This window comes from Corvus cornix, chromosome 10 (genome assembly GCF_000738735.6).
Source record: "Corvus cornix cornix isolate S_Up_H32 chromosome 10, ASM73873v5, whole genome shotgun sequence".
In the NCBI taxonomy this organism is placed as follows: domain Eukaryota; kingdom Metazoa; phylum Chordata; class Aves; order Passeriformes; family Corvidae; genus Corvus; species Corvus cornix.
The window spans coordinates 9,972,823-10,460,409 of NC_046340.1; the positions used below are offsets into that span (position 1 = coordinate 9,972,823).

At 46.5% G+C, this 487,587-nt stretch overlaps 18 protein-coding genes and 3 long non-coding RNA genes across 47 annotated transcripts; 11 read left to right on the forward strand and 10 right to left on the reverse strand.

The window, feature by feature from the left end:
- Nucleotides 1-49,919: 49,919 nt before the first annotated feature.
- LOC109143407 lies at nt 49,920-56,609 on the forward strand. Its single transcript, XR_002043550.2, has 2 exons — nt 49,920-49,995; nt 55,534-56,609. It is a non-coding gene; the product is annotated as an uncharacterized LOC109143407 (long non-coding RNA).
- Nucleotides 56,610-61,282: 4,673 nt separating this feature from the next.
- Nucleotides 61,283-95,441, forward strand: ALDH1A3 (aldehyde dehydrogenase 1 family member A3). Its single transcript, XM_010390982.3, has 13 exons — nt 61,283-61,422; nt 64,786-64,890; nt 70,365-70,505; nt 72,709-72,838; nt 74,064-74,125; nt 76,986-77,114; nt 79,428-79,541; nt 81,931-82,033; nt 82,997-83,181; nt 88,151-88,315; nt 89,850-90,007; nt 91,298-91,372; nt 92,735-95,441. Exons 1-13 carry the CDS (start codon nt 61,324-61,326, stop codon nt 92,805-92,807), a joined length of 1,539 nt encoding a protein of 512 aa, XP_010389284.2. The 5' UTR covers nt 61,283-61,323; the 3' UTR covers nt 92,808-95,441.
- Nucleotides 95,442-96,754: 1,313 nt separating this feature from the next.
- Nucleotides 96,755-170,531, forward strand: LRRK1 (leucine rich repeat kinase 1). 6 transcript variants are annotated; one of them, XM_010390978.4, is made up of 34 exons: nt 96,756-96,836; nt 100,154-100,367; nt 116,557-116,720; nt 117,587-117,758; nt 120,057-120,236; nt 120,843-120,991; nt 125,700-125,926; nt 126,430-126,557; nt 126,694-126,857; nt 127,304-127,441; nt 131,035-131,147; nt 132,252-132,328; nt 135,628-135,757; nt 136,291-136,403; nt 137,255-137,469; nt 139,450-139,614; nt 141,524-141,696; nt 143,627-143,747; nt 143,974-144,133; nt 144,734-145,010; nt 147,940-148,111; nt 149,491-149,654; nt 150,795-150,934; nt 152,362-152,611; nt 154,018-154,184; nt 155,229-155,426; nt 156,086-156,363; nt 156,555-156,749; nt 157,514-157,665; nt 159,246-159,363; nt 160,627-160,743; nt 165,802-166,637; nt 167,198-167,299; nt 169,097-170,531. In XM_010390978.4, the coding sequence occupies exons 2-34, from the start codon at nt 100,301-100,303 to the stop codon at nt 169,272-169,274; spliced, it is 6,000 nt and encodes a 1,999-aa protein (XP_010389280.3). In that variant the 5' UTR covers nt 96,756-96,836; nt 100,154-100,300; the 3' UTR covers nt 169,275-170,531. The 6 variants fall into 6 exon arrangements, with proteins under 6 accessions (XP_010389283.3, XP_010389280.3, XP_039413624.1 ...); XM_039557690.1 differs by lacking the exon at nt 96,756-96,836 and adding an exon at nt 97,174-97,240; XM_039557691.1 differs by lacking the exon at nt 96,756-96,836 and adding an exon at nt 97,393-97,493.
- Nucleotides 170,532-176,164: 5,633 nt separating this feature from the next.
- Nucleotides 176,165-251,782, reverse strand: CHSY1 (chondroitin sulfate synthase 1). Its single transcript, XM_039557574.1, has 3 exons — nt 251,496-251,782; nt 242,136-242,631; nt 176,165-179,695 (listed from the first exon to the last, which is right to left on the reverse strand). Exons 1-3 carry the CDS (start codon nt 251,762-251,764, stop codon nt 178,103-178,105), a joined length of 2,358 nt encoding a protein of 785 aa, XP_039413508.1. The 5' UTR covers nt 251,765-251,782; the 3' UTR covers nt 176,165-178,102.
- Nucleotides 251,783-259,724: 7,942 nt separating this feature from the next.
- Nucleotides 259,725-265,306, reverse strand: SELENOS (selenoprotein S). Its single transcript, XM_039557575.1, has 5 exons — nt 264,952-265,306; nt 263,722-263,828; nt 262,802-262,891; nt 262,636-262,711; nt 259,725-260,642 (listed from the first exon to the last, which is right to left on the reverse strand). Exons 1-5 carry the CDS (start codon nt 264,971-264,973, stop codon nt 260,563-260,565), a joined length of 375 nt encoding a protein of 124 aa, XP_039413509.1. The 5' UTR covers nt 264,974-265,306; the 3' UTR covers nt 259,725-260,562.
- A 545-nt stretch (nt 265,307-265,851) lies between these two features.
- On the reverse strand, nt 265,852-271,603 carry SNRPA1 (small nuclear ribonucleoprotein polypeptide A'). Of its 2 annotated transcripts, none has more exons than XM_039557662.1 (9): nt 271,446-271,603; nt 270,533-270,680; nt 270,025-270,103; nt 269,627-269,673; nt 268,824-268,926; nt 268,235-268,314; nt 267,034-267,109; nt 266,561-266,654; nt 265,852-266,037 (listed from the first exon to the last, which is right to left on the reverse strand). In XM_039557662.1, the coding sequence occupies exons 1-9, from the start codon at nt 271,525-271,527 to the stop codon at nt 265,979-265,981; spliced, it is 768 nt and encodes a 255-aa protein (XP_039413596.1). In that variant the 5' UTR covers nt 271,528-271,603; the 3' UTR covers nt 265,852-265,978. The 2 variants fall into 2 exon arrangements, with proteins under 2 accessions (XP_039413596.1, XP_039413595.1); XM_039557661.1 differs by lacking the exon at nt 271,446-271,603 and adding an exon at nt 271,232-271,289.
- A 3,316-nt stretch (nt 271,604-274,919) lies between these two features.
- On the reverse strand, nt 274,920-309,261 carry PCSK6 (proprotein convertase subtilisin/kexin type 6). Its single transcript, XM_039557660.1, has 21 exons — nt 309,102-309,261; nt 304,010-304,114; nt 299,263-299,373; nt 298,518-298,661; nt 297,889-297,965; nt 297,150-297,238; nt 293,833-294,005; nt 289,992-290,204; nt 288,507-288,607; nt 286,845-286,948; nt 286,243-286,360; nt 285,224-285,412; nt 284,845-284,981; nt 282,729-282,908; nt 282,038-282,140; nt 281,265-281,461; nt 280,742-280,829; nt 279,535-279,626; nt 278,154-278,283; nt 277,029-277,141; nt 274,920-276,589 (listed from the first exon to the last, which is right to left on the reverse strand). Exons 2-21 carry the CDS (start codon nt 304,019-304,021, stop codon nt 276,492-276,494), a joined length of 2,469 nt encoding a protein of 822 aa, XP_039413594.1. The 5' UTR covers nt 304,022-304,114; nt 309,102-309,261; the 3' UTR covers nt 274,920-276,491.
- A 1,351-nt stretch (nt 309,262-310,612) lies between these two features.
- On the reverse strand, nt 310,613-328,784 carry LOC109143424. The gene is made up of 5 exons (XR_005602794.1): nt 327,208-328,784; nt 322,316-322,489; nt 316,868-317,021; nt 315,419-315,534; nt 310,613-314,017 (listed from the first exon to the last, which is right to left on the reverse strand). It is a non-coding gene; the product is annotated as an uncharacterized LOC109143424 (long non-coding RNA).
- PLEKHO2 (pleckstrin homology domain containing O2) lies at nt 326,537-353,499 on the forward strand. Its single transcript, XM_039557753.1, has 6 exons — nt 326,537-326,769; nt 331,262-331,414; nt 337,637-337,753; nt 344,651-344,755; nt 346,641-346,739; nt 349,034-353,499. The coding sequence occupies exons 1-6, from the start codon at nt 326,761-326,763 to the stop codon at nt 350,264-350,266; spliced, it is 1,716 nt and encodes a 571-aa protein (XP_039413687.1). The 5' UTR covers nt 326,537-326,760; the 3' UTR covers nt 350,267-353,499.
- On the reverse strand, nt 332,609-367,121 carry LOC109143425. Its single transcript, XR_002043574.3, has 3 exons — nt 366,973-367,121; nt 332,784-332,889; nt 332,609-332,678 (listed from the first exon to the last, which is right to left on the reverse strand). It is a non-coding gene; the product is annotated as an uncharacterized LOC109143425 (long non-coding RNA).
- Nucleotides 366,438-379,289, forward strand: ANKDD1A (ankyrin repeat and death domain containing 1A). Of its 6 annotated transcripts, none has more exons than XM_019280845.3 (15): nt 366,438-366,788; nt 369,193-369,296; nt 369,930-370,049; nt 370,607-370,705; nt 371,165-371,269; nt 371,514-371,612; nt 372,032-372,130; nt 373,249-373,347; nt 373,690-373,788; nt 374,010-374,108; nt 374,678-374,776; nt 376,096-376,191; nt 377,209-377,410; nt 378,136-378,198; nt 378,434-379,289. In XM_019280845.3, the coding sequence occupies exons 1-15, from the start codon at nt 366,755-366,757 to the stop codon at nt 378,493-378,495; spliced, it is 1,479 nt and encodes a 492-aa protein (XP_019136390.1). In that variant the 5' UTR covers nt 366,438-366,754; the 3' UTR covers nt 378,496-379,289. The 6 variants fall into 6 exon arrangements, with proteins under 6 accessions (XP_019136390.1, XP_019136389.1, XP_019136392.1 ...); XM_019280844.3 differs by having other exon boundaries at nt 366,439-366,788; nt 378,067-378,198; XM_010390972.4 differs by having other exon boundaries at nt 366,740-366,788; nt 369,930-370,028; nt 378,067-378,198.
- A 200-nt stretch (nt 379,290-379,489) lies between these two features.
- SPG21 (SPG21 abhydrolase domain containing, maspardin) lies at nt 379,490-391,410 on the reverse strand. 2 transcript variants are annotated; one of them, XM_010390971.4, is made up of 10 exons: nt 391,331-391,410; nt 391,036-391,231; nt 387,366-387,459; nt 383,753-383,914; nt 382,876-382,956; nt 382,134-382,279; nt 381,505-381,613; nt 380,949-381,056; nt 380,443-380,583; nt 379,530-380,145 (listed from the first exon to the last, which is right to left on the reverse strand). In XM_010390971.4, exons 3-10 carry the CDS (start codon nt 387,426-387,428, stop codon nt 380,023-380,025), a joined length of 933 nt encoding a protein of 310 aa, XP_010389273.1. In that variant the 5' UTR covers nt 387,429-387,459; nt 391,036-391,231; nt 391,331-391,410; the 3' UTR covers nt 379,530-380,022. The 2 variants fall into 2 exon arrangements, with proteins under 2 accessions (XP_010389271.1, XP_010389273.1); XM_010390969.4 differs by lacking the exons at nt 391,036-391,231; nt 391,331-391,410 and adding an exon at nt 390,462-390,588 and having other exon boundaries at nt 379,490-380,145.
- Nucleotides 391,411-391,550: 140 nt separating this feature from the next.
- Nucleotides 391,551-411,005, forward strand: CLPX (caseinolytic mitochondrial matrix peptidase chaperone subunit X). 3 transcript variants are annotated; one of them, XM_039557749.1, is made up of 14 exons: nt 391,551-391,703; nt 395,271-395,431; nt 396,776-396,893; nt 401,217-401,371; nt 402,192-402,351; nt 403,530-403,571; nt 404,048-404,224; nt 405,385-405,549; nt 405,872-405,960; nt 406,483-406,647; nt 407,276-407,575; nt 407,704-407,796; nt 408,036-408,142; nt 409,176-411,005. In XM_039557749.1, exons 1-14 carry the CDS (start codon nt 391,634-391,636, stop codon nt 409,264-409,266), a joined length of 1,893 nt encoding a protein of 630 aa, XP_039413683.1. In that variant the 5' UTR covers nt 391,551-391,633; the 3' UTR covers nt 409,267-411,005. The 3 variants fall into 3 exon arrangements, with proteins under 3 accessions (XP_039413683.1, XP_039413685.1, XP_039413684.1); XM_039557751.1 differs by having other exon boundaries at nt 408,036-408,192; nt 409,176-409,262; XM_039557750.1 differs by lacking the exon at nt 403,530-403,571 and having other exon boundaries at nt 409,176-409,658.
- Nucleotides 411,006-411,138: 133 nt separating this feature from the next.
- PDCD7 (programmed cell death 7) lies at nt 411,139-415,566 on the forward strand. The gene is made up of 5 exons (XM_039557754.1): nt 411,139-411,879; nt 412,967-413,105; nt 413,435-413,671; nt 414,288-414,375; nt 414,746-415,566. Exons 1-5 carry the CDS (start codon nt 411,190-411,192, stop codon nt 414,861-414,863), a joined length of 1,272 nt encoding a protein of 423 aa, XP_039413688.1. The 5' UTR covers nt 411,139-411,189; the 3' UTR covers nt 414,864-415,566.
- Nucleotides 415,567-416,417: 851 nt separating this feature from the next.
- On the forward strand, nt 416,418-427,298 carry UBAP1L (ubiquitin associated protein 1 like). The gene is made up of 6 exons (XM_019280816.2): nt 416,418-416,645; nt 419,042-419,193; nt 420,496-421,236; nt 422,154-422,363; nt 425,180-425,281; nt 426,164-427,298. The coding sequence occupies exons 1-6, from the start codon at nt 416,630-416,632 to the stop codon at nt 426,296-426,298; spliced, it is 1,356 nt and encodes a 451-aa protein (XP_019136361.1). The 5' UTR covers nt 416,418-416,629; the 3' UTR covers nt 426,299-427,298.
- A 154-nt stretch (nt 427,299-427,452) lies between these two features.
- On the forward strand, nt 427,453-447,581 carry RASL12 (RAS like family 12). 10 transcript variants are annotated; one of them, XR_005602791.1, is made up of 9 exons: nt 427,453-428,057; nt 433,933-434,049; nt 434,152-434,208; nt 435,268-435,341; nt 435,425-435,615; nt 438,423-438,559; nt 439,463-439,550; nt 440,542-447,032; nt 447,218-447,581. XR_005602791.1 is itself a non-coding variant. In XM_019280821.3 (8 exons), the coding sequence occupies exons 2-8, from the start codon at nt 433,941-433,943 to the stop codon at nt 440,615-440,617; spliced, it is 732 nt and encodes a 243-aa protein (XP_019136366.2). In that variant the 5' UTR covers nt 427,453-428,057; nt 433,933-433,940; the 3' UTR covers nt 440,618-447,581. The 10 variants fall into 10 exon arrangements, 5 of the variants coding, with proteins under 5 accessions (XP_019136366.2, XP_019136365.2, XP_019136367.2 ...); XR_005602793.1 differs by having other exon boundaries at nt 440,542-444,189; XR_005602789.1 differs by having other exon boundaries at nt 440,542-442,047; nt 443,950-447,581.
- On the reverse strand, nt 429,667-431,529 carry KBTBD13 (kelch repeat and BTB domain containing 13). Its single transcript, XM_010390967.3, has one exon. It carries the CDS (start codon nt 431,426-431,428, stop codon nt 430,046-430,048), a length of 1,383 nt encoding a protein of 460 aa, XP_010389269.1. The 5' UTR covers nt 431,429-431,529; the 3' UTR covers nt 429,667-430,045.
- SLC51B (solute carrier family 51 subunit beta) lies at nt 437,362-444,100 on the reverse strand. 2 transcript variants are annotated; one of them, XM_019280824.2, is made up of 6 exons: nt 444,013-444,100; nt 440,488-440,587; nt 439,679-439,819; nt 439,167-439,257; nt 438,160-438,416; nt 437,362-437,958 (listed from the first exon to the last, which is right to left on the reverse strand). In XM_019280824.2, the coding sequence occupies exons 2-5, from the start codon at nt 440,525-440,527 to the stop codon at nt 438,197-438,199; spliced, it is 492 nt and encodes a 163-aa protein (XP_019136369.1). In that variant the 5' UTR covers nt 440,528-440,587; nt 444,013-444,100; the 3' UTR covers nt 437,362-437,958; nt 438,160-438,196. The 2 variants fall into 2 exon arrangements, with proteins under 2 accessions (XP_019136369.1, XP_010389268.1); XM_010390966.3 differs by having other exon boundaries at nt 437,362-438,416.
- A 1,282-nt stretch (nt 447,582-448,863) lies between the features above and the next one.
- Nucleotides 448,864-456,667, forward strand: MTFMT (mitochondrial methionyl-tRNA formyltransferase). The gene is made up of 10 exons (XM_019280819.3): nt 448,864-449,019; nt 449,478-449,690; nt 450,090-450,212; nt 451,004-451,106; nt 451,662-451,737; nt 452,276-452,367; nt 452,902-452,983; nt 453,290-453,372; nt 453,687-453,905; nt 454,839-456,667. Exons 1-9 carry the CDS (start codon nt 448,895-448,897, stop codon nt 453,885-453,887), a joined length of 1,098 nt encoding a protein of 365 aa, XP_019136364.2. The 5' UTR covers nt 448,864-448,894; the 3' UTR covers nt 453,888-453,905; nt 454,839-456,667.
- On the forward strand, nt 455,659-487,385 carry LOC104683892 (gonadotropin-releasing hormone II receptor-like). 3 transcript variants are annotated; one of them, XM_039557755.1, is made up of 6 exons: nt 455,659-455,744; nt 465,331-465,477; nt 479,680-479,791; nt 480,158-481,609; nt 481,868-482,069; nt 482,348-487,385. In XM_039557755.1, exons 4-6 carry the CDS (start codon nt 481,103-481,105, stop codon nt 482,752-482,754), a joined length of 1,116 nt encoding a protein of 371 aa, XP_039413689.1. In that variant the 5' UTR covers nt 455,659-455,744; nt 465,331-465,477; nt 479,680-479,791; nt 480,158-481,102; the 3' UTR covers nt 482,755-487,385. The 3 variants fall into 3 exon arrangements, with proteins under 3 accessions (XP_039413689.1, XP_010389260.1, XP_010389259.1); XM_010390958.4 differs by having other exon boundaries at nt 481,097-481,609; XM_010390957.4 differs by having other exon boundaries at nt 481,100-481,609.
- Nucleotides 458,747-469,963, reverse strand: LOC104683891 (cartilage intermediate layer protein). The gene is given in 10 exon segments (XM_019280812.3): nt 458,747-461,845; nt 462,438-462,595; nt 463,036-463,144; nt 463,251-463,451; nt 463,454-463,564; nt 464,669-464,854; nt 466,288-466,341; nt 467,098-467,181; nt 467,977-468,090; nt 469,798-469,963. Coding segments are annotated over 9 exon segments (3,324 nt in total). The 5' UTR covers nt 468,035-468,090; nt 469,798-469,963; the 3' UTR covers nt 458,747-459,482.
- Nucleotides 487,386-487,587: the final 202 nt, after the last annotated feature.

Sequence of the window (487,587 nt, forward strand, 5' to 3'; positions counted from 1 at the left end):
ATAGCCCAGCTTTGGAAACTTTTGTAGTCACCTGTATTGGCCACTGGCTTGATCTGGTGACCTCAAGAGCTGAAAGCATTGAGCCTGTTCTGCCTGCACGAGACAGCCAGCAGCCCCTCGAGCTGGAACTGGGAGAGATTAGCAATTTTTGTATCTTCTGGGAAAAAAAAGGGGACAGGAAGCCTGTTGACCAGTGTGTCAGAGCTCAGTTTTGTTGTGTACAGTGTATGAGTCTGTTGGGTTCACCATAAAGTTATCCCTGGGGGTTGCAGAGTAGGTGATTTCCATCCTTCTCCCCCATCCCTCGTGCCTGCAGTGTCTGATGTAAGCTATGAGAGCCCTGAGAAATCCCTCTGTTCCTCAGCTGAGACAAGCTGGAAGATTTCCAAACTCTGTCCCACCAGTGCCATTACCTTTTTATTACCTGGAATTGCAAGGTGCTGTTGTGCTGCTGGGAATCAGTGAAGTCTGTGTTGGTTTTATACAGCTTTTGAGTTGTTCCAATGACTCTAATAAGCTGCTTTACATTATAGGACAGGCAGATCAGTATCTCAGGAGACCTCCTAAGTTTGGCTCTTTTTCTGTGGGCTTGATAAGCAGGAAGGATAGTCCCAGATGGGAGGAGAGGGAAGGAAGGAACAAGGAGACATGTGGCATGTGCAACCTGGAAAACTTGTCTCTGAGCTTGACTTGACTCCATCCAGGAAAGGAAGCTGATGCTAATGGCTCTGCATGAGATAACAAATTATCCTGGAGCATGTGTTTTCTGTATTCATTACAATATGTCTTGGGGGGTGGAGGAACAGGATGTATAGTGTGTGCTTATTTCTGGAGCCTCAGGAGAGCTACCCAGATGTTGAAAAGAAGTAAGGAAGAGTTGGAGATAAAGGAGAAAGACCTCCAGGGTGGGACTGTAAAAGCTGATCCAGAATAGGAATCATTGTGTTTTGCTCACAGTCTCACCAGCTGCCTTCAAGTGGCAGGGGAGCTTTCCAGAGAAGCTGTGGACAGTAGGAGCATAAATAAGGAATTTGATCTAAAAGGGTGAAACAAAAAAACTGAGGGCTGCAATACACCCAGAAATAATTATTTAAGCAAGTTCTCCTTAAGAACAGCTGCTGGGTAGCTTGTCCTAATGCGAGCCTTAGGTGTAGTTGGAAATATGGTGATGGTCTGTTTGTTGATAGTTGTTGTGCAGTTGTCTTAAACAGGATTGTTAAGGAAACACTCTGGTAATCCCATTGCCACACGTGTTGGAGCTGGTTCTCTCTGTGCTTGGCTGTCAGGGACTGCAGCAGTGACTAATGGGACTCACTACATTTGATTATTGTGTGCTTGCAGTGTATGTTTTTTTAATGAATTATCCCATTCTGGTCCTTCCCTGGGGCTTTCCCAAGATTTTCCTCCTGTCCTGTGTAGGCTCTCTGCAAGGACAGCAGTAGGGTTGGTGCAGCAGCCCCACTGACCCAGTGTGGTTGCCTGGTGATGCTTCCTTTTGCTCTTACTTCTCTGGTGATATTTTGCTGTATTTTAATTTAATCTCTGCTAAAACCACAGGATCTCTTCTGTTGCGTGAGCATGCCGTGCTTTCTTGTCCTTACCAAAGGGTATCTACTGCTCTCCACACACACACTAATATAAGGGAAAAAAACCCTACAAATTAAAAAAAATTTCTGGGCTTCCCCACTATTCCCTGTCATTTTGTGTATTTGCAAGAATCCAGATACTGCTGCTACTACTAGGTAAGGAAAGCCCAGAACATCTGGGTTCCTTGTGAGTAATACTGTGGTTCAGTCATCCTGAATTCATTGTGAATAAACTCTAGTTAGTTAGTTATTCCCAAAAAAACCATAAGCTTGTGAGATAAGGAGTTAGAACCCCATTTCCTGCGTCGCTGATCTGTTCCCATGTCCTTGCCTTTTTCACAACTGGATTTTCAGAACTGAGTTGTGCCTTAGCAAAGCCCTTCTTGGCACAAACTTGGATGCACCAATCAATCAAACAGACTGGGGGGGGCCACAGCCTTTCCAGACTCCCAAAGGAGGTCGATTCTCACTCTTCCTCTGCTCCAGAGAAAGCAAAGATAATCTACAGGGGTACGTTTTGATGGCTTCAGCAAAATACTTGAAAATGACAGAATTTTATCCAAACTGTCGTAACTTCTTGCATCTGTTGGAGTGAAGTGGGTGGATGAGGAGAGTAAATCAGCAGAGAGCTGTGAAGGCCAGGATGATGGGCAGTGCAGTGCAGCTGACAGATAATGGGATGACATCATCCATTTCCTGGAAAATGCTACGTTTCTGGCCAAATTATTCCAGACCCCGAGTGCTTAAGTGAGCTGGAGAGTTCCTGGAATATTTTAAGCAGATATTTCAGTAGTCTAGGTGTAATGTGATTAAGGATGAGTAGCACCAAGATATGAGTCAAGATGAGGATTTCTGGTAACTCTTCTTTAGGCCACAGTGAGAATCACAGGCAAGGAGAGAGAGGGAGGCTGAGAGATGGCCAAGACGTGAGAAAAATTTAAGTCATTTAACCTTTGTCACTTGAGAGTAGAGAGCTCTAAATAAGATTTTTTTTTTTCCCCCACTCTATAGGAAGACTTATGAATTGGAAGTATTGAAATATCCAAAAATGCCGTGAGGGAGGCAAAGATTAGGGAACAGCAGACAGCTTCCATGGCTTGGAAGAAAACTGCATTGCTGAGATTTTGATAAAGGTGATTCCTGCATTTTGCATAGTGGGGAAGATGATTTCTGGTTACTTATTTCAGTGGATCTGATGTCTATGTCCAGCTGTAACGCAAGGACAGAGTCCTTAGAGACGGGCTCAGCCTCAGTGCTGGAAGGTAGAAAGAGACTTGATGGATATTGCAGACAGCTCAAGACCAAGAGGGATTTTACTTGCCTATTGTTTGATTCCAAACTTAAAAAGAAGCAAATACTGGACAAGGAATTTGTACATGTATTTCCTTGGCGATGAACATAAGGAAGATGCAGCACAAGGTTTGGTACCTCAGGGTGGGAGGATGGAGGAACTGTTCCAGCACTGAGATAAGGATGCTCATGAGCAGACACACCTGGATCACTCTTGCTGAAGCAGGTTCTCCCAGAAGGGCAAGCTGGTTTGAGTTCCTCTGCTAAAGAAACGAAGAAAAACTTAGAATTAATTATAGAGACAAAAAGAACATACAATATCAAGATAAATAAACCTGTGTAACACATCCAACAACTTTCCATCAAAACCCTCAGAACCATAAATATAAACCAGGGCTGTACATGCTTCATCCAGCTGCTGAAATCCAGGTGCTGGTATGTTAAGATAGGACCTGCCTGTCTGGGCTGCTCACTGGTAATCGTGCTTAGGAGGCTCTTTAAAAGACAAAAAATGCTCCCACCCACCCTGTGATGTGTGTCACCCTCACAGCAGTCTGTGCTCAGCATGTCTGGCAAATGTGAGCTTGTCTTTTTTCATTCTTGTAAGATCAGTTGGTCAACAGTGTCTAATTATCTCGATAGCGAGTGTCTAATTATCTTGATATTTATTGACTGTTTCGACTTGGTGTTTACAGGCTGTCTCCTAGGAGGAGACATGGAGTGTGGGTGGATGGGGGTCAGGGAGGGCAGAGAGATGGCTGGGACTGAGTACAAGCCATATTCTGGCTTTTGGGAAATTAATACCTTTGTGAAAGTAAAACCCCCTGATCCATATTGAGTGTCTTCTAAATGTCAGAGGAAATCAGTCCCAAATGATGGGGAACTTCCCACAGGAGAATCCCAGTGGGGTAGTTGGTAATGAGATCCCAGCTTGGCTGGGGATGGCAGCTACATGCAACGCTCTCTGCTTCTGTTTCTCTATGGAATTATCTGGGTTTTGAAGGTATGAAGAAAGTGAGTCCTAAAGTTTTCAAAGCTTTGTTTTGAACCAGCAGCTTTTTGTCAGTCTGAGCAGTTGCCTGGCAGATGGAACCTCCTGGCCCCCTCCAACCTCCTGTGCGTCATCTTCATTATCACTAAATTAGCTGTGTTGTCATGTGGGATCTTAGGAAATGTGGTTTTCCTTTACTTGAATCCAGAAATATTAAATGACGTGATGTTCTTGTTACACAAGGTGGAGGCAGGAATGGAGGTGGAGCAGAGCGGCACTCTGAGAAGGAGTAAGGAGCTGTGGCCAAAGCCTTGAAAAAAGTCAAGATAAATAATGCTCCTATTGTCCTAGAAAAAGTAACAGGTAGAAAACAAGACCTGGAATCATACACTGAATGTATAAATATGTGGAGTTCTGTGTGTGGCACTTAAATTCCAGGAGAACACCTTTGGAAATATCTATTTTGCTTTCTGAAGTACTATTAAGTAGAAAGCCAAGAACCAGACCACCTGATTATGGGGCTAATAGTTTTAAAAATAGACTTGTTTTAAATTCTTACACATTATTGAAAAGAATGAAAGAAAATGTGTTGAGTGGGTTAGTCTGTGCAGATTTCAGACAGTGCAAATGCATGCAAGTAGCAAAATACTGGTGAAAAAGCCCTGTCATGCAGTTGCTCCTTGATCTTATAAGTTGGTTAATAACCAAAAGCAAGTCTAGAAGAGGCAGCAAAGCATTTTGTGCTGAGCAGGGCAACACAGAGACTGCATCTCCCCAGAACCTGGAAAAATCAACAGTAGTTTGTGTGTTTTCCCATTGGAAGGGAGGAGGGGGGTGGTTGTGGGAGTCCCAAGCACCATCTGCGGTGGGCTGGGCTCAAGCACAGGGAACGTGGACATCCTGTTCTTTTCCTTAACTTCTCTTTTTCACTCATAATAGACCCATCTCACTTTGACAGTAGCTGCTTAGAGGAATTTAAAATGAGGGCATGCATCAGCATATCTGATCCCTCCTGGTGGCTGCTGCTGGTTTGTTGTGCCTCCATTCCACAGCCCTCACTGCAGCATCTGCCAATGCTTCCTCTGCTCTTTGCAAATCCCTCATAATCTGGGATGTGAAACATCCCAGACAATGAGTTTCACAATGAAATTATTGTTGTGCAGGAAACACACTTTCCTTTTCTGACTGATTATTTCATTAGCTTCCCCCTAATTCATTGATGTAATGAGAAAGGAGTGAATTGTCTCTTCAGCTTCTCCATTCAATTCATTTTCATGCTTTACCTCCAGCTGTCATTCATGTACACTTTTCTGTGTATACAGTCTGTTTTTATCACTCTTCCGGTTTTATTACATACTCCTGAGATGTAGGGAAGGGCAATTCCAGAGCTGGATGCCACGTTTGGGGCATGGGTGAGCTGTGGATTTCATGAGTTACTTCGTGTTACCATCATGGTTCAAAGGCAGATGATCACAGTATCATTTTCATAGAATCACATGAGAATTTAGGTTGGAAAAGGCCTTTAAGATCATCAAGTTCACCCATTGACCCAGCACTGCCAAGGCCACCACTAACCCATATCCCCCAGTGCCACATCTACACAACTTTTGAAGCCCTCCAGGGATCGGGACTCCAGCGCTGCCCTGGCAGCCTGTTCTTGCAACACTCCACAGTTCCACTTTTGAATACCCTGAAAGATTTTGCACTGTTGGTAAAATAATTGCTTTTGTATTCACTTTTATGAGCCAGTTATGAATATGGACCATCCACAGTGTCTCATCCTCACTGACTGAGGATGAGAAATGCCAAGACTTGAGCTTTTCTCACAATTTGGTAAGAACACATCAATTCTAAAGGAATTGGCTGACAAATTAAGACCAATCAGAGGGGAGCAGAGACTTCAGCCTCTGAACAAGCAGATGAAGGAGGGAGTCAGGGATAAAGGAGGTGTTTTCATCCAGAAATGAGTGGTTCAGTTCTCGAGGGAAGGGGCAGAAACAGGACAATTTGGTGACAAATATACCTGACTGTGATTTTCTAGTTTTTCACGTCAGATACAGACAGCCACTAAAGTTGCAAAGTTAAAATATTTTCTGTACTCCAGGGGCTCCATCTGCTCCTTCAAGCACTATTGCTGCTGTTCCAGTGGGGTGTTTTGGTTTGACTCAGTTAAAGTTTAATGGGTTTTCATCTCAAACCTCTCACAGTCCAGCAGCTACAGCAGGGCAGGATGTCTTCTAAACTTCCAAGGAAGTTCATGCAGACAGAAGCAGCTTCCCATAAACAAACTAAATGTATGTTGGGGTAGAAATTCATCTTTTGAGATATAAACAAGAAAAGGACGTGTACATGTAACAAGGAGTGAAGCTTGGAATGTAAGTGCCTGGATGTCCAGTCCCCTCTGGATGGCCACTTGAGCTGATAGAGCAGTGGTAGACAAGAGTCTGTGTAAGAGGAGCCCTAAAAACAAAGTGAAGAAACAACTGATTAATCTTTGTCTTGGATAAACATTTTAATGGGAATATTTGTGGGATTTAAGTAGTTCGAAAGTCACAACTTGAGGGATGAACTCTCCAAAAAAAAGTAATCATCATACCCTTATTCCAGTTTCTAGTAGTAAGAATAAGACCAGCAGCTGGAAGCTTCAACACAGAAGAATTTTAGACTTTATTTTGGAAAGGAAACAGACTGGGTATTGTTCATCTTGAATTTTTCAGTAGCTGGAAAATCATGAAGGATATTCCCTTTGCACATGAGCTTGTGGGGTCTTGCCTGTGCCTGCAGGAGGGATGCTCTGACACGGGCAGAGCTGAATCAGCTGCTTAAACTTGGGTTTGGTTACCCTTGCTGCTAAGCTTTAGTCTTGTTACCTAGACATGCTTCTGTTCTTTGGTTAACTACAAGATCCATTTATTATCTTTTATTTTAAGTTGCCCAGAGAAGCTGTGGCTGCCCCACCTCTGGAAGTGTCCAAGTCCAGGTTGGATGGGGCTTGGAGCAACCTGGGATAGCGGAAGGTGTCCCTGCTCATGGCAGGGGGTGGAATGAGATGAGCTTTAAAGTCTTTTCCAACCCAAACCATCCTGTGATTGTGATTTCTTGTTTGTATCAGTTGGGAATGCCAGTATTGCTACTGTGCTGCAAAGGAAACAAAATGCTTCCCAAACCAGCAGCCTCTTTAAATGTTTGGTTTGAATACAACACAGGATGCAGTTTTTACCCAGGGCAGCTGTGTTTGGCTTTGTTTTCAAGTGCGTGCAGCTCGCCGGGCAGCTGCTGTGTCGCTGCCATAGCACGTCATAGGAGGAATGAGTCTGACATTCATATTCCCTTTACTGTCAGAGGTATTATTTTCACATTTTACAAGTCATGATCGATGCCTTGTTAAGAGATCTAAAAAGTATTATTCCAGGAAGTTAAATTACCAAATTTCTACATTTCCCACCCCCTCCCTTTCCTCAGGGGACGTTCTGCTCTGCTCCCATTACAAGCTCTACCTCTTCTCATGGTGTTTGTAAACAGTGCAGATTCCCTGCTTCCCTTTGCCAGCACTTTCCTCCCCAGAAGGGACTCTCTGAAATCAGCTCTTGCAGGGAGCACTGCTCTGGGTTTCTTTTCTCCTCCTTTAGGATGGGTCTTTGTGCCATCTGAAGCTTCATTCTGCTGTTCTATTTCTCCATCTAAAAGTGCTGCCAGATTTCTGTGCTCACCTGAAGTTCCTCAGTTCTCACTTGTGGGATTTCTGTGACCCTATGCAGCTTCTCTTTATTTTCTATGAAGTGATTTGTCCCTGTATTGCAGCACTCAGGACACCAACCCTATCCTTACCTTTCTCATTTATTTCATTTAGAAATATTAAAGCTCATTAATGAGCTCTGTCTTGGGGTTAGGATTTTTTTGTGTTTGCTAATGCACTAATTAAGTTATTTGGAAACTTTCTAGACAGCAAGGTGTTCTGGCATGTTTGAGCTAGACTTTCCTTTGCCTTCTCCAGTGCTGGAGCTCTCATGGAAGCAGAGTTACATCATCCAGCAGGTTCCTTACACAATGTGTATTATGTACTCCACTGTGTCACAGAGGAAAAATCATGTCATTATTCCCTCCAGATATGAAACCCCAGCTCAGCTCAAAGGGGAAATATTTGGAAAGCAAACGGCTCCCTTTCTAGTATCATCAGTGGGTGCTTTTTCAATATCCCGTATAATTTAGGGCTGAAAGCACCTGTCTTCTCAGCCAGATCCATGGGGCACTGAGGCGTGACCGGCTGGAGCCCGGGCACTGGAATGCCCTCCTGCTGAGTTGTTTCTTTAGCCATAATCAACAGTCACTGTTTATCTGCAATCTGACTTTACACTGCATTTTCTGTGGCTCTGGTGAGACTGAAAACCTGCTTTTGAACCAGTGGCAGCAGCAATGTCTGTGCACGCAAACTGGCAATGGGTCACATCTCTGCTCCCAAACTTCTCTCTAACACCTACAAGAGGAGAAAAAGGGCTTGATACAAACCAGTAAGGACTCTATTTCAGTGTAAAAGTTGGTAAGAGAATATGAAATGTGAGCTGATTAGCAGGGTCTCAAAGACTTGCAGTATCTAGTGATTCTCTGCACAATAGTTCCTCATGATATTACCCTGACAGGCTGGCCTTGGTGACAGCCAAGGGGCCATACATTGCTTGAAATAATTAAGCAAAAATATCTCACACATGGCTTCTCCCTGAGAATGTGGCCTTATCAGGTTTCAATTTTATTTTGTTTTTGTTCTGCATTATGGCTTGTTCTGCTTGAGGTTGGTTGTGGGGGTCAGGGAGGTGGGGGTCTGGAAAGGAGACAGAGCACAGTACGCTTCATTTATTTTGGAAAAATACATACGATTTGCAGATGAACAACTACTGTGATACATTTTTGTTACCATTTCTGATTGTAGCTCTAAATGATGGTGATATTTATAATAGATGTGGTGTTGTGGGCTCAAGTGTTGAGATGTTTCAGTGATTGGTATTCTAGAAAGTCTTTTGGTTTTAAGAGCAAACTTATGTTGGTGCAGAAACTGAAAAGGATTTTTATCCACTGAAATTGTTGGAATTGGTTTAACTAAGCAGGTAACTTTTGGGCAATATTTAGCAGAGAAGGGGAATAGCTTTGTGTCTTCTTTCTGGTCTAAAGCCACTGGGAATGTTGATGGAAGCCATGCCATCATGACCCAGGGCAGCAAAGCTGCTCAGGTCACCATAGAAATGCTCAGAAATCTCTGATTTAGTTTAAAAATAAAATTTAAAAAGCACAATATTCTTAAAAAGTTGCGTGTGCTGGCTGAGAGCCGCCAGCCTTTCCCATAGGACATATCTCCTAACATTAGCAACAAGGATGGATTAACTGGATGATGGATGAAAGAGGATCTCTTTGAATCTTGTTTTGGAACATGAAGAAAAAGAAGCAAATTTTTGTTTATTTTGGGGCTTGGAAAAATGAGCTTGTTTGTTATATCCCCATTCAAAATCTTTTCTTGTTTGCATAACTTTGCAGAAGATTGAGTTTGCAAAAAACAGACGCTGACTTCAGTCCCTCAGGTGGTGTTTTCTGAGGGAGGACGTGACGCCAAGAGGTGACAGGAGGCAGCATTTGGGCAAGCTTAAAATGAACAAGGGGCTGCAGCTGTAATGCTGATGGAAGTGACCTTCAGCACCAGTCAGCCTCTGGGCTGTGTCATAGAAAAACAATGACACTCTTTTCTGGCTGTTCAGAGATTTATTTAAGGGGCTGTTTAGTAGAAGAACCACCAGTGCTGGGGTCTGGTGGTGCCACATTTTGAAAGGAGGCTCAGAGATCAAGCTCCTTGGAAGGGTCTTTTTGGGGAACTACTGGTAGATAACCCAGGCCAGACTATGAGGTCTCTGTGGGACAATCAAAGCCTCACTGTGGTGTGAGGGTACATTCAAAGGCACAGAAGAAGCTGTACAAACACCTCATCTTGTTATTCCAGCATCAGGAAAGAACTAGTGAGGATTAAAAATTAATCATTATTTACTCTTCTGGTGTTATTTGAAAGATGGTTCTTTTGATACCTTGAAAGCCAGCACATGGAATTAATTGGTTGCATCATTTCATAGTAGCTGTAGAAACCCCTCAGTAGCTTCAAACTTAGTAGCTGGAGCAGGTCATGGGACACTCGCCACTTGGCCTGCAGCTCATGGGTTTTATTGTTCCTGGGAAAGAAGAGGAACAGTTGCAGGCAAATCTGGTGGAACAGATGTAAAAAGCAGATCCAGGAGCACTCACTGCATGCAAGTGCTCTGCTTCCTGCTCCAAAACAAAGCAAACACAAGCATTTCTCCGCTTTCTCTTGTACCACTAAGTTCTTTGGGTTTGTTTTCTTTTTCTTTTGAGTTTTGAATTCTAAACTGTTTTGTCTAGAGGTGTGGAATGATTGCCTTGGGGATTTTGGGAGCTTATGCCCATTGTATACGGAATATATCTGAAATGTACTACACATCTCTGTGTGCACAGAGTTGGGGCTATTGAACCCATCATCTCACTGCTGTTTGGATTACCTGGCATCCTTCCTAAATTAACAGAAATCCAAGGAAGCTGGGTTGCTTAATTTGTTGTTGTTTCATTAACAAGGTATCTTGTCTCTGAAGGCTGGAGTTGGAATCTGCCAGTGTTAGGATCAGGTCTTCCACTGTGGGAAGGGTAATGTAGGGTTTTGCTTATTCCTTTGAACACCTTTCAGCACAGCTTTGCTGGAGGTGCTGGTGTCTCCCTGGTCTGCTGGAGAAGCCCCTGGCATGGAGAGACCTGGTTATTCATTACATATTGTCCATTTATCAGGACACCTGCAGAACGACCCTCTTGATCTGATGTGCCTGGTGGCATCGTGTTGGCACACGGTGGCAACAAGAAGTTGGGCTGGAGCAGAAAACAGCACATAGCTGTTCCAGTGCAGGACTGAGGAGATGATCTGAGTTTTCCCTGAAAATAAACCCAATTTCAAATGGGTTTGTTTCTATCCATCAATTCTCTCAAGGTATTTGGACCCACCAAACCAAGTTCAACAACGTGAGAAGGGTTAGGTTCCAATCTGGATCCTCAGCAGATTTCAGTAGAATTGGCAAGTGAGTGAACAAAGGGGACTCAATGTGGTGTTTCCATCACAGACAAGGCTGGAGGAGCTTGAGTTATCCCACGTTAGTGCCTGGATCTTCACATGTCCATCAGCTTGGGAATGCTGGGAATGGTTCACACACAGCCCTGAGGAAACCACAGTGACCCAGCCATGAGGTCTGAGAACACCGGGGGCAACAGGAGCAGGAATATGAAGTGCAAGGAGTAAAAACTGGGGACACAGGACACAAACCTGCAGTGAATCAGTTTCCATCATTCCTGCAATGTGAGGAACTTGGATTCTTATGTGCTGCTTAGGGTAGAATTGGTCCCACCCAGAGCTGTACAAAACTGGTGAGCTGTATAAAACTTAGTTTTCTCCTCTTTTTTGTTTTGGCTTTTTGGGGATTTTTTTTGAGGGTGGTTTGTTTTTTTGGTGTTTTTTTGGTTTGGTTTTTTTTTTTTTTTTTGAGGAATGGGGTGTGGGATTAGGTTCAAGTGCTGTTAAAGGCTCAAGTACTGAGGGACCCTGCAGAAAATGAAGTGCTCAAGAGGATGGCCATTTTCAGTAAGTGGACCTAATCAAGCATCGATAATGGGGAGTTAGACCATCTTTGAAAATCATGATGTGTGTCACATAAAAGGGTTGGAGACTTACTGTTATAAGTTTATTTAAGTGAAGAGAGATTTGGCTTCTTATGGATTTGAATCCTTCTAGGGACTATTGGCATGGAAAATTAAGAGGGATTTTGCTGGGGAGGTGCCTGGAGGCATTGCCTCTGTCTTGGTCATATTTATGCACACAAAAAGAACCCGAAACAGGATTGTTAACCTCTCAAACTTCTCCAAGGCATTGAATAGAGGGTTGTGTTTCACTGAGAGAAAGCAGGATGTCATCTGCTAGAAAAGCAATTTCATATTCTTTATCATGGGCTGTGATGCCCGAATCTCATTTAAGGCTTTGAAGTGCTCTGAACTCTCTTACATTATCACCAAATCCCCTCCAGTGAACATGTTCAGGGTAAGGCACATATCTTAAAGGAAATAGCCATGCAAGGAGCCTTCCCTGTGATAGCTGAGACGTTCATGCAGACATTGCAGAGTGTAATCTAAAACTTCCTTGACTGCAATTAAGTAAATCCTGTGTCCTACAGCACTGTGATAATATCTCCACAGAAATGCTTTTTAAAAGTTTCCTGTTTCCATTGTGTTCTCAATCCCCATGGGATAATATTCTCATTCACCAAGCCCAGGGCCCTTAAAAAAGTAATAATTAATACAGTTGTGAGTCAATGGGATTCCCCAAGTTTCTTTTTTGGTTCTTGCTTAAGGAGTATTGCAACACAGAGGGTTTATTTGAGAACTCTGGGGTGATGCTGGGGTTCTCACACAGTTGGCTGAGCCCAGGGACATGAGAGGGAGGCAAGGAAAAATGTGGATTCTCAGGATGCACATCAGACCCTTTTATCCCACACTTTGTCTGCATTGGCAAATGTTTTCCCTCTCTCTGTCCCATCACTCCATGTTTTGGGGAAGTGCTGTCTTGTGATGAGCACACTGGTACCTTCTACATGTGGATTCAGTCTCAGCTCTGCTCTGATTCAGTGAATTACTTCATCTGCCTCAGTTTCTCCAGCTGTAATGAATGATGACCAACACAAGGGCATAAAAATAATACCATGGTTCCCAAATCTTGTTAATCTGCTTTTGTGCATACCCGTGGGCTCTCTGCCCAGCTTGGGAGCCAGCAGCTCATCCTTCAGGAGGATTTTGAGCTTCTCCAGTGAAAGCTGTTGGACAGCGGGGCCTTTGTGCAGCTGCCTGGTGGCACATGGTGTCTTGTTCTCCAGAGGAACCCAACCCACAACTGACTGGGTTGACTCTGTCTCCCCGATCTGCTGGAGACACTGCTCTGAAGTGTGTTTCAGGAGGAGACCACTGCATTTCCCAGGGCATTTTGTATCTGCTGCTCCATCCCAGAGAACAGGAGAAGGAGGAGAAAATGGTCCATAAAATTTCCATTACTCTGAAAAGCAGAAACATCTGTTGGAGCCTGCGAGTGAGGTTGGAAGTGGTATTTACCAGCAAGAAGCTGGCATCTCGTCTGTTCAGACCCTCTGCAAAATAGCTGCTGCTTCCTCCCATGGAAAATAACATGGAGGAATCTCTGAGTCAGGATCTGTCCCAAGCACTGAAAGGCAGCAAAATCCTCACTCTTAGTCAGGCTGTGTGGATGGACCTACGCTCATGGTGTGTCTGCCCGGGCTCCGAACGAGGTGCATCTCATGAAATCCCAGCTCAGCAATGGGCTGTTTCTAATAACAAGCCTTATATAAAGTCAGCTGTTCTGCATCATGCACTCTGGGTTTCAGAACTCAGCTCTTTAAAGCAGAGTTTCAGAAAACAGGCTGGATTTTTTTAAATTTTTTTTTTTTTTAAAGGAGGGAATTGGAGGAAGTGGCAAAATTGCCAAATTATCCAAAGACCTGTGGTTCCTCCATTCCCAGGTAAAATGTGTGTTAGGGAAAGGGGAATGGTCTGCTTTTTAAGACAGAGCCTTTGGCCTGCATGATGCCGGGTTGCTGCACATAGAGCCCATGACTGCCCCTTCCATGGTGATTTTGGTGCTAGAATGGCAGGCACCTTCTCTGTGATTGCAGAGCTGCCCCAGCAGAAGCTGCTAGAAGAGTTAGAGGTCTTCAGTGCAGCAAGTTCCCTTTTCCTCCTGTTATTCCAGTGGTGTCCCGCTGTCCTGGCTGTGTGAGCTTCCCAGAGTTATTCTGGACCCTGATAAATCAGACCTTAAATGTGGAGAAATGACCTGCGTGTGGGTAAGTCAAATATCCACCTAAGTTTTAAAAGAATGAGAGGTATGTGTAGGTCTGGGGTAGGTTTGGTTTCTCTTGTTCTTGCTTCTCAGTTTGGTCCTTCCCCAGACTCCAGGTAAGACCAGGTGTGCTCTGGGTGCCCACCAGAGCGAGATTTTCTGGGAAAAGGGCATGAAATCCAGAGGCTGGAAGCTACTGTGAACAACATTCTCTGGGTAGTATCCTCTCCTGCCAGGTGGCAGTCTGACGGCAAATTTGTCATATGAAATATGGCAGGAAGGCAATTAACATCCTTGGCTTTCATCACGGGATGATTCGCCAGCTGCTTCTTCCTGTCTGTTTCATTGCGAAGCATCTCATTAAAAAGCAAAAGGGGTTTAAAAGCTGGTTTGAAAACCAAGAGGTGAGAAAGGCTCTCCTGTGTCACTGGTGTGGTGTTTCACAGGCACAAGTCCCTTCATTTGGTCACATCCCTGCCTTGCTCCGAGAGCTCAGATGAGCACGTGAGTCAGTGTGTGCTGAGCAGAGGCTGCTCCTGCACTGAGACTTTGTCTGATTTTGGCATTAAATTAGTTGTAAACTCTATACTTATACTGAGCTGGCCACCTGTGGCAGGGGTTGATTTAACAGGTTATTTCCTTGATGTCATGCAAATCTTTTTGAGACCTGACTCTGTGGGTGCCGCTGCTGCTTCCCAGCCATGCAGCCCTGTTGGAGGAGGTATCTGAGTTTGCCTACCCTGGTACAGGGGGCACAGGGACGCTGAAGGTGCCAGGGAAGGAGCCCCAAGTCTGGGGGTTCCCCAGTCTGATTCCCCAGTCTGGGTCTGCTGCAATACTTTAAATTTGTTTTTTCTCCGTTCCACCTGTGCTGCACAGCTGGAGAGTGGTTGGAGGGTGCAGTTGTTTAGGGGGTTCTGTGCATCCCTCTGGAGATTCCAGGCTGAGCACTGTCAGAGACAACATCCCAGGCTAAGCCATTACAGTGAATATACATGGCATTTCTCTCTGTCCTTTTGCCAGGTTTCCTTCTGAGGATAATATGTGTGCATTGCAATGTTGGCTAACAATGCCAAGGACTGCTGGAGGAACTCTCACAAATGACCCATTTTTTTTGTGAGATAATCTGTGGGTTATTAAAAAGACATATATTTAAAAATCCTAAAGTCAACAGATTTGCATGAAAAATTGTCTGCCTTGCCTGGCTTACTTGACACTTTGGCTGTCTCAGAACAGATGGGACAACATCCAGCTGTGGGAAAGGAAATACATTTAATGTTCATATTGTGGTCATTGAAATGTGAGGGGCACCAACGGGCTCATAAGGAACCTTTGAGAAAATCCCCAAAGCCTATCAAAGCCTAGGTTGCATAATTTTGACATAACAGCACTGCTTGGAGTAGCTGTGCTGAATCTAATGGATGTCCAGGCTGCTCTGCCCTGTCATGAGAGATTATGTTTGATTAAGACCAGTGTGTTTCAAGAAATCATTTGTCCCTGCAGATCCATGCAGGATGTTCTTGTGGGCTTAAAGAGGAACCTCTGAGGAGGCAGAAAGCTGGTTCTTTCTGGAGAGAGAAAACATGAGAGACAGGCTGGATTGAAAAGAAAAAAAGGACCCTCAACTCTCCCTAATTTTCATTAATGTTACCTGTAAAAGAGAGTTCCTCTGGTGGGATCAATCACCTGCTGCCCTGCTGGGTAGGAGCTGCTTTGAGTAGTTTTGGCTATGTGGTGCTTTCTTGAAAGGTTAGAACTGATGCCAAAATAATTCATTCTGTGTAAGAAAACCCAAAGGTGAATTAAAAACTGGCTTAATCTGTACCATCCCTCCTCTCTGCCTTCTCCAGGGAGTTTTGGCAATGAGAGCAACATCCAGGCCTGTGAGAGCCCTGTGTCAAGGGCTGAGATGGCCCTGCAGCATGGAAGGACCCTCCCTCGCTGCAGCTCCCTGCCAGCCAGGTAGAGTCAGTCCTCTGCAGTATTTCACAGCTCCCCTCTTCCATTTTTTTCCCCCTTCTTTTCACTTAGAGATGAGCCTGGATTTACCCCTTCCTGACTCTTGATAAAGTTGATCAATGGACCATCTCGGCCATGTGTAGTGGGCAGAACAAAAGCTCCTGAGCGTTCAGATCCACCTCCAAGCTGCACAGCTTGAGCCCATCTCCAAGTTTAATTACACCAGACCATTCCCATGTGTCTCTGGGAAAGATGTGTCCCCTCATCTCTGTATCTGCTTAAAAATTCTATCAATTGCCATTTTTCTAAATCCTTCTATCAAAGAAATCCTCTCCCCTCCCTCCTAAATCTCTTGCACTTGGAACTTCAGGGAACAGAGCAGATGCAGTTTGATGCCCTCATCCAAACTAATGATTTGTTTCTGGCCGAGAACACGTTACCATCAAGGGGTTTTAATATTCTGCAGAATTTAGTGAAGGCCAATAGAGTAGGAGGGGGGTTAGACGCTCTGCCTTTGCCAAGATGTTTATGCAGCAGGAATGTTATTTATGTAAATCTGGAAGCACTCTTGAAGCGATAGCCTCGCTCTTGCGTCTCAGACTTTTTTCATTAAGTCGTTGATCTTCCTTCAAAAAAAAAAATTTTTTTTAAATAAAAAAATCCCTCTGAAAACCTAAAACTCGAGCATGAAAAGTGCTTGGGGAAAAATATTTACTGCATAACTGCTCCAAACTACCCACATTATACAGACCACGGCAATTCCTGAAGAATGCTGGGGTAACAACTGCCGGATTCGGGGTTTCACACATCCTCTCCCCTTTTCTCCAGCTGCCTCCTTTCTCCTTCTAAATGAAGTTATTGCCTGTTCCAGCATCTCACTGTCCTCTTTAGGGTGAGACTGTTTCATCTAAACAGGCCATGTACACACACTAAATTAAAATATGAAGTATAGGAAGTCCTGATGCCCAAAGTATGTGCAGAGGGGATGAGCACCATCCTCATCTCCAAGCTGTTCCTTTCTCACCAAAACAAAGACCTGTAGAGACCACATTTCTTGCATGAAGCAAACAGATTCTGGCATAACTCAGTCTGTGCTCCTGATTTTTTTTTGGAAAGATGTGCTCTCCTTGTAAAGTTTTTAACGTTTTATAAATTTCCTCCCTGTACATAAATGCTGCTCACAGCTTTGTTGTTAAAACCCAGCATGTAACAGGAAAGTTTATCAGTATGGATTGAAGGGCACAAGATGGACACCTATGGACGGTTTCTGTTGTCGGGGAAATCAGCCAAAAGTGTCAAAGCAGGGCAGCCTTGGCCCACTGAGTGCTCATTGCATATATCCATGTGATATGTATATATCCATATGTATGGATATCCATATCCATGAGGAGACAAGGATATAAACCAAAGGAGGTGGTGGCAGGTAGAGAAAGCCTGGATGAAATGTTGCTCAGAGGCCAGGGTGTGTGTGAAGCTTCACAAATTCAGACTCAGCTGCCTTCCCTGGAGGGACATGGATGACCAACTTGCAGAAGCGCTTCTCCAGAGCCCCGTTATCCATCCTGAAGAGCTTTAAAAAATATCTCCAAAAAAGGCTAGTGGCAATTTTGGATTATTGTATGGATACACTGTGAAAGATCAGCAAAGCTGGTGATGCTGTGACCTGCTCACTGCACCTTCAAGTGCCCAGTGAAATTCTGACTGCACAGAAGACCCTGCCCGGGCAGAATTGTTCTGCACACTGTGGGAATCAGGTGCTGGAGAGAAGTGGATGCTGTGTTTTAGGTATTTGAATGTGATGATTTCCACTTAAAAACAGTTAACCTGTCTTCTGCAGCCAGCAGGACACTGATGCTGTGTGTTAATTTAGTGTGTGTGAGGAAGCAGCAAGTCTGACAAACAACACATTCCTGAAAACCAATAACCTGAAGCACTTGTGGATGCAAGCAAACAAGGACTGGAATACCCTGGGAAATAACACTGATCAATAATGTCAGCTGCTCAGGTCAGCATGGAGTTTAGTCCACACAACTCTGATTCCTGATTAATTGGGAAACCCTTCCTTGGCGTGCGATTCCTGTGACTCTATGCAGATAGTTCACCTCGCTTATCTTTTGGAGATTTGCATTATCTGCACCAGCAGCACAATTTGACCATATCTGATCCTCTCAGAACCCCAGCCAACCCAATGGCAACACATAAACATCTGCCTGGAAACTATTTTTGCTGGGCATATATGGTAATGACAGGGATTCAAAGGCAGCAGAAGTGCACCTACAGATAGCACTGCGAGCATCCCAGATCACATCTTCTGACTGTTGCTCATGGATTCTTCCAAGTATAGCACATTTGTGAAACACTCAGCAGTAGCAAAGGCAGTGAAACAAATGGTGACAAGCTAAGTAATTAATGCTTTTATAACACAGCAACCTAAGCAATGGCAACAGAAGGAGCTGCTTTACAGTCAGCACCTGACCACAGAGAGGCCATCAACATCCAAGCCTGCCTAAAGCTGAGAGAACACAGGGAAACATCTTGGATCCCCCATTAATTAACCCCTATGTTTTGTGGTTTTGCATCCCAAAGCTTTACTTTCAGCAAAGGAGGACAGGAGTGCTGTGGGCTGGACCCATGGATGTTGACAGATCACACCAGATGTGCAGCTGCCTTTAAGCTCCAGCCATAGAGCTAAAATTAGCTTTTAGAAAAGAATGTTAAAAGCAACCAAGGTGCATTTTTTTATTGCACTTTTTTTTTTTGTCATGTAGTTTGTTGGGGTTTTTTTTCTTCTAATAGCAGGTATGAGACCAATTATCTGCATTTTCTCCAAGCAGTTGTTACTGAGGTTTATTAACATCTGGAGTTTGACCTAGACCATCAGTGTGTGGCACTGGTAGCAAACAGGATTATGATGTGGCAAGGGGACATTCTTATGTGCATAAAGAATTCTTGGACTCCTTCCTGCTAGGGATGCTTGGATCCCTCAGAGATGGGTGTGGGGTTTATGAGGAGGGGGAGGAGGGGTTACTTGCTGGTTTTTGAGTCTCAATGGGTAACACCCTACCCGTGGGGCAAATAGCAGGCAAATCAGAACCAGGAAGTGATGTGGCACATGCACATGAAAAATGATGGGTGGGGAATATTAGCCAAACTCAGAAGGAACTTGGGGTAGGTGCCAGGTCGTGTTCTGGTTCAAGCCCTTTGCTCGGCTCCTAGTTGATCTCAACTCAGTGGCCCACTCAGTAAAACCCATCTCTCTCTCATGCAGCAAGGGGCAGGAAGGAAGTCTCTGATTGTTTTTGTTTTGAAACCTAATTTGTACTGGGACGTGTTGGGGACTGTCCCTTGGACAAGTGATTACTCATGGCTCCTGCATTGCTCAGCACCTTCCAACTCCCTCTCAGGCCCTTCATCTTGAGAGCAGTTCCTGCCATGTGCTCCTTATGTGATGGGAAAGGCTGATCAGCCACGCCTGGTGAGTTCAGTGCAGTCCAACAGCAAAGAATGACCCCAGGAACCAGTGCTCAGCCAGCAGCTCTAGCACTTCCCAGGTTTGAAGGGAATTCTGGAAGTAGCTAGGCTTGGAAAATCACTGAGGACACCTGCTGCCCTCACTAGTCATTAAACTTCATGAAAGATGACAAGTTCCTCTTGATGTGCAATTTTCATTCCAGTGTGGCTCCCTGGCCTTCATAGCAGGGTGTCCTTTAGATCCCCAGCAGTGCCAGTCTCCTACGCCAGTTTAGCCATGATCATGGAAGATCCAGGTTTGAGGGGATGGTAGATGTCAGGTATATTTATACAACTCTGGTTATGAGCCCTGAAATCAATTAGTGCTGGATCAGAGCTTTTCCAGCTTCTTCGTATGAGAAGTCCTGACATCACCCTGGGATGACGAGACTACAGAACTGGTCAAGCCCTGCATCTTCTGAGACACTGGGATTCAGGAGGATCTGGAAGAGGTGTAAGAGGAGGACTCCCAGGTTTCACATGAGATCCAGTCCCAGTTTTATTGAACTACCCCATGATGTGAAAGGTGCTAAGTGACCACAGCATGAGCCAGGGTTTATCTTCTGAAGATAATTATTCATTAGAACGAAAGACCACGGATTAAAGAATGTCCTTCAAGAAATGCTGAGTATCTGAGCCCAGGCAAGATATGATTTGATGAAATTATTAAGAAAACATGCCTAGTTTCCTTCAATGAAACATGCAAGCCATCTCTAAATGCTCATTTGTTATGTAGAGCTTTTACTGCCTGGATTCTAATTTTTCACAGCTGTAAACAGAAGACAAAGGGTGGTGGAAAAAAACAGTCCTAAGTAGGAAGGAAGAGGTGTGTGATCAGAAAACCTTTGGCAAGTTAAGAGGATTAAGAAAGGCCCCAATGTTCTGATTTTAAGTTCCCTGAGTTGGACTAACATCATGGATTAGATTTGGGTGGTTAAGAGGAAGAAAATACCTCATTAAAAACAAGCAATTGGGTTTAAAGTTGTTGTAAGACAATGGCTGAAACAGCTCAACTGGAATGGTCTCGCTTGCTTAATTCTGGGGTTTTGTGTGTGTGTTTTAATGCCCTCCCCCACCTCTTCACTCCCACACTAAAAGCCTGCAGGGTTTGCCTTAAAATATATTACTTTCATTCCTTCTGCCCTCTTGGTATCGCTATATTTGAGATGTGTTGAGCTCAGTGAAGCCAGGCTGGTGTCGGGAAATCTTTGGTCTGGACAATGAATGCTGAAAATTGGCACTGAAAAATAGAAGTCCAGTCTTATTTTTATACAAATATTTCAAGTCCATCTCTTCCTTTACCAAAAAACCCCCAAAAAGCTAGATTTTTACACCCTTCCTCTTTGCAAGGTAGTAAACTAGTGGAAATTAAGGAGATGATCACTGCAGTGGGATTAAACTGCAGGTGAGGGAGCTCAGGGCTAAACACTGCCATCCCATTCCCAGCTTTCTGAAAACACACACCAGCAAAATCATGGGAAAATCAGAGGAGTCCAAGGAAAAGCGGCATAAATACGGATCTGAAAGAGCAGGAGCAAGCAAGGTCAGCATGGCAAGAAGGCAGCCAGTAGGCTGTAAGGTAGTAAACAGACAAGCAAAAAAAAAAAACCCTGTATCTCTGATCCCCTTTCCTGAGAAATCACCTGGGAACCATTTAGTGCTGGTGGAAGGTTCCTGTGGAAAGGTTATCCATAATTTAAAGTCTCAGGTGGCTCATTGAGGAATGTTTACTTGTTCTCGAAAGACAACAGGAGAAGACTTGAGAGTACCCTGGCTTGGGCAGGTGCAAGTCCTGTTGGCATCCTCCCACATGGAGCTCCATACAAGGAGGAGATGAGTCCAAGAGGATGTCAAAAGGTGCCATAACCCTCCTTGGTTAAGCAGGTTTGGGCTTGAGGGGGATGTGTGTGCTCTTCCCATTGGCACACACGGGACCCTCTTCTCTTGGACCATCTCCGTGCCACCTCAGCTGCTTTGTCCTGCTCCTGCCCTCCAACCAGGCAGGCTTTTTTCATTTTCACACTGCAGGCAGCTCAGTTCCTCTGAGAGCAGCTCTCTCAGTCATAGTATCTTGCCAATGGAAAAAGTGACGCTAAAAATAAACTTGTTTCAGAAAGAAGCAAAGGCAGCTTCCAAAAATCCCCAACTAAAGAGGAAAAAAGAAAGCAAACCACCACCACCCCAGTCTAGACAGCTGCACTAGGTGGAGGCAATAACAACCAAAAGGAATAAATTAAACCGTGGTTAAGGGGAGAATTTGTCTCCCCTGATTGCAAGACAAAAGAAACCCAACTCCTTGTTTGCAGAAAGAGTTGTTTGGGAATTTCTTGGGCCAGCTGAGGGCTTATTAGAGTGATGTGAGTTGGAAATGGAGCTGAGGGCTCTGGCTGGTTGCACGACCCGACTCCGGACCACACACAACAGGCGAGGCTTTGACAAGGCAGTGAGTAGTGGTAGGTGGCAAAACCATCTGATATTCCACTGAGGAACAGAATGGACTTGGGCTGCGTCGCCTCAGCACCATCTGCGGTGGCAGTGGGAGAAGAACGAGTCCCTGTCCTTCCAGATGTCTCGGACTGCTTCTCAAAACTGCACCAGTAATTGATGGACGTGAGTTGTGACCATGGTCTGAAAATCCCTGGGGTGATGGATTCCTCCTTTTTATCCTTCCAGTTGTGATCGAACCAAAGGCTGGGTCCATGCTCTGGGTGGATTTTGCTGATTTATTTTGGGGTTATTCCTGCACTGGTTTGTGCTTTCTGTGTCCCAAAGCTTACCTGTATTTACATGTGCCACACAAACTTTGATTCCTTCACTTGATTTGGGGTGGGCAGGGTTTCATGCTGTGCAAGTGCTCATGGAGACTCCAGTGGGAAAGCTTTACCATATTTGTTTATTTTCTAACTTCTAAGGGAGCAACTGAAAACTCACCTAAAGAAATAACACCGTTTTTTTCTCAGTTCTCTTTCTTCTCTTAATGAAATTTGTTGTTGGTTTGTGCACGAACTATGGTGTAAAAATGAAGTATCTATTCCAGAGTGGGCAATAAAATATGGAAAGAAAATCTAAATGTTTTTGGTTTAGGAACTGTACCTGGAGCCTGGCTGGGCATTGGTTCCCGTCCCACATCAGACGTAGCAGAGGGAGGACCTGCAGGGTATCACACTTTGTGTCCTCTGTCCTGGATGTGAGCAGCTGACATAAAAACAGGGCCAGATCACCTGCCTGTAGTCATTAAGGGTCACTTGGCATTTGATAAAAGCCCCAGTTTTTGTCCCAGTGTCCAACCAGAATTCCACTTTGCTTATTAAGATGTTTCCTACATGAAACTCATCCCATGATTTCAGCTGAAACACAGATTTTTCTTTCCCTTTCTCACAGCTTTGCACTGCGGATGGGCTGCGTTTCAGTGGTAAACAAATTGTGGGGAGTTTTGGTACAACCAATTAGTAAAATAGCTTAAAAATGCTGACAACTAACTGGAAAACAGGGTCTGCAGTTGGCTTATTTATTCACTGCCTGGAAGTTTCCTTTTAAAATTGAATTATTGATTAAAATTGGATTGTTTGGAGTTTTTTTAAAGTAGTAGCTGTTTACAACCAGACATGCACAGCCGATGAAATCCCAGCACCTTGGCTCAACTGGAATTTGGTGTCAAATCAAACCTGTTTGAGAACCCAGCGAGTGTGGTGGTATTTCCAAGACCCAGTGAGGGCATTGCTAGCACAAGAGGCAACTGCAGAGGTTAAACTCAAGGAGCTGGATGCTCAGGGAGGTTTGGTGAAGTGTCCCTGACCATGGGCTTGCTTCCCATGTGTGGTCTGGATTTGTTTGCCTGGGATGTGGTAATGCCACGGAAATGGGGTGGGTTGGCTGGGCCTGTCTTCTTCCTGTGCCAGGCAGGTTTAATCAGCCGTGCTGGGGGGTTTGCCTGCTTTCCCAAGGAAATGAGCCTGATAAAGTATGTCATCTCCATCAGTCCATGTTCTTTTTCCCTTGTAAGACTTCCTGCACATCCTGCAAAATACCTGCTGGTTTTGTGAGAGCCATGGGCTGGAATGAGGTGAGAGGTCCATGTACCATCCCACCAAGGGACCAGCTGTTGCTGCACCCTGGTGCGAGACTCCAGACAGACAGGGAACATCGTGGGTGCTCCAGCAAAAGAAGATTTACTTCTACTTTGGCATAAAGTGACCTGAGATGCACAGCCACAGAAAATCCTGCCTCGACAAGTGCCACTGCTGACAGGAACACTTGGCTTAAGTATTTATGTCTATCTGGAAGGAGCCAGGCTGCTGAGAGCACACAAGCTTACCTGGACATCATGAGCCAGCCCAAGTTATTTGGTGTAAAGGGGAGCCCACGACGATCCCAGCGATAATAAATCCACCCTGTGCAAACAGAAGATGAATGACGGGAGCCGTGCTGTTCTTCCCGGCTGTTCTGCAAACACTGAACAGCCCTGGGAGCTGTGGGAGCCTGGCTCAGCAAAGCCTCGACTGTCCCAGCCACGGGCACCAGGCAGCCCAAACATGCTCCGGGCGGATAATCATCGGGATGGGTCTGTATGAACACTGGATAAAAGGCATCGTGCCACTGCTGTCCCACCTGATCTGCTTCCTCCTCCCCAGCCCCTTTTGATGTTTGCTTTCATGGCAATTTCTTACAATGTGAAATTCATCCCGGGTTTAATCGTTTGGGGATGATGTGGTTTTTCAGATGAACAGAACAAGGATGTAGAGTTCTGAAAGATGTCTCTGCTCTTTATCAGCGATTTCTTTCAAGTATGAAATGCTTTTTCTTTCCCTTTTTGTTCTGCAAAGGTGGATTCTTCCCCTGCCCTGTTTACTAATTAAAATTTAGTTGGTAAAGAATAAGCATATTGTCCCTGCCAGGGTTTGATCTATTGTTATTAGGGCTCTGTGTTGTTACAGATGAGATCAAAGAATTTAATTTATGATGGGTGGATAGGTCAAGTTCAGTCGTCTGAAGCGAGTGCAGGGTAGAAAGCACTGTCAGACAGTGATGCCTTAAGCAGCAGCCCAGGCAATAAGTTCCTCCTTGTAATACAGCCCCACTTTCTCCAGTTTTGACTCAAGAAAGTCAAGCAGTCCTTTGGATATAAATATTTGAGGACAGCTGGATGCAGTATAAGAAGCCCCCTCTGCCTTCTCTTAGTACAATATCAACACCACCAGAGGAATCCAAGGTTTAAGATAAAGGAAACATACTGGGATCACACCTGTGTGTTTCAGCCATCCCAATTCACAGGTTTGCATTGTGTCCGAGTGCCTGCTGCAACTTCCTATGATATTTTTAATGTGATTTTAAAATATCCATTGAGGTCAGAGCAAGAATCTCTAATTAAGACCTGAAGTTGATGCTGCAAAGCCTTAGTCACACCCTAATAACAAAAGGGGAATGGGGTGGGGGGTGAACAAATTTATTGGGTCTGGTTATGGTCTCTAGCTGCAATATTTTCCTTGAACTGTGCTCAAAGAGCAATGGGTTGGATTATTTCCATTTCATCTTTATTTATTACACATCAGTGTGCAGCACTGTTATGAAACCAAGCAAGACACCCACCTTTCCCCTATGCCTATGGAAACCATGAGGACTGGCCTGACATGCGAGATGAGTGACTTGGGAGCAGTTTCTGGGCTCTGTTACTGGGACATGTCTGTGAATGCATGGGTCATATAGCTGGAGACTTGAGGTGTTCTCTCTGTGTTCTGCCCAGCTGGAGCCTGGAAGCCTTTTTGGGTGGGAACCACATCTCCTTGTGTCTGTCTGGAGAGCGCTCAGCACACCACAGGCTGGTGGAAGAGGCAGGACACGTCAGGGCTGTGCCTCTGCCTGGAATGGAGCAGCAGCTCCATCACTGGGCTTTGCCCCTCCGTGTTCATTTCTGTGTCCCACCAAGGGCTGTGGTTTCTCTGGGCCAGGCAAACTCCTGACAAGACAGCGAAGCTGAAGCCTTTGCATAAGAGCCAAATGCAAAATGTCACTGGTTTGAAACAACAAAATCCCTTTCCCTGACCTGCTTCAAGGAAACAGTGTCAGGGGTCCATGGATGGGTTTCTGTGGGTGAGCACTTCCCTGCCCTGATGTGGTCACTGTCTCAAAGGATCCATGTTTTCCTTGTTCAAGAAGTTTTGGGTTTTACAAACGTCCTCATCCAAAGCCCCCAGGGTGCCTTCTGCCTCACAGGGCTTCTGCTTCAGGTCCCTTGGCTGCTATTTCCAGTTTGGTGGTAGTTTTATCTTGTCATGCATCCTTCTCCTCTCTCTGCTCCCAGGCTGCAGCCTCTGTTCCTCAGTTGTACCTGGCATTGAGGCCACAATCAGGGAACTGGGCTGGCACCAAAAAAACAAAACAGTGGAGGTTTATCATAAATTGGGATAGTTTTATTTGGTTATTTTGAGGTGAGGGCAGTTGCTCAGGCTGGCTCACAGTGTGGTCACACACAGAGCAGGGGATGCTCAGGGAGGGTGTGACTGGTACCTGCATCTCAGCTGGGCTCCCACCTATGCCATGGTCTCAGGAGACTGGCCATAAACTGTGTGTGGTACAGAAACATTTTCCTCCAGTGGCTGGTCAGAGCAGTCAGAGGATTGGCAGTGGCATTTCAGCTATAGCAACACAATTGAAATATTTTCAAATCGTGGTAACACCCTTGGATCATGATTCGCCCTTTTTAGTGACTTTTTCTTTCTTTGACATTGAGAGATCAAACTCTGTAACGTGTAACTGCAGTTGCACAACCCCACACTGCTGCTTCAGCCCAGGGAAGGTTTTGTCAGGGCTGTTCTCCTGTTGCTTTCCATTTTCTCACTCATCCATTCCTTGACTGATATTCCACAGCTGTAACAGGGCAATATTGGAAGAGATGATGCTCTCAGGGCATTTTTTTAACCCAGCGAGAAGCTGTAAATATGCGATACCTCAGCGTGTCCTTGTAAATCTTGCAACCCACGAGCTGGATCCAAGAAGCTCACACAGTCTGGATCAGCCTCAGGGATGCTCACACACATTGTGTTGCTCATCCAAACCCAAACCCCAACACTCTTAACATTTTCTCATTATGGCTCTGACTTCCAGTCAGCTTGGAAGCTTTAGAAGGGGAACTGGTGGGTGGTACAGTGTCTGTCTTAGTGTCTTCCTTGCATTTACTGCCTCTTCCTTTCTGGAATAAAAGCTTCAGTTTTATTTCTCATGGCTTTACAATGCATCATCTTGGAAATCAATCTTCCCCTTCAATTTACTTAATAATGCTGTCAAAAGTCATCAGCTAGAAAGCATTCACTGGTGAATGCAAAAAAACTTTTCAAACCCCTCCATGATGAGCGAAAGGGACAAAGAAAATCTTTTACGACTTAGTTTCTCTGTCTCTGTAAAATAAAAACTGCCCCAAGAGAGGCATTAGTAACTGTTGAGAACCAATATTTATATGTTGTAATTTATCTTCATGTTTATAGAAACCACAATTAAATATTTTTTTCTTTAAGTCTTCAGAAAATTATAATTAGAGATCTGTGGCCAATTTTTTGGGGGAGTTAAAAATTATTTTTTTTAAAAGGCTTTTTAATGTAATGGGATTTGTGTTTGTTTCTGTTGACTAATCTATAGAGTAAACTGCCCAGGCCCTGAGGTGACTCACGGGCTGTGCAGATGGTGAGATTTGCTCTGGGCTCTCCACGTTCCTCCAGGAGGAGGAAGAGCTGGTTCCACATCCTCATCCCCTGCTGCAAAGCCAGAGGGTGTGTGAAAACCCCTCCTGGAGACCCAGCTGCAGGAATCCTGGGTTTTCCAGGCAATTACATTTTTGGGAAGCTTGTGCTCTGACCCAACGCGAATGAAATGGGATTAGCTGGGGGCTTCTGCAGGCTGCCAAGGTGGGAGCCAAGGGGAGGATGTGGGTGTGGGGGAGGAGAGCAGCTCTTGGAGGACAAAGTAGGTTCTTTTCAGTCTCACCTCTCACTTAACTCTGCATTGCCCAGAAAGACATGGAGGGGCTGGAACGTGTCCAGGGAAGGGAACAGAGCTGGAAAAGGGTCTGGAGTACCAGGAGCAGCTGAGGGAGCTTGGGGGGCTCAGCCTGGAGAAAAGGAGGCTCAGGGAGAACCTTGTGGCTCTGCACAACTCCCTGATAGGAGGGGGCAGCCGGGGAGTGCTAAAAATCATAGTCATGTTAGACAATATCTCCATTATAAGCCCCCCCTACCGTCTCCCTTTCCTAATCCCACCTTTCCCTTTTACCCTATATCCTATTACCCCCAGTATATTCCCAATCTGTTTTTTCACCCATGGTTTCCCTCACAAAACCATGCCTTTGCCGATTGTTTCCCCAAAAATCCCTTTCCAATGCCGAGTGGAGGATGAAGAGAGGGAGGGAAGAAATTAACTATTGTTGTTTAGAGTTCCAACAAGTACAAATGGAAGAAACCCTCTCCTGCCTCAGTTTCCCCACAAAGGATGCTCGGAGAGTTCTGTTTCCCTTCTGTCAGCCTTAAGATGTTCCAGAGAATCTGTTTGGACATTTAAAGACTCAGGAAGGTGGCTTGTATTGTTTTAAAACTGTTCTTGTTATGTTTATCCAGTTGTTTTCAATGTTAAGTTTTAAATCCCTTTTTGTTAAAAATGAACGGGTGAAATATTGGGGCCCTCCCCCCCCTGCCATGGGGCCCTGGCAGAGGGGCCCTGAGGGGACAGAGACGGGGTTTCCCTGCCCCTGGTCAGCCTCGTTTCCCGTTGGTTGTTTCGTGTTCCCCTGTGCGGGCAAGGACCCTCGGGTCCCGTCATTGCCTCAGTTCCTCGGCAGATCCCGGCCATGCGGCTGGAGAAATAAACATCTCTGAAACATCTACCAAGAATCCGTCCATATAGATTTCTTTTCCACGGGCCTTGTTGTTTGATACGTGTGTTGCTGTAACAGGAGAGGGGTCAGGCTCTGCTCCCAGGGAACAGGGAGAGAACAAGAGGAGATGGCCTCAAGTTGCACCAGAGGAGGTTTAGGTTGGATATTAGGGAAAATGTCTTCACTGAAAGGGTTGTCCAGCATTGGAACAGGCTGCTCAGAGCAGTGATGGAATCACTATCCCTGTAGGGATTTAAATGCCATGTGGATGTGGCACTTGAGGACGTGGATTAGTGCTGGCCTTGGCCATGGTTTGGCTTGATGACCTTAAAGAATTTTTCCAACCTTAAAAAGTCTATGATCTTCTCCAACCTCAATGTTCTCTGATTCTTGTGGGCAGGACAACGGGAGCTGTGCTCTGTCTCAGTAATGAACTCTGACTGTCCAGGAAAGCATTTATTTTTGCAAAATTAAAAAGTGGGAGGGGTGGGGGAAATCAATGGATCTGTTTATAGCTGTATAAAGAAGGCAGAAAATGCTAATGTGTGTTTCTTCATATTCCCAGAGCAAAAACATTTGCAGGATGGTAGTCCAGGGCACAGGCGGTAAGTGATCAATACCTTTACTTATATATTTTTAAGGAATGGCAGGACATGGAGGAAATAAATGTATAGAACCCCTATAAACACATTATATCCATGTGTGGATACTGTAGGCATTGTATTGCATAGACTTCAGGGGTCCATCTCTGCAAGTCAGGGAAATATGATGGGGTTTATTTTTTTCAGTAACACAGGCAGTTTTTCAGAGCACTAGACTGGACACAACACAACAACACTCAAGGGTTTTGTCCATTTTCCCCAAACCAGTAACAGAGCTGAACGTTTTTCTAGTCTAAATAGCAGGGTCCCCCCCTGCCATGTACAAGGTCAGCCCCCATCCAAACACATGTTAATGTCACACCCATCCAAACGCCACCTGAAAATCAACTTGATCAAATCTGTCTCGGTCTGGGTGTAGTGAAAAGCTTTGGGAAAAATCATTCCAAAATGTGAAGGCTTTCCTGTTGTTTTTACTGACAATATCTGCCTTAAAATGGAGTGAGCTCTGGCGTGGGTCTCTATCTATTCCAGCTGCAGTGTTATGGCACGAGCATGGAGGCACAGTCCCAGGTGGAAACATTGCAAGGAGTGGTTTGATGAGAGCACGGGGTGGCCTGGCAGAGGGCGATACCATGGAGAGAAGTGGCTGAGCCAGAAGGGTCTGAATGTTTCAGCTGCAATTATGTTTCATGTTCTCTGCTTTGGAGAGAATTTCCTAGGATTTTAATTCATCAGTTTGCCTGTTTTTTAATGGGCATGAGGATAGTTACCTCACTATTCTGGGCTTGGGCTCATGGAGGGCACTGGGTGGAGATCAAGCACTGCTGTGGTTGAGGCTTCACCAATAATTTCTGTCCAGGTCTGGGTGAAGCTACAAATGCTGCCTGGTCTTCTGAGATGGGCAAATGCTTTATTTTCCCTCTGTTTTGTGAATTTCCTTTATGTGTGTTGACGCTATATGTTATTAAAATCGATTACCTCCTTCACTTATTTCCTCTGCTCTGGACTCAATTACTTTGCATCTCTTTTTTTTTTTTTTAAGTAGCTTGAAGCTGACACGAGAGAAATAATATCCAATCTCTATTTCTTAAGGTACAGCACCAGTCTGTCAGGCTGTTGGCACAAAACAACAATTGTTTTATTGTTGGGATAAGTAAATAAGAACAAGAAGTCTTAAGTATTGGCATATGTTGATACTTGGCCAAAAAGGTCTCTAAACAATACATTTTCTATTCATTCCAGAAACCTCATACTCTGTTATTTCTCATTTAATGTTGTTGGCAAATACCCATGTCACCATCTAATTTTGACTGTAGTTCAACTTTTTTAGTGCAAAGCTAATCCTCATTATAGCTGTAAACATGTGTTTCATTTGGCCTTGTGTTCATGTGCTAAAGTGACAAAGGCAATCGAGGGTTTCTATCAGGAATGGAGACATACAGGTAAGTGTTTTGTTCAATCTGCTTCATCTTTCACCCAGTGAGTGAAAATCAGCCCAGTTGCTTAATAGGGAAGAATGCTCTTCTAAGCCTCTCTGCACTCTCTGTTTCCTCTTTTTTCAGATGAACAGGACAGACCAGGGAGAAAAAGTGAATATGAATAACCACAAGAGCCATCAGGATCTGGTGTAGCAGCTCTGTGTGCATCTCCTACATCTTTATGTGTTCTTTAGACACTGATATTTTTTAACTCTTATTTTTCATGGAATGGTTTGGGTTGGAAGAGATGTCAGAGACCACCTTGTTCCACCCCCTGCCATGGGCAGGGACGCCTTTCACTAGACCAGGTTGCTCAAAGCCCTGTCCAACCTGGCCTTGAAAATTTCCAGGGATGGGGCAGCCACAGCTTCTCTGGGAAACCTGGAGAGTGACTTTTCAAATATGGTTATTTCAATGTACCTCAGTTTTCATGGAGATTTACAAATTCGGTCCTTATAAAGACCCTACTCAAAGTGACTCCTCTCTAAAATGAAACCTCATGTAAGGGATCACAAACCAGCAGCCCTGAAGTCATAATTCACTTTCAGGTAATTTTACTTAGTAGTTTTTAATAGCAAAATTCAGCCTGACTTCCCTGCCTCCAGTAGAGCATGTGACAAACTGTTTATCAAAATAATCTGACTCAGTGAGTTTATCAAAATAATCTACCTGGCAGTGACTGCGACTGAGGTTTAACTGCTGTCACCAAACTCCTTAAAATGCAGCATCATAAAAACAGCCGAAAACGCTGAGCCTTCAGACCTGAGTCAAGTAGGACCAGACCTGGTTTCTTTATGGTTTCTTTCATTAGGATAGAATAGAGTAGGGTGGAGTAAGGTAGAGTAGAATATTTTTAGTTGAATGGGACTTGCAATCGTCTACTCCAACTGCATCTTCTGGGCCAACAATCCAAATTATTCCGCTGAAACTCCTGGTTAAGTGTAGCTTTGTGTTGGCGCTTTTACTAAATACTGCCAAGTTAAAGCACCTGGGAATAGGTCAAACAGAGAGAGGAATTTGGGGGCACAAGGTGAAGGCAGAGTTTTTATTTATTCCTGGCTGTGGTCTGCAGAGGGATGGGCTCAGCTTGGTGGTAGCAAAGGGTTCCCAACCTACAGCAGTAGTGCCGAAATAAGAAATCTCCTGAGGGATTCCCAAGCAGACAGAGCCCATCTGCTTGGACTCGGGTGAGTACCACAACTTCAGCAGCTGGCAACTTGGTCAGAGTTTGTCTGTGCTAAAAGAAATATAGTTTGCCACAAGATATTTTTCTATATTCAAATGCACACTTGAGCCACAAATGTTTCTCTGTGTTTGCCTACACCAACAAGTCACAAATTGTCCTCTTGTATTTAAATAGAGCCCAAATTCAATCCATATATTCCCAGTCATTATCACCCCATTATCCTTTCTCCTCTTTGCTATTTTTCTCACCAAGCAGTGGTAAACCCCAGGCCCTTTCTCAAACATGTGGTTGATATAAGAGGAGAGGAAAGTTCTTTTAAAATATTAAAATGTTTTTAAATACTGTTTTATAGCAATCATGGTCATCTGCAAGAAATCAGTTTTCAAAGAAGCGTTTGATGGACTGACAATCATTTGAGCCCAGGACGAGATGAAATGGTCCAATTCAAGCTGGATTGAGACTCCCTTTTCTGGAGAGCACATGAGTTTAGAAGAGATTGATGAAGCTGAATTTTGAAACTATCAATTTGGCCTTTGAAGCATGTTGGGATATAGGCTGGCTGTGAGGATCAGAGAGCTGGGAGCTTAAGAGTATGGAAGGAGGTGGCCTCCCTTGGAGAATGGGCAGCAGTGAGGAGGAATGATAAAGGTATCAGACAAGCCACCCCATCTTTCACTGGACTTTTACTACTTCCACCCTGTTTCTGGGACAGGCTGTCCTCTGAAGGGCCAGGAGCTGGACTCAATGATCCTTGTGGGTCCCTTCCAACTCAGGTTATATTCTATAATTCTATGATTTTGGTGTGTTCGTAATGCAGCATTTATTGCTCTCTAATGCACGCAGGATGTTTGCTTCCTGCATGCTTCAATTTATAGTTTTTGCCCTGAACTGCACTTTGTTGTGTGTGTGTATGTAGGGAACTTTCAATGTTAAGTTTCAATGTGTTCATATGAAGAAAACTCAAGCAAACTCTTTCTTGGGTGGAATTCTTCAGGTCTCCAGCTGGATGGTTGTGTTTCGGGTTGCTGTGGCTGCATGAGGCTGGTGTGCCAATGGTGGGAGCCACCTCCTGGATTTTCCATCATTTATGCTGTTTATACTGAATATCCAGGCTCAGAAGCAGAAATTACTTGGGGTTGTTTGGGTTTTTCTGGGTTTATTTTCTTGAATACCAGTAAGGAACTGTCAAGGCCTTGGTGATCAAGACTTGACAGTGGCACTGTTTTAAAAATCATTCAGGCTTTTCAGGTGTCCAGCTTCCAAACTACTTAAGGCACAAGGGGAAATGTAAACATTGTTCTGTTATTCAACCTACTACATAAGAGCACTGAGTTTGACAAGGCTCCAGGTACCCCCATGTCCAGTCCTGACCGAGATCGGACGCTGATATCCCTCCCCAGTGACATCCAATCTGGCAGGTTTGTTTTCACTCTAACAATTGGCCACTGTAAATGTTGGTTATGCTGCTTCGTGCCTGCCCTGCCGGAGCTGCTTCCAGGAGGATTTCACTGCCCTTCTCAGGATTCAAGCTTGTAGTAGTTCTTTCTTAAATATAGTCAGGGTGTATTTGAATACAAGTTCAGGTGTTTGCTGCATTTACTTAATCTGTGCAAGGAGAGAGGCGATTTCAGATATTCTTCTGATCTTTGTAAACTTTGTATCAACCCTCTTTTTTTTTTTTTAGGTAGATATATGTCATATTAAAAATTGTGAAACTTTTTGTTATGGAATTTGCTACATTGGATGAGGCTGTTTGCAGGGCCCAAAGTTGGTGGCAGAGCATGAGATGAATTTCAGGTTATGCCATGGACAGACTTTACACTGGACAGAGTGGGAAGTGGAGTTAATGAAGCTGGAAGTGCTCATTACAGGAACTGTGTACATGTGGAGGGCCTTGGTAGGGCACAGGCTGATGAGCCCCAGGATTATTACTGAGAGCAAAACTTGGTGTCTTTTTTCTGCACTGATCTGCAGGGAAAGCAGAGTGGGAGCCATCCCCTCTGCCTCCGGTGAGCACAATCCATGTTATACCCAGGAATGGCAAGGCCAGGTCTGGCAAACGCCAATGGTCTGCCTCTGCAACAGCATAACATTCAAAATTCTAATTTAAAGTATGAGACATATGTAAGAATTATAAGCAGTAGTAAATGTGCTCTGACCAGGCAGGAGAGAATTACTCCTGACCAGCTGGCAGAGCTGGATGTAGAGCAGGACCCTGGACTTTGGTGTAGTTTGAATTAAGCTGGATTTCTGCATTATATTATTTTTATAGTCTCTTCCCATCTGACAGAGATCTCTGTTTTCTTTGCTGTTTCATACACTGTTCACAGCTCACTCCACTGCCAGGGAACAGTTGTGCTGTGATGGTTCAGGGTGCCCCAGGCTGGTGGATGTGATGGTCCTCCCCAACATCCAAGAGGAGACAGCTCCTTCCCAAAATCCTATTCTCTCTCTTGCTGCACTGAAAGACTTCTCTGCCAGTCCCAAAAGCAGCAGGGAAGTGTTTCCATCTTGAACAGTTTGCTTCTCTTTATTTACCTTTGGCCTCTGGGTCAGGAAACCTTAATAATTTCCTTTTTATTAATTTGATCCATAGTTCCTAGTAATTACCATAAATTAAGCCTGCTGGGGGGAAAAACACAGCCAATAAACTATAGGAACTGCTGGCTTTATGTGGGTAACGTCAGTACCTAGAGGATTGTTTCCTGCAGGTCGGTCCCTTGGTTGTCGTGATTAACTTGAGATCAGCAGAGAGTTTCCCGTCCACCTTTTAAACCAGGCTCGGACATGCCAGGAATTCTGCCAATGCACAGGGCCCTATTAAAGGTTTAATCTTGGTGTGAAATGAACTTATTCCTGCCCCTGTGAAGGTACTGAGTATTTCCCAAGGGATGTTTCTCTCCGGTTTGAATGAACTTGACTGGAGACGCCAGTGTGTCCTTCCCGATGGCATTCACACCAGTGAGGTGACAGCAGCAGCCATGGATCTATTTCTAACACCTTGGGGCTTGGAGTAGGGATGAAAATAGAGCTTTACCTCCCAAGAGCAAAGGAAAATAATAATCTGGATTCGCAGGGGGGAAATACATGTTGTCATTTTGCAAAGACCTTTCTTTGGTTCTCCTTAGCAGCTCCTTTGGGATTGGGGTGCTCAGAGCATGGTGGAGAAAGTGGGAATTAAAACAAGCCCATGGGATGAGAGACTGCCTCCAGGAGCCCGCAGAGGCCCCAGTACTAAAGGGTTGCTGGTTTCCTCTTCGAACTGGGCTGAAGCCAGGCATTCCTGAGTGGCACCGGTCCTCCCAGCACTGGAGAGGAAACATTCCCATTTGTGAGCTGTGGAAGTGCATGCCTAAGCCAAAGGTTACCAGGCTGAGGTGATATTTTTGCATTCCTACAACGTCTTAGCTTTTTTAAATTAAATTCTTGCAACATGAGGATTTAATCCCTCCTGGTATATATGGCGTGCGTGTGTGTGTGTGCGCGCGCGCATGTGCATTTTTTTCCCTACAAAAATTTCATCAGGCAAGTTATTTTTTGTTTTTGAAAGTTGGCTCAGATACAGGGTCAGTAACTTTCCACCCAGAGCCTGCGGAAAGGTTTGGGGTTTGAGGCTAAATAGAGGGTCAAGTTTTAGGGCTGTGCTTGAGTCGAAACTGGATCTCAGGTTGAGAGCCACTAGGGATGAAATTTGTTGAATTGTTCTTGAATATTTTTTATTAAAAATAGTGGAAATAAGCAGTTTTCCTTTGCCCAAAAGCAGAGTTCTACCACATTGAAAATGGTCCTAAGAAAATTAGTGGTTTCCAGCATGGAATTGGGTTCGAAATCCAATCCCAGAAGGGTAAGTTTGGAGTCACATACTCAAAATTAAGCTCCAGCAAAACAAAAAGCATTTTGATTACAGTATTGTGAGAGTGGGGGAGGAACACAGGCTATGCCCTGATCCTACTAGCAAGGAGTTCAAAACTTCTTGGGACCAGAAAGGTGCTGTGGGACACCACAAAGAGCTTCAGGCAGAGCCCAGGCTCTGCATCCTGGGCTCCAGGAGCAGATATTCCAACCCAGGGTTACTTAAATGAACTCAAAGCTTTGGCTTTGAGCAGGGGCTGTGCCTCTGGTTGCTCTGAGGTCACACACTCTGCCCTGCTTCTGTTGCCAGATGAAGGTGGTGGGTTTTTCCTGGGGAACAAAGAAGTTGTTAACTCAGGCTGTGATCTGGTTTCTTTTCCCTTCTGCTGAGCTGCTCTGCCAGTTGAAATAAACAGGCTGATTAAACCCACCTACACCAATGCCCTAGAGAAAATATCCACAGCTGCTTCTGCTAAGCCAAGGAACCCTCTGCTCTGGCCATGCACAGGGGACAGTTCTGCACCTGGTTTGAGCCATGTGACAAAGATGAGCCAGGCCAGCAGCACCGGGGCACAAGTGCCCAGTTGCTCTAAGCCAGGGCTCAGATTTTAAGCAGAAACTTTCTATTGAGGTGCCCTTAAAAATCTGTCTTGATCATGCTGGAGAACAACAGTATTGCATTTCTGAGGAGTTTTTTCTCCACTGAACTGTTCAGCCTGAGCTAAGTCCTGTGCTGATGCCATGGAAGTGTCCATGTGTGTTCTGCTAATTCCTGGGCAAGGCTGTGTCCTGGATGAAGGTGTCTTGGAGCAGAGATGCTCGGATGAAACGAGGGTCATGGTGTTCCATGGTTCCCTTCTGGTGGCTGCACAGCTGAGGATGTCCCTCAGAGCAGCTGGCATGGCCACCTCGGGTTTGCTCAGTGAGGGGAAGGGATGTTCTGAGCTCTGCCCTTCCCTTTCTCAATGGAGCCCATGCAATGGGAGAAAAGGCAGGTTCTGCTCAATGAAGATATCTCTGTTTCACCACTGCTTCCTCCTTTGGAAAAAAAATGATTCCTCCAGGTCTTGACATCTGCTGCTATTTAAAGGATCATCATCATCACCACTCCAGCCCTCCTGGGGCCTCAAGGTATATAAAACCTTATTCTTCCCAAATTTGTGATTGAAAACAGATATTACATGATGGTATCCCTTTAAATGCCATGTGAGTGGTGGGAAGCTTATTAATTAATGGTTCTGCAGGACAGAAGCTGGGGGTGACTGGGGAGGGCAGGTGGAAGTTTTAGGCAGATTTTAACTCCCCTGGGACAGGTGAGTGGTGACCACCTGTGGACATCCTGCAGGAGGAATCTGCAGCACTTGCAGCTCTCTGCTAGTGCTGTTACTTGCATTATCCAGGGATTCCCTTTTGACCTTTAGCAGTTTTTATTTGGGCTCTGCTGGATGACTGAGTCAGAGGAAGACTTTCTCAGGTTAGCAGACCCCTCTGCTACTTGTCACCCCCATCGTACACCCATGTGCACACCCCTGTGGTCGTGAAACCAAGGGAGCAATGGGAAAGTGCACCTGGAAGCTTCTCAGAGGGTCCAAGCTGTGGAAAAAGCTCATAAAACACCTCCTTGAAGCCTGTCTCTTGTGGGAGGCTGTGTGTAACCTCCATGTGTAACCACCATCAGGTGGCTTGGATGGGGGGAGGCTGCAGCAACAGACACACTCTTGCTGTAACAGCCCCACACTGGGGGGATCCAGCAGCTCTCACTCTGTATTTAGAGTTTGCAGGTTCAGTGGTGGTGGTAATTATTTAGTGATTCGCAGGGTGGGGAGGCCCTGGCACAGGGTGCCCAGAGAAGCTGTGACTGCCCCATCCCTGGAAGTGCTCAAGGTCAGGTTGGACAGAGCTCGGAACACTCTGGGATATTGGAAGATGTCCCTGCCCATGGCAGGGGGTGGAATGAGATGGGCTTTGAGGTCCTGTCCAACTCAAACCATTCTGGGATTCTTCTAATTGCAAGCACCTGAGAAGTGAAGTAGTGCTCTGACACCAATGAAAGGAGGCTGTGATCAGCCTGCTGTTTTGATTACCTCCTTCAGCAATATCTTTCATAAATTAAAATTTGGATTGTTCAGCTCAGTGCAAGGAGATCCACCCCTGCCTCTCCCTGCTCACCCTCCTGCCGTGTCCTTGCACCCTCACACATAGGGCAAATTCAAAGGCTTTACTGATTGCTGAGTTATGGTGCTTGAAGCTGGTTGGTTTGACACAGAGCCATGAGCTTTCACCTTTAGGCATGCTGGGTTCCCTTTTCTTTCCACATCTAAGGTGTTTGTCTTGTGTGGGTTTGTCCTTAGGAAGCCAGTTCCTAGGGAATTGAAAGGCACAAGGAGTGATTCTAAGGTAGGGATGTCCCATGATGGGACTGTGCTCTGATGCTCTGTCATCAGAGCTCTATCTCCCTCCACAGGCTCTCAGCAAATAACCTTTCAATTGCCACGGCAATAAAAGATGTCAGGGGTGACTAAAGATGTGGCAGCTGGTGCTCTGTATCTCCATGCAGTCAAGTCCTTCAGATTTTCCTCACTCCCACAGGGACAGAATTTTCCAATACTCATTACCAGTCTCCAGCACTCCCTGAGCAAGCTGAGGGTGTTGAGCACCCAGCAGGACTCAGTCCAGGTTGAGCACATCTCTCCAAGCTTCCTATTCCCATCCATCTGATCATGTCCGTCACTGCAGTGCTAGGTGTCCTGACCCTGGGCTGAGCTGGGAGCGTGTGGTCCTTGCACAGTGCCTCAAGTATTGCTTACATCTGCTATGTTTTCCATGCAAAATGGGTTTTTAAGAAATAGGGGCTTTTAAAATGGACTAAAAAATTTTTACCGGGGCATCTGGTATTGCAAATATTTGAAAACATTGAAATTTTTTCTTTCTTGGCAGTAAAAACAAGCCTCTTGCCCACTGTAGTCCAAGAACTATTGAATATGTTTTAAAACAGATCGTTTGGGGAGTTTATATAACTTTTTATGGTTCTGAACAGAAGATACTTTTCTCCTTAGAACTGGTTCAGAATCCAAAATTATAGTTGTTGATTTCTTGGCTTATGGGGAGCTATGTGATTTACACCAGTTAAGAACGTCAGAAAACTTCAAGAAACCTTTGAAAGCGCAAACCAGAGGAAGATGAGCTTTTGTTTTCCTTCCCAGATATTCATATCCTTGTTGCAGACTATGCCTGGATTCACTCCATTGCTATTGTGAACTGTGAGACTTTATCCCATCTCCATTCCCCAGGTAGCTGGAGTCAGGCACTGCAGAGAGCAACTTGAAGGTTCCCCAAGCAATTTGAAGGGATCTGAGGGAATCCAACCCCAGGGATGGGGCTGCAGCTGCTTCAAGCTTTTTCCAGTTATTTTTTCCTGAGAATGACTACAAGGTCACAAGACCTGGGGGGTTTTTTGTGTGGCTTTCTGACCTACTGAATCTTTTTTTTTTTTCTTTTTCTCATGCCTGTTGCGCACAGATATACCTTTTACAGAAGCTGGGCTGAAGGGAGGAATTGGACCTGCATGTCTTGCATCTCAGCTGAGGGCCTTGACAACTGCATATGGTACAGACAGGGACAACACTACTGCTTTTTTTTAATTTTTTTTTTTTTTAAAGTGCAGGGGGCAATAAGAATGGGAAAAATAATTTTAAAAAATCAGCATTGTATCCGAAATTGATCCCATGCCTGCATGCTGGAAAACCCTCTGTGTGTGACAGCTCCCTGTGCCCAGGTAGCAAACTAGCTTGGGAAAATCCAAATACAGCTGGGATATTTTTGCACACAAAACCAGATGGATTTTCAACTTATTGTGTGCCTGGACAAGTCCTGGTGCTGGCAGCAGGAAGGCGGCAGGAATAAGGATCAAGGGATGGGTCTGGGAATGCCCCCCAGAAACAGCTCATGCCTGGCCATACTCATGGCCAGCATTGCAGTTGCTGTAGCTGGGGTTTGCTGATCCATAGACCCATCACCCCTCTGAGCCAGAGTAGGATGGCTCAGGGGTCTAAAAATGAGCAGAAATCTAGCCCTGTGCAAGAGAGGGTGCTGGTGGAGGATCCAGCCTGGCCCTTGAGATCCCAGCAGCCTTGGCACAGCCACATCACCAAACCACATCCCTGACCAGTCCTGCTCTGCAGTCTGGCCTCGTGCCCAGGTTGTGAAAGCTCTGTAAAAGCCAGATGCATTGTTTTTGGCCTTAATGTTTGTCCCATGGCATTTAAGAAAAAAATGAAAGAAAAAAAATCTGGAAAAACACAGAAGGATAAAGTCCTGAGATATTTGGTTTAGTTAGATTTACTCAAGTGCTGCTGAGCTTGTCTCTGCCTGCTGCTGGTTGTCAGGGTTTCTGTCACCCTCCCTGGCTTTGTATGTGCAGTTCCACAAACATTACTCACATGTAGACCTATTCAGTGACACTTTGGTCCGGTACAGCACAAGCTGGACATTTAGAGGTGTCCATCATTCACTCTGACATAGCCACTTCTCCCCCCCAGCCTTGGTAACCCGTAGCTGGAGCACATCTCTCCAGAAGAGAAATTCACTCCTTGCTTTGAACACAAAGTGCTGAGGCATCCACCGCATCCCTTCCTGATGTGTTCCCATGGTTGGCTGCCCTCATTCCAAACCAGATGTCTTGTCTCTGATTTGAATGCTGCTGACTTCAGATTCTTGCCATTAGACTTTCTGCCTGTTCCTGAGGGAGGTGAGGAGCTCCAGGTTGTTGGATACCTGGGCTGCCACTGCTACCCAATGAAGCAGCCACTATCAGGGTCAGAGAGACCAACAGCATCATAAAACACTTCAAGCAAATTCCTTCACTTTGTCCCTTGGCTGTGATGGCCATTTAGTGGGAGCAAGGTTTTCATGTGCACAGCCCTGGTCTGGCTTTCCCATTGCTGACTCTTCTTTGAGCCACCTGCTTGGTAAAATGATGGGGGTTTGTCCTTAGCTCAATTTTCCTCCTCTTACGAAGAGATAAATCTGTTAGAATCTGTATTTTCATTTCCCCTGCCCATTTTGTTTAATATCATGCCATAATTATTTCATAGTTTCATCTTGCCACAATGCTGGTTGAGGCTAAACTCATCCAATTTTTGGTTGAGCAATGGATATTCTTTCCACAAAAAGTTCCTGGTGAGATGAGGGGAAGGCAAGGGACAGTCTGACTACCAGCACTGGTGAAACCAGTGGATGAGTCCTCATGAACAAGCAACTTTAGATTTTCTTATCAATAGTGTAAATGTCACGCTTGGTTTTGTTTCTCAGCTGCATGTACAGAACAACGTCTCTTTTCTCAGCAGTGCTGTCCTTTCACCTTCTTCCCCTGTAAATTTTGCTCTCAATTTAATTTATTTGCAGACCTACCTTTGGTAGGCGAGGCAGAAACACAGGCAGAGTGTGAGATTGGTCTGATCCCGCAAAACTCTGCAGCTTTTGCTTTCAGGATTGAATGTTGGGCTCTTCTAAATGGAGGGGGAACCTGGTGTCAGCTCATTTTAAACAAGACTGGCATCTTCTGAGCACTTTAAAATTGTAGAATCACAGAATGGTTTGTGTTGGGAGGGATCTTAAAGATCATCCAATTCCAACCCCTTTGCCACAGGCAGGGCCACCTTCCACTAGACCAGGGTGCTCAAAGATTTAAAGGAAGCAAAGATGTGTCCATAGAGCCAATGGAAGTATTTGTGCTCTCTCCCTCCCCATAAGTACCATCACAGTAATTCAGAGGAGTAGCACGTGCTCACTTACAGAAGATGTGCTATAGAAGAGTTATCACTCATCAGGGGAGATGTGGGCTTAATGCAAAAAAGAGCCCGAGATGGCTCAGCACAGCCCATAGCTGAAACATGTTGTGATACCCCTGGGTAAAGATCAAACTGTAAAGGTCTTACCAACATCTGATTCTCCTCAGTTTTAGTTGGATCCAAATCTAGCAAAAGGGCATTTTTATGTCTGGTCACAGTCCAAAAAGATATAGCAAAATCACCTGGAGTTACAAATGTGTTGCAGAACCTGTCCCTAATCACATTAAGAGCTCTAAACTGTAAGGCTCGATTGTTTGCCAAATGAAATATTCTCCTCCGGTATTTGCAGAAAGGAATTACAGTCTGTGAGTCATGTTTTTCATTTGGTATTGAAGTACAGTTTCTGTTTTACAGACCCAATCCTGAGCTTGGGGAAGAAGTCATTAAAAAGGCTTTGTTTTGTTGGGAAATAAGGGCGAGGTGACAGGTCTCAGACAATGTATTTTGGGCTCTCAGTTTGCAGCTGGGCTTTCAAGCCCTTGAGGTTCCCAATGTCAGGTTTTCCTCTGGGGTTCTCAGAGAGGTGGTGGAGGCTGTTGGATTTGAGGTTGTGCTGAAATAAACAGAAAGGCCGTGTAATCCCAGGGCTTTGGTCTCCAGAGCTTCAGTGGCAGCTCCTAAGGTCAAGAGGCTCTCTGCAGAAATGTCTGGTGGGTCCCCAGTGACCACTGGACTCTTACTCCAAGCTTGAAGTGCCTCTAGGCCTTCCTTTTAGCCCACTCTGATATTAGCTGGCCACCAGCCATGGAGTCTGGGCTGGAGCTCTACCATGGTTTGCACATGAACTCCTGGTCTAGTGGAAGGTGTCCCTGGCCACGGCAGAGGGGTTGGAATGAGATGGTCTCTAGGGTCCCTTCCAACCCAAAACCATTCTGGGACTTGGTATCACACAATAAACTGATATGAATTGGGTGACATGGAGCTCTTGCAGTGGATAGGATGTGGGGGACAGTGAAATCCAAGAAAGGAAAACATTCAAAGCACCAAGTCACTGCTGAGGGGAGAAGCAAGGCAAGATGGTTGAGATGGCTCCCAGCTCCCAGCCATGGAGAATGGACCTTGCACAGACTTTGTCAGTAGCAGCCCAGAGCTATGAGAGTAGAGCCAGCTCCAGGAGCAGTGGGAGATGCCCTTGGCTCAAACCAGAGCTGCTGCTGGGTGAACTGCCCATCTCACCACATTTAATACACTGAAGGAAATGCTTGCTCAGAGTCACCCTGTGTCCCACAAGAAGGAGAACCCAAACGGCCTTTACACCACCTCATCTTTAAAGCTGGGAGGAGGAGGGGTGGGCAAAGCCCTGTCATCCCTTGGAGAAAGGGGAGCACATCCCCCCGGGCTGCCCGGAGGACATAGGCTGCCCCCAGCCTGCCCCCTCCTCATCCTCAGGGAGGAAGGAAGCACAAGGTCAGCAGGCGTGCCTGGGGGATTTTGGCCTGACTTCTCACAGCGTCTTAATATACCCCAGCTGGCAGCAATAATTGGAGAGTTATTAAATAACTGTCTGCAGTGACATACAATCTACAGAGCACTGTAACAATTATTTTTCATTTGCTTCCCTCTATCTCAACGTATCTCTATCTCCCCATCCTACCCCGCTGCCATTCCCAGGAACAATTTACTGTAGTGATTGGAGGGCAGTGAGATCTTCTCCAACAAAGAAACTACTTTATTTTCTGCCATGGCTAATGCCCCAGTTTAATGAGTCCTTCATATCATTCTCACCACCCTAAATTAAAGGGTAGCCTGTGCAATTAAACTGTTTTGCTTCCAGAATGCCACTCACAGTTGTCTGCAAAATGGTTTGAAATGCAGCTGCTACTACCATTGCTCATACTAAAACTGGCAAAGGGAAAACCACTTTCATCTCTTTATTTTTAGTAGTGTGCCTTTACTTTCAATTAAACTAATTATTTGTACCATCTTGTTCCTGATCATTGTCCCATGAGATTTTCCCAACCAGGAAAAATTTTATGCAATACAAGACTGTAGATACTTGGACCTTCATGTTTGTTTCTTTTGGGAATGAGGAGAGAGCTGGGATTTGCAGTTCTTAGTCCAATGTTTATCAGTATTAAACCAGAGTAAAGTTAGTTTGCAGTGGATTCACTCCAGATTTAAGATTTGTTAGATGATACATGCTCTTTTTTCCTTTACTTTTTAGATCAGAATTCGCTTTTTCCTTTATTTTTTAAATGTAGATGTTTAATGATGAAGTTCCCCAAAACCCTTCTCCCCAAATGTGTTCTTTGCATCCAGAACCTGCTGCTGTATTCCCAAAGGTCATATAACAACCTGCACTAAGAGCATCCTTGAGGATCTGTTGATTCTTTTCATCAGGAGCTGCTTCACCCACCCCTGGTATTCATCCCACTCGAGATGAAAAGTAGCTGCTTTTTAGGGGTTGGAAAGAGGTTTGTCACTGCTTGGGTTGGGAGCAGAGCAGGAAGCCCCCAGAATGTCAAACCATAAGGCTCTGCAGCAACCCAAGGAATTCTACTTGTGATGCCTCTGCAGGGAAGTTTCTTCCTGCCTCAAACCTGTTGAGTTCCAATATTCATTTTAATGATCTCATTTTCTAAATAATGGGAAACAAAACAATGCATTCAATAGAAATGAGATTAGAAATAGGAGGGGAATGAATTACAAATGCAAGAGCCTGTATTTATTCCAAGGAAGATAAATCTCATTTTAAGTGGTCTCCAGTGAAACAGTGTCTTGCTAAGACTAAGACGAAGTAAATCTGGTTTTGTTGATAAATAAGTGTGAGGCAGTGGCAGGGAATGTTTTCTAACACTAGTTGGTTGTCATAGTATCCTGGGACTAACAATACCTGGGTTTTACTCCTGGCCTGGCCACTGTCTCTCTGCAGTAAATCATTTAACACGCTGTGTCGGCATTGAGGCACAAGCTGGAAAATCCAACTACAGTGAACAAATTACATCAGGGTGTGACCCTTGGTAAAGCTGTCACTGACAGGATTCTACCTCGGCAGGATGAAGGAGTTTGGGGTGCATCACGAATTTGAAGGTGGAATTAGTGGCATTTCAGCAACCCATGCACAATTTGCTCCAGATTGTTGTGGGAAAGGCTGTTGGTGGGAGACCTTTTAATCTGGGGCTGGATCTGGCACGGCGATGCACCTCTTGTGTGTCACCCAATGTAGACACAACATCAGCAGCAGCTTGAAAATTCTCTTTTTTTTTCCTCTTCTGTGATCTGGTCAGATTTTCTGTCCACATGAGTAACAGGCAGGAGAAAAGATGTTTGCTCTGCAGAACTCTCCCTGAATCCCTTCTCCATGTGATCCTGGAGCTGCAGTGAGGAAGGGACCATACCGGGGATTGATAAGAGGATCTGAACTGCAAACGCCAGCTCAGCAGGGAGGTAACACCATCACTGTGTTCTCACCTAATTGAAAACACATTGTCCCTCTGTCCCACACCTGGTGATTTGGAGGGAAGTGCTGGCATGAGCTGCAGTGGGATGGATGGGGTGAGGTATCCCCAGAAAGAATGTACACCCCGGAGCTGGCACGTGCCTAGCTGGGGTATGTAGAGCTGCTCCAAACAACGCCACAATCAGCAGCCTCATGGGCTGGAGCTGGAGAGTGGCCGACCCTCCTAGCTGGGAGCTAATGATTCCCTTCAGGATTGCATCATTAGATTCGAACTGAGTCATTATGAGGCGATTTGGGAAAACAAGTTGGAATTCATTACCGGGGAAACGCGCTGGAGCTGTTGCAAGAGTCTCCTGTCGGGTGCCGGGTGGGTGCTCAGAGGCACCACCAGCACCTCGTTCCCGGGGCCAAGCACTGCTCTGCCCTCATAGCAGGAGCCAAGATCCGTGCCCAGTGTAGGCTGGTGGGATTCTTCTCTTATTCCACCCACAGCTGCTTCCTGATCCTTTCTGCCACTGCTCTCCATGTGACACCTGTCACAAGAATAAACAAACCTCAGTGCAGGGGGAGATACTGAAATTGTGAAATTTGCACTTCTGCATTCCTGGATGCAAGCTCAGGAGCAGCCTTAGCCTCTGTCAGCAGTTCCAGCATCATCTCCCCTGGTGTCCAGCTGCTGGCAGCCCCTTTGCCCCATCTGGATGGGAGGATATTTGCCTGCCCTGCTCACTGCCTGTTGCTTCTGGTGCCTCTCCAGGTGGGCACAGCTTTGCATGGCTCTCCCATCAGCAAAAGCATTTTCAGCAGGTGTCGTGGAGGGGCTGGAAAGGGACTACCTGCAAACAGCCGAATGGTTTGTGGCAGGTTCTTGGAAACCCAACAAAACCACATGCTAGTGTCAGTATTTGGGCTGCAACTCATTGTGTGAAGCCATCACTGAGCCACAGGAGGATTTCTACCCACAAAGTGTTGGCTTCAAAATGCTGGGTGAGGACAGCAACATCCTTGATGAAGGCAGAGAATGTGGTGTGAAGGATGAGTAAAGGTTTGGGAGAGCAGTAAGAGAAAAGGAACTCAGGGAGCAATCCAAGGCTTGATTGTAAGTTGGCACTCGACACTGATGATCATAAGACAGCAGAGATCAATTACTCAGGAAGTGTAAGCACCAAGCAGGAGCAATACTAACATCATCTTGATGACTAAGGAAACAAGGACATGGATAGAGACCAGCGTGAATGGATACAGACACCTTACTTGCCTTTGCAGAAAGGTGTTATCCTGAAATTACTGCTGGGAGAGGCCAAGCTGTGGCCATTGAGGGTGAGCTGGGGTCTTTGTTAAAATGTTTATAAAGATGTGAGACCTGGGTATTTCCTGGCTGGAAAAGAAGATGATGATGTATTTGAAAACAAAACAAGCAAATGTTTGCCTAGTGAGGGAGAAAAATTGTTTCAGAAATAATATGGGATAATGGAGAAACTCCTCAAAAATCAAATATTGTGAGGACAGCAAAGCCCTGATGAGGTAAGTGAGCTGGTGGGTAGCAAAAACAACTGAGGACAGACCTGCTGAGCATTTCCCATCAGTTACTTTCTAGGGAGCTTCATGCCGCAGCTGCTTGAAGAGATGATGGATGACTGATCCCTGGTAAACCCCTGCCAGCTCAGTGTGACTCACCAGGAATGAGGAGGTTTGAAGGAACAGAGCGACACTACAGAGTGAAGAAGAGGATTTCAAACACGGCTTAGGGCATCACAGCCCTCATTACCACTGCCCCATGCAGTGCTTACCATAGGACTGGCAAGAGAAAAGGCTTTGCATGTCCTCACACCTGCCTGTGATGCCAAAGCCACACAGAACAGGTGACAAGTTCACCAGTCTGGGGACTGGGGTGGCAGTCCACCCTGTCCCCAGTGGCTGCAGGCTCAGGACTGGCTCTACTGGGTGACCCATTCAAGTTAGAGCCACAAAATCAGGTCAGTCTTGTGAATTAGAGGTTGCACCTCAAAGAGTGGGGTTTTTTTCAAACTCCTATCAAAAAGCAGCAGGTCCCTGTAGCGTCAGTTGTTTGCCTGAGGGAGAAACTAGGTAAAAACTTTGTGAATTTGGATATAAAGGGTTTCCTTTGCTTCCTCAGCAAACAATGTTTTACTGCAAATAACTGCAACTAACTGTGTGCCCTCAGCCTTGTTCTGTCCGGGGTGATGCTTAAACTGTCAATAATCCTAAGGCTGCTGTCACAGTGCTGCTCAATGGGGCTGACAGATTATATCTCTAAAGTCCCTTTATTGGACCTTGTTCCCAAAAAAGCTTGCAAATTGCTCTGATCTTGCCAGACAAAGGCGTTGCTCACTCTTGGAGTCCTTGGATATCCTACACAATAAGGTAGGAATTGGTGAGAATTACCTGAGATAAAATATCCCTTACAACATCAAAGTTCCTGATCTCTTAGCTGTCAGCTGCAGGTATGTGAAAGTCCTGACAGGCTGAAGATAGAAAGAAGAGATATAAAGCAAAAAAAAGAAGGGAGGGGGAATGGAGAAATTCTCTGCATGAAACATTATATCACTGGATTTGGCACAAAGGTGTCAGCTCAGGGGGTCTGCATGGCCAGCTGGGGTGTGAGGAGGGCATTGGCCTTTCAGATGAAATCCACAGCGTGGATTCTGAGATGAATCCACAGCAGCGGATACCAGGCAGCCAGGGACAGATCCTGATCCTTGGCACACCAGTGGATAAGGAGTTGGATTTCAATAGTCTTTGTGAGTCTCTTCTAACTCAGGATTTTCTATGATTCTATGATAAATGAAGCAGGAGTAACAGAGATCAGGATAAATCGTGATCATGCATCCCCCACATTTTCCCCAACCCTGTACACTCAGCTGTTGGTTGTCTTATACCAGTATGGGTGAAGTGGTCAGTTACCAGAGGGAATCGCTGGTATAACACAGGACATCATCCTTTTGCCATCTTTACTCTGCACATTTTATAATAATTGACCTCCTTGAGTTGTCACAGGAGCATGGCAGGAGAGCTGGGGTCAGACTCCACCCAATGCTGCCCAACCTACACCACTAATCTCCCTGCAAAAGTCCAGCTCATTGGCAGCAAAGCCACAGGTAGGTCTGAAAAACACATTTTCACAAAAGCAGAGTCAGAGTTGAGCTGAAACAAGATCTGGCTTGTTTGTCTAAAATCCTGCCCTTTCACACTGCAAAGACTAGACAGACCTTCCCTCTGCCCACTGCTCCCACACACCTAATCCTCCCTAAAACTGTGTTTTAGAGCAGATGAAATACCTTTAGGTTCTTAGAAAGGACTGGTTTTGGCAAATGCACAAATACTTTTCTCAAATGACATAAATATAGTATGTGATTTGCTGCCTTGCCAAAATGCAAACACACACACATGCTCTCCTAACTAAGCAACATTCTTTAAAAGTTAAAATCATTGCTTAGAAAGAAATATAGAGCATTTTATATATCCAAATTGATCACGCACTGCGTGTGTTGAAAATATGTACAAAGAATGGAACCCCAAAACTCCATTAAACCACTTCTGAGACAATACATCACTGCACCTTTGTATTGCACCGAGGGGTTTAACAACCCTTCTCCAGGAAAATATTTTACTAGGTAACAAAAAAAAAAGTTATTGAAAACATATATTTGATACTTTTGGCAATTCATTTTACTACTTGCATTTCCAATTCATTGGTATAGTTCATGAAAAAAAATATTTTCGCAGTTGGGTCATGTTATTATTTCTCTATTTTTTTTTCTACTTGAAAGCCATGATACAATTTTTTTTTTCTATGAAACAACAAAGAGACAAAAGCTGCTTGCTTGGTGATCCAGTAGATGTTTTAGGGTCTGCTGGAAGTGTAGAATACACACAAACATGCCTACAGGAAATTATGGCATCTTTCTGCTTTTCTGGATGACCAACTTTATATCTGAACCAGCTAAAATAAAGCCTGGGAAGAACTAGTAGGTTGAATCTTCTGAGGAACAAAAAGAAGGTATCATTTACTAGAATATTAAAATATTCTTAAAAAGTAGAGGGCTTTGCTTCAAATTACCTGAACTGTCCTTGGCACTGACCTGTGTGTGACTCACCCTTTCCCTCCAGCACTGCTCCTCTCTTGGCTGGTGTGAATGCACCTCTTCAGGTTAAACCATGGCTTGAACTTGACCTGCTCAGATTCCAGAAGAAGGCAAAGGAATCCCAGGAGAGGAGGAGATAAGCATTTCCTAAATCAGACTAACAGCACATCTGCACTGTAAAATCAGCTTGGGCTCAGATTCCTTTTCCTACCTAGAAAGTGATTTTCACCCAAAGCTGCTGGTGCTTAAGACCATTTGATCTGGCATCATGGCGATATGGGCACGCTCCGGGCTTTTGCTTTCCCTTGGACAGAAAACACACCCATTTTGAAACAAACCTAAACCATGGGTGGCACCCTTCTCTGCCTGCCTGCCATCCGTCCTCCCTTCTCCCTCCCCACCTGCCTCTTTCCTTCACATCTCTTCTAGAAGACTTTGATGCAGATCTTCCATGCAAAAACCTGGGTGACACATCCTTGGAAGCACTGGTGACCTGCAGGCCTGGACATCCACACAAGGATTTCTGCTTCTTTAACCAAACTTCTCCTGGACCATGTGTGTGCTCACTTCCTACACTGCTGCAGGTAAGACTATGTTTGCTTTGAGAGAAGATACTGTGATTAACCACGAGCACATTGTACCCTTGTTTGTCTGGAGAATGATGATTTTCCATTTTAATTGCTTCCTGTATGACACATTTCGTTAGGTCCCAGCCTCCTGTCAGCTCTTCTTCTCACTGCATTTGTTTCCTGATGTGTGTGTAATTACAACCATGAAAGTCCATCAGCAAAAGCACCATCAATTTGAAAGATTAACGAATCTCATGCTTTCCGTCTCTCCTCCCCCCAAAATTAGAAAGCCCACTCTGTAGTTTCCAGCACACATCTATCATTACACACTCCTGGGTCTCAGGTAAATTAGCAACCTGATTCTTTTCCCTGCTGTCACTTAGAAGAAAAGGGCTCCTTATTTGCCATCCAAGGAAAAGTACAGTAAACCTAGAACTAGATAAAAGGGAAGTAATCAAATATATTTAACTGTACTCAGCCAAATCCCATTATTTGTATAGATGTTAGCTGGTGCATTTGAAGAATTAGGGAAGCCTTGTCTTATATAGGAAATAGTACTGCTTGATTGAAAAGTGCAATATCTGTGCTAGTGTTCCTCTGCTTACTTAAAATTAGAAGTTCTGCTTTATACAGAGATATATTTATGCATGAACGGCAGATATTTTAAAAGGGGTTTCATGTCCTTGCTCTTCCACTAAGCAAGTACATTTGGGATGAGGACAGCATCCCTCTGTGTTTCTTTCAGAGATGGGAAATGGCTCATCAGTGTGGGAATGTTCCTTGGATTGTCTTTCTCACTTCTACCTGAAAGATGTGGAGAAAATAATTTTAGGTAAGTCACCTCCTACATATCTGAGGGAACCAACTCCCCGGGGTGTGAGGAACAGCTTATGGGGTGTAGGGATAATGTAGGAGCAGGCTGGTGAAGGAACATACTGGGAGTACCTCAAGGAGATTATAACTATGGTGAGGCCATAGGAGAGCACAGAAAGCCTTCAGCTGGTGGTAAGAGCCAGGTTTTGAAAATACATGGAGAACAGGACTGCAGTGCTTGTGCAAGGGGTGCTCCTTCCCTTGGCAGATGGTTCTGTGGGAAAGGGGGAATGCGCCACCTCTAGACAGCTGCAATCAGTGGTCACCGCGCCTTCCCCTTTGGAAATCCCTCCAGTGCCAAAACAGGGTGCATGGCTACTTGGAAAATATACCCAAACCCACCTCCTCACTCTTATCCATAGAACCAAATTATCCTTCAGGTGTCCCTGTGCAAACAATATGAGTTTTACTGTGAAAATGTTTCATTAAGGTGTTCCAACACAAGCACTGCAATTCAGGTCCATGGATTGAGGGAAAGCTTCCCCTGGACTGTGCTCCTGACAGCACACAGCTTTTCTCAGCTCAGTTTTGCAATCAGAAGACACTGTTTTGTGTGCTATCCAGCCAGGTAAGGGACTGGGCCTCTGCAGAGAGCCCAGGTTCTTCAGGATGATGACCCAGCTCGCCCTCATAACAATGGGCATAGCAAGATGAGGCACACTTTGATCCCAGATTCCAGTTTTATTTTGCTTGTATGAAACATCACAACTCAACATTGTTTCAGTACTTTGGGGAGAAGAAGGAGGTAGACAAGAGTCCCCACAATGGTTTTTCACATGCCTGAGTCAAATTACCTTCCCTTCTGTGGGGCTTCTTCTGAAGTAACAGATCGTACTGTAACCAAATATTGCCAGCCAGGAAAGCCATTTTCCGTCCAGCAAGGAGGCTTCTTCCTTCTCAGCAGCCACTGAAAAGGGCCTTTGTTCTCAGGCTGAACACCTGGAGAGTGTTATCAGCAGTGGCCTCTCAGGGCCGGCGCATGGAGCAGCTGTGACAAGACCCAGCGGCTTTGGCGTCAGGAGCGGCAGCAGCACCTAAGGAGATGCTGGCACCCAAAAAACGTCCTGTCTGGGCCATTGCATGTGCAACTTTGGGTGGTTCCTCTCTTCTATGGGGACCAGGGTCTCTCTTTTGTTTCTTTTCCCATCCTAAAATGAACAGCCTCATTCCAAAGGGTCTCTGGGTAACCTGAAGAATGTGATACCTCTGTAGGGAATGGAGAACAAGCCTTGGCATTACCTTTCTGGAGACACTGGTAATGTGAGTGGTGAAAGGCTGGCACAGAGCACCAACATCCTGGGCACATGGTTTGACACAACACCTCGATGAGTAAAAGGTGGAACTGTTGCCTGGCATGTGGGGTAGGACATTCAGCAAAGAGGGAGTTGCCTGAGGTGACCAAGGACAAGACTGGGCAGCAGCTGATGTGGCCCTTGGCACAGCTTTTTGTTCTGTCTGTACGGTCAGCACCACTTCTGTCTGTGTCTGTGAAAAGACAGTCAGACCCACAACTGCTCAGAAACTCGAGGAAACCCAACTCATTTGGCCCATCAGGTAATTCCATGAAGGCAGAAGGTCCTTTTCCATACACCTGATGGTAGAACTGCACTGTATAAACCGTCACGGCCAGAGACATCAGCTTCAAAATCAAAAGATTTTCATTCTTTCACTGGATTTTACAGGATCTGAAGAAAAATGTGTGAGGAAAGATGGAGAGTCAGAAAGCAGAAATTGTCAATGGATCTGCTGGGGGGTAACCTGGAGAGCTGCTGACGCTGGCTGAACCTGTGCTGGGTCTGTGAGGGTTTTTACCAATGGTCTCAGTGGGAATTGTATCTGCAGCCTATGAGTTTAGCAGGTCCAGACCTACAGACCTTTCTCAGTGTGTTAATTTTCCATTGAAGCCAGACAGTCCAAATCACAAAAAAAAAAAAAACAAAAAAACCAACAAAAAAACAACAAAAAAAAACCCAATATAATTCTTACTTTCCTGATAACCCAGATAAAATTTTTACTCCTACAAGGGGGTCATATATTGAGAGATTTCAACAATGCCTCATCACAAGATGCACAGCTCTGCAAAGTATCCATTCTGAAGCAGTTCTGCCAAATACCAAGAGAAAATTGCATAACATGAGAAGGAGTGAGAAGGAGCAAACCACAGCTGAAGCTTCATCATCCACAGCGGCAGCTGAGCGTGGATGTCACAAGTTCTTCCATACCCAATGGCATAGTTTCCATTTTCTTTGGACTGTAGTAGTGAAAGAATAAACATTTCAAAAGGTTCAAATGAGACCTTTGAGTGCCAGCGCTGAGTCCCTGTGAGGTTGGGATAAACTGACAAAATAACATCCTGCAGAAGCTGTGCCTGGGACAAACCACCATTCCTGTGTTCGTGTTCTGTGGTTTGTAGCACAGGGGCCACTTTAAACCTTGGTCTCTGTCCAGGCACCAGTACCAGCTCTCCCATGACTTTATGTTTGCACCTCTTTCTTCCTCATGAAGGGAAAATTTCCAGGTTTGTTCCTTTTGACTTTGTTCATGGTAGCACTCTTGACAGGAGGACTTAGTGCCTATTCAATGTCTTTGCAAGGAAAACAGAGAAACGTCTCAGTTACATAAAAGTTTGTATCAAAATTCAAGAATCCAGATTAATTATAGAAGACTTGCCTTGTATCATTCAATTTGTTTGAATAGCTTTAAAGATTAAGCAGATCCAAGGCCTAACAGAACCAGAGCCAGTAAGACAATAGCTGAGATTTTCCTTTGAAACAAAATATACAGGTGGCTTCTGTGAGTTTCTGTGTCTATCTGCCTGGCTTTTTTATTTTTATGTCGTATCCAATATCACAGAACCTGGCAGTAGAAATCATATAGCAATTTGTGAAAGCTTGCTGCTGTTCTAGATATCATATAGTCTGTTCCACACCAGCAAAGACAAAACCAATGCCTTTACTCCTGGAGTTTTCATTCAAAATGATAATGATCTCTGGTAACAAAATATTTGGCAGTAGCATTATTTAAAATGCACAGAGGAAATGTTTGTCCCTAATTCAAGGGACTGTGGTCACACAGTCTCTATTCACTTGGTATTTACCAGCAAATGCCAAAGGCTAATCTGCGAAAAGCCCAGAAACAGAGTTAAGTTTATCACCCTCCATCCTTAACCCATCCCATTGTAAAGGAGGAAAAAAATAGTAATTATTGAATTTCTTTGTGGCCAGAGAAGTTATAAACCATGTTATACCCAGCAGGCTCTAATGGCTCCTTCGGTAAGTATCTAATTAAGTAGTTGGGGTGTTGGGTTCTTTTTCTTTCACAGCATACTTTTGTGTTTTAAAATCCCTTTGCATTAAACGACTTCTCGAGTTTTCCAAATTTCTCTCACACACAGAAGAGGGAAGTAAGAAAAAAAGCGGAGGGGAGATTTCGGTCGTGGGAACAGGAGGCAGAAACGAGGATTTGCAAAGGCTAAAGGCAAATCCTCCCCAAAATTTCCATCTAAAACACTGAAAACCGCAGCTACGATCTGCCTGGGACCACTGGCTGTCTACAGAGGGGGAAATAAAGTCAGCCCGAGGGGAATGGCTGCATTTGGGGAGGAGAGGCCGCTCGCCCAAAGCCCAAAGCGGTTACAACACCTCGAGGGCTTTGAACGGTGCAAATCCGGGGTTTGGGCAGTTTTACCGAGCCTGCTCGGCATCCCTCGCCCGCCGGTCCCCGCCACCGCGAAATCCCGCTCTATCCCTGAAAGGAGCAGCGGAACGCGCCGAGCAGTGCCGGGCGAACACACGATCGGTGTGGGGAGAAACTGCCCCGGGGCGAGGGAAGAGGAGGCGAGCGTCCGCCCCGCTCCCTCCCCGCCCTCGGGAGGGATGCTCGGCTTCGGCGAGAACGGCGGGAGGTGAGAAAACTGCCGATCTCCGGGCCGGAGAGCCCGGGGAATGCTACCTACTCCCGGGAAAGCTACTTGCCCCGAGAAAACTACGTGCTCCGGGGAAATGCCTCACAGCGAGCTACGGGGCCGGTCCCTGCCGCTGCCCGCCGCGGTCGCAGCGGCCACCACCTCCCCTCAGCCTCGCTGCTCCTCCGGGCACCACAGGGACACTCCCGCTTTCTCGGCCGAGCTTAAATCGCTCAAGTCAATAAGCTGGGTTTTTTCGAATGGAGCCACGTCGAGGTGCCGGAGATGGGCTGGAAGGGGCTGAGTCCCCGCATCCCGGCTCGGTCCCGCATCCCTGCTCGGCCCCGGGCGCACCTGCCCCGGCCCCGGGGCTGCGGGTCTCTGCCGGGGCGGCTCCTTCCCTGCGCCCCCGATCGCTCCGGCCCCTTCTCCCTCGTTAGGGAAGTGTTAGAAAGTTGCTGAAGTGCGAAATGAGCCTGCGAAACCTCGTTGTCCTCATTAAACTCTGACAAGGAGGGTGACAAGAAGCAGTGGAGGGGAAACAATGCGGCAGTGTTGGGGAGAGCCCCGCGCCGGGGCAGCCTTTGTGCCCGCACACAAAAGCTCTTGTTTGCATGTGTTAAAGTCCATTAAACTGCGGCAGCCCCAGGTGCAAACGCCAGCCCGGAGAGGCCGCGCCACTTTCCGCGCCCGCTGAGCGCCGCGGCCGCTCCGCGCTCGGCCCCAGCACTGGCGGGCGGCGGGGCCGGGGCACGGCCCGGCGGGCTCCTAATGAGGGCCCGGGGCTGGCCCTTCATTAATGGACATGGGTGGGTTTCGCTCTCTGTGCCCCCAGATTCGCCTGTCCCCCGCCTCGCCGTTAGTGGCAGCGACGGGACACAATGTCGCCTATTGTGCTGCCCAGCCCCTCACCCGAGGGGACACGACACGCGTGCAGCCCAGGGTCGTGGATGCTGACCTGGTGCCAAAGACCCTGCTGGACAGGGGCCGTGATTTGGTTTTTTCCCACTGTAGCTTGTAAAGTTGCCTTTGGACACCATAACATCATCAAATCCATACAGAAATTGTCCCCAAGGTTAGGAGCAGAGCAGTTTCCCGACTCGGTTCAAACAGCAGAATTCAACCCAAAAGGTGGAAAAGAGAGGAATTCTGCAGAAAACAGCCACAAAAAAGAAAGCCTTGCACAGGTCGAAGCCTACAAAAACAACCTCATCACAGTGTTAGCGTTTCACATGACTGGCATGGCGCTTTATCCAAGAAAAAGTATTTCCAGGTTCTGTTGCAACAAGTCCACATCACTTTATCCCCAGTGGTCTGCCAGGGATCTGCCCCAAGGCTATTTTAAATTGTGCTGCTAATAACAATTCATTACAGTTGATAGAACTGGGAGACTTGCCTTTTATCTTGCAATTAGACATAAAGGGTCTGATCTGGCAAATGCTCTGCACTGTGAGCATGTGAATAGCTCTGCTGAAGTGATCTGGGACTGTTCATGTGCTTAACATTAAGCCCGTATGGGTTTGCAGGAGGAAGGTCTGAGATGGGATCATCTTTAGGGATGTTTGTTTACCTGCTCTGTTCTGTATTTTCTAGATTCACAATGGCGCCCTGCAAAACCTTTTCTCTGGGAAGACCTGGAGTGTCTCGAGTCAGCTGGGCACAGATCACCAGCAGCATTGTGAAGCCAAGTGATTCTTCCCATAAACAAAAATGGTTTGCAGGAGCTTGATTTGGGAAGACATGACGGCACTGGGTACGTTGCATTGCGAACTGTTCAGCTGTGTGTACTGAGGCGTTAATGCAGAACTGCTGGGCATTGGGCCCAGAAAAGATGTGATGATGAGTGAGAGCAAAGAGGGAGGAAGGAGCAGAAGAAGAAAGCACGTTTTAGGCTTCTCAGTTCCTGCCTAGACAACCACTGCTTCCAAAACCCGGGCACCGTCCCCAAACGCCTCTTATCAAGAGAAAGTAGGAAGCAACATGATCTGTGGACAAAACAAACATATTTGTTTTTTTTCATTTGCCAATCCTGCAAACAATAGCTGTTTGTAGGCAAATAATCCTCAGGTCTGCATCGCCAGATCAATGCAGGGAGTGGTTGCCATCAGCTCCGAAGTGCCAGACACACTGAATGGTTTGTAAGAAAACAGGCCCTTGAACTTCTTCACAGCACAGACTCTATCTTAGTAAGTTATCTCACACTTGCTTCTGTTCCTGCTCCCACTCTCGTCATCTTCCAGTGCTTGGCCTGGTGGGGAGAAGTGAAAACTAGAGGAAATAGACCTTGTTTTAATAGAAAAGGCTTCAAAATGTTCAGCTGTTTGTTATTTCCTTGCCACTTACTTTTCCAATTTACTTTTGGAGCCAGGCTAGCTAAAGGAAAGGCCAATCCTTGTGCACCGTTGCAGTTTAATACCTATGATATGCATGAAGAAAATTAATTTGACTGAGGATTTTGCTTCATGAAGTAATTACAGTGCAAAGCATAAAAAGGCTGTGTTTTGTCTTGAGCTGCCAAAGTCCTGGTTTGTATCATGAGGTCATGTTTAGGATGACAAATGTTTGCACAAACAGCATCTTATACTATCTCACATCGCCTCTCTCCACCTTTACTGACAGGATTTTTGGAGATGGAGAGGAACAGGAAAATAAATTTTTCTTCAGTCCCAGATGTGTTAAAATTGAAGCTTTAACCCACAGGGCACGAGAAGAGCAATACAAATATGGGAGGGTGCTGAGTTCATGGGGCTGCTCAGACTCCAAGATATATCCAATGTCTACTGTCCACTACTGTCTGTGGAGGAGGGTTGTAGGCACCAGCACAGCCCAATTAAGGTTGGATTGATTCAAGAAAAACCCTCATGTAAGACATACCATTTCCCTGGTATCTTCAGGACAGTCTGATTTTTTTTAATTTTGATTTTTTAAGGCACCTCTCTGGATACAAATCCTTTTGAAATTGTATGTGAATACTTTGATAAACAGAGTAGAGCTAATTTTGGTAAAAAATGGCAGTGTTTTTCATTAATTTGGTGATATTTGCAACACCTTTCACAACTGAAAGCAGCAGTTCAATTATCACTATTATGCAGACAGAAAACACTTGGAAAAACAAAACAAATCAAAATGTGCTGGCAAAGCACGTCTCGCTGCCTTCACATGGCCAGTCCCTATCAATCAGTCACCTCTGCTACCAGGGAGCCCATAAAATGCCAATCACATCACAGTTCAAAACAGTCCATCCTGCTGCTAACCTGTATCATGGCAAATTTGGTCAAGACTTATGAAACTTATGGATTTTAAGTTTGCTTAGGAAAATTAACTCAAACTCTAGAGAACTACCCACAGAAAAAAAGTTACAGGAATGGTAAACTTATAAAAAACCAGAAAACCCCCAGATTAAAGTCACTGGGGAGCAATGCACTCACCAGCATTTTCTGCCTTACCTGGGTGTTTATGTGGGAGATCTTTAGATCCAGCTTGTGCAACGACTGCTGGAGCTGAGCTCTAAATATCTGTCATCAAAGCACTCGGGCTGTGGGTGACTCACATCGGGAAACTGAAATTATGAAGACCCTTCTTTTATTCATCACTGCTTGCCTTCTCTCCTCACTGATAATACAGGGTCAGCATCCTCTCAACATTACTGGAAAAGGAAACAGTGCATGTGAAACTCTCAGACACTGCTGTCATGAGCACCATGGAAAAACCATACGGAAATGAATAATTTTGTGCCCAAAGCACAGTTTGAATAGCAGGCAGTAAAAAGCCCCTTCGCTGCACATTAAACAAGAGGAGAATAAATCATGAGGGGAGCTGCTCCCTCAGGAGCAGCAACCATTGCCAATGCAGAGTGAGGGGGATGCCTGTAGGAAAAGGGTGTGGATAACTCAATTACAGTTCATCTGGATGAGGAAAACCAGGCAAATTCTGGACACTCTGGGCTGTTGAACGCTGGAGTGTAGAGTCTCAGTAGCCTTTCAGAGTATATTGTTTCACACATGTATTTATGTTTGTGTGTGCATGGGCTTCGGGGTATACGGAAAATAAGTGGGATAAGCTTTGGCTCTGTGCCAGGCTGACTGCTCTACACAGATATGGCACTGCTGGTCAGCTGGAAGCACAGGCTGAGACCTAGATGAAAAAAAAATCTTTGAAATATCAACTGTTTGTAGAGTATCTTTCAATGGCTACAGCACCACTGGCCAGGCAAATGCAAGCCTTTCATATGTGCCCCACTGCCAAGTCTGTCTTCATGCATGGAGCAGGATGCCAAAGGGGTCTAGAAACACCGTATTTCCAGATGTCTAGAGATGTCTTGACTGACCCTCTGTATATAACTCCCTGCACTCCTGGGCTGGAGCCAGGGCATAAGATGCAGCAGAGTATTATTTGGAGGAGTTAACCACCAGCAATAACCCCTTCAATGAGGTTAAACAAGGTTGGGAAGTAAGAGAAATTAATTCCTACAGGGACCCTTGGCATCCCTAAAAGATAGGGAGACAGCTACATCACAGCAGGGGTATGTCCTATGACTGTGCTTGGCACTGACAGGCAGAACAGCACAGAGAGCTGTGGTCAGGTCTCACTCATGGTGGCAGATTTAAGAGTGCACATGTCCAACCCAACTGTGGGAAGGTGATCTTTGTTCTGCTTGGCAGAGCAGAGCTGGTGTACTGACAGTCTAAAAACCTTCTGTGAGATACAGCTCTGTGGAACATCTCCAGGGAATTCACAGCCATTGCTGTCACTGCAGCAGGTTAAGGACACATTGCCGAGATCTCTGCAACAGAATAACACAACAGGGTGACTTGGTAGTGATGTGACCTCTCATCAATGGATGCTCTTCCTCGTGCTCGTGTTTCTGACACATTGATCAACTGTTGCAAACTTAGGTAAAACCCATTGTTTCAGTCCTTCTATCTTAGTGGCGGCATGGCCCTCCTGAAGCACAGGAATGAACATAAAATGTCTCACGCTTGTTCTGATCAGGGCTCTGCAGGTGCTTTTAGGGCTTCTCCCCCTCATAAGTCTGGAGACGAGAGTGTTTCCACCTCTGTGGATCCGGTATAAGCACAAAAGACACATCTGGTGACAAAAGACACATCTCTTTTGGGGCTGCTGGACTTTCCGCTTATGACATGATTGAGTTTGCCCAACAAGGGACCGGTCAGTGTCCACAAAACTCCTTGACAGCAGGACATTCTGTTACTCTTCCTGTGACGTTACCAGAGGAAACATTGCACACAGCTATGTATATTCATTAAAGTCTATTATTTTAGCTCATTCATATGTCACTGACTCACCCTTCATTCACTTTGTACAACCTTTTAAAAGTCTTACACATCCCCAAACCCTGTACATGGAATTTCTGCCTTAGATGTATCTCACACTGCACCAACATTAACTCAAGAGGCAATAATTTCCCCAGGAGTGTCCTGTATAAAATCTTCCTCATCAGAGGTAAGAGACAAGGTCATTCCACATGAGACAACCCACTGGAATGACTCTTTAGACACTGCTTGTTCTGGAACTTCTTATTCATAATTCTCCTCATCCTGATATTTTGTACTTTCCACTTCCACTGAGTGTTTCTGTGAGCAAGGTACAAGCAGAAATGGATAAACTCCTCTTCATTGGGACTAGGAATACATTGGGATTTGGCTAAGAGACTTCTTCTAGCTTGGGTGCATTTGTATCTTTTGTGGGAAATAGCAACTGGACAGTTAAAAATGGACAGCTTAGAAATAAACATTTCTGCACCAATCACCATCAGATAGGTTTTCACCTGGGCAGAGGACTTCAAAAAATATCCTGCAAGCTGCAGGGAGTGGGGGTTGATTCATCAAGGTACTTTCCCTTCTGACTCAGCACTAAATCTACGCCACTGTGATATCACAGGCTATCCGCCTTTGGAAGCTCTGAGTATTTTTAGGCATTCTAACAGCAAAGTGCTGACTATTGCTGGGGATTACAGATTCTGCGGAACATTTCAGAAGATAACTTCTGGCATTTTGCCACTTGTTATATGGAAAATATGTTGTATTATCTTCCATGTGTGTGGGGGTGTAAGGGTGCTCCAAGTGTCCTGGCCCTCAGCCTGCAAAGACTTACACATATTTTATGCAGAATAGAGTTAAGCAATACATAATGAACTTGTTCAGGCTCAGAGCCTAGATCTGTCACTTAAGACATGTTCCATATCCTTTACGACTTCTTGAAAGACAGCATCTTTCTTGATGCTCCAAGTATGCTACTATGAATGCCGTGCTGGAGGTTGGCTGTGTGGGACACATACGCTGGTTAGCAGTGTAGGACTTTTCAGTGGAAGGTCCTGGTCCTGCCCCAGCTGGCTGGAGTCCTTTGACTAGGATAGTTAGGCTGGGATGGTCAAACTGGTCCCAGACTCCTGTACACACAGGAGATGTGGAGGAGCTGCTGTCAGATGCACATCAGTCATTTGATGTCATATTCTTCTCCTACTATCAATCCTGGAAAGCTCTCCAGAGGCACTGAGTGAAGGATGAGGTGTAGCAGGTTGAGGTAAGGATGTCAGGGCACCAGAAGTAGCAGAAAAAGGCCCTTATTGCTGGGACACAGTGGTGTTATTCCCATGGACAGCACTGCAAGGGTCCTCCCATGAACAACTTCTGGGTGGGTTTGGGTGGGACGTGGAGGCAGAAGGCAGCAGAGGGCACATCCTCCCATGCCCACCCCAGTGCCACCCTTTGGGGGAAGGCAGGGTGGCTGCTCTACTCCCAAATCCCATCTGGGCACACCCAGCTCCCCCCCTTCACTGCCCTCGGTTGCGGGGAGCCTTGAGAGCCCCATGGGGAGCCTTCTCGGAGTCCTGTGGGGAGCAACGTCAGAGCCGTGTGCGGAGCGCTGAGGGAGCCCTGCAGGAGCCGTGCGGGAGCACTGAGGGGAGCACTGCGGGGAGCACCATGCCCTGAGGGAGCAATGTCAGAGCCCTTTGGGATTCTGCGGAGAGCCCTGCGGAGAACCATTTATGGCCTGAGGGGAATCCCTTGGAACCCTGTGGAGAGCCCTTTGGAAGCCCCTCGGGACGCCGCGAGTCGCCCTTTGGGAGCCCTTTGAGACCCCTGTGGGGACGGCGGTGCCGGAGCGCTCTGTGGACCTCGCGGCGGCGCGCGCGACGCGCGGGCGCCCCTCCCGCCCCTGCGGCGCGCGCGGAGCCTCGGCGGGGTGGCGCCGCCCGTCACCTGCGGCCGCGCGAGGGGCCGGGGCGGGGCGCGGCGGGCGGGGCCGGCGCGCGAGGCGGGGCGGTGGCCAATGGGGGCGGGCGGGCGGCGCGCGGGGCGCTCTTAAGGCGGCGCGGGCGCTGTCAGCGGGCAGAAGGTGCGCGGGTTCGACGGCGGGGCTATGGCTGCCGTCAACGGCGCCGTGGAGAACGGGCAGCCCGACAAGAAAGTACCCCCTCTGCCGCGGCCCCTGCGCAGCCTGGAGGTGAAGTACACCAAGGTGAGCCCGCCAGGCGTGGGGCGCTGGGCTGCGGGTGGGCTTTGCCGTGGTGTCGCCGATGCTCGGTGGAGTCAGGGTGGCGGTGAGGTGTTATATTCAATACGAAATTTTCACCCTCAGTGTTGTTTTTCTTAGCTTCTTTTATTCCTTCTGCTGTCTGAGATAGTAGGTTTTTGGGGGTTTGAGGTGGAGCAAGCAGCTGACAGTGGTGTTTCTAATGGAGCAACACTTGCCCAAATCCTAATGCCCAAAACCTAACTTTTCCTTTTTAATAAAATAACCCCACCAAAGCTGTTGCACTGCCCCAGGTGCCCTGGGCTCCTCGCCCTGGTGCCTGACACCATCTTCCCCTCCCAACCCACCCGTGAACGCCTCCAGCTCCCTGCTGGTGCTAAGCAAAATCCGATTTGGATGGGGTGAGCCTGGGCAGGGCGAGGAGGGGTTTATCCCTCAGGAAGCCGCTTGCTGGGGCTGTGTTCAACCGTCCTTGACCCACAGCTCCCCTGCGGGGAGGTGGCTCGGTGCCAGTGGTGGGTCTGGGTGGTGCTGAGCACAGGAAGCCTGGAGCAGGTCCAGTGTCCGGCGGGACTGGGCCTTGTGGAAAGGCTCTTCTGTGAGACTGGAGCCGTCCTGTAGCTCTGTAAGAGGAGCGGTGCTCATGTTGATGACTCTTCATCCCAACTCCATGGCCTCCCCACGGGATGAGGGGCCGGGCACTGAGCCCACACAAACCCTCCCCTCTCTGCTCACCATTGAGCTTCCCTTTAAACAGTTGCTCCTGACCTTTTGACATAAACCAAAGGCTTCTGAGCTTGATATCTCTGTCCCTCAGAGGTGAGGCTCGTGTGGAGCTGAGCAGGGCTGCAGAAATCCCTGCTCCCAACTCAGCTGTAGCTCTGCGATCACCAAGTTGCTTTTTGTTCCACAACAGCCTGACCCTGCTGCCTTGCACAGTGGGGAAAGTGTCCTGGCTGGTTATGCTGCTGTGGAGCCTTGACTGCCATAATTTCAACTTCATGCCTGGATTTAAAGAGCTGGAGGGGCTGAATGAGTGTGTTACTTTTGCCTTTTTGTATTAAAAAACCAGAATTTGAAGTTCCTTCCCTTGCACTCAGAAGGAGTAAACAGCTATAGCTTATCTGGCGATGTGTTGATTTGAATTATGCATCCAAAGTAGTGAAACAGATTAGCAATTAGGAGTAATTACTGGACTGGATTAATTTTTAACATCCCAAATTTATCTACTCTTGATTTGTCAGATAAACTTGTCATTTAGCAGCAAATTGGATCTGCAGCTGCTGATTGCAGAATGGCGTAATGCTTCACAAATGGCTCTTTCCTGTGTCCAAAATGGACACGGCCATTTGAGTTCTTCTTAAACATCCAAATGCTCTGGTTTTTGTTATTTTTATTGTTGTGAACACTTTTAAACACTCCTTAGGGATCTTATCCTGCAGCCGTGTGTGTTTTAAAACACGCAGTTTATGCTCCACAGTTTTGCCAGAGACTGTGAGCGCTGAAAGAGTCAAGGTAGTATCTTTAAAGTAGAAACCACCGTAAATTAAAAGTGTGAGTTTGATGTTTGATCTGATGCTCCTGGTGCATCTGAGAAAATAATGAGCAGTGGTCAATTTTCATAAAACTGTGAGGGGTTTTGTGCAAGCTCTGTGTTTCACCAGATGTTTACAGCTGACAGAACGCTTCCCTCTGCTTAGAGGAGATTTTTATTTTTGGTTCTACCAGTTACGGGGCTGGGGAAGAGGAAAAATTTTTTAACAAAGATCTTACTTATAGAGCAGCTTAGTGCTTGTCATGGGTACGTGATGGAAGTGATCCGTCCACAATTCCTTGTCTCAGATTCTGGCTATGAAGCATGAACTGCTGATATATTATTCGATTTCATTTCAACTCCTGGCACCAAAGACTTGGGATATGTGATGGATTTCCAGAATGAAGCCAGTGTATATGCTGTGTTTAAAACAGTCTGATCCTGTCACTCTTGTGTTTTACTACTTGGTAGGAACATCACTTTCCCATGGAATTAGTGTTGAATGCAAAGGAAAAATCAGTATCCTTTGCAAACCTTAGTGTGAGCATATACCTGATACCGTAATTTACAGTTCCTGTTGTATTTCCTACATTTATAATACGACTTTTCTTCATTAGTGAAACACAGAAAAACTGAAGTTAAAAATGTGTAAATGTTAAAATGTAGCACTTGGATAGCAGTGGTAGTTTGGGAGCACTGCTGTCTTAAACTGAAGTTAATATTTCTAACATTGTATCTTTTCTTGTGAGTTCCCTTGGCAACATTTTTTGTGAAATTTTCTTTTTCTCTGCCTGTGTGAAACAGGCGGGTCCAGCAGTGCAGCTTCGACGCCAATTACACTTCAGCTGCTTTATGCAGAAATAGTAAGAAAAAGTCCTTTCAGGAAAAAAAAGCTGCCCAAGGAGAGAAAACTATGACCCAAAGCAGTGGGAATTCCAAATGTAAGAGATGCAACATTAATCTCCTGGTGGTGTGTAGAGACTCATAAACAAGATTGCAAATGTGGATGGCTTCCAAATAAAAGTACTAGCTTACAGCCACTAGCAGGCTACTAATAAAGATTACTTCATCTAATCTTATTTAAAGTATATTTATAAAATATAACACTGCCAAGTCAGATCACAGCGTGGATAAGATGCATGCTGAATCAATTAATTGGATATAGGTATTCATGCTCTGTTTACAGTGAGTAACAACACTCCAGTATCTAATGCATTTTCAGTTACGCAATGCTGGGACTGTTTGTTCTTGCTCTGGAAATGCAATATTTTGAAACACTTAAATCTTGTCACAGATGACTCCGAGTGACGTGGGAGGCTTGATCTGGCCTGTGACAAGGCATGGAGGGGTAGAAGTGAGCCAGAACCCGCCTCCTCTGGACATGGCGGAGCGGGAAGCAAGCTGTGGAGGTAGCCCAGGGCAGGGCACAAACAGCCAAGTAATAATTGTACAGTGACATGTAACAGGGGGCTCCTTTTGCCTGAACCATACAAGTTTCTCTTGGTGTCTGCTTGCTATTCCCATTGGATGTATTTCAAAAACTGCCCATTTCTCACTGCCAAATCCCAGTGTTGTACTGTGTGGGACCCATCCTCTGCCTTCCTCTGGCTCAAAACTACCTGGGTGCACAAAGCTTGTAGAAATGCTTCTGTACTGCCAGCAGTGGCCCTGGGAGAGAGACTGAGTATGCTCGACTCTGCCATGGATGGAAGTTGAAGAGCCTTTGGACCTTTGAGGAGCACTTGTGGGTTTTTTTTCTTTATCAGTTGTTTTTCTTCCTCCTGCTCATCCCACTCCCCTTGCTATCTCTTCAGATATTTATTAACAATGAATGGCATGAGTCTACAAGTGGAAAGAAGTTCCCTACCTACAACCCTTCAACGCTGGAGAAAATTTGTGACATTGAGGAAGGAGATAAGGTAAGTGTTGTTGGACAAGCAGTGCAAAAGATATTTTTCTGGGGATTTCTTTTTGTAGGGATGCACACAGAGGAAAAACTGGCTTTTAACAACAACATCCATCTGGCCAGACTGAGCTGGAGGTCTGGGACACTTGATGTGCTGCTCAAGAATTACATGGGCTGGGTGACATCAATCCTGTCCAACTTGTCAGAGACACTTTTCCCTGGTAGGAACTGGCTGCTGAACACTGTCAGAGGAATGAGATTAAGCATCATTCTTGTGGCATAGACTGGAAGGAAACAGCCAGCCTGAGGAAGTAGCAGTGATGGTGTGTACACATCCCTGACAGGACTTGGGCCCTGTGCTGGGGGTGGTTTATACACCAGCTGTAGGGCAGCTTGTTGGAGACACTGAACTGAAACTCCCCCTTTTTTAAATGCAGTCAACAAATAACCTGAGTGCTTGTGGGAATTTAAGCTCAGTCATGCAAACATTGACCTCTTGCTGCTGGAGATGTGGTGCTGCTTTTCCAGCTGGTATTGTGGGTTGTGGCAGCTCTCACTAAAATCAAACCAGTATCTCAAGAACTTTAGTAGTCCCTGTCTGGCCCTGGTGTGCTGTAGAGTAACCCAAGATGTAACTGCTTGAGTGAGGTAAGGAACAATCACGTATGACACTTTTTTTGTCCAAAGCAGCTCATTGTGTATGGGCCAGCTGATCTGACCTATGGAAAAGAGCTGGGCCAAGATCTGGCTTTGGACAGGAAGTCATGGGAAGCTGATTCACAGCTGCTGTGCTGTGCCAGGGCTTTGGTAGCTCTTTGCTGTGGGCAGTAAGTGATGGGCAGCATGGCCATTTCTGCTTGCACTGAGATCTTTTTCTTGGTATTTAAGCTTGTCCAATGCTTGTGAGGCAGCCTCCAAGACTTATTGTCACTGGGGATCTGTGCATCCATGGGGCAATTACGCATTGAGGCAGAACCAAACATTATGTGTAATTTCTTTATCCTGACTGGGTAAGACACAACTGTGTTTAATTGCAGTGGCATGTAAACAGTGGAATTGAAGCTCTGATGCAACTGTATTTTGATAGGCAGAAACCATGATGTTATTGTTCCCTGAGCTAAGTGTCTCCTCAAGCAGCTACAGAGTATTACATGAGCAGTTTGTGCCTGCTTCTAATGTTGGCTAAAGAAAATTTTTATACAGAACTATCAGGCCAGTTTTGCAGTTTGCCTCCTTGATATTTGTCCCTGTCTGAATTCAGCTTCTAGCTTGCAGGAGAGTTGCTGTAAACTTCCAGTCAGTGGAGCCCTCTCCCCCTGGATACTCAGTACAGGTGACTGACTTCTTAGTGGAAATTGCAGCCAAGAATGTAAGCTAGCTGTGCTTTGGGTGCTGAAAGCCTCTTCTACTCCTATACATCACACCTTTTAAAACAATTTTTTGCTCTAAGTAGGTTTTTCCAAGAAACTGAGTGGGGATTAGACCTGGATCTGGATTAATTAAAAGAGTCGTGGGTAACAACTGTCCCAAAGTAGCTGTTTGCCTTCTGGTGACACTTGGCCATGTCTCACTCTCTTCTGGAAAACTGAGGTCCCTGAGGCTTCCCTTGCTCTGGTTCATCCCCTCTTGGGGCTGTAACTCCAGTCTGCTGGAGTCACCACAGGAGTTGGTGAGTTGTGTTTGGTGGTGCTTTCCAGTGCCTTGTCCCCATGTGCCACTGTACTTGCTGTGCTGGCCAGTGCCACTGCAGGGGTGGCAGTTCCTGCTACTGGCTCTGGCTTCAGCTGTGCTCTGCCAGGTTTGGCTCTGGCTTCACACCAGGCTGGGAGCAGAACTCCCCTTCCCAAGCCCTGAACAGAAACCTGCCCCTCCCTGGCCACGCAGAGTGTTTTGCTTAGGCTGCACGTGAGGGGTGGAAATTTGGCATCCAATATCTAAGCGATGACAGTTTAGTCTGATGCTGAAACTTGGCCAATGCTTTATAAGCCTAGAAGCAAAGGTTTTGTTGTCCGTTCTTTAGTTACGGAATTGTCCTTGATGGGACAGTTGAGGGATAAAGAAAAGTCTGTGTGGAAAAAGAAGCCTTGAAAATAAAATGGTGACTGTTTCCACTGGATGCTGGGAGGCTTTTTACCTCACAAATAAAAGCTTAGTGTCCAACTGTTTGCCAGGTTGATAATGGAAAAGGAGTAACTCTGGTGCTGTCCTGGTGCTAGCACTTGAAGACAGGCTTTTTCCTTCTAGCAGCTTGCTGACATCTATCAAGGGCAGGGGAAAAGTGCTCCTTCCTCAAAGGAGTGCCCAGCTCAGTTGCCACAGAGCGTGGGTAGCAGGTCCACAGCTGTGACTGTCAAGTCTCTGTCATGATCATTTCTAAACAGTTCACTCTTGTGTAGATCTTTGAAAGGTTGTGAGAGGGATTTGTTCACAGTCAGCCTGTCCCCTTCAGATTGTAGTGGCAAGCTAAGGTAAGACCACAGCAGACTTGCAGTGTCCTCAATATGATTTTGGACATTTGGACATTTTTGGCTGTTATGATGCTGTTTGTAGCTGTTTAGAACTTGAGTTTGGAAGTTAAAGCAATTCAATGTGTGGACTGTTTGCAGGAGAGCAGGTCAGGGAACCTCTTCTGACTGAGGAACTGTGACATGCTTGTGCCCTATGTCAGAAAAGTGCCTTTCCAAAGATGTGCACAGTGGAGTCTTTTTGAAGAAGTCAGTAGTTGAATTGAAGACAGATGGTTTCCAGTGGGTGTGCTCCATTCTTGGCACATCTCCTCACTGGAGCATTCTGGGGCACCTTGAGATTGAAGCAGAGCAAGGCTTTTTTGCAGGTGTTTTCCCCACTCACAGAGCCAGTGGGATGATGGTCTTCACTGTGCTCTGCAGCATGCTGCCAGGGCAGGAGAGAGGAAAAGAAGACAGGAGAGATAAAAGGAGCAGTGATGAGCAGGACCTGAGGTAGAGGAGGAAGATGGATGAGGCAGCTTAGAACAAAGGACAGTGTTCAGTTTGTTCAGGGGGGAAGGTATGTGATTGTGTAACTGGGGGTTGTATTATAACTCAAACATCCCAGGTGGGTATGAAGGTTTGCAGACATTTCCCAACACTGTAGAGACTTTGCAGTCTTAATATTCTTAGTTGAGCTTTTTATGTAATGCCAGTAAATCTGTTATAGATCTGAGTGGCGCACCAGGATGCGTGGATCTCCTCCTCCTGTGGTTTTGTGCACCACAGGGTGTTCCTGGCACCTTGACAGTTAGAAATCACTTTGTCACGCCTTGTGCCTACCTATTGCAACATGCCTGCAATGAACATGTCTTTCAGACTCCTCTAATGCCTAGTCATAACAGGATGGATTAAGAACGGCATTTTAGCCTTTCTGAAGAATTTCCTTGTTTTTGCTGGTCTTTCAAGCCTATTGAGGCTGTGCAGAAAGGCTCTCAGGATATCACTTGGTGGTGCTACCCTGAGGCTGTTAGGGAAAGCCTGTTTGCTTGTGTGACAGTTGACTGCAGGCTCTGAGCCACTATTTGTACCCAGAATGTCTGAGAAATGTGGTTGTCTTCATTCTTGTCTCTACAGGAGCTGCAGCAGGGCTCATGTGCTCCCATTTTCAGAGACCAGGGAAGATCTGGGCATGCACTGAAATCCTCTGCCTATGCAGCCATCTCACCCCCTGTCCTGAGTGCCAGGGTAGAGGGAAGACCCTCAGTACCAAGGGCATTGTGCCACTGCAGACCCAGTTGCCTGCACATCAATGCTCCCAGCCTGGCTGCAGACCAAATTAATTGCTGCTAAGAGAAGACTTGTTTAAACCTGACACACTTATGTTCCTTTGCCTGCTCTGTCACATAAATATTGCCTTCTTTCAGCTTAAGTCTTCATTCCAGCAGGCAGGATGGGGAGTATATATGTGTGCAGTGGCTGGTGGTGCCTTCTGGCTTTTGTGATGTGCCAGTCTGAATCCAGATGAACTCCAGCAGAGTGAGCCATTCAAAGGCCTGTTGTGCCTGTGGGTGATGGGCCCCAGGCAAGACCTGCCTGTCTGCTGTGCTCAGTGGCTCTGGACACCTCTGCCTCACCAGCATCGCTTGCTGGACCAGAGCCATCCTGTGACAGCACAAGTTTCCTCCAATGACTTCCCATCTGTGTGCTTCCAAAAGGGTGGATTTCTTTTCCTGACAGTGTAGGTCAGACTGTTTCAAAGCTGTGTGATCTCCTTGTAGAGGAAAGGAACCAAATTTAATGTAAGGTGCCATTGCCTTGGGTGATGACTTGCAGTTTTGACCGTGAACTTTTTAAGAAGGCAACATGTCTCCCTACAACATTTTTTCTTGATTGAGCACCACACATCCCCCCTGTGAGGGGAGAGTGGCCAGACCTTGTTGGATCAATGCAGAGGCTTATTTCCTAATTGTATCCAGACAAGACTTGAGATAGGATATAGATGACAGCAAGTGGTGAAGTGCTGGGAGGAATGATCAAGGTCTGACACCCTCCCTCCTCTCCCACCCTTTTGACCCATATAGTGCAGTGAGGTGCAAGTTCTCCATCAGCTGAAGTGAGGCTTGGGCTGTGCCAGACCTTACATACAGCAGGAGTCTGTCCAAAGCTTTATCAATGCTTGAGGTACAGCCTTGGCCTCGCGGATGTTTGTGGCAGTGTTCCCATTGATTCCACTGGATTGGGAAGATGCCCTTGGCTTCACTTTTTAAATCAATATATGTGAGGTAAAGGGAGGAGTCCAGGGCATACCATGGCCAGAGCAAGTGCAGGAAGCTCTGGGGGTGATGGTGTGGGAAGAGAGGGAATTTGTTCCCCATCTGGTTAGTAACTTGGTTAAACAGAGTTGGATTTGGTCCAGAGGGTGGTAAAGCTGTTGGGGAGGTGAAAGGAGAATGGCTCTAAGTGTGTGTAGGGGAAATGTCTTTGTCACAGCACTGAATAACAAAACCTTTCCCATCTGGTAGAAATGTTCTGGAAATGTGTTCTAGGATCTAAGGGAGATTTTTAGTGTGCTAACTGCCTTGGCATGGGCTCCAGGGGAACTGGATGGTGGGATCTGAGCTGTAATTACTTCCCTGGATAAAATCTTGGTCTCATGGGGGATTTTCCTGCCCACACTTGTTTAGAGGAGGCTAATTCATGTAGGCCAGTGGCCTGTCATGCTTCTTCATCCTCCCCCAGTGTCACATCCTGTATTGGCAGGAACATGATTCTGGATTATTTTATAAACAAGTCAGTTACATTAAATTGCCCTTGAAAGACCCTATTGGTATTCAGACCTCAAGGTTGTTTATGAGCCCAGGCCAAACCTAAAACATATTCCCGGCTTGGATTGAAATCCAGGAGTAAAATGAAAGTGGTTTTGTTGGACAGCTTGGCTTTGGCTACCACGAACATCAACTAGGAAGCAGCCTGGGGGAGTTTCTGTGGCATTGTCCTGCTCCTTCCTTGTAACCTGAGGTTTTCTTTTGCTCTGTAGCCTGATGTGGATAATGCAGTGGAGGCAGCGAAGGCAGCATTCCAGAGGGGGTCTCTATGGAGACAGATGGATGCCCCAAGCAGAGGACGACTCCTGCACAAACTGGCTGATCTTCTTGAACGGGACAGAGTCATCCTGGCAGTAAGTACTGGGAGCAGTGATAAGCCAGCAACAGTTGGCTCATAACTCTGGTGTATCCATATCTACCTAATATTTTTCTTTTCTCTCCTTTCATGAAGGGCAGAAGAGTCCATATAGCAGTCATGACTTTGTTCTTCTTTCTGGAGGATTTTAGGTGTCTTAGAAGGCTCTCAGTTCTTCTATATAGTTGATTTTGGCAGAACTTTAGCTATTTATTGAAGTGATTAAAGATATTAATACATAAATTTTCAGAGTAATATTTTTTATTTTTAGTTTTAACAATCATTGATGTTTACAGCTGTCTCCTAGATCCTTTTTAAAAAAAACCAAAACACACCAAAACAACCAAAGCACACCAAACCATCACAGCTGACTCATTCTTTATTACAAAAATGCAGGTGGGTTTGGACTTCTGTGCAAATTCCTACCCTTAAAATTAGGGCCTGGAAAGAGATCCAGCCAGAGAAGGATTATCATCCAAAGTTTAAAATGTGCGTAAGTTGGAACTGTTTCTTTCCATATTGAATGTACTGGCTCAGGAAAGTCTCTTTATAGCTGTGAAGCTGTGTTAACTTGGACTTCTGCACTGAAAAACTATTCTGTGATCACTATTCTGTGATCCTGTCCTGGAGGAGTCCTGCTGGTGGAGAAAAAAGGGATAAGAACCTGAGCTAAAATGTGCTCAGTTGGTAGAAGCCTTTGGACTTTGCAGGCCTTGTACTCCTTTCCAAATGGCACCCAAACATCCTCAGCTTAGGGCTGCTGTCCATCCACACCTAAGTGCTTGGATCTGAGCACTCTCCAGTTCAATACTGCACTTTTATCTTCAGAGAATGGCATTTATGATATTCCATGCTGTCAGATATGCAGGTACCTGAGCCAGTGTCCTGCTGAGGTCAGTAGGAATTGACATCCATGGGATGTGCTCAGGAGCCTGTGCCTGTGTGGCTATTTTGAGCTGGGTCTCTTTCTCCAACACATTGTCTCTCAACCACATGACAGCTTTCTCTTTCAGCAGGGCAAAACCAAAACATTCAGTTCTGAAGACAGTTCTGGCCAGCAAATAAGAGGGAAGAAAATAAAATATATATATCCATGTGTGAATAAACCCTGTTTATTTTTGCTCACTTTTTGATGTGACTTTAGAGCACCCTCCTTTGCCCTGAACAGGAACACTCACTTCAAGCTTTCTGCTGTCCTTCTGGTCTGGGAGGGCTTGTTTGGCATTGCTGTTTGCAGTGCAGAAAACCAGCCCTGGCTGCCTTGGCTGAGTGCTAAGCAATGACCTATAAAAATCAGTTGTTTCAGCAGACATTCAGTGGATAACAATCCTAGCCATTCCAAGGGGAATGTCTGTTCGAGTGCTGTTTGGACCCTAATGTCTGTGGAGGATGACAGGGTATGACTTCATGTGTAAACAAAGATGTTTCAATCTACCAAGGGATAGTACTTCCTTTATGGATGTGCTGGCCATTTGCACCAATATCCCATTTAATGACCTGAGTGGAGAACAAAGCATTCCCTGAGCATTCTGTTCCTGGAGTGTGAAGGACACAGGCTCAGCCTGGACTTTGTTTAGAGCTGATCAGCACCAGTGCAGCTTCAGTGGAGCAACTTCTGCTGCGCCCTGGGCTCAGCACAGATCTGAGCCCAAAGCTTACTTTACCAGAACTCTGTAAAAAGTATGTTTATCATTGGACAAAAGAGGCTTCTCAGAGGTTGGGTTTAGGGTTATGAAGCAGGAAATAAGATTTTTTTTTTTTTTTTTTTTTCTCCGAATTAAGGGAAAGTAGCTCTGACTGATTTTAGTGACACCATCTGGACTCCAGAACATCTGTGTTGGAAAGTCAGTTAGGGTGAAGTCATGACACTCACATTGTTTCTGACCAGTGCCCCAGACCCAAGCCCTGTCTTCCACCCACACTCACCTTCTGGAGACTTCTGGAAGGTGCTCTTTCATCACAGCCCCTGAACAAAGCTACTCCTGTACACACCAGAGTAACTGTGTCTGCTTTCCCTTCTGCCTTATTTGTATTAACAAGCTCATTCTCTAAATATAAGAGGAGGGAAGAACATTCCATGTCTTCAGAACAAGGCAAAATAAAGCTGAGAAGAGGGTTCTTCAAAAGCTCTTTTTTAAGGGGAAAAAAAACCCCCAAAACATTACCTTATCTGACAGTGCATGCAACTTGGTTTTTTTCAGACTCTGGAAACAATGGACACAGGAAAACCTTTTCTGCAGGCTTATTTCATTGACCTGGAAGGCTGTATAAAAACACTCCGATATTATGCTGGATGGGCTGATAAAATTCAAGGCAGAACTATTCCAGTGGGTGAGTACCCTCAGACCCAGTTTCAGAGCTGAGATGTGATCAGGCTTGAAGGGGAGGGAGATACATGGAAAGGCTGGCTTCTGAAAACCTGCAAAAATGGCCTGCACTTTCTTTCTATCTCAGGATGCATTTTAAGCAGACGTTTCAATATTTAACCTGTTGAGAGGGCTTTGTCAGTGCCTGGATAGATTTTTGGAAAATAATGGGTGGGCTCTGCTTTTTTAACAGAGAAACCTTTGGTCAGAACAGTCACACAGAGAGAACACTTTGGTCCAGCTATAGAAGTTCAAATATGGTTTTGGAGAGACCAAGTTAACAGAACGGATGTCGCTGTGGCACAATGGGCAATACAGAGTATTTTCAAATTCAGCCTCTTTTGTCCCTGCGTGTGGGTGATCACGAAGGCTGTGCAAAGGACAGGCACTGCAGACAGAAATTAGTCACCAGAGGAAAGGCTCTGGAGGGCTGAGCTAGTTCAGTTTGTGCAGACAGCAAAGGCAGCCATGTCAATCATATAAACTGAGATTTGTCACCCTCATTCAGAGGGGTGTAAAGCTTTGCTTGCCTGGACACTGCTTATTTGTCCTGATTGAGATCACTTCCAGAACCCATCATTAGAAATGTTCTTGTTCTCTGTCAGATCTTCATAATGAAACTAGGTGTTCAGCAAGAATGAATTTGAAAGGCAAATGTTCTTCCTGCTATCTTTTTGAAATAGTAACAGCAGTATTTTAAGATGAATGGTATTACTTCAGTTCAAGTTTCATTTTTTTGTGTTTTCCTAGCAGAAGTACAATTCCTGTTACACTGAACACGATTCCTGTAGAAAATGGGTTTTAAAACTCTCTCCTTCAGGGAGAAAAGTGCTTTGTTTTTTTTAGTAGGACACAATCTGAATGAAACTTATGTTTGCTCTTCAGTGTGATAAAGAGTTATCCTCCCCTCAGCCTCAACACAGGGAGTGTGCAGAAAGAACTGAACCCTGGTTTTCAAATATTGCACTGTGACCATGAGTGGTGTTTGGCTTTCAAGCTGGCACAAGACCCGCACTCAGATATTCATCCACCTGGGATGTCCCAAAGACATGAGTCAGGATGAACACAGTGTTCTCTGTCTAACATTAATTTAGTTCTGTCCCCAACTTGTTAGTGTGCAGTTGTCTTACACACTTCCTGTAAAAGTGAGGATTTTGACTGTTTTGTTCCCTTTTACTCTCGTCTTGCAGATGAAAATTTTGTCTGTTTCACCCGGCACGAGCCGATGGGTGTCTGTGGAGCCATAACCCCAGTAAGTGACAGTGCTGGTGCCCTGCATCTCCCATAGAACTGGAAATTCCATGTGCACTCCATCCTACCCTGCAACTATTTGCTGCCTGGTTAAACACAGCTGTTCTGCAGGGAACTCCCATCTCAGTGGCCTGATGTAGTTTCGTGTTTTACCCCCATGCCAATTGCTCTTGGCAACAGAAATGCTCTGCAGTGGAAGGGTGGGTCTCCTAATCAGATGCTCTGTTGCTCTCTGAGGCTGACACCAGTCACCAGAGACCAGTCAGAGCTCTGACTCTCACACTGCTGGGACAACCATCTCAGCATTATGAGTGCTGGCTTTTTGCTGCCATGTGCTGTTGCATAGTTTTGAGTTTTAAATCATATCCATTATCAATTAATTACATCTGGCTGTTGTCTGAGCTTTCTGGGATTAAATCTCATTGAATAGAGTTTTCTTTTCCTTGAGGTCTCATTCTCTGCTGAGGGCACAGTATGGCTAGTTCTTGGAATGCCTCCAGTGTTAGCATGTGTTGCTTGCTCTGTTTCAACAGACAGCCAGGAAGACTTTACAGCTCATGGGAGACAGAGTTTGTTCCTGTCTGGTTGTAAAATGCTTTGAAATGTGGTATCCTACAATTTCTGAGGCAAATGGTGCCTCAGAACAGATTGCTGTACCCAACAGATTCTCTGTTTGGGTACAGCACCAAGACTGCCAGAGCTCAGTAAGTGGGCAATGCTCTCAGACCTGTGGTGAGAGTCTTGGAGCTGTCCTGTGCAGGTCCAGGAGTTGGAATCTGATGATCCTAGTGAATCCCTTCCAACTCAGAATGTTCTATGATTATATGGTACTTGGATCAATAGAGTTCATGGAGAATTTTGACTTTTGAGATAAGGTTAAAGACTGAAAGAAATGCATGTGAGACACTGGATTTGCTGCACCCTGGGAATACCGGGTCTGGACCAGATCCCAAAGATGTCTGGGGAAATTCTGCTTTTTCCTTCCACAGGACTGCATTTTTACCCCTGCTGGTAAGGGGACATGGTCTATTTGGCAGTGTCAGAGTGAGGCAAAGTGGGAGGTTATGAAACATTTGTCGTGGTGACTTTGCAGCTTTTCTAGCTGAGAAAGCAATGTGACTGCTGCTGAGCAGAATTTATGACTTAAGATCAAAATCTCAGGTTCCTCACACTGATCACCAGTTAAAAGGTATTTCCTGTCACACTCAGCCACCTCTGGCACTCAGCAGTGCTTCGGAAACTATCCTTTTAAAAGCCTACATGTAGGATGCTTTGGAAGGCCACTGTAGGGGACACAGTGGGACTTGTAAGATCTCAGGTTGACCCTAGACCAGCAATAAATACAACAGAAAGTACAGAACCAAATTTGACTGAAGTTCAACACTGTGTTTGTATAAAGAATGATTGGGGTCAACAAAACCACATCTGTCTTCAGTTTACTCAGAACAAATCTCCAATTTTTTTCCCAGTTCGATCTCAGTAACACCAACAGCCTGTGGGTTTGTATATTCCTACTTGATTGAAAAAGATTCTGTCACTGTTCTGGGTATGTTTCCCTATAGCAATTAACAGTCCTCCCATTTTCCTATGGCTTGACTATATTTAAAGCAATGTTCTTAGCAAGAGAAGTTCTTAGGAAGAGCAGCATATGGCTGATTTTTGTCCCAAGGTGATATCATGAGGCAGCCTTGGAGTCCTTTACTGTTACTTTCACCAGCCACTCTGCAGCAGAAAGCTCCTAATGGAGCTATTTCATGCTGTGAAAGTGTAGAGAAGTAGTGTAGGTGTAAATGGCTCAAGCTGCACAGTCAGGCCTCCAAGAAAACTTAGGAGAAAAAGACAAACGGGCAAATTATGGGATGTGGCTACTGCAGAAGATCACTGAAATGGAACAGGTCTGGGAAAAAGGCTGAAGCAAGTTGAAGAATAACACTTGAGACTAAATTCTGCTTTGTCTCAGGGTAAGAATAGAACTCATGGCTCAAAAGCTACACTGCTAATTTATTTGTAAGTGTGAATTTGTGGATTCCTGACATACTTGGCTTCTTTGTTGATAGCTGAAGGCCCTTGGCTTGAGTCTTGACAAGAAGTCCCCTTGCTGTTGGCCTACTTCCATCATCCCTGAAGCAGCATTAATTATTTTTAATGAAGAAATCCTTTCTGCTGCCAAATGACCTTTCTGAGATTCAGTGTGAGCTAGATTTTCCACTTCTTGCTTAGACTCCAAGATCCACAAATACACATGACCATGAAAGAGATTAGCACAGAGAAAACTGATGTGGACTGTTCCTTATTCCAAATTAGAAAACTAATTGGAAAGGAACAATCTACAATATGAAGGGAGTATAAGATCTCCCCTAGATTTCCATGCCTGAACAACTCACTGCAGTTTCCTAGTTATAAAACTGGAATTGAATGATATTATATAATTCCTAACTACTCAGCCAGTGCTTAATAGAGGAAAAATTAGGGTTTTTTTCAATGAGAAGTTGCACTCTGTAATTCCCCACATACAGATGCTGTACAGAATGCATCAGGAAACTGCCTCCAACACAGTTTCTGTGAACAGCCAAAATCCTACACAAAATGTGATCAAACTCCTTTAAAGAATGAGGTCACATCATGCAGAAGGTTGTCCAACGTACAGGATTAGCGTGAGGACTGCCAGCAGTATTAGGGATCTCAGGGGGAAATCAAGGAAGTCATATTCCTTAGTCCAAGCAAACACAGTATTATAAACAGACGCTTCTCTTTGTGGCTTTCCTCCCAGTTCCTTTCCTCCCCGAGCTGGGAAAAGGCTGCATAGAAGTGAGTAGGTGACTGTGCCAGGCTGATCTGACCAGTGACTTGTGTTCTTGCAGTGGAACTTCCCCCTGCTGATGCTGGTTTGGAAGATGGCACCAGCGCTGTGCTGTGGAAACACTCTGGTCATTAAGCCAGCTGAACAAACTCCACTCACGTCTCTCTACATTGGCTCTCTGATCAAGGAGGTGAGGAAATCCAAACAGCCCATCGAGGTTCTGTTCTCTTAAGGTCATAAGGAAGGTTGTATTTTGAATTGGCTGTCCAGATTTTTAGGTTTTAAAGATATTAAAGCCTCACAAAGGAAAGTGAGAACAACCTCCGTCTTCAGTCTTTTTTTACAAAGGCCTTTTTGACTGGCTAGGAGGTGGCAAACATCACAAAACCTGTGCATTTTTCTCCTTTTCCAGGAAGCTGCAGAGAGAAAAAATGATGGTTTTATTCCTCTGCCTTGTCTTCCCCTCTCCATAATGAGGGAAAGACAACAGCTCAGTTTTATTAGACAATGGGACAAAAAAGAGTGTGATTAGACAACAGAGTTGTGTTTGTTGTTTTTAAGTGGGATAATTCAACCAAGACAGAGTGCCCTGGGAAACAATTCCTCATCATTTCTGTGGTTCATAGAAAAATTTAGCTGTGTCTGGCCTGTAAAGTCAACTGAAATAAAGGCAAGATGATAGGTTGGGATTTAAAACGCTGGTTTAGGGCTTGTCAGGTAGGATCTTGTGTGCCAACAGATCTGTTAATTGTACAGAGGGGGTGGGAGGTGCACAGAACCTTCCAGCACTGCTCCAGTACATCGGCTTCCTGTAGCTATGGATGTGACTGACTGAGGAAAACTAAGAGAGTTGTAGATGGGCTTTTGCCTCTCAGCTGGAAGTCTGTTTGTTAGGCTCAGTCAAGTGATGATTTTGTCCTTTCTTGGCTTAGCCTGGGAGAAGATAGAAGGATATGTTGATAATTGACACTTAGGGCTCTTCCATCAGGAAAGGAAGTGGAAAAATAATACCAGTTAAGTATCTCCTACAGTTACTTGGCTTAATAAGATTACACAAGGTGAGTGAGTACAGGGTGCAGTTGTCATGCACCACTGCTTTTTTTGACTCTGACATGCACCTCCCCAAACACAGGCATAGCATTCCCCCCAAAAAAACCCATTCAATTCTGGTAAAATTAATTTTTTTCAGCTGAAATGCTAAGCTTGCTGCTTCTCACAGTTGTCATTCAGGACACAAGTGTAATTAGAGCAGAATAATTTTATTTGAAGATGCTCCTTTCTCCACCCAAAATTAGCTAAATTCTTTGCAGTTTTTCAGAAAAATAAGTTAAACTTTTTTGGTTTTCATCTTTAAAAGGATGCAGAAGATGTTACCACACGCACAAAGCTATGTGTCACATTCAATGAAATAATTTTTGGCCAACCAAAATATTTTGGCTTTCATTTTTGCTGAAAAACAGAACAAAACTTTTTGGCTCAGGGTGTTCTGAACCAATTTTTTGCTTCTTTGTGGCTTTGCTGCTGACTCCAAACACCATTACTTGCACAATTTGACATGCAGTATTTGCTTGAAAACTCATTAGCTAAGATGCAAACTCCATTAAATGCACTTTTGTCATTGTCACATCCACAGGAGAAATGAGACTGCCCTTCCAATTTATGAAAAGAAAAAACGGGGGGAAAAAAGTCTTATGAGGATAATTTTTTTTGCAAGACAGTACATGAACAAAAGCTTCCTTTTTTTCTCTATTAAAAAGAAGTGCCGTTTATTGAGATTTTGTATTAAAAATTCATAGGAAATGAAGCAAATGTGTTACATTCTGCAATTCCATCATTAGAAATTGCAAGGAAAACAACCTTGTGCTTTCAGTAGTAGGGGAAGGCTAACGTAGAAGAGCAATAATCCTTGAAACTCTTGTTTCAGGAAGTAAAACCAAACCAGTAAGTCCCTCAGTTCTCCTTGCACTAGAATTTCACCTGAAGTTTTGCCATTTGTCTGTTTTGGCAAAATTACTAGTTGGCTAATCTAGGTAGTAAATGTGGTGGAAACTTGCATAAGTCTTGTTACCATCTGCTTTTGTACTCCTGTTTTATTAGCCCCATCATCTAGTGAGGTTTTACTGACTTCTTAATCCCTCTGGTCCCTGAAGAACCACAAATGTCAACCTTTGTTCAAAACAAACTTTCATTCATTTACCCCTTGGCTGCAGCTGCACTGCAGTAGCTGGGGGCCAAGTTTGGCTGAAAGACTCACTCTCTTTTGACTTGAAACTGGGACTTCTCCAAGAATTCTTACTGAAACTTGGCATTTCCTAAGCATGGCTGTTAGTTTCACCCACATCTACTCCAGCTGGTAGCCTGCTGCCATGTCACTAGAAAGCCTGGAAAACATAGATGTATCTGGTAAGAGCTCAGAGGAGGATAGTACAACTAATTCAGCCTTCCTGAGAAATGAGCTGTGCTCTCAAATTCTCTGCATAGCTGTTTTTAACCTCTGTTTCAGGTGGGTTTCCCTCCAGGTGTGGTGAACATTGTGCCTGGCTATGGCCCCACAGCTGGAGCTGCAATTTCTACCCATGACAGCATTGATAAAATTGCTTTTACTGGATCAACCAAGGTAGGTGATGGATTTCTCATAGACACCTGCTGTTCCTCTTTGCATTCTCTAATAAACTGTTATCCATACAAGACTGGACCTATGAAATGTCAGCGATTTCTGTATAACCAGCAGTTTTTCCATCACATTCCCTGTGATAGGATTTCTGAGAAGTATTTGATATTTGTCTAATTCAGATCCTTGTGCTTTTAATAATCCCCCATCTCTGAAAGCTGGGTTTTGCCAAACCACCGCATTTCTGTAAGTAAAAGGTGCTCTGACATAAGGCAAGACAGTCTACAGGGCAGGCTGGCAGTGACTTAACATCATGTCATTGATCTGATGGAGGTTCTGGGCATGTTTGCCTGCCAGTCCTGCCCTGCAACTGGAAAACATGTCAGTCAGAGCCCTGAACAATTCTTCCTGGGCTTTAGTTACCTCTGAGGAACTAGGACTTAAATAAAAACATGGCCTCGTGCCCACGGTCTTCTCTGCTGACGTGGAGGGGATTAACATTTGAGCTTCATTCTGAGACCTGCACAGTAAAGCACCTTCCATTTAGCTTTTTTTTCCTGTAAATAGATGTGTCTGACTTGTTTATGAGAGGGGTGGCAGTGAGACCTCTGCACTATCAATCACCTACAGCCATCCTCTTCCATACCTATGTGGGAAAAGTGCACATGGCTTGGCCAAGACCATGTAATTGAGCACAGCTGAGACATGCAAACAAATCTGACTGCAGTAATCACTGCTGAAAATTCTCAAACAACAGCTTGCTTAGAAAAGTGAACATTTTTCCTCTGACTGCTTTATATATTTCTTGCAGTAGATCTGCACCTTCAGAATAGAGGCAGTGTCCAAAGAATGGAAATGATCACACCAGTGGGGGCAGCTTCAAATCAGTCAGGCAAATTCAGTTTCTTATTTCTTTGAGGAACACTATTCTTGTTGAACATTTGCTGAATTCATCCATTCTTATGTCTGCCCTTGTAATTGCAGAGTGTGATGTGAATGTATAATGATGACAAATTACCTTGAAAGGTGTTCTTGGTCTGTAAAGGTAATTCCAAACACTCAAAACCTGCAGCATTTACCAACACTACCATCTAGTGGCTTTGTGTACATCCTAACTGCTGTGCCTATCCCATAGGAAAAGGTATGCTAAGCCTCTGTTTCTGTATAGGGAACAAGGGAACAAACAGAATGCAATAAAGTACAAGTTCACAGTGAGCTTTTACTCTCTTGATAGTTGGTCTAATCTCAGTTTACTCAGTTACATGCTTCTCTTCAAGTCCTAGATCAGAAACTTTTAGCCCAGATGAGACATTAGCTGAGTGAAAACAATAGAGCTTATAGACCCATCCAGCCCACATGTGTCTGTTTGGGTTTTTAATGAAAAAGGAGTATCCAGTGGATTAGTGGCAGAAGGAAAATCTCAGCTGCTGGAGCCTGTAGGCAAAAAACTCCTGTAGACACTGTGCTTGTCTCCTAATCCATGGGTGTGCAGGAAACACCAAGGGAGACAGAACCTTTGCTAATGCATGTGTAATTTAAAGTGTTTTCTTCCCCCTCCACCCATCTGTGAGTTCAGCTGCATCTCTGCAGTATTTGCAGCACAATGCTACTGTTTCTGAGCCAGGAAGTGAAGCTAATTCAAAATATATTTTGACTTAGTTATTAAGCCCCAGCTTGGGCTCAGTGCCAGCTTGGAAATACTGATCTTAAACTCTACAAGAATTTTCCCATATAGATCTCTTCTCTTAGGTTATTAACTTGCTCCTCTTTGGCCAGCCAGCCTGTGGTAATGCCTCTTGCAAAGCTAGGATGCACTTATTCCTGCTGTCTCTTGGCCTAAGCTCTGAGTGACTAGAGATGATCTCTCCTAAGTTCAGGAGTCATGCTCAAGTTACAAGGGCAAACCATGAGAAAGGCAGACCTGTAATTGCCAGCCAGTTGCCCCATGCTTTCCTTGCTCACTGTTCCACTCCAGGGCAAGAAATAAAGGTAAGGTTTCCATGTGCAAAGGTAAAATACAAGAAAACAATTATAATATGAGTAAATTCAAATATTACATTGCACTTAAGAAATTAACCTGCCCTAACAACTAAAGGTCCTAAATAGTTTTAATTCATACTGTTTCTAACAACATTAGATTACTAAGTTCTGAAAGCAGAGTAAATCCTTCCCTTCAGGATACAGCTATAGCTCTCCCACATAGCCTGTCCTTTCAGACCTGCCTAACTCAAACCTTAATTCTGGGGCTGGTAGGAAACAGCAGTAGGAAACTCAACCCATTTCAGAGTGTTCTCCCTGTTTCAGCTGCCATCCAGGCTCTTCCACCGTTGTTGGAATCACACTTGAGATTTTTAGGGGAAACAACTCATGTCCTCTTTGTGTCTCACTGATACAGGTTGGAAAACTGATCAAAGAAGCTGCTTCTAAAAGCAACCTCAAAAGGGTGACATTAGAGCTGGGAGGGAAAAACCCCTGCATTGTGTGTGCAGATGCAGACTGTGAGTATGGGCAGCTGGGTGTATTTGCTGTAAGATGCTTGAGGGTGGTGGGGTTTGTGTGTCTCTGCTGTCCTCTGGCAGCTCACAGGGCTGATGTTTCCACCCCAAAGGCTGGAGGAAACCTCTGTCCAAAGGCAGGATGTAGTTCTGCATTCCTAGAGCTCTTCCCCAGCATGGGGATCATTCCTATGGCCCATGTTGCCCTCCCTGGGGATGGCTGCAGTTGCAGGTAAATCTTACACTTGTGTGTTTGCTGTTTGTAGGCTTTCTCTTTGGTTGACAGTGCTGCAGAGCCTGAGCCAAGCACCAGGGAAAGCAGTTTTCTGCAAAGCAGCCTCTCTGCAGGGATTCCTGTGTCAGGGGAATTTTGTAGAACCTGATCTAATCCAGCCTTCACCTCTGTCCTGGTGGTCTGCAGGGCTCATGTTGTGTGTTTCATTGTGATTTTATTATGTGACTGAGTACTACTAGGAGATATGTGTAACCTGGGACCACCAAAATGGTTGGAAAATCCTCTCCAGTCCTGCACAGCACAGGTTGAAAGTCAGAGGCAGCTGCTGATAGTGAGCATTGCAAGGATCTGGCCAAAGCTGGCATGCTGCTTTCTGAACAATCAGGACTGAAACTTGCCTTTAAGAACCAATGCATGGTATCAAGGAATCCACATTTGTATTTCCACAACAAGAAAAACTGGTCACTGCCTTCAGTGAGTCCTTGTGGGAGAAAGTATCAGGATCTATGGCAAACTAGACCTCAAGACAAAAGGCAGGAAGGGGGGTGGATACAACAAAAAATCTGGTTTGGGGGCAGTGAGGCCCTGTGAGTGCCTTCAATGGGTGTGGACCATTGTCAGCATTTTTAAAGGAGGTTTTCCAAAGAGAAAGCTAAAAAACAAGTCTGGAAACACTGGAATGCTGGAACTGTGCGTGTGGTAATGCTTTTCCCTTCTGGGTCATCTCGCAGTGGACTTGGCAGTGGAATGTGCCCACCAAGGCGTGTTCTTCAACCAGGGGCAGTGCTGCACAGCTGCCTCCCGCGTCTTTGTGGAGGAGCAGATCTACCCTGAGTTCGTCAAGCGCAGCGTGGAGTTTGCCAAGAAGAGACTGGTTGGAGACCCCTTTGATGCCAGAACTGAACAAGGGCCCCAGGTAACTGTGTGTCTGAGAGCAGTTGTTGTTTGGTTTTTGGTTGTGGTTTTGTTTAATTTTCCTTGTGTAAATATTATCCTTACGGATACAGTCCCAGCAGAAGTGCCGAGGGGTGAGTAATGTATCGTGGCTTTATTTTTCCTCTCTATTTTAAATATCAATTAATCACAACTGTTGAAATGTTATGTTGTAATTTTTTTAGAAACACAAATGTGTTTAATTCAGTTCTTATCCAGCTTTATGGAAGGGGCTGTCTCCCTGGTACAGTAATACAAAGCATGTTGCAGTGAGCCATAGCTCTGTGCAGAAGAGTGCAGCTAAATGGCTATTCAGCTCCTTGGCTGTGTGGGTGATGACAAGTAGTTAGAGCCCAGAGACTCCTGAGTCCTCACTTTCCCTCTCCTCCTCTGCTCCCTTTCTGATCCTTTGGAGAAGTTTCAGCTGAATTAGAAGGAAGAAACATGCCAAACTGCTGTCAGGACCAGCCTCCTCAATACTTCCAGAGCCTTCCTCTTAGTTTTTCCTTTTGAGGCAATCTGAGTTGTGCTGGAGAACTCTGGGGGAAGATGATCCTTAGGTCAGATCTTCTAACAGGCCCACTGTTTGGTACCAAAAATAAAGTAAGATTCCCAGAAACCAATAGCCAAGGCCTCTTTTGCTCTGTACTGCACTGTGGGTTTTTCTTCCTTGATGCTGTGTGGGTTCCCTCAGAGAAGGGGTGGCTCTAAGGACATATGCCTCTCATTATCTGGATCTGAATATACACATGATTCATGCATGGCAAAACCTCATTATTTGTCCTCTTGCATGGGGAATAAGTTGATGTACATCCCCTGCTCATACTGAGGCTACATCTAGCCCTGTAACTTGCCTAGAAAGAGATTTCAAACTGCTCAGCACTCTTAGAAAAAGAATACCATGCTGAGACTTGCTCTAGCAGAGATGAGCTGACCCTCAAAGCGGTTTCATGAGAACAGCTCCTGAATCTATTCAGTTGTGAGTTTTAAAGGGTGAAACACCCTGCAGTGATTGGAACATGTAGAACTGGGCTGTTTGTTACAGTTCATCTGTGTTCCCAGCCCTTGCCAGGCTGTCAGAGCACTTCCCATCCTCTGGGATCGCTCCTGTGGCTTAAGGGAGACCCTTTGCATACACAGCTGTAATTAAGGATAACAGTAATTTGGAATAGCAGTGTCTGATCAGATTTTAAATATGGCCCATCTGTCCTCTTTCCCTGCTCTGGCTTACCTGTTACACTTGTAGGAGAGAGAGCACACACACACACCTGAACTTCTGTGTATGCAATTGTCAAGGCCAGGATGGGAAGGTGTTGAGGGAGTGGGAGGAAACTGTAAATCCCAAAGCTTTTATGTGGTTGCCAGTTCAAAGGAACAACCGCTTCCTCTGCAGCTATGGTTCCTCACTCTCTGGAGCCTGTGTTGTGGGCATATACAGAAACTTAAGCAGAGGAGAGAAATGATGCAGTGTCACAAGGACTTAAAAATACCTCCGAAAGTAGCAAAGATTCACACCTGCCCACAAGTTACTCTTCAAATGTAAAGCTTCCAGATATTTTTTTCCCCACTGTCCCTGAAGTAACCTGCTTGGCTGTGAGGGTTTTTTTTAACTTGAACTGATGGATAAGGGACGAACCACCAGGAAAAATTTGTCGTCTTCATCTCTCCCCATGAGATGCTTCAGATCCAGCCTGATGCTTTCATTCTCCTTTTGTGTGGGTCAGGGTGAGGATATGCAACAGCATTACAACAATGCTGCATAGATCCCATTGTGGGATGGTCACTGGCTTAGAAGCCAACAGGGGGAAGGGGTTAAAGCCAGCCTTTAGGCTGACAGTGGTTGTAGCCCATTATCTCTTTGGTCCTGCATCAGCTGCAGGTGATGACAATCCTGTTCCACAAGAACTTGAAACTGATGTAAGCTAGTCCTGGCAAAGTGGTCCTATGTGTAGTTGTTTGTTCCTGCATTGCACTGTGCTAGATTGGGGAACTGGTTGATTCAGGTCTAATCCAGCCTTTTTGGAAGTCAAGAAGAAAGGTTTTACTCACGTCAGTCCCCTGATGTGGATTACTGTTCACTGGCATGGATGCTCGTGGCATGGCAGTGGGGAAAAGATTGTCAGCCACATATTGGGTTATGCTGATATAAACTGTACTGCTCTGATTAAAATTAGGTCAACTTTAAACAGTATTAAATTTAGACAGAAATGAGGCATGCTTCTGATGAGACTTCTCCAAAACTCACATGTGTCTGGCAGTGCTGACTGGCTGGAATTCAAAGGACACCACAAGAAACCTGAGGGGTGATCAGGACTGTTTGAGCAGAGTGCCAACCTCAAATGCAGACCAAGGGCAGTTTTTAACTTTGGATTCCTGGGAGCTGTATCACAGGAAGCAATAAAGTAAATCTGCACAGATGGCAAACTGGTTAACCAGTGCATTATACAACTGTGAACAGCAAACAGCATTACATGAGACTAACATCCTGGGGTACTAGAACAGTGATTAGATTAGAATAAGACTAGACTAGTTTTGTTATTTTAGAACCCCACACAGTGGGATTTGTAGATTGTAACACCTAACCTACAGAAATAAAATAAGCACTAATGATGGCACTTGTTAGCCAGGAGCTATTCAGCCCAATGCATATAATTTGATTTATAAGACAGTGAATATTTTTCCTTAGACTGTAGACATGCACTTCAGGATTAAAGTGTGAAAATAAAACATTTAAGTAGAAAGGGTTGTTTCCAACAGTCTGTTGGACCCAGTTGTGGGCTATTTTGTAGGACTACAAACACTAGTTTTGGACATAGAAAAAGTTCTCCTTGTAGTTTTGACTGAAATGAAGCAAGAGATGAAGATTTGGGGGCTCCCAGATTTTCAGTATCGCAGTGATCCTTAGAAGCTGCCTTCTCTATTGAATTAGATGAACAAATAGTAGAATTTGCTTTACCAGATCATGTGTTTTTAATTGAATTCAATGCTTGAACCATAAATAATAGTGGAGTAGGGGACAGAATTTAAACAAGCCTTGCAAGCTCTAGTTACAATGACAAACAGTTCCACCCTTGCATGTCATTTTTACAAATGTTTTCTTTCCCCAGTGTCTTTTCATCTAACTGTAGTTTGCCTTGCAACAAGTTACAGCTGTATAAATATCCTTGTTTTGTTTTCTGTGATGTGAAGTGGATGGACTGGATTGGTCTGGATTACAGACATGCCAGGATGGAAAGCACTTGCAGATATTTTTGAATTATTTGCACTTGGCAACTAAGCAACCAGACAAATAGACAATGTGTATGACACCTGCCAAACTCAGTGTGATACTGTATCCTACAGGAGGGCACGCAGTTCCTGGGGCAGTAGCATGAATTGTGTCCTTAAGTAGCACCTTAAAACACGAGAGAACACAAGCACTTAGAACACACTGTCCACAGTGCATGTGGTACACACACATCTGTTTGCCCTGAGATGTGCTGGGCTCTGTTTCCACGGTGTACCAGAAGTACCTCAAGGACACCCTCCTGCAGCTTTGATATTTGTCTAAAAGCATGAAAACTTGGATTGTGTGTGGCCAGGATTAACTAGAGACAGGATATAGTCTGTAATCTGGAGGAGTCAAGTGTGGAACACTCCGTGTAAACAGTCCCAACTGGCAACTGGCCCTGCTGAAATAAAACCAGATGCCTAGGCAGGGGGATTGAGCCATACAAGCATCTGGAGATACCTGGCAACCAAAGTAACCCCCCAGGCTTCCAGGACACCTTGTACCAGTGGGTGGAGCCTTTTATTTAATCACCTCAATAAATTTGTTGAGGTTTTTGTTGAGTTTTTCTTTTTAAAAACATCACCATAAATCTTTTACCATCTCCAGCCTGCTGTGATGAGGAGTTTCATCACTTAATTACACGTCATGTAAGATGTGTTTGAAACCTGCAGTTCTGCAGTCCACTGCTGCACGTGGAGCATGGAAGAAGGAGCATGGAAGTGCTGTGGGCTTCTGCACCTCTTCCCAGCACAGGACACACTGTGCTTGTGGACTACAGGATGTCTCCTCTGAGTCCTGGTGCAGCTGTGCAGCTTCAGGGTCCTGCCACTGAACTGGCCTTTCCCCACTCCTACGGAAATCCCTGGTTAAAGGCTAATGACAGCAGCACTCACTATTTGAGATTACTCCATATTTAGGTGGGGGTGAGGAGGAGATAGACAAGGTTGGTAGTTAAAAGTGAGGCTGTGGCTCCCAGTACAGAGAAAAAAAATGCAGGATTGTACCAGTCTCTAAGAACTGTGAAAAGTTATTCTGATTTTAAAAGCAAGGCTTTGGTATAACAGTTCTGAAGTAACCCCACCAACAGGGCTTATCTTTGAGGCTGTTCATGTAGCATGCAGTGTGGAAGGAGGTGGAGGCAGAGCTTGCTAGGTTCTTCCAGAGGGGGAGAAGGAGCTGTGGGTGAAGCTGCACAATGCAGCAAAGTTTATAGTTCTTATACCCTGGTTCTCCCTCTCCTGTACTGATTCTATTGCTGGTCAGATCCCTTGCTGAGCTTGCTAGTCCATCTCAGACTGTTCTCATACTGCTACTGAGATAAATCTGTGCTTGGAGAAGGTCAGCAAATCCCAGAGCTCAAGTGAGTGAGCTGTGGGAACACATATCCAAAACACCCAGGAAGGGAAAGTGGGGAGACCCTTCCATGTAGCAGCAAACTATTAGATTATATTAAACTGTCACATGTCATTTCACCTTCTGTTTTCTGTGGCTCAGGGCTATGCCCATGTCCTGTCTTTCTCCCTGCTCGCTGCCTGACTGCCACATCCTAAACTGAGCTGTAAACTGACCCAGTTTGACAGTGCCCTGCAAACGTGCCCCTGGGCCACATTCCATGACTCCTCTCTGGAACCATGATAATAAAGATGCTGCTCTCTGTTTCTTTTCCTTTTGTGTCTGACAGATTGACCAAAAACAGTTTGATAAAATCCTGGAGCTGATAGAAAGTGGGAAGAAAGAAGGCGCTAAGCTGGAGTGTGGTGGTCTTGCCATTGAAGACAGAGGACTGTTTATAAAACCCACGGTGTTTTCAGAGGTCACTGATAACATGAGAATTGCCAAAGAAGAGGTACAAATCACCTAGATAAATGCTGCTTCAGAATAAGAAATAGTGGTGATGGAGGGGGTCTGTCTGCATCCTTAATTTTAAATATAAATAACTGAGTAAAAATAACTGACACTGTGGCAAACTGGAGCAATTATTTACCCTGTAATTGCCAGTGACAGTGGATAGTGTAATGTGTGTTCTTGCTCCACTACTTTGTACAGAAGGGGTTGCTTTATTGCAGGAAGGTAGGAAAATAACTTTGGAACCTTATCCTGGTAAGGAACAAAGGAATGGCCACTGAAGTTCTCTGAAGCAGCCTTAGCATCTGAAACAATCCCAGATTCCATTCTCATGGCAAAATCCCCTGAGACTGACTATTTCTTTCCTATATGAAAACATGGTCAAAGCCAGCAAAGTGCAGATCTAATACTCTGGCTTTCATTATTCATATGCAGAAATGTTGAACAAGCTGCATGTGATTAGATCCTGTGATATTCCTTTGAAATAAAAGTTAATCTACTTTTCATCATGTTCCCTAATGGAAAATAAGTAGTTGCCAAAGTCTAACTGGCGTTTGTATTTTATAGTTTAGCCTAGTGCTTTTTATGGGGCTGCTTGCTGTTCACTCCTGGCAAGATGTTTAAATGTCTCAGATCTGCCACAGAATCTCTAAGGAACCTGGGAAAGATATCAGGGCATGAGTTACATGCTAAAAATAGAGAGAAAAAGAGCTGAAAATCCCATGACAGACCTTTTCTTAATGAACTGACTCCAAATCCCAAGCCATGATTCACAAAGCTTATTCGGTTCCATTCATTGGCAGTTTTGTTTGCAAATGTTCATCCTTTGCCTAGGACTGAGGCTCCACTTAAGAGCCTGGATATCCCAAAACAAAGACATTTAGAAATACTTGGATGAGCCTAAAAGTGGCCAAAATTAGTTTGTATCTCACCTTCAATGGGCTTTATTGTGCTGTGAGACCCTGCAGACCAAGAAAGGGCTCCACCTTTGATACTGTACCTGATGAGAGACTCCATCCCAAAATTCGGGAAGCCCTCTGTATGCCTGTTGCCTTTACACCGGCACCTGGGAAGCCAAATTTGTGGTCAAACACAGACGTGGTAAATGCACTGCATGCAAATAAAATGCATACAGTGACAAAATCAGGGTTAAAACCAAGGAAGAAAACTTGCAGTCCCTGAAATAAATTAATTGTTACTTGAGTACACTCAGCTTCAGAGTTCAAACGGAGAGCTGTAAATGGAGTAAGGATGAATCATTTGTAACTTGTCCAGATCTAACTCTGCTTCTTTTGATTGTTGTAGATGATCCATTCGTTGTTGGATCTTAACATTTATTAACTACTACAGCACATCACAATGCTTCCTTTGAAGTTTAATTAGTAGTTTTTAAGATACTCTATAAGCAACCCCTAGAAAGCTAAGATATAACATTTTAAATATATTATCCAAAGAGAGCATCTGATTCTGATTACTTCAACATTACCACAATTAGGAGATGCTTTCCTGTACTAAGGTTTAATTGATATGTGCAGATTTTTGGGCCAGTTCAGCCAATTATGAAGTTCAAGAGTATAGAAGAGGTGATAAGAAGAGCCAACAGCACCGAGTACGGACTCACAGCCGCGGTGTTCACCAAGAACCTGGACAGAGCCTTAACCCTGGCTTCGGCTCTGCAGTCAGGAACAGTCTGGTGAGCAGCCTGGGAACAGAGGGTGGGCTGGGGCTTTGTTTCCTGAGAGGGGAGAGGGATTTAGGACTTGGCAGTCATGTTGGTAAGAGCATGGTGCTAATAAGGTTGTGGGCTCCATCCCCATATGTACCGTTCATTTAAGAGTTGAATTTCATGATCGCTGTAAGTCCCTCCCAACTCAGAATATCTGTGATTCTCTAAGTGCTGGAGGTAAGATGTATTAGTAGCCTGCCTAGTTTTTGATATTCTGCTCAGAAGCAACATCTGTTCCTCAAAATAAGGTGGTGAGGCCCAGACAGTGTGTCAAGAAATTGACTGGTTTTCCTTCAGTCAAAGTATTTCTTTGTTGGGATTGTAGTAAGGTCCACCAGATGTGATGCCTTCCAAAACCCTGTACATCGAAAAAGCGATTCTCATGATCTTTAGCCAGCACCAGATGGGACTTTGCTGCACAAACCAGTGCGGACAGTAGATGGCAACACACCACTGTCACAAAGAAGAGCAGCTATTTTTGCTTACAAAATTTCTCTTTATATTAGAATCGTTTCAAAGATGGAGTCCTGATTTTTGTCCCGCTCAAGACAGGAAGTTGATCTGGTGTCTGATTCTGACGCAGAGGATTAATTCCAAGAGTTGGCACCAGAAGAATCTGCCTCAAATACTTACAAAAAATGGGATGTTGGGCTTTGAAGGATACATGTGCTGAACACACATGAAGATGCAGACCTCCAGCACAAGCCATACCTGTGCTGTATGACCTTCAGTCATTTGATCTTACTGAGATGCTGGGGAAGTGTCTGCATCAGCTTTTTCTACCAAGTATCTATAGAAATGGGCCTAGTGGTTTTATTTTACTGTGACACAATTGTCTGATACAGTCCAAATATTTTCTATACCTGGAAGTGGATGCTAGGGCCTGGTTGTGACTGTTTAGACAGCCTTCTGAGTAAACATGTTCATTTCAGAATGTGCTTAATAAATTAGGGAACAGCTTGGACTATTTATTTTAATCATGACTCTGAACATGGCATAAATTCCAGCTCAAGCATGAATGTCTTTGCCATTAGAGGATATGAAGTGAGATGTAGGTCAGACTGAGAAGTACTCAGATGTTTTCTGTTTCTGCAGCAAAAGAAGATTTTATTGCTAAAATCTGATTTCTCAAGTAACTGAATTGCATAAAAGAGAAAACTGAGAGACTTCAGCCTTTTATTGTATTGTTGCTGTTGTAATCATCTTGCTTTTCTTTGGTATTGAATTGTCTTTCTAAAATTGATGTTTTTATTGTAGGATCAACTGTTACAATGCGCTCTATGCACAGGCTCCTTTTGGTGGCTTTAAAATGTCAGGCAATGGCAGAGAACTGTAAGTTTTGCTCAATATTTTGTTTCTGTGTGGGTAGTGAATGCAATAACATTTGTGACTGTGAAAACGCTGTTGAATTTGCTTTTAAAGTTTAATCAGGCTTGCAGCATGCTGCACAGGGAGGTGCTAAGCCAGTAGAGCGTGGATGTAAAGCACTCCTTTAGGAGCACCTTCATCTGCTTTATAAGCTTTTAATAGCTCCAGTTCAGTCAAGTCCACTTGGAAGCATTTTTCCATACTAGTTAGATTTTCAGATGAAGGGAGAAGTATGGCACCATGGCTGGGGACACTGGTGTCCACCCCAAACCTGTCCCATCTTTCCATGGTGGTGTCTGTGCCTCTTTTTGCTGCTGTATCATTGTTCCTTGTTGGACCTCTTCTGGTGGGAAGGAATGATCTCCCAAATCATTCTATATCCTACCTTCCAAGTTTGCTGCCAAATTACAGAAGAGCCCTCTGTCCCTTTTCCCAGCCTGGCCTGTTGCTGTGGGGCTACCAAACATTTCAGCTCTAACTAGTTACCCTATGAGTTAGACCCAGAGCTGAGACATTGTCTTAAATCTTAATTTTCTTCTTATATAGGAGACAGGTTTTCTTAGACCTTTCAGCAGACTCCTCAGAAGAATCTAACACACCTTTCCTTTCACAAGCCAGATTTAATTTCAGAAACCATTTCTGTAAATGTTCTGGTGCATCTGCTGCTCTGAGACATTCAGGTGCCTCATTTGCTAAGCACAACAAATAAATGAATCCTCAGATGGGACATAGATATATATTGAGACCTTATGGTTTGCTTTGCCTGACTGCCTGGCTAATTAAAGGATGTCAGAGATTTCCCATGGGCAAGGCATGGAAATAGAGCCAACAGTTACCACCAACCAAGACATAATGCAGTGGTGGGCTCTCTCATCAGTATGCATTTCTGGAGCGACTGTGCCCTCCTGATGACATGGTATCTTGTAGACAGAAGCTTTCTTTTGGTGAAAAAATAACTTTAATTATTGTCTAAGCACCAAATAACTGTGTGTACGTGGCTGTCTCTTGTATGGCTTCTCACAGCAGCACTCAGTTTGCACTAGGCAGAGTCACAAGTGTCATCTTGTGGGTTACAGTGACCAAAGCATTCCATGTTTCTTTCACAACAGGGTGTAACTGTATGTACTTATGTGCATGTACTTGGTGGTTATTAGAAGCAGTGGAACAAATAGATAGCTGGTGTAAGTTGTTCATATCTGGTTTTAATGACCTGATGTCACCTACAGCAGCTGTTAATATGCACATATGTACAACTCTCTTCTCTCAGGGAAATACACATTGACATGCTACAATTGTTTGTCGCTTTCCTCCTCTCTTCTTTTGCAGTGGGGAATATGCTCTGGCAGAATATACTGAAGTGAAAACAGTCACCATTAAACTCTCCCAGAAGAGTCCATGAAAACAGGAGGCCTAAAATGCTGACACTCTGAATGTGACACATGGGGGACGTGTTCAGAGCAAGGGGGAGGGGAGGGGTGGGAAGGAAAATGGAAACACCTGTCTTTATTCCTCTAGGAACACTGAATCTACTGGACACCATTTTGCCAACTGGCTCTTCACAAACTGATTTACTGACCCTACTGGCAGTGCACACTTGTACTCTACAAGTCCCTGGCTGTACATCTGCCTGCTCCCTGTGACTCAGATGCTGGTCAGTCACAGTGTTTGCAGGACATCTGCTCCAAACTCGGTACCCCTGAAGGACATGGACATCGCTGGCATGTTAAGAGAGACTGCTGGTACCATCACTGGTACTGGCAAATACCTTCAGAGGCACCTGGATTTCCCTTGGCATAGATGGACTTGAGTGGTAGGGTTAGAACAACTTGACTGGAGCTGCTGGAGTTTGTGTGAAGAGTGCAGCTGGAGTTTGGAATGGGAGTGCAAGCTTTCGTGGAAGGTTCTGTAAGGAAATTCTCTTTGAAAGAGTTATCTTGGTGTCTCTAAAGATATATGCATTCTCCATACTGGTGATATTCTAGCCCTGAATGAGATTTGTGGGAGTTTCCTAGAGGACTCCTTTGGGGCCAGTATTTCGCCCAACAGAGACAGACTTTCAAGTGTCCTTGGAACCTGATGTTTGGGTGTGCACACACTACACATGCTGCAAATGCAAGTTCCTGACTTGCTGACCCTTCTGGCTCCCAGTGAGTCACAGTTGTATCTCAAACCTTCACTATAGCACTTTTCTCAAGAGAATTTTGCACTGCACTTACTGTGGTGACACCGAGTTGGATGCTGAGCATGTAGCATGGTAGATACCCCACAGAAAACACCCCACACCAGTCCTTCTGATCTGGGGGAGGAAGCAGAAGAGCTGCAGGAAACTGTCCTGCTCTCTCTTTCTCTGCAACTTTCAGGCTTTTTGAACATCTCTTTGTTTTTTGAGCCAGGACTATTACTATGAGAGTAAAACTTATAAGCTCTTCTCACTGCTTCTTTGTCGTGTATGAATGTAGCTTAAAATACATTCCTGGAAGTGCAGTGTGAAAAGGCAGGTGCTCCCAAGCACACCCTGAGTGCTAAAGAGGAGGGTCTACAATCCCGTTACCATGGAATAAGACGTGGCTGGATTTCACTGTGTCAGCAGCTTTACAGTCTTTGTCCCTGTGACTGCTGTCATCTCGTGGCCAGCACAGAGTAGCTGATCCTTCCCTAAGAAAACAACTGCCTTGGATTGTCCCTTGCTCACAGCTGTCCATGGAGTGGCTGTCACACCAAGTTCATGCCTTAGTACCTCCTGCAGTAACTTCTTTGCATACCCAGACATTATTATGAGATTGTGATGAGATTAATGACAAGCCACATGCTGTCTTCAGTTCCTGGGTTCACTGCTTTCCCTCCTTGTCTCCTCCTGACTCTGCTGGAGAACCCTGGCAAAGGCACAGCCAGTCCCACGTCTGCAGGAGCTGTGAGTGTGCAGGAGTTAGTGGTGACAGCTTGTTAGGAAGTTCAGCTGATCCCTCTGGGATTGTCCTCTGAGAACAAACCCACCGAGATTCCTTATGGCTTATCAGCAGATCTCCAGGGAGCACTGATGAGGATTGCTGCTCCAGATGTCAGAGCTTGAAGCAGAAATGCAGGTCTAACCTTTCTTCTCTGCTGCAAGCCAGGATTTAACCAGTACCTTCCGTTGCTCACAGATAGGCTCAGACAGCAACAAATTCTGTTGCATGAGTGGAGCTTTTTTTGGAGGAGGAAGGAAGGTGGGTGGCGATAAGTAAGGAAAAAAGTTTGCATGAGCCTAAACTTCCTTATTAGTTGGTGAACGTTAAAATTGCACTTCCACACCACTTCACTTCTGACGTGACATACATCCAACAGTGTAACTAGGAGCCTGTCCTCCCAGGGGGTGTGAGACAGGTAAATCTCCCTCTCCAGTGATGAAAATGTCCTCCCTTCCCCATCAAAGGCCAAATGGGTTAATCATAAATAAGTTTCTATTTTTGTAAGGCACGTAAGAGTGCAAACATCTTCTCAGACAAACATTTTACTCTTGCCCACCTGAGGGTTTTCTTGGGCTGCAGCCAGACAGTAGGGAGGTGAGGCAAACAGTAAAAGGCTGGTTATCCTGATGTATCTCTGTATTTTTGATAAACAATGGTGGAGACTGAAATAATCTGAAATTCTTAAAATCCTACTCTTCTGGCTTTATACGTATGATATATATTTCACTTTTTTCCCCCTTATGAAGTTTTTAAAAAGTCAATGTATCTCTTTTTGTATAAATCAGGGTTTGACTCTACACACTGAATTTTCTAAGTTATATAACACTAGACACTAACTTTAAAATAACCCCTTAGAGGGTATATATATTCTTCCATTGCACAGTAAGGCTTTCATATGAAATACTAGTTGGTTTTTTTTAAAGAAAAGAACTATATTTATAAATTAGGATACAGTTAATCTAATGTATTTTTATAGCTAAAGGTACATGAAAATGCTATGTTTAAACCTCATGTATATATATTTAGACTATGGATATCTTTTTTGTAATAGTTCTTGTTCCTAATAAATGTTTAACTTTGTGAAATGGGTGTGTCTGAGGATTCAGTATCTCACTGGGGGACTGTGAGGGAATCTGCACTTGGATTAATTTCTGCAATTTGGGAAGAATTAGCCAATTTTACAAAGTGCTAAGTGTGGTCAGTGCTCTGCCATAAAAGCTTGAGTTGTGCCATTTACCGTGAGCAGAGGGAGAAGAGCAGAGCTGCAGCTGGCAGGGGCAAGCACAAAGTTGGATGGATCCTCTTTTCCTTCTGAGGTGAGCCTCAAAATGAAGTGTTTCAAGACACTGTGGCTCCTGCAGCCAGACGGGGCTCCCTGCCTTGGTCTGGCTGCTTTCTAAACTCCTTGAGACACATCCACCACTAGTGTGGCTCCGCTAAATGTGTTCCCAGCCCTGTTTTATTTCTCTCATCTGCAATGTAGATACAGAGCAAGAACATTCCATTGTCTTTTAACTCTCTTCCCATCTGATGTGTGAGAAATTCCTATCGGCTCCCTACACAGACCAAGCCAAACTCCTTGAATTTTCCACTTGCTGACAGCATCACTCAGAAGCTTTCAGACTTCAGAAAAGGGAAGGCTGGAGATACAAAGGCATTACTGTGAGTGACATAATCAATGGAGACATAAGGAAGAGTGGGATGAAATTTGGTGAGGGAAAAAAGGGAAAAGTTAGCTTGAATATGTGGGTAAATTATTGCCAGAGGAAATTAGAGGCTCTATCGTAATAAAGGAAAAAGAGTTATTTTGGGGTATTTTCAAACATTGTGCTAAAAAAGGTGTAAGAAAGGTCTGGGTAAGAGCTGGGCTGTGGGGCATAAAAGGGAGCAGTCTGGATAAGACGTAGAAAGGGTGCTAAAAACAGGCAACGCTGTTTTTTAGTTGTGTAAAAAGTCAAAAAACAATAGTATTGGTACGTTCTTGCTCTCCACCTATGGCTGCAGCTGGATGCAGATTGATGGGCACCTGAACACGGGGAAAAGCACCGGTGAACACACATCTCTGTTCCATAATCATCCAATGAAGCCCTCAAGCAAATCTCAGGCTACCGCAGCCGTTCTGTGAATGCACATCCATCCTCAAGTGACCATCAGTGATCTATTGCTAGGTACGGACCAGGGAAAAAAACCCATCCTCTGTGTATAATTTACAGAATCACTACGAAAAGCAAAGCAAAAGGCACGCAGAAATGGTCTTGTCTTAGCTGGTCCGACGGGTGTGGGAAATGGAGCAATCTCTGCCTTGTCAGAGGTTCCTGGGGAGGAATGGGTCAGTCTGGGGAAGGACTGCGCACACCAACATCTGACTCCTTCCGAAGAGAGGGGGCAACCTCGCTCTGCTCTTCCAGCGAGGACCAAACTCGCCGCGATCCGGGGAAGGAGCAACTTTCAAAGTCAGAGCTGTGCTGGGCGCTGCCGCGGTAAGGCCGGGCCCTGCGGGGACGATGGGCAGCGGTGCGGGAGGGATCCTGCTCCAGCCACCGCCACTCCCAGGCTGGGTTTTCCTAAAAAACTCAAATCCGCTGAGCCTGAGGGGCTGCCCGGGGGCGGGCCGGCGTGCGGGTCGAGTCTGGGGAAGGAGCTCCATCCGCCTGCTCCGGGCCAGCCCTGCCCTCGGCGGCAGGCGAGGGGCCGTGCCGGGGGACTCGCCCTTGGCCACGGCGCCGGGCCAGGGGCCGGAGGAGGAGCCGCTGTCCTGCTCCCTTTCCTGCCGGCCTCCCTCTGCCTCCCGGGCCGCGGAGCGAGGCGTGCGGGCGGCGCCGGAGGAGGAGGAGGAGGAGGAGGCGCCGGCGGCGCGGGGGAGCGCTGGCCCGGGACACAGGAGGTACCGTGGGTTTGCTGCCGCTTCTCGGGCACCTGCCTCGCCGCCAGGGCAGTCGGTGTGGGGGGCTGCCGGGGCGTTTCGGGTGGAAAGGAGGGGGGAACCGCGTTTTCTTATAAAGAAAATGAAAGTTCGGAGGGAACTTTGCGGGCGCAGCGCGGCGGGAGCGCGGCCGCCCCGCCCGGCGGGGACGGGGAGCACCGAGACTCGCTCTGAGGGGACGCCCCACCCCGGCAGCTGGAAAGCGTCCGGAAAGGTTTGTGAGACCCCCGAGTCCCCAAGCCGCTGGCCGAGGTGTGGGAGAAGGGGGTGGCTTGGTGCTCACTGCTCACCCGGGGAGGAAGGATGCGGGTCCCAGCGGGCAGGGCGGCCCAAGGCGGGCCGGGGGTCCCTGGGCTGGCACTTCAGCCCCTGGTTCGCCATCACCTCGCCCGCTGTGACACCAGGCAGGAGAGCCCCAGCGCCTTTCCACACCGGTGGTCCCTGGGCCTCTCAGATCCGTGGTGATTCCCAGCCCCAGGTGGGAGTGTCAGAAACAACAAGTGGTTTGAGCAAAGAACTGAAGTTTTAGCAGGGTTTTTTTGTGAATTAGGAAGCGATCTCGGGCAAACTGTGATGTTTCTGAGGGCCTGGCTGCTTTTAGGCACAATGCACGGGTAAGACTGGGCGGGCTGGTGAAGTGGAGGGGAGGTGATGGTTCAGGTGTGGTCAGATATGCTGGGGCAGTAGCAGGTGTCAGGACTGGGAATGTGTGAAATGGGATGTAAATCCCATTTACACGTGTTCAGGTGTATTTTGCGTGGTCCGTCTCCTTCTGAACGAGATTCTGTAGAGCACGTAGACTCCCTAAATGAAATTCACATGTGGTGTTTGCATGAGTTACAGTTGTGTGCACCTTGCTTAACATAAAGCTCTGTAGGGTTTTTTTTTCGTTATATACACAAAGGTCCTGAAATACGGAAATCCTGCGTAGATGGGCGCTGTGTGGCATTAATACACATGGCTACAACATTCAGTTACTTGCAGCTAAAGGCAACTGATCATCAAAACCACACCGCTATTTTTCTTAAAAGCTATTTTTCCTTTCACTTTATATGAGGAAAGTTTCAGCCTGGGGAATAAGGTGAGTAGAGAACTAAAAATCAGGACTGGGATGGTTTTCAAGCCTCAGGGGTCCACACTGACACCTGTTCAGTGTTCTTGTACAGTTGTTGTGGGCACACATGGTTTGTCCCTGTCTCAAGAGTAGGGAAATGCCTCAGAAACCATCATCTGCTGCAGAGCTGGTGGGTCAGAGCGTGCATGGGGAAGTGTTTACTCTCACTGGAGCTGCTCAGTGCATTGAGGGCAGGCAGCTGCTGGCATCACATCCCCTCCATTGTCAGAGTTAACAACCTGGACTGCTTTGGGGAAGTGAGAGCCTCCCTGACACCTCTGCCTGGTGTGCTCCACCCGTGGCATGGAGGGATGTGTGATCCCAGCACAGCAGGTCCTCCTGTGTGGTCAAGGGAAGCTAAGACCAGGAGAGAAGCCGAGTCTGGTGGGAACCCAGAACGTTCCAGGACAGAATTCAGTCCTCCACCAACATGGCCCAATTCACCAGTTTGTGGGCTTGGTTCTGGGCTTGGGGATCACCTCCATCTCAGCCTCCTGCAGCACCCAATGCCCAGACTGTGGGCACAGGGGTGTGAGTTTTGGCTCCTGCTGCCAGGTAGTGCAAAGTCAGGGTCAGCAGAAGCTGAGTGCATCTAAAATTCAAATATTTGCCTAGAAACAACTGAAGTACAATGCAGTGATTTTTAGTGTTGTTGGCTGGTGGTTGAAACCCAGTATAAGGAGGGAGGAGCAGAAAGCTTCCTGGAGAGTGGTGATAGATCAGCATATTTTTATATTCCCCTTGGCCTTTGATCCCAGCTCAGGAAGCCAGCTCTGCTCAGGGAGAGTCAGGGATGATCTCGGGCCTTGCTGGCCAGAGTGCGAGGTGGGTTATGAGCTTTGCTGAGATAAAGCCTCAAATCAAAACTTCATCATCACACACCAGACATGAGAAGAACCAGTAAGAGTCAGTTGAGGAGCATCATGTTACATCTGAGAGGCATTTACTGGCTGAAACTGAAAGCAGAAAATGAACAAGCTCTGATGCTGGTTGGACAGACACTTCAATCCTCCAGTAGTTTGAACCTCTGTATGAAGAGGTTAAAGGGTGGTTGTGCAGCTGTGAAAAGGGAAGAAGTTGGAAATGCCTCAGGAGACTGAACTGTGCAATTTTCTGCTGCCTGTTACACCAGGCAGTTCACAAGAAGCCAACCTGTGGTATTTCCTAAGGGCCTGATTTGCCTCCCTGCGTGTGTTTGAAGAAGCCTGATGCTTCCAGGGTCAGAGAGTTCTCTAGAAGGACTGGGCAGAGGGGACAGGAGCTGGTGTGTTTCTCTTTACCCTCTTCTCTTTCCTACAGAGGATTATCTCAGTAACCACATCAGTATTTTTCACTTTCTCACAGTCTCACAAGAGCCGTGGTTGTCTTTGTGGATAGGAAAGGTTTTGAGGTTGCATTTAGGATTTTTCCAGCTGCACTGCAGGGTTTCAATGGTCTGCCTTTACACCAGCTTGTGGAGAATCTGAAACTGCAGCTGTGACCCCTGCCTACCCCCTTGTCCTCTGCCCAAAGACTGAGCAGCTTTGGTGGTGAAAAATTAGGAACATTATCTTTCTGTAGTGCAGAAATTGTTAGTCCCCTCTATTAATTCATTTTATGCTCTTAACAAAGCTATTATGAAAATAATTGTATTTATAGGATGATAAGTGTATTTCTGCAATGTAGCATTTAGACAACTGTGTTAATAGTGGAGAGGTATGAGTGTCTCACAATTTCTATAGTAGAATGATTAATTTGTTTTGCTGTTTATTTTTAAACAGAGTAAATGGTGTTTCTTCAGGATGGTGCTCCCTAGCATCCTCTGCTCCTGCATTCACATGATGGGGACCATCCAGCTTTGACAACACTGTTCACTTTGAAGTGCTGTGGAAAGTTTGTCTGAGGGACCTTCACAACTGCAGCCCAGAATGTACTGGTGTGTGGGAACGGAGGAATCCGCTGTTTGCAGGGAGAGCAACATGGATCCACAAAATGGTAAATAGGAGGATTTATTTCTTTCCTGTTCAGACTGGGAGCAAAAGGTTCTAAGAGAACTCAGTACCCAGCTGCCACTGGACCTTGATGAAGTTTAAAAATGGGAAAGTTTTCTGAGCCCTAATCTTTGAAAATTTACAGTCTAGAACAAGGAATTTTACTTCCAGGGAGAATGATGTTGAACTACTGAGGTGGTAAGAATAGCATTCCCCTGAAGATGGATGTTCTCCAAAGGCCTACGGAATTAGTCAATATATGTATCACGTCTCACCAGTTCCGAAATATGTTTTACAAGATCTGTGCTTTTTCAGTGTGTGAATGCAAATATGTTCCCAGTCACTGATGCAATGGGTGTTCAGGGTATGAAAGCTGCTAAAATCAGAGCATCTCTTCCCAGCCTGAACAGATATTAACCTGCTCCAGTTTTACTGTCAGCTCTGATTCAGTGGCTTGCAGTGATTTAATGTTGGGCTAGATTAGAAGGTTTATGTTTATGTAATTAAGAAATTCCCCTTTTGGAAGGGACATATGCTTCAGGTTGCTTCCTGTGAATTTTTTTTTTTCCTGAGCAGCCAAATTATTTTTGGATGGTTTCTCTCACTGCAACCCTCAGCTCCCCAGCACTGCCATGCTTCTCTGAGTCAAACCCCAGTTATGTTTCTGCAGCAAGAAATAGCCTCCTGTTCTTGTGTAACGGTGTTCCCCCCTTGCAGCAAGTGCTTCATTAGGAGGCAGCATCTGCGTTTGAAGTGTGGGAAGAAGGTGTGTTTGACGCTTTGTAGTGAGTAAGCAGGCTCCAGCAGAAGCTAATGTTTTTGCAGCCTTATTTTGGATTTTATCAGCAACTATGAAGCAAAACCCGATAGTTTATTCAGAGGCCTCCTTGTCTTGTTTGAAGACGTTTCTCACCAGCGTCACAGGGAGCTCTGGGAACTCTTTCCTTTCTCCGTATGTATTCTGCTTGTTCTGTGATGCTGATTTTTCTGTTTGCTTTTGGTAATTAGCCTTGTACCTTTCTGTAACACTTGGTTATTGGATATTCTTATAATTTTTAAATTCTATTTTCTGAGTTTCTCTCTGGAAGAAATTATCTCCACTTGAATACTAAGCTATAAACCATGAGAAGAATTTTAATCTGCGCTAACGGTTTGCAACTGTTTCGAATTGCTAAATTTTTGTTCTGCAGTAGTGATCTGACAAGTTTTCTCATTGTTTAAAGATACAGTAAATAAATTATTGTAGGAGTGAATAATGAAGTGAAAAGTGGAATAGTTGTATTTTCTACATTTTGACTTCAGGTTTTTTTCTGAGAACTTTATTACACGTTGCTGTTATGTAATTATATTCAGTTAAACTGGTTAGCTAGAAGCATGCAAATCTCAGTGGTAGACTCTTCTATATGGATATATCTGGGTTATATTAAAACAGTCTACAGTGTTGGAAAATTAGGAAAGGGATCCTTGTAAATCTTAAGATCCCTGTACAAGGCACCGGTACTGCCTTGGTGGATTTGCTCTTTATAAGGGTACTGTACATGCTTAAACTCATTGTTATTTCAGGATTGTTTGGGTCCTGCCAAGAATGATTGTCATTAGCTAACCGGTCCACTCCCTAAGTTAGCTGGTCCTTGTTCTGCATTCGGATCCCATTACAGGGACTGAAGCAGGAACACGGTGACTCATTCAGCCTCCACATGCGAACCCATTGTTTACGCGCCTTTAGGAACAATACGGATGCAGTCTCCTGCTCCCATTCAGTGGGAACTGCTGGGAAGGGGAGTGAGATCCCGGATCATTCCTTTAATGCCGACGACCTCGTTAGTGCTCAGAGCTTGGAGTCTTTTTTTCTTTCGGGCAGGAGAGACCGGCATGTGGCTGTGGGGGGTTAACCAGAGCACGGTGGTGTCGGGGCTCCGGGATGGGTCAGTCGGATTGGTAGGGCTGGAGGCACCTTTCAGCAGGTCCCTGTGCACTTCCATTATCTGAAACCTTAGGATTTTTTAGGAGTTTTTTTCCTGGCAGCTATAAAGCCCTGGCCAATTGTATGTGGAGAAAAGGTTCACAGCATCCTTATATGTTAGAAAATGTAACATAGGGTGCAGGGGCTCACCTTGCTCAGGTGTCTCCTCTGCTGTTCCTCCCGGCTGTGCAGTGATCTTCCCGTATCCCAGCAGGATGCCAGCTTTCCCCGGGAGTGGGCGAGCTGTGTGTCAGAACTGGACCCTCGCTTCCCTCCAGGGTTGATGCTGGGCTTGACTTGGTGGTGCTGACTGAGCCCTCGGAGGGGATTTGTCACTGAAGCGCAGGATGAGGCTCCCTTGTGGGTGCACCCAGCATCTCCCTTGCCTCCTCAAACCCTGCTTCCCCTCTCCTGGATTTGTTCATCTTGTCCTAATTAAAAGAAACTGAGCAGAGATATGGGGGTGGCTGCAGTCTTTCATGAAGCACAGGGTTTGGGGTTTTTTTTTAAATTTGGTTAAAGAGCTCTACATAATACAGAGGAGGTGACATGATGTGAATTTTGTAGGAAGTACAATGGAAGCCCAAAGGCATCACTTTATGAATGCATAGAAAAGCATAAAGATTCATTTCCTTTCTATGGGCTGATTGGTTTCTTTGAATCTTACAAAATTTCACAGCTAGGATTTAATTCTTACGTGCTTTTCTGGGAGACAGTTCCTCAGAGGTGTAGGAGAGCAGTCATTGTCTTCTGAAACATCAGGGTACTTCTGTTAAAGAGCTTATCTCCCTCTTACTGTGTATTTTATTCAAAGTTACAGAGCATTCATACGCCACACGTGTGTGTCTCAGAGGTGGAACTGGATTATCCTTCAAACATGCCAGAGGGTGTCTCTTCTCTCCTGCTCAATCTAGAAATGAGCACTGAAAAGGGGGGTTATGGTGGAATGTGTCTAACATTACATAATTAGGGACAACAATGCTAAGGAGAGCTGCTTCAAACTTTTTAGTAGCTTTGCAGATATTAACTAACAGCACCTTCACAACTTCTTTTGAGGGAAATCAGTTGTAACTTGGTGACTTTCCACTGTCCAGGAAAGCACAGATAGACATGGACAGTGTGCCTGGAAAAGGGACCTAAATATTACATGAGGGAGCAAACAAGTAACCAGAATATATGACTCCAGCTGTCATTTGGAGTGGACCAGAGGCCCCTAAAGCTGTGCTTTGCAAATGCTGTGGTGACCCTACAGCTCACAGGGCTTTATCTTTTATCAGAAAGAAGCTGCCCACAATGGCAGCAACCTTTGCAACCCTGGCTGGGCCATGGCTCAGCTCAGATCTGACTCAGAGGGAAAGCTGCTGCCTGCCCTGATGCTTCCTGAATCCTGAAAAAGGCTCTGGTGTGAGTAAGGGTTCAACTGGAAAAGTCAAAGGGTCGTTTAACGAGAGGGACTGCTCAGGAGCAAGTGCAATTTTATAGGGAAAGTTTCACAACAGTTTGAGTGGTGACAGCTCAAGGTTGGCCAATAGCAAATGGAGCAGTTTATCCTCTTGGGGCACACTTTGTGCCTCCAGCCTCACTGCTGGTTGGCATCAGGGCAGGGTATTGCAGAGGTGGACTCGATAATCCTGGTGGGTCCCTTCCAACTCAACCTGTTCTCTGATTCTATGATTTCCTCACAATTCTACACCACTGTTGCCTTAAAAGTGAACAGCAGGAACTTGAATAGCTTTGTTGAAAAAGCTTTCCTGCTGAATAGAGGAGGAAGGGAAAATCAGCACCACAGGTATTACATTGTTCTTCATGAAATCACCATGTAAACCTTAAAATCTTCCCATCAGCTGTGTGTGGGGACAGGACCAGCAGCTGGGCCTTGGGGCACATTGTGCTGTGTAACAGGGAAAGAATACTCACAGCCTGTGTCCTGCTTTTTCCATCCACACATCACCCTGAGTTTTTCATGACAGTGTGGGGTGAGAAGGACAAGGAGAGGATCTGGGAGGTGAACTGAGCACACGGAGCACTGGAGAGCTGCAAAGTGTGTCAGTCATGTGAAGTTCTTTATAATCAGACTAAATCAGCCTTGAAGGTTTTCTGGTTTTTTTCCTGCTTGTTAAGCTGAGAGTAAATTTGAGTCCAAACAGCAAACTGAAAGGGTTCCTATGAGCTAAAAAAGCAGAAAATAGAACAGGTTTTGTATGTGAGTCAGTCTTACTGCAGAATGCCCTGCAGAAGGAGAAGTAGGAAATGCTCAGCAGGAATAGGAAGTACACTAGTAAGGCAGTAATAGGCTTGTATTTTTAAATATTTAAATAAACTCTTCATACTGAAGTGGTGCAATCTCACAAGGGGCCAAGAACCACTGCGGAAGGCTGGTCTGCAGCTGAACATGCCTGTGGTTAAACCTGCTCTCCCATGCAGAGTTGAATGTTACAACATCTCTCCAAACCCAACCTGCATTTGAAGAAGGGCAAGGAATGCTGAGGCATTTACAATTTTCCTGATAAAAACCATCAAAGCCAGTCTGCTCTTGAACTTGAGGGCTGTATCAAGGAGGGCAGAGCTGCTGTGAGAGCCAGTGGTGCACTAAAGACCTTGGGAAGTTAATTGAGCAGAGAGTCTGACCTGAGAGCCAGTTTGATTTACAGGCAGCAGTATCTTTATCTGAGCTGTATCTGGAATTATCTGCTGCTTTTCAGCTTTATTTTTCCACCTTCACATTAAAATGTATTTGTGGTCTATTACATTGAAATGCAACTTATGACAACTCTATCAAGAAGCCTGGAAAAAAACAAAGATAAGGTAGTAAAGAAAATCCTTCGCCCTTAGAACTTATACACAGGGAGTTCTTTACAATGTTCCTGAGGTGCGATTTATGAGGGAGCTTTCAGGTGAAGGTTGATTCTGGGGTCATGGAACTGCTGTCCTCTGTTTCAGTGGGAAAAAAGCAATTGATAGTGTTCACACCAACTCAGCCTTTACCAGGCCTGTAATTGATTTATTATTTTGACAGAGATGTTGCAGGTGATTTTATACTTGCATTAAGAAAATGCTATGAATTATGGGGGTTTATCCTCCCCAGAGCCTATGGGGGCCTTATCCAAAACCCATTACAATCTTTGCACTGACATAATGGGATCTTCAGGGATCCTTACAGCATTAAGTCTGTGGTTTGTTTGTTTTTCACTGCTCTGATGGATAAAGGCTCTGCTTGCAGAAGGCAGTGAGCTGGGAGGAACTGTTTGCATTGCAGGTGAGGATGGGGGAGATGGATTTTATACCATTCGACTCCCAATCTGCTATATAAAATCATAGAATTATGGAATTTTTAAGGCTGGAAAAGACCTTTCAGGTCACTGGGTCTACCTGTTCCCGCAGCACAGCCAAGCCCACCATTAAACTGTGTCCCCAAGTGCCACATGCACACAGCTTTTAAACTCCCCCAGGGATGGTGACTCAACCATGAAGTCTGTCTCTTAATAGGTTCTATTTCAGATTTTACATCAAGTCAGGCTGATATTTAATTCCTTCCCTTAATCCAAGTGTGTGTGCTCATTAGTGGGTCAGCAATTGCTTATTTGCATGATTCTGTATCACCACAGCAGCAGCTCTTTTATGTAAGCTGCTGATATTTTCAGAACAGAAGTGTCTCCATGTTTTTAATTTGTGCCTCATCCCCACTTAGAGGACCTATTTAAAAAGTCTTTAAGTTTTAGGAAAGGCTCTCACCCTTCCAAAAGCCTTTCTGCAGTCAGAAGGACTCTGGGGTTCAACAGTTTGTGTTGCTGGCAGGGCTTGGGGTCTGCCATGGAGATGCACAGTGGGAAACCTGGGGCAGATCCTCTCTGTTTTGGCTCTCCCTCTCCAGTTGGAGAGGGCAGCAGATCCCTGGTGAGCTTCAGGAACTTCTCATCTGTAAAGACAAGCTCTGTTACTGTCACCCAGGGGTGAGGGAGAGGGTCAGTCTGCCACAGGAAGAGTGGGAGGAAGGAGGTGAGTGGGAAGGAGCAGGGACCTGGGGCTGAGAGCTGGAGGAGCAGCTTCATTTTCTCTCTAATAGTCAGTATGTGGCTCCCAGGCATAAAGGCTGGCATTTCATACTGCTGGGGAAAACTCAGTCCCAGGCTGCCCCCAGCTCCTCTCTCTGCATAGCTGAAAATCATGGAAAAATAATGAACCAAAGCAGTGACTCAAACAAGAAGTCTGGATAAATTTAGCTCAAATATTCTTGGTATGTTTGTGGTCACTGTGGAAATTGCATCACTTCTTGTTTTAATGATCAAAATATTGCTTGGAAAACTGGCATCTACCCGAGAAGGGCTCAAAATGAAATCCTTTAAAAGCAAGTATGTCTTTGTTTCACCTGCAGTTAATTGGTTTTGGGGATTATTTGTTTTATTCCCATCTTGGTTAAGGAGGTTTTGGACTGGAGGTTATTACTGCTTAATTGAAAAGCCACAAGGTTTAGAGCTGATATACTCTGCAGCGTGATTATATGCTTCACATAAAAGTTCTGTCTGGGGAGTAGGATTCAAAAAGAGTGCTGGTAATTGCTGAAGACAAGACCTCCTCCAGAATCTGCCTGCATGTCTTTCTGTCTTTCACATCAAAGAGCCTTTGAAAATGCTTTTATTTTTGCATCAAATAGGAACTTTTTTTTTTTTTTGTAACACTAATAGACAGGATCCCTTTTCAGATCTCATGCATAGCTTGAAAAACAAAAAGCCTGGCTCCTAAAGTGAGCTTGTAATCCTGGTCATAATTCTCCCATGTTTTGCACCTTGGGCCTTTCATACAGTGGCAGGGTGGGAATAAAAGCTGCCAAATCAAAGCCGTTTGCATGGATAGGACCAGGTTCTTGGATGCAGTGGATCAGAGTTCGTCAAAGGTTGGTGGGAGGGGGATGAACCGTGCCCTGCCTCATTTTGCTGTCTCTGCCTTGGAACAGACATCCAAAAATGCTGTGAGCTGCAGTGGGCTCAGAACATGGACCTAGGATCCTCCCAGGCAGAATCTTCATCCTCCCTCCACTGAAATGAGTGCTGTTATTCCCAGGCACCAGGAAGACAAAATACCTCCCTTTCCCCCTCTCTGCAAATGCAGGCAATTTCTGCCACTTGTAGGTTTTGTCACAAGTAGAGGAAGGTTTTATGGGGTTTTTTTGGTAGCCTCATTAAAGCTTTGGTGGCTATCTGGGCCAACAGCAGAGGACTTTCCATCAGGTTTTCTTTCTGCTCCAGACACAGCTGTTAAGGTGATCCTCCCTCTGAGCTAGTCTGTCCTGGAAACCAGGATCTTCTCTACTCCCATGGAGGAAGAGTCAGAAGTGGGAAGTGCTCACATTGAGTTCAGTAGAAGCTGGAGTGAAGCCCCACTTTCTTCACGGTTTTGTGTGGATTTTTTGTTTTCTTTTCCAGACTAACCTATTCCTTTCCCCTGGTGCGCTTCCCAGCTGTGCACTTCCCTTGGCTCTGCTGTTGCCAAATTGTCGCTTCAACTCACTTGATGCCAACTGTATCCAATATCTTGATTGCAATTTCTTTTTCTCTGCATGCAACACTTTTACTTAAACTGATCCAGAGTGGTTGTCTTAGTGATAAATGAGAAGTGAGGGTATAGCAAGGAGTATTTTATTAGTCAAGCAGGCACAGTAAAGAAGCTCATTGAACTGTGTCTAACATGTACTAAGCTTGGATTTTGCTGCGTGGGATGTTTGCCCCCTCAAATCTCTTGAAAGGCGTCTTCCTTTAGATGTGTCTCCTGCATCTGTCAGTTTTTTAAATAAAAAATATTCTCTTATTCTCCAAACTTTAGTCAAAGTAGCCTGTGAGGCTCCTGTGTTAGGTCTGAGTATGTGGGTTAACTTCTGGCTGTGCATAATGTGGGAATACAGGCTGTAGGTCTGGAAGGAATGTGTGGGTCAGTGTCCTGGTGTCACACTCCTACACCTTATGTCTCTCTGGAGAGCTAGATTTTGGCTGCTTCTGTGCTACTATTTTTGATCAGCAATTGGGTTGCAGTGATGTAAATGGGTTTTCCATTTAGGAAAGTGTTTACATGTGTTAATTAAGTGAAGCACAAGCTTAGGAGCTGCTTTTCCCAAATCAGAGGAGCTGTGGGATTGCTGGATGTGTCTTTGGTGGAGCTGGTAGAAGACTTGTGCTAAAGAAGAGACCTGAGCAGAGACCATGGGCCCATCTTCCTCTTACTCACACATAGCAAATCCCTCCTGAGCTCTCCACATGTAGCCTCTCACAGCTGGGGCTAAAAGCATTTGCTTCTTTCTAAAGCAAGCTTTAAGTATGTGTCTAAGTTGCAAAAGTGGGCTGGCCATGAGGTGGTACTTCCCCAGTGTGAATAATTAATGTTTCAATTTTTTTAGAAGAAGGATTTTGAGCAAATTATTTCTGTGAAAGAGAGAAAACATTGGTGTGTGGGATTTTTTCCCTTCTGATGAAAGCTTGACTGTTAGGGAAAAGGAAAATGTTCAGAAGAAAGTTAGCCATGAAATTTTATTTTGTGAAGTTTCAAGTGAAATCCAATCTTCGTTTGGTTTCATGGCTATAATATTTGATTCAGTTGGACAGGAATGGTCTCACTGGAGACACCTTTCATCATGTAATCATCCTCTCTTTCCAGCCATACCTGGAAACATACACAAAGAAAACCCAAAAGTGTAGTTGTACTTCTGCGTGCTTAATGTATCTCTTTCAATTTAAAATTTGGAAAGCAAGAGTGGCATAGCTGGCCTTGCCTGCAGAAGCACATTTCTGAATGATTCAAGCTGTAGGATGGGAACCAAATCACTGAGGCCAAAAGACAAAAATAGAAACTTTCACTCCAGAGCTGAGTCATTTGTGTTTTCAATACAGCAACTCTCTGGCTCTCAGTAGCTTTCCTTTGGGGGTGGAAGTTAACACCATCACTGTTCTCTGTGGTCTTTGCTGATCCTTCGCACCCCAAAGAGGGCATTGCTGGAGGGATGGGGGCTATTCCCACTTTCTGTGGGAGCCAGCCTTTGCCCTGTGCTTGCTGGAGGACATCCCTGTCCCATTCCTTCCCTGCCCAGAGGGAATCACAGTCCTGCTTCTCTCCCACCAGGTACAGCCCAGAGCAGTGGAAGTGGTGCTGCACTTCACAACCAACCAGTGGGGAACATCCTGTCCTCTTGCAGGGCACAAGAGGAGAGGCATGTCCCAATCCCTTGTTCCTTTTCCATGGATAGCTGCAGGTATCATTAGTGACCTTGGATCTATTTTGCACTTTCTAACATGATTTGCACACTGGCATGATGGATTTGTTCTGACAATCATATTCCAGTGTAATTCTTTGTTCTCTCTTTGACCCCATTGCCTTGTAGTGCCTTTGTGCGGCCTCTTTTGTACTTCAGCAAAGAATAGCCAACTCAGTTCTGTTTTAACTCCTTGGACAATACAAACAATTCCCAGAGTCCCAAGAATTTGGGAGATGCACACACAAATGCAGGAGCCTGCTTGGATCTGGCAGTGCTGGCACTGCCCACTGATACTGCTGAGTCCCAGTGTTACCAGGATTTGAGGCTTTTCTGTTCCCTCTTCCCCCATTATCCTGGATGATGAAGAAATGATTGTGTAAGTGTGGAGCTAAAGCCTTTGGCGGCATCTGTTTCTCATAATTCTGTTCTGGAGCCCAGTGAAAAGGCAGGAATCCAGAGCATTTTTCTACCCAGGACTTAATATTTTCCTTTCAGGTTTGCATTAGCAAATGCTCTTTTTTTCTTGCAGGTTAAGGGTGTTATAAATAGAAAATTTCCTATGATTCTGATGATAATTGGTCACTTTACACAACTGTACCTAATAATAGTGAAAAAGATCTCTTCCGTGCTGGATTTTTGCCTTTGAAGCATTCCTCTGTGTTTCATATCTGGTTTCTTTTGGGGTTTTTAAGTCTCCTTTTGGGGCAGTGAGCATTGATTGTGAGCTGTGTTATAGGTGCGGGTGGCTTTTGTGCTCAATACATCATCTTTTCCAGCGCCTTTGGCAGGCAGATCTTAGTGCAGAGCCACTCCTTTAATTAGCTGAAACAGTGGATGTTTGGGGGAAATGATACCACAGGAAATAGGCAGAAAGTGTGTGGAGGGCTGTCCTGAGAAGCTGGCACATCCCACTTGTTGTGGGAGATATTAATTAGGGTCAGAGGGGCCATGGCCCAGTTCTGGCATAGACTCTCCAGTGGGGATTTGGAACTTCCCAGATAAACCGTCTTGTTCTCAGTGCCTTCTCACAGGCGGATTTATTAGTAGTTCTGGCCATTTTTGAACCCTGACAGGAATGTCTTAAAGCAGAATTGGTTGAGCCACATGTATTTCACCTAAATCTGAGAAAAGGTGAAGTAGATCACACGATTCTTGCTGCAGGATGGTTTTGAGGCAAATTCTGCCTATGTGGGTGGGTGGGGGGGCACAAGAGATCTTGGTCTGTGGCTTTATGTTCTAAGAAATGAAGGAATGAAATGAATGAAGAAAATATAACTTTTTTTTAAAAAGGAAACCTTGAAGTGTCAGCTAATTAGAGAAGGAACACAAAAGATACCTTTGTTTCATGAAGCGTTTTTATCCACTTGGGCTGACTGAAAAATTTATTTCTTTATTTTTTATTAAAGAACCCAGGGTTTTGGCTTTTTCTTCCTGGTTTGGGATGGGATTTTTCAGTATCTCAAAAATTTCCAGAGGACTGAAAAATTTTTCTTACCCATCTAAATGGAAAGCTCAATCTAGGGCAGATCCATCATCCTTTGAAATCACTGGAGGCTTCCTGTTGGCTGCTGCTCGGTGTGTTAGCCTGAAGTTTTTCAAAGCGGTACAAGATGCACGAGTCTGTTGCAGAGACTCAGAAATAACATGGCTTTCCATTAATTTTGCAAACCAGCAAGTGGAGTAGTGTAGAAAAATGTTCAGTGACACCAGTGAGTTTTTGAATGTTTGGAGGTGCTGGCTTTAAATACTCAGCACATCTTCAAGCTCATCCCTGTCCCATTTTTTATCTGTGCTGTGGCAGCACTCAGAAGTCAAAATGGCAAAAGATTAAGCTGGTAAAGGTTAGCTGTAGCCATCTGGTGCTATTGAGGAATTAATGTCTGAGCTCAGCCCGGAGAGGTGGCCTCCCTGCCCACCCCCATCCCCACATCCTCTGAACCAGAGGCTTGGATTTCGCTGTAATGGGACATGGAGATGAAAATATCTGTCAAGGCTAAACTGTAGCAGTTAATTCAGACAAAGGAGCAGCCAGCCAGCCATTCCATCCAGTGGCCACTGCAGGAGCTGCTCGTGCTGAAGCAGAGGTGGGTGGTTATCAGTCCCAGGAATTAACAGCTTAATTGGGTATCGCTGAATGGGATGCTGTGTTAAAGCACCAGCTTGATTTGCTCCTGTCTCTGGAAATACCTGCACACATTATGACAAGGTCAGTAGCGGTTTTAAAGTTTTATTCTTATTGTAATTCTGTTTTTGGAGGAGGTTAGCTTCCTGCCCTGATTTATCCTGGGTAAAGCATCTCATGTATATCTTTCTTTGCTAAATAAAATTATCCTACTTAGTTGCCAAAGAACTGCTGGTTATCAAAAGGCCTAATGTAGCATTTACAAACTCTTGCGAGTTTGTGTCAGAGATGCAGTGATTTGGGCTATAAAGACAATAATCATCTGTGCATTGTGCTGCTTTGTTATGCAGCTGTTTGCTGATTCACAGCACTGACCTGCAAACCCTCCCCTTTTACTAATGGCATACTGTCAATTTAGAAATTTTAGAGTGTTTTGTTCACCTGCTGTAATAAGGCCTGTGACAGGGTCTAACTACACATGACCCTAAAATTCTCATGGTACTCTTTATTATTAAGGCTTATTTTTTTGTTTGTTTCTCTGAGCTGGGTCAGCTGTCTGTTGCACTTTAAAAGTGATACCTTGTACGCTTTTAAAAATGGCAATAAAATAACGGTGCTTTTTTATTGATAACCTCTGGTTTCATTGGGATATTTTTTTAAAGGAAATTAGTCTTGCCCTTAGCTTTTATAAAAGGTTGCTACAGCAAAGCCAAATTTAAAAGGTATTTCCAAAGTATAAATCATTGAAATCAAGAGAGAAGTAATTCCAGAGTTAGTTGCTTTTGTACAAGCTGTTAAGTGGTGTGAGGAACAGATGATGGATGCTTTTAGTGTTAGCAAATGCCTCCCCTTTTCCCCTCACAAACAGCCCTTGGTTTGCTTACAGCTTTTTTGGTAGAAAGCAATAAAAGAAAAGAAGCTGTGGATCTATAGAGAGGTTAAACAATTATGATGCAGAGATGCAGAGGCTGAATGATAGGGAGTAAACTCCATGGCTTTATTTTCATAGATGTTCAAAGGTGATAGAGAAAAGGACCCACCTCAGTTCAAATAGGCTTCATTTATCTGATTTTTGGTGTGCTTTGGGGCAGTGCTCTCAGAGGAACCTGTGCCAGCACAGGAATTGCCCCAGATCTGGGTGCAATAAAGCAGAAAGTAAAAAATATGGCAATGGGGGTGTAAAGTTTCTGGAGTTTCTTGGATAGTACAGGAATATCCAAGAAGTCCTGCTAGGATATCATCCCTTGCAGGGCTGGTTTGCTTACAGCAACGTGCATTGTGCAGTAACACAGACCCCATTGTGCAAAGTGCAAAGCTGGTTCCTAAATCCATAAAATCTAAGAATTAAAGGCACTTTGCTGCATCCAGGCTTAAATGCTCAACATGTTGCACAAGCCAGTCTAAAACCAGAGGTTCAGTATTATTGAGCTCCAGTACTGCTCTCCTATCACATTGCTCAAGGCTGAGAGTGAGTGAGGTGACTCTCCTAGGAAAGCCATGAAGAGCTCAGGCAAGGAGCAGGAGACATGTAAGGTTAAAAGCAGAGCAGAATTTCTTTGGATTTTGGCCCAGATTTCTGCTGAAAATGGCTGGTGCATGTACTGGAAAAACTTTATTCCCAGCCTACATGAATGCCAGTGCTGATGATAGGTCAGTCATGCATCTTGTAGAGATAAAAGTCTTTAATCAGTAAAATGTAGTTTCCCTCATTTATTTTCCCCCCCACTGGTGTGTATAAATTTAGCTTATAAAATATGCTGCTTCTTAATTTGCACTTGCATTTCAGAAGCCAATATATCACTTAGTAAGTCACCAGGAAGTCTTCTGTGAGCTGGGTAATTTTGTTGGTGAGATGCTTAGCTTTGCCTTGGATGGCCTCTGTGTTTTTTGGGGATTTGGGACTGGATAGCCAACCTTCTCTCATTTAACCTCTGAGAGTTCTACTAAAATTTGACAGCACCATATGAGTACAGCTGTTGGTTGAGGGCAAACTTTTTTATCTGTATTTCATCAATTTTGCTCTTTTCAGGCTTTTAACTGATAATCACAAGGACTGTTTTTTGCTGGAGACCTTTGGCAGCTTCTTCCCTCAGGCCTTAGGCAGGAGGTCAATTTACTCTGCAGCATGGAATCATAGGAGGAAGTTTTGGTGTAAGAAATTTGAGAGATGGGTAGCATTATCTTGCTACCAAGAATATTTGATATAAATATATCCGTTTCAAACAGTAGAATTTCTTAAACTCAATGAAACTTTTATTGAATTCTCCTTGATGGGCATTCAGATGTTCAAAACTGAGCAGTTTTGATTAGATCAATAAAAAATTGCCTAAGACAAGAATGAAATTGAGCTTAAGGACTAAAATGAATATCCTGAAGACTCTTCTGGGAGTAAACTCCATGGAGCCAGCTGTCTGTGACCTTCCCATTCCTGGAGATCCCAGAATTCTACACCTAACTCATGGCCAGCCCATGTTCTTCCAGTGCTGTGGCACTGGGGTTGTGACTGAGCCATTGCACTACAAAGGACTTCAGAAATTGTGGGTGGCCAAAAATGTAAGAGGAAGCCCAACACATTGGCCAAGATGTTTTGTGAAGTAGTCATTTGGCGAAACACAGAAGTGGTCTTGGGATTAGGGTTGAGCAGGCAAAGTTCCTCCTTGCCTCAGTTACAACCCTGTGACCCTTGTGCTCCCTGTCTAGCTGGTTGGAGTGGGGCAGCTCCAGCAGGAGAGGTGGAAAATGCTCCTTTAAGGAGAGCTCTGGTGTGCAGGATGTGGGGGGGGTTGGCTGGAGACCCCTCTGCTCGAGGGGGATGTGACACCAGGATCTGATGAACCTCTGACTGTGAGATTCTTGTATCTCCACCCTCCCTAGCTGTGATTTAAGAGCAAAGAGAGATGGTCCTGCCTAATTCTTTGGCAGAAAGGCTGTGCCTTTACATCTGGAATGGCTGCAGATGCGGGTATTGAGTGATGGTCCCCAAAATCAGGATTGAGGCTGGAATTGAGTAGAATTTGTCCCTCCTTTCTGCAACTTGTAGGAAGCAAATTGAAGTTGCTCTGCTCTGTCAGCCCTGGTTTGCAGGGCTCCTTGAGCGGGAAGCTGAACAGCTTTCCAGCTGTTCTGTATCTCCAATGTGAGGCATTTTTTCCTCCAAGGGGAATTCCGGATCTTCTGTGTAGGTTCAGGATTTCATCAGAGGGTGCCAAGCGGGGAGGCTGCTTGTTCCAGTAACTGCAGTGTTTGCCTGGATCTGTACTTTCTGAACTTTCTTAGTCCAGTTCTGAGTTGTTTTGACTGGAGAACTATTTTGCTTTTAAGTTCTGTCTTCTATCATCCTTTAAACATACTTGCCTAAAAATGTTTTTTTCCCTGTCTTTGATGTCCATGGAAATGAAAATTAAATCATATGTGATATTCTTAGTGATCCCTTATCAGTGTGTGGTCTGCTTTAAAAGAGTGAACCAAATGCAGGATGAATTTCTTTTCCCATTTTCTCATTCTCTCCTAAAATTACAGAGTTATGGAAGCACTACACCCATTAACATGAACTCTGAGATGCTCTTTATTGTGCTGTACTTTAATCCTACTTTCATCGGCCTTGATTTCTGCTCCTTGTCCTTCACACGTTCTGCATCATCTGGGAAAGGTTATTGGGAAGGGCACATTTTTAATGGCATGAACCTCTGGAGCCATCTCCAATGTCTGAGTGATTTGAGCTTAGTTTAAATAATTGATGAGAAGTGTTAGTCAGAACCTACTGGTGATTCAGACTGCATTATTCAAAGATATTTACTGACAGTTATGGATTGCTCCAGATTTACTTCTCTTTCCAGGCTGCATTAAACTAGACCCTGCATGACATATTTAAAAAAAAAAAAATCCTTGCTAACATATGTGAAAATCTGTGGGCTTAAAGTGCTTTATTTAACCAGTTGCAAATAAGCAATAATAATAATAAAACATTATTGTTTTAGCAGGAAAAAGTGAGTATGAAATGGTCTCTTTTCAAGTGGAAAATGCTTTTTTCCTCTGTCTTGCATGTTGTTCAGGAGTGGACTTGAAAACATTTTGTATTTCAGTGGCTTTCCTGCAGCTTTCTCTGTCCCGGTAGTTGGGGAATGGTTGAGTGTGAGACTTCCTGGCTGCCTCGTTAGCCACCCACCAAAGCATCTTCTCTAATGGCTGCAGCTTTTAATCTCTGACACTTAAAAGCTCTTCTGGCTCCTAACAGCTTTTAGGAAAAGAAAGCCTGGTCTAGGAGATTCTCCAGAACTGATGAAGGTGACACTTGGGCATCTTGCATAATCTCCTTTTCATTTTTTTTTTTTCTCCAGAGGAAATATTCCCAATTTCTATTGTTTCACACTCATAGAGGTATCTAAAACTCTGGTTGAAAGCACAGGAGGACAGTGGGATTTTATCAGGCTGTTGTCAGCAGTGAAGTGTGACTAAAGCAATGCCAGTAATACCAGATTTGCCTTTCAGATTCCCGGCTTTGTCAGAATTCCTGCAGGTGCCAGTCCCATGTAATCTCTTCTCTTCCCTGGTTCCTCAGCAGGAGGATGAGTGTGCCAGGCAGATGAAGGGTTTATGTGTCCATGTGTGTGAGCTTCCACACCTTCCTTTGGAAACCACCTCCGGGAACAATTGGGGAACTTGCTGTCCCTCTTAGTTTCATGTCCCTGTTGGGAAGTACTTTAACATATTATCACTTTCTTTTATCAGGCTCTTTTTTAAAATTGTGTGCAGTAAATATTCCACTGAAAATCACCAACTTCTTTTATTCCCAGGATTCACTGACGTTGCAGCTGTGCATGAGTAATGAGCAGGTACTTCTCCCTGACTTCTCATTTCTGTTTTTCCTGCAGGAACTGTGGACATGGGTGGCAAACAGTCCACAAGTGGCGACGTCTCCGTAATCCAGACCCCTGTGACAGAAAGCATCCAGGATGCTTACAAAGCTGGGGACACCAGCAAGGCCCAAGAGTTGATTAGGTTGTCCTGTGAGGAGACTGCACTGCAAGTGGAAAAGGTTGGGTTAGGTTACTGCTCTCTCTCAGATTTTATTGGCAAAGATACCAAAATTCCAAGATGCTGCTGTCTTCTGGCATTTTCTTATGGAGAAAATCCATTCAATTGTGTGGGTCCCAGACATGGGTGGTTGAGTGGGGCTCTGCAGAAACATGCTCAGGGACACTGCCCTTGAAAACACTGATCAGGAAGATGAGACAGACCACAGGGAGCAGTGTCTGCAGGAACAGGAGCTGTGTGAGGAGGGGTGCTGGTGCTGTGGTCACCAAAACAGGGAAATGCATTTTTCCCTGTAAAAAGGAAGCAGTTTATAGACTTAGCAAAAAATGTATTCCCCCATCAGTGAAAAGATGGTTAATGGCCTCCTGGGAAGATTTTGCTGCTTGTGTGTGGAATTTTGTCACAAACTCTGTGCCAGCTTCTGCACTGCTCTGCCTTCAGAGCCCTCCTTTTGAGCCTGCTCTTTGCACAGAGGTGATCTTAGTGTTTTGGGAGGGTCCCTGCATGTCAAGTCCGATCATATTGGCCATCTCCAAAACAGGTAATACTGCATTTTGCAGCTGAGCTGTGCAAATGCTTTTTCTGTTGGTCCATGAAAAATGGGTTTATACTCACTGTTCTGTGCCTCAGGCACTTATGTAATAAAACCATACAAAAAACAATAATACAAACCCCAACAAATTAATATAATAAATTTATCAACAGTGATTACAATGGCCACTAGTGTTTATGACATTCTTAATTAACCATGGTGACAGTGGACATGCCTTGGTGTGGGCACAAATAAATCCATACAGATCTAGAAATGCTCTTTCTCTGCCTGCTCTCTTTAACAGAGAGTTTCTTTTGCTGTGTTTCCTTCACCAGTGTCAGCTTTTAGGCATTGCAGCAGCATATGGAGATCTGCAGGCAGTGAGGTACCTGCTGAAGGAAGCGTTGGTGGTGTTACCAACAGAGCCCAATGATGACAATGCAGCTGTGGTGGCTGCGTATTTTGGGCACAAGGACATCGTGAAAGAGCTGCTGGATTCCCTGCGTGGTAAGCCCTTGCTTGACCCTGCCTCTCCCCAAGCTTTTCAGGAGCTGTGTGCTGCAGCTTCAAGCAGGCGTTTAGGTTTTTTCACATTCCTTGGAAGGGGAGGGATTTAGTCATGGGAGAGTTCGTGGAAGGATCAGATCTCTGCTGTGCTTGAAGAAAACTTTCCCCGTGGGGGAAGGAACACATACATAAAAATATTCCATGTTTGCAAATTGGAAGTGGAGGAAGATGCTATTGAGACAGTTCATTTCCATCAGGCCTCACAGCTGGGTAACATCCCAGACCCAATGGAGAAATTAGGGGATTTTCAGGGTACAGCATCATCCCACTACTGATCCAGCAATCTCAGTAATGCTGGCAGTGAGTGGCCTGATTGGTCAGGGGCACTTTGGGTGTGCAGCTGGCACCCACTTTATCCTCTGCTTGACATTTTGTTTTGACTTTCAGGGGAATTCCTTCTTTAGAATAATCATTATATTTTACTTGGATTTTTTTCTAGTAGTTATTTCAGAGCAGAGACATTTTTGGACTCAGACACGATTCCTAAGGCAGCAGGGGGGCAGGGGGCAGAGCATAACTCTGACTCAGGACCAGGAGCTGTGTTTGGGTCCCTGTTGCTCTCTCAGTGTTCTGTGAGCTTGGCAGCTGCTTCTCCCTGGGACTTTCCATGGATTTAGGGTCCAGAGGTCCTGTAGAACATCTGGGGCTAATCTTTGACCTCAGACACTGCAACATGAGCTAAGCTGGCTTCTGCAATGTTTAACCTGAATATAGCTCTAGCTCCTTACTGGGACTAAGTAGTTGCCAGTGGCCTCACGGAGAACGGGAATAACCTGTTGGGAAACCTGCTTAGTTGGTGTCCTGTTGGAGCACTGGTAAGCAAAATAAGTGTTCCAGCTTGGGGGATGCAATTAAGTGTAATATTTCCTTCAGCTGGAAAGGAAGCAGAGTAACCTAGTAGCAAAAATTAAATTATATTAATATAATACACTGAGTAATGAAAAGTGACTTAAGTAGTTTCTGGAAACATAGCTCAGTTTAGAAGTGACCAAATTCCCTCCAACTCTTGCTTTGGGGGGGTCAGGGGAGGAGCTCTGTAGAAAGAGCAGCTTTCAGAAATTTTTATGCAGGACCTTCCAACTGTTTTCTTGGGAAGTTACACAGAAACCAATCACAGGGCTTAGGTATAAATTGCATAAATTTGCAATTTGGCTGTTGCACTGCAGTGATTCTCCCTGAAGAGTGAGAACTACTTGTGGCTGACAGCTTAAGTGGAGCCCATTTTTTGTAGCAGGAGGGTGAGGGATTTAATGGAGTTGTTAAGAGTGCAAAGAGCGATGTAATTTCCAGGTGGATAAGCTGCAGAAAAGCCTTGACATGTAAAGCTTGGGCTTTTGGATGTTCCTGTAAGTGTTTCAGAAAGGATGTGACTTTGTAAAGTAAATAGAGGTGGTACAGGGAATCTGGGGAGATTTGAGGACTGCTTATTGTTAGCAGAAATAATTCTGTCCTGGGCATTTAGTTACATGCCCAGAATTAGGCACACCTAGAGGAAAGTGGTGTTCTACAGGAAAACATTATTTCAGAAAAAAAGGCAGTTTGAGAATGACTAAACCATCAGCACATTCATGCAGAAATCAGAACATGGTATTTTAGTTTTTAGACTTAAATGACATTTGTCTGACTTTACTATGAATTGATAGTAAAGATTTGACCTGAAATGAAATATTTGAAGGGGAAATGAAAGTTTTTGTGGGAGACTTCAAGTTGCAGCGAAAACAAGCTAAACCAATTCTTTTTTGTTGACTGAAGCATTTATTTTTGTTTTATTCATCCAATAACATGGAAAGTCATCTGGTTTTCCCCATTCTTTGTATCCCCGCTCATGAACTTGGGAGAAGTGGCCAATCTTGGGTGTTTGGATCTAATGTCTGTTAGATCTGGATCCAAAGACAGTCCTGATCATTCCTGGTTAGGATCAGATGTTTATTTATCTGCTGATCTGCTGGTGTTTTAGCAGAACTTTTGCTGCCTAGTGAATGCTTAGGCCAGGGACAGTCAAAGATTTCACCCATTAGCTGGGTGGGTAAAGAAGAGCAGTTAAGCAGAGCTGAAAATTTTGTGCCTGACCAGTTTAGGACCCTTTTCTGACACACTTTTGCAGTCTAATCTGTTCCTTTTGTCCTCAGGAGCTTCACCCTCTACCAAACCCTTTTGCACAGCCATTAGTTTTGGGTATTCCTTGCACATTACAGCCTGGTGGCACCAACTAAGTCACATTTTGTATGTTTTTGGTAGGTCCTAATACTTGCCAGCAGCTCCTGAACTGGATGCTGGCCATAGCCTGCCAGCAGGGCCATTTGGACATTGTCAAGCTCCTGATCCGTGCGTACAGTGCTGACCCAGAGAGCTGTGCAGTCCGGAAGAATGAATTCCCTGTCCTCATCCGCCTGCCCCTCTACGCTGCTATAAAGGCAGGTGTGTATTTGCATGCTTCCACATTTTGCCCCTTTTCTGCCAGGTCTTTAAAGAATGGGCAGAGCTGTTCACGCATAGCATGATAGCCATGGCTTGTCTGGAGTTGGATTTCCAGCAGGAAAAATTAAAATAAAATTGCCTCTGAATCTTTTGATTCAGCCAAATTGAAGTCAGGGCCTTGTGAAGTTAGATTACTGTAAACACTGAGAGGCTGAACTTTGGTCTATAAACTCCTAGGGAAAAGACCCTTAAAAACCAGAATCCTTGCAAGTAAAAGCATTATTGTTATGGACACTCTGGCACACATGCTTGATTTAGGCTGAATAATTTACACTTCAAAGCACAGCTGTGTGTATAGTTTAATAAGACTGGGAAAAAAAGAGAAAAAAGAAAGAGCCTGGGCCAGCACTTTGACACAGTGTCTTTGCTGTCTCAGTTTGACCGACGGAGTCCTGCCACTGGAGGAAACAGCCTTTACACAGTTCAGTTTTCTTTTTGCACACCCCCACAGTTTTTTTCAGAAGTGGTTATTTCCCAGGATTTGTGTTCAGCTCCTTGCTGGTTCATTTACATGAGGTAAAGGCAACAATCTGCTTTTCTCCAAAGGGAATGAAGACATAGCCGTGTTTTTATTGCGGAATGGAGCTTTCTTTTGTTCCTACATCCTGATGGACAGTCCTGAATCCAGCAAACACCTTCTGAGGAAGTATTTCATTGAGACAACCCCACTACCAGGTAGTGCTCCAGCAAAAACAGTAAGTAACCATTTATCTGCCTGAAGAGATGTTGTTTTAAAGGGGCATCATGTTAATAATTGATAATTTTCTTTGCATGCCATGTGGCTGCTGATTCTTCTTCTCAACTAAGAGCCTTGTGGTTTGCTGCCCTTTTGGAGAACAAACTGTGCAGCTGGCTTTGATGCTGAATTACAAGGTGTAAAACATCAGGGCTTTGAATGGCATCACTGTGCAAGACACAGCAACAGCTTCTCTGGGGCAATTTAAACACCATCATGTGAACCAGGCTGTGCTGGGGAGAGGAAGCACCAACTTTGGGCTCAAAGTCTTCCAGAGAAGAAGCTGGGCTGCTTCTAGCACAGATTTCCTCTGTGCCCCCAGGGTCATCACTTCCTTTAGGTTTTTGTTGTGCCCCCTGGTTGCAGAGTGATGCCACAAGCTCTGTGGTGTCCCCAAGTGTTGGTGTGGCACAGAGCTGAGCATGGGAACCCTTCTGTGTCAGACAGTTCAGGTAAAAATGGGCTTGGGTGACTTTTTGTTAACAAGAAGCATGAGCAAAGCAATGATCTACTGAGTATCTTCCCTACTTCAGATCTTCAGCGGTAAAAAAAGTACTCACACTGTTACTGTTACTGCTTTATAGGGAAGCACGCAGTATTTTGTATTATTTATACTGTTCTCCAGCAATTTATTACCAGGCATTTTTAATTTTTTCCCCTCAATATGTAGTTTAACCCACACTGAATAGGAGCATCAGCTCCCTGAGTTTTCAATGCTTACAGTTTTCATCAGGTCACAAAAATTTTGCAGTGAAAAGATGTCCCTAATCACTCCAGCTGAGTATCTGTCTGTGCAGCTTGTAGCATTGCAGGCTGTTGGTTCTGCTTTGGTGTTAAGTAAAAACAAGGAGAGAGGTTTTAGTAGTTTTACAAACTTCTCTATTCTCTGTTTTTCTGCCAGAACCCTCTCACTGGGTTCCTGTTGATACCCTGTGTGTTAGACCACATAAATGAACTTGGCTTCTTTAGGTTCAGTCAGTAATTTAGAGCTGTCCTTGTGCTACTCTTAATTTGGTTGACAGATAAACAAAAGGAAGCTGAATCCTAGATGTGGATAAGAGTTGATAAAATATCTTTCGGAAGAAAAAAAAATCAAGCTGGGTAATTCAGCTTGAATAAACTTGGAATAAATGTTTGAATCACAGGGAAGAGGTCTGTTTTCCATGTGAATTTGCTGGCAATATTTAACTTAGCTGCTGTAAAAATGACTCAGCTTTGCTGTTGTCACACCCTGAGCAAAGAAGAAGAGAGCAGTCTTAAAACATCAGCTAATTGCCAGAAGGGCCTGGTTTAAAAAGAAAATAAAAGCAGAGAAAAAAAAAACCACAGAAACTTGGACCTTGATTCTCCTAGTAGCTGTTTATTTTTAATATGTTTGCTTATTTAATGCTTTCTCTTTGAATTCATTTTGGCAGACTGGGACAAATTCGGGAAGATCTGTCCTAGTTTGTCTGCAAAGCTGAGATCTTTGGGAAGTGACATTCACACACCCTGATAACTTTTTAAAACACAGCTTTGTGGCAGCTGCAAACAAACTGCCTTGGTGCTTTCTTCTTATCCCAGAGGGTTCATCCTGAGATGGATTTTATACTGGGAGGAAGCAAAACTGGATTGTGTGGAGACTGGGATGTGAGTGGCAGCCAGCTGGATGTCAGAAAGTTCTCCCCTTGGACAGGGAGGGCAAACCAAGCACTGATCATTTCAGAGTGAGCCCAGAACTTCAAAAGGGTTTGTCCTTTCTGTGCTATCTCTGAGTGGAAACACTTGAGCACAGCTGAGCTCCAATTGATTTCACAGTAGTGAATGTAGAGCTATGCATAAAATGTGCTTGAGAGCTGGTTTTGGCTGCCACACCTTCCAGACAGCCCTTGCACCGGGCAGAGCTGCCTTCTCACAGGCAAGAGGAGTTACATCTTATTTTTCTAATATCTGTTTCTCCTTTTGTTTTTTTTCCTGGCATAAATTTATACCCACAGCAAACCACAGTTTTGCTAAAGAGAGGAAGCAGTCCATTTTTACAGGAAGAGGTAACAAATGCCAAAGAGAGCCTTTGCAGTGAAGTGGCTGGGCACAGATTCCAAACTTCAATAGATGTAGTCAGCATGGAGATAAATGTAACTTTCCAGCATGTGCAGTGTGAGATATATTTAATTTTTCCATTACAGGCCAGAGAAGAGCTTTGTCTGTTATATTTTCCCTAGGAAATATTTTACCAATAATTTTATATTCAAGCATGCAAATGTACGTATGTGTGTGGGATCCTCCTCTCATTTCTTTAGCCTGGTAATCTCACTCACATCACCATCAGCACACATCTGCAGCAGTCCCCCACAAGATTCAGAGCAGGGTTGTTGATGGAGGGAGCAGATCCCTGTCCTCAGATTATCCCATCTACAGCAGGAGCAAGGCTCTGATGGAGCACATCACGTCATTTAGGAGAAATGCAAAACAGCCTTTTTTAATCACCTTACCAGACAGTCTCAGATTTAAGTAAATATTTTTCATATTTATAGTTGATCCTTTGCCCAAGAGCAGCGGGGTTTCTTGCTCCTGCACAATTTCCAGTCCTTTGCCTCAGTGCATCCCCTGACATCACTGCAGTAGAAGATTTCAATTTAGTCTTCAGGGCTTGTATTGAGAAATTCTTGTCTTGGCAGGAGAGGGGAGTCTACAGAGGTTTTCCTTGGCCTTCTGAAGAGCAGTGAGCTGCCTGCAGTCAGGCCTTGCCCTGAGCTTTCATCCTCTGAACTCTGTCCCTGGTTTGAGCACAGAGCTCACCACCAGCCCTAAACAGAGAAGGGCTGGGCTGAGCGCTGAGCTCTGCGAGTTTGGCATCACAGACCTTTGTCATCAAAGAAACAGCTTTTCTGGGAAAATAGTGGAGGTGATTAACTATGAGTTGGGCAGGAAATCCCTTCTCTTTGTGGCACTGCTGTCAGGATTTCTTTCACTTAATTAACATTTTCACTGCAGAGTCCTCAACCAACCAAACCCCTAAGGTAACTCCACTGACATCAGGTTACTGGTACCAGATGAATTTGGTCCACTGTCCCTAAGTCAGGTAGAGGGGCTTGGCTGGTCCTCCAGTTTGCAGAGACACTGTCAGTCCTTGTCTCTGGCTGGGAAGGAGGACTGAGTGGGAAAGAGAGCTCTAATTGCTGGGATTCAAAAAGCTGCCTTGGATACAGGACACCAACCCCGCAGCGCTGATAGCAGGTGCTGGATTTCACAATCTTGTCTGTGGTTTGAGAAGTCATTATCTGCATTCTACAGGTATCTCCTTATCACATTAAATACCCTAAGGCCATGCCTCTGCATTTTTGAGGGAAATTTACACTGCAATCTAAATGCAAAATAGAGATGAGTTATCGGTCTGCAAAGAGGAGCAGCACAGACACAAGGTCCAGCTTGCACCCCCTAAAAGAAGGCTGTAAGGTTGTATTATTACTGCATTGGTTGGTGTACTTGAGGACAAGTACTTTTTTCCTAAGCCCAGGGATTTGTGGTACATGTTACAGGTGAGAAAAGTACAGAAAACTGCATACTGAATTTAAAGCAAGAGTTTCTATGCAGGAAGCTGTTAAATATGCAGACTTGGCAAATCTAGCAGTAAAGCAGGGTATGTTTGGTGTGAGAGTGAAAGCTTTGCAGTGCAGCTCCCATTGGGTGCTGTGCATTTTCCAGTAGCAGTGGAGACTGCTTAATTTGATTTCTTGTTGCTGCTGGCTTGCTGTGGTTTATAGGGGTGCCTTGTGGCATTGCAGTGGATGTAGCTTTAAACAAACAGCTGGTGCTCTCTGCCTTGGTTTCCCCAGTGACACAATGGGCATAATATTTCCATTCATATTTACAGGGCTGTCCTGAGGCATCACAAGTGAAGGTTTGAAAAGCACAGTGTCTACACCAAGTACAACTACTGTCAGTATCTAAAAAGTGCATCTGTTTGTACTTACCCTTTGTTCCATTCTCCTAAACATTTGAACTGTCTGATCTACATGACCAGTTCTGAGTCTCAAAATTAGCATTTGAGATAGGCCTTTGTTTCCCTTTTCTTTTTCTCCCTTCCCCAAAAACATTCCTTTTAATTCTAAATTTGGGGTAAAAAGTCCTAAGAGCTAAATCCTGGGCATTGGAAATCAAATTAAATTTGCTGTCGGGTTCTTGCTGCCTCCTGGTGGAGAATTAAGCATCATTCCATTGAGGCTGTTTAGGGCTCAATTATGTCAACAAAACCAAGTTTATGGAAACGTTTTGGGAATATAATTTTTAAAATGTGCATTTCAGGACAAGGATTGGAATGCAATGAGGTGATCTTGAAAATGAAGCCTTGGGTTGTTTCCTTGCATTGATGATCACTATATGTTCACATTTTCTTCTGTCCAAGTTGGACCCTGAATAAATGTGGACTGGTGAAGAAGTCCAGGTCTCCTGCTTGAGCTTGCTCATGGTCTTTGGAGTGAGATCATGGAGCAGATACAGCAGGGGCTGCTGATATCCAGGCATGATTTCATCTCTGAGTCAGTTTAATTCCTAGAAGCAGATTGGAAAGTGAGCAAAATGTTTATGGCCTGTGCTCTGCTTTGCCAGATTCCCAGTGGTGTAGCACAGGCTGAGAGCAACTGGGATTTCACTAATGTGGTTTTCTCTTCTCTCTTTGACATATGCAGGCTTTGTGTGTGAACTGGTCAAACCTCAAACTGCCCTGGGTGGATCTAGACTGGCTGATTGATATCTCCTGTCAGATAACTGAGCTTGATCTCTCTGCCAACTGCCTGGTGTCCCTTCCATCTGTGATCCCATGGGGCCTGATAAACCTCCGGAAGCTCAGCCTGGCTGACAATCAGCTGACGGAGTTACCCAGTGTGCAGTCCTCTGATGAGATCATTTGTACAAGGTGCGTGCACCACACACAGCTGAGCCTGCAGGGAGAGCAGGCTCAAACCAGTCCCTGGGCTTTAGGGAGGCTGTGCAAGGGGAGAGCCCATTGCAGGAGCTGCTTGCTCTGTTTTCGGTCTGCTGCAAGGTTTAACTTAGGATTTGCCCCTCTGTGTTCTCAGTGTTTCCAAGTTTGTTGTCAGGACAGTTGTGGGGACTTTTATTCCTGTGTGCTGCCTCTGCTTTTCTCCAGCTCTGATGAGCCCCATTCCTCTAAGCTGGCTCAGAGTGACATTTACTGGCTGATACCAGTGATTTGATCTGCTCTCTGTCCAGACCACCTCTCTCTGCTCCCTGGAAAGGTTAATTTTCTAATTAGGGTTTTATACTTTGTCTTGTGAGGCGCATTTCAGCTGCTTTCATTCAGAACTAAAGCTGTCCTGGTAAAACAGATGTCTGTGGCAACAGGAAGCTTTGCTAGTGTTGTACTGATGCCTGACTGAGATTTTTCTGTACTCACAGGTTACTTGACGTCGACGTATCCAGCAACAGGCTCTCCACTCTCCCTACTGGATTCCTACATCTTAAAAGCCTTAAAAAGCTCATCGCTTCCAAAAACTATATGGAGAAGTTATTTGATGAGGAAAACAGTACGTACAGTCCAGTGTTTGGCTTACCTTTCAAGGCTGAGCTGTAGGGAAGAACCCAAAAATGTTAAAATGATGGCTTAAATGGCTTAAAAGCTTCCATGCTTATACCAAGTCCACAATGTTTCATGTTTTCTAGCAACTAATTGGATTGGTTTAAGGAAGCTGCAGGAGTTTGACGTCTCTGACAACAGGTTGGTGGAACTTCCAACGGTTTTTCTATACTGCTTCAAGTCCCTAAACATACTGAATGTTTCCAGAAATCAGCTGAAAGTGTTTCCAGATCCCTGGGCCTGCCCCCTGGTAAGTTGAACTGCTCTGGCGAACTCAGAGGCTGAAAAAGCTGTTGAAACAATGCAAAAAAATTGACTGTGATGCTTAAAAAGTTGTCAGATGCTTAAAAGGCTCTTGTGTTTCTGTAGCAGTGCCCCTGCCAAATTTGGTTTGTGGATTTCAGATCCAGTCTTTCTGAGAAGTGTTTGTGTATGGTTGAAAAGCAAATGGGGGTGGGTGATTTTCAAAATAATTTTTGGAATACTTTTTGCCCACCAAGGAATTTGACCAGCAGTTGAGTGCATCTCCTTAGCAAGCTCTGTCTGCATGCCTAATAATTTATCTAGATCAAGATATCTAAAGAGACCACCTAGAATTAATTTATTAAAGCTTTTGACATGTGACAGCTGATCTACCACATTATTTGAAGAGATGATTACTACTCTCTAAGTGTGGGGGGGTTTTATGTTTTCCAGAAATGTTGTAAGGCATCTAGAAATGCCCTGGAATTCCTACCTGATGCATTGACTGTTTTCTGGAAAAATCACCTGAGAGAAGTGGATTTTTCTGAGAACTTACTAAAAGAAGTTCCAGCAGGACTCTTCCAGCTTGAAGTAAGTGTCATTTCTTCACAGTTCTCACATTATTTTTCCTAATACTGACTCAGACCTCGAACTGGCTGCCCGGTTAAGGTAGGAGCCTAAGTGCTGGTTTGAACTGGTGCAATTTCACTGAGCGCCTGAGCAGGCTGTCACCCCCTGAATCACCACATTCAGGCCCTCATCCAGTGAGATATGATATCTAGTTTCTGACACAGGTCTTCTGAGAACTCTCTGGCTGGCTGTGGTTTGCAGAATTTGGGAGCACAGTTTGGAAGATAAGCCCTTCGTTGTAGCTTCAGGCTCCAGCCATTGAAATGTTGATGTACTCAAGTACACTCACAAATAGTTGTGTTTTTTCTTAAAAAAACACACACCAGTGTTGTGTAATTATGAGTTAGTCTTTCTGTTCTGAAAATAGCACATATGAATGCCCTAAGCAGTGCTACTTGGGACCTCTGTTATCTTAAAGGTTGTAGATTGAATAATTCTTTCCTGTGGACACCACAGATCCATGGTTTTATGTCAAAATTCTTCAGAATTTCTGCTTTCACATGCTGTTGACATGAAACCAAGCAGAACTTGGGGTTTCCTCCAAGCTTCCCCGCAAGATTGTGAAACTCAGGGTCGTGGAGAAAGAAACAGAGGTGAATCTGTGCAGAAGTTCCATGCTTTTCCCTGCTGGCCTCTGCAGGAAGGATGCAGAAGTGATGGTTCATATCCATGTCCAGCCCTGATCTCAGGATCTGCTGCAAAGGTGCCTTTTACTCCTGTTGTAACAAGAGGGTTGAACTCCCTCAGCTCTTTCCAGTGATCCCTGCACATTTGGCTTTGCTGTCTGGTGGCCATTTGTTTCCAATTGGCATTTCTCCTGAAACAGAGTGAATCCTATGGACTATTGTCTCTGAAACTTGGTTTTTCTGAATGCATTGAGAATCATCCCAGGGGGTGGGAGCCACCATGACAGATACTAAACACTAGATGGTGCTTCCAGGGCACAATTCTTGGGTGCTGCTGCTCAGGGGTTGCTGAGGGGTGCAAAGGCACCAGGATGGGGGAGACCTCAGTGCAGTCTTTGCTGATGTTTTCAAAGTTAGTGAGCCTTGGCTGCTCTAAATAGTGTCAGTTCTTATCCATATCTCTTCAGCATTATATTCATAAAAGAAATAAATATCAAGCCTTTTCAGTGCCCCACGGGCCAGAGTGTGGTGAGCAAGTAGAAGGTGAAACCCCATGCCTAGAGGAGCCTGGTTGCAGTTTGTGTTGGTGAACAGGGCTGTGCTTGTGCTCCAGCCCTCTCCAAAAGCAGATGTGGGAAAGGGGAGAAATGGGCAGTAACATGTTCCTACAGATAATGTATTATTTTTATGTAGGAACAGCAATGAACTCTCTTCTCCCTGGGAAAAGCAGACAGCAGAGGAGGCCTGTGACTTGAAAGCACATCTCATGGGACAGTCATTTATCACTGTAGTTGCAGTGTAGTTTATCACTGGCCTTTGCATGTTTTGCAAGGAATCTCAGGACTGGGAGCAGCTCAGTCCTTAATACCATGTGTACTCCAGAAATGTGTTGTTAAGAGAAACAGAAACCTCCTCAGCTTTCCTGGCTCTTGCCTTCTAAAGAAACCAACCAAGCCATGTCTTAGTTCTCTAGACTAGTTTGCCTCTCCCTAGTTTGCTTCTCCTGAAGACACCTGGCCCCCTCTGGGTGGGATAATTTGGGTAAGACTCTGGTCAGCTTTTCCTCTTCACAAGCTGGCGAGGCACCTTAATCTGGATGCTGCAGTCCCTTCCCTCAGGTGTCATCTCACACCCTTTTGCATGCTGTGGCAGCAGGTTTGAAGGAAGTTTGTCGGCCACTGCAGTTGTGTCCCTTCTGGAGGCCCCCATTCTCACCCTGAAAGGCAGTAAAAATGGAGAAATTAGAGAGAAGAGGCAATTTAAAAGGACTAGACATCTCCAGAATCTCAGTCATGAAGAACCACAGACAGCTGACAGTCACTAATTCTCCCCCAGGCACAGAAGCATTGGAGAGAAGCTCCCCAGGCTCTCAGCTCTCTGGAGAATGGCCTTGGTCAGTGTTTGGGGGTAATACAGACACAGTGACTGAAAGTGAACACCCCAGTTAGAGCCCACGGGACACAGTTTGTGCTAATTCTGGCACGTGCAGCCTCCCTTGCCTCCCGCCCCCTGCCCAGGGCTGTTTTGGGGAGAAGTCTGAGGCATTGTCCCTGCACAGCCCCATGCTGACACTTGGAGAGAGCCCCACACCAGGAGCCAAGGGTGGGCTGGGCCGTCCTTCCAGGGGAGCATGACTGATGGTAAAAGCATTGGCTGTCAGGATTCAGCTTTCCAGCCCTTTCCTCCAGTCCTCACTCTGCCCTCAGTTTTGTATTCCCTTCAGCTTCCCCAAATCCCAGCAAAGCCCAATGCTGCCCCTCTCCATCACTAGAGGGAGCGTTTTGCACGATGATTCCCATTCCAGCAACTGCTGGTTGTCCATCGCTTATGTCACGTGAACACACCTCATATTTTTCCAATCTGAAAAAAGGCCAACAAACTGGCTTTGTGAGACACTGTTAATCCAGCTCGATGTAAAGGGGCATAAACATTTTATATTGTGTGGAGCACATAAAACATTTAACATACTTGACGCTGAAGTCTCTGCTGGTAAAACATGATTTCCATGGGATATAATTCATTAATATTGCTGTACTTCTGGCAGGAGATAATTCAGCTGACATTCTGCTTATCTCAGTTTTTCATGGTGGGGGACTTGCTGAATAAACCTGGTTGGAAACTCTACAGACAACACTGCTTTTCAGTGGAAAATTGGATTTTCAGCCAAATGAAAATTATAGTTTGAGCCTCGACATTATTAAGGGCAGATGGAAGAGCATAAACTTTACAAATCTGAATGGGAACTGCATTTTTTTTCTTTTATATTTCAGTTAAATTTAAAGGAGATCTTATGTTTAACTTGGTATTTCCAGCTGAGTCCTATCCGTGTGGTGTTAACTGTATGGTATCAATCAGCTTCACTTGTTTTTAAAAGTCCTGTCTCTGGTGGGAGGGGGAAAAAAAAGGAGATGTGTAACTTGTATAAATCTTGGAAAGTGAATGTAAATCCTGTCCATTTTAATAGAGATGTAATAAAAAAGCAATCAAAACTTTTCCTTGTGTGAAGTAGTTCATATTTTGCACGTTGATTTTGTGCATGTACAGCAGGTGTAAATCTGACACCAGCTTATACAAACACACACACACACACATATGTATCTAGTCCATACGTGGCATCCTGTGTTGGTAAATCAGACTGTTCTTTTCCATTTGGAAAGGTTTCCTCACTAAAAAGTAAAATGTCCTCTTGCATGGGCTGTTTCCAACTGCATCTGTCAGCAAGTGGAGCAATAATCTCCCCAGAGTGGTGCTGCTCCGTGCAGAACTTGCTGGGGACAGGGAGGAAATGTTTGCATGCTGGGCAGCATGGACAGGATGTTCTGGTGAATAAGATGTACTTTCTTCGTGTTTCTGTTATTTAATAGCCACGCTAAAAAAGCTCTTTCTGTGTGTTTGGTGTTCTCTAACTCCAGGCTATTCCTCTCCTAGGCTTTGGTGTCCCTGAAGCTGCTGGGAAATCAGTTAGTTACATTGCCTTCGCAGGATAAGTGGAATTGCAAACAACTTAAGTCACTGGATCTTTCAAAAAACCAGCTTGGGAAGTAAGTGTTTCTTTCAAGTTTCGGCCAAGAAAACAAAAGCTGAAGAAATAATAGCAAACCCAAGTGTAACACAAAGGGTGTCAGGAGAGAATTAATCACCTGCATAGAAGGCATTGATACCCACATACCATGTCCCCAAGTATATTGTGTCTGTGACAGTGATGAATTATCCTTTGCTGATTCTTTGGGCATTTAGCACACTGTATCATTTATTAAGTGGATAGATTATTGATAATGGCAGTTTAATTTCAGACCATGTAGGAATTTCTTCAGCCCAGTGTGTGGTTCATCACTACAAATACAAGTTTGTGGGGAGCATATCTTAACCATAAACCATCTGGCTGGACTGCAGTTACTAGTTAGTGTGGGAGTATTGTTTTGGAAAAAATGAAAAGTCTTTGTTTTTTAAATGGAAGTATAACCAGCTGCAAGTTCATAGAGAAGATTTCCAACCTAAAGGATTCTATGATTCTAAGACTGACATTAATAAGGTCATCCAATGGAAGAGTGATGTTCTTCTGTTTAGAAATTCCAGTAAGGATGTTTAACGTAGAGAGTTAAAGGTCCTTTAGTATCTCCAAAACTGCACTGAAATGTGTCATGCCAATATCTTCTCATTTGGGTGCCTGTCCAACACAGTTTTTGGAGTCCTTAGGAGTTTCTGTGTCAGTTGCAAAAGACACATCACCACTTTTTGAATGTCCCAGTGCATTTCCAGAGTCATGCTGATGGGTCATCTTGTCCGAGGCTCCCTGGGGAGGGTGGGCAGTGGCAGCAGGTCGGTTCTCCAGTGCTTCTTGTGAAGCTCCTTCAATTTGCTGTTTGACAGCCACTTAACCCTGACACCCATAAAGCTGGGGGTCAAGTGCTCCCGCCCTGGGAGCAGGGAGCGCTGCCTTGAGGAGCTCTGCTGATTTGCCAGGAGAAAGCCACTGGGCTGGACAAGTGCTGGTGGAGTCTGATTGCACGGCGGGTTTCAATCCCCTCTCTCCAGAGCAGGTGGGATCCTGTGAGAGCTGTGAGCAGGGCCAGGCTCTGCCCCGTGTAGCTCAGCATCTTTCCAAGGTCTTTTCCCCACATGTCCCTGTTTTGTTTGGCCCACAGGAGCGATGAGGGATTTAAAACGAAGCGGATCCCCTTTTTCACCACCAAGAACAGAGTGCGGGGTGGCCCAGAGGCAGGTAAGGCACGCAGCGAGTGCTGGGAACGCCAGGTGAGCTGGGAAGCAGCAGGAATCTGCAGTTTGGCTGGAGGGAAAGCAGAGTAAATTCCTCTGCAATTTAAAGTGCAACTACATTTCATTAAGAGGAAATATGTTTAGATAAAATGTTTCTGAAGAAATGATGCAGCTGGTTGGTACCACCAATATATAAAGATGGAAGAGGAGTGAAACCTGTTTCTTTTGCTCTTTCACGAAGGTTATGCCTTTTAGCCAGAGTACTAAGTGGTCTGTTGAAGGGAAATTAACCCAAAATTATCCTTGTGGCTCTTAGGATTGTTTCTGTTGTTGACTTTGTAAATGGCACATTTTTCCCCTGCCTGTGATTTGTACCCTCAGTTTGGGGCAGAGCTGATGAGATGCATGTGAAATCCCAGAGAGAACAAAGGGATATCTGAAGATATTGCACCGCTTCCTGCTCTCTGTGGGATTAATCTGCATTTGTTTTGTTTGTTGTTTTATTTTAAAGCACTTGGGGAGTTTTGTCATTCTGGCTGCCTGCAGAATGCCTGGCTCTAAACATTCCTTGCCAGTCACAGAGTGGGATAGAGCTGGCGTCGTCCTGACGCACATCTGAGCAGCCCTTGACTGCTCGTGGGAGGAGGAGGCCCTCCTGCAGCAAATCCTTCCCTCAGTTCCCCTGAAAATTGTGCCTGAGGTGAAATTGATAAATGAATCATCTACAGCCATAGCTGTAGGTTAGGGCTGGAGATTCTCACCTTCAGTCAGCAACTGTGAGAGGCAGAGGCTCTACCTGGACCTCTGGGCAAGGCTGATCCTGCCTCGTTTTCCTGTCCATGGAAGTAGAGGCTGCTGTGCTGAGTAAGGTGTGTGTGCCCCCTGCGGGGGAGAAGAGGTTGGTCTGTGCTGTTTCACCAGCAGGAAATGGAAATAGAAATGCTGCGACATTGTTGGAATAGGGAACAACTGGAAAAGGAGTCTGAACCTTGTGAATCTGTGGAGTCTGACACACCCTCAAAGCTTCGCTGTGAAATGCTACAGCAGCATTTCCCAAACGGGAGAGAAGGGCAGGAGCCAGCAGGCAAAGGCAGCTAAAACCAGCTCTAAAAGGGAATTGCTGTCCTAGTGGAAATCTCTACATGCTGCAAGTCCAGCATAACCCCCTGCAGAAAGCAGGAGATGATGGGCTCTGCATCAGTAACATTTGAACAACCGTGGCACATAACACCCTGGTGCAACCTGGAGCTGCCTCAGGTGGCTTAAGGTAGCGGGGGGGCACAGAGTAGCCCACCTGGCTGGTGCCACAGTGTAGCAGCCATGGAGACAGAGCAAAGCCAGCTCATCCTTTTCTCTCTGTTCCTCTGCCAAGTATAGCTTGGTGAGACGAGAGGATGTGGCCAAGAATTTAAACGTCAAGAGAAAACAGAACCTGGAGTACATCAGATGCTCACAGAAGTCTCCTGGTGAGGTGGGGGTGGACAGGTTTTCATATGATTTACCAACAAAGCTGTTTACTTAAGTCTAGAGTATTTAAAGAGAATAATTTATGGATGCTCACTATACTTGATTGATAAGTCTCAGAATAACTCCTTGCACATGCATGTGGTGTTGGTAGCGTTTATTCATCCAAAAATATATTTTCAAGATGGGATTTGTTTTAATTTTTCTACAGTTCTTTAAAAGAAAATTTGAGCTGAAGCCAGAGAAATCATAAATAACTCATGAATAAATAATTACAATTCATAAACACCTCAAGCTTGCTTCCAATATAGTACACTCCTTTCCACCTGGGACTCTTCGGTGAATTCAGAGTATTGCTGCTATTTTAGGTGTTTGCTCCTACGTGTCCAAGAGGGACTAAATCTGTCTCTGCCTAGGTACCTACTGAAAGAGCAACAATGCAAAGTTTAAGTCCAGCAATGAGCCAGAAAGGAAGTGAATTGCATCCATAAATAAGCCTGCTGTTCTCCTAAAATAATCCCAAAGATGATTTTTTTATTTGAAAACTCAAAGGCGGACTGTGACACTGCCCACACCAGACAGTGCTGTCATGTATATGAAACACCCCTGCAGACAGTGGAGCTCTATCTTACGCCTTTTCTGATCACAGCTCAGGCTGGAAGTGCTGTTAATATTAGAACTGGGGATTTTTCTCCTGAGAAAACCTCTTCCATTTTCCTTTTTTTTTTTCCTCTTTTTGGCTAAGTCTAGTTACAGTTCCTCAAGTCTTCTCTGTAGGGGAAGAAGATCTTAGTGGAAGTAGAATAGTCCCATCCCTGAGGAAGGGAGAGTCTTGCATCTCAGGGAGTTGCTTTGATTGACCACGGAGGCAGCAGATGGTGCTGGTTATACTTTCCTAATCAGACTCAAAATCTCCCTGAATTTCCTTCATTTCAGGATGCTCCTTGGTAGATAAATGTGACATCCTTAATACAGCAACACAATCCATGGCAGCTTTTTGTCCTGCTATCCCAGGAGTCATCTGTGGGGTGAAATGATGTTCTTTGGAACTTGCTGAGTTTCCCTTTGCTTGAACTTCTGCAGCAGCAGCAACTCAGCCATGCAGTTGATGCTGTTACTGCTTCGGTTGCTCCCAAGATACGCAAGATGCTCCTCAGGCATGGAGGAAGTGCCCTGAGTCCTTCTGTCTAAAACAGAACAGAGGACCAAACACCAGCATGGTTTAGAGACAGCATAGATCAGACTGTCAGCTGCAGTTTGGGTTTCCTTCTCTGTTGTTACTGACTTTGATCCACCATAAATTACTGCAGGATGCAACGTGGGGGTCTGAACATAAATTCTGACTGGCTTCTGGCTTTTCTCAGGCAATATGGGAAAAACATGCCGAGAACCAGTTGGGCCCTGAGTGTGCCCTTTCCAGTGCCATGTTCAGAGCCAGGTGTGCCCATGGGATGCTCTCTGAGTGCCAGCTGTTAGGCTGCAATAGGGGCAGTTCATAAGGTATTATCATGTACTCAACAGCAAGAGATAAGGTGCCACTTGTCCCCTGATGTTTAGTTGTTTTGGCAGGCTTGGAGTTCCTCCCTCAGCACCCCATAAGTCCTGGACACTGTTGCCTTCCAACACTGTGGTTTTAGAACATTGAGATGTGAACATTGATGTTTGATTGTCACTGAAGGCCATTTGCTTTTCTGCTCTTGCTTGGTGGTGGTCCCTGCCAATGGACATGACCTCATGTCCTGCCTGCAAAGTTCAGGTGAAACTCTTGGTTCAGAGCCTTAATGCCTGTTTTGTAGGGTATTTTTTTAAAGGTGCGATTTGTTTCCTGTCTCGTTACAGGTCCTTTTTTGGAGTTTCCAGCATTTCTGAGTGATTCTCTGGAGGTTCTTTATCTGAATGACAATCAGCTGGACTCTGTCCCGCAGTCCGTTTGCCTCCTGAAAAGTTTAACAGAGCTTTATTTAGGAAAGTAAGTCCATGTCCTGGAAAAACTTCGCAGTGTTATTTCCATGTTGTTTTAGTGACCAGTCTTCTGTGAGCCCCACCCCAGATGTCCAGTGCTTTTGAAGTCATAAAGATGGAAACAGTCAGCCCCTTGTTAGAACTGTGCCCATGGTTTGCTTTAGATAAAGAGGGGGCTGGTCTTTTGAATTAGGGAAGATGATCTACTGCTTTAAACACAGGCCTGGGAATCTAATGTGCCTCTAGTTCATTCTGGCTTTTTGCTGTCAGTTTCTGTAGTGTTACATTCAATAACTCATCATTTTTGCCTTTATTTCCTCAACTATCCAGCAAAGATGATTACATTTGTCTGCCTCAGAGGATAAATTGAGGTTATACATCACTTTTAGGATGGAAATTGCTATTAAAGTGCTGAGTAGTCTTATTAAAATGTTAATGGAAGATTTCTGCAAGGATAGAATAGCGTAATCTGAGAGTCCATGAGAGCAGCTACTTACACACAAAGCCTGGTTGTTGGTAGATTTATTTGTTTTTGTACAGTAACCCTGGTATCCGAGAGCTTCCTCCAGAACTTGGACAGCTGGCTAATCTCTGGCAGCTGGATATCGAGGAACTAAATATCAGTAATGTTCCTGCAGAGATCAGAAAAGAGGGTAAGGCTGATGCTGTGTATTCTTTATTAAATTGAATGAACATACAATAAAATCTCTTCCTTTTAATGGTCAAGAGCAGGAGCAGACAGTGTATGCTCAAACCCTCATTGGGGTTAACTGGAATTGCACAGGGAAACCTCCTACTCGTATTTACAAATTTGCTAATCAGCGCTAAGATCTGGCTGTATGATCAATTTAAGAGAGATCACAGTTTGAAATGATGCCTTATAAATGCTGTATTTCAATTGCAGTGTGCATAAATTCTGTGGCTTGCTTCCTGAATGTGTATATTTTAGGATATTGAGGTTGTCTCTCTAAAGACTGAGATGTTTAGGATCAGCAGCCACGGTCCCATTGAAGTGACTTTATTGTAAGCTGCTAGGTTTTTGGATCTATTACAATGCTGTCTTCTTTTTTTTGTGCATTTTAATCAGAAAATCCTGTGGGAACAAAGTAATTAGGAATTGTTCCTGCTCCAGCAGTATACTGTTGAAGCCTCAATCTAACTTTAACTGGAAACATAAAAGTAGAAGGAAAACCAGAGTATTTTCCAATACTAAATTAGTATTTTATGTTTCCTTTCAGCTTCTGAAGCATAGGAACCCCAGCATTTGTTTCTCCTTACAGTGCTCCATTGTGGAGCCTCAGAGCAGTGACCTTTTCCTGGGGTCTCTGTCTCAGGTTTGTCTGCTGGAGGTTTCTTTGTTTATTCTCTGGGTTGTCTCAGCCCACAGCAAAACTGCAGGGGAAGCATGAATTCAGCTGATGTGTCTGCAGCAGTGGGTTTTGTGCTGTCCCTGAGAGTGTTTGTGGCTGCAGTCCCCAGCTCCAGCCCGTTCTCTCCCCCACAGGCCCCAAGACAGTGCTGGCGTATTTACGAGCGCAGCTGCGGCGGGCAGAGAAGTGCAAGCTGATGAAGATGATCATCATCGGCCCTCCCCGGCAGGGCAAGTCCACACTGGTGGAGATCCTGCAGACAGGGAAGGTGCCCCAGATGATGCACAGCGATGCTACCATCCGGACAACAAAATGGGAGCTCCCCAAGCCTGTGGGGCACAAGGCAAAGGTGAAAAGCAGTCGGAAATCCTCAGCCCCAGTAGGATGTTGGAGCCTTGCAGGGTCCATTTGGGCTGAAATTGTCCTTTTACAAAGAGCAGTTTCCATTACCTCACAAGTGATGTGGTTTTAGACCCATTGCAATTCTGTTTCGTTTCCAGTTGGTACTAGAGGGCAGTTCTGTTTTCCTGACTAACTGTATTCTAAAGAGAGCTCTGTGTGACTGCTAAAATTCTGGCTCTCCCACCTTGAGTGGATACTAATTTTGAGAGACTGCTTTAAATCAGCTTCTCTACAGCAGATTGTCCTTTCATTTGGGACATCAGTACCTAAAGCTGGATTTCCTTCATATCAAAACTGTCCTGGGTGGGGAATGTGGGTGGAAGGTACGGTGCCTGACCTCTGGTGTGATCCAGGGATGTCTAAGGCATATCTTAAACATCCAAATCTCAGATGACTCGTTCATGGAATGTGTCATACTGAACTCATTTGGAGAGCACTGATTTAATCCAAGCATTTGTAGGTGGCTCTGTCCACTGCCTGCAGAGTAGTCCAGGGATTAGAGGATGCAGAATTGGTCCTGAGGTCTTGTCAGAGCTGAGGGGATGCAAACTCATGGCTCCTCCTTTCCAGATGAGAGCCATGACCACCAGACTGTTTTGGAAGGGAGAAAGGAGCCTGCTGAGTTCACAGCAGAGAGTGCCAGGCCAAAGACAGAAAGAAAACAGCAACACAGACTGACTCCTTGAAGGGAAGACTGGTGGTAGAAGGGATTTGTGCATTTTGTGTTGTGGAGCAGCTGAATAAAATAAAAGTGTAGACAGCACCAGAGACCAGGAGTTGGGATCAAGACACTGAACGGGCTTTTATCCCTATCTCAGAGTCTGTCTGTCCACACACACACTCACAGCTGAAGGTCTTTTGGGTGAACAAAGCAGTCCTTGTTCTGGTTAGGGCTTGGTTTCAACAATATGGAAGTTCTTCCAGCTGTTTTTGGGAGACTTCACGCAGATTGCACAGGATCAGAGCCCTGCTGAGATACTGAGCTTCTGGCTGAACTCTCATAGGGTAACTTTCATGTGGGATCAGTCGGTTCCTGGCCCCAGACCCCTAAACGGAGCCCACTGGGTGTTATGTGATGCTCTGAGGATGGTGGCTGGAGCAGGGTTTGGTTTTGTGCGCAGTCTCAGGGGTTTTGACTCTCCAGGGCTGAATGATTTAGGGACAGAGCTTCCCGGGTATGCAGGTACTTCCTGCTGCAACTGGGAGCCTGAATGCCATTTAAGCAGAGAGCTAGGCTCCCTCTTAGTGCTGTCATAGGGCTGCACAGAGCAATGGATGCAGGGGTACTGGGGAGAGAGCCAGAGCTGGAGAGGCCTCCATTTAAGCATTTCCCCCAGAAATCAGTGAGTCTGATTCACAGCAACTGTGGTTCTGGCCCATCTCTGGCATGGCACAGACATCAGAAGCCTGGGAGCAATGTGTAGGAGGTGTTTATGAAAGGCCTGAGAAGCTTCCCATCTCTCAGCATCTCTCTTCTGCTTGGCTCAGCTCAGTCTGAGCTCAGTGGAAGTGATTTCAGCAGGGGTTTCCTGTTCCCCACAGCAGTGGCAGATAAGCAGCTTCAATGGTCCTGTCGAGCGTGGCACAGACAAGGATGAAACAGTTTCTATTCCAGATGCAGTGAAATACAGGGCTCAGAATGAGACCCTTGTTTGTACTGGAGAATCCACAGCATTAACTGGAGTTTTACCAGCATCAAGGGCACCTCTATCGTTTTAGCAGCAAGTAATTAGTCTTGATTTCCTGTGGGGAAGTGGTAGCCATGCTTAACAATTGCTTGTTGATTTATCTTTCCTGGAGGCACAATTAGGACATTGAACCCCTTCTTGTGTCATACATTATGCAGGCGTAGGTTTATACTTCAGCTATTATCTCCCAGTGATTTACTGCCACGGTTTGATTTGAACACTTCTCTTTGTCTAAGTAGGTTGATTCAGTGGAGTTCAATGTCTGGGATATCGGAGGCCCAGCAAGCATGTCTACAGTCAATCAGTGTTTCTTCACAGACAAAGCATTGTACATAGTGGTCTGGAACTTGGCACTGGGGGAAGAAGCTGTGGCAAACTTACAGTTCTGGTTGCTGAACATTGAGGTAAGAAGTCACTGGTGGGCTCTGGGATATCTATTTATCAAGTAGTAGCTCAGCACGCAGATATGTGATATTGCAGATCCTTTTTGCTCTGCTTTTGAAAGCTCCCCGAGCTATGAATTTTGCACAGCATTTGGAATTCATTTTCCATTACGCTGTAGGCGTATCGCTATATTTAATGGTTTAAATTTATCATTTGCTTTGTTCTCCCTCACACACAGCAGAGAATGAAACAAAAGCTGATTTATAAACCCTTGCTAAGTAAGGCTGAACATACTTATTTTGGAATTAGTGTTTGACCACACTGTGCTCCAAGGGGGGTTTGAAGCATTTTCTTTCTTGTGTGGGTTAGACACACATTAGTCTTGAGGTTATATTTTTAACACTTTAGATTCAGGTAAGCTAGAGGGTATTTCCAAAACAGCTATCATTTAGACTCCAAGCTGCAGTGAATTCATTGCTGTGGATTGATTTTTGTAATACTATGTTCATAATTGTTTGTAACTGTTTATTATTTGATAATTGTCTTAACATTAAATGAACAAAAATGGATGCCTCTCGAAAAGCAAATATCTTGTCTATATCAAAGTATTAATGGCCAGCAGCAATCAAAAAGCCAAAGTAGGTAACAAAGCTGAAAGGAAAATTACTATATTTCAAAAATGTATGATGTGTCCTTAATACATCCCAGCAAGCACATAGTGGCATCAGGAAAAATGCAGAGAAATATGATCATGATGGTTAAAAGTAGGGAAAAATGAAAAGGGCTGTATGTAGACATGATGGGGAAAGGAGAAAACCACAAGAGAGTCTTGTTCATGGTCTTTTACCATAGAATTGGGAAAGAACAAATGAAATTGTAGCTTTGAAGCAAACAATGGGAAGTATCTTAAACGCACTGGATGGCTAACCTGTGGAATTTCATGGAAATACAATGTGCTGGGGATACCAGAAATTGGAAGGACAGACTGGTGAATGAAAACTCTATCAGGTGCTGTTAACTCTGAGATACTCCCTCGTGCTGAGGAAGTCAGTGAGCTGCAGGCTGCTGAGTACTGGGAGAACACACCAGGGAACATCTCTCCATCCTACCCTGTGCCTGTGCTCTCCATGAGCCTCCAGGGAGCAGCATACTGGGACCTTGGTGTGGATTGGTGCAGCCACCACTCCTGGGTCTGCCTGGGGTTGTTTGGTGTCACTCAGGTTGGGAGATTTCAGTGGGCATCCTCAGAGGGAAATGGATTGCCTGCAAAGAAGGATATATTTCTGCCTCTGAATATTCTTCTGTGGTCAAACTCATTTGGATGGGCAAAATGATCCCTGCTTAAGCCTGTGCAATTTGGCAGCATGTTCCCTGAGATCTGGATACATTCCAGGGTCATAATACAATCATGGAAGGGTTGGAAGAAACCATGAGATCATCTAATCCATTCCTTTGCTCTGATTAAGTAGATTTAGACTTTTCTAGAAGTTTATCTTACCTCTCCATATACCTCCAGTGAAAAAGTTTGTGTGACTTCCCCAGGTGTCCATTCCAGGCTGTAACTAGGCGTTTTCAGAATAGCAGAGCTCCTGGCTGCAGGTTAAGTTAACTTTGGGCAGACATAGTTCCCTTTATTTCACTAACTCACAGCAACTCCCTTTGTGTTAAACCCTGATGTAAAAACCCAAAGTGACAGTTTCCTGCTCTGCAGTAGCAGCAGATGATTAAGCCATGCTCTGCAGAACTTCTGTAATACCCAGATCACTTGTAGCTGTTGTCAAGCAGCCATGACAGGTTGCCTCTACTTTATAAATATATATATATTCCATTTTATTAATATATGTGACTCCCTCCTCTTAAATATTATACTTTTCACATGTCCTCACTGATGTAATCTGGATAAGATCACTGTCAGTGTTTCTCTTGCAGGCCAAGGCTCCGAACTCAGTGGTGTTGGTGGTAGGAACACACCTTGATTTGATTGAAACAAAATTCCGTGTGGAGAGGATAGCAACTCTGAGGGCATATGTCCTGGCTCTGTGTCGGTCTCCCTCTGGATCCAGAGCAACTGGCTTCCCGGATATCACCTTCAAGCACCTGCAGTAAGTACTTGTGCCTTTGTGAAGTTCAGTCACTCTTTATTTTATGACACTTTTAACAATTTTGAGATACTTGATCTCCTTGGCAACGGAACCAATTTAGAGACTCGTCAGCATTGCATTTCATCTATTTTTGACTGAGATAATGTATTATAACGAGAGAGAAGGTCAGTGTTGCTCAGGGGGCTGATGATGAGTCTGAGAGCTGGAAGCTACAAAGTCATGACCTTGACCAGCCTGTTTACTGCTCCCCCTTCACTCAGGTTTCTCACTGTTTATTGGTGACACATTAGTCTCAAGGGGAGAAGGTGCAGATTGACTGATTAATGCTGCAGAGCGTGAGAGTGTGACTGTCACACAGTGGATGCCAGGGGATTTGTTGAGGGGAGGCTGTGGGTGGTACCTGATGTGGGAACACAGCTCACGTGGCACTGTTGGCTGGGCAAGGAGGGGTCAGTCCCCTGTGCCATCCATCTCCAGCTGTCACAACTGGGGGCGGGTACTGCCTGGGAGATGGGTGTCACTCAGGCCACGCAGTCTGACACTGCTCCAAGAGAATGCCCTTGGGGAGAAGAGGCTCCTCCTGCTGGGAATGAAGCGTCTGTGAGTCAGGGGGTGAACGTGGATGCAGCAGGCTGGCACCAAACAACATGAAAATGCCTCTGCCTGGGGCAAGAGCAGGTGGCAGCTGGCAAGTGAGGAAGGGCACTGTGATGTCCTCAGCACTTCCCATCTGCTGCCTGGCAAAGGCATCAGCCGACCTCCCACGTACCACTCTGCAGGCACTGTCAGGCATCCCAGCCTGTGCCAGGCATCCCAGCTGGCTCTTCCCCCGTTAGGAGGAACACCAGGGACACACTGTGAGGCTCAAAGACTCACCATGAGAAGAAGAAAACTTTGTGTTTATGTCACCTCAAGCCTCTTTTCCCATCATAACATGATCTCAATCATTCTTTTTCAAGGGGACTTTCTTTCAGCCTGACACGCATCCTGTACTATCTTCTGTGCCTTCCTTTCCCCTTGCGTTTCTCCCCAGCCTGATTTCATACCTCCTCCTTCCTGTGCCTCTCCACACCCTGTCATCCACCTGGAATATATGTGGTATTAAGCTCTGGGGCTGGAGGTGTGTAAGGAGTGTGAAATCCTTGTGTGGTGACCCCGGGTGCTTCTATTACTGGTCAGGGTCCTCCAGCATCCCAGTGAATCGCACACTTCCCGGTGCCATGGAGGGCTGAGGTTTAAGACAAAGCATATTTCATTAGAGAAGGATTTTCTGTCTGCCATGGGAACATGTGTAGGATCAGTTAGAAAGACACTTTGTTGGGGAAAGTGGAATAGAACTGTTCTTATCCAGCCCACAAAAAGACTAAAACTAGTGGGAGTTGGAGAGCAGGTTTTTAGCTATTAAAGAGATAATGAAGGCCAGCTTTTAGGATCTAAGCATCAATTCCCTAATTGCAGGATCCAGCTGAGAAAGGACCAGAATAAGGGTGGGAAAAGGTGTCTGGTAGTCATCATCCTGCCTCTTTGATCTGGGGCAGGGAGAACTGGACTTTTCTCCAGAGGCTGCTGGGGCACTGAGTTTTCCTTCTCCCTACAGCCCCTTTCAGGATGTGTGTGGCTCTGGAGGGACAGAGGGGGATGACTTTGGTCAGTCTGCCAGGGACATCCCAAGACATCACAGTGCACAGGGGACAGCAGTGCAGTGAGTGAAGCAGGCAGAGCAGGGGTTGGACTAATACAGATGTGGCCTAATACATCTTTTCCAGGCGACTCCGTGTTTTCTCCAAAGCTAAAAATATCCACTGACAGCCTTCCTCCCATTCAGCTGACACAGGAAATTTAAAGTCAGTGATAAGAGAAAGTGAGCCCGGAAAGGAAGCCAGTGTGCTGATAAGGTTTGATAATCTTCACTTTTGCATGACTTTTGCAGTGAGCTCTCATGTAAGACTCTGGAAGGCCTTGAGGGACTGCGGCAGCTGATTTTTCATGTCACTTGCAACATGAAGGATGTCGGCAGCTCAATTTGCTCCCAGAAACTTGCAGGGAGATTGGTGAGAACTGGACTTTCTTGGTGATCCTTACCAAAGCAGGGCTTTTGTGGGGCTTGGGAGGTGAACTTTAAGAGTTATTGTTGATGCAGGAGGCATGTGAATATTTAAGATGGCAATCTGGTTTGGGGAAAAGAGCGTTATAAGATCCCTGTGAAGGGGAGATGGCAGCCAGTTCATCCCTTGCTGGCTGATACTGATCCTGCTGGTTTCCTCACATGGCTTGCAGATACCAAGGAGTTACCTTAGCCTTCAAGAAGCTGTCCTTGCAGAACAGCATAAAAGAAGTCAAAATGATGATGTACAGTATTTAACAGACAGACAAATAGAACTGATGATCGAGCAAACGCCTGGAAATGACATCAAAGACTATGAGGACTTGCAAACTGGTAGGTCAGAGCAGACCAGTAATTTCTTGGAAATTAATATGTATGTCCAATTGAAATATTTCACAAATAGTAAATAAAAAGTACACCAGTTAGAGCTCACTTTGGAAATTGTTAAGATATAAAATTAGTAATGGAACTTTGGGGTCAGGACTGGGAAGTTTCTGGGATGGTTTGAGGTTACTGATTTAATTTTTTTTTTTTTTTAACAAGCTGTGTTTCATTTCTGCTCTGTGTAGAGTGAGAGTTGCCATAGTTTCAAGTCTGGCTTCTCTGTAGGGCCCCAGTCTTGTGATCTTTATGGAGGCCTTGCTCCACAGGAGGCAGGGAGAGCCCTTCCCTGTGAGGATGGCAGGAGGAGGGTGAAGGGGAGGTGTCGTGGGGACAGAAATACTGGCTGTGAAGAAGTGAGATGTGGGTTTTACAAGTGGAGTGTCAGATAGCAGCACTCCTCAGATAGATGTTGCTCTCTTGACTTGGCTGCGTGCTGGCTGTATCTGCAATGCATAAAACTCCACAAACTGCCTCATAGTCTTACTCTTCTGCACTGTGGTTTCCTAATGCTGGTCTATTGCTAACCCCCAATTCTTTATTTTTTTGCAGCCATTAATTTTCTCATAGAAACAGGGACACTACTGCACTTCCCAGACACAAGCCACGGCCTGAGGAACCTCTACTTCCTTGACCCCGTCTGGCTCTCAGAGTGTCTACAGAGGATTTTCAACATCAAGAGCTCCAAGTCTGTAGCTAAGAATGGAGTCATCAGAGCAGAGGACCTCAGGATGCTGCTGGTTGGAACGGGCTTCACCGAGCAGACCGAAGAGCAGTACTTCCAGTTCTTGGCCAAGTTTGAGATCGCCCTGCCTGTGGCCAATAACAGGTATGTTGATGATTAGAGAGGCTTAGTCAGACTGGAGAAAAATGGCCATTTAGTCAGTGGATATTAACAGGCTTTGCCTGTCCAAGTGGTTGTCTTGACAGGGTTCTTGTGCTGAGAAAATATCTGAGAGTGTTCAGCAGTGTCATGGAAGGCACCCATCCATTTGGGCTGTATTTCCTGAATTGAGTATCCTCTGGGCCAAACCAGCCCGTGTGAAAGCTTTCCCAGAGCAGTCTTTGTCCACTGGGTGCATTGAGGCTGGTGACAGGCTCAGCCACCAGCCCTGAGGGGCAGTGACACTGCCGGGGATGTGGCCACGAGCAGGTGGAAGCTGTAAGGGCTCAGCCGGCGCAGCTGCAGCCGGGAGAGGATGTGAGGCCACGGCTGCCAGGCCTGAAATATAGATGGGCTGGAGTCATCTGTTCCCAGTGAAAGATCCTCACTTGAGTGTGGCAGAAAACTTCAGATAATCAATAATTGTGTCAGCCCTGAAAGTAACAGCATTTTATTCCTGGTGAAATCAGGAAAGCGTAGCTGCAGCAGCAACGTGATTTGCTTGATTTTTAACCTCAGTAGGTGCTGATCAGTAGTTTTCCTAGAAATGGTCTAAGAAACCTCATTCTCTTTAAATGTTAATGAGTCCTCCTCCCCCTGCCCCCCGATTCCTTTTCCTCTGGGCAGAGTTCCCTGCGATTTTTCTCTCTCCCATCTGCTTGGCGACAGCCTGTTGTTGGGCAGGCGGTGGGACTAGAGCTGTATTGCACTTTTGATGTGGCATTTGCATTTCACTTCCTTGCCCTTGCAGGACAGCGCGGCTGCATCGCCCTGAGCCTCTCGGGAGCTCTGAATGCCAGCACAAGTGCAGCATTCTCTGTGCTGTCATTATGCCTGTCACTTATCCAGTCCCGGATGCCAACAAATTTTCTCAGGCTTAACACAGATAAAGCAGCAATGTTTCTGCTTAGTCCAAAATGCCTTTTGGACTCCTTGTCACTATCTGCCATTTTTCTCCAAGGCAATTACATTGTCTGTGCCTCGGGAACAAGGAAACTGCTTTTTCGTGGCCTGCCCAATGTTTTTCTGAGCGATCCAAGCCACATTAGCAGAATATTCTTCCCACTGACGGGCTGTAGCTATAGCAGGTTGGATTAATTTAATGTACTAGCCAGACACAGAGCAGTTATTTGTTACTGTGCTGCTGCAATTATTGTCTAGATTGCCAGATAGGGTTTCTGTGCAGTCAGTAGAGAAAGCAGCTGCCAGTTTCTGTTCTGAAAGGGTGGATGGGGGCATGTTTCACATATTTTCAAAATTTGCATTGGCTGTTGTTCAAGAGCCTCGAATCACCATCTGTGTTATAATCCACTAGATAGTTGTGGCCCAGAAGGGCCTCACTGGCCCTTCCTACTCTCCTAGACCCTTTCTTGGATGTGCTGAGGAAAATTTATTGGCTGTCTGATGATGCATCCACTACTTTTATAGAGCAAGAAGTTTTAGTTTGTTGCACTCCTTTTGTGCCTAAGGTGCATGTAACTTAACTGTGTTCTGCTTCTTAAAATACAGTTAAAAGCATGACCATTCTTATTGCAATTTATAATTGAAATTATGCCAGTTTTACATTCCAAAGATGTTTCATGGAACAGATAATTTGATCATGTAATATGTCATCACGTGTGACATATGGAGAGAGCTGTTCTCTAATGATGGCTGGTTTTTTTGAGCTGATATTTCAGGTTTTACAGAATGCTGCAGCTGCTGGAGAGAAAACGTGAGAGGCTTTAAAGCACTGGATTCTGACCCAGCATTAGTTCTGGTTGTGTCTAGTCCCTGCCAGTGTTATTTTGGTCAGGTCTCTTGGCCACGTGCCTTGTTGCTGTCGTTGTGCCCGTCAACGATGAGCCCCAGATGCCAACACATTTTCTGAGGCTCAACACTGATAAAACAGCAGTGTGTCTGCTTATAAGCAAATAACATTTTAGATTGTACAGGCGTCCTGGGATGTGTTTGGTACAGAAGAATATCACTGACAAGAGATTTACTGGCAAGTATTGAAAGCCATAAGCTCATGGTTTTCAAAACAGTTCCAGTGTTCCAGGAGGTTTAACTTCCCAAATACTAAAGATCAGGACAAATGAATATTCTGGGCTTACTGGGAGATCTGAAAATAATTTTAAAACATTGTGGTCCCCTACTCCAGCATAACTCTGTTGCTGCTGGCTGGTCAGGCACAGATAACATCAAGTCTCCTTCACACTTGGGCAAAGTACTAATAATCTGATTGCAGGGGAATCTGAGCTAGACAAGTGATTTCTCTGCTGGCAACAGCCTGGCCATGTGAGCTCTTGCTTTAGGGGTTTGTTAGGGATGTGGCAGGAATCCATCAGCCACAGGATGGAGCAGCAGGAATCCCTGTCATGCTGACCCATGAGGTGTTCTCGTTCTGGAGCTGGGTTGAGACAGAGCAGCCCAGTCCCTGCAGCCTTTCTCCCCCGTCCTGGGCTTACTGAACCTGAGCTGCTGGAGGTTGTTTTTGCATTGATCTCCTGTTCCACAGCTGTAATTCCCTGCTTACTACCAGGGCAGAGTAGTACCCAAAAAATGAATCCCGACATCGCAGCTGTTCTAATGGCCCTATATTTTAATGCATTTAATTTGTGAGTACACAAATGCTCATTACATCAATTTTAGTCCTTTCCAATAGCCCTGGCTGAATTATGTAATGTCTGTTTTGCCTCTGCTTGCTTCCATAGTGTAAATTAATTTCTCCATGTATTGCTGCAGAGCTTTAGTCTAAAAGCTTTTTTATATGCAGTAGGCTGTGCCATTAAAAATCTCTTTGGAGACTGAATCGCCCTATTATCTGGTAACAATGTACTCACTGTTAAAAGCTGTAGCTAAAATCTGAGCTGTTGAACTTGATGTGTTTCAGCTACCTCCTTCCTCATCTGCTTCCTACCAAGCCGGCGTTAGATATCCACGGGCTCTGCCACCAGACCACAAACACAGTCCAGAGGGTCTTCAAGATGAGTTTTGTCCCCGTTGGCTTTTGGCAAAGGTTCATAGCCCGGATGTTAATTAGCCTGGCAGAGATGGACCTCCAGGTAGGTTACTGTGTCTGCCTGCAAACAAAAGCAGACAGCTAAAGTGGTTCGGTGTAAGTGGGATGTCTCTTCACATCCTGCTCACTTCTGTCAAGACTTCAGTAACATCATTTGAGTAAATAGGGAGAGACAAGGCTCTGCACTGAAAATCTGATTCTGTTTTTACAGTAAGTGTCACTGAGAACAACATATCTGGGGGAGAAAACCTGAGTTCTCCACAGCCTCTTTATAACATGATCCCCTGGAAGGTCTCAGTTCCTCCAGCATCTTCCAGTTACAAGTAATTGGAGTTCTGCCTGCGGCTCTTGTCCATGACCATTCCACCAGGCCAGACTCCCTGACGGCTTTGCCAGAGGAGATCTGGAATAGCTCCACCAAAGCCAGATATCTGAATCTCTATGGGTTTAAATGGGAAGAAAATTATAGGACTGTTGCCTTAATGAGGCACCCTGTTAGTGCAAGTGCTGTGAGTGACATTGAAGTAGTGTTTGCAAGGTTCTGAGAGCCAAGTGAATTTTGATGTTGTTGCAGACATGTTTGCAGCAGTTTCTATCTGAAACTGTAATAAATACCTGCAAAATATTTATAGTACTGCTCTGGTATCTTCTTAGCAGCTCTCCATTAAACTGTGGTCTGTCAGTGATGCACAGAACATGGAAAACATGATACCTGTTTTTGGAAGGTCCTCTGTGTTCCAGGCTTCTCAAACCATGTAGTAACTTTACCTCTTTTAATGGGCTGTCTTGGCAACCCCTTGCTTACATCCTCTTGGGCACTACATAATCCTAGAGCACCTTTCCTAGGGGCTTCATCCAGTCCTCATGAAGGGAGTGGAAAGGATGCCAGGCGTCAGACCTGTCTGCAGGCAAATAAATGCTGGAGCAATGAGTACAGCGGAGTCCTGCAGATTAACTTTTTGGTTTTAAAACAGAAATCCATTTTGCTCTAAGTGCTGGTTTGAAGTGTCTTGGAGAAGAGCCATCTTCCTCCTACTGAAACAGGTGGAAAAGTTAACTCTATGCATTGAGGGCAGACTTCATCATTCACTAGAACATTTAGTGCTTTAGGTTCATAAGACTTTTGCAAATGCAGAATAAATATGGCAAATGTCACAGTTATAGAATTAGCTTTGTGCACTGATATGAAATGGTTCTTTTTTGAGTGGCATGAAAAAGATTTCCACTGTGGAAAAATCAATTTTACCACGTGTATTTCCATTCCATTGCAAAATTTTATATGAGCACAAGTCACTTTTACTGTAAAAGGTACAACAGCACCTGTGAAAGCCAAAAAAAGAAATCACCTTCTTGCTTGATTAAAACGTCCTTATGAGAAAATTCAGCAGTTTAATGATTTTCATGCTTTTCTGTTTGTTTCAGCTTTTTGAAAACAAGAAGAACACCAAGACAAGAAACAAAAAGGTGACCATCTACAGCTTCACAGGCACCCAAAGGAACCGCTGCAGCACATTCCGAGTCAAAAGGACTCACACTGTTTACTGGCAGGAAGGTCTGTTCGTTACCTTTGATGGAGGCTATCTTAGGTAATTTGTGTTCATAATGCAGCATGTGTGACAGGGGACTAATAGAGTGTATGAAACACATCAGCTGAATGGAGATGAATGGATCTGACTCAGGCTATGGGCTCACTCATCAGGAGAAGAGGAGGCTCTCCTAACGCACATAACTCATCTGGTAACAACTGCTGACAAAAATTATGAATAACTGATTATTTGGCAGGTCTGAATGTATCAACTTTATCTGTTATTGCAGCCACAAATTGAAAGAGACCTGAGAGCAGAGCAGGGCTCTGCCAGCTTAAAATCGTGCATTTTCACAAGCAAAGATTTCTTTGCCTCAATGAGTTTTCCACTGAATCCTAAAACTTCACCACTGCGTGGCAGTAATCCAGGTCAATGGACGTGCTTCTGTGCAGCAGGGACTGTGGACAACTGCCTTAACCTGGCCAAGGCAGAGTGTCTGCTGGCTGCAAGCCTGGGGAAAACCTCCTGTCCATGTTCTTTCACAAATGCAGACACTTAAGACTTTTGCTCCTTCGGTCGCTGGCAAGACAGGGAGGAACCATTGGTGCTGTTTCATGGTTGGAGACCAGAAAGAAACAGTGACCTTCCCGAGTTTCCAAGCTCAGTAGAGACTTGAACCCAGACACTGCAAACCACAGGCTGGAATCCTAAATTCTGGACCATGGTAGTGGTCATACTGTTATCTCCCTGTGTGTTTCAGGGAGTTACACTTTCGTGGAAATTGTGCAAAAATGATGTTCATAAACTTTTCCTAATGGTTGTTGGAAATATCATTATTATTCCACTGGAATTTTTACTGATTTTACACCTCCCAACCTTCCATCATTCTGTATGGGGCATTTCTGTCAAAACTCTCCATCATGCTCAGCTCACTTAGGCCACAGTTTTCCCTACATCTGACCTTCTGTAGTGTTTACCCTTTGTGAGGAACTGGCGCTTCTGTGCAAGAATTCTCTTCTGAAAGTCATTTGCAGAGCAGACTGAGTTGAAAATCACCCCCTAAGCTAGTTTGCTTTGTGTTTTGATGACTCATGAACTATGTGTTATTATGTAACTCAGGTTTCCTGCCAGAAAGAACACTTGTTGACACTGACACTTCAGAAAAGCTTCACAGGTCTGTCTTTTGGCTTTCTCACGCAGTGTCGAGTCTTCTGATGTGAACTGGAAAAAGAAAAAAAGTGGTGGAATTAAAATAATTTCCCAGTCAGAAGTGAGAGACTTTTCAGCCATGGCATTCATCACGGATCATGTCAACTCTTTGATAGACCAGTGGTTCCCTGGTAAGAGAACAACTGTAATTTTCTGTGCAGTGTTATGTCTTTTAAACAGAGGGTTCTTTTAACTTAGACAGAGCTCTCCAGGTGCACAATATTGTGTGTTAATTGAAGACCCCTCGGGCTCTCACAGTCTCAAGCCAATAACATCTGATAAAAGCTAATAAACCTGCAGACAGATCAAGATTAGTTGCCAACACCCTTTGGTCTAGACATTGTGTCTTCCAGTCTGTCTGTCACAGCAGCACAGGTGAAACATTACAGATCAGGCAGGACCTGTAGACGTTCAAGAGACTTGTCCAGTGCTCATAGCAGGGGCAGGATTTGACCCAAACTGCTTGGTGCTGTCCCTTGAACTCATTTTGGCATCAGCTGGGATAAGAATTTGCCCATAATTTCTAACATTCTGAGAGTTATAGAATTCTGATGTGAGAGGCATGAGAATGTGGTACCAAGGACTCCATGCCGAGGTAACTTCCTTGACTCCTGCAGCTGTTTCTCCTGTGTTCAACACAGATCCTGCTGTTACCCAGCAGGCTGTTTGCAACCCCAGTACACTTTGTTTGAAACGAAAGCAAAATCTGAAGTGCTCTTTGTCATCCTACCCTAGTCTAGAAAGCAGTGCCAAAGTCTCTTAATTGGAGGCTCTGTGGAGGAAACAGTGGTGCGCTCTCACATACATTCTACATATTCTGAAGATAAAAGAATATTTTATTTGCCTTTGGATTAAAATAATGCTAAAGTTAATCAGTGAAGCTTGAGAAGAGTCCCGACTTCAAAGGCTGCAGCCTGTGTTCACCCTGACTAATTGTGGGCATTTAACAGAGCCTGTCACCACCAAATCCCTCTGTAGTTTTGGGAGAGGTGTGAACCTCCCAAAGGCTCAGTCATGATAGAATCCATGTTTCCCGTGGAGGGGCTGAAAACGTTGCCCATGAGGGAGCCCACAGGAGCTGCGTTCCCAGACTGGGTGCTGCAGGTGAGTGCTCAGCCTGAGCTCGGTGTGCTGTGCCTCCCAGCCTGCGCCCATCCCCATTCCCACCTCCAGCCATCTGGCAGTTTGCAGTCTGGGAAGAGACAGAGACACCCAGCAAGTAAAAGGGTCTCTCCAATGCTTTATTCACATACTCCTAATTTTTGCTGGTCCTGCATATATTTTCCTTGCAGGCTTGTGCATTACCTGTGACCAGAGCAGGGTGGGTGTTGGGTTACAGCCACAGTCCTGTCTCCCCAGCACTGTCCCTGTAGACATTGCAAAAAGCTATTTTCTATTCCAGTCAATACCCTGCAGCAGATTGCTGCTGTGTGAGCGCGACCGTTTCCAGCCAGTGGATCCAGGTCATGCCTGCGGACACTGGAATGCACTCGGAGCTGTTGTTCCTTCTCAGCTGGTGTGAATGATGTTGTTTCCTGTTTGTTTGCTCTCTTTGAAGCCCTCACAGCCATGGAGAGCGATGGCACGTTGCTGATGGAGCAGTATGTGCCCTGCCACATCTGTGCAGCTGCCAGGCCGGAGCAGGGCGAGGGCAGCGAAAGGGCAGAGGACGTGCAGTACTTCAACATGGAGGATTGTGTCTTGACTGCCATTGAACTGGACTACATCACATGTCCTAACCACCCTGACATCCCCGTGTCTCTTCAAGAGCTGGTCCCGGAGCTTTTCATGACTGATTTTCCTGCCAGGTAATGTGTGACAGCCTTTGATTGAGTTTCAGTGTACCTGTGCGACTTGGTTGGGCCCTTTTCCTAAGTCGCCTCTGCTAGAGGGATGTACTGACCACAGGAAGAAAATCCATCTGCTCTCAATCTGTGCTCTGGCAATTCATCCTGAACTGCACTCCTGGTGTTCAGCAACTTGCTTAGACAATAGCTGTGTGCTGACCGAGTCATCACACTGGGGGTCCTTTGAGATCACTGTGGTGCAATGTGAAAGTCCCTTTTTAAAGCCACAGCTGTCCTGCATTGCCCAGAACTCTGGCCAGAACTTTCTGTAGTTGGAGTCTTTCTGGGATCCCACAAAAGGAGATTTTAATGTGGCAAAACCAAAAGGAAGTCCCACTGAAATGGCCTTAATTTTGTAAGGGCCTGTAGGTGAGTGAGTTTATGGACACCACAGGAAGATTCACACTGAGTCGGGGCTCCTGCTCAGCTGAGGGCTGCTGGATGTGTTGGGTGTGTGGCAGCCCTGAACAGCTGAAGGAGCTCTTCCCTACCCATAGCAGCACTGCCAAATCTTTAAGCTGCTTAACTGCGTTCCCAGATGGGCTCAGTCTTATACCCCTTCTTAGCTGGTGTGAAGAGCAGGAGACCTGAGGGCAGGCAGGACAGGAGAGCAGTGTCCCCTTTGGCTCACCCTCTCTCGGACGTTTGAGTGCCTAATGCAGAATCATGAGACCTCTAGACCAAACTGTCCTGTTGGCTGCTGTCAGAGCTTTCTGTGCTCTCACTGGCCCCTGTTGCTTTGTTGGGGTCATTTTTCTGGGCAAACACCCCATCAGCTTGTCACGCCAGCCCTCCTCACACTGTTATCTCCTGCAGATTTATTTGGCGGGTGTGAGGCGAGTAGAGATGTTTGAAGTGTGAACAGCTGTAAAAGTAGTCTCTGGGAGAGTGGGGAAATGATGAATTGCAGCCTGGAAACACTAAGCTGATTTGAATAATCAGGTTTCAGAGTATGGGGCTGTTCGTAAACATCCTGTCCTGCCTTGGTGGAAAAAAGAGGAACAGGAGGTAAATTAAGAAAAAAAAATCGTTAATACAGATAAATGGTACAAGTATCAGTACCTGTGTCATCTGCGTGGAAAAGGAGCTTATGTGCTTCCAGATCTATTTGATTCTTGTGGGATAAATTAGTTAAAAGCCTTTTGTGCTTCTTTGCTAAAATTACTTTTTTCTGTGAGAAATCTGTTGTACACCATGAGCCAACATGGAGAGCACTGAGATGACCAAGGTAGTTTATGTGATCCAGTCCTCTTGTTAGAAAAGGCAAGAACCTATTAGGCATTTGCAAAAATGGAAAGCACATTAAAAACATGAATTTACAATGTCTTTGAAACTTTAATTAAAAACCCCCAATTTCTATTTGGCAGACTGTTCCTGGAAAATAGCAAACTGGAATGCAGTGAAAATGAAAACAACGTTCTTGGCCAGGGTGGAAGTGGAACTGTTATATATCGGGCACGATACCAAGGAAAACCAGTGGCTGTGAAGAGATTTCAGATTAAAAAATGCAAGGGTTCTCCCACTTCAGCTGCAGGTACAGTGCACAGATCCCAAGCTAAGACCAAAGAGTCTGCGAAGTGCTGACAGCATCTGTTTAAATACAGCATGGAAATAGATAGCCAAACTGATGGGTTTCAGTGGAGGAGGAGGATGCATCTGAGAATTCTTCATGAGTGCCTGTAGTGATGAAGGTCACTGGCACTGCAGGAGGCTTCTCTCCTGCAGGTCAGTGTGTGGATTCATAGGGTGCCAAGGCAGAGCCCTTGACTGGGAAGGGAGGCAAGATTTCAACTCCTGTTCCCATGCTATTTAGCCATGAGAAGTGTGGGTTTGCTTGGATTTGCACTAAGGACTTGTGGGTCTCCACCTCTGGATTAGTGTTTTACCCCATCTGTGCCAGCAGCTGCAGAAAGCAACCTGGGAATCCTTCTGAGCCCACCAGCTTCTCCACGCAGGGATGGGCTCTCCTGTGGAGCCCAAGTTTCCAGCAGAGCCTCAGTCCATGGAAAGGGGAAAGTGCCTTACATTCCTCATTTTTGTCAGGGGAGGATGTGGTGAATCCCTGAGCTGTGGAGGAGGCCAGCTGCTGTCCCAGTGACAAATAACCTTCAGGAAGAGCCGACCTGCCTGAGCAGCCTGTGGTGTGCTGTGGCAGCAGGACCATTATTGTGATGAGTCTCTCTTCTGGCAGGGAAGTTGGGAAGCTGTAGGGAGGAGCCCTTCCAGCAAAGGGTCTACAATGTGCCATCTACACAGAGACCCTGCTGGGAGAAGCACAGCACGAGTTTTCCAAAGTCATCCAGGGGATATATGAGAACAGCATGTGCCAGACACCTGAGCCTGGTGTTTAAGGACCAAGGGAGCTCTTGCTTCCTGAGGCACCAGATATATCCTGCTTATAGCCAGTGTCTGTTAGTGGCTCATGCATCAACATAAGGATTCAACTTAAAGCCTTGCTGTTGGCATAATCCCACCAGCTGCCTTACTCCTGCAGCCCTTGCTTGGTGGTCACCTCCCAAACAGTTTGTGACTCGTTTCCTGAGCTGGGCAGTCAGAAGGGGGTTGTGTGTCTTGCCAGATACCATGCTGAAGCACCTGCGAGCCATGGATGCCATGAAGAACTTCTCGGAGTTCCGGCAGGAAGCCAGCATGCTGCACTCCCTGCAGCACCCCTGCATCGTGTCCCTCATCGGCATCAGCATCCACCCGCTCTGCTTCGCCCTCGAGCTGGCCCCCCTGGGCAGCCTCACCACCGTCTTGTCTGAGAACTCCAAAGGTAAAGCTGGGCTCTCCCCCCACTCCTGTCCACCTGAAAAATGGTCAGCAATGTTTAAATTACTGCTTGATTTGCTGGAGAGGATTTTTTTTTTTCCGGACTAAGGGAAGTGGGAAGGATGGAATTGTTCTTAAACTGGGCTTTTGGGAGGCTAGTAAAAATTGATGCTCAGGATTCTCAAAACTACTTTGGAGACCTGGATTTTCAATTTTTCTGCAAATTAATATGGAGTACATCTCTCTTCAGTGCTGCATGGATCATGCTGTGTTCTTCCCCCTGCAGATGGGTGTCTGGTACTCTAAATTATCTCATAATTATCTGTATTGCTGTCATTGTCAAATGAATGACACTAATTCCGAGATAAGTTGAGGCCATCTGACCCTCTTGGCACCTTGGCTTCATGTCAACTTTCAGTCAAACACTAATTTTCACCAGAAGATTTAGCGGCCTAGAAGTGAAAGGGTTTAAAAAAGGGATCTAATAGGACTGTCAGACGCATATAGTAACATAAACAGTGTCATTTCATATGGTGGCATTGAGTGATGTTTTAAAAGGTTGTCAGTTTACTGCTCTGGAGTTAAAAAGAGAAGGAGAGAGGGGTAAGAAGAAGCAGTTATGGCAATTACAAGAGCTGAAGACGGGCTGTTCCTTTGTGCCAGGCTCCTCCTTTGTGCCGCTGGGACACATGCTGACGCACAAAATAGCCTACCAGATCGTCACAGGCCTGGCCTACCTGCACAAGAAGAACATAATCTTCTGCGACCTCAAGTCAGACAATATTTTGGTGTGGTCCCTGGACGTCAGAGAGCACATCAACATCAAGCTCTCCGACTACGGCATCTCCCGGCAGTCGTTCCACGAGGGCGCACTGGGCGTGGAGGGCACGCCAGGGTACCAGGCCCCCGAGATCCGGCCCCGCATCGTCTACGACGAGAAGGTGACTGGGGGTGTCTGTGGGGCAGCCCTGTGATGGCAGTGGGGGGCTGGCACCATTCCATGGCTCAATTGGCTCAATTCCATTATCCATGCATGGAGGTAGCACTGGCTTTCCCACTGTGGCCATCCTTGCTCTCCTCTTCACCCACCAACAGAGCCTTGCCCTGATTTTCCCTCTGTTTCTGGCTCTAGGTGGACATGTTCTCCTATGGGATGGTCCTGTATGAGCTGCTATCTGGCCAGCGGCCTGTGCTGGGACACCACCAGCTCCAGATCGCAAAGAAACTGTCCAAAGGGATCCGTCCTGTCCTTGGGCAGCCCGAGGAGGTGCAGCTCTACAGGATGCAGGCACTCATGATGGAGTGTTGGGACACTAAGCCAGAAAAGGTACAAGACCACCCACCTGACCTGTGTTCTCTGATCTGGCTGATCAGGAGGGCTGAGCTTGCTCCTGGTACAGCACAACAGCTCAATTGCCCATTTACCCCTCCTGCTGATTTGGTCCAGAATTTCTGTTGACTTAAATGAGAGTTTTATGAATGAAATGATGACAGATATGTCGCCTTAGACATCTGAAGGGACTTGAAGGTCCCTTGATGTTGATGGCAGTTAGGCTGCTGATTTGACCAGGGCAAGACATTACCCATAATTTCTAGAAACAGCTCCAGTGTCATGCTGTGAGTGCAACTACAAAGACTTCAAAATCCCCAAGATTATAAAAGGAGGTATGAGGAAGAAAAAGGTTCAAAGTACAAGAAAAGGATTATGCTGCATTGCGTTTTTCATGAATTTCAGTTGGTGTTTTAGAGCTGCTGTCCTTCAAACAAAGGTCAGCCTGACTCCCGAACAGCTCCACACTGTCATGCAATGGGTCGGCTTCCAAAATTTGTAAGCCTGAAGAAGTGATTCAGTAAAACGTGTAAGAGAATGACAGACCAAGCTTTACTAAATAATCATAGAACCACAGAATGGTTTGGGTTGGAAGGAACCTTAAATATAATCCAGCTCCAGGGACATCCAGCCTGTGCTTGTGCTTGGGATTGCCCCGATCCAGGGGTAGGACCTTGTGCTTGGCCTTGTTGAACCTCATATTTGTTATGGTTCTCTTATTTCATCTTGTGATGTGTCTTTCTCTTTTCCTTCCCCCTCAGCGTCCCCTGGCCATTTCTGTGGTCGGGCAGATGAAAGATCCTACCTTTGCAACGTTTATGTACCTGCTGCCGTGTGGGAAGCAGTCTTCCTTCTTCTGCTCCTCAGGGCAGGAGTACACGGTGGTGTTTTGGGATGGGAAGGAGGACACCAGGTGAGATGGCTCATATTAGCAATTTCTTTTTTTTTTCTTTTTCCTTTTTAAGTAAAAAATCCTTCAGCATCTTCTCTCCTGCCTCTGGGAGGGAGGTAAAGAAGGTGAAAGTGAACTTGGATGAATGCCAAGAATACAGTAAACACTGTTTTCCCAAACTCTTTTAATTGGGAACAGTGCTTGCTTTATAAAGGATATTTAATGAGCTTAACTCTGCTTCAGTTAATATGAGGAGAAGATTAGGGCAGTGTAATGATTCACACACACAGGATGAAGCATTTGCACATGAGAACAGACGTGTTCTGCCTTTCCTAATGAGGCCATTTAACACTAAACCTTTCCTAATTGAGGCTGCAGTTCCATCTCTCTTCTGCAAAACAATTAAGCACATGCTTAAATCCTATTGCAATCATCGGGAGTTAACCACATGCCTGGAGCTGTGTGTGCATCCAAGTGTGCACTGCCAGTAAAATGTGTTCTGGACTGAAGGCATGTGCTTAAAATGTTATTAAATTGTGGCTGAGGTGATGGCATTTTGCTCAGCCACATGTGACCTGCAGCTAGTTAGGTTCATTTTTATGGATGCTACTGATTTTTATAGCCTCAGTCTTATTTGGAAACATTCACAAATTGATCTGAATTTTATATTAATGTGTTCATTATTTGTAACCATTAAGCTAATGGGAAAGGCACATGATTTGTTCCTGAACTATTTGCTTTGCTGTTTGTGGTGCCTGGTCAGTTGTTCAGTGCAGGTAGTGTAACTTTTCCTGCTGAACTGGTGAAGCACATGGCACTCCCAGATGTATTTTGAATACATGGATGTTGTCCAAATATTCACAGCAATATATCTCAGTGAATCTGCTTCCTGACTGGACAATCCACTTGCTGGAGACTGCTGAATAACAAGTTACTCACATGTGACAGATTTCAGGATGTGTAATTGCTTGTGCCACAGTTGGTAAAACATCTGGGACTCACAGATGTGGTTGTGAATATCCAATTATTGTTCAAACATTCAAACCCAATAAACTTCCCCAAACAAACAAAATCCTTTTAGCTACAAAAAACTATTAATTAGCCATATTTATAAATAATTTTTATTAGGTTACAGATCTTTGCTCTGTAGAATCATGCTCCTCTGTTTATGTACTGGAATAATAATGAAGCCAGATAACAGTGAGGCGGTGAACTTGGAGAGCAGATATTCTCTTGAGAACCTAATGGGCAAGATGGGCTGAGACTTCCCAGCTATTAATTACTGCTGTTCAGCTGGAGCTGTTTGTCTCACAGCTCAATTACAGGAACAGACCACATATGTCCTTGTAACCCTGTGCAAAGTCAGAGAGCTGAGTGTAAATCTTCACAGAAGCAATTGCACATCTGCCCCTGAGGAAGAGCCATGGCACATCTTTCTCTTCCTTTACAATGAGGAATTTACAGTTTGGAGGGGTGTAGATCCTTGCAGCATCATCCACATCTGGGCACTTGTGTTATGGCTTGGCCAAAAGTGCCACAAGTCCCTCAGCCCCGTGCAGGCGGAATGTTGGCTGTAGGAAATTGTTGCTTGCTCCTTTCAGGAACTACACGGTGGTGAACCTGGAGAAAGGAGTCATGGAAGTGCAGAGGATGAGCTGCCCAGGAATGAAGCTGTGCTGCCAACTCAAATTTCAGAATGCCCTGTGGACAGCCACGGAGGTGAGCATTGCCTGTGCCCCACTTGAGAGAGTCCTCGTTAGAAGAGACACAAACGAAGAGAAAGAGCCTGTTAAATTAGTAAAGCCAAGAGTGTGTGAGACAAAGGGTGTCTCAGATGAGCAGCATGACTTTGCATCTGCTGTCTCCAGGTGTTTTGTTTCTACCTGACACACAGATCCAGACTGTGCCTCCCGGAGCCCAGAGCGATCGTGGGAACTTGGCTTTCCAAGGGGAAACTCTCTGGGTTGGAGCAGTCTGTACCCAGGGGCTCACTGCGAAATGTCCTTATCTGCAAGTGATAAAGGGAGACAGGGACAGAAAACATGCATTTAAGGGTGGGTTTTTGAAAGAGGCCTGAGGGATTTGAAGGTTGGTGGGAAATGGGTACCCAAGTTTTGTGTTCACCGTGGAAAATTGCAGCTAAAAAGATAAGAGTGAGGGAGTGTGGCTGATTTATCCCCCAGAGCCCCTGACCACCCATCAAAAAGGGCTGTGTTAAGTGTCAGCCAGTTCTGACACCATCGTTTCACACAAAACAAAGAAAAAACAGCCAAAAAAATTAAATATACCTGAAGTTCAGTGTTTTAGAGTGGGGGGAAAAAAGCCACACTTGCTGAATAAATCATTTGTGTTGGTTGTTTTACTCCACCCTGGCATGGATGCTATGAACGTTGTGAATATAGATTTTTTTTCCCCATAGGAAAATAAAATAGAGGTAAAGCTCAAATATTCCCATTTTTCCCATAACAGTAAGTATAGAAAAATTAAAATTGAAAAATCTTAGAGCATTGTATTTCCACGTTTTGGATCAGAATGAAAAGTGTTGCTGGTTCCCAAACTGGGTGCTCTTGTTCAGTCTAGTAGATTTAGGAGGTGTGGGGCAGGTGTAATTCCAAATAAAATGTAATACCAGCTTCCCTTGAATGGACATACTAATGCAAAATAACATACAACCTGCTTCAGTTGTTTGGGATTTTGGCATTCAGGGTTGTCAGATGCTGCTTTTGGATGTGGTGAGAAAACCCCAATTGTGGTGACTTTTGGGTAATGCATATATTGCCCACAGCTCATTCTGGAGAAGGCAGCCCCTGATTTCTACCCACATGCCAAAGGCTCTCCATAGAAAGCAGAAATTCACACTTTGGATATCAAAAAATACAAATAAAAACTGGTTTTGGAACCAATTGGATCTTGTTCAGGTATCAAGATATGAAAAGTAGGGAGGTGATTGGCATTTATAGAATTTTATGTGCTCTTTCACAGGACCAGAAGATTTCTGTGTATGGATTGCAGGGCATGTGTCCCTTAAAGACTCCACTGAAGGGTTTAGACACTCCTGCCACTGTGAGCTGCTTCCTAGTGATGCCTCTTGTCAAAAGGGTAAGGAGCAACCCAAAGGAAAAGGGGCATTAGTGAGACACTGCTGCTGGGCCAAGCTGCCACGCTCAGCTGGTGTTGAAGGACTTTGCAGTGCCCAGGAAGTGAGCAGTGCAAGGAGGAGGTTTCCAGGTCTTTGTGCCTCTGCCAGAGGACAGAGGTGTGGGCAAGAACCAGAGTCAAGAGACCAAAGCTGGCACCTCCAAGCCTGCTGTGAAAATAGTCAAAACAGATCAAATTCCTCAGCAAGGAAGTTTTCCAGCTGTTTCCACATCACTGGAACACAGGGTTTAGGTTGATCAAGCAAAGTAGAGAAGACATGAAACAATAATTAGAATAGAGATTTGTTAAGTGCTAATGCAGGGCATGGGTATATCCTGCCCCTCATACCCACTGGTTTCCTGGGCTGTGTGCTGTCATTTGTGCACACAGTCATCCTTAAATGTTATCTGGGCTCAGCCACCCTCTTGTTTTGGTTTTGAATGAGAACACTTAGATAATACAGCTGTTTTGGGTAATGCTCTTATGGGTAACATGGATGATTACTCTTATGGGCATTAAAACAAGTTATATGTTATCTGCCTAGTCCTGGAATTGCCAACATCCCATTTCTGGCAGGAGAAATCTGACCTGAGTGCCTATTGAGGGCAAGTCTTGGGAGATGTGTAAAAACTGTTTTTGAGCTAAATTACCTCCAGTTTGCTTACAGCCACCTCAAGTGAAAACATGTAATTATGTTCCAACATTACTGGTAGCTGTGTAGTCTTTGCAAATGCCAGCAGACTGGGATGTGTCTGAGAGCTCAGCATGGGGCAGCTCTTGGAGCTGGTGGTTTATACCAGGCCTCTCCTGAGCCATTGTCCATTTCTGGCTCGTTTGCTGGGATTGCTGCATGGACTGAATCCGAGGCAGATGGTTTGTGTAAGGTGTGCTGCTGCACTTCCAAACATGGTGTAAGTAGGACTAAAGTAGGGCATCGATGTGAAGTTGGCACAGGGCTGGATTTCTCTGCATCTGTTGGCTTTCCTTGGCTCCCAGACCTGCAGCGTTTCTCTGCCGTGGAGTTTCATTTCTGATGTGTAGGGCAAATTTCTTTTTCATGTTGCCTGAGGTTCTGTCCAGGACAGTCAAAGGAGTCTTTTGCTTTCAGCTTTTCCACTGTCACACAGCTTGCAAAGCCATTCCTCAGGGGTTACGAGTGGCTTTATGTCTCCTGGTTTCTATTTCCAGTTTGTGGCTTGCCTAGAAAATGTCATAAATAATGCCAGGCCCTACAATAGCAATATTGAGTCTAGACACCTCCCTTCCTCCCCCGACCCTACCCAACCTTCCAGAAATCCACATCCCTTCAGCTCACTCCTTCTTAGTTTATTGGACTTACTTTTTCCTCTCTCCTTTCTATGAATGAATTTGGCAGTGAAATGGCCAGAGCAGCAGCCATGGGGATGTGCAGACCAGGCTGGCAAGAACTAAACCAGCCAGTTCTTTCAAAAAAACCTATGTGGAAAGCTTACACTTGTCACACACTTGTCACACTCACTGCATGGCCAGTAACCTCTATCAGAGTTATCACAGTCATTGTTGTCCAGTGGGGAAGGGAATTGCATTTCCCTGGGAAGAAAGCCTTTCGCTGGTGAGATGTGAGGTAACTTTTAGTCAGAGAATTGCCGAGGGATGTTGCTGGGAAGGGGAATTCTTTACGACTGCCTTGGGAAGGCTGATCCAAAAGAAATAGTTTCCAAAACTTGGTTTCTAATCCAAAGGAAGCATCATGGAAATTTGAAAGCAGCCGAGAGGGGCCCAGAATCTGAAACTCACCCGCCAAGGAAAAGTCTTGTACAATTTAAACTTTTTGTTGCATGCTTTTTGTTACCAGGATGATTCTTTTTGGTAAACAATACAGTTTTCAGAAGAAAAAAAAATGAGCAAATGAGCAGGTTAAAAAGGGCAATCCAAGATATGTTCTGCCTTGGTTTGCAGTGTTCTTACAAAGAGATGTGGAGGGAGAGAGAAACCTGAATGAGTGCAAATCTTTGGCCTCTCGCAGAAACCTGGAACACATGGAAACAAAAGCTGCATTTAAAGGCTGCAGCCAGCAGTGCCAGACCCTGCAGGGATGAGAGGAGGAGGAGGAGGAGGTGACCAGGCCCTGGTGTAGCGTTTTTTGCCTGACCTGCTGGCAGCGGTGGCTCGGCCGCAGGACAGGACGTCTGGAGCCGGCTCATCCCCGCACATCCCACCCCGGCACGGCCCCGCTCCGGGCCTTCCTCCTGGCACGGCGGGGCTGCTGGCAGTGCAGAGCCTTCAAATGCAGTTTTGTTGCTGTGTGTTTTTGTTGGCTCTTCATGGAGCCCAAATGTTGAAAATGAATTCTGAGAAAGTTACTTAAGGTTTCTGGAGACTGCAGCCCTGCCTGCCTTTGGTCACTGCTGGAATACCCTGATCAGGAGAGTTTTGCCTCACCAGCACCGAATAAAATCTGGCAGGTCAGTGGCACCTGTGGGGAGGTGGTTTTTGACATGGCTTTCTGTGGAATTGGTCACTCTCTCAGCTCAGTCATGTGAGGGAGGGATGGCAGGGTGAGGGCATTTCTCAGCATTTGAATTCCTGCTCCTTGTTTCTTATCTCTCTGAGAGATAACAACAATGGCTGGAGAGAAACAGGTCCTGGTAGCTGAGGCAGAGAGTAGTAAGTGCCCCAGTGGAAAAAATATCTTCCCAATCTGCTTCCACCATTGTGCCATCCCAGCCAGGCCAGGATTTGGCATTGGTATTGCTGGTAACACCAGGAGGGGGTCACTGACCCACCTCTGCCTGGTTATGGTGCCAGCTGCTCAGTGCCAGGGAAATTTGGCCTGTGGAACCCAAAAGGGAATAGGGATTCTGTTCTGCAGTAGCTGACACTAATCAAGGAATTCAAAATAATTTCTTATGAAGACTATGCTTGGATAATTCAGAATTATCAAATCAAATGAGACAAAATTATAATCTCTGAAGATTTTAATGGAGTCCTGTGTCACTGACGCTGGGAGCAGTTCAGGCTGACATACCCACATTACAGTTAATATCTGATGTTCCCATTTCAATTTAAATTTTCCGTTTTTAGTAAGAAGTGCCTCTTGTGCGGGGTCCTTCAGACTGAAAAAGTTGGACCATTTTTTACCAGAGAAATGTGGGCTGTTCTGCTTTGTTTTATTCAGTTTTAAATAATTGAACTCCTTTCCAAAGAAAAAAGTAACCCAAAACCCAGCTTGTGCAAAGCATCGTGCCATGATCCAACCTACTGATGCAACTCCTTGGCAAAGCCACTTCCAGGAGCCTTTGCACCAGATGCACATGGCAGCAGGGACATGGCACTGAGCACTGCAGGTCATTGGGGTTTTTTTTAATTAGTGGTGAGAGAATTGGGACTGGACTAAGTTAGTCCAAGCCCCATTTCACAACTTTCCACTTGCTTTCCTAGTTTTTCCCATTACAGTAATATTCTGCTGTGATTTGGATTAGTCATACGGGCTCAGCACTCTCGTGGTTTTACTCATACTTGGTGTGCAGAGAGTGTCTCTTTGTCCAGGACTCTCAACGAGCCTTGCAAGCAGAGCTGTCAATTAAATCACAGCCTGCACTACCTGCCCCTCAATAGCTGGGGCAAGTCAAGATACTGATTTTTCTGTGGATTTAGGCCTGGAAACACTTGTCCAGGCCTGGCAGAGTCAAGATCCCTGCAAGGCCACAGGGATGCCTCAATTTAATTTTTGTATTCCCAGCAAAGGGTGACTCTGAGCCCTCAGCCCATCTCACTGGCATCCTGGGCATGCCAAAGGCAGGGCTTTCCACTGTGGAGAGGCTTAGGAGGGGTGAGGTTGTGACAGCTTGTGGTGCTCTGTCTGGTTCTATTTGGTTTGCTGTGCTTAGTCCCGGCAGATTGTAACAACAGCAAAAACGTCCTGGGTAAAATGGTCTTTTTTTAGAATTTATTGCTCCGCAGGGAGGAAATAGAAAGGCCTTTGAGGTAAGTATTGTTTTATCTGCTTCACAGATGGGAGAGTTTCTGGTACAGACCCAAGGTCACGCGGAGTTTTGTTCCCAAGAGATCCATTTCCCAGTCTGTTTAACAGCATTTTGCCCCACTGGGATGAGCTGGAATTGCTGAGCCATGGCCTTCTCAGCAGCTCCTGCCCGTGGGACGTGAGGGATGAGGGATGCATTGCCGCAGAGCTGGAGCTGTGTCCAGCACATCTGTACATTTAGGGGCAGGTTTTTACCAGCCTGCAGAATTGTTCGTGGCACTTGGCAGGTGCTTTGCTAAGCTGCTGCTGCTTCTGTGTCCTTGGCTGGGATGTCTGAGCTGCCAGGGATCCCAGACCCAGAGTACATCCCTGGAAGAAGCAGTGGTCTGAGAGCAGCAGACACTGGATGTGGAGCAATCACTGGATGTTCATGTTTGTGAGAATATTGGCTCCCTCTTTCAATTTTTACTGCGTTTCTTCCATTCCTCTCCTACCTACACTGATAACAATAGCTTTGCTCCTTTTTGGAAGTGAGCCGGGTTTCTACAGCTGGATTCCTAGGATCATGATGGCTGTCTCTGAATATACTCCAGCTTGAATTTGTTAACCTTCAGGGCAGGCTGCCAGGTCTGTCTGTCCGCCCTTGCCAGTAAAGAGAGAGGTAATACTGGGTGAGAGAAGTGGGGCTCTGCAGCAGCTTCTAGGGAATGACTTCTTTTTATGTTGCTGTTATTGCTGGTTTGGGCTAAGTTACTGGTGTTCTTGCAGAGTGAGGAGCAGGTTGAGCTTCTGGGATTGAAAGCTCTTGTATTATAGAGAAGTAAAGAAATAGGAAAAAATTCTTTGCTGTGAGGGTGGTGAGGCCATGGCACAGAGAGGTTGTGGACTCCCCATCCCTGGAAGTGTCCAAGGCCAGGTTGGACAGGGCTTAGAGCAACCTGGTATAGTGGAAGGTGTCCCAGCCCATGGCAGAGGGATGGAATGAGATGGTCTTTTAGGTTCCTTCCAACCCAACCATTCTATAATTCCATGAAATTTTTCTCTCTTTCTTCCAGAACTCATATGTGGTGCTGGCCGGCTTGTCAGACGGACTTGTAGCCATGTTTTCAGTGTCCCAGGGCCTGCCAGGGGACAACTGCTCCTACCTGTGCTCCCACACAGCAAACCGGTCCAAATTCAACATCTCCGATGATGACCCGCGGCAGAACCCGTACCCGGTGAGAGCCATGGAGGTCACCAACAGCGGGGCCGAGGTGTGGTACAGCAACGGCCCCGGCATCCTCATCATCGACTGCGCCTCCATGGAGATCAGCAGGAGGCTGGAGCCCTTCAGCCCGCCCTCCATCATCACATCCATCGCCTGCAACTCCGAGTGCCACGGGGAGGAGGTGGTGTGGTGTCTGGATGATAAAAGCAACTTTCTGGTGATGTACCACGCCACCACCTACCAGCTCTGTGCACGCTACTTCTGCGGGGACTGCAGCCCCCTTAGAGACATGTTTACAATCCAGCAGCCCTCAGCTGCTATCCCAGCCACAGCCCCCATCAGCCACAGGGTGATGGAGAACAACCCACAGGGGGACATGAGCATCATGTACAGCCCGGACGTGGGCACCCAGATCCTGAACCATCAGGACTCACTCACAGATTACTGCTCTGTGTCTTCCTACTCCTCCTCACCTCCCAACAGGGTGACCCGCTGCCCCTCCAGCCTGCCCAGCTCACCCACGAGCTCTTCCAGTGCGCCCTTCTCCACAGATTTTGAGGAGTCAGAGAAATTCCACGAGCTTAAGGCTTCCCTGGATCATGATGCTTTGCCTGCAGGTGACAACACAGAGCATCTCCAAGCAGTCAAGATTCTTCCCGTAAAAGACCTCATCTGGATCCCCAGGTAAGGGGGTCACTTATCAAAGCAATTTAGTCAAGATCCCTCCTGGCTGAGCATGAGATTAACTCAGGCTAATTCAGTAGCTTTTGCATTCCCAGTATGATTCACCTGGCCAGAAAGTCAAGTTACCATTAAGAAATTCTGTTCCCAGTACAATGCCTTTTGAAAGTAGTAGTGTTGAGCAGAATGGCCACATGGAAGGCCTTGCTGGGTTGGTTTCAGCAGAATGAGAAGGGGTGGTCAGACTCCAAGCCCTGTTTTCCCAGCTACTGAGGAAATAAAGAGCAGCAGGGAGCCTCCTTGCTCGGACACAGCCCTGGCAAGTCCTGCTGCCTCCTGTGGAGCTGATGGAAACCTCTGGGAAGCTGATTTTGCTTGTCACAGGATCTCTCACTGCAGTGGGTTCAGGATGCCCCTGTGGCATCACACTTCTCCATCCCCTGCAAGACATCATGTGGCTGCAGGTGGGCGTGGAACAGAGGATGGATATCCAGCATGGATCTTCTTCAGCTGACAGCATCTCCAGTGCTGAGGATGTGACATCTCCCTTGTTTCTCTTCTAGGAGAGGAGGGGACATCATCATCATTGGGCTGGAGAAGGAATCGGGCACCCAGCGGGGCAGAGTGATCGCGGTGCTGAAGGCGGGGGAGCTGGCTCCCTACGGGTGAGGCTGACTGGGAACACCAGTCTCCAGGGGCACAAGGGGACTGGGGTGTAGGGGGGGGGCTCTACAGGTTCTGAAGGCTCTTGGGAGCTTCCTCTTGGCTTCCAGCAGCCTCTGAGGAGTTCCTACCCAGAGGAGACTCAGTCACTGGTTGTACATCAAGGTGTGTGCATTCTGTTAGAGCGGGGCAGACAGCGAGGGGAACGCACTACAACCTGGTCTCCAAAATCCACAGGGACCGAGCACCCCCATAATGACACAGACAGGACCATGCACAGTGTGGTAAAGTCGGCCTGATCCTGCCTGGTGCTGGCTCCCGGTGCTCCAAGGGCACCTGGCAGAAGGTCAGAGCAGCTTGGCAGACTCAGGCCCTGCTCTCAGAACAAGAGGTGTATTTATGCAAGCACGGCGCTTGTCTGTGGCTGCATTCACGTGGGTCAGGTTGATGTTCTGGCTCTAAATGAGCACCTTTGTGCTGTGGGCAATGACAGGCCGGGGGCGGCTCCTGGAGCACAGGGGAGAGCAGTTATATACGTTAATTTAAAATGTTTCATAGAGTGAAGGAGAGTCCAAATAAATAAATAGCTGATGGAGAGGTGGGGGTGTTCCTGCTGATCACTTAAATACTGGTCTGGGATTGTAGTATTTATGTCCAAACAAATGCAGTTTAAGCACTGCTAAGGATTGTAAATGATCATTTATTACCACCAGGAAAACACAACAGAAGATCAAAGGCTCCTGCCATTCCCTCTACTCTGAACTGAGTGTCTTTATCAGTTAGTTGGGAGGAGAGAATTCTCTTTAGTGGTCACAGGTACTCTTAGGTTGGTTTTGCTTTACTCAAATTGAGTGTGGAGTTGAGGCAGAGTGACAGGACATCTCACACCTGTCCTGCTCTGCTGCCTGACTGGACCAGGCACTATGGCCATTGGCCCTCCCTGTTCTAACAGCAGGATAAAGAGTAGGGTAGTGCCTGCCTGCTGAAGGGCAGAGCAGAGAGGGGAGGGAAGGGAGGAGGCTTCGTAGGGGCAGTTTCTGATAAAAACCAGCTGCCAAGGACAGTTCTATGGCCAGTGCTCCCAGCTGGGGACCTTTCTGGGAAAAGAGTTTGGGACCAGCCTTCCCCATCTGCTGTGGGAATGGTAAAAGGAGCCCAGTGAGGGCTGGACTCCTGTCCCTTGGACCCTGCAAGGGAAGAGTGTCATTATCTGCCCAGCCACTTCCCTCTGAGGTTCTTGCAGGGCCAGCTTCAATGGAGACCATGAAGGGAAGCACATACAACACAGACCACACAGATCCCTGAGTCCTGCCACAGCTGTGCCTGCTGCTCTGGGCTCTGGGCTCGGGGCTCAGACCCCAAGGTGGCAGAGCTGGGCTCCATCCCACCTCCCCGCTGTATTCCAGGCTGCGGAAGCTCTCGGCAGCCTGTCAGCTGTGTTATGAGGAGCTGTTCTGAAAATGCCCAGCTGGCAGCAGGAACAAGAGTGTGGATTTAGCAATCAGGAGATTACCAGCAACTTCAAATGCCACGGCAGACTTAAGCTGCCACCTGCACGTTTAGGCACCTGAATCCCTTTAAAAACTTTTTTCCATGTCACTGAGCTGCTTGGTTTTGATGTGACACCATTTCTGATCCCTCTCTTTGTTACATTCTCATTGCTCAAGGATTTGCACCTTATAAAAAGCTTGTGTAGCTGGAAGGGAAGCTCATGAGCCGATGCTGCGCTTGCAGAGCTGCCCTTCCCTGTAATGCCCTTCCCTGTAATGCCCTTCGCTGCTCTCTTCTCCCTTCCCCAGGACGCTGGTGGATGCAGCTCTCATAGCAAAGGACACGGTTGTGTGCTGCTTTGAGAATGAAAACATGGAGCGGTGCCTGGCTGTCTGGAGGGGCTGGAGTGCCAGAGACTTTGACATTTTCTACCAGGCCTACGAAGAGCTGGGAAGGCTCGAGACCTGCATGCGCAAGAGAAGGTAGTGCCTGTGGTGCTGGGATCCGAGACTCAACGGGAGATGGGAGCATCCTGGACTCGGAAACACGGCCCGGAACAGGGGTGATGGGGGGAGTGTGTGTCTGGTTTGCTGCTAGTGAGCACTGTGGGGTTCCCAGACCCCCATCAGGGCTTTTGGGGAATAAAGAAGCCAGTGTGAGCAGGACCAGGACAAGCCTGGGAGCTGGGCCAGCTCTCGGCTCCCCTGCTCCATCACACGCTCCCCTGCACTAGTTGGGAGCAGAGGCAGAGGTGGCTGCAGTTCTGCTCATTCTTCGATTTCCAGTTTGTTCTTCCCTGTTTTAAATTCCTTCTTCACCTTCAGCATGCCCTGGCTGCTGCTGCTGCTTTTGTTGTGTGTTTTTCAGCCAGGAGAGCTCCGATAGCTCCACAAGCTCTTCCCTGGGAGCCTGAGCACGTTACCATCCCGGCTGCCTGCTGGCCGGCAGTGTGGGAACTGTGGGCTGATTCACCCTGTTCCCAGGGAAAATGCATCTGCTGGAAGCCCTGCACTGTGGGGCTGCTTCCCACCTCCCTGCAACTCCATTAGAGGCTACTTCAGGTGTAGTCCCCATGTAGAGATACCCTGGTGTAGGAATCAGCTAGAAGCTGTGGCTGGCCACTGCATTCCTGGTTCCTAAAAGCTGTAGTGGTGCCGCGTTCCTGTGAGGAAGCCCAAAACAACCTGCCAGGAATGCTGCACCAGTGAGCTGGTTCATGGCATTGCTGCCTTGTCAATGGAGCTGATGGAAAGCAAAGCCACTGGGTGTGACAGACATTCCTGGTGGAAGAGGAGGGAGCCCTGTGGCCAGGAAGGTTTATAAGCTGTCTCTGCTCCACTTCCCTTTCTCTTGGGAAGTGCACTCTGGAGCAGCAGGAACACAATAAGCTCAGTTTGCCTGTGTATCTGTGCAGCTTCCACCCACCACAGCTTGTATTTTATCTTCATTAGTGGCCTGGGATGCTGTATTGGCTCTGAATCCAATTGCACTTAATTATCCCAAGCATGTACAGCAGTGTAAAAAGTGCCCCCAGCTATGCACCCTGTATAAAAGTGTACAGTTTGAATTTTGGACCTTTCTTTTTCTTTTTTTTATCCCAAGAAACTTGTGTGAGCATCGGCAAGGCTGGCCAAGGCCGAATGGGCAGGTTAACCCTCTGGTTCACATTTCTGTGGCAGGCTGCTAAAATATCCTTCTTCAGAAATAGAATGTATCTTAAAATAAACAGATTCCTCCCCAGGATGACACTGCATTGGTGGTTTTTATTGGAAACCCAACTGGCATTGGGTGTTCGGGGTTTGCAGCGTGATTCAAGTTCTTGTCCTGATGAGCACAGCCAGAACCGGGGCTACGAGTACAGACTGTCTCCATACCTGGCCTTGCCTGTCTCTGTCACCCTGTGCCTCCCCAGCAGCTCATGAAGCAGGTATGGCAGCACCAGAATTTCCCTCCCTCACCAGGACACACTCTCTGCCTGTTGTCTTAGGGCTGGGGAGGAGGTGACTCAGCCCTTCACTGCTGCTGGGGTTTGAGGCATTGTCACAGCCCAAGACCTGATCCTGACTTGGGGTGAGCTGTGAAGGAGCTGTGTGTGTGACAGAGCTCATCAGCTGCATTTGCCTGAAACTGTCACCTGTCTCCATTCTGCTCGATCACCCAAAGCCTGCAGGTGCCTGCTGTGCACACTTGAGCTGGTGTTTAACCACCTCACAGTCACCTTCTCCAGATGCCAGATTCCTTTGACATGCAAGAACTTTTCCCATGATACCTGAAGCCCCAACAGGAGCTATAAAGGGGCTCATTCTTTCATTTAACCTTGCAGGCTTCCTTTGAGGAAACACCCTGTGGAACAACCACAGCAGTTCCTTATTGTCCCTCTTGACCAAACACCTTGGGTGCTCTGCTGCTTCCAAAGCCAGTGTGGGGTTGTGCCCACCATGGGCTCCCCAGTGCCCATGGGGGCAGCTGGAGCATCTCCCAAACCTTTGGTGGGCCCTGACCAAGGCCTGGACACAAAAGGGCCTTCGTTCTGCTGGACACCATGCTCTGGGGCTGTTACTGCACACCACCTTTCCCAACATTCTGAGGCATCCCTGCTCCAAACTCTGCTGCACACCTTGCCAGGTGCGTCAGGGTGGTCGTCTGGGGGGGGGGGGGGGTGGGAAGAGAAGGGGGTGGCACCCGGGTTTCACAGGACCTGGGAGAGATGCTGCAGTGGTGGGCGTGTGTCCCAAAACCTCCTGTGAGCAGGGGGTTGGTTCCCGAAAGCAGCAGAGCCTGAGTATTGCTACCCTGGAACAAGAACAAAATCCCCCCTTCAGCAGACCTGAAACCTCATTAGCACAAGGCTCCATTAAGTGAGCACTGCACGTGCTGTGGGAATGATTCCCCAGGGGCAGAAACAGACACTAAAACAAAATTAAGAAAACTCCCACCAGTTCAAACAGTTTGAGATTTCAGTGCTCCTTTCCATCTCTCCCACCAGCAAAGCCTGTTATCCTGATGGCAGGTACAGGTGAGGGACATCAGGCATCCTGGGGAAAGGGATAGGGTCACAGCCAAAGGCAGGAAAAGCCCCCAGAGTCCTGGAACGAGGGGCAGCAAAAGCCCCAGGGGTGGGTCTGGGGGAGCTGCGCTGTCACAGTCCTCACTATTTCATTTCAGGTGCTAAAAATAAGCCCAAATAGGGCCCTGGTGGGGGGTTATTCCTTCAGCTGACTGAGGAGAGGCAAGAAAACAGCTTGGGTTTGTCAATGCCAGGTTTCCCCCAGCCCAGCCTCGGAGCAGCAGGAGCACTCGGAAGGGCCTCGGCGCTGGGAGGGAAGCGGATGCTCTCAGATGGGATTAACCCCCAGCACCAGCAGTGGGAGGGCAGCGGGTCCCAGGGCTGTTAATTACTCATCAAGGAAGCAAAGGGAGATGAACAGGACCTGCCTGGGATTAACCGAGCCCAAAACCCTGCCCAGCTTCACTCCCTTGCTCAGATGCCTCCTGAGAGCAGTGAGCCACACATCACCCTGGGCTTTTCCCTGGAGTGCTCAGTGATCCTTTACCTGCTTTGAAAGGAATATATTCAGTTCCTAACTGGATACTGATTCCTATTCCTGGTTTGGGCTGTTTCTTTGCTGGCATCAGTGCAGGGTCAGGCCCTGGGATGAAGAACTGCCGTGCCCAATACCAGCATCCCAGCTTGGGGCATGGCCTGAATATTTTTGGGGGGGAGGCATGATGTGGAGGCAAACCACTGGTTGCATCTCGTACCCAAGATCCCATATCCTGGTGCTCACTCAGGACATTTTGGGGCCCCAGAACAAGACCCCACCAGTCTGGGGCTGTCCAAACCCAACCAACCCCTCAGTGTGCAGTAAAACAGGGAATATTACAGCTAATTCTGCTAGGAAAGGAAATAAGGGCTGGCTCTGCCTTGTTGCACGCAGTGCCGTGGACAGTGGGGCAGGAATTGTCATAATTTGATATATTAGAGCAAAACCCACCCCTTGTGCCCCCATGACAGGGTGGGGGCAGGTGAACATGGACACACCAGCTGGATGCTCCCCATCCCATGCGGCACCGAGGGCTCTCAGCTTCAGCATAAGGAAAAATAAGGTGATTTCTAAGGGAGGTGGAGAAAGGGACAGTGCTGGCTGCTTTGTATTCTGCTACTGAAAGGACAGAGGAAATTAGTTTTCTTTAAGCAAACTTTAAAGGGACAGGAAATATCATGGCTATTTCGGGCTGCTGGCCTGTCCTTGGCTTACCCCGGCCAGTGGCAGTGGGATGGGAGCTGTTTTGGGCTTCAGTGGCTTAACTCGGTGGAGGAGAATAAGGATGGGGTTGGGGATGGAGATGGGAACGAGGATGGGGACTGTGATGAAGATTAGGATGAGGATGGGGGCAGGGATGGAGTTGGGGGTGGGGATGAAAATGAGGAGAAGGATGGGACCAGGAATGGGGTTGGGGTTAAGGATGATGCCAGGGATTGGGCTGGGGCTGAGCTCACCTGGGACAGATGCTCAGCACTGGGGCAATCACTACCAAGTGATGCTGGCAGTGGGCAGAAGGCCCAGGCACATCCCCAACCCATGAGTGGAACATCCACAGTGATTCAGGTTTCCCAGGGCCATTATGGCCCTGCCCCAGCACACAGAACCGTCCTGGCAGAGCCAATGCTGGCACAGGAAACAGCCTTTATCTGCCCATATCACAGCCTGTTTGCACTGGAGGTTTGTTTTATCACGGATTACTTTAAACTGTGCCCCTTTTGGAAGCCCTCTAGGTGAAAAGTGAAAAAATCACAATGGTGGTTATTCTTTTGTCTTCTTTTTCTGAAACAGTGAGACACGGAGCAGGACCCCAGCAAAGTCCTCCCGACACCCCCAGCCAAACAGGGAGGACCCCCAATTTCCAAGACACTCCAGGCCAGCCTGCTGGAAATGTAGGAGCTGATTCAGGTCAATTAAATTTGAGGTTTTTACTGAATTAAAATGTGAAAGTAAACACGCCAGCCCAGTATTGGGGCTGTTATTTTTTTGATGTTAATTTTTTCCACCCCACTCATAAAAGTGATTTAGAAGGTGGTAGAGATTCCTGGGCTGGAGGAGACCGGGGAGATGGCCTTGGAGCTTGGAAAGGACAAGGACACCTGGGAAAGTGTCGGCAGCAATTCGGACGTGAGGAATAAAAGTGCTTCTGGCAACAGCAGCCAGGTAAAATCCAGGAAAATAGCTGGAAAGGATTCCTCATGGGATGCACTGCCTTGGCTGGGGAGCCCAGGTTGTATCCAAGGCTGCCTAAGCCCAAGAAGGAGGTGGCTTTTGAGCTCCAACTGGGATCAAAACCCCTGAATTTGCTCTGGTCAGCACAACTCACATTGGCAGAGTCCACTGGGTACAAAAGCATTAATTTAAAACAGGTCCCACGTGAGCAGTGTCCCACCAGCCAAGGCATCACCATGGCCAGAGCAGAGGAGGAGCCCTGGTGGGGCCTGGACCTTCTCCCCATTTTTAATGCCTCTGTAAGATTTTCTTTCCAAAAAGCTCCTGATTGCGGCTGGCTGTGCAAGCCGAGTATTTTTAGCAAGTATTCATGTGAAACGGCTCAGGATAATAATTTGCAATGTAAAGTTAGAGGCTTCCACAAAAACTCAAGAGTAAGCAGATTTGGGTCAGCGGGACTTTGTGCTGATTTTGCTGAAAGGAACCATCCAGCCAGGTCCAGGGGAGCTAAGTGGGGCTGGAGCTGGTCACTGAGTTTTCTGTGTAATAAACCCCCACTGTGCCTAAACGACCAAAACTTGAAATCCTTCCATGGACTGTGACTCTGCAGTTACAGATAAATGTTTCACATGTAAATAGTCACATCCAGCACAACAGTCACCAGAAGTACCTGCTGCCTTTCTGGACTCACATTTTCCCTAGCTCCCTTTGCCTCTTTTTGCCATCATCGATCTTGAGCAGGAGGGAAAAGTTTTTAGAAAACAGCATTGATAAATCCAGCTCCCCCCCATGGGTGATCAGGGAAGGTGAAGGATTTAACCCCACGTGCCCAGGGGCTGCAAAGCTCTCCTTGGGTGGGAGTTTTATTGCTGTGAGGATGCCCACAGCCAACACAGCATCCAACCCAGGTTACCTGCACCAGAATAACGAGGGAAAGAAGTCTCTCACATTTCAAATTGTTTTAATGAAGAAGAGCAGCATCTCGACAGACAGCACATGACTGGGCACCACGTCCTTCATTTTCAGGATGACACCATCTCATTTTCTCACACCTCTGTGGCCCAGATGCAAACCCTCCAGGGTTTTCCAGCCTCCTCAGCAAGAAGGAAACTTCTGTCCAAACCAAACAACTGGAGTAAATTGCAGATGAAATGTTTCAGCCCCAGAAGGGATTCTTGTCAAGGCTGGGTTAGCACCTACCTGCTGATGGTTTCCACCTCAGTCCAGTGTCTTACAGCTGGGGCAGCAAATGCCACTTATTTTAGTATAAAATGGGATTGATGTGGTTAGACTTTGTGATAAAGGGTTATAACTAAAATTTAACTTTAAAATGGATTACTTTTAAGCTGAGAGTCCATAAAATATGTGATCAATTGCGATGCGGGGCCTCAAGAGCTGCCTGCAAGCTTGGTCCAAAACTCACTTTTAATAGGGATTTGCTAGCAGAATTAGAACTGTGGCAACTCAGAAAAAAACTCAAATACCAGATGGGTGCTGTTCACTAAATGGCTTTTTCCAGTTACATACATTCTGCTTTTACCAGCTGTTATGGGCTAAAAAAAGTCCTACATAATGATAAATGTTAATAAATACAGTACAGGGCTTTTTTTCGCCCATTTTGGTGCTGCTCTTTGGGGTTCATATTCTTCAAGCTCTTTTCTGTACCACAAAGACAAGTTGCTTGCGTGAAGAAACACCTCTGCAATCCCTAAGATTCTTGCTTTGGGACTTAATTTTGTCCTCACACCAATACTTAACTCCTAGAGCTATTAAAAAATAAGTTCTCAACCCACTTAGTAATTATTTTTACTGTGTTTTGAATACACAAAACATTAGGGCACCATTCAGCCTTGTCACTGTATGCATTTGAAATGTATACTTATGAGTATTTTCAGGCAGCAGAAGTACTTCTAACGTTTTCATGAAGAAATGTCCAAACCAGGCAATGGCACAGCTCAACAGACCCCAGAATGGGTCTGTTCTCCCTTCCCTCAGAGCCAAGGTAGAAGCACTGAGCTCATCCCAGGCCAAAACACAACACAGAGGTCAAAACCCTTTGGAAGAGGGAGATCCTTTTACCTAGGCTTACTTCCCAAAGTGTGTTACCTCTGTGCCTGCACTGGGTGGAATGATATGGACTGACGACGTGAGCAGCTCTGATTGCAAATAAAAAATCTTTATTGCATCTTAGAAGCAAGTCTTAAAAAAGAAAAAGAAAAGAAAAAAAGAAAGGAAAAAAAAAAGAGAAGGGAAAGAAAAATTTTCCATGCACTGAATCCATCCAAGTACCTACATCCTTGGGACTGTCACCAGAAAATGATGAACATGGTAGGACACAGACTCTATGCTAGTTGCAGTTCATACACGTGTAAACAATGGTTATTTCTTCTACTGGAATAGCAATTGCTCCGTAAGATCCCTTCAAACATGGCAACAACCACCTAAGCTTCGGGTTTTCTCAATTCCTTCACTTGTCTCCACTTCCCAAAGAGTAGGCGAAGTGGAACTGAGGGCAATGAGATGAAATGGGGCTGGAGGATACAATAGAAAAATATATTGTTCACTGGTTTTTATTTTTTATTTCTGCTGAGCAGGATATTTACAGGTACACAGGTCCCAAGAGATCATCTGCTTCAATGACAATGTCCATTCACTGCCTAAGTCTCAGTGTACAGGGTTCCCTATCTGGCTTTAAGGCACTTTATTTTGTGTATTTTCTCTTACCCTGCTAGGTGTTAACTCATAGGGATCACACTTTCCTTGTATTCAGCCTCCTCAGTTCCTCTTGGAATACCAAAATATTTCCTAAACTCACTGAAGCCATTCCAAAAATGTTAAAAGAAATTTGGAGGGGGGGCGGGGGCGGGGAAAGATTCATGAAAAAATATTTTAGAAAGTAATCTTTGGAGATCATTTACTGTAAGTATGATGTACACTACCTTATCAGTGAGAAGATGCAATACATTCCTAATATATATATATATATTTACACACACATATATATATATATATAAAATATTAAAATGACTAACAGATATTCAAGGAAAAGGTCAAGAACCTAAAACAATGGATATTAAATAAATTAACGGTCTAACAGATACAGAAAAAAAATAATCCCAAAACAAAACTAGTAATCAAATGAAGTAATTGTTCCCATCAACATCATGTAACCAACTGAACAAAATCGATGCGATCGGGCGCAGGACACTCGGTGCAGAGGAGTTTTCCAAGTTCTCATCAGGAAACTTGGATTGTTCACTGTGTGCTGTCGTTTGGCTGCAAGGGATTCCCATTTCCCAGCCTCTTCCCCTCGCTCATCAGGCTTCGGCATTTCCTGGTCACATCGCTCAGCCCTCAGATGGCGGCTGAGGACAATACACAGAACCCACCACGGATTCCCCAAACATTCTGTCCATATATGGACCAAATATCAAACACAGCAATTTCTACAAGGACTAATCAGATTGCAGGTTGTGCTTACTTCCTTCCCTCACCTGCCCATAATAAGTGGAAGTGTATTTTTCAACTGAAATAATCAGCTATTAGGAAAAAAAAAAAAAACAACCTCCTGCAATTACCACCCTTCTCATCACCACAGCAACTCAGATTTTCTAATGCAATTTAAAAATTAATGGCTAATCCTGAACCAAAGGAGCAGAATCTTTGCACGGTAGCAGTCACACCAAAAACATTTAGACACAGCGTTTTGTCACTTGGTTTTGCACGCTCAGGTCCCAATTTACAGAATCCCAGCCATGAAGACGGCACTGGAAACGGTAGGAAACAATCTTTTGTTCATAAGGAAATTCTAATTCAAGTCAGATTTCCACTGATCGGTCAGATAACTCTTAAACAATTCTTTTTTTCTTTTTTTTTTGTTTGAAGGCAAATACTGATCACAGTTTTGTTCAAAACCAAAAACACAACAACAAAAAAACCCAAGGGCCTTGTTCTTCTCAAAACGAGCGCTTTGTAAGAAAACAACGATGATTTCTAAAATATATCCTGTGTGGTCTTTTAAAAGTGAATTATCAAAAAACATTTTCCCAAAAATAAATTAGATAATTAAAAAAAAGTCTTTTCCAGCATAGCTGGACATTAGGCTGTCCTCACTGAGCCATTAGTATTGCTGCTTTTCCCAAAATTTGGGTCGTTTTTTTCAAACCATATTTCAGCCAGCTGTTGTGTGGATCCATAAGTTGAAGCTTTGGACCCCAAGCACATTTTGTATTGTTTTGGATCAAGATTAGGGTCACAAAAAACAGGGTGATGCACATGGACTACTCCAATTTCTTGGCTTCGGAAAGTTTTTAAGCCAGCTTGAATGACTTTGTTAAATAGATCTACATCTTCAAGGCCCCAACCTTGGATGGAGACATCAAAGCCACCTGCTCGAAGAAGGTCACCTTTGTAAATACAGGTGATACCAAAGCCATAGTTCCTCCAGAAACCTGTTTTCTGAGTGAAGGCAAAATGATTGTCACTAGGAACCTTTCCACTATAAACAATCTTTGGATCATACTGGCTAAAAATGATGGGAAAATATACTTGCTGACCCAAAACTGTATTGGCTCTACACCGCTGGAGGAATTCTGTGGTAAACACTAAGTCAACATCACAGAAGAAAAGTAAAGACTCATTCTGGAACTGAGAAGATCCAACTTCCAGAGCCAGTGCCCTCGAGAACTCCCCCGACACCGGCAGAACCTGCATGTCCGCCTTGGGGTATTTGGAGTGGTAATCTCTCATCAGCTCGATTTGCTTTGCTTTGTCAGGGTTGGAGTTGGAATTGAAAAGCAGGACAACCAGCTTGACGTTCTGGTTTGGAATGAGGCACGTCTTTTCAAAATTCCCCATGAACCTTGCAAACATGTCAAAACGTCCGGAGAGAGGGATCAGGATGTTGATCTTCTTGTCTTTGAGCTCCTTCCTTTCTGCTTTGGACTTGCTGAGTTGGAAGGGGACAAACATCTTCAGCGAGTTGGAGAGGAAGGACAAGGACCCAGAATCCTGGTTGATTTTGCTGGCCAGCTCTTTGGCATCCATTTCTTCATGCTCCATGAACTGGATCTTGCTGAAGGTCTGCTGCAGGTACGCGTGCCTTCGCACAGGGACCGTCATCTTCTTCCCCTTGTGCTTCTTGTAGAGAAGCAGCAGGTCCAGCACGTACTCTGCTCCGTACATGGGGTTCACCCTGCGGTATCCATACTGTATTTCCTTGAAATCGATGATCCTCCCCCGGGTCTTGGCGTTGGCGTTGATCATTTCCATGACCTGCATAACGATGTCATCCAACGCTTCGCGCTGGGACGAATCCATTCCTCTCCGAGGCGGTTGCCCGTCAGCGCCCGAATACAAATATTTTCCTGTAAGAAACTCCCACTCCAGTATCTCTTCGCGGTGGCGAGGCTGGAACCGCATGAAGGAGGGCGGCATCCCCAGCTGCAGGTCCTCCTTGTGGATTTCGGTGTTGCTGTACTTGCTCATGAGCACAATCTCACGGTGCAGCTGCACGGTGCGGTGGCGCAGCTCCGCGATCTTGCGGCTCAGCATGTAGCTGTGCAGCCTGTACTGGTATGGGGGGTTCTTGTTGGGGTGCAGTGTTATGGCTCGGTGTATTTTGCTGTTCCTCAGGTCTCGGATGTAGCCTTTTTTGTTCTTCTCATAATTCTCGTAGAACAGCTGCTGCATCTAGAAGAGAGAGAGAGAGAGGGAGGAGAAGTCAGAGTCTCAGCAGTGCTGACCCTGTGAAAGTTTGCCCACACAACCCCGCTGGGAGAGAATTCCCCCTTGCTCACAGAAGGCTTTCTGAATAAGCTGTTCTTGGGTTTAGACACAGGTTGTAGCAATACCAGCTGCTATTCAAGGAAATTAAGAGGATTATTCATTGTAAACTGGTGAAAGAAACATCTATCATGGATTTGGGATTACTACAGCCCATTCTAGAGATATCACCAGCAGCCAAACAATTCAGCAGTAAGTCGATTGTAAGCTCATTTCTTCACAACAACACACCATCACCAGGAAAATAACACCGTGAAGTGTTCACTACAAAACTCTTACTATTCATCTGTTTCCCATTGTTTTAATATTAATAATAAAGAACAATAAAAAGGGATGCCATGTACATACTAAGCAAATCTGACAACACCTTTTCCATTATACCCAAATGCCATTTAGGCTTTAAAAATTCAGATTTAGGCATTAAAAATGCAAGTTGCTGAATGTTTTGGCCAAGATGCCAAATATGTTACCTCAAGTGCTGCAATGCAAAGCTACAGCTGTCATTTTAAAATGTCAATGGACAGTAAAGCGCACCTGAGATTCCTAGAGTTCCAGAAGTCAGGTAATACAGGATGCATGTGTACACCAGAATAAAAACATCCTTAACATGGCATTTGCTATTTCAAAACAAGAAGATAGTGAGCTGAGATTAGATTCACAAGTCTCAGGAAAGCAGACAAACCAGAAAGATAATGTGGAAAATAAACTGATAAAAAAACCTTGGGGCCAAAGGTATATACCAGCTTAGATAATGGAAATTTAGAAAGACCATGGGCAGATTCTATGTCACAGCACAAACGTCATCAACCTGCCAAAGCTGACACAGCACCTTCATTCAATATGGGATCCAATCCCTGTTACTGGCAGTGGAATCTGCCACAGGTAACACAGTCAATAAAGCATGTGTAAAAGGGGCTGTACAGATCAGCAAAGAGCCAAACCCAAAAAAGAACCAGGGAGAATGTCTCAAATATGATGGCAATTAAACAGAGCACTAAAAGGAAAATCACCAGCACAGAAACCTTCCCTTTACCAGCTGCTCAGAGCCAGCACAAGTCCTGTTTTATTAGGCCTTCGGTTGCATTTTTCCCATTATTGTGGACAGACACTGAATCTTAGGGATAAACTTACACCTGGATTTAATTGCTGCTATCTTAACGAGCTGACTGTGTGCATGCTGAAACCTGACATTCGGCGTATCGCTGCCGACAGCACGGAGCAAACTGAGCTTACTGGGAGCATGGATTTTAATCTGAGCAAATGTAAATCACTGCAAAGGAGGGAGGGAGGAATTTCAGCTGGACTGAGAAAGGAAGGACATTTATTTCGTGGGTCGCCACCAGTCCCCCGCCCCCTCTCCTTCAAGTTCACCTTCTTCCCACTCTCCCCAAGTGATCCCTGCTGCGTGCACGCTGTCTGGGAGCAATCCAGGCCAGAGGATGGATGGATCCGTGCAGCAATGCAGCCAAAGGAGAACATCTTGGCCATGGCCCCTTGGCAGGCCTCAGATGAGCTGCCTGTCGAGATGTATAATATCCCTTTAGAAGTCATGCAAGATTTAAAAGAGCGCTACGGGCAGAGGTTAGCTGGTCTAATCCCACGTCCAGCAGAGTTATCCAAACTGAATGAACCTCAAGCTTTCCCAAGAAACACATTTTTTCCAGTCACCCAAAAGACTGTTCTTCATTTGTATCCCTGTATTGTTTCCTCTACTAATAGCACTTTATTTTTTTGGTCACTTTGAACCTCACTGTTGCTGTGAAGGGCTCTAGGAGACCTCAAATCACACCCACTTAGGGTCAGTCCTGTGAGCACAGTCTATTACAGTGGAGAACTCACACGGGAAGAACAGGATCAGTCCAACACTGCAGGACCCACTTATTTTATTGACAACACTGATCTATTCTCTAACACTATGTGTATCTGGAACTAGAAGTATTAAATGCATATGATAACCAATTTCACTGACATTTTAACTACAACTCCAGGCAGAGGCTTTTCCAGAAGTACTGTGACATTAGATAAAAATTCTTAAATCACATCAGTAGGCTGCTGCTATTTAAAGGAAACCTGACAATAGGATTTAATTTCAAGTCTTGTTTTGAATTTATAAGAACAAAATCAAGACCATGCAGCCTGAATGCATTTACTCTAAAATTGCTACCTAGGGCATTCTGAAGAGGAAACCATGAGAAGCAGAAAGGCTTTCAGATTACACAACAAAGTTTTAATAGAATACCGATGGGTAGGAAAATGTTATGAAACTTCCCAATGGAAGTAAAGATAGGAACCCCTAGCAAATGGCACAAATTAAAATTAAGAAGCATATTTTAACGCTCTGGCTTGCCACTCTGGAGCAACCTCTTAGGGTAGACTTCTAATAGTCCTTCTTGCCCCTTCCCAAAACTAGCTTGCTTCAAAAACTGAACTGAATATATAACATATCTCAGCAAGACTTTACTGGGGCTTCAACACAAAGCAATTTACAACTGAAACATCTAGTAACAGCCACCTTGCTCCAGCCAAAAAGGTGACAACTGCCCGAGCCCTGCACTCCAGCCAACCCTGCGGTGCAGCTAATGAGAAGCACCACAGTAGCCAGGCTTTTATATAATCCTATTTTTCAGAAGAATGCCTTGCAAGGCTGGCACGTTCAATGTTTTTCCTATGAAGTCTCCCCCTCTCCTACTCCAGCGTCCCCCTTGTCCCCTTGCATTCAGCAGGCTGCAGCAGGCACGGGGTGTGCCAGGATCCTGCAGCTCTGATCCCTCTCTGGGTGCCAAGGTACACCTCACACCAGCAGCAAACACAAAGAAGGGTACTGGAAGGGGTTAATTAATTCCCTACAGAGAGTACAAGGAGTTACAAACTATTTTTTCACAACTACACCAAGCGCTGTACATGAAGTCCAAGTGGCCAGTGGCCAATGGAGCAATTTAACCCTTCCTGGGCCAAGGTGCTGGCAGACACTTGACCCAGTCCCACAGAAGGGCTGCAAGGCCCAAGAGCTTTCCCCTAGAAACCAGCCCCACATCGACTGTGTTTGCTCACCCACATCTACAAACTTGATGGAACTGAGCAGTTCCCTCCATGCTGTTTGACAGCTCCACCAACATTCATTTGCTCAAATTGTTAAGGGTCCCCAGCACTGGGTTCAATCACTAATAAGGGCAATACCCAACTATCACAAATCACTGCTAACATCAATTTCTTACCATATTTGGGTCCAAAACACTATACTAAATATTACCAATTAGCACACGCTGGCTTTCGACTCCATGCGATACCAGAAACCATAAGGAAGACACAAAATCATAAGTAACTCTTGTGTACACCATCAATAGGAGGGGGGAAGAAGGCCATAGAGAAAGGAATACTGTGATTTATTTGCTCCTCCCAGTCACTAAACACACACGTGGGGAGCGACACAAGCCCAGGACATGCACGTCTCCCACAGACATTACGTGCAAACTTCCCCATGCCCGTTACCAGAGTCTTGAGAACTGAACTCTTGTGAACTCTTCTTCTAGTGAAACAGGTTTCTCTATGATTCTTTTTTTTTAAAAAAGAACCTTTCATGGATATTAATTTTGCAATGATTATATTCTAAGCATGCTTTATTCTAGTGCAGAGCACTGAGAGCGTAGGGATACAAAGAAGAGCTACTCTTTATTGACCACTATTTACTCTAGACCTGTTGAAGCCTTAAAAACCCTAATGTTCCCCAAACCATTAGAGACTGAATGTTTAAACTGTGGTACAGCTGTTGTGGGCACTGCTGGCTCATGTCCAAAAGACCAACTGAAAGGAGAGAGTGTTATGTTCCTAGTTTTAAATGAAGAAGTCTTTTGCAGGCCAAAAAAAAGTGTACTGGAGAAAATGGACTTTAAAAATAAGACCAGTTTATGCAGAAGCTGGCCTGCAGCCATGGATTAGCCCCCAAGGGCTTTCTCTCACAGCTCCAGATTGTGCTACCAGAGCCCAGAAAACGCAGCACCGCAAGTCTCATGAAAAGCAATCGTGGATAAGACACGCTGCATGGCAGATTTCAAAATGCCCAAGATGGGCTTTAAATACAAAGCCCAGCTAATTAAAAGCCCAAATGATGGTTAATGTCACCTAGCTCTGAGCACTGCCATCGGGAGGAGATGAGGATGTGGGTCACAGTGTGGAGCTGTTCTCCTGTGGGAGCAACTCAGGTGCTGGGACAGCCCCACCCTGCCCCTCAGCTCTGCAGCCAAATCCAGGCAGGATGCTCATGTCCATCTCCTCCTTGCTCCTCCTTCCAGAGATGTGCCAGAGCTGGTGCAAGGAAGGGGGCAGCTCCTGTTGGCTGGTTGAAGTGAAATGAAACACTTTCTGCACCCACATCCCAAGGAACTGCACTAAATAATTGTAGCTGCACTAGCACAATTTTGCCACTTTGCACTGATTAACCACAACGGATAACCAGTTGTCTGGTCTTTACATCACCAGTATAGCTCACCTGATGAAGAATTTTGCCAAGGGAAAGGAGCAGTGGAGCTTTGTTTACTGCTGACTTCCCTCCGCTAGAGGGAAAGACTGCAGGGGCCTCCTGGATACAACTCTGTATTCAGGTTTCTTTCTGTTTAAATCCTGATGCTTTATATCCCACAGCTAAACATTGACATGACTGAAGCCACTCCTTCAGACAGAGTTATTATGGTGGAAACAAACACAGGGAAGTAATGGATAAACACTCATTTCCAGTGAACTTGGCCACTCGTTCACGGCTTTAAGCTCCCCAGTTGCCACTACAGGAAAGGATGCAGGAAACACCACTCGGCGCTGGGAGATCAGACTTCCCTCTCAGCTGACAAGTGAAGCCCTGAGCTCTGGAGCACGATTAAATGATGTGATTCTTCAGACAAGTTACTTCTCACACAAATTTCATCATGTACTGCTGGTTCACGTTTGCTTTGTTTCATAAAGAGAGGCAAGAAAATCATCCTGAGCAGCCAGTACTCAAAATTTCCATGGCAGACTGGTGGGGAAGCAGAGGCAGATCCAGCTGTGACCTCTGGGTGCAGTAAGGCATGCTCTGAAGCAAGAAGTTTATTTTGTACAACACAAATGCCTCTTCTTATATGATCCTAAGTGAAACAGTGCTGGTCTCACTCGAGAGCCTCGCAGTACCTTCTGCACCGCTCTCCTCTCCAAAAGTATTCCAGAAAGGAAGCCAAGTACTAAGGCAAGTCTCAAGCACAGCAAACTCAAGGTCATTGAATTCCCAAGGAATCTGTGAATTAGGAGAGTTACTGCTGGAGTTCAAGCTTTTGTGAAACATACCAAGTAGCTTTTAATTAAACAACTGTTTTTCTCCCAATCCTTTCTTGCTTAAGCAAGTAGAAGAGCTTAAAAATAACTTATTCATTTACAGTTTCTCAAACCAAGTAGCCTTTAAAGTATTTCCAGCTTGGCAAAGGAAAGAAGAAAACCTGCAAAAATGAATGGGTCTTCAAAACTGGCATCGTGTACCTCACCTCTGACCCTGAGCTTGACGATCTCATTACCCAAAACCTACATGTGGGAGCAGTCCAAGGCACTTGGGAACTGAGATCCTCCAGCTAGGAAGCAGAGAACTTCCCTCCTCCTGGCCCTGCATTAAGCTGAGCTTCATCTTCCTGGTCTAAATAAGGATATAGAAACCAGATAAAACAGAACATGACAGTTTAGGATATTTAGAGTTAACTGTGCAAACCTTAGGAGAGCTGGATGTGATTGCAAGGTTTTCATCCAAAGGGTTCTGATTTGACAGAAACAAAAACAAATAAAATACCACTAAACATTAACAAATGTTCTATGCTACAGCTATTAAAGAAGCAGAACATCGTAGGTGCAAATGACTAATTGGTATTGGGATTGCCTGAGAAAGTGTAATCAGAAGTTGCTTCTAGCATAATTTCCAAATTACAAGTCCTGGTGCAAATTGCTGCTCTTCACAAGGCTCGCCCTTGCTCATGGTAAGGCTCTGACCCATGGGGCAAATGATTCAGCTCTCCCTCTCCAGCCTCTGTCCCAGATCCAAACAAAACCAGGGATACAGTGACTCGCTGCTGATTGCTCATTTAAAGGCCACACTGAGGGATGATGCCAAATTACTTGCACACCAAATCTACTGTGTCTCAGGATTTCTTTTCCTTGTTGTCAGCTCCACACTTCTACTCCACAGTGCAGGCAGAGCACAAGAAAACTTGTTTTTCATTATGAATTTCAACAGGCCCATGAAAGACAGAGCTGCATCCTTCGAAGTCTGTATCTGCTCTTTCTCATGTGAAGTGTTAAGATTCCAGAGGAGCACCACATGACCCTTGGAGAGGAGTTTCTTGGAGATGATGAGCAGAAAGCTTCTGAAACCCTGGCCAATAATTTTTGGATGCTAAAAACAGAGTTAGAGGGATGCAGTTTCCTCTGAACACAGACTACAGAAGAGAAGACCTCTTCTGGACTGCTGTGTGATTTTCCACCATGTGTTTTCAAGAAGCAGTAATGTAATCATTTAGAAATACTTCTGTTCATGGAATTCAAAGATTCCTATTTGGGAGCTACTTTCTACATCCAGTGGTTTTGTAGCAGTTGCGAGCCATGATGGATGATGAGCCTTTTTGGTCCACTTGGCAAGGCTACCAAAAGCTGCTTCTTACAGGGGGGTGAAGAAACCCTCTGCTTGGAGAAATTTCAGCTGCAGCCCAGGCAGCCACCCATCTCAGCATCAGTCCAACATCAGAAATCCAAGCTGGAGCAGCGTAGCCTCTCTGCCAGACTGGACGGGGATAGCAGTGATCCTGCATCACACACCACCCCAGGTCTCCAGATCTGTGCCAACACCAGATTCTGCAAGAAGCCTGGGGGAAGCACTGGCTCCAGTGGGTCTGTCTGCAGGATCCCCCCCTGTCAGTCTTGCCCCCATGTGCCCACCAGCACAGCTTTCTGTTGCTGCAGAATGTTTCAGGAACCTCCACCCCTGAGTAGGCAGACAGAGCCCTACACGGAGACAATGTCACAGTAACAGCACTGAAGGACAGGGCTGAGGCAGTCACATCAGCACAAAGCTCTGCATCTCTCTTGAGCCTTCACAGGAGATTATTGTGAATTTAATTATGCAAAGATTCAGCCTCACAATAGTGACTGCTGCAGTTCTTCCCTGCATGTAAAAAGGTGGGGGTGTATTTTAAAAAACAGTTCATTTGCAAGACATTCATCACTTCCAGCTTAAGCAGAACCATTTTGGATGAGGAGGGCCACGGCCCCTTTTTCATAGCAACAGACTATGCTTGCTGTTTCTGATCCCTTGAGAAGATTTGTGTCAGGAACACATACACCTTTTGGAAAGGGGCAAGAAGGGAGCTGGGAATGCTGAATTAAATCCCCAAGACAAGGCCAACTGCGCAACTGCCTGTCTTAAAGCTGCAGCCCATCAGACCTGCAGTGCCAGAACAGCCTTGAAGTGAGACATCATCTTCCATAACTGCGTTTATAAATCCATCTGCGTTATGCTTTCCTAACAAGTGATGGTAAAAGCACCTCTCTGCCAGCCACATCAGCATCAGCTGATGAAAACTGACAGAAAACTGGAAATACATAACATTTCTAACTCCTCTGCTGGTGAACCCTCCTCCCAGGTGCCAAAACAGCCACTCCGTGGGTGCTGCTGCGTTGTGCCTCTGCCAGGAGAGCAGCTGGAAGAAGGGATGTTGTTATGAAGGCACTCTTGAAACCTTAGCCCCTTCCAAATTGCTGATGGCCTGTCCCTAGGAGGTGGTAGCTGCACACCACTTCATGCTGCTGGGGTTATCTGAAACACAGAACAAGCCAGCATTCAAGTAACACTCTGAGAGGGCTCATTCTGTCCACTTGGTCCCGCTGGATCAACGCAGCTCCGCTTGCATTTCACTGGTGTCGCCTGGTTTGCAACAGCACAAAGGAAAAGATGATGATGAATCACTGTGTTAACTGCATGGCACAGCCATCTCTCTTCCAGGCTTGGATTTCTGTGAGTGCTCCAACATGGTGCTCTCTAGCTGCTTTTTCCAGGGTCATGCTGAGATATCCGTGGTTGGCTGCTGCTGAAGCCTGGTCTGCTGCAAGTGGGGCGGGAGCTGGCAGCATGAGGCAGTACTGGGTTTCCTGCTCAGGTCTGCTGTCAGCAGTAATCATCGTCACAGAAATCACAGAATATTCTGAGTTGGAAGGGACCCAGAGGGATCACTGAGTCCAACTCTTAAGTGAAGGGCCCATACTGCGAAAAAACCCACGACCCTGGTGCTCAACCAGCTGAGCTCATCTCAGTACATCCCTCCATGGCATCCAGCAATGAAGCAAGAACTCACTCAAATTAACCTGGATTCAAAAGAACATCTCCTTTTACTCCTGTTGGTAGAAAACAAGCTATGGAGTTCCTTACAGACCCCCACAGAACCGGTGCCTAGTACAAAAACAACATTTGTGACGCAGGCAGAGGGTTTCACTCCTCTTTCACCCGCCTGAGAGCTCAGAGCAGTTCTTCATCTCCAATCTGTTTTTTCAGCCAGAGCCACCATTTCTGGAGCTGGTTTTAAGACTGACTACAAGGGCCTGGACTCAATCACCAGCTTGTTTCACATGGGGAGCAGCACAGGCTGACGGCTTCCAGGGCTTACCAAAGCTGCACAGCATTGTTCTCAAGTGTCTGTATGAAACGTGTGCACTTTTTTTTTTTTTTGCACAAAGAATTGTTTAGCAATTGCTCAGAGGAGGGGAGGGAAATAAAGTCACAAACCCTTGTTTTATGTGGAGAAGCCACATATTTCAGTCAGCCCACGAGGATCCACAGCTGAGCCCTGGCCCGCGGATAGCAGAGCTTTAGAAGGTTGTGATGGTAACGAGCACTGTGCAGTAACGCTGCTGCTGCAGACAGAATTTCCACAGTGACATGATGATTGCACAAGAGTTTCTCTAGTGCTTGTACCATTACCACGCACGACTTAAAGCCTTCCTGCTCTTCTGTTCTGAGTTTAAAAACAAAATCTGCCTTTTGTCTCATCACTGGAAAACATATGTACATCATCCAGCGTAGACATGGCACTGCCAAAACCATTCCATGACAGGGTCTCTGCCATCTAAAGTAAGTGCAGTACAAGTAGCTTGGTTATAAAAAATACAGCTCTTTGATCAATAGGGGATCAGCAGACGAGGTCTGCCCATTCAGGCGGCTGATAAATCTCTCAAGAATTTGCTTTTCATGCCCTGTAACCCAAAAGCGCCATAAATTGTGAATTAATAGCTCTAACTACAAAGATTACCTATTTTTATTGCTTGCTTTGCTGAAGCACAAGGGATAATATATTTAAAATAAGTCACTTTTTAGGGGAAAGCAGTGATTTACTAATTACTCATCTGGATAGGGTTGGCAGGGTGGGTGCAGATTCAACACCCTGGAAAGAAAAATGGTGAAAGAAGGGAAAAGGGGTGAAAGAAGGGAAAAGGGGTGAAAGAAGGGAAAAGCACTGCTGCACATGCACAGATCTGGGACCAACCCGTTCCTCTGCAGTTTCACATATGCTCAGAAGTAGAAGAAAGGCAACATCTTTCTAGGCAGCCACAGTTTTATTGTCTTCCTGTCAGTGGAACAACTTTCTCATTATTAAAACGAGCTGTCAGGCAGACTGGCATTTCCCTCCTCGCCGTGTCCAAGTTAGCCCGTTCGTTCAAATATGGTTAAAAATTTCACATAGTGTTGCTGGCTAACTGTATATGGTCTGAGGTTTTCTGGAAGTTTGCTGTCTGGCACAGCCTGGACAAGGAACAAGCAGCGTTACTCTGCAGAGCTCTGTAACCAAGTGCCTCTTGCATTACACACGGTCTGTCAGAGCCAGGGGTTCACCTCCACGTGGGTGTTTAAGCCTCGCTGATGTTCACCATCCATCATCCAGCTCTGACAAAAAGAATATTCAACTGCTCCTTTTGTAATGCTCTAAATTAAAACAGGAGATGTGGATGCCGATAAATGCAATTATGCTGAATGTAAATGCCTAAGAAATGGAAAGGAAAAGAAACACTGTCTCAAATACTCCCCAGCTTGGGGAAGGATTTGCTACTCACACAACACAAGTGAACTCTCTTTTGAATATTAGCCACACATACAAAGAGTTTTTGGGTCCCTTTCTAGGGTTTTCTTTGCTTCCAATCTGGAGGACACTCTTCTGCTGGCTGCAACCAAGCTGCCACAGGTGCAGTTTTGGCAGAGCAGACCTGCCTCCAAAACCTGTGTCCATTGCCTGCAGCCACCATGGCTTGGTCCCTTCATCCCTCCAGCTGCCAGCCTGCAGCCTACAAACCTCAGCTTGCACCCAGCTGGTGTTTCCTTTCCCTCTCCCTTGGCCACTGCAGCCTTTCCAGATTCGGAAACCAGGCAGCTTGGAGGAATTTATCATTTTCATTAGTGATTTTCCCATACTCCACTGACATTTTTCCACTCATCTGAGAGACAGGGGCAATAGGAGATCATCTGGGTGGGTTCGCCTGTTGGGTCAAGGTCCCACTGCTTCAGGAAACCTCATGTGTGCTTGCTCAACAGAGAAAGGCAGGGAGGGAGGAAAAGCCATTGCTGAGAATGTAGAAGGAGCTTCAGCCAACAGATGGAGAAGGCCAGTGGAGTTTGCAGCTTCCTTCAGCAGACAGCAATGCCTTGTCTTCTTATGACCCATTTTTAGCTGCTGATCCAGGACATTTCAGGGATTTGACTCATGAATAGCAAATGACTTGTGCTGGGTTTGCCAAAAAGCCTTCTCCTTGCTGCAGGAAGCCTGGGCTGCTTTGAAGTAGCTCCTGAACCAGGACAATTTACAGCCTGACAGCTTAAAGCTGCATTGAAATGGGCCCTGGTGTCCTCAGGGTGTTATAAATTGCCGCGGTTCAGAGGCAGGCAGGCCTGGGAGGGCAGGGTGCATGGATGGGGACTGTGTTCTTCTGCTGTCCCACAAAGGCACGGCCACGAGGGAGCCAGAGCCCTTCAATGGGGCTTTCAGAGGGACACACAGGACTACTTTCTGCTGCCCTTTCCTCAGCACTCTTCTGAGATATACTTGTATCATCTGAACTGCAGGTTGTTCCCGAGTTCAGTGCGGTTTTGCGCTGAGCTAATCCGGGCTCTGACGTGCACCCGATGAGCAAATAGGTGCTCCCAGCTCCCAGCCTACAGCAGGCTTGGAAACCTCTACCGAGAGCAAGTGTTGGGGAACAGGATCAGCTGGTGGCACAGGGATCCACTGCTGACTCAGCCCTGGGGGCTGCACCTTGTGCCAGAAGGCAAAGTGGGCACTGACACACTATTTGAGTCTTAAAATAGCAGCACTGTTCAACACAGCTCATCTGGCAGGGCCCAGAGGCACCCCCAGAGCTCTGGGTGGGAGGACAGCTCTCACTCTGCTCAAGGACATCTGTCAGGGATGTCTTTGATAGCCACAACCCGATTTGGGATGCCAAATCCAGCAGTACTTTCCTCTAAAGCCTACAGAAAGAGCTTTGCATGTACCCCAGGATTCTCACCCTCATTTCATGGCTGTTTTGCCCATCCCCGTTTGGGGTTTTCCCATCCCAGAGCCAGGGAATGTCATGTAGGCTGTGGGACCGTGTTCTTCATCAAGCCCTGCCTTTGCCTCGTCTTGATGTGAATGCCAAAGTCAAATATAATCCACCCACCCAAAACAGATGTTAGAAACCTGTCTGTCTCTCTTCAGCTGTCCTCTGAGGTCTGGCCTCCTGTCAAATGCCCGAGGCGAGAGTTTTCTTTTTTATTTTTAAGGCAATGATAATATGTTCAAAGGCTCTTTCTTCTGTTTGGAGAGAGCAAATCTACACCTGGTCCAGAAGTGCTTCAATACACACCAGCAACTAACAAATCTCTGTCTCTGAGAGAAGTCTGACCTCTTGACTTTCAAAATAGTTGTTTTCTCCTTTCACATAAATTTTAACAGCTAATTCAGTAGTGCCACAGGAACAGAGGTGACAAATCTGTTCAGTGTGCCACCTTTTTATTCAGCAAACTGTAAAAAGAGAACTTTTGTTTTCCCCTCTGGAATGGCATTTGTTTCTACAAATCTTTAAGCCAGCAGAATACGGAGATGATCTCCTGAGCAATTGTTTTCCATGGAAACAGTGCATCGTTGGATATTTCCCACAGATAAAAAAGGAGAGGAGCAAAGACAGAGGGAGAGTAGAAGGGAGAAGGCACAAGGACAGATCAGACCAGAAGAGGCAAGTTTGCAGCACCATTGTGCTGTCTCTTAGTGCTTCTTAAGCAAGAACCTCCTTTTGGGTACTTTATGTCCTAAAAAAACCTCAGCACGTAACAGGAGTCTGTGTTGCGCAAAGATGAGAGATGGAAAGCATTATGCTAACCTTAAAATGTAGCTCAGGGGCCTGGTGCATCACAGACTGTTCAGTATTAGCATTATTCAGAAAAGCACCAAAAAATGCATTGCAGGATATTGAAGAAATCTATATCCGGATATTAAAACTAGTATTGAGCAAACTGTGAGGAGTGACTATGACAATATGGTCAGACCACAAGCTTAACAAAGCCTAGGAAATAAAGCACCGTGACTAATCTGAAGCACATTAAAAGAAATCACATACAAACCCCACTAAATCCACCAACTCCCAATGACACTTCTTCGCCTCCCTTCAGAAGGGGCGAGGACACAAACACATGTGATTTACACAACATGCTGTACTGCTCACTGCTTTGTGCTGATTTCCAACCAAAGTACTGCCTGTTCTTGAGGACTGGGATTTCACACTTGGAAGATTTCTAAGAAAGAGGATTTATGGCTGGGACTGAAGTGACATGGCCAGAACCTGAGGACCTGGCAGGCGATGCCTTCCCACTACAGCAGGCAGCAGGGATGAGTGTCCAGGTTCTGTGACCCACTAGCAGAGTAACAATATCATCTTAGCAGATGTACAGTGCTACTTGCAATGAGTCAAGAATTTGGTCGAAGAAAACCTTCCTCTCCCTGGAAGTCCAGCTTCCTGGGCTCCTTGCATGTTTGATTTCTCCTGCGGCATAGCCCTCCCGTCCACTCTGAATGGGAGAGAAACCACCCAACCCATGAAATGTCAGCCTCTCTGTTCTGTCAAGGGGCTAAAGCAAAGGGAAAGTAAAACAACCCCACAACATCAAAAAATCCACAACATCCTTCTCGTCTTCATCCCTCAGACAACTCACGCTGGTACTGAGACTGGAACTGTCTTGAAAGGACATTTATCTTCTCTGCTCTGGGTTTGCTTTGTGTTCCATAGGAGAGCAACTAGACAGGGATCAGATGGCTCATGGCCACAAGAAGTGTGTGGTGACAAGAGCTGATGGCTCGCTCAAGGCAGCAGCAGGAGCTGAGCAGTTCTGCACAGACACCGTGCAGATAAAAAGAAGTGTAATAAATGCCAGCCTTGAAATTTTCTTATAGTAAAAGAGATACACCAAAGACTGGAAAAGAGCAGATGACAGCAAAAGGTTGTGTAGTTCATGAGAGGAGTTGAGATCACTGCTAATAATTTGTGCCCTGAATGCTGCAAAATGCCAGGAGGAGTGAACTGTGTGAACCGTGATGCAGGTTTGTAAGAGATGCACTAATTCACATCACTACTGAATGATATCAAATCCAAATGTCAAATCCACTCCAAACCCAGTGGTGACTTAGCCAACTCTAGATTCGGTTTCTTTCTTCACTTCCAAGTTACAGAAACCATTACCCTGACATAATGGTTTGGGGTTTAATAGCATGAATCTTTTGGCCATAACCATGAAGAAAAAACAAAACAATAATAAATCTGTAAGCCTCAGTGGCAAGCAAAAGAATGTAATCTTGATTCTCTTGCCCACTAAATAATTATGCTTACATCATGCTAAAATAAAATCTACGTTGTGCTTTCTGTTATTAAAAATACAAGGAAGAGATCAAACTGTCCATATATATGGAATTATAAAACCAAGCCATGTATCACCCGGACCAAAGTATGTAATCAGGACATAACAAATGGAATTTAATAGTCAGCAGAAACCACAGCTCTGGAAGACATTTAAAGGAATATTTCCATTTTCCTAGGTACTATATCAGGTTCTTGGCCAGACATTTTTGATCGCACTGTACTAAAAATACAGTCCTAGTTTCACAAGACAAAAATTTTCAAAGCATGACGAAATGTGAAAGGTAATTGCAATGCACCACTGAGCTATTTTATTACATTATCTAACATCTTTAAAGAGTAGATTAGCTCACAGTGCAAACATTCTGGTTTCCCTGATGTTTGAGTCCTGGCAGCGACACAAGCAGCAGGGAGAGCCTTGCCTGAAGATGGGGGAGTGGTGCTAGCGAGCTTCTGGAGCAGCTTTCCTCAGGAGAACGGGCAGTGCTTTCCATCCAAGAATGACATGGAAGAGGCTGCAGCCCCTTCACTAAGGCACTCTGAGAAGATTCTGGGAGAGGTGTGTGATCTCCTGCCAAGCCCTCCTCAGCAAAACTGAGACAGCCAAAGGTTTATCAGCACCATCTGGGTCTCACTGCTGACATAAACCAGGGGGAGCTGATCTGAGAAGATGCCAGAGCCCACAGCCCCACCGAGCCGCTGGCAGTGGTCAAGAGCTGCCTCCCCCCTAGCTGCCTTCATTTAACCCTAACTTCCTACCTGCCCAGAAGGAACAGCCCAGTGCTAACATGATAATACCTAAAGAACTAAGGCTGCCCCAAATCAGAGATGCTCGACTCTTAGGAAAAGGACAAAAGCCTGGTGAGAAACAGCAGCTGTGGAGAGAGCAGAAGGGACTTGCTACACCTACAACAAATAACTCACTGCAGTGGGTAAGATCTGTTCTTCACAAATCCCTGTTTACCTAGGAAATCTGTATGTATAACGGCTGTGGTTATGTTTTCCTTCTACTCCCTCTGCCCTCCCATCTGTTACAACCAGGAGCAGGGGGAGCCCTCCTGCAGCCGCTCCATTATTCCCAGAGATTTTCCCTTCCTCTTCACTCTCTGGCTGGTTTGTCCAAGAAACAGTTCTGGTTACGCAACAAAAAGCAGTGAGAAAGAATACTCACTAACCAAACTTCTGATTCCTTTGTGCAGCCAGGCTCAAAAACTAACTGCTCCTCGAGCACAGGCTAAACCTCTAGAAAACCAGCATGTAGGTGGGTCCAGCATGCCATGGGATGCAGGGAATAAGCAAATGTCTCTCAAGAAGGCAAAATGGAGAAGAAATTTTTAGGTCCCTAGTCAAAAGTAGGCAGTAGCTGTATGTTGCCATCACCTAGTATATGATATTGCAGTTTATTGCTCCATAAAATTCAGTTTTAAGATCAGTTTGAATCCTGAAGACTGTCTGCAAGCAGCAATTTAAATGTAGGGTTTCAAACATGACGTTACAAAACTGAAGACTCATTTTAGACAAGATTGAATGAATTGTATTTTGAATGTTGTTTTTTCTAAAACATGTACAGTCTGCCATAAAAACTAGTGAGAGAAACTACAGCCAGAATACGAGGTGCCAATGGTCAAGTATATCCTCATTAGAGGGTGGCCAAGTGATATTTATTTAAAGTGCTACGCACTATGAATTAAACATTTATTTTGTGTCACCCAGTAAAATATCTGAACCTCATTTTGGCAGCTGTGCAAATTCTACCCTGACTGCACTGATGACTGACTGTGCTTCTTTTGACTTTCATGGAGTCTCTCTTCTCGTTTTAAGAGAAAAACCTAAAAATCAAGAACACCAAAAATGCAAACATTCGTGTATCAGCCCATGGTATGCAAAAGGAGGACGAAAGCAGATCACCACTCACGACATCATCTTTATTAAGGTCACAGATGGAATTACAGCATGATAATTAAAGTCTTGGAAGACTTGGCAACCTTATCCTGTAAGAGTGACTCTTCTAAAAGACCTGGGAATACGGACTTTCTGTTCCTGGATCAATGGCTTAAACAGGGACCATATTAAACATCATTTGGAGATCTGACCATCGAACAGTTCCTTTCCCCACTGAGGAGAGAAAGAGCTTCACAGATTTTGGCTCAGAAAGCCCTCACAGCTCCTCCTGCCCAAGGTGGCTAGAGATGACAGTCTGCAAGAAACTCATGTCACTCTGCTAATGATACTTACACAGTCTGAAAAGCGTTTTGGCATGGTTTTAACAGGATTGCAGGATTTATTCTATTTGAAATGCTCTCTGGACCACACAGCAGAGCAATGCTGCTGTGTGTCACTGTTCCATTGACTTACCAGTTGAAATGTGCTACCTTTTCTACCTCAGAACAGCCCTGGAGAGCAGAATCAGCCTGTGCTATGCGAGGGACAGCAGTGGCAGATGGCAAAACAGTCAATACAAAAACTCTAACAAGAACTGAAGTAGGAGCTGTTGACACCTACTTCTCTTGGGCAAAGCACATTCAAAAAGCATGTTTTGACAGACCAACATTTACTTCAGTGCCTGGCACACAAAGAATTGCCACCACATGCACTGGCCATTGGAGGGCTTATGATAAAGCAGAAATAACAAGGTGGGAAAGGCACTTACAAAGTCCCAATTTGAGTGTGGGTAGTGACTATCTGACAATATGGAAATGGGCTCCCATTATTGATTTAAAGGAGTACGAAGATCCAGCTGCTGAAAACAGGGACACCACACTGTCAAAGCAGCCAAACCTTTGAACAGCTTCACCAAAATGAAAAAAGTGGGAAAGATTCTATTTACTGCCCAAGTGCTCTGACCTAAAAATCAGATTAAACCCTTTTCTTTTTTTAAATATATATTTTAAATAAAGTGTCTGGAAGCTGCTGCGCAGAGCATCCCACTTGCTTTACATGCAACCAACCATCCTGTCTAGACCAGAACCCCTAAATTTTCCATATAGCTCATTACCTTACACAGTTGTCTTTATCTTTCTCCACTTGTCCCTACCTACATGGCCCTGTGCTAATGAACTTTTATTTCAGAGCTTCAGAAGATCCCACCAGTAACAGGGAAGGTTTGGTGTTAAATGTATTTGTTGTAGCAAAAGATATGAGTGTAGAAGGTCAGGGGATACAGGGGCCTTGCTCCGAGAAGTTGCTGAGCATCTCCCACCAGACCAAGTCCCAACTAAGATACAGACTTTTTTTCTAAGAGGTTTGGCTAGTTATCCATGCTGAAGGTCACTGTAGGTCACCAGAGCTGGTGTCAGGAACAATTCCTATTCCAGGACAGATGGGAGACTAAATCCTTCCCCCAGAGCCTCTCCTACCGCAATGTGGGATATGCCTCTCTCTTAGGACCACTTAAGCATCTCTCCCCTAATCAATCATCTGTCTGTGGAGACGATCAGGAATTAACCTCCCTCTTGTCCCTCCAGAGCAAAATTGGATTAGGCTGAAATTCTTGAGTTAATACGGACACACCTGGGTGAAACTGAACAGCCTGTGATGCATGCAAGATCAAACGAGCAAAGTCCAGGGGGGGACACGACCAAGTGCTCTACAACCTACTGCTCCAAATGCAAACATCACCTGCTTTTCCAATTGCCTTTCTGGGCAGGAAAAGCGGACTCAGAGCCGCGGTGGATCCGCACCAGCCGCAGTGCTGCTGCCTCTGCCAACCACAGCATCCAATTTCCTAACGAGGAACGGCCGGACGGCAGCCGGCTCCGGGCACTGCCGTGTGCTGCACCTCGTGGAAAATCCATTGTCAAGCCCTGTGCTAAGCCAGCCCCAGAACGCTGCCAGGAATCAGCCGAGAGCAGCTGCAGCCTCCCCCATCAACGTGGATGGGGGACGCTCTGGACCTGGAGGGACACAAGATTCCTCCAGACACCAGCAACTCCAGTTACACATTTAATGCTGCTTTGGTAATGACGCTGATTTGGAGCCATGCAAGCCTCAGCCCTGAAGGATAAGTACTGGAGAGCAGGAAGTCTGAGTTAAGCTGTGGGCACAAAAAGTGACTTGGGATTAAGCAGCATTTTGCTTTGCTTAGACTATTACCCTGGGTGGAGTACAGCAGCTGGGCCAGATATCCCTGAAAGGCACTTTGCTGTGCAGTACAGCTGGATCCTCTGAGTTTTGTCAGTGCCGGAGACCAAAAAACTTCTAGTCTGAGTCTAAAAGAGTAGCAGAGAGGGAATGCTGACTCAGAATTTTATCTTTTTCCCCATGCCCCACCACATGCCAGCAGTGCTAGAAAGGCGCTATGTTCCCACACCCACAGCAAGAGGATAAGGAACAAGTAATTTTCTGGGCTCACTGAGACATTCAGTGAGAAAATGTATCAGTGCAACGCACCAAAACTCAGCATATTGTCATTAAAATGCAGCCTGATTTGTGTCCAGAGAAAACCAGCATTCTGTACCAACTTTTTCCCCTGTCAGAAGAGCTGCCAGGAGCACATAATGCCTCAGCTGTGCTGAGATGTGAGGAAGCTCAGCAGACAGCAGGATGAGCCTCCCTAAATGAGAAGCAGCAGGTTTGGAATTGGGGGGAAGGGGAGGGAAGGGATGAGAGAAGGAAGCAGATTACTGGCTGTGGCCAAAGCTATACTCATTATATAGAAAGGACATGAAAGGCTTTACTTAAAGTGCCAACGTCAGTTCAATGCATTTATAAGGATTCAAACAAGTCCCACTGGGCAGAACAGCCTGAAGGAGCTTTGCGTTTGTGTAATTTAATGGCTCTTTGTTCACTGAAGTCAAAAAGCAGTGCTGGATTCGGGGGAGTCCCCGGCCAGGCCCCGCATGGCTCCCAGGACTAAGACAGTGCTGGAGAGTGCACTGAACTCTGGTGAGGCAGCCTGAATTACAGGGCTGTTGTAAAATAAATCCTCTGATAAGAGCAATTAATGCTATCCTAATTACGTCTTTTCCCATACTCGCCACTGTTCCCGCTGGCTGCCACGAAGGCAGCTCCTCCTCCAGGGAGAAACTACAAGTGAGGTGGGGACTTTAAAAATACACTGTTGCCAATTTCTTTTCAATCCAGCATACTCAATACAAGATATAAAAAACCACTCTGCAGCCTTTTGTTCTGGGATGTATTTTTATTATTGGCAAACCCATTAGGCTTGAGGTTTTTCTTATTTTATCTCTGCTTTCAGTTTTTTGGGGTGGCTTTTTTTTCTTTTTTGGTAATCAAAATGGCAGTAGTTTATTATATGCTCTGAGGTTTCCTGCACACAAAAAGAAAAAAAGGTTGTGCTACTATTCCTGTCTCTAATTCATCCCTTTTGCTTGCTCTGCTGTGGGCAAGACTTCAAATCATAACCAGCAATTTTGTCTGCCTCCTACTTACCAAAAATTACTGCTGCACCCACTGGTGATTCACAGACGCACACATTTGGTATCAGGACATCCATCTGAACCAGCAGATGCCTGGCAGCTCTATCTTTTGGTCTTTAAACCTGAAAGCAAACCAGCCTAAAAAGTCTCCCTGATAAACTAGTAGAAAACACATATATGCTTTCAAAGGGGTTTTAGGCTGATTAGTTGGAATAACATTTTCAAGCCAAGAGGATGATACTGGAGCATTATACATCCTTGAGATACGTTATCTGAGATGTACCATTCTTTGTCAAAATGGATGTCTACAAAAGCTACAGCTGATTATTTCTAAGAAAGACAGGGGAAGGGAGAGAAACCTCTCCTGCATCAGTGGATCCAAACAGAACTCCAGCTCCAGGCAGTCAGGATGCCCCTCAACCTGTCTGGAAGATCACCCTCCACTAAGGCACGGCTCAGCAACCGCCTCAAACACACAGAAGGGCTGCCCAATACCGAGCTGTATCTCCATCTTCCATACGGTATCTGCAGAAGAGCACACTCATTTGCATCCCCAGAACAATAGAGAAATTAATGAAGATGACTGCAATTCATAGAGCCACTTGTGCCTGCAGCAGTGGAAAGGTCAAACAAATTAAGGCTCTGAATTCTGGGCAGAGATTTCAAGCTGGCTCTCTAACATTTGCAACACAAGGGAATAATTAGAAAACATCCATCAGCTCCATTTCCGTTCACAAGCCCGTTACTGTGAACATGGTGATGAGCTGTCCTCTGCATAGCTAGATCTGCTCTCAGATTATGGTCAATTACTTCTCCTCAAGTATTTCAACTCCCAAACACAAACTTCACTTCCTTCAGCTCCCAGCTCTCAGACCTGCCGACCACACACAACACCCCTTGCAGAAGGAGCTCTGAAAGGAGCCAGAGGACAGGCTGAGGCCCTGCAGGGAACCACTGCAGCTCCCAGGGACATCAAGGACAGGAAATGTTACCTGCATTAAAAAAAAAATCTCTAGGTACTATAAAAAATACTAAAAAGATCACAGGAGCTGAACAGACAAAGCCCACATCACCTCCCCCCCCGTAGCTGTGAAGTCACATTCAAATGCTCAGTAGTCTTTTACAAGGAAGCATCCTGCTGAGCCCAGAGGATGTTTTTGGATTGGGGGACAAGAGAAATGCAGGACGCTGCAGTTTAAAAAGTACATTTTGTATGAGCTGTTCCATGTGAGAGCTTGCACACCCAGACGTTTCACTCCCTACAGAGCTGGCACAAACTCATTTTTAACAGACTAAACCAACCTGTCCCCTCTGAGATGCAGACGGCTGCTCAGAAGAGATCTGCTGGTTTGGCTCTGCCTCCCAACTCCAGGTTTTTTTACCTCACAGCTGAGGAGAAGACTACCAGTATCTGGAAATCTGTGTAGGGATCCATAAACCTGAGCTATGTCTCCCGCTACACTGCAAGGAAGGTGCCAGGAAAGATTCGATGCAGGAGACTCAGCAGCATGACTGAAAGGAGAGAAAATCCCGTGCCAGACATCCTGGTGTGCTGGTTTGGGCTGGGATAGAGTTAGTTTTCTTCGTAATAGCTGGTATGGGGCTGTTTTGGATCAGTGCTGATAACACAGGGATGTTTCAGTTACTGAGAAGTGCTTTTAAGAGAGTCAAGGACCATTCTGATCCTCATCCCACCAGCAAGGGGGCTGGCGGGGCACAAGGAGCTAGGAGGGGACACAGCTGTGACAGCTGACCTCAACTGACCCAAGGGGATATTCCAGACCATATGGAATCATGCTGAGCACACAGAGCTGGGGGAAGAAGGAGGGGATGCTTGGAGCAATGGCATTTGTTTCCCGAGTCACTGTTTGGCATGATGGAGCCTGACTTTCCTGGGGATGTCTGAACACCTGCCTGCAATGGGAAGTGGGGAATGAATCCTTTGTTTCGCTTTGTTTGCATTCATGGCTTTTGCTCTACCTATTGAATTGTCTTTATCTCAACCCTCAAGTTTTCTCACTTTTATTCTTCCAGTTCTCCCTCCATCCCAGCAGGGGAGTGGGCCAGTGGCTGTGTGGGTCTGGGGCTAAACCACAATACCTGGGAAGGAGAAAAGACATGATCTGAAGAGCTCATTTAATATCAAAGTCTCTTGTGACCTAGGAGATCTCTCGGAGAGAAATCAAGGGGGAGGAATGAGGAAGAACCCATGAGAAGGATTTTCCCCCCACACTGCTGCCATGGAGGCAGTAACAGGACAGGCACCTCATTCCTCAGCTCAACTCTGCTTTCTGTGGGATCTCTGTGCCCAAGGTGAGCTCACACTGAACCAGCACCTCCAGTGATGCCCCTTTATGCCCCCATTTGAGCAACCTGGTCCAGCAGAAGGTGTCCCTGCCCATGGCAGCAGGGTTGGAACTACATGGTCATTACAGACCCCTCCAACCCAACCCATCCTATGAATCTGTGTACTAAACTTGCTTCCCATCTCTTGACACTGAGATCAGCAGCACAGTCCCACCTGCAACATTGAGAAGATCTGCTTGGATCCAGGATTCCTAAGAATGGTCACTTCCACTCTGCATCATCCCTGTGCTGGAATGGTCACTCCTAAGCCCATTTAACTCACTGCCTGGCCCAGGAAAGCTCACAACTGATGCACACTTTATGTTGTAGTATGGCTGCCAAGGCCAATATTGATATTTGGCCATAATCCTTCCTAACCCTGTGGAGGGCTGTGGGAGATCAGCATGTTGCAGCAACAAGGTTTAGGGGTTATTAGGTGCTCCATTAAAAGCTTGCCCTTGGAAGCTTTAAAACATGTTTTACCTCAAACATTATGAGGACATCCCCCACCATGTCATGTCCTTTCCATGCTGTCCATCTGAGCAGCCAGCTGCAGCACTGCCCTTGTCCCACTTTCCCAGTCTGCATTTGTGTCCCTTCCCCCCTCAGTTTTTCTTTTTAATTTAATTTAAAATGTTGGTAAGTGCTGGGTTAGCTAAAGCTCCACTACCTAGAAGTGGCACCAAAAGAAAAAACACCCAGACTTTTCTGGTTTTGGAAATAAAAATGTTTTGGCTGCCAAAGAAAAGAAAGAGTTACACCCATGTAAGGCTTTCACTTAGAGAGAATTAATACAGCCAACTGTTTTTGGATGGGCTGCTGGCTAACTACAGTATAAAAGAACAGAAAAAGAAATAAGCAAAAAGAGTCCCAAGCCCTGTCCTCTCCCATTAGACTCACTCCAGCTTCCAGCTTCTCCTGGGTTCCTGTTCGGAGGCAAATCCTCCGTCACTTCTGTCTAGACTACTCACCTGAGTGAGTTTTTACTGGAAGAAGTGCAGAGATGCAGCTTCCAGGACCACAAACCTTCCAAAGCACACATGCTAGAACACACATACAAGCTGTATTTTACACGCTTGCAATATTTTATATATGTGACTCTAGCATCACTCTAGTGACGTTCCCTGCTATGTTAGTTCCTTGCTGACCACCAATTCAAAGATTTCCATCCTCAAAATGCGTCACAAAATGCCCCTTTAAAACAGAAGCTGCATGTGCAATTCCTAGCATGACTTATTCTGCATACTATAGGATTCTGGCCTGATTCCTGTCACCTCCCACAGAGCCAGCTAAGCTAAAGATCTGTCCAGAAGGACACGTAATCTTAAATGTAACACTGCTGAATGCACAGCCATACTACCACCGCTGAGCTCCCAGCCTGGGTAATTAGAGATTTCATTCCTCTATTGTCCAACTGCTGATTTCATTACAGACTCTGTGAAATTCTCTCATTTAAATTCCCTGATACTCATTAGCAATAATTAAGCAGGGCTGATGCAGGAGACAGAAATAAGAGGTTAAGGAGAAGGGAGTGACTTTTTTTTCTGCTTTTAGCAAGTCCAGTGCTAGTGGCTGATTTCATCACTCAGTTCACAAACCCTCCTTCCTGCAGCACTGACATCCCTCACCCCAGCACCGCAAAGACTCTCACTGCTGCTCTCACATCGTTCTGGGATTTCTTATGCCTGGCTGCTCCCCAGAAACACAGCAAAGGGATTTTAACAGGAACTAGATCAGCCACTCAACCCTTTCTTCTGGACAAAGTGGTGAGAAATAGAGGATTCTCTGCATGGGCATAACTCTCTCCAGAAACACGAGCTGATGGAAACACATTAAAATGCATCATGTGCAATTAAAAGCATGCCAGCTTGAATTTTTCCACTTTAAAATAATAAAAAATTCAGCTCCTCAGTATGCATCCTTCCCTTCCTCCCTGATTTGCAAGTTTCAAATTCTGAATAATCATTATCCTGAATAACTTGCCCACAGGCACAACCCTGAGAAGACTCCTCACAAACTAGGACATCTCAATCCTATTCAAAATTCCCAAGTACTGCTCCAACTTGCTTATCAAATGTCTGATTCTGGCGGCGGTGGAGACAATCAGTCTGTGCACTGGTGGCTCAAGTATCGCACACTGTTGCTCAATTTTGTCCTGGGATTTTTTTAAATTTTTTTTTTCTGGTTTCCTTCAAAAAATAAGCCAGCAGCTGTTCCAGCAGACAGCTCCCGGATTTCCCTGGATGTGCGTCAGTGGGATGATGCTACTCCTCAATCTGGCGGCCATCCTTCAGACAGAAGGAAGGAAGACCGTGGTCATATCTAAGCTACTGAAAATCTTGGACATAATCAGCAAAGTAAGCCAGGCAGACAGCTTTCCATGCTTGCACTTTCTAAAAATGCATCATAAAAAGCCACGACAGTGGATAGGACAGTTTAAGCCAACCAGTCAAAAATAAGCCAAAGCAGAACAGCACTGCCAACGTTGTTCCACTGTGTCATTTCACATTCAGGAAGGTCTTACAAGCATTTGCAGAGCCTTAAATTAAGCCATCAGTGCCAAACTGGACAGCATGTGGACATTCACCACCACTGCTCAGTGAAGCAGTGTGGCGAGCCTCCAAGCTCTGCCTTCCTACAGTCAAAGTGCCTCTGAATAGCGTATTTTCAAGCACAACTTCACCTTTAATTAATGCAAGATGTACACCAACTCCACATCCTCTTGCCTCCCCAGAAATATTCAGTTTAAAGTCAGCTTATCAGTTTCATATTGAAAACCCAAGACACGGCCAGGAGTCCAAGATGACATGGCTGGGGCCACAGCAAGCAGTGGAAATGCTACAAAAGAGATTTACACATCTTTGCTGGAAAATCTTAAGAGAAGCAGTATATGTTCTGGGTCCACTGCTTTCCACAGAGTATGACAAAATCACACAGAGTCAATGTAAATTTGTCATATCCTGTGAGGGAAGAGTTTACCCCACAAGCCAAAAGGGGAGAAGGAGCTGTCAGTCTATCCTAACGAGGTGCAGCTGATCCAGGAAAGAACCCAGACCCCAGATACCTTGACATCAGCTGATATACCCTAAATGAAACTATTTTGCCTCAAGCAATATTGTGACAGGGCAAAACCACATCCTTAGCAGACACTTTCTTGACCACATGGATTGCTGTGTGCTGAGAAATGTGCATGGGAGTCAACTTAAAAACCTGCCAGGTGTTAACCTGACACACACAGGAGTCTTCGCTCAGTAGCAGTACAGAGGGTCAAACTGGATATCACTCATGAGGCAGGAATTCTTGCCAGGACTGCAATTGAGTGTCTATGCTGCATGTGACAACAAGATCTGTTTCACTTCCTCACCACCTCCTGCCTAAAAATTCAACCCAGATAACAACGTCCTAAAGCTGTCCCCATTGCAGACAAGCCCAGAAAATGTGTCTTGCTTCAGCATCTTACACAATGGCTCCTGCATGACATTCTTCCAGATCAGAATGAAAAAATCCAGCCTACCTACCCTAGAAGGCTCACCCCAATACAGTCTTTAACAAAATGCAACAGTAGATCCCCCACAACCAGAGCCACATTAAGGAGGTGCAAGTGACCAAACCGAATGCTGGAGTTGTAGGCGATTTGGCCACGCAGTGACAACCCAGATGTTCCCCGTCCGTGCCTCCCTCCCTCCCACCTCCTCACGGTATTAGTCACTCAGAAGACATCAGAACAAAGCCACATTCAAGGCTTGCCAGATCAGGTTTTGTTTGCTTCAAGACCACAGTGGTAGACAGCTGCTGCACATTCTGCCCTGAGGTCTGAGTGAGCTCCTCACAGGATTAATGAAGCTCTGATCACAAAGCACCTTCAGCCCAACCTCCTGCTGCAAGTGGGGCTACTGGCACAGCCTGGAACCCCATAAGCTTCATTACGTGGCCCAAACTCTCAGAGAGTTTGGTTCCAATCACATTCACATCTGCCCCTCAAAGAGCTGTAGGTGGCTCTTACGATGACTCTGCAGCTCCTTCACCAGAGGAAGCAAGGCTAGCTCCCTCACTTTGTCCTTGGAGGGCATTTGTGACTCATGGGTCTCTGGCCGTCTTCTGCTAAACCCCCTGCAGTTTCTCCATGACCTTTCTGAGCTGAGGGGATACTATTTTAGATGCATCTCATCAGTATCAAGCAGAGGTTGTATGAACTTCCCTCATCCTGCTGGCCAGGCTTCCAGTGTTACACACATATATTAAATCCATAGTGATATCTGTGACACCAGACTGAAGTATTTCTCCTGCCATCTGCTCCCCTTATTTAAAAAGTGATAGATATGAACACAGATACATGCATAAAAATCTGGGTAACAGCATTTTCCTGCCTTGAAGGTGTAGGTGATGTTAAGTTTATTGGTGGGCAGCCACTAAAGATGCAAAAGTAACACAAGAACATTAGCAAGTGCCTTGCCCTGAACCACTGCTTTTTCTTGCTTAAAACTAACTGTAAGGATATTAAATATATCTAAAGCTTAAGGGTTATAAACAATTCAGTTGGGAACATTTTTACTTTTAGACTATACACATATTGGCCTTTATGTAATCAGAGAAAAAGCAGGGCAGTTTAATCCATAATGGCTTTTCTTCCCCCCCTATAAATAGGCATTTAATCAACAGAAGACAAAGCATGGCATCCTGGAAAACCACTGAAATTATCAGATTTGGCAAGCGAAGCCCGGTCTTCCTTATTTTCTGCATTAATTTAGGAAAAGAAAGAAGTGGACTTTTTCAGAACAGCTGTTCACCTTCAGGGGATGTTAAGAGCTGCTGTTCCACCTTACATCTTCTTTCTATGGCTGCTGAAAGGCTTCACACTCAGGAACACAGCCAGGACCAGGCACCACCTCAGCCCCTTTGCTCTCGTGGGCTACTTCACCTGCTAAGAAATGTGTAACTAAACTGAACTAAAAAAGGGAAGGGCTGTGGGGCTCTGGGTTTGCCTTCTAAATGGTTAATAATTCATGTTTCAAGTCAAGCTGCAGGGGGAGAAAGAGGAGTCAAAGCTACTGCACCCATTACCAGTTCATCCTACACCACATCCCAGCTCAACCCTTTCAGCCAACATCCTACAAGCCCAGAGACAGGCATGGATCAGGCCTCCCAAAACAGCTGGAGAGGAAGGACTGAAGAAGGGATGGAGGTGGGGGCACACCTCTTCACCTCCTCCACCAAGCAGAGATGCCCGTCTGTTCTTCCCTGCAGCTTCTCCTACGCTCTCAGAGCAGGCTCAGTTCCGAGTCAGGCTGTGCTGGGAGCTGCAGGTCTGTAGCCCTGGCACCCATCCTGCCTTCCAGGGAGGGGACACTGCTGGGAATGCTTGAGCACTGAGGGCAAAATCCCAGTGCCAGCCCAGCACAGTTGCAGCTCCCCACAGGGGCAGTGAGTGTGCTGCTCCATGATGTGCTGGATGTGTGCCCCAAAGGGATGTGTTTTCACTTCCAGCTCACCCCAGGGCCCTCAGGACGTCACTCTGAGGGCTCCCATGTACCAGGTCCGGGCACCACCACATCTCCATGCAAGTGCTTTGTTCTCATTTATGGCTCCTTGGACCAACAGTTGTTTAAAGTTCTTTTTACCCCCTTTTTTTATAAAAGAAAAGGAAGATGCTGACAGTGCAAGTGGCCACCCAGGCTTTCAAAGCACTGCAGGAGGAAAGGAAAGTCACCCATCAAGTTGTTTACTATCCTTATGTCTCCTTAGAAGAAAGGCAGTTCCCACAATCAGCCCTATTTACTGCAGGCTGTAATTTTGCCTGGATGGCAGGATGGCCTCCTGGATACTGCTGTAGCTGCATATGAATGCATTTGAGGCAACAGTTAAAATTAATGAAGGCAGGTTTGGGGTCTCCCCCCTGCAAACCTTCAGTGTCCTTGTGCTGACATGGATGAGGTGTGTCAGTGCAGAACATGCAAATGCTCGGCCTGATGGAAGAATTGTGTGTCATGGGGCTAGAAGAGTGACAGACCTGTAACTTTTAACACCTCAGCCTCCACCTCAAGACCACAAGCCCCAGAAACAAGAGCAGTTCTACTTGGCACGAGCAGGGATGCCTGAGCAAGAGGATACGTACAAGGAAGGCAAAGGTTTCAATCTCTTCTGAAAATCTCTGCCCTAGTAAGCCAATGGCAGGGAACATATGGCTCTCAGCCATATTATTTGTTCTAGTTTATTATGCATAGCACAATACAGACAGTAACAAGTGCGTGTCAAGATGTGGCCTGTTAAAAGTGCTGAAAACATTTACGGGGCCAGTAGCAATTAAAAGGTTCCCTACCCTTGTATTACACAGATAGAGGTTTACCACACACAACCCCAATTTGAATGCATTGCCCAACTTGCAGCCAACAGCCCCAAGTCTCAAATGTTTTATGAGCAAGCAGCTTGGACTCCTCCTCTTTGATACATGTGAGTAATTGCAACTGGAATTGCATTGGCACATCCAACAGGCAGCCACCAATTGCACAAGGATTGCAAAAGGGTTGCATTTTCCACCGGTTTACCCAACGGTAAACTCCAGTCCAAAAGCCATTAAGAAGCTTCAGTAAGAGTAACAGAACGAGTCAGGCCAGGAGGAACCTCTAGAGATCATCAGGTCCCTCCACTTGGCTCAAAGGAGGGCAGCTTACATAGGTTCATCACTCGGGACCCTGCACAGATGGGTCTGACTGTCCCCAAGGATGGAGACTCCACAGCCTCTCTGGATACTTGGTTGCTATGACTGACCACCCTTGCAGTAACGAAGTTCTATCCTGTGTTTAAATTGTAATTTCCCGTATCCCAGTTTGGACCCACTACCTCTCCCCCAGTCCCCGAGGACCACTGAGAAGAGGCTGGATCCATCTCCTTTACCACTCCACCAGGTATTTACATGTGTTGATGAGATTCTCCTGAGCCTCCTTACTCTGGGCTGAGCAGCCCCACCTCTCTCCACCTCTCCCGAAACAGCAGATGCTCCAGTCCTCTCATACCTTTCTCAAGGTGTGTCACTGGACACCAGTATATCTGTGTCTTCACTTGTACTGGGGAGCCCAGCTCTGGACCCAGCACTCCAGATGTGCCTCACCAGAGCTGAGCAGAGAGAAAGGTCACCTCCCTCAGACCTGCTGGCAATGCTCTGCCCAAAGCATCCCAGGATGCTGCTTCCCATCTTTGCAAGGACATAGTGACATCTCACACGAACTCTTTGCCCACCAGGACCTCACATCCCTGTCTGCTGCCAGCCAGTCAGTCCCCTATGACCTGTGTGAAGTCAGTAGAGTTACAAGACCTCTTTCACATCAATTCCCCCCATCCCCGTGCGTATTTGCACTCCCACAGCCAGAAAATCCACATGCAAGCAGCTGACTCACCAAGCCCGTGGCAAACCCCCAAGTCTGCCCAGAGCCTCACAGCATTGAGCTGTCACAAAATGCCACCAGTGTGACACCTGAAAGGTCCTTTTCTTGGGGTGAGACAAGTACAAAGTTCAGATCAGATATGGATCAAAAAATCAGCCTAACGTTGTAATTGGCATAATTAAATGCACTTTGAACCACTGAAGGAAGAGCACAAGAGGAAATAACACTGTAAAACAACACATAATGACAGTGTTAGCACAGGAATTACTGTTAGCAGGCTTAAAAGGCAACTGGAAGGTAACAAAGAGTGGGCCAGTCAAATCAAAGCTTGAGACAGCACATTAAAAAAACCCTCAAACAGCCTTAAAATTGTCTCACTTCAAATTTGCATTCTCTCTCCCAGAGAATATGATTACAACCTTTTGATCTCTGCAAGCAAGAAAAATTATATTATTGTGATTAAAAATTCAAGTCCTTCTGTTTCTCCAGTAAGTAGGACACACAGGGCATAGCACCATGACAGCCCCTGTGACAAAGGTGCCAAAGATACACAGAACAGCACAGCAGCATTTCTTTCCTGAGACATCTCAGCTTCTGGGCACAAAAGAGTTAAAGTCATAAACTGCCACGACTTTAAGGGATGCTCATCTCCTTTACCCAGAGTGCAGAGCACTGGCTGACCAATACAGCAAAGCCAAAAGCTGCTCTCACAAAGGTGAAACTGAATTGCACACACCCGTTATTTGACTTCGCGCTGCACGCGTGACAAAATTAAAAGGGCAGGGGGAAAATCAAGTTAATTTTACCAAAACCTAATTGGGAAGGGAAGCCAAACAAAATGCCACATCTCTCCTTTTCCTTTCAATAAAAGCTGCCTCTGTCAAAGCCTTAACATCTTGTAAGTGCTTGCCAGCAAATCCATTTAAAGCTCAAACAGAATTTTATTCTTCTGTGACCACACAGCAAAAGAGATCATTCCTCCTTTGTCATGCTGGAATGATTTGGGCTGAAAACTGGCAAGAACCAAATTTTAAAGCTGGCTCACTCCTTCCCCCCCCCCACTTTTCATCCTGGTAGGGTCTCGGTAGCAACCTTCAGTCTGAGTCAAAGGGGATTAGGGAGAGGTTCAGGAGCAGCAGAGTGAGAAAACTAGAAGTGTTACCTTTAGTAATTACCAAGGAAGACTTTCATGGTGTTACCATAGGAATTAATCCTTATATTAATATTTAAAGCATGAACAAAGCAAGGGCTCTGGAAGACATGATGGGGGGAAAGTAGCAGTCTGCTTTTGCAATGCACTAATTCTAACTTGAGGAAAAGAAAAGAAAAAGAAAGTGTGAGACCCCTAAGGAAATTGTGCTGTATGGGTGAGAGGGTGAGCTCAACACCAGAACCGCTTCCTTCCCCATGACATCTTCTCAGGTGAGCAGCCAAGCCTACCTAGATTTCACAAGTGTCCAGAACTGAACTCCTTTCTATACAGCTTCTTGGAAATACACACCAGCAACACAACAAAACATGGTTTTCTTAACTAAACTATGCAAATTACGAGGTAATGAGATGGGACAAAAAGAGTTCTTTCCAAATTCTGCAGCACTGCTCTTAGTAAAGACAAAGTTCAGCACCATACACATGAAAAAGGAGGATGGTGTCAGACCAGATGTTAAACCGCATCTTAAAGATCAAAAAATATCAGACATCCCCTCCAGATCATTGCTTCACAGCAAGCCTGAGCAGCACCTTCTGAAACAAAAGCTGGGCAAACCTCAAGCAGCCCCAGAAGAAGATGGGATTTTGAGAAGTAATTCTTGACTGTGAGGGTGGTGAGGCCCTGGCACAGGTTCCCAGAGTAGCTGTGGTTGCCCCATCCCGGGAAGTGTCCAAGGCCAGGTTGGACGGGGCTTCCACCACAGGGTAGTTCAAGGTGTCCCTGCCCATGGCAGGGGGTTGGAATGAGATGATCTTTGAAGTCCCTTCCAACCCAACCCAGTCCACGATTCTATGACTGCTTTCAATAGAACAAAATCCTGTGTAAGTGCTGTGACATGGCAAATGTAGTAAAAATACAGGTCATGCAAGATGCACAGAGAAGTGGGGGTCTAGTATATGTCTCTCTTAAAAACTCATTATTTCAAGACAGCCTGCAGATTTCAACACCACTCTATGCAGGAACTGTGATCTTCAGTCTCCTTTTCCCTGCCAATTTTCCTCCGTCTTTTGTGTTGTTTTTATATTAAAAAAAAAACCCTCAGTGCACCAAATGCTGCATTTCTAAACATCACACACTTATTCCCTGCTCTACTGGTCTGTTACAAGGCTTCTTCTAGATTCATTCTCAAACCGTTTTAAACATTTGGAATATCTCCCATGGGGGGGAAGAGCACAGAGCTCCTGGTGCCTGCACAGACACCTCAGAAGTGGAAAAATCCTTTTAGCAGCCATTGGATAATAAAGACCAAGCCTTATTCCCTTCAATTTACAACAGAAGGTGAATGTTTCATTTTTCCTGGCATGCTTAAAACAATCTGAATTCTGGAGTCGCATGGTGTCTTTGAGATGTGAAAGCAGCTTGCTCAGAGAAGGAAATTAGATTTTCAGCTCTTATGGAGCAAAGTGCATGTAAATCAGTTGCTGTGGTTAAAGTGAATAATCAAATTCTTCAAAGCCTCATGTTGCAGAATACTGCAAAGAAGTTTAGGGGAGCATGCATGGAAAGGACAGGAAGAGTAATAGCTAATAAGAGAGTTCTCCAGTTCCAATTTCCTAAAGCTGATGTCCTGAGTACATCTATGACAGCAAAAATAACAAGTCTCTCTTTTATTTTTTTTTTGCCCTTTCCCTGTTAGCAACAGCTATAAATGTCATCAACAGCACCAGCAGGAAACCTCCACAGAGGGTAGGATGTGCAGAAACAAGATGCTTGCTAGTTTTAGAAACCATTAAATTTGCCATTTCCACTGAACTCCTACAGTCACTCCTTCCTGCGAAGTTCAGGGACTCAAAAAATAAAAAAGCCATCCAAGCAGAAACTGCCTCTGCAGCAGCGAACTGCCACCAGCCTCCTGTGGTGACATCCCAGCCTGTTGGCATCATGACTGGTCACCGCAGGCAGTGGGAGAGGCCAAATTCCTCTGGGTCAAGAGGTTCAGAAAGGGAAGACTAAGTCCTCTGTTCTCTCCCAAAAAATACAAGATGATTTCAGAGGAAAGACTGCACGGTCCAAAGGACCCTGCTCTCACATTCCCATGAAAAATCTCCCTGCTCTGTCTTAGATGCCAAAGAGGAAGGAGCACCTTTTTGGAGAGCTGTTATTTTCTACCTTCAAACAGATATTCAGCACCACTGAATTCAGTCTACTAACCTTCTGTTTTCCTCACAGATACTGGCTAAGTTTATAAACCTTATATACTTGCAAGCTTGTGTGGAATGGGAAGTCAATGGGACAGAGATGCTGAGCAACAGAAATGTTCCTGACAGTTTAAAGAGCGCTCCTTTAGGGTTTGGGGATTGAAAAATCAGCTGAGTACTGAAGAATTACAGCTAAACCCAACTCTTGCAAAAATGTCTTTTCAAGGACAAACCTACTGCTGGAAACCTCTAAAGAGGCCTGTATGAGCAGCATGAGAAAAATCAGATGCCTTCAGGTTCTTCAAGTACTGCAACTTGCTGCAGTCATGGGGTCTTTTTGCCTTATGGTGGGATAGCAACACCCAGACTGACTTGAAATGCCTCGGCTCAGGTCCCAGGTACAGCTTTACTCCAGGAAGAAAGCTTCCAGCAAGTGTTTCTCACACCTTCCCACTCAGGCCCTGCTTTCACACCGCCCTGCACCACAGACACCCACAGGAACCATTATCTATGAGCCTGGAACTACCCACTTTAAGGAAAAAAGTGAGATCTGTCAATGGGCTGCCAAAGACCCAAAATAATTTTAAAAGGCAGTAATGGCAGCAATGCCACTGAAAAGCAGAGCACTGCGTGCTTGAAAAGCTGGATCTTCACAAGCACCAGGTAGCCTGACCCCAGCTAATACAGGTCTTCATTCCCATTAATGAAGGTTAAAAAAAACGTAATTTAAAATAACAAATCAGCTGAGCTGCCTCATGCACCACAAATTCTGGTACACTGTCACTTCAACAAAGATTGCTTGTTAATACAAAAAAAAAGCAGTGCAGCAGGAGCAAGAACCAGCTCCTCACAGTGCCCCTAATTCTCCTGCGGCACAGTTATGGAAGAAAACAAACCCAGGGCTGCACTAACCTTTCCATGTTCCTCCTTCCCTGAATGTTGTGAGTATGACCAAATGCTTTTTGTTTTAAAGGTCAGAATTTCAAACAAGAACGTTAATGGTTTCATGATCCTTAAAGTAGCACTTCTAGGGTTCACCTGCAGAAAGTATTTGAGAAACAGTGATCAAAAATAAGTTTTCCTAGGTAACACTAAAAATCCAATAGCCCAGAATCTGAACATTTCACATTCTGAAGGAGGGGATGCTCTCCCCAGCACAGCACAGTCCTTCACCCCGCGGACAACAGAGCCAGAGCAGCCCCAGGCCAGGTGCAGGTTGGACTCCCATCCCTTGCAGTATGTCCCTGGTATTCTGGGAGCTGTTTTACTGAGGTGTCTGCTCTGGAGCTATTAGCAAGTCTGTTGGCAGCAAATGCTCATCAGCGTACATCACCTCGTAAAGCAGGAGAGCAACTGTGGCTACGGTACCTCAGGAGCTGCTGGCTAAGGACACATTTCAGTGCTTCCCAAAGACAGAAAATGTGTTTTCTAGTGAAAAATAAAAAATTTGATGAGTTCACTTGACAACAGCACTAAATAAAGCAAAGATTCGTGCAGAAATGCATAACAAGAGTAAATGCAGGTAAATGAGATGATGCTGCAGCAGAGGCTCCAGGAACCAAAAAGCCTGGCTGGATTAGCAGGGAGAAAAGCAAAGCAAACATCTGCTGCAGGACTAGTGTTTAAACAGACACTACTTAGACTTCAAACTGAGAAATTTTCAATAACAGAAACATTAAGGGCCTCTGTACTGTCCATACTACTTTACCACCCACTTAAAAAAAAGTTGGATAGCATTCCCAAAATCCATCTTCATGATTTAAAGGCCATTCAGGAGTGTTATGGAAACCTGCCTAATTCGTCCAGACAGTTTTGACAAATCCAAACCAATGTGTTTAAATGTTTAGCGAGGAAACATTTTTCAAGAGATGTAATACCTTTTATTAGACCAACAGATACGAACAAGGAGTTTGAGGGGCTGGGAAAGCAAAGAGACTGACAAACTTTCAACATCTAAGTCTTCTTTTCCAGTCTGAAGACGGGCTGTTGGCCTGAAAACCTTCCTGCTCAGACTAAATAATATTTTAAAAAATTAGAAAACTTGGTCGTCCTCTAAATTCCCTTCACTTGTACACTTAAACTGTCAAGGCTTCACCACTAAATTGTTAAATGATGAATGTACCTTTGGATGGCATGCTTGAACACAGCAAAAAGTTTGCAAATCCTTTCTTTAAACGAGAAAACCTAAATCCACCTAAGGAAGGTGTACAGCGTCATCCCTTGCCAACCTCTACTTCCCTGTCCCACAATGTATGGCAGCCTAATGCCCCTCACCAGCACATCCTGGACCAGAAGTGTCCCAAGCCTCAAGCTGTGAAGGTGCTGGTCTGCCCAGCACTGCTCAGTCTAGCACCCAGGGAACACCAGGAAGATGCCTATTCCTCCAGACTTTAAAGGCTTTCTTAGGAATGATGTAACTTTTCTAATTTTTTAATGGTTTTATTACACTTTCTAATTAATCATTTTAATTAACGATAAGCAGCCGCGTTAAAGTCTTAAATCACTTTTAGCCAGCATTTAGCAAATTGTGTCATTATGTCATAAGCTGCTATTGGGGGAACACAGATTGGGAAAATTACTGAAATTTAAAATTTTGATAAACTAACTCTGATATGCTTCAATTAACAAAGCCTGGGAGAGGACATTTTAGAGAAACCAGAAGATGAAGATAATAACAAAGACTCAGTATATGTCTTTGAAAGTCCATACCAGAGCAAAAAAGATACTAAAAAGACTAAAACCATGGACTAATTAACATAAACAGCAATAAATCAATAACCAATAGAGGATGGAATACTAATTAATAAGAATTGTGTAATTCAGAATGAATAAATATTAATTTCTTTGTTTGGTAACGAAGTATAAATAGGTGAAAAAGTTTTGTATCCATGTCTGTGTAGAGGCCAGAATTTTGTCAGCCACACACACACACCCCTCCTGGCCAAGAATAAAGCAGTGCCTTACTTGCTAACATTAAAAGAGAGTGTTAGAGGGTTTTATTTATCCTGACAATTCTGGAGGATTTTGGTAACAGCTTCACAGGAAAAGTCTTTTTTCTGTTGCCTCGTAGCGAGATTGGGCTGGGGGAAGCAGTGCTTACAAAGGTTGTCACCATACACATGACACACTGGAAATGCTGTCATCCCAAAGAGCATGGAAGAGGGAATGCAGAAAAAGTCACTCTGGAGTTGTGTTGGGAGAAACACAACCTCAGTGGAATGTGCCTCTGGAATTCTCATGCTGCCCCTGGGGACTGCAGGAGCACGAGGGGTGGCTCCAGGATGGGAGCATGTCAGCTGCCCCTCCAGCTTTCTGAATGAGCCATTCTGTACATACTGCACAGCCTTTTAAAGGAGATACCTGTCACTGGAGACATTTGAATTTCTGTAATCTAATCACCATCTAAGACAGCCAGGGGCTGTTCCATGAGTTGCACCAAGGATGCTGCTGGATATGAGAAGCTCACAAGGATCTTCACCAGAGGTCACTTTTAATAGAAGCAGAGAATCCCAGAATGGTTTGGGTTGGAAGGGACCTTAAAGATCATCTCATTCCATAGGCAGTGACACCTTCCACTATCCCAGAGTGCTCCAAGCCCCATCCAACCTGGCCTTGGACACTTCAGGGACGGGGCAGCCACAGCTGCTCTGGGCAACCTGTGCCAGGACCTCCCCACCCTCACAGTAACAGATTTCTTTTGAATATCTAACCTAACTCTGCCCTCGTTCAGCTTAAAGTCATTTCCCCGTGTCCTATCACTGCATGTCCTTGTCACAAGTCCCTCTCCAGCTTTCTTGTAGCCCCTTTAGGCACTGGAAGGCTTTCAAAAGGTGCCACCAGATGTGTCTCTTCCATGGTTTGATATATTCTGGGAGGGTTTCACATTACAGACACCACCACCGAAGACGTGCTCAACAGGCAGGAATACAGATATACCCTGCTGGCCTATTACTCTTCAAATTTGGCCACCCTACCCAAAAAAAGCAAATGATGCTGCTGCCAGGGGATCCTCTCCAACAGTGAGGCATGGCTGGACAGCTCAAGCAGCAGGAAAACATCAGCACTGTGACAAGTGGCTCCTCAATTTCCTTGCTGAAGGAGCGGAGACCACAGTGAGGGACAGGGAAGAAAACCCAGAGCTGTGCCCATCCTGTGTCTCGCCTCACACCCATGCAGTTCTCAGAAGGGTTTGATGTCCCTGCCAAGCAGCCAGTTGTGATTCCTAGCCAGGACCTGGAGAGGCTGCCCAGTGTTAGGCGGTGGTTGGGCACTCAGCCTGTGCCACAAAGGTCAGCTCGGAGCACAGAGCTCAGTCCAGCCCTGCAAAAGGCAAAGCTGCAGCACATGGAGCTCTGAGAGCACCTCTGAGGCTCCTCTCCACTGCACTTACCCTTCAGGAGGGGCTGGAGCAGCACTGGGAGGAACCCTTCCAGCAGCACTGGAAACCTGTGCCAGGTAAAGACAATCTGCACTGAGACTCAGCACTGTCAAAAGCTTGGAAGACAGGCATGAATTAAAGAGACTGAGGTATTTTAAACATCAGCTGCCTCCATCCCTCCCTTAACAAATATGAACCAAAACCAAGACCAAACAGGAGGACTTACAGGCTAAGTAACACAGTACCTTAAATAAGAAAGGTCAATTTTGCATGTGACTTGCATTTTAATACTGTATTAAATTATATATATTTTTCACTGCACCCCTTAGTAAAAAAAGCCTTAAATAGATGCCTGAGGCCTTTTGGGCTGTTCTTAACAGCACAGACAAGAGAGTTTGAAACACACACCCTGCAGGGATCTCTGTGCACGTATCCAATTACGCACATTTCTGTTTCCAGAGTCTCCTCCTGATAAAGTGTCTGGAATAAACTGAAATTTCTTCAGCACGCAAAACTTCTGGGATGAATTTAAATGAGCGTCTTCAGCATTTTATGAACAATCCCTTACAAAGAGGGAAACTAAAAGACAAGATTCATTGTCCAAAACAGGCTCTAGGTAAGGTTTTGTCATAAAATTCCTGTATGACTTATGGGAAATGTCCATTCCATGGAATGGAAATTGGAAAGGGAAACTGGACAGGTATAAGAAGCTGCTTTCCCATGCATTTAATAAGCCAGATGACAGCCTGTTTAAGTGGTATTACAGATTGGGCAGAGCAGTCTCTAACCAAGCACAGCATCCCGGCCCTGGGAGAGCAGGAGATTTGGGGAGAAGTCAGAAACGTCCACTGCCAGAAAGAAAAGCCCTATTTCATTGTCATGGAGGCAGGACCTGAAACCATGTGCTAGAGTCAGGAAAGGGTGAAATAAAAATAATTTTATTTAAAAAAATTAAAAGGAAAGGAAAAAAGAAAAATAACTTGTCAAAAGATACTTTATTACCATGGAACCCAAGCCAACTGTACAAGAAGCCTTTGCAGCAAGCAAACAGCTCTGCCAGACAGCTGTGAGAACTTCACACTCAACTGACAACCAACCTCAGCTCTAATCACCACCTCCAGTGCTATTCCAAGAAAGATTTGCTCAAAATCTGCAAGTTAAAGATAATTCTGTTTATAATTTATAGTCTTGAGATGGCCAAAGGCGCTCTCTTACCCCAGAGGAGAAGCCATGAGGCTTGGTAACAATATGAGAAGAAAAAAGCAGCCAAGAAAACACAAACAACAACAAAATCCAACACAAAAACCCAACCTCTCTCTGACCTCCAAACTTAACATGCCACAAGCAAGGTGACACACAACAGGCAAGTACAGGCAGAGCAGAGAGCACAAGCCAAAATGTGAGGCACAAACACATCCACCTGGAAGGGACACACAGAGGAAATGGGGCTACAGACTGACAAAAACCAGATGAAATCAAATCAAGGACATACAGGTCCTTCCATCACACCTTATCCTTTAATGTGGTGGTCCTGCAGACTGAATCTGTTGAGCACAGACCCCTTCAGTATGGAGTCAAGGTAGGGAATAAGTGATTCCCCTAAGCTTGACCCTACAGAGACACAGCATCCAGGCTCTGTTGCCCCAGGCTTTGCATTCCAGCTGTGGCAAAAGTTAAGGACAGAGGAAAGACACCACCTCACATGGGTGCACATACTAGGACAGTTTTGTATGCTGATGCTTTAGCAATCCTGCCATTTTTAAACACCACTGTGGTGAAAGGTAATGTGTTTGCCCATTATGGCTTACAACTGGGAAATATTTATGGAATGAGCAGCATGTTAACATGTCTTTATTTCCAGCAGTTAAACGAGGCTTCTGAGAGTCCTCCCTAATGTTGTGGACATTTGTTTCATTGCATGAGACTCTGTGCTCAGTTCAGGATTAAACTGTCATAGGGGGATTTACTTATTTAACTGAATACTTGCTTTCTGAGAGAGAAATTCCAGTTGTCTGCTTCTCAGCTCTATCTAGCCATCAATACAAGTCAATTTCAATTTCAGGTTTCCTGAATGCCTGGATTGAAAGAAAAAAAGGTGAAAATAAAAATCTGTTTTTTCACAGGAAAAAAAAAATATCAGCCAAGACAGACAACAACAAAACCAACAAAATAATCAAGCAGCATTAAAAAAACCACACATGGTTCTTCTTCCTAAAGGTATTGAAAAGCCTCTTCTGCTCAGCCTTTATTACTTCCAGCTTCTTTAAACACACAAACTCGTGAAAGTCTGACACGCAGAAGGGACTCTTGCAGGCCTGTCTTTTGTCTGCTGTCCAAACTTGTTGGATGCTCTGAGTGGCTGCAGAGTGGAAATGAAGCAGCAGCTCTTGTGGCACAGCCCTCACCGCCCCAGGCAGATGAACACCCAGAAAGCACAGGAAGGCAAACTCCCTCTCAATGGAGTTAATCAGATCAACAATTATTTTCCATAGTGTCGTCATGTTCAAGCATAAACATGCTTATCTTTGTGCTTAAGATACAGCAAAGGCAAAGCCCTGCTGCAAAATCCCTTTTTCATGTCTGATTCTGTTGTGAGAGCCATAATCCTGAGTAGAAAAAAGGATTAAGGACAAGGAGTAACTTCATTCTGTCCTTAAAACTCCAGCATTTTGAAAAGTGTATGGAATTGCAAATATTAGTAAAATTTAGGTGGGCTTTTGCTATTTAAGTTTCCATAATTAATGTAATACTACTTCTTTTAAAGGTTGCAGGCAAAGGAAAAAGGAGAACATTATCAAGGTAATACTATAAAATACCATGTTCCAACTACAAAAATCATTATTAACAACAAGTTTTTAGGAAACAACTCCTAAGCTGTTCACTTTTCAAAACTGTTTCTCACCTACAAAATCCTTCCATTTCAATATTCACTTCCATGACCCCAACTTAACAGCTATGATGAGCTACCAAATCCCCCCCTTTTTATACAGAAGAAAAACCCACAACACAAACAGAATGAGCAGTGCAGGGTTGGAATGAACACCAGCCTAACTTCTACCTACAGCTTCAAAGGCAAGATGATTTGAATATCAGAGGTAAAAAGGACTCCACAAAGACACACTCCTCACCTTCTGAAATAAGTGACATCCAAGTGCCTACAAAACTCTTGGAAAGTTAATAAACTATCACAGGAGTGCCTTTGTCTGGTCAAAAGCCTAATTAAAGCTGCTGGCTTAAAACTAAATACTGATACAGACTCATACCCATGAAATCACTTTTTGAACAAATGAGAAGTTCAGGGAGCCTGGGTGAAAGTGCCAGGCTGCAAGTGCTCTACTCTCTTGGCCATGCCAGTGCTTAAGGAGTATCTAGATTTTAATGAGGCACCATTTCAGATTAGATTGATTCGGCAGGTCAGGTCCATCACCACTTTGGGGTAACTGGAAAGGCTTTCTCAGATTCAGGAGCAGCCCAAGCCTCAGTGCTGAGGCCAGCTGGGGTTTTCCAACCAAACACACAGGTCAAAACCCAGGACTGTAGTTAGGCACAAATTAACCAGTCAAAACCATCAATGCAGTTAAGGCACAGATGAACCAGTCCAAAACCCAGCACGGTAGTTAGGCACAAATTAACCAGCCATGTGACTCTATTCAAAGCATGGAAAGTTTTCCTTCAGGAAGGAAGAGAAACACAAATCTGACAAAAACTCCGAGAGCCAGAAACCCCAATCCATCACTATTATTGATCACCAGAAGAACAAACAACCCCACAACTGCCTTTAAACCTTTAGACATCAGTAGAAAAAGCAGACGTGTCTTTCCACCTTTCCCACCTGCACACGCCTAGCCCCAGGCCAAATCTCTTTAAGAAAGCATATTAACTCAAACATAAAAGCTCTTGGCTTCATGTTGCATTGTTCAGCAGTTCCCTTTCTGCTGCAGTGCCCTTTGGAGTGCTGTAAAGGACAAAGCAGAATTAAAGAGAGGGAAGAGGAGAGAAACAAGATGAGGCATTCTCATTAAAAGCAACCCAGCCCCATGTATACGCTGAAAGTTCAGCTGACAAAAATATTTAACATGTCAGTCTGATCAGGGAAGTTTTCCACTGAACAGTTCATGTTTCCAGGACGTGGAGGAGGAGGAGGAGGAGGAGGAGGAGGAGGAGGAAAGCACAAGATCTGCTGGTGAAAACCAGGAGACAGCACCTGGGTACCAGGTTTGGGCAATATCTGAACACTGCTTGAGAAACCTGCCAAAGTCCAGTGGCCAGGTAAGAACCAAAGCCACTGACCTGGCCTTTCTAAGAATTTCCTAACGCAGGAGGGTCCCTTTGGTCTGTTGTCTCCAAGGAATGTTTTCTCTCAAACCAAACAGAAAATCACCAGCATCTCAGAAGTACTTGAATAAGCTTAAGCCTGATATTACTGAAATACACACAGTCAGATGCCCATTTCTTTTCCTGATACCAAAAATAATCCTATGACATGAAGCTTCACTAATCACTACATCAAGAACAAAGCACTAACCTTTCTTAAAGTGCTTTCACATACAGCAGGAAGGGCAATACTTGAACCTGCATTAGCAAAGGGAAAGGAAACACTACAGATATTACCCTCTCCTGCCAGCAATTAAAGAGGCTCTTCATGGAAAAGCTGCTCTTTACAATGTTTGCCCTACTTAGCATTAGCTCTCAATTAGTAAGAGGCAATGCTCCAGAGGATGGTAGGAATCCAAAGAAAAATATTAACAGGTAGAGTAGAGGTTGAAGGCTGTTAAATGAGCTCAAAAGATCCTCTGGGTGGCAATAGGAGGAAGAAAATAGGTTGAAGCAAACTAAATGCTGCTTCTCAGTGCAAAGCACAGCGGTGAAGCCGCAAAAATCCACTTCAACAAAAAAGAAAATGGTCCACAAGTCATCTGGTTGCAGGGAAAGACCAAAAAGCACCAGAAACTAAAGTCTGCAGAGGAGATGACCCCAACAAACTAAATACACATCAAACTGTGCACAGGAAAGAGTAATGCCACTTGTTTGAAAGGAGCCAAGGTATGACCCACAAAAATATTACAAAGATTTGTAAAACAGTAACCTAAATGCGAAGGGACCAGTTAACAGTGTAACTAAGGTATTCTTCTCTGACCCTAAGGCAAGACGCTATTTGGTTATAACTTAAAGGGAAAAAATCAGAACTCCCAAGGGACTAATGAAAAAGTCACTGAAAAGTGGTTGAGAAATGTCTAGAACATAACTACAGGACAAGCAAGGAGGAAGTCCTAGGGTCTCCCTTGGGATCTCAAAGGAGGGGAAAAGTAAAGTTTACAGATGTCATCTCAAGTCCAATTACTCTTTTCTATTATAAAAACACCCTGCCCCATTCCATTTAGGAAATTTCAGGTTTACCGTGCATTTTTCTGTTTCTTTTCCCATCCGTAGGTCAAAGCCTTTACCAGCTGCCCAACACTCTACCAGCCCTTCAGCACGAGGGGATGTCAGAAATTTGTGCATCATTAATGCGTATTTACAGCTCTGGCATTTTAGATCTCGATTTATGTGCCAATGTGCACGAGATAATTTAATCACCTGTGTAAGTACCACACCATTCAGTAGGGCAGGACTGCCTGAACCACAGCTGTGTTTTCATTTACCTTATAACCTCTGATAAACCTAACCAAACAAAAATGCTCAAAACTAATCAGATTTATATTTGCTCTGCTCAACTACTACATAAATCATGGGAAAGTGATCAATAGACTGCAGTTCTCAGACTGTTAACGTTTACTGAAAAACAAACACAAAAAATAATTAACATTCAGTAGAAGGTTTTTGACTGGAGACAGTTTAACCAGTGAAAAAGGATTTTCAAAGCATAGATTCATGCTCAGTACAATGACAATACCATTTGGGGTTGCTTGTTTTTCAGAAAATACTTCCTGCACTACGGAAACCAGGTTCTTCAGTCATAATTTGCATGTCTGAATTAATACATGGCAAACAATGCAGAAAACCTCAATGTCTTTATCTAGGGGTTGCAGGAAAGTGTTTATTCAAGTCACAGGCATCTTGGAGAAGTTAGTATTATATGTGCATTTTACAAGAAATGTCACTTATTAATGTATGGAATAACTTCAGTGGTTTTACCTATGTAGGAGCATTTTTCACATTTGTTATTTCTCATTTCTTTCCTCCACTTAATGTAACTTTCAAATATCAAACCTAATATTGCCACTACAGTGCTAATCCCTCCCTCTGCCAATGGAGACAGCAGGCATAATAGATAACAACACATAATGAAATTGTTTCTCCTACCCCTCCAAACACACAAGTTTTTTCCCTAAATTCCCATTTTCCCCCTAAGACACAGTATGTGCAAGGCTTTATTGGCATTTCCCACCAACAGGAGATCTTGCATGGTTAATAAAAATCAGACATTTTATGGCTTGACACTGAATCCCCAGTATTTATAAAGGATTTTATGCATTTCAAAGGGAGATTCCCAGCTCGATAAGGGAAGAGTCACTACTGGAGCCTTGTCCTGCAAAAGTCCAAAACACTGAGCTTTAATGTCATGCCAATCTTATGTACAGAACAGCTATTTGGGTAATTACAGAAGTTGTAATAATGCCTTTGGAGTCTCACGAAGTTGAGCTCACTCAAGACACGTAGTCTTGCAGGCAGAAACCTTTTCAACGGCGATTCAATTTGTTTCAATAAAATCCCTTAGACCTCAGCAATTCATTGTAGTACTTGTATGTAATCACATACAAGATTTCTAATCTTCAGCTGATGTACATCAGCATAACCTTGCTACCCGATCAAGTTACACCCATTTACACCAGAGGAAAATTCAACCTTATGCCAGGTCTTATTTAGCAGTACCTCTTGCAACTTATCTGTATTTCACTTTCAGTATAAATATATTTTTTACAAAATAATTTTAAACGTCATCTGATACAGCACTTGCTGTTTTGAACTGAGCATTTTGCAGCAGAATTAATTTTCAATTGTTTATACATTAAAGACAGTTCAATTCAATTGGGAGTGTCTGTAGAAAGTTTAAAAGAAACATTTGTCAGCATGAGGCTGTTTAAGGACGCCCCTTTTGCTGCAGGACAGGTGAAGGAGGAAGACCTTGGTACATTCCATGAGCACGTGGATTTGAGCTTTTCCTCTCTCCTTGGGAGGGAACCGTCTGTTCTTCAAGCAGGCAAAATGCAGTGAAAGACAGCAAGAAATAAAAAAAAGTATGATAAAATACTAAAAGCTTGTTAGCTACCGTGCACCTCAGTTTTCACTGACATCTTTGGTGCAGCCTTCATGTTTTCAAGTCCCTTCTGTTAACCAGGCGTGATTAATTCCCCTTCAGTTTTCCAAGCCTGCTTCTGCTTAGAAGCAAATTTAGCAATTAAATTAATCGTCAAATATTTCTTGCCAGAGAATAAAAAAGAAATTTCACTCGCCTGAGCAAAACGCAATTCCTGAAGGATCTGAGAATTTAGTGAGTGAACAGTTACAAAAAAATGTAAAAACTGGCAAATCAGACAGCAAAGAAAGAGACAGGAAGTGACAGATTTAAGAAAATACCTCTAAAGTAGAGGAAATGAGTCGTCTTTTAAGAAGAAATCATACATATAAAGCACATAAAACAGAGTATTCTTTGTAGACTTGACTGAAGAAGAAAAAAAAGGAAGAGATTACAAACAAGACACATCCTGAACAGCATTAAAAGCAAGGCAGTTTCAGTGGTCAGCCTCTTTTGGTCAAGATGGAAATTTGCATAACTTTAAAAGCAGCGGCCAAAGTCTATCTGCAAAAAAAAAAACCTGTGAAAAAAGGAGAAAAAAGGCAACTAAATGCATGGAGAGGAGTGACTTGAGCCACTAAGTGGACACACAGCTGCCCATGTGAAGCAAAGGGTCTGCTCCATGCACTGTAAAGTCCTAAGGGTGATAGTCTTGAACGAATAAAAGGAACTTTTTTAAAAAAACAAAATGCACCTCTCCTGGGAGAGATGTGCTGAGAAGAGCCTTGTGTTGAGTTTCTGCCCAGATGAAGTTCTGCTCAACTGAGAGGCCTCTTCAGTGAATTACAAACTGGAGGCCTCGGTGGTACCCAAGGTGTTGGATGCACCTGGGGAGCACAGAAAGATGCACCTTTATCATAGGCTGGACAGACAATTCCCAGACTCACAACAGCAAGAACTGCCCATCTGGACCAACTGAAGTCCTGGATACCCCAGCACCAGGTCAGGGAGGGGACTGGCAGCAATCTGAGGACAGTGTTAAGGGCTTTGTTGAGTGACACTGACATTTTTAAAAGGTAACTCAAACCTTGCTTTATGCAAAGTTAAGTCTTCGTTGAACACCCATTTTTTGAACCTGGTTGCTATAATGCAGGAAATGTCACACATAAAAGAGCTTCACATGAGTGCAAACATCTTACAGGGCAAATTTAACCTCGAGATTGTGTGTTCATCCCTACAAAAGAACATTCATTGTCCAGACGTGCTCGGTAAGGTTTTGCTGGGGAGGAGGGGAAATGGAAGAAAAAAATTATCCTGACTGAATTTTACAACTACAAAAGGCACTTCAAAGACTTTTGTGTATAACTACAAGATTGTCTTTCATTATAACATTATCTCATTAAATATATATTTACCTGGACTTGATTCTTTATTTTTGGAATGATTTATCTTTCACAAGGTAGAGAAATGAGACTAATTAATAAATGTGAAAGCCTTCTGCCACAAGGATTTCCCCAGAAAAGGCTTTAACAGCAATTTTAGCACTGAACTGCTTCAAGCAAGCTCTCTGCCTGGTTTTCTCTAGCCATAAAGGCAGCAGCAGTTACATTGAGCAACAAGCCTGCTACTGTAATACATCACTCATCACAGCCTAACTGCCATGATAAAGTGTTTGCTCGTGAGGGGATTGTGTGGCCAGTCCAAACAAAGACCACTTCATCTTGCATTTCCTAGAGATCTTTTTTTTCTAGAAGAAAATAGCTCACATCCTGAGCTGTGCTTATGGAAAATGCTGGGAAGCCTGAGCCACTCCCCAGCCCTCCCCTCAAAGCAGAGCTGCCTGCAAACCCTGTCAAATAACTGCTCTGCTGCAGATCCCCGATGCATTTCATTCAGTTATAAATGAAATAATATTATAATCACTTGGGGGTTTATTACTGTTACCTGGAGACATTGCCAGCAGCTCCCTCCAGCAGTTTGCTGAGTGGATGAGATTTGCAGCAAACCTAAAGCAATCAAGCCAGCAAGGTCATCTTTATTGCAGAGTGAGAAACAAAGGCAGCATGAGCCTCACAAGGTATTTCATTCCTCTCCCTCCTCATTTCCCTGCTCCTTCCAACAGCTCCAGCTCCTGAAAGCTCATGGGGAAAAGATGTAGAACTGCTGGGAAAGCATCTCCCCATCACTGACTGTGGTGCACCTCTCCCTTTAGGGAGCAGGTGTGCACATATGCAGATATATTTAGATATATTTACACGTGCAAATCCCCATTTCTTCCAGCATTTCCCCACAAATAGAAGACAGAGAAACCAACAAACAGAGTGATCTAACATCTCTCCAAACTATTATCCTGTTAAATTTGCTGTGGTTTGGGCAAGCAGGGATTTACCCAGCAGCAGCTCTGGTTTGAAGCGTACAATCCAGAGATGAGCGTGCCTCAGCACTCTCTGAATGCCCTTGTGCTTTAATTCTCCTTCAGATCCTATGAATTTCCTACTTCCACTGACATTACATGGCTGTGAGCTTCCATGGCTACCCTGGCATGAAAAGCAGAGTTCTCAGCTTTGACCTTCAACCAAAATGCTGGGGGCAGGAGGGAAGGTGTGTTTGGCCACCTGACACGGACCTTTCCTCTTGCCCTTTCAGGAGGCTGGTGTGACATTTGCTGTAAGTTACACCTGGGAGATTTTCCATCCCAGCCTGGTTAACCTGTACATCCAAGTCCCTACTCTCAAAGTCCAAAGGACACCTGCCAAAAGCTGCCATGGGATGGGAGGTGCTGACCTTCCCAATGCTACATTGCCTCATTCAAACATCACCTGATGTCCAAGAGCCACAGGACAGCTCACCCCCAGCCTCTGAGAGCCTGCTGGCCTCTTAGCCTGCCTCCTTTGGTGGCCAGTGAGCTCTTGATCCCATGGGAGAACCAGTGTGGCCACTCCAATTGGAGGTGACAAGGAAAACAGGGCAGATGAGAGCTGGCAATGTAGCCAGGAAGCTCTCCTCAAGCACAGACAAGAAGTTCTCTCTTTCCCAAATTGTTTGTGTAAACTGAATTTGTTTCAACTTAAAACATCATTCAAAATATGTGGTTCTGCTCTGGCTCACTTAGTGCTGCCCATGGCACTGTGTGGTGCCTGCCACTCACTGCTCCTCTCTCAAATCTCTTGGCACGTGAGCATTGCAAGGCCAGGGCTGGAGCACACAGTCCTCTGCACTTCCTGAGCAACTCCCAAACTCCCAGCAGGGATACAGCACCCCTCGTGGGATTACAGACTCCATGCTGCAGTGGCTCAAACATGGAAGGAACTCTCTCCACGCTGCAGTCTGCCACCTTCAGCCCAGGACCACTCTCAGGGAATGAAAACCAACCCAAACTGGATCATCCACACAACCACAGCACCACAGGCCAACCGGGATACTGCCCTAACAGGATGCAGTGCCAGCAGCTTCCCTGGCAGGACACGCTCAAATCCACTGGGCAACTGGATCTGAGGAGAATGGACAATCCCATGGTCTGTTTGAAACGTTATAGAAGACACAGGTTGAATATTAATCAGAAAGAAAAAAGTACTGATCATCACCATATCAATGGGCTCAGTTTAGCTTTCAGTGCTCATTATTGTCTGGTGTGAGGTGCAGGACTGAGTCTGTGCAGTATTTCCAAGCGGCGAAGTTATAACTATGGTTTTGTCCCCAAAGCCTCTAGAAAGGATTGCAGCAACTCTATCAAACACTTGAAGACTTAAAAATAAATCTAAAAAACCCCAGCCCTGCAACAGCATCATCCAAGTGACAACGCTCAGGAGCAGGATCTGGAATATTTTACAGTGATTCTGCTACATTCCAACACACACATTTACTTTAGCTGACCACAGAGTGCATGAGCACACAGCTACATGAAAAGGGGTGCTTTCCAACATGTGGCGACCGGGGCAGTCTAACCGAATATTAAGAGACAGCCATATTTTACTATTATTTACCATCAAGGCACCACAAGAACCACTGCAGCTCCTTTCTTCTGAATATAATCATCATATTGGTAAAACTGGCAGCATTCCCAAACTGGACACGGCTTTTTTGTCCCACCACACAAAGAGAGGCAGACACAAAGACAACCAGTGACGTTACACTGGCTACCAAAGAAAACAAAATCCAAGCCACTGTTCTTCAGTGCACGCTCTCTGCTTGGACAGGAAGAAAACATACTCTAAGTAGTCACTTTCAGACCTCGTTTTCTGGTAAAGAGTTGACTGTTTTGCATGGTAACTAGGCATGAAATTATGCCAGCTACAATGCAGGCAGCTCAGTGTTTTTTCTATGTTGGCCATGAGTCAGGTGCACGAGCGCTCCCAATTGGGGTTTAACTCAGATGCCACACCAGAATACATCCCATCAGCAATACGCTTGTCACTTCCACACGGGATGGTTTTGCTGGCATGTGGAAGCTGAGGCTCAGAGCATGTCGCTTTCTTGGCAGGTATTCCACCTTGCCTAGGGGAGACAGGCACAGGGGAGTTCTGTGTCTAGGAAAAATAAGATTACTGTAGCCCAGCAGATATGATTTCCAGCTTTAAGGATTAGCGCTGTGTCCCAGCAAGAGCTAGGGAAAACAGCAGGTTGTTCCTTAGCTTGCACCTTGTAACATTTTATTGTTTACCTGCATTTATTTTAGACTAACTTCCTTCCTGAAGGCCTATCTCAGTCCTTCTCTGCCCACCCCCACCACACACCCAGTCTCCCTACTCGAAGAGAAACTGCAACTAAGGTTAAGCACATTTAAGGTTCACATCCTGACACTCCTTAAGGAAAACAGCTCCTTCAACATCTGCAAGTGACTGCTTTTCCTCCACCCTCAGCACTGCCCACCTCAAATTTTGTCCCTTAGTTGTCCTCTGCAAAGGTGAGCACCTGTAAAACAGCTCCCTGATTTACCCAGGCAAGAAACTGGTTCACTTGCAGCAGCAGCTACAAAAGGAGCAACATCTGCTCTGTAAGCACTCAGCAGAGCATTGCACAAGAGCACTTACTTTAGCCTGCCTGATATTGCAAATGCCAAAGGAATCTCATTCCCTTGTATCTCTACTCATGGGTTTAGAATATTTGAAACTACTTGGACTCAGCACATTAATAAGACCAAAGCCCCCCCCCCCCCCGGGTTTCACTCTGGCTCTCTTGCTTTCACTACCTTTCACCTCCAAGAGGTTTTTTCCCATTGCTCCACTTTGCTCCCTGGTGCCAGTGAAGAGTCTCATCTGCACCCCTGCAAGCTGGGCTCCCTCAAGTTTTATTAGGAAATCAGCTCCAGTGACTGCCCTGGGCCACGGTTCGAAAAGGCTGATGAAGAACTGCAGGTTCGCCTGCAGGGCTCCTCACTCCCAGCTCAATTCATTCCCTCTTTGATGCCTTCTGGGAACTGGAGCACACCATGCTGATTATTTTTGCAATTTCTGCCTGTGACTTTTCTGCCTCTAAACAAGTGGGGAGGTGACATTTCCTGAGCCCACTTCAGGAAAAGGCCCATTCCAGCAGAAAATTCGGTTCTCCCTCTCCCTCCTGAAAACAAGTCTGCTCCTGCCTCACCTCACTTCAGCCCTGACGGTGGAATTTTAATTGCAGTGACTGGTGAAAGAGGGGAGGGAAGGTGTGGTTTGGCTGCAGGACACAGAGTCAGGACCTCTTACACTCTACACCTTGCCCTGACAGTACCTCCTCCTGTGCCCTGGGGATAACCCTGTGCCATGTGGGGAGAGTTGTTGTTCCACAGGGTGGAAGGAGCATGGGAAAGGTTTTGCAAAGCCCTTTGATGGTAAAGCACAAAATTCTAGACCCGGGGTAACAGTTCCCTCACTGTACTGGGAAATCAGGTTCCTCCAAGTTTCCCTGCAAGCAAGGTCAAAACCACACTTGAAGTTTGCTCAAGAATGACAGCCAGTCTAAAATTAAGCTGAAAAGTAACTTCTCACCCTCTTGTGAAAGAGGCCACAAAAAGCCTGAATGCATCTTCAAAGCCAAAACAGATCTTCAACAAGAAATACTCCCCAGAGAGGGGAACAAGCACAGGCACATGTTCCAAGGCAGAGCTGGGTGTCAACATCAAGGCCTGGGCAGGGCAGAGCTGCTGTCTCAAGGGACAGGGACTCGGTGGTGGAATATGCCATGGACCTGCCCTGAGTCACCTTTTGCCACACTCAGCTACCAGGCCTCGCTATTTATCCATGCTAATGGAGCAGAAGGGAAGAGCAATGTCAAAGCAAAAGAGCTTAACATGAAACAGCACATCCCTCTTGTGCTCTTCCTCTATCCCACGAGACCTATCTCATGGTAATTTGATGAAAAGTTGTTTTTCCACCCAAGCTCTACTTTGAGTCAAGAAGCCAGCAGTGACAGCATCAGAAAGCTATTTGGGAATGGAACTGAAGAGCTGTCAGATAGCTTTGTGGGGTTAAAAAAACCAACTTAGAAAACCAAACACAGGAGACAGGAGATGGCAAACCTCAAGATGTCTGAAGACCACAGGAGACGAACTAGAGACTCCCAAATCACCAGGACCTTGCCAGTTTACAGAGCCTCCTCTCACTCCCTCCCCTACATTTCAGAAGATGAGTGTGCATTTCTGGGCAAGACTGGTTTCAGGAAAGCGTCTGTGGAACAAGCATGAGGACACGTGCAGGAGAAAAAAAAATAACAGTGGAGGCGGGGAAAAGATGGGGAAATTAATCCAAAGGCTGCAATAAAGCTCAAAAATTTTAAGAAGTCAGGGGTTTCTTCCATATAAGTGCCTGGTGAAGAACTGGGGTGCCTCTGTTATGGTGCACACAATGTCTTTCAAGCCAGGTCTCTCTCGGGAGCAGAAATTCAACACACTTTTTCTCAGAGAAAGTTCTATTGTCCTGCAGTCACTGCCAAATTCAGATGTTTAATTTGAAGTGTGAAACAGAAGGATTCCAGTCTGCTTTTAAAAAGAAAATCTCCAGGCTACCGCTCCATCCCATAACTAACACCAGCTTTGTTCAGGGCAGGACACAGCACAGCTCCCTATCCTCAAAAGGAAAGGGAGGCAACATATAAACAACATATCACTGTACATCACAGCCTGGGAGCTGCATACCTCAAACAGTAACCAGTGCTAACAGTCTGAGGCACCTCAACAGATGTATGGCCAAGCTGCTATAAAAGAGCCTTTGTGCTGGCTGAACAGAAACAAGGCATTTTCTGTACAGGAGACGGCCTGACCACCTCGCAGGATAAACGGGGTTACACATTTCACACCTCCCCTGCACCAGGGACTCCAGGGCAGATGACACAAGGCAGACACCACGGGATGGAGGAATGACCCATGTCAGGGATCTGCAGGAGCCACTCTGCAGCCACAAGGAAGATGACTTTGCCCTCACCTTCCATCCTCCCCGCTCGCAGCTCCCATGCCAGGACTGCACGGCCTGGTTTAAAGTAGAGCCAACCTGCCATTCAGTGGAGGTTTGTCCCTGTGGAATAGTCCATGCAAAAGATCATCACAAATACTTGTGATCCACCATCCAGAGCCCCAGACAAAGGCTTTTCATCCTCAGGCTTAAGCACCCAGCTGCTATTTTATATATTTTGAAACACACTTTTCATCTTCACCTTAGTTTCCAGTTCTGAAATTAGGCTAATTCTTCAAGGCTGCAGGAGCTGCAGTGTTATTTTTGGCCTAGGAAAGATAAGAAATCATGTGAATGGTTTTTCCTCAGTACAAGCACACACAGCAGCAGCAAACTTCAGGATTCAGCCAAACATGTTATTCCACAGGATCAGAAGCGGCTTCCAGTTGGGCCCAGTAAAACACAGCAAGAAAAAGTGCAACTGCAAAAGGCTCTCACAGTGACAGCAGTGCATGGTTCAACTCGATGGAGGCAGAAAGAGAGGGAAAAAAAGAAAATTTGAAAAAGTCAAAGAAAACTTGCTCTGTCCAAAACCTGGAAAAACCACAGTTAGCAAACATTCCCAGGGAAGCAAAAGCCCTGCTGCTTTATGAAGATTAAATCTGCTATTGTCTTACAGTCGTTGGCTGTTTGCTTTTTTTTTAACGTTCCCCTTGGCCAAAGATGTTAGGAAGTATCTTCAATAAGAAAAGGATATAAAAACAAGTATACCAGTTAATAAATCTGTGATAAAGTTAGACAAACAAGGTACGGTAAGGTGAGGGTAAGGTTTCTTGACAAATCATCTGTGATAAGGTTAAGCAAATTTCTCTTTTGTCAGGACAGGAAAGATACACATGCAAGGGCACAATATTTTCACTGATCTGGACAATGAATGTGAGAGATGTATGTTCTGAGTCACTCACGTTGGGCAAGACTTTTTTTCAAGCATATGGTCCGAAGACTGTAGGAAACCATTAAAAAAAATGGGTCAGGCATTTAACCCACTCTGCCCCCTTACATTGAGGGAGACTGTAGGAAAAAACCTTTATAAAAAATTCAGACCTTAGATAAAGACAGTTCCCTATTGAATATCTATGCAGAATTACACAATGTTAATTCTCAACAACCCATCTACTAAGAACTTTGTCCTTTTGAGGACAAAGAACATTGCCCTTATGCAGAGATGCTGAGGAGTGAACTCTGCTGTCCCTTGGGCAAGTGTTTTCCCTCTCTGTAAGGCAGTAACACACAATAAAAAGTATGGTTACAAAGGATTAAGGCAGCACAGTTAATGCAAACTAGCACTCTCTCCTGCATTCCTCACTAATACAGTGGTGACATAACCAGCCAAAACATGCAGCTTTGATTCAAATAAGGTTTCAAGAAGTTACTGCCAGGTAATTACACCCATTGAAGGCCCATGAGCAGAGGAACCTTCATTAATACCCTGCTGCTGTTCTCGAAGCGCTTTTCGAACCAGCTGCACCAATCTGAAGTGGCAACCATGAACAAGAGCAGGCAACAAGTGCTCATGAGCAGACTTGTGCCTGCCTTTCAGAAGACACTCTGACATATGGCTGAGCACAGCCACGAGGACAGCAGGCAAGGACACAGCATCCAAGTGCTGGCTGCCTCCTCTGCAGGGCTGGGGCAGCCCTGAGGTAGAGGAGCTTTCTGGTAATGTCCTCCTTATTTTTCTGATAACACGCTTTTCTTTGCAGCTGAAAGAAGGTGACAGTGGCACTTCAGGAACTGCAGGCAGCTTTCTGCTTTCTAATGAACTGCTGGCTGAGTACAAACTATGGGTTCCTATTTATTTCATTGCTAATCCTAGCCTCTGTGTAAGAACCTGTGCTTAATCCACAAAGAGTACCGGATGCTTCTGAAGACTGCTTCCAAGAACAAAAATATAGCACTCAGCTGGAGCTCCCTAAAGCCATTCAGTAGGAAGGATTAAACCCAGAGACTTGGATAGAACTTAGATCCAGTGGGCATGACCCTACCTGTGCTCTCTTCATTACACAGGAGCATGTAGCGCCTTTGCCTTTTCCTAAACCTCTTTCTAACCTAATGACTCCAAAGCACTGGCTCCAGGAGCCTCATCTCACAGCTCTGCACAAACATTCAGGGCTCCCATCCATGTGCTCTCAGTATAAACCAGCACAGACTCAAATGAAGCTGTCTGTAGCAATGCTCCCAGGACATCAGATCACCAAGCACAGGAGCTGACCACTGAAGCTTTGCCTGCACAGCAGCCCTGGGAGCAAGTCCCTGCTAGCAGCTCAGGTAAAAATGGCATCACACAGGCTGCAAAGCTCTCTGTGGAAAGGAAAAACTGCTTCTATGCTCACCTGGAAAGGGGAGCTCGCTGTAGTGGCTCTCCTCTTACCACCAATACTTCACATCAGGGCACAACACTGAAGCATGGACAAGAGATAAATGGATAAACAGACATTTCCTGTTCAAAGAGCCTTTAAAAAAATGGTCCCTAATAGCTTCAGTCCCTAGTAGCAATATAAATTATATGCGGGCATTGATTCTTCTCCTGAAGTCACCATTACCACACAAGCTGCAAGTAAGTGGCATGAAGTTCAATAGGTTCTCAAGAATCCCCCCATAAAAATCTGTCACAATTTTTACTTCTGTTTCATTATTGTAGCAGCACTTTTAACTTGCTCAAGACACAATTGAAAAAAACACTAACTTGCTCTCACTGAGGGTACCAGCAGAAATTTACTTTCATGTAAAAACCTAACCAGAAACAACCAGAACCCAACTTTCAGTTTTGCAAGGACTCCCAAATACACTTTCAGCTGAAACTAAAATTTAAGAAAACAAAACCAGTTAGATCCCCAAACTTTTCCAATTAAGTTCCCAACTTCTTTGTGACACATAGAGGTCATTTCGGTCTAGGCATGCAGGAAGATAATCCCCACCCTTCAGGCAATCGAGATTTCTGGCAGGATTTTAAGAGGTCTCCAGCTGATAACTATGAAAAGTTCACACCACCAGGAGTCCAGATAAGCTTTTAACACAGGAAATTAGTGAGAAAATGTTTTAAGCATTTTAAAGATCAATTAAGATGGTGTAACAATCCAGCAAAGTAGAATCGAGTTCCCTGCTTCAAATCAGATGGGTTTAGAATACAAAACAGCAGCTCTGGAACTCGGAGGTGTCTGCAGGAAATGAGGTTAGACCAATGCAGGGCAATTAATCTTCTGTGCAGTCAGATTACAGACTCCCCCCATCCCCAGGGCCACGAGACACAGCCAGAGCAGGACTAAACTGCTGAAAGTTGTCATCTTGCCTCTTCGTTGCCCATCCATGGGCCAGTGGTTCTCCCCCACAGCCTAAAAAGCCAATCTCTTTCCTGACATGTGAGGTACACTCAGGGACAGCACACAGGGAGACTCAAGATATGCAGTTCTCATTTGTAACTGCAGATGTAAACTATGAAAAAAGCAGCACCAAATGCCATTTTCTGCCTTGTCAGCACTGGCAGACCGTGAAGTTCATGAAGAACACTGAATTTCAGAGAAGCAAAAGGTGAACTGGGAGTTCCCGGCTAGGGTGAGTCAGCTGGTGTTAAGAGCTCTTTTCAGGATCTTTCCCAGCACAGGCAGCAGACCAGTGACTGCAAACAGGGTCAACTGGGGAAAATGCAGCTGTAGAGATCACAAATGCATCCTCAGACACTGCCCTGGTACACTGTCAGTCCAGGGAGCAAGGGAAGTGTCTCACCACATAGCCTGCTAGGAAATAACTCTCTCCCAAAGCATTAAGAAAACCCTTCATAGCAGGTTAGTGCTACACACCACTGCGGCTACAACCACTGTCTAGAACAACTCTGAATAATTATCTGTGTTCATTCATTGAAAGTTTCAAAAGAAAACCATCTTTTACACTAGATTTGACTGTTGTTGGGGTTTTTTTTAAGTAACAAATAGGTATTACACCAAGACCCATCATACCTATCCATTTACAAAATCCGAGTTTTGTTTCTTCTCTGTAATAATTCAATTGTTTTTATTCTAAAAAATCAAGTATTTCTCAAAACACTATATTCCAAGTATGACAACACTGAAAGCATTTGAGCTGTGGGCTCCTACCCTCCTGTTGGTGACCTCAGCCAAGTTTATATTAAGCCCCTTCCCCACATCAGCACTTCACTTCTATTTCCCACCACCAAGGAAGACTAGCTTTTCTCTTCCATGCTTACAGGCTCTGACACCTCCATGCTGCTAGTGCTTTAAGCGGCTCACAGAACTTGGCTTTAATAGACTGAGGGGAGAAATGCAAATATTCTCTCCAAATTAACACAATTAACCCTCCCTCCCCCAAGCATCCAGGTCACAATTACCCTCTACATAGAGATCAGCTAAAAACTTCCATACTGAGAGCCCCAGCTGGCAATATTTTATGTCCCCTTCAGTCAAGAAAGACAAATATTTAATCTAATTTTATCAGTGTCTAGTCACATAGGACACTTACAGAGATCCTGGTCTTATACAGAGGTATCCATGAAATGGTTTATTCCCTCACCTTCATCTTTTATACACAGAAATAAGCACTAAAGAAAATGGAAAAGGAAACTTGCCAGCTCAAAGTTTGGACAGATATCATTGACCCACAGGAGATAACTGACTACAAAGGTATTACTGGGTTTGACATTGATTAGATTTGGAATTTAAAAGTGTCCTTCCAAGATCTCCAGTCAGGTGGGACTCCCCTACAACAGGCAGTGCAGCTCTGATCACAGCACAAGTACCAGAGCCTCATAGCTCCAGCAAGCTGTAAAGATCTTACCCTGCAAAAGTAGGATGACTTTCCCATCAGTTCAAAAGAAAAATATACAATAGTAAGCTTCTAGTCTCAGACTCACCTCCCTCTGCCTATCCCCACTGCTGTTCACAGAATAAACTCAAATCCTCATCTTCTGATTTCCTTAACTAAGAAACTGGAATGATGAGCTATTTTATTAGAGTCCTTTGTCCTGTCATGCTATGAAGGATTAGCCTTTCCTGACTTGTCCTCAAGATAACAACTAATCCCCATGTCTCCCTCAACTCAACAGGCTGCACAGATCCTAATAACAAAAGCACTGCACTTCAAGACAACAATAATGGGGGGAAAGCAATAACTTCTGTTTGCTGGATTCATAGCCGAAGCTTCCTAAGAGTCTGCACAACACCATCAAAGTTCTCATTTCAGCAACCCTCAGCTTAGGCATTAGGTCAAGTCATCCAGCTAACTAAGGACAGATTAACCATGTGCTCACAAAATCTAGGTCAGTCCCAAACAGGCTCTACAGCCTGGAAAGGCCTCATTGTGTCAGCACAAATCCCCCAGCCCTCCTCTCTGAAAATGTTCTGCAGAAAGTGAGTGGGATTCAGACTCAAGTTTTGTTACAACACTTGTTCTTCATTCCTAAAACACAGAATAAACCTTGACCAAACTGCATTCAGAAGTCAGTAAGAAATCACTCAGTAATGTCAAGTTCTCCCTCTTTAGAACATCTGGTTCTAAAACACTCAGTTATTTTCTGAAGTGAAAGAGCCAGGTCAGGACCTGGCTGCAGACCTGAGATGTGTCTCCCATTCCAAACCCTCCTAACCCCTAACCCTTGGTTTCACAAACCCAGTCTTCAGCCTTTACTCTCTCCTTTGACCTCTCTGCCCTCCTCCTCAGCAAACACTAAAATTAGACCACAGTGGTTGTATCACGCTGCCTCCCCACTGTAGTCATGGACTCCCTGTCACATCAGTCATGTATTTCAGTCTCACCCTGAGCCCCATGCATCACCTCCCCTGCCCAGATAATGCTCTTCTCTAGTCTTACCTGTCTGTCCTTTGACAAAATGCCATTTCTCATTACCTTCAGGGAGCTCAATCTCCGTCCATCCCCCAAATGCATGGCCACCCACTTACATCTTAATCTGAAGCCAAAAAGACATCTCTGAGGTGTTCCAAAGATAAAATTTTGTGCTGGAGGAAAGATGGTTTATAAACATCCACCCTAAAACTCTGGGTATGCTTGTATCCTCCCTCTCTCTCAGACAATTCACATCAAAGGTTCTTGAAATTAGGTGATGCAGTGGGCTGCACACATGGCGAGATAAGGTGTCCGTGCTGTCAGGGTTTGCCAAGTTCCCTTGCTTTGACTTCAGAAAATGCCCAAGCTTTGAAGCCAGGACAATACACACATATAATAATGTCTGATTTCAAAAGTGCTGCTGGATGCTCCCAGCACAAAGACAAGTCAAATCTTTCATTTGCTGGCTGGGAGTCCCAGGAGAGGTTCATGGAGCAAGAACAACCTACTGCCCCCAGGGTCTGCAGAGAACAGAGGTGCTCCAGAACACCCTGCCCCAGGACCTCCTCACAGACCCCATCCTGCCCTGCTCTGAGAACATGCTGTGTGCTGGGTGTCACTCATCACCCAGCCACAACAGGATCAATCTCCTTTTTGTTCATGAGAGGTTTTCACAGAGGATAAAGCAAAGGAACTGGAGGTTAGCCATTAACAGCAGCACCTCTTTCCAGTCTTTCAGATCTGATCAATCACTGCAGGACTATAATTTTTTTTTTTTTTTTTTTACTTCTGGCTGTCTTACAGAAAACCATAAACTTCAGTTTTGCCCATGGGAACATCCATCCCAGAAACGGTACATTCTGGCACTGCCAGTGTACTTGGCAGATATAATGTGCACTTTAAGGGCTTTCTTAACTTCAGTGAATTTCAGAGTAGCAATTATCTTCAATTACTCCAGATGAAAGACCACACAAAATGTTAATTCAAACCCCCCTTCTCCCAGAAGCCCCCTGCTATCCCTAGTCACCACTGCCCTACTTCTTCCCCTCACCAACACCCGAAAGGTTGGACTTGCTCTTCCTTGCTGCTCACATTTCCTGATGTGATTGCTGCCTTTGTCATACCTTCCTTTCCATGTATATTGTAAAAAATCCTGTCTCCTTTCAGGACATTTTAGAGTACTTGCTGCAGTTTGGAGGAAAGCACTGCCTTCTCCACACAGAAACACTTGCTGCATCTCACCTAACTTCTCCCACAACCTCAATAAAACACACAAAACTGGTCATTTATACCAGTTAGAGCTGGGAAAGGCTGCTCCGTTGGATTCAGCTGCTTCTATTGCACTGTAGGACACAGAGGAAGTAAGTGGTATCACCTGAAAGCAGCGTGTCAGAAGGGTTTTATTACTGAAGAAATTAATGGGATATATCATACTGCCTTGACTTCTAGCAGCTACAAAGAGCCTGTATTAAAGTTGTGAAGTTATTAACCACAAATTAGAACAATACTCAGCAACAGCTGCAAAACAAGGCTGAAACCACCAAGCTACACAGCAGTGACTTTGTAATTCAGGTGCATTTAAAGGAAATGTCAGACATAAAACTGAGATCAACAATACTTTGGGATGGTTTAAATCACAAATGAAAAAGCCTGTCATCAAAACCAGACCATGTTCTCAGGCTGAAATCCAAGACCCTGCGTGGCACCACACGGCAGTGTAGGAGAAAACAGAACTTCCATGTCCCAGCAATCCAGGCAAGAACTACTGGTGGGAGGAAAGGGGAGAAGGAAGGAGACTTAAGTACGCAATCTTTTGCTGAGAAAAAAACCCAGCAATGTGCCAGAAGTCTAAAGTACCAATATTCACTAGAAATCCAGAACACTTCTGAGCAAGTTCACTTTGAGCCTTTAGTTCTCTTCAGGAAGAAGGACCACACTCCACATTTCTTCATAAATTCTCAAGCTCTCTTCAGAGATTCAGGCTTCAGAGATTTCACAATTCCATTCTTTTCATGACTGTTTTCTTACCATTTGCTGCATAAACTCTCTGGCTTTGGGTGCTCCACCCTATAGAGTGCTGAGTTTTACAGTGATTTGTCAAACAGCAGCGACAGTCTGGGTTTTGTTTTTACAATGATGATAATCCTTGCCCTAAAGAACTTTACACATTTACTTTTACTACATTTAACAGCCATGTCTCATCTGTGACTCACTTGACCTCTGTCAAATAAGGGAACAGCTCTGAGCCTGGTCACAGGAGCTTAAAATCCATAGTGGGCTGCAAACTCCTCCCAAAGCAGCATCCTGGGTGGGTCAGACGAAGCTCCCCAGAGCCCAGAGAGCTGCAGTTGTCCTCAACCTTGTACATGCTGCTGCTGCTGCTTTTCTGGGATGAGATGACACAGGAAGTCCAAAGAATGGTGGTGTCAATTCCTCTACTGTGTCTGCTGAAAAGCTCCTGACAACAGGAAGAGTGTGAACAAATCCTTGCAAGTCTTGAAACGGGCAATAACCGGTGCCACTCCAATGAAGTGGTCTGAGAGGCACTGCGGAGAGCAGCGGAGTGACAGAAACACAGGAAGGGGGGAAAAAAGGGGTTTTGAGACAGACTGCTGCGAGCAGAAAAGCCACACAGAGCCGGGCCTGGCGATGCATTCGGGCACACCACCAGAGTCAGGGCCAGGGAAGATGAGCAGCACAGTAAAGACATTGTAGGATCCTAAAATCAGAGAAAGGGGGCAGTGACAGTCATGGAGATGAGTAAAACGATTCTGGGCAGGGAGCCCACCACAAGAACAGTGCAGGGAAAAAGCCACCCGCAGCGAGGACCAGCAGGGCACTCTACACCCGAGACGCTGAGAATGAAAACCAGCGAGCTGGGGAGTGACTGCAGAGACCTGAGCTCCTCATTTGTGCTGCCACTTGAGCCTCTTCAGAATAGGAAGTGCAGGCTGCAAAGGAGAAGTGTGAGGTTTGGGATTTCTAAGGCCAACACTGCTGTGTTTGCTGAGCATTGTGCTGTCACAGCTTTTCTTCCGACGGGAATTGTGAAGGATGCAGTGGCTGTGCCCCAGCAGAGCAGGCACAGATAAACTTTTTGCTCCATCAGAAGCTCCGTGAAACACAACACTTTGCAATTCACTTACAGTGGCCTGTTACTTGATGTTCACGAACGTACAAGACATGGAAAATGTCGCTTTTACACCAAGCCTTCCTAACACAGCTGTTGCAACAGCTGTGTAATTTCACACAGCTATTGCTTTATCTGAAATAAAATACCAGGCACATTTCATCTGGGCAATGAAAGGACCAGATCAAAAAAGATGACAGGTATTTAAACTGAAAAGCCACAATTAAATGAGAGTGGACTTACTTCTTGTAGAAGCTGTGTGCTTTCATCATTGAAACTCTTCCTACTCTCCCAAACAGCTGAGCCTTAACATCTCACACTCACGGGTTACTTCTGAACACCCTACAGTTTATACACTTCACACAAACCAATTTTAAGTAATTCATGGCCCTTAGGAGAATCCAGAATTAGGGACAATAAGAGAAGCTGATCAAACAAGACTGGTTTGAGAAAGCCCTATCAATTTCTGTCAGACAGCATTCCCAGTGCAGTTGTGTGCTATCATTGGCTATTTCAATCCAACATTAGGTTATATTGAATTTAGGAGCCCTTTGCCAGTTTCAATAGGACCAAAATGCTGACCTTCAGTAACTTACCAAATGCCAGATGGTACAGGCATTCACAGCAGAAGTTATTTCAACTCTGAATGTCTACAGTAAAAATTTTATGCTGCTAAAAACTGTGGAAAAAGTTACGGACTCTTTATGAATGGCTAAACCACAATGCCGACACGACATAAACTAGTTCCAGGTCTGAAAGCAGGGAACTGTGGAGAGGCACTGTTAGTCCGGAAAATCGCTAGGCACAAAAGATACTAATTAACAACTGCGGCTAGAAACCTTCTTCCCCTTCCTCAGAGGCTCTCCCATTGCTGAACTGTGAACTCAAACAAAGCAACAGCTCTTGGGGGCAGAAATTCAGTGTCAAAAGTTAAACACGAATCTTTGCCAGTGAAAGAGTGGCTCAGCAGCAGTATCTGTCACTGTCTGTGACCACAGCTCCTCTCACGCAGGCAGAAGAACCCTCCTTCACCATATCTCATAAAAGGACAAAGCCATAGTTGCGTCAGGTCATAAATGTTTGTGTACAAACTGTTCAGCCTCTCTTCTGCTTTCAACTTCTCCCATATTTCTAAGGCAGACCCACCAGCATTTGCTGTGGTGAAACTACAGCTCAAGCCCAGCAGGTGTTTTTAACCAGGCAGTCTGTAAACACCCAGGACTCGCTTCAAGGATCCCAGCACACCCGGGGAGAAGCCCCTGTCACCCCTGGGGAGGAGCTGCCAGCTCCCAGCAAAAAGCATCAGGAAACTCTGCCACAAGCAGGCTCTAGGTTTTTTTTCCCCCAAAATGCCAAATTTGCAGGCACATCAGTGTGGGCAGATCACGAGTTTCGGTGTAAGAGTGGTGGCTTGTCTCTGCTGATGTCAAGGATCTGCTATGCAGGCACCTGCAGGATGGGGCTGCCAGCGAGTGCCCTGAGCAGCAAGGGATTTCGGCTGCCGGGAGGCAGCTCAGCATGCCAGGTGACAGTGCCAGCCACCATGAGACATCTCCAGTTTGGGGAAAAACTGTCATTGTCAGGGCAAACATCTGTCAGCCTCACACATTTCAGCTGCAGTAAGAAACACACAGTAATTGTATCATCCATTTTCCATGCTGACACCATGACATACTCAGCTAAAGAAGATAAAAGAGGCTTGGACAGTCAGGACTGCAGGCACTCGAGGCCATTTTGATTTAAGCTTATTCCCTTTCTGTCTAAACAAACATATCTGTTATGAATGACGAATGCTCCTCCATTTCCCTCCTTACTGCTGCATTTCCAAATTTTTGTAGGTCTTTCCAAGGGTGACACTTGCAGGAAAGGAAAAGCATAGAAACTCTACAGCTGGATGGTCAAGCTGCAGAGGGAGGTGAGGGATGGGGGAACTGCTGTGTACAACAGGAACCCTCCCCTCTACCTCCCACAAAAGACACTTCCCCATTCCCCACGCCCTCGTCCTTACCTCATAGGACCAGACACACTGCACCCCTGCGAACCTCCGCACGCATCTCCCCACTTCCACGTCCTCGTGCGTGGTGTACATCTCCCGCAGGCACTCGCCAATGTGGGGCACCATCCTCCGCAGCACCTCCCGGCTCATGATCACTCCTGGCCCCCCCATGCAGAAGTTCTCGCCCGGTTCCAGTGCCAGCTTCCCCATCTCCTCCGTGGTGCCGAGGCCGGTCTGCCCCAGGAACAGGGGCTCGCTGCTGTTCAGGCTCCTGAGGAAGTTCTCCAGTTTGTCCCCTTTGATGTAAACGTCGTCATCAGCCCTCATAAACCATTCGTATTTGTCCAAGTAGTGGTCATGCATGTATTTGAGCATCATGAAGGATTTCTTCTGGGGTGGGTAGGAGTCATCCACACCTGGAAGCGGCACGATGGGGATGGGGATAGAGGTGTCTGAACCCTCACTGGAGAAGAATTCGACCTTGCCAGGAATGGTTTTGGACCACGTTCTAGATTGAAAAAGACAAGAAGGAATAATTAAACATAGAAACGAGGGCAGGCAGAGACTGCTACCACAGACTACAGCTCAACTGCTTTACAAATTTTCTTTTTTGAATGCCTTGAAAGGTTATTTTTTACCACACAAATGAGGACATTCACATGGCACACACAGTAATTGGTACAACACACACAAAATTCTGATATGACAAGCATCTGAGTATCATTTTTGCACCTCCATATGATAGAAAAATAATTCAATAGTAGCACTAGTGGCAAGCAGGATTTCTTAAGCACACTCGGTTTTGGACTAACAGCTATTGGTCACAAAATACAGAGGTGAGCCAATACGGGCCAACAATTCACATACAACTGAATTTACTGCTTCCAAAGCTTCCCTGCAAGTTATTAAGCATCATAGCCACCTTCTGTTCCCTCTAAGCCTCCCCAAAAGCTCAAATGTGCACTCAGACTTCCAGAGAGTAAATTCACATGAACTTTTAAGGAAATGGCATCCCTTGGGAAACCAACCAAACAGTAACTTCTCCAGATGGTGTGTGGAGAAAGCAAAGAGCAAAGCACAGAGCATGGAGCAGAAGTAACCTCAAGTGGCTTTGTCCATACCAGCAAAATTCTAAGAGATGCCTGTAAAACTCCTAATTCCCACGATAACATGGCGCTACCAACATCTGCACCTCCAGCAGCTTTCCAGACACTACATTCCAGGTTTTAGTGGAGAGGAACAGCACAGAAGAGGAGCCTTTCCTGTGCAGAGCAGCACAGTGACAACATCTGCTCCACACCTTCCGTGCTCCTCTCTGACAAATCCAACCCATCTGCGTGGGCAAACTGGGTCACTGATAGTGCAGGAAGAGCTGTAGGATGATTCCTCAAGGCAGAGCACAGCCTCCTCCAGGGAGGATTTTCAGTCACGTAACTGCTACAGCCTTGCCCTAAAAATTATTAATTTTAAGCTTGCAGTCCCATTTTCTGAGATTCTATCTCAGAAAAGAGCAGAGATCACACACTCCTCACAGAAACTCACAGAAAACTATTTTAGTTGGTAAACCAACAGGTTTTGTCCCTTTTTGTATAGGGGGGAGAACATTTTACAGTTTTATATGGCAGCTATCCTCAGAATATAACCTAAAGCTGATGTGAAAACACTCTAAGGTAAAGGACACAGTATTCCCTCGATGCATCACTGTCACTCTGACCTGATGCCTCTCAGCACAGGCTTCTTGCCAAAACCTGAGCAGATTTTGGGCAGCACAGACCATTTGAAATTTGAAATCTCCAGAATTAGCTATCATATAAAGCCCGAAATGTAAAAATACTTCAGGAGAATTATTCCTTAAGTTCCATCAGAAAATGCAGAGGTATTTAATGAGACTACCTAAACATCAACTTTGACACCTTAACAGTTTCTCACTAATTCCACTGTGTGTAATGAATACCACCCAATTACTTTAAAAGCTTTGTCTTCTGGATTTCTTACTGCCATGGGTAGTGTTTCATAGCAAAAGTTGAGATCCCAGCTTCCCAGAAGAGCACAGAGTAAAGCAAATGGAAACATTCCCACTGACTTCAGAACAGAGGTGATGAGGCCTTTAATCATCAGTGATGCAATTAATGCACAGTACTAGATGTTACAAATCGTATCTGTTAAAGCACTGAGAACAGCCCATTTTAAAAGGAGACATGGTCATATCCTGAACTTTCACTATTAAGGAAGTTCTGCTGTTTATTTTCTGACACCCACACTCCACATACAAATCATGCACAGCTCTTCCCATATCAACCCGCAGACTAAGACTTTTCTTCACTAAAGGTACTCAATGTATTTAAATTTTAGTCTCACAGAAAGAAAGGACAGAAGGAGTTACTGAGAAATGCAGCTCATCTTGTCCACTGAGACACAGCTTTGGGTGGACACAGGACACTTTGCAGACAACCACCATTTGAAGTTATTAGCTAAAGTCTTATGGAAATTTCTGTTTGTTTACTTTTTTATTCAAAAGCAAACAGCGAATTTTCAGACTTGCTGTCCATATCCTGAAAGATCTGCTTTTATCATGGCTACAATCTATGGACAACACAGGATGTCTTCTATCACTTCAAGCTTTAGCTCCTTTCTGGAAGTTGTCAACCCCTTCTGTTGATTCCCAGTTTAAATTTACTCCCTGCTCTCCAAATAGGTACCCTCACCTCAAGACCCACTAAGTATTGTCAAGAGAAGAGCTCCCATTCAACAGAAAGGGAACAAAATGCATACCTAAAAACATACATCCATAAACCCTGGCATGCTTGATTCCCACGGTTCCTATTGCACTAAACCCTCCATCCCAAAACCCAAGTTTGAGCCCATCTTTCCATATGGCCATATTTAGGTTTTACATTAAAACAGGGATAAAACAGAGACATTCCTGCATATGTGAGGAGCCCACTGGAGACCATGCCCTAACAATATCCACATCCCAAGGACCCATGTGTGGCCTGGGTCAGCACCACATCGTTACTCCAGCCTTGGGATCTCATGTCAACCACATCGACCGTGCACCAGCACAGCTTGACTGAGCCTTTGTTCACCTCCTGCAACAACACAGTTTCTAGGATGAGACAACTCAACATGTTATTTGTGACCGTGGCTTTGAGCAATTGTTTGAACCCAAAGGGACGAAACACTCCCGCATGGAAAAACAGCCTGAGTGTCTGTATCAACACAAGCACGGCTCGGGCAGAGGCTGAGACAATGGAGTCACCACGGGCTGCTCCTCACGTCGAAGCCACAGCTCGCTGTGGCCCTTTTTGGGGACAGAATACAGGGAGAACAGTTTGCTCAGGAAACACATTGGTGCACTCGGCCAAAGAAGCCAAACCACAGAGGGTGAGATGAACTGTTAAGTACGTTTTTCTGACCCCAGTTATCAGGAGAACTAAGGACTGATAAATGCAGAGATGAATTCTGATCAAAGCTGCTTTTAACTCTTTTTATCCAATGTTTCAAATAATCAGACCTGTCTCAGTCACCAGCAATTCCGTAGTTTAGGATGTGAAAACTACATTTCTTGCCAGTCCTCCCATCTCCACTGTAGTTTACCCTGTCTGCTCTCAGGTTATGGGCAGCAACCTGACCCTTCAGCTCCTGAGCATAGAGCTCTTACCTCAACACCTCCCCACCTCTGTGGCCCCACCAACACCCCCTTCCATATCGCTTTCCTGGTCAAGGTTTCTCCAGTATAAGACCTGCAGCTTGTACGTACAGAAGAACTGTATGTTTGATAATTTAAAAAAGCAAAGAAAAGTATTTTTATGGAAATTTTACACCCTCCTTCCTCCCCATTGCCCTGTCACCCTCAGCTGTTTAAAGTACACATTGACACATTTCTGCCACCAGACTCCTGTCTCTGCACCACCTGGGCTGCAGTGATCGATCACTGATGGCCTCAGTCAAAGCCATTTCAACTCTGTCCAGAAATATCAGCTTGTGAATACAACCAATAGTGTACTGAACTGGTCATTTATAAACCCTGACAGATCCCAACCTTATCTCCCCCATGTAATCTGAATCTGCTGCTTAAGCAGGAGGATGTGCATGAATCAGGACAGCAAGGCTCTCTATTACCCTCCCCAGGAGGTAAAAAACCTGCACGATGCTGTGTGACCTGGTTTCTCTCAGTGCACAGGGCACAGAACTCCACAAACCAGAATGTTGTGTTGACAAGGAAATCAAAGTGAAAATTAAAGGAACACAAAAAAAATGAGTAATGCTTCCTCAGAAAAAAGCTCTTAGCAGAGGACATGAATCCAGTAATGCTCCAGTTTTGGTGGCTATCAAACGAATTTTACCATCCCTCCCTCACCCAGCTCTGCACACTGGATATCCTACATGTACTCTAGTCTACGCAAGCCATAAGCAAACTGGGTGAAAAGATATTATCCCAGCTGGCTCCCAGGTATCAATGAAATACAGAAAATCTTATACACACCAAGAGTGCTAAAAAACCCCAGTATTTTCTAAAAAGTGACCACAATTGTAGTCATGAAATGTTGTCATAAGTTATTTCTTTGTTTCAAAAGAAGCTTAAAAAGCACAGCTTGCAGCAGGAGCAGCACAGATCTGGAATGTTTTATCTTCAGTTTCCAGTATTTATTATTTATTTGTATTATCTTGCTTTGTTATCAGCTCTGCAGACTCGGCAGAAGCACAGTCAGTGGCATCATGCAGACAGTGCTCCCTTTGTAGAGACCCAGGCTGAAGACTATGACAAAAAATGTATTTGGTTTTCATCTGCAGCTCAAGAAGTTCCCTTAGAGGAGATCAGAGAAATCGTTTAAAGTTTTGAGAAACAGTCATCTTGTATAATTACCCTGAAGAAAATCATAATTTGTGAAGAATTCAGCAAGACAACAGCCATAAAAGACTGATGTCTTGAATGCAGCTGAACTCCACGCTGAATTAGGGCTAGTTTTGCATAACTGTTCTTCAAGGTCCCATTCTTCCAACAACACTTGGTACAGGGGAAGCAATGAACCACAGCTTAGGTAGAACTGAGCATAGAAACCAGCACACTGCTCCTGCACAAGGTACTGGAGATGACCAACATGAGAGGTCACCAAAACAAACTGAGGTTTTAAATTTCCAGATCTCTGTCATTAAGATCTGCATTACAGAATTCGGATTTTGAGGAAAAGTTCCTTTCAAGTCTTTGCAGGATAGCTTTAACGGAGAACCCAAGCAGCTTCCACAGCTTTTTGAGTCCTTTGAGCTAAATTCTTTCAATTTTAAGTGATGCCAGTTTTTTGTCCATGCACATCCATCCACCTTCCTTGTGGACACAGGGACAGAAATGGATCCATCACCCACAGAGACACTGACAGTCAGTGCGTTAGGCTAAGATCAAAGCCCAAGAGTCTCAGAGGTTTGGGCTATATGGTTATTTTGGGGGGTGTAGGTGACTTTGTTTTACTTATTCCCCTTGTATCGATGACAGTTGCTCTCACTGTGTTTCCTTCATACTGTTCCTTAAACATTCTCACAAATTTTAGGTTAGTGGTCAGAAATCCCAAGTACATCATGTTTCTGGTGGAGGGTACCTGAGCAGGACACCGAGTTCTCACTACTGCAATACTGTGGTACGATTCATACATGAAGCAGAACATGGATTGTGTTGGCATGACATTCAAAGTCACTTCACAGGGACCACTCCCAAGAGGCAGGAGCTCCACAATCAATCACATCCCCTCACCAGCAACCAGAATAGGCCAAACCACCCAACAGATTCAGATCTACACTCTGAACTTAGGAGCAGCACAACAACATTTAAGTGCAGGCTTAGATAGATAGCACAGACTCCCTTACACCCCAAATCCTTCTGGCTGCCTTTCACTTAAGCTCTTCCGAGCACTCAGGTATTTGGATTCCAGTGCACACAGCTTCCTGTAAGCAACCACCAACACAGGCAGCACGTTCGAAATGGAGCCTCTGAAAAGCATCCTTCAGCCTCGAGCTAGGGATGGCTTAGCACCAGCCCCGGGCATCACTCATGGCCCTCGTGGCACTTGACGATGCCGCGGGGACTGTCCCAAACCGAGAAGTGCTGCGGCTGTGTTCCTGCAGAGATGCTGCCAAAGGCCAGCCGCTGACATCTCGCCATTAACTGCATTCACACCACTCTCCTGCCACGTTTCCCAGGAAATCTAGTTGCTATACAAACAGGGGGGAAAAAAAAAAAGGGTTAACTGTCTGATATTTCAGTTCCTGAGACAGCAGACTTAAATCTTCTGGGAGACTGCTTATTCCCATCCTCTCCTTCCTGCAGCTCTTCTAGGACAACTCCCCTCAACTGCAAAATCATTAGCACATATTGTTGCACTTTCCCTGAACCCCAGCCATCCCTTTAACTCCTTCCTGCCCAGCACTCTTCCTGACTATTCCTTGTCCTTTCAAGTGGCACCGTGGTTCCTGCTGCTGCACTTCACCGGCCTCCTGGAAGGGAAGCTCTGGTAACCTGGCTGTCAGATGCAATAACTGCTGAGGCTGCAGATCCAAAAACCTGTGGATCTAAAGCTTATTCTCTGCCTCATAGACTACAAAAGCACGACTGTTACAAAGAGCCAGCGGCTCCCGAAAATCCAGCAGGCCTGTTTTGCCTTGCAGTGGTCATTTTGCTCATGATTGATGTTCAGGAAGTGGATTGCTTCCCCTCTTGTTAGACCCTATCTGGATTCACAGCAGCCAGGATCAGCAAATGCTTTCCGCTCCGGTCCCTTTTAGCTGTGTCTGTAAATGGCCTTTGAGCCACAGCAATTTGGAGGTATTCAGCCTCTGAATCCCTAATTCCTTTCAGCGTGGTATCAAGGCTCTGCACACGCTGCCACCCCGGGAATGCCTTGCTAGCAGCTTCCCATTTCACTGGCTGTGCCAGCGATTCAGCTCACCAGGATGCTTTGTCAATGTAGTAATCCCAGCAATTGTCTGCTTGAGTACTTCACGGCAATCAAAAGCCATTTAAGATTTCAGGTTTGTCTTCCTCTTCCCCCCTCCCCATCTTCCCCCAAAGATGTCTTCCTGTCACCAGGACATTAGCTCATTTCTTTCACCAACGGAGGTGAGAAAAACGCATTTAGTCCTACTAAGAGTCTCTTTATCTGTCTCTTCCAAGAACAGACATCATCTCTAGAGGTTAAACCAAAATAGCTGCGCAGTAAAAAGCGATACTCAGATCTCCATCTAAGGGCTGAAGGAGCCTAATTCCATTAGCTGGATTTGTTAAATTGCATCTTTAGCCATTGTTTTGTGCAAGCAGATGTTGCAGATCTTGTTCTCTAAACCCAGCTCTGCCACAGCACGAGACTGTTCAGCAAGCACAGGCAAAACCAGGGATGAGAATCCTTCCCACACCAGCAAAGTGAATTCCTCCCCAAATAACACTCTGGACAACACGGTGATAAATTTCCCTTTTCTGAATTCTTGATGTAAAATCTGAAGGATGCTAGACAAACTATTCTGCCATAAAACCTGTTATGTGAAGTCCCAACATGACTCCAACCTCTCTGTATGAAAATCTAAATTACATAGCCCGTGAGATTTGCAATCCAAAATGCTCCATCCCACATGGTGCAAGAGAACGTAACCCTGAAGAAACAGATTCCTTCACCCAATTCAAAGCATCAATCATGCACTCTCTGTAACTTAATTACAGGTCTACTGCTGGAAGAAGGAATTAAGTTTCCCTTAAAACCATCGCTGGTGGACAGCATGCCTCAGATTGCCCAAATAAAGCAATTTTACTGCATTTGATGCTGATATGAAGACAGATTTCCTGAAACCAGAGCTGAGCTGGGAACGACGGTATGATGGTCCATCCTACATAGTTTTGCCATCCCACTCTCACTGGCCAGTAGGGCCAAGTACTTTTCAGCCAGGACAAGCAGGACATGGAGAATGGTTTGTTCTAGCACAAGATTAAAGGGGATGTTCTATTAAAGATCTGTCCCAGAGTTCCTGGCTGCTCCTCCAGGGGTGCTGGCTCAGCCAGAGCTGGGGTATACCCGAGCTGACATTTTAGCTCTTAACTCTTTCAGACTTCCCGAGCAGGCTTCCCGTGCAGCCTCCCAGCACTGCCTGGTGGCGCACACGCCGGAGCAATGAGCATATTCCAGCAGAGCGGAGAGTTTCACCAAAGCCACAGGCACATCTCTCACAAAAGAGATGATTATCCTGATGCTGCTGAGACTTTGGATAGAATTCCCGTTAGCCCATGGCCATACCCAGCTACACCTGGGGCCCACAGTTAGCAGCACACAGTGCAAAGCACCAAGATTGTCCCTGCTCCAAAATAAGGGGTGCTCAGGTAACCAACACGCGGCTCTGAGACCCTGGTTTCTGCATTAGCTCAACCAGCCTGAAGCACGGAGTGTTTCATGCAGGCTGACTCTCCTCATCCAAGCTGTCTCACTACCTGGTCCAGCCTCAGCAGTGGCTGTGGCGAGCAGAGGGGGGTTTTACTCTTTGTTCCCAGATGCCTGTTCTGGGTCTCACTCCCAAGCACACGCTTTTGGCTTGGCGCAGTGGTCTTTGCTTCCCTACCCAGGGGATTACAGCGGTCTCCAAAGTTTATTTCTGTTACCATCATGCTGTCAGCTCTCTCCATAAGCAGCAGCCAAGGACCGTACCAGCGTGGCGCAGCTGCGCCCAAGGCAGAGGCACTGAGGGACACACTTTGATGCCCGTGCCCCGCTGGTGACCGGCAGTGTCCCCTCGCATCGGCGGGGCTGCCTGGCCCTCAGGCAAGGCCACTGGGGCCACCTGCCAGGTGGTACCTGGCTGAGCCAGACCCGGCGGGAGCGGCAACGCGACTCAATCGACCCCTCGCGTCTCCGCCGAGCTGCCCGGGCAGCGGAGCAGCGCTCGGGGCACCACTCCTCCCGCAGCCCGCCCGGAGAGCGCCCCAGGGCTCCCTCAGTGAGGCCGGGTCGGAGCGAGGAGCGTCGGGGCTGAGCGTGTCCCGAGGCTCGCTCGCACCTGCCCCGGGGAAGGGCAAGCGGTCCCCGGGGCCGGCAGGGCATCCCGGCTGCAAGCGCATCCCGAGCGGGGCGTTCCTACCCCGGGGGGAACCGGCCGACCGGGCCGATTCCAGCTGAATGGGACAGAACCGAGCCAAGTCCAGCTCAGCTGAATGGGACCGAATCGAGCCAAGCCCAGCTCAGCTGAACGGGGCCGAACCGAGCTGAGACGAGTCGAGCCCACCAGAACCGACCCCGAGCCCATCCCAGACCCCAGCCCAACGCAGCCCACCGGACCCGCGCCCCGCCGAGTGCAGCCCATGGGACTCCCATCCCCGCCGGGCGCCGCCGGCCCCCGCTCGCTCACCGGTGCGCGGCCACGGCGCGGCTCCGCAGGTACTTCTGCGCCGTCATGACCCCCACGAAGAGGAAGCTCTGTGCCGGCGGGCCGGGGCGGCGCGGCGGGGCGGCGGCGGCGGCGGGCGGCGAGCGGCAGCCCTGCGGGCGGGCTCGGTGGGGCCGCGCCGCCGCCGCCAGCTCGGAGGCGCGGGGCAGGACGAGGCGCGATGCGAGCACGAAGCCCAGCACCAGCCCCAGCAGGACGCTGAGCCAGGCGCGGCGGCCGCGGCCCGCCATGCCCGCCCGGCCCGCTATGCCCGCCCGGCCCGCTGCTCACAGCGCCGCCGCCGCCGCCAGCCGCGCCGAGGCGCCCAGCGCCGCCATGGGGGAAGGGGCAGGGACGGGAAGCGGAGGGAGGGGAGCGGGGGGCCGCCCGCCTCCCCGGCCCTGCCCCTCGGCACAGGCGCCGTGTGCGGCCCCGCCGCGCTGCCCCTGGCTCCGCCCGGCCGCCGCGGAGCCGCCGTCCTGCAGCCCCCGGTGCGGCCCCCGCCCCGCGCGGGGGTCCGGGACACGGCCGTGGGGAGGGGGCACCGAGAGCCGGGATGTGACCCTGGGACGGGAGCCAGATCCCGAAGCACCACCCTGGAGCGGCCCTGCGGGACGTCCCGCCCCATCTTTGGCAGTGTTCCAGGCCAGGTTGGACGGGGCTTGGAGCAGCCTGGTCTGCGGGAAGGTGTCCCTGCCCATGGCAGGGGTTGGAATGGCATGAGTGTTAAGGGCCCTTCCAACCCAAACCGGTCGGTGGTTCTATGACATGGACCGGCACCTTAACCAAACATCCCACGAAGGGGACAGGGAACCTGGCCCAGCATCCCACACTGGGACCTCGGAACTGGAACACCAGAACCTCAACCCAGCTGCCCAAATCAAGAGGGGAAGGAGGCCAAGAGAATATGGACGCTCAGCTCTGGGGATAGGGACTGATACCCTGGACATAACCCCAGGATAGGCATCCCAGCACCCTGCCCCAAGACCCCAGGGCAGAACGCTGGCTCAGGGGCCAGATCTGGGATCCCAGCCCTAGGATGGGAAGACACTGGGACACAGATCCAGGACAGGCACCAGGTCGGGTCCCTGCTGCCCACGCTCCAGCTCTGCCCCATGGCACACACAGAGACCGAGGGGATCCAAGCAGCGAGGAGCAGCCTTCCAGCCCTGTTTGCCTGATGCTGATGCATTTGTGCAGCACAAGCTGTGGTGCCAGGGAGCGAAGGCACAGGCACTCTCTGTTTTTTCCCACCTCGTTAATTAAACCAACCAGAAATAGGTCGGTCTGTTTCCATCTGCAGGTTATAATGACTGCTCAACAGAGTGAAGACTTTTTCTGTATTGGGTGAAGATTTCTTTTTCCTTTGTCCACACTGACTCTCCACGTGCATTTCATCTACAGAGTGCTTCAGCTTCAAATGCTGCAGCCACAATCCCCTCACGTTTCACAGGAAGAAAACCCTCCAGTCTCAACAGAAGAAACTTATCAAGTACAACCCACTGACCTCCTGCTTATCATTGTGGTTTCTTCCATTTCCTGCCCACTTCAGCATTTCCAATTGCCAGTCTTTTCCATTTTAAATTTTATTTATATCATGATGTCATCCACAATGAGCTGGGAAGAAGAAAGTCTTGGTGTAACAGCAGCAACCTCTTGAGCAAGAACCATTGCAAAAGAGGATGTCGCACCACATCAATATTCTTCAGGAATAGGCCAAAGAGAGACATCCATGACAGATTTTTTTATGATCACAAGTAACTGTCTCACTTCTGGGACTGAGCAGGTAATGACACAATCTGCTTATCTAATGAGCTCAATGGTATGTCTTGAAAAAATGCTTTTTGTGGGGGGTTTATTGCTCTTGTGATGGTGCAATCCTCGTACCGAGGTCAGCACAGATGAACTCGTGATGTCAGGAGCACAAGTAACACAAGGAAGGTGCCACCACAATTTATGGTATTAAACAACAGTAAAATTGAATACAAATAGAAACTAGATAAGAAATACAAGCAGTGAACAAGAAAGAAGAGCAGGAGGCCTCCTTTCAGTCGCCCATGGGCAAAACACAGATGTATTGAGTGAGATGTGTTTGTGTGAACAGAAGAACTAAATGGTGAAAGAGAGAGAAAGGAAGAACAGTCTGAACTGGAATACACATGAGGCAGGTAAAGCCAGGAAGGGCAGGAGCACCATTGCTTGGAAAAGGCCAGCTGGACTGTCCTTTCCATCCCCTCCTCACCCACCACTGTAATTCCTTTCTACTTCCCAGGGTTTGCAATGCTTCACAATTATTTCTAACTACTGGTGCACTGATCCTTTTCCATGAAGTCTGGGGTTATCCTCAGCCTGTGACACTCTGCACACATGTACCTTTTACTGCACTTCCAAAATCTTCTTCATTAAACTCTGCTTCTCTCCTCTCCCCCCAAGCCTGATCATCAGGTCCTGAAATAATAGGACACCAAGACACATTCAAGCTACAAAAAAACCCAAAGCCACTCCTTTCCAAGAGAGGCACATGTGGCAAGTCCATGAGCAGGAATGGGATTACTCTCTGCCTGCTCAAAATCAGTTGTAAAAATCTCCTGATTCAAGGGAAAGCCACTGTGGCCCATGAATTACAGGGAAGGCAGAGCTAGCGTGGTTAAAAGGCAATAAAAAAGAGAAAGGTTGGGGCTGGGGCTGAGGAGCTGTCAGTTGGCTTCTTCCCACAAAGAAAAGAAGTTAGTCATCAGAACTGAGAACTCCATGTGACTTCAGCACACATGGAAATGATGAAGCAGAGCAGCACATTCCCCTGTTAGATCTCCTCAGCCCAGAGCTCTCCTGGGTATGTTCCCACCTTGCTGCACCTCCAGAGCAATTATGGAGGGGGTGAGCAGAAAGCACTTGGGGAAGGGGCAGGAGAATGAAGGGGAGCTTTCCTGGTGCCTGGTGCCATTTGACCTGGAGAGGAGGCACGGTCAGACTTCACACTGCTGCCACCACATGAGATCACAGCCTGGGCTGTAAGGCTGAGATGTCCAGCTGTGAAGAGGGGGTGGCACATGGATGCAATGCTCACACAACTCCCACAGCACATCCAAGTGCCTCCCTTTATGTCATTTATCCAAAGTGCTAGGCAGGCACATGCCCCTTTTATGCTTCTGCCCCCTCCCCTGTTCTTGCATAGAGCAGCAGCTGCTGGAAAAAAAGGAAAAAAAGCAGATTTAGGGAAAGCTTGAAAAGCATGGCTTAGTTCTTCCAGTGGAATTATAATGCTGTTACCTACCTAGAGTGTATTTTTAATCTGGATGGCAGGGAAAGGTCATACTGCATAATCACATTTAAGTGCCATTCCCCATTAATACAGCTCTTGGTCTCAATAGCTGTCACAATATATCATGGTTACTGTATATTCAAAGACGTGATATTTTTCTTCTATAATACAGTCTACAAGCATAAACACATTTTTATGCAGTATGTTTTCAATTCCTTGTGGGACGGCTGGAGGAAGTATTCTAAGGGCTCTCCAAAATCTGCAGAGGATGCACATTGTGTGTGCTCATCTCCACGCTCCCATCCCACTCCCTCCAGCAAGATTAGCACCCGGCCCAGCCGGTGAGAGCCCACTTGACAGGCCCACATGGTTTAGATTCATAATCAGATTAACAAAACAGTAATCCTATTTTTAAACAATGAAAAAGCCAAGTCCTTGAGCTGAGCCGGTGTGTGTGTGCATACACAATAAATGTCATCCTTTTGGAATAAAGAACCTGAATACCAAATGAAAAAAGTTTCTTCCACATAGGAGACTTTGCCCTGGAGAGGAAAGAAGGACTATCTTGCATTATAACCACTTCTTTTTCCCACTGAGTTTGATCTCCAATGAGCCCCCTCCAAAACTTGCAGGACATATCTTCTACAACAAATAGCCTTTAAAATAATAGTTACAGAAGTGAACTACTTGCAAATGCTCCAGAAACTTTTAATTATGAATGTTCCAGTACTCAAACTTATACTTTAAAAACTGCCCAGGCACTGGAAAATGGGCATACTTCATTTATTCAATGTAACAGACTCATGGTGGAAAAAATCTCACTGGGCAACCAGTAGCATTTGTCTCTGTCACAGTATTTCCAGCACCGTTGCATTTTCCCAAATGATGCAGAAACTCCTTTCTCAGCTCCAGCACCTACTTTTTTTCCCCTCCCCAACCTATTCTGGTCTTGCCACGGCCCAGTCCCAACCCTTCCTCAGCTGAATGACTCAGAAGTGCCCGTTCGAGGGACTGAAGGAGAACTGTCCCCGCTGGCTCGCTCCGAAAGCCAGCCCGACATTGCCATCGCCCGGCCCGGCCCCGTAGTGCAGCGGCCTCGCCTTCCCGGCTGGGAGCCGCATTCAGGGCTCGGGAGACGTGGGAATGCCATGCAAAACCCTCCTGCTCCTCAGGTTCGTGCTCAGCCTCCAGGTCCCACCGGCCTGGTGACAGGAGCAGCACTGCGGGGCGTAACAAAGCACTCGAGCTTTGCACCGCGGGGGGGAATGATGCTTTTTCAACGTGGCCCCGCCAGACCTGAGTCAACAAAGCACTAGAAAAGCCCACAGTGTGTATTTAAAAAGCAATCATCAATATGACATAGCCTAAAAAGCAGAACAGCTAAAAAAGTGGTAATCACATGACCCAGGAAATGGAATTCACATAGAGTGTTGCCCCCTCCAGTATTTGATAAAGTAAAGCTTTACAACCCAGGTTTGGCTTTTTTTTTTTTCCAAAGTGCATCTTTTAGGCCAACCTAACAGTAACTCCCCATTTTAATACAGAGTACTAGAACTAGATTTAAATGCCAGGTATTTCAGAGTATCCATTTCCCTTCCATTCTCTTTAAATAAAATTTTCTAGGTTCTTTTCCCTGCCTCTTTCCATGACTGTTACCCACAGAACCAGCTTGGAAGCTCAGCTTGGTAACACACAAAGAATCTATGATAGACACAGAGGGAGCAGTGAAATTGTAAATTTACCAGGGGAAGTCTTGCTCTGTGCTGAAAGTGCTTTTTAGCAGGTGTGCACTTCAGAACAAAATCACAGCAATAAATACACAAGAACAGCCCCTGCCTCCCTGCCAGCACCTTGCCACAGAAACCTGCAGCAAAAAATGTGTATTTCCCCACCAAAGCTGAGCTGAGGCGACCTATTCCACTGAAGACACCGGATTCTCATAAAAAAACAACAGAAGTTTTTGAAGTCGCTGGCTCTGGAGCTGGGAATATGGGCAGGGTGTGTGTCAGGCATGGAACAGCTGGCCTGGAAGCTCTCACAAAATCAGCTACAACGGTGCAGCCAGGCCAGGACACCACCCAGCCAGCAGCCGTATGCTTTTCCTTTGTGGTTGCAGAGCTGTTCCAAAAACCAAGCTTTCATTCCACAAAGGAGGGAGGAAAAAAAAGAGAAAAACCCAAGGCTTCAGCCCATCCAAGTCTAGACCAGCTTATTTTATAGCTGGAAATTACATAGTTTCACTGTTCAGCTATAGCAGGGACAGAAACATGCCAAGCCCCTCCCATGGCTAAACTGATCCCTGAAAAGCTGGCAAAATTCCTCCAGAAGGTGGATCTGATGCAGAGATGTGTGCTGATGTGCAGTCAAGCTTGCAAGGACCCAACTGCTCAAGAAGGGAGCGGCCTGTTTCGGCAGGAGGCAGAAAGAACAGCATTAGAGGGGTTTAAATGCAGCCAGTAACAACAGTGCTGCTGACAAAATGTCCAGGAGACTGTCAGGCTGGATGCCATCCCCCTTCCCAGAGCTCTGGAATGCAAAGTCATCTTCTAGGGAGGGGAATAAGACACCCCTCCCCCCGCCCCCCCAGAAAAACCCCAAACAAACCAATCTAAACACCTGAGCTGAGTATCAGCAGAGTCTGAGCACAGAGCCACTGCAGAACAGCCCAGCTCCTTCAGTTTTGAGTCAAAATAGTACAGAACTGCAAAAAACACAGCAGATGAGATTTCTTAGTACTGGCATTTCACACCTGCACTCAAATTTTGCAAGGACAGCAGTTCCTTGCAGATACAGGTGCAATTATAATTTTCATTCACATTGATCTTTGAGACAGATAACTCTGGAACACCTGGGAACAGCTCTGCTGACAGATTTCCCCATTGCCCTCACTCCCCTAACTCCCTCTTCTGTTTGTTATTAAAAATTTCCAGCATAAGAAACTAATTTTTAAAACGCCCAACTATGCAATATCGCTCTTAAAATCTTTCCCCCGTTTCACAACGTTTTTGAAAGGCATAAATAAAGCCAAATAATTTTTATGAGCCTGACAACATGGGTTGTTTTGTTCAGTTTTAACTCCAGTGCTCAGTATCTCCTGATGAATAGTTAAGAGAACTATGGACAAAACAGATCTCATCTGCAATTTAAAGAAAACAAAAAACTCTGCTCCTCCAGCATACAAATCATCTAAGCAACAAAAACCACTTAGCTGCATTTCTCAAGCAACTAACATTTTCAGGAATTTTTTGTTCCTCTGAACACTTGCTTGATTTTTGGATTTTTCAATACCCAAAACAGATTATTCTTCAGTGGTTAAACACCATTTTACGGCAGTTAAATAGTTTATTACCCAGCTTCTTCCAGACAGAGGTATTTCCAGAACATCTGCATGAGTAAAGCAAGAGGCTTCTTGCATAACTGCTCTAGTGGGGGGAAAAAAAAATCTCCTGAAGGCTTTTTAATATGATCTTTCATAATTCAAGTTCTTGGGAATTCATACCAAACCAGGAACAATGGATTCATTAAATAGTTCACTTTCACCTAATGCTTTCTGCATGCTTCACTCCTGAGCTATAAAGCAGCAAGCAACCACCTTTCCATAATGCTTGTGGTCAGGGGAGAGCTTTCCATTTGAAGTCAGAGGAAAAACCCTTCCATCTTGTGCAGGTTGTGAGCCAAAAGAAAAGTTTTATGAACTGAGGTTCATCCGCCCAACCTGTTCAATAGCTTAGAAGTGTCTGACCAAGAAAAATTAATGCACTTGATGATTAAAATAAAGAAAAAAATTAAAAATTGAGAAATAAGGTTGAAGCTTCCAGAAATACATACATCATTTCGTTTTCACTGGATACGTCTTACTAAACCTTAGAATTAGGCAAAAAGCCATATCCCTAGTCCTAGCCAGAAGCAACTCTTGAGACACAGAGAAAGATTAGCATATGCTCAGTTAAGACCTGCTTATTTATTTTGCAAGTGTTTTTACTGAATTAAATAAACCCATCCCTGACCATTTTATCAACACAAGCATTTCTGCTTCTTTAAGACAACAGCCTCCCCCACTTGTTTTTCTGAAGACAACACCTCAGTCTGTTGCCTGTTTCCCCAACATGAGGGGGAAGATGTTCCCTAAGGCATTCCAACTTTGTCCTCTTTCCTGAGGAAGACTCTTCAGATCTCGAAAATATCCATCCGCACCGCTATTTTTTTTTCCTTGGTAAAGATTAAAACCTGAAGTTACATACACTGGCCTCTGTTACAATGGAAATTTAAGTTTACATACCAAAATGGACAGAAGCCAGGGAATGAAAATTAATTTCCATAAGAACATCAACAGCTTCACTTCACCTTCTACACACACTTAACCAAACACTTTGTTGTGTCTAAAACAAAACATTCTTGGCCTTTCGATTTCATTACCAACTTTAAAACTCACTAGTAACACGCTCCTGTTGCATTTCTAGTCAAGAGAAATATCTATATGCATATAAACAGTGTATTCAAAGTTGGCACTCATATCTATTGATGAGCACAAGTACTCCAAGGGTAAATATTCAGAAACAAGTGCTCAAGCAGCCCTAAGCTCTAAGGAACCACTGCTCCCTACCCCAGTGCCCACAGACCAGCTCAGTAACAGCAACTGGACACAGGGACACTTGTCCTATGCAGACAGGAATTATTTCACTCTTTTCCAAAGACAACCTGGATTTTTTTGTCTGTTGCATTTTAGAGAGAAAATCAAGGGGAAGGGATGCTTGAAAAGTTTGGTTATGATTATCAGTTCTGTTTTCTGTCCTCAGTGCTGGATACACACCAGAAGGATGAAGACCACACACTTATCCTTGCAGCCCCTTATTTGCCAGTGTGACACTTTCTCTCGCCAGAGCTCTCAGCACACACCAGCCTCACCTTTGGTGCTGCACAAGCTGCAGGAGGGTCACTTCATCTCCCACTTTGCTTTATACACATTTATTGCACTAGAACAAATGACTTCTATAAAAAGATGCTGTAGAAAACCACAAAATTGTAAATACTAATTTATGATTTGTTTGCAATTATATTTAATATTAATAGTGTCTTGTTTTTACAAAGCAGTTGAAATTAAAAAGAAAAAAAAAAGAAAAAAAAGAAAAAAAGAAAAGGAATAGCAAGAACCCCCCTGTCTGCTGTCTAGCATCAGTAATCCTCACTGGTTTGTTTACCATTTATAAGGAAAACATCATTCAAGCTGGCTTGTCACAGAGACTCATCTGCAATAACTGGCCTTTGGTGCAAATCTGTGGCATTTGTCATAGTGCTTTTTCTGGAAGTCCCTCTGCCTAAATTCAAGGTGTCTGCCAATGATAATATCCTTCCTCTTTAAGTTACCTTCCAGCCAAAGACAGTCAATCTGGTAACACATCTGAGGATGGTAAATATTCTCATCTTAAAGAGGTAAAGTGAGCACAGATAACTAAATTTGCCAGAGAGCCCAGATCTCACAATCCCAGGTGATTCACCTTGGTTGGAGACTATGGTCCCTCTCTAGAGAGGAGTGAAAATTAACTGATTATACTGAAATTGCTTCTCTCTTCACCCTCTCTTAACAGGATCAGGTATTTTTCTGGTGGAGGATCAGCCAATGTGTTGCAATTTGGAAACAGTGTAAATCTAACAAACAAAAAACTGTTTTAAGTTAACAAGTGCACAAAACCAGCCCCAAAGCAGTCCCTGTGACAGGCCAGCTGCAGGCAGTTAGACAAGGGGTAAGATCAAGCCTGCTAGTGCCAAGGGACACTAGGGAGGTTAGCCTCATCCACCTGCTGACGGGCCTCGCCGGCCAGGTCTCCAGGAGCACGTCCCACCTCCTTCTCCAGACAGTGGGTTATAGCCTAGAACACAGAGGAGAAATCCACTGTATTAATATTCATCCTCCACAGCCCTTCACCAATGCACAAGGAACACCAAAAATAGATCTCACAATTATTTACACCTTGTTCATACTTTACACAGGCAGCATTTTAAGGAAAATGAAAGCAGAGAAAATATCCAGACTTGAGAGGTTTCTTTTTCTAGTGCTAACAGTGAAAGCCATTGCAAAACACTTGTGTTTTAATTTGATCAATTTGGATTAAATGAAATTGAAATGAATTGCCATTTAATTATTCTAAGTCTGCACTAAACCTGCAGTGCTGCTCTGCAGGATCAACAGAGCAGCAACAGCAGCTCTTACAGTAAACTCTGTAAGAGTGTATCTGTTCTCCAAGAGCCCTAACAGTCAGGGACTTAAAATAATCCCTTATTCCAGTCCTGCAAGGAATACTCTGAAGGTCAAAAGGTAAATCCATTCATTAATACTGCAAAGTATTTTTTTAGAGCATTTCAAAAGGCAAGCACAGGCACTAAGGCAATTACACTTTAGTTGAACATCCTAATGCTGTAACCATGGGAAACTTCATGTCAGGAGAACACACTCAGAAAGTTACAATTTGGCAAACATCTTCAATTTGTTCTGCACAAAGCAAAGAACCCTAATCCTAGCAGTACTGCTAACTGGGGGGGGGAAGTGGGAAGGGTTCAAAGCAATCTGTTACACTGAAACTTCCAGCATCACCTTCATCTTTGAAATTTGTTTTTCTCATACCAGCCAAGTTTTGCTTTCTAGCTTAATTGAGCAGCTGAGCAGCACAGATGGTTCTTTCACTTCATGCTGATGTACCTCATGAGAAGATCCAAGACCTCTAATTCTCTAATTGGTTACTTAACTGACTGACTTTGCTGAGGATTAAACTAGGACAGGTAGCAGCTGGAAAGGTGTCCCAACCCAGCTGCCCTGATCCTGGTTCTCAGCACAGCTGACCCCTGCATTTCTCATCCCCCGGGAGGTCAATATCCTATGACAGAGCTTTCAAAGGTACCTGACAGCATCAGACATCACACTGCCCTCGTATTAAACAACCTAAGATGAATCAGTCACTTGATTCCTTCAAATGTCAGGAAAAATACTCAAAGCAGAACTCCAGCACTGCACTGTTACTGAGGTTTAATACGTTTAATCAAGAATCCACAGGTTTCATACATTTAATCAAGTGACTTACTCAGCACTGCACCCTAAGTGGACCCCCCTTTCAGCCTCATATGATTGAGGCTGTCTAGATGATCCACTCCACTACAGAAAATTGTCATTAAAATATACGAAATTAGCACTTCCAGGTATGGCAAGGGCTGATGGACTGAGAAGAGAAGCAGCAGACTGGCTGCAGGGCTAATATGCAGCAGTGAGCCTGACATGAGCAATGTGAGACCATAGAAAGCACTTCATGCATCAAGATGATTCCAGCAGGTGACAATGAGTTTAATGGTGAGACCTTCTGGTGCTTTGTGAGAGTTGATAAGAGTTTATACGTCTACAGGATTTATATATTCAATAGGTCAGCATCGTGATATATGATAAATAAGGTCACATTTTACATAATGATGTCTTTCATCTTCTTCATCTACATAATACAAAGCAAAATACCCTCTTCCTGCATTTAGTACTACAGGTGCTTTAAAGGCAGATCAGATATTAAATTATTGAATTTATACAATAACAGGGGACAGATCCCAGAAATATTGTAAGAATCTGTAATTTTGAGTGACAAAAATCTCAGTAAATTATGCCAAAGCATAGTCACAAAAAACCTGACACATTCTTTTTCCCGGGGAAAAGCACTCCCAAAACTTCCTGCCAGCTTTTGCACAAAGGGCAGAGCACACCAGCTGATCAGAGATAAAGAACTTGTTTGTAAGGAACATTTTGTTTCCTCCTTGAAAAAGACTACAGATACAGCTGGATAAATAACCTGTTCCAAGCTCAGTGTGTCTGAAGGATTCCATACTCACCACCTCCTCTCAAAGGCTTTTTGTTTGGTTTAGATTTTGGGACTGTTGAGGCAGAGGCACCAGGTTCTACTTCTTGCTGTTCAGAAAAGCAAAAAGTTACTCAATATGAATTTCAGCTCCCTTAATCACACAAACACAACTGTGACCTGATTAACATGGTTGTTACCTGATTCAGTTTCAGGTTTCCTTTGTAGCTTTTTCCTTCTTGCATACTCTCCCACATCGCGATCTTCTGCCTTCGCTTCTCTTCTTCGAGCTACAGAGCAAATCCAGGATAGAGACTTGGTCTTAAAACTAAGATTTCAGAACTAACAGAATCCCCAGAAACAGCTACAGCAGACTCATCAAACTATCTTTATCTGATGCAGTATCTCTGAGATTATAGAAAATTTTCTTCTTTTTCTACATCCACATCTCCTCCCCTCCTCAGGATGTACAGACTGAGTCTGCAGCTTCTTTTGGCCACTTGATGCTTTAAAACATTTTTAAATTAAAACAGAACCAAGTGGCAAGTTTAAACCCTGAGTCTATAAAAAGTACTAAGTAAAGAATATTCCATATGACAGTAATTTAATGTACAACGTGGGGTTATACAGAAGAAAGGACTTCTCCTTTGTTTTTAACTGCCAGTATTACTTGAGGCATGAGCTATAAACTGAGGTCTGAGTGTCTGACTGCAAAAGCAAAACCAGAGGTGGGATGATGATCAGTGTTACTGCTATGCTCATCACACCCATTTTCTGCACTGCCCCTCACAGCAATTTGCTATTCCTTGTTATCTCAAGCTGTAATTCAGGCCCTTAAATTGCAGCAATGCTAAGCTACATTTTTAACACTTTTATTTGCCATTAAGAGCAGAAAACACACATATGCACTGGTACAGTTAATTTAAATGCCAGCAAAAGCCCTCCAGCCATTCACTGCACACACAACCAAGCTCCTGCAGGTACAGATTTACCTGTGAAAAAATGAACACCAGGCCCACAGTGACCCTGGCACGCAATTGCAATTTCCTGCTCTCTTTTACAGCAGCAAAGTGCTTGATGACAAATGTATGAGTTAAAGTAAGAAATGCTCTCTGGTTACCTGTCTTTGCTTTTCTTTGTATCTTTCTGCTTGTGCGTTCAACTCCTCTTGCATCCTGAGGCGAGCTGCTGCCAAAGCTTCCTGCCTTCTTACCACCACATCAGGTTCTAGGAAATCGGGAAAGAGTTTGCAAAGCTACTCAAAGTAAATTCTAGATGGTCTCCTCAAAGAACTGTAATAAAGAAAGGCTCACATCTCTCCCTACAGCTGCTTTGCGGAAAATCACATTTCAAGTTCAGTTTCCAGCTAATCTTTTATAGAAATTTATATGCTGAATTAAACTTCATCATGTTTTAATATTTTGGAGCAATTAACAGGGTTTTAATAAGGACACAAGTGTAACTAACCAGAAAATTTAAACCTCACACTTCAAGGACACTTCCTTCTATTTCTGAAGAAGTTATTTGATACAAATAAATTCAGAAATACCACCCAGGCTTCGTAGGGACCATTTTTACCCAGAGCACTGCTTTTACGCAGAAGGATGAGGCAAGCAGCCCACGTTCACTCCTACTCCTTCTGGCAATGGGTCCTGCTGGTGTCAGTGCAGCAGTGGATTTAACACCCTCCATCAGCAGAGAAACCACTTACAAACATGACACACATCTCAAGAGACACCTGCAGGTCTCAGAAAATCCACACTGAGTCACCACTGCTCTTCATGAGTAGCCTTTGAAGGTCAAAAGAAAAATTATACTACAAAAAAAAGCAAATGTTGCTCTGTTTCCTTCCAGAAGCTGAAGCATATTTGTTTGCCACCATCCAGTGATGAATACGAAAAAGAAATGTCAGTACTTTCAGTAACATCATTTTACAAGCAGTTTGGGCAATTAAATTGCCATTTAATTATCATCACAAAAGAACAGCAGAAGGATAAGGGTAGGCAAAAAAGATTTTTCTGGGGCCCCACATCCTGTCATTCCAATGTGCCCAAGGGATCAGTGCCAAGCACTCATGGATTTGGCAGATCCATGAGCACAGCCTGTGCTTTTCAGCAGGATCATGACTGTGTGCAATTTACAACCTGTGCCACACTCCCAAAGATAACACAGACTGTCACACCCCAAATGTACACAGTCCTGCCAGAGCAGGAACCGGGAAGGAATAACTGGAAGAAGATGATGAATATTAGTAAAAAAAAGAGATTATTTAAAGAAGTATTTCCCCCAGGATTTAGATTTGGGCGTTTTGGTTTTCTTTGATAAGTCTAAAAGTTATTTGGTAACTGACCACAAGTGATTTTAGCCTCCATCCCTCAGCTCCGGCACCACCAAAGAGCAGCTATTCCCTTGTTCTGTGATGTCCCGCTCCTTCATTCCCAAACGTGTTCCTTTGGGACGCAGCTCTTCCTTCAGAACCTTTTAAAAACACTTCCCCTGGTCCAGCCTTTCCCGGTGATCTCTTCAGTCTCAGGATCTGAGGGCTGAACAGGTATCCCGAGCATCACTCTCCATTAAAACCCCTCAGAACCGGATCTCTTTTGGGCCGTTACCAACTCCAAACCCCTCTGCAGACACGAGCGGCTCTCAGCCATCCCGCCAGACCGCGGAGCGCCAGCGGGAACCGGAGGGACACAAGCACCGGCTCGGAGAGGGGCGGGGCTCCTGACTCACCCTCCGCCGCTCAGCTGCTCCGGGCCGGCCGGCGCCGAGGCGCGGGACACCTTCTGCACGAGGAATACACGGCGACGGCGGCCAGGAGGATGTACCAGCATAGCTGGAGCAGAGCCCATGCGACGGGACAGGCCGGAGGTGACGCGGGGCCGCACGACAGAGGGCCGGGCAGGGGCGGCCCCGCTCGCGCCTCGCGCCGCCGCGCCCTCGCCCCGGCCCTCACGTGTGCTGCAGGGCCTCCAGCCGCCCCGGCCAGCGCCGGCCAGGCCCCGCGCGGGACGCGCCGCCCCGATCTCCATCGCCCGCGGCTCACGTCGGACCCGCCCGCTCCACAATCGCCGCCCCGTCCGCCGCCAGGAAGCACCGCGCGCGTCGGCAGAGCGCCCGGGGTGACGTGCGGCTGCGCGGCCAATGAGAGAAGAGGGGCAGGCGCAAGGCAGCCAATCAGGGCAGAACGAGCCCTTCCAGTCGCCCCCGCCCCGCTGCCGGCCGGGAAGGGGACGCGGCAGCAAGGGAGAAAAGGATCGTTCGTTTATTGAACAACGAAATGCACGAGGACGGGGGCCACGGGGCCCCGGGAACACCGGCACGGCACGGGACAGGAAAGGGCTCCTGGGCAGGACTGGAGCGTGACAGGGCCCGGGCTACGATCCGTTTGGCACTGTGTCCTCTTCCATTTCTTCTTCGCCGTCCTCCGATGGGCCTGAAAGAACACGTCAGTTTTAGGGCAGCTGCTGCTGACGTTACTCTTCTTTTCCCACCCCTCTGCAGAGGAGTAGTAATTATAATAAAACTCTACAGAAAGGAAAATCCAGGTAACCCCGATGTACAGAAAACTGGTGCTATGGCCAGCCTGCAGCTGAGATTCATCTCTGCAGAGCTCCCACACTCGCTGCTGTACCCACACCCGAGGCACTGATGCTCAGCACCAGTCCAGAGGGACTCTGTAATTCATCTCATTTCTTTAAATAACTGGGATGACGTTTGGAGTCATCCAATACTGCAAAGCACCTTGTTTGGCACCTTGCTCTGGAGGGAGTGTAGGTGAAAGCCCTGAGCTGCGCCCAAGGCCAGGCAGATCATACAAAGCCAGGGATGTGTTCCACACATGACAAAGTCACACTTTTTCTACATAACTCTCTACGGAGATCACATAAAGCATCAGGAAGCAAGGGAGAGAGGTGGATTCTGTTTGGGAAAGAAGAGTAACAGAAGTGGAGAGTGACCTGATTTCCGCTCTCTGCCGGGGATCTGTCCAGCCTGCAGCAAACCCTTCAGCCGCTCCACCTCAGCCAAGGTTGTGGCGTTTGCTATGGCAGTCTGAGAAACAGACAACTCAGTGAATCCTCACATACCCTCTATCAGTCTGCTTAGAATAAGCACAAAACCCAGAGTTCTTCCACTTACGTGACACCAAACACCTATGAAAGTTCTACTAAATTCTAGTTCTAGAAAATTCTACAAATGACAAATGATTACTTCCCCCCTTATTACACAATCCTGGGAGAACTCTAAGCTCAGGTTAACATTTCACTTAAGTTTTCAAAATACAGGTAGGTCTGAAGAAAAATTACAGAAAAAGAACCTAAGCCAAAGTCAGGACACACTGATCTATTTGTCTGAACAGCACAAAGGAAACATTTGTTCAATTTGGATCCATGACAGCTTTTCTCCACCACTTTTCCCCTGACATACTTACCTTAATTGCCTCCACGTCCCCTGGGGAGGGCCCAGTTTTCTTTTTGTCAGTTGGCAGACCAGCCCCTGGATTGAAGCTTCAAAGGAAAAATAAAGACCTGTTACACCTTTTGAAGAGCAGCTGCTTCTCTTAACTTGAAATGCTTCCAAACTAGGTTTGAAAGCATTTCATTCCATCAAGTGTAGTATCTTATCTTTGTTAACAAACTGATACAGTGAAGCATTGCCTCCTTCAGAAACACCAGCAACTTGTCCTCACTGTCCCATTTCCCCCCACCTTTTCATCTGCTCAGAGGCAGAACTTAACTTTATTAATCAGGCAGTTGACAAAAGCTTTTCCATTTGGATGTTGTTGAACACTCAGCTGATCTGTTGCCATTACAAAAGCAGGGTGGACAAATAAAGAGTAACTGACAATGGGTTTCTGTTCCCATCTGTCTAATATGAGATTACAACAGCCTAAATTAAAGTCTACACTCAACTGGAATTCATCTCAACAGTCAAAAAAAAAAAAAAAAAACCAACCCGGTATCTGCTGCTGCTAAGGAAAATCACCTGCTTATTCTAAAACTGTCACAGACCTGAGTCCCTTTCCACTCACAAACTAGAGCTCAAATCCATCTATTATAGCTTTACGTAAGTTCAAGACATTTTTCTATTTAACTATGAATTTGGAAATGCTGTTACCATACGTGATCTGATTTCTTATTTCCAAATAGTGATCAAAGACTAAACAAAACAAATGATGTACCAGTTAAGAATTACACTAAATAAACTAATAGAACGTAATAGCTTAACTAAAGATTTTCATCTGCATTTCATCTTCCAATTACAGCAGATTTCAGTTTATATTCCCCAGCAAAACAGAAAAAAATAGTTGCCAATCATCTAGGAAAAAAAAATCACCAAACAAATTATACAATGGCCACCTCTCTGCAGTTAAATAACAAAAAAAAAATTTTAGGTTTCCAGCTTATTGACTTCAATGCATCCACCCTGACCAAGTTATCTCTTTCAGAAATATTTCTGAGATGTATTCACCACCATCCAAAATTTGGGGTGCTTGGACAAGGCACTTCTGGCTCCCAAAGCTTTTGAGGCATCCTGCCAGCAGCTGATATTTCAGTTTTCTGCCTGATACTGCACACAAAGAAAGTGGTGTTTCTGAAGGAGGATGCCAGTGTAAATTTGTTTTATCTTACGTTTTTGCTCTCCTGGCAATATCCTTTGCAAGCTGTGCACCCCGTTTGCCCTTGAACATTTTCTCTGCCTCCTGTCGCTCCTACAGCGATACCACACACACACAAAGTTAATTTGAGAACATCACAGTTTGCAAAGCTTCTGTCTTGCCCAAGAAAGACACTTTGGCTCATCTTCATCAGTGAAATTGGTACATGGAGACCAGATGTAAGAACAAGCAGAACTGCCCAAACACTCAAAGATTTATCAACCTCGTGCTCTTAAAATTAAGAGCTTTTCCCACACTCATCTCCACCCAGAGCTGAGAGCTGTGGTGTTTGCTTATTTCTTTCTCTAGAGGTCTGTCTCCTACCAACACCAGAGGGACAGAAAAGAGTAACACTACACAAAGGCAGTAAAACTCAATTAAACATAATTAAACAGATTATATCCTTAAGAGAATGAAACCATGAAAGAAAACAATGAGAGGTTGTAGAGCCACTTACAGAGTTCCAATAAAATTTACAGCTATGGCAACAAGATCACTGTTAGTGATGAATTTTCAGGAATGAAAAAAGAAAAAATAGCTACATCAAAAGCAAGCAGACTTACTTTGAGCTTCACTTTTTGAAAATCCAGCACTCTGACCTGGGGAACTTTATGAATTAGATACAATCTGTAATGTTTCTTATTTGTTACAGGATTCCTTAGAACACTGTGAAGTAAATAAAGGTTATAAAGAGGCTCTTAATACAAAATGTTTCAAAATACACTTGTATTGAAATATATTAATATACTTGAAATGCATTCATGTACTTTCTGCTGTAACAGACAACAAACACCAAGAAGTAAGCCTAATGACAGTTCTTTGATATTATGGAAACTACAGTAAAAACTTGCACTTTAGCAATTAAGCAGATTTAACTGAAGGATGACATAAAAAACAACCTCAAAATAATCCCAATAATCCCACAAAAAATAACTGAACCATCGCTTTTCCTACCTGGACACAGATCAACTGAAAAATCACACAACAAACTGCGTTTCTTTCTGTCCCTCACACCAAATGCAGTATTATTGAAAAGTCCTTGTTTACACATATTTTAAACTACTTTTTATCAACAGATTAAACCTTTTGGTTTTGGGTTTTTAAAGGTTAAGTTCACTTCAGCACTTGTGTATTAGTTTACGTCTCATTGCCCCAACACTCTGCCACTGATGTTAAGCCTCAGATATTAAATACCTGATGTTTATGAAGCGTAGTGGAAACATTGTTTATCAATTCAATTTTTAGACATAAAGGATCTGTCACAGCTCATAAAAAGCAGAGCATTCCAGAGCAAAGCGAAGGGCCAGGCCAGCAGCAGAGGTCAAACACCACAGAAAGAGCAGCTTTTCTTTTTAGGGTTACATACCTCAGGTAAGTCAATGATTTAATAGTTGATAACGGATCCAGTTCACCCTGGGTAAAGGGAGCACAGCAAGAAATTTTAAGTTCATTTAGTGAAAAAATCAAATATTTGAAAACAAAGTTCCTGAACTTGTATCTATTTTAGAAATTAATTAGAATTACTGTAATTAGTTTAATAGGAAAACCACTAAGCTTTGTGATTGCTGCTTCACTGCATGATGCAAATGTTCATTAAAGCATGTACACCATTAACTACTGCCAAAACTTTATGTTATTACTCTGAAGAAAAAGAACCAACTATTACCAAAAGGCTATGGTACTACTGTAAGGAAAATGGTTAATTACAGAGATGAAAACCACAAATTTTAAGCTTGTTTAGCTTTATCCTGCATCACAACTTACCAGTTCAGCAATGTTGTTGTTGGTAAGAATGAGCTCCGTGAGGCTGGGCAGAGCCTGCTCCAGGTTCTCACCAATCCGACTAAAGACCAACAAAAAACGAAGGTTTAATTTAGGGCAGGAATTAGTAATGGTGGAAATACAGAGAAACACAGTAACACAGAGGATCTCCCTGTGAACAACCCAGTCTGACACAAAAAACTTTTCTAATAAAGCTGACTAAAATCACTGCAAGAATGTTAGATGCAATATGAGATTTAAATCCATTGCCTTGCAGGTATCCCTGTTTTCTTGTCTTTATGGGGCTGATTATTGAAATCCAAAGTTCTGGCCAAATCCCAAACTCTGCACCTCATTGTCCTGGCTGAGAAACTGAATGAGGAAGGAAACTGAAAGAGGGCCCATACAATACTCACTGCTGATTTTATTGCCTAAAACAAACACCTCTGCACCAACCCAGCACTGAAAGACACACACCCCTCTCCCAAGAGCATTTTCCTCTGCCCCTTACCAAATCCTGTTGTTATTCATCAGGAGAGTTTTCAGCCTCCGCAGCAGCGGGAATCCATCCAGTTTGCGGATCTCATTGTCAGAGAAATCAATTGCATCAAACTGGTCCAGAGTGGCACCCAAGTTCTCAATAACAGGGATTTTATAACCTGGAGAGAGAGTGCAAGGCAGTGATTAGACAGTGCCCACAGCAGAGCAGAACAAAGCAAAGCAGAGTGAGTGGGGGCAAATCTGGATGGACTGAGGATGCTGATAAGCCTCAGACAAAACATCTCTGGCCCGACTCTCCTCCACACCACTCCCAGACCAAACTCTCCCCCTTAAACCCAACAACCCCACTGCGGTTTTTCCAATCTTTCTTCCTCCCCCTCAGCAAAACCCCAAGCCCCTGCTTGTATGTGTCCTCCTAGCCAAACCCACCTTTCTGGGACATCCCTCGTGCTGGGGGCACATCCCGCCTCCACCACAGCACATTCCTCCCACATTTCCCCCTATTTCCCCTTCGTGTTAGTTCGAACGAGATGATCTTAAGGTTCCTTTCCAACCCAAACCATTCTACGACGCTGTAATTCACGCCCTCACATCCCCCTGCACGTTCCCGCAGCCACTGGAGCCTATTCAACCACCCCCAATCCCCAACCCCCGGCCACTGCACCCCCTCCAACAACCTCCCGCGGCTTTCCCCATTCTGATTCGGCACCTCCGGCCACCGCAAGATCCATCACGGACCCTCCAAGCGCCATCACAGGCCTCCCCTCCAGGATCCAACATAGTCCTCCCCCAGGCCCCATCACTGACGACCCCCAGGCCTCATCACAGGCCCCCACGCCCCACCACACACAGAGGCCTCAGCCCTCTGCGCTCGCCCGCCCCCTTCCCAGCACAGCCCCGCTCGCCCCGCGGGGCCCGCGCACCGCGCAGGTCCAGCTCCCGGTCGCGGATGGCATTGGTGTACTGTGCCGCCTGCTCGATCAGCTCCGCCGTGAGCTTCACCATCGCGACACACCGCGACACACCGCAACAAACGGCAACAAACGGCGACAAACGGCGACAAACGGCGACACACCGCGCTACGCCGCACAACACCGCACAACACCGCGGCACACCGCGCCACGCCGCACAACGCCGCGCCAGGCCCCGCCAGGCCGCGCCGCACCGCCGCAGGACACCGCGCCGAGCGCCGAGCATGCCCAGGCCGGGCAGCCGAGCACCGAGACAGCGAGCGGCTGGGACCACCCGCCCCGTCCCATCCCGGGCATTCCCCTCTTCCCGGGCTGATGCAGTACCCAACACCCTATCCCGGGCATTCACCTCCTCCCGGGCTGATGCAGCACCCAACACCCCATCCCGGGCTTTCCCATCGTCCTGGGTTGATAGAGTCCCCCCAGCACCCCATCCTGGGCATTCCCGTCCTCGCCGGGGCCAGCTGGGTGAGCCATGGATCACAAGCTCCGTAGGGACTTGGCTTGGCCGTCAGCAGTGCCCTAAAGCAGCACAGATGCCCCCAGAGGCTGCCTCCCACCTTTTGGTGTTTACAGGTACAGATTTATCTGCAGAAATCCGGGCAGAGCAGGCCGGGACCACACTTCACGCCATGACTGGTGCTTCCCTTTGGACAGTGCTGTGTTCAGGCACTTGCTGCTCATCTCCTGCTCCACAGTCAGGGCACCTTCCACAACAACCACAGCTCTTGCTGCTTTCCCTCCTCCAGCAGCAGCTCAGCCTTTGCTCCTGGACATTGTGTTGCCCATAAGCACCTTCCCCCTGCAGCATTTGGGGCAGTTTCTCTGTCACTTCCATGTGCATTCCTGGTCTCAGAGGTGCTGTGATGGGCTGGGAACACCTCACAGGCTGTGGCACGACACACACCCTTTATCTGTGAAATAAAACGTGTTTCCAAATGTCACTACATCCCCCTAACCAGCTTTAGGAGTTTGGGGAGCAGCAAGGAGGAGATGGGAGTAGCACTGGGGGAGCTGAGGTGGCTCTGGCTGCTGTGTCTGGCTAGGAACTCCCCTCCCAGGTCCCTGGGTCTGAGGCTGGGGCACTGCCTGGCACCACCAGGGAGGGCTCAGTTGGGTGAACCACACTGAAGGCCACCGGACTGAGGGGAACACGTAAAGGGACACAGTTGACCACCCCCAAACCCCAAAACCTGCTGAATGTTACCAAGCCATGTCTTCTGGGGAAATCCTTCTCCAGCCTTCAAGGCCCGCAGAGTGAGATGAGGAAGGATGAATTCTGTCTCCACTGCTATCGAGGGAAGGATATTTATTGTGAGCCATGACATTTCTGTGAACCCAGAGGATGTGATAATAGGCTAAACACTGCAGCCATGCTTGGCACTGCACAGGGATGGCTCATGCTTTTCTTTTGGGAGCTTCTAAGGGCATCACCCTGGGCGTGACGCCTGGCTCAGTCCCCAGGACTGCAGCATCAGAGCTGGCCCTGCGAGGGGTCAGCTGGGCCCAGGCAGCTCCTGTGCTCCCTGCTGTGAAAACTCCCTCACCAAAGCTGCATGGGAAAGCACAGAGTCAGGTTTTTATAACAGCTGCGTTTGTTTTATAACATAGGAGGGAACAAGAACAAGAGGGAGCTGTCATAAGAAAAAGCCCAAGAATTAGCAGCACTGTTGTACATGACTCAGGCATCATGCAGTGTTAAGCACAACAGAGACTTTAGGTCATTTCAGGCAGTTGTTAAAAGGAGACTCTTTTCAGCCTCCTGGAAAGCAGGTCCTGCCTCTGACAAGGCCAAATAAAACGTGGGCCCATCTCCCTTAGCACAATACATCTGTTTGCCTCAGCTCTACAGCCACAATAGAATTGTAATTGCGAGCAGACGGATTCCGGGTGTCAGACGCTGCACACAAGCTCTCGACAGCCCTTTCCTTGCAATGGAAACGCAAAGCAATGATTTTTAAGATCTGTGTTCCCCACCTGCCAACTACACAATGGCAGATGGTTGTGGCTGCAACCCCACGGCCAAACTGCAAACAAGGAGTCAGGCTGTGCTAAGATTTTCCAGAAAAGAGCTATTATAGAGTTGGCTTTGGTGCCAAGAGACAACAGAGAAATGAGCTTTAATAAATTGCCTAAATATGCATTTATCTTGAAGACACAGCCACTTTGATCCTCTGAGCATACCAGAGTCAGACTTTAATAGCTCCAAGCAAGTATTGCAGCAGCTTGGAGAAATAATCTGAATTTTATTACTTTACAAGAATGATTTCTGAGGGAAACGCTGGAAGCTGATGTTGTTGCATGAATTCAATGTGCAGAATTTGTTTTTCTCTCCCTGGCAGTCTGGAAGGCAGCAGAAAGCAGAATAGAGCTGGGACTGCTGGGGACTGGTCATCTTAAATTGCATTGCTTTTCCCAGTGTGTATTTTAAGTTATGTCAAGATGTAAGAGTAAGCATTTTCCTTTTTTTGTAGCATTTCAGTACATCTAAATATACCAGGGAGCAGTATTTACAGGCAGGCTGCTGTGATCCAGAGAACTGGAAGGCCGGCACAGTACTCCTGATCTACAGCTCCTGTTTTTTGACTAACACAGCAGGAGAAATGAAGTTTGGTATTTTCCAACCAAAGGGGTAGAAGCCAGGAGTATGTCACCCCAGTTCTGACCTCTGGTTTGGCCTGAGACTGAAAGGGAAATCCTGTAGCAAGAGAAGAAATCTCAGAATGTGATTAATTCACATTTATCATCTAATGAATGTGAAGACCAACAAAATGGAGAAGCCCACAGCAGCACATCTCTGAGACAGCATCTTCCCTTGTGGGAGGACTGCATTATTTTGTTTTTCCCCACTTAAAAAGCTCAGGCACTACCCTGGGCACTTGGCCCATGGTTATTGCAAAACCAACACAACAAACAAAGGGCTCCACAGCTCCCTCCATTCCCTAACCACACCAGCAGCTCCTCTCCTTCCCAGACAGCCAACAGGGAACAGTGGCCCTGTGGTTCCCAGCTACTGGGAACTGCAGTGGGGAAACTGGGGGGGCTCAGGATGCTCCTTGTATGAGCAGGAAAGGGGAGCAAGCCCTTCTGCCAGCTCATCCAGGATCCCCCACACTGGAGAATACACGCAGTCATGCCCAAGCACAACCCCAAACCCCAGACAGATGGCCCTGGGTGCACCAGAGATGCCAGCCCAGCCTGGCACAGGGCAGGTATTCAGGATCTGAGTTTCTTCTGGAGATAAAAGACCTTTTTGACAATAGTGAGGTTTTTGCAGATGCAGCTCATCTGTTCCTGAGCATTTCTCCCATGGGTGCTCTGGGCTGATCAGGAGGTCCAGCCAGGGGAGCTGCTTTGTCCAGCAAAGTAAGGACGTGCACTGCCTTCAGTCAAGGCTGCATGAATTTGGAAAAAGCACAGATTCATTTGTCAGGGGAGATCAATAGTTTATTAACTTAAAGATCAGTTCACCAAAGCTCCATCTTTCCTTGGATTTGGTCCAGGCAGGTGAAGGCTGGAGATGGTGTGGCTTTCCCATCCTCTCCTGGCTGAGGTGAGCTCTTGTGGGCAAGCCCAGGCAGGGCAGGTGTCATTGCAGCCAAAACCAAGCCGGGATTATCCCAGCTCCATGTGGAACTGGTGACAGTTCGTACTGGGAATTTCACTGGCGAAGGGTTTAACTCGTTAAAACTATTAACAATGAAAATCAGAACATGCAGCATAGGAAAGGCTGTTTACATACGTCTGGTGCAAAGAGTGGCTTTGCAGGGTCAGAGAGGAGAAAAGGAGAAGGAATAAGACACAAAAAGATACCCCACTCCCATATAAAAAAATAGTCCACAGAGAAAAAAAACAAGGATTGTATAAGTTATTTTTTAAAAATCTGTAAAACAACATAGCCAAGGATATTTTAAACACAATTATATAAACACCACATGACTTACTATTAAGAGAGAGCATGAAAAGGTTTGTTTCAGGGAAGGGTTTTGTAGAATTAAGTTTCCTGGCCAGATCCCTGGAATGTCTCATTTGGGAAGGATATGCCCAAGAAAAATCACTGCTGTGAACAGGAGGATTTTGTGAGAGAGAGGGGTGTACCCAGCGAAACAGGGGAAGGATCGTAATGTAAAATGCCAAGAAAGATTAATTGGGAGAACATCTCATTTAGAGGAAGGATTTAGCTTATTCCAGAACTGAATCAATCATCAATGTACAAGCGGTTCCAGGAGGGAAATACATTTCTTGTTAAGGTTGGTCGGTGTGGACAACCGCCCCCAAAACCCTATGACTCCTTGTAGGCACACGGGTTTTGCCTGGCTGCAGTTACTTGCAGGGCAAAGCCCTGCTGGGCTGACACACCTGCAGAGCCACGTGGGGCAGCTCTGGCTTTGGTCCTCAAACCTCCAGTTATTGCCATGGCCAGAGGGAAGCAGTGACTGACTGAATCCGAACAGGAGAGCCAGAGTGGGCTGTGGGGCCCCGCTCTGGAGCCGCCTGGTTCATCGTTTTACCTATGTACAGAGCACGGCGCTGGCAATGCAGGTTTAGATCAGCTGTCACCTGGCACAAAAGGGTACCAAAAATGGAGCCAGAAATAGCTCTTCCCTTGCAGGTGTGTGAAGTCCTGCATCCCTTGTGGCAAGGGCTCCCACCAGCTGCTCAGAGCGGGCAGATCAGTAGGATTTCTGCGAAGAACCAAGCGTGTGTACATGGATCATGCATTGGTCCCTGCTCACCAGGAGTGTTTGAGAGTGTTAATATCACCACTTGTCTGCTGCTTCCAGGCCTTGACCACTCAGGGTCCGCTCCAATCTCTGCTTAACATATCGCTATAGAAACGCACCGACAGTGATATTAAAGCTATCAAACTTACGAGCGAATGCTTGACAGCACCATGTAAACTCTCCCAAAGCTGAAAAAATAAACTTTTGTCCTAAACATTTGGCAAAACTGGACCGGCAGTCGGTGGAAGTCCTGGATGGATGCAGCCGCTGAACTTTACCCGGCCATAAGACACGTCTGACAGCAGAACTGCACAAACAGCTTCTTTTCACAGAGCTTGTTTGATTTCACCATCTCACAGAAAGTCTTGTCAGCTGGGAGGCCAGGGCGAGGAACAAGAGAAAATGAGAACAGATTAACATTTTAAATAAACAAACATTGCACGTAACAGGCGCTGCAATTGTGCCAGTGTTGGGGGAGACAGAATTGAAAAGGAGTTGCTTTTTAAGGGCATCTTTCACATGGTTTTAATGAAGGAATAAAGGAGCTTTGCAGTGAGTGGGAGAATTAGCCCCAAGACTAAACTATAACAAAATACAAATGCTTGGATATGTTTGAGCAACAGGCAGATATCCAGAAGCAATGCCAGGTGAGCCACCTGCCCCCCACAGTCGGAGCCCAGCCCACTGCAGCCATGCCCCAGCAAGCCCAGGAGCTCCAGCATGTTCAGCTTTATATGGTGAAGGGAATCCCCCAGACCTCTCATTTTTGCTACTAGGGGAGCAGTACCATGCCAGCAGTTCTGCCACTTACCATTGGTACAGGTTTCATTTGTCACACAGGAGCCACCGAGGAGGCTGTAACCTTCCTTACACCTGAGGCAGTTTCCACTGGAGCCCTCGCAGGCTGAGCAGTGGTCATCACACCTGGGGACAGAGACCCTGCTGTGGCCAGCACCAGCACCAACACCTCAGGCCAGCCACCCAAAATGAGCTGTTAGCCAGATGACATCTGCTGGCACTGGTAACAGCCAGACCAACCAGAGGATGTGGAAAATGGCAAATTTGAAGCTTGAAAAGTTATTGAAACCCTGGGAAAATGGGGTCAGTGGTGCCAGCTCAATGCCCAGTGACAGCTAGTGACATCCCAAAAGCTCTTGACTGCTGGGAAGATTCGCTGGGACGTGTGCCTCTCCTCCCAGCCATCCCAGCTAGAAAAAGGGCTGCAAAGGGAACCTGTGCTGCTCCCATCCATTTGCTTAGTGTAAAGAGCCCAGCAGCTGTGCCTCCTGCCTGGGGACAGTGGCTTGTGGAGACTATGCCTGAAGTCCCTAGGAAGGGATGCTGGTCTCTTGTTCCTCCCTGCTGAAGAACGAGTGCAGGTGAGTGAAACTGCAGCAGGCAGGGAAGGCGTTGTGTGTTCCCAAGTCACCTTTAATCCTTGCTTTTGGTGTTTGCTTTCATGAGGGTGAATCCACTCCCACTCCCCACTTAAAGCGCAGAGCTCCGGAGAGAGTGGGAGCAAATTTTTGCCTCCCAGCACCTCCTTGTCTCCCACACTCAGCCCCGTGCTGGGCCAAGGAATGGAGAACACTCCTCCAACATGGCCACGGGGTGAACGGAGCAGGTTTAATTGAAAGCTGGAATATTTACCTAAACATTGCTGTTCCTCCCACACCTCCTCCAGAGAGCCCGGGGCCGGGGCTGAACCCCTTCCACCGTAGCCCTAAGACACCTTGGCTGGCTCTGGCAGGGGAGCATGCAGCTCCACTGCTCTGAAATCCACAGGGCCAGGGTGTGTGGGGTCCAGCCCCACAGCTGCCCTGGCTCCCTCGTCCCTATTTTCATTTCCATTAAGCTGTGAGCTGTTTCCAGCATTATTCTATCATGGCTGGCAGTGGTCCCCATTGGCCCTGGCTTTGATCTGCTGGTTCCATACCTCTTGCAGACTTTGTTGGGCAGCCCATGGCTGTCAGCGGGGTAGAAACCCTCACGGCAGGCGGGGACACAGCGCCAGTGTGGTGCAGGGCCCTCAGGGGTGCAAGGGGTGCAGTCCTCCTCACCGGGCCCTGTGAGGACAGGGAAAAGGGCAAAGTGGCATCTAGGTGATTTTGGAGACAGTGCAAGCGTGACCATAGCCCCACATGTGATGGGGGGCATAAGCTTGGTTCTGTCTTGCTCGCAAACAAGATGCGTGTTCTGCCACGCAGTCCTGCCCATGTGCTTGGCTCCCACCCCAAAAAACTCAGCCTCCATCCCAAAAAGCCAGGACTGAGTGTCTGTCCCTCTGCAAAGCCAGGAGCTGGCTACTAGGGCTCGGTGAGGAACAGCACATCAAAATCCCCTCCAGGCCATCAGCCACCAGTCCCAAGCATGCACCGGTTTGGGTTTCCCCAGGGTGGAAAAGGAGATGCTAAACTGGGCCGTGGGGGAGCTGGAGGAGGAAAGGGCTCCAGAGAGGAGCTGGGAAAGCAGAGGGCCCCACTCTGATGACTCTGTGTTGTGGCTGGACAGCAAAACTCAAGTGATGGAGGTGGTATCATTAAAGGGCTTCCATGCACCAAGCTTGAGAAATGGTTATGCAGGAAAAGGAGACGAGAAAAGGCTGGAAAAATAATTGTGGGGGAGAACGTTCACACTGACTGGAATAAGAATTAGAAGGGAAATAATTTTCTTCAGGGATTAAGAGCCCATTCCCTTCCAGGCTTGCCAACAAGATCAATAAATATTTTGGATTTAGTCTAAGGCAATTGCCCATGTATGATACAAGAGGTTCATGACACTGAACATGGATTGTCTAGAGATCATGTTATCATCAGATCTATGATGATTTTGAGGGTAGATGCAAACATTAACAATGGAAAATAATTGGACTTGCAGGAATAGAGAGCAGCAGGCTTTAAAGGGAACTCTGAGCAACTTGAGGCAGCTGGGGGAAGCCAGGAGCAGCTAGCCCGGCACTGTGGGGCGGCCGGGATAACACAGGATAACACACTTCAGCTGCCTGACATTTTTATCAGCTGCAAAGCCACCTTCCATCACTCCGAGAGGGTTTTACAGCCTCCCCCGCAACCTTATTAAACCAAAGCACCTGGCTTTGGGGAGATGGAGAAATAAAAAATGGCTCTAATAAAAATGTAAAAAATCCCCTAAAAGCCTTTCCAGCATGAGCATATACCTCACGGGATGTGCTGGAGAGTTGGGATTACTTTCCCTCCAGCACGCTCTGCCTTGACTCAGGGTGGGTACAGTGGGGATTGGCTCCTGATGCACAAGGGTTTTGGGGTTTTGTGTGGGATGCTGTGGGGCCAAGGACATACCTGTGCTGGCAGGGCAGGTCTCGCACCTCCGGGGCTCCCGGCTGAGGTACATGGCAGGCTGGCACTCCGGCACACAGCTGTCCCCTGCCAGGCTGCCAGGAAAGCAGAGAACATTTGCACCCAAAGCTACAGGATATGGGGACACAACACAGCCCATTCCCATCTCCACATTCCCCAGTGTCCTACGACATCCTCAGCCCGCAGTGCAGGAGGTGTCGGAAAGCCAGCCGGCATTTTAGGAGAAGTTAAAATCCTGTCTGGACCAAAGGGACAGCTGCGAGTTCCTTAATTAAGTATCCAGGAGGAAATAAAATTACTTTTTTTCCCATGGGCAGCCAGCCAGGCTCTCCCAAAGACCTTTTGCACCATTGAGGCTCCCCAGAATAAAAGGAAATTGGTTCAGTGCTGTGGCTGGGCCGGTGCTGCTGCGCCGTGGCAGGGATGATTTGAAGTCCCAGCTTAAAAGGATATTGGACAATAAAAAACAAGCGCCACGTGGATTATGTCTGACAAGTGCCTCCACTTGTGCTTTTCCAAGGGAGTAGATAATCTTTTGGCAGCGGGAATTTCTTTGTCTGAGCGAGCCCCACTGCTACACCACGGCTCTGATTCACTTATAGTGCCTGAACACTGCAGACTGCTATGGGGTTGTACTTCCATGAGCAATTGGGGATGGAAAACAGCTTCTCCCTAGCACTGACACTGGGCTCTGCATCTCCCCACAGGTGCTGTGGGGCCAGCAGCAGTGGCACCCATTGCTCCTTGCAGGTTCAGGGCTGCCCTGCCTGCACCTGCAGTGCTGGAAAATCACTGTTCTGTACTAGCCCCACTCAACAGGTACATCAGATAAAATTTTCAGCATGAATGAATCTGAGGGAAGGGTTTCTGCATTTGCAGGGAGGACTCTCAGCCTGCCTAGAGCAGCTCAGCCTGGTACCAGCTCTACACAGCACTTACCCACCACCCTGGAAAGAGCTGGGGAAAATGAAATTAAATTTAAATCACAGTTTTCAGCTAAGAAAGGGACACTAATCACCACCTTTAAATTCCCAGACCTCCAGCAAACTGCACCACAGCTGCAGCACCATGGAAGCAGGATCTCTAGTCTTTAACTTAATTCACTCTCTAATTTCCCATCGGTTTTCCCAAATTTAAACCACAAGTATGAATGCTGCAGGTATAAACTCCTCCCGTGCTGGTGTTTTACCTGAATCCCTCTTTGCATGCAGTACATTTGTCTGCTTCGCCGACACATTTTTTACAGCTTTGATGACATTTCAGACAGCGTTTCTGACCTTTCCAAAAACAAAGCAAAGCAGGGAGAATAAAATCCGGACAGTGATTTGCAAGCAGCAGTCGGAGCCGCAAAGCCCCACTGCACCCCAGCACCAGCTCCCCAGGGTAGAAAGGCACAGCCCTCCCCAACAGATCCTTGCTTTTGCAGGTGACCTTATCTGTCATTGCTTGCTAAAAAGAAATGTGCTTTGCAAGCAGCCAGGATCGTTAATTACAGTTTCTAATTAAGAGCTTTGAGTTGAGCACCTCTACTTTGCACCACCCTCCGAACACTCAGAGGTTTCCCTCCTCCCTTCACCATGCAAAGTGTGTCAAGGGGGAAATTCAAAGCCGATACTCAAAAATCAAGGTGTGTTCTCCACCCATAGCACTTAAAATAGAAGCAACCCCTGCGTATCTTCATGCTGCAACTCTCAAGTGATAAACATCCTTACGTTCCTCGGTGTAGAACCCAGGCGGACACAGCACCACGCAGGTGCCCATCTCGGGGTGGTGGTAGAGGTTCCTCTTGCAGGCTGTGCACTGGCTCGGTCCCCTCCCAACACAGCGCTCACAGCCCTTGTGGCACCGCCGGCACCTCCGGGCGCTGTTGTCGCCGAAAAACCCAGCAGGGCACGAGCTCACGCACATCCTGGGGAAGGAACCGGCAGCGCCCGGGCTTTGGTGCCAGCAGCAGTCACCTCCCACTCCCAGCACCCGCCACTGTCCCCTTGCCCACAGCGCTTGGGGCGTCCCCCAGCCTTGGCAGCAATTTGAGCTCATTTACTTCTTATTCTTGTGATTTACAGTGTCTTCAAAGTCACAGCTCTAATACAGAGACAGGGACTCTCTTGTCCCAGCTGTAGGTAGTTTCCCTATGCCATCCCAAGAGACTGAGGAGTGGAAACCCTAGTAGTTCCTGAAGTGATTTGGCACCTCAGCTGGCTGTCCCTTGGGTGTGGGTGACCCCAGCCAGTGAAGCCAAAGCTTATTCCCCAGCATGATTATATGGCCAAGGTCCTCCAGGACTCTCCAGCTCCATGTCCTCCACCCCACTGTATCCTAATTCAGGACAGGGATTCTCACACCTCCTCCTCCTCCATCCATTTAATTTCTCATACGCTTCTTTCTCTGTGCAAACATCTATCACCCACGCTAAGGTGTGAGACCTGAGGAAAGGCGCTGCTGCCGCCCAGGGGCTCCACGGGGACCCCCCACCACCCCTCACCTGCCAGTTTTCACGCTGCCCAGGCTGTAGTGGATGCAGTTCAAGCACTGGTCAGCGTTGGGACCATCGCAGCCCTGGTCACCACACTCAGGGTGGCACGGACCTGAGGAGGGAGAGACGGGCTCAGTGTGGGAAAAGCTGAGCACCCTCCAGGCACCACTGCCAGGATGCCCTGAGCACACCCTCCCTGGACCAATGGACACCTGGACCCTTCACCTATCTTATTCTATATCCTGTATCTATTATATTTTAAATTTTATCCTATCTATCCTATGGAGCTGCATGGCTTTAGGTGCTTGTCTTTCCTGTAGCTCATCCTTCCCAGAATGAATCCCACCCAGCCATCCTCTGGCTGAATACTGGTGCAGGAGCAACTTTGAAAGAGGGACCTGCTCCTCAGGGAGCAGCAGAGACTCCCGCCCCTGCCCATGCTGGAGGAGGGAAGGTGGGCAGAGGAACTTTTTTTACCACTCAAGACAGCTGCACCACCAATTTGTGGCAGGAACGCTAGGACGGGGCATTTTCCTACCTTCTAATTTCACCATCCTGCTGCCCCATGCTGGCCACAGGCACTGCTCCTCCCGGCCCGCCCCAGCCCCAGGCAGGATCAGACCTCCCCCACTTTTTATCTGGGTTTTCGTTTTCCTGGGTACTCTGGGGGGAACAATGTGGCAACTCAGCCAGCACTAACCTGCATACTCCTCCTCCTCCTCTGCCACCTCCACCTGGCTCTGCAGGAAGGCGACTCTCGATGACTCCATCTCCAATGTTGGCACTTCCAGTGACCTCCCCCGGGACTGGGTCCCACTCAGCGCAGTGTAGGGATGCTCGCCTGTCCCATAGAAGATGAGGCTCCACTCTTTCAGCTTCCCTGTGGGGCAGGTGCAACATCACTCATCCCGCACCCCATTTTGCCCATCTCTGGGGGACCCAGTTTTGGGGGAAGCAGGAGGAGGATGGACTGGACCATCAGGGTGTCACCAGTGGCACAGCAATGCAGAAGCAAACAGTGAACACCCAGAAATGTTCATGAGCCCCTGAGCTTCCAGCCCACATAAATGCAGCTGTTTAAGGCACTTACAAGGGATTTGTAATTCCACAACTCATCTGGGGAACCACAGCATCACACAGTCTCTGTGTCCAACACTGGAGAGTACCAGTAATTTTAAAGGCTCCACAATAGAGGATTATTTCTGTCTGACAAAAGCCACCCAGCACACATTGGATTATTTCTTGCTGCTGTTGCTCCAGCCATCTCTTTGCTCAACACAACAGAGGTCTGAGCTTGGCATCCCCCAAAACACTGTGGTGCACCTGGTGAGACCCCGCCCAAGGCTCTACACCCACACCAAGACCCTCCATGAGCCACATGGCTTTGGGGAGAGTCCAAAAATGCTGCTGCTCCCTTCCAGTGCTGTTTTTCTTCCAATTCCCCATCAATGCGAGTCACTTCATGCCCACAGTGTGCTCAGCTTTAACTCCTAATCTCTGTGTTTCCAGGAAGTGCTTAAAATTTCCAATACCCAAATCCCTTGGCTCACCCAAAGGCATGAGAAGACACACCTGCTGCACCAAGCAGTGCTGGTGTGGAGCCTGCGAAGGGTCAAGCTCTGGCAGCATCAGCTGGGGAAGCACCTTTGCCAAAAGAATTGAATTTGCTTTAAATCTAAAATATCCTCTGTGAGGAAAGCCCAGGCTGCAGAGGGCCGATGTGGGGGTGAAGCAGTACCAGTAACATGACACTCATAGTATTTAATTGATATTAAATTAACCAATTTAGTGGTATTAAATTAACATTTAATACCGATTTCTGCTACGAGCTGGGAGCATTGTCCCTCTTTTTCCTCTTGCTGTGCCCTCTCTGCTTCAAACCCAGTGCAGACTTTTTGAGGAGATGACTTAACGTACTTGTTTTCATTATGTTTTGCCAAGACCCAATGCCTGTGAGGGGGTCAGAAACACCCGCCACAAACTGTAAATACTGGGGGAAAAGCAGCTCTGTGGGCGCTTTGCTGCTGCTCTCCGAGTTCAAAAGATTTTGGGTGAAGGCAGCAAACAGAAACACTTTCTGTGCAACGCACCCCCACGTGCACCTTCCGCCAGAAAGTAGCGTGGGAGAAATTTTTAATATACTTCTGGCTTCCTATCAATGATTTTGTGGATTCAACACCCCCATAACACACTCCAGCCCCAGGCAGGATGCTTCATGTCCTGCTGCCCCCAGCCAGCAAGGCGGCTGCCGCTTCCCGGCGGGGCCGGATCCTGCCCACACGGCTCCTCTGCTGGGAAGGGGTCAGGGATCAGGCAGTCAAGCTGGGAACAGGGGGATACAGCAGGGTTGGGGACATGCAGGGGGCCAGGCTGAGCCCCGCCACCCCCTCTTGGTGGCAGTCCAAGGAGGATGTCCAACCCTCTGCAGCCCAAGGGGCATCATCCCCTTGCGCTGTTGCACAACCAGCCCACATGCCAGATGTCCCAGCAGTGAAGCAAAACAAACAAACAACAATTACAGCTCTTGGGTTTCCTCATTTTGACTCATTACAGTTTAATTTTGGAAACCTGGCTCTCGGGTGCAGCCAGTTTACTGCTGCTGCTGCTGCTGCTGCTGCTGCTGCTGCGAGAAAACCAGCTTCCAGCTCAGCCAGACCTGCAGCCTCCTGCATTCAGAGCTGACATGTCATGCCCATTTTTGAAAATCTGGGCAATACAGAGAGCATAAAACTCACAGCAAAATTTATAGCCAAGTGAAGCAGCCTACAAAGGGTTTTGGGAGCTAGAGGGACTGGTGGGCACTGGGGGATCCTTACCTTGCACGGCAGGGTTGCGCACTTGGGATGGCGTGTCGTGGATCTCCAGGGTCCACTCCCCTGCCGCCCGCTCCCCCCAGCAGTGGACAGTCATGAACTCCCAGCCCTTGAAGCCCTCATTGGAGTGGTCAAACACCCTGCAATAGTAATGCCATGCACCAAGAAATGTGACTTTGAATGTCATATTTTATCAGAAAAGGTAGATAGGTAATTGAGGATTTTAGGAATCTTTGCACACACACACCCTTGCACCAAGCTCTCCTGCAGCTGAAACCTGGGCATGCTCCCCAGCTTCCCAAAAACCCAAGGAAACTTGCAGCAACCCCCTAAAGGATGATGCCGCTCAGCTCAGACACACCCTGGCTCCGGCTGCTCTCACCTCCGGGCAAGGAGCTGTGACCGTGTCCCGGCTGGAGAGATGAGGCTGATCTGAAGGTCCCCCCGGCGTGGGTGGGCGATACTGAGCCGCACCACAACGTGCTCCAGGTACAGCACGTGCTGGTCCCGGTGCTCGGCGCAGGCGCTGCTCAGGGTGCTGGCACGCAGCACGTGGTCAGCTCGGATGTACCTACCAGGGACAGGGCATGACATCAGGATGGGGACAGAGTGCCCCTGGCTCCCAGGCGTGGACGCCCTGTTATATTTGAACCTGGTGTCCTCCTGCTTCACAGCAAAAATTATCTTATCTGCCACTGCAATTCCCAGTGTCCTAGCACAGGAATTTGCTGAATTGCTGGATGGTAACGAGATGAGTTTGAAGTGCTTCAAAGATCTATGCCTTATGGGCTGCAAGGGCGCTGCTTTATTATAATTACAAGTGCAGTGCTCCTCTTTGGGCTGTAATTAGTGTCTGTATCAGATAAATAGCTTCATGAACACACTTGGCTCCGCACTCATTCCTGTTTTGCATATGCAAGTCTCTAAAAGACTTTTCTGATTAACAACTCTCTCGCTCTACAGCCAGGCATTGGTAATGAGGAGTGTCCACTTGGTCAGATCCCTGATCCCACTCTTTAACCTAGGAGGGACTGACCTACCAAGGATGAGATGTGAACCTGAGCTAGCTTGAACCCGAAGCCGAATTCAAAGAGAACCCAGACACTGGAAATTTGGGAATCTTTGCAACAAATCACCAGTTTTTGGTGTCTTCCATCAAGACAAACTGTTTGGTGTAAGAGGGCGGAGAGACCAACACATCACCGCTCACATAGGACCCAGCAGGAAAGGTGGGTTTGGTCTCTCACTGTCAGCCCTCAAAAATTCCCTGCTGATCACTGGTCTGGGAAGTGAAATCTTGCAAAAGGGAAAAAAAATCACCCACTGTCAAAGCTGGCCCTGGAGAGCCCTCATGGGACCTGCACTTCACCAAGCCATAGGCACAGACCCCACAACACTCACTTGGGCACCCTGTCCAGGCTTCCCACGCAGACGTGCTGGGGAGGAACCATCTTCCACTTCTTGGCTTCTACCACAATAGCATCAGCATCCACCAGCCCAAAGCCATATAGATGGCTAACTGGAAAGAGAGAAGACTCAGAAACCCCCAGCCTTCCCAGCAGGGATCAGGAGCTCCTCCTCGGTGCTTGGTGGAGCATCCTCCAACCATCAGGGAAGGTGTGGAGTTCACCCCATTGGGGTATGAGGTGCTTCAACACATGGAGCTCATCATCCTGGCCAAGCTACACCCCAAATCCACATTGGCACCACGGAAAACCCATTGTTGGGAGCAGCCCAAGGAAAGCATTAAGAAACTCTGCAGCTCAGGAGAGTCTCCACCAAACAAGTTTTCCAAACCTCTACCAAGCAAGAGTCCCAAGCATCCACTCCATGACTTATTGCCCTCTCCTCCTTTCACTTAACAGCGTGAAGGTAGGAACCCCCAAGGAACCTGACAGTGGCCACCCACGGTGAACTGTCCCCATGAGCAAAGATCTGGAGACCTTTATCTTCCCTTGGCTGGCTGTTCTTGCCCTGCCACCTCCATCCCCACGGCCTCTCACCTTTATGCCCCGCTCCATTGGTTTTCCAGTCGGGCGCTCGCAGGTGCCCCGGCCGCGAGGTTTTGACCAGCAGATGCTGGACGTCCCTCCAGGTGAGCAGGGGGCTGCAATGACACGTGGCTCATGGGGTGGCTCTGCTGTTCCCAGTCCTCCCAGCAGCAGCAGGTACCCCACTGAGTTAAAAATAAAACCAAAAAACACACCAGCCACCCCTCTTTCCTGCTCGGAAAAAAGCAAGAATTGATGGTTTAAATGCTGACACCCTGTCCACCACTTGAGGTGCCCCACAGCAGAGTGGTGTGCCCGATGAAGGGATGCCACGTGCCCATGGGAATTCCAGGATTTACTCCTGGATAAGGCTATTTAGCTCTCATGCTCTAGGGTAGAAATCAAGCAAATCAGGAAGGTTTTCCCCATTTTTTTGTAGGAGATAGGGAGCAAAGCACATCCTGAGACAGGATAGTGGGCTCGGCAGCTCGCTGATACACAATGCTGAGCAAACCTTCCCTTTGTAGGAATAACAGCAAAAAATTGCTGAAAATAAAACCTGGATTGTTCATTAAACAGAAAAATTAAACCCAAATTGCCTCTACCTCCCCAGACTGGGTTTGTGTCAGAGTGCTGGACACTGAGTGCTCTGTGCTTCTGAGCCCCCTCACGACCCCGGCTCAGGGATATTGGTGGGGAATTTTCCCCACTTTACTTACAGTCAGTTGTTCAGCATCTTGAGCTGGGATTTATATTGCTCTCGAGCAACATTTAAAGAACGAAATTCAATTCATTCTCTCTTGTCATAATGGAATGCCTGAGCACCAAGCTCTGCTAGTTAATGTTGCCGTTTATGCCTCAGCTAAACAATTCAAAAATTACATCTAAAGCTTTTAATATATTTGTAATGAAAATGGCATCTCCGGAAATGCTCTCACCCGACCTGGGTGTTGGGATTAAATCAGAGGAGGAGGAATGGAGCCACAATCACCATCCCTGGATGAGAGTGCAGCACTGCCCTGAGGCTTATTCTTATTCCCAGCCTTAATTTTATTTCCGCTCCATAAAAATAATAATAAGCTCATGAGAAGACACTCCATGAAGCAACACAGGAATGCCCAAGGGCTGTTCCTGGGCTGGGGGACCATGATGGAACCAGGATGGGACTAAGATGGGGACAAGAAGAAAAGAGCAGCTTGTTTGAACCAGGGATGTGTTCCCACAATTAAGTTCTGTGAGTCTTTGACATTATGAAAAAGCAGTCCTTTTCCCCCAGAAATGCAACACTTGCTGAAAACCAACACTTCTGCTGACATTTCCCAATGTCTGTGATGTTTTCTGACATTTTTTTTTTCCAGGAAGTATTTATAAAACTCCCATTGGAGCCGGCTGTCAGCGTTTTCAAATCACCTACTGAAAAGCCTGACTGATGTCACCAACCCCAGAAGTTTCAACAGATGGCAACAGGTGAAGAATTAGATCAATAAAACACCTGTGGGAAGATCAGATTCAAAACAACAATTCTGTATAAAACCTTGCCAGAAAGGAGTGATTTAAAATAACTTTGTCCCATTTTGAATCACTCCAGAGGAAACAAAACCACCTTGTTTCTTTCAGGTTTTGCTCACCAGGTGCTAAATGAGGGAACATTTCTCCTGACGAGGTTACACTTACTTTGCCTCCAAAGCCAAGGCAATGATGCCTGCGACCATCGGGGCGGACACGGAGGTGCCAGTGTGGCCATCGGTGCAGCGGTGTCGGAGATCCGTGGTGACCTGTGGAGAGAGGAGATGCAGCTGCCAAAATGCTCCCAGCATGGGCACTACCCCATCCAGCACCCCAGATTTGTTTGGGATGCTGCCAGAGAGGAGCTGAGCCTGCTGGTATCCAATCCCTGCCACAACTCCAATGCCACTGGGGTGCACAGAGCCCCAAAAATGGGCTGCAGATACATTTGATGTATGAGAAAACACCCTTGTGCTTCCATTTTCCTCTGCTCAAAGGTGCAAAAACTATTTGAAAGGGGAAAAAATCCATTTGGCTGTGGATCAGCTGCAGGAAAAGATGATGGAGCAGTGTCAGCAGGGCAGAGCTGGTGTGGGTACACATCCAGGGGTGCATGTTGATCTGGGCCATATTAAACACTTCCCTTAAAACCTCCAGCTCCTGGTCTTGGACAAGAATTTCCATTTGCATAGGGAAAGGAAAAAAAAGCCATTTCCTGGTTTTTGGTTCTAACACAGAGCACGATGTTTGGGTACCAAAAATTTGGAGAGGAGGTGAGGGGCCAAGAGATGCTTCTTCTCATTTTAAAAGGCTCCTAAGTTTTGATTTAATCTGGTGATTTCTGGATGGGAAGCTGGTTTGGATTTTTTCCCAACAATGCTCCTGTAGCACTGGACTGGGGCTGGCCTCAGCCATCCAAACACTCCTGGGGTGCCATGAAAATGGCACTTGCAATCTGTTTTCTGGCTGGAAATTCATCTTTTGAGGGCCAAAGAAATCACTCCTTAATACAAAAAAAAAATTATTTACTTGTTAAAAAACACAACTGACATAAATTTTGGTCAGAAACCTCACTTGGGTGGAAAACTCCCTTCCCAGGCTGGGTAAGGTGCTGTGTTGTTGGGAGATGTTTTACTTCCCAAGGTTCAGATGATGCACAGGGATGACAGTAGCGATCAGCCTTGGTGAGACCAGGCCACAGGAGCTTTTGGGACAGGGCAAATATAGCCTGGGTGTCAGGGAAAACTGCACTGATCCACATGTGCTCACACTTTCAGGAAGTTTCTTGGCTCCAGAAAGCCTCAGCTCCCAGTTTAGGGCTGCCACACCCCCATTAAATGCCTCCATCCTCCCTCTTTTTTTCTCTCTCAGGCTAAAAATCCTCAAAATACACTTTTTTAAAAAAAAACAAGATACAATGAGAAGTACTTTGGGGAACAGGTAAATATTTACATGGGTATTTTTGAAAACCTCCAGCCCTTTCACCCAGTTACCAGGGAAAACACAACATCCCTGAGCTCTTGATGACCAGTGTGAAACCCACTGCAGAGCTAAGGACAAAGCCTGGCTCTTACAACTGAGCCATCACTCAGCCCAGCCATGCAGAAAATGCCCAGGGGATGCTGCCCCACTCGATGTTGGGGTAAAACTCACAATTTTCCGCTCATAAAACGCCCCACTGCTGTAGGTGGTGGCGAGGGTGGAAGCACATTCCTCCAGGTACCAGGGCTTGTAGCCGTTCTCGGTGGTGCTGCTGATGGAGATGGTGTAGATGCTGTTGGTGTAGCCATCACAGGAGCAGTAATCGCCCTCTCTGCCGCCGTTCCCTGATGCCCAGACGAAAATGGACCCCAGTCCCCTGCGACCCTGTGGGCACAGAGGGGATGGAGGGTTAGAGGAGGTGTTTGCCCAGGATGAGAGGCCATCTTGGCATGGGGAGGAAGGGGTAAGTCTGATTTTTGAGGGTTTGGTTAGGGTGGAAGGATGGGTCCCACCCTGCCCAGTGCTCACCCCCCTGCATCAGTCCCCACACACATCCCTCGCCTCAGCCAGTCCCAGTTTACCGGCAGTGATTCCCCACAAGGATGGGAGATCCTCCAGCAACAGGATTTTGACATTCCCCGTGGGGAAAAATATCTTAGGTACTCAGAGTCCCTGGACCAGGCGCTAACACCCAGCATGGTGCTTTTTGGGATGGCTGTGCAGGAGGAACTGGCAGGGAATCCCTCAAATCGCCCACGCCCACAAAACCCCTTGTGAACCACCCAAACCACCAGAAACCTTTTCCCAGCCTATCCTTTAGGTTCCTTTTGTTTGTTTTTTATTGTTTAAATCCCAGCCTTTTCTCCCTTCCCCATCACTTAGCTGTAACATCTGATGGATCCATCCCTACTGGGTACGGCTGTGGGACCCCACTGGGAATTGGGGGGTGGGAGGGGTGTGCCTGCTGCCCACACCTCCCTGGAGCAGGGGGAAAATCCAACCTGGCAGCAGCAGCCATAGTGCCAATGAGGGGCCCCTAATGAAGCCAACACCATGGGTATGAGCCCCATTCACCCCTCCATCCAACCCAACGCCAGGACACCCAGGAATAACCCAGCCCTGCGGAGGTTCACAAGCAAGGTACTGATATCCCAAAAAGGAGGATTTTTGGTGATCCAAAAGGGTTAGGGCAGGAAATGAAGTGGCTGGTTCTCTTCTGTGTCCCGTAAGGCAGGGCTCTCCAGGGAGGATGGAGCACTGCCGGGCTTGGCAGGCGATGGAAGCAGTGGAGCGGCCCCATCCTCCCCGCGGCTGCTCCTGCCACTGAGAGATTTCAGCACTCGCCTGGGCAGATCTGGTGTTTACCTCCCTCCCACTGCTCTGCAGCAGCTTTCTCCACAAAAAATAATAATAACAACAATAATAATAATAGTAATAAAGCAACTTTGCTCTGGAGGAATTCACCGGGATTTATTGTAGGCTTTAGGTGCCAGGGGGAGTGGGATGGTTTATTACCTGTCTCGCCCCCCTCCTGGGGCAGAGGCTCTCTGAGCTGACCCTGCCTCTGGATACACAGTCTAAGTCAGGCTCTTTCCTTACTTTATGAAAGTTTTCATTATCTGGGCTGCCTCCCAGCCAAACTGGGTGGGTATTTCCCTAGCAAAGATTAATAGAGCTGTCTGGAGCTCTGCAAGAAAAAGTGCAATTGCCAAGGGAATTACTGCCCTGCTCCATGTCACAGAGAGCTCAACCCAGCTTGCCAGCCCACCAAGCCTGCTGCTGGCATCTCCCGTCACACTTTCCAGGGTTTCCTGGATCTCCAAGGTGGCAGCATCCCAGCCCACATGCTCGGCGCAGACAGTGACCCTCCAGCTCGCCCACACCAAAGTCATCTCCGAGGATGGGTCCCACGGCATGCAACCCAAGCATTCCCAAATCACTAATCAGAGGAATAAAACCAGGCACAACTGGCCAAGCATGTGGAGATGTAGCAATGATTTTGATTGGGATCAGAAGACTGGGAGCCCAGACCTCCCTTTCATCCCTCACCCCAAGTGTCGCACCCATGGGACCCAAGAAAGGCTCAGACCTGCTCCAAACCCACATCCCCACGATGCCCAGGCAGGGCTGTGCTCAGGAAAAGTGGGTTTGGAGCCAGCACGGTCACATGAGGACATGAACAGGCACATGAGTGACACTACAACAATGCACAGCTAACACCTGACAGTGAGAGCTCACCATGTAGTGCAGCTCCCTCAGATTGGAAAAATCCACTTTTTCCCTTTGCTCTCAAACAAGGAACAATCAAGATTTCTGTAAGCAGATCCCAAACATCTAGCTTCTTAATTTGCCATCCTCCTAAGCCAATACAATGCCAGTGAGGGGCTCCTGGCTGCTATAAAACCTGGATCTGGCTGTCATTTAAACCAGGGAATCCCTCCCTGGCCAGGCTGGGGCTGATCCAGCTCACGGGTTGGCTGTGGGATGCACAGCATCTCCTGCTTCCTCAGCACTGCAGGGCCTGGGTGTTTGCCCAACAGCACTCCATGAATGACCAGGATAAATATCCCCTCGTTAGCTCGGGAACTAATAAAGTGTGGCTGGAGGAACAAGAAACAAGATGATAAATTACCCCAGCGCAGTCCTATCGCTAATAGATAAAGGTTATTTTAATGTTTCCATTAAAAACTCAATTTTAAGGATTTATAACTCGGTTACAGCTGTTTGCTCAGGCTAAAGGTGGTGGTTAACTATCTGCTTGCAGCTTTCCTCATTATTTAAGGAGATGGAGTTGGCAATTATGAGCTGTGCATGTGGGATGGTGGGTGCTACAAACACAGGGGGGCAGTGGGGGGACCAGGGTGTCTCCTGAAAGGCAAAAACAAGCATCCCAAGACAGTGGGGCTGTGCTAGGCAAGTACCCTGCTGCTGCCCGTTTGCTCCTGCATGGAAAAATAAGGTCTAAAAAGCAGCTTGTTCCCCCATATTTACACGGCGTGAACTCCCCGGCACTTCAATGGATTCCTCGGCAGGCTCACCGCCCCAGCAGGAAATCAAGTAAACAGTGGGAAAAACACTCCACCCTATTTTTAGATAAGAGGCCACCCTGACTCCCAGCACGCTGTGGGAAGAGGCAGCAGAGGAAGGAGTGGAGGCAGAGGTTGAAGTGGGGGCTTCACAGCCCAGCCTGGGGCTGCTGGCAATGGAACCCCAACCCCAGATTCTCCAGAGCACCCAGGGAATATCCACTGCGGAGCCCTGAGCCACTTACCCACAGCACCAAGCTGCCAAGAAAGGCCTTTTTCCCAATGCTTTTAGCCAATATTGGGCATTTTTTAAAAGTACTCAAACAGGGAGCAGGCACAGAAAGGCCAGGGCATCCCCAGCAGGGATTGACAGCTGTCAATCACATGTGATGTTGGCTGAACTTTCTTACTGGAGGATCTCAAGGACAACAATCCATTGTCAGATCCTGTGGCAACACCCATGCCCCTTCCCAGCCATGACACAGCCACTCGTTCCAGGTGGAAAACCAAGGGAATGCTTAACATGACAGAGACCCCTGGGAGAGGATACCAGGAGCCCAAGGAGAGTGGAGGAGGGGGTTGGACACACTGGGGTTTGGGATACTGCTGCTTCCATCCACGCCAGCATCCAGGAGGGACATTTTGGGGTGCAAACCCCCCCAAGAACCGCTTTGGGTTTCTCATCCCGGCCTGGGGCCTCCCTGCTCTGCCAGGGCTCTGCCGGCCATGCTGAGGGGTCCCACCATCACCAGGAACCTCCCGCCGTCACCACCCTTGGCTGCCAAATCCAGCGGAGCTCTTAGGGATGCCGGGGAAAACTAGGAAAAATTAGAGATGATTGGCTCCCCCCCGCCCCAGCCCTAGTGCTGGCATTGCCTCAGGGGGCCGAGCTGCCCATCCCCATGCCAGACCCCGGGCCAGCCACGGCCCTTCCCATGGGACAGGAGGAGGAGGGCAAGCGCGTCTGGGCGCTGTGGGATCCACACCTTTTTAATGCCTTGCTCAAAAGCCTGTTTGGCCAATAGACCAGGTCCATCAACTGTCTTCCCATCATCATCTGGCCCCCAGCTCGCGCTGTAAATGTCAATGTAATCGGGTCTGATGCCAAGCGACTTCGCTTCAACAACATCTGTTACATCTCCATCTAACATACGAATGCCTAAAAGCACAAAAACATCAGACATTAGGGCTTCATGGCGTGGATGACAGTGTGAGGATTGCAATCAAAGGGCTTTGTTAACAGCGGCAGAAAGCACACGGCTCAGGCGTGCCTGGAATAGCTTCAGCCCGCGGCCCCGCATGCCAACAAGCCTGGCAGCAGGATGCTGGGGAGGTATTAGGGAAGTTTTCTGTGTTGCTGGCTTCATGGCAAGTGATGGAGAAGGGGGTGTTAAAATTCACTTCCCCTCCATTGCTGGGGAATGGGTGGTGGTAGTGGTACTGCACTCCCCAGCAACAAAATCCCCCCACTAAAATCCTTTTTTCTCCCCTTTTAGTTCCTTAGCTAGCATATTTCTCCACCTGGAAGATATTGGTGTTTCCTGAACACTCATGCCCCCCACCTTCAGGCACACTGGTGGGATGAAGCCCTGCCCCTTGAGTGGGGATGACTGTGACTGTCCCCAAACCCCATCACTGCCCAGCTGATGCCAGTGGTTCCCTGGAGAGGGAGAAGCCCCAGGAAAAAACCCAGGCTGTGGTTTGTATGGCCAAAATCAGAGCCAGGACCCCAACACATAGTGGGATAACAGTGCCACCTGGGAAAACTCTCACTTCCAGCTGGGATTGCCAGCAGGTACCAGCCAGGATGCTCACAGGCTGAGCCCACCAGCCATGGTGGGCTGGGCTGGGGGGATTGCTGCCCACCCCCAGCCTCCGACTACTGCAATATGAGAGCACAACCCCCTCTGCTCTCCATCACTCTTTCCCTGCTGGATTTCCTCTCCACACAGTGGGTAGAGGGTGCCAGGCACCCCCACAGGCTGCCCAGAAACAGCCTTTGCAGGAAAAGTGATGCTGGAGATTTCAGCATCATATTTTGTCAGCCAGGGAGAGTCTGGTTTATAAAAATGCATTAACCCTTCCACATGTATTTTGTCTTAAAGCAAACAAATGCAGGCAGATGTCATTCCAGCTGCAGCTGCACTCTGGACACCAGTCAACTCAAATATCTCCTTCTGACACTGTCCCCGACCAGCCAAAACCAAGCTTAGAAATGTAAAACCAGGGAGCAGAGCTGTTCCCAAAAAATTCCTCTTTGTCAACGAGAAAACACAAGGACAAGGGACAAAAAGCCAAGCCCAATGTCTGAGCTGCACACAGCAAGGAAAACCAGCTGAGGGATGGGGTTTGTGCTTGCTGAATGTGGCTGTTTTCATTAGCAAGCCCAAAATCAGCCTAAAGTCAATGCAAAGCCAACCCAAAGCCTGCCCAGAGAGAGCCACCCACAATGAGGGACTCCCTAGTCAGATAATGGGGAGCAGGAGGGAGCAGGGGTGGGTGCTGCAAAATAAATGAGCTTTATGTCACACAGGGAGCAACACTGACCTCCAAAGTCAGTGTTCGAGGAGAGGGAAGAGGAGGAGGAATGGCAGGAGCCCTTTCCTTGAGCAGTGATGTGTTTTGCCCAGGGCATATGAAAAGCAATGCAAGAGCACTGAAGAGCAACCAGTAAAATTAGATGGGAGCTCTCCGAGTGTGACAAATAGGCTTCCCCAACAAGTTGTGCTCGTTAATCGCTGCTTTATTTGTGTAATCCATCTAAAATCACTCTCACTGCAGCTATAGCATATTTTCCTCCATGATCCCAAACTTGATATGGCTCAGACTCTGTTTTTCCCCTTTGCCTGCTCATGTTGTGGGAAGCCCCCAGCCCCTAGCCCTCTGCCAGGTGCCTTGTCTCACTCAACACCTCCCCAGCACACCCCTGAGGCAAGGCACTCGTTTAAGGGAGCAAATTAAAATGAGACCCAGAGGTCGTCATAAAGTCAACAAGGAACGCTCGTCTCCACAGCTGCTGTGGAGAAAGGAGCATGAAGGAGAATGGCCTGATCCTACAGGACCCAGTAAATCCCACCATGAGCTTTGCCTTGCTCTGCTGCAGCTTGGTGTGTGCTCAGAGATGGGTTTTCAGAGGCAAGAAGCCTCTAAGAAGCAAGAAGCCATCACATATGTAGGAGGCACAGGAGACAGGATGGGATGATGTGCCATAGCCTTTACAGCCCCTCCCAGTCCACTCTTCACTGTCCCCAGGGTTATTTTTCCCTCTGGGGATTTTCCCAGCACAGACAACCACTGGAGGTGCTTGACCAGGAGCAAGATCCCTGTGGACACTGCTCCCATGCAGACACAATCCTAACAAAATCTGTTTCCTGCACAGCCAGGATGAATAAGCCAAAAGAACGAATTAAGCCCTGAATCCGCCCATGGGCGCTTGGGTCCATGCTCCTGATGGTCACTTCTCCCAGCACTGGGGTGGTAAGAGGGGCTGCAGGAAAAGCCCCTCTCCTGTTCCAACCATGCCAGGGATGGGGCTGAAAACTCAAAGAACCCAGCTCCAGGCATTTGTCCCCTACATGGTTCCACCAGCCATGTAGGTGGGACACCACACTCCCATCCCCACTAAGACCCTCATCTCCCTAGGGTTGACTGGGTTGGCCAGAACTGCCCCAGCTCAAACCAGCTTGGCTAATGCAAATGAACTCAGCAACTCTAATTAGCACCAGGATACAATGTGATGATTGAGATTCATTTGCTTTCCACACATCATGTTATTTGAGGGAGTGTGAAGAAGACCCCTCTAATATGCATCTCTGACCCCCCACCTTCTTGGTGTTTTTTCCCCTGAGGGTATTTTGGGGGTCTCCCCACCCCCCCTGTTCTGAGCGGCTCCTCTACAGCCCTTGACCCCACAAACAAGTGACATCGGCTCTAAACCTCAGCCAGCACCACTGACCATAGCAAACACAGCCACCCCAAAGACAGACCGCCCCCCAGAGCAGTTATGGACTTTTGGGGTGAAAACACCACAGCCTCAATCCATGTGCACCCTCATGTCAAGGATGCAGCCCAAGCAGAAAGTTTCCACCCCAAACACATGGAGCCAGAGCCCCCTGCATGCCATATCACCCATCCTCCCCCAACACCCTGGGGGTTCCCTACAGCTGAGGCACCAAGGAGGAGACTCTCTTCTGGGGGAGCAGCATCACCACCTGCCCCAGGAGCCCATTGGCGTGACCAGGGTGGGCATGGTCCCTCAGGGGGATGGTGAAGGGCAGGGGAGCTACGGAGGCACCAGCCTCACCTCCGATGCGGGCGTTGTAGGCAATGCCCACGATGCAGTAGGAGTTGTTTGCCGCCGCCGCCACCTCCCCCGCGCAGCGAGTGCCGTGCCTGCAAGGAGAAACCCCCCATTAGCTGATGGCCATGGCAAAGGATCCCTCCAGCCACACCCCACCCAGCATCCAAAACTGGCCCCAAGGCTGGAGCAGAGGAAGAAACTGCCCAGAGAGATTAAAAGCCCTTACTCAAAACCCACAGCAAGCGGGTGGAGGAAACTAATGCTGAAAGCAATTTGCTGTTTGCATTTTGCACCTAAATCCAATTTGCTGTTTGCATTTTACACCTTGATGCAACTTCCTCTTTGCATTTTGCACCTAAATGCAACTTCCTCTTTGCATCTTGCACCTCTATGCAGGCTGCTCTTTGCATTCCTGTTTCCTTTCCACATGTATCCATCCCACTTTAATTGAAGCCCAAAAAATGCATCCAGGCTTTGCCATCTCGGCCAGCCATTCTGACTCATGTGGTTCAATCCCCAACCAGGGCAAGGAACCCCCTGGTGCTGTCTTGGATGGCTGGAGGGTTCCTCAATTAGTGCGGTTGGATTTGCATTAAACACCAGGACTCCGTGCAAAACCCTTAACACAGCCTCCTCTGCAGCACTGGGAATGGGGAAAGGGACCTGGAAGATACCCCAGAGGGACACCCAGCCTCAGGGACCCCCCCAGATCACTTGCTCCATGGCAATTACCATCACATACTTGTTCTCATTGCTGGCATCGTAGCGTGGAGTTGGGTCGTGGTCATTCCCATTGACATCGTAGCTTGCAAGAGGGTCCTGAAAATATGTGGTCACCATTAGAGTCAACTTACCAGGTGGTTGTGGTGGCCAGTAGCTGGAGTGATGGCCAGTGCAGGCAAGCAGGGCAGAATATTACATTTTCCCCTTAGTTTCTGACAGTTTGCTCAGAATAAATAGTTTTAGGCTGCAGTCCTTTGTGTTTCCCAGGGAAAATATCCTGCTACCTCAGGGACTGCTTCTCTGAACCCCAAATCCTGCTGGGTCCAGCACCCCCCTCCCTTCTACTGTGGCCATGTGGGGTTTGAGCTGGGGCTGAGTGGGTTCATGCAGGTTTTTGGCTCGGCCCTGGTGAGCAGAGGGAGGAGGCTGCTTCCCAGGCAGCTGCAAAGGGAGTTTCCCCCAAACCTTCTTATCTAAAAACCTCATTTCCTTCTTAAAAACATCTCAAGCTTTGTTTTTTTTAAAAAAACCTTTTCCTCTATATATGCCAATGCACAGACTTCAGCTGTGTTTACACACTGAAATTCTCCATAAATCAATTCATGGCGAGGATCAGCCCCAGTCCATCCCGTCCATCCCCCAGCTCACATAGTTTTGCAGGAGGTCAGGGTGGTTCCTCTCTATGCCGTCATCGAGGATGGTGACCACCACGTTCTTGCCCGTGTAGCCCCTCTGCCAGGCTGCCAGGATGTTCATCTCCGACCTGCACCGACTGTTTTTATCACCACAGTGCTACGGGGACAAACACAGCTGCAAAAGGGTTGCAACCCCATTCCAGCCCATCTAAGCAAACAGCCAGGCTGGGAGCCATTTAATCAACCAGAAAATATATTTACAACCCACCCCCTGCCATATAACTTGCAGATTTGTTATAACTTTACTCCACAGATCAAACCCATCCAGCAGCAGTTAATCCAGGCAATGCTATCTCCCTATTATTCTTTTCCATTTCAAGTACTATGGGCTCTTGGGTTTTGAAGTGCTCGCTTCCTTTCCGCCCTTAATTTTCAATGAATTTCCCTGTCAAATACAGATCGATGAAGCAGGCAGGAGAAAAATTATATTACAAATAGATGGCTGCAGCTCTGGGATGGGTAAAATACAGCAGTGCTGCTCCCAAGCCTTTGCTGCGCAGACCATGATGAGGGGCCGCTAACAAGGGTGAAACACTTCAAACCAGATCCTCAGGTGTATTAATTCACAATTTTAAAATCCTGCTGCCAAGCACTTTTGCTGCTATTATTTCATTACTGGCTGGGCTCAGAAAAGATTGATGATGCATTTGCTTAGAAATAAATGACTCCCCATAAAGCAGTGACAATGACACACCCACCAGGTACCACATGTTGGGCCATACTGGGTCGTTGAAGGGGAGGGCATGTGGCTCCCCTCGGACCTGCCTCTTCACCCTCCTCTTCACCTCCTGCTGCTGCAGCCAGTCCACCTGCAATCAGAGACCTGGGTCAGCATCACCCATGGGCACTGAGCCTGGCATTGCCCACTGAAATGGGACGTGGGATGCAGAAGCAATGCCAACCCCAGCCCAAACCCATCCCATCATCACCCCGTGCTCTGGCAAACCCCCATCTCCGTGGCCAGAGCTGCTGTGGAGACAGCAGCTACATTTGGAAGGAGACAGGATGGATGGACAGACAAACAGGGTGAGCTCAGCTCTTTGTGTTGTCTAAGCCAGACAGCAGATTCCTCTGCCGGTGCAGCAAAACCCTGGAGCACAAATAACGTCACCTCTGAGTGTGTGCCTAAAGCCCCCAGCTTAGCAAAGCACAGAAGCACGCGCTGGAGTCCCGCTGGAGACAGATCACATATTTCAGTGTTTAGTCAAAGTTTTGGAAAAGACTCAGGTGCTTGGCTTAGTTTTTGGGCTGATCCTTCCTGCCGGCTGGGAGGCAGCAGCTCAGCCCTGAGACTGTCCCACCTGGCGCCGGGGCTGCTCATCCTTTGAGCTCCTTCCTCCCGATAAAATAATAAAAACCTGGGGGCTTTACCTAAGCACAACATGCATTTCCCAAAAATATGTGATGGCCACACATGGCTGTGCAGATCTCAGGGGATGTGGCCAGCTCCACAGAAGTATTTTTGGCAGTGGCTGCATATGAGGTGGCCTTGGAGCTGACCACTCTGACATTTGTTTGCTTTCCAGCAGGGCATGACACGCGAAGACATCAAACGGGAAATGATCTGGAAAAGGCCATGATTGGGAAATGCTGGTGTTTGCCCACGGTGCTGTGGTGGGAGCTGCCTAAGGTGCTGCTTTGGAAGCAGTCACATCCCATCCCTGTCAAGCATTAACCACCCCCCAGACCCTTTATTGCCACACGAAGGGCTTTCCTGGCTTCAGCATGGAGGTGAGACAAAAGTTTAGTGAAAAAGGTTATAAAAGTAACATATAGACCAAATCTTTACAGGTGCTCATGCTGGGGGAGAAAGGAGGCACCAGCCAATGAACTGGGAGGGCTGTGTGGCACATCCCTCCTTGCTGGACACTTTCTTCCTGATGGCTCCAGATCTTTTGAGAGCTGCTCATGGGGATGTTTCTATTGTTGTGACTAAGGTTTTGTAACAAAAGGAATAAAAATACAAAGTGCAACTTTTGTTGAGCTCATTTACGTAAAACTGTCAGCTGAACTGAGTTTTGCACAGTTTATAGCTTTGTGCCTCGGATGGAGGTGGATGTCACAAACCCGACAGCTTCCAGCCTAGAGCTTGGGTTTTAAACACATATATATTATAAAGAAAAAAACACTGTTGAAAGGGAGAAAAAAAAAAATGTGTTTCATAGAAAAATGATTTTCCACGCTGCCTTGGCTGCCAACAGCGCACCACTTTGCTTACACAGTGATGGATTTAAACACTGGAAGCAAAAATATAACTTCACGGTCTAGTTAAAAAAAAAATAAAAATACATTAAATAGAGGTTATGGCCCAAATAACGCGCTTTTTTCCTTAGAGCACCACTCCCTGGCTGCACTTCCATGGGTCTCACTGCCGGAGCCACAGCTACCACCCTTCCCTGCTGCTTTGCTGGATGCAGCAATGTTAAGGTGTGGGATTTTGGGGGTTTTGCCAGGAGCTGCCTCACAGGGATGTCTTCATCTCAAACAGACTCCTGATCGACCCCAGCGCTGCCAGCCAGGAGTCAATGGAGATGTCATGTGTGGACACAGAGAAATCAGCAGTTTAAGGACATCGATTTCAAGAAGGAGTTGATAAATCAATGTGGCTGGCATGGGAAAATAGGCAAGCAGGAAGGAGTCTGGGGCATCCCTGCAACAGCTCCTGCAGCTCATAAAACTCAGATCAACTGCCATTGCTGATCCAGGGTGGGGCAAAAGCTTCTTTGAATGTAAAAAAACTAAAAGAAAGGCTTTTTACCTACTGGAAATGGCCCAAACTGTTATAGTCCTGACACCCAGGGTCTGTGCTCTACCCTGCAAACCCTAATTATTGCAGAATCACAAACTGGTTTGGGTTGGGAGGGATCTTAAAGCTCATCTCATTCCAAATCTTCTGTCACAGGCAGGGACACCTTCCACCAGACCAGGTTGCTCCAAGGCCCATCCAACCTGGCCTTGAACACTTCCAGGGATGGGGCAGCCACAGCTTCTCTGGGTAACCTGTGCCAGGGCCTCACAACCTTTGCAGCCAAGAATTTCTTCCTAGTATCTCATCTAACCCTGCTCTCTGTCAGTGTGAAGCCAGTCCCCCTTGTCCTGTCACTCCAGGCCCTCATTCAAAGTCCCTCTCCAGCTCTCCTGGAGCTCCTTTAGGTAAAGCAGCAATTAGTAATAAGGAGGTGACTGTGAGTGGCACCAAAGGACCCCATGGGGAAGTACAGGCAGCCCCAAGCTGGACCCTTCACCCTTGATGGAAACGGAGCTGGAGCTTTTTATGCTCCCCCTCACTTTGAGATTTCAGTGGATGAGGCCTGGATCTGGCCAGCCTGGGAGGCTCCACCAAACACAAAAACCAGCACATGTGAGGGTGCAATTCCCTTTGCAGCTTCAGGCTTATCCCAGTGGGTGTGCAGGAGTCAAAGTGGAGATCCAGGATAAACAAGATGGTTCCAACACGTCTGCCATAAAGCACACCAAATAATTCAGATGGGGTTGATTTTGGAGTGGTGCATGGCCAGAGGCACAGGGACTAAGGCCATGGCATCCCCTGATGAGAATTAAGAGACTGGAGCAGCGAGGATGGAGGCTCAGGCACTACATGGACCAACACGAGCATCCCAGCGAGCCAGGAAAGTTTATGGCAGTAAGAGATGCAAGTGGAGCCCTAAGAGGTGTGGCACAGCATGACGTGACCCCACTCTGCGTCCCACTGTCCCTCCCCACCTCCCACCACCACAGCCTGTCCCCAGAATTGCTGGATTTGCCACATCCTTCCTCCCTTTCCATCACCTGCCACCTACCTCCCTTTCCATCTCTTGGCTCATATCAGCCCCAGGAGCAGCCAGCTGCAGGGTCTCTTGGGGCAACAGGGCAGCTCAGCAGCACCGTGGTCACACAAGAATCAGGACCCTGGCTGCTTCCCTGTGTGTCCTGGAGTCTCCCCTTTCCCAGACTCTTCCTGAGGACAGAGAGCTTGGCCGTGGTCCTCCTGCCCAGCTCATGCCACCGACCCCCACAGCAAACAAATAACAGCACTGGAAACAATAGCCCCTGGAAGGCATGAACCACCCAACATCTGCAAACAACCGGATTGGCTGGTTCTTCAGGATTTCTGCAAGATTTGTTTCCATCTTCTCTATTCCAGCTCCTGTCCTCGTGCCTCGAGGTGATGTTTTCTCACATGCATGCTAAGCTGGTGCCATCCAAATGCATCACTTAAACGATTTGCTAATGTACATGGGAGAGGGGGAGAAACAAGACATGCCAACAGGTTTTGAACTGATAAGGAAGGATTAAGAGAACAGGAATTAATTGCTCCAGCTTGGAGCCCATAGAGCAAGGCAAGGTAAATGTTAATATGACTAAAAGCCAATTGATTTAGTTTGCATTATAACCAGACTCATTTAAAAGGGGGTATTTCAAATGCAGAGAATTCATCGTTTGCTGGGATGCCTATGCACCCCCCTGAGGGCAAACAGCTTTAATTACAGCCCAGCACACTTCCAGGGCACCAGGCTCCCCTCACTGAGGTTTCCCCGCTGGCAACGAAGCCACGGGTGTGAGCAGCCACGCGTGTACTCATATGCCTCCTCCTCAAAAATGTGCTACAGACCTTGTCCAAATATTTCACAGCAAATCTTTCCGGAAAGCCTGGGGAGGGCAGGGCTGCCGTGTGTGTCTGGAGAGATGTGGATAGGATGTGTGGTGCTGAGTGGGTTGGAGATGTCTTGGGAAAGAGCATCCCAGGGGTGTCTGGGAACATCCCAGGGTGACCAGGCATTGCTGCAGGCACCAGCAGCTTGCTACAGCATGCTTGCTACCTTCACCAAAATGGCTTTTTCTGCTTTTATGTCCCCCTCTCCCCAAAAAAACCTCCTCACCATTAACCCTTCCCCTGCTCTGCACAAGTCACATCTCACAGAGCTGGGGGAGGAGGACAAACCCTTCCCCACCACCCCAAACCCATCTCACCCAGGTCCCTCCTTGTCTTATTCCCCCCCTCCCCATTACTTTTGTCAATTCAGCTGCACTGAAAATCCCTTTGGATGCTTGCTCTAGGAAAAAAGCAATGCAGAGTTATTGCCAAGGATTTCACACATAGCAACCATTGAGGCAGCAAGTGTTGTGGCAACTGGATCAACACCCTGAGCATGCAACAGCCTTTCTGTCCTGGAAAGCTTTTCCCCCTTTTCTTCCTCCCGGCTTTCGGGCAGATGTTAATGTTTAGTCACTTTTACGTATTTTTCACCACCACTCTCCATACCCATGTCCAGTGAGTCACTCGTGTGTGCACAGAGCTGTGGCTCAAGGGTAACATGTCACCCCAAGATGCTCCAGCTCATGCTTGACCCAGATCAAGCCAACAGCCTCCTCCAGGGGCAGGTGGGGAGCCCCATCTCACCACTCCGCAGTGGCTGGGGGACTCCAGGCTGCTCAGTCCTGTACCTTGGGGTCCATGCGGAGGAAGTTGTGTGGTCCCCGGCTGCTCAGCGTGGAGCGCTTAAATGTCTTGCTGTGGTGAAAGTGGTAGTAGTTTTCCAAGCTTCCAATCTGCAAAAAAAGAGGTTATTTGGAGATTTTTTAAAGTATGTTTTCCCATGGCTGCCCCCCATTTTGTACTGGCAGCATCAGTACAGCCATGCCCTGCACCCCAAATCCCTCACTCACACAGAGCTCCCGGAGCTTGGGAGGATGCAGGATGCTGGCACGAGCCCCAGTGCCGCTGCTGTGACAAACAGCGTTGGTGGTCGGACGCTGCACTGGCACAACAGAGCCCGGAAAACATTTTTATGAATTTTCACCCATTAAATGCATCTTTGAAAACTGCCTTTCATCAGCTCCCAAGCAGAAATAATGAGCTAAAAATGAGCTCAGCAGCTGCGGCGCAGCCAGGGGAGCTGTGCCTCATCCTCCTGCCTTCTCCGCCCGATGCTCTAGCTTCGCCCCGGTTGCACATAAGGAGAGGTGATGCGATCCCGATCCCTGCTCACCCTGGGATGCTCCTGGGAAGCGTGGGATATAAATGTGCATAGCCTGGATTGAGGGATGGCAGCATTTGGAGGAAAACACGGTGCCAGCCACACCACTGCCAAGCCCCGGGGTGGCTATGCTGCCTCCAGCCCTCTCATCCTGGCATCTGGAGACACCACAACTCCTCTTTTTTCATCCCAAAAGCACGGATAAAGTCCCGGGGCAATGCAATGAATCGAGGGACCTCAGCCAGACACCACATTTGAAACACCCCACGGGGATTCACAGCCAGAGGGACAGGAATGACCCAAAAGCTGCACTCACTGGTATGTGGCTCCCAGATCACACAATTTGGGTACAAATTGGGATTTTGCTATAAATTCACTTTTGCCTGAGGTTGGTTTTCTTTTTTTTTTTTTCCTCCCCAAAAAACCCACATTCCATGTCAGGAGCTGGATGCCGGGAGCCAGTGACATTCCCTGTGTCTTGCTCACAGGACCAGAAAGAGCCATGCTACAAGCACCCGTCTGCAACCCATGAGGCAACATCTTTAAGACCATGTGTGACCCAGGGGCCAGGGTGACATTCCTGAGGCCAGACCAGGGCTGGTTGCAATGGAACAGTGGGGAACGAACAGGTTTGTCTGGATCAGACGCTAAAGCAGATGACAACTACTTACATCTTTATCACACTGGATACCTTGAGATCTGCCAGTGTCTCTTACGAGCATTAAATATTTAATTACTCTTGTTCTGACTTTTATGCCAGAATGTCATTTCACCAACTTTACTGCTGTTAGTGTGATTTTTGTAATTTATTTCCACTCAAATTCATTTAAACCCTCCCTCTTCCCCCTTCACATTACAGCATAGCTGGGCATTTTCTTTAACATTCACATAAAGAAGTTGCTCATTGCAATCTGCATTTGCCTTTTAAAACCCATTCTTCAAATTCATTTGCACTTAAAAAAGGGAAGGAGGATGCTTCAACCTCTCCATATTTTAGGGAAACCTTGGCAAGGCCACCCTACCTCTTGCTCACTCTGCCTGGAAATTGGAGTACAGAGCTTACCATAAAATCCTGCAATGATTTGGGTTGGAAGGGATCTTAAAGACATCCAGTTCCAACCCCCTGCCATGGGCAGGGCCACCTTCTACTAGACCAGCTTGCTCCAACCTTCATCCAACCTGGCCTGAAATAGCAGTGGGGCGTCCACAGCTTCTCTGGGCAACCTGTGCCAGTGCCTCACCATGCCCACAGTAAACAATCCTCTCCTAAGTAAATAATTTCTTCCTTCCTTTTCACAAATAAATGCAAAATTTCCACGTGATGCAAAATTTCCACGTGATGCAAAACAGCAAGAGCACTGGGAAGGTAATGACCTCATCATGGGCTCTCGGGATACATAGCGACAGCAGCAGGAAAAGAACTCTGTGCCCCACTTCTTTATCCTCCTGGGATTTATGGGCAGAAAAACAAGAAAAACCTTCCCATGCTGGGAATACCTTGAAAAGTCTGAGCAGAGTTTAGTCCCAGTGGACCAACCTGGTAGACCTCCAGAAGTCCTGTTACTCCTAAGATATTCTAAGGAGAAGAACTTGTAAATGTCTTTTTTTTTTTTAATGAAAAAGGATTTTTTGTCCTCCTTGTGGTCAGTCATCTCAGTAAGGCTCTGCAATGCAACCCCTCCAGCATCTCACCCAAACTGTTTCATCTCTGCAAAGTACAGCTACACCAGCACTGGTGTCTTCCAGAAGAGTGGATTCAACTGGGAAGGCAGTGAGCACTCTCCTCCTGGGGACACCACCCATTCCCATCAGGAACAAGGGGCCCAGTCACCGAGCTCTTGACTTCAGGAATGTCATTCTCAAATGATCACAGATGTATTCAGCCCAGTAAGGATCAAGCCAAGAGCTGCAAGATGACAGGAATTCAGGAAAGCTCCAAATACAACCCAAAATGAATCCCATCCATCTCCTGCACTGCAGATGAGACCAATAAGGATGTGCCAGCCCTTCCAAAACTTACTGTTGGACACCACACATGGAAAAAGTCATATAAACCCTGCAACCAGGATAGGAAAGGGCTCACCATCACCCCCGGGCCAGTGGCACTGCCTGGGGTTCCGGCACCGCACCATACCCACAGCACCCTTGGCCAGGGCCTGTCCCGGCTCGCACTGGCACAGCTGGGGAACAAAGGCCGGCAGGGAGGAATGAGCAGTCGTTTGAGGGTGTAAAAGCTGTTTCTTTTGTTTAGTTGTTTGCTTCACTTAAATAGAAGTTGACGCAAGTGATTCCCCAAGGGAAATGTCACTCTGCCATGACCCAGAAGGGTTTAGAGTGTCCCAGCTCTTGATTTGGGCACGGGAAAATGTGAGGAGAGCTCAAAGCCGTGTGTGCCAACCCCAGCAATGCCTTTCCTGGGCAGTATAATGCCAGGAGCCTCTAGGATTGCATCGCAGAGAAAAAGAGGTCACCAGCCACCAAGGCAGGGCTGAGCCTCCTTGCACCCAGCTGAGTCTTCCAGTGACCATCACCTCTCCTCCTCCCTCACCACTTTGGAGTCCACTCAAACATCTTCCCAGGGTGATAACATCCTTGGCAAGAGTTTTCCAGCAGGTTTTGTCCAGAATCAGGCCCCCAAGGAGGGTACATCTCACTGGGGACACTGCCATCACCAGCAGCTCCACAAGCTGATGATGCAGGAGGAGAAGAGGGGGACACCCAGGTCCCTACGAGGCTCTAAACACCATGAACCCTGAGCACAACACTGCAAATGTTGTGTGCTCACAACACATGAGCACACGTGCAGAGAAAGCAGTTCCTCAAGGTTTGGCCCTGGACAGGACCCAGTGGAAAAAGCCCAAAACCCAGTGGGAAAAGCTTGGAGAGATGGAGAGCTGAAGGCAGGGCGTTGAGAGCAGCTGGGGAAGCCCCAGTGGTGCACGAGCTCCCAGTATCCACGGGAAAGCCGGGAGCCAGGAACACCCTGATGCAACCACAGAAATATTTCCCTCCCTCTCCAGCCTGCACAGGGCTGCCCCGGGGAAAGGGCTCGGCAAAGGATGGATGCTCCAGTGGAGCCACATTGTGCCCATGGGCAAAATGCCTCCAGCATCATAGGGATGAGCTCAGACAACCGGGATGATGGGGAAGGAGGAAGGGGTGACAGATGCTCCAGCAGGGAAGGGACACAGCATAACCCCAGATCAGGAGCTGACGTTAGGCTGATGCAACTGGGGAGAGTGGGAAGTTCAATCAAGATATTCTCTGGCTGAAGAGGGATAAACACTGAAAAGCTCTTTGGGTTGCACAACCACCTTTGCCCAGCCCTGTGATAGAGGCAATTGAATAATACGTGATTTTCTCCTTGGTGGGACTAGAGCTGAGCACGTAGGTAGGAGACTGAGGGTGGGATGTGAGGGGTTATCCCCCACGGGAGGTGACAGACACGGGTGCATGAGACAATGTGCCCAATTCAGCCTCCCCCCCCAAAAAATGTTTACGCAGCACCCCGTGACTTTAATTATAGTTAAAAGCAGGGTTGCGATATAAAGCAAGGTTATAATTTGTAGTCCGGGAGACACCTTGGGCAGGAGGACAACCTAAAGTGTCACCCAGTCAAAAAAGCGCCGGGCAGCGCCATGGCAATAAACTCTGGAACAAACTCCGAGGACACCAGCCTGCATCTGGGATTGCAGAGGATGAAGGAATTGAGAGGAAAACGAGCTGCTGTGCTGAAAATCGCCTTTAAGACACCCGTGTTCTGCGGGGGTTTGAAAGCAAAAGTTCTCTCTGTTCCCAAGATCTCTGATAAACCCGGGCCAGAAAGTCCAAAGTTTGTTAAACCCACAAATACAACTTTCCGGGTTGGGAGGAACTTGTGCAACCCCCCGGCGGTGCGGGGCGAGGGCACCCCGAGGAGGGGCATCGACCCTGGAGGAGCCCGCCCCCGGGCCAAAGCGCTCCGACAGCATCCCCGCATCGACCCCATTCTCATCCCGACCACTCCGGGGGGCTCATCTCCCGCTCCTGGGGCCTCCGGCACCGCCTCGGTCCCGGAAGATCAGGCAGCTCGGCGGGACCTCCGGCAGCGGGGAGATCTCGGGGTCCATCGCCCGCTCCTGGGATCCCCGGCACTGCCCCGGTCCCGGGAGTGCCGGCAATTCCGCGGGACCCCCGCCTCCTCCCCGGTCCCGGGACCATCGTCAGCTTCCCGGTACCGGGAGTCCCAGTGCGAGACCCCGGGCAGCTCCCCGCTCCAGGGATCTGCCGCAGGCTCCCAGTGCCGGAATCCCCGGCAGTTTCCCGAGACCGCTCCGCCTTTCCGATCCCGGGACCCCCGGTAGCTTCCCGGAACCCTCGGCTCCTCTCCGGTCGCGGGACCCCGGCGTGAGACCCCCGGCAGCTCCCCGATGCTCCGAAGGCTCAGGGTGCCAAAACCCCCGGCAGCTCCCCGGTCCACCCGCCAGTCCCAAGGGCGACCCCCCGGCCCCGCATCCCCCGCTCCCGGTGCCCCAGCACCTGCCCGCTCCCGGAGCCCCCCGTCCCCTGCCGCCCCTTACCTGCCCCAGGCTGATGTACCCGTAGGCGGCGGCGAGGCGGGCGGCCTCAGCGGGGCCCCCCCGCACCCGCACGGCCCAGTGGTTGGTGTAGACGGTGCGGGCGGGCTCGGCGGTGGCCCCGCGCACGGGCAGCGCCAGCGGCAGCGCCAGGGCCAGCAGGCAGAGGCGAGCGGGCGGCGGGGCGGCCGCGCTCCCCGCGCCGGGGCCGGCGGCGGGCATGGTGCGGGGCCGGGCCGGGCTGGGCGGAGCGGGGCGCTGCGCCTTTTAACCGGCCCCGCAGCCCGCGGGGGCGGGGGGATGCTCGGGGGGGGGGGCGGGGAGGGCCCGGGAGAGCGGGCGGACGGGGCAGCTCCCGGCACTGCCCCCCGCGTCCCCCCGCCTGCCGCCGGGCAGCCCCGCTGCGTGCCCGGCGCTGCGCCCCGGAAACCCCCCCGCACACCTCTGCAGCCCCTCTGCCCGCCGCCGGGCAGCTGCCCGGACCTCTCCGTGCATGGCTCTGTGTCCCTTCCCCGCGTATCTCCGGACAACTCCCTGTGCCCCTCGGCATCCCCCCTACGCGTCCAAGCGCTGGTCCCCGAACAGACCCCTGCATTCCCCCCGCGTGCCGCGGTGCTGCTCCCCGGAACCCCCCCTGCCTCCCCCTGTATGTGACCGGACAATCCCCTGTACCCGCTGCATCCTCCCTGCGCGCCCCGGTGCTTCTCCGTGAGCAACCACCTGCATCCCCCCGCATCCGCCCGCATCCCTCTGCATGCCCCAGCACTGCCCAGCGGGTTTCCTCCTGCACCCCACTTCATCGTCCTTTGTACCCCCGCTTCCTCGGGGTACCTCCCCTGCATTCCCCCTAGACAGCCCCCATGCATCATCCCAGCTCTGCTCGTCAGGTAACCCATGGCACCCTTCAGAGAGAGCCCCCGCATCGCCCCCACATCCCCCTACGTGCCCCAGCACTGCTCTCCAGGTTTCCCCCTGCACTTCCCTGCATCTTCCTTTGTGCCTCTGCAACTCTCGGGCATTCCCCCTGGCCAGCACTCCATGCATCCTCCCAAATCTGCTCTCCAGGTACTTCCTGAACCCCGTGGAGAGACTCCCCACATTCCCCCTGCATTCCCTCAGCCAGCTCATCATGCATTCCCTGGTTCTACTCCCCACGTAGCCCCTGCATCCCCCTAGACAGCCAGTCTGAGCCCCCCTCCCCCTCTGTCTCCCTGGAATGCATTGACACTGCCCACATCTCCCCCACCCCATTCCTCCTGCATCCCCCTAGGCATCTCCCTCACCCCCATCCCTCTGTACCACCCCCACAAGCACATCCCCCTCAACCTTCCCCCTGCATCCCTCCAGCACTGCCCCCACATTCCCTGGGCATCTCCCCTTCACCCCCAGCACCGCCTGCCCCCCATACCCCTGGCACCCCCCTACACCCCTAGGTGAACCCCAGCCAGCTCCTTACGGATTTGGGAAAGGCCAGAAGGAACTGGCTGGTGGGGAGGGCTTTGGGAGAGGACTCAGGGGAAAAACCAGGCCATGGACACCCAAGGGGCACCACCATAAGCCATGGGCTGGGGCAGACGGGCTGGAGTGCTGACTCTGCCTCCCACGCATGCCATTCAGGGAACAGCAGAGACGTCGTGGGATATTAGAAACTGGGCTTTGTTTGGAGAAGGTGGTAGCGCATTCAAAGGCCAGGCTCAGGGGTGGGCCAGGGATGCTCTGTTCCACAGCCCTCCCTGTCAATGCGGGCCGAGGCTGGCAAGGAACTGATGACTGCCTGAAATGAAAGGATGTTTCAGTGGCATTGCATTCACTCACATCACACCAGAGCTTCACCTGAATCACATCTGAGCTTCAGAAATGTGCCCAGGGCTCCCAGGGCCCTGGCAATGAGAAGCTGCATCCACAGGCTCCAGTCAGGATGGTCTCAGGGGTGGCTGTGATTCCCAGAGTGCATGTCGTCTGTTTTCCAGACCCTGACCAAAACTGAGTGGTATTTGGGGCACAAGCCCCACACCCCATCCCTCTGAATACAAACACTTTCCTGAGCCCCAAACAGATTTGCAAAACCCAGCTGGGTGTGGGAGGGGAAGGGGGTGTCCAAGGAGTGATAAGTACAACCCACCACTGGAGCTGGAGAGGAAAATCACAGTCTGGTGCCACCCATTTGTACCAGCCCTGCCACAGGGCAGGTGAGCTAGTGACAGCCTGAGGAAGGCTGGAGGGAAGTACTCCCAGCTCAGCCATGAGATTAATCCAAGTGAAATTTATAGGGAGCCTGTTCTGCCTCAGACAGGGCCAAAATTCTCTGGCAGCTCCTGCGCTGGGCTGGCTTTGACCCATTTGCAGGCAGCAAATACATGGAGGGGCCAGACGGAGGTGAGTCCCTGTGCCACAGGCAGGCTTGTCCTGTGAAATTACAAATATCAGCAAAATGGGGATTTGGAGGGTTTCTGTGTGCAAACAGTGTTGTGCTGGCATTAGGGATGTGACAATTTGCTGCCACATTTTGCAGGCAATGGGGAGTTTGGTGATTCTGCACCCACCATAAGCTGTTGCTCATGGAAATCACCGTGGGTTATCACTGCAGGGACACTGGAGCCTCCAGGGCTCATCACCGCACATGTCCTCACAGGGCTGCCCTGTGAAAACCCTGGGCAGAAATGATGGGTTGTGTGTGGCCATTCCTCCTGATTATGCAGTGAAGGATGGTTTCCATTAGTACCAGCACATAGCAAATCCAATCCTCACTTCCCATCTGGTTTACGGGCTTTTCCTCAAGTTTCCCATTGATTAAGGTGTGTGAGATGGATGAGCAGGGCTGGCGGGTGCTGGGTGTGCTACGTGTGTGATGCACGTCCAGAGAGATGCAGCAAGGCAGAGCCAGAGGAGAGGTGGGAATAGATGAAAGAAAACCCTTTGGTTTCACAACATCCACCTTGCTCTTCTGGGGAAGGTCTGAGGGGGCCGCTGCTGTCAGCAGGGGATGCAAAGGAAGGGAAAAGTATCTCCACAGGGAGCAGAGAAAGGTGAATGAGCTCTGGAAGCAGCAGGGAGGGTTTAGGGTATGGCAGTGAGAGAAGCTTTCTGAAGCTTTTCAGAAATAAGTGAAGATGGGAAAGGGGTTGCCTTCATGGGGGTGTGTGTGCAAAACCTCATTGTGTCTGTGTTAGGTGACAAAAAATGGATGAATCCCAGGAGAATCAGGCTGAATCCATGTCTGGAAGTGCTCTGCATCCCACTGCAATGGTCATCAATGATCATCATGGCCATCAAAACCTAGCTACAAGCTGTGTCACAGACCTTCCATCCCAAGGCCATTCACCATGATGTATCTGCCTGGGGAATAGTTACTCGTACCAATAAAACCTTGTGCCCTGTTGTGGGTCCAGTGATGTCCAGCTCAGCCTGGAACACCATGTGAGCTGGGTGAGAGCCTTGTCCAAATGCTAACTGCAACATTGGGACCCAGGTTTTGGTGCTCCCTGGTCCCTGCACTGCAACTGACCCATTTCCCACTGACATAATTTTGAAATTCAGAGTGGCAGTTTTCCCAGATGAACCCAAGGGACTTACCAGGGGTGTCAGGAAAGACAAACTTTGGTCCCACATGCTTTGCAGTGGATGTAGACTAAGGCAGAGCCTTCAGTTAACCCTTTTCCTGGGATTATTTGAAAACCTGGAGAATTACAGCGAGCCACCAACAATACAATAAATTTTGTGAGCTGAGAGGTTAAACAGAAGCTGCTGCAAAGGAAGCATGGAAAGAGGCACTGCTGAACCAGTAACATTTAAACTCTCCTGAATAAAATTCATAATAACCCTGGCATTTTATATCTGTCCATGAATTACAGTTAAAATCCCACCACGTCCCACGCACGCTCGTTGCTCCGTACAGCAATAAGATTACAGCAAAGAGCTGGACGAGCAGGGAAGAATGTAATTTAAATGCTGCTTCTTTGAAAACTAAGCCCTTCTTTTTAAGGCACATTCAGAAAAGGAAAGTACAAATAACGCACCCAAAAGGTGCTATTTTTTCCAGGGGTGGGATGGCAGGGCTGGCACTGAGCTGCCTGCCCTGGGCAGCAGGATTGTCACCCTGTCCCTGCCTGTGGAGGAGGGACAAGACGGTGGGAGCTGTGCCTCTGCCTGTTCCAGTGCAAGGAGTTAAGCAAACAAAAGCCATTTTGCAAACATCCATGGTCCAGAGGTGTCCCTGGAATGCCAGGACAGGGAAGCCACTTGGCTTGTAGTCATCGGCTGGCCTTGCTGGCAGGAGCTGCCCTGTGAAACCCCACAGGGCCCCGGCCACAGGAGCTGGGGTTTTATCCTGTGCGTGATGAGAGCCTGTCGACATGGAGATTACAGTACAAATCAGGTTAAAACCCATTTATCTGACCCAAGCAGCCCGTGTGCTAGGATGTGCAGAGGCGTGAGGAGGACCATCACCGTGCTGATGGCTGCGCAGCTGCCGGAGAGCCCGACAAACCCCAGCCATGCAGCTGTGCACGGTGGGTAATCCAGGGCATGCAATAATTAAACCAGCAAACCTGGAAATAGCTCTTTCTGTAGCTCCAAGGCTTAACCAAATGAATGAAATTTGTGCTGGCATAATTAAAGTGATGTAGTTCAGGATCTTGTCTGCACCGGGGAGTTACTGCAGCTTGACTCTTTACTCTCTGGTGACAGCCCACGTGGAAGAACCCCCCAGCTCCAGCCCCTGCACAGCTCCAGTGCAGACTTCTCGCCATCAGGGTGCCCATTAACACCAGCCCATTAACACCAGCATTCAAACCTGTCCGGCAGCACAATGACTCCAGCATCCTCCAGCAGCTGCCCCCTCTCATTCCAGCCCACAGCAGCGATGGCAAAGCACCGGGCTCTCGGCCGCTGTCCCTGCTCCACTCCAGGGACTTGTAAATCTGCAGGAAAAATCAGTATTCTTCCATTTATATTCACTCAGCTCAAACAATCTCTTTTTTTTCTCTGCTTGCCCTTTTAGGCGTTAAAATAACCCCAGACTCACTAGTGGCCAGATGGTTTTGGGGATATCAATGGTAAAATCCTGCACACAAGTGAGCTGCCAGTGAAACTTGCCAGTGGAAAATAAGGCTTGGAGCTTCCGTGGAGCTTCATTTCCACAGCTGATGTGTCACAGCAGCACACAGGCTCTGGCAATGCCACCACTGCTGTCACCATGCAGCAGCCACCAGCTTTGCAGCTGGGAAAGTCCTGGGTAAATTCCCAGGAGATTTGTGCTCACTGAAACAATCCTGTCCCTGCCTTTTTCCTTCCCTTTCTAAATCTGGATTAAGCTTTCAGTCTGAAGAGGTGACATCAAATGTGATGGAGAGGAAGGAGGGGATGAGGTGGAGCAAGGCCCAAGGAGGTGGGGATAAGCAGCAGCTCTGTGTTGGTGCCCAGCCCTGGTCACAACACCACAGGTACAGAGAAATTAATTTCCAAATTCTTGAAACACACAGTTTATAAATCTCTGATCCCTGGCAGCTCTCAGTGAGAAACAGGGAAAATTACAGGGGAAATAGTGCTCCTGCTAGGATGGAAGAGCTCAGAACCGCAGGGATGACCAAGGAGGATGTGCCAATGGTTTTCTGCCATCCAGCACCTCTTCCAAGCACTGAAGGCAGCAGCCAAAGGGATTTAAACTGGGGATTAGAGAGGCTGCCTGGCTGCAATGATACACTTGGGGTACAGGGAGCAGAGCATCCCCAGCACCAGAGGTTTTAGCTGTAATTAGACCAACATCTGTCCGGTGATGGTTGGGGCTTGCGCAGTTGCTGTGCTGCTTCAGGCTGGGCTGGAGATTTCCCACAGGCTCCTCCTGCTTGGCTTTTCTGCAATTTCACAGATATCTGAATTTTTTTTTTTTTCACATCTGATGCGTTCTTCCTCTCCAGAAAGATTAAATCTTGATTGTCAGGTACTGGTGTAGCAGGCAAGATTTCCCTGCCTAGTCCAAATGTCATCCTGGTAAAAATGTTAGTAATAAAAAAGAAAAGAGAAAGGGTCCATTATGGACTCAGGCCTGAAAAAATATCCAAAAGGTGGATTCCAAAGTTTCAAAACAATTGAAGCTTGGTGGCCGAAGGGCACTCTGGGGACTGCTGGGCCCAGTATACACATCCATAGGGTGGGAAAATCAATCAAAGATAATTGCCTGTGTGCTGGTCTTGAACTAAAAAGGAGCAAACCCAAGCCTTTTCATTCATCCTGAATAGGTTTGGGGTTTATTGTTATTTTGGAAATTAGGGCAACGAAGGAAATGCCCATGTCAGGGGTGGTAGAATGGGCAGATGCCTTACCCGGAGAGGGTGCTGGGACTGGAACTGCACGGATGTGTCCTGGTGGCACCCATCCCACATGTGAAGTAGGAATCCTTCTTCCTCCTCTCCTGGTTGTTGCCACTATCCCACTTCATCTGAGAGCAACGTACCAGGGAGAAACACTGGAGTCAAGAGGGTGCTGGTAATAAACCGAGCCAACCCAACCCCACCCCTGGAAGAGCAGGTCTTGGAAAAGCCGGTTACACTGGTGCCACGTGGGGGATGTGTTGTCACCACGCAGGGGGAAGCTATTTCAAGTTCCCCCAAAGGAAAGATGGCTGTTGGTGTTTGGATGATGGCTCCAGGGCTGGACTTGGGATCAAAAGCTGGACTCCTAGAAGGGGCAGGGGGACACCAGGAAGCGACAGCTGCTGTCTGCTCTCTGTGGCAGCTCTTCTATTCACCCCCAGGTAGGGTGATGTACCAAGGACCCAGCTGTGACTGGCACAGAATGAGCCCCCCTTCCCCACATTTTCACTTCCCAGCAAATCCCACTGCACTGGAGCAAGCACCAGGAGCAGAAACACGAGAGGAGAGAGATGAGCCTGGGGGTGGAGAGATGCGAAGATCAAACCAGCAGCGATTTCAAAATAAAATCCGACAGCCCAGGGAAAACATGGTGTGTCCTTGCCGAGGCTATCTTTTATGCCAATTAAAAAAAAAAATTGGCATGGCACGAAGGAGAGATGCATGGTATTTCCTGAAAAGGGTGTGGGGAGCATCCTTGGAAAGCCTGCCCTGCACAATGTGCTTGCTGTTTCCAGAAAAATAAAGTTTGCTGTGACCCACCTGTCCCTAAAAAGCAGCTATTTAGGGCTGGAACATGGTCAGCCCAGAGTCAGTGGCTGGGTCTGTCCTGACTGCAGAGCAGCTGGCACCTTTGCCAGGATTTGGGGTTTGGCATTTACCTGCAGCTCTTTAATTGCTGCAAAATGTCTTAGAAAAAAAGGTAGGAGAGCTGCCCAAGCACCAAGTGCTCACAACTAAAGGTCTTTCCCCTATAGCTTTTGGCTGGTGTCCTTAACCCCCCTAGCAGCCCCCAGAGCTGTGACAGAATAGGACAGGAGGGGTTTTCTCCTTTGCCACTTTTAGATTTTGGGAGTATTTTGACTCAGCTGGGAATCTGGGGGGTTTAGAGCAGCAGCTTTGGGGTTTGCCAGAGAGACAGCTGTGGGAGTGATGGGTGAGAGCAGTCCTGTGGGACTGTGGAGGGGCTCTGCTGGTAAAGGACAGGAGGGCTGCCCTTGGGAAGGGACAGTTTTTGGTGGAGAAGGGGGTGTGCCATGTTTGTGTCCCCTCATCCCCTGGCAAGCTGGGACCGGGACTCACTCCTCATCCCAGTGGCAGAGCATGCTTCGGGCTCACCAAGGGCATTTCTGGAGGTTTCGGCAGCATAGCAAGACTTGCCAAATCTCCAAGCGAGCTTACCTTTGACATGGAATTTCAACGGGGGAGCTTGGAAAACAAACACAAACCCACAGTATGGATAGGTTTTCTTTTTTCTGAGCTCTGCTCAGAAGCTGCAGGCAGGCGGTATTTGGGTGACCAGACTGGATCCAATGTTTTCTGGGCGGCCACGATGCTGAAAGAGAAGCAGCTCCACCTTAGGGCAGGCGCTGGTGCTGGAGCAGGGCCGACCTCGACATCAATCCAACCATCAGCCATCGCCCATCAATGATCATCTGTGCCAGGGACTGGCAACATCTGCTTCAGCCTGCAGCCAGGCTTCGAGCCAACACCAAGGTCTCAAGACTTGGGATCAGTTTGGGGCTGAGAATTTAGAGTTTTCCTTTGTCACACTGAAAAAACCAAACCCTCCAATGTTTATTTCTTTCCTAATGAGTCTGGGAGGTAAAAAAGCCTGTTTTCAGCAAATCACACTTTGCATCCTGCAAAAGCCCCCTGAGACCCACAGCAGGTGGAAATCCCACACGGAACAAAACTCCACAACAATAAAAACTCATCCTAAGTGGAAAAAGACTATCTAAAAAAAAAAAACCAAAACAAAACAGTCAAAGACAAAGCAGGGTTCTATGGAGCCCTGGACATATCTGGATTAATCCCATAAAAATCAGCTGTTGGAGAATATCGGCTTCCCCGCAGGAGACAGCAGGAGAGATGCTAACCTGGTCTCGATTTGAAAGCTGCTTATTAGTCCTCATCAAGCATAATTATGCTTCAAAGCCAAATGAGATGTCCAACTGAATTCTGAACACACGTTAATGTTTTTAAATGTGAAAAAACCCACAAAAACCCATTTACTGAATCCCAGCCAGGCTCCAAATGTTAAAATAGATGCTGCTAATGGCTCTGGGAAGGGAGGGCTGGAGTGTCACTGCAGCTTTGCCAATTAAATGGTTATTATTGACCAATTAGTCAGGAATCAACCCTGGTTTTAGTGATATCTGATTAAGTGTGTCCTGCAGATCAGCCTCAGTTGTTATCCAGGGGAAAGAAACACCTCTCCATCAGCCCCCCCGGATACTCAGACTGGGCAGGGTTTGTGCCCATCCTGCTCATGAAAAATCTCTTTTTCTTCCAGCACTACAACTCTCCTGGGGGAAACACATCTCAAGGACCTATCTAGGCACGGCAAAACCTTTCAGAGCTGGGAAGGAAATGGGAAGGAAATGAGGGAAAAGGGGAAAATTAACCACACGCAGAGGGTGGCTTCTCCCCCCGCAGCTCACAGGTTGCTGCTGCCCGGCACATGCTGGGCCATGCCCATTCACAGGCTTTTCCAAATATTATCCCAATATTTTCTTTCAGTTCCCAGATAAATGGGCCTCTTCAGCAGGCTTTAAGCTCACTCTGTTCCAATGTTTTCTTTAAAGCAGCAGAGGAAACGTTTGAGTTGCACCAAGCTGCTGAATCCCACTTTCAGGGCTGAGCTGCAAGGGGTTTTCTGAGAAAAAATAGGGGCAGTGTTGGGCTTCTTCCTTGTTTCATCAGGAAATACGAAGGAGGCCACATCACCCCTTAATCTTCCTTTCTTCCTGCCTCCTCTCCAACCTGTGGTCTGTCTTTCCCATGCTTTCCTGTGGTCTTCAGAAATTTCTGAGCATATCCCCAGCTTTCCATAGTACCCCATGGGCAAGCAGGAGCATCCTCCTGCAGATCATCCTGCCTCTGAATACCCCTGAGACATGGGGAAACTCCAGGGGACCTTGATATCTCCTGTGGGGCTGGGACAGCAAGGCCACAGCACCCAAGTGAGCTGAGGAAAGTGCCTATGCAACAGCCAGGGAGGGTGATGCCAGACAAAAGGTACGAAAGCACAAAAAAAGAGCAGAATTTCAGAAAATGTCAGTGCAAAGAGCCACTTCCTTCCAAGGACTGGGTGCAGCAACTTGTAGAGGGTCCATCCAACCAAAATTATAGTGGATGAAGGATGTTGCAAGCCCAGGGATGCTGGTGTGGTTGAGCAGAGGATTACTGCTCACCTCTTTGTTCCAGGTGAGAAGATACCTCTGGATGCCCTGGCTAGCTTGGACAGCATCTGGGCAGAGAGAATAGCCCTTGGACACAGGGACAGGGCAGGTAAGAAGCTGTATGTGGATCTGAGGTGCAACAGGGTGAAGGAGGGGAAGAAAAATTTAAAGACATTGTGGCTCTGGGAGTCTCTGATAGGCTGGAGGGAGACAAGAACAGACCTGATACAGGGGGGCACTGCTCAAGGCATTTCCTGGCTTCTTACTCTGCCCTAGACACCTACAACTGGTGCTTACAGGGTCTGGAGGGGGGTGAGGGAGGTGATGCTCCCCAGGCACTGAGACATGTGGGGTCCATGGGGATGTGTCCTTGGGAAATGCCACTAAGAACTCCAAACCTGTGATGTGCAGGAGCATCCCCAAAGTGATACCCAAAGGGGTCCAGCCCTGGTGATGGGACAAGCTCGGTGATTGGGGACTGGATGTGGCCCTTTCCCTCCTTCTCATCTGGGTTACCCGTCCTGGAAAGGGGGGAATCCCGTTTTCCCGGGCCGCAGGATGGGGCATGAAGAGGCCAACAGCCTCAGCAGATGTGGGATCTGTGGTGGTCCCTGCCTGCCCCTGTCTTCTGGAGCAGTGCAAAGGCTGCATCAGCTCATTTCCTCCCACCTTTCCTTTACCCCCGAGCATCCCTCAGGGCCAGGGCACGGAAATCCCCCGCAGGGCCGTGCCACGGTTGTCCGGGTGCAGCCGGGGGCGTGGAGGAGATGCCACGGTCCCCGGAGCCCGGGGAGTCCGGGGAGCCCCAAGGCTGCCCGCGGCCGGTGCGCCGGGCCGGCACTAGGTGGGGATGGCACCACGCCGCGGGGAGGAGGAAACGGCGGGAGGAAGGGCAGCGCCGGGGCTCGGGCTGGGCTGCTGCTGCTGCTGCCCGGGGAGGAGCGGGGGCTCGGGCTGCGGTAGATTGACAGGATGGGCTGAGAGGGGCTAAAGGGAAAGGCTGAGGGGAGGGATGGAACAAGGATGCAGGCGGTATGGCCGGGATGCTGGAGACAGAGTGGCAGGGATGTTGGTGGCAGCAAGGACCCGGTACCACGTCAGGCTGCCGAATCAGGCATTACTGCAAAGGCTGTGGCTGTCAGACAATCTGAGTCCTCTCCTTGCCCCACTCAGGCTCATAACGGTCATTACTGACATTAATTACATTTTGAAATTTTAGAAGGGAAGTATTTCCTACATGTTCTCAGTCAGTTTTTCTTCTGGATCCCACAGCATGTTTCATCCATGGGTCTGTGCTAAAGTGGGACACTGGCATGGCTGAGAGCTGGGCAGTTGGTCCCCAAGCTCTTGGCCTCATTGGAAAGGCTGAGAGGAGGCCACAGTGCTGGGAGAGGGATGCAAAGTGCTTGTGGTCCCAGTACCACCTCACTGCAGGGCTAAAGGGGGATGAACCCCTGTCAGGGAGAAAACTCTGTCACAGGAGAGGGTTTCACACTGGCTGCTTGGCCAATGGCAGTACGTGCAGAACCTGTCTTGCACACAACAGGCCAATGCAATAAGCCCTGCACGTGAAAAGGTTTACTTGCTGTAAATCTTTGCGGAATTCACTTGATCCAATCCTACCTCATGAGTCACCAGCAAAACCAGGGCACAGCTGTAAATTTCACCCCCTCCCTGCTCACACCAAGACTCAGCTCATTTCCACAGCCACTGCACAAGGCATCTTCAGGGAAAGCATCACCCTGAAGTCCTGATCCAGGAGACAGGATTTTTCCAGCCTCCTCCTGCAGGGACCCAAGCACTGGCAGCAGGAATTCGGTCATCAGCATCTGCAGGGAAACCCAGAGGTGAAACAACTGCTGATACGCCTTTTTACACCCAGTTTTGGGGAGCCAATCTCACCAGTGGGTTAGGTGCACAGATCACAGCCATGGTCAAGTTGTTTAATTTTTGCTTCCCCTCTTCTCAACAAAAAACCAACAAGCCAGCCCAATCCTGCAGCATGTCTGCCAAAATGCATGTTTACCACAGAAATGGTGGCTCAGAATGAACCACTGAGGTCTGCACCCTCAAACCAGGGGGCAAAGGAAGTCAGCGTCACTGGAACAGGAGCATAAATCAGAATATTGATTTAAATGTAACTATTGATTTAACCCCTTCTGCTGCTTCCCTGTGTTCTCTACATGCCCATCCATGTCATAAAGAACATAATTTCAGACAACTCCATGGTTGCTCACTGTGCAAGACATCGATCCACAAAACTCCCGAGTCCCTTTGTGCTCAGGAACCAGGCAGGGTGGCAGGTAGGGATCAGAATCAGGATGGCATGGGATGGGCCTGAGAGCAGGAGTACATGAAGCAGGATTGTATTACCAGAGGTCATCAGTGCTACAGGTACCAGATTACACTTCTCTGAGGATTTGTTTCTTGCCACAGCAAACAAACTCAGGTTCTGAGGATGTTACCATGTATATCTATAACATATTTTTATATATCCCAGCAGCTCCAGGAGGATTCCAATGTTGCATTGCATGCAGGAAAGCCAGTGGCTGCAATGCACCCAGAGATGCTGCCTTACCTTAAACTCAACAAGAAAAATCCCTCAAGCACCTCTGGGGCTGCAGCTTCACCTTCTCAAAGTGGCATGCACAGAGCAGAGGTGTTTTGGGGAGCTCCCATGCCTAGACAGAGTAGGGAGGCAGTGGGAGGTCAGGACTATGGAGCAGGAAGTGATTCCCCCCCAAACTGAGTCTGGTTTGAAAGCCTGGAAAGCACTAATACTAACAAATAGTCAGTGTGTTTATATCCCACCTTCCTGCTGGAGAGCAGGGGTTATTTTTGGCATATTTTGTCATTGGTGGAGATGTCAGTGAAGGCCAGGAACAGTGAAGAGCTATTGGGAGAGCCCAGAGGCAACTGTCCCAGGCACAGGATGATGAGATGAGGGATGTGGGAAGCTGCTCCAAGCCATTTACACAGGGATCGGGTTTTGCCTGCAGGATGTGGGGCACAGCCTTGGCTTCAAAACACCTGGGGACCAAAAGCAGCATGGGCCGTCCTATTCCAGCCCTGTTCTAGTCCCGCACTGCTCCCATTCACCCTGTGCAGCAATGGAGCAGGAGAGTTATCCTGAGCCCTCACCCACCAGGTGCTTCACTCCTTCTCACCTTTCATGCATAAACCATGGCCATCACCAGGACACCAACAGTGATGTTCTGGCATCATCAGTCACCTCTTCCAGCCTGCACCTACTGTCTTTCATCAGGGCTTACTGTTCATGCTGAGTTAAAACAGAAAGGAAGAAGAGAGCACAAAGCAGCATTGCTCATTGCCCACTTTCCACTCTGCCACAGGGCTTGGCCATGTTCCGTCAACTCACTGCTGGTTTTAAGATCATTTAAACCACTAACTTGTCCCATTTTCCCCCAGCAAGTAACCTTCTTACCGACAGTTTTGGATCTGCTTTGTCCCTCCTGTGAGCACCAGACGTCCTCTGCAGCCAGGACTGCTTTTCCTTACAAAACCATCAAGATCAGCAGGGAGAGCACATGAATTCCTGTGAGCGCTTGCAGGCTGATGGCTTTGGCAGATAGCTGGGTCTTCTCTTCCAGATATGTAACTAAAATAGGGAGCAAGAGTAGCTGGAAAACCCAGGTTTGATTAGGGCAGAAGCTTGGACTGGTATCAGCCAAGAGGAAAACAGGTAAAACCAGGATTTTGGCAGGTCGTGTTTTATAGGCCAAGCCTCAGACCAGGCATGATAACCCTGACTGCCCCACTGCAGCAGGGAATGTGGCTGGAAGCACCATCCTTTCACATGGCTTGTCCAAAAACCACAAGATTTAAGCCCAGAAAGCTGGTGGAGAGGTGAAGAAAGACCTTTTTCTGTGTCAGCTCCAGATGTGTGGTCTCCCATCTCTCCAGCCTTTGCTGCTGCTAATTCCCCATGCATCACCCAAGGATTTGGCCACCCCCACAGTACTTGGCTAGCACAGGTAGTGTGGAGGACTGCAGTCCACCTGAGAACTGATTTAGTCCCACAACCATGCCATTGTGAGAAGGTGCCATGGGCTCTACTTGGCATCAAGAGCCTGAATTGAGCCCTACCCTTGCGCATCCATTCAGACCCAGCACTTTCTCTGGATCTCTCTGTTTTAGCCCCAACCAAACAGATGAAATTAAGAACACCCCCATTAATTTGCCATGTATATGAAGGGGTAGAGGATTTCTCCTCCAGCTCAGGAGCCCTGTGGCCTCACTGAGCCCAGCATTGGTTTCCAGTGTCACAGGCGTGTTCACCTCCTCCTCCCCAGTGCTGAGCAGATAACAGGGCAATTGCCATAATGAGTCTCTGTCCAGCCCTGCTCAAACCAATTAACGAAGCCAGGCACTAATGAACTTGGCTTCAGAGCACCCCGGAGATGGGTTATTGCCATTTGAAGTGGAGGAAAACCAAGGCGAGAGCAGGTGGAGTGGCTGACCCTGGTCATGAGGTACCTCAGGTTGGATGCAGGAGACAGAGCTCCCTGCCTGCAGCAGGGAAAGGATGGCAGGTAGACATGAGGGTGACCACAGCTCTCTAATGTGGTGTCTGTGGCTGGAGAGACTGGTTTGTCCATGTTTGGGAGGGCAGGAGGGACTCCCCACCCATTGCAGTCCTGTCTCATCCCTGAGTGGCTTTGGGGAAGCTGTGTCTCTGCAGCCAGAGCTTCTGACACCCAGCACTGCGGAATTCCTCTACATCCTCCCCACCGAGTTTTGCAAGACCCCAAATGCGGCCATTGAGGCACAGAGCAGGAAGACTCATGGGACCCCTTGCGAAGAAACTTCCTCAGTTAATGACTCACCATCCCACCCTCCCTGGTGTCACTCGTGACTCCATTTCACTTTGCTGCAGCAGCATTTCACCATCTCTTATCAAAGTAGAAGACAACAGGCCAGCCTGTCCTGGCTGCAGACACATGCTCAACACCTCTCCCTGCAGCATTTTTGGACCAACCTCCCTGTTGTGAACTGAACATCCTCTTGCAAACAACAGGTTCCCCTGCAGTGCTGGAGGGGGTCAGAGTGGGTCTCTCCAGGTCTGCCTGCAAGGTTAAGGATAGCTGATAGATCACAGGGATGTGGCCTCTGCACCGCATGCTCTCACAGCACACACGTCCTTACATGCATGCTGACTGCATGCTAAAAATATTCTTCACTTTTTGACCGATTAAAATTTTCCAGGAGAGCTGGAACCACAGCCCGCACCCTATCTGTACAGCCAGAGGCTTCCCCTCACCTCCCCCAGCCCTGCCAGGAAAACAGAGAATACTGAACACAGTTCCAGTAATTTGGGGGTTTTTGGTTGTTTTAAAAGCCTGGCTAAAATATAATCTGTTTTCAATAGTTTATTTTGTGATGTCTGGCACCATCCTGGAGCCAAACTCAGCACTGTGACACCCTGTCTTGCTCTCACACTCCCACTGAGAAGGCTGTGGGTGAGCTGTTATGATCCCACTTCCCACCCAAAATCCCGTTTTGATGGCTCAGGAAATTAAACAAAGAAAACATGTTTTAAAACCACCTCCCACCTGGCGTTAGGCAGCAGAGAGCTAACACTGGCTTGGTGACAGCTCTGAATGCTGATGGCCAGTCATGATTTTCTTGTCATATCTTTCAGAGGTGCCTGTTGTGCTAGGTAAAGACGGAATCTGAAGGATGCTGTCAAACCCCTGGCCACTGGCCAGGCCCCTCTGTGCCATCACCGATGCTTGTGGCAGCATTTTGCCTAATTTGGCTCTTGGCCATGGAGGAGGAGCAGGGGAGGCCACAGAAGGTGTTTATACAACATGGGGATTGTCTCGGCGAGACCAGAGTCTTTGCCAAACCTGGAGCTAAGCTGATAGGAAGGAGATGTCATCAGTGAGTTTTTGCTAATTATCACTAATAATTATTTGCGTGTACTTTCCCTTAAGAACTCCAGTCCTGGCTCAACCCCTGCTGCTCCTGCAGCCCTGTGCAACTGGAGCAAACAGGAGGGTCTTACCCCAAAATCCTGCAGGTGAGAGGAGAGGGAGGGCAAGTGCAGTGCTTGGGGCAATGCCTTGACCATGGTGGTCAGCATGATGCATCCTCCCTCTTGATGCTTTCTTGCTGCTCACAGCAGTTACAGCCAGTTAGACCCTGTCTGTCCTCCCTTGGCTTTTCCAAGTGTATTTGGTGCCTCAGCCCCTTGTCAAAACCGAGATTCATCACAGCAAAGCTATTAGCTGCTCCCTCCCATATGAGATGTCTTTCTGCTGACACGGCAATCATTCTCCTGTCAATGTGCCTTGACAGTACCAGGATTTCTCATTTCAAGTCCTGGTGTGTCCCAGGGTGATTCCCAGCTCCCCCATTAACCCCTGGCCCTGCAGGATGGGGGTAGCCAGCCCTGATGGATGCTCTGCTATCCCTTCCACCTCTGGTTAGCAGAAGCTGCCTCCTATTTTTCCTCTCAGCACTTCCCTTACCTATGCAGAAGAGCATTTAACCTGGAGGTAGAGGGTGTCAGACTTTTATTCTCCTTTCCTTCTTATTTTCTGTGCTGAGAACAATGGAGGCAAGGTTTGCAGAGGGAGGTAATGTCTTTTTTTAGACTGACTGAAATAATTAGAAGAAAAACCAGGCAGGCTGTTGGGTACACGAGCCCTCCAGCAGGCCTGAAATAGCTGCAGAAGTCTGCAAAGCTGAATACCAGTGGTGAACAATGGCTCTGAGCATGACTAGTGTTAACCAGTTCTGCTACCAAAGACCATTCCCCAGCTGTTTTCCTCGAGTGAATAAGTGGCATCAGCCCTCTGCCAAAATGCACTGTCTAGAGACCACCCCATGGCCAGGAGCTAGCACTGTGGCTGAGGGAGCCACATGGCTACACAGACCTGAGCCCTGGACATTGCTCCACACTGGGTTCATGGAGCATCCCTCAACCTCTCTACACCCTGCACCCTGTCCTGCTGCTCCTGGGGCCTGACCTGACCGCAGCCCCAGAGACACTGTGACACTCTGGACCCTGCCCCACCCCTGGGACCCTGCTTGACCCTGAGGACTCACTGATTTCAGGCGCTGTCTTACTACAGGGGTCTGGCCTGGTCTCATGGGACCCTCTCATCCCAAGGGACCATGTGAGACACCAGGGAGCCCCCTGACCTTTAGGACCTGCTGATTTCAGCGACTCTCCTATGACGGGGGTCTAGCCTGATCCCTGAGGGCCCTGCCTTACCTCAGGAACTGTATCTGACCTCGGGGACTCTGTCTAATCCTGGGGATCCTATTGGACCCTGGGGACCCCGACAGACACTGGGGACCTTCTGATTTCAGGAATCCTCCAATTTCAAGGATTCTCCGATTTCAGGGACATTGTCCTAACACGGGGGTTTTGCCTGATCCGTGGTGACCCTATCTGACACCAGGGGATCTTTCCCACCCCAAGCTCCATGTCCCACCCCGGGTATCCTGTCATCCCTGGTTATCCTGTCCCACCCCAGGGTCCATGTCCCACCCCTGACCGCAGGGACCCCGTTCATCCCCCTTCCCCGGGCTCAGTCCCAACCCGTCCCGGGGGCTCCCAAGCCCACGTCGGCGGCGGGGGGGGGGCCGGGGCCGGGCCAGGCGAGGGGCCGGGCCAGGCGGCGGCGGGGCCGGGGCCGGCGGCGGGGGCATCCCCGCCTCCTCGCTGGCAGCGCCGGAGCCGCCGGAAACCCGGCGGTACTGCTGCTGCCGCGGCTCCGGCTTCCCGAGAAGTTGTTGCGGAGGGAGAGCGGCGCGGCCCGGGCCGGCACCCCCTGGCCCGCCCGGCATGACCGTCCGCCCGGAGCCCAGCGGGGCAGCGGGGCGGTGGCCGAGCCCCTGAGCGGGCGGCGAGGAGCCATGGAGCAAGTGAGTCCGGCCGGGAGCGGGACGGGGAGAGGGGGTGACGCCGGGACAGGGAGGGGGGACCCCCAGGCCGGGCGGGAGAAGCCCCTGCCGGGGCAGGGGGACCGCACCGGCCACTTCGGGGTGTTTTCGGGTGTTCGCCGGCGCTGGGACATCCCGGCCCCGCTGCGCCCGGGAGACAGCGAAGGAGACCGCGGGACGGGGGGTTCCCCATCCCCAGCAGCCCCCGGAGCGGCTCGGGCAGAGCCTCGGCAGCGCATCCCCGCATCCCTCGGGATGTTGGACCCGGCCAAGAGGGGCTGCCGGGCTCGGCCGGCGCTGGCTAAGCCGGGCTGGTTCCACGCGTGCTCGGGCCACCCCGAGTGACTCCCGCTGGGGTGTTGTCCTGCCCTGCTGGAGCCAGGCCTGGGTCAAATCGCCAGCTTGGACATGTCTACGCACCTCCAGCCTTCCCCACTTCTCTTCTGCTCCTCCTTCTGCTTGGGACGGGTTTAACTCTGAGAAGGGCAGTGGTACTTGTTCTGCACACGTAGGTTTTCTCGTCCATGGGATCCCACACTCCAATAATCCATCCCTGTGAGGATTGATAAAAATGCCACAAATTTGTTAGCAAGTTAAACAGGTCTTTTTCTCCCCTCGTCTGGCCATGCAATTATTTCTGCTTCCTCTCCTTGGATGAGGTTTTGCTGCTCATGCACAAAGAAAGCTCCCGGTAGGACAGACTGCCGGAGGACTTTAAGCTCTGTCTGGTACATGCGATCCCTGTAGCTGTGGCTTGTCTCTCCCCCCTCACACCTCCTTATTTCATCTCCAACATTCTGTGGCAAGAATGAAAGCTCTTTTAAAACAGCAGGGAGACAGCAAAGCAGCCCAAGTTGGTAGTGACTGAGAGTTGTTATTATCCGCTGGCATCCATGAAATTAATCCACAGCAGAGAAACTGCTTCCAGCTGGTGGCTGCTGGCCAAAGGGGCTTCGCACCTATCCCAGCATTGACTGGTTGTCTCACGGGCTTCTCTTCTTTAGCGACACATGCATCCTCCAGGGATTGCTTGCAGAAGGGGTGTCAGAGGCAGTTCCCCAAGTTCCACGTGGATCTGAGCAGTTTGTTTCCAGTGAGGTAGTTCTGCTCGAGCAGGCTGGGGAGAAGTGGAAGTGCTAACAGCAAGGTTTGGGAGATAAGGTGAAAAGGGAGAAAAAGAGTGGAGGTGTCGGGATGCAGGTTTTCTCCTGGGATTTGTTCATCAGCGCCGTGTAGAAAGGAGTGTGTGATAAGTGAGATGCTTGCTTGCAATGAAGTTGATGTAACTGGCTAAGACACTTCTGTCTCTGTGTAACTTTAAAGCACCACTGTGATTCAACTCTTGGGGGTTTGTTGTGTTGGAAGACATGAAGAGTATGTGGGTTTGTGGGCCTGTAAAATACAGGGCAGGGCAGGGGAGAAAGAACTGCCTAATTTTTAAATAAAAAGCCATCCTGTCTGATTTGGGTTTTCTGCTGAGCTGCAAAATGTGAGACTAAACCAAGCTGAAGGAGTGGAACTCGTGTTTCACTTCTAATGCCACCATGATGTAAAATGCAAAAATAGCTCCTATGGATTGGTTTTGGGAGCAATGCCTTTGGCATGAGCGAGCATCAGGATAACTCAGTTCTTCCTTCGTTTACACTGGCTCATTTGGCTGATGTCAGGGGGCTTCTTCTCATGGATTTACCACAGGAATGAATCCAACCCAAGAACATCCCAGGAACGATATCCTTATATTTCTTGCAGAATGCTCATATATAGCTGAGTTAACAGCAGCTCATGTCTTTGTGTCATGCTCCCATTTTAACTGTGGAATTGCAGGCAGAGAACACAGGATGGACACAATGCCCTGCTGCCGGTGCCCTGCCCTGGCCAACAGTGCCTTGCCAATTTGGGGCAGGGCCGGCATAAAAATAATCCACAAAAATGTCAGGCACCATCTTTGAGCCTCTTCTTGCTTTTGCAGGAACAAACTTCCCAGTTGCATCATCTGTTTTTTTATGTCCTTAAGCCGCAGGTGAGGGATTACAGCACCTGTCCCCCCTTGTGGGATGTGCTGGGTACATGCAAGGGGGAAGCCGCTGAGCCAGAGCCCAGCAGCTCAGCATCCCTACAGAATTCTGGATCTCACCCCCTGCTACACAGCAGGGACAAGAGGAGGCAGCTCAGGCTCAGGTGACTTCTGTGCAGGGCAAGGGGCACAGCCCTCCACTTGTGGCTGTTGTCATCTGCTGAGACCAGCACTCTCCATTTCATTGCACTTTCCATCACCTTCCCTCTCTTGGGCTGCTCAGGTGGGGCTTGGAGTCATGGATCCTCTGTGTGGATGATCCCAGGTGCCGGCACAGCAGGAAGTCTTACCTGGTATGGAGGGTGCCCCATGCATGGCTCCTTTCAGGCAGGGGTTCCAACCAGGGCTCCTGAGTGATCTGGGGAGCTCCAAGGCAACCCTTCAATGCCAAGGAGGGGAGGTACTGTCCCTGGAAGGCTGGAGAGCCAGGCCCCAAACCAGCTCTGCCCTTGCTGTGCCTTTTGCAGAGGTGCCAACGTGAGCCCAACATGAGAGGTTGTTTTTCAGAGGTAGATGTTATGTGCTGTGTCTTCACAGGGAGTACTTTTGTTTTAAAACCAGAGTCGTTTTCACTCTGCAGAAGAGAGCGTCGAGAGATGTATTTACCATGTGACTTCAGCCTTTCTGCCAGGTGGGGAAAAAAACCCCGCAAAAATTTACCTGCCAAGCAAAAAAAAAAAGCCTTAAAGAGTAAAAACATTTTAGCAGTTGTTGGTCTGCACTCACTTGAATAAACTCTTCATACAGCTACATCCATGCACAAGTGCTACGAGGGACGCTGAAGTCCATGCCCAGTTATCTAAAAATTACATCAAAAGGGTTCTCGATCAGGAAACCAGCAGGTCTGTATTTGTGCAGGAATTGATGTTTGCTGAAGTCGCAGGTCTTAACTGAATACAACTTCCTGGCAACCTAAAAAGTCAAGTTTAAAAAAAACCCACCCTACGCAGTCCCTCTCATTTCCCGGAAAACTTTTTGATGCTCAGTCATCCTGTATTGTGGCCATTTCAGATGCAGCTCAGTACAATTGAAATAACTTCTACAAAAGGCTACCAAGGTTGTAACAGGTTTTGGCCTAATTTTCTTTTAGGTGAAACATAGTTTGAGTTCCTTGTTCCTAGTCTGCACCTGAGCCTACTTGCAAAGCCCAGCCCCTTCCAGACCTTAGTGGAGGTCAGAATAAATGTGGGTGCATGGGGTGTTTAAGCTGTTTTTCTTCTTTTTATGGGTGCAAGCTCCCTCTTTGGAATAAGAGCCTACCCTGATGAAAGCTGCTGTCCAAGGGTATGTTCAGTGGCAGTTTGGTGCATGAAAACATATTTGTTAGCAAGGCTTTTCTCCACATTTTTGGCGCTCGTCCGTACACACTTGCTCTGTCCTGGCTATGGGAGTGTCCAGATCTGACTCTGTTCCATGCACTTGGGATTTTCTCATGTTATGAAACAAGATGTCTGAGCTCCAGCCGGTCCAGTTTGCAGTGAGGGCCATTTTCGTATGTTTGGGTCTCTCTTGTCACACATCCTCTTTTTGTGTGCCAGCTCTCTGCAGCTGGATTGCTGCTATTACATGTAGGGACATGGAGGAAATGGAGTCTGAGGGACAGTGATGTAACTGTGATGTAACAACCTCCCTGGGAGGAGGTTGGAGGATTTGGGCTTGGCCTCTCCTGACAATTTGCAAGGTTGGTGAGGTGTTTATGTAAGGGGATTTGGCTCAGCGAGGGATTCCCCTTGCCTTGCTCCAGGGAAAGAGGCTTATTGAGAGCTCCATGGGGTGTTGGGAGCAGCAGAGTGCTCCAAGTGAAGGGATATGGGGATCCTGCCTTTGCAAAGGCTCTTCCAGTGCATTGAAGAGGAGAAAAGCTCTCTTCTTTAACCTGCTGGGAACATTTTAGTGCAGACATGATGAAGTCCTGGCCCTCATGCCGTGGATTTGCCCACAGGAGTTGGTTTGGGGATGGTGACCAAGCATAGACACCTAGAAGAGAAGCTGGCAGAAGTGGCCTTGGGCTAAAATATGTGTGTTGCTGCAGATGCCAGCAGAATCCATCCTGCTGGGATTCATCAGAAAACTGGAGGAGCAAAGAGGAGAGGAGGCTGCTCTTTTTTAAGGTCCACTTGGTGCACAAGTAAGCAAGGAGTACCTCCCCAGAGAGGGAAGCAAAGCCCCTGGGAGAGCAGAGGAGCAAGGCTCGCTTGTTTCCATCCCAGCACTGTCTCAAGGGATATCTGGGATCTGTGCCCACCCTCCAGCCCAATGGGAGCTGGTTGGGTTTTCCTCTGGAAGATGCCAGTCTCCTGTTGTGATGTGGTGGGGAGGGACCACGTTTGGTGGGTGCCAAAATCTTCCCTGGGCAGGCTTTCTGGTGATGGAAACTCCTTATCCCTTCTGTCCTTACAGGATACAAAGGAAGAGGTCTCAGAGAAACCAAAGTCTGCTCCAACTGCAGAGAAATATGGCTGGATTAAAAAAAGCAGCGGGGGGCTCCTGGGACTGTGGAAGGATCGTTACATCCAGCTACGGAAAACACAGCTCGTTGTCTACGAGGATGAGGTATGGTCACAGCTAACAGCCTTGAATGAGGGACAGGAGCAGGCCCCTGGGGACACATGCATGTCCCTGTGTTTTAACTCTACCCTCCAGCCCATTCCTTTCAAAAGGGCTTTTCCAGTTATCTCCAGGAAGGGTAAATGCTGTAAAAGAGATGGCAGCTGCATTTTTAAATATACTATATAGCATAAATATTTTAGCCACTGAATATTTTGACAGAGTCATTGCCAGAATAAAAAAATGGGGGGCAGGACATCCTGTGAGAAGGTGAACGGAGTAAAGCTTTGGGCGGAAGCAGGATATGTGCTATGAGGTTTTGGCTTTTGAAGGATAAAAGTGATTGTATCAGGCTGACTTCCCACCTGCCACTTGAGGGGATGGCAGGCAACCCTGCAGCTGTTTGGCACCCCTCAAGCAGCTCAAATTGTTGCCAGCCAGACTCTTCAGGGTTTCTTTTAGCCACTGAAGGATGCAGAGTGAGATTGTGAATGCTTGCTGTCCTCCTTAAGCACAGACAGTCTGGATTTGGCTCATCTTTTCCCTTTACTTGAGCCAATTCTGAGCAAAGGACCCCTGGGAGCCTTGTCCTGGACTTCCCTAGATAAACTGCATGCCTTAAGTTCATGACCACACTTAGAGCTGTTTCCAGACAAATGAGGAATAAGAGCCAAGCCAAATCTGTCCTGCATCTTCAGGCAAGAAGAATGAAAAGTGCAGGGCTGGTCCTGCTGGGATGCAAAGGTGGCTTTGTACTGAGTCAAGCCCTCGTTCCTGGGCTGGAAGCCGCTTCTCCAAGAGCAGAGTTTGCCCAAAAAGTTAGAAATTACAGTGCAAAGCACAAGCTACAACCAAGAGAGGTTTGAGAAGAGGGGTGGGTAAGTCTGAGCCCTGTGGTGGCTTGTGTGTGCAGCAGGGTGGGGGACTGTGGTCTGCACAAAGAGCATGTGCCTGTGAGGTGTCTGGCCCAAGAGGATCTGGGTCATGTGTGGGCATCAAGACGATATAAAAGCAAAATAATGTAAAGCTTAATGTGCAGTGTGTCAAGGGAAGAAGAATAGGGAAATGTTTCAGCATATTCATTGCTGCGATGGTTTCAGGAACAACAGGGCTGACAGTGAGTTCAGTTCTCTTTTTTAAAAACATACTCTTGCCTAATAAAGAAGATTTGTTATAAACAGTTTAGGTTAAAGGGTATTACCTCTTCCCTTTATGCTGAACACTGCTGCTCTTCCCAAATCCCAACGCTTCCTGGTGTCGTTTGTTCACTCTTCATATGAAATGTCACAAAGGGTGCAAGAATAATGACAGGAGAAGTCAATGTCAGGTGATGAGCAGCTCGGAAGGCAGGAGAAGCAAGGAGGGGTGCTCTTACCCAGAGGGATGCAGCCTGGTCCTGTTGACTCACTGTAGATCATTTCCCAGTGCCCTGGACACCTGTTGACTCCAGCTGAAGCTTCAGGAACTTGCAGATTCAAAATCTATAAACATGACGTAGGTTTTTTTTAAAGGGTATGCCTTTAAAAACAAGCTACATGGAGGCTCTCATTACCACAAGGGAAAAGGAGGCTTTTAAAGTAAGATTAATTTTCACAGACATTCAGAAGAAGGAAAAATCCCAACCATTTAAAGGGTTATTTTATTATCTCAACAAGGAAAATGGCATTTGTAACAACCAGGCATAATGTTTTCTGGTAGCCTGCGGATTGTGGTAACATCCTGTAATAAATTGCATCTGTAAGCTACAGTAGCTGCAAGGTCCCATTATTGTAAATAAGGGATCATGTTAATATCTATAGGCTATTAAACTGGCTTACAGTGAAGTCAAATGTCTTAGGAGAGGAAATTGCTGCAAAATTATCTGGTAGCACAATAGGATAACATGTGATTGTGCAGCCTTACTACAGGGAAACCAAAGGAAATGGCAATTTTCTGCACTCAGGGGGGGTCTTGTTGCCACAGAATTGAGGCAGTTCATGTTTATTACGGTATTTATCTTCATTTAATGTGAGTCAGGGCAGTGTGGCTGTCTCTATCTTACAAGTGGGGAACAAAATTTTTGAGATGGGAAGGGCTGATGACTAAGGAGAGTCTGTGGTGCAGTGTGCTATGGTGGTTTGAATTTCTGGAGCTCAAGGTGCCATTCTTCCCACTGGACCTTCTCCACTTATCTGCTCTATGTGACCCTGGAGAAGGACACAGCATTCCAGACCATCCTCAAGCTGAAACATTTACAAATGGGATTGTTCAGTGCTTGCTGAAAAAGAGAGGAGATAAAACCTCAGGCAACAGGAATAAAAGGCATCTCTCCATATGTATCCTAAATTAGACTTAGATGGGTTAAACGGGAGGGAAGTCAGCTTCCATGAGGGCAGGCAGGTTCGGAGGCTGAGCATTTAAGCTGGTCTGAGCCCATCAGGTTTCCAGGAACTGAGCAGTGCCTTGGACTCAGTGTGCTTTTCTCAGTCCCTCCCATGTCCAGCCCTTCGAAGAGAGGTGCTAATGTTGCCTTTAGCAGTTGTTTCCTACGCAGGCCACCTTGTTGATGCATTTGCATGAGCCTGGCTGCACTTGTAGCTGAGGTTTAGGTGCTAAACAAGAGCAGAAGGGACAGCCAACACAAGATACAGACAAGAACATTGTACAGTGTTACTGGAAAATACAGTCTGAGCAGCACACAAATACTGTATATCATCATCAGTAGCTAACGTGCTCCTGACCTGCCCTGGGAGTGTGTTCCCCAAGTTGCATGTGCTAGTCAGGCTTTGGGTTTGGTTTAAAGCATAGCCACCTCCTGAAGGCAAATGGTAAATGCCTATTGTGTTACCTGGAGCAGAAGGGGTGAAAATTATCCCACACGGTTTCAGGTTTCTTTCAGCTGATGGGGAATGAAGGGGGATGGATTTCTTGTTTTCTGCTGTGCCTCCATCTACAGCACCCTGCATCTGTACCCTCACCTAAATAAAGATGCAGTTAAGCAAGATGTTTGTATATGACGTACCCAAATATCAGAAAAGGAGGCACTGATGCAAATACAGGGTGCTGGGATCCCAAGAAACTGCTGTGCTGGTCTGCATAGAACCAAGCAGGTTATTTTCTAGTGGGACTTCTTGTCTTCTTGTCTCTGCATGTTCTTGCCAGAATAAAAAAAACCTACAGAGAGCATCTGAAGACCAGGCAATCCTATGTAGAGTGACTAGACAGATCAATATCACCACTTCATGGATTAGAAAGCATCTGTCTTGAGTTTGGCTTTTTTCCTTTAAACAGTGTAGCTAGTGCTTAGAGCTGTTTTCTTGTTGTTTCAGGGTTTCTTTGTAAGTGTATTATTCGACAGGGAAAAATCCTGCTAGATTCTAGAGACCGGAGGATCCATTTGGTGTTCAGCAGTTGGGCACTTAACATCTGCATTTTTCCCTGGTAAAGTGATAGCAAGATATACCCAAAAGTGATTTATTAAAACACTTTGAGAGCCTCAAATAGAGAAACAAATTATTTCAGGTCTAGACATTTTACACTGACTGGAGGGTCTCAGCCCGAGTGTGCGTCAGTGAAGAAGTCTTTGCTGGGAATTACACCTTCATATAAATAAAATTTTCAGAGAGTCTTTTTTCCCTCCTTTTTATCAACTTTTCATTAAGGAAGTTGTTTGCCAAGTATGATTCTTTGATTAAGCACATGCATTAATATGTTCAGGTGTTCAGTAACTTTCTTCTTAAGGGCCAAGCCAACAGACACAGATATTTTATGCCACAGGATCTGCTCCATGAAGAGTTACTGAAATAGTTTTTCTGTATTAAATCATGAATATAGGGGTTCTGTACCAGGATCAAGCTTGTCCAGAACATGTGTCAGGGCAGGACTCTGGAATTGACCCTTGTCTCTGCCTGGTGCTGAGTGTCCTTCAGGTCCCAGGAAGCTGAAGGGGCCTGAAGACCTGCGTCAGGGTTGGGTCTTTCATTCTTTACCTTAGTGGTGCAGGACAGACATAAAGGATCTCTTTGTGACCCAGGTAGGCTCACAGAGAGGGGATGGCCGCTTGCCGAGGGTAAAACGGAGACAAAAGCCCCATTCTGGTGCTCCCTGAACTCAGATGCTTTTCCTTTGCCTCATACATGGAGTTTTTATATTTCTTTGGTTGCTTTCTTCCCTGCCTTCCCTGAAGAGGATAACTTACTTAAGAAGTTCAGGTCCCTGAGATGAAGGAGCCATAACTTGAACAGTCAAGGTGTCCCTGGGACACAGCATCCTACACGTCCCCATCCTCTCTGCCTGTGCTCCCTAGCCAAGTCACAGTCCCCAAAACCTCCCCAGGGAGAAGATGGGCAGCTGGAAGGCAAGAGGCAATCTCACAGCAAGACCACATCTCTCCACCCTGCCAAGTCCCCTTGTTCCCTAACTTGGTGCTCCACAGCCCTTGGGAAGTGGAGCACAGCTTGCATGAGATCAGAGGAAAAGTTCCTGTCCAAGAGGCAGGAAGGATGGCATGGACAAGGAGGGTGACAGGGGCTCTCCTGGGGACAGAGCTGCTCTTGAGAGCAGGGAGAGTGGGCAAGAGGCTTGGGGCTGGTCTCTGGTCAGAGCGCTGCCAAGCTCTCTACATCCTGAGCCCAGGGAAGGAGCTGGGAGCTGCACCGGCCCATGCGACAGGGCTGTAACGTGGGCGGTCATCCTCAGAAGGCCAGGATGAGATCACCCATCCCCGAGGCATGTATTCCTGACCTCACCCTTCTCTGTCATTTGTTGGCCGTGGAGGGGTTATTATTTCCATCCCTGTCCTTTTGCAGTGACATTGCGATAGCAGGATTGCAGCAGGAGCCTTCAAAGGGCTCCGTAGCATCAGCAGGATTTTATCAGCTGGGTTTTAGGTTTGGGCAGGATTAATCTCCTCCTCCTAGTATGCATTTTCCTAGTTCACATTCACCTACTCAGTGTTTAATGAAATAAACAGTAATGTCATTAAAATAATAAACCTAAATTAGATCCAGACATCCCTCGGTGGCTCAGGACTTGCTCTGTGTACTGGCATCAGCTCTGCCGGGCCCCTATCCCCAGATAGGAGGGTTGAAAAAACTGAAACACAGCCTAAATTCTGCACAGTGACTTAAATGTCAAGTGGTAAAGGGAGGAAATTCCCCGCAGCCCACTTCCCTCTGAACTCTCCATTCCCTGCCTCCAGCCACACAGCAGCTTCCTGACTGCAACATGTTTCCTCATCCCACACCCCCTTCTCCACTACAGGAGTTGCTAAATACAAACTCATATGGGCACAAGGAGCTGCCTTGGGACAAGAGCCTGAGCTGGGGGTAGTAATGGCCAGTGATTTTAATTCAGGATGGTACTGGAGAGGTTCATGAGCCATGCTGACTGTAGCACTTCACTGGCAAGAACTGCTCTGAGATTCTCACTGCTCATTTGTGCTTAGCAAAAGGGAGCTTTGGTCTCTGCTGGGCTACTGAGACATGAAGAATATTATCTGCCCAGCATTACGCTGTGATTCCTATTAGGGATGGTGCTCTGCAGCTGAACTGAGCCACGCACCACGTGTGGAATTTTAGTTATGTTACTGGGAGAAATAAGCCAAGATTGCGGCCGGCAGTCATCAGTGGAGATACTCCAGAGATAAATATTCCCCACTGAGATGCTGGCCCAGACAGTTTTGCTGGCTGTACAGGGCTGTATTTCCAATCCTAAGCGTTCTGACAACTCAGAGCGTGGCTACAAGAGGACTGTGTCCATCACACATGGCTCCTGCTGACCTTTGTGATGTGAGGACCAGTCTGCCCCAGCTCACTGTGGCAGCAGGGCTCTCCTCTTATCCCTGCTCTCAGGCTTCCTGAGTGGGATGCTTGGACCATCGTGTTGCTTGTGTCATATTCCCTGTGAAAAAGCAGGATCACATCTTCTTCTTCCACTGTCAGTTGGAGGTAGTGTCGCTTCTGGCTGCACATCCCTAGATGAGGCCAACAGCAATGGCAGAAACTGGTGTTACTGTCCATAACCTGTTATTTGCTCAGCCACTGTGGACCACTAGGCTTGTAGCTTAAAGACCAGGGTGTTTTCTTAGTGAGATGCCAGCCTGATTTATGGGGCTTGCTGTCTGCATGCAGGTTATTTTTAGGGCAGAAGAGCTTTTAGACATGCAAAGGGAAGACATGCAGAATTTGATGGTCTATGATTGATTTCAGTGCCTTCTATTCATAATAATGTTTCATTCCCTCTCTGCAGGATGAACAGAAGTGCATAGAAACAGTGGAACTGGAGAGTTATGACAAGTGCCAGGAGCTGCGTGCACTACTAAAAAGGAAAAATCGTTTCATTTTAATCCGCTCCCCGGGTAAGAAGGTAGGATTGCCTTTCTCATCACCCTCGAGTCTGCTAACTCCAAAGTGAGTTCCAGCCAGCTGCACCCAGAGCAGATGAAAAGCTCTGAGACTGAGCTCCTTGGCAGCTGGGAGAAATGACCTGTATCTGTGAAAGGTCTACAGTGTGTAAGAAAGAAAGCCACTGTCGTGTAGACTTTCTTCTTGTCATGGAGAAAGGGTCTTCCTGTGGCTTGACTTTTTTCTCTTGCTTTTTTTCCTGCCTTAGCATTTTCTTTCTTCCAGTACTCCCTAAGAAGTGAAAAATGACCATTCCCTATAGTTCCTCCATGTCCTCTGAGCACCTGTAGATGCTGCAGCTTTGCTCAAGTTCCAGTGAAATCAATAATCCCAATCCATGTACTGAGACAGTTCCTGGAGTTAGAACCATTGATCTGAAAAACTCCAGTGCAAAGTTACTTGCAGCCAAATAGTTCCTAGGAGAAAAGATTTATTTTGCAGAATCCATGAAAGCCTACATCTGTAGCTTCCTGCACAGCATCTGGTTAGATCCAGAAGCTAAAAACCAGGCTGGCATTGCAAAGAGACTATACATCCATCTGAGCACTGAGTGTATGCAAGGACATCCTGCTTTACTTCCTATCTATATTCATCATCACTACACATCTTTGGAAGTTCTCCTTAGTTCCTACTTGCATGCTATCCATTTCAGCATCTTTATGGGCTAGAACGCTTCATTATTGCTTTAGGGTATCGCACTTTGCCTTCTAATTTCAATATGATTTTTTTGGCCTCAGAGTTCTTACTAAATCTCCCCATGCAAATCTGAGAAGTTGTGAGGGACAAAACACATTCATTTCCATAAGAACATGAACAGGAAAAAATACCATCTTGCTGCATTCCCCCATCTCCATTTTGTTTAAATAAATGGAGATTGTTTAGTCCTTGTTGTCACTGTTGCTTATTCTTTCACTCCAGTCACTTCATGTTTATTCGTATAATAAGACCCCAGCTGAGTTCAGAGCATCATTGTGCTAAACTTCATTCAAAACAACAAAACAAGGGCTGTCCTGCTCCAAAACCCTGGGCTAGTGAGCTCCTGCAGAGCACCGGAGCCCAGAGCACATTAGGAAGGAATTCTTCCCTGTGAGGATGGTGAGGTCCTGGCACAGGTGGCCCAGAGAAGCTGTGGCTGCCCCATCCCTGGAAGTGTCCAAGGCCAGGTTGGATGGGGCTTGGAATAATTTGGTGGAAGGTGTCCCTTCCCTTTGGTGGAAGGGGGGCTGGAACTAGATATTTTTTGAGATCTCTTCCGACCCAAATAATTCTAGGATTCTGTGATTCCAAGTGCACACCTATTCCCAGGGAGGCCAGTAATACCCTGCGTGCTCAGAGATGGGCAGCACAGTAAGAACAGGTATTATCTGCAAGTATGTTACTGAGAGAATTGTGTATTAGCTGCATATGTCTCTGTTCTGCTCCATGAATCAATACAGGGTGTGAGACCTGTTCCTAAACCTCTCATTTCTTGCTATGAGAAAAATATGCCCAAGCTGTGCCCAAAAGGGTAACTTCATCCTTTTGGCATGCTGGCAAGTTTACAGCCACCCTGTTTTTCATGCCACTGATTCAATGGAGACCTAGATAGAGGCTACTTTTTATAAGGCTCTTTTGGTAAAAGGAAGGGCTTTTATAAATGAAAAGTTCCCTGTTTGTAGCTCCCCTCCCACCCTTCTTTTGGCTGGGAATCTGGTACGGGTGTTGACACACAACATACTTTGGCAGATGTTAGCACAGGCTTCAATTAGGAGGCCAACGTACACAACTGTCCTTCTTCTGTTTTGAAATTGCAGCTGTGGTGATATATATCAGTTAAACATTTTCCATTTGGGAGGCTTGCTGCCGTCCACAGTTTAAAATCACCCTGTGAGCCAGCTTGCCAAGCCCGTCCACATCTTGCTAGGGTTTTTTTTTCACCCTCTCTCCTGAGCATAATGCTGAGGAATGAGTTTGAGGGACTTAGGAACTGGGAAAGCTAGAAAAGGCCATTTCTGTTTCAGTGCACAAATCTTGAGTAAAGGGAGCCCAGTTTAGCTGTAGGGGAATCCCAGTTTAAATCTTGGATGGGATATTTTTGAGCAGAGATGAATCAGTGAGTTAAAATTACTCTGCAGCTGAAGTTGCACCTGAATAAATAAGTTGTCTTGCTAAACACTGGTCGTTGATGTACCCCAGGTTCTGCTTGGCCTGTTCTCAAGGATGACATTTTTGTTAAGCTGTGACAATATGAGCATGTCACACGCCTGCACTGGTATGGAACTGAAAGAAAGCACTGCGCCCTGAGCTTCAATTCTTCAGTGAAGGAAGCTGACAGTGTGCAAAAGTCCTGTTCTGCTTAGAAATCTCAAATGCTTCATTCCATCCACAGCAATTAAATGAAAACTTTTGGATGCAGAGAGCTGGGCTGCTAAGAAAGGGCAGCAGCCTTGGCCCGGAGACTTTAAAATGTACTACTCGCAATGCAAAAAGCAGTGTAAATGATGCTTGGTGTAAACTCTGGAAATTACCGAGGTTGTCACAAGTCTGGTGTTCAGTGGATCTGAAAACCTTCAGCTGCAGGGAAATATTAATATTGGGAAGAGGGTCGTAGTAAGGAAAAGAGTCCACCAGCAAGTCCTGCAGCTCCCCATGCATCCTTGCACCTGTAGTCAGGGATGGAAACTTCCATTGCTTATTTTTCCCTTCATCAATTTTTGAGGTACCTGGAACTGCTCTCACCAGGGGTCCAGCCTGAAGCTGCAGTAGAATGCAGTGAGGCTTGGGGGAGTCTGCTCCTGGGGTCTGCCAGTCTGTCAGAGATGCTGCCTTATTCCCAGGGCTTGTGTAGCTCTCGGTTCAGCGACAGAAAACCACCAGAATCCTCTGACAATCATCTCATAGAAACATGGAATGGTTTGGGTTGGAAGGGACCTTGAAGATCATCTAGTTCCAACCTCCCTGTCATAGGCAGGGAGTCCCTTGTCTTCTCCTTTCCCCTTCATGATCTAACCTAACAAAGTCATATAGAAGAAGGCAAGAAATGACATCCCATCTGGCAGATAGACTCTGTTGCACTCAGGGTAGTTTAAGATGCTACTGACCCGGCTCTGCTCCAGCTTCTGCTGGAGGTGACCACCCCATACCAAAGGTCAGCAGAAGGGAACACATGCGATTCACAGTCCAGTTTAGCCCAGCCCCATAGAACTGAAGCCAACACCAGGCTTTGCACTGATACAGGTGAGGACTAAGCACAGGTTTGTGTCATCCACCTCTGCAGCAGATCTGCAGAATTGCTTAGCAAAGAAGAAGTGTTGGTAACAGTCTCAAACTGCAGCTACACAGTTCTCCAGAGATTGTCTGTTAAATCATTTAGTGCAGGTACAACAGACTGACCCCAGGAATACTTCTCTTTCCTGGAAAGCAGGCTCGGCATTGCCATCAGACTGTCACTGCTTGAGGAGACTGATGTCCTGGGGAAGACAAGGAGCAATCGGGGAGCGAGTGCCCGCTGCCGTCATGGACAGTGATCCGTGTGGGAGCTCTTGTTGCATGACATCTCGGCAGTGATTCAGTAGGAGCCGACCGGCTGTGCTGTGCTCTGAGTAACTGTCAGTAAATTCCGTAGCCTGCATTCATGGCTTACAATGGTCACTAGGTTTGGCCATGACAGCTTTTCCTGGCACACCAGCCTGTTGTTTATGGCATGACTCAGTCTCAGCTGGCTTAGCAAGAAGGAGTGCAAATGTGTTACCCTGCCTGCTGCCCTCTCATATTGGTGTCACTGACTCTCTGCCTTAAATTTCTGCTGGAGAACAGACCCTGCTTAATGTTTTGTAGGAAATATCCATCTTTAGATGCATCTGCTGGTGTTTGTAAATACTCAAATGAGTAAAAATACAGACAAGAGAAATTCATTTGTTCCTTGTTTGTTGAGAGCCTGGGAGTCTCAGAGTAGTGTGCAGAGTCCCAGTCACAGGCAGGACTGAGACAGGCAGCTCCTTCCTGCCTCTCCTCTGCAGCTTCCTGCTTTACAGAGAGCTCCCATCCTGGTTTGGGTTAGCTTCCTTTCCCCAGTGCCTTGGCCGAGGACAGGAGCCACAGATGGGATGCAGACAGACCAGGGACTGCAGGGCAGCAAAGAGGCTGTGGCTGGCAGCAGCCGGAGCATGAGCCTCTGAGCCCCAGCAGCCTGACTCTGCCTTGGTGTCTGTGAGTGTTTTATAAAAAGGAGAAAAAAAATTTCTAAGATACCTGGGCACTGGGAGGAACCTGCCCCTCTGTGTCACAGCCTCAGGGAGCTGTGCAAGCAGGGAGCCAGGCTGCAACAATATGAGGCTGGCACTGCCCACACTGCCCCATGGCAGGGAGCTGGGTCCCACTGTGCTGCTCATCCTCCCTCGCCCAGCTCCCTTCTGCTGCCACCTTCCCTGAGTACCTTTCTCTCACCATCCATTGGATCTGCATTTGATGGCAAAGGGTTGCATGCCAGAGGGACATCTCAGCTTCTCATTAACGAGGAACCACCCTCCCGAGGTTTGCTCTGCTCTGCCACAGAGTTGCTGACACCAGTGCTTAGTCACAGTCTGGGAGGCTTTATTTGGAATGAGGCACAGAAAGTGGCATTGGAAGAGGAAGCTTGAAGTGAGGCAGGAATCCTTCCCGTGAACAACATGTTCGGAGATTTCTAAACCCTGGTGCAGGCTGCCAGGTCTTTGCCAGGCAGTGCAGCAGCTCAGCTGCTCACAAGTAGAGCTTTCTTATAAGCTTTTATAATCACAAAGCTTTAGGGCAAAATCGTTTCCAAACAAAAAAAGTTTTTAAGCACACACAAAACCAGGCCAGCTTGGACTAAAACAAAATCTGGCCGTCACTCTGTTTTGGAGCCTTGCCTTCCCTTAGGTTCCCTGGTTAGAGTGGCCCTTCTGCATCCCAGACAAAGGGCTCTTTCTCCAGAGGGCTGTGGGTCAGGCCCTAACCTCCCCTCTGAGCTCTCAGGAAGGCATGTGGTCCTGTCACCTTTCCTGCAAACTGATCAAATAAAGACTCTTTCCCCAAATTACTCCTTAACTCCCTGCTTGCCATGCTGGTTGTGAGTGTCTGGCACTTGGCAGCTGTGATGTAAATCCATGGCATTGACATGAGAAATAAATACAGAAAGGAAGAACAGTTGGTTTCTAACAGCAAGAGTGGGTGTAAGGAGATCAGGCTTTAGTTCTGCAGAATTTCTGATGGTCCCTTCAGAAGCTGCTGAGACCCAGAACAGTTGCTGCTTTGTTGTGCCATGAACAAGGAGCTGCTAAGAGCACTTGACTGTCAGTCACCATTCGCTTTGTCCCCCTCATTTAATATAGTCCCTGTTTTATATAGGCACTGCTGTGATTTTGGAATGTGGGGCCTCATTTACAGAAAGGCTGAGGCTACAACTGCTCTTGAAAGCACTGGGAAGGTGCAGAGTACCTATAGAATGTTAAATACCTGCAAAAAAAAATTTCAAAGCAAAGCTCCATGGCTGTGTTTTGAACAAGCCTCTCTGTAGCTCACTTCCCCACCTGTAGGAGGTGGATAATTTCAGTTGCTCTGAAAAGGAACTTGTGAAGCCCCCCAGATATTGCAGTGGTAAATAGGAAATTAAAAACACTGTCAGGGGAATCTGTAATTCTGTTTTCAGGGCAGGGCTGAAGCAGAGTGAAATCAGTAAGACATATTGACCTGGGAGGATAAAACACATGATGGAATAACTTAGTAAGAAGTGCCAGCCTGTTGTTAGGGATGGTGCTAGAAGGAACACACACAGCAGGCTGATATCCCTACAGCCTGTAAATACTAGGAGTGTCTAACTTTTAAGTGCTTGATTTTGCAATGTTGCTGATGTCCTTTAGCACAGGAGTATTCCTGTGTGCCTGTGCAGTGTGGATTAGGACACCACATAGAGCTGTTCGGATCCCATCTGGTCTGCCATGGAGCCACCTGTAAAGTGAAGATGATATTTCTCTCATCTGAAGTGTACTCTGGGGCAAAACTGGTGAGGTACTCAGAGAAAACAGTAGTGAAGTAAATGACACCCTGCCTATTGTCCCTGCTGTGGGCAAGAAGAGATTAGAAACACTGAACAAAGCCATGGGGCTGTCCTGGAGGAAGGGAAGAGCTGGCTGGCTGGAGGACAGGCCATACAATCATCAACCCCTCCTCCCTCCTTATTAGTGACCCCGTACTTCTTGCCAGTTCCCTCTTACATGGCCAGCTCTTCCCTTCTTGGGGCAGCTCTTCAGACGCCAGAGAGTGCCTGTCTGTAGCGTTCACTGATGGATTTCATCTGCAAACAGAAAAAGATATGGTGGATTTTTGCACTTACATTCTCTTATGCCTCATCATTCCCTTGCCCAGCTGGGTCAGGGTTAGTGCAGCCAACATCAGTGCCCCACATACCTGTATCAGTTCTGTTCTGCAGAGCCACAGGAACACGGAAGCAGGCAAAGCCCACTGCATGCAGCCTTCCCGTTCCTTGTATTCTGGGGGAAGTGGGACATAAAGTAGTTTACTCCATCTGAACCAGCCAGTGTAACTTGGACTTTCAGTCTGACTCTATGCAGTGTGACCATTTGCTGTACAACTCACTGATGCTCCAAGAACTAACCCAAGTGTTTTGCAGAAGGAAGAAACTTACTTTTTTACTACTTTAGTAGTTACCAAAATAAAACTACAGCAACATGCTGTCCAGCATAACAAAATCCTGTTCATGGGAGCTATGCCAAAGCACAAAGGAATCTGTAGTTTAAACACAGGCTAGAACTGGATGTTATATAGAAACTGTAGTGATTCAGAGGTACCTCTGGTCCTGACAAGGAATGCTCAGGCAAAAATTGTTTCTCTGCTCTTGCAGGTTCATGATATCAAATTTCAAGCTCCAACTTTGGAAGAAAAGGAATCGTGGATAAAAGCTCTTAATGAAGGGATCAATAGAGGCAAAAACAAAGTATTTGATGAGGTAAGAGAAACAGTTTTCAAGCTCCTGTGTTTCTGTGTCTTCTCATCCATGGCTCCTTTAGCTAAAAGCAGAACTTGCCTGAACCTCTGTTCTCCCCATCCTTCCTGCATGCCAGCCATGGTCCAAGGAAAGAGAAGGATGGTGTGCAAGGTAGGGCAGGTTCCTTCTCTTCAGAGCTTGGGATCAGAGGATTTCTGGGAGTTCCCCTTTCCCAATGGAAATGGCCAGTGCAGAGAAGCAGCTGCAGCGCTGAGTTATGTAGAGCTGGGATGCAGCTTGGAGAGACTCGTCCTCCCCATGCTGCCATGATCCTCAGCACCAAGCAGTGTGGAAATGGAGGTATTTGGTTAGGATATAGCCCAGTCTTCAGGACTGGAAAAGTCTGAAGTGAGTCAGTCCACCAGCCATTCCGCCTGCAGTCTGGAGAGTAGTCTGGTGGAAAGTTACTCCATGGCCTTGGCCAAACCTGCCTGCCTCTCAGCTAGCCCCAGCACACCTGCACTTTCAAATTCTCCTCCCATCCTGCTGCACAGAGGGGAGTATGAAAATTGCACAACCTAGAGCCTGTTTAACCTTGCCCTGCTCCCTCTTAGTTTGTAAATCGGCCCTGAGCTAAACCAAAGGAGCAGCATCTCTTCTGCAGTTCTTTCAGTAACTGAAAGGAAGTGAACAAAACCACCACCATGGGAATGACACAAGAAAAAATGAGCAGGGTAAGGAGGGACAAAGCAATCAGCAAGATCTGTTTAGCAAAGGAAACCAAAGCAATGAGTAAAAGTTTTGAGAAAAGGACTAACTGGTGTAGATACAGTGCTAGAGATGTAAACTCTGAGAGGTTAGGCTTTGCTTTTATTCAGCAGAGGGCAAAAGCATATGGGTACAGTGGGCAGTGAACTCTGCACACCCTTCATCAGTACAGCAAGCTGAGATCTCAGATTACCTCCCTGTCCTGTGATGTGGGGTTATCCTCCTTACAGAGGGAGCCAGCCTCTAATACTCATTCATTCCAGTAAGGATCAAACCTCAGATTTAAAGTGTTTCCACACAGGCCAGGCACAGGCTAATGGGTCAAGCCCTCAGCCAGCTTGGATTATCTGTTCTCCCCTGAAGGAGCTGTAAAACCACTTTTGCCATACCAGCCATTTTAAACCCCTATTTCACCCTCACCAGCTTTCCTGTTGTACAAACTTGTCGTACTAAGGACACACAGATGTTTTCAGTGTCCCTGGTCACTGATGCTGCCTCTCAATGTGGAGCAGACTCCAGCCCTTGGCCATCACAGTGTGGGTGGGTGGTCACAGAGCCAGCACAGAGAAGTACCTGTCAAGGCACTGGGACCTCCCTCCTTATGAATGTGAGGCAGTGGATTTCTCCTCTGATTCCAGGAAATAAATTTGTTAATTCAGCTGGAGTTGCAATTAATCCAGGTCACTGCTCACACCTTCTCCTCAGCATCCTGCAGTCATTAGAGCTGTGGAAGGGAAGGGCTGTAACAAAGTGCTGCTGATACAGTTCACAGTCAGGTCACAGTTATTAATGAGCTTTCACCTCTAAGATGGAAACAGCAGTTTTGGTGCTGTGTTCTGCCACATGCAGGAGCTGGTCCAAGTACAGGGTGCAGTGAGGACAAAGCTCCTCGTGTCCTTTGTTCCCTGCCCCTTAGGTGGAGAGAAGTTGCAAACCTCTGAGACCTTAAATATCCATCACATATGTGCAGGGCTTTGCAGGCAGGCTGTAACTGAGTTCTGAGGTAAAGACTAGTGGTGAAATATTCTCCAATGAAATGCTGAAATTTCATGTGTGACAGTGACAACTTTATAGACATATCTTGAGAAATTAATGACCCTCTTCCTTTTTTGTTTCCCTCCTCTTCCCCCTGTTAAAGGTAAAAGTAGATGAGAGCCTTTCCTTAGACCACGTAACTCGGGACAGGGTGAAAGTGTCCCATGGACGCCGGCCACCCACAAGAAGTCACCTAAAGGAGGTAAGTGCACCCTGTTGGAGTGAGCCAACCCACCAGCTGGGATCACCGGGAGCTGCTCCTTCCACTCGGGTACCAAACCCCAGGAAAAACCTCAAGTATGGACAGCCCAGAGAAAGCTGACGAGGGAAGCAACTTCCTCCAGGAAAGACTGTGCCAGCACCTCTCTAACGAAGCTCCAGGTTCCCATAGATCTCTATCTGCTGCAACATGTTACCATATATTTAGCTTTTCATAACTCATAAGCTACTTCGCCATCTGGTAAGAACCATTAGAGTTTCATTTTCATCAGAAGAAACCAAAGCTCCTGTATTTATTTTCAAAGATGTGATAATGTTGTAGCCACAGTAGTCTAAAGGTAGAAGAACTGCATGGTCCACAGGAAGAGCTGTATTTTTATTAAGCTAACCAGAGAAAGCAGATGAACTTTCAAGCTTACAAGCCCTTCCCTAGGTCTGAAACAGAATACATTATTCTCCCAGGCAGTTTTATAGACTAACCTGTCTACTTTTAACTGATTTTCTGGGTCTGTCACTTAAAAAAAAAAGAAGAAAACACAAAATAAACCTGCATTTCATTTTCAGGGGAGAGGTTCTTACTAATGTTTGATTCGTGTGATTTATGAAAAAGTTTCTACAGACAGATTGATATTTTAGCAGAGCATTAATCTCAAGAAAGGAAGGTTTTTAAATCAAACCTTCCTTCTTCAGACTTCCAAGACACTGACTTATGTGCCTGCACAACACTCAGATGACCCTTGTGCAGAAAATGCGATGCCTTGAGACTTTTACTTTGCATAGAAATGGAGGGAGAGCGTCTGTCCCAGAGAAATGCATGAGAATGAATCATAGATTCCCATCCTCCAGAAAACCGCAGAAGAAAACATGACAAAAGTCACAGCAACAATGAAGTGTGGGTTCTGTTGCCTAATATGGGTTCAGTAAGGTAGCAGGTTTTAGTCCCTAGGCACTATAAACATCTCTCTTCCCTGCTCAGATCACTATTTTCATGAGATAACCTCTGAAGTTAATACCTGTAAGACTTCTCACCCTTAGCCAAAATCAGGGGAAACTCGCTTACAAATTTAGAAGCAGAAATGAGGGGATAGAGCCTGCAGGAAGATGTGTATCATGGCTGCTGGCTGCAGGTTCATGAAGGAAATGGCATGTACATTGATTTTCAGTGTTCAGAGGATGGATCAGGGCCAAGCCGCCAGGATGCAGCTTGCTTCCATCTCTCTCATGGGCTGGAAAGGCAGAGAGGCTTTAACTAAACTCTGCACTGCAGGAGCCTGGCCCTGGCTGCAGCTATGCCTTTGTGTGGTTTTGGGTTCCCTCACACAGGAACTGTCACCGTGGTTCTCCCTGTGGGGCACTGAGCTTACACGCTGCAATGTCTTTGCTAAGTCCATCCTTTTTAGGAAAACCTCCCTACTAGTGAGATTTGCACACAGCCTGCGGTCTGAAGGAGGTTTAACCAGCTGAGGCTTGGCCCTGGTAAGGCAGGGATGACATCAGGTTGGAGGATGCAAGCAGAAGGCAACAGGATTACAGTCCCTGGCCAAGCAATCCAAAGATCACCTTGGTTTATGACAAGCGCAAAAGCAGAAAAGTGAGCCTTTGGGGAGGCACATTGTAAATGAAGGGGGCAGAGGGATCCCAGTACAAGACAAAGAATAAAAAGGCAGAGCTTAACACTAGCGCCCACAGGAAAACCAAGAAATTAGGTTACTGGGGAACAGGCTTTAAGACATTCTTCTCAAAGGAAGTAGTAAAATAAGTTCTGTGCTTTTCTTAGAATTGAGGGCTAGTTTGGGTTGGGAGAGACCTTACAAATCATCTGCCAGGGCAGAGAGCCTTTCAGTAGACCAGGTTACTCAGAGCCCCTTCCAGCCTGGCCTTGAACACTCCAGGGATGGGGAGTCCACAGCCTCTCTGGGCAACCTGTGCCAGGGCCTCACCACCCCTATAGTGAAAAATTTCTTCCGAATATCTAATCTAAACCTGCCCTCTTTCATCTTAAGGCCATTCCCCCTTGTCCTATCACTCCATGCCCTTGTGAAAAGTCCCTCTCCAGCTCTCTTGGAAGCCCCCTTTAGGCACTGGAAGGGGCTCTTAAGGTCTCCCTGAAGCCTTTTCTTCTCCAGGCTGAACAGCCCCAACTCTCTCAGCTTGAAGCAGCAACCCCTTGCTTGCCATGCTGGTTGTGAGGGTTTTGGACTTTAACTTGAAGTTAAAGGATGAAACACAGGATCAGTGATGGGATAGATATTGAAAACTTTCTTTCTTGTTTTTCAGGCTGCCAAGTGTACATCAGATGGTATCCTGCGACTAGATCTGGATATAGTAGACAATGGACCACCAACCTTTGATTCCACTATCAGTGAAAGCGACAATGAACCACCTCAAAAAGAAACTCCAAAGCCACCTATGCCACCTACAAAACCCACTGGCACAAAAGAAAACCAAGAGGCAGAGAACAATATTCCTGACCAGGAACATAAAAAACCTCTGTCTCCTCCGTTGCCCCCAGATAAGAAGCTTAAGGAAGGCATCACATCAAAGGATGGTATAAATGCCAAGGAAGAGGACTCTGTCAGTCCAGAGGAGAATGTGGAAGAATCGCAAGCACCAAGTGAGGAGAACAAGGAGAACCTCACTGAGGTCAGCAACAGGGTTATAGCAAAAGCTCCAATTCCACTTCCTAAGAGTGTGCCAGACAAGCTGAAAGTAGCTTGGGACCAACCAACCATTGAACCTAAAAAGACAGAAGACTTGGAATCAGATGATGGCAAAGACAACCTGGCTGAGATTGCTGCTGCAGATGTTACAAAGCCTCCTGTTCCTCCTAAGGTTTTGTCAGAGAAAATGCTTGCCACAGTGAACTCCAGCCATGGTGACCTGGAAGCTGGGGGCTGGGAAGAGCAGGAGTCTGGCAGCTCCAAGCCCCCGGTGAATGGGATCACAGCCAGCGAGGTAGCAGAGTTCACATCCCCGACAGCTGAAACAGAAGAAGGAAATGGGAGGACCGCAGCCGAGAAGGAACAGCAAACTTCAGCAGAAGAGACAGAGACTTCCTTAGCTACAGAAACAGACCATGAGAGTGTAAAAGCAACTATTGAGAAGAAAGATTCTACAGAAAACACTTCAGGTCTCAAACTTCGCTGTTCTTCTCTGGGAGACTTACTCTCTGATTCCAAAAATAAACAGAGAGCACTTCCAGGCCAAGGTTTCCCAAAGGATTCCCATCAATGCTTAGCTAAAATGGAGGAGAAAGTTGCTAATGAAAGGGAAAAAGCAGAAAAGCTTCTGCAGAAGGTTTTACGTGAAGGGTTGGAACAGGCCCAGGGGGGTAATGGACCCCCAGTGATGGCAGAGACATTGCTCAATGAGGCAGTAGAACAACTTCGGCAAGCTACACAGGTTTTGCAAGAAATTAAAGGTCTTGGAGAACTGAAAAGAGAAGGAACACAGAAACAGAAAGAAAAGCAAAAGGATCTAGTGACTCTTTATAGGAGAAGTGCTCCCTGACACACTCTGCAGAGACTTCTTTCCCAAAATCAAAGCGAAACATTTGCATTTATGATTTGTACCATTGCGAGGCCAGTGTTTAAAGGTGGTGTTTTGCTGTGCACACACCATGTTTGTGGGACAGAATTGAGCTTTCAGTTATAGGATCTTTCTTTCTTCATGTTGTACATACCAGTCTGGTTCTAATCCTCTTAGCACAGCAGAAGGTTACAGGACAGTGAACAGTTTCAAAAATGTGAATGCTCTTTAAGGATTCTGTCCAAAGTCCTTTCAATGGATCAGGCCTTAAAAATTAGTGGTAATCAGACAAAGCCAGATTTTTTGAAAGGAGCAGAATGGCTATTCTAGCAAAAGCCCATCTCTCTGTATTTACAGACAAGCAAATACCAGATTACACTGGCACCTATCTGGTTTTCCCAGTTAAATCATTTGAGGATAAATGTAGTCAGTGTTTGTTCACTTGCTGGCACAGTTTCCCAGACCACCTGGCCCAGTGACATCTAGGAATGTAAAGATAAACGGTTTAATCTTCTCCGAAGATACTCATCAAACCACATCCACAGTTAAAAAGTGACCTCACACAGAGGCAAACCAAACTGGCCAATTCCTGACTCCAAGTAGTGTCCCTGATGTGGAGCAGCTGTATGAAGGCACTTTGAGGCTGCCTCTGCAGCGCTTTAGGTGTGCTAAGCACTGCATGAATGAACACAAGTCTCAAAGCACCATTGCCAGGCAAGTATTGATCGTTCCTCTTTCCTTAATAGGGAAATTGAGGTTACACTTGGCCTGTGAAGGTGTTTTCTACCAGGACAACACATTTATTATTGAGGACCATATCTGGTAACTCTGAATCCCCTCAGTGTTGTTAGGAACCAGTAGTCAGGCATTTGGAGGACATGTGTCCAGGAGATCCTCAGGAGCTTCCTAGGAGAGCTGTCACTAAGAAGCTTTGGGGATGTGTGTTCCCTTAATGTTGTCTCAGGATGTAACTGACAGGAGCATGCACATCAGGCAGTGGGTCTGGACAAGATCCCCCTTCCCACTAAACACGTCTCTACCTGCTGTGTCCTGGTCAGCCTGAGAGCCATGGTTTGGCCCAGATCTCTCTATTGAGAGATTGACACACATGGAGGGAAAGGCGTTTTTGCACAGAAAACTTTGGGGCTGGTCCCAATGGCTTAAGTATATGAAAAATGCATTGCTACAGAAGGGTGTGAGGAAGGCATTGCAGTAGGCTCCAGGGCAATTCCCACAGCTTCCCTGTCCACCTGCTGGGAGGAACCACAGTTCCTGTGGTCTTTAGTGATTACAGCAGTGGCAAAATCATATCTTTGCACTGCTGCTGTATAGCCCCATACCCGAGCTGCTCCTCTCCCCTGTTCTCTATAGTTGCTTTGAGGAGAATTGTGTGACAGCCCAGAGGTCTTCTCCTTTGCTTGAGCCAAACTCTGGAAACATGGAAAATGGCAATCTCCCCAGTCTGGTTTTAAGGAGTGACACGCTACCTAAACTCTTTTATCTCATTTGCCAGCACTTTGGTCTTAGCTCATCCATTTCTTTTTCTTCTAATTTCCCATGTCCCACAAGTCTGCAGGGGGCTGCAAACATCACCCACAGCAGCAGTAAAGTTTCATCTAAGCCTCCTCTTAGGCTAGGCATAGGTACTTCAGGTCTGAACACAGAAAGGTTGGCTTTGGGCTTCCAAATACCTTGGTTTTCACCACTTGGAGCCAGCAAGACAGATAGTGACCATAACTGATGCTTCTGCTTCTTTTGATTAAATTAGCCTTGGTTTTGGTAGCGACCCCTCTCAAGACAGCCATAGATGTTGTATGAGTTGACTTGTTATTATTCTGTTATGTGGAAAGTTCTACGTAGTCAAACACTCAGGGCTCAGGTGCCAAAAAGCTTTGCTTTGAGACAAGAAGTTTCCAGTGTCCTAAGCCCACCCCGAGGCACACAGCCTGGAGCAAACTCTGGATCTGTGCCATTTGCTGCTGTAGGTTCAGTGTCAACTAGGGGTCATATTCACCTTTCCAGACACACTTAGGACAAGGGCTAAGAACACAGACAATATTCAGTGCCTATCTGCTATCTAAATGTATTTTTCTGCATGTGCACTTTTGTTTACCGAACACTGTGCGGTATGAATGTGAGCTGTCAGAACGTGGTGTGTACTGGAAGTCAAGGGACATCAGCTCCAGAGAGCAGGCAGGCTTTTGCAAGATGCAGTTCTATAACAAGAGATAGATGGGGGAAAACCCAGTTCACACTAACAGGAATAGACACAAACCAGGGCAAACTCTGCATACAGGTTCATATCCCAAAGCTGAAGCCAATCTTAAACTTCAGGACAGGCAAATCAAAGCCTAGAACTGAAATCCAGGAGAATGACAACAGCTTATGGGGTAGCTCAGTACCCTAATTTATATACAAATGTTTTTGCTCTCCCCAGTGTTTTCTTGTGGCGGTGTGTTCTGTGGATATTTGTCTGGCACAGCACTGGTGAAAATACCCAGACATCCCTCTCTGTTACACCCAAACCTACAGGATGTGCTTATATTTACTGTATATTTTTATATTATACTCAATATTCAGTGAATAAATGTCTGACATTTTACCGAATACCCATCAATAGGAATCCTAACAGATAAATACCCTCTACCTGTTAGGAAATGGGCAAATTAAATCATTTTACAAGCTACAGCTAATTACTGTATATGCTGTACTAACAGATCTTACTAGATTTGTATTATGTCTTGTAAATAGGTATAACTTAAGTGGAATCTCTGCATCACCCAGTAACTTTACTGCTGCAAATGCTATGTTAGGCTTGGTTTTAACTGTTTTTTCTAATAGGTTTAGCAGGTTCATCCTAAAACATCCAGCCTTCTATGGCAACTCCCATCTTCAGCGTACATCCTGCCACCATGCACTTTTTTTTTCAATATTCTTTAAACATGCTTTTAAACTTGCATCTAATTCCTGGATGCACTAAGGCTAGGGGGTTTTGTGCCTGAAAACCCTCTGGGCTCGGAGTGCTGGAGTGTGAGTCTGTGTTTTGGGCTGTGCCACCAGTTTACATGTCTGTGACAGGAAGGAAGTGAGTTTGCAAGCGAGCAAGTGTGGATGACGATCTGAAAGCAGCTGCTGCAGCCCGTGGAAAGACAGCACTTTGTCTCCTGCTTGTAAAGAGCTTTGAAATTTGGCAATAAAACCTCCTTTTAAAAATCTGCTGTTTCAGAGTCATTTGTCCTGAAGTGGAGCAAGGAAGCGCCACCAGAAGCAGCACGTTAAGGCTTTGCTCTGGAGAAGGGAATGCTGCACAGGCTGTGGTCAGGCTGGGGTGAGCTTGCTGCTGTGCTAACCACAAGACAGGAGGAAGGAGAAGCACTGGGGGCTGGCGCTGGCACAGAGCTGGAGCTGCTGTTGCACACAGAGCAGTTCCTGACTCATCCCTGCCTGCCAGCTTGGCTGCCCTGGCCAGAAAGCATGGCTGAGGCCAGGATCTCCTTCTGGAAAGCAGTGGGAAGCATCACATCACCAAGTGCAATCTCCAGCAGAGCTGGCTGGGCTGCTCGTAACACATTCATGTGGACTCACTGGTGTCTACAGAATGTGGAGCCCACTCAGCACTTGTTCCTTTGGTGGTGAGGAACACCAGAGCCTTGTTCCTCTGCCCAGATGGCAGGAAGCTGCAGCAAGAGAAGCTGGTGGCACAGTGACTGCTTCCCTTCTGCAATAACTGGTCCAAAATTGGTCAGTAGGTTCAAAAGTTACGAGGAAGCAGGGAAAGAATGCAAGTGTACGTGCCATCCTGTTACACAATAAGAACATTCATTTGGGTGAAAAATTGTGGTTAGCAAACCCTCTAACCCCTTGTTGGGAAGGGGGCTGTTCCTCAAAGGAATCTCCAAGACGGGTGATTTCTACAGATACGCTGTAGGGAAAGGGACTCTCTTCTTCCCTTATTAAGAAAACACACAACACATCACATTTTGGCCTGAAATTGGTGTTGGTAAGGAAGGGAAATGTCTAGCACTATGTGAAACAATAAAAAATGAAAAAAAAGTGCAAAAGCAAACATACATAGTATTGGCATATGAATCATTTGCCTGACTTGCTCTTAATTCAATGGATAGTCATGGGTTACTGGTTCGAAGAGACTGTCTTGTGCAATAGACTCTGAAATAGACAATGCAGGTCCTAGATTCCTTATTGTGATCCTACAGAACTCAGTAATTTGCAATTGAAAAGGAGCGGAAAGATCTCTTCCAGTCCCAGGGGTCCAAAAGATTTACTACAGCCTGAGCTAGCCTACACTGATGACTAATTATTCTTGCTATTAAAAAATGCGTGTTTTATCTTAAACATGAGTCATCAACAGTGAAGCTCTCCAACATTTCCCCTTTCCAGTTTAAGAGTCAGAAAATTCATAGACATGAAAGGTACCCCCAGCGTTTAGAGAATGGAGATCACTGTTTTGTTATGCTGTGAAAATTCACACACTTCAAAAAGCCAGTGCTTAATTTATTCCAGGAAACTTAGTCACTGTGTTCTAGTGCCTTACCTCACAGCTAAGCAACCCACCACATTCCTGTGACAACCACTGGTAGGTGATGTTACAGAACATTAACAGACTCAGGGAATGATAAACCTCACAGGCTACTCAGGTCTTTAACCCTGGCTTCCCTCCCTCTGAGGAGTTGTGAGATGATAAATGTGGTGTCCCTGCAGACCCTGCTCACACCTCCATAGCCTGGCCTGCTCTCCCAAAATGGATCCTCTTCTTCTGCTCCAGATTTCAGTTCTCATCTCTCCCTACTTTTCCATCTCATGCCTCTTCTCTGCCAGAACAACTGATCTCTAGAAAGCTCAATGCTGTGTTGATAGAAACTTTCCACAAGTTTTAGTTGTGCTGCTGCCAGGAAAATCCTTACTCCCACCTTTACCAGAGTTACAATCCAGTTTCTACATCCCCTGCGTCTACAATCTCCAATTTTACATTTCCTATTTCCACCCCACACCCATGAAGGATAAGTTTGTGCTTTGGAACATGGTCATTCTTCAAAGTCAGGAAATTAATTTAAAAATTATTAGCTCAAAATAAATTAATCAAAGGAATCAAAATGTTCAAAGCTAAAACTACCTCTCTTGGTGGTTCTTTTATAGAATCTTCCAGTACAAAGACCTAAAGGTGTTTTATGGCCATGAATTAATTTTGCCTTGTGGTGAAACCAGGAGAGATGATGGAGCTTCTCACCCTGCAGAATGAAGGCAAAGGCACAGAGCATTGAAGAGGTGGGCTCCAAACTCATTCTCCTGCAGCAGATACTTTTATTTTTAGTTGGTGAACTAGTGACATTTTGCAATAAACATTAAATAACCAGAATATCAGATGTCCGCAAAAAGACCAAACAAACAAAAATATCCAATTCTGAGAATTTGTCCTTTGATGACTTTTCTAACCCTTAGCAGGGATTGGAATGGACCTCCAAATCCTGCTTGTTTTGGGCAATATGACACTTAAAGGATTTGTATTCCCAGCCCATAGGATAAGACATACTATGAAAATACTGTATACATCTGTTATATCGCCAATATTGTTCATTTAAAACAAGAAATAAGAACTTGAACTATTTTGGAGATGTTCTGGAGAAAAAGACAAAGCCATCTGGAGCAGAGACTATCAGGAGAGGAGGTCAGAGGAAGGAAGAGGGCAAGACATGGGAATGCAATGCCAAGTACTAGCTGTCATTCATGGGCAAGGATATGACATTTATGCAATGCAAACAGATTCAAACTCTCCTTCCCCACAGAACAACACAGCAGGGCATATCCAGAAATCAGGATATTTGAATGCTGATTACTGACTTTCCTTTACCCTTTATTGAAACATTTAATTCTCTCTTGGTCTCTAAATAGTTTCAGATGCTTGCAAAGGTCTTTACTATATTAATATTTTTCCCTTCCCTTTCCACAAAAACTCTAGTTTTGGAGGAAAGATATTTTTCCTTCCAGAGAAACGTGCCTTGCACAGAAAGAAATGTTTCTTAGAGGACAAATGCTAATCTGTTTTACGTACAAGTTATCTAGCACACCACCGCACACTGGGGCATTTATCACTGAACCTGATAAAACACAAGAAGATCTCCAAAAGTCCAACAGATACACAAGCCAGCATGACTAACTGGGCAAACAAAACTGCAAGTTCCTCTGCTATTTCATCCGCAACAAGAAGTGAGTTTTGAAATTCTGGCAAAATCTTCTGGGTTTGTTTAGACCACATCACCATGACAGCAAAGCACTGCCCAGTTCTTCATGTATTGTACAGCTTTGCAAGAGATGGTGGTGAGGGGAAAATGAAGCTCAAAGGAAAAAACATGGCCAGATGTTATATGGGAGATCACAGGAGATACCCCAGCCCATGGATAACCTTCCTGTCCAACCACAGAGCTTCTGATGGGCTCTTTCTCTGGAGCAACGCTGAATTTTCAACAGCATGGGTTGAATTTCCTGAGCAAGGCAAATATACTCCACTTGTTTTCCATGGCCAAGAGCTAATGAACTTGTGAAAGGCCACCAATGCAAACAACAGTCATGTATTCAAAGGGCAGGACTGCTCTCAGCTTAGCCACACTTCTGCTCTTCTATCCAGGTGCATTCAAAACCACCCACCTTCAAGGGTGGAATCAGGGCCTGGTGGGAGTTGCTGGTGAGAAATTTTCTGGTGAAACATTTTCAGGTCAAAACAGCAATGCAAGGCTGTTATCAGAGGACTGCAGATAAGGAAAGGTGTGCTGGTTTAAAAAACTGTACCAAAAAAAATTTTGAGAAGTTGACATTTCAAAAGGAGACAATTTTGCTCTGCAGCTTGAAAACACAATTTCAACACTTTGATTTACAATTTTTAAAGTAACTAACCCAAGCATTTTTAAAAATATGAAATTACATATTTTGATGGTGCTTGTGTGATTGCCTCTTGTTTGCTCACAAAAGTTTTAAAAATTTTTTAATGTTTTTCCTTGCTCTAGATAAAGGGAAGAGAATTTAAACCCTTGGGAAAACTGAGAAGATGTGAAAGGTTTTTGAGTCTGACCTGGGCAGACAAAGTGGGATTCCTGTCCATTTCATTCAAAATGAGGCACAAGGTTCCAGCCTGGCTCCTCTGCTCCTCAAAGGGGCATTGTTTCATTCTCAGATGATCCAATCATGCCACGATCTGTGGTCTGTTTATTTTGTCTCAAGCCAACAGTAGTTGCACAGGTACAGGGCTGTTTTTTTAAATGAGAGAAAATGCCCACACAATCCCAGTAAATCTCTAGACATCAAAAGGAATCCCGAAAACTAAAACATCTGTAAGGAGTCTGGTCTCATTCCTGTGACAGGTTTGCATTCAAGAATGTAATGTTCTTCTACTAAGCTGCTTGTTTGGAATTAAACTATTTTCAGCACTAAACACGAGAGATGTTAATTTGGGGCTTGCAGCCAAGGCCACCATTCCTATAGAATAGAAAGAGCACAGGCTGTTCTCTACAGTTCCTGTTTCTGCTGCTCATTGAGACAGAGGCAGAGGGCAACATCCACAGCAGCCCCATCCTGGTTAGACATCCTTCCTGTGAACTATGAAACATGTCAGCAGAATAGAAGGAATTTTTCAGCTTTCAAATCAGGACCTTTGGAGGGCCCTTCCCATTCACCACAGTGAAAAACAGCAAATTGAAATGCAGCCACTGCCTACCTCAGTTCCCAGGCATTTAGCAGATACTTGCATTGGCTAATTATCACCAGTCCTGTCCTACCTAGAGCTCCCAAATATTGCAACAAACTGCTTTAGGTAAGAACACGCACACAGGGGTCTGCGCACACCATAAACACCATGGGAATAGGTGGCATCTGGGTTTGAAGATGCAGCATCCACAGATTGGTTCTGCACAAATGCACTGATGAGGAGAGCCAGCCATTGGGTTCTGACCCCAGTTTCTAGATTCAGCAAAAAACAGAGGCCAACAGAATTTTTTTTTTTTCCTAGTGATTGGGCACTCAGCTGAGTTCCTGTGGCTGTAACTCAGCTGTGTTACAAGCCATCTCTAGCAAGAAGGCACTGGAGCAGGAGGTAATTGAGGGTTGGCTCCCAGAGGGAATTTTCCCTTAAAAGGATAACTACATTGTCATGAAGAAACCAGCTCACTTCCACTGCCTGCAGAGCTTTTTGCAAATACGGCTGCCAGAGCCGGGGGCGGTGGCAGGTATTAAGAGCAAACAGCCAGGAGCAGCAGGGCAGTGCCTGCTCCCTACATGCTAAAGAACTACTCCAGCCTCACTCAGCCACGCTCTGCCATGAAGGGTAGCAGGACACACAGGCAGCCCCAGGAGGTCACTTCAGTGCCATGTAACAAGAGGCCAGCTCCTATCATCTGCTTGAGGCAAAAAGAAACCCAAGTGAGGGATTGCAACCAAAAAACCACCCTCACAAGAAGCATTTGCACTCAAAATGAGCCATTTTTTCAGAAAGGGGCAGGCAGTGTGCCAGCTGAAAGCATGCCAAGGAATATTTCCAATCAAATATTTTTCCACCAGAAAATAACCAAAATCCCAGCTTTTCATTTGAGAGTCTGTGGAACAATTCTTATCAAAACACTTTAAGATGGGATCCAGGAGAATGATGAAAGAGCAGAACCCCATGGTGGCCTCTCACCCAGCAGCAGACTGCTGAGAAGGGAGAGCTGGGTTTAAGTTCCCCTCTAGAAGACTCAGCCTGGTGACTTGAACCTCAACCTCCCACAACCAAGAGGAAACTGCCTGAGCTCTAACACAGCCCTGCTCCATACCCAGGATATGTCCTTGTCCTCTGGACAGCCCACCCACCTGGAGCTTTGCACTGTGCTCTCCTGTGCAGTTTTTACACGGAATGAAGCTGAAATGGGAAAGGCTGGATTTGGCCCAGCTATAGTGGCAGGCACCAATTCCCACCTCACAGCTAAAGCTTCTTTTGGGTGAGGTCTTCTACTCTGACTCATGCTCCTGCGGTCTCTAGTGCAGAATAAGCCACCTATCACACTGCAAGAGAAGGAACCAGGGCCTGGTGTTTCCCTTCACCCTGATGAGCGGACAAAATATGTGCAAGTGAGCAACAGCCAGGTCTGAAGTGAGCAGAGACTCCTGAACTGGCAGTGCAACAGAGGCTTACACAGAGTAAAACACCATCCCTTTCTTTGAGGACTGGCAGCCCACAGAACCCCAAGCACCTCAAATCCTTCCATTGCAGTGGGGAGTCCAGCCAAGAGAGTGCATGAGACAGATTTCTGGTGACCAGCAAGTCATCGTTGCTGGAAGCAGGATCTCCTAGCATCGAGCACCTTAAAGAGACAGACCACCAGCAACCTCCTCCAGACCACAGAGGTCAGCTAAGGAGCTGCAGCAATTCTGCAGCTGCTCCCAGTTCTGCCTGGTAGTTGCTCCATCTGGTCCCATCCTGTTGCTACCTTTGTGAAGTGTCCACTTGAAATAGTCCCATTTCAGGAACTCCACAAGCAGCCATGGAGATTCAGCACGCTTCCTCTTCACTTTAGCGGTAGAAAATTTTATTTTCTAATCAGTCTTCCTCTGTAGAAAGAAGTATTAAAAGCTTCAGCAGGATAAGTGTGTTAGTGTCGATAGACAGAAACTCGTCCAGAGAGTAACAGCAGAAAGCTGAAGAATTACAGGTGGCTACAGGCACAGACTGGTTGCCATTCGGCTTTTCCTTTCTATGAGTAACAGCAAGAAAATGAGTCAGACTCTATGGCTGAGTCACAGTGAGTGAATATAGACTTGCTTTTCAGACCAAGAGAACTTGGGCAGGTGGAGGAAGAGCTCTGTATAATCGACCCCGGATAAACACATCATGGTCCCTCCATGTGCAAGTCCTGCTCTGGGGCCTAGGATCTGCAAACCCATCCCAAAGGAAGACCCTGTGGTGGAATATATGATAAACATATGACAACATCTGCCTTGTGTTTCCTGTGCTGTGTACAGATTATCTCTCTCTACAGATAACCCTGTCCTTTTCAAAGAGAAGGCTGGGGTTTTAAAAACACTGCTGAGACCAGTGACAGTTTGAATCAGTTCATTCTATACCTGTTCTCAGACCACGTGTATCACATCTCAGCACCATCTGCTCGACACTTGAGAGATGTGATGACACATCTGCCCGGGGTTGTTTGTTCCCTCATCCCTCCTGAGCACTGAAGCCGGAGGCAGGATAGGCAAAGTGCGCTTTCTGCATTCACGTGTGCTCTCTCCACACACAGAGCCGAGCTGACGCCCAGCTGAGCTCCCCCACCTCCTCTCCACTGATGTCATTATTTTCCATGTTGCTTGTTGTGCCCAGCAGTGAAGAAGCCCTGGGAATGCAGAAGCCCATGTCAGAGCTGTTTCTGCACTGATCACCAGCAACTCTAGCAGAGGACTTTAAAGAGAAGCCTGGTGGGCTGCAGTAAAATAAAAATCATCAGGCTACAATTTGACATCAGCAGAGCTCCTTGTAGAACACGACTCCGGCTGCTGTCCCAGCCCCCTCCTCCCTGCCTCCAATTCCAAGACCATAAAATTACTCATTAGGCTTGGAACAAAACACTCTCGGTGCACTTGCATGTGGCTGGAGGCAGAGACAGATGTTTTGGGCTCTGGAAGAAAATTGCTGAGAGACAGAAATGAAACACTTCCAAAGCTTCACTGTACTCGCCTGCTCCTGTTGGACTCCATGGTTTTCCATGGGGTCAGATTAGAAGGGAGCAATGGCATCACTGAGCAACCCTTTGCTTCCACTTTGCTTTTATTAAATCCTCAAATACAATTTCACTTCAAGATTTGCACTGAGTCCTTCAGCATGGCATAAGAGCAGCTCAGGGCTGTGCCTCTGGAAGTAGGTTTCAGCACTTCGGGTTTATGGTTAAAAGATCCTACATTGCAGGTTCACTTTTGTCTTGAAAAGAATAGGGAGAGATTGTCTTTAGGAGCCAGATGGTCCTCAGAGGCCCAGGAAGCAGAGGATCCTCCCTCTTTTTAGGCAAGCAGTAAAGTGAGAATAAAAACATTGCCTGCAGGCATGTCAGTGAGGGGATTAGGATTCAGTGTCCCGAATATTGCTTGGTTTATACAAGGCAACCTTTCCCACCTCCCATAACCAAACACTTGCTCAGTTAACCATCACATTCAAACCAGGGAGGGCTGAGACTCCAGCTCCATCATGCCATTTCTCTTCTTAAATTCAAGAAAAAATATTTTGCCTTTAGATCCTTCCCTGCTACATTTGCTTTTGGTCACACAGTAGATGTTTTAAGACCACACTAGTGTTACATTCCTGGCTTTGAAAGACCAGGTTCCATGATTTCAGTAAGGCAAAGAGTTCAAAGCACAGCCAGAATGACCACTGTGACCTGATCATCACCATGAGACACAGACTGTCAAACCAGTAATCTCCCAGCTACTGGTCACTGGTACTCAGACACTAAGAGAGTGTGAACATGATGAGCTCGTATAGACCTCCCTCAGCCAAGCATCACAGAAATAACAAATTGTTTCTCCTACAGTTATTTCTAAAATATCATTCAGGTATAAAAGATACTGGAGAGGTATTTTTTTGCCTCTCATGTATTCCTGCAGGATAGATGTGAGCCCAATTCTCCACAGCTGGAAGGAGACTACACCGAGTTGGAAGATGTACTGGACTCATGTCAGTAAGCTCTGTGTGGAGGTCAGGGATCAACAGGAGTGGCCTGACCGTCAGGAGCAACCCCCGTCACAGTGCTAATTACATGTAAGCTTCACTTTCAAAGCTACATAGAAGCTTAAGCTCATTTATCTTTACAAGCGATTTAAAGGCCTATAGGCTTTGGGAAGTGAGAGTGACAGGAGAGGGAAATGCCAAATCACCAGCTGAAACGTCCAGTTGCTGTTAGCTATCTGTGAGCTATCTGTGTCAGCACCATGCAGCACACTGGCAAGGCTCACTCACCAATCCCCTGGCTCCTTGAGACTTTTCCTTACCAACAAACAAACCCTTCAGTTTCTCTAACATGATTTCCTCCCAGTCTCATAATACTGGATTATTCCTAAACCTGAAGCAAAGAACGTCACTTTGTGATTCAGGCTGCTTCCTGAGCTAGGAGCAACAGCTCTGCTGAAATACCTTATTCTGTGCTGTCTGAAACACTACACAGCATGACAGAGTCTCGGAAGACAGGAAAAATGGAATTACAGACTTGTGAAATGGACACTGACAAAAACCTGAAGTGTCGAGCTCACTCAGATGCAGTCTGTGTTTAATCCAGTCATCAGACAGTCTCTGTTTAGCTAAATATTTGACTTCAGAATTGGGCCTGAATTATTATTGGCAAAGCTTCCAAGCTCCACAGGTCCCTCTAACAAGCTGTTCCTCTGTGGAAGCCTTGCAAGGAAATGAATGCAGCCTTTGAGGAAATTGCTGGAACCCTTCTCAGGCTTCCAGAGTGGGTTTGTGGAGTCCCGTGAAGTGTCCAGGCCTTCTGAAAGCTCCATATGTTGAGCATTAGAAGCTACAGGGCTGATGTTTGTGTGCATTTCTGGGATGTTCCCAGAGGAGTTCTGGCTCCGCAGCATGTCACAGGAACAGTTATCAAAGAAAGCACCAAAAATAACCTAGTCTACAGAACAACTAGAAGCCAAACCCAGACAAAAAATAAATAAGCTGGAGCCACACATGAAGCCATGCAGCCAGAGCTGTAACGTGTATTCCATTCTAATGGGATATATCTGAAAGAGCACAGAAATGGCAGGGTTGGTCCCTTTCATATACCCATAGCAGGGACATAAAGAGGCACAAACATACAACTCCTCACATCATCAGTGGCAGCCGTGTACCAGTGCCCAAAGATCTGGTTCAGGTGCTGCCAGGCACAGCCCACAGTTGCTATCTTAGCACATGGGGCTGTTTTGACACCCTGTCACATAAAAACAGTCCATCGGCACTGAAAGAGGAACGTGGTCATCCCCTCTCCCATGCAATATTCGATTTCCTGTCTGTGGCAGCATATGCCAGAAAAGACAATCCTCCAAGGATGGAGGCTGTTCCTCAAGCCAGGCTCCCCTGCCGTGGGCAGCTCCAGGGAAGCAGAAGCTTGACTTCCCAAACTACAGGCAGTTGCAGGCAGGAGTCACCTTCCAGTTTTGCTTCCAAAGGAAGATTATAAATTAAAGTCCAATTCGCTAAACCTCTAGGTAAGCAACTGTTTCTGCATAAACACATACTGGTTTGTGGGTTGTATTACATGGCTAACTGCAAATCTGACTGGCTTGAAAATCACAGTGTATACAACTAAACCAGGGAACTAACAGAGGCACATTTTAAAATAACATGGATTTAAGCAGCCTGGCTCGTGATTTTTGAAAGTGATTGAAAATAATGATTATCCTAAAGAAGTACATAAAAATTGTGCATGCAAGATAAGAGCACAAAATCCTCTGTCAGAGAGCTTCACTTCTAAGTGAGAAAGAGCACAAAGCTGGCTCAGCTAAAGTTATTCTTCAAGTGAAATAAAGTCAAAGATTTTTAACACCATTCTGAAGATGGGGTCAATGTCTGGAATATATTACAAAAAGGGCTCAAATTACCACCTCCCCTGTCATTCTTTATGCTACAACATTAGTGGAAAAATCCAAGAGCTCTCTTAGGTCTGTAAGCTAATAAATGGATTGCTAGGCAAGTGTTCAGTGTCATTAATAAATCGTCGCAGCATTCTGTACTTAGTATCAGCAGAAAGTCTTGGTCCCTTCCACCCCTGAACACATACCACTTTGGGAAGGACAGAAGGAACTGCCTACATTGCCTTTTTTTCTGCCTGCTGGAAACATCCAAGCTCACAAACAGATGCGAACTCTCAGTGCATCTGCTCTATTTCTCCTCCGAGATCAGCATTAACCCGCAGAAGAGCTGTGGGTGATGAGTCCTGGCTGATTCAAGTTCTGGAAGACAATGACATTATAACAGTGGCAGGTTAAATCCAGACAGCTTTCCATCCAAGAATCTCTTACAGCATAACAAAAGGCTAGCAAGAGCCAGGGGTCCCACCTAAGGCTGGGATGCACGGTACCTCCATAGTCCATGCAAGCAGGGATTTTCCCCTGCCCTATTCAGCGTTGTTTCTTCAGCCCCCAGGCACTAGGATACCCAATGGGAAGGGCTCAGCCTTTCTCAGTCATTCCTGCTGGCGCCGTTCCAGTTTGTCTGAAGACACTTAAATATTCATCGCGAAAGAGCAAGACTCTGTCTTGCCGGGTGCACAGACTGCTCTCCAGGGAGACGGGACACCTGCCTTCTCCACTCCCTGCTCCATCAAGTCATTAATTATTTAAAATAACAGGAAAGAGCAAGAAAAACTCTTCGCACCAGACATGCTTGCAGCCTGTTGTTTACGGTGCTCTCTGGGGTCTTGTGTGGCCTGAGGTTTGCACCTCCCCTCCGGCAGAAACAAGGATCAAACCCAGCTTTCCCCTTTCCTCGGGGAGGATGCTCCACCCGCTAAGATATTGTACAAAAGAAGGGCTTCCCCTTTATCCAGACAGACCTTATGTTCACTTTTCCTACCAGAGAGATTGTCTTTTTTTTTTACTTCAGTTTGAATAAAAGGCAAACAAAACACAAATCCAAATCTCTGAGAGCAGCAGCTATCTATAAACCCCCACACATTCTGTGTTTGCCCAAGAGCTTAGGGTCCACCTCCCCATTTCACAGCTGGACAAGCCAAGCCGTGGTAGTGGTAGCTCAACTGCATCAGCAAGCACTTGGCTGCTGAATCCCTCGGTGATGGATTTCATTGAAATGGAAACCACCGTCTACCTGCCCTGAAGACATTTCTGGTATGCTGTGCCCACAGAGGGACATGTCTGGAGAAGCAGAGGGTCTCTGCATCTCTGCATACCCCCAGGACACTGCCTGCCTCCCCCCCACCTCGCACCACACCAAATGCCCCACACTCTCTCACAGGAGCAACACAGACCCACACAAGTATCCCTGAGATAGGGATGTACCCCAAAATTGTCCTGAGCCCAGGGAACAGCCCCATCTGCACCTTGGAGTTTATTGCTAGAGCAGGAAATCGTGGCAGGTGAACAGCACTGGCACCCTCATGTGGTGACAGGCATCAGAGTGAGCTCACAGCCAATATCAGCGGTACAGAGAGACTTCTCCAGGGAGTCCTGACAAGGCCCCCATCTGTGGGCCAGCACGGTCTGCAGAGGGCATACAAACCTGATGTCACCTCTCCTATCCTGAGACCAGCAGCAAACAATCACAGAATGGTCTGGGCTGGAAGGGACCTTAAGGATAATCCAGTTCCACCACCTTCCATGGCCAGGGACACCTTCCACTATCCCAGGGTGCTCCAAGCTCCATCCAACCTGGCCTTGGATGCTTCCAGGAATGGGGTAGCCCCAGCTTCTCTGGGAAACCCGTGCCAGGGCCTCACCACCCTCACAAGGAAGAATTTCTTCCTAAATCCCATCTAACCCTGCCCTCTGTCAGTGGGCAGTCATTCCCATTTGTTCTGTCCTTTCAGGCCCTTGTCTAAAGTCCCTCTCCAGCTCTTTTGGCACCCCTTTAGGCAAGGGTGGCTCTAAGGTCTCCCTGGAGCCTTTTCTTCTCCAGGCTGAACAACCCCAGCTCTCCCAGTCTGGCTCCAGAGCAGAGGTGCTCCAACCCTTGGAACATTTCTGTGGCCTCCTCTGGACTCGCTCCAGCTGCTCCACATCCTTCTTACGCTGGGGAGTCCCAGAGCTGGATGAAGGATTCCAGTGAAGGAGTACTGGGTGGGGGGGGGGGGGAAACCCACAGAAACAGATGTGATGCTCCCCCCAACCTCAGCTCAGCCTGGTTTCTTCCTTATCATACTATCAAAATGGAGAAGAAAATAAAAGACAAAACCAGCCCAGGCGCTGCAACTGGAGAATTCACTAAAACTCTGAAGGAAAAGCCCTTTTGCCCCCTCCTGCACCTGCTGAGGGACGTGTGGTAACAAGGGCACCTCATTCCCTGGAAACATCAACCCATGAGCCCTGCTTTCAGCGGAAAAAAGCCCAACCCCTCTCCTCCCCGTATTTCCTACTGATTAGAAATCCCTCTCCTCCCCAGTTGCTTTGGAAACAGAGTTAAATTAATTTTAAATTAAACCACCCACCACCTCGAAGCAGCAGCACTCAGCAGAGCCGCGCTGAGGTGAAGAGCGGCACCAGGCCGAAATGGCGGCGGCTGCATGCCCGCGCTCAAGTCCTTCCCAAACGGCCCGAAAACATCGTGTTTGTCGGAAAGCCGGCTTGGTTCATGATATTTTGCTTTAAAGAGCAGCAAAGGAGCAGCTCTGCGGCGGCGGGGTGACCTGCGAGGAGGCGGGGACGCGCCTGTCAGCCCGCCCTGAGGCGGCGGGAACGCGCCTCAGCCCACCCTGTGGCGCGCTGAGCCCGCTGTGTCGCGACATGGGGGACGACTTGGCGTCGGAAGGCGACACCCGTGAGTGCGTGGGGCCGAGGCGGGGGCTGCCCCAGCGGGGAGCGGGGCGCAGCGCCGTGAGGGGCGATTCGTGTGGCGGGGGCGGGTGAGCGCCGGCGGGACTGAGGGGCAGAGCCGGGATGCTCTAAAGAATAACCGGACACGTGAAAATCCGCTCGGAAACAAAGCAGGTGTATAAACCTACCAGTGAATCAAGACTGCTGTTGCCCCGGAGCATCCTGTACCGCTGAGATGCTGCACGTAACTCTGGTATCCCGCACTTGGGGGTTTTGGCCCTCTTGGTTCCCCCGTCCCCATCCCAGGTTGTCTTTGTGTCCTGCAGCCCCAGTTAGAGCCCAGTGGATGGTTTTTGCACGTTTCTTTGCATGTCTTTCACCTCCTTTGCTGCTTTTCTACATCTCTTGCATAATAAACTGCCTGTGAGTTGGTACATTGCACTGAGGGTAAATAATTTAAAATGTTTTCCATGCTGTTTGGGGTAAGTGAATGCCTCTTCAGTAACACAAGCTATGAAATACCCTGGAACCTGAGTTTGAAAGAGAAGGAAAACTGCTAAATATCCACTGAAATGTTGGACAGGTGGATGCCATGATGAGGGGTGCATTTACACTTACAGAGCCGCTGTGGATCTTAAATAGGAAACTCAGACCATCAAACTGGTACTCATGTGTTGCTGAAAAGAAATAAATTGTGGCTTCTACAGCCTTAGCAATGCCATGTTTGTTACTGCATCTTCACAGGCAGTGCAGAGAATAAATAAGGTGGTTTGGCATCTCTTGAAAATGATACTTTGTGTGACCATAAAATGTAACAACACATTTCTGTCACCTGGAGAGCAGGGGCAGAAGCATTTGCTTAATGAAACATAAGATTTACTCCACTGGACGGAGATAAGCATTTACAAGGAGGTGGTATGTGTGTAGCCGCTGATGTTAATAATTAACAAAAACTCAGTATGTTTTTCACAAGTTCTCCTGATATTTCCTCTCAAATGAAGGGTCCATGCGGGATGAAATGCAATCCTGTTAACACACTTGACCATGTGATAACAGAGTCTTAATATACAGTACAGGAAATCCTGTTTCTGCAGAAATCAGTGTCCAAATGCTACTGCCTCGTAGCAGCAGGTCCAGCACTCTTGAATACACACTCTCAGATGACGATGTCTGGTGTTAAGTGGATAAACACACTATTGAATGATCCTGTCTAGCATTAAGATTTGTGTTATTTGTGCTTTTCTTGAGATGAAGTTTTTTTTGAAGGCAAGGGGAATGGAAATTGGAGGATGAGATTATACCTCTGTTGCTTTAAGAGTCCACAGTAGGGATGCCTTTCTTCTGTGCCCTCTGAAGGGATTAATAGTGCTATTTAGGCAGCAAGTCTCCTGTTTATCTCCTTCAGTGTGGTGGAATGGGAACAATAATATGTTTTGATGCCTTTCACATGGCATGTGGTTAGTATTTAGTCGATATGTTGAAACAAAACGAAGTTGCATTGAGGTCCTCAACTTGCAGCCTGAGCTCTGTAGAAGTGTAGAGGAGAGCAAAGCCTCTGGGCCAGCTCTCCAGTGGGACGTGACAGGCCAAGGGTCTGACTCAAGAACTTCATGAAAGAATTCCCCAAAAACGCTAGGACAGAGACTGAGTGCAACAAGCACTGACACCAGCCTTGCCAAAAGCCTTTAGAGCCTCCCTGTCGGGCCATGGCAGTCACAGCCTTGCTCTTGTTTCTTGGCAGGAAGGTTTATTCGATCAAGGAGAAGATTGCTGGGGCAAGGCCCAGCATGGAGAGTAAACACTCTTAAATCGTGCCTAACTATGCAGGACAAATACTGCCAGTCATGGTAAATTATGTGCAGAACTGCCATGGTTTATTAAGAGATGCAACACTAATCACAGTCTGGGCTGGCAGTTTTGTGCTGCTTGGCTGCTTCAGGTTGCCTGGAGGGGGACCATGTGTAAAGGCCTCCTTGTAGAGCAGTGGGATGTAGGTGGAAGGATGAAAGGTGAAGGAAGAAAGGATCTGTGTCATCTCTCAGAGCCTTCACGCTGACTCTGGGCCTCAGAGGGTGCCCAGAGGATATGGACCTCATGGATCAAAAGGTTTTGCAGCTGGAGCAAATCCATGCAGAGAAAGACACTGAATTAGAAGAGAAGTGGGTAGGACTGGAAGAGCACTGATGCGGCACAGGGGTACTCAGGGAAGGAGAGACAGTGGAAGAAGATAAATCCAGCAAACATGCCAACATCTGTCGGGCTGGGATTCTTGCTGGAAGAATCTTTCTGCAGTCATCCTTCCCTGAAGCCACAAGGCCCAGTGAGATGAAGGGGAGGTTTGTTGGGGCATGCTGCCTCATGCTCCTTACCAGCACTATTTTAATGCTCATTCTTCTGCTCTGCTGCAGTGCTTCAGTCAGAGAAGGAGTTCCATGATGCAGCGAAGCGAAATGATACAGCCAGGATGGAGGAACTCATCAGGAGAGGAGTTGACATCAAAGCCAAAAACAATGTAAGTCCTGGGTTTTTCCACCTCTAAGCTGCAGAAGTGCTGAGGGCATGTTTCAGAACTGCAGCTCCTTAGCACTGCTCTTCTCATTAACTGCTTCATTTGTCAAAGCTTTAAAATACAACACCCAGTGCCAAATAGGGCCTGTGGCAACCAAGCAGTTTTCACAACACAGTGAGACCCCCAGCACTATCATCCTGGCCACACTGGAAAGCTGCAAGTGCCAGATACCATGAAAGGCTTTGATTTTGCTATTGCTGTACAGCGAGGCTATAAGAAACTCTGTTTCTGGTGCAGGTCTTTCTTTGTTGACTAGTAGAAATACAGGATTGCATCCATCCCTAGTGTTTCAGTTTCTCCATTTATGGTCAGCAATGTTCTTCACTCTGTGCTGTCATTATAGTCCAGAACTGCAGTTCCTGAGTAGAAGGTGACTAACACCTGTCTGCCTGACAGGAGAGCAGAGACAGTGGGCTGTGTCCAAAGAAAACCAGGACTGCATCTAAAGAAAACCCTGCACAGTGCGAGAAATTCTGGCTCCATAGATGGCCAAGGATATTTCGGCCTTCAGAAGGGCTGGTGGATACACACACTTCACATACATCAGCCTTCTCTGTCTCTGTCCTTACCTTCCAGACGGACCGGACTGCCCTGCACTGGGCTGCAGGAGCAGGGAACGTGGATGCTGTGCGACTGCTCCTGGATCACGATGTCCCTGTGGATGACGAAGACAGTGTACAAAGGCGACCCTTGCATGTGCTGCAGATGTGTTCAGTGTTGGGGCAGCGCCAGGGACTGGGTGCTAGGCCAGCAGTTACAGACTGCACTTTAGCCCTGGGTGGGTGGCACAGGGTGGCACACTGCACCTGCTGAGCAAGGGGCTGGAGCAAGCCTTGTTTGCACGTGTCTGTGCTCTGTATTTTGGTCTTTTCCTTGCATGTACAGTGACTTGGAATAGGCTGGTAGAATCTGTGAAGTTTTCCATAGACCATGGGGATGCTTGGCTTCTTCTGGCTGTGTTGATGGGGCTTGTGGGATGACAGTGACAGCCAACAAGTTTTCTCTCCCCCATACAGCCAGGCTAACACACACCATTAAATATGTAGTAGCTGCCAAGAGGCAGGTCTCTGCTCAGCTGCTGTGAATATCTGTGATAGGAATAATAATACTTGGAGAAAGTGTAGCTAAAAATATACCAGTGAGAAACAAAAAGATTTGGGAAACTTCATTAAGCTAAGGGAACAGCTTCCCTCCAGGGTGGGGATGGTGGTGGCTGTAGTTTAACTGTAAGTATCTCTCTTCTTTTTGCCCAGTTTGGAATGAATGCTCTTCTCCTGTCTGCCTGGTTTGGTCACCTCCAAGTCCTGCATATCCTCATCAGTGCTGGGGCCAAGATTAGCTGTGTCAATAGGGTGAGAGTCTCCCCATGTGAATGCATCACTTGGCTCTAGACAGTGTTGGGGGACAGAGAAAGGCATACCTGTGAGTTCAGTCGTGTGTAACAGCACCTACTTTGGGGACTGCCATCTGCACTCTGACTTATCCCTAAAACAGGTGGAATAATTTGAGTTCTAGAGATGCACACAGCTTCCTCACCTCATGTTTGTGCAGTGCTGATGGGGAAGGTGTTACAGAAATGGGAAATGGATTCTGTAAACAGCAGTCTGCGTATTCTAAAACAGACCTTGGCTGGGAAAAAGAGCATTAATATTTCAGTCATAACTTGCTTTCTGCAGCACAGGGAGGTTTAGCCCTAGAGGTGTAGGGAGGGATGAAATGGGTCTTTGCTAAGTGGAACAGGTTGTCAAAAGAGACTGACTGCCCCACAGTCTTGGACTTGTAATACGAGCAGGCCTTTATCTCCTCTCCAGCATGGCATGAACTTGCTCCACTGTGCAGCTCAGAGGGGACACATCCAGGTCATGGAGTTCATCATACAGGACTTGGAGGATGTGTGTGTGGATGAGACAGACAAGGTAGGAAGGCTCTTCATGGCTTTGTTTCATGAGGTCTGGTCTTGCTTTGCTGAGCTTAGTAGGAGTGTTGCACTTGGTCTTGGGAAGAGAATCAGAGTCAGACAACACTACTCCCAGAAGCCTTCCTGCAGAGTGAGCTTAGGGATTATGGGGATTTTGGCTCTGGTCAGGCTTCTTGCAGCAGATGATCTGATCTTGTGCTTTCTGAGCCTTTTGGACTGTGTTTCTCTGTTTCCTTTCAAAGATGGACAGGACAGCGTTTCACCTGGCCGCAGAGTACGGGCAGCTGGAGGTGGTGGAGTTCCTCATTCAGCTGGGTTGTTCTCACAGTGCCAAAGACAAGGTACAGGCACAAAACCATGTGCAAGGGAGGTGAAGTCCAAGGATTTAGGGGATGTGAAAACCCAGGAACAGGATAGCAAATGAGGCTCATGCCAGCAACTTGTCTACAGTTGTAACTATGGCTGTGATATGTCAGGGCTTTTCTTCCCTATCCTCTTCAAGCCATTTTCTTGTTCAGTTCATGATTTACTCTCCAGGACTTTTCTGGCAGGACACACAGCAAGCCTGGTGGACCATGCTCCAGTTTAAGGTAGCTGGGCTTCTTCCCTCACTGCTGCAACTATAGGAAGATTGCTTCAGATTTGTGCTACTGGTTACAACCTCCCTTTCAGCCACACTGGATATACTCTGTGCAAGGTTGTGGCATATGAACACTCAGTCCTGTGAGACATATATTTATAAAGTAATGTTTACTTTCAGGAAGAAAATACAGCATTGCATTTAGCTGCTAAAAATGGACACTTCTCTGTGCTGGAGAAGATTATAGATGTTGGAGTGGACCTTGATGAAAAAAACTTGGTAAGTACATTTAAATTAAATCAAAACCACATCAGTTTTGCCCTTTTCCTTCCTAGAAATACTCTCCTGCCACAGTCATCAGGCTGAAGAGTCAGTATTGACAGGAAAGCTCTAGAAAATAGCTGATTTTATCTAAAGCCTACATGGGTAAATGCAGGTCACACTTGCAGAGTGTCAGTGAAAGGCGACATCCGTCTTGGACCAATTTCCAGCTTTAAAGTGTTGCATTCTCTTCCTGCTGTATCTGCTCACCTACCTTATCACTCCATTTAATCTCCCTTTCTCTCCCTGACCCTTGTACATTCAAGTGCCTAAATGGTTATTGAGTGTGTTTTAAACTAAACTTCACCATGCTTTAATATTGACTTAGTTACTGAACATATGGACCTTCTGTTTGAGATCTCCCTTTTGACAGATCCGCTCTGGAAAATTATATGGCTGGAGCACAGTTAATGATTTAGATAGCAAATATTGGCTTAGTATCACTGTTACTTATTCCAGGGCACATTCCCAATTAAGTTTATCTGCATTTTTTTTAGTCTTACTTGGTTACTGTCTTTGAAAGTGTATTCGATTGTAATTAAGATCTGAAGGAAAGGGGGAGCCACCTTCTGTGGTAACTGGTACATCTGTCTACCCCCACATGAGCTGCCCTTTGTGCAAAGAGCAATAATAAAACTAGATTAAATCACTTAGGAATTCTGCTTGCTTCTGTTCTCGTAATGAAATGAGCTGCAACCCTCAGAAGGGAGAACCAGTGACTGAGGGTCACAGGTTTCTAGTTTTGTCTCTGGGCTATTCCAGGAAAATGATTTGTCTTTACTGTCTGTGTGAAATCCTTTCTTGAGAGGCTGGAGGGGAGGAAAGAGGGTGAACACAGTGACTGTCTTGTGGCCCACAGCCAATGACATTTGGGACAGAACAGTACTCTGGTATGTCCACAGCAGATAATTGTGTCCTCTATTTTCCTAACAATCAACTGGAGATCCCTGGCCCTCAGAACTGGTACTGTAACGTGTCATGGATTCAGAAGATGGGGTAGAGTCTGACTCATTCTGCCGCTCTGTCTCAGCCTTGTCTACAGAAATGCTGCTTGTGTCCTTTCTTGCCTTGTGCAGGAGGGACTCACGGCTCTGCACCTGGCTGCTGAGGGGGGACACAGCCGCTGTGTGAAGCTGCTCATGGAAGCAGGTGCTGATGTCAATGCCCAAACCCAGGTTAGCTCCATGGAGGTGATTCCATTCCCAAACCCTACTTTGTGGATTTATGCCCAGACCTGTCGCTTCCCAGGTCACCCATTATAGAGAGAGGTCATGTGGAACCCTGCAGTCAGGAATAGCACAGGGAGTTAGAGGAAGGTAAATGTGGTTTTGTACAAAGAGGCAGGTGAAGCTCCCTGGGACTGGTTTGGCTGGAGACAATCTCCTTGAATTTGTCAGTGCAGAGCCATAGGATTCTCGCAGGAGGGAGCAGGGAGCTCTCTGTGGATAGTCTGTAACAACTGCAGCCGCTGGGGTGAGTCCCTGACTAACACTCCACTCTTCTGACTTGCCTCTCAGAAAAAGATGAGCTGCCTTCATTATGCAGCACTTCATGGCTATGAGGAGATAGCCAGGCTCCTCCTGGACGCAGGAATCCACGTGGATGCTCTCAATCATGTGAGTCCCTCTCTATGCTCTCACCACCAACAAAAAGGTAAAACCAGTTTGTGGAGCTGCTCAAGAGCACGAAGCAACTGTGGGAGGATTAGTGCTGCAGTATCCCCGTCATCCCCCAGTGCAGACTGGCAGCTGTGATAGAATAGGACATGCTGGGTGCAGCAGGTCCTTTCAGTGCTATGAGCTAAGCTCTCCCTAAGTGCAGGATCTTCTTTCCACAGCAAAATGCATCAGCAACACATATTGCAGTCCTGCAGAACTTCCCAGCCATGTTGAAGCTCTTCATCAGTGCAGAGTGTGACCTTGACATTCCAGATAATGTAAGACTGCAGCTCCTGTTCTTTGTCTTTGAAATGTGAACCAGTTTCATGGGAGATTTTATCACCTTGGGGACAGGATTAAAGAGGAGCACTTTAAAATGTGGTTCTGGAAGCGCAGCTTAGGAAATGTGACACCTGTGAACCAATTCTGAGTGTTTCAGTGAAGTAGTCACTTGATAGCATCCAACTTGAGAGCTGTGCTGTGTCCCCTGCAACATTGCATAGTCAGGCTCTCTCCTCCTTGCTGGAAACAGGTAGGAGAAATTTCAAGCAGGAAGATATTCTGCAAAATGTTTGGAGGGCTGAGAATAGGAGGCAAGCCTGGAGGTAGCTGGTTGTCTCACCAAATTGTAATTTTCTGAATGAGAGCCTTTGTTTAGCTTGTTTTGGTTAATGTTCATACTTGTAGCTATGTTCTCTCCTGATGACGCTGTAAAATTTACACATTTTATGTTTGATTTTACTAGTTTCCAGTAAACAGTCCCAAGGTTCCTTCTGGTAGTTTTCCAGCCTTCCAGCCTCACACTCGTCCTTCTCTGAAGTGTAGTCCTTTCTCCTTCCTTCTGCAGAGGCAGCAGACGTCACTCCACATTGCTGCGGAGCACGGCAGGCAGGACATTGCTGAGATGATTCTCATTGCAGGAGTTAATCTGAAGCTAACAGACAAGGTAAAGGTCTCCATAGGTGAAGCAGGTGCTGTGGAAGTATGGAGGGAAAATATACATAGATGGTCTCTCCCAGTGGTTTTCATAATTTTCAAGGAAGGCTAGTAATATTAAAATCCAGATATTTCCAGGGATAAGGCCTTAAAACACAGCTGAGTAGGTTATTATGATGTGTTTTCCAGGAAAGAAGTGACTGGTTCTTAGACAGGTAGAAAATAGTTCACACAATGAACAATGCTTTCCTTCTCAAAGTTGTTCTAGTTCCTTCTACTTGTACTATCATGAACAGTAATATCAAAGATTTCCTCAAATAATGATGAGTAATATACCTCAAAAATTACAGCACACATGTTCTAATGGGTTGAAAGGATCTGTTTGGTATAGATCTGGCACAATTCTGGGGCTTTTGCCATCTAATAAAATCAACAGAACGAATTGCAGGTGGCCTGAAAATGTAGTGTGTACCCAGAAAATGCTGGAGGGCCTTGGGCAGAGATTAAAACAGTGTTTGCCATTTGCAGTGGGTTAGAGCAAGTGCAGACCTGAAGCCACCCAGCTGAACTGGCCTTCAGCTATGGTGAATGTTTGCCACCTTCCAGCACTTTGTGGAACCGCAGTGACACTCAGCACAGGGGACAGACACATTCATGCTTTTCTGTATCCATTTGGGTTTCTGCTCACATCTGAGCCTAGAACTGTTCTTCGTGGTATGCCTGGTGCCTGGGGTGGCTTGCTTTCCTTCATACAACTTTCAAAGCTTGTTCTTTTCTGCCTTCTGATTTTAGATAGAAATACAAATCTCCCCCTGCCCAATCCAAAATCATATTCATGAAAGGAACATAGTCACATTTTCATAGTCCCATCAGCCTGTGCTTCTCCCAGGAGACCATTTCTAATCATGTGTATCTGGAGCCTATAAAGTTAATGAGGTTGTATAAATCACTTTGGTTTCATGTGTCAGCAAACCTGCTGTGCAAAAGGCTATAAAATACCTTGGATTGCAGAGCTGAGCTGGTCCTCTGATGGCTGCTCTCATGTTGGTGGGTGGCAGGAAGCTTTTCCAGTGCCTTCTGCAAAACAGGCAGATCCCTTGTAGCAACAGAGGAGATGTTGCAGGGCCTGGAAAACCACTCCCCATGCCCTGAACACAGGAGCTTGACACCAGCTCACATCTGAGGTGTTGACAGGTGGAGAATAGGTCCTGGCTGGATGCATTACTCAATAGTCCATGTGCCTGCTGCTGCAGATGCTGGGTGGGCGTGGAGATTGTACCTCCTAAGGTGCAAAGTCTTTTCCAGCTCATTTTCCCTTTCTGATTTCAGCAAGGGAAAACATCTCTGGATGTCGCTGCCCGAGGCAATCACATCAACTTGGTGGACATGATTATCAAAGCCGATCGATTTTACAAATGGGAGAAGGTGAGCAGCTTACACAACGGCCCCTGTGCTTTCTCCTCTCCACTGAGACTCCACATACCAGCTGTCAAAGGAAAAGAAATACAGGACATCCCGTGACTGACCTCTATTTTCATCCCCTTACTTAAGAAAAACAGAAGTCCGCGCCATGCCAACAGCATCTACTTAAGGCTTTCCTTATTTCAAAAGGCCTCTGTTAGAAATCCCAAGTTGTACTGATGGGAATGGGGGTTTCCAAAAGTTGTTTTAACAGCTGCTCCCAAAGGGATAGAATTAGTTCCTTTTCCCAGAAGGAGAAACTGAAGGACTGAGCAGGAAAATGCTTGGCCTGAGTTCACCAAATGGGATTTTGGGAGTTTTTCAGCAGTGGGAGGAGATGGCTCCTGTTGGAGTCATAAAACCAACTTCTCCCACAAAGTGCAGCCTCTTAGCCCCAGTCTCCCCTCTGAAACCCTGCCTACCCCAAGGCTGTGCCCAAACCAAGCTGAGCAGAGTGAGCTGAAAGTACAGCCAAATGTCATACTCCTTGCATGTTAAGATTTTGGGCATTTTCCCATACTGGTGCTCTAGAGGGGGAAGAAAAGGAAGAAAAGGAGGCATGTGCCTGTAGCTCAGGTGCAGCTTCAGGACTAAAGCTCTTCGTATCAGGCCCTTGCATTGGCTTCCCATGCAGCCCAAGGAAATGTTGTTCAGCCTCTTTGCAGCCTGGCATGTAAGGGCTGTGAGTACAAGCTGATGTTGCAGGGAAGCAGGAGATTTAATTAAATGATTCTGCACCAAACCCCAGATAAAAGGCAGTGTAGAAATGCAAATTGTGATCCGAATGGAGTTCCACAGCGAAGTGGCCATTACCGGAGTTTTAACCCTGATTAGCACAGAGTGAAATGAGAATAAAGAGAATTTAAAAATGAGCTGTGCCAGAAGGAACTCGCAGGGACCACAGAGCTGTGAATGGGGGAGGCTGCAGATCCACAGGCACTGCTGCAGCACCCGACTGAACCCCCTGTTCTGGCTTTTCAGGGGAACCTGAACAGCGACTCCAGCTCGTGGGTGGCAAAGCACTTGACCTTTAAGCAGGATCACAGGCTAGAAACACAGCACATTCGCTCAGTCATGTGGAGATTAGCCACTAAGTACCTCAAACCTGGGGAATGGAAGAAGCTGGCACATTACTGGAAATTCACAGATGACCACATTAGGGCCATTGAGCAACAATGGACAGGTATAAAAAAACTTCTCAGGTATTTTCCATTCTTCCTTTGGACTTTGTTTCTAGCAGATAAAGCTGCAGTAAGAGCAAAGCATGAAGAAAACCAGTTGGTTTATTTGAAGCAACCAAAAGATTAGGTTAAAAATTCTGGTTTTACTGAATGTGGAACTAGCTACACAGTGTAATTTATCTAGGAATAAAACATTCAAACAGGGGAATTAGTGGTTCTTTGCTTATGAGACACTTACCAGGCCTATTCTATAGAAGAAGAAACTTGCTGGTTTTACTTCTTTCTTCTAAGAAACAAGAAGGCATGAAATGAATTCTTTAGAATTTAAGAATTACATTAGCAGAAGCAGGGTCTGAGAGTCAGAAGCAGATCACTGCTAGTTTGGCTGTTGTAAGGACTCTGTAGTTTGGATGATATGAGCAAGGGGCCAAGCTGTGCTCTGAAGGTAGAAACTGTATTGCCATGAAAGGTTGTGCATCAATAGCCACTCCATTAAGTTTCAGACAAATCCAGCAATCACATCACAACCAGGAATTAAAACCATGCTTTACAGCCTCCTAGTAAAATCCAAAGAGGAGGGAGGGGTGTGCAAACCCACCAGTGCAGAAATCTGCTCTGATCAGAGTGCAGGATTTCATCTGTGGTTTGATCCTGCCAGGCGCTAAAAGCTACAGGGAACACGGCCACAGAATGCTGCTGATCTGGCTCCATGGTGTGATCACTGCAGGAGAAAATCCAATCAAGGGACTGTATGAAGGCCTGGTGGGGATCGGGAGAAGAGATTTAGCAGGTAATGCTTTTGTCTTCCTTCAAATAATGCATACTGAGCATTATTTGAATCAATTTACCAAATTCTGTGCTTAGGTAACATACACAAAGGAAAACTTCAGTGAAGCCAATTCACACGAGCTGAAAGCACCTGCCCTGCCCCCTTGCTTCCATTACATGTAACCTCTTTCTCTGATAAATGAACACATCCTGCCATGGCTTTATATCTCTGTGCAGTAGATCATTCTCTCTTACAGAAAGTATCCGGAAAAAAGCAAACGCAGACTCCACCTCTCCACGGAAGTGCACAGCAATGTAACACCAGGAGCATCTTCAGTGGGTCTCAGCTACAGGAGAAACACTTCTCTGCTGCTGAGAGAAGGCAGATGCAACCTAAGGGCTTCTTGTCACATAGAGCTGGCACTGCTGCAGCCTTCTGGACAGGAAATGACAAGGGTAAAACAAATGCTCATGGTCAAAAATGGCTCTACACAGAAGGGAGATCTTTATCAGCAATTTCCTACGGTCTGGGTACTGTAATGAGAATTTGGTGAGTGAGCCTCACTTGTCATACTGCATCAGGAAATATTAGAGCTTTACTGTAACTTGTCTACAGCACATTTTTATATATAAATTTTTACTTGTCAACTTTTTAAGTTAATGTGGGCAAAGCCTTTGTTTTCAGGAATGTTCTTTACTTAACCTGATCTGTGGGGGGTATCTGTCACTCATGTCTTAGGGTGTGTCCATAAATTCCCACCATAAGAGGAGAACTTAAGCAAAATCAAAGCTACAATTTGGTCCTTTTAGAACCTTAGGGGTTGTGATCTTCAATGCTTTAACTCTTCACAAAAAGTTTGAGAAGAACATTAACACATACCATTAATAAATGTACATTAATGTGTACTGTATATAAATCAAATAGGTGACTCTAACCTTTTCAAACCATCTTTTCAAGAGATTAGTTATCTACACAGCCTCTCACAAAGATGATTTCTTTACATACCAATTTGTCATGAAATCCTTCATATTTTTTTTTTTACAGCATCTCATGGGGAAAATAATGTCTGTATTTCAATAAATCTAGATTTTACACTTTAAAGTTACAAGTTCTATCTTGTCAAATTTATTAAAAAAACATTACAGCATTCTTACTTATAGCTAAACCAGTACGACTTTATAGTTAAAGCTTGAGAGGAATTCAAGCAGGTGGTGGTGGTTTTCTTCAGTTCCAGAGGTGACTATAGAGGCAAACCAGGACTGCAGTGAGCTTTGGCTGCTGTTTTCTTGGAGTCAAAACAAGAGACACTTGCTGAAAGTGAGGTTTTATTGAAAACCATTTTTAAGCAGCAAGAAAGTTAAAAATTCAAATGCTTTATTTCAAATAGAAACAAACTAACTTACAACACAATGTACGAAGCAAATAAGTGATGGCAACATTGACACTTAAACATCTTTTAAATCAAATATTCAACAAAAATATATGTCAGCTTTTAAGTACACAATCTGCATGTGGTAATATATACAGCCGGGTGAAAAATATAAAAAGAAATACCGTTCTGCTTAAGAACATGATATAGTGAAGACTTTGGTAGAAAAAATGTCTTTATTTTTAAAAGAGTAGTCTCCAAAGATACTTCCTTGAATCCAAAGAATAAAAATTAAACAGATCTTTCCCATTACACTGCTGGAGGTTGCTGTCCACGGGTAGTTTACTGACTGTTGATCGTGTTGGAATCACACAGTGATAATCGGCTAACACAAGGGAAAAGGCAGAGTGGGAACAGTTGACTGTACACAGGAAGACCACCAAACCAATGCCTCTGTTTCACTGGCACTCCCAAGCCTACTGCCCTTCTTGCTCATTGCTGGTGTGAAGGCTGATCTTTTGGACTTCCAGCTCTTCTGCACTGACCATGGAGGGATCGATGGCTGCATACCGAGTACCATGGAACTGCAGCAAATGGATCTGTTGGACATGGGAAATAACACAGAAACAGGTGTAGGAGCACAGCATTTTGGTAAAAGAGAAGCATTCCTTCTCAGTAACTTTTGTGAGGGTGAAACCATGGCTCTGGAGTACAAGAGTTCAGAGACAGAAAACCCCCAAAGCTGGCCTAGCATGGACACAGCTGCTCCCAGCCTGCCCTTTGGTATCAGCAGCAGAGAGCACACAGACTCAGGGAAGTTAAACAAAAGTTCAGAACAGGAGCTGCCTTCTGCTGTTGTGGCTAAACATGTTCACAGATTGAATTCAGGAACTCACTTGAATGTACAGGTTGACCTCAGCACTCCTGCAGAGGTAGGGGAAGTTGCCTCCTGTTTTGAGGTGAGCTCTTCTGGCATTAGGGTAAAGCTTATACATTTCTTCTTTTGCTTCCGTCGAGAGCGCACTTTGGTCGAACACCTACGGAACAAGTCCCAGCAGTGAGCTCTGAACCTCCGATTTTGTTGTTACATCAGACTGGCTGCATGCTGCTTCTAGAAGAGACCCTCAGCTTCGTTGTGGAATGGTGTTAATGAAACAGAAAACAAGCAAACCTGGGCATCGACAGCTAGAAATCCAATACTGTGATACTGAAACATATGGCTGTGTTACTGCACAGAATATCCAATTCACAATGTAGCACTGAAGAGGCACAGCGCTGCCAGTCAGCAGAAGGCTTCCCTAAATAGGAAGGCACATGCTGCAAATGCTTGCTAAGTTGCTAACTGAGTATCATGGCCAAGGGAAGGAAATACTGTTTAATTAAAAAATTCAGATTCACTTACATCCATAATGGTTACAGGGATGTCTCGGATTTTGTGAGGTTCTACATAGGAGTTCTGGCAGTTGAGGGTGAGTCTTGAGGCCAGCTCGCTCTGGCCCAGGCTCTCCAGCTTGCAGTAGAGAGAAAGACCAATTAACAACATATTTCACTGCAGGAAGTTAATGCAATATTAACAATACAGCCAAAGAGAAGATCGTTTCAAAGGGATGAAGGTTATAATTCCAATTTAGTATTACTCTGCATGAGACAAATGCTTAAACCACGTTCCATTAGTTGTTCCTGCTCCCAGAGCATGGCGTACAGATCTATCCCAAAACTTTCTTCTCTTCCACCTCAGTTCCTTAACTCCCTCTCTTGAACTACACAAACACAACTAAGGTAGAGGGTCAGTGTATCAGTTAAACTGCTGGGGCTGTGACAGTCAACACCTGGTAAAGAGCCACTTCTCATTCCTCCCTCCTGGGTCAGTGAATGAGAAAAGCAGAAGAAATATCTACAACCTCCCACTCAGTAAATCTACAGTGAAACCACAACCATCAGAGCACACAGCTACCTACCCTGTCCACCATGAAATCAATCCCATCAGCCATTTCAGGATCTAGAGGACCAGATGCGAAATTCCCAAGGACAATCTTTTTCAGCATAAAAGCAGGCATCAGCCAAAAGCTAAAACAGAAATAAGATGTAACAATATCTTCAAGCACCAAGGACTCAACATCAAGACGCTGCGTTGTAAACGCTCCCTTTCCTTGCACAGACTTTGTGCTTTAACCTCAGATGAAATCCTTGAAGAACTTCAAAAGCACAGAGATGGAAAACCTGGCAGCTTGATGCTTGAAATGCTCTGAGCAGCTTTTAGTTTTACATGGCAAGAGTATATTTTAAACATGGCAAACAACAAACACTCTTCTTGCTCTAAATGGTTTTGTTTGACAGCAGGCAGAGTTCTTAAATCTGACCACACATCCACAGAGGATCACAGAACAATTTGTCTAATTCCACACTCTCAATTGTTAACATTTCCATTCTTCTTGTGGTGTGCCTTTAAAAGTCACAAGTATTCCATCCCACACCTCCCTCCCCTAGGCTGGAATCAGGTTAGACACATATCCAACTAATCAGTGTGACATTTCATTGCAGAAGAATTAATGCTGTGAGTCTGCTTTCTTGTCTTAGTCTTCTTTACCTGTTTGCTGTCCACGTCTGATTGAAAATAGAAGTGTCACTAAAGGCATTACACAAGATAAGAGATTGGACTCTGGGAGATTTGTGTGTGTATTCAGCAAACTTTTGAGCCAGAAAGCCTCCCAGAGAAGCTCCAAAAAGGTGAACCTAATGCAAGGGGGAAAAAAAAAAAACAGATGATGAAATGTGACCTCTGAGCACAGTGCTTCATTACAAAAATAGGTCATTCAAGTTTACCTTGTCCTCATAACCCATATTTTCAAAGAATCACTGTTCCATTCATCTCCTGGTTTTATGTGCAATATAAATGTGATGAATACTAACAGTAGGAAATGTTTCCCACAGATACACAGTACAAATTTCTTTGTGTTCATCAAGCTTAAGAAAAAACTCGAACATTTCACTTTGTTCTCCATAGCTATTCCAGTCCAAGAGACTTGACTGCGGTGTTCTGTACTATGTGAGTTAGGAAGGATAAGTTCCACAGGATCTCACAAAAACTGAAGTTAACCCATACAATTTTATAGGCCTGGAATAGCAGCTGAATTTAGGGCAAGTATGACAATTCCCAAGGGCATTGACCTTCAAAAATAAACTAGTTTCAAATGTGAAATTGCAACACAGCCTCTTTATAGGCTGCACTTTTGTATCCTATTTTTTACGCTGGCTCTTAAATGAGACTCTTTCAAACATCAGGTTTTTATTGCAACAATTCGTACACTTCCCCATCTCTGAGCACTCACTTTATCTAGCTGAAGATGGTCTAAGAGTTTCCTGAATCCATCACAGAACTCCAGGTGATCCCAGTACACTGGATACTGCAACTAAAATAGTACAAAGTTAGAAAAGACTGGCTGAGATCAATCTGCTTCAAAGTTGTACCAGTTCTCACAATAATGATTTCAAGACAGCAAGCTGTATCATGAAGTTCCTCTTCAAGGTCCCCAGAGCCTGAGGGTGCAAACGCCTCCCCCTCAGTTACACAAAAACACACAAAGTGCCACAGAGAAGAGTTTGCTGGGGAAAGTGCAGCATTGCCTCACTCTGGGATCAGTGGGAGGGGAGGCTGGAATGGTTCTTCAGCGATTTTGTACCAGGTAACAGATAGAGAAATCATTGACTGCTGCAAGAGACAGGGGTACTCCTAAAGCCAGGCTGTTTAATGTATTGTACAAATCAACCACTTCAGCTCAGGAGCTGAGAAGCCCCAGAAGAGCAGGCTGGTAGGATTTAAGGAGTGACATAGCATCTGCAGCTATTACATAGGCTGAGAACCACCATCCCTAAGGAAAACATGGAAACCTTGAACTAATTCATGTCTTCGCCTCAGGGCTAACAAGGATGCAGATGGAGGCAAAAAGTACTTGTGTCCAGGACACACAAGAGGAAAAGTAGGCTGAGAAGTTAACACTATGCATGCACAAGGTTTTGGGTAAATGCTGCTGTGGACATATAGCAGATTCCAGTCTGGATCCACGTGCTCACTACTCTGTAGTGCAACTTAGCACAAAGTTTTTTGGTGGATTCTTTAAGTCAAAACTAAGAAGTTCATTATCCAACCTCTAATGAGAGCAACAAGCACAAGTACACCACCGTTGACACAGGACTGAGAATACTCACAGCAATAACTCTGTAGCCCCATCCAGTCAGTGCCAGAATTTGCTGGAAAAACACATCTGCAGTTCCACTCACAGGAGGGAGAAATATGAGTGGGCAGCGAATGCTCCTTGGTCCTGCATCATACAATGACCAGACTTTACTGTCGTCATCATCTACTATTATCTGGAAAGAGAGGCACAGAGGGGAGAGCAAACACAAGACAAGTGAGGTTCTTCAGCCAGCTTCCAGGATTGCTTCTAGAAATTTCCAACATCTAGCAAATGTTATAATACTCAAGACCTTCTTTTACTCTTCTTCACAATAGCTTTCAGGCTGTTTTCTAACTGGAATGACAATATGGATACAGCTGGAATAGAATTGTGGCCACGCACCATCAGACAGAATATTTTGTGCATCCTGACAAGCTGGATAATGAACTGCACCTCAGGAAAGGAGCCACCATACTCAGGAGAGACACAGGAGGTCAGTTCAGGGTACCAAGAGCAGCAGCTGGAGGCTGGAAGAGCCAGCACTGCCCCAGGGACAGCTTTTTAAAACAACCATTGATATTTGCATCCACGGACAGATGTTTCCAGTCTGGATCCATGCAGGCCTACAGAATTAAGCAGCTATCACCACAAATTATTGATCTGAAACACTTACAGAAACAGAGACACACACAACTCCCAGGGCAGCACTGCAAGGTTGACCTGGAGGGAAAAATGCTTCCACCACTGGCAGTATCTCAGGAGCATCTGGATTGCCCAGGACACGGCTGGCTGAGGGGGATTATTCACACACGAGGTGCTATCCTTTATGAGCAGCTCCTCATACAGTACTACAGGTCCTAGCATAATTGGTATCTTCAAAAGTGCAAGAATTGTGTCTTCTTTTCTAGCAGAAAAAAAGCCTGACTTGTTTTGACAGGGCCTGTTCTACCAGAAGCTGTCTTCTGTATTCCAGATGTTCTTTCAACTCCACAAGCCAGCAGAAGCTTCATCTTGTACGAGACCAACAAACACAAACCTCTGGGGAAAGCCTGAGTCAAGCAGCCAGAAATCATCTCCTCTGTATTGAGATTTTATAGCTTTTTGAACAGTAATACACAAGCACAATTTGCTTTTCCAACCCAGCAGTTAAGCTTCTCAGCAATCAGAGGAGAATAGTGTATCACAAATCAGATTTGCTTGACTAACAAATCTGCTCCTAATAAAGCCAGTATTTCAGGCTCTGGGAGCATGTGAGGAACCACATGATAACGTTGTTTCTAAAGTCTCTATAAAAAAAAAGACAGATTGCATACCAGAGCTTCCAGACCAGTGAAACCATTTAAACATAAACTTTGTACAAAAGCCTTCCCAATCCCCGCCAAAATAACTCCTTGCACACGACCCCTGGGCTCCAGGCTTTGCTGTTCTCAGCTGTCATTCCATCAGTAATGTTGGGTCCATTCAGGGTGGCTACTACCAAGTTTACCTTTAGGAGTATTTCCAAAGGCAGACCATATTCTTTGAAATAACACCACCAAAGTCAGTCCACACCAAGAAAGCAGAGGCTGAGAGATAAGGTTTCTTTCCTCGAGCCCAGACAGTGAATCAATGGTTTAAGCACTTGTTCTAGTTGATTTCTGGCCACATGCTGGACAGTTTAACTCCAGCTCCCGAGCTGTGTAGGCAGCAGTGTGGTTAACTGCTGACTTGGGAGGTCACCAACCTTCTTCTTCTGGTTGATCAATCAAGATCAGCTACAGTTCACATAAAAGGTAAAATCTGCACTGCCTCAAAACAAAGAGCAGAACTTTTTAGCAGGGCCAGGGTGTCCCTTGATGAAAACTTTTAGGAAGGACTCAGATAAGACAGTGAGTGGTGTATGCAAATGGAGGCACACAGGCAAAGCAGGAGACTCGGTTAAAAAGTGTTATTTTCTGTGCTGCACTTCCTATATCTGACCAGGGCAGGAAGGAGGATGCAGCTGAGCATTTCCTGTGCCTGTCAGGAGAAACATCTTAGCACATTCTCAAACAAACTGCTCTGGCTCTGCTTCCTTAGGTTGACCTGACTGCGATAACCAAGGCCAGTTATTCCTTCCTCTGTACTGCACATGCTTTGCACTTCTGGAGGGATAATGCAGGCAAATGTATTCCCAAAGACTGCTTCAGAGATTAATTACATTTTCAAATTGGGTTTTTGTTTTTTAATTCTCTCTCCAATAACCAGGACTAGTTTGCTTATTTCTACCTTCTTCATACCCCACATTCACCACTGTGACATCATTTGTCTTTTGAGCTGATAGAAGCACTCAAGAGGGTAAGGCATTCCCAGCTCTGAAGGTCACCAGGTCACTATCAGCTTCAGTTTACACACATCCCCAGTTACGAAACCCTGAGCACTGGCAGTAGCTGAAGGCAGCGGCTGCTGACACTGAGCTGCAGCAGCACCACGTTCCCTTGGAACCACAACCTCCAGCTCCTTCCATTCACCATCTTGCATCACACAAAGCAGAGCCTCAGAGCACCCACATATCTTTCTGCTGAAATGCTGGCCCCTGACCCAGTGAGGCACTGCCTGAAGGCAACAGTGTGGCACAAACAGACCCAGCAGATGGACAGCCACAGCCTTGACAGAGCATGTGGAGTCAACAGCAATACATCTTTCTCATCTACAGAAGACACAAACTGGCAAAAAATTAGTAAGAATCCTACAGCTCTTCCCTAAAGGTGTTTCTGCAGCCCACAAAGTCATCCAGATAAGGGAACCACACCAAAGTCAGCTTAGCCCAAAACCAAACTATAACACATCCCAGGCTAGACAGGACACTGACTGCTCAGCCTGTGCAGCCACAGCAGTGACTGTGCTTGCAGCAGCAAGGTGTAAAGACAGGGCTGTCCCTCTGTCTGGCAGGAGTCTGGGCTGCTGCAGGTCACTCTGTAACCAGAGCCCCAGCAAGCCTGACCTGCAAAAGGTACATGAGTGCTTTATTGAGTCAGGAGTTCCATACTACTACTGCACTGCATGCCCTCTGCCACTCGGCAGGTAGAGAGCACAGGCTGGAACCCTGCACACTTCTAACATTCTCCTGTGGCTCAGTGAAAGGAAGTGGGGAAATCCAAGCAAGAGGAGAAAGTGGTTTGTCACTGTGATTAAGCAGAAGAAACTGTGTGAGTTTTTGCACCGTGGTTAAGGATATTCCCATTCTCAGGACCCTGCATGCTGCCTGACTGCTGGGAAGTTGCCTTTGGACATTGCTTTGGCCTGAGGACAATGGGCAGGAACAGTGGAGGTGGCTCTGGCAGCTCAGTCCAGTGCACAGAGGCAGCTCTGAGAAGCCACACATGTGATGCCCAGCACACACCACTCCCTTGGAGCCCCCTCCTCAAGCATGGCTGGCACCAGGATAGCAGGTACAGCTGCCATGGCTCACAGCTGCGAGTCTCTGCTCCCCACCACAGGCAGAAGTGACTTCCAAGAAGCATGTGAAGATGAAGGATGTGCTTTCATGCACTCACATGACATGTGGGACAACAGTTCAGGAGATAAAACAGGTCAGAAGCACAGCCACAACTGCTCTGCATTAACCACACTTAGTCTCTCCCCCTAAAAAAACAGGAGATATTTCACTCACAAGATGTACATACCTTTTTAAGAGGAACTGTGCTTCTGAACCAGTTATAGTCAGGAGAGACTTTAATCTCTCCCATGATGTTTAGAAAAAAATCAGTTTGGGTCAGCCTGAAAAAGAGAGAGAATGAGAAATCAATACCACAGTTTGACCTGACCGTGGGCAGCTCTTGAAAGCTGTGCCATGTAAATAAAGCAGTGCAGGGTGATTTGCTCTTATCAGTTGATGGCACTACCTCTGACTCACACCAAGTTCACTTTTGCTCTGTTTTCATCAAACCATGCAATTATTCTCCCAAGAGGCAGTCACGTGACTGCCTTACTGCACCAACCTAATTATGAAATGATGATGCCTCTGTAGCAGCATTCCCTTGTGACAGCTGCAGAGAAAGTCAATTGTGTTGCAGGCTGTAAGTGGCTTTAAAACCTAAAGCATGTTCTTGGTTTGTTCTAAATTGATAAGGCACTCCAAGTTTATAGTTAATAAATATTCATACAATTCACTCAGGAGTTCACACCACAGATGTTATTTCATGAACCTACTCAGTATTCAGGTCATGTTTTTCCATCTAAGTATAACTGACCCAAACGAGTCCCAAAGCACATCAGGAACATCACCTGATCCAAGGCTTAATTTACAGAAAATCCTTGAAGTTTTAATTCTATCCGCACAGAAGCAGACTCGTCAGGAGTTACCAATGAGGAAACTTGAAGCACACCATTAATACAGGACAAATTGATTCAGAGTTGAGTTCACAAAGGAATGCCACTAATTCACTCCCCAGCCAGAATGCCCAAAAATACATAATGAGTATCTTATAATACTCCATTAATTAGTAATAAACACTGAGGTAACTCCAAGATTTAACTCTTTTTTTTTTTTTTTTTTTAAGCAGCAAGAGACCATTAGCTTCCATTTATACAACAAATGGCATCAAACACTTCTGAAGTTTGCAGACTCAATAGCTTCACCCTGAAAGCCAGCTGCTTTGGGAGATTATTTTCATGCATTCACACACAGCACTGAGCATAGAAAAACAAAGAAACTTTTGCTCTTGTTACTTAACAGTTGCCAAGTCTAAATCAATAGGTTTTGTTTCTTAATTCTTCATAAAATAAGACCTCGTTGTGTTCTGTGAGTCACTCCAATTCATTTGTCCCTACAGGAGAGCTGCCGGTGGGCAGCTTAACCAGTTTATAGGGTTACAGCTGGATTAACAGTTAGTTACAATTTCCTCATCTTTCAGTCTTCATTTGCCATCTTCCAAGTGCAAAAAATACGAATTTTTAAAGGGAAAGTACTTTGTAAATTGCATGACAAACACACACCTTCCACAGAGCATGTGCTACACCTTCCATGTTCAAAGGTTTGAGGTGGGATGTTCAGCTGTGTGGCCATTGGTTCAAATTTGTGTGGCTTCACTTTGGTGCTTGCACTAACTATTCTGCTCTCTATCAAAGTCTGGCAGCAAGTAAAATTACAGAAAAAGTAAAAAATATCTATTCCAACAACCTGCAAAGCAGAGCAGGTGCAAGGATGCCTTCCTGGACTGGGGGACAGCAGCCATTGGAGCAAGGAAACCGCGGTTCAGAGTAATTCCTTTCCATAACCACACATCAATGGCTTTCTAAAAGCTCTTCAGCAAACGACAGTGTGACAAAATTGTGACAAACAAATCACAGGAAATGCCTTAAAACACACATTATCTTGGACTGTTGCACTGGCAGGGCCAAGAAGCACAAGCCACGGTCAGGGCCCCACACAGACACAGAGGCGCCGGAGAGGGAGATTTTTTCCTGCTGTTCACTCTGGTTGCCAGAGAGGGTTGGCAACCTCTTCCCACTGTGATCATCTTGCTGCTTCTGCCACCTCAGTCTTTCAGCACCCTTAAGCTAATTGCTGTGGTTTGGGAGCACAGAGCTGTGTGATTACAGTAGGTAAGGAAAGGGTACGATGCAAGTGAACTTTGTTCTGTCCCTGCACCTTGTCTGGTAGCACAGCAGGTTTAGAGTCCATCTGAAACCCAAATTTTGAACTTCCCAGTTCACCTGTTACCACTCACGGAAGTGAGCCATTGGCCACTAACACCTGGGCTGATTTCCACCAACTTTCTTCTAAAGGAGCATCTGATCACCAGTCCAGGCAAGAGGAAACTTCTCTTGGATTAGAGAATGTCCTGTTACTGAAATGGGTTTCTTTTCTCCATTGCACAGAAATGCAGCATTCAATTTGTACACACAAATACTCATATTAACAACTACATGTGCTTTCCAGCCACAGAGAAGCTGAACCATGAACTCAAAACAGGGATTCAGCTACTGAAGGTAACTCAAACCACAAAGAGCCTGACGCTGGTCATGATCAGCCTCTAAACGCCCAAGCTTCATTTTTAGTAAAACCAAACAACCTGAAGAACTTTAAGCTCTTAGAAACAATTCCTCTGGAAGAATCACCTATGGATGTGCTCAGAGCACTTGGTAATAGTCTCTTTGTGAGTTATTCCACTACACTAATGACATATTCCATTCATTATTGATTTAAAAAGACAATGAGAAAGAAGACTTATGGATAACTGGGATATGGCAGCAGCACCTTCCCCTATCTCTCAGCGCTGCTTCCACCAACCCTGCCCCACGCTGCCCACCGGCCCCAGCCCCTGCTCCACCCCCCTCTTCAACCACATTTGGCTCCACAGCTTTGTAGGGAGAAGGGGACAAAAGCCAACTCAGCACCCTCAGCTCAGGCTTTCCCCTCTGTAGCACAAGCTGAGGCAGCCCCTTCCCCTGAAAGACCCCCAGTAAATGGAGCCCCAAGGCGGGGTTTTGGGCTCCCTGCTGGGCCGCATCCCAACCCTCTCCCTTCCCTCCCTCAGGGGTCGCAACGACCCCGCTCCAGACCCCAAAAGACATCCCCCGCCCCGCACAGTCCCCCAACTCTTCCGGCGCAGCCTTTCCAGTGGTGGCACTGTCCCGAAGGAGCAGAGACCACCCTGCTCGCCTCAGCGCCCACCCGGCCCCTCAGAGCTCCCTCCACGGAGCGGGGCGCTGACAACAGGGGCAGGCCCCTCTCCACAGCGACGACTCTCGCCTTCCCATCACTGTTGGGCGCTCACCGGATGGCAGGGCCCGGGGACGAGGAGCAGGAACAGAACCAGGAGCACCACGGCCGCCAGCGCTCTCCCGCTTCCTCCCCCCGCCCCGCGCGCCCAGCCGGGGGCACCCGCTGGCCGCCACTTCCGGGTGCTGCGCCCGCGCAGCCCACGTGACCCCTGGGCGGGGCGTGGGCGGAAACAGCTCCGCCGCCATAGCTACCGAGGCGGAAGTGAGCGGTACAGGCGCCATCGTTACCGAGGCGGAAGTCACGTGACCCCCGTGTTAATTAATGGGATAATTTGCTTTGGAAGGGTTTTTTTAAGGTTCATTTTGTTCCACCCCCCCCACGGTCAGGGACGCCGTCTACTAGACCAGCTTTCTCCAAGTCCCGTCTAACCTGGCCTTGAACACTTCCAGGGATGGACCGCAGGTTCTCGGGCAACTTTTTCGCTTCAGGGCAGCTCAGGTTAATTAAGGAGAGCGACAGGTGTTACTGAGTCATTCCTCTAATGAAGAGGTGGAGTCAATTAGCCCCGTTTAATTGGTATGTAATAAATAGGAGTTGAAGGTGAGCTGAGATAGACCTATAGTTACCTGCAGTTATAGGTGCGTTGTCTGTAAGATATCCTAAAGGATACACCTCATTAGATAATGTATATTTATAGAATGCTCTTCGCTGCTTGAAGATCATCCCACGACACGGGGCATCATTTTCTATTCGCTCCCCAAATCGATTCAGTTTGCATGAAGTCTCTCTGCTCCCGTCTCAGCCTGATCTTTTCGCTAAAGGCTTTAAAAAAAAAAAAAAAAATCTGTGATCAAAGGGAAATATTCATCTTATGTCGTATTCGGAAAGAGGAATTAAAGGAATCACCGGGAATGCACACACCTGGACGGTGTGCCGAAGGCAGACCGAGAGAGTTCGGTGTCGCTACGGCCGCACACTACATTCCCCATAATGCCACACGGCCCCCACGCAACCATTCACTGCTGAGATTACACTTCCCATGATGCCCCGCATGGGGAGCGGGTTCACGAGGAACGCGGTGCGGCGCGATGCCAGCTGGGATTTGCAGTCCCGTAGTGACGCGCGGTGCCGTCACGGGGGCGTTACCGGGGCGGGCGGGGCCGGACCGCCGCCAGCGAGGCCTTGTCGGCGGGGGGAGCCGGCCGGGCCCGCGGCCGCTGCACCATGTCCGCCTGCCACAGCTGCGCTGCCGCTGCCCGCCTCTTCGGCTCCACGCTGCCCTCCGCCCGCAGAGGTAACCGCGCTCGGGCCGCCGGCCTTCCTTCACCGGGCCCGGCGGGGTCAGGCCCTTCGGCCCGCGGCCCTGAGGGGGGCCCGGCCCCGCCGCTGCCCTTATCGCGCTGTGACAGCGGCGGGGCACGGCGGCCTTTGCCTCTTTTTTCCTGCCTTTAACCGTTTGCTGGGCTCACCCGCGCGGTGCGAGTGTCGGGGGTAAGGGCAGTGCTGCGTGGTGTGAAGTATCGGAGAATTTGCCCTCGTTACGGGGAAATGTAATGCGAGAATAGTTCATTTCAACAGGAGCGATGCTCAGCAGCTGTCGGCCAGGGTGTGTTACTCCGCAGTGCGAGTAAATGTGTTTAATTTGCTTTAAAATGGCTTAATTACGTTAACTGATTAAAAGCTTACCTTCGTTGTAGCTTAAACTTGGAATATTTCTTATAAAGATGGGCTTAGTTAGCAAAATTAATTTTTTCCGACTTGGTAGAAGGACGAGACTGTGCAAACCACTCACTGGAAGTTGAAGTGGTGGGAGGCTGTTACTTTTTTACTGTCTTTGTCCTTCTCACGGTGTTCTTGAGGGTACTGAGAGCAGACAAACCATGTGCTGCTTTGAGTGAAAGGTAGAGCACCCCCAAATTGTGCTGAAAATCCCTCTGTTGCCACAGTTGTGACAATATCTGCAATTACTGTACCCTCAGCAATAGCCCGATGAGTCAGAGATCATTTACTGCCTTTAAGAGGTGAGTTAACTCTTTGTAGATGCCTTTGCATTTATATCTCAGAGATCACCTGTGCTGAAAAGTTCAAACCTGTACTTTCAAGTCCAGCTTGTCTGGCTTTATGCAATCCCCTGAAACAATAAACTTTAAAGCAAGTATTATTTTGAATTTATTTCAGAATTATCTTTTTTTAAAATTTGTGTGTTTTTTGGTTAGAACTAAGATTCAAAAGGCTTATATAAAAGAGCACATGAGACTAAAATGCAGATAAAGTAATACAACTATTTATCCATCAGCCTTCAATGAAAGTTGTTTAAAAATAAATGTATCCTATTTTAGTGTATTTTTTCTATTACATTATGTCTTCTGCCAGGTGCTTCCTTTGCTATGGCTGGGTGGTGCAAACTTGAGAGAGTTCTGAGTGCACAGATCAATGTAGTCAATCGAGTGTTATGTGGGACAGTTACAGTTTGTCACAGTCTCTCTGTCACTTTCCTGAGCAGTAGATGCCTCCAAGATCCCCCAGGCTTGGCCCGGAAGTCACTATTTATTTCATCAAGTATCAATTAAAGGTTAATATGATGTTAAGGAGCTTCCCATTGTTTCTTAATGCACAAATCCAAACGTGCTGGATTGGTTCCATTGCTGCCAGCAGCGTTAGGAACACGTCCTTTGAATTTAGTGCTCCAAAAAAAAAAACCCACCTGAGCCACCACTGCCAGGTGTGTGTGAACAAATCCTGCCAGCTGTTACATATTGGAACATTTATCAGTATCTGGATCGTTCAGTGGCAGCTGCCAGGCATTGTACTGAAATGTTGATTTCTCCTAAAAATCTCCCTCTGGGCTTATTGACGCAAGGAAGTAGCAGTGATAACTTTCTTACTGCTTCATTGTGTGATTATACAATGATGTTTTGTTAAAAAAACACCACTCAGACCTCACGATAAGCGCATGAGGCTTTTTATGCTTAGCCACAAGCTGATGTAGCAGTAATACTTTTTTTTTCCGGTTTAGTTTTCACAGGTCAGTACCCAGTGCTGTGTAAGGTTTCACAGTTCATCCCATACAGTTCTCAGTGCATTTTCTGTCTCATAAGGGCAATCCGAATTAAAAGGAGGACTCTGAAATGTTTGAGCTTTTGTGTTAGTGCTTCAGCCTTTTTCCACAGGCCAAATCTCCTTGTCTTGAAAGGAAAGTTGTGTGACTTCAGGTTTTGTTCAAGGGAGGTGAGGTGATTATTTTATTTAAGGGGTCTTCTAAACCAAAACTCAGTAAAGGAACCATCTATGAGGAATGAGCCTCCAAGACTGCTCAGAACAGCTATTGCATTGTGAACACTCACCAAAGCTTGTTCTTTACTGACAAGTGCACTTGGCACACGGAGTCATCAGAGTTCTCTGCACATTCAAAGACACAACTGCTTCTGAGAGCCAGCCAGTGTTTTCAAGTTTTCTGTGATGTTTTCCTGTGTAATCTAAAATGTGTTGCAGTGGCACTCAACAGAGGAATTTAAAATGGGGAAGCTCATTGATTGTTCTTCCTCCCTCACGTTTACAGACAGAAGCAATGCTGTGAGAGATTTTTAAAAGATTAATTTTTAGTTATGTTAAAAATAGCTGCAAGTCATCTTCAGGTTCAGGAATTTTAAGCAGCATGTAAGTTAATAAACCAGCTTCAAATCTCATTTGACACTGTCATCTTCATTGTGACTTTGCAGAGGCCTGTAGGAGTTTTCCTGGTAAATTTAGATTCCTCTTCTTTATTTTTCTCCCTTCTTGTTATAGTAACAAGGAGAATTTTCTGAGTATCCTCTTTCAGCTAAGTTTCCAGCTCTTCGTTATTGTTATTTCCTCTTTCAGAGCAAATAAGCTGCACTCCTCTTGCCATTTCTACTTTTTCTTATTTTTTTAAGAGTTTTTGGATTTTCCACAGTATTCTCTCCTCCCCACAACAATAAAACTGTGTATTACCAGCAAGTTTGTAATTGCTATTGTTGCTGTATAGCTCTGCTGTCAGTAAGGCACAGAGTCCTTATCAAAACCAGAGAGCAAGTGAGAAATTTGCCGCTTTAAATGTGAGAGATGAGATATGGATTCCAGGCTGTTGTTGATGTTGAAATCACAAGCACAACATATGCTGGCTCACATCGTACCCAGCCATGAAATGCAATCCTGCCCATGTTGCAAGAGGAGGAAAAGGCTGTTTAGTTCCTCAATGAGGTTCTTTTTTCATGTTGGCAATAAGGTATTTCAGCAAAGTTAAGATTATGCTGAGTTTGCCTGTGCCGGCCTGGCGGTGAGTGCCAAATAGGACATGGCTTCTCAGTTCTTCTCAGCACGGATTTTGTTGCCAAGAGGTGCTGCAAATTCCTGGAAACTAATTTTTAGTGGAGTTCCCAAGTGAAAGCCAAATCCAGACGTGCAGTTATTGAGTCTGAAACACGTGATTTTTTTATAATAAAGAGAGTCTTCAGAGGTCTCTCTTATTTTGGGGGTTGAATGATTTCACAATAAGAGCTGTAAGTTGATTGTGTTTGTCATTCTGAGGATCAGTTTCATAACTGGCATGTTCCCTATTTCATGCCACAATGGGATTCTCAATTGTCTGATATCAGAGGACCTGGAATTACTTTGGGGGTCATTTTTGGAAAACCCAGGCAGCTTTTAATGAGATGAACATTAAGGTGGTGAAGATAATTTACCTTGATGACTGAAATGTGGATATTCAAAGCTGAATTCTGTTGCCAAAACCTTTAAGGGCCACTTAAAGTAAATAACTTCTGAGATTTGGTGGCAATGGAATCAAAATGGGAGTATCTTTAATATTTACCTTTCTTTTTTTTCTTGGGTTTTTTTTTAGGTATTACTTGTGGTCGTACACGCATCCCCGTTTTAGGAAAACTTGGGACTTTTGAAACTTGTTCCCTAAAACGAATTCCTCTTAGAAACTTTTCAGAAACACCAGCATATTTTGCTTCAAAGGATGGTGCAAGCAAGGATGGTTCTGGAGATGGAAGCAAGGTAATTTCCACACACTCAGGGTTTCAGTCGTTGATGTAAAATGTTCCTTAAATTTTTTATATTTTTTTAACTTAAAATTAGGTTGATCTTTAAATGTTGGCCAACTCTTGACATTTCTAACCCTTCAAATTGCTGCAGTGAAGAAAAAATAAACTGTATTGTGAATTTATTAGGAGACAAACCTTATAAATGTCCCACAGTGCTTTTCCCAGTTTTATACATTTTTTTGCTCAGTGTAAGAGGACACTTGAAAACTTTATTGGATGTCATAAATCAAGAATAGGTTTCAGGATCTCATGAAAAAGTAGTAATCAGAGCTATTCTCCTTCAAAAGCCTGCTGCTCCCAAGTAGGCTTTTTCAAACTAAGTACATTTTAAATGTCTCTGGGTTTAGAACTGATTTGTGTTAAGTAAGACAAGTCAGCGAGGACATGAGATCGATCACCTCTTGTTAGTCAGTTGTAGTCTATTTTTATCCTAGTCATTCTCTATAATTATAGTTAATAAACAGCTTCTTCAGATAAATGATTACCTGAGAATAAAACTGCTCTTTAGTCAGCAAATAACATTTTGAGAGTTCACAGGCAATAACTTTGCCTTAGTATGGTGTGTTGTGAACCTGAGGAGCTGTCCAGATGACACAGGTGTGTTCTGAAGGTGCAATTAAACTTTAAAAAAAACCCCTAAAAATTTAATAGTGTTTTTTTTCTTGAGAAGGGTTGTGAGGAGAAATCAGTAGGCAAGAAAGGTTTAAAAAATGGGGAACTGCCTTTAAAAAGGGAAGAGAGATTTTTACTGTTTCCTAAAATATAATAACTTTTATTAATCCAAGTATGAAGGCATAGAAGAGATGCAAGTAAAAAATACAGTATTTCCAAGCACTTTGAGATGCTTCATCTAGAGTAGATTGCTACACCTGTCAAGGAAGTGAGAGGAGCTGTGGCTTCATAAACCCTTAGAATCCATGCAGTTGAGATAATAAAATACTCTTTAAATACCATTTGTTTTCTTGTCTGGCATTAAAACATTAAAATACACTATTAAAACATTCTTGACACAGCTTGTTACTGTTCTAATGCCAGTCAAGCAGCTCTAATTCAGGTATGGGATACCTCTTCTGTGGGCATCCAAAACTGGCAGACCTAGGAAATGCAGATGTGTGTACACTTCCAAGTGTTTGTCACATTCTTCTAAGTTTTCAAAGCCTTTAAAAAATCCTGGCAACAGCTACTTTGTCATTCAGCTATTGCAAAATTCAAATTATTTGATTCCATGAGCACACTGCTAAATGCCTACTTTACCAGCTCCATTGTTTGGGGCTAATTGTCTGGAAATCTCTTTCAGAAATCTGTTGGTGAGGGTGGAGGTAAAAAGTCAAGCTCTGGAAGCTCTGGGAAAGGAGGGAACCAACTGCGCTGCCCGAAGTGTGGGGACTTGTGCACACACGTGGAGACCTTTGTGTGTAAGTTTTCATTAAAACTTCCCTTTCTTTAATAGGCACAGAAGTGACTTTATCATTTAACATAGTCCTGATAGGGAAGTTTTAGCCTTCCTAATTATATGATGTCAGAAATTTTGTTATGCTTAGTTTGGCCTTGTTGGTGTAACCATTTATTGTCTCTGTGGGTATTGTCTCTGAGTAGTTCCCATGGTGTGTATGAATGTGGTAGTGGAATTCACATTGCATCTGTGAATATTTTAAAAATAATTAATTGTATATCATGCATTAAAAATAGCACTTTAACTACTGGTACTTCTATCTGTCTATTATATAAATATATGCTTAATTATATAGGTTTGTAATGTCTGTCCTTTCTTTCTTAAATAATAAAAGTTTAATCCTGCATTTACTGTAACCAAAGTGCTTATCCAGCAGAGGAATTAGTATCTGACAGATGGCTTACTAGAACAGTCATCTATGGCAAAGTCAGAGCTACAATACATTCCAAACAGAAGGCTGGAAAGTCCAGCTAGAAAACCCAGAATGCCTGTTCTCCAGCAGCAATTGCTACTTTTTTTTTCTTTTTTTTTTTTTTTGGAAGTGTAATCCCAATTAAGGCCAGTTATCCTTTAGGTTCTATCTGACCTGAAGACATTTCATACCTCATTTCAGCACTAATGAGACTAGCTTAGAAAACAGTTGTCAGAAAGCAAATACCCATTGTTGGTGGAGCTTAAGGAGGAAGTATCAAGTCATGATCAGACTTGTGCACTAAGAGGCTTAAGACAAGGTCAGCAGTTGTTAATATCACAGCTGGCAAAAATAATGAGTGGATGTGCTGTTATTTGCTGCTACTCATATAAAATAGGATTTTAAATGATCAAGTGTTATGAATTACAAGACAGTTCTATAATAATAACAATATATTTCTTTATGTTAGATAAAAGGATCAGTCCTCAGTTACTTTTTTCCCCCTAGAAATAAGGTTGTTTTTCTGGTTTGTTTGAAACTATAGGCAACAAGGTATTCTGCAAAACCTGGCACTAGTTTCTGGAACTGGAAATATGATCCTGTCTGGTGTTCAGTGTGGTCTCTCCCTGGACTAGGTGTGGTTGGAAACAGTGGAAGGATTTTTAAGTTTATTTACCTTCTTATGATTCACGAGTAGGCAGAGATGTTTTTGAAACTCTCACTTCACTGGTGTTTGCCTTGGTACTGCAGTTTGTGCTTTTATCTGGAAATACCATTCAAGCATTGTCCCAGAATGATCCCTGAAAGCAGAGATGTGATTTAGTATTTTGTCAGTGTTGCTGGGAACACTTAAACATGCTTGGAAACTTCCTTGGGAACAGGATTTATTCATGCCAACACTATGGGAGAACATATCTTGATACATGCAATCTAAAATTCACAAGTAGTGAATCCACTTGAGTTGAGCGTGGGAATTAACACAGGTTCTGTAAACAGCTTGTGACTGGAAACCCACATTTTTCCGAAGCTCCTGTGAGTTCTGGCGAAGTTTCCTCTGGACCTGTGTTATTCTGGTTTAGTCTGTAAATTTGAGCACACTGCTTCCCAACCACACTGTATAAAGCAGCTGGAAAACAGAAGTTCTAATTATCTTAAAGATTATTTGAAAAAAGAAAACAAAAACTAAGGAAAAGAAATCTGTCCCATTCTGCTCAAAATGAATGGGTTGCAAGTTGTATTAAGCCTATTGTAAGTTGATTTTTTTGGATAAGCCTTTGTTGTTGCTTAGTCAGGAAAAATGATAAATTTGCACAGTTCTGGTTTGAATTGCCAACCTGCAGAGCCTTAAATAAATAACTAAAACCAAAGGAAAACATGCAATTAGTATTTGTTTCAGTTTAAATATTAGGTTTTCAGTCATTTTGAGAGAAGTAGGGAAACACAATACTGAATAAAAGCCACATTCATTAGAAAATTAATTGCCATTGAGTGATAGTGTGACTGGCTGGTTTTCCAGTGGAGTTTGTTTTTGATGGAGCTTCACTCTGTGTCTGCAAATCTTGCAGAAAGATTTGCTTGGCAGTGGTTTTCCAGTAATTAACAATGAAGGGAAAGCATGAGGCAAACAAAAAGTCATTTTGCTTTGACCTCCTTTCTCAGCAGTTCCTGTATTGTTTTGGGTTGTGAAAGTTTGTAAGGAGAGTTTGTGATCAGTGGAATAAGACTTGATCCTCAGATGTGGAGTGAAATCCAACAGCTGTAAAGCTGATTGACGTAAGAAGCCTTATCTGGTTGCTCCTTTTACTGTCTCCACCTGATGTCATTGGGTTACTCCATCCTCCAGAGCAAGACTTCCCTGCTACTGTACATATGTGGAAGTTTCCTTGCTTTCTTTTTCCTGGTTTGGTTGGGAGTTTTTTTTTTTACCTTAAAGCAGTTTGATAGTAGCCCATTATCTCAACCCTACAAGTCTTTTGAAGTTTAATCCTCTGGTTGTTTTTGTTTCCTGTATGTTTTGTAAAAAACCTGGCATTTCTTTTTGGCGAGGTCAACTCACACAGACTTTAGAAATCCCTTTGCTAATGCAGCCTCTGTGGCAATGTTGTATGATTAAAAACAACACTTGACTTGCATTTTGGCGCACTGTAAATATTTGCAGACATCTTAATGACGGGGGGTAATTTGACATGGGTGTTCTTTGCTGTGCTTTTATGTGTTTGCTAAAAGAACATATGAAAACATGCCAGTATTTAGGATTAGCAAAGTTGCCTGCAACTCAATAGTGTACTCATTTTTTTTTAGTGATGTTTTAAAAATGCCCTATAGTACTCTTAAAACCCATTCCTTATTTTCTGGGGGTTTTTAATCATTCATGTGGATCTATAAAGGGAACAACCATTCTCATGGCTCTTCTATCCTAAATAAGTGTTGTATAAGGAAGGAGAACAGCCTCGTGGCACTGTAGTCATCACGGATATCAGAGGTGTTTTGAGTGAGCCCTGGGAGAAAGGCTGGGTTGTTTTTTTCCCTGACAATATTGTTGCTAAATAATAGTTACGTAACAGGAATGGGTTCGTGCAAGTGGATCTCCATCACATTCCCATCAGGGAGATAACAGTAATTTGGAAGGTTGCTAGGAGAGTTTTCAGGCTGTTGCACAAAATTTCTTTCAAGTAAAGTTAATAAAGCTGTGTTGGTCACAGTATTAGTTACTATATTCTTAAAGTGATCTGTTGGTCTTGGTTATCCAGGTGTAAAGTGGGATTAATGGTAAGAAAAACCCCACCCACTCCTCGTTTACTGATGCCAGTCCTATGGGAGACAACAAGTTATAAATAAGCAGCTTGTTTATTGCTAGAGGGTGTTGTTACAGTCAGATCGTGCTACAGTGTTCAAGCCATTTTCTAAAAACTTTTTATGATTTCAGAAATTCTGATATTGGAGTTTTTCATGGGGTTGTTTTTCTACATTTACTTTACTTTTAATTAAGTACATTTACTAGTATATTTCCTTTAAATCTATCCTATTGCTTGTGATTTGCATTTAATAGCATAGTAGTATGGCTAGAAAGGATCTATTCTGAATTACTTTTATTATTCTTCTCTACTGTCTGTTTTTATTATTTCAAGTTTGCTTTGCCGAAGGAAAAGCAATGAAGGTTCTCATTTTCAGGCTTATGAAACCAACCTTTGCACATTTCTTGAGACATAGTTCACAAGGCCAGCGGTAGGAGGGTTTAGCTTTTGGTATTTGAAAGAAATTTGTTCTAGTCTTAACAGTAAAATAAACAAGCAGAAGATCTTGCAAAACATCAAAGTCCTCATGATCTGTTGCATACCACAGCTGCCTCTTGTTGGGATGAGCCCTTTGGGTGACCCCACTGTGCTTGGCGTCCTGGGCTTAGGTGACCGGGCCTGATCCACAGTGTTCCAAAGCCAGTGGGATGCAGAGAGCAGGAGCTGCCAGAGCCCTCCTGTAATGCTGTCTTTGATGTTCTAGATTGCTTCCCTGCACTTAAACTGTTAGTTTGAGTTAGGAGCATTTCCTGCATAGCTAAAACCTTCATTAATTTTGTCTCTCTCAGAAGTGCAAAAGTTTCCTCTCCTAAGTGTGGCGCTACTGGATAAGTATCAAAAAGTTTTGTATTTAATCCAATGTCTGGTTGCTGCCCAGAATTGTATTTCTTTGGGGCAAACTGTGTTCCCTCTGTGTTAAATTTCATAGTCCAATAATTGCTTTTAAATGTTCTAAGGTAAGTGAGGGAGAAGTGTTGTGTAAACACAGAGTGGTTGTGCTGTCTTACAGTGCTTGTCCTGTGTGATAAACTCGGGCAGAAGCAATTCCTCTTACTGTTTTGTTTGACTTTTTCTGCAGCTTCCACCCGTTTTGTGAAGTGTGAAAAGTGTCACCACTTTTTTGTTGTCCTGTCAGAGGCAGACACAAAAAAGAGCATCATTAAAGAGCCCGAGTCAGCAGCAGAAGCTGTGAAATTGGCATTCCAGCAGAAGCCACCACCTCCACCGAAAAAGGTATGTTTTTAATTCCACCCAGTGTCCCCTTGTGTTGCAGCATGGTGAAATGCTTCCCTTAATCTGCATCAGGTGTGTAATGGGCTCCTGGGACAGAGCAACAAACAATAAAGATGATTAGCTCAAGATTAAACTTTGTGAGCTATGTGACCCAGCAGAGCACTGATAAATGGAGCAAGTAGATCCAATAAAGGTATTTGAGCTTGTTTTCCTCTGTCTTTGTCTTGTGACTTCATTTTCTCCTTTGACCTTGAGGCTGACCTCATCCCTCACCAACCATATTACCTATTCTTTCTCACTATGGCCTTGCATTCTGTATCCTTATTTTAGCAGCTTCTTTCTGTAGCTGCAGGGCCTTTTATTTGCTGTGGTTTTGGGTGAGAGCTGTAGCTGATTAACTTGTGGCCATGATCCTTCTGAAGTCATTTGGTTTCCTTGTAGAGAATAGTGAGGAAGCCTTTTATGTTTCTCAGTTCCTGGTGGACTGTAATGATTTCTGAACCTGCACATGGCTCTGATAGGCCTCTTTTAAGAAACTAAGTGTTCTTAAAATTTCTGTTCCTCTTAAAAATTTGGATGAAAAGGGCAACTGGTTTATGTATTAGTGGGGCAGAACTGACAGGCACAATATGAGTGTGTGAGCACTGTGTTTTTAAAGTAAATTTATCAAAAGGAATATGTTTTGTATTTTAGATGTTGGTTTCTGTTTCTCAGGTCTGTAACTATTTAGACCAAAGTCCATCTTTGGCACAATATACTATTTTTCCTTTTCTGCTGCAAGGTGCTTTAGAAGTGTTACTAAAATTAAGCTATTTTTCAGATTTACAACTACCTCGACAAATACGTTGTTGGTCAGTGTTTTGCCAAGAAGGTGCTTTCAGTTGCTGTGTATAATCATTACAAGAGAATCTACAATAATATCCCATCTAACCTGAGACAGCAAGCAGAAGTTGAGAAACAGACTTCTTTAACACCAAGAGGTTTGTATGATATTTGGTATTTTTCTGGTCAAATAAATCACCATTTCAGGGCCCTAACTTAAGAAATCCAAGGAAGGTTTTACCCTGACACTAGATGTTCTATAACTGAAATGATGTAAAAGAATTTCTACTAAATATAACTTTCATTGTGAACTTCTGTGATTTATTTAAATGGCAATCAGAAGGTTTATGGTGCTTACCATATGTTTAGCCTTTTTTACTGATACATATTATGGGGTGTTCTCCTTTAACTTTCTAAAGTGAGCCTCCTAAATTTTTCTTTCTAATCTCATTTACTGCTTAACAGTAAATCTGCTGCTTAATCTGCAAGCAACAATGCAGATCAGGAAGGTGATATTTTGCATAGGTAAATTGATGAGTACTTAGACTTCTAACTTCCCTTGCTTCTGCTGGCAGCATCTGCTGGTCACCACAGTATTGTTCCATATCTAGCAGGTGTAGATGGAGTTACTCTTGGCAGTACTTTTGCTGCTGAGCAAGTGTGTAGCTATGTTGATCTAATTTATTTTTAGAAGCAGGATTAAGTTACCATCTCTGACTCAAAAGCGTACCTTGGGTGGGTTTTTTTTAAGGTGTTTTGTTCTGTCTTGCAGAAGTTACCATGTTAAGCAAACAGAAATCTTCTTTGCTTTTTGAATTTTAAGTCTTTTAACTGAGGAGGGAACATTAGTAGCACTGTTCTGGTAATGGTAAGAGAGCAGTTGTGTACCTGGCACTAGGAAGTTCTGACCCTCCCCAGGGAGATAACATGGTCCATACCCAGAGAGACTGGCAGTGAAGGTTTACATATTTCAGAGTTCTGTCCTATAACAAAGTCTTACATTGTAACACTCAGGGAGAGTTTAAGGAAGCCTTTTCAAACCAAAATTGTTATTGTACTTTTTTCCTTCTATAATTGGTTCTAAAGTGAAAATCTAATCAGAGGTAATAGATTGTTAATGTTTTAAGAAGTAGAAAGCTTGCTGGCGTTTTAAAATCATGCAGGTTGGGTTTTGGGTTAATTTTGACAGTAATAAAAAATAGCTCTGGTGGGGATTTCTTGTTAGAAATACATTCATAGACAGCAATAAGATGTATTCAGAAGAGGGCAAGAGGTGGAGAATCTATAAGCTTTTATAAACTTACATTTTTATTACTGTTTTCATCCTCTCTCTTAGAATTAGAAATCAGAAGACGGGAGGATGAGTACAGATTTACAAGTAAGTGAACCCTCTCCTCATGTCCTCCTCTGCAATACCTACTCTTATGATATGCAGAACAGTCTTTAGTGACTGCTTGTTTGAAATGCTGGGTGAAGTCCAGTTCTTGTACTTTTTCATCATGATAATCAACAGCTTGGGTTTATTTCTTCTCATATGTGAAAAAATATATGAGAAATTACAGTTAAAATGAGTACATTTGTAAGGACTGAAAATTTCTCTTGCTTTTAATGCAGAGGAATGTTTTTAGGTAATCCACTGTGCCTTTGGAAATTCTTTTCCTATATGCCTGTGCAAAAGCATGGTTGGAACTCCCGTATGTGTAATAATTGTGCTGTATTTCTGTTGCAGTCCTCTCTGTAAGCTTCTGTACAGGTAGAATTCTAGATTTGCAAAAGAACCAAGCTGTTATTGTGTGTTTAAGGTAGTGACAGACCTTGTTGGTACTCAAACAGTACTGTTATTGTTCTCTTCAGAACTCCTGCAGATTGCTGGAATCAGTCCACATGGTAATGCTTTGGGAGCATCAATGCAGCAACAAATGAACCAGCAGATACCTCAGGAGAAACGGGGAGGAGAAGTACTAGATTCACCCAATGATGACATTAAACTTGAAAAAAGTAATATTTTGCTGCTTGGACCAACTGGATCAGGTATACAGCTGCATGTTTTTATAGGCATCCTATTTTTCCATGGAATTTGTTGTTAATTAGTGATTTCTCTCTTCTGTGATTATTCAGCTTGGTTTATAAAAAACCTAAATGTGAGTTTCAAACTTGGATTTCAGTGCTTTCGTGACATGTTAACATGCTGAGCTAGTGACCTTAAAAAGGAGCAAGCTGTAGTTGTGTGGTTTTTTTTTTTCTATTTTTAATGCCTGTATTTACTGACTGAATAAAAGATGCCACTTTGACTAAGCTGAAATAAAAGGCATTTATAGTTTCTCTGCTTAGGTGGCAAGCTGAGATGCTGCAGTTAAGACAGTGCTGTTTCACCTCTGGGACAGATTAGTTGCAGGGAGTTGGAAAGAGAGATTATTTTGTATGTTCATAAGACTTGGGAATGTTTGTGCTGAAGTGATGGCATTTTGCAGACTTTTTGGGAGAACATTCACTAAACAATATTTTAATTCTGTTTCTTCCCAACTTCAAAGCAGGAGCAATTGGACTTTGCACTGCACCCTGAGTGTCTGCAAAGGACTACTGATTTATTTAATCTTTAAACTCTGCAAGTACATGTATTATGGTTTTTATATTGTGTGATATTTTATTTGTGATACTGTATGCATTTCAAGCTGCCTTAAATGTGTATTATTAAACTAAAACCAGAAATACAGCCTGCCAATGTAAAAACCACTGCTTATGAAAGCTATCTCCTTTGTAAAATGTTCCTATATTAAGATGCTGGCATGATTCAGAATGTCTAATAAGAGTAACAATGATCCTGTGGTAAATCCTAGAATGGTTTGGGTTGGAGGGTACCTTAAAGCTCCCCTCATTCCACCCCTGCCATGGGCAGGGATACCTTCCCCTGTCCCAGGTTGCTCCAAGCCCTGACCAACCTGGCCGTGAACACTTCCAGGAATGGGGCAGCCACAGCTTCTCTGGGCAGCCTGTGCCAGGGCCTCCCCCACCTTCACAGGAAGGGATTTCTTCCCGATATCTCATCTAAACCCGCCTTCTTTCAATTTTAAGCCATTCCCCTTTGTCGTGTTACTATACATCCTTGTTAAAAGTCCCTGTCCAAATACTTGGATTTGTGTGCTCGAAGAGAAACGTGTGGCAGTTCTAACATGCAGCTTTTGCTTTATCAGGTAAAACCTTGCTGGCTCAGACTCTGGCTAAATGCCTAGATGTACCTTTTGCTATCTGCGATTGTACCACCTTGACTCAAGCTGGCTATGTTGGGGAAGACATCGAATCTGTCATCGCAAAACTCCTGCAAGATGCCAACTACAATGTAGAAAAAGCTCAGCAAGGTAAACTTCTAATGTGTGTTTCAGAGACTGTGTTAATTTTGCCTAACTGCTCTGAGCTTTTGAGACCACCAGTATTCCTGAAATTGGTGTTCCTGCTGCGTGTACTCAAAGTTTAAATCAGACAGAATAAACCTGAAAAGAGCTCAAAGTGTAGTGTAGAGCTCTTGTAGTTTTGTTTTTGTCCATAATTGGACAAAATTGCATATTTTTGCAATCCGGAAGTAGAACAGACTGCTGCTCTCTCAAATGTTATTATTTCCTGTAAATTCTTGCTTCTCTTTAAAAGTAGGGTCGTCTTTAAACCCATTTTCTGTAACTGCAGGAATCGTTTTTCTGGATGAGGTAGATAAGATTGGCAGTGTTCCTGGTATTCATCAGTTACGGGACGTTGGGGGAGAAGGTGTTCAACAGGTAAATACTTCCATGGAGTGATTTTACTTCCTAAGTAAACAGGATGTATGATCCTGTCATGTCAAACAGCATGGGAATTTATGGAGTCATAGTTCTTCAGTTTCTTAATTGTTCACCTTCAAAAGACACATCTTTCCTCTTGAATTTCTTAATTTTAAAAACATCATCTCAAAAGCAAATTGAGACTTCCTCGTGGAAATGTTTTAATTGAAAAATGTCTTCTCAGCATTCAGACAGCCAGTTCATAATGCAGGCAAGAACAGATAACATTTCCCACTTAAACAAAACTGTTAAAAGCAGCTAATCATTACATGCATAATGTGCATGGGAGCCACATTAAAGGAACATTTTTGTCCTTAGGGGGATTGTCTCATAGGGAAAACTGACTTTTCTGGACACTTACTATAAAGGCATAAGGGAGCAAAAAATGCATCTGTGAAAATGACCGTAGCATGGTGTGCCCTCTTATATGATGCTACACAGTGTTAATTTTTTATTGCTTATTTCTTCTTTCCTTCTTAGGGCTTGTTAAAATTACTTGAAGGCACAATAGTAAACGTTCCAGAAAAGAATTCTCGGAAACTACGTGGAGAAACGGTGCAGGTTGACACAACAAACATCCTGTTTGTAGCTTCTGGTGCTTTTAATGGTCTTGACAGAATTATCAGCAGGAGAAAAAATGAAAAAGTGAGTGCATCAGGCTGTATCTGAGCTGGAAAAATCATCATCTTAATTACTGTTTGCAATACTGACTTTGACATATTTGTCTTGACATATTTGTAAACACACTAAATTTCTTTATTTCAGCAAGTGGTTCTAAAGGCCATCTTCATCTTGAAATACCTGGTCATGCAGTTCACTGTTTTGTAGATTAATGTCTGGGACAGGGTTCTTGCTGCAGCGTTCTGACAGAATGTGCTCCCTGTTTCTACACTAAAGGAGTGACTGAAATTCAAGTTACTGTTCATGTTAATTTGTGTAGCTTCCCATGTAAGCAAACTTGCCTGCATTTGCTGCTTACGAAGTGTCACTGGTACTTGTAAACCGGCCAGAATATGTTGATAACCTTCTTTATTTTAAGAAAAAATTGCTCTTGTACTGATGTATTAATCCTTCACTGAGGGAATTCAATTTTATAAGAAACTGATTGTGTGCTAGAGGTCTAATTTTACGCTAAGTAGTTTCTTGAGCTTGAATTAGTATGTAATGACGTAGCAGTCACTGCAGATTATTTAGTACTCGTGGAAACTGATTTATTTACATAAAGAAAGCTCAGTTATTGCAGTTCTGTAAGCAGAACATGTTTATCTTCCAGTACCTAGGATTTGGGACACCATCTAACATGGGGAAAGGCAGAAGGGCTGCAGCAGCAGCTGATCTTGCCAATATAAGTGGAGAGTCTGACCCACAGGAAGATATTGAGGAGAAGGATCGCTTGTTGCGCCACGTGGAAGCCAGGGATCTCATAGAGTTTGGCATGATTCCCGAATTTGTGGGACGTTTGCCTGTTGTGGTTCCTCTGCACAGCCTGGATGAGAAAACCCTTGTACGGATTCTTACAGAGCCACGGAATGCTGTGGTTCCTCAGTACCAGGCACTATTCAGCATGGATAAGGTTTGACTTTTTATTTGATGACTCTCTGGTATTCTTGTTTATAAATACATGTTGTTTTCAGTAATGCTTGTACTCAACACAGTCATAAATGAAATAATTAACTGAACTTCCCATTTTTCTCCGTGTAGTGTGAATTAAATGTAACTGAAGATGCATTGAAGGCTATAGCCAGACTGGCCCTGGACAGAAAAACTGGTGCCAGAGGTCTTCGATCTATAATGGTGAGTAAATTAAGTCTTATAAACAGTAAATGAACCTTCCTGGATGTGTGTATGGACCTAATCATGACCATTCCCTGTCAAAACCACACTTAGTTCTGGTACTTACATGGATACAGTAAGTCTTTCTAAAGTTGTGAGTATTCAAGAGTTCTTTCAAGAAGACTCTCTAGCTCTGAAAATTACTTGCCCTCTTGTAGAAGAGGGCATACAGAAATATTTTCCCCTCTATTTTCTTGTAGGAAAAGCTGCTGTTGGAGCCCATGTTTGAAGTACCCAATTCTGACATCGTATGTGTGGAAGTTGACAAAGATGTTGTAGAAGGCAAAAAAGAGCCAGGATACATTAGGTAAAACCGTAACAGAAGTAGCAGAACAGACCAGTAATACAACTAGACAGGTATTCTGATGGAGTAAACACAAATCCATGCACACAACCTAAAAAAGATTCAATGCTTTGTATATTGTACACAGCTGAATTAGTGCCTATTCTGTCCTAGAGACTTTGGAATTGTATTACTTCAGTTTTTAAATAGAAATTTAAAAATAAACATATGTGAAGTTACTTTTGTGTATGTATACCCGTAGAAAGAGAAGTAAATTTTAAGTTAACAGGAAAAATTTGAAATTCAGTTGTGACCGTACTGAAATTTCTGAAATGAAACTGTTTCTTTCCTCCTACTTTTTACCTCTGATGTGGGGTTTTTGATACAAGCTCTGGGCTGCTAGAGTTTTCTGCATTACCCTTGCAGCAGTGGAGAGACAGAAAGGCACATCTATTGATTTGCTGAACTCTAGTTAAAACAATCATTTTGATGTTGTAAAGATTATGGTAACGATGTGGAATGTTGAAAGCACTGCACAAATCTGGATTAAAAAAAAAAAAACCAAGGATTTTAGTGAATGAAGGATGGAGATGAGAGGGAATGGGTCAGGTGAAAACTGGTTAAAAAAGTTCAGGTCTGAAATTTACTGTGTCTTGGTTTCTACCACTGACAATGTTGTTTGAGTGGCTTTCTCCACTAAGGTACATTTACAGCACTTTGTCTGTCCTGAAGCTTGGCTCAGCCTGGTATGGGTGGAGGGAATGGAAAGTACTACACTGATGGTTGCTTTAAGTGATTTTGTATAGCACTAGAACTACCAAATTTATTGATTAAATCAAACAACTTACTGAAAATCAGAAGGTTAATTGAATTCAATTAATGAGACTGTGTGCTGGTGGCACTGCAAATGTGCACAGCAGCATTTCCAGATCAGAAAGTCAGAACTTTTGCCATGGGGCACTGTGCAAGTGACATGTTTGTCAGAAGCTATGGAAAGTCTCTTGTTTTTTTTTTTTCCCCGATTTCCAAGGTATCTGATCATTCCTTTCAATCCTAGGGCTCCCACTAAGGATTCGTCAGAAGAGGAGTATGACTCTGGAGTGGAGGAGGAAGGCTGGCCTCGACAGGCAGATGCTGCAAACCATTAAACGCTGTCAGAACTTCCACCCGCAAAAAGCTCACTCGGTTCTTTCCTTACGATTGCCTCTGGCTTCAGCCTGATCCTAAAGGCACCGGATCTGTCTCGGATACGATTCGTGATGAGGAACTTCATTAGCTAAATCAGACTGTGTATTTTATTGCAGCATCACACTGATTTGATGGACAGAGTGTGGACTGGGATGGCATAATGTTCAAATATGAATTGTATATTACACTTGTTCAATTAAAATGTATAGCAAATGCAGCAGCACCCACACTGCCCTTGCCAGAAACTAAACCAGCAGTGCGGGTGCTGCCAATAGTTAGATTTAACAATAATGTTACTCTACAAATGGGAAATCAAAATTAATATTTAGTAGAGGGTGAGTAAACTATCTTAGCTCCTGGTACGGCTCACAGGGGGTTTATGTTCAGGTCAATGTTAGAGTCCTGCTGGTGTGTGAAACCCAGCGGGTGCTGGAGTGACTTGTTACATTGGTGGGGGAGGAAGCCCTTTTGGAAAAACTGGGACACACTTTATGATACTGCTGGGAGATTCTGCTAAAATGCGACACTGGTTTGTTACAGTAATTTGAATATTGAATAATACCCTTCACATCTCCATTGGGAGCAGTAGTCACCTTCGATACTGTGAAAGAAGGTGAAATCAGTTATTTGCTAGTTTTCCAGAGGGGTAAACAAGATTCCTAGGAAGCGGTAAAACCATTTGAATTTCGATGAGAAGTCACCATAAATTTTTAAATATTAATGTTCTAATATAGTACATTTTGTTTAACATATTGGAACTATCATGCATCAATTTTTTGGTGCCAGGTATTTGCCCAACCTATCTTAAAATGTTAAGAGATGAAATAAGTAAATGTATAATATTTTTGCTGTAATCAGTAGTGATTGTTCACATGACAGTGCTTTTTAAGTTATATTCTCAAATGCTAGTATTGCATCTTGTGGGTTTGTCTTTGATTTTTAGTCTCACAGCAAGCAATCTTCCCTCTTCTGTTCTCCACCAAATTAATTCAATCCTTTACAAAAGTCTTTGTAAAAACACTAAAGGACCTGTATGGTTTTGATTTGTTTCAGGAATTAAAATTGTCGCTTACAACTTTGTTTTGTCCTTCAGTGAAAATGTGGACTTGAGTTTCCCTAAAACTTTAATTCACACAATTTAAATAAAACTTTCATCCTTCTTTTCAGTCTATTGGATGTTTTAGGACAGGAAAGCATACTGAAAATCTATTGACCCTATTTTTGTCATTAATTTTTGTCATGTAAATTTTATGTAATACTTGTGTTCTTCCCTAGCAGCAGTGTGACATGCAGTTGTAGCCAGGTGCAACAGATACTTCCCGTGAGATTTCAGATTTTTTCAGGTTAAATGACCCACTAATGATTCAGAGAAAGCTGCGTTTGGTGTTGAGGATGTTTCTAGAAGCTTGGTCCCCTTGAACTGGGAATCTGTAGTGGACTATCTGTAACTGCATCCTCACTTTCCTTTTTGTAGAGTGAAAAAATGTAACAGCTTTTAATTCTGAATCCTTTAATTCAAATCCTTTTTTAAACAGATAGAAAAAACCACGACATTTTACGTGAAACTGTTCAACAACTTAGTTTTGAAAGTTGTTTGGAATTCTGTAACCAAGAACTGTTTTTAAGGAAACAAAAATGCCGTGTAACTACAGTTTGTACTTCACCTCTGGCGTTTGAATAAAAGCGAATATTCAAGCAGCGGAGAGTTGTCATCCCTGACGCCATCCCCACATCTTGGAAGTTTTAGGAGTACTTTTTGAAACTTAAGTGGGGCGAGAGGCGGGCGGGGCGGGTCCTCCCGGCCGCCAGGCGGCGCTGTGGCGCTGTGCTCAGGCGGGAGCTGAGGTGCATCATGGCGGCGCGCTGAGGGTTGTGGCGGGATCATGGCGCAGCCGCCGCCGTTCCCCGCCCGCCTCCCGCCGCCGTTCCGCGCTTTCCCACCGCCCTTCCCTGGCCCCACCGTCCGCCCAGCGCCCTTCGCGGTGGGGCCGGTGGCACCCCCGCCTTTCTTCTTGCCGCCGCCGCCGCCTGCGGGTGAGGGGGGACCGCGCTTCCCGCCGGGCGTCCCTTACTTAGCGGCGGCCCCGCCGCGGGCACCGGCCGAGGAGGAGGCGGTGCAGCGGCAGCAGGATGAGCTGTGGCTGTCGCAGTTCTTGGGCCGCCGCCACGCCGCTCCCTCGCCGCCACCGCCGCCCGCCGCCGCCAGCCCCAGCAGCGCCCGGGCCGTGGCGGTGGCGGCGCTGGGGCGGGTGGCCCGGCTGACGGCGCTCTGCCGGGCCCTGCGACGCAGCGAGGACGAGGGCGACGAACCGGGCTGGGCCCGGACGCGGGAGGAGGCGGAGGCGGCGCTGCGGGAGCTGCGGGAGGTCGTGCGGCCCTTGCGGGAGCCCGGCTACGGCGAGGCGCTGCGCAGGAAGGCCGAGAGGGCGAGGAAGAAGAGGCTGCGCCTGCAGCGGAGGAAGCACGAAGCCAGGGCGGCCAAGGAGGAGGAGGCGGCCCGGGCTGCCGAGCGGGAGGCCAAGATCGACCAGTGGCGGGCTAAGTGCATCCAGGAGGTGGAGGAAAAGAACCGGGTACGGTCCTGAGCGCCTGGTCCTGCCTCTCCTCGGGGCTCCAGGACAGCGCGGTGGAGCGGGGTTGACCTGCCGGTAACGGAGTCACGGCGAGCTGTGCCTGTCCCGCACCTGGCTTTGACCGCTGCGCTTCAGTGGGTGCCATCGAGGTGCTGCATGATTTCAGTATGCTGAGAGGTGTGCTGTTTCCAAGGCCTGCAGTCCTGCTTCTTCCTTAGAAGTCTTGAGCAGCTCGGTTTTGCCCTCATATTCTAGGCCTTGACATGAAATTGGGGTTTAAGTTGTTTCTGAACTCTTGGAGGTTTTCCTCTCTGGTTCCCAGTTTCAGCCTACCCATACAGCTCACAGCTACCCTGTGGTGGTCAGTGCTGTTTCAGTATCCATCAGCCTTGCCTCCTGCTTTCATCCTTCTAAAGCTTGTGGTTTGCAAGCTTTTTGATCTCATCAGGAAGTAAAACATCTCCAAAGCAAAAAAACCCACCTCAAATTAGACTCGTTGGGAAGTGCTGTAGGCACCTTTCTGTTAGTTTTTGGCTAAAGAGCTCCCTTTCTGCTGGTTTGCTGCTGGGATGGTCCAGAGCAGCTGCTGGGGAAGGGTTTGTGGTCAGACTATGGCAGGTTAATGGTCTTTAATTGCAGAACTGTGGAACTGGGATGGTTTCTGTTTATTGTTAGATATTTTCCCTAAATTTCTGTGGTTAAAGGCTCTCAGGCTTTCACAATTCATAAACCATCTAGGAAGTGTTCAAAAATGTCTGGATGTGGCACTTGAGGACATGGTTTAGTGGTGAACATTGTGGTGCTGCTGGCTTGACAGTTGGACTTGATGATCTTTTCCAGCTTTAACAATTCCATGATTCAGCCCAAATGTATGAGTCCCACGGCATTCTTTTTTGTTTTCTGAACTCTGTGGTGTTTTGACCTTTTTTTCATAAAAAGGCAAGGCTGGATGGTTGACTTGACTTACTGCTATTACTATGAAGTCACTCTGCTCTCTGGTGCTTTGCTAATCTCTGAAAATACCATTTGATTCTTGTCTTCAAGGAATATTTCACGCATCTTGTCTGTTTTTTCCTTCCTTTCATAGGAACGAGAGCTGAAGGCTGCTGCTGACAGTGTCCTGTCTGAAGTCCGGAAGAAGCAAGCGGACACAAAGAGGATGATGGACATCCTGCGTGGGTTGGAAAAGCTTCGGAAACTGAGGAAAGAGGCTGCTGCCAGGAAAGGTTAATTACAAGATTGATCCAAACTTTTTAAATTGCACACGCAGGAAATAAGATGAGGGTGCCCTGTGCTGACTAACAAGGTGCAGCTTCAAAAAGCTGTCCCTTTATTGTGATTTTAATTACAAGAATAGGTACAAAATGCTGAATTCAGTGTTTGTGTTCCTATGTTTCCAAGCACTTTCTAGAAGAAGGATTATTGCAGTAAGAATTCCATCTGTTAACAAGGTTAAGATCATGTTCCTCTGAGATTCTGCCAGCTCTGCTCTCAAGTCAGGTAACAAACCCCCTTCTGAATATGAAAACTTAAAATCACTTTTCTTTCTGTTCAGGTGTCTGTCCACCCCCCTCAGCAGATGAAGCATTTGAAAATCAGGTGGAGAGTCTCAAAACATTGCTCAAAACTCGCACAGAACTGTATGAAGCTGAGGAAAGAGCATTAAGGGTTATGCTGGAGGGAGAACAGGAGGAGGAAAGGAAGAGGGAAATGGAAAAGAAACAGAAGAAGGAAAGGGAAAAACTACTACAGCAGAAACTGGAAATGGATTCCAAGCTGTTTGGGGATCCAGGTAAATTTTGCATGCTGTTCTTAACAGTGTTTTTCTGTACCACATCCCCATCTCACAGACACTGGATTTGAAATGCAGGCACAGATCTGGTTGAGAAAGGGATCATCCACTGGAGTAATTTATGGTCTGAGAACGAGGGATAAACATAATGCTGTTAACACCTGTGGTGTAAGAGGAACTGTTGAGCTCTTTGACATGGACTGCAGTACATCTCAAGCTGGTTTCATTATGTTTTGCAAGAAGAGATTGTAGATTAAACTGAAGTGAGAATAAAAAGAATAGATTGAAGACTTCCAGAACCCAATAGGTGCTTTATTCTGCTGGTTTGGTAAGTGTGACTCAGGTAATCTGTAAAGATTCAGTGTCCGTATGTTCCCTGTATTTAGAGGGTGGAGTCAGGAAAAGTTTTGCTAGTCTTGGCTTTCCTCTGACAGCTGTGGTACGGACCAGGAGATGTGTAACATGTAAACAGTCCTTCATATATTATCTAGGGACCTGATTTCAGGTTACAGCTAGGCTGTAGCAAATGATTTGGCAAATCTGGGGCTTCTGAGACTCACTAGAATGGAAGGGTTTTCCGGATTATTAAACAGTTTCTGTGTCTGTGTTTTCACAGCTGAATTCCCGCTTGCCCATCTACTGCAGCCTTTCAGAGACTACTACTTACAAGCTGAACATTCTGTAGCAGCTCTAATCCAGATCAGGTAAAACCAAAGAAAGAATTTTATTATCAGAGATGACAAACAGTGTTTTTTGCAATTATAAATTCAATGCCCCTTTTGGTTTGTCAGCTTCCAAATATGGTTATGCAATGGATTGTTCTGTTTTTTTTCAAGTTTCTTGCTTGAGTCATATCCAACAGATGCTCATGTGAGGCAGAGTGCACTTCCATGCATGATCATTCCATTTAACACCAGAACATTGAATTTTCACATTTGTCTTTTGAAAAACAAGTTTAAGAGTAAAATTATAGAGGGTTTTGTGTTGATCAGTAACATCTATGTGGGTATATAATAAATCTTACCACCAAATAAATCCCAGCTCTCCTCTCAAACAATGCTCTCTCTGTTAAAGGCATGAATGGGATCAGTACTTGGTGCCAGCTGACCACCCCGAAGGAAGCTGCATCCCTCCAGGATGGGTTCTCCCAAGTCTCCCCACCAATGACACTTGGGCCACTGCTGTCAGATAATTTAGTTATAAATTATTTTAACTTTGGAGGACTGCTTTGTTATAATTACATGTGTAAATATGAGAGGGTCCAAAGAGGAAGTCTCGTCCTCTCTTTCGGCAGCCAGGTACTGGAATGTCTTTACTGGAACGTCTTGAAAAAAAGTTTAAGAATTGTTTTTGCTGATTGACTGTGCAGGGAATTAGCTGAGCAAGCCCAGAGCTGCCAGGCTTCTCATGGTGTGGAATTACAATCCTCCTGCAAGTTCTTGTTAAATCTCAATCTTAATAAAGGAACACTGCTGATAGTGGTATTTGTGCCAGTACTAATATCCCATTTTTAGTGGCTTTTGTCTTTATAAAGGATGATGAAAAACTTCAGAAATGAAGAAATTAAAAAAAATAAGACGAGATCATTAGTAAACATGTTTTTCTTCTTAAACATGTCAAGCATCACTGTCAAAATAGTTCCTGTATTTTTGGGTGTAGAGACAAACCTATTACAAGTTTAAACGAATCCTGAAGTACAAACAAGACAGGGTTTTTCAAGGTTGAGTAAAGCAGCTGCTGCTATTTTACTTTTGTGGACTAAAACTGATACCAAAACATGGAAAAAATTCCCAGTTGTGGTGAAATAGGTCCGATAGCCATGCGAATAAATAAAATTTGATGAATAAGCCTGCTGGAAAAAAACCTAATAAAATCTGATGTCTAACCTACTGCAAGTGTTTTGCCTATGTAGATATTTTTGTATAGGGACACATCACGTCTATAGTATTTGATTAAAAACCACAGCTTTATTTTGTAAGTTGGTTTTTTTTGTGTAGAACAAATAGAGAAAAAGGGATTTTTGGTTTTTTGTTTAAAGCATTTTCATGCTGGGGGAGAGATTTGTTTGAGTACTTTGCATCAAATACAACTCCAACGAGGAGAGAATTGTTGGGAAAAGGTTTGTGTGAAGGAACTTCCCCCTCCTGCAAGGTGACAGAGGCATCTGATGTCAAAGCTTTCCATGTTCTGGACAGTTTTCTTGTAACTGTGATGGGCCATATGGATTTGGAGCTTTGCTGTTGTACGCAGATTGCTGTGGCACCTTTCCAGAGCTGCAGTCCTTATTCTTGCTTAGCCCCAATGTGTGGGAATCAAATTAATCTCTCCAGTGCTTTGCCTCTTGGCGTCACAACAGTGCGTAATTCATGCACGTCATTGCCTAAATTCAATACTTGAGCTTTAGGTGTAATGTTAGTAGTGTCCTCGCTGAACCTTTGCACTGGTTTCTGTCAGTAAGAGACGTGAACTAGTAGTTTCTGATAGAATATGAGTGCAGAAGTTTGCAGTTTTTGCTCACCTGTAGCACCCCAAAATACAGATTGCCATGAAGTCCTCTGCAGGTGTCATTCTGATTTGCTCTTCCCTACATCCTCCCATCCCTAATGTCACTTCCAGCATCTCATTACTCCAGACCCAAGGCCGATCCTGGGGAGTCTTCCCTGATGAAAACACACAAGTTCAAATATAAAAATAAAAAAACTGCATAAAACCAATACAAACCCAACAGTTTCAGTTCAGGCAGCTTAGTGACCAGAGGATGCTCTGCTTCAACAATTAGGCTCCTTATACCATCAGCATGTCTGATGGAACAGGCCAACCACTTAAGCTATGATTATCTTAAAGCTGTCCAAGTCAGCTGCTTGTCTGACACTGCAGGAATTTAAAGAGCTGAGCAGTAGATAAGGAGGCAGAAAAGAAGCAGCCGTGTTCTCCCTTGTGCTGTGCGAGGAGAGCTCCATGAGTTCATCTGATGGTAAGGACAGCTTCATATTGCTAATAAACATAGGGCTTGAAAATGCCAGGGGAGGATCTACCTTTAGGTGTGTTCTGTGGTTTGTTCTGTGTATTTGCTCCTGTCTAGCAACATCTGCATTAAAATGTTTAATAGCTTTAGTGAGGAAGTTGTTGAAGCCACACATGGGGAGGAATGTTTAAAATCTCAACTCATAAAATACATGGGCACAGGGTGTTAATTAAAAAGCATGTTCAGACTTGATTCCTGTTTTTCTGAGTATAATATTTCCCACTGGTTTTAAGAACTTAGTGTAGCCCACTTCTGAGAGGGGTTGGCTGTGAGTTTCCAAGCCTCATTTGTATCCTATTCCTCCCCTGGTCCTGGTGCAGGTCAGGTTTCTCCTGCTGTTTAGGCACATCCTCTTCCTGATGTGAACTGGTGTGCACTGGTTGGTGTCTGCAGTGTGGAGGTGGGCAGGACTGGTGTGGAGAAGATGAGGTCAGAGCCCTTGTAGGAGTTCCCTTCTGGTGGGAGTCGGTGTTTATAACTGACCCTCTTTTATCCTTTTCTTGTAGCATTTTTGTTGTCATTGCTCCTGCCCCAAAGTACTTCTTGTTTTCTAAACTGTGGTTTTGGGAATTAACACTTGTGGGAACCTCTCTTAGAGCACAGTATTTATGCAGTGAAATACAGCAAAGTACAGTACCATCATCTCCTCATATATTTCTTAATTGTGGCTTCAGACACACACACTACCCATCCCAATCCCTTGAAGTACAATTTGAACCTGAGTGGAGGCATTCTGGGTGACAGATGCTGAGACACTCCTTTCCTCAGCACCCTGGGATTTTGAGAAGAGCCGGTTTACAGCCCAAGCTGCAGGGAAGGTCTGTCCCCCTTGCATGCAGGAGCTGCTCGAGGAGTAGCAAAAAGCTGAGGGAAGGTGGCTTTGCTTACAGATGTTTTCAGGTGTCACCTTTGCCAGTGCTGACGTGGATTGTTCCATAGGCTGAGCCCTCTTAAGCTGAGCAGATGGCCTGGCTCCATGTGGGATCCCAACACGTTGCCTGTGTCGCATGTTAGTGGCAGGACATGTGCAGGAGCAGAAAGCTCGTTAGGGGTTCTGCTTGTGCAGAGCTATTAAAGGCTCCTGGCGTAAGCAGGCAAAGTGACAGCCCTGTTGTCATTCTGGTACAGCCAGCTGAGTTGCACCGAGTGATTGTACATGTTGACTGTGTGTGTCACTTTCTCTGGCCTGCAAGCTCTTTTTGAGTCCTTTGCCAACACAGGAAACTACCCTGAACCCCATCTCCCATTACAGACTCTCATTTTTGCATTAAACAGGCAGTTTTGTCATTCTTGTGTATATTCTTCTGCATATTTTCTTTTAGTGGTATGTTTATCCTTGTTGTCATAGAAGCTGTTTGTTTTTAAAGGAAAAAAGTGATTGGGAAAAGCACTTAGGGATGTCACATACATATTTACTGTGTGACCTGAGGATGAGTGCTGAGGACTTTGGGATGAGCAGGCACATACTGCCAGTACCAGAACTCGGTGGAAGACTGGCTACCAGCTCCTAACAGTTTATAATTTATAAAAGAAATTATTTTACACACTGTCATCACTGGGAAGCTGAAAGCTTGAGGCTTCATGCAGCAAGTAATGGCTTTTTACTAAACTGAGACATTTATAGACACCTGATGGCAACACTACTGCAGTAATATTTTCCCTGACACCATTCCCAGTTCACCAGCAATTTTTCTCTCCCCTGCAATTCCTGATCTAAAACCATCACCACACTTAAAATAAATGCATGGTTCCTGAAAGCTAATCTTAAAAATGGCTTGTTTGACATCCCCCTAATTCCCAAGCTTGCCTGATGCACCAGCCTCCTTGCCTGGCTCCCAGTTGGCTGCTGCCAGAAGGGATGCCCTCACCCCAGCTCCCTTGGGATGCTGCATGTGGTGGCTTAGCAACACGAGGCTGTGTGCATGAGCTCTATCACCACAGGTTGCACAGACAGGGGAGACCTGCAAGCTGTCCTCCTTGGGTGTGCTTTCTCCCTCTATGACTGTAATAAGTGCTCAATCTGTCCCCAGCTTGGGGAAGGGACCGTGCGATGGCACCAGAGGGAGAGGGAGAGACAGGAGGGATGGGAAGCAGCAGGGTGGGTATGGAGGAGAAAAATGCCCAGGGTCTCTGCCAAACGAAGCCATAAACTTGGTCAGGTCCTGCTGGCTCAAGTTGAGAATAGCAAAGGTTAGTTCAGACAAAGCTTCCTGCTGTCAGTAATTAAGATTTTGCCAATCTGTTTTTACCCAGCTGGCGCTTGAAATAGCTCATCTTTCTCTCCTTCCACCCAACTTAAGAGATGCTAGTCCTTCCTTTTACAGTTTTTGTTTCCCTCCCGGCAGCAAGAAATCAGGCAGCACCAATGAACTACCTGGATGAAGTTCCCTTCCGGATGGCCATGAGCCTCGATGGGGACTCAGAGGGAGAAATCACTTTAATCACTGCCCCAGACATTGAGGTCCCCGACTGCACTGACATCCTCATGAGCACCATGGTGAGTCCACACCCGGGTCACTGCTGGGGGATGCTCAAAGGGATGTCAGCAGTGTTCTCTTACGAAAGAAGGGAAGGGAAACCTCCTAACTGATCTCCTCTTCACTGTCTGGTTTGCAGCAGTATTGGGAGGAGGTGAGGATGATTTGTGGTGTGTGGCGGTGACAATGGGGTTGGTTTGGGGTTGCTTTTTAAAATCCTTTCCAATCAGGAGGGTTAGGTCTTTCTGGGATAGGAGGACAAACTTCAGGCTCTGCTTCAGGGTTGTTTTCTACTCTGGAGTTACCACTGTCTCTTTTATTAATAATATCTATTACATATTTACCAATAAATCTACCAGCTATAACCAGGCAACACTACCTGTGCCGGCAGCATATATCTATTTATATATATATATATATAAATATATAAATATATATAAATATAAAAATAGATATAAAAATACCCCGTGTTTCTCCCTACTTGGAGATGATTTGGTGCTCCCCTCTGAGGCCAAGTCATTGTGCTGCTGGTTCAGGCTGATCCTTCTGGAGGGATGTGGGGGTGTTTTCCTCCGGGAGGCTGATTTGGGTCCACAACTGACCCAAGTGGCAGGAGCAGTAAAAACAGCATTCCTGGGCTCTGAATGTACTTGCCTGCCTGTCAGGAGGAGACCTTGTTTGGAGAGCTCTGGGACGGGCAAGACTTGTTTGTTCCAAGAAAACCCTCAGATTTCAGTCACAAACACACTTATATTTTAAGCTGAACTATGTGGAAATGACAACTCTGTTTGGGGACCAGCCGAGCCCCTGGCGCCACTAGAGAATCCCGTGGCTGGTTCTGCTTCTGCCCGAGGTGGCATCTTCCCTGGCCCATGTGCCTGAAGTATCTCTGCCAAGCACTGTTGCTGAGGGTCACAAACGAGCTCTGCCACCATCCTGGGGGCAGCCTATGGCTGAATGCAGTGCCTCTCTGCAGGTGTCTAAAACGGGATGCCCACTTCTGTCTGCACCCTCCTACCTTCCACAGCAGTCAAAGTGACACAAACACCTCCAAGCATAAAACACTTTTCCAAAGAATTGTAGGTGCAACTCACAATAGTAATGACTTAATAGATAGACTGTTTTCAAGTATAAATTTGGGGATTCCCTATAGAGATGAGGCTGGCACTGCCCAATCCTACAGCCAACCCTAATGTTCAGGGAAATAGAAGCTGATATGGGAAGGCTGCAGCCTTAAGATGCCTTGTGGAGTTCATGGTTTGCTCCATGCCACGTGGTCTGGTTTCACATGTCCTCACCAGCTTGCTCTCGCTCTTTCACAGCACGACTTCTCACTGGAAAGGAAAGTGCTGTACTGGGTGGAGGTGGCCTCTCAGCAGCAAACCTCCCGGCATCGGGTCACTTCCGAAGTCGTCCCCACAGCTCCCCCATGCTGGCTGCTGCTGGTGGACCCCACTGACACCTACGGGGGGCGAGGTCGGGACGGGGCAGTGCGGCGCTCCGTCAGCCTGAGCGCAGCCGACAGCTCCTACGGGCATGCCAAGGGCAGGGCGGCCCTGTCCGACACTGAGAGTGACACCTGGCACTCAGAGGAGGGTGAGTACTCGGATGATGAGTACTCCTCAACCTCTTGGGAAGAGAATGACAAGGATGAGAGGCTCCTCTCCAGGAGGAGAAGCTCTGGGAGAAGTGTGTCTTCACGTCCCGGCTTTTACCAGACCCGACCAAAGACATCGCCTGGCTGGCTGGAGCCCTCACCAGAGAACAATATCCACAGCCCAGCCAGCCCAGACCCCAGCAAGCAGAGAAGATCCATGGTGATATTTAACAACATGAAGAACGAGCTGGAAGCCGCCAGGAGGAAGCTGGCTGCTTTGGTGCATCCTTTGAACAGAGCTGCCACAGGGAGCAGGGGGATCCCGGTGCCACGGCTGCTCCCCCAGTGTCCTGGCACCAATTGCAGCGTCAAGTATGGGCCAGGTCCGCACATGTCCCAGTTGCCAACTCCGCCAGCCACAGCGGCGCCAATCCCTCCCATCAAGCAGCACAAGCCCACAGTACCGGTGAGCAGCTTCCTTTGCTGGCCCTTTGTTCATTGCTGTGAGAGGAGGGAGGTGGAAGGCATCGAATTGGTCTCATTTGGTGGGGGCTGGCCAGAAAAAGGAACCAAAATGGGGCTTTGGAAACACTGGACCCATGAGGAATTGCTGAAGTTTTCACAAGAAGTGAAGAAAGGGTTTGATTTTTCTCACTGAGGTTGAAAGAAGCTTTCTGGGTGCACATTTACTTGCTCTGACCAAAACATCTGTGTTTTTCCCAAGCAGGGTCTAATCTGATTTTCAATTGAATCACTAAAAAAAGAGTGAAATATGGGGGTTTTGTTCTCTTTTTGCTATGTTATTCCCTTCTAACAGATATAAGTGGGGTTTATAGGGAAATGTTCCCTTACAGTCATTATGTCTTTTCTGGGAAACTATGGACTTCATAGTCCTACTAGAAATACAGATCATTTAGTGATAGAGACAGTGATGTGAAAGGATGGAGTAAATAATACTCTGTCACCTTAAATCTGAATTGCACCCTGCTTTTAAGAAATTGCATCTAATCCAGCTGCTTGAGAGATTTAGGAGATGAATTACTGAAAACCTGCGATAAAGCCATCAGACACATAAATGACCAGGTTATTTATATGCATTTGCATTTGACATGGAGTATTTAAGGAAAGATTAAACACCTGTGTATTTGTACAACACCCAGCCTGAGCTGACCTGTATCTTCTCTGACCTGTATCTATAGCTGAGCCTGGATTTAATTAAGTCCAGTCTCATTTGATGCCCATTTGATGTTCCTTGTATGGGAATTTTCCTCTTCTGGAGAGAGCAAGGTAACCACCATCATTCAGAAGCATTGCCTCAACCTGGGTCGTTTCACTTCATTCCATGACCTGGAGCAGTAAGACCATCTGCTTTTTTCCTTGCAGTCCCTCAGCCCCTACACTTGCCTCCCCCCTGCCTCCACGCCTGGACGACCTCTCAGCTCCCACAGATCCCAGACGGATTCCTCGGCTGACCTGCTCTCTGCACTGAGCCAAGAGGAGCGAGACCTCATTGAGCCCGTCATAGCCCTGGGCTACCCCACCCACAAAGCCATCCTCACCCTCCAGAAGACTGGAAGGCAAAGCTTAAGTCAGGTTGGTGGAGCTGGCACAGCACTGTGAGAAAATTTGGTAAAGGAAAACTTGATTTTCATGGAGAAAGGGATGGCTGTCTACTTTGGGGTGGATTTTTGATGGCCTTGGCTTTCCACTTTGGTGTCAGACCACAGCTGACAGGGTTTTCCATGAGATTACACTTTTGCTGTAATAAAATAGCAATGAGTCGCCCTCAGCTTTTCAGCGCATAATCATGGCTGGTTTTGTTATCTGTTCAATCTGTTGTGTGAAGCATCATGTCCTTTTGAGGTACAAATTTTGCACCCATACATGGAAACTTTTTGCACATCGTTTTTCCCAGCTGTTGGATTTGTGTGATTATTGCCATGGCTCATCCTGTCAGAGCAGGACTGTGGGAATACCTTGGAGATTTGGTTGGGCTCTCTCCAAAACACAACTTCTCTGTGTTGGAGCTAGCAGGGAATCCATACAAGCACTGCAGTGGGTTCCCAGAGCTCTTTTCCTGAGGAACCCTCTATAATAACCTGGAATTTATTAAAACTATTTAACATGCAGCCTCTTTCTACCCCTGGTATGTGAGTACATCCCTGCCTGCTATGCTGCATCCTCATTCCTAATGTCTCTGCTTGTCCAGACAAATGTCACAATGGTCCAGGTGGGTTCAGAGCATCCATGACAAGAGGGAGGCTGCTGGCTCTGATTCCCTTGGCAAACTTGGGGCTGGACCTGCCCATCCCAGCAGAGGATTTTAGGGCTAAATTATCCAAGTAGCTCTTGCAGAGAGAGAAGGGTCTTAATCACAGCTGAGCAAGAGGGATATCCATGGGGTTGTCAAACCAGGGAGCAGGAGCAGATCCTGGCAGGGCATGAGCAGGCACGGTGCCGAGCAGCCACTGCCGGCTGCCAGTGTCCTTCCCATTCCTCTGGGAGTTGCCTCTGCTTCGTGGGCACAGAGAGATGGGCAGAGCCCAGCCCATGTTGTTTCATAGAGCCATGCGACGGTGTCTTGTAGCACCTGCTGGGTTCAAAACGAAGAAAGAGTGCATCTTACTAAGGATGGAAATGGGTACAGCCTGCTCCCTTCTGTATAAACACAGGGACTTCCATTCCCTTGGAGAAGAGATTACTGCACCAAAAGACAAGGTCTGCTTTCTATCTCATGCCTTCTTCACCGGCAGTTCCCATCTTTCCCATTTATGCCCAGTGCAGCCAAGATAAAGCCTGACCCTTCATGCATCTCTTATGAGTACCAAACTACCAAATTAGTCTAAATCTTCCTGGAAAATATGTTCCAGCTGAAGTTAAAAAGAAGACACATGGGTGCTCTTTGTTACTTGGTGGTGATAGAGGTTTCGATGTGTGACAATGACTACTTCAATTGTGAGGATTGACTGAAGTATCAGATGGTAGCCAAAAATTGTTCAACTTCCTTGCAGCGTCAAGTGAAACTGGCAGAGCCCACCCTGGTAGAGAAGGCAAGGCCTTTTGTAACCTTCTTTAGAAGCAATGCTTTCCTAATTTTGGTGGAAGAACTTCTCTGAAAGGCTCAAGCAGGACTAGTTGCCCCAGCATGCCAGAGGTTCATCATGTAGGATGTCATGGACTAAAAGGCACCATTGCATTTTGATCCATGATCATTGATAAATTCAAAATGCATCGTTGATCCATGGAGTCCTCAATGTACATATGAACTGAGACATGACAAAGGCTGCAGCTGGTCAGTGTTAAAAAAAATCTTTTTGTTTAGTCTTGAGGATATATATATATTTTTAGCGATAAAAAACATTGAGTTGACAAAGGCACCAATTTCATGCTGGGCTTGACCAGGCTGCCAGGATTGTCTGTGTTATGCTGTGGGTGAGCGGCTGTTCTGTCACAACAGGGGAAGAAAATACAGCAATGATCGGGGGTTGTCATTAGCCTGGTAACGAGAGAAATAATATCAGGTGAGGAATGCCAATGACCAGTGACTCCTTTCTGAGTTACTGCACTCCTTAAGGCTGGTATTTCTGAAAATCCCTACTCAACTGTTCAGCCAAAATAGATCAACTCAATGTTTGAGGGACTTTTTTGTCTTTTTCATGTGTTTTATGGTCTTTCACTGAGTCCTTCTCCTTGTCTATGGCAGTGCTGGGGAGGGCGGAGGTCTGTGCGCTGGTGGATCTGGGGAGAGATGAATCAGCTTCTCCTTGGATCAAGAAGCTTTGGAGAGACCTGTGGGATGTTTTTATTCACCCTGCTATTGTATAGCTCCTTTATTATTGCCTGTCTCATATGTTTTTGGACAGTAAGTGATTCTCATGGTATTTTAAAGATGCTGCTGGGAATTGTGCTGTCAGCACTCCAAGAACAACAAGGAAAGCCAAAAATAACTGTTTACTTTCTGTAATGACAGCACACAGGTCTCCCCTGGGGTGAGTTTTGCACTCAGACCCTGGAACAAACCCATGGATGACTGAACCCTGGTGCATCAAAGGGATGTGGGGTCAGCTGAGTGAAGTCATCCCACTGGGACAGGCTCTGCCTCACCCTGCAGCCTGGAGGCCATCGCTCTGTATCTCACATGTTCACATGTCTGGTTTGCTCCTTGTCCTCTCTCCACCTTGTTCCCATTCCCTCCCTGGGAGGGTGAAGGGAGTCCAAGATGTTGTCTCCCACTGGGAATCCTGCAGATAGACAGACCACCCTGGCTGAACATTAGATGGGAACCAGCAGGATGGTGGTGGCTCATGTCCCCCTCATGGTGTGTCCCTGGGAGGTGGCAAAAGGGCTCCTGACTGGCGTTGCTCCCCATGCCTGCAAGGCTGGATTAACCTGACTGTCTTCCCCTGCAGTTCCTGAGCTACCTGGGTGCCTGTGACCGGCTGCTGAAGCAGGGCTATGAGGAAGGGCAGGTGGAGGAAGCCATGGAAATGTTCCAGTACTCGGAGAAAAAGGTCGGAATGGAATGGTACAGCCCAGCACTTTGTGCTGTGTCCTCCAGGCTCTCTTTTCCAGTGGGCTGCATGCTTCCCTCTGCCTCCACAGCCCCTCCTGCAGCCTCGTGGAGGTTCAGACCTCTGGGGCAGTGTCACCATAAGGACCCCTGGGGGAGGACACCTGCTCCTTCACTCTTCTCCACCCTTCCTCTCACCCTGTTGTGCAGCACAATGCTCACTCAGCTCCTGGACAGGGAGTCCCCTGTCCTAAGCCCACCAGCACTCATGCTCTCTCCTGCCCTGCCAGCTCTCCCTTCTACCCCCATGGAGGAGAATCATGGAGAACTGGGCATTTGTCTCCATCATCAGTCTCCTCCTGGGGGTAATGAAGAGTCTGGGGAGATAGAACTGCATGAAATCTGGCCTGGCACTGTTTGCTGGGATGCCGATGCCTGTAGGATTGCCGTGGAGCTCCCTAGGGCAGTGGCAGTGGGAGGGCGCCCGGGTCTTGGTGTTGGGGAGGGGTTTATTTATTGGGGACGCAGCTCTGGTGTTGTGGCACTGGGGCCCAGCCCGAGCAAGGCGGGGAGCAGGACAAATGAATTCCAGCTGTGCTCACTGCCATTCCCTGCTCTCTTTATAATACCAACAAACACTGCATGGAATTGATATAAACGTTATAAGGAATAAGTGAAGCTGGAGGCTGACTTTATTAAGTATTTCTTATTTAAGAAGTTTCAGTGCTACCAGGGATATGTGTGCCCTTGATCTGCTGTCATGGTGATACAACCCAGCCAGATCTTCTGGCTGCAGCCTTGTCCCACAGTAGTGCTTCTGCTGCAACCCCATGATACATCCATCCATGATAACATCACTCCTGTCTTCTCATTCTTCCTCCAGGCAGCTGAATTCCTGCATCTGTTGGCTCAGTTTAATGATATGGGCTTCCAGCAAAATGAAATCAAAGAAGTTCTTTTGCTTTGTGGGAATCAGAGGGAGAGGGCGCTGGAAGAACTTGTGATGAAAACCCACTGAGCAGCATCCTGGAGCAGTCACAGCTTCCCGTCTCCACACCAGACCAGAAGGACTCAGGTGATTCTGCTGCTCCATCCCCACCCCTGGAAGTACCAGACACAGACCTTCACAGCTCTGCCTTGGTGTCTCATTTTATGGACATCCATCATAAGAGTGCTTGCCATTCAGGCACCGACTGCACAGCAGGAATGTTTATCTCCTCACCCACGCATCCCCACCCTTGATCATCTCAGCTGTTCAGATTAGATGAAAGAAGATCCAAACCGCCTTCGGCTTAGATTTTTGCAAAACCCAAACCAAACCATAGTGTTCTTCCTCCACCTGGGATGATGGGAGTCATGTTTTCAGCTACAATCAAATGAGGATTCTTAAGAGATTATATAAATCAACAGAAGAAATTGTTTTCCTAAAATTTGAAGGCTCCTGCAGGAACATGTGTTGGTCCTGGCTTGGGAAGAGTCTCAGCTGACTTAGTCATGGTTGAATACTGTAATTGAAATCCACTTTGATCGCATTAGCTTCTCATTTTAAACCAGAAATGTGAGAAAAATACACAGTTCCATTTGGGTAAGGAAAGAAAACAGGTTGCCCTTTGAAATACATGAGGTTTATCCAGTGTAGTGAAAAATGGTAGAGGCAAAGGTTTGTCCTCAGGCAACTTCATGAAATGAGAATAGAGAGATGGGGAATTGCTCACTGCCCTCATGCTCTGCCCAAATCAGGAAAATTCAGGGGACGCTTCCCTAAACTGTGAAGACAGTGGCTCCAAATGAAGTTAAGCATGAATGTCAGTGTCAGGAACATCTGGATGCCCAAGGGAATTTCTGTATGTAACTGAATGACAAAGAATGGGAGATTCGGATCACTGTACAGGATGCGTGTCTTGGCTTGGCAGCGGAACAGTGGACAGTGTTTTCACATAAAGTATGTTATTTTCCTCTGAATTAGATACAGATGTAATTTCTTTGAGTAAAGATGCTTGGGGGGGGTTCTTCTGCAACATGTTTGTGTCTTTTTCTGTCAGGATGCCAACTGGCACAACCCAGCAGAGAAAATCCTTAGTTGTATTAGTATCATTTTTCCACTGTATCCTTCCAAACAATCTCACAGCTCAGTATACTGCCATCAAGGTAAAACACCATGTCCCTTCTCCCTGGATCTCCAGGTGGGTGCCAGACAACAACAGGAAGGTATAGCTCTCCATGGCTGCCTTCATTCTTGCCTGGATGCAACAAGGAAACTTGGCATCCAGGTTTTGGGGGAGTAGACCCATCCATCCCCAAGGATGCTTTATTCCTGCTCTTCTTTAATGGCATTGAAATGGAAAATGCAGCACCTTGTATGTCCTAGGCAGATATTCCTGGGGAGCTCACAGGCTGACCTCCCAGCCCTGTTTTTCCTCCTGCTTTCCCTTGGTTATACAAGCTTTTATTTTTGATACGGACCTTATAAGGCAAGTCCATCTACAGACAGCTTTTCCTTACATTCCCCCTTGCCAAGATGATGTCACCTTAAAAACGAGACTTGCAAAAGGTTAAACTGTGATTAGGCAGATCGCGTCGCCTCGAACTGTGATCTTTGGCGGAGCAAACACCGTGAGGATGGAAAGGGGAAGATAAGGGTGCTGTGCTGGTGCCAGTGGTGCTGGATTCTGGTGGAGCAAAGCACACTGGCAGCGCCAACTCACTGTGCAAAGGCTGAGCAGCTTCTCGCCCTCCTTAGTGGCTTGTTTGGTTCTGGATCATTGTTTCTTGCAGAGGTAAGAAATGTATCTCTTTTCCTCCCTTTGCATCTAAAATGATTTTGTGTTACTTTCTGGATCACAGCCTGGATTGATGGATGCAACAAATGGCTCTTGGGAGCATCCGTGCCATAGTCAGCTGCCTGCCAAGACTCACGCTTTCCCTCAAGTGCTACACTTAAAATCTTAAAACCTTTTGCATTTTGTTGACAAATATCTTTGTAAACCCCTGAACTGTCAAAAAGCGGTATGTGGAGGTGGGGAGGAGGTTGTATCACTTGATGTCAGAGATGGAGGGAAGAGGTAAGCCTGCCAAGTTTTGTGGTCTAGGGTTGGCCACACAAGCCCAACATAAATATTTTAGTAACAGAATTATTTTAGCTTTATTTTAATGGATGTTTAAGCTGTTTGTTCAACTTAAAATTGTTTTAAAGCAATGTTCTTCCATGTGCTGCTCTCAGGAGAAGACAATGTGAAATGTTAATTGGCTTTGTCTGGGAAGGGGACAATGATTTGATTTGATGGGTTCCTGTAACAGTCCATCCAGGGACTGCAATGCTGCTCAGCTCACAGTGCCCACAGTGCAGAGCTGGGACAGGTCCATTGGTGTCCCCTGCCTCCCCCTTGCCACCACCAGACCTGCAGCTCCACCGGCAGCGGTCCCCTCATGGGTGACAGCAGGGTGGTGGCCTGGCCCAGTGGCAGAGAGCAAATGGGGACAAGGCACATCCAGTGGTTTTCCATCTGGCTGTGGGTGCAAGATGGGGTTTTCTGGTTTGTTTTGATTTGCGGTTGCATTGAGTGGATTTATTCTCAAATGCGGGAACTGTTTTGAAAATGCTGAGACTTGGCGAGGATCAGCAGCGGAAGTATTTGAAGCATTCTGGCTGGTATTCCCTTCCGCTCCCTCCCAGCCTGGACAGCACAGGCAGCCCAAAGCCTGCCCCATGGATGGGAAGCGAGCTGAGCCGGGGTCTGGGTTTGCTGCTGCATTGGCCCCTATGGTCACAGAGGGGAGCTCTGTGCTCCCCAGCCATCCCCAGAGCTGGTCTTGAGGGCTGTCAACCCTCAACACTGGGTGGTGGGATCTAATGGGAACAGCTCCTCTGGCTGTGGAGCTCTGAAAGCCTGGTATCACCATGTAATGGTGCTGCTACCTCTCCCTCCTTTCCTTTTGGCACCCTCTGTACTACCATGCTTTGCCATGTCCTCAAAAGACCCTGACTTGTCTCAAGTGAGTCTCCGGTGAGAGCCAGCACTTGCCAGCCCACTGGGGCTTGGGAGGGGTGACGGATTGTTCCCAGGTCCCAGAAAACCCTTGGCACATTAAGCACCTGATGCCCAGGAGCTGCTTTCCTTCACTCCCCATCTTCCCTCCTCCTCTCAGGACCCTGCTGCAACCACGGAGAATTCCCAGGGGAGTGCAGGGCTGCGTGGGAACCGCACTCCCACATATGGCTCTGAAACGGAGCTGCAGCTGAAAAAGCATTCAGGGGCAGGAGCAAGTCCTGACATAGATCCCCGTTAGGAGGTATTTTCCTTCAGAAGCATGGGGGAAAAGAAACCCCAAACCTAAGAGTAATGAAAAACACAGTAATGAGAAGCTTTTCTATAGTTTTCCTTTTAATTCTGGCATGTAATGAATGATTTTCCATTGAGGCAGAGAGGAGGTGGAATGCTGCACACCCTCAGAGTGCAGTCAGAATAAATAAATCCCATGTTTGCACCTCTGTGGTATCTGTCCTCTGCAGAAGCCACAATGTCCTGCACACAGCTGACTTGTGAGCTCATGGCTGACAGGACTTTGTGCCCCTGCAGGGCAGGAAGAGGCAGACAGCAGCTGCCCTTTCCGTCTGGCAGGGTCTGATGTCACCTCCAAGGTCCAACATGATGCATCCCTGGTCCTGAGCACAGCTCCATGGAGGAGGAGAGGAGCCCAGGGGAGCAGTGAGTGCAGAGCTGAGGCCTTTGCAAGGAGAGCATCCTGACATGGGATGGGGGATCAGCTACGTTGCGATGTCATGGTCACGTCTTGGCAGCCGCAGGAGGAAGGTCTGCAGGGAGCCGCTGCGTGGGAAACCTGCCCGCTCCTTCTTCTGCTTCCAGGTCTCCTCTTCCACGGAGTAGAGGAGCGTCAGCATCTTGTTGACGGTGTAGATGGTGTCACCCCTGACGACAGCGGTGAAGAGGGCTCCCTTGCTGTTCATGAACTGCCCAGGCAGGGCGCTCCACTGCCGCGATCTCAGGTTGAAGCAGTCGATGACACAACGCAAGAAGTCGTCATAGGGGCCGTTGCGCATGATGTAGAGGTTGTCACGATGGGCCACCATGCAGTGCCCGTAGCTCTGGTGCCGCTTGAGCTCGGTGACGGGAAGCCACGCGTCTTGCTGGGTCTCATACTCATAGATGACAGTGGTGTCCAGTGGCTGCCACAAGCAAACAAAGATCTGCCCCAAGGCTTGGGCACAGGGCGCTGCCGTGCTCGGCTGTGGCAGGTCGGAGACGAATGTCCAGGTGCTGGAGGCCAGGTCGTACCTCTCCACGGACTTGAGTGAGATCTTCTCATACTCGCCACCAATGGCATAGAGGTAGCCCTCGTGTCCCACCAGCCTGACGTCGTAGCGCAGCTGGTGAGGGCTGGGGAACTCGCTCCAGGTGTTGGTGTCAGCATCATAGCAGAAGCTGCTCTCTACCACCTGCTTGTTGGCTCCGTAGACGCCACCCACAATGTAGATCTTATTATCCATGGTTGCCATGCCGGCTAGGAACGTGCTGGCACTCAGTGGAAGGCAGGAGAGGGTCCTCCACGTGTTGGTCTCCTCGTCCAGGTAGCAGATAGTCCTGGAGAGGTCCTCTAAGAACTCGAAGGTGGGTGTGTGGGCTCCCACTGCCACAAAGGTGCTGGGTAGGAGGGCTTCCACGTAGGCCAGCAGGTCATCAGAGAGGCAGTCCAGGTACTCCTCCAGCTCAGTGTAGCTGTCCCTGATGTAGAGCGCAGCACAGTGGAAGAGATCCAGGAGGCCAAATATGGCAGCGGCTTGGTACAGCAGGATGCAGTTGTCAGAGTTGATGGAGTGGATTAAGTACTTGGCCAAGGGCTTCACCTGCAGGAAGGCAGCACATTCCACTGCCTGGAAGGTCTCCTCGCTGCCAAGGATGGGCCTCTCACCCGCCAGCACCCGCAGCATAGCGAGGAACCCGGCTGCACTCAGCTCCCCCAGCCCGATCTCCTCCTGTGTGCTCTCCCTCATGCCCGAGCGGAAGAGGGCACGGAAGTACTCACTGCTCTCCACCAGCAAGGTCTTCTCCACCGAGAATGACTGCTCCTCCACCCGGATACGCACCCGCTCCGGGGGCCCTGCCTGGGAACCTCCCTCCTCTGGGGTCATTCTCTCCTGGGACCTGAGCAGCTCTCAGGGGTGGGGGAGCACCCGATGTCCCTTTGTGCCCAGTACAGCCCCCTCCGGCCTTCTCCACTCTTTGATGCCTTTGCTGCACTGCCCAGCGGCCTTGTAATATAAATACCTTGGGCTAAAGATAGCTGAGCTTGTGACCGGGGCCCTTCAAAGGTATCCGCCAGGCTCAGCTGCCCACCCAAGCTCAGGCAGGGTTCCAGTGTCACCAGCCAGCGCTGGGCACGGCAGAGGTGCCTGGATCATCCCATGGAGTATGCCCAGCCACTCAGGAGAAATCAGGTTTTATTCTCTCCACTTCCAGGCATCGTCCTAGTAATACCCTAAAGGAACAGTCCCCAACCTGGGGAGGGCAGCACACTTGCTGGGGAGAGCATATGGCCACACTATTTTTTTTCCCTTAAAACATGGAGTTTACAGCCCAGGGAGGTAAACGACATCAGCAAATCTCATTGCCACCCACCTCAGCCATGGGAAAGGGACTTGGCTCTTCCTCAAGCGTTGCCATGGGCAGGGAGAGACCTTCCTTTGCGACCTGCCCCACAGCAGCATCTGCAACATCCATGGCAGCTGCAAGGAGCCGTAAGCCAGCCTGTGCTTCACCTGGGATCTCATGGTGAGAAAAAGGAAGTGCAGCAACCAAAAAACCTCCCCTCTGGCCTCAGGGCTTGCCCAGCTCCCTATAATACCTGGCAGAGGGGAGAGATAAACCCCTTTTTACTGACACACAGGCTGACAGTGAGGAAAAGTGTTACTTGTGGCACATCACTTGTTTGTGTATGTTAATCACAGCTTTTTCTGGCTAGAAATCCCATTTCACCTCTGCCGTGGGGTGCCAAGGAAGGCTGACAACAGGGCTCACCTGGGGGCCTCTTTCCTGGATCTCCCCATCACTACCCGTGATTAGTTTTCAACTGGTGTTTTGGTTTTGATGAATCATTTAACCTGAGCAGCCCATCCCGTTGAAGGTCTATTTTTTGCTCCCTCCTTAACCTCCTCATCCCAGCAGCTGGAAACTTTCAGGGCAGTGCATGATGGCAAAGCTGTTGCCTCAGGGTCATGGCCCCAGCAGGTTTCCCCAAAAGTGTGAGTTTAAGGGAGAAGGGGAGAGTTTTGCACTTGGACCGCTGTAATTGATCCTCATGGATACCCAGCTTAAAATACCATGTTTAGTTCCAATTGCTTTTAAGCACCCTAGACCTGTGTCCAAAGGGAGTCTGGGGTCAGAGGTCCTCAGAGGGGCTCTGCTTTCCACAGGGGAGTTATCCCTGTGATCCCCATCCTCCCCATCCCTGGGGCTTGCAGGGACTTCCACACTCCCAGACTATTTTGGGAGGGTTTAAAAATATCCTGCCTGTATTAACGGACAATATTCCCAAGGGTGCAGCAGCCCCGCATGGCCACGGAGCAGCCTTCGCTCTCCAGCCTCGGCTATGACCCCTCCCCGCAGTCCCTCGGGGCCGGTCCAGGGGCCGTATCCTGTGGTCCCGGCTGTTAAGCCCTATCCCAAATGGCTGTGATCGCCATGACAACGCTGACTTCAGCCTCTGCCACCTACTCAGGCTCAGAGCCACTGGGTGCCGGCTGATGGATTGGTGCGGGCACTGGTGAGTACTCCCCGGCCTCCCTTTTCCTCTTGGGACTGAGTCTTTTGGGTGGGAAAAGAGTATTTTTCTCCCTCGAAAGACTCTGCCGGCAGCAGAAGGTGTCTGTGCTTAATTGCATCCGAAGGAGCCGGGCAGGTGGTGGGCAGGGTGGCAGGACAGGCAGCTCCGGGTGCTGCTCCTGCCGGCCGGAGGTGTGATGAGTGCGCCAGCCTCAGCCAGGGCAGAGGGACCAGGCTTGGGCTTACTGGGGACACGGCGAGGAGCTGAGGGCTGAAGAAGGTGCCGGGACATGGCGAAGTGGCCACCGAGCCGAGGCACGGCAGGCTTCGGGCTCGGGGGTCCCTGCCCGAAGCCGGGGGAGCTCGTGGTGCTGGCGTGTGCCCTGCCGGGGGCACCGTCCTCGGGGTGGCCGGGGCAGCGTGTCCTGCCCCGCGGCGTGGCAGCTTTCCTTACAAGGAGTTTGGCTGGAGCCCGAGCAGCGGGAGCCGCGCTCGCCTCCGCCTGCCTCATTCATCCCAGCCCCGGCCGCGGAGGGGCCGCTGCTTCCCCAGCCCCGCGCTCCCGGAGAGCCCCACGTCCCTCCGGCCGTAGGTTTTAAGGTGGGAGGCTGCGTTTCTCTTCTCTTTCTGGCGTGTGATGGGTGGGCAGGAGGCTGGGGGGTCCCTGTCTTTGGGTGGGGTGCTGGCCGCCACTGTGGGATGAGGATGCCAGCCAGCCTGGCTCCAGGATGCGGATGGAAGAGAGGGGATCTCCCACCCTGGTACTGCTGAGCCCTTCTCTTCCCCAGGCTGGGGCACCCTCGAGTCAGGCAGTGAGAAGGTCCCTATCCGGCATGGCAGCGGGTGCTCTATGTCCCCCCGCTCTCTCCCGCAGGACCGAGGATGTCCTCGATGTTCGGCAAACCCCGAGCCAGCGGCGAGCGGCCACCCCAGAGTCCCCTCCCTGAGTGCAACGTGGCCGTCCTGGGGTGCAGAGGGGCCGGCAAGTCAGGTGAGATGTGCACCCACAGCCACGAGCAGGGCAGGGCATCGGGGAGCTGCCGGGGTGCCGTGAGGGGACACCTGCCTCACCTGCCTCTTTCACCCCCTGCAGCTCTGACCGTGAAGTTTCTAACCAAGAGGTTCATCAGCGAATATGATCCCAACTTGGGTAAGACACGTTCTCATCCCATGGAGCATCCTTCCATCTCCTGCGTTTCCCATGAATTGGCATGTAAGGGGAACAAAAAAACCCCCACCCAAAATTATATAAAAAACAACAAGAAGGGCTGGATTTGACCCAAAACTATCTGTGAAAACAGAGGTGAAAGCAGCGCCCTCTCTGGGGGCATGTCCCACAGGGAATGTTGGCTCCTTGCATCGCCCCCTAAAAAACCCAAAAGCTGAATTCTTTGGGCTCTTTGAGGAGCATCTCATGTCTGTTGGGCTGAGGGAGTGAGGATGGGTGCACAGCAGGCAACCCTCGGGCTGAGTTTTGCAGCGAGCAGTTCTGGGCATTTTTTTTCCACTCACTTGAGTAATTAATAACAATTTTCCTAGGCCTGACTCCAGGCTGTGGGGAAGAACCATAAATGATTTATCGGGGACATTAGGAAGATATGGACCTTGTCCACGAACCAACTCCAGCCCCTAATAATTCAGTGACTCTTAGAAAGAAGGATAAATACTTTCTTCCTTGGGTATTTTTGGGAATGTGGTTTCATCTTCCCACGTCAAAACCTTTCCGAAACACATCCGTTAAAAGCCAGCCCAAAGAAAGCATCTTTCTCCTGAGGGAATGGCTGAATGGTTCTCCCTGCCTGGCCTCCTTCCAAAAGAAAGGAGTGCTCCTCTTGCTTGATTTATTGGGAAACAGTCCCATGTCAAGCCCCCAGCTCACTTTATCTCACCAGGCTGTGGATTTTAGATAAGGGCCAAGCCCTAGGTGCAGGGATTGTTGTGCCAAGCTCCTTCTTCTCCCTCCTTCTCCCACGCAAGCCCATGCTTGCAGCACATGGGGAGAAATAAGCGCTCCTAGCCAGGCTTGCCCAGCAACATCACCACCAGTCCCTCAAAATAATGGGAGGAGTAAGGTGGGAGGCATTGGTGGAGGATGCTCCTCATCAGAGCTGAAATTTTTCCATGGTATGCCAAGCATCCCGGGCTTTGCTTGGCTTTGAAGAAGACAGGATGTGCCACCCCATCCTCACAACCACCCTTCTCCTTGCAGAGGACACCTACTCCTCCGAGGAGCTGGTGGACCAGCAGCCTGTGCTGTTGAAGGTGATGGACACAGCTGACCAGGTGAGGCACTGGGGGGTGATGACCAGCTGGACCAAGGCTGGACCATGACTGGACCGTGGCTCAGCTGCTCCTCTCACCCCCAGGATGGCCCTGGGAACTGCGAGCGCTACCTGTGCTGGGCCAGCGCCTTCCTTGTTGTCTACAGCATTGACGACAGGAAGAGCTTTGAGGGCTGCCAGCGCTACCTCGAGGTCCTCGCCGTGCATGCACAGGGCTGCCAGTGCCGCTGCCCCGTGCTCCTGCTGGGAAACAAACTGGACATGGAGCAGTACAGGTATCGGGCACGTGGTAAAGCTGCCTGTTCCCCATGGGAGAGAGCTCACGGATCCCCCATCCCTCCAGCTGGGATGCAAAACCCAAATCCAATTTCTTTACGAGTATTTCCATCCCCATTAGTATTTGCAACATCCTCCCACATCCCCGAAGTTTCTGCTCTCCTGCCCAAGCAGTGATGTGTTTATTTTGAGCCCGTTGGTATTTTTAGTGGGATGTTTTTTGGCTGAGTGGTGAGGCAACATCACCATCCCTGGGAGGGCTTGAGCCAGAGGAGCCCCTCTGGACGTGCCCTTCCTTTCCTTGGAGCCCTCTAGTCCCAGCCGCACTGCCAGGACTGGATGTGCCTGGTATGTTTTTCTGGCCTTTTGTGCTGCTCTGTGGTCCCATGGGTCCCTGAGTCACGTGCATTGCTGAAACCCCTGTGCTCCCAGGATGGAGGTATCCCCCTCCCCACAGCAAGGACCTGCCCCATCTCCTCCTCCCTGCTTCCCAGTGCACTGCCCTCACACCCTCCCCCAGGTCCCTGGAACACATCCCTGAAAGGGAAGCTGTGTGATTCCCCGAGGACACAAAGAGACCGTTACTCTGGGATTTTGGGAAAGGCAAAAGTCTTTTGGATTCATGTACCTGTTTGTCCTAGGGCAGGGGTGGGCAGGTGCTACCCTGATGCTCTTTGGGAATCAGGCATGGGATGCAGGATCTGTTGCCTGCACCCTTTTTGGGTGGCTGCCATGCCCCAAGGGATCTTGCACCCATCCGCTCCCCTCTCACCAGGCAGGTGCCCTCAGCAGAGGGGATGTCCCTCGCCAGCCGGTTTGGGTGCCTCTTCCATGAGGTGTCGGCATGCCAGGACTTCGCCCGGGTGCAGCACGTCTTCCACGAGGCCGTGCGGGAGGTGCGGCGCCAGGCCGAGTGGAACCTGCGGCCACTCTTCATCTCCGAGGAGCGGCCCTGCCCACCCGTGGCCACGCCGGTGGCCCTGCCCACCCACCACAGCTTGGCCACCTGCACCTTCAACACCCTCTCCACCGTCAACTACAAGGAGATCCCCTCAGTGGCCCAGGCCAAGCTGGTCACCATCAAGTCCTCGCGGGCTCAGAGCAAAAGGAAGGCTCCCACACTCACCCTGCTGAAAGGCTTCAAGATATTTTAGGACACATCCCTGTGGGCTGCAGAGAGGGTTGAGAGACACTCTCATCCATCCCCCCAGCTCCACAGGGGGTGAGATTTTCCATGATGGACTCACAGGCACTGCAGCAGCCACTGGCAGATGGCGGCCCCAGACTCCGTGTCGGGGCAAAGCCAGCAGTGGCAACCTGGCAAGCAGGCAGGGTGCCAAGGGTCCTACATGGGCTGTGGCATTGTTCTTCCTGCCCCTGCCCAGTGCTGCTGTGGTGTTTGCACCCTGTCCTGCCACTGGTACCGGGGCCAGCTCAGTTTTCCATGAGGATGCAGAAGCTCCCAAAGGAGCCAGAGCTGTGGATACCATTGGGAGGGTAAGGGCCATCCCCACAGCCCCCAGCCAGCTTGGGCACCTGGCACACAGCTACAGGAGCCCAGGAAGGGGGAATTAATCATTAATCCGGCATGGAGGCACCCATCTCATTCATCCCACAGGTCCCCGACTGAGCATTAAGTAGGAGGAATTTTTATTTTTTTTTAAATCCAGATAAAAAAGGTGCCGATACTGTTTCAGCTGCTTAAAGGCCTCAGGTAGCCTGAAACTGATACCCACACATCAAGCTAAGTCACACCAAAATTGCTGCTTTTTTAATCAACTTTTTACACTATGGCATCCCTTTCCAGAGGCTATGCAAGGAGATGCTTTGCTGACGAGGACATGGTCTGAAAAGCCTTTGTTTAAAAGACTGGTATATTTCCAATAATGTCCTAAATTATTTAATGGCTTCTACGTGCCCAGCAAAGGACACAAAGGGAATCCTGGAGCAGACCAGGCTCTACCTGTGCCCAAGCCAGGGCCAAGGGCTGGGTGTTTGGTTTCAGGTGCTCTATCAGGTTAAATGTTCTGCTTCTCCCTGGAGTTGCAGTTACTTTGCAGAGTAAAATATCCATGTATATATTTGTACATATAGCCATATATATATATATATATATATATATATATATATATATATTTATATATGACCTTACTGATAGAGAGATTCGATACAGCATTTTGATCAACCACTTTGGAAAGTATTTTAATAAAGATGATTCTGAAAAGAATAAAAATGCCTCAGCTTCAGTGTTGCTGATGGGAAGTGAGGGTGGTTACCCTGCCTGACTGCACGCCAAGCTTCCCACCTCCTTCCCTGGCTCAGCTCCCTCTTGTTTGCAGCACCTGAGGAAGAAGATGAAGTTGGCACTGGAGGGAAGGCTGGAAGCAGCCAAGAGCAATGGGGGAACACCAGCCAGGCAGGAGCTGAGCCCAGGGCCCCTCCTGCAGGTGCAACTCTGCTGCTTTCTTGTTTCACTCTTCTCTTTTCCCAGGCTAAACTGCATTTTTAAACTTCCATCCCTATGAACTGAGACCTTCTGATACCTTTCTTAAGGCCTAAATGGGCTGACTTCAGCTGCCACTATATGGCCTCCTCAGACATCTCCGTGTACAGGGACGTGACAGTCCCGTCCTTCCACTGGACCGTCACATCCCCTGGTCTCCGGTCCTGGGGCGCTGGCTCCTGCTTTTGCGGCTCGGCCGGGCTGTATTCCTGCACAGGCACCAGGGCTTGCTTGGCATCCAGGTCAACCTGCTGTGTGGTTTGTGCTGCTTCTCCATTCACGAGGATCTTCCTTTTCCTGCAGGGAAGGCACAAGGACACATGGAGTGAAGCAGCAAGCCCAGCCCACATCTGAGGGCACCTACCCTGGTGATGGTCACAGCCGTCAGTTTGCACCATGTTCCTGGAACACGCCAGCTGCTTATGGGCAAACGCTGACAGGTAAGAGCTCTGAAGTGTTTGAGCACACACAGCTGTGGGATTCACACTTCGAGAGCACCCAGCTCCTGATATCAGGAGCAGCACGCAGCCAGCCATCACTAGAGGGAGTGCGAGGCAGGCTCGTAGCATTAGCTCTTTTTTTGGTCTGAAGACAGCAGCTCTGACACAGAGCTAAGTTTTCGTACAGTAGCAAACAGTGAGTTGCTCCTCAGCTGTGGGGTTGTGCAGCAACAGGGGAACAGTGTGGGGATGTGGATGGAGAAAGGCTGGGAGTCCTGCTCCAGAGCCCCTGTACTTAGGGGAAAGCACATCACAGCATAGTTATCATCACTTCCCTCCCAGCAGCCTTGCTGGGCTGGGCAGAGCTGTGCAGTCCTTTACTGGATCCAGGACTCAGAGAAGGGAAGGGGCTTGTTCCAAGTGACACAAAGAGAGCAGGCATCAGGCAAGGTTTTATAACAAAAAATGGTTCAAAGGGAGTTTGTCTTTGCTTTTCTCCTCATCACTTAGGGTTTGTCCTGCCCTGCCAAACCCCTGTGTCTGTCTGCCTGTGAGGATTTCAGGGCACCACCACACACCAGAAGATTCTCAAATTTTCCTGACTCACCTGTTTCGCACAATGTTAATGGTCAGAAGAACAAGACCCAAAATCATGGTCGCGAGGGAAAGCGCAAGGACAGAGTAATTCCATGTTGAGGCTGAGGGAAAGCAGAGAGGCAGGGTTAGTAGGCACAGCACAGTGTGACCCACAGAGCCTGGCCAGGTGTTTCCTGAGGGCATCCAGGATGTTCTGTCCTTGATTTTTGTGGCTTTGAAGTTGATCCTCATGGCACTGACCTGCTGCTATGTCAATCTGCTCCCTCACCCTGCCAAAACCACAAGAGACCTTTGCTCTATTGGCAGGCTCTGCCTGGAAAGAGGCTGAACCCCAGAGACACTATCTCAGCAAAGCCTCCTGCCTGTCTTCACCTATGGCCTGCTTCTTCCAGAGGTGAGACTGAGGGTTTGTGTGTCTGCGGTAAATCACCTCCTCAGGTAATGCCGTCAGGCATCTCTGTTAAGCAGGAAAGTTAACAGCCAAGGACTGTGTCTCAGACCGGGAACACCAATGGGACTTACGGTCTTCTCTGCGGAAGAACCAGAGCAGCTCCTCCAGCTGTTCCAGTTCCAAGCCCAGTGGAAGGGTAGCATTGCCTGGTGTGTGCTCGTACACGTGTGTGCTGGCCAGGGTGGTCGGGAGGTACTTGTGCTCTGCCTCAGCTGTGGAGGAAAGAGAAAGATGCAATGGTCACTCACTGCAGCCCTTCAGACTGCAAGTGACCTTCCCCTTCACTTGCAGGGTTGCCCAGCACGTCTCTCCAAGCAGGCAGAATGCAGCCCTGAGTGCACAGCCTGATCTCATGCACTGAATAGTGGAGAGTGATTTTGGCTGCAGAACCCATTATGGTGGGGCACCATGGCTGCAAAGACCCCAGGATGCTGATAGGGCCTTTCCACTTTCCCCAGTTCCCTCCACTGAGAGGCAGCTCTGAGTGCCACAATTCACCAGAGAGTTGCGTTGTCAAGACCAGTCCTGGAAATCTGACTCTGGACTGCAGTCCTCCAGCAATAAATTCCTATTTATCAGGCTGGCTTGTAAACACAGCTAGACTCTAGCATTTTTTATCAGAAAAGCTTAAATGTCTGCAAAGAAACCAACATGTAAGTGTGGCCAACCCCAAGCAGAGGACATACAGAGTGCAGATGGGAATGACACCAAGTTCTGGAACTGGGGTGCAACTTTTCCCATGGCTCAGCCAGACTGCTGCTGGTGTATACTGAGGAAAATAGCCCCATAGAAAGAAAGAAACTGTATTTCCAGAAAGTTAAGGTCTTTGCACATGTGACCTACTTTACCCACAACACTGTCCTTTAAGCCAAGACTCTACCTTGCAGCAGGAAAAATGGGATTATCCACAAGAACTTCATATTTGTATATGCAGGTGGGATGGATCACGCCTTCACAGTGTTTCTTCAGTGTGGAGATGCCTGAGAAAGACAGAGAAACTAAGGAGTTGAGAAAGACCCTGATTGCCCTCCTACTCCAGCTCTATTCAGAGGGAGGATCTCATGTACTTTGGCATCTGTTTCCTCCTGTGAATGTGAGTCTGAGCTGCCACGACAGGGTGCAGAAATCCCTGGAGCCACCAAGGTGATCGCAGAGGGAGTCTGGCACAGCGTCTGCTGCCTGAGGTTGGGCCCCTTGCCGAGGTGAACCTGTACAGATGTGAGCTCAGCTGCTGCAAGCCAGCCCCTCCCCAACTAACTAAGCTTCCCTGCTTGCTCCCCTGCCTTAATCCTTAGAGAATACATACTTTGCATGTGGCTATCTGTTGCCAACCCATGGATGGCAGAATAAGGGTGTGGAGATGAGGAAATGGAAGGCTTAGCTCCAAGAGGAGGCAAGGCTGGCTTGCCATTGAGCATACAGTGTCTCCCATCCCTCAGGGAAACAGAAAGTCCTCCTTGACCTTTAGTCCCTCATTTGTCAGTGGCATTAATCCAACTTTTATGGCTGCTTATCCAAATTAGTTCTTCAGCCTCCTTTGAAGGGACCTGCCCTGAGCAGGGGTTCCTGGCTGTCCATTGTGAGTTGGTGAGACATTGAGATGGCTCTACCCAGCCCACTGCTCGCTGGCCCTCACCCACTGGAAGGTCAACGACACCACAACACACATGTCCCTCAGACATTCTGGCCCCACAGGCCATTAATTATTATATGGAGACTTTTATGACAGTCTGATACTCTCAACTTTTACCTGCCTTTGCTGTGTGGCCTGGTGCTGTCTGAAACTTGTTCACAAGCATGTTCCACTGTGCCAGGCGTGTCAACAATGCTGTTGCTGACTCCTCAGGGAAGCACTTGTCCCTTCGGTTATAGACCTAATGATTGCTACTATTTTCCCCCCCTTCTCAATGTCTTCACAATTCAAAGTTCACATTTTATAGCTAACCAGGCATGCAGGCTTGCTCCCTGCTGCCAGAAAACCACCTGCTAGCAATTCTTTGAGGAGGGGACTGTCAAATATGTGGTCCACTTTGTATTACAGAAAATATGGGTAAAGCTGCTCCCCGCAGTTAGGTGTGCCAATTACCTTCCTGTCCAGGTAACCTTTAGCTTATTCACATGGATCACCCCTTACAAAGGAGGAAATAAAATCTTGATGCCAATGAAAATAAGTTACAAGTCAGCTACACCCTAATAAGAAGTGGCACTTGAATGTGTTAAATCTTGCAGTGCAAGGCTTCTGAGTAATCATTCGCCCGAACAGGAATATTTGACAAGAATGTTGCTGATTTTCCCCTTAGGTGTTTCATAAGTTGTGGGCTACCTCCTGGTGTCTATGCTCTGCAGGGATGCTGGAAAGCTGCTGGAAGTACTTCACTACTTCATAAAGTAGTGACCAACTGCCAAATCTTTCCACACATTGGAGGCCAGAACTTTGCAGGTACAACACAGCAGCAGAATGGACATTTATTGAGCATTAACAGGACATTTAGGTAAAATACTTTCAGGGAAACTACTGTTATTTTACAGATCTCTTACATCTAAATCACACTAACCAAATTCGTTTCATCAAAGCTACAAAACAAAGTGTTCTCAGGTCAGTGTGTCTACTCCAGTGGAGTCTGAGCAGGATCCAGAATTCTGCCTAAACCACCAATTTCCTCAGTAAGGAAACAGTGACTCCCACAGTTGGACTGGAAATGCTCTGAGGAGTTTGGATCTTCCAGCCTGGAAGAGATTGTTAAAGCCATCTCCTCCAGCCTCCCCCAGACAGCTGCCCTGCCCTGCTGCCCACATCCCAGCCTGGGCAAGTACTGCTCCACGAGACGAGCTGGGAGAGTGTGGGGATGTTCTTCCCCATTGCTCCCCTGCCTGCACATCTCAGCAGTAACTCTGCCTGCTGATGGACAGGGATAAGCCCTTTGATCCAGGCCTCTGCAACTCCAAGTGTGCACTTTGGTCTCCTATCCCTCTGAAGACACCCAAGACCCTTTTGAGGTTGCTTCCCATCTTGGGTACAACACAGGAAGCTCAAATGGGAGAGAGCTCATGCATTTTATACTCATATGGAAGGAGGCAGAAAGAACAAAGAACCCACTACCTCTCAAGAAACATTTTACCTGTGTTACTTTGAATTTATATTGACACCTGAACATTTTTGTAATTTCTTTCTTTTTGCAAATGGGATTTTCATACCAAAAGCTTCAAAATCTGTATGGTGTTGTGTATTTCAGGAACAAAGAGTCACTCACTGATGCTATTTCAAATCCTCCTGAGGATCTGTGGACTTTGGTAGCATTCAGTGAAATCTCAAGAAATTACAGAAAAATTAAATTACAGAAATTACAGAAATTACAGAAAAATGGCAAGTGACTGCTTTTTGCTCTGTGCATTGATCCCAGCACTTAAATGGTAAAATCCTTTCTCATAATGGGAGCCCTTGGAGATCTGAGACCTATCACATGCAGAAGGCAGACCTGAGGGATTGGTGCTCTAAAGGTTGGCATAATCCAGCAAGGGGGCTGTGCCATGTGGGAACATGGGAACACACACATCCCCAGCTGCACGTGGACTCTTTCCAGTCAGGGCACAGCACGTGGTGCTCTGAAACCACCCCGTGCTTTCGATAGTGGGTTTTGTCAGGTCTGATATTCATGGCTGCTCACCAAGACACATGTTGCCCTCATTCTGCAAATGAGAAGTCTTTAGATACATATTATACTGGTGTACGTAAAGATGGGGAAAAATCTTTTGGAAATACCATCAAGTACAGCTTCTGTTAAGATGATAATGTCCCTCTGGGCTCCGTACTCAAAACTCACTACACTATATGGGACAATGCATTTAGACTATCCCAGTCTTTCTAAAGTAGTCTCCTCTTGCCATCCAGACTCTTTCTCTGGTGGTTATCTTATCTTAGCTGATAGCATGAAAATGGGTCAGTTATTCCAAATACAGTCTTAAAGTGGGATGTCCTGTCTTTGGGATTCATAGAGGATATATATACGTCACACCACAGCCATGCAAATGGATGCTGTGGTTTATAAAGGCACATTAAGGACTGAGTTCCATTAAGAAACACAAGAAAAATGTTTAGTATTTAAAATGCTAAGGCAAGAAGGCAGTCTGTGCTATTTTTTAACCTCTGTAAAGTAAAAAGCTAAAGAGCAAATCTGAGTTATATTACATATTTTCCTTTCACTGCTTTTATATGCGGGAGTTATCCCAGCCTGCTTTTTACTTGCCATTCAGACAGTCTCTTCTTAAAAAGTCTGCCTTCATTTAAAATTTTCAAGGATTCAAGCCTTCTAACTGGAATAAATAAATAAGCCTTTCTTTACAGATAGCTATAAATTAACCCAGCAGCCAGTGCAGCAGGAATGCCCGTTAATCTCCGCTAACTCACCAGAAACGCGCAGTTCCCAGCAGGGAGGAAGCTACATTTCTTCTTTAAGCCCTGTCATCCGAAGACATCTCCTCCGAGCACCGTGGTAATACAAGGTTCCCTGTGCTCCTGCTCTGGGTATGCTACGAGCTGTGATTCATTCTGCTCCTGAGTCATGTGTGAAGGCCAGTTCAACAGGTGAGGTACACTCCAGCCCCTGAAAAAACACACCTCTTTAGTGGGACCATTTACAGCACGAGGTGAATGACCTTTTGCCAAAGAATGAGCTGTAGCAACTTCCAGTTTATTTGCTCAAGTTATTGGCATAATCAGTATTAAAAGAGCATGCTGAGTAGAATGACACTCAGTAATAAGTTACCCTGCAGTTAAAATAAATGATAATGTTCACTCTGCTTGGCTCAGTCCTCACTGCACACAGGAAGCATGTCCTGATAAAGCAGATATTATCCTTTTTTTTTAATTCTTTTTTTCAATGAATGACCATTCTAAGGCTGTCAGAGCATCTTACCAGAGCAATCAACTTTGCAGGCAAAGCATGAAGCACCTGTCAGAGATTTTGCCATCCCCGTTTCACAGGTACTGTCAATGCCTGGCTAAGTCAATAGTCTGCTAAGAGGCTCTGATTTTTGTGCCAGCCACACTGGGAAAGGAGGATTCCTCCTCCCTGAACTACCTGATTCATGGATGGAGCTGCACACTGCAAAGCAAGAGAGATGTGGGCTTGGGGCACAGAGGTAGCACTGGTTAGCTCCAGCTAAACTGAGATGGTGGGCGTAGTATCCTTATGTTTGTTCTGTTCTTGGTGTTTTTCAGCTTGAAATAAAGTGTTCAAGGCCACGTTGGACAGGGCTTGAAGCAATCTGGTCTAGTGGAAGGTGTCCCTGCCCATGGCAAGGGTTGGAACAAGATGATCTTTATGGTCCCTTCCAACCCAGGCCATTCTATGATTCTATGATCTTTGGCATTGAAGCTTTGTTCTTGTGTGATTAACCCTTTGAATCCCATCTCATATCCAATCAGTTTCCCCAGGCAGCCCCTGTGAAATCTCACCCAGCAGACGTGTGCTCCCCAAACAGAGATGTCTCACTGCTCAGCCTCAGCCTGGCAGCAATTGGATGAGAGCTCAGAAATGCATCCCCCAGGAAACAGGAGCTTCTCCCTGCTGCTGGAGGCATGTCCAGCCAGGACGTCCCACCGCATAGTAAATTGTACTGTTTATCCTTCTCGATTCCAATTGGATCTTTCTAAAAGTGCCACCACAGTGGGGAACACTTTTCTGGCATCCTTGTGAGCATTTTGTTGCCAGGGAAAAGGTACAGGGACAGGACAGTAAGTGATCTCACAATAAAATCCTCCTGTGCAAAGAAGACACCTGGCCCCTGCAGAAAAATTTCTAAGTAGAGGGATGGAGACACTGGCCATTGTGAAGGGGTGACTGTAACATAAGGATGGTGACTGCAAAGCCCCAGAAGGTTCCTTTTCATCCCAATTTTCTACATGGTTTGATGTATATCTGTCTAGGGTCAGGACGCAGGTAGGTGCTACATTTAGGATTCAGCATGGAAATAAAACCAGTTCACCACTGGTGAGAGTTGGCTTGTGTTCCCAGTAATCCTCTCCTTTTCCAGAGAACCACAAACATGCTCAGGAGTGCTCCTCTCCAGCAAGGGTATGAGTATTTGATTTTGTGTCTCCCCTGACAACACTGGCACTGGTTAATGGGAGATATCTTTTTACTTCTTGGAGACACTTTCAGGGTCTTTGGCCAGGAAGCAAAGTGGAGATAAGATCTGATTTGTGTTCTATTTCCTCCTCGTATTTGTCTTCACTACTCTTGGGAAGAATTTGTCTGACCTTGGTGTTTTAATTTTGCTTATCTTTTTTGATCCCTTCAGTGTCTTTAACCTGAAATGCCTGGTTACAGAATAACTAAACATTCAGGGTTGTTTTTTTTTTTTTTTCTTTCCATGTACAAAAGCAGAGTACAAATGCAGCAGGAAAGCCAGATTTTTTTTTTTTTTGTGAAATAATCAGATAGTTGCTTTCATTCTGAAAAAATTTATATCAAAATAAATCTTCAGTTAAAATTCACAAACACTGTGTCAAAGGCATAATAATGAATAACAGCCATAATGTGTTTGAACTGTGGTGTCGTATCAGAGCCAAGGATGAATTACGTGGGAGCAAGTGTACTGGAGGGAATTTAAGTCCACTTCAAAAACTCACTGCAAATGAAACATTAATTACTTCATGCGTAAGTCTGGCAAAAGCTCAGCATGGAGTTACAGCATTTCTAGGAGCGTTAACTACAGCCAGAAGTGAGAATCCATCTCCAGGGCTTAAGTCCTGGAGGAGCAGCGGGTAAAACTCTACACATGGCATTAAGGACATGTTCAGTGCCTGGATCTGATACCTGGAAATTAACACCGAGCAGCTGGATCCTGGGTTCAAACTCACAACTTTTGGGCAATCCAGACACACATGTACATCCCTGGCCTTTCTGATGTGTTGGTGATAAATCCAGGGCTTCACCCAAGACCTCAGAGAACTGGTATTTGCTGTCACCACACAGAATGTCTCCTTCCAGCCGTTCTTCCAGAAATTGTCCTCACTGCCTCTGGAAACCCCGAGTATTTCTCAGATATTATGAGATCACATTTTTCACCATCTGAGATAAGGCCTGAAATTACACTCTGCGCTGAACACTGCTCCTCTCGTTTGGGGCCTGACAGCCATGAATGCCTGTAATTACTTAGTTATTGTGCAATGACGAATTGTTCCCTGTTTATGATAAGTCAGACTGTTCGCTTTCCCTTCTTTCCAATCCACTTTCCAGCATGATCCACTCTGGGAGCTTTAATCTCTTCTCAAGCACAAGCCATTCCCTCATCCTTGCTAGCCTCTTGTTTATATTTTTATTTATTTTTACTATAACCTTTCATTTATGCACTGAAATGAGGTGACCAGAGTTGAAGTGTCCTGCCTGTGACTAAACCAAGGATTTTCATGGGACTCTCCAGGTAATAGAGAATTTTAAGGTTTTTTGAGCATTTGATTTTTACATACTGATTAGGAAATTACCTCAGTATTTGGTAGTATATTCTCCTTTTCTCAGGGTGCAGGAATGTAAGCATCCCAGTTAGGATGGCCTGAATGTTTTTTTTTTACCTGTAACAGCAATTTTTCATTACTTTCTCTTTATTAGCACCACTGGAGACAGTGACATCTTCAATGTCTGAGAGAGGAAAACCCTAATGATGGACCAACAGACATGAAAAAGGGAAAGAATATACACAGCACTGCTTAGTATGGCACAAAATTTCACTTTTTTTTTTTGGACCCTTCCCTCATGTATCTGACATAAAATTCTGCCATCCATTTTCCAAGTAATTTACATCTTTTCACTGGCATATAGGACATTTACAGATTCTTACACTCCATGTTGCAGAAATTCCTAGTGTCAAAGATTGTAGGATAGACTGTGATTTAGATGTGCAGGGAATTTGTGTATGTGATTTACTTTAAAAGCTACACAAATAAACCATCTTCCCATGGGGGGAAAGAATGTACTTAGCAGAATGATAAAATATTTTCATCCTTATGTTATGGGAGGAAACAGTTATTTAAGTGGTGATTCTGACCCCATAGTTTACAAGAAAACATTCTTTGAGTTACTGTCACTGTTAAAATGAAGCTGTCCATGGTGGCGGAAACTAAAATCTGTTTTTCAAATGCTGTCAGAGCCAGATCAGTGGCTGTGGGGTCAACACCCCTTTCAGTCCCTGACGTTTTTCTGTGTTATCTTCACAATGAGGCAGCACGGACAACTCCTGGTCGGGGTTAAGGGGCCATGGGTGACACCACCCAGGAGCATCGACACTGTGGGGCTGGAGCCGTCAGGGCAGCACAGACCCTGGGGGCTGCCCTGATGGCTCCCACCACCCCACACCAAGATCACAGAATCACAGAATTGTTGGTTGGAAGGGACCTCTGGAGATCACCCAGTCCAACCCCCTACCAAGGCAGGGTCAGGTGGAGCAAGTGACACGGGTGCACGTGTCCAAGTGGGTTTGGAATGTCTCCAGAGAGGGAGGCTCCACGCCCTCTCTGGGCAGCTGTCATAGTGCTCTGCCACCCTCAGTATAAAGTTCTTCCTCATGTAGAGATGGAACTTCTTGTGTTTTAATTTATGGACACTGCTCCCCATCCTGTTGCAGAACACCACCAAAAAGAGCCTTGCACTATCCTTTTAGCACCCTAGGAGATATTTTTATGCATTGATGAGATCCTCTCTTGGTCTTCTCCAGACTAACCACAACATAAAGACATTAAGCTCTTAAGCGTCCAAAGGAGGCCACGAGGATGGGGAAGGGTGTGGAAGGGAAGCGGTATGAGGAGCGGCTGAGGGCACTTGTCTGTTCAGCCTGGAGGAGACTGAGAGACCTCATTGTGGTCTTCAACATCCCTCCGAGGGTCAGCAGAGGGGCAGACACTGCTCTCTTCACTCTCGTCGATAGAGACAGGACCCCAGGGAACGACATAAAGCTCAGTCAGGGGAGACTTAGGTTGGATGTCAGGAAAAGGTTTTTCCCCCAGAGGGTGGTCGGGCACTGGAACAGGCTCCCCATGGAATGCTCACGACCCCAAGGCTGCCAGAGCTCAAGAAGCGTTCGGACAACGCTCTCAGACACAGGGTGGGATTATTGGGGTGTCCTGCGCAGGGCCACGGGTTGGACTCGATGATCCTTGGGGGTCCCTTCCAACCCAGGTTCGCCTGCAATTCTATTTTACGATCATGGCGGCACCGCCTCAGCCCTGAGGGGCGGCCCCGCGCCGGGGCGGATCCCAGTGCGTCATCGCCGCGCGCGGCGGGAGCCCCGCGATGCGGGCCCGGGTGCTGCGCGCCTGGAGCGAGAGCGTGAGGACGGCGGGGCCGCCATGGCGGGTCCTGTTCTTCGGCACCGACCGCTTCGCCGTGACCGCCCTGCGAGCCCTCCGGGCCGCCGGGTATTGCCCGGGCACGGGGGAGAGGGGTCCCAGGAGAGAGGGGGTCCTGAGGCGAGACGGGGCCGGGAGAGAGGGGTAGAGGAGACACGGGGGACGGGGACGTGAGGGAGGAGCTTGATGGGGGGAGATGGACCCTGGGGCGCGCGGAGCCTGAGGGGACACGGCAGGGGCTGGACAGGGTGAGGGAAGTGCTGGGCACAGAGGGATGGGAGATGACGGCTAGTGATGAAGCTCAGAGGTTACTGAAGGATGAGGTGGAGTCGCGCGGGAGGGACCGTGGGTTAGGCAGAGAGGGTGGCAGGGAAAGGAGGGGGAGGGAGAGGGAGCCTGAGCGTGGGACGGGGATCAGGATCACAGAGACTATGGGGATTGGCACAGGGGCATATCGAGGGGTGGAGGTAACCCAGCCCTCGCCTCAGTCTGCCTGCATGACGCCTTCAACACCTTGTCCACTCCAGGGAGCCCAGCGAGGACTCGCTTGTGTCTCGGCTGGAGGTGGTGACCCTGCCCTCCCGCCTGCCCGGGGACCTGCCCGTGAGGAGCTGTGCCAGGGAGCTCCAGCTGCCTGTGCACGAGTGGCCACACACGGGACCTGTGGGGCAGTTTGATGTGGGTGTGGTGGCGTCTTTTGGACGTCTCCTAAGCGAGGACCTCATTCTGCAGTTCCCATAGTAAGTGTGGACAGTGTCACTGTTCTGTTAGCAAAGCTCCACTCTAGTTTTGAGGCAGCATCTGTGATTTGCATTAGGTGAGGTCATCTTCCCTGGGTTCATCTGCTTAGCCTGAACCCTGTTGCTGTCATTGTGAAGTTCAGTGTTCTTTGACACATGGATGTAAATTTATGCAAATATTCAGCAGAATGTGTTTGCCTTTATTCCTCACATCTCTCTTTCTGTGTTTGGCGAGAAACTGAAGTTTATGTAGTGTGAATTTTCCTTCAAGTGCATATTTAAGCCAGTAACACGAGAAGGTATGAGCAGATAGTAGTTTCACTGTAATATATGTTGCAGATCCATTTACATATGTTTCAGGTACCATTCTTATTCTAACTTGTCAACATTTCATTCCAGTGGTGTGCTGAATGTCCATCCCAGCTGTCTCCCACGATGGCGTGGTCCTGCACCCATAGTCCACACAGTGCTTCATGGTGATAAGGTGACTGGAGTGACAATTATGGAAATAAGACCAAAAAGGTAGGTTTGGTGTGCTTTGCAGACAACTCACTGTTGCTGTTGCCTCTCGGGACTTTAAATCATCATTGCTGAAATCATCATTTAACTCATTCTATGTAATCACAAATTTTTTTAATGTGTGTGTTTTAAGTTTGAAACACTTAGAAATCTTCATCTGACCATATGAGATCTGCCACAATTACAGTATTTTAGTAAGTGTGTAATTTGCACTCCAGGCCTTTTCTCTAATTATTAACTTTATCACAGGGAACAGACAGGGAACAGTCACACAGCTTTGTCAATAGACTTGGTATGATAAACCGAAAAGGTCTGGTTTTCAGACTTCAGAGTCACCTGTAACATCCTGTAAGTGGACAGAGGATAAATTGCCTGTCTCGGCATGAGAGAGATTATATGTTTTAATTTCAGTCCAAACTCTGGCTTAAAAGGATTGTGAAAATGCATTATCCTAGTTACCTTTTCTTTCTTAAATGCTTGTCTAATAATAGATCTCAGGAAAGTGTGAAACAAATTTCCTCTGAGTATTTCAGATTGTTTCTTCTGAGATCTCATGTTCATATCAGGCTCAGCTTGCTGAGGAGAATCTTGCTGCCAAGACAGATCTGATATTTTCTTCCTTGTGTTGTCTTGTGAACCAAACATTTGATAATGCGAAATGACATCTGAAAAATAGTTTAAGAGAAAATAAAAAAGGGTAGTTAGTAAGTGAGCTAACATATCGAATACAGACTTTTGAACTGCTAACTGAGCTTCAGCTTCTCCAGTATGGTTGTATGTTTTCTGCCTTGCAGGTTTGATGTAGGTCCAATTATTAAGCAAGAAGAGGTTGCTGTTCCTCCCCGCTGTACGGCACAGGAGCTGGAAGGGATGTTGGCAAAGATGGGTGCAAACATGGTAAAGTCCTGCCAGCTGTGTCACTTCTGACTGGTACTTTGCTTTTAACATGTGCAAACAGAATTCTTACTAATCTTGTTCTGAGCTGGCTTCAAGTTTAAGAGGAGAATGATGTGAAGCTTGGTGTTCGTGAGCACTTTGCCTTGCTGAGAGGAGAGCTCAGTGGTCTATGATCAGCCGTCAGCGTCAGTCCTGTGTGTTGCTTTTCTCTTTCTATTCAGTGAAGAACCCAAATGCTGTCTATGGAAATAGTGCAGGTTCTTTCTTTTAAATGAATATCTGCTTTTTTATTTTAATAGTCAGCTTTAGTCCTGTTCTGGGATTAATATCAGAGAAGAGATCATCCATAAAAAAATCACTTGTGTTTTTTAATTGTGATTCAGTGGGAAGGATGTCTTTACTCTGTGTGTGTATGATACACATCTTCTGAATATACTGAGCCAATTTTCTAAAAGCTCACCGGACAGTTTCACTGTTGAAAAATTAAGTTTTACTTTGCTTATTATTGCTTAAACTTAGCTTGGCTAATACTCTGTACAAAATTTAATTTTGCAGCTGTTAGCAGTTTTGAAGAACTTGCCTGAAAGTTTAAGAAATAAAAAAGAGCAGCCAAAAGAAGGAGTAACATTTGGTAGGTACACATTGTTTTTAATGTGACTTGTTCATTTTTTCCTTTATCAGCTGGAAAACTTAAGTTTCCTGCCATGCTGGGTTGTATTTCTTTAGATTAATTTCTAATATGCTCTTTTCACTGCCTTCACTGGCTTAAAAGAATCATACAGGAGGAAAATGTTTCAGAATTCTTCAGACTTAATTTTTTTTTCCAGTTACTTGTACAATATCAAAATCACTATTGATGTCACAAAATCTGAGTTTGTTATTCTTCATGGTTGTCATGCAGACAGAAGGATTACAGCCATGCTTGTAAACATGTTACAAATTTGCAGTGCAATGGTTAAATAAGAGAGCAACTGAGAATAAAATAGAAATAATCCAAATTGAGGGTTTACAAAATCTTTTCTCCAGTTGTTGTTTGAGGTACCTTAGCTGGATTGTGGACTCACTATTGGTCAGGAAAAACTGAGGTTTAAAATAGGATAAAGTAGTACAGCTGTTTGCTAAGATGCAAAACAAAATAAGAAGTCTTCTAATTTCTCTTTTCCCCCTAGCTCCTAAAATCTCTATAGCGAAGAGTTGTATAAAATGGGAAGAGCAAACAGCTGCACAAATAATTCAACTGCATCGTGCAATAGGGAGTATGGTGAGACAGTGGATTTTTTTGAACTTTTTTCTGTCCTATAGCATGGCTGAGTTTGGCGTAGATACTTTAACTAATCACTAAACCTCAATTTTAGTTGTTTTAGCCTCTGTAACCTAGCATGTGTTTTAAAATCCTGGTAGTTTATCATTAGAGGTGGAATTAATGTGGAGGAGAATTTTCATGGACTTGATCCTATGTGTGAAATCAGCTCAAAAATTTTATGTTGTTTCCTTAACTCAGATTTTCCCTCATGTGTTTGAGAAGGTTTGGAATGCTACAGTGACATCTCTGCATGACAGTAAACAGTGCAAACAACCACAGTGAAGAGCTGTTGTAGCTAATTGCTTAACTCACTTCTGCATATGCTAATGGTTTGAGGAAGAACAAGGAAAACAAGATATGATAAGGAAAATCTATCTAGACATACAGCTAAATTTTCTGTTAGTGTTATTATCAGAGGTATTTTGCATAAGGAGAAAATCAGACAGTTGCCTGGAAATGTGAAAATATTCTCAATGTGTCATCTGTTTCCAGTTTCCTTTGCAGACACTCTGGAAGGGTACTACCATTAAACTTCTGGATTTTGTGGAAGTGGATAATATCCCTGGTTTTTATGGTATTTACTCTTAAATTATTAAAATTTTAAACCATTTTCTTTAGGAATCTTAGTGCCATGTGGGCCAAGGGGTGTGACTGATCAGGGCTTAGTGAGTTCATGGATCAGATATGGAGCAGTGCCAAAGAATGACTGTTCTGATTGTTTCTGCTCATTTGGTTATAATAAAACACAGAATACAATAACGTATTTTTTAGCAAAATAGTGACTCAAGATGGTTATCATGCTTCAAAAGAACAGAAGAGGTTCAAACCTTTTCTGTACTTGTTGGCATAAAAATGCAGGATGATCTTTCTTTGCTTTTAGATCAAATACTAAATGACTGTGGAGTTGTTCCTGGTTCAGTGCTGTTTCATAAAGTTTCCCAAACACTAATAGCTCGCTGCAAGGTAGGCTTTTCCCATTTGTTTTATATTCACTGCCCTAAAGATGAGGTTTTTAGTATTTGCGTGGTGCATAACTTTTGTCTTAATTGTCTGTTGTTAGTCTCTGTACTAGTTTAGATCAGCAACAGATTTTTTTATTTAATACCGTGAACTTTTAATTTCCTCTAACAGGCTTTGCACACCTGCAAGCAGGAATTCGACTTATAGACCTGATGACATTGAATAAAATGAATTCTGTAAGCCAGCCTATGGGAGCTAAAGATAACTTTAAACATGGAAGAAGCTTACTGCCTTTTTTTGTTTGTTTGTATTTTTAGGAAGGCTGGGTTGGAATCAAAACAGTCGTTTTAAAGAAGAAGCTTACAGCAGTTGACTTCTACAATGGATATATGCACTCTTGGTTCCAGCAGAATCGAAGAATCGTTCATGAGGAATGCAGATTTCAAACACTCAAACTTAGCATGGCAAAAAAGACTCTGAAAGAGAGGGGAATATTGGCACAGGATATAAAGCAGTAAATGTATTTTTTAATGTCTGTAAGTTAACGGTAATATAAAATATTTCAAAGCCCACCTATAACATTCAACTTAATTAAGGGATTTCTTCCCATAGTGTTTGATCTTACTGTCATCTGCATGTTTTCATTGTGGGTTCCTGAAGATACTTCTCTTTCTCCATCAGGGAAGAGAATCTCCATGAGTGCTGTAGATATGGAATAAATCCCTGTTTCCACTGTTACGAAATAAATTTATTTTTATACAACGTTTTCAGGGGTGTATTGAGGACTTTTGGTATAATTTTCTTCAGGCATAAGTTTTGGACAATTATTTTGATCTGGAAAGACTAAAATCCAGTGCTTTTCTAATGCTCACTGAGACTTAGACTATCTAGTTTGGTGGTATTGTGGATCATAAAATTCTTTTTGTATCCCTGCATTGAGGTGAATAATTTAGCTGGGAACATTAGAGAATCTTTTCCTGTCCGTGATGATTTTCTTCCTTCCCTGTTCTGTTTTCATATCCTGGGATACGTCCTGTTTAAAATTTTTGTGCCCTCAATCCAGAAAATTTATGTTCTACTATTTTACTTTCTGACAGAAGAGATTTTTACCTGATGAGGAGTTGTTATCCAAGATTTTCCTCAATCTGTCTTTGGTTAATGGCATATACAAGAAGTATTTCATGTCAAGAACCCCAAAACTTGTGATTCTTACACTTTTTTATCTTCTAAGTAGTAACGTAGCACTGAGTATAACAGCAGAGAAAAGACGACCATATCTTAGGAGCTGTTCTAATATTTGCTAACTTTTTCCTGCTTTTCCTGAGTTCTGCTGAAGTAAAAACAAAAAATCTAGAAAAATGTGTCATATCGTAAGGATTAAAATGTTTGTGAAGAAGCATCTGTTAAAACAGCTGCTGCAATATTTTTCTTCTATTGCCATTGGTCCATCAATTAATTATCTCTGACAGGTTTTCCAAAACACACGGCCCTCCAAGAAATCCAAGCCTATGAATCAGAGTCAAAAACTGGAAACAACAGCAAGGTGGAAGTCAGGCTCCTGTGGAGAATTCCTGTTGTTCCTGACCGCAGACTCAGTGCAATTTGTGCTGCAGAAATTCTAAATCTGGCAAGTTTGTTTCCAAGAAAATGATGTATTTTTGTGTTTTGCTCCCTGATACTCTTTGCAAGTGAAAGTTGTGGAGTGATTTTGCTTTTACTCTGTTCAGATCAGTCTATAAAGGTTAGTTACTGCTTTATGCCAATAGAAAGGTGAGCTTTTTGTGTGTTTGGGGGGATGGGGGGTGGTTTGGGCAGTTTTGTGGGGCTTGATACATTGCTATATGGCAAAACCCCACCACCACAATCTAGAGATAATTTTAAGCACTAATGATAAAGAATTTTGGACTTAGGAGAAGTGTTTTGGTTAACTGGGACTCAACTTTTCAGATGTTTCAGATCCCTAGGCACTGGAAAATGAGTTCTGGTTCATTATAACCTGAGGAAAATGAACAGCGAGGTGTGACTCCCACAGAAAGAATACAGTGCCAAAAGTTCAGACAAGAGTCCAGGTTGAAAGCTTTTAGATTACCAAACTATTAAATCAACAGTTTCTTCCTAGCAGTGACTTGAGGAAAATTCTTTTAACTCCTCTGTGTATCTTTCATCCTCAGTTTTAGGTCGTGCCCAGTGTGAGACGTATTGGTGGCAGACAATAATTATCTGTTTCTCACTAAAGCATAAAGCAACAGGAAGAGTTTCCCTGTGTTTTTGGGAAGTTCGAGGTGGCATGTGCCCAGAATCCCTGTAGATGGAGCTCGCTGCATCCCTTTAGGGTGAAAACCAAGGACAGCTGGACCGAAGATGGTGAAAATCTGGTACAGAACGTCTTCAGTTAGTTGTTTAATAGTGAATAATGTCTAAACCATATTGCAGCCAGGATCCCATGTACTTGTAACTTAATCTTTTGATCTGTGCAGAGTTTGCTTTAAGGCTTCTCTTGCTTTCTGTGAGAGAGGTTATAAATGATTAGACAGTTCTATGTTGTTTAACAGTTAATGTCTTAGCTTTGTATACGCACAACTTTATCCCAGTCATTTTATGGAGCAAAAGAAGGTAAGATTAATTTTTTTTTTTATCGAGAAGGTCTTGGGCATGCTATTTTTGGCATGGTAGAGAAGTTTTAAAGGGAATTGGTGTTCCCCAGGCAGCCGTTAGCCAAAATGTCTCTTTGGAAACTTTGCTTTCACATGGCTCTGCAGGGATTTAACTCAGTAAGTAATGAAAATCTGATTATTTTTGCAGAACAGACAAACCAAAAATGGGGCATTCACTGATGAGGTGTGGAATAGCATGTCAGGGTTGACTCTGGAACACAGACACAGTGATTTGATCCCCAGTACCACTGTTGAGGTTGAGTACAGCTATCCTGGCCATTGGAAAGGGATCTTAGCAAAATAAAACAGCTGTTCTCCTCTCAGAGGAGAGAGGGAAAGCAACAGAGGTATTCACAGACCCAGTGTCCACTATAGCTCAATTTAACATCACTGGGACCAAATTACTGGCAGAACTGCAAAATGTTTGGGCACCAGAAGGGCTCTGGTGTTGGATAGGGATGATTTCATCATGGGTTTCAAATAAATGTTAGTAGAGGGGGTTATATTTCCTAAGATGCTGGTGACTCACAATTAGATGCATCTGTTTCATGTTCCGCAACCTTACTATTTCCCCTGCTTCCTAGGAAACCTCTTTATTCTGGTTTTCTGAACATTACAAATAAACAAAAAGTATAAGTGACTAATCAGAGGAGTACTTGAGCCTTTTTATAAAGTTGTTTGCAAAATCCCCCAATAATTTGCTGGTTGAGGCTAGGCAAGAATATCTCTCCTTTTGTTTATCCTATCTGTTAACATCCTGATAGCTTCTGGGAAGCAGTAGTTTCCCTTAAAAACAGGAGGGATAGGTCAGTGGATTTATCTGAGGATTGGAAACTGAGTGACCTTAATGGGAGATGCTTTGCCATTAGTCACAAACCTGCTGACGTTTAGGAGCTGTGTCTCCTTCTTCAGCCTGTTCTCAAGGTTGGTGGTCCAAAGGCTGAGGCTGAGGGAGGAGCTGAGTCCCAGCCTTCCTGCATTCCTCCAGCTGATGCTCTCTTGATATGTGGGAGTGTGAGTTAGGTTTCAGGTTGCAGAAAGGACACTGCCATACACTGACAGTAAACAGAACTGGAGGAGTCAGAACTGACATTGAGCTGTAGCGTAAAATTTGTTTTGAGTAGCAGATGCCAGGAGCTGCTGTAGCTTTGCTCCTATATAAACTTTTCTTAATGTATTGGGATGGTGGCTCATCAGTAGTGGTGAAGTGTTAGCAGTGAGTGGTTGTTATGTCAAGGTTGTTTTCTGTTGGTAGTGCTTAAACACCCGTGTTTGAAACCTCTTGTCTTGCTCTGTATCCAGCACACTCTGCCAGCAGCCTCCTGGGGGAGCTCAGGGACTCAGTCAGTGCACAGATTAGTTTGTTCCTCCAAGTCAGCGCTAAGCTGCAGAGAGGGACAGTTTGGGGAAACTTGGAGAGCTTCTGGCTGTTCCAGGCTGTAGGGCCGTGACCATTTCAGTGCTATTAAACACACATTTCTCCCCAGAAGGAAGAGCCCTGTACTCTGCTGTGTTTGACTGGCGAGCCCACATGCAGCACAGGGATAGGATCCTGAGCCCGCTTTCATCCATTTATCTCCTGGGTTAGCCTGTAGAAGTCATTTGTGTTACTTCACTCTCAAAGTGATGAAACTAAGTTGGGGGTTTGGCTCTCTGTCTGCAGAGGAGGAGGGGAGCAGAGGGAAGAGACATTTCTCTGCACAAGCCAAGAGGTCCAAGGCTCGTGCTCCCCACTGGCTGCCTTGGCTCCAGCTTCTGCCAAGCCCTTGCAGCAGACTAGACACAAAAGAAAACACACAGAGTCTAAATTCATTGGTATGAAGAGGATGTGCCAGAGTATTCCACAGCTCTTCCTTTTCTGCTTTTCTTTGATAATTGTCAATTTGCATTAAAAAGTGGATTATTAAGGGCTCTTTTTTATCTCTTAAAGCATAATTCAGACTGCCATATATCAGACCTGAGAACTGGTTCTGAAGCTTGCTAAATGCTATTGAAAGATTCCCTATGCCCTTGATGGGCTGTAGGTATGGCAGTATAGGCCTAGAACTGGCTTCATATCCATAGGAGGGGATGGGGCAGGAGAGGGAAATTCATGCTGGAGCACGTGTTTTGAATTCCAGTTTGCATCCACCTTTCTCTCTCTTTGTGGGAACTTTGGTGTCAGAGACTTGCTGGCTTGTCTGCATCCCAAAAATTTATTGCCAGTGTTTGCCTGTAAACACATCTTCTGTGCTATGAGGTCCTTGATTTCAGTCTAGAAAGGGTGGGGGCTTGAAGGGACAATTTAATAGGTCACTTGGAGAGGGATCACTGACCCTTCTGTGACCAGCTGTACCTTCAGCTAAGAGCAGCTTCTTGCCAGATCCTTCTGCTCCCTGCTTCTGAGTGTGGAGGGAAGCCTGTCCCTATCTCCACCCAGCATCGCTCTACATTGCCTGGTTTCCTATCATCCTTAAAACACGCATTCCCAGCCCTCTTTGTTACCTCCATCTTGTGCCACTCCTTAATTCATCCCTGCCCAGACCTGCTGCTCTGATTCTCCCACCACCGTTGCTGACTCTCCACAAGCTGGGGAGAGATTCCCTGACTGCAGCATGCCATGGCCAAACCCTGCACCTGCAGGAGAACCAGGCACCCATGAAACCCCTCACCCATATCCAGGATCAGTCTCACACTGATAAAACTGTGATCTGTTTGTGAACAGAAAGGTGAAATCCTGCAGGTTATTCTTTACTCAGCTCTACATGTGGTTTATTTACTCGGGCATTTCAAACACAAAAGTGACACACGTTGTCGAAGTTACAAAATTACTTTTTTTATTAGCCTACCCTATCGTAGAGCATGGATTTTCTTGTCAAATAATGCAAGAAGCAAGAGAAAACTCTAGCTATGTCCACGTGGAGTCTGCAAATCCACATGGCTTCTGTGTGCTATTGAGCCTGTGAGTTCTTAGAAATGCAGCTGCCAGTAGTTTAGCTTGAATACAATCATTCTAAAACAAGCTAGAAATAAATAAAATACTTACATTTCAAGTACGAAACCTTGCAGTTGAATTCAGTATGAGGAAATCAGTTTATTCCTTTTCATGTTACCAACTACTGTACAGGTACTTGGGCTGGCAAAGTCTGCAGATGCAGAACAGAAAAATGTTTTATGTTCATGACTTAATTGAATCATGTGTTTAGTCTTCCCTTTAGGCTATCACATGAAGCTGTTTAATGTCAGGCAGAAAAAAGATTTTTATGGATGCATTTAATAAGACACAAACTCACTACTGCTGGCCCCCACTTCTCGCCTTATATCTTTCCTTTCTGGTGGGGAAAAAAAAATGGCACCTTAATTATGTCTCATAAATAATGACACCTACCAGCTTTCAATTAGGTTATTTAGCAGGTTGATGTTGCTTTCAAAGTATATTTAATTGAGTGTGAGTGACTTTACCAATGCTCCTATACAGTTCTAGTAGGTGGGACGTTGACCTCTCATCGGGATCCTGGCTTGGTTGTTTCGGCGGCTTGCTGGTGGCCTCTGGTACACGGGGCTCTGCCCTGGCAGAACCAGGATGGACTGCTGGCCTGAGTTCCTTGGAGATTGCTGGCCCAAGTTCCTCTGAGACTGGAAGATACTTTGCTCTGTTGCGCTCCTTTCCGAACAAGTGAAAGTCAACCCAACACCGACGTCGCTCTTCATGGTTCTGGAGGTGCCATCAGATGTGCCGTCGAAACACCTGCCCAGGGCAATTTCCTTGGCGATCCTTGGGTCTTGGTCGGTGACTGTGTAGATGCCGTAGTTGTGTCCCAGTGGGTCAAGAGGTGCCAGCATTGTGTACTCGCTGGTGTCATTGTTGGTAGCCATGGGGAGGTGGTTCACCAGGTACTCGTGGAGCATGCTGTTGACACTCACTCGACGGCAGTTGCCTTGTGGGACCACTTTGACGAGTGTACGGTCCACACGGTCCTGGTCGAAGAGCATTCCGCTGCACTTGAACTCCAGGCAGGCTGCCGACACGTCCCGCTGCCGGGGGTCACGGATGCTACGGACATCCCTGATGCCATAGAGTTTGCCAATGGTGCGTGGGTGCGTCCCACCCATGTTACGAGATCTTACATTCACCTCCTGGGGCCCATTTATTTTTACTTTAATGTAGCAGGCCCTAAATTCCATGGGTTTGGGCCACCACGCCAGGTAGTCATCCGTCCAGCTCATGAGGTCATCTTCACTGAAGGGAACAGTGTTGTAGTCGTACCGGTCTCCTTCTATCCTGTAAAACCTGAAGTGAGCAGCACTGTGTGGAGCTTCCTCGCATTCACTGAGGTTTTCGTAGGCATAAATAGGGCCGTTGTTCTCTTCTGGGGAATTAGGGCTTGGCTTGGCCACATTAATGCTGAATGCTGTTTTCTTAATGTTGGAGTCCTCGTGGTCTGTCCTCCTGTAGTTGAGCTTGTTGAGGTATGGCTGTGGGACCCCAATAGCAGCAGGGTTGAGTTTGGGAGCAGAGGGCACAGCTTCGAGCTCTTCACCCCCCATGCTCGCCAAGATATAAGCTCCGTAGGCCTCGGGGTTTTGCTCGTCACAGAAAGCGGGCACACAGGCACCATTAGGACCAGTGACTACGCTGTCGAAACGGCCCCATGCTCTGGGGTTGGAGGAGAACCCTGGTTCTGGCTCCGTGTTTATAATAGAAATTACAACCCCTTGGATCTGCTCGCTTTGCAGAAATCTCTCGCTTCTGTAGGCTCGGACTTTGACATAGCACCGTCTGCTCTCAGGGACATCCAGGTTAAAGAGACGCCTCTCTTTGATCTCCATGTTCCCAACCAAAAAAGTTCTCTCCTCCCGTTTGCGCCGTGTGCTTTTTTCAATGTTGAAGTCCCCTTCTTCCTCCCATAAGCCTGTCTCTGGGTTCAGGGACCAAAGCTTCATCTCTTGCAGGTGCTCTGGCATCTTGACCTGAGCAGCATCCAAATGAACCTTCACCTCTTCTGCATTGAGGGACTCTGTACCCTGTTCATCCGTGAAGTCCACAGAAAACATGCCATATGTGCGGAGCGGAAATACATCTCCTTCCTCATCTACAAAGTTCAGATCACTTTGCGTCACAGGGGCTGTGGTGATGTTTCTCGGGTCCAGAAATGTCACGCTGGCTTTCACTTTGCCACTGTAGACCTCTCCATTTTTCCTATAAAATGCATTGGGAGGAATTTCTAATTCAGCAATTGGATCATCTTCTTCCATTTCCCCCAAAGAAATCACATTTGTTTCGGTGGATTCCAGTGTAACAGGGGCTTTCTTTCTTAGTAGCTTGATTTCATGAAATACAGCACCTCCATTTTCCTTGAAGGGCAGAACTTTCGTTGTGTTCACAAACTTCTGCAGTCGATCCACAAAAGTTAGAACCAGTCTCTCCGTATCTGCTGGAATGTGGATGGAGAAGGTTCCCTTGTAGCCGGTCATACTCACTCTCTTGTTCCCCATGTAAATGTGGCCAAACCTCAGTGGCTCACCATTATCTGCTGCTGTGGCTCTGCCTCGAACCATTATTTTGGTCTCGGTGCATATTTTGCACCCACATTCGATAATGACTTTAGTGGGGAGTGTGTAGCCATCGCAGGAGATGTCCCTGGTTTCCATCTTGGATACCCCGCAGCAGTAGGAGACATTGTCCTTACACCGAAGTCCCTTATCCAGCTTCCCCACACAGGTCTTTGCTGGGCACTTGCCCACATCATAGTAGAAGGAGTTTGTTGCTTTTTGGAAGCAATCATGAGGAAGTCGGATGAGGTGGCTTTGGGGTTGGGGGTCACAGGCTGCCTCTTGTCTTCCTGTTGAATAGGATTTCTTAATGAGCAGCATGAAATAATTGTACAGTCATCACTGTGTTGTCTGAAACCTCAGAGCTAAACATTGCTCCTAAAAACAATGAGGTTTGTGCAGGATTTTTGTTAGCTGGTTAACTCATTTCAGTGAAGGAAGCAGCTCAGCTTTAGCTTTAGGACCCTGATTAAGAGCTGTTTGCAGGAGCATCCCAGCTCCTGCTTATCCACTATAGTCATCCAACCCACCCTCAGCTAGATACTCTGCTGCTGCCTGGCTTTTTGACTATGGCAAGACTAAAATGTGTCCCAGGATTTTAAAAACAACCATAAATATTCCCATGTCAGGCAGCAAGTACAGTGAGAAATCTGACAGCAGCAGGTTGAGCTTGGTAGGTCACCTGCAATCCAGAGCTTTGGTTTGTAAGGAGCGTCTGGTTCATAACCAGCTCACTCAAGCTTATCTGCAAACAGATGAATGTTATAAACCTCAAGTATTTTTCCTGTGGCTTTTCTTTACCAGATGTATCTCAGTTTCTGATTCTTGCACACCAACAGCTCCCCAGCTGCTTGGAGAGCATCAGGCACATAACTCTCTTACCTATGACAGCCAGCTTGGCAACTTGGGACTTTGCCGACCCCCCAGCACTGCTGGCCTTGCAGAAATACTCTCCTGACTGTCCACTGTTCAGGTTCTTCAGAATCAGGTTGTTTTTATATTTGTACAAGGAGGGATCCAGTAGTGAGCCATTGTGGTACCTGCCAGGAACAGTTAAGGAGACAGAGGCTGACAGTCTGGCTGGAGCACAGCGATGGCTTAATCCTGCATCCTATTATGTGGATTTTGCCAGATTTCCTGCCTCAGTTTCCCTGGTTTTTGTTTGGCTAGGTGGCATCACCTAAAAAATTTTCCCCTACTGCTGGCAGTACTGAGATGTGGCTGCTGGACAGCTGGCAGGCAGGCAGAGCTGCCAGTTGTGTCTGATGAGGTTTTTAAACTCTTTGAGTTTTTCCAATGAATCCCTCAGCAGATGACATTGCTGTGCCATTGTGAGGAAGCCATCACTTGCAGCCATCAGTTCTCAGAGTATTTAACTGTTTTATAGCTAAACCCCCCCATTTATGGAGATGGTAAGGAGATAAAACCGGCATCCATGGGACAACTACGACTTTTGGCAGGTTGAAATCAAGCTCCTTACCAGAGGTAGCGGTCGGGGGCTGGGCTCCCTCGGGCATCACAGCAGAGTGACACACTCTGTCCCACTCTCCTGGCTTTGTCCTCAGGGCTCCTGAAAACGTAGGGTTTGCCTGCAGGAAAAGGAAAAGGCCATCTCATTACTCTTCCTCCCATAAAACCACAGTTTATTTCTGATGCCTGCATATAGCTTCCTGCATCCCCCCTCTTTGGGGCTACCTGATCGGTGCAGTTGCACTTGGATTGCCAGGTTTCTCCGGTCGCTTTCAGGCACGGTGACAGTCGCTGTTGCATATTTGGCTTTCTTTATTTTAAGGGTGTTTTTCCCATCAGGACAGACTCCAGGGATCCTAAACATGCCTCTGTTATCGGCCATTGTCAACAGCTTGAGTTTCTTGGCTTGCAGGTAGACCCGGGCATCGCAGCAGGTGACCCATCCTCGAGAGACACCTTCCCGTGCAGGGTGGCATCCTCACACATGCAGCTGTCACAGTCGGCATTGACACGGCCCATAGGGCAGGTGATGTTGCAGGCTGGAGGAGAAGCAGACACATCAAAAATCAGCCCCAAGTCCCCACAACACTCACAGCACGTTCTTGTGTCTGCTTTTAATTTAGATGCAATAAGGCAAATACTGCATAAGGAGCAAATTGTATCCAAAACATATTTTTCCTGATTATCCACAGCTGTGCATCAGAAAGGCAGGGACGATGTCATTTTGAACCTGACAATTAGTAGAAAGCAGCCACGTGGATATAATTACAGCTAGGAACTGCTATTTATCTTCCCCAAAGGGCTGAATTTCAGGGAAATTTGAATCCAGATCAGCATGTGAGCTCTTAGCTCAACCCTGGCAAAATTACAAATTCAATGTCATAAACTTTCTAGGTTTCTGTTACCAGTGCATGCCCAGAAGTTGTGATTTTGGTCTTTCCCAAAAGCTGTCTCCCCTTATTCAATAGTATCCTGGCTTGAGCAGGATGTGGGGTAATTGCCAAGTGAGCATTACCTGATGGGTTTAACAATTGGTCTCCCAAATATTACTCTGTACTCATTTACCTATAGTGATTAATCCTAAATAATAATCTGTCTTTTCCCAAGGCTCAGGTCATTCCTTTTACAATCACAGAGCATCCCTGTACAGCGGCTACCTGATTTTTCAAAGATGAAAATAAATTTAAGAAATCAGGGAAAACCTGAAACAATTTTTCTGCACAAAACATGTTTTCAGAATGTTTTCAGAATTACTTGGTTAAAAGGGGATTGTAAGAATAATATAATTAATTACAAGCCCCTTCAGCAGGGACTATGGCAATTTGATATTCCCAAATCATCTCTTTCCTGGAGGTTGCACGGAGGCAGCTGTCTGCAGTCACAGACTCCACCTTGAGAGCTGCCGTTATAACAAGATTAATGAGATTTTTTCTATATCCCCAAGATATTGTGAGTCCCTGTTATCTTTCTGTTTGGCTATAAACTCCTGCTGTGCTCTTTGTACTCTTCAGCCCTGCTTGGGAATCACTAAATTCTGGTAAAGGAGAGAAAGATGGTAAAATGACAGCAAAGGGAGTAAAACACCTGTGCAGTGGTGAGACCAGGACATCCTCCCCTGCCCGTAAGTGAGGTTATAGGAGCACCTGAGCAAACATGTCCAATGCAGAGCCGCCCTTCCTCAGTTGCTTCATTACAGTGCACGCCCCAGAGGCGCTCAGCTAGGCAGGATCTGGTACGCTTCTGCACCCCGGTTTGGCCACACTTTGCAGAGCACTCGCTCCATTTCGACCATGGAGACAAAAACCTTTTTGAATCTTGCACCAGTGGACCTTGAATAACATCAGTGGTGTGTTACTGAGGCGCACATTACACATACAGCTGCCCAAAAACGGGCAGTTGGGTTTTAGCAGCTTCTCTAGAACTCAGACTATACATTTGGATATTATGCACCACATGGATTAAACAAACTCAAAGCATGTTCAGGGAGCTGCGAATTAAAGCATGAGAAGGCATCTGAAGGCTTCTGACTTAATTCCCTGCAGGCTACCAAATTCAGGATGATTAAGATAAACCCAAGAGGAGCGAAGTGCAGGCAGCTTATGCTTGGTGTAGAATAACTTTGGCTTAAGGAAATCAAACACACATTCTCATTTAAATGTTGTTTGAGGGGCAACACTTGTCTGTTTCAAATGTGGTTAAATAGTAAAAAAAAAGGTAGAGTGGTTAAATAGTTATAAAATGGTAAAATTGTTGGTATGATCATGTTGAGTATCTTTAACCAAATTTCAACATATGTTTTCTATAGGGGCAGCGTGTGTCCTGTTGTGAGCACCACTTTTACTGTGTGCAAACCAGAAGCTTAAGATGCTACCGAGCAGACTGAGCATGTCGGGAGCCAGCTGATCGGTAAAACAGAGAAAATTTGCAAAACACATTGAGAGTTTAATATGAGGTTAGATTTTTAAAGTAATTTCTTTAACTGGGCTACTAGATGTTATTAATTTAAGCTACTTTGAATGGATGAGATCCACTCCGAGTCTGTGGTTTGGGCTTTTCTTAAAATGACAGTGTTCTAATAATGTTTATGAGGATGTGCTAGTGACTAAAGTTTCTGAAAATGAAGTGTCTTGGAGATGTGTGCTATGTCATCTCCCATACCTATTCTTCCACCCAATTTATAATAGAGCAGGTTGATTTGTTTCCTAGAAAGGCAGACAGACACAGAGCTGGACTGTTCAAATTGTGAATGGATGGTTGAAAATGATCCTGGCTTATAAAAGCAAGTGGGTGGAAAAGACCCTTTAAATGAGAGCAGATATGGGAACATCATGTCTGGCTTGGAGTGAGCACTTGGCTTAGATGGGCAAGGTTTTAATCTGTTGGCACATCGGCATCTCTGGTTCAGCATCCCAAGTTGTGCATCCATGCAGGAGGAGGTGGGCTTGGGGTGGTCACATCCTGTGGAGAAATGCCTATTTGTGCTTGCCCCAAGCAAAAATTTAATGTGCAACAGATTAAACTGGGATCTCAGCAAGATCCTAAGTTTGTTTGGGATCAGCTGCTTTAATCTGTAGGGCTGGTGATGATAGGAAATGAGGAGGGGAATCCTGTGGAGGAAAATGGCATTATATGGCTCTGGGTAGTGCTTTGACAGCAGAAAAAGCAGAAAGTAGAGGATGAGGGAGAAGCTGAGGGATTGAGCATTGGTGGGGACATGCGGAGGGACAGGGCTACCCCGTGGCACCGGCCGGCAGGAACATACTGCGTCTGATGTAGGTGAAGGTCGGGTCTCCCTGGCGAGAGCTGCTCCTTGTACCTGTGGGCAGAGGGGTGATTCAGGCAGGGTTTGCCAGCCAGGGAGCCAGCCCCAGCATCACTGCCTTGTGCCATGCACTTTGAGGGGAAAACTATTTTACTGGTAGTTTTCCTAAAAATACCTCTCAGCAAGTGGAGGGGAACTCTCAGTGTCCATGGTTTTGGTGCTTTGATTCTTCCCAGTGGCTAAGAGAGCTGCTGGGAGCTGGGCAAATGGCTGGGAAAATCCCCAAATCCTTCAGCATGGCCAGCCCTTTCAGTGCCTGCTAGAATTTAAATCCTGAGCCATAGGCAGTAAAGATGAGAGGCTGGGGCATCTCCTGGGGATTAATGAGCGGAGTGGGCTCTGCAGGTTAATTATTCCCCACAGGCTTTGATTCTAAAGGAATGGTGTCACAAAACTGCCCAGGGTGTGGGGACAGTCTGGGCAGGGTAAAGGCAGTCAGAGCATGTGCTGGCCCATTCCTGGGATCTTCTCACCCTCCCGGCCCGTGCGTGCCTCCCGCAGGAGCTGGGGCTGTGGTCACACGTTGACCTTCCCTTTTCCAGGAGAGGAGCCAACAGCATATGTCAGCGATAGCCAAAACCCTACAGGGGGTCGTGGATGATTAACATTTATTCCATTTCCTAAATCATAGAATCACAGAGTGATTCTAACCCTAAATGTCCTCTTCTACTCAAATAATATTGGTTAGTTCTAAATTGTTGGAAAAATTGTCCAGCGAGGAAAATCCACCCAAGGTGGGAATTAACTTACTCTCCATGCTGAGCATTACCAGCGGGCTGAAGGTTTTCGGTCCTATCTGGACCCTGCTGAGGGCTGGTTTCAGAATCCTTTGTCCTAAGGGTCAATAAATGAAAGAATAAAATAGATTCAAGGAATTGGGCATCCTTAGGTTCAATATTACAGCTTTCCCGTTGGACTGTGGCTGGTTAGAGCTCCTGTAGGATGCAGTGCAGGAGATGCCAAGAGACGGACATAACAGAGATGTCCCACAGCATCACTGCAGCTCAGGTATGATACAAATTTTCTATTTCCCTTATCACTGAAGAAGTTTTTCGTACTTCCTGTTGGAGCAGCTGAGATTGATTCATCTTTTTATAGCTGGAGAGATAAAATATCTCCTGCCTCTCCATGTGCAAGGAGAAATGAATCCAAGGTTCATTGCCCTATGGGGCAAGAACGGATTTCTGCACTTGCTGGATACCTGCGTGCCTGAGGGGAGCTGATGGCCATGGCTGGTTCCTGGGGACCAGTCCCATATAAACTGGGGAGCTGAGCCCCAGCACCAGCTCTCCCCTGTGCCCAGCTCCTGTGGGTACAGACTGGATTCTATGGGGTCTCAGGGACAGCAGGCAGGGATGGTCTCAGCATGACCAGTGGGCTGGGGAGCTCATCTCTGGTCATACAGAGGCTTGCTGACTCGCAGACAGGCTTTGCTTGAACTCTGGGGGCTGGATGGGAGCCAGTCCTTGTGGAAGTTGTCTGGCTGGGCAAACGCCACAGTGACCCAGACCAGCACCCAGCATCGATGTCAGGCTGTGTCTGCTGGCTCAGTGGCTGCCAACAGACGTGCCTGCACTGGCGTGGGCAGGGGACAGCACAGTGACCAGAATGGAAACATTTAACCTTCACCTAAAACGGATGTGGCTCCCAAGAGGAGGAGGAGGATCCAGGCTTTCATGGTGACCATTGCTGTCTCCAGAGGTGACCAGGGGCTTCCGCAGCTGTCCCACGCCTTCCCCAGTCCTGCAGAGACAAGCCAACTGTGTCGAGGCTCACTCGGGTCCTGCTGTTTTCCGGGAACTTCTCCCAGGCTGAACCACTCCAAAACATGCCACGGGGCCACTTGTATCCCCTGCTCACCCACCCCCAGCAGCTCCTCATCTACTCCCCCAGTGGGGAGCAGCAGGGGCTCCACATCTGTGCTCGCATTCCCCCTGCTTCTCACCATCACATCTGAGCCCAAATCTATTCTGCAGAGCACTGCTTTGTAACGGCATCTCCTTAACATGCCTTGGAACAGCTTAAATACTTCTGCAGGGATCTCTCACAGCCCGCGCAGCTCCGCAGGACCCCCAGCACCCAGCTGTGCTCCCCACAGGAGCAGAGACATCTCCATCCCTCTGCCTGCAAACTGGGCATAGTGTGAGGATAGAATCTTAGCCTAGTATATGCCAGAGCGTGAGAGGGAAGGCTCCTGAGCACCTCTGAAAGTGGAAAGCCCCATGCACAAGCCAAGTATTTCCTTCAAATGTAGCAAGAAGCTCAATATTTTCCTTTTCCCACAGGCACAGATGTGGGACTGAGGCTTTGTGTCGTTCTTCACCAGCTCAGCCACTTCAGATTTTGTTTTCAGTGAGTCCCTTTGCCCTAGAGCTTCAAGCATTTGGGTTTTTAATTTCTGAATGTGCCCATGGAGCTGGTGTTACCCCTAGTGCCACCAGCTAGAATTCCAGGTGCTTTACTTTATGCACCCAAAATTGATGAACTGGGAGGAAGGGAGAATATTGCTCCAGTCATTTGGTGCCTCAGTTTACCCATAAAATGGGGCTGACATACAGCAGCCAGGGGTGAGAACACTCTTGTTATCTGTAAGTGGTACTAACCATCCCCTCAGAGACCGGAGAACGTGGGACTAGGAAATACTTTGATTATGGCTCAGCAAATCCCAGTGAAGCAAAAATAACAAGCAACACATGAGCGGTATTTTGTGGGCTTATGGTGGGGTCGTGAACTCGCAGCCAGACAATAACCAGGAAAAAATTAATCCTGTTTCCCACTTGGCAACTATTTTTGGAGCTGACTGCAACTTGTTCAGCACTGGGTTTGGGATTGAGATACATCCCTCTGTACCCAGACATGCAATGCTAGAAAAGGGGGGCTCAAGCGGCTGGATCTTGGCAGCAGGGAAGGTTCGGAATTGCCTGTGTCCCCTCTCTGGGAGGGGGCTGGGGAAGCCACCGTGGGACAGAGCCACGGGAGATCAAACAGCCCCATGTGAGCAAAGCCCCCCAAGCCCCCTCTCCAGCTGTCCTGTAACCCTTCCCCAAGCCCATTAGCTGGGACGAGGAAGGGAGGAGCGGGACGCAGGGAACTGCATCCTCATCTATGTTTTTCAGCCTCTGTGCCGTCATCTGCCCATTAATTAATTTCCACCTCACCTTCAATCACAGCCGCACTTAATTAAGCTGCTTTAGCACAGCAGAATTATAACCACTATCTGCCACGGAAAGAAAAACAGCAAGATTGGCTTGGGATTTTTTTCTCTTACCCTAAAAAGCCACTGAAACCCCACTTAAGGAGAGTCCCGTCTTCTCACCACGGAGCCGCCAGCCGAGCTGAGATCCGCGGGCGAGACGAGGGCTTGTCAGCTGCGGGTTCAGGGATTTGCAGCCGATTGGGAAGGAGAAGGAGAGGGAGAGAGAGAGGGAGAGAGAGAGAGCTGCAGCTTACCGAAACCTCCCCTGTGCCGAATGGAGCCGAGCTGTGTACAAGCCTCCCGCCGCCGAGGCGGCGAGGTCGCTTATATAGCCCGGCGTGTAGCTTAGGGGATGGCAGCGAGCCACTGGCCGCGAGCACAAACAGATCGGACGCGCGAGGAAACCGCAGCTTGAATAATCCCTTAATAAGGTGATGGTAAACAGAAACCTGCGGCGATGCCACGGCGTGGCGGCTGCTGCTGGTGGCGGGGCAGGGCACGGTGTGGGCACCACGTCCCAGTGTGGGCACCGCATCGCAGCACCGCACCGTCACTGTTAGTGGTTCACACGGGGTCTGGATCTGAAATAGATGCTGCTGAGTGTTGAAGGTGTAGATATGGTGAGCAGGCAGTGAGTTTTGGGGATGCTTTTTTGGCTTTACCTGGTCTGGGACAAACGTGGTGCCCACCCAGCAGTGCATGTGGAGTTGCCCCGTTTTGCAGGTGTGTGGTATGGCTCAGCTGGGCACCGTTCTCTGCACTGCCTGCCAACCTCTGCCCCTGTGCTGGCTCTGGCAGGGGTCAAATGAGGATGCTGTGAGGATGTGAGACAAAGCCAGTGGGATTGGTTTGGACACCTGGGGTAGCACAGAGCTGCAGAGGCAGGACCATCCTTGTAATTAAATGTGACTGCATCTCCCTCGAGCCATGGGGAGACCTAGCAATGACCCCTAACCAGAGTTTCCTGCTTGCCCCACACTGGCTTCAGCCTTCCAGGTTTTTCCTCCCTCTGCAGCCATATTTTCCTCATGGAACTTGTGGCAGCTGGTCTGTGGACTCGGGGCTCCTGGGTGTTGAGAAAGCATGTGGCCTTGTGCAAGTGACTGCCACCCAAGCATGCAGCCCCAGAGCTGTTGGACTGTGCAGACAGTTGCTGCAGGAGTGTGGTGTGAAAGCATATGCTTTGTATCAGGAGCTACCCCCAAAGAATGGGGATGGGTGTTAGGGCAGCCGGTGGGGGCCAGTGGTGTCCCAAGCTGCCTCATGGTAATCCTTGTCAGCCCTGATGCCAAAGGGAGTGGTGCAGGAGGAACACAGATCAAGATGTCACATAAAAAATAATCAGTGGTGACCTACACCGGCTCCTGTTTATGTTTACGAGGGAAAAGGAAAAAACATCTGAGATGTGCCCAAAACAGCAGAATGTTTATCTGGTGGGCAAGGAGTGCCCAGTGAGCTGGAAGCTCCAGATCTCTGACATAAACACGGAGCTCATCTCCGTTTCCTCGCCATGATGAGGACAAGGCGTGGGAAAGGTGCTGAGGCAGAGAGCAAGGAATTCATCTTCCCCAGATGGCACCTACCTCCCACCACAGCTGACCCACACTAAGCAGAGCATCGGTGCCTTGGCAAGACATCTCCAGTCCCACTGGCTGCTTGCCCACATCCTGGCATCAATTTCCATGTGTCTCACTGCTGGGTAAGGAAATGTGCTGTTCTGCAAAAGGAATAAAATGTTATTCCTTACATTATGGAAATGGGATGATAGCTCTAACCCAGTGTGGGTGCAGGCATTTCTGTAGGGGATTTTGTAGCCTCCTCAGCATGGCTGTTTTCTCTCTAGCGTGTCTCTTTCAAGACCAGCCCTGGAGACATGTGTGCTGCTTCAGAAGCAGGTTTGGGACATAGGAGTTCATGCAAACCCCAAGTCTCTAGAAAAGTTCATTTGCACAGTCTCTCTTGGCTTGACCATCCCTTGCTGCAGCTCCGACATGGGGCTGACTTTGGAGGGAACAGCATGAGAAGAGCCCCAGATGTTCCCAGTGCTAAGCGCCACTGGCTCTGGGAGATGCTTTCCATCTGCCTGGAGGGGAATGATGCCCCAGCCCACAGGGTGGAGAGGACAAGCCAGGGGCTGCCCCATGCCCTGGGTAGTCTCTGCAGGGCTGCAGCACCTGTGGCCAGTGAGAAGGATGAATCCCAGACCAAACTGCTCCTATCTTTCTGCCCATCACCAGTGGCTTCAGCTGCCTAAGGCTGCTGCTTCCCATCAGAAAGCAGCAGATCCACAGCCTCTTGGACTCATTCCCCTCCCGGATTAATGCTGGGGAGCCTACCCAAATCTCATGGGTTTTTCCCATGGTTTCATCACTGATGTATAATTACAAAGCCATAAGGTATTTATGTGAATGCTGCCATGCTTAATGCTACCTCTGACCAGTGCCAAGGCTGGGGCAGTGTCAGAGGAGTGTGACAGCAGATGGTGCAGCAGCATCTCCCTCCCCACACTCCTTTGTATCCATAACTTTTCTTGTGTTCATCTAATAAATCCAGGGGAAAACTGGCTAGTAATGCTCATCCTGGTTCTTCATGTGTCCCACCCTTTCTAGTACCGCATGGGCTGAGTGACCATCACCAAAAGCCAACTACACCACACTGGGAGGGCAGCAGGGTTGGAGGGGCTGCTCTCAGGGCTGCATGTGGAATTCACAGGCTGTGGGGTCTGTGAAATGCTCTGTGGGGCCCATAAAATCCCCTTTTGGGCCAAGGCTGTGCTTAGTTCCCCGCCAGCTGCCCTCATCCTCCCTCCCTGTGCCCCTCCACTCCGCCAAAGGGAGCTGACGGTTATTTTTCCCTGGTGCATGTTTCTGGGCTTGCTTCTGTTTACGGAGATGGGAGTTAAAATAACTGATTGATGACTTTGTTCCATCCCAAACACTTTGGGGAAGTTTGCGTGGTTTAGAAGGGAGAGTTGGGAGCTGGGATTTCATTAAGCACTTGGCTCCTGGCACTTCTCCAGCCATGCTCCAGGGGTGGCTAATGTTGTTTTTTAAATCCTGTTTTGCTATCCCAGGAGCCGGAGTGGCAATTTGCATGGTTTTTAGGAGAACTTGGAGATGTGGCAGGTCCCTGAGGTTCCCTCTGAGCTCTGAAACACCAGCAAACCTTGCAGCCACCACAATATTGTTTCACTTAAGCCCTCCTCCACCACTTCATCAGCACAAAATCGCACTCCAGCTGCCTAAAATCTTTGGAAAAGAACCAAAAAAATGAATTACTGGAGTTTGTTTTCATTGTGCAGATGAGGATTTACAGACTGTGACTGGGAGAAAAGGAGTGAGTGGACTTTTTCCCCTCTGGAAGGATTTGCTTGGGAGTTAAAGCCTTGACTGGGGCTCAGTAGTGCTAACATCATTTATGGAACAGATACAAAATGCAGTGCACAGTGGGGACACCAGGAGAGCCAGGATCCAGGGAAAGACTGATTTTAGCTCTGGAGCTCAGGAAGGCTTTTTCTGCAGTGGTGAAAAAGCCAGGAGTGAGGGGACAGTAAGTGTCTGTGGCTGTGCTGAGTTCACCTTCCACATGGTGAACCCCCAAATGTCTGCTGGCACCAGCACAACACAACTGACCCCTGACATGTAAAAGAGGGTGCCCTCTGTTCCATGATTCCATCTGTAAAGGAAAAGGGCTTCTTCTAGTGCTTTTGCAGGGCATGTTTGCTATTGGAGTGGTCAAGGACTGTCACCTGCATCCCTGCTGCACACATACAGACCCACGTACCCTGGGGAGGGACTCAGTGGTCACTGGGATATCCTGGACTGCAGAAGGGTCCCACTGATATTTCCCTCCTAGGTGCCCTGCCCACGTTTGCTGTCTTTCCTTTCCCATCAGAGCGTGGAGGGGCAGAATTGTGAGAGTACCAGAAGTGCCTCAGTAGTGAATCCCTTTTTACTTGCATTGCTGAGCTGGGGAAATTAAGAGTTCTGACTCATTTAGAAATAAGAATTCTGACTCATTTAGAAACTCTCTGTGAGATGGAGAAAGCTATTATTTTCAAGCCCGCCATGAATAATGCATATTCCAGCCTCTCCCTGGAGCATTAACTGCTCAGGGACACTTGCAGGGCAGCATCACGGGTGCGTGTGGGGAACATCCTGCTGGCAGATGTGGGCTTGTGGCAGCACCTGAGCTATTGCACAACCTCTGATCAATGATGTAAAAGCGGTCGAAGGATGGGAACAGGCGTGATGGGAATGTGGCCAGGTCCAAGCCAGGACAGCACCTCAATGGGGACATTTACACTGCAAAGGAAGGGCTGGAGCAGAGCTCCAACCCACAGTCCACCAGCTGTTTGCTTTAGCTCTGGACAGGGTTGGATGGACAAAGACCATCCTGTGTCAAAGTCCATGTTGATTTGGGTAATTAATTGCTCCTGAAGAAGTCCTTGGTTTATTGCTCTTGTTTATGGGTATTGGCTTTGGGCTGGGATGCAGTCCAGGCTGTGCACCCGTGCTGGCATGAAGAGCAGCCTCCCACACGTGGGATGGTGATCCATGATCTCGTCTGTGCCTTTTTCTCCATTTTCTTGCTATGAACTAAGTTGAGATGGGCAGGTTTGCAGTGATTTACACCAGCAAAACATCAGCCAGTTTTTCCTAAAAACCAGCAAGATCCTGCCTGATCGATGAGTGTGCAGGGGAGGGCTTGGTTTTTCCAGTTTGTCTTTCTCCTGTTTTGCAGGGATTGCACTAGCAGCACATTGGAGAGGCATAGGCTGTGTAAGTCAGACCAGAGGCAACAGTGATGGCAATGAAAGTGAAGTTTGGGGTTAAAAAGTTTTTTTTAGTGTTCAGATGAGGCTCTCATGTGGAATGGGCAGAAAGATGGAAGAGATGGAGTTATGTGGGTAGTGGGCACTCCTCACTGAACCATGTGGGAATTTATGTCAGGGTAATTATTGCATTGAGCAATGGGGAGCCGTGCCTGGGCTGGGGTAACCAGGGTTGATCTGCCCCCAGGTTTCAGCTCCGAAAGAGTTTGCAAGCATCCCCACTGACAAAAGAGGGCTTGGAAATGCCTCCCCTTCCTGGAGTGCCTGTGGTCATGGGGGCAACCAGAGATGTAAAATATCTCACGACCTTATGCAATATGCCAAGGACATGCTCGGAAAAGCTGGTCTCTGCTGAGCTAATTGCAGCACTGCTGGGATTCCCCCTGGAATATGTGGCCAGATCAGCTTTCGCTGGAGGGTCAACGTGTGTTTGCCGGGAGCGCACCAGAGGGTTTGCTGGGGCCAAGAGTTGCAGAAGGAAGGGCTGGCAGCTCCAGGTGTGAGCACCTTGTCCCATCTGAGACAAAAACTGCTGGGTGCAGGTTGGGAAGGCAGTGTGGGAGATAAGCCCTTCTGCAGAGAAACAACAGGAGCAAATTGAGCACTGGCTCCCCAAAACACCTCACTGGGAGGCCAAATCTGGATGGGGATAGATGTCAGCACTGATGTTCCTCTTAGGGATGGTCACTAGGGTCCTGCAGCCCCAGTGGCTTGGCTCAGAGCAGATTTCTTGCAGGAGGGCAAAAGCAGGGCTGGGGAGCAGAAATTATATCCCTCTGACTCATTAAATTCAGTATTAATGATATCTGTCCCCCAAGCCACTGATCCTTTCCTAAAAGCATAGAGAATGATCATGTGCCTGCATAAAGTTCACCCAGGAGTATCTTTAAGCCTTGAAAACTGCTTGGAGATATGAAGCTCATGGGAAGGAGGTGTCAGGGGAGGTGTTCCCTGCTTTTTGCTCCTGCAAGCCCTGTGTAACACTGCCAAGGGTCCCACAGGGATGTCAGCTTTCCCCACGTCTCACCTCTCCCTCAGTGCAACAAAGGAGACCAGCCCTTGAATTTGGCCAATGTTTGGGAAGGAGCATCCAAAAGGAGAACCGAAATATGGCCTTGGGACACACAATCCTATTTGAGAGCTTGGAGGGAGGAGGATATTTGGAGCAACGCGATGGACAGGTCCCACAGGGAGTAAGAAAAGATGAGGATAAAAGAAGGCACAGAAGGCAAAGTCAAGGAGAGCAACTAAACCCTGTCCAAAAACAAGGGCAAAATTGTTCACTTCCATGGTTAGTCACAACGAAAACATTGGCATTTCATAATTTCTTCCAGCTCAAGAAAAATACCAGTTAGGTCAGTGAGAGCCCTGACTGGGTCAGCATGTGCTGAAGCTGAAGGGGACCCAGGGTCCCTCCATTGACCCTGTGTGTGATTTTCTTGCTTTTCTGGGGGCTGGGGTGCCAGGTGAAAGTTCCCAAATAATTTCCGCCCCCCAAATAAATTCCAGCCTGGGCAAGAAAGCAAAGCTGCTGTGGAGAAGCTGAGCTGAGTGGGGCAGTGATGCACACACAAAAACAGGTTTTATCGCTTGGTGGTGAGCAGATGGGACTTGGCATCAGATCCCACCACGTTTTGTGGAGCTTGACCTCAGGATTTGGTCTGGGGTGATGAATTCCCTCCTCTTTCTTTTCCAGTTTAGAGATGAGGGAGGGGGTTGTTGCTCGGGTTGACGTGTCCTGGTGAAAGGTGGAGGAAGGATCCTGAGAGCTGCTGCTCTGCATGGGAAGATGTAAACTTAGGGAACCCCTGGGAATGATGCTCTGGACATCTGGGCTCAGCTGCATCAGGAGCACCAGGCAGGGTATTAAAAAGTGGGAACTGCAGCAGGTTTGAGTATGTTTTTCCCAGTACCCCTGTCCGATGGTGTGATACCCCCTGGAGAAGAGTTTTTATCAGTGAGGTTTTGATATACAAAGCTGAATCAGAAACAGAGCATTGTCTCACTAATGAATGGTCTAAAGGCACAGTTTACCAAGTAATTGAGCCCGGAAGGCAGGACAGATCCCTCCCTCTGCTTTAAACAAGGGGTTTTAAGAGGGGGATGGGATGACCCAGATTATCCCCAGGAGGGGCAGCCATCACCATCCCTCCTTGGCAGGTTCGGCAGAGCAGCCAGGGCCGGCTGAGCAGGCAGAATGAGGTGCTGGTTTATTCCCGGTGATCGCTGGGTTTTGTGTCTCTGTCTTTTGCTGCAGAGATTTAGGGGAATTTTGAGTGATGTCCTGTTCTGGACCTGTTTGTAACTTACAGCACAGTGGCACCATGCTAATTTTTATGATTCTGTTATTTAATGAAAAGGCTGAAAAGTGGGAGCTTCCCAATCTCTTGACTTGTGAACTTTGGGTAAGAAGAGAAATTGTTCCAGAGGTGAGCTCATTTCTAACCCCGGGAAATGACTTCATGGACGCTGGTATTTACTCACAAAAACATTGCATGTCAGATGTCCCTGACTAGACTTTCTGTTTCAAGTCCAGTATGAGACAAAAATTTCCTTGGACGAGCTGCTCCTAAGACAATTCAAAGATTGGAGGAGAAAAATTGGGGGGGGGGGTAGCGGGAGGGGGAATCAGCATTAAAAACACTGAAATCATTAAGTTTTTCTGACTAAAGGGGAGTTTTTGGGCAGCCAGCCCAGCAGAAGCACCTGCCTGGGGAGAGGGTGTGGGTGATGAGTCCAGCTGAAGAATCACCCATCATTACCCCCCATAACAATCAGCAGCTGGAGTTTTTCTCAGAGAGGAAAATACAAGTTTTTCTCTCTTTGGGAAGCCAAAACTCTGGCAGTGATTTACCAGGATAAACAGCAGCAGGTTCCCTGTCCTGTGTTTGCAATAGGTTAATGGAAATTATATCCCACACTGCTCTCCCTGGATGAGATCCTGGTATATACAGGGTGTCCGATGGAAAAACACAGCACTTGCATTTTTATTTGAGGTCTGCTGTGCAGAAATTGTCACTGGGACTGTATTACCCAGTGTGGTTCCTGATTTCTGTTCTCTCCAGCATAGGGAGATAAGCCCTATTTGGGGATGCTGGGGGATGATGTCCCCTCATGACCCAGCGCTGGACTGCAGCTCTGGGGATGTACTGGGGCAGCATCCCAAGAGGAGGAGATTTTGGGAACAGCCAAGCTGGGATGTATGGAAACAAGCCCTTCCTGCCAGCACTGTTTCCTAATCCTGGACACCAAAACCCTCTGATCGTTAAACCAGTGTTCAGAGATTCGGCTGAAGGCTGCCATGCAGACAACATCCAAACTGACCTTTGAGGAGATGAGAAAAAAAGAAAAAGAGAGAAAACACAAGGGGGTTACTGTGCAAACACCAGAGAAAAGCAGTCATTTCAATAAGGGACCCCACCCTTAAAATAAGACTTATTGCTAATGCATGCCCAGGACATTTCTGTGTGATGGTATGCTAAAAAAATCCTCTCCGAACAGGGACTAAAGGCTTTGTTGTGGCATGAGCAAGGCTTACAGTTCCCCAGAAAAATCCTGTCCCTCTCTTGCATCATACAGCCAGGGATGGAGAGGACATTTCTAGACAAAAAGGCCATCAGCCAGGACAAAGGACAAACAGGGAATACATTCCTGATTTGCTATTTAATTGCTTTCGTGCAGGTGCAAAGGGCTAAATGAAAGGGAAAAAATAAGGATGAGTGCGTGGGGCCGAATTAATCTCAGCTTTAAGCAGGAACCTAATGTCAGGAGGAGGTGGCTGCTGGAACAAACAGGCTTCCACCTAACTTCTTTGTGGATTTTGTGCTATTTTTCCCCCAAGGGCCAGGCTTGTTCCCAAGGCACTGGTGGGTGATGCTCCTATCAGGTAAGGAGGTGAGGGGGACAGTCCCATCCCATGTGGCAGGGCTGGCTGGTGCTCGCTGGCAGTGCCAGCAGGGTCTGCTTTTCTCTTTCCTCCTGTATGTAAAGCACTTTGGATGCAGGAATTGCCCTCTGTGGCTCTGAGCAGAGAGTTTCCATCCTGATCCTTTTCGGCAGCTCCATACAGAAGTGATGGAGAGTTTAGGGGATTCCAGGGCAAACATGGTCCGGTGCCTGCAGCATCTCCTGGGTCTCAGGAGCTGGTCCCTCTGGCACACAATTTGACTCTTAAACCCAACAAAGAAGAAAATATCTTTTCTACTTGTGTCCAGGAGCACTCCTGCCAGCCCAGCAGCCTCAGAGATGGTGCAATCACCCTCAGAGCTCAGGCATTTCCTCCTGAAATAAGTGGGAGTAGTTCTAATGATGGAAAACCTATTCCAGGAAGGGAATCTCCTCCTCTTGGGGAATAATGCAGAGCCCTCACTGCCAGCCTGGGATCTGCAGGGACCTGTACGCCATGTACTCTTTAATTTAGTAGCCTGGAAGATGTGGAAGTCTATCTGCATGTCATTAAAGTCCTAGTGAAGCCCCTGGGAGTGTGTTTGCCAGTGCTGGCCCCACCAGGGCTTGGGGCTGTCCCTCTTTCACCCCCACAGCTCTTTTACTGGCCAGAGGAGCAGGAGGTCCTCAGTTTCCCTCCCTCCCCTCACATTGCACATCGTATTTTTTAGGCTCTTGTGAGCTCTTTGTCCCTCCCAAGGTCCTTCCCTCTCACTGTGTTATGCTGCAAGAAATACAGAAAGAACAAGATGGTAACTGACAGACTGCAGGAAAAAAGTGTATTCATTAAAATGGCAAAATGAACCACATTTCCCCTTATTAATTCCCTCCTTACAGCATTTCCAGTCCAGGCACGTACCTGTGATGCTCCCATGGACCCGTGTGGTCCTGGAGCATCTCTGAGGTGTGTGTGTGTGTGTGTGTGTGAGTCTCTCGGTTGTCTGAGCAACGGGACGTTCATCACTAACTCTCAGGATAATTAACTCATTTTCCTGTATTTATAGCAAACCAGTACAGGGAGTATTGGCACTTATCCCTGATGGGGCCACATTTGGCACAACGTTTTGAATTTTGGCCATTTCTTGCATTACGGTGGCTTTGTTATCATCCCCGCTGCTTGCTCATTAAGTGGGCAGCTCATTAAGCTGACAAGGACAGGGGTGATGGTGGCTGCCTGAGCCAGGCTGCCTGTGGATGCCCACCTCGGTGTGCCCTGCTCCTGGTTTGCCGGTGCAGGGGGGTGTTTGCAGCAGCATTCCCATCTCCAGATGCCTGCATACGCCTGTGCTAACAGCAGTGTCGCTCCTGGCTTGGCCGCTGGCAAGGGGAAATTTTACTGCTTCAAGGTTTGTTGCAGGGATGTGATGCAAGGAAACGTTGGAGCATCCTGACTCAGCACTGCAGCGGTGGGGGACCCGTGGGAAAGACACAGAGCATCTTCTCTCGGCACCAGGGCATGCATATGCCAGGTATGTTTCCATCAGCTGTGATAAATCCTGACCTGGATATGGATTTCTCCTTGTTTCTTGCAGACAAGCAACTTGGTACTTTTTAGCTGTTCTTTCTTTTTGCTGCTTGTTTGTTGGGTTGGTCTTTGGGGAGGGAGGGGGTGAAGACAGCAAGGGGAAGGGGGCTCGGGGTGCAGGTGGTAGGGCTGGAGGAGGGTGCATTGCTGCAAGGTGTTGGCATCTCCATCCTGCAGAGCTGGGGAGACAGATTTGATCTCTGCTGTTCCTGTTTTTTGTACAAAGGTAAGGAATGCTTTGTTTTGATTACTGATCTCAAAGCCCTTTTCCAACCTAGTTCATTCTGTGATTCTGTGATTTTGGAATCAGCAAACAGGAAGGTGCTTGAAACAGTAAGAGATGTGCTGTACTTGCAGCTGGGACTGTAAACAGCTCATGGCCACAGAAGCTGGAAGTATTTGCCCTTAAAATGTGAGTTCTGCTCAGGTAAAAAGGGCAATGAAATCAAGTGTGTGGACCACCACACTGCTCATCACCCCCCAGCCACCCCGTGTTTAAGGAGGGTTCTACCTTCCCCTCCCCTCCTGCTTTGGCTCCAGACGTGAAAGGGACAGAGGTGTTGAGCTGGTGCTGCTTAGGTCCTGGGAAAGTCCAGGCTCCTGGGCTGTGATCCTCTCCGAGGAGCCACTGTGATCCTCCCTGAGGCGCCACTATCAGATGCTGGACAGCGTGGGATCCCCCTTCTCCCTGCCTGGCCACCCCCAGCTGCTCTTGCCTACGACCTCAGATCCAGTACTGGAGATGGAGGTGGACCATTAAGGTTTAACACACTAACGGGAAGGGCTGTGGGGTTTCTAAAAAGCTGAGCCCTGCTTACAAACCCCCTTTGGAAGGACAAGCCCTTGAATCGAGCACAGCTGTCCCAGCACAGGCTCAGCCAGCTCTCGTATGATCCATTCCCAGCAGGATGCTGGCAGACAGACTGGTTCCATGGTCCTGTCCACCACGCCTGCTTTCCCAGCTGCTCAGCCACCTCGCAAAGAGCTAAAAATACATGTCTGTGTGAGCAGTCACTGTAGCTACAGCAGGGGTAAGCAAGAGAGGGCGGCCAGGCTGGGTCACCCTGATGGGGGGACACAGTGGCTTTGCAAAATAGTCAACACAGAGGGGACAGGACAGGACAGATGGGACAGACTGCTGCTGATGCCTCCAGTGAAGATCCCACCATCTCCCCACTTTTCCATATGTTGAAGCTGCACACTCCACACAGCCCCTAAGAAGGGTTTCATTTTGCTGCTTGTGTTTCAGCAGGGGATGAGTGAGGAGCAGCTCCCTGCATCTCCCCACTGCCCGTCTGTGTGGGAGGACACCAATGTCTCAGCCTCTGGGTACCCCCAGTACTGGGTGGAGCCCCAGTTCACTCAAGCAGCGAAGGTCCGTGTGATCATCACAGCCGTCTTCTTCCTGCTGGCGGTGGGAAGCAACATGGCGGTGCTGGGCAGCCTGCTGAGGAAGAGGAGGAAATCCCATGTGCAGCCACTGATCCTCAGCCTGGCACTGGCCGACCTACTAGTGACAGTGATGGTGATGCCCCTGGATGCGGCATGGAACGTGACAGTTCAGTGGTATGGAGGGGACATCTCCTGCAAGATCCTCAACTTCCTCAAGCTCTTTGCCATGTACGCGGCTGCCCTGGTGCTGGTGGTCATCAGCCTGGACCGGCATGCGGCCATCCTCCATCCATTCTCCCGTGCTCACCACCGCAATGGGATGCTGCTCCGTGCTGCCTGGGCTGGCAGCGTGCTCCTAGCTTTGCCCCAGGTAAGGTTCAGTGCCCTCCCCATGGATTTTGCCTAGGCTGGGGTGGTTTTGGAGAAGGGCTTCTCCACCCCGACATCCCCAGGCAGTCTATCCCAATCAATGGGCTCCACCAGCACCAGACCAAGACATGAGTTAGGTGCCCCTCTCCCAGTCCAACAACAGCAGGGAGATGCTCTCCATGCACAGTCAGCAGCATCTCCAGGATGTGGTGCTCTGCTCCAAATCCTCTCTGAGTTATTCTTTGGTTCTCCATTTCAGCTTTTCCTCTTCCACCTGAACACAGCCCCAGGAGGGAATTTCACCCAGTGTGTTACTCATGGAAGCTTCCGAGCGCACTGGGAGGAAACCGTCTACAACATGTTCACCTTTACCACCCTCTACATCACCCCCCTGAGCGTCATGATCGTTTGTTACGTCCGGATTCTTTGGGAGATCAGTAAGCAGCTAAAGGTCAATAAAGGTAAGTAGATCCCAACCCTTTAATGTCCACCATGACTCCATGACTGAACTTCTCCATCCTGGAGTTGTTGTTGGGTCTGCCACAACATCCTTTGAAAGGTAAACCAACTAAGAGGTTTTGCACAAACTTATTGACCCCAGTCCTTGCTGTCTTCTTCCTCTGGGGCATGGACCAGATTATGAGATGGTCTCCCCTCTCTGGCAGAAGCAGAGTCATGGGTGGTTGTGTTGTCTTGGTTTTCCCCTATCTTCAACTATCCTTTTGACTCTCCTTGGCAGGTCTGACAAGAAATCAAAACGACCACATCTCCAAGGCACGCATGAAGACCCTCAAGATGACCATAGTGATTGTTGCCACCTTCATCATCTGCTGGACCCCATACTACCTCCTGGGCTTGTGGTACTGGTTCCAGCCAGCCATGATCCAGAAGATGCCGGAGTATGTCAACCACAGCTTCTTCCTCTTTGGCTTGCTGCACACCTGCACCGACCCTATAATTTATGGACTGTACACACCCTCCTTTCGGGAGGACGTGCAGTTGTGTCTCAGGGGCATTGAAACAGCCATCACCAGGCAAAAGAGACACAAGCCCATCTCAGCTTCAGAGAAGAACATCAAGGACAGTGCTGCAAATGGTGGGGTGGCATCAGGGGGCTCCAACGGGACAACTGTCAGCATGGTCTGATGAAGAGATATATCCACAAGGGGATGGCAGGCACAGCTTTGGGAGTGTTTTGTCCTGTAGGACCATTCTGGAGACTTTCATGATGAGGTTCCCTACTCAGCTTTATTGGTTGAGGGTCTCTGGCCCGAGACTGAGAATGTGTCTCCTGCCTTTACTCAGGGTGAAAAATATTTGGGGGTATTTATGGTCATTCTGCTGTATTCTGGCAGCGCTGTGACAACTAGAAAAACATTCTTTTTGTACTCAACGCATGCTCCGGCCCTGATTCTGGGAGCAAGCTTCTCCACACTTCCAGCATCAACCCCTGGGAGGAAATTTGCCATCTCCTCTGTGGTCCAGGGTCATGTCTCTGGAGCGGCTGGTCTTCAAGTGCCCTTTGCACCTACACCCAGCTGTAGAGCTGCATGGATGGTGTCACCCTGAGGCTGCAAAGGTGTGATCACAGGCTTTTACTCTGTTTTCTCCACCCGTTGTTGGAAAAGCTCTTTGGAAATTCCAGATCTCCTGACTCAGAACCTGCCTGGTTCTCCCATGGCTGTGTGACAAACCCTGGAAAAGATCCAAATGTCTGGAGGTTGATTAATTCAGGGGCATTCATCCTCCAGGTGTGGTGGGGAGGGAGGGAGTGCTGTGGGGATGGAGGGGCTCAGGCAAGAGTGGTACAAAGAACTACAGGGGAGTGGGGTGAGGTTTCTTCTCTCTTTTGAAGACAGCCAGAAGAGAAAACAGTCCCTGCTACCGTTTTCTGGTGTGAAGGGGATGGTACAGACAGACACATCATTACACAGCAGCTCTGTGGGACACAGGGCAAACCAGGAGGGAGGGTATTTGGGGTAATGAGAACCAGACCTGACACTGCCCAGGCCCCCTAGACTTTTCTGTCCCCATGTCCCAGAGCACACGCTGGCAGGTTGCAGGCCACATGCTGGACACATTTGCTTTGCTCTAAGCAGCACCAGCCCCTTGGCTCTGCCCCAGCAGAGCAGGTGCAGCCACCCCACAGGTGTTGTCCGAGGTGTCCCAATGATGGAAGGGATAGGAAGCAGCTGGTAGGTGCAGGGGTCTATCAGCACCTCTTTGTGCCAGAGGCAAGTGAGGGCAAGGAGGGTTTCTGGAGGGATCAGCTGAGCTTTGGTGAGTAACGTGGGTTGTTTGCTTTCTACAACTGTGCCAAAAGTTGCTTGTGAAGGCAGAGGTCTCTTCTCTGGGTGTGGCTTGAAGAGATGCATTTATTCAACTGTGTTGTCCTTTCCAGGTAATTAGAAATAGTGGATTATTGCTTTCTTTTCATTCTCTGATGCTTGTTATTAAAAGTGGGATTTGCTTTTGAAGAGAAATTTAGTTTTGAGCCAGGTGGGTGGTTGTTTTCTTAGTTTAGTTAAACCTTTGGACAGCTCAGGAGCTCTAGACTTGGCAGGAGGCAGTTCCTTGGCTATTTTTGTGGCCACTGCAGCTTTGAATAAGCATCTGGACATTATCAGGATGAAAGAGCTTTGTTTTAAAAACAACTCTTGTCTTGCTGTGGTTGCATGCATAGGGAGCTGGGAGATGTCTTCCCCTCAAGAAAACAAGTCTCCTTTGGGCACTGAGGGGGATTTTTCTCAACCTTGTTTCCGAGAGGTGTTGGCTCCCCATCAGCCGGAAAGGATCTGGACTGGTCTCCCAGTGCGCCAGCTAACAAATGACTAAAATTGGAGGGGTGGCAAGTAGTCCTTGCAGGCTGGCTGAGGCTGTGCAATGAGGACACAGGAAGCCACAGTGCTCAGGGTGATGCTGAGCTGCACATGGGTATTCAGCCTTTGCCTTTCTGGTACTAATTATTATTTATGCTAAACATGTAGCCCAAGGAGGAAAAAAAAAAATCAATTAGAACTGCAGGAGTCCAGACCAACTGGTGGGGATTAGTGTGAGCCATTTAGGAAGCATCCAAACTCCAATGAGATGCGTAATCGCAGTTTGGCTTTCCTGGGCTCATTCTGCTCAATGTTAATTACCCAATGCTAACAGAGCAGGGGCTGGCTGATGCCAGGCTGGCAAAAAAGGGCTTCTTGAAAGGTGATGGGAAAGGCTTGCAGTAGGGGAAGCTAATTTATTCATCAGACATTCCTTTGGTCTCTTTGTTTATACTGCTGATGGGAGGCAGGCCTTGAAGGTGTATTGGTTCTCTGGCAAGCCTTGAATAAGCAGGAAAGTGTCTTTAATCTACTGAAAACTATCTTCATCCACTTTTTGCTGAGTGGGACAGAACAGATCCAACATTGCTCATGCACTTAAGACCACATGTCTCCTCTTGCCCAGCAACAGGAGAGCTCAGAGGTCTTCTCTGAGGAGCAAGAAACATTTTTTTCCTTGTGGGAAGGATCCACCATCTTCACACCCCATGGGTACAGTGAAAAGGCAAAAATAGGTTTGGCTTTAGTGGGACTTGGTGATCTTACAGTAATTTAGGTTGGAAAAGTTCTCTATGAAGAGTAGAAAAGGGGAATTCTGGCAAGCATATATACATTAGTCCTTAGGGGAAGCATAGCACATCTCTTGGGATGATTGCAGGCACTCCAGCATTGCTCCTTTTGCCCATCTCTTTCATACCTTCCCTCCTGTTGCTGATGTTCAAAGTGACATCTTGTGGAGCCTGGAGTGTGGGCAAGGTGCCCAAAGTGACAGCTTTCATGAGAGAAGAAAAATGTCACTGGAAGAGTGTGCTGCCAAGCCATGTGCCCACTGCATGCAGGAAGTGGGAGCAAGCAGGTGGGCAGCACCTCTCTGGGGAAGCTGGGATCGGTCTAGGTCTGGATCTTGCCAGAGGTAGACCAAAGCGCAGGTCTGCTTTGAATATTCTTGCATTTCTGAATCTGCTTTTCTTATATTTGCTCACACTTCAGAGAGCACAAGATTTTTGCATCACTTATCGGGAGCATGAATCCCAGAGTCTCACTTTCCCCCTTGCGTAGGGGTGGTCCTGCTTTCTGTGGGGCTTCCCTCTCTCTCCCCACATTGCCTCAAACCCCTTGTCTCCAACAGCACCTGCCCTTCTCCTCAGCTGGCTCCTGAGATCTCCATATAAAAATATATTTAAAATACATAGAGAGACAAAAAATACTTTTTATATATATTATCTGTGTCTGCTTGTGGGAGGAAAATTCTCCCACTTCCTCAGAACCTGCCCATTTCCACCAAGGAAACACCAGTTACCACACTTCTTGCAGTCCCAGCCAGGATTAGATTTGTCTGATTCAGTAACAATTCTTTAATATTCACCACAGTAATGTAATGAATATCTTAATAAAAGCAGGTAGCTCTGTATTTCACAACTCCTCGACCTCACCCTGGGCTGCCTGCTCCAAACACAGCGGCCCTTTGTTGGGGAGGAAATTCTGATTCATTCCCTGTTTAGTGTTTTTATAGCACTGTGCATGTTCAGAGAACCACGCAAGTGGCTTAAGAGGCTAACACAAACCTTGGGTTAATTCATAATACTGTTAGTTACTCAGCACAATACCCGCATTAATCCAGCTGACTGCACCTCACCACGTTGGGAAACACATGCTGAAGTCAGCAGGGAGCACAGAAAACAAGCGTGGGAGTAGGATATTAAGTATTTTGCCAGGCTGCTAGGTAGGATCTGAGCACCTTAAATGTATTTAAAATATTTTCCCATTGCTGTTGCCCCGCTCCGCAGCTGTGCAGCTGAAGCAATGATGAGGCTGTGCCCAGAATCCCTGCAGGCCTGAGCATGAGGGATGGGGCTACGAGCTCTCCGAGGGATACTCCACACATATCCATCAGGACTCAGCTCCCACCTGCAGCCACCTCCTTTTTTTTGGGTCTATTCAAACTGATCAAAGCAGAAAAAGCTGTTTTTTTTCCTTTGATACCTGCTGATTTCATTGCAGAGCTGGACTGTGCCTGTCTGCCATGAGCCCCCACAATGCTTTCTCTCTGGGGACATAGCCTGGAGCTATTATTACTTCGTTTGCTTACTCTCAGAAACTTTCCTATGCAAAGAAATCCTAAGAAAAGAGCTTTAAATCCCTGCTGTGTTCCTTTCATCTGGCTCAGGAGCTCCCAGGTTTGTGCCTTTCCCTGCAATGCCAGCAGCCAGCCATCCCACAAACTGCTGCTCAGTCTCCTCCTTTTCCAAACTGCCCCAAATAGCCCATCTGTTCCCAAAGATGGAGGTTTTTTCAGACATGCCAGGCTTTTTAACAAACCATTACCCTTTAGACAGCATCAAATACCTCCAGGTTTTCTGGCTGTCACATTACCTCCCATAAACTTGTATATTTACATTGCACAACATTTAATATAACATGCTGAGGAAGACCAAAAATGGGCAAATATTCCCAGGACCCCTGTGCGTGTCTTAAACCCCAAGTTTCTGCATTGAAATATCAAGGAGTAAACTACTATAAAGTTGAATCGGTTGCACAATAAATTATTAGTTTATGTATATTTTAATTGCAAATCTCTGCAATAATTAGCACTGACACTTCTTGGGCTGATGTGCTGAGTGTGCTTTGACAGTGAGCATTATTAACGGGCTGTAAAAGGCAATGGGGAATTGGATTATAATGTTCTTGTTTTGCAAGCTGTATGGTGAATAAATAAATTTGTTCTGGCAGCAAAATTAACTGGGATAAATGTGTCTAGCTCCAGTCACCAAGAAGAGGGCTTGCTGTAAATGAATTTGTTGTCAGCCTTAAGTTAAAAGAATCTGGTTACCAGGACATTATTTCTGGCAATTAGGTACTAGAACAACATCAGAAAAAGAAGAGATTTTCTTTGAACTATTTAATGAGTAAGGTAGTAATCACAGACTCATTTGCTGGAAAT

Excerpts from the sequence above, each read along its gene's own strand:
- CLPX (XM_039557749.1), top strand. The coding sequence starts at position 391,634 with ATGTCCGCCTGCCACAGCTGCGCTGCCGCTGCCCGCCTCTTCGGCTCC. Across the intron at positions 391,704-395,270 it reads GCTGCCCTCCGCCCGCAGAG|GTATTACTTGTGGTCGTACA; the intron begins GTAACCGCGCTC and ends GTTTTTTTTTAG. Across the intron at positions 396,894-401,216 it reads ACACGTGGAGACCTTTGTGT|CTTCCACCCGTTTTGTGAAG; the intron begins GTAAGTTTTCAT and ends CTTTTTCTGCAG.
- SPG21 (XM_010390969.4), bottom strand. The coding sequence starts at position 387,428 with ATGGGAGAGATTAAAGTCTCTCCTGACTATAACTGGTTCAGAAGCACA. Across the intron at positions 382,957-383,752 it reads GGGGCTACAGAGTTATTGCT|TTGCAGTATCCAGTGTACTG; the intron begins GTGAGTATTCTC and ends GTACTATTTTAG. Across the intron at positions 380,146-380,442 it reads AGGTCAACCTGTACATTCAA|ATCCATTTGCTGCAGTTCCA; the intron begins GTGAGTTCCTGA and ends CATGTCCAACAG.
- LOC104683892 (XM_039557755.1), top strand. The coding sequence starts at position 481,103 with ATGAGTGAGGAGCAGCTCCCTGCATCTCCCCACTGCCCGTCTGTGTGG. Across the intron at positions 481,610-481,867 it reads TGCTCCTAGCTTTGCCCCAG|CTTTTCCTCTTCCACCTGAA; the intron begins GTAAGGTTCAGT and ends TCTCCATTTCAG. Across the intron at positions 482,070-482,347 it reads GCAGCTAAAGGTCAATAAAG|GTCTGACAAGAAATCAAAAC; the intron begins GTAAGTAGATCC and ends TCTCCTTGGCAG.
- RASL12 (XM_019280820.3), top strand. The coding sequence starts at position 433,941 with ATGTCCTCGATGTTCGGCAAACCCCGAGCCAGCGGCGAGCGGCCACCC. Across the intron at positions 434,050-434,151 it reads CAGAGGGGCCGGCAAGTCAG|CTCTGACCGTGAAGTTTCTA; the intron begins GTGAGATGTGCA and ends CACCCCCTGCAG. Across the intron at positions 435,342-435,424 it reads TGATGGACACAGCTGACCAG|GATGGCCCTGGGAACTGCGA; the intron begins GTGAGGCACTGG and ends TCTCACCCCCAG.
- SNRPA1 (XM_039557662.1), bottom strand. The coding sequence starts at position 271,527 with ATGGTGAAGCTCACGGCGGAGCTGATCGAGCAGGCGGCACAGTACACC. Across the intron at positions 270,681-271,445 it reads CCGGGAGCTGGACCTGCGCG|GTTATAAAATCCCTGTTATT; the intron begins GTGCGCGGGCCC and ends CTCTCTCTCCAG. Across the intron at positions 266,655-267,033 it reads GGGACGTGGAGGCAATTAAG|ACTGCCATAGCAAACGCCAC; the intron begins GTAAGTATGTCA and ends TCTGTTTCTCAG.
- KBTBD13 (XM_010390967.3), bottom strand. The coding sequence starts at position 431,428 with ATGACCCCAGAGGAGGGAGGTTCCCAGGCAGGGCCCCCGGAGCGGGTG.
- CHSY1 (XM_039557574.1), bottom strand. The coding sequence starts at position 251,764 with ATGGCGGGCCGCGGCCGCCGCGCCTGGCTCAGCGTCCTGCTGGGGCTG. Across the intron at positions 242,632-251,495 it reads CGCGCCGTGGCCGCGCACCG|AACGTGGTCCAAAACCATTC; the intron begins GTGAGCGAGCGG and ends TTTTCAATCTAG. Across the intron at positions 179,696-242,135 it reads AGTGTGTCTGGTCCTATGAG|ATGCAGCAGCTGTTCTACGA; the intron begins GTAAGGACGAGG and ends TCTCTCTTCTAG.
- ANKDD1A (XM_019280844.3), top strand. The coding sequence starts at position 366,755 with ATGGGGGACGACTTGGCGTCGGAAGGCGACACCC. Across the intron at positions 372,131-373,248 it reads ACCTTGATGAAAAAAACTTG|GAGGGACTCACGGCTCTGCA; the intron begins GTAAGTACATTT and ends TGCCTTGTGCAG. Across the intron at positions 377,411-378,066 it reads CATTGAGCAACAATGGACAG|GCGCTAAAAGCTACAGGGAA; the intron begins GTATAAAAAAAC and ends TGATCCTGCCAG.
- PLEKHO2 (XM_039557753.1), top strand. Across the intron at positions 337,754-344,650 it reads TCCGCTCCCCGGGTAAGAAG|GTTCATGATATCAAATTTCA; the intron begins GTAGGATTGCCT and ends CTGCTCTTGCAG. Across the intron at positions 346,740-349,033 it reads CAAGAAGTCACCTAAAGGAG|GCTGCCAAGTGTACATCAGA; the intron begins GTAAGTGCACCC and ends CTTGTTTTTCAG.
- UBAP1L (XM_019280816.2), top strand. Across the intron at positions 422,364-425,179 it reads GAAGGCAAAGCTTAAGTCAG|TTCCTGAGCTACCTGGGTGC; the intron begins GTTGGTGGAGCT and ends CTTCCCCTGCAG. Across the intron at positions 425,282-426,163 it reads TCCAGTACTCGGAGAAAAAG|GCAGCTGAATTCCTGCATCT; the intron begins GTCGGAATGGAA and ends TTCTTCCTCCAG.
- PDCD7 (XM_039557754.1), top strand. The coding sequence starts at position 411,190 with ATGGCGCAGCCGCCGCCGTTCCCCGCCCGCCTCCCGCCGCCGTTCCGC. Across the intron at positions 413,106-413,434 it reads AGAGGCTGCTGCCAGGAAAG|GTGTCTGTCCACCCCCCTCA; the intron begins GTTAATTACAAG and ends CTTTCTGTTCAG. Across the intron at positions 414,376-414,745 it reads GCAGCTCTAATCCAGATCAG|GCATGAATGGGATCAGTACT; the intron begins GTAAAACCAAAG and ends TCTCTGTTAAAG.
- MTFMT (XM_019280819.3), top strand. The coding sequence starts at position 448,895 with ATGCGGGCCCGGGTGCTGCGCGCCTGGAGCGAGAGCGTGAGGACGGCG. Across the intron at positions 449,691-450,089 it reads CTCATTCTGCAGTTCCCATA|TGGTGTGCTGAATGTCCATC; the intron begins GTAAGTGTGGAC and ends ATTTCATTCCAG. Across the intron at positions 451,107-451,661 it reads CAAAGATGGGTGCAAACATG|CTGTTAGCAGTTTTGAAGAA; the intron begins GTAAAGTCCTGC and ends TTAATTTTGCAG.
- PCSK6 (XM_039557660.1), bottom strand. Across the intron at positions 290,205-293,832 it reads TTGAGCAAGGCATTAAAAAG|GGTCGCAGGGGACTGGGGTC; the intron begins GTGTGGATCCCA and ends CTGTGCCCACAG. Across the intron at positions 288,608-289,991 it reads CGTTTTATGAGCGGAAAATT|GTCACCACGGATCTCCGACA; the intron begins GTGAGTTTTACC and ends CTCTCTCCACAG.
- LRRK1 (XM_010390978.4), top strand. The coding sequence starts at position 100,301 with ATGTACTGGTGTGTGGGAACGGAGGAATCCGCTGTTTGCAGGGAGAGC. Across the intron at positions 156,364-156,554 it reads GCATCGTCTACGACGAGAAG|GTGGACATGTTCTCCTATGG; the intron begins GTGACTGGGGGT and ends TTCTGGCTCTAG. Across the intron at positions 160,744-165,801 it reads TGATGCCTCTTGTCAAAAGG|AACTCATATGTGGTGCTGGC; the intron begins GTAAGGAGCAAC and ends TCTTTCTTCCAG.
- SELENOS (XM_039557575.1), bottom strand. The coding sequence starts at position 264,973 with ATGGAGGCTAAAATCACTTGTG. Across the intron at positions 263,829-264,951 it reads GGAGGCTAAAATCACTTGTG|AACCTGATGTGGTGGTAAGA; the intron begins GTCAGTTACCAA and ends CCGATTTCCTAG. Across the intron at positions 262,892-263,721 it reads ACAAAGAAAAGCAAAGACAG|CTCGAAGAAGAGAAGCGAAG; the intron begins GTAACCAGAGAG and ends TTTGCTCTGTAG.
- SLC51B (XM_019280824.2), bottom strand. The coding sequence starts at position 440,527 with ATGAAGTTCTTGTGGATAATCCCATTTTTCCTGCTGCAAG. Across the intron at positions 439,258-439,678 it reads GTTCTTCCGCAGAGAAGACC|CCTCAACATGGAATTACTCT; the intron begins GTAAGTCCCATT and ends GCTTTCCCTCAG. Across the intron at positions 438,417-439,166 it reads ATTAACATTGTGCGAAACAG|GAAAAGGAAGATCCTCGTGA; the intron begins GTGAGTCAGGAA and ends CCTTCCCTGCAG.
- ALDH1A3 (XM_010390982.3), top strand. The coding sequence starts at position 61,324 with ATGGCTGCCGTCAACGGCGCCGTGGAGAACGGGCAGCCCGACAAGAAA. Across the intron at positions 83,182-88,150 it reads GAACTGAACAAGGGCCCCAG|ATTGACCAAAAACAGTTTGA; the intron begins GTAACTGTGTGT and ends TGTGTCTGACAG. Across the intron at positions 90,008-91,297 it reads CTGCAGTCAGGAACAGTCTG|GATCAACTGTTACAATGCGC; the intron begins GTGAGCAGCCTG and ends TTTTTATTGTAG.